Source organism: Notamacropus eugenii, chromosome 1, assembly GCF_028372415.1.
Source record: "Notamacropus eugenii isolate mMacEug1 chromosome 1, mMacEug1.pri_v2, whole genome shotgun sequence".
Taxonomy (NCBI): domain Eukaryota; kingdom Metazoa; phylum Chordata; class Mammalia; order Diprotodontia; family Macropodidae; genus Notamacropus; species Notamacropus eugenii.
The window spans coordinates 649675136-650251851 of NC_092872.1; the positions used below are offsets into that span (position 1 = coordinate 649675136).

Consider the following 576716-nt stretch of genomic DNA (forward strand, 5'->3'; position numbering starts at 1 on the left):
CTCAGAGTATATATACACTTCTCAGAGCCAGAGACATCATAGCCTTAGTGACCCAGTACCTCATTAATTAGCAAAAGGTATGGGCCTGCCTAGAAAACAAGCCTCCTCTAATCAAGCTCACCTTGATGGGCTCCAGGTGAAGTCTACTAATGGGGAGAGGGAAAGAAGATCTTTAACTCTTACCATTACAAATCAGAAGCAGGATGACCACTTACCATGGATGTTATAAATTGTATACTTGCTTAGCTACGTCACTATGTTGGGACTTAGTTATGTCACTGTGTTGAGGTTCCTTCTGATCTTAAAACTCTATATCTATGATCTTATGTTCCTTCAGAACTTAACATGATTCCTCATTCACCACTTCTTCCTCACATGGGCATCAGGTAATTGAGTAAAGTGTGCAACAGTTCAGAGCCTGCCTTATCTGACCAAGTTCTAAGCACTTCACAATACCTGCTTCAGCTGTCTTCATGGCCATTGGAACAAATTATTCTCATCCACCTTTTCCACTGGAGAAAGTCTTCACATGCCTGGTAGAGATATGCCCCTAACTCACCAATGGGTTTGAAACCTGTCAGTTACCTTCAACCTGGTTTAGCCAGTTTGCCTTGCCTGTTTTAGCAGGGTGTGGCTGGTGAATATGTTACAGCTTCTTGGGGCCACAGATGAATTGGATGAGACGTGGATGCCAAAGGAGAATGGGCAGCCCTGAAAAGGGCTTAGCAGTCCATCATACCAGAGGTGCTAGTCCTCCCTGAATGTGCCATATACCCTTCCAATATAACTAAACACTGGAGATACAGTCAAAATAAATAAATAGTCCTTGCTCTCAAGCAATTTATGTTTCAACTGAGGGATATAATGCAATACATAGAAGGAAGTTAGAAAGGAAGGCAGAGGTAGAACTACTGAAGTCCACAAGGTATAGAACTGATGACCAGGAAGATCCTGACTACAAAAGGCAAGAACTCCCTTATCAAAGGTCAAAGGCAAAGTACAAAGGGCAGAGTAAAAGGTTCTCATTGGGAAAAAAAACTGCTAACAATGGTCAGGGTTGAGGTGTGTGTTCGTCCTTCATTGCTGAAGAAGACCATACCATCAGAGAAATGATGACATGACTTGCCCTTGACTGTTTTGAGTGAGGAAGGGCTGTGTAGGTCACCAGCCTCACTTCTCCCCCAGAGTCATCTGAATCCTGTGACCAGATATTCATCAGGATGACTGGAGATGACCCAGAATGAGGCAATTGCGGTTAAGTAACCTGCCCAAGGTCACACAGCTACTGAGTACTAAGTGTCTGAGGTGAGATTTGAACTCAGGTCCTCCTGACTCCTGCTCTATCCACTGCACCACCTAGCTGCCCCAAGGGTGGAGGTTGTAGTTGTAGACAAGTAGGTTATTCTACCTGGAGTAAAGAAGATCTGAGTTCAAATCCAGTCTCAGACATTTATTAGCTGCGTGACAGTAAACAAGTCACTTAACCACTCTCAGACTCAATTTCCTCATCTTTAAAATGTGGATAATAGTACTTATTTCACAGATTTTGGGGGAGGAAAAATAAGATCACATATAGAAAACTCCTTGCAAACCATAAAAAAAAATATGATGTCATCTATGTGTGTATTATCATTTTATGTATCTTTAATTGTTAGAAAGCTTATTTTTAGTTGAAGTCAAAAATCAACCTCTCTTCAACTTCCATACATTGTTCCTAATTCTTCCCAGTGGGGCCAAGTGAAACAAATCTAAACTCACTTCTATGTGATATTTTTCCAAGTATTGGAAGACATTAGTCATGGGCCCCCATCAAGAGTTCTTCTCTCCAGTTTGAAAAGCTCATCTTTCTTCATCTGAATTTCAATGTCCTTCAAGATAGTGGTTTTCCTCCTCTGGATCTTGTCAATACTCTTGCTAAAATTAGGAGCCAGGAACTGAGCACCATATCCCAGATGTGGCTTGACCAGAGCAAGCAAGAAAGCTCTGATCACCTCCCTACACCTGGATGCTGTGCCTCTCAATGATATTCAATGGAACCTAAGACTGCATTAACTCATTACCTGACATATCATATTGACAAGCCAGAGTGAGTTTCTATTTGATTAAAACCCCCAGATCTTTTTTCAAATAAACTTGTCTACCATATTTCCCATCTTGCATTTGTGGTCCTGATTTTTTAGGTTGAATTTAATTCAATTTGAGTTAACATTGGGAATATGAAGACCCTCCCCCCCCCAAAAAAACAAAATTCCAGCTCTCAGAAGGAATTTATATTTTACTGGGGAAAGGGAAGGAGCACAATGTATACAGATACAAAGAGAAAAACTGAGATAGAGATTGTTAAAGATCAGTAGACAGAGAGAGGGAGGAAAAGCGTGGGAAAGAGGAGGGGGGGAGAGAGAAACTACATGCTTTGAAATTAAGAGGCAGAGATGAGGACAGAAGTATGCCTGCTTGGCAACCCTGAAGGAACTTCATCCCTAGAGGTGAAAATCTGCCCTTCCCTTCTCCCTCCTCCTTCCTTACCTCTGGCATATCAGCACCCCACCAGCCACAGAAAAGCTGGCTGGTTTTCTAATCAACAACCCCCTTGCCAGCAGACAACCTGTTTCTGGAGGGGAAAAAATCCACATTACCTTCAACCCAGAAGGAAAAGACTGCACCCCTTCATAATATCCCTCTCTACCTTGCCTCTTTCACCATCTCTTGATCATTCTCCTTCTCCAGGCCCTTAAGTACAGGCAAAATACATGCTGCTTAAACTAATCCATGCTGGGGTCTCCCCCTTCTACCTTCCCTTTTCCCCAATGGCTCCTGGGTATCCAGGAACTGAGGTATCCACTCAGTTGAAATTGGCATAATTCATGCTGAAGATGGGGAAATCATGAGCCACTGGAGGCAGTGGATGACAGAAGTACTTGCTGTGAGCATCAGTTATCATGTTTCTCCTAGTCCCCACCCCTGGATGCTGCTGCTGCTGCCGCTATGCCTGGCTACCTGCCTGCCCTAACTGCTTTTCCCAGGTGTGTATTTAGCTGTGCCTGAGACATAACCCAAAGGGAGTGCACTCTGGGTCTAGGGCAGTGACTGTGCTGGTTCACCTGAGCTGACAGAAGATGTTTCTAAAAGGAGAAGAGGGAAAAGACAGGAGGAGTAAGCTGGATGTCTGGGGCCCAGGGTTGGGCCCTCACTAGACAGTGAACTCCCAAGAGTAGTCTTGGAGACAAAGAGGGAAGGGCTAACCCAAGTAGACCGCTGGTTGAGTGAGACAATACTGCAGCCTCTGCTGTTTCCAGTGGAATCCCAGCCTAGAGGGTGCCACCCCAACCATCCTGGGTATGGGGTTGCTAAGACATTGAGGACTAAGTCTAAACCCTTTCTCCTAAATGTGCATACACTCTCCACCCTAAAAGGGACCAAGCTTAGGCCCAAAAGATTCTTGCTTGAAGATTATTTTCGTTCTTGAGTTTCTCATCTTCTATTACTGGGTGAGTGAAATCAGGTTAAGTGAAGACCCCTCAGGCATGAATTCCCCAAAACCCCCACCCTTCTTGCCAAAGCTAAAATAACTAAGTATCCCCCTTAGGCAAATAAAATGCGGCAAGATGGAGGAGAACCAGCAAAGTTCCAGTCATGTGACCTGGTGTATTCCCCCCTTTCACTTCCTTTTCACCACCACCTTATGCCACATCAACACAACCTTTGTTCCATATTTGCTAACAAAAACCCTCATTGGTGAGCAACGATCCTTTCCATGTTCTTTGTGTTCTTTGTCTGTGGGGTAGATTCCCTCACTTAGACTGGATGCCTGGATTTTCAGCCAATGGGAAGAGAGGCTAGTGGGCTTCCATGTTAGGGACCATATAATGTTGCACTTCGCTCCACTCAGGTGCACTCCCTTGCTGACACCACCCATGGTCTTGGGGGAAGTACCCCTTCTCATGAGATTGTAATAAATTCCTTTTTGCCTTCTACCTTGAGAAGCCTCTGAGTTTAATTTGAGTAAGGGTCGCTGTATCCCACACACTGGGTAAATCCACTATTCCTGAGCAATCAGTAGGCCCTGGATCAATATGCTTCTCGTTGAGACTTAGGCTGGGTAGAATAGGCCAGAAAATCCTGGGTTGAACCAAGCAAAACCTGGGTCCCCTTAAGGCCTTCTAGGGTTAGGATTAAGGAGTGCAGAATGCAAGGAGTTAGTGCGGGGAGGGGTGAACCTGAGGGTATAAGAGGAGGAACAGGAGAACCTGTGCATAACGACAAAAGCACTAGGAATTGGTCTTCTAAAATGAATGACAAACGGGCAAGAGTTCTCTGCTACCTGAGATCAGAAAGGAATAATAAAAGATTGCCAAGGGAGGGACCTGATCAACCTCAACCACACCCCTGAGAAGGAGCCTGAGGGGTGTCAGAACATGCCAGGAAGCATTCAGGAAAGGCTTAGTTACTGCCATCACCCATCCCCTCCTCTACCTCCCTGATGGCAAACAAGATCAAGGCATTACATACATTTAGAATTCTTACCTTAGGAACACAGCAAGCCCAGGGCAAGGGGTGGTCCAATCATTGTCCTTGAGTCAATTTTCAGTCATGTGAAACTCTTCCCATAACTGACTCATTTGGGGTTTTCTTGGCAACAATAACTGGAGTAGTTTGCCATTTCCTTCTCCAGCTTATTTTATAGATGAGAAACTGAGGCAAACAAGGTTAGGTGACTTGCCCAGGTCACACATCTACTGAGTATCTGAGACCAGCTTTGAACTCAGGAAAATGAGTCTTCCTGACACCAGATCCAGCACTCTATCCACTGTGCCACCTAGTTGCCCATGGTCCAATCATTAAACCCCCTAAAAACAGAATTACCCATCACCCAGTACAAGTTCAGATCTTTCCCTCAGCCAATAACTATACCTACTTTGGTGGGTTACAGGGCTAAGCCAAGAACCCTTGGAAGAGAATGAATTCAGATGCTCTGCAGATACAAGAGAGAAGAAAATATTCACAGACTAGTAGCACTCATCACTCTGTCAAGATAATAACATCAACCAACACCTGCTGTTTCTGGAGAAACAAAACTGAACAAGTGAAGGAAGTGGTAGCCAGACTACACAAACTGTTGCAGCAGCTCCAAGATGTGAGCAGCCGCTCGGGTTGGAACCTTTTCTCTTGACTCAGGTTTGAAAACTGAAGAAATGGGCTGACGTTGCCCTCCCTAAGGCTAACAGTCACGTTCATGGGGCTCCTCCTGGCGGTAGGCACCATACAGATCCAGACCTGGGACACCACACAGACCTTCAACCTTACATTACTGAAGTAAGCAGGAAAGGGTGTGCAGGTTAGGGCTCCATTTGGGCACTGAGGGTGGATTTCCTCCCTTGACCCTTGCACACCAGCTTCCCACCCAATAAAATGAGTAGATTTGCACATCAGTAACCCCAACCTCAGCAGACAGCCCATTCTGTTGGGGAAAAGCCCAGAGGAGCCCTGAGAACTGCAATGGATCCTTTGACTTTGTTTTCCAGCAAAAGTGGCAGAAAGCAATCACTTCAGAGTCTCTCTGCAACGCATATCTTTTACTTTCCTTTGCCGATCCTCCTCCTCTGACACACTGTGTGCTAAATAAATGTCGCTCAAATTGACCTACTTCTGATTCTTATCCTTCCACCTTCCCCACTCCCCAAGTGGCTTCCAGGTATCCAAGAACTGAAGCATTGGCTCAGTAGATACTACAACAGAGAACAACCTGCCAGATGGCAGAAGATGGAATATAGTGGAGACTTAACAAGCCAGTTTGAATATAATATAGGAGGAGTGATACAAAATAAAACTTGAAAAGTAGGTAGGTGGGACCCAACTGGTGGAGGACTTTAGAAGTCAGATTGATGACTTTTTATTTTATTCTAAAGGCAAAAGGGATTTTGTAATTGGGGAATTTTCTGTTCTAGGAATATTAGTTTTGCAGCTGTGTGGAACTTGATTTGGATGGGAGAAAAAACAGTGGAATCAAGGAGATCCATTGGGAGGGTCAATAATTCATTTAAGAACAGATGAGATCTTAAACTAGGGAATAGTCAGTGTAAATAAAAAGAAGAGTGATTTGGAAAAAATATAAAAAAGGCAGAAACTGCAAAAAATTGGCAACTGCTAGGATATGTAGGTGAGAGAAGACACTAGAATACCTCAAATGTTAAGAACCTTGGTGATCTGATGGTTGGTAGTGCTTGCAACAGAAATAGTAAATTTTAAAGAAGAATGAGTTTAGGATGGGGAGGGGAATATAAAAGTAGTTTTGTTTTGGACATGTTGAGCTTGAGAAGTCTAAAGGGATATCCTAGCAGTCAGTTTTTGCTAGCAGAATAGAGTTTCAGGAAAAACAAAAGGGCTAATATTTTTTCATATGGGAATTACCATAATGGAGATGATCACTGAATTTATGGGAGCTGATGAGATGTCCAAATGGGAAAGTATATGGAGAGAAGAGAAAAGAAGGCTCAAACTAAAGCCTTGAGTGTCCAAGAGGGAGAAATATTGTGGAAATGAAAAGGGAAGTGGGTGGCCAAGAGCTGTGGAGAAATTGAATAAACTGAGGTCTGAGAAAAGGTCATTGAATCTAGCAGTTAAAGATTGTGAACCTGAAGAGAACAAGTGAAATTGAGTGTGTGGGTCATAAAGCCAAAATACCTGGGGTTGAGAAATAAAGGTGATTTTAAAAAATGGAGACAGGCAGCAAGAATATTCAATGATTTCTTGGACTTTATATGAGGTAGAATGAAAGAATGAACAAATGAATAAATAAATGAAAAACCATTAAATAATCATTATGTGTTTTGTGCTCAGCTATGAAGACACAAACAGAGACATGTGGAAATATAAAAATGAGGTCATGTGCATTTATTTAAATTGAACAGGCAATTGTTGAGCATTTACAATTGTTGAACATCTAAGTAGCTCAATGGATAGAGCACCAGGGCTGCAATCTAAAAGAGTTGAGATCAGATCTGACTTTAGACACTTAGCTATGAAACCTTGGGCAAGTCACTTAACTTCTCTTTGCCTCAATTTCTTAATCTGTAAAAATGGGGGCAAGGAAAACACCTACTTCCTAAGGTTGTTATGAGGATTTAATGAGATAATTATTATGAAGTGCTTAGCACAATGACTGGTACACAGTAGGCACTACATCATTGTTAGCTATTATTACTATTTATTCAAAGGAAAAATAATAAAAGGTAATTTCTTCAAAAAGTACACATTCTACCAGGGAAAACAACATCTATACAAATAAGTAAATACAGTAAATATGCAAAACAAATACTAAGTAGCCCCTGTATGAGGCACTAGTAGTACTTAATAGAGAGAACATTCCAGAAATGAGGATGTTATATGCTTGTAAAAAGACACAGTCAAAACACATTTATTAAATGCTTGTTATGTGCCAGGCATTGTGCTAAGTACTAAGAATGCTACAAGGAGCTTATCATTTTTAGGGATAAGACATAAGAGGAAGCTGAAAAGATGGGGAGGGAGGCCAGTGGAGAAATTAAGAAAATCAAGTTGGGAAGAGGTGTGCTGGTAAATCTCAAGCAGATCTGGAAAAAAAATGCGTGTTAAACATACTTTATCCTTAATTTGCATTATTAGAAATTTTCAAATTACTTTCTTAAATTTAGACAATCACTAAAACAATAAACTAAGCTCTGATTTGTAGAATTGGATAATATCCAAGTTATAAATGTTCCAACTGAAAATTTAACAGCCAGATATTTTGAACGACTCGGCTAGCTGTAGCTCACTCCTGAGGTCAGCAGAATGGTAAAGAAAGTCAAAAGCTCAGCCTGAAGAGGAATAATGATGTGATTGGCCTAAACTCCTCCTTAAAATGGAGGTTCTGGAAGGAATCAGCCAATTAGAGGGAGAGTTCAGTGAGGTAAAGGGTGTATCCAAGGTGAGATGTAATCTAAGACTGGAGTGAGTTTCCAAGCTAAAAATATTTCTATGACATTATAAAAAAGTCCTACAAAAAAGTAGGACTTCAGCTCTTTGAGGTGGAAGATGGAATGTCATATATGAGGAAGGCCAAATATTCCAATTTGGAAACATAGAGGGTGAGCAGTCACCTGTAATCATTCTGGAAAAGTAGGCTGAAATATGATTATAAATATTTTAAATTCCAAACCAGGAAGTTTGTCTTTTATGCTAAAGACATTACAGGACCACTGAAGCTTCATAAGCAGGGGAGTGACATAGATTTGTGCTTCAGGAATATTATTCTGTCAATATATTGAGAATAAATTGAAGAGGGAGAAGCCAGATGCAAGGAGACCATTAGGAGGATACTGTAATAAATCAGGAAAAGAGATAAAAATCCTGAAATATAGTAATAGTCATCAGATTAGAGAAAAGCAGATGGGAATGAGAAATGCTATGAAGGTAGAGTGGAGAAAAAATTTTCAGGGAGTAAGTAAGAGTAAGGAATTGAGGATGGTTCGTATGTTGTAAAGCAAAATGACAGAAAGGATGATGACAATCTTGACCAAAATGATGTGAAATCAGAAGGGTCGTTGTCGGGGAATAAATTCTGTTTTGAATGTGGTAAGTGTTACAATTTCATGGGACATTCAGAATTTGAATTCAGGATCAAAAAATTTGAAATTAGGGTAGAGGTTGAATGTGTACTTTTGCGAGTAATGCACATTTGGATGGAATTAATTCTATGTCTTCTGTATGAGAAGGTTTCAGGAGAAGAAGGGTAGAAAAATATTCATGCTGAATAAGAGGAAAGTCAAAGCAATTGGGAGTGGTTTATAAGGGAATAGACTGGTTAAAGGAGAGGAGAAACGTAGGAGAACTTGAAGATAAACTGATGGAGAACAACTTGAGATAAATAAGGAAGGGCTCAATCGGGCATACTCAATAAACAAGGTTAAAAAATAAAGACTTGAAGAGAAGGAAAAGGAAAAGGTTATTGGCAAAACAAGGTAAGTAAGGAAAGGTAAGTAAAGCAATTTGATAGAATGATAAGAAATTAATAAGGAAAAGAAAAAAGGTAGAATGTAGCTATAATGTTCTTGTTGAGACAAAGGAAAGAAAATGGCGTGTGGTTGTCAAGCCACAGGGAAATGATAAAAGGACAAATAACAGTTGAAACACCCAGAAGCTGATAGGCGATAAAACTTAAGGAGTCAATAATAAATTCATGAACTCAAATTTCTACGCACTAATGCCTGAATTTTTTTTGCACTTAATAGTATTTTATTTTTTTCCAATTACATATATAGTTTTCAACATTCATTTTTGTAAGATTTTGAGTTCCAATTTTTCCCCCTCACTGCCTCTCTCCTTTTCCCCCTCTCCAAGACAGCAAGCAAGCTGATATGGGCTATACATGTACAATCATGTTAAATATATTTCCATATTAGTCATGTTATGAAAGAAGAATCAGAACAAAAAGATAAAAACCACAAGAAAAAAAAAATGAAGAAGTTGAAATAGTATGCTTTGATCTGCATTCAGACTCCATAGTTCTTTCTCTGGATGTGGACAGCATATTCCATCAGAAGTCTTTTGGAATTGTCTTGGATCATTGTATTGCCAAGAAGAGCTAAGTCTATTATGGTAGATAATCACACAATTTTGCTGTTACTAGGTACAATGTTCTCCTGGTTCTGTTCACTTCACATAACATCAGTTCATGTAAGTCTTCCCTTGTTTTGTTTTGTTTTTTCTGAAATCCACCCGGTCATCATTTCTTATAGAACAATATTGTTTCATTACATTCATATACCACAACTTGTTCAGCCATTCTCCAATTGATGGGCATCTCCTCAATTTCCAATTCTTTGCCACCACAAAAAGAGCTGCTATAAATATTTTTGGTACATGTGGGTCCCTTTCCTATTTTTATGATTTCTTTGGGAGCTAATAGTGGCATTAGTGGATCGAAAGGTATGCACAGTTTTATGCCCTTTTGGGCATAGTTCCAAATTGTTCTCCAGAATGGTTAGATTGGTTCATAACTCCACCACAAATGCATTAGTGTTCTAATTTTCCCATATTTTCTTCAACATTTGTCATTTTTTTTCTATCATATTAGCCAACCTAATAGGTGTGATGGGGTATCTCAGAGTTGTTTAATTTTTATTTCTCTAATCATAGTGATTTAGAGCAATAAATGCCTGAAATTTTGTCAACAAGCAAGAGAAACTAGAAGCTGTAACACAAGGGAAATTTTGCCTCCTAGACACCACTGTGATCAGTCCCAGGAACCCTATTATTAGATTATGGTTCTGGATGATACCATAATGAAAAAAACAGAATAGGGAAGAGCAAAGCAGGAAGACACTGTACAACATTTTAAGAAGATGTAATCAGGGAGGTGGGAACCATGGTGAAAAAAATTTAGCTGAAAATTAATCAAAAAAGCAAAAGGTCATTTTTTTTATCATCAGAGAATGTTAAAGACTACCTGGACAGAAATATGAAACAATTGAGTTCAAGAAACAGATCACAAGCCTGGAACAGAATAGTAGTTATAAGAAAACTCAAGGATCCAGATCTCTCTCTCTCTCTCTCTCTCTCTCTCTCTCTCTCTCTCTCTCTCTCTCTCTCTCTCTCTCTCTCTCCCCTCCCTCCCACTAATAACCAACTTAACTCGAATGAGATCATCAAGGGAGAAAGTATGGAGACAGAGGAGAAAACAGGGCCAAGAACAGACTCCATCAATGTAACTTATGTTTTCAGTCTATTACAAACCCAGATCCTCTATTCTGGTTCCCAATGGGAATTTGAGCATAAGAACCCCTTTCAAATGATTCAAGGTACATCTCACCCTTAATTAGTCTAGGATGAGCTAGAGAGAGAGGGAGGCAACCCAGGAAGTCAGTGGCTCATTAGAGTTCCAGTTTCCTTTACCATTTGGTCAATTAAGTTGTAAGAACAAACACACACATACACACACAGACACATACATACATACATATATACACATACATACATATGTACACACACACAAACTTTGACTGGAAAAAAGTAAGAAGACTATTTTCAGCAAAAAGATCAGAACCTCAGAGAAGGGAGCAGAACCTGAAACAAGCAGACATATAAAATTGGGGAGGGGGATGAATTTTTCATCTGAATAGCTTTGTTCTAGTTGTTTCAAACAAAAGACTTGAGGTGAATACACTTTTGACTTTAAAGTGAAAACTATGCAGGGTGGGAAATTTCAGTCAAGGTTAAAAGGCAAACATTTTCTTCTACTATGGTTATAATCTGTTATGTCTCCACTATACTCAACCACACCCAATGAGAAAAGGAAATTCAGAAGCCCAGAAAGTTGTTGGGGAAGAAGGGTGAAGGGTGAGGCAGTGACAGCCAGCTGAGGCTCCTTCAAGCCCTTCCAAGCCAAGCTACAAGGCTTTGAAAAAGTCCAATATATTTATTTTTTTTCTGTAGCGGCAAGGCTGCTGTTGCCTTTAAAAAAATTCTCCTTATTCTATTAAGATGAATAAATTCCATTTCCTTCACTGAGAGAGCAAAGATAGTCTACTGATGGACACACATACACAGATGTGAAAAGAGAAAAGATGTAAAAAAACTAACCTTAACTACAAATGCTGATCTGAGGTGAAGAGACTGGTGCCACTATTTTATGAGGTTTGAATGGACCATTTTTATTATCATCTATGTCATTATTACTGTCTATGTCATATAGGAGCCCTGTGAGAAAAGAAGTGACTGAGCAAAGAAATAAAATCAAGTCAATGACTATTTAATGAACACTGGGAGAACTTGGGGGTCCATTCATCTTTTACTGATGTTATTCCAAATCTATAACAAAGAAACCTACAAGAGTAAATAGGAGAGCACTGCTGGCATTCCAATAGTCCCCATCTTTATCTTGCTACTGGCCCTAGATGACTCTGGAAGAGAAACTGAGGCTGGTAACTTTGCACAGCCCTGTCTGGTTCAATCCAATTCATTTGCAAGTCATGACATTATCTTCCAGATGTCATGGTCCCCTTTGAGAATGAAGGACAAACAAAAACAACAGATATTGTCTAAAAGGAGTTAAAAGATTTGCTCAAAGTCGTACAGCTGCCAGAGCTGGGATTTGAACCCAAGTTCTTTCTAGGACCCAACTATGCATGTCCTTGTTGGTATGGCATCACTGGTGTTTCCTACTTAAAGCATACTGATTACCTTTTAGACATATAAGGTAAGAAAATGTGAGCTTCAGAAAATTGTCAAGACAGGGAAGCAGACAAATAAAGAGAGGGAGCAGGCATTCTCCTCCCAGTGGAAGACTTGTAAGATTAATCCTCACTCCCAAGGAAGTCATAGCATTTCTTGTCACGGGAGGTGTGCATGGGAAAGAGGAGTGGAGACAGAGACAGGGAAGATGTCCTGGACCCTTGGAAGTGTTAAAAAACAGAGAACAGCTTCCCACCTAGCCTTTCCATCACAGGAAACAGCTTCCTATCTAGACTGTGAGGGATACAGATGAGCTTCTCAATGATCCCCATAGCTGGGCTCTACTCATTGGTATCAGAAGCAGAGGAAGGCGCAGGGTCATTGTTATGTCTGGCCAGACAGGAGACATTAAACAGAAACTCCTTGGCCCATCAAAATTCAGTGTCATGAGCTGTTGTGCTGGCTTTCATTTCAGTCACAAACTGCAGTTTCAGAGATTAAAGGAGTGATTTTTATTTTCCACTTAATATTCAGAAACACTGGGGATTCACAGGAAACCAGGAAACCAGAACCTGCAACAGGCTCTTGTGTTTAAGTGCAGTGGAATGGCAGCACTGATTTGTATGATTATTTGAACAAATGTCATTTCAATTTTCTGTCTTTTTTTAAGAGGTGCTACAGACACAATTTAGGGGTTCCTAATTTACTGATTGACATAAATTTTGGCTGATCTTTATTATAACTTGAGTACTAATGGTTACTGGGTACATGGGAAAGACATTTAGATATCTAAGTCACTTAACTCTTTATTTATATATATTATTCAACAAATTCATATTAAGAATCTATTATATGCTAAATATTCAATAACACCAACAGAGAAATAACAACAAAAATAAAATAATACCAAAGATATCAGATTTGAAATCAGAGGTCCTGCATTCAAATCCCAGCTGTATGATTTGCTACTTGTGTGATCTTGGGCAAATCACTTTACTTTGGGACTATATTTTTCTTATCTATAAAATGGGGGAGTTGGAAGAGAATATCTTTAAAAGTTCCCTATAACTCTAAATCTATGCTCCTATGGTGGTAGAATAGTTAAGATTGTAATAGTATTTGTCTTTCATACAACATTTTAATGTTTGCAAAACACTTTACATATATATATGTATATATAATCTCATGTGAGTCTTACAAAAAACCTTTGAGGCTGGTGTTACAGCTAATATTTTCCTTATTTTATACATTAGGAAACTGAGGCTCAGAGAGGTTAAGCAATTCATTCACAGTTGCATAGCTAGTAAGCATGAATGTGATTAATAGAACAATACCCACCCACCAGAAACTTGAACTCTTATATGTAATCTACAATGGAATAAGTATGATAATTCCATTGAAGAGTTAGGTTACTATGAAATAGTTACCATGAAAAACTGTGCAGGGGATATTTACCTCCCCAGATGGTATTTTCAAAACCATCATAAGCATTTTCAGATACTCCCATATCTTTATCAACTGATGAAAATGATCCCCAGATTTTATCTCTAGAGTTCCCTAGTTCCAACAAAGTACTAAATGTCTCAAATTGGTTCTCCAAGTGATACTTTAAACTCAACATATCTAAAACAGAGAAAGATAGTGTGAAATTTCATTTCTAGATAATTGGACTTCTAGTCATGGTGACCTGTATTCAGATCCTTCCTTTGTCACACACTTGTTATTGGAGCACAGGCAAATCTAATCCTTTTCCATGACAGCTCTTCAAATTGTAGAAGATAATTGACATGCAGCACTCTGAAGTCCTGTCCTCTCTAGATTAACCATTCCCTTTTGCTGGTCTGGCATGGTCTTGAGACCACTTACCATTCTGATCACTTTCCTCTGAGAATTTCCCAGCTAGAACTGAGCACAGTATTATACATGTTCTTGATTAAGCAAGTTACATTGGGACCCTCATCATTTCCTGTGTTCTGGACACTATGCCTTTCAACACAGCCCAAACTTGAATTTACATTTTTTTCTTCCATGCTGCTATTCTCTCATGTAGAACTTGAAATCCATTAATCCTGCTAGATTAATTTCATTAGATATGTTATTAGGACATGCCTTCTCCAACTTGTATTTCTGAAGTGCATTTCTGAAATCCAAGCATTGGCATAAATATTTATCCCTATTGTATTTTATTTCAACATTTTCAATCCATCCTTATAGTCTTCTGAGCTCTTTAGGGATATTAATTCTTTCAAAGTGGCAGTTATAACTTCCAGGTGTGTGTCATCTGCAGATTTGACAGTCATGTCAGATCTCTATAGCATTCCACTATAGACCTCCCTCAGAGTCAACATTGACCTATAAATGATGACTCGGGATTCAATCATTCAATCAATTCCTAACCACCAAATTGAACAATCATCTACCACAATAGCATAAGAAATTTGTTAAATACTTTGCTAAAATCTAGGTACAATTTGTCTCCTGCTTTGCCCTGAACTATTAATTATATAACCTTATTAAGATAGGTAATTAGGTTATCAACTCAATCCAGTTTTTAGAACATATTGAAATGTGCGCTACATTCTAGGAACTATGCTAAGTACTGGAAATTTAAAATGCATGCGTGCACACACACACATGCACACGCATCCCCTGCACCTTAGGAAGATTATTTTGACAGCAATATAGAGGATGTGTTGGAAAGTGGAGAGACTGAAAGCACAGAGTCTAATGAGTAGACGATTTCAATAAACCATGTGAAATGGGTCGAGTGATGGAACTGAGGCAGAGACTGTGAGAGCAGTGAAAAGGGAACAGAGAAGAGCTGTATTTGGATATGGGGGGTAATCCCCTTTAGCCTTCACTCTATGTCCTCCTATCTCATATAAAAATTGCCTCATCAAGCATACCTGCTTTCTCTCTCTAATATTCAGTCTTTCACTATCTACTTACTGGTTCTTTCTCTGCATGCCCAATCCTCCCTATCCTAGAAAAACTTGACCTAGATGCTAGTTCCCCTTTCCTCAAATTCCTAGGAAAAACTATTGTATCTACTTCTTCTCCTCTGTCCCCAACTTAAGGGTACTCCCTTTCACTTCAGTTAAATTGAACTGCTTTCTTGTCCTTAGTCTTGTCCTGCCCCTTTTCTACATTTTCATATGTTGTATTCCAGGCTTATAATTCACTTCTTGCCTCCCCAACTAATTAACATCTTCTTTCTTTAAGGTCCATCTCATGTACAACTCCTCCATGATACTGTCTATTATCTCCTAGAAAAAAAAAAAAAAGTAATCCTGCCCTTTTAAAATCCCTAATGCCATTTATATCTAATCTCTCCTATGTACTTAGCATAGTTTAATTTGTATTACATTTATTTGTGTACATATCTCATCTTCACCTGAGTTGTGAGCCCACTTTCCCCATTGACAATTCATGACCTTTATTTGTAGCAGGAGGAATCATATATTATGCAAAATAGCATCATGATTTTTCAATTTCTTTCTTAAAGTTTTAATATATTATATGGGGAAAAACACAATTTTAACAAGTTAAATCTCATCTTTCCTCCAATATTCCTTATCATTTAAGATAATTTGTTCCATCCCACTGTACTAGCTGCCCTCCATGTCTGGAATATATTTCTTTTTCACTACAGACTCTTAGATTCTCTATTTTCACTTCCCTTTGAAATCTCTTCAAAGCTCAATTCAAATATCACCCTTTACGTGAGGCCTTTCCTAATCCCTCCAGCTTCTAGTACCCCAAATAAATTTATATACACACACATGTGTTCATGTGTGCACACACAAACACATACGCATGTGTGTGTGTTTTCATATATGTAGGTGTATGTCTATATGTGTGTCTATATATGAATATGGGAAAACTTTTAGTAGTATGTTCCCAGCTGGACACACTGTACATTGACCCCACTATCATGATGTCATTTTGGTTCTCATTGAACACAAAAGGCAAGCAACAACATGTCTAAATATCTAGGCATATGGCATGTACTTATATGTGCACATATAGTTTCCCTCCAACAGAATCCAAGGTATTTGACAACCTGGATTGTTTAGCTTTTTCTGTTTTTATTTTTGTATCTATCCTTGTCACCTAACACAACACCTGGCAGAAAACACTTAATAAAAACTTAATGATTAATTGAATCATTCATGGGTTTAAATTATACTTTTGTCCAATACACAAAATACATTTAATTTCCAAAAAGAATATTCAAATTCAAATTTAGGGGTTGTAGTTAAAACATTCCAATATTACATTGCTTATACCTACTACATATATTGAACTACCACACATTCACCCCCATTTTTTGTATTTTCCTTATACTTGTGTTTGCATGTATGAATTCATACATCTATATGGTATATATATATGTGTGTATGTGTTTTATATCTGTTATGTTCATACATATTTATATATGCATTCTATGAATTGTATGTATATATGTAAAGTGTATGCATGTGTGTGTGTGTGTGTGTGTTTGTACACTATTACAGATGTGGGACACATCTTGTCTCAGACTATGACTAGCCTCATTTGTATATGCAGGGACCAGAAGTGCTACTTAAACAGGTGACAGAGATAATGGCCTTGCCCTCTTGCTTTGGCTTATTATCTTAGCTTTTCGCTACCTACTTATCTACCTCCAAGAACAAACAAGAGACCTGGGATTTAAAAACTGTGAAACTCCAATTCCCCAGAGCTATTTGGTAATTATTAGGTAAATAGCCATTCTTTTGTTTATGACCTGGCCTAGCTTTCCAGAAGATGAAAAAAATTATGATTTTTTTGAATACTTGCCATAGACTAGCTCTCTGACCTGGATCACCAATGCCCTCTCTAGAAAGAGCAGTCATAACAAATGATAAAGCCTAAGGGCATTAGCTAGCTGGACCGACCCTGCTCTTTGGTCTAAAGAACTTGGCACCAGGGTCTGAAAATGTCCTTCCCAGGAGAGGGAAGATCTCAGATCCTAGGCTCTGAGGGAACAAAACAAAGGACATTTCTGATGATTCTAGAGGAAATATTTTACTACATTTCTATTCTAAAAGCTAGATTAAAAGAGCATGGCAACATTCTAGATAAAGAGTAGGAGACTCATAAAGCAATGCCTGGCATTATCCAAGAAAAAAGCATTCCAAGGAAGCCAGCATTCAGCACCATCCAGCAAAGCAATATCCAAAGAAAACCATGTGATCAATGTCAGCAATTGAAATGCAGTGAAATCAATCAGCCTGGCAACATATGCCCTAGTCACACATTTTCCTGTATGTGTTGCCCACACATGTATCCATCCCACTTATATATTTCTCCACGTGTGATCTTTTTTTGTATGTGTGTCCACTCTGTACCTGAGGCCGTGTGTTTATTTGAGAATTTTCCCCAGGCTTGTGGGGTTTCGTTAATGCTGTTTATGCCATGTCGTTTCACTAAATGCCTTTGTTTTAGACTGTGTCCTCTGGCTAATTATTAAAGGTAAATACACCAATGATAACAACAAAGGTGAATAGTTCAATGGGGGCTAATGAGTGATGGTGAAGGAATATAGATCCATAGAGTACCTTGGGTAGCAGACTCACAATATAACTTTAGCTTGGGTAGCCATTCCTTGAGTGACCTAACCCAAGGTATATCCCCAAGTGCTTTATAGATAGGACATTATAAGCATTTGATAAATGTGCTTAAATTGAATTAAATGCTATGATAAAATGTAGTGAAGATCATAAACTTTAAACTGATCACCATTACAGTCTTTCTTGCTTTGACTTGTCCAAGATTCAGGCAATTTAACTTCCTCAATCCATTTTCCATAAACAAATAGAGATCAACAGATTTTACATGCCCGGTTGTCTCTGTGAAGTCATACACAAACTCAATAGGCTGTCTGCCCCAGAGGCAGCTTAAGAGGCAAAAAATCTTAAGAGCACACTGAATTTACGCAAATGGAAAAGTAGCTCAGGATCATCAGACAACTTCAAGTCAGGGTAAGCTTACAAGTTAAAGGTTTTGTCCTACTAAAACACAAACAAGATGCATTTATTGTAGGCTCACTCAGACCCAGAAGCATGTTGGGGCTGGACTTAGAGATATCAGAAAAAGGGCTTTATCTTCTTTCATTCTTGATTCTCTCTTACTAACTGGTCTATCTTGAAGATGCATAGTAAACTAACTGCCTACACCTATATTATAGAATGGGTAACATACCATGTCTATACATGTTGTCTATTTCTTTTACTCAGCACTTCACACATTGTAGTCAAACTGGTCTGCTATCTGTTCCCTTATATAACATTTCATCTGCTACATCTATATCTTTGCACAAGCCGTTCCCCCTCTTTCTGGAAGGCACACCCTCCTCATTTTCATACTGCATAGGAACCATAAATAGGACATTCACACATGGGAAATACGTGAGCCCAATGAAGCTACATGGAGGGAACACTCACAAAGGATAGTGTACGGCCAAGGCACATGTGAAGGGGCAACTCATGTGTCTGGTAATGTTACTATTCCCTTCTGAACCTGCTCATTGCCAACTATTATAGACCATCATGTTGGTCCTCCCTGGACATCAATGTCTTCTGTTCCCCAACAAGTGTAGTTTCTCAACTACAGCGGGTCTTCATCTCTCCAGCTATCCTCAGGATATCTAGGTGGTACTGTAGATAGAGCTACTGAGATAAAGTTTGGAGTTCAAATTCTGCACCAGACTAGCTGCATTAACCCTGGAAAAGTCATTTAACCTCTCTCAGTCTCATTTTCCTCATCTGGAAAATGGGGATAATAATAGTACTTACCTCCCAGTACTGTTGCGAGGATCAAATGGAACATATGAAAAGAAATTTGCAAAATTTAAAATTCCACATAGTATTATTACATATAGAATATATATATTATTACATATCATCTTTATTATTACTATTACCCTATCCACCATCCACTAGGATTCTATGGTTAGTAAAAAAAAAAAATTTCCTGCAGAAGAGGGCTAAAGTTATTTCATTTTATCTTTTTAATCTTCCACCTAACCATTTCTCACCCAGATGCTTCCCTGGACTTCATAATGTCCACAAATTTGTCATTCGTCAAGATGAAGTTAACTCATTTCTGCCCAGCAGGAGATCCTTGAGGTCTTTCCTCCCCTCTGGTTGGAGAGGGAGCTTAGCTCTGATCCTCCACCATTTAAGGAGAGCACTTAGGAAATCTTCCATATCATTTTTCGCGCAGCTCGTTTCCTGGACTTCATCGTCTCCAGAAACATCATTCTGCAAGATGAAATCAACTCTGAAACTCATTTTTTCAGATCATTCAGTTGCACCCAGGGAACCTCCCCTCCTCTACTGTTTCCTTTTCAACTTAGTTTTTATGTGTTATCTCCATCATTAGACTGAGCTCCTTCAGGGCAGGGAGTGTCTTATCCCTTTCTTGGTATCCCCAGTGCTTTGCCCAGTGCCAGACAGATAGTGGGCACTTAATAAATGCTTATTCACTGTGACACTGACTCTGACATTAATTTTTAGCTGAGGTACTGTCTTCAAAGCCTCCTGATGCTCTCTGTCTTCCTTGGGATGGCGGAGTTGGGGGAGAGGGGTAAGGGATGTTGTAATTAGTAAGCCTTTCTCTCACAGGAAAAGAAAGAGAAAAAGCTACAAAACTCCTCAGTCAGACGTCTTAGTCAATGACCACAAAACTATTTTAGCTAATGGCTATGAAACTATTTTCCCTCATACAGACTTCTCACTAAAGGTAAAAGATACCTAGACTAGGATCATATTTCCTAAACTACTTTTTTCTCTTCCATATATATCCTCTGACGCCTTCAATTCAGCTCTCATCTAACATGGTCCAAAATCCAGTTTAGGCCACAGTTCTGATCACATCTCCTAGCTAGGCAAATATCCCTAGTCATTTCTTTCCTCATACTGAAAAGGACCCAAATGAAATTGCAGTAAGGAAACTGTTTTTAACATGCCCCATCATATTCCTCTGTTCTAGATAAATAATTAGGGCTAGAGTAGTTAGAAAAGGGTATAAAAACATTTGAAAAATGTGGATACCTTTGTCTTATTCTCCCCCATCCTCTTCAAGAAGCAGAGCTCAGCCTAACCTCTCTGCTCTCTTTACAATTTAACAGATATTTTGAGTTATTAACAACTTTAGTAAAAGGGTCAGACTGGTTTGGGGTTTGGGTGGAGAAATATGTGTGAAATACGCAGCAATGTCCAGGGGAGAATGAGGTTAAACACCTGTCAGTTGCTGTTTATTTAAGATATGTGGAAGAAAGGCCAAAGAAATACCACAGATGTGATGCGAAAAATCATCTCAGCACAGTGTAGTTGTGAGTTTCAGATGTAAAGGACAAGGACAGAAAAGGACCTTCTGTCTCATCTCTGTGCTGAAGGACATATTTATGTCAACTGCCCAAGATCAAGTCACAGTTAAAGGAAAGCAAGTGCAGCTGAACTGACTTAAAGGACACAGAGTAAAAGGGGAAATGAAACACAGGAACTTCAATGTCTGCCCCAAAAATTGTGCCTGTAAAGAGAAGGGAAAAGCAGTAAAATGGAGCCTTCAGGAAGAAATGCAAGGAAATAAAGAAGATGGATTTCAGACCGGGGGAAAAACACAAGGCAAATAAAAATGAAAGGAACTATGAGTGAGTAACAGGTTCGGGTAGATTTTTTTCCCCTAAGGAAAAGAGTTAGGATGGTCTTGCTTCAAGGTAAATGGTCTGCTTGGGGTTCACAGAGAATGAGGCAAAAGTGAAAAGAAAAAAACGTTAAAACAAGGAAGAGAAAAGGCAAAGAGGAGGAATATTCTGGTGTTAAAGCTTCCCAAGATGCAAAAGAAATAGCAATATAGGAGACAGGGAGTAGCATAGGGCCCAAGAGAGGGAAAAAGAACACAAAAGAAGCTAAGAAATTCGTAAGTCCATTCAAACTGGTACAAACTATAATTGAAAATTAGCTTGTACGATGTATATAAATAGCATTGGAACATAAGAGAATAAACAGTCAGCTGAATGCTGATGGAAGAACTGGAGAAATAAAATAGAAGACTGAGAAATGCAGTTTATCATGTTTATCAGAGATTGAAATATAATAAAATGTGTAGGGAAGAGTTGTCCATGCATAATAGGTAAATAATCATTTTAATATTCTAAGTATCCATGCATTTAGGCTTTTGTTTCTTCCCCTAGAGCAAATATAATCTAATCAAGGCAGAGGACTGAGGGATTAACATCCCCCCTTATTTTGGTCAATGTGCTTTTATTTTTATTATTTGAGCTAAATATTACATTAGCTTTTCCTTATTGTTGTCATACCCCTGAAATATCAATGTGCAGCTTTGTACATATTCATATTAAATCTCATCTTTTCAGTATTGTCTACTGTTCTAGGCCAGTGAGATACTTTTTGATCTTTTTTCATCTCAGTGAGCTATCTTTCCAATAATCTTGTCATCTGCAAATTTGGGAAATAATAGGGAGATCAGATGACAATTTCCTTCTCAAGGAGAGGAAGAGGAAGGATTTTTAAAAGAGAGGAACATCATTAGTACTCTATTTTAATCAGGGGAGCCACATGGAGCAAATAGACCGTATCATGCCGTCATTCTGGTAATGACATTTACCTGGGCCATTTCAGTGAAGCATGGATGGTTATCACTATTGAGAGTAGTATGACAATCTATAATACTGTTTTCCTGTTGGCAAATGTGAATGGGGAGAGACAGATCAGATCTGAGAGAGCTTTCCAGGACAAGAAAAGGATGTAACTACAGGATGTGAATATCCTGATGATCTCTCACATTAACATTTTTCTGTACTCTGTGCCAGTGTGTCCATCTGCCAAGTGCAAGGAAACGGGTGGAGAATTTTGCTCCCACTGGCATCTTGTGCTTGGTATCCATCCTGTCTTCTCCCAATTCAATCATCCTCCTGAGATGTAGGAAGGATCTATTTAAAAGAAAGACATGTCTATGATATCATTCCATAAATAGTCCTGGCTACTTATCTGAGAAGACAATTTTTCTGAAACTCCATCCCATCACTTCAGGGATGTGCTAGAGAGCTCCAGATACAATAACATCAAAGCCCAGCTGAAATATGAGATGTGAAAACTCTCTGAGAAGTATGAAGTGTTATCCAAATGCATGGTGTTGTTATTCTGTTTTAGATAATTTGAACATCTCTTTAATCCTCCAGCAGTTACTTTGAAAGATACATTTTAACTATAAATAATGTCCTTCCTGTGGAATAAGGGCTATATTTAGCAATGCTAACAAAGAAAAGGGTGGAAATGGTGCTGAAATATGGCAGCCAGTATAGCACTAACCGTCGCTGACATGCACAAAGCAAGAATGGACCAAAGATATTGCTGACTGATGTGTGAATATTTTTCTAACTTGTAACACTGCTACCTAATTATTCCATCCTACTATGTGCCGGGTACTCTGCTAATTACCAGGGATACAAAGAAAGGTAAAAACATACAAACAGTCCCTCATCTCAAGGAACTACCATTAGTTCACAATCTAATGGGAGAGAAAACATACAAGCAACTATGTACTAACAAAATATAGATAACATAAATTAGAGGTAATAATAGCGGGAAGGACCAGCATTAAGGGGGATCAGGAAAGTCATCTCATTAGAGATTATACTTTAATTGAAACTTGGAACAAATCCAGGAGATAGAGAGAAAAAGAGGGACAGCCACTGCACGAGGGTAATAGCCATGTCAAAAGGGAATAGCAGCCATATGTGAGAAAGCTTACAAATGCAATAAATTCTTGTTGGCTTGACTGTCCAAGTATGAGGAAAAATGCTTTTTAAAAATTGTTTATTAAATCAGATTATCATAACTAATGACTTCCCTCATTTAGAGAGAGAAATAATTCTAAAACAGTCTCCTCTACTTGCTCCTCCCACCAGACCACACCCCATCCTAGCTCAAAAAAAAGAAAAAGTGAATAGATTTCTCAGTGTAATGCAGCCATGGAATAGTTTTCAATGATTTTCTGTCTTAAGATAACAAAGGCATATAGGCAGTTTTATTGATTGGACCCAAGGCTAAAAAACAAAGGCAGCAAAAAGTTACCATTTTCCAAATGAACACAAAATTACAATACCTGCTACCTAAGAAAACATGTGAATTATGCACAGGAAACCCAAGGGCTTTCATTTCCCAGAATATCACAGGTTTTGATTCTTTCCTTCTATGTCAACAAGTGCAATTTTTTTTTTTTTTGGAAAATAAAAGAGGAGGTACATCCATCCTCTCCCTTCGGAAGGCAGAAAAGAAAAATGTCAGAATTAGCAAAAAGAAAAATTATTCTCACAGAGTAGCAATAACTCCACCATCAGCCACACACTGTAAAGGCAAACATGCTTTCATTAAGATCATAGATTAATCTGCAAAGGACTTTAGAGGTGATCAAGCCTAACCTCTCATTTTTCAATGACCAACAATTCTAAAAAAGTTAAGTGATTTACTCAAGGTCATACAACTAGTAAGTGACTGAGGCAGGATTTGAGCCCAGGAGAAGCACTCCATTCACCACACCATGAACACCATTATCTGTATATCAGTGGTGTTTCAGTAATATATTCCCCATCTACCAAAATCCCTAGGGAGTTTCTTTCCTGAAGTCAATGTACCTTTAACCCAGTCTCTAAAGTATTAAGGAGTGGAGCTTCTTTTCTGTGACTACTAGCATCCTCATGCCTTACCTTGGGGTTCTCTAGAGACATAGGGCTCAAACTCCTAACAGGACTCTCTGAAGGACAGGTCACTCTCCCTTCCCTGAAATTTCCCCATGTGCTTCTTTCATGCTACCAAACCACCCCTCCCCAACTGACTTGCCCTAGTAGTAGCCACTGCTCTCCTAAAGCGTCAAGGAATTTGGCTTGCCTTGTCAAGTTGGGTTTGACCAGTCTGATGAATGAGTGCCCTTGGCACATTGCAAATATATGTAATCTGTTCACTGATCAGAAGCTTTGAGTCCGTTCTATGGCTGCTTAAGATTCAGCCCAGTCATCTCTTAGGTTGAAGGATACCTTTGCTCAAAATGAGCTCCCTGCTCTGTGATACACACTGAGCTGATAAATCTGTGGTTTCTCTCTGGATAGTCTACTTCTATGGGTAAAAATGTATCTCCACTCACTTGAATTATATTTTCTCAAATGACCACAATGTGATCACATTTTTGTTTCTCAATATTAGTCCCACTCCTCAGACCATTTGTTTCCTTAAAAGAAAGGAGTCTTACTACATAGTGCAGACTCCCATCATCTCAAGAATCAAGTCTAGATTCCGCCCTGGGGCCCCTACTCTCCTAAAGAATGAGCGTTTCACCTGGTCCATTATTTCAGGTGGACCCCTACCATGTTTCACTTTTCTCCCTGGCTTTCTTGCCTGCTATTTTGGCATTGTACCTTCTATATTCTCCAGCCTTCCCCTCTCCATCAAATTAGAATGCCCAGTTAGTCAATAAGCATTTCTTAAAAAACCTATGTGACAGTTATTGCCCTGAATTCTGGAGATACAAAGAAAGGCAAAAGACAGCCCCTGGGCTCAAGAAACTCACAGACTAATGGAAAAGACAATATGCAAACAAGATATATACAAACAAGATATGTACAGGATAAACAGGAGATAATTTCAGAAGGAAGACTTTAACATTCAGTAGCATTGGGAAGCTCCTTGCAGAGGGTAGGACTTGAAGCCAGGGAAGAGAGGAGACAGAGATGAGGTGAGAGAGAGTTACAGGCATTGAGAATAGCTAATGATAAAGCCAGGAGCCTTGGAGACTAACTGTACTGTAAAAGCAATACCAAAGAGGCCAGTGTCACTGGATTGCTGAGTACGTGGTGGGAATAAGGGATAAAAATATTGAAAAGGAAGGAAGGGGGCAGGTTACAAAAGATTCTAAAAATCAAATGCCAGGTTTTATATTATTTATTATATGTTATAATACACATAAGATTTCATCCCATATAAAATATTATATATTAATTTATCATATATAATATAGAATCCTATATATCCACGTGATATATAGGATTCTATGTTACTTAGAGATAAAAGAGAGCCACTGGAATCTATTGAAAGGGAGTAAAGGGAAGGTGACATAGTGAATGGCCTGCTCGTAAAAAAGATAATTTTACAAATGAGTGGAAATTAGAATGGAGTAGGGAGGGACTTGAGACAGGAAGACCAACCAGCAGGGTATTTCAATAGTCTAGGTATGAGGTGATGAGAACCTGCACCAGGGTGATGACAATGTCAGAGGAGAGAAAGGGATATATTTGAAAAATATTATAAAGGGAGAATCAAAAGAACTTGACTACTGATTGGATGTGGGTGGTGAGAGAGAATGAAGAGTTGAGGTGAATACCTAGATTTAGAGCCTGGGAGGATAGTGGTACCTTTGAAAATAAGAGAGGACTTGGGAAAAAGTGTTTGGAAAGAGAATAAGTCCAGTTTTGAATATGTTAAGCTTAAGATTTCTATGGGATTTCCAGTTTCAAAAGTTCAATAGACAGGTGGAGATGCGAGCCTGGAGACCAAGAGAGAGGTTAGAACTGGACAATTAGATGTGAGAATCATTCATGTAGAGATAATTGAGTTCATGGAAACTGATGAGATCACTGAGTGAAATACTATTTAGGCAAAAGAGAAAAAGAATCTGGACAGAGCCCTGGAGGACCCCACTCATGGCTCACTGGACAAAGATCCAGCAAAGGAAACTGAGAAGTGATTAGACTGGATTGGTGATTAGCTGGAGAACTGATCCAAGGTCAGGAAAACCAAGAGAAAAAATAGTATGAGCTTCAGAAGAGAGGATATCTTACTTTCGCATTTGTATTAAGCTTAGCATAATGCCTACCTTAGTCAGGGCTTAATAAATGTCCCTGGTCAGGGCTTAATGAATGTTTTTTTCATCATTCATCAACAGTTAACTTTAGCTACAGAGCCTTAAAAACAGCCTTGTACTTCGCAGTCTAATTTTATACCTCTCACTTTCATAACACTTGTATATTCACTTACTTGTTTAATAATAGATGAATACATCATTATTTGCTGATAATCAATAACGATTTATTGAATTTTACATTATTTATCTACCCTGAGAAAACCTTTGGAGGTTGTCAGTATCTCCTTGGTGTTTTGTCATTTCTGTTGCTTATGTTTTTGCTTGGAAAGCATATGAATTGAGCAGGTGGCTGGTGGCAGAGGAAGAATGAGAGGGAATGATAAAAGAGGGAGAAAGGGAGAGAATGAGGAGGGAGGGAAAGAATGAGAATGAATTCAATTACGGCAAAGCTTAAGCATGTGGCACTTCATCCCATGACCCTTCAGAATCTTTGCTTTGCTTTTGTCCTTCAGAGACCTGGTATGAATGAATGAATGAATGAATGAATGAATGAATGAATGAATGAACAAATGAGTGAGTGAGCATGCGTTCCACAATGGGTGATATGTCCTATACAGGGATAAATAAGATACCAGTTAGCGTGAGATGACAGCAAAGGTGAGATTAAAAGGTCTGAGCATTATTTAATAAGTGAGTGAATCAAAAAGAATTTATAAGCTTATTAGGTGCTTATTATATGCCAGGAACTATGCTAAGTTCTAGAGGTACAAATACAGCCCCTGCCCTAAATGAGTTTACATTATAATGTAATTTAAGTATATAAATATAATAAAATGATCATGTAAAGGAGAGTTCAAAAGTGAGGTGAGGTGGAGAAAAACCTGTGCAGTAGCATGGTTTGGAAATGACCAGGAAGTAGCATGGCAGCCCAGTGCTGGGCAAAATTAAGGCACAAAGCTCAGCTATAAGAGTTCAGACTCTAAGGGGCAGATGTAGGAGAGGGATAAAGAGAATTGACAGAGTCCAAATGGTAGTTTGGTTGCTTTTTCCTTCCACTGAAACTTGGACACTGCCCCTGAGACCCTGGACTCTATTGATTGAGATTTCAACTTACTTGATAAGGGACCAGGACACAACAAAGGATAACCAGTGACTAGCTGTTAAAACTGTGTACTACATTTGAAAAGTAAAGTTCAATATACATTGATTAAATGCCTACAGTATACAGTGTAACAAGTTGGTAAGGATGAGGGAAAAAAATAAAATAATTCCCAATTTCAAGGGGCATGCGTTTCACTAGGGGTGATGTGACCTATACAGGGATAAATATGAAACCAGTTAGGGCGAGATGATGGCAAAGGTGAGATTAAAAGGTCTGAGCATTATTTAATTAGGGAGAGAACACCAAGAGCTCAGAAAATCAGGAAAGTCAACAAGAGGGGTAATAAGGTGCTGCCTAAGCCAGATCTTGAAGGAAACAAAGGATTTTGAAAGAGTAAATGGGAAAGCGAGTGAGAAGGTGAGATGACAAGATGAATATGTTCCAGACATGGTGGAAGGGAGTGACCTGTGCAAATACAAAGAAGCACGAAATCGTACATCAAGTTTGCAGAGCAGTCTTATGGACTTATGTCACTCAGTCAAAGGATCAGTAATATGGAGCAAGAAGGGACCTCAAAGGCTAATGAGTCCAACCCTTTCATTTTTACAGATGAGGAGACTGAGGCCAGTTATACGGGCAATAAGGCCACAAAGGTAAGTAAGTATTCAAGGCATAATTTGAATCTGGGACCTCTGACTCCTGAGTGAATACTTCTTATCCTGTATAACCCATCATGTTCTGGTCACTCATGCCTTGTACACTGGGTCTCCATCAGTTTACACATCCCAGCCTGAACATACAATGAGTTTCTTTGATACAATCTCGACTATTCATAGACTCTTTCCTCTTAGTCCACATGCTACTTTTTTTCCAGGGACCACACATTGGCTCCCTGCACTAAACTCCCCGTACTAATTCACCTATCAACAATACACACACCAATCTGGGGGTTTCAACCTGAGGCTCAGCGTTGTATCAGTAAGCACCCCGACAATTGTCTATGGACAGATTGCAGGGAGTCTATAAACTTGGATGGGAAAATTACATATTTATTTTCACTCAATTGTAGCTAAAATTTAGCATTTCCTTCCATAATGATTTTTAAAATAACATTCTGAGAAAAGATCCATAGATTTCACTAGACTGCAAAAAGTGGTCCATGATACAACAAACATCAAGAACCCCTACACTAAACTTTCTACCACACAGTTAGGCTCTAGTTTTTCCCACAACCTTAATATAAGTGCAAAAACTACATTCCTATGTTTCTTATGTCAACCCAGTGAGTAGCTAACTGGTAATTATAGACAGTTGTGTACCCTCAGACCAAAGTTGTACCTTCTTTGCCAGAATGCTCAATGTCTGATATTATCCCTTTTCTTTAGCCCATCTTCTCTTGCTTCTCCCTGGGAAGAAGAGAGAAAAACCCTTCTCACCAGCCTTGAAAAGGAATGTTGCCTCATTCCATACATACATAGAGTTGTTATTGGATGGGAGTTTTTCATTTTCAGTAAAGGTAAAGATTGTGACTGAAGGTTTTCTTTCATTCACTGCCTTCACTGGGTTTCATTCTTGCGTGAAAGCTAAGATACTGATATTATATGACTGTGATGTTGAAATTAAAGCCTCTTCTCTGGTGTAGTGAGATTCAGGATGCTGCCATCGTGATGGAAGCAAGGGAGGGAGGAAGCATGAGTGTGGGGCACCACCCCCATCTCTTTTTGAGGTGTTGATAATACCATTTGTACAACAAGGCTTAAGAGATAAAGTGTTAAACTTGGATAGTGATTTGAGTGCCATCTCAGCTATTTTCAATTATCTGATCTTGGATAAATATATATATATATACTGATAATCATGTAAGTTAATAAAACTTACATGAAAACAGAAATTATAAAAGATAAAGGTGAAAAAATATTTGATCCTAGAGTCAATAGAAAGTCTATGAAGTTCCTTGAGGAAGGGAATTACATGGTCAGATTTATACTCTGCACAAATCACTTTGGCATCTGTGTGGAGGGTGGGCTGAAGAAAGAAATAACTTGAGAAAGAAAAATCAATAAGGCCGCCATTGCAATAGTCTGAGAGGAGATGATGGCCCAAACTAGGGTGGTTGCATCATGAGTAGAGAGAAGGGGACAGATGGAAGAGATATCATGGAGTTATAAATAACACTTTTGTAACTGTTTGGATATGTGGGATGCAAGAAAGTGAGGAGCAAATTCTAACACTAAGTTTTGTGAGCCTGGGTGACTGTTAAAATGGTAGTGTCCTCCACAGAAACAAGGGGGTTATGAGGAAAGGTGTTTGGGAGAAAGATAAATGATGTGCTTTGGATATGTTGAACTGGAGATGCCCACAAGAAACATCATATTTAAAATGCCCAATGAGAAATCAGCGATATGGGCTAAGACATGCCAGAAAAAATTAGGACTGACTGACACATAGACCTGAGAGTCATCTGTATAGAGATGAAAATTAAACACAGGATCTGATGAAGTCAAAAAGGAAAAAAAAATTACAAAGAGAGCCCAGGACAGAGATTAGGGAAATGCCCACAATGTGGATAACGATCCAATGAAGGAGGCAGAGAAGAGTAATCAAGCATGTAGGAGGAGAACCAAGAGAGAGTAGTGTTGCAATAATCCAGAAACTAAGAGAGAGTAAGTAGCCAAGAGGAAAAGATGATCAGCAGTTTCAATTGCCACGAGGAAGTAAAAATAAGGGAAGCCCATCAGATCTGATAACTAAGAGATGATTGGGGACTTTGAAGAGGTAAGTTTCATTTCAGCTTGGAGGTAAAGATAATTAATATCTTGAGAACCTGAGAAACAGGAAGGATCTTGGCACCTTGAAAGAAACAGGAAAGTTTGGAGGTAAGGAGGTATAAAAGGAGAATATATTCAGAACCCATCCATGCTGGCTCATCCTATGCTACTCACTCTTTTCTATTATAAATTAAATTTTGTGCATGTATACATACACACATGTATGTATATATGTATATATATGTGTGTACATGTATGCACACATGTACACACACATATATGAGAAGGGGAGGGGGGAATTGTCACCAACCACTGCTCCGTGGAGCAGTCACTACTCAAGGCCATCTTAGCAGCCATATAGTAATAAGGATTTTGACAGTGTGGGCACATTGTAGGGAAAGGCAGATAATTTCTCCTACACAGTTTCAGCAAGTGTCTGAGCCTGGTTAGGTTATAAGTCCACTAAAGTAGATGGATTGAGTGTAGCCATGCAAGGCTACATGATAATAAGGATGGGAGTGGAATATTGTTGAAGGAGATGGGATATTGGACACAAGTCCCATTTGTATTACTAAGGGCAAATTGGGATGTGACCTGTATTCTTGTCTGTCAATTGTTTGAACTGACATCTCTCGGAATTAAATAATTGATCATCCCATGGCCCCATCTCCTGATTTTGGTGGCCACTACTCTACCCCAATAAAACTCCAGGTCTGGTTAAAAATAAATAGAGGTAGGAGGAGGAAGCAAAATATACTGAAAAATAATTCTAATCCAACTCGTAGACCCCTTAACACTCCCCTACCCTGACTCCCAAAAGAAACTACAGAGTGTTTGGAGTATTTCATTCAGGTTTTCTAGACCATTGGTGTCAAACTCAAGTAGAAATGAGGCCACTAAACCACACAAGAGAATCCTTGTCAACCACATATTAACTTAGAAAATCATATACTAACGTTATTGGCATTATATTGTATTTTAATTTATTTTGTCAAATATTTCCCAATTATATTTTAATCTGATTCAGGTTATACTTGAAAGTGGTCCATGTTTGATACCTCTGAGCTGGACAATACAGAATCTGACAAGGTTTCTTGTCATAGTTCCCCAATATTATTATTGCATTATGAGAGTGCAAATAGGGGTGAAACACTAGAACCCAGAACTTAGCAAAATACCCCACTATATCCTCACTCCAATTTCCCATATACTGTGGACCCCAAAATTAACCCATATTGATTCACTCATACCTGTAATCTTTCTCTTCTACACAGACTCACTTCTATTTCACATTCTCTCCTTTTTCTCATAAACTTACCGTGGTTCTCTGACTTGAATCCCAAGGTTAACTCCCCTATCAGCAATCCCTGTGCTAAGACTCCTTTCACACACCCAGGAGCTAGTTCCCCTAACTACACCTTTAGGCCAATGCCAAGTGCTATCCAGATGCTGCTTAAAGAGGCCCAGGGAATAGCTGACAGATGCAAGTAACTACATGCTCCTTCAGCATTTGGCACAAGTCTAATTCCCCTCTGCCAGCAACCTCAATATCTGACAAAGAGCTAGATGTCTCTTTTGTCAGGACTGCAGATATGGGAAGGGAGGGAAATAAAATTAGACTGGAAAGATAAGTCAGAACCAGATTCTGGAAGGCCTTAAGTGCCTAGCTAAGGAGTTTGACTTTTACCCTAGAGAAAATATGGAGTCCCTGAAGATTTCTATAACATGCTCATGCCTGTGCCTGAGGAAGATCATTATGACAGCTATGTGAGAATGGATTAGAAAGGTGGATGGAAGCAGGAAGTAAATGAGAGATTGTTACAATAGACCAGTCCAGGGGTAAGGAAGGCTTGAACCAAGGTGATGTCTGTGGCAGTGCAGGAAAAAACACAGATACAAGAGATATTGCCTAGATAGAGCCAGAAAAAATTAGCACATTATTGAAAAAAAAAGGTTAGGGAGAAGAAAAAGTCAAAGATGATTTGGAGATTTTGAAGATGGATGAACAAGAGGATGGAAGATTTAATTTTAGACATGTTTGATGACAACGGGACATCAAATGGAAGAGTCAAGAAGACAACCGGTGACACTCAGCTACTTTATCCTATATCCCAGGAACTCACCAGAAATACTTTTAGTCTTTCATGGATTTCTCTATAGATCAACTTAATTTCCACTATTTTTTTCTTTTAAATTGTTTTAAAAACATACCTTGGTGAATTAAAAACTGATTAGTTTATTTCATCAGCATATTTTCTTTGGACGAAGTTCAATCTTTCTTTTTTGTGCCACATGGATTTGTAATTATGGAGATTTTTTGTCTAGACTGGGCTTTATGGCCAATAAGATCCTTTCCAGAACTCAAATTCTGAAATTCTGTGATAACAGAGGCGATGTATGATGAAACCTGCATTTCAGAAAGTCCTGAATTTAGCAATGTAGTAGAGGTATCTTTTTCTCCCCTTCCCTCTTTTAATCTGAAATTATTCAGTTGTAAAGAACAATTAGACTTATTATACTTCCATCTTAAGAACTATTCTTATTCATAAGCTTGATTCTTTTCTGATATCTGAAAATGTATTCTATCACAGTCAATATAACTATGAGTCAGCCTACATTTTAAATAAGATGCATTCAATATATTTTTCTGTGACCTTTGATATTGATGACGAGTGAACACTTGTAGCTAATTGTGTTGAGTGCTTGAGTCTTACATAATTTATCATAGTGGCAATATGGTTATTTCCAAGGGATTTGTCCTTTGCTGAAAAGATCAAAAAAGTTCTCAAACAAACTAAATTTTTTTCAAACATGAGGTTGAAAAATTAATGAATAGAAACATCATTTAAAGGTCACTCAAAACAAAATTTCTATGAGTTTTAGTAGCCTCTGCTATAGGCTGAAGATCATGGAACATTATAACTGTTGAAGAATCAACGTCATAGGTGACCCAAAGGTAAAGGGTGGGGCATAAATCAACTGCAGAATATAAGCAGCAGGGACTCATGAGTGGTGGTGTAAATATTCTTTATAGGCCGTGTATGGTCAGAAAACGAGGTAAACCAATCACATAGCTAAACAGCTATCAGATCAATAGTCTGAATTGCATTGTTACCTATGAAATATGAAAGACCCATAGTAGATGAAAATGTCTGTTGTATTGGACAGATATATCTGGAAGATTTCTTCATTATTCAGTCATTTCTTTATTGGAGACTGGATTTATCTACCTCGCAAGGTAGTTATAAAGATAAAATGAGCTAATATTTGTACAGAATTTTACAAACCTTAAAACAGTATATGGATGCTGCTGCTACCATCATCATCATCATCATCATCTCACCTAAACTGGACGTACAGCAACCACTCACTGGCCCAATCCCACTAGTGATCAGTACAGAAGTTTGAACTCTTACATTTCTAGATTGGGATAGTTTATTCTGCCCTACTTAGTCTGGTGGGCTCCCCCTCCTGGTGGCTCACCATATTAGTTGTAGACTTAGTATGGACACCTTAATGATGTTAGACTTACTGCAGCTCAGAACTCCTAAATTCAAGTAGTCTACCAGCATCAGCTGCCCCAATAGCAGGGATTATCATCATGAGCCCCCACATCTGGTTCTCTGGAAGGTTACACAAGGTCGTGGTCAAGAATCTCACAGGCTGAAAAAGAATGGATAGGTTGCAATCTGAAGCTATGGAAGTACCCATATGGATGAGATCGTGCTTCCAGTGAACTAACCAAGGATTAAAACAAACACAGAAGATCCTGTTCCGATGCTTTCAACTTAGCACTTATATCATCACATTTGTTTCTTTTTGGTTTTTTATTTCATTTTTTAAATTTTAAAAATATATGTTCTCTCCCAACCCTCCCCCAATGAAAAGGCAAAGAAAAAAATAGAAAAGGAGGGTGTGGCACCAAGAGGGCAGAGTAGAAGGACTGACCTGTAGAAGCTCTCCCCCTACAGCTCATAAAACACCTGTAAAAATGACTTTAAACAGTCATCTAGGTCATCTGACTTCAAGCCTGGTATTCTTCCCCCTAGATCGTTATGGGCTAAGACAGCATTCGATATACACACCAAAGAAACTCTAAAATTCGACCCCAATCACAACTGTGTGCAACAGGGACATTGTGAGGGCAGACAACTCTATGGAAGGATCAGAAATAGTGACTGTAGGAAAGTTCTTTTCAGAGCCTGGTCTCTGAGTTGTATATCAGCATGGGAAATTAGATACCAATCTGATAAACACTGCAAATCAAAGGACAGCTCTGACATTTACATAATAAATGTTGGCTGAATTTAAATGAATTGAATTTGAAGAGTACAAGGGACTGTTCAGGCTTTTCAGCTACATTTATACGTCAAAAAGCATTGTCTTCAAACACAAGGTACAGCGGAAAATAGATCCTCCCAAACTCATCTCCAAGGAGAAATTTATGGAAATAGAATAACAATAATTATGAGCATTCTGTTCACAATAAAGGTATGCTTTATTATATTGTACCTACAGAAAATGCTGTCTCCTTAGGTACTGGGATAGTCCATCAAGTTGCTGTGACATCACAGGGTTTACGTGGAGCAGAAAAGGTCTCATCTCTGGTACCTCTACTTATTAAAGTGTTAGGAATAACTGGCACAAAGAGAAGGACAGTTGATGCCATCACATGAGCCTCTATAATTAAAAAAGAAATCCTACCTATATGGTTTCCAGTTATGTGTTTCAGGTGATCATTCTAAAAGAGGCACAATATTTGGTAGCCAAGGAATATAGATCATAAAAATGGGAGGTATTCTTCTCCTGCTTGCTTGCAAAGGTGGGGAATAGATCATAGGTAGAGAAAATTAAGTATTACATCAGAGGGTTTCAATAGGTTGGTTTGTTTCTCTGATTTTTTTTCTTTCAACTTTATACAAGAAATCACTTGGAGGGGAGGATACATTGGGAAAGTGGATGATATTTTAAAACGCCACAATAAATAAGTGTTTTGTTTTGTCTTTCGAAGTAGGAGATATTTGTGCTAAATGTCAAGTCCTTGCAATGATCCAGGAAACTACATTTTCTCCTGTCACCTTCAACCCCAAAGTCTCCAACATCATGAAAAGGCTCCAAATAGATAAGAGATTAATGGAGAGATAAACTTACAACACATTTACATAACTTTTTAGGGCTTGCAAAATTACTTAATCTCACTTGATCTATATGGCAACCCTATGCAATAAGTGCTATCATTATCTGCATTTTGTGGATGAGCAAACTGAGTCTAAGAGATGCTAAATGATCTGTCCAAGGTCACAAAGCTAGTAAGCATCCGAAGTAGTCTTAAAAATGAACCACCCTAACTCCAAGTCTTACACTGTCCATTGTACTTTCTTTGAAGTCATCATTAGAGATGAGAGATGCAAATGTTATTCTCATTTTCCAGATGAAGAAAGAGAACTTAATAGATGTGCCCATGATTATTCCTCCTACCAAGTGGCAAAACTGAGATCCAAACCCAGGCTTCTGACTCCAAGTCAATGGTTTGATCCACTACCTCGAGCTGCCTTGGTACCCAGCATTCCAGATCAAGAAAAGCAAGGAGAAAATAGTATGGAAGGGCATAAAACTTTGAAAGTTTTACATGAAGGCAGAGTTCAGCTAAATAAATGAAGGTCATCTGCTTGCATGACAACTTTTGCAACAAATTATTTGGGGGAAATTTTCTCTTTTAAAAAAAGTCACAAAATTTGGACTTAGCACAGAGAGACAAAGCCAGGGTTGGCGATTTATGTATTGATTTTATAGGTCATATAATGGGCCTTTGCTTCAGCTGCTCTAAAAGAAGTCACCCAGATAGTTTCAAGCATGAGTTTTAGCAGAGACCTCTCCCTTGGATACAGTTGACCTTGGGCAAATCCACCCCCATCTTCCACCCTCTAAGCATCAGCTCTTCTCTAATAACAATTGTTTGCAGGATCACTGCTTTTTACTTGGAGAGAGCAAGTCTCTTCATTAGTCTTGGTACCCTGAGCATTTGCCTATTTCATTTAATTAGTTTTCTGCCTCTAGTGAGAAGAGGACATGAGAGTGAAGTTCATTTTAATTTTTTTTAATGGACAAGATTCTACTGTTTTTAATACAGTGCTGTAGAGATTGACATACTGTCGTGTCAGCAATTGTACTCTCCTGGAAGATTGAATCAGGGAAAGGGAAAGAGGAAAAGCGAGACTTCATTAGGATGACTTTGGCCCCTACTCACATTGACAGTTCTGAGTATGTGAGAGAAATGGATGGATCTCCTTTCAGAAATGACCACTAAGACCAATTTCCTGCTTCTCCTGGGCTCCAGTCTTTCTTGCTTCCACTGGCACCTTTCCTCCTGTCTTCTTTTCATTCTTGACACTGTACAGGCTCTCCCGTCTCTCCTGTCCTTCATTTCTCATGCACTTAGGTCCCACTAATTGGTTTGTCCCCAGGTCATTTATTGAGCTAATGATGGAGCCTCCAAGGACTTCCCTCTTCCATCTACACTCTGACCATAGAAACTTGGCCAATCAACAGTGAGTTACAATAAAATCCAGCCTGAGCTTTTTTTAAAAGGATACTTTTCATGCTCTCAAATTTCTAATGATTTAACACGATCTCATCAGCATCTCTTAAAATCCTTTTGTTTTGCTGACAGGTTTAAAAGATCATCTTCTTCAGTAGCAAAATTATGGCTGTCATTTTTAATGATCGATGGCATTCGTCACACAGAGTATAAACGCTGGGAAGAATTACAAAGCTGCCTGTAAGAGACAGGAGCCAGGGATGGAAGTAAATCAGCATATAGTTTTACTGCAACTCAAGTGACAAAACTGAAATAATTACATGAAAAGTGACACTAGAAGCTAGCCCCTGGCCTACGTTTCATTTGTCTGGGCTTTCTCTGAAACCATATGTGAGTTGCAGCTCAGAGTGTGGGTGATAATCATAGAAGATCATTTGACAGACACTAGGCTGAGACAGGAGAGACTTATTGTTTTAATCTGAGCTCTTCCTCCAGCTAACTATGCCACATTTGGCTTCTATTTCATCATCTATAAAATGGGAGCATTGAGCAATCAGAGCTTCTCATCATCTATGTGCTTGTTTGGTTTTCTTTTTTTATTTTAATTTTGATAACTGCATTTCATTCAATTGGCTTTCTTTCTAATCCCTGGTATTTCATTTCATTCATTTAAAAATATGATTCTGAGAAGGAGTTCATAGACTTTACCACTAGTCTAGATCCCCAAGTTCTATTCTTATCTAAGTTTTTTGATTCCATGATTCTCTCATTAGTTTGCCTAGAATATAGATCCTATTAAGAGAAGTTGTAGGTAGTGAATGGATATGTAACTGAAGTGTGATTGTGGGGGAACATTTAAAGTTATGAAGGAGCATGCTGGGAGAAATAACAATGATCTTAGATATGCAGATGATTCCATTCTGATAAGAGAAAGGGAAGAAGAAATACAAAACCTCTTGATGAGGAAGAAAGAAGACAGTTAAAAGCAGGCTTGAAGCTTAACATCAAAAAAAAAAACTTAAATCTTGGCAATTGGTCCCATCACTTCTTGGCAAACAGAGGAAGAAGAAATGGAGGCCATGTTAGATTTTATAATCTTGAGTTCAAAGATCACTACAGATGGTGACTGCAGCCATGAAATTAAAAGACACTTGCTCCTTGGAAGGAAAGCTATGGCAAATCTGAAAGCATACTAAAAAGTAGAGACATCACCAGGTTTTTCCACTTCCATGTGGCTGTGAGAGTTGGATTATAAAGAAAGCTGAGCACTGCAGAATTGAGGCTTTCAAATTGTGGTGCTGGAGAAGACTTTTGAGAGTCCCTTGGACAGCAAGGAGATCAAATCAGTCAATATTTAAAGAAATTAATTCAGGCTATTCACTGGAAAATGAAAAACTAAAGCTGAAGCTTAAATATTTGGGCCACATAATGAGAAGATGGGATTGACTGGAAGAGACCCTGATGCTGGAAAAGACTGAAGAGGACAGGAAAAGGGGATAGCAGAGGATGAGATAGAAAGTGTCATGAAAACAATGAATATGAACAATGAATATGTCAATAGACAGTGGAGGATAGAAAGGTCTGGTGTGCCATGGTCCGTGGGGTCAACAAGGAAACAGATACAACTGAATACCTGAATAACAACAAAGAAAAAGTACTTTGTTCCATGGTCAGTTAGTAAAAGTTTCAGGGATTGATGTGGCTTGATATGTTCATGGGAAATAGTTTAACATTTTTATGAAGTTTGGATTTTAAAGAAGAAAACATAAAAGCATGGATATTAGTGCTGTATTACAAATTAAACTGGTTGAGAGGTTTACTGCCCTTTCAGGTTACCTTCTATTTGTTCTCTGTGTATCTTGTAGGTACCTTTTTTCTTGGCATGTTGTCTCTCTCATTATAATGTTAACTCCATGAGGACAGGAATAGTTTTTTTCTTCATGTTCTTTGTATTTCTAGTAATTAGCATAGCATCTGGAGCATAATCAGTAAATAAATAAATTTTTAATAAAAATTTAGAGCCTACTGTGTGCTAGGCACTAGATTAAGGACTGAGCATATAAAGAAATGTAAAAGACAGTCCCTGCTCTCAAAGAGCTCAGAATCTAATGCAAATAATTGTATAAAAACAAGCTATATGCAGGATAAATTGGAAATAATCAACATAGTAAATGCTTAATAAATGATGGTTAGTTGATTGGTTAACTAAGATGATAAGGGCTTAAATCAAGGTGGTAGCAATTGTGAATGAAAAATAGGGAACAGTTCAGCCAATCTAAGTACCTACCACATTCTAGGCATCACACTAGGGTCTGGGAAATAAAAGAAAATGTTTACAAGAGATAGAGCTATAGCAGAATCAATGGAACTTGGCACCTATTTGATTAGAGGGAGAAGACAGAATCTTATAAGACTGAAGTTCAGAGCCTGGGTTAGAAGGAGGATGGTGTTGCTGTCAGAGTTTGAATAAAGGCAGATTGAGTGTCAAATGTGATGAATCCAATTTAAGACATCTTGAGTATGAGACGCCAGCAAGACAATAAGGTAGAGACGTTGAACAGGAAGTTGATGATATAGAGATAAAGTTCATGGGAGACAGTGAGATTAGTTAAATAGATTTGTTACTTGCATACATATGTTCATTGAAGCCATGGAGATAGATATATACACATGTAGGTAGGTATGTGTATGTATACGTGCATGTTTGTTCGTGTGTGTGTGTGTGTGTCTGGTCACCAAAAGAAAGAGTATAGAAAGCTATGAAAAGAGAACCAATGGCAGTATCTTGGCCACTATTAAAAATTGCAGCAATCAAGGAGCAGACACGGTCTTGATTTAGGGAATTTAGGGAAATAGAAAATGAACATAGAAAATAAGAATGCTCAGAACCGGGGGCGGAGCCAAGATGGCGGAGTAGAAAGATGCAAATACACATAGCTCTGAACCCACAACCCATAGAACGTTTGTATAAAGTAACTCACGGCGAATTCTGGAGCAGTGAGGCCACAGAATAGTGGAGCGAAGGAGATTTCTGTTCCAGAGGGACCTGCAAACCTCTTGCAAAAGGTCCGTCGCGCTGCAGATGCAGAGCCCAGCCCAGACCTGCCGCGGCCGCGGCCGCAGCACCTAGAGGAACAGATCCGAGCAGGCTTCAGGGACAGGAACTCCAACAGCCACACAAGTCCCTCCACCCACAGGTGACGGGGGTCGGTGAGAGAGTCTCTTTGGTGGGTCAAGGAGGGAGTGGGGTGCCCCCATGGCTCGGGCCCCCTCAGGAGACAGAAGCTGGGGGGCAGCGGCAGACCGGGGCTCCCCAAGCAGGCAGAAGCCTGGATCCATTGTTGAAGGTCTGTGCATAAACTCCCTTAGGGAACTGAGCCTGAGAGGCGGCCCTGCCCTGACCTGACCACCTGAACTTAATCTCACACTGAATAGCAGCCCTGCCCCCGCCAAAAGCCCTGAGGCTGGAAGCAGCATTTGAATCTCAAACCCCAAACGCTGGCTGGGAAGATCAGGAGGCGAGGTGGGTGTGAGGAGAATATTCAGAGGTGAAGTCACTGGCTGGGAAAATGCCCAGAAAAGGGAAAAGAAATAAGACTATAGAAGGCTACTTTCTTGGAGAACAGGCATTTCCTCCCTTCCTTTCTGATGAGGAAGAACAATGCTTACCATCAGGCAAAGACACAGAAATTAAGACTTCTGTGTCCCAGCCCACCCAATGGGCTCAGGCCATGGAAGAGCTCAAAAAGAATTTTGAAAATCAAGTTAGAGAGGTGGAGGAAAAACTGGGAAGAGAAATGAGAGAGATGAAAGAAAAGCATGAAAAGCAAATCAGCTCCCTGCTAAAGGAGAACCAAAAAAATGTTGAAGAAATTAACACCTTGAAAACTAGCCTAACTCAATTGGCAAAAGAGGTTCAAAAAGCCAATGAGGAGAAGAATGCTTTCAAAAGCAGAATTAGACAAATGGAAAAGGAGATTCAAAAGCTTACTGAAGAAAATAGTTCTTTCAAAATTAGAATGGCACAGATGGAGGATAAGGACTTTATGAGAAAGCAAGAAATCACAGAACAAAGCCAGAAGAATGGAAAAATGGAAGATAATGTGAAATATCTCATTGGAAAAACAACTGACCTGGAAAATAGATCCAGGAGAGACAATTGAAAAATTATGGGACTACCTGAAAGCCATGATCAAAAAAAGAGCTTAGACATCATCTTTCATGAAATTATCAAGGAAAACTGCCCTGAGATTCTAGAACCAGAGGGCAAAATAAATATTCAAGGAATCCACAGAACACCGCCTGAAAGAGATCCAAAAAGAGAAACTCCTAGGAACATTGTGGCCAAATTCCAGAGTTCCCAGGTCAAGGAGAAAATATTGCAAGCAGCTAGAAAGAAACAATTCAAGTATCATGGAAATACAATCAGGATAACACAAGATCTAGCAGCCTCTACATTAAGGGATTGAAGGGCATGGAATAGGATATTCCAGAAGTCAAAGGAACTAGGACTAAAACCAAGAATCACCTACCCAGCAAAACTGAGTATAATACTTCAGGGGAAAAATTGGTCTTTCAATGAAATAGAGGATTTTCAAGCATTCTTGATGAAAAGACCAGAGCTGAAAAGAAAATTTGACTTTCAAACACAAGAATGAAGAGAACCATGAAAAGGTGAACAGCAAAGAGAAGTCATAAGGGACTTACTAAAGTTGAACTGTTTACATTCCTACATGGAAAGACAATATTTGTAACTCTTGAAACTATTCAGTATCTGGGTACTGGGTGGGATTACACACACACACACACGCACACACGCACACACACATAGAGACAGAGTGCACAGAGTGAATTGAAGAGGATGGGATCATATCTTAAAAAAAATGAAATCAAGCAGTGAGAGAGAAATATATTGGGAGGAGAAAGGGAGAAATGGAATGGGGCAAATTATCTCTCATAAAAGAGGCAAGCAAAAGACTCATTAGTGGAGGGATAAAGAGGGGAGGTGAGAGAAAAACATGAAGTCTACTCTCATCACATTCCACTAAAGGAAAGAATAAAATGCACACTCATTTTGGTATGAAAACCTATCTTACAATACAGGAAAGTGGGGGATAAGGGGATAAACAGGGTGGGGGGGATGATAGAAGGGAAGGCATGGGGAGGAGGGTGCAATTTGAGGTCAACACTCGTGGGGAGGGATAGGATCAAAAGAGAACAGAAGTAATGGGGGACAGGATAGGATGGAGGGAAACATAGTTAGTCTTATACAACACAACTATTATGGAAGTCATTTGCAAAACTACACAGATTTGGCCTATATTGAATTGCTTGCCTTCCAAAGGGAAGGGGTGGAGAGGGAGGGAGGTAAAGAAGTTGGAACTCAAAGTATTAGGATCAACTGTCGAGTAATATTCTTGCCACTAGGAAATAAGAAATACAGGTAAAGGGGTCTAGAAAGCTATCTGGCCCTATAGGACAAAAGAGAAGATGGAGACAAGGGCAGAGAGGGATGATAGAAGAGAGAGCAGATTGGTCATAGGGGCAATTAGAATGCTTGGGGTTTGGGGGGGGAGGGGAAAAAAAGGGAGAAAATTTGTAACCCAATATTTTGTGAAAATGAATGTTAAAAGTTAAATAAATAAATTTAATTAAAAAAAAAAAGAATGCTCAGAACCCAGAAGAAGATCATCAGTTTCAAATGCTACAGAATAGTCAAGGAGAATATAAACTTAAAAAAAAAACAATTCAGTTATGCCTTCCACATCACAACTTTTCCCATTGCAGTTCTGATAAATTGTAGGTCAGTATAAGAAATTAAATGGGAACTTGGGGGAAGTGTTGTAGAAGCCATGAACAATACACAAAGGCTGGCAGACAATACAAAAAATGTTAGTGGTGAGCACAGTGGCCAGATTGCATTGATTCAGAGGACATAGTAGAAGAAAAGGAATCAAAGAACTTGAGTAAGTTTAGATATTTTTTCAAGATATATGTATCACAAATACAAATAATTATAATGCATGTATCTGATGGGTTAATTTCAGAGGCAAGTCAAGTGATCAGTCTCTCTCACCCATTTCCTATTATGTAATAGCAAATATTCTGTAAATGAATGGTTCTATGGTCTTAGCATCATGCCACTAAAATTAAAAGCAGAGCCCAACATATAACTTATGCATCTAAGTGGGGTCTACTACAGGACAAAGAACTAAAGAGCAATGTCTCAAGATGTTGGAGAAAGGTGTTAGAAAGTACTACCTACAACGTTCCTCCAGGGTCAATGATAAGCCTTTATATCTCTACTCAAAGGATAAGTTTTTATATTGGTGGAGGACAGGCACTAAAGTTTGAGACTGAGTTATCCTTGCTTACATAAAGAAAAAGTCTCACTTCTAATGTGGTTATCAGCATTTTTTTTTCTAAATCTAAGCCCAAATGTTAGGGAGTCATCGATTGTCTAGTGCACAGATGACTGGGATGATGGAGAGTCTCTTGGACTTTTTAGCTACTCTGTCCTTGGCACACAATTAGCCAACCTGAGTGATAGCTTCCTATCTCAGAGTGGTTGACCTATCTTAGGAAGGAACTTGTATTTGGTGTTATTTTAGAGTGGGAGACTTATATAATATAATTATACTATATAATTCTGTCACAGAATTCAGTAATATCACAGGTAGAAAGAAAAGAACTCTTAAGAAACAAAAAAGACAGAAGTTACAACAGACTTCAAAAAAAACCTAATAAACTGATAAACATTTTAACAACCAGGCAGAGAAGTTAGTGTCTAATAAAAATATACCATCTTTATTTAAAATGTCTTTATAGCGATCTACCCTTTCCCCCATCATAGTGTTAAGGGCTTGATAGTAATACAGAGAAGTCCTTGGGATGGGAAAACTCCCTTTATCATACAAATGTGTGTATAAAAATTTACAACCACATATACATTTGAATGTGTATACATAAGCAAATATATAAATATACATGTACCATATGTATCTAATTTAAACATACCTATATGAGTGATTTGTCATTTCCTTCCCAGCTCATTTTAAAGATGAGGAAACTGAGGCAAACAGGGTTAAGTGACTTGCCCAGGGTCACACAGTTAGAAGTGTGTGAGGCTACATTTGAATTTAGGAAGATGAGGCTTCCTGAATTCAGGCCTCATGCTCTATCTACTACACCACCTAGCTACCCCAGTAAAGACACTAACTCGGAGAGACTTTAGTTTAAAAAGACCAAAGTCTCCCAAGATCTCCCACTGCATCCTGGACCTTCCCCAGTTGTCCTGATCTATATCTGGTCACTGGATCCAAATGACTCTAGAGGAGAAAGTGAAGTCAGTGACTTTATATAGCCCTCCCTCATTTAAATCCAATTCAATTGCTCGTCATGTCATCATCTTCCTGATGTCATGGTCCTCTTGAAGAACAAAGGACAGACCATAATCATACAACACATATGAGGCAGAATGGAATGGCATATAAGGAGGCAAGATGATGTAGGGCCAAGTCCTGCCCTGACCTATAGTGACTATACTATCTTAGGTAATAAGTTGGAGAGATGGTACTGACCTACACTGGTAGAAGGAGTTTCTTCACCCAAATTTACTAGTGAGATCTCAGGTCCAGTTCCTAAGCTATGAATATGTATGTATGTGTATAAATGTACATTTTATGTAATACATTTTATGTATGTATACATCTACACATATGTATATGTGAGTATATACACATGTGTATATCGACACATAACTCAGAATCTCATGGCTGACTTTTTCATTTATTTAAACAGGCTATACCCTCAGTCTCTTTCCCTCCCCTTCTAATGCAACCATCTATAATATGAAGGAGGAATAAGAAAAGTACTATTCACTATTGTTATTCAGAAGAGAGAGTCAGCATAGAGGTGTCATGGTTTAGAGATGTGCTACTTTGGTGGCTGTGTAGAGGATGGATTGGGGTGAGAGGTAACCTGAGATGAGAAGAACAATTAGATGCCTTTTACAGTGTTCCAAGTGAGAGATGATAAGGACCTGAACTAGGTTGGTAACTGTGTGAAAGGAGAGAAGGATACAGATAAACGGTTGTTATGGAGGTGAAAATGGACAAGATTTGGCAACTGACTAGATATATGAAGTGAGTGAGAATGAGGAGATGAGAATGATAATGAAGTTGCAATCCTAGGCAACTAAACGGTCTCTGAATCCTCAACAGAAGGAGGGGGGTGGGTGGAACTTGGGAGAAAATATAATGAGTTTTTGTTTTGAAGGTGATATTGAAATGTTTACTGGACATTCAATTCAAAATGGCTATCAAACAGTTGTATTTGATGATGTGGGACTGAGGTCCATGAGAGAAATGAGATCTAGATATCTAGATCTGGGAGTCATCTGCATAGAGATGCTGAGTGAGCCCATCTGGGCTGATCAGATCATCAAGAGAGGGTATATGTAGAGAGGAAGGCCCCTGCCCTGAGCCTTATTTGTACTTCCAGTTAGGAAGAATGATATTGATGATAATCCACTGAAAAAAGATTGAGAAGGAGGGGACACACAGGTAAAAGGAGAGTCAAGAAAGAGCAAAGTCATGAAAACCCAGTTAAGCAAAGTATGGAGCAGGAGAGGGTGATCAACAATGTAAAATACAGCAGAGATATAAAGAAGGATAAGAACTGTGGGGAAAGTCACTTAATATATTTGACACTTTTATTCAAAGAATGGAAAAATATGGACATCATAGTAATGAGATGGGCTTAATGGAGACAGAGCCAACTAAGAAGCAGGCACTGATATCTCATGTACAGTTTAAGTTCTTAAAGCAAAGCCAGGTATTCACTGCTTGCTTACAATCCAACCATGTAGAGGCTCAATAAGCCTATATAGTTCTTCGGCCATACTATGTGGTTAACAGTCTTCTAGTTGCCTGAGAGGTCAGAATGATTAGTAATACAAGAGTTGCTGAGCTGGAAATGGGTGAGCACACCAAAAGAATTTATTCAACCTTCTTTTGGACTTTTTGTCTCTTCCCTCCTTCTGCCTTCCAAAGAATTTAGGCTTTCCTCTTTAGAGTTAAGCCATCTATATAATTAAATCCCACATACACACTCATTTCTAAAAGAAGTCTTTTGGCAGAAGCTGATTTTTTAAAAGTAAGAGTTTAAAGCTGTCATTGGCAAGAAATGTCTGATTCTCATTATTATCATTAATCACATTGTGTTGATATGCATTCTCATTCTCTCTACTCCCAAGAATATTCAGAGACCACACAGGAGCTGCCTTCAATTATCTCACAATCTAAAGAAACCTTGGAGAGAAAAAAAGACCAAAGAAACACATAATGAATTATGAAAAATAGTCCAAGAGTTGGTAACCAATAGAACTGGAGGGATTGTGTTCTCACCTTTATAAATACCTTTCTTTTCACTCCTTTCTCATTCCCTTGGTTCCACCGTCATTATACTCCTAGCCCTTTCATTTTTTAAAATATTAATGCTTTACATCTGAATAGCACTATTAACTTTTCAAGCATTTTATATCTATTTTCTCATTTGACCTTCATAAATCATGTGAAGCAGATAGCCCAGAAGTCACTATCCACATTTAACAAATAGAGAAACTTGGTTCCGATTTCTTTCACATTCAGCTAAGAAGATTGCTGACACCTGAAAAAGATATGCACGTCAAACTTGTCATAATAAATACCATTGCAAAGGAAAATTCCAAGATAATGCAAACTTTCCCTTGCCCCATATGATGGTCCATTTATTAATCTCAAATTACTTAATGAAATTGAATCTAGTTAAAGAATCTGGAAGGTTATAAGATTGAAGTGCATATTTTTATATAACAGGGATTTATTTTCCCCTTTCTCCAAACATAGTACATTGAAATGTCAAAGAATACTTAGCTCTACTACTACCCCAGGCAGGAAGTAGATCTGGGTAATTTGAATGAAAACACCCAGTTGCTTTCAGAAATTTCTTGAGAGATAAATGGAAAGAAATTATGATATTTTTTTCAAGACTCTGAACCTATAGGAAATGTTAGTATAAGTGGAAATCAAATAGTCCAGGAGCTAGGGACCTTGGGAGAAGGGGAGCTGCTAATAGCATTTGAAAATTAACTCCACCCAGTGTCAATGACAAAAACTAGCTCAGAGATGAGAAGAATGGGGGTATATATTCTTGACTTCGAGATGAACTTTGGTGAGAGGATAGAGGTCAGTGGAAACACAAAGGAACATTTCAAAATGGAAAGACACCCTAGCCTGGCATTATAACTATAATATGGAAAGAACATATCTCTTGTTACTTTTAAAAATACAGATGACAGTGCAAACTCTGAAGTAATCTGTGTTCTCTCCTTCCCCTGCCTCTCACCCAGCCTCATGAATACAGAGCCCAGAGATGGGAACAAAGAGCTTTTCTCTCAAGTCTGCCTATAGGTTGCTGCCAAGAACTGCGGGAGCCATCGACTTTCATGGAGCTGTAATGGTACTTCATAGGTAATGTGGGAGCTGAAGTATGCAATACAATCTAAGTGACTATGACAGCCAGCCAGACCCATAGATTAATAGAAGCCTAGCCTCAAAGTCCCTTAGTATGAGACTCTCCTTGGTGGAGACTAATCAGTGCTCTGTATCTGTGAAGGTGAAGTTGGTTAAGAGCTAAAGAGAAGAGAGATCTTGAAAGATCTTCCAGCTTCCCAGCTTTGAGAGATAGAATTTCCTCAAATGCACCCCTCCCCTGAGAGAGCCTCTGACAGAGGTATTTGCTGAATGAAGGATGAAGCTCTAACTTTGGTGAATTGCCAGCTGGGAATCAAAGACAGGTTATCTCCCAGGTTGCATTAAAAACTCCTTGTTTACTCCAGATCTTGCTTCAAGTCAAGTCAAATCAACAAACATTTTATTCATTTCTGGCTGTATTGTTTTATGCTGGGGATACAAAGAAAGGTAAATAAACAAAAAAGGCCCTGTTTTAAGAATCTCATAGTCTAATGGGGGGGAGGGGGGGACAATATGCAAGTAACTATTTACAAACAAGATATTTCCATGATAAACTAGAAATAATCTCGGAGAGAAAGCACTAAGATTAAGGAAGACTGGGAAATGATTCTTGTATAAGGTAAAATTATAGCTGAGAAGTGAAAAAGCTGGGAAAGCCAAAAGGTGGGGGTGAACATGGAGATCATATCCAAGGGGTGGGGCTAAACAGCAAGAGTGCATTGTGTCAGGAATTGGACTGTGAGGTGTAAGGAACTAGATCATAGAATATGTGGAGGGGAGTAAGTTATAAGAGGCCTTGATAGGTAGGAAGGAAAAAGATTATGAAAGGATTTTTATGAAAGGATCTAGCCTCTGATACTTACTAGCTGTGTGACCTTGGGAAAGTCACTTACCTGGTTTGCCTCAGTTTCCACATCTGCAAAATGAGCTGGAGAAGGAAATGGCGAACCACTCCCAAGCTAGATACACAAAAAGTAGGACGTGAATGAAAATGACTAAACAGCAACAAACTGCACAAAAAACTCTGAGAAGATTTGTAAATTCAGGAAAATTCAAGGCAAATAGAGATTTTGTGTGTGTGTGTGTGTGTGTGTGTGTGTGTGTGTGTGTGTGTGTGTGTGTGTTGGGGGGGAGGTGCAGCTAGATAGCACTGGGCCTAAAGTCAGGAAGGCTAGAGGTCAAATCTGACCTTGGGCACTTACTTAGATGTGTGACCCTGAACAAGTCACTTAACTTCTGTTTTCTTTAATCCACTGGAATAGGAAATGGCAAAGCACTCCAGTATTTTTGCCAAGGAAACCCTGTGGACAATATGGCCAATGAAGTCACAAAGAGTCAGATATGACTGAATAACTGAACAACAACAAAAGATCTGAACTATAGTCATGATAATGATGAGTTCACATGAAGAGAGTGCTGTAAGGTTTAAAAATCACTTTCCCTACTACCACCCTGTGAGTTATCCTAGAATTTCAAAGTTAGAAATTAACTCAGAGGTCAGCTAGTCAGTCAGTCAGTGAAGAGTAGTATATAAAGGACTTGGTTTATGACACGATCTACGCTAAGAAAAGAGGATAGAAAGAAAGGCCAAAACCTGTCTCCTGATTTCAAGAAGCTGACATTTGAATGGTACAACCCATATCTGAGTAAGAATTCCCACTACAAAATCTTTACGTGGTCACCTTCTCCTGAAGACATCTACTAAGTCAATCAACTAGACATTCCCAGGGCATTCCATTCTGCTTTGTAGTAGCTTTAATTATTGGAAAGTTTTTCTTTGAGTCAAGCTGGAATATACTTTTTTGTTATTTTTATCCCTTATTGCTAGTTCTGCCTTTACAGGGGTGGGGAACCTACAGTCTCGAGGTTACATGTGGTCTTCTAGGTCCTTAAGTGAAGCCTTTTGACTGTGTCCAAACTTGATAGAACATATCCTTTAATTAAGGGGATTTATTCTGTGAAGTTAGATTCAGTCAAAGGGCTACACTTGAGGACCTAGAAGGTCACATGTGGCCTTGAGGCCACAGGCTCCCCAAGAATGAGCGCATTTGCTCTTCTAATTGAAATTCTTTCAAATATTTGAAGATAGCTTTTGTGTCTCCCCTACTCCTGTCCCAAGTCCTCTCTTCTCCAAGCTAAACAGATCAAGTTCCTTTAGACAGTGCTCACGTAGCATGACCTTGAGGTCAGTCACCATTTTGGATGCTTATCAATATCCTTTACAAAAAAAAATGTAGTATCTGAAACTGAACACAGTATATTCCAGATATGGTCTAACTAGAGCAGTACCCTAATGCTGTCTGGGCTCTGCTATTTATTGCACCTTGGATAAGTCCTAAGCTCTCTTTGCTATGAAATGACAAGATTGATCTAGATCACCTCTCAGGGACTTTTTACCTCTATGATCCTAAAGAAGAAGGAATGCAGAAGCACTGGTAATTCAACAAAATTCTTATTTTTGCCTCCTGTGGCCAAATCGGTGTTCTTTCTGACCTCAGTATTTTCAATATCTGACATTTACAAGGGTCTGTCGGGAGTACAGGAAATCATTACTGGGTCCCTGTGCCACGTGACAGGGTAAACCATAAAAACTGTCAGGAGGACCTGCTCTCTGACCTTTCAGTGAAAAGAGAGTAACTACTGGGAGATAAGAATAGGTAACACAGCTTACTTCTCCTTTACAAAGGAGATAAAAGAGGGGATGGACTTTGTCAACTTGAGAGTGGTAAACAATGTTGTAATAAGATAAGAAGACAGCTGAACTTGGATGAGGAGTCCACACATGGAGTCAGAAGTGAAGGAATTTTAAGCTTCCTTTGGGAAAAATACATAGTTTTCATTCCTTGTAATAATGAACCATCCTATCTATTAAACCCAATAAATATGTGTGACACAGACAACCCCAAATATCCTGCCAAGACTAAATCCCATAACCACAGACTCCAAGGTTCTGTCATGTCCATTGTACTCAAACTTTGTTGCACTAATTTCGTTTTAAATAAACGGCCAATTATAAGAGGAGAATTCTTAACCAAACAAGGGATAAAAGAGACCATAAAAGACAAAATATTTCATTTGAATTACATAAAATTTAAAAGTACTTAAGTGGGGAAAAAAAGCAATAAAATGGAAAATTAAGAGAAAGTATAAAGTTGGAAAATATTTGCATCAAATTGCTGTTTGTGAATTGCATCAAATATCATCAGTAAAACTTCAATATCATATCATATATGTATATGATAAAATGTTTAATACCAATAGCCATTTACCCCATAGACAAGCAGTCAAAAGATACAATCAACGTTTTTAAAAAGAATTTCAAATATGAATGACCTTTGATAACATGATCTAAATCACTAATAGCTTATATGTTAAATATAAATTAAAAAAAAAAAGAAGACAATTCAACAGTCAGAAATGGAGGAAAAGTCCACTGCAGAAAATCTATTTGGTATTGTGGGCAAGGTGAGCAATATCAGGGAGGAAAGAAGTCAACACAAGACACAAGGGCAGAGGAAAAAGAAATCTAGTTTGATTGTAATATAGAGTACGTGAAAGAGAATCATATGAATTAAGGCTGGACATGGAGGTTAGGATATTACCATGCATACTGGAATGAGCAATTTTTTCTATTATGTTCTGTAGACCATGGGATCTTCCAGTGGTTTTTGAAAAGAGTAATTCCCCAGTTTCTCCACATTGTGATGATTTAGGCCAGTGGTCTCCAGACTTTTTGATAGCACAAGCCAATCAGTAGAAAAAATTTCCCAATAGCCAATCAGAAATTACTGCTATGGATGCCAGGTAGCAGTTAAATTAGCACAGAAACTAGCCATTAAATGCTGTTAGAATCAGGAAGGTTGGGAGTTTGCACAGTGGAGGCAAGAAACAGAGTAGGGAAATATTGTGGCAGAAAGAGTTAAAGTTAGATATCATTGCATCAGGCAAGCCTAAGAATTTACTATCATGGGCAGGGTGGAATTGATATCTCTCTCTCTCTCTCTCTCTCTCTCTCTCTCTCTCTCTCTCTCTCTCTCTCTCTCTCTCTCTCTCCTGTCATACACCATGGTGTCATGGTATTTCCCCCTTGGGAATACATCATCCCTACTGTCACCTCCCTACTGGTACCTACTAGAGAGACAACTACTCTAGGCAAACATCGCCCTGATTTTTGAAATTTCTCATGCCAATTATTATCACTATGTCTGGCCCATAACTGGAGCTTAATAAATGATAGTTACCTAACTGATTGACTTTTCTCTTCTTTACCTATGAACATCTCCACTCAATTTTTTTTTCTGACATCTAAGACTAAACTTATTCCTTCATGTCCTTCCTTTTCTAACCCTTGATTCCCAGCATCCAACCTCAGGAATAAATCTCTTCCTCTTAGCTATTTCCATTCTGACTTCAAACATGGTTTGGAATCCCCTTTCTACCAAAAAAAAACCAAAACAAACCTTTCATTCAAGCCTGCACCGAAATTCTCTCTATATCTAATCTTATATCTCTCCTTCCTTTCACTTCTAAGCTTCTTATACTAGTAGGTTTTTCTCATTACCTTCAATTACCTACTACTTGCTTTCCCCTGAATGTGGATAATGCCCCTTTTGCTCTACAATTACACTAAATCTCTACTCTCACATGTCACCAATAACCTCTTAATCATTACATGAATGACCTCTCTTTCCTCATTCTTCTTAAATCATACAATATTGACATGTCATCTACCCCTTCCTGTTCCATATCTCCTTGGCTACTCTCCTGATGACCTTATTACCAAACTGTTCCTTTTCTGTCTTATCTTTTCTTCCTGCCTTTTAATACAGGTGTTCTTCAAGTTCTTTAAATATAGGTGTTCTTCAAGTTCCCTACTTTTATTGTCAACAGAGCTCATCCATTTCCATGATTTCAGTTGAGTCTTCTATGAGAACCCTCTGCTTCAAACTGGTTTACTCATTATCCCTCTTAAATACTGTGAGCTTTCCTACACCCAAATATTGGCTAATACCATTCTTCTTCATCAAATGCCCTATCTACCCAATTAATTAATGCCCATCCTTTAGAACCCAGTACTTAGAACGATAGCTTACATTTCTTTAATATTTCAATATTTTAGTAATCTGCTGATTTCATCAATGTGGATATTCCACCCAGTGTCATGAATTTCAATCTTTCTATTCCTCCTCATCCTGAGTAGCTCTGGTCCATAACCTTCAGTAACCATTCCATGAGAAGGCCACCCAATATCCTTTGGGACTTTATCTTGATAGTTCGATATTATTTGAATACCAGTGCAGCAAGCACCAAAGCATCCATGTATAAAATTACGACTCATTATCATTATTTGGCTGACCCGCCTCCTTTTCCAGGTCATATATAAATGAATGATGCATTTATTAGTTATTTACTATGTAAAAAAGCATTCTTCTGGGGATACAAATAAAGAAATAATATAGCACCTGCCCTCAAGGAGCTCACATTTTAATAGGAGAGAAAACACACGTGGAAGATTTCAGCTACAAGTCGTTGAGGATATATTTTATCCTATTTTTAGTTCACAACTCATCATGCTGCAGCCTCTTTATGTCCAACACATGTTTCTGTGTGGCCCTTTGGGCAATTCTGATTCCTTAGAGTGTGTGATACCTCATGAGTGACAGCCACAGAGCAGCACCAAAAGACTGTTGTTGATTAAAAATGGGATTTTGTTTTAGGAGGAAGCTTTGTGGTTACATAAAGCACTATGCAATTTGCCCAATGCATCCCAACCAATTATTCTTTTCCTCATTCAATTTTGGGCCCAGTTCCTGATCCATTAGCACTATCTGAACAAGGAATATTTCTAACAATGGTGTGACACTATACGAATGAGTAGGATTGACAGTGACTCTTATTTGCATCCCTACTCTTTTGGAGGGACCACTTGGGTTTGACAATCTTACTAGCCTATATTTCAAATCCTCCTCCCAGAAGGCCATTCCTCTTGAATGAAGCTGGGAAAAAATGGCAAAGTCTCTGTTTCAATGCCAGCCCAGACAGTTATAGTTCCCTAGCCACTGCTCACTCCTTCATTGCCTACCTAGGCAAGAGTTCTTAACCTGGGCCTGTGTACCTTTGAGAGAGAGAAAGAGAAAGAGAGAGAGAGAGAGAGAGAGAGAGAGGAGATAACTTCATTTCAATGTAAGTTGTTTCCTTTCTAATCCTAAATGTTTTATCTTATGCATCTATTTTTTTTCTGAGAAGAGGTCCATAGACTTCTTCTAACGGCCCTATGGGCCATGGCAATAAAAAAGGTTAAGAATCCCTGCCCTAGAAAGATCCCAATAGTCTCTCTCTGCCCCAGTAAATTGTAAAAATGAATCAATAAATCTCTTTTTCAGCACCAGCCCCTGGCCAGCATATTACTTGCAAAAATACCACAGCTTCAAACTTTATATCATTCTCCCCATACTGAGATGTAGCTTCTTAATCTCATCCTCCCAGCAGCATTTCCACTAAATACAGCCAGAATAGTAGATGTATATGATTAGAAGCATTTATCACAATTGCCAATTTAAGAGATAAACAGAGAATTATCAACAAACTTATAAGAAATTCACTCTCCCAGGACTAAAGGGAAAAAGCATTAGGCTCCTAGATTCTGGAGAGGTCAGTAAAAGGACCCCAAGGGGAGAAGGGAAATGACAAAACCCTGCCTCGAAATCTTCAGGAGTCCTGGTGCTGACGACTTTGTGATGCTTTCCCCTCTCCAGATCTTTTGCACTTTGGATCCTGAGTGTTCTTCTGACTTCACATCCTTGTAACCTCTACTTTTTCTCTTCACTTTCCCCACTCTTTTAGGATGGGAAGAGCAACCTTCTCAAAGTCTGTCTCCATCCATGACAGAGTCAGGGCAAATTTCCTGAAAGGTGAGAAGAGAAGTACTGGGGGACTTTCACTCAACCAGTAGACATTCAATAATTGTGTCCCAATAACCTTTGCGATATCAAGGAAGTGCTATCTGCATGGATAGACCAGCTTAATGAGCTCTTTCCAGTTTTGCATTATAAACTGGACTACAAATATTCTTTATGCATTCAGTTTTTCCTGTGTGGATACTGAAGTCAACTTATTTTGAAAGATTAAAAATATCATTTAGAAAGTCTGGCCATTTTATAAGGCTAGTTATAATCAGAATAGTGTATTTTGGGAAAAGTAGTGTCTTGAGGGACTGTTTAAGGGAATTCATCACCAATATGGATCCTGAACTGCACATTCTCCATTGCAGTAGCAAACATCTTGATAAGTATATGTCTCTCTGATTTAGACTTTTTTATATTAATAATCAATGAATTATAAAATATGACTATCTTTTCCATCAAAAATTTTGTGTATTCTTAACAAATGTGGCCTGCTGTAAAATATAGCTTAAGAAAGCTTGTCTGTTCTTTTCTCATATCTTCATCAAAGATGTCCTCAAACATATATAAATTGATTAAATAAAGATTTTATAAACATGAAAAATTAAGCTTGTGTGTGTGATTATTTGCCATCTCTCAATCACTTCCTTTATTTTTACAATAGTAAGTAATGTCAATTAGTCAATAAGTCACCAGGACTTAATTAGCATTTATAATGTTCCAGGCATTGTGCTAAGTGCTAGAGATAGAAAGAAAGGAAAATCATTGTCCGTCCTGTCAAGGAGCTTATGCTTAATAGGGCAGATAAGATAAAGATAATTAAATATATGCCAGATATTTACAAAATCGATAGAAGATAATCTCATAAAGGAAGGCATTAGTAGCTAGTAAGAGTAGGAAGGGGTACTTGACAATGGTATGATTTTAGCTGAGTCTTGAAGGAAGAGGGAGAAGGAAGGGCACTCTAGTTACTAGAGATGGCCAATACAAATTCACAGGAGATGGAGTATTTTGTACAAAGGACAACAAGTTGGCTAGCGTAACTGGATCACAGAGGACATGGAGGGCAATATAGTATAAGACGACTAGAAAAACGAAAAGGGACCAGGATATTAAGAATTTTAAACTAATGAAAGGAAAAGAAAGAAAGGAAGAAGGAAGAAGCAAAAAAGGAAGGAAAGGTGTATTTATTAAATGTTTACTATGTGCACTGGGCCAAATGCTGGTGATACAAATAGAAAAGCAAGATATCCCTCTTTCAAGGATCTCACATATTAATGTAGGAGAAAATATGAATAAGAGGATTTAGCTACAAGTCAAAAGGAAAGTACCAGTGGTCATTAGAGTGCAATAGTGAAGTAGATGGTACTCTTTCATGATTTTCTATGGATAAAAATTATGTCCATTTCTGACGTTAAAGCATTTGACAGTGATTTGGACTTTGCTGGTAAGAACTGTACTGTTTGATTTTTACTAGCTATGGCTGTTAAAAGTATTTTCCAGGTCACATCTCCACAAAGACTGATTTCCAAAATGATCAGGGATCAGTTTGAAGCAGGACCAGTAGTCTAAGTGTTGTTCTTACTTCTGAAGCTCTAAGATTCAGGGTTATCTTCAATAAGGTCTGATGGGAGGTGATAGTTGAAGTCATAAAAGGAATTACTTTTCCTGGTACATGGATCCTCCTGCTTCACCCTAAGGGTACCTTGTTATTTCAGACAGGTTGGTTTGCCTGGCCTGATAACAAATAGTTGACAGTTGATGGAAATGGCTAACATCTTCTCTACATGAGTTTGTCCCCCTGAATGATGTCTGTGGTTAGTAGGCTGGAAATAGAACCAAAATACCAAATATAGGATTTCATTCTTGATTTAGGAGATAACAGAGAACTACTGGAGCTCACTGAGCAATGAGGTAATATGGTCAGATCTATGCTTTAAAAATTGCATTGTGCAGAGCCAAAATAGTGAAGTAAAAGCAGGGACTTGCTAGAGCTCTGCCCCCAAACCCAGATAAATATTTGTAAAAAATTACTGAAAACAAATTCTGGAGCTATAGGACCTACAGAATGATGGAGTGAAGCAAATTGTCAGCCCAAGACATCCTGGAAGGTCAATGGGAAGCATCTATCACACTGCTGTGGGAGGAGAACATTATCTAGCATAGGCTGCATCCACACAAATGGGACCTGAGCAGGCCTCAGGGAGGGGGTGAACGGTAGCAGGTAGGAAATTGAATCACTGGAACCTGTGGCAGTTTCCAGACTTCTCAACCCCAAAACTCTGAGGACAAATTGGAAGGTCATGGAAAAAAACCTGTCTGATCTGTGTGAGAGAATAGAGTGGTTCAGCCCCAGTCCCAGAGCAGCAGAGGGGTTGGAGGAGCCCATGGTAGCCACAGAAGCAGCATGGGCTGCTGCAGCAACTGTTTCTGGCATTCTAGGCCCACAGATTGTAAGGGGATCCAGAGGATGAAAGTACACTGCCCCACTCCCACTGGAAGCAGAGAAGCACCTTAACTAAGAATTCAAAAGTAAGTGACTGAAGAAATGAGCAAAAATAGGGTGAAAAAATCAGACTATAGAATCTTACTTTGGTGACAAGGAAAATCAAAACATACACCCAGAAGGATCCAACAAGGTCAAAGCTCCTATATACAAAGACTCCAAGAAAAATATCAATTGGTTTCAGGTCATGGAAGAGTTCAAAAAGGATTTTGAAAATCAAGTAAGAGAAGAAGAAAAAAAATTGGGAAAAGAAATTAGAGCAATAGAAGAAAATCATGAAAACCAAGTCAACTGCTTGGTAAAGGGGACACCAAAAAGTGCTGAAAAAAATAATACCTTAAAAATAGACTAATCCAAATGGCAAAAGAGATCAAAAAATTCTCCAATGAGGAGAAGAATGCCTTAAAGAGCAGAATTGGCGAAATGGAAAAGGAGGTTCAAAAACTCACTGAAGAAGGTAATTCCTTAAAAATTAGAATGGAACAGATGGAAGCTAATAACTTTATGAAAAATAAGGAAATTATAAAACCAAACCAAAAGAATGAAAAAATAGAAGACAATGTGAAATATCACATGGGAAAAACAACTGACCTGAAAAACAAATACAGGAGAGGCAATTTAAAAATTATTGGACTACCTGAAAGCCATGATCAAAAAGAGAGCCTACACATCATCTTTCAAGAAATTGTCAAGGAAAATTCCCCTGATATTCTAGGATAAAATAGATATTTAAAGAAACCACCAATTGCTTCCTGAAAGAGATTCCAAAAGGAAAACTCCTAGGAATATTGCAGAGAAATTCCAGAGCTCCCAGGTCAAGGAGAAAATATTAGAAGCAGCCAGAAAGAAACAATTCAAGTATTGTGGAAACATAATCATAATAACACAAGATCTAACAGCTTCTACATTAAGGGATAAGAGGGCTTGAAATATGATATTTCAGACGTCAAAGGAGCTAGAATTAAAATGAAGAATCACACACCCTGGGAAACTGAGTATAAAATTTCAGAGGGGAAAATGATCATTCAGTGAAATAGAGGACTTTCCAGCATTCTTGCTGAAAAGACCAGAGCTAAATAGCAAATTTTACTTTCAAATATAAGAATCAAGAGAAGCCTGAAAATATAAACAGGAAAGAGAAATTATAAGAGACTTACTAAATTTGAACTGCTTACATTCCTACATGGAAAGATAATATTTGTACCTCTTGAGAATTTTCTCAATATTAGGGTAGTTGGAGGAATTTTATATATATATATATATATATGTATGTATGTATGTATGTATGTATGTATGTATGTATGTATGTATATGTATATGTACACAGAGGGCACAAGAGCAGTTGAATATAAAGGGATGATATCTAAAAAAAATTAAGGGGTAAGAAAGGAATATATTGGGAGAAGGAGAAAAGGAGAAATAGAATGGGGTAAATGTTCTCTCACATACAAGAGGCAAGAAAAAACATTTTCAAAAGAGGGGAAGAGGGGAGAGGTAAGAGGGAAAGAATGAACATTACTCTCATCGAATTTGGCTTGGGGGAAATAATATGGACACTCAATTTAACATGAAAATCTATCTTACACTATAGGAAAGTAAAGGGGAGGGGATAAGAGGGCGTGTGGGGGAATGATAGAAGGAAGACAAATGAGAGAAAGGGGTAATTAAAAGTAAACACTTCTGAGGAGGGTTAGGGTCAAAAGAGAGAATAGAATAAATAGGGGCAGGATAGGATATAGGGAAATATAGTTAGTCTTTGACAGCATGACCGTTATGGAAGTGTTTTGCATAACTACACATCTATAACCTATGCCAAATTGCTTGCCTTCTCAATGGGGGTGGGTGGGGAAGGAAGAAGGGAAAGAAGTTGGAACTCAAAATTTTAAAAATGAATGTTAAAAATTGTTTTTACATGCAACTGGGAAATAAGACATATAGGCAATGGAGTATAGAAATCTATCTTGCCCTACAAGAAAATAGAGGGTAAGGGGATAAGAGAAGGGAGGGGGTGTGATAGAAGGGAGGGCAGGTTAGGGAAATGGGTATTCAGAATGCACACTGTCTTGAGGTGGGTGGAAGAAGAGAGATAGGAAGAAAGTTTGGAATTCAAAATTTTGTGGAAGTGAATGTTGAAAACTAAAAATTAATTAATAAAAAGACATAAAAATTGCATTGACAAGGACCTAAAACAATTCCAAAGGACTCTTGATGGAAAATGTTATCCACATCCAGAGAAATAACTATGGGATCTGAATGCAAAGCAAAGCAGAGCTTTTGTTTTGTTTTGTTTTTCTTTCTCATGGTTTCTCCCATTCTTTATAATTCCTCTATGCAACATGACTAATGTGAAAATGCATTTAATAGGAAAATATATGCAGAGTCTATATGAGATTGCATGCCATATTGGGCAAAGGGGGGAAGGTAAGGGGGAAAGAGTTAAAACTTATGGAAGTGAATGTTGCAAACTAAAAATAAATTAACTAATAACAAAATAAAAGCATCCTTTAAAAATTGCATTGACAGCTGAGCGGAAGGTGATTTGGAGTGGAGAGATTTGGTTCAGGAAAACTATTTGGGAGGCTATTGCAATAGTCCAACTGAGATTTAATAAGATTCTGAAGTAGACTAGGGGGGAAGAGGAGAAGGCTCCATGAGCAGAGAGAAGGGGACTTAGGTGTAATACATCATAAAACTAGAAATGACAAAATTTGTCAATAGATTGGATATTGGGGTGATTGATAGAAAAAACTCAAATACAGTACAAAAGTTGTGAGCCTGAGTTACTGGGACACTCATACTTGACAGTAATAGGATAAATCAAAAGAAGGAAAGATTTGGGGGGTAGAGAAAAGGTAAGGGGAGAAGAGGAGAGGGCTCCATGAGTAGAGAGAAGGGGACTTAGGTGTAATACATTATAAAACTAGAAATGACAAAATTTGTCAATAGACTGGATATTGGGGTGATTGATAGGAAAAACTCAAATATGATACAAAGGTTATGACCCTGAGTTATTGGGACACTCATACTTGACAGTAATAGGATAAATCAAAAGAAGGACAGATTTGGAGGTTAGAAAAGAGTTCTATTTTGAACATATTGATTTGAGGATGATTTAAGACTTCTAAAAGACAACTGGTAATGTGAGACTATCACTCAGGAAATAGATTGAGATTTGATATAGATATCTGGAAATCATCTGCACGAAGATGATAATTAAACCCATGGGAGATGACAAGATCACCAAGTGAGATAGTATAGAGAGAAAATGCAAGAGATCTCATGACAGAGTTTTCAGGGAAGCTCACAGTTAGAGGATGTGACATAGATAAAGAATCAACAAAAGGAACTTGTTATTAGACAAATAAAAGAATCTGGAGGGAGCAGAGCCATGAAAAACTAGAGAGGAGGAAGAATCTAGTCAATGGTATTAAATGCTGCAGAGAAGTAAGAATGGATTAACATTAATCTTGGTCACTGAGATTTGGCAATTAAAAGATAATTTTTTAACTTTGGGGAGAGTATTTTCTGTTGAATGACAAGGTCAAAAGCCAGATGGCAGAGGGTTTAGAAGAGACTGAAAGGAGGGGAAGTAGAGCCACATTGAATAAATGGCTTCCTCAAGGAGTGTAGCTGAGAAAGAAAGGAGAGAAACAGGATGATACTGGGGTGAATTTGATCAAATTAGAACTCTTTAAGGATGGGGGAGACATGGGAATCATTATAACCAGCAGCACTAGGGAAAGAGCCCGGAGATTGGGAGAGATTGAAGATAAGAGAGGGTGAGGTGACAGTGAAGACAATCTGCTGAAAAAGACAAGAAAGAATTGATCAATAGTGCATGTAGAGGAGTTGGCTTTTGCAAGGAAAGCATCCATCTCTTCATTTGAGAGAGAAGTAAAGGAAGAGATAGTGAGGAAAGACAAATGTAAGATAAAGTAATGTAAAATGAAGACATCAGGAAGAGTTCTATAAGTGGCCTCAATTTTTTCTATCAAGGAAAAGGAAAATGACAAATAATAGAGAGGATATGGGAAAATTGAGATACTAATGAACTATTGGTGGTGTAGTGAACTAGTACAAACATTCTGGAGAACAATTTGGAACTATGCCCAAAGTGCTATAAATCTGTGCATACCTTTTAATTCAGCAATAGCACTACTGGGTCTGTATCCAAGAGAGATCAAAGAAAAGAGAAAAGGATAAATTTGTATAAAAATATTTATAGAAGCTCTTTTTATGGTGGCAAAGAATTGGAAATAGAAGAGATGTCCATCAATTGAGCAAAAGCTGAACAAGTTGTGGTTTATGATTGTGATGAAATACTATTGTATTATTGTTCTAAAAGAAATGAAAAACACGATTTCAGAAAAACCTAGGAAGATTTATACAAACTCGTTCAATGTGCAGTGAGTAGAACCAGTAGAACATCACATACTGTAACAATAATATTGTAAGGATGATCAACTGTGAAAGACTTAGCTACTGTGATCAAATCAATAATCTAAGAAATCCCAAAAGACCCATGATGAAAAATGCTATCCACCTGACTGCAGATTAAAGCATGCTTCTTTATTTTTTTTTTACTATTTTTATTATTTTATTTTGATTTGGGTTTTTTGCAATGTAGCTAATATGGATATATGTTTTGAATGACCTCATATATACAATTAAAATCAAATTTCTTGCTTTTTCAAGGAGGGAGCAGCAGTGGAATGAGGGCAAGGATTTTGAAATCAAAACTTTTTTTATTTTTTTTATTTTCAGTGTTCTACAGTCACTACCATACAACTTAGATTTTTTCCCTCCTTCCTCCTTCTTCCCCCCTTCCTCCCCAAGGGAGGACATACAATTTTATATAGGTTCTACACGTACATTCCTATTAAATACATTTTCACCATAGTCATGTTGCATAGAAGAATTAAAATGAATGGGAGAAAACATAAAACAAACCAAAACATAATACAAAAGAACATGATCTGCTACATTCTGCAATTGAATTCCATAGTTTTTTCTCTGGATGTGGAAGGCATTTTGCCTTAAAAGACATAAGGAATTTTTTAGGTCCTTGTATTGCAATGAAGTTCTAAGTCTAACAGAAAAAATCCTCCCACACTGTGGTTGTTGCTGTGTACAAAGTTCCCCTAGTTCTGCTCCTTTCACTCAGCATCAGTTCATATAAGTCTTTCCATGCCTCTCTGAAGTCTTCCTAGTCATCATTACTTATAGCACAGTAATATTCCATTACATTCGTATACCATAATTTATTCAACCATTCCTCAATTGATGGGCATCCCCTTGATTTCCAGTTTTTGACCACAACAAAGAGGGCTGCTAGAAATATTTTTGTACATGTGGGACCCTTTCCCATTTTTATGATCTCTTGGGGATACAGTCCTAGAAGCGGTATTGCTGGGTCAAAGGGTATGCACATTTTTGTAGCCTTTTGGGCATAGATCCAAATTGCTCTCCAGAATGGTTGGATCAGCTCACAGCTCCACCAGCAATGAATTAGTGTTCCCACTCTCCCACATCTTCTCCAACATTTATCATCTTCCTGTTCTGTCATGTTAGCCAATCTGATAGGTGTGATGTGGTTCCTCAAAGTTGTTTTGGTTTGCATCTCTCTAATCAATAGTGATTTAGAGCATTTTTTCATATGACTATGGATATATTTAATTTCTTCCTCTGAAAACTGCCCGTTCATATCCTTTGACCATTTATCAATTGGGGATTGAACTCAAAATTTAAAAAAAATGACTGTTTAAAAATAATTACATGTGATTAGGAAACATCTCACAAAATAAATAAAATTAATTTTTAAAAACTTCAGTCAAGTATGAGGTGAGGTTCTCATGGAGAAGGTGGGGTGAGAGGGTTGTTCTATGGGAGACTAAAGGACAGAGTTTGAAATAGCCATTGTGGAGAGTAGGATAGCATTTTTATTAGGGACAGGATAGAATTATTACATTAATGTAGTGATGACCCACAGGAGATTAGACAACATAAATTTGTAGTGGATCAAATTGGCACAGTTACATGATTTTCTCAAGCTTTCTTCAATACCACATGCATAGGAGCAAATGAAGCAGACAGTAAAAGTTATCAAGTGATAGTACTTGGCAAGGTTCAATTAGTGTTAAGACAAGAAGGGCAAGGCATGTGAGTAAGGAGGATAGAGAAGAACTGAATTACTTCACCAAGGGTAGAGAGACTGAAGGGAGGAGAGTACAGCCAGTGCATGGATGATGGGTAGTCTGAGAGGTGAATATGAATTGCAGATCAGAGTTGAGATGAAGACCAGTATCAGTAGTCATACAGGACAGTGAAAGATGGAATGAGAAAAGATTATGATCAGATAAAGAAGTTTCTGAATTCATGAACATGCAAGGGAAACATTTGTGGATGATGGCAAGATGATCAATATCTGTATGTAGCTATAGTAGTATGGAAGAAAAAGTAGGTCATGGGAACTAAGTACATTGAGAAATTTGGAATTTATGGTTTTTGATGGAACAGCATTAACTATGTTGGAGTCCCCTGTCATTAGGGCAGGAATTGAGATGGGGAGAAAGATTCTAAGCCAGGCAACGAACTCACTTGGGAGGGGAGAATGTCACAGAAGTCAACAGGAGAAGGGAGTTGGCAAGGCAAAGAAAAGGAAATTAGAAAAAGTAAAGGGACAAGTAAAGGGTTAAATTAATAGAGTAGCTTAAGGGAGCAAATTGCTAAAAAAAAAAAAGACACTTGAAAATTAGCAATTGGCTGTAAACAGTTTTAGTAAGTTTAGGGTGTAAATACAAATAATTTCAAGAAACAAATCTTTAACATTATGGATAGTAGGCGAAACTGTGCAGTGACTTGTATCAAGTAGGAGACATTTATATTTCTACCACAGTCAAATGACTATTTCCTGTGTTCCAATTGTAATTTGAACTTTTTCCTGAAGAAGGTGAGGAGACTGAAAGAATGTCTCTCCACACTATAGGTTGTTGGGGGAAGTGAAGTTACTAAAGGAAACTGAGGTAAGACTTCAACATGAAAAGGAATCTAAGATTGAGGAGTGGGGATAAGCATCATCCAAATGACTGAAAATGGAGGAGAAATTGAGGGACCATAACATCTTACAATTAGAGCTTTAGAAAAATAGATTTGAGATTTTTGCAAGAAAGGAGAGAGGTCAATGCCCTGAGGAAGAAGAAGCATCTTGTACTCCATAGAACAATATAGTGACCTTGGGAAGGACATAGTTTCACTAAGAAGAACTTAACTTTTGGAATCATGAGAAAACAACTGTACTATATTCTGACCTCATCAAACCATGCATACATACACATATGTATATGTACATATATATGTACACATGCTCTTCTAGGTCATATATATGTTTATATGTGTATATATTAATCTATATATGCATGTATATGCATGTATACATACATATACATATATGTGTATATAGGTGTATACGTGTATGTGTACACACATACGTGTGTGTGCATATGTATGTGTATGTGTGTGTGCATTGCGTATATGCACATGTGTGTGTGCAAATATGTGTGTAAAATTTATCTCCAAGAAAGAATCATGTTAGTTTTTATACTGCCATATTACACTAAGGATTAATAGTGAGCTAATTATAGTGCATTAATGACCCTAGTATTTATTTTTCAGAACTGTGATCTTTCCATAACTTCCCTCTTTTATAGTTGTAAGGATTTTTTTACCCAAGGGTGAGACCTTACATTTGTTCTTATTGAAATGTGTCTTATCAGATTTTGATCAACGTTTTAGCTTGTTGTTATCCTTTTAGATCCAGTGTGTTAGCTATCCCTCCAAACTCGGTGTCACCTACAGATATTATGATTGTATCATCCATTGTTTCCTTTCCCTTTATTGGTGACTTCTCACATGTGGTTTCATGTGAATGACTTAGCTATTCTCAGTAATACAATGACCCAAGACAATTCCAAAGGACTAATGATGAAGCACACTATCCTCCTCCGGAGAAACAACCAAGATTGATTGGATACAGACTGAAGCATGCTAGGTTTTACTTCTTTCTCTCATTTTTTTATCCAAGTCTTCTTGTACAAAATGACAATATGGAAATGTTTCACATAACTGCACATGTATCTGATTATCATCTCAGGGAGGGGGAATTGGAGGGAGAGAGGGAGAGAATTTGGAACTCAAAACATTAAATAAAAATATTTTTTAAATTAAAATAATATAGAATAACCAAAGAGAGCACAAAATACCTGACAGCATACCTGTGAAGACAAATGCAGAACTATATGAACATAATCATAAAACATTTTTTTATAAAAAGTCAGATTTAAATAATTGGAGAAATATTCATTGTTCGTAGATGAACAGAGCTAATACAATAACGATTCTACCTAAATGAAATACATATTCAGTGTCATCTCATTTAAATTACCAAAAAATATTTTTATTGGGCTAGAAAAAAATTAACAAAATTCATTTGCAAGAATAAAAGGTCAAGAATAACAAAAATATTAAGGAAAAGTGTAAAGGTTAAAGGTTTAGCAATACCAGAGCTTAACATGTTTTATTAGTCAGTAATTACCAAAACTATCTAGTACTGGCTAAGAAATAAAGAAATAAAAAGATGGATCAGTGGAACAGAATAGGCATACAATATAAAGCAATGTATTATTATAATTTATGTTTAACAAATATAAAGATTTAAGCTTATGGGATAAGAATTCACTATTTGGCAAAAAAAAAAAAAAATTGTTGAGAAAATTAGAAAGCAGCCTGGAAGAAAGTGGGTAGAGAACAATATCTTCTTTACTTATTTATTGTTCTCATTTACCAAGATAAAGTCAAAGAGATACATGACCCAGATATAAAGGGATCTATCTTAAGTAAATTAAAAGATGAATGTGGAAAATATTATTTATCAGCCTTTTGTATTTATGAATAAATTTTGAATTTATGAGTTATAAAAGGATAATTTTGATTACCTTAAATTAAATTTAAAAATTTTGTGCAAATAAAACCAGCGAAGCCAAGATTAGAAGGAAAACAGAAAATTGGGCGGGGGAGTGAAATTTACAGACAATTTCTTAGATAAATGTCTTACCTCAAATATAGAAAGAATTTTGTCAAATTTATGAGAATATTGGTCATCCCACTATCAATGGTCAAAGCATATGAACAGGCAGTTTTTGATGAAGAAACCAAAGCTACATGTAGTCTTATGAAAAAATGATCTAAAATATTATTGATTAGAGAAATGCAAATTAAAACAATTTTGATATATCATCTCCCACATATTGGATTGACCAAATGATAGAAGGGGAAATGACAAAAGTTGGAAAGGATGTGGAAAAAATCAAGACATTAATACACTGCTGGAAGAACTGTGAACTGATTTGCTGATTCTAGAGAGCAAGCTGGGATTATGCCCCAGGAGTCATGAAACTGTGTATACTCTTTGACCCAGCACTACCACTATCAGGTCTGTTTCCCAAGGTGATCAGAGAAAAAGGAAAAGAATCTACATTGTCTAAAACATTATAGCAGCTCTCTTTGTGGTGGCCAAGAATTAGAAAATGAGGGAATGCCCATCAATTGGGAAATGGCTAAACAAGTTGTGGTATATGATTGTGATGGAATATTACTGTGCTCTAAGAAATAGTGTGTGTGTTATATGTGTATGCATATGTGTATAGGTATGTATGTATGAATGTAAAGCTTGCCTTAATGATGGTTTTTATCCTTCAAAAGGAAGAGGTACAAACAAGGGAAATTTTACACTGGATCTGATTATTCTAAACTGGTTGCAGAGGGGGAAATGATAGAAAATTTGAAAGAAAGTGACCACTCTGATTAGAGAGAGGCAAATCAAAACAACTCTGAGATACCACATCACATCTATCAGATTGGCTAACATGACAAAACAGGAAGATGAAAAATGTTGGAGAAGATATAGGAGAGTGGGAACACTAATTCATTGTTGGTGGAGCTGTGAGTTGATCCAACCTTTCTGGAGAGCAATTTGGAACTATGCCCAAAGGGTTACGAAAATGTGCATACCCTTTGGCCCAGCTACATCTCTTCTGAGACTCTATCCCAAAGAGATCATAGAAATGGGAAATGGTCCCACATGTACAAAAATATTTGTAGCAGCACTCTTTGTGGTGGCCAAAAACTGGAAAACAAGGGAATATCCATCAATTGGGGAATGGCTGAATAAATTGTGGTATATGAATGTAGTGGAATACTATTGTGCTATAAGAAATGATGAACAGGAAGACTTCAGAGAGGCCTAGAAGGACCTATATGAACTGATGCTGAGTGAAAGGAGCAGAACCAGAAGAACTTCATACACAGCAACAACCACAGTGTGAGAGGAATTTTTTTCTGGTAGACTTAGTACTTCATAGCAATACAAGGACCTAAAAAATTCCTTATGTCTTTTAAGGCAAAATGCCTTCCACATCCAGAGAAAGAACTATGGAATTGGGTCACAGAATGAAGCAGACCATTTTCTTTTGTGCTATGTTTCTTTTGTTTTGTTTTATGGTTTCTCCCATTCATTTTAGTTCTTCTATGCAATATAACTAAGATGAAAATATAAAAAAAAAAAAAAGTGACCGCTCCTGAGAGTTTGTGTGTTAGAAAAGGAGAAAATTATCTGGCCATAGTTGGATATGCATACAAGATTCTGGGAAAACAAAGTAATAGAAGATGGATATATTAGCATAGCATAGTCCTATACAAACAGTGTCAGGATTCCTAATGGTCAGAAATTAGCTAAGGATAACAAAGGAAACTAAAGACAACCCAAAAAAGGAGTGTTTTTGTCTGCTTCTACATATAGTGGGAGAAAAAGGAAAACAGGAGAAAGGGTATGATTTGCTTGAGATGAATGGGTTGAAATTAATTGAAAAGAGAAAAAGCAATGCTACTCAGTTCTCCTTTTATTTCTATTTTCCCTATAGAGAAAGACCTTTACACTGGAAATGACAGAACAAAAATGGTTAACCAATGGTACTCAAGATAAGTAAGGAAACAGTAAGAGAGCACCTAACTGCCTTAGATGAAATCAAGTAAACTAGACCAGATGAAATCAAGTAAACTAGACCAGATGAACTACATTCCAGGGTCCTAAAAGGACTGGTAGATATATTTTATGAGGCCCTGTCAATGATATTTGAAAGATTATGGAAAGTGGAGTAGGCTTGGTAAGATTGGAAAAGGTAAATGTGCCAAGTTTCCAAAAAAAAATAATATAATAGAGATTACCAGCCATAGGCCAGTGAGTTCAACTCCTGAAAAATCCTAGGAGTGATCCTTAAAGAGACAGTTGGCAGACTGGATCCAAGAAGAAAAGCAATGATTGTAAAGAGCTAGCATGACTTTGTCAAGAACAGATCATGCCAAGTTAATCTCATTTCCTTTTTCAACATGATTACTAAACTAGTAGATGAGGATAATGATTTCCATAGAAATTATGTATATGAAGTATGCATGTATGCATATGTATGTACATGTAAGCATTAGCAAACCTTTTGATAAACTATCTTATACTAATATTGTGTAGAAGATGGTGAGATATGGAGTAGATGAATGGTATGATTAGTTGGATTCAAAACTGCTCAAATAACTGGTCTCAAAGAATCCAGTCTGAATATGGTATGAGATCATAAATAGACTAATTAATTAATAATTAATTCAGCAAATAAAAATGATTAATTAGTGATTGGTTGATTAATGAATTAAAATAATTAGTTCAGGGATCTGCATTTGGCTGAGTGATATTTAATGTTTTTGTCTATGATTTGGATGAATACATAGATGACACACTCATAATATCTGCAGGAGAGATGGCTAACCCACTGGATCTAAAGGGACCTCGACAAGCTAAAACATTGGTCAAAATCTAATAAGACACATTTCAATAAGAATAAATGTAAGGTCTCACACAGGTAAAAAAAAAACTCACAAGTATAAGCTCACAGTTGTTCTGAAAAAAGAATATTAAGGGTCATTAATCCATTATAATTAGCTCACTATTCGTCCTTAGTGTAATATGGCAGTATAAAAAGCTAAGGTGATCTTGGGAAGGACATAGTTTTACTAAGAAGAATGTAACTTCTAGGAATAGGGAGACAACAACTCTACTATATTCTGATCTCTTCCAACCACACCTGGAGTACTGTATTCCATTCTGAGTGTCATGTTTAAATAGGACATTGATTAAACTGGAGAATGCCTAGAACAGGGGTGGGGAACCTGTAGCCTTGAGGCCTCACATAGTTATATACACATATATACATATATATATATATATATATATATATACATATATATGTATGTATGTATATGTATGTGTGTGTATACTTATCTTGGGTATCATCAGATAACCTATATATATGTGTGTGTATACATATATATATGTATATGTATATATGCATGTATGTATGTAAAACTTAGTGAAAGAAGAGGCACAAACAAGGGAAATTTTACAATAAAAAGATTTGTTCTGTGAAGTTTAGATTCAGTCAAACGACTGCACTTGAGGAACTAGAGGGCCATGTGTGACCTCATGGTTCCAAGTTTCCCACCTATGGTGTAAAAGAAAGCAATCAGGGAGATAAACATTCTTGACTCCATGTCACATAAATATTTGTTGAAAAAACTGAGTATATTTAGCCTGAAAAAGAAAAGACTCCTGGGAAATGTCAATGTATATTAAACCACAAAAAGCGGCTACAAATATTTTTGTACACATAGGTTATTTTCTCTTTTCTTTGATCTCTTTAGGGTATAGACCTAGGAGTGGTATTGCTAGATTGAAGGCTATACACAGTTTATTGCCTTTTGAGCATAGTTCCAGATTGTTCTTCAGAATGGTTGGACCAATTTACTACTCTTCCAATAATTCATTAGAGTACCTATTTTCCTTTATCCCCTCTAGCATGTCATTTCTGATCAGTATGAAGTTGTACCACAAAGTTGTTTTAATTTGTCTTTCTCTAATCAATAATGATTTAGAGCATTTTATATGATTTTATATGAAATCATTTTGATTTCTTCTTCTGTAAAGTATATGTTAATATTTTTTGACCATTCATCAACAGGGAATGGCTCTTATTTTTATAATTTTATTCAATTTCCTATGCATTTGAGAAATGAGGACTTTTTTAAAGAATAGGCTGTAATTTTTTTATATTACTCCATAGGCAACAAAGTTATATCAAAAAAATATTTACAGACAGTTTCTTTGAAAACGATCTTTTACCAAAATGTAATTTGCCTGATCATCTTTTACTAAGGTCTATTTTTGCTTTTATTGCGTCTGAGATCATGATTACTACTCCTGCCTCTTTTTTAAACTTCAGTTGAAGCATAATAAATTCTGCTCTACCTCTTTATTTTAACTCTGTGTGTGTCTTTCTGTTTCAAGTGTGTCTCTTGTATACAACATGTTGTTGGATTTTGCTCTCCACATCTGTTTTATCAGTTAGTTCATCCCATTCACATTCACAGCTATGATTACTAATTGTATTTTCTTTTGTTTATCCTCTCTCTTTTTTTATCCTGTCCCTCCTCAAAAATCTATTGTACTTCTGATCACTGCCTTCCTTAATCCAGTCTCCTTTTCATTGTCTTCCACATATCTCTTATCCCCTTTACCTCTATTTTTCTATTGAATAAGATAGATTTCAATACCTAACTGAGTGTGTGTGTGTGTGTGTGTGTGTATTCTTCCTTATTTCAACCAATTCCATTGAGAGTGGGGTTCAAGCACTGCCACCCCCATTTTCTGTTTTACTATAAAAGCTCTTCCCTATACACCTCTTTCATGTTAGAAAATTTTCTCCATTCTACCTGTCCCTCCTTCCTTCAGTGAATCTCTCTTTCTTCACCCTACATATTTTTGAGATCATCCCAATATAATTTACCAACACCTATGCCCTCTTTCTTTGTAGAATTCTTCCAATTGCCCTAATAATGATAAAGTTCTTAGGAGATACATGCATCATTTTTCCATATTGGAATGTAAACAGTTTAACTTTATGGAGTCCCTTATGATTACTTTTTCATGTTTACCTTTTTATGTTTCTCTTGAGTCTTGTGTTTGAATGTCAAATTTCCTTTCTGCTGTGGTCTATTCATCAGGAATGTCTGGAAGTCCTATATTTCATTAAATATCCATTTTCTCCTGAAAGATTATACTCAGTTTTGCTGAGTAGGTTATTCTTGGTTGTAATTCTAGCTTTTTTGCCTTCCAGAATATCATTTTCTAAGCCCGCCATGACGCTTGAATTGTTTCTTTCTGGCTGCTTTCAATATTTTTGCCTTGACCTGAGAGCTTTAGAATTTAGCTATAATACTCCTGGGAGTTTTCATTTTGATACCTCTCTTATTCAGTGGATCCTTTCTATTTTTATTTCACCCTCTTGATCTCAGATATTGGGCCAGTTTTCTTTATAATTTGTGGAAATATTATGTCTAGAATCTTTTTTTGATCCTGATTACCAGATAGTACAATAATTTTAAATTACCTCTCTTCAATCTATTTTCCAAGTTCATTGTGTTTCCAATGGGATATTTCACATTTGCTTTTTTATTTTTTTTACTTTGTTTTATTGTTCTTGAAGTCTCATAGAGTCATTAGCTATCACTTGCACAATTCTAATTTTTGAGGAATTATATTCTTCAGTGAGTTTTTGTAGTTCTGTTCCCATTTGGTCAATTCTGCCTTTTAAGGAGTTCCTTAATTCAGTGAATTTTTGTGCCCTTTTTTTTTTTTTTACCAATAGGCCAATTCTGTTTTTAAGGCATTTTCTTCAGCATTTTTTGTGCCTCTTTTACCATGCTGTTTATTCTCTTTTCCTAATTTTCTTGCATTATTCTCATTTCTTTCCCCAATTTTTTCTCTACCACTCTTACCTCTTTCTTGTACTCTTTCAGGAATTCTTATTTTGCTCAGGTCCAATTATTATTTTTGCCTTTAGGTTTTGCCTGTAGCTGTTTTCACATTGTTCTCTTCTAAGTTTATGTCTTGGCCTTCCTTGCCACTGTAGTAGTTTGTTTTGTTAGGTTTTTTGTTTTTTTTAAATGATGAAATTTTTTTTGTTGTTGCTGTTTGTTCATTTTCCCAACCTATTTCTTGACTTTGAACTTTATATTAAAGTTGGGGTCTGCTCACTTCAGGGTGAGGAGGCACTATGCCAAGTTTCAACTTTTTTTTGTGCTGTTCTATTCAGACCTACTTCTGAGGGTCTAGAAATTTTCAGTGCTTCCAAGGTGGCGTGATCCTGGGTGAGGTATGGTCACTGCTTTCCTAGTCTGTGATCTGATCTTTCCTCAGGAAAAGCTCCTGCTCCCCTTAAGCCACAATTACTAGTGTTCCTCTTGACCCTAGCACTGTGGCATAGAACTGCTTATGGGCAATAGAGTGGCTAATCAATGCCAGCTGCACACATAGCAAAGAGTTTCTTGTAATTTTTCTTTCTGACCAGTTGTCTGACCCCCTTACCATTTCTGGGCTGAGAACTCCCAAAGCTACTGCTGCTATTCACAACTACCTCCAAGCACTGTGTTTTTGCAGCACTCCGGGACTGCACCCACCCCAACCTTACAGACCTCTCCTGTAAACCCCCAAGTTGGCTTATAAATGTCTCCCTCTGACCATTTGTTGTCTTTGCTACACCAAAATTTGATTTGAGGTATCATTTTAAATTGTTTGGAGTGGAATATTGAGAGAATTCAGCTGGGTCCCAGGCTGTACTTCCCTTGCTTTTTGGCTTATTTGTCATTCTGATCCTTTCAAAAATATGACATGTCAGGATTCAGAGCCATGCAGAATCTCTGCTTTATGCTAAGGTAAAGGTTCAAACATTTGGACTGACTTAAAGCTTAAGGATTCCAACACAAATGAAAAGTTAGCTCCCAAAATTCTGAATAAACTTCGACAGTATACCTCAAAGTCCTGTGGGTTCAGTTATCATGCCAAATTATGTCTTGATGAATGCAAGGTGATCTATAGCCCCTTCCCCTTAAAGCATAAAGAATCAACCTACTGACTAGCAATCAGACTTCAATCCCAATCTCAGTCACATGGTAAAACTCTGTGGAATGTAGAAATAGATGCTAAGTAGCATAATCAGAGAAAAAAATGTCCAAGCTGGAATTATTGCCTCTCTCGCTCACACTTTTAAAACAAAAATCTTCTATTTCCTTGCACAAGCTGAGATTTTAATGGCCTATGGCAGTTTGGGGGTGGGGCAGGTAACCAATCTCTTCTCAGTAATATTGCTGGTGGCTGTGAGAAAGACAGCTACCTCAGGACACTGGAAATATTTGAAACATGATGCTTTCCTATCCAATATTTTTCTGCAGTAATTGCTATTGCAAAATACATTGTCATTCCCATCAGTGTCTTCACGTGTTGTTAAATATTTACCCCACAGTAAGTGTTTGCTTATCCCAAAGCTGCTGTATCAGACTATTATATGCTTGGCAACCGCCTCTTACAGAAGGCATGCTCATTCATCTTCTTGCCAGTTAATCCATGCTACTAATAACTGAGAAAAAAGGAAGGAGGAGTTCTTCTAGGGTGTAGAGGTTAGGAACTGAACTTTCTTCTGATGAAATCTTTGATAATTTCCTGAAACAGTCTGTTTACTACTCCTCTCCTGGAGTTATGGCTACCTTCTCTAAGGATTAGCCTCCCAAATTACACTTAGGGAATGGCTGACAAATTTTAGGTCAAAATGACAGACAGTTTGTTTTCCTGGGTTAATCCCCAATAGATATGTAGGAACCATGTAATTAATATTAGCTCTGCCTACAATACATTCACCATCCTCTACCTACCTAAGCTAAAAGAGCCAAAGCATCAACCTATAATCATAAGCTTTAAGAAATAGAAAGGAACTTAGAGTTTTCGTCTTATACATCCTCCAGTCAGCTATCAAAGTGACCTTCCTAAAGTGCAGATCTGAACACATCATCCACTATTCAGTGATCCCCAGTAGCTATCTATTACCTACAACTCCATGTGGATTAAATAGGAAGCCTTCTGTTTAGTTTTTAAAGCATTTCATAACCTGGCTCCCTCCTACCTTTACAATCTTCTTCTACCTTATTCCCTTCCTCATAATCTACTATCCAATAACACCCATTGCCTTGTTGTTGCTCTCACAGGACACTCTTATCTTCTGACTCTGGGCATTTTTACTGCCTGTCCAGCTCTTAGCTCAATGTATAATACATAGCAGGCACTTAATATATGCTTATTGACTTGATATTGTTCCCCTTTTCTGGAATATCTCCCTCCTTGATTTCCTGGCTTCCTTAAAGGCACAGCTGAAATCCCTCCTGCTACAAGATGTCTTTCCCATTTCACACACTCTCCCCTTCTCCTAGTCCTACTGCCTTCCCTTTATGATTATCTTCAGTTTCTCCTGTGTGCATCTTCTATGAACTTAATTATTTGCATATTACTGCCCCTACCTCCTTTAGATTGTGAGCTCTTGGAGAGTAGGGAATATTTGGATTTTTTTTACTTTTCTGTGTATTCCTAGTGTTTAGCATAGTACCTAGCAATTGGTGCTTAATAAATGCTTGTCGAATTGAATAGAAGTTCTCTCGTTGGCCTGTCACTGTGCCTGAAATTCCCTCATCATCATTTCTTTGGTTAATGTATTATGTCCAGAAGGCTCTTGCTAATATAAATAAGATAGGTAATAAATACATAAGTGGATAGATAAGTTTATAAATGGTAGATGGACTAATAGATAAGAGATACAGATGATAGAATAGGATAGATAGATATGGAGATAGAGAGATGGATAGACAGATAGACAGGTAGAGAGATAGATAGATTAGATAGGTAGATAGATAGATAGATAGATAGATAGATAGATAGATAGATAGATAGATAGATAGATAGATGATAGATAGATAGATAGATAGATAGATAGATAGATAGATAGATAGATAGATGATAGATAGATATTTAATTGCTAGGTGAGACTGATAGCCATTTGTTGAAAAGTCCTAATGTTCACTCTGGTCATTCAGTTGACCCAATCCAGGTTTCTATCTGTATTTATCAGATTTAACAAAGTCCACAATTTGGTATTGCCTCAGATGTATTTGTGTTTACAGTGATGGCAGCTCTTTTTCTGTGGCATTATCTTTCTGCCAATTTGAATATGGTTCCCACTCCCCACCCAATGGTAACCCTGCCTGCCTCCCTCCTTTGGAACTAGATGTTTTTCATTGACAAAGCCAAGTCATGAAGTCTTGCCATAATGGAGATGCTTCTTCAAGAAAGCAGACACACTTGCATATAGTATTTCTACTCTTAACATAAAGTAAATTAGTAGACAAGAAAAACAGCAAGAACCAGAACACAAGATAAATTAAAATGCTAAAATCAAAGCATGGAGAGCATACTATTCTCCTACCCTGGATATCCCCCTGGCAAGATTTGATTTGGACCCAAGAGTTCTAAGATATGTGGTTTGTTTTGTTTTTTTTTTCATTTCCCATAACTATGTCTTATGCCTAACCCCAACAAGTAAAGGAGGGTATAACAAGTTTTCTTAGAATGTTCAACTCTGACTTCTAGTATGATCAGTAATTAGGTGCCCATACTAGAATTCTGGAGACACTAGGAGCTCATAGCATAAGAACAGAACTTGATCTTGGACTAAAATTCAGAAGAGTTGATGATTTCCTTACATTACCCTTATCCCTCACCATATCCTGGACCATCTCCAGTTGACCTGATCCATATCTGGCTACAGGACCCAGATGGCTCCAGAGTAGAAAGTGAGGCTTGTGTCTTTGCATAGCCCTCCCTCACTTAAATCCAACTCACTTGCAAGTCACAGCATCACCTCTCTAATGTCATGGTCCTCTTCAACAAAGTAGGACAAACAATAACAACCACTATATTGGCTGCCTGGCCACTGGAGCAGGTCACCTCTGATTGCTTTTCTTCTTCTCCTGTGCCATTAGGCAGTTTGTGTCCCTAGTAATGTTTTTTATTTGAGAGCCCTCCCTACCCTGGGCAGTGGCAGTTCTGCATGAAGCTAATTTTTGCTAATAAGCACCAGGATTAGGGCTTAGAGTGGATGGAGGTCTGAGGTGGTGACTGTCCCATGCCTTCTTTATCCCCTTTACTTTATTCCAGTTGCCATCTTGAAAACCCTCTTTTGCTTGGGGACTATATCAGCCAGAAAGAAGACCACATTAGATTCATTCACTAAATCAATAAAGATGGTTAAGGCCTGTTAGAGTGTTGAAACTTAGTCCAGGCATGGTGGAGTGGAAGGAGTGAGAAGGAGGGAAGGAGGATAGAAGACAGAAGTAGAACCCACAAGACTTATCCTTTAGCTTTAATGTAAGTTAGAACCAATATAAAGGTGATATTAAAATATTCAAGTAGAGCATAGTTACGTGGCAATTTTTCCACTCTTCAGGAAACTATGCTGAAATATTTTTTATGGATTCAAGAAAACAGTAAGGAACAAGTTCCAGTATTGTCATTCTGGGTTTAACCTCTCCATTCTGTGCCTCCAGTGGCCTCATGCTACCCCCTAAACAGCTTTTCACTTTGGGGTGCTAATCAAGCTTACCCTTCAAGACTGTATGTCCCTTGGGCTAGACTTCCTCCTATTGACATGTACCTATCTGTTACAGCATTCTCAACTAACCTAGTGAATTAATCCAGACTAGAGAAGCAGTGTGGTTTAGCAGGGATTTAGCAGTAGTTTGAGTGTTGAATTTGGAGTCAGGAAAATTAATATATGCATCCCGACTTTGACAATTACTAGATGTGTTAGCCTTTCTGAACCTCAGTTTCTTTATCTGTAAAACTGGGATAATAAACATTTTTTTCCTACCTACCTCATAGGATGGCTGTGAGGAAAGCATTTCATAAACTTTCATACCCCATGTGAATTAGTATAATTATGATTCAATTATGGTATATGGTTACTGAATTTGAATTTGTGATTTTATTAGTCTTTATATGAATTATTATAACAATGATTCATTGGTGATAGTTGTTTACTGAATCTAGACCTGTGATTTTATCACTGTAGTGAAATCCCAGAATGGAAACCCTCTACACCAATGAAGAAAGACAACTTATCTATAATTGATAATCTTAAAATTACCTGGAAATACCAAGGGATTAAGTGTTTTGCCCATAATCACACCACTACTATGTGTAAGAAACAAGATTTGAACCCAGTGTCCCTAACTCTAAAGCCAGCTCCCTTCCATTACGCCATGATGACTTAGTATATTGTTGTGCTGATAGATGCAGATGGAACACTGAACTTGGTGTCAGGAAGACCCGAGTTGAAAATCTGTCTTAGACACTTCCAAGATGTGTAGCCCTGGGGAAACTACTTAGCATCTCTCAGCCCCAATTTCCTCATTTGTAAAATAGGGATAATATGACGTATTCACAGAGTTAATATCATAATCAAATTAAATGATATGTTTAGAATGCTTTATAAACCTTAAAGTAATATATAGATTTTACAATTGTTACTTGTGTACTTTGTATATCTGTTCCTTCTTTAATCCTCTCAGCAACATTTGTATTTTAACAGAGGATTTCAATGATATGATGATGATAATAATAATAAATAAAATTTATATTGGGCTTTAAAGTTTGCAATGTGCTTTGCAGATATTATTTCATTCTTACAACCCTGTCACAAAGGTGCTATTGTTATCTCCATTTTGTAAATTAAGGAATTGAGGCAGAAAGATTTGCAGAAGTCATATGACTAAGAAGCAACAGACGGATGCAGGATTTGAACTCAGGTTTCCCGATTTCATGTCCAGAACTTTATCCACAGTGACATGTAATCAAAACTAGATGAGCATCATGGGAGTCTGGGAACAATGGATGAGATATTTGGAGGGTAGAGTTCTTTAAGCATGGTGGAGATGGCTGCCTCCTCTAACTCTGTATCCTAGCCTCTGTGACTTCATGGTGTCTTGAGCATGCCAGCCCCCAGTATATTCTCTGTAATCCGAATACCTGTAATTTCTTCAGTGATTCCCTTAAGATACTGAAGAGCTGAGCTGTTCAGCTCAAAGGTGAATACTTACAAAAAGCTTTCTCAGAAACCCTCTCCACCACTACAAGCTCACGGCTGTGTGCCTTGTTCATTCAGAATAAAGTACCAGCTGGAAAGTTGTTCAGAATTATAACATGCTGAGGCCAACTGCTGGAAACAGAGCTTCCCTCAAGGCTGAGGCTGTGCAAAACCATTCTTCCGCTGTAATTCACAGGGCAAGATCCTTCAGGACCTAATCATGCTACTGCAATTGCTTTTTGCTCTGAGTTGGACTAGGGGACCAAAAACCAATGAACAGTCCTATGGAACCCCCATGGTGTTAGCCTCCCCCACAAAATTCATGACCCTCCCTTGCAGGAAAACATTAGCTTCTCTGCAGACTGCTCATATTCCTCCCCAAATTCAATTCTATTCATGGATTAGGTTGATGGGACATCAGCTGCAGTATCAGCAGAATGAAACTCCAGTTTGTGGAACTTAGCAATTATTAGTGTAGGGCAGACTCTGGCCACCAAAATCCCTTACCGAAGATCCCCCAAGCTGAAGCATTCATAATGCTATCCTGCTGCGATTTGGCCGAAGGGGCCATGTAGAGGCATGAGAAAACCCTGGGGCAAACATTACCACCAGCTCTTCCCCTTCCCCTCAGGGCACCCTGAATATTGAGTTTTTGACTTCCATAGCATTCCTACCTAGAGGAAAAACCAAAGGTCAAAGGAACAGCAAAAAGTAGTGTTGTTGTGACCAGGGCTTCCAGAAACATGTCCAAGACACATGTCGTATTCTATCAGGTTAAGGTAACAGCAGGAGTACAACTTTAAGATCAACAATTTGGAAGGGTTGAGTTTTCTTTCTTTCCTTCTTTCCTTCCTTCCTTCTTTCCTTCATTCTTTCTTTCCTTCCTTCCTTCCTTCCTTCCTTTCTTCCTTCCTTCCTTCATTCTTTCTTTCCTTCCTTCTTTCTTTCCTTCCTTCCTTCCTACCTCTTTCTCTCTCTCATTTTTTGTCCAGACTTGTGATTTTATCAGTATAGGGAACTCCCGGCCTGGAAATTCCCCCCACAAATTGAAATCAGCAATTCCTTGTATATCGATTAGTGTCTTTAACTTACAGTCTTTTATCTTGGGTACTGAGAAGTTAAATGATTGCTCAGTTTCATATAGCTAATATCTGTCTGAATAAGAACTTGAACCCTTGTCTTTCAAACTTAAATTCTCCCCCTATCCGGAAGGAAAAGTTGCCATTCAAGGGTAAAAGATTAGGCCAATGAATTCTAATCAGCAATGTCTAAGTACTGACAATTGGAAAATGGGAGAAAAAAGAAAGGAATCAGATAGGTGAAATTAATTTGCTAACAAAATAAAAATAAGGCTTCTTCTTTATCCACTAATAACTTTCTTCTGGGAGGCCCTCTGTTATCCCTTGTGGTTATTCTTACCAAAGATTACATATTTAGCCCCTCTCCAAAAAATAAAAAAATAAATAAATAAATGTTTGCATATTTAGTGACACTAATGGCGATATGAAGCCAGCAAAAGAGAAATTCTAAAGTCCTTTCTGTTGACTGAGGTGTCATTGTAGCAGTAGCTTAGAGCTTGGAGCCAGACTAGACCTCAACAATTATTTAGTTCCATTTTTCACAAATGATGAAACTGACATCCACAAAAGTGAAGCAATTTGCCACAAGTTAACATTGGGGCAGCGTCATAGCCGGGATTTGAGCCCAGATCTTCTGACTCTCCTCATACAATACTCTTTTCACTTAAACCATGTATTTAAAGCATTTAGAAAAAGGAACTTGAATATATGCTGTAAACACAAAAATACTTCATTGCTCTAATTTTTTTCTAGGACTGGCTATCAATCGCCAGAAACAACTGTCATGGTATTTTCCTCACCTGAAATGCTTTCCTCTCTCTTTTCCATTTAACTCTATCTGATTCACCCTTTCAAGACCCCATTCAAATCTCCCTTCATGAAGCCTTCCCAGACCACCCTCTCTGAACCCACTTTTTATCTGCCCAACCCATAGTCAATTAATTATTCATTTACTGGCAAAGTTGTGACATCTCATGTACCATTGTTTCATATGGTTGTTTTACTCTCAATTTATTTGTCTGGTCTCCCTAATGAGACTCCCTAATGGTCTCCCATAAAGAAAGGAGTTGTGGTATACACATATATACATACATATATATACACATATATATGAATGATTATACATAAGATGTATGTAATATATAACATATATGTGTTTGTTAATCTGCCCTCAGGAACCAACACAATTGCCTTCATAGAACAAGTGCTCAATACATATTTGATTGAATGAGAATTTTTTCTAATAAGCTTCATTACCTTTCAGGCAAAAAAGACTTAGAAGAATTCCTTCAGCAGCCAATACTTTAGAGTTTAGATTAAGTCTTGACCTGGGCTTTTCCGAGATAGTAACAGAGGTTATATTGTTATTCAGAATCTAAAAATGGGTCAAATGATAACCGGTACTTCTTGAGAAGTCACTGAAGTTGCCTAATCTACATTGCCAATGTAAGGAGACACTTTACCAGAGCCCTCCCTAAAATTCTTGAATATGGAGGCATTGATCTAATATTTCCCCTGAGTAATTAGGAAATATTCTCATTGTACTAAATTTTCTGGGTCTAGTTTCTCCAATAAGCCTTAAAAGTTGCTAGTCAACTTCCAGGAGCACCTGAATCAAATAAACAATTGCATTCAGGAAAAAAACAAACAAACAAAAATAAAAAATAAAATCCTGGTCTTTTTCACAAGAACATAGGAAAATTTGTTTGAAGTAACACAGATGGAAGAAAGTGATATCAAAATGACAAAATACACAATATGTAAAACAATACAAATTAAGACTCAATGGTAGCAGAACTCAGATCAAATCCAATGATCAGTCCTGGTTCCAGATGACTAATGTTTGTTATCAGATGTTTTAACCTAACCATTATTCTTGATGTTTTTATAAGCCCAAGTTACTATGGAAGATACGGCTATTTACAAATGATTTATATATGAGCTTTATTAACTTAGTATCACAGAGGTCTATTACCTCTTCCCCTAATTACCTTGGATTTATTTACTAGACATATTTTCATATACTTTATTGTGTGTGTATGTTTTCTTCCTGATAGAATGTAAGCAGCTTGAGGGCAGGAATTTATTTTGTCATTTTTGTCTTAGTAGATCCAATGCTTTGTACCATGTCTAGCAAAGAGCAGTCATTTAGTAAATACTCGTGGATTGACCAAAAAGCCAAAATGCAGACTGTGCATGATGGTGCACATCTATAATCCCTGCTACTGGGGAGGTCAAGGCTAGAATTGCTGGAACTCAAAAGTTTGAAGCTATCATAGGCTAAGTCAATCAGGTGTCCACCCTAAGTTCAGTTCCAAGTGAAGCCCCATGGACCTAGAGCCAAACTACTTAAGGAGGGGTGAGAAATACAGCAAGTTAAAACTCTTATACTGATAAGTAATGGGATTGGGTCCATGAGTATCTACTGTACTTCTAGCCTTGTAGGAATTAGGAAGATATAGTATCCAAAAAAAATAACAAAATAAAAATGATAATATAAATAAAAATGAAAAGAAAAAGAAACCTGGCTATGTCCTTTTGTTTTCTGAGTTTTGACTTTGACTGCATACTTTGGGCTATAGTATTCCATAGAAAAAAAAAAATCACTGTTCCTTATGCAAATCATATGCAAAGAGGTCAGAAGAATTATCCAGGAAGTTGACTCCTCCTGTCTTTTGATATTGAATGCTGGCTCTGTACATAGGAACTTCATTAACTTAGCTTCTCAGTGGCCTCTCACTTCACTGCTTGGTGCCTACAACCCCTGCCAGCAAAAACACATGACAGAGTTTAAAGGACAAATACCAGGGTCCAGTTCCATGCCCACATACTGAGCTTCTTCTCCCTTTTACCTTGCTTTGAGAGTGACATTCTGAAGTCTCCTGCAGCCATTTGCCATGGCTATGTCCTTTATTGCTTCTGGGGGGGATTCAGCCTTTCAGTTCTGGAAACAATGCTAGCTATAGTCAAACTCCAAAGAAAATGAAACCATCTCATCTCTGTTTGCATCACGTAACAGAGGAGAGGACCAGATTCATTAAGAATGGAAGAACTCCTTAGGAAAAGAGGAGCCACCTATGAGAAGACTGCCAAGCCACTTGGCTCCAGGCCATCTTGAGAGGGTAACAGCTCCCAGCCTGAGAAAAGCATGTGCACTCAAACCTCTGTGTAGCTGCACGGCTCAGGTGCAGGCCAGAGAGAAGTGAAGGCTTGACACAGATGCTGCCTTTGGTCAACATTACAGAGACTGCTATTTGTTATACAACTTAGGGATTTCAGCTAAATTGAACAATGAACCAAGAACTGAAGCCAGTTCAAATACTAATAATTTTACTGAACTGTGAACCAGAAGAAAAAAAAAAAACTTTGGGGGAAGAAAAAAATCTTTGTGGACAAGAACAAAAGCTCAAAATTTTGAAACCCACCGAACTAGTACAAAACAGGAGGATTATTATTCTCCAAACTAAAGCACAGATTGACCAATATCTAATTTATTTGGGTCCCTTGTCTCTACTCCTCTGTAATGGTAAATATAAGCAGGGGAAATTGGTCATTAAGTCTGGATTACCTGGGAAATGCAGAACTGCCTGGTGGCAAGCAAACAAAGCAAAATCAAGGAGACCTGGCAGACAGTTGATCAGGGTTGCTTCCACATCCTCCCCAACCACTCACTCTTGTCAGAGGGGAAGAAGGCATGAGGACAGGGGTCTCAGATCTCTAGAGGGAAATGTATAGATTTTTAAAATGTACCAAAAAAAAAAAAAAAAAAGAGTAACGAGAGGCTGCAACTGGGAATATCACACTTGCAGGGTCTCAGAAGTTAAGTTTCCTTGAAAAAAAACTCATTGCTTCCTAATCAAGGCTTCTAAGTGTCCTGTTAAAATTCTATAATTGGACTGAGGGATGTCATCACCAGCAAGGAGGATATTTAATACTTGGAATGGGGAGATGGTAATTGCACAGCTAAAAATGCCTGGTAGTATGACCCTGTACCAGTGCCTCATCACCCTCAAAATTCTTCTTTGTGACGACATTAAGGCACCAAGAAGTACCCACACTTAAAGGTGTCTTATAAAAGTTGACTTTTTTAGCAACCTTATTTATTAAATCATTCATCTCATACTTAAAGAAGCCCTTTGACATATCGTGCAGAGAAAATTGACTTTGAAGGCACGAAGACCTGGGTGCTCTAGGTAACTCTCTAAGACTTTTAAGTTACAGAGATTGTGCTGACCTGAATAGGTAGAGGGCATTTTCTTATTTAGCAGTTCTCTATATCAGTGAAATCATGTGTCCAGGCCTTACCTGGTCTTATCAATTAATATTTATTGAGCATCTACAATGCATAAGTCATTATTTTTAGTGCTGCAAGGGGTAAAAAAAATGAGTAAGAAACAATCCTTGCTCTTAAGAAATTTGCAATCTTACAACTAATAATTTCATCAGCATTTTAAAATTTAGTAATCACTAAGCTTCTGTAGTATTCTGGAGGGAAAAATCTAGAGAAATGCAGAGACCCTTTCCCCTCTCCCTATCAAGAAGAAGGAAACATTTTAGGGGAGACAGGACAACCGCTAAATCAATAACTCTGCCACGATTACCAAAGAAGAATTACCAAGACACTGCGGAACATTTTGTATTTTCCTCTAGTGAAGTCAGCTGTGGAACAAACAAGTGTTCAAGGTAAAGTATTAAATAAACCCCTTTTTAATCAGGACTCTGCCTTCAGGCCAATGGTGTCATTATTTAATTTATTTCTTCTTCTCCAAGGTTTGTATCATGAAGAAAACAAGAATGGAGATTATGAAACATTAAAAGATAAATCAGTTAATCAATCCATTAGTTAATATCACTTAACCCTCATCAATCAGATACTCCAAATTTATTAAGCACTTACAATACTGGGATCACAATGAAAGGCAGAAATAAGATCCCTGCCCTCAAGGAGCTCACTTTCTAACAGGGAAGACAATGGACAAAGAATTAGGTATGTACAACACATATAAATGGGAAATAAACTCGGAGAAAAGGCACTAGTAGTTGAAAGAGAGGAAAAGTCTCTTACAGAAGGTAGAATTTGAACCATCTTAAAAGGAAGCCAGAAAGAGGAAACACATTCCAGGCACAGGGAACAGCCAGTGAAAAGTCATGGAGCTTGAGAGATAGAATGTCACATTCAAGAAACCATAAGAAAGTCAATGTTACTGGATGGTAGAGTAAAGGGAGTTTAGTATAAGAAGCCTGGAAAGGTAGAAAGGGGCCAGGTTGTGAAGGGTTTTAAATGCCAAAGGAATTTATATCTGATCCTTGGGGTAATAAGAAACCACTGGAGTTTATTGAATAGTGGAGTAACTGCCTTGCACTTCAGGAAGACGACTCTGGCAACTCAGCGGGAAATGGCCTGGAGTGGTAAGAGACCTGAGGAAGGATGAGACCAATTAGAAAGCTGGGAGAAGAGGAGTTAAGTTTTATTGTTATGTTTCATTTTTATACTACCAACCTTTACAAAATATTCCCAGTATTGGTCTCACTCTGCACCCTAAATCCATGACTTCTATCTAATGGATAGCATATTTTACCATTCATCCTCTGGATCAGAGATGTCAAACACTGCCCTCAGGCTGAATTCAGCCTACAACCCTCCAGAGTACTTCGTGAACCACATTAGAGTGTAATTGGAAAATATTTTACAAATGAAATAGAAATATAATAAAATTTAGCTATTAGACTTTAAAACTGTCGATATACAATCTGTAAGTTCTTTATGAAAAAATTTAGTGACCTCTATTTCCATTTGAGTTTGATACCACTGCTCTAAATTATTTAAGAATCTAGAATAATGAATGGTTATTGTATTGATCTGGCAGCTAGATGGTACAGTGGATAAAATGCTGGGCCTAGTGTCAGGAAAACTCATCTTCCTGAGTTCAAATCTAGCTTTAGATATGTACTAACTGTGTGACCCTGAGCAAGTCACTTAACCCTGTTTGCCTCAGTTTCCTCATCTGTAAAATGAACTGGAAAAGGAAATCTCTCTCCCCTCAAGGAGCTCACTTTCTAATAGGGAAGGCAATGGACAAAGAATTAGGTATGTACAACACACATACATGGGAAATAAACTCGGAGGAAAGTCACTTGTAGTTGGGAGAGAGGAGAAGTCTCTTGCAGAAGATAGACTTTGAACTGTCTTAAAAGGAAGCCAGAAAGAAGAAGCACATTCCAGGCATGGGGAAGAGCAGGTGAAAAGTCATGGAATTTGAAAGATAGAGTGTCACATTCAAGAAACTATAAGACGGTCAATGTTACTAGATGGTTGAGTAAGGAGAGCTTACTCCAAAGTACTACTCAGAGTAAGATACTCTCTCCAGTGTCTTTGACAAGAAAATCCCAAATGGGGTCACAAAGAGTCAGGCACAACTGAAACAACCAAACAACATTGTATTGATCATTGTTCCTACAGCTTTCAAAGTTTGTTTTTTACAGTTTAATTATTATTATATCAATTGTTCTAGTCTTAATTTAATTCTTCATCAAATTATAACACTCCTTGAAAGTGTCATTTTTGTAATATGGATGTTGTAGTATAAATTGTGCTTCTTCTGCTGCTTACTCACTCTGCAACAGTTCATATAAGTTTTCTGTGTCTCTTTGAAATCATCAGCTTCCTCACTTCTTACACTACAATGGTATTCCATCACATTCATATACACAATTTGTTCCGGTATGCCTCAAATGACATCCCTTTAGATTCCAGTTTTATTTCTACCACAAAAAGAGTTGCTGTAAAAAATTTTTTTGCATATGAAGGACTTTTTCCTCTTTCTCTGATCTCTTTTGGATTTAGACCTAGGAATGATAGAGCTGGACATGTATTTCTTCGTAACTTTTTGTGTATAATACCAAATTGCTTCCCAGAGTGGTTGTACTCACTCACCAGTCCACCAACAGTTCATGAATGTGCCTATTTTCCCACAGTCTCTCAAGTATTTATCACTTTCCTTTTATTTTGTCATCTTTGCCAATCTGATGGGTTTGGGAATCTGTCAGTAGTAGTGATAAGTCACAATCTCTGGGCAAGCCATTTAATTTCTCTCAGCCTCAGTCTTCTCATCTATAAAATAAGGATGATAATAATAGCATGTTCCTCCTAAGATTATCATGAGAATCAAATGAGATAACATGCAATATATTTTGCAAACCTTAAAACACTATAAAATGCTAGCTGTTATTACTCATATTAAATCCATGAAGACTTTGTACATTAAGGTCTGAGGGGACCTAGGGCAAATGAATGATCACTTGGTAAGGGGTAATCAAAGGAACCATTCAGAAAAATGAGTTTTATTGAAGGTAAAGATGAGGGACATGAATAGGTACAGGTCAGAGGGAGTACAGTGTGGGTAGGAGGACTGACATTAGAAAAGATATAGGGTCCTCTCTGATCTACAATTTCTAAGAAATTTTTTTTAAAGTTTCTTAAGAAATATATCTCTCCCATAAATTTCCATTTCCTTTCTTTAAAGAATATACCTTATTTATAATATACTTAAATATATATTTATAATATACCTACTACTGTTCTATGAAATCTACCTCACAAGCCCATTTCACAAAAGGCACTGTGGGGTAGTTGGAAGGCCAACTACTTTGTCTCAAATAACTGCCAGAATAAACTGTTAATTGTTCCTTCAGTCTGAACAGTCCCTTGAGACTCTATAGAGGAGGTAATTAACAAGAATCCCAGCAGATGGTCATTGATCTTTCACTCTGGATTGCAGTCTTTCTGTAAGAAATCGAAGTAGACATGTGTTACCAATTGCATATAAGAAATATGTTTTCAAGCTCTATTTCATTTCCATTGGTGTTTATGGAGGCAAGAGTAGATGACTATATTTCAAGGATATGTGATTTCATCAATGTGGAGCATTCAAATTGATAGGTAGACAAGGGGGATTTGGGAAAACCATTACTGCTGAGGCTTCTGTCTGTACAAATATGTTGGGATACCAGTTCTCCTAAGATCCTCTGGCCTTGATTTTAGCAGGTCTACAAATGAGATATGATTTCACTGGATGAGAAAACTCCCTCTATCCATGCAAGTCGACCAAAATTTAGAGGGTATCCTAAAGCACTAAGAGGTTAAAAGAATTTTTTTGGGACATAGAGCAAAGTGTGACAGAGGCAGGGCTTGAACCTAGGTGCTCCTGACCAGCACTCTATCTACTATGCCATATTGGCTCTCTTTGGAAATTACTGTGGTCAAAACATTCGTGATTCTATGCCAACTTGGTAATAGATCTCTCTCAACTTAGCAAGGCACTTCCTCAGATAAAAGGCATTCATTCGCATCATTTTGGGGGCCGTACTGGAAGGCTTTCAGTATCATTGGGCTTGTACTTTGCCTGTATAGCCTATGGGAAGTCAAGGTCACCTCCATATCACAGTGAGATACTGGAGAAGAACATTAAGGAAGAGCACTATTTTTATTAATTACCTAACTTTTAAAAAGAGGAATATTTATAATTTCATTTTGACTGCTATGAGACAGCTTTATATACTAGAATAATCAAGTGTGGGGAACCTGCAGCCTTGAGGCCTATAAGTAGATAGAAACCTACACAACTTCAAATTAGGAAGACCCAAGTTCAAAATCTACCTTTCCTAGCCCATTTCCTCTTCCATAAATTGGAGAGAGAATAATAGTACCTAGTTTACAGGGTTGTTGTAAGGATCAAATGTGAAAAGCACTATGCAAACCTTAAAGCACCATATTAATGGTAACTATTATTAGCAATTATTATTGAATTCCTTCTTCTCTTTCTTTACATATGTATAATTCTCATGTGGGCTACATTTGAAGGATTTCCTCTCTCTCTCTCTCCCCCTCTCTCTCTTTCTCTCTCCCTCTTCCTCTCCCTGTCCCTCTCCTTCCTGGGTTTATTTCATTAGATAGAAATTAGGAAATGTTACCATGGAAATAGGTTTTTGTTGTTGCTATATAGAATACTTTTTATTCTGGAACTGACAGCTGCTATGATAAATCACCCTGGGCCAACACTGCCAGAGGATTTTGGTTTTTTTTTCATTTAGATATTTTGAAGGACTTTATTTAATTCCATGCCTCTTGAGCTTTTTAACTTCACCTTTCAACTAACACCATAAACACACCAGATGATGTTTGAGCTATTGGAAAAGAAATGTCTTAAAATGCTCCTAGGTATCTGGTATTTAGCAAAATTAACATGGTTAAGATTTTTTTCTGACCTGAAGTTAACAAAATAGTATTTTCATGGGAGAAAGAGAAGATAATAACATATGAGAATATTTCATGTTTTTCTGTCCTTTGACTTCATTTATTTTTAAGAACCAGAGAGGTTGTCACACTCAAAAAAGACTTGGATTTCTAAAACTTCATTTTAAAAAAATCCATATACTAAGAATGCTGTGATATTTAGCACCTTTCTTCCTAGAAGCCCAAAACATTCTTAAGATATGATCTCCTCAAGCCTCACAGGATCTTGGGGAAGCAGGAAGGCAGCAAAACATTAATATCTCCATTCAAGGTCAGAAAAAAAATATCTGAGACAGCTTAAAAGCTTTGTGGCTCTCTTCCATGAGGTGAACAGGCATCTCTGACTAAAGGGTAGGCCCTGGGATCCTCAGGTTAACATTTATCTCATCTTCATCACATTATCTCTAAGTATATAGGGCTAACTTAAAGGACTGAATATGGATAAATGAACGGATTTTTTTTTTCCATCTAATAAAATAAAGCCTCACTAATTAAGATAAACTGGAAAGATCAGTCCAGATTGGCAAAATAAGTAAGAATAGTCAACTGCTTTTAAAGAAAACTATTTTAAATTTTGTAAGTATTCACAATACCTTGACCTGAACTTAAAAAGGAAGGAAGGAAAGAAGGCTGTGAGGCCCCTGTGGCCCTGTAGTTTCTTGTGTGGACCTTTAACTGAATCCAAACTTTTGGTCTGAATCCAAACAATTGTTTCTGTGAAGTTTGGATTTGGTCAAAGGGCTGCACTTGAGGAACTACAGGGCCATATGTGGTCTCAAGGCTTGAGAAGAAGTATATAATTGGCAAAGGGTCAGCCTTAGAGTCAGAAGGTCTGGTTTCATGTTCTGCCTCTGATGTATACTATCTGTGTGACCACGGGCAAGTGACTCGGAGTGCTGTTACCAGGCAACTCTTTAAGACTATAAATTGCAGTCATAGGATCACAAATTTAGAGGTGGAGGAGGCATAAAAGGTCATCCAATCTAATTCCCTCATTTTATAGATGAAAAAAACTGAGCTCCAAAGAAATTAAATGATTTGCCCAAGGTAACAGGTCTTCTGACTGAAAATCCAATGATTTCTCCCAGTATTTGTGAATTTGTCCGTCAGAATTGATGTCCAACAGAATTTTCCATGGAGTTCTTTACTCATGAAATCACAAGTCTAGACCAGGACAAACAAACAAAATCCTTACAAAACTGCACTACACTGAGAACCTGAAAACACCAGTTCTCCTTATATAGTGTTAAGGCAACCCTCAGAAAACTGGACAAAAGAAAGAAATAGTTCCACATTTACTTCACTCTAGTCATGTAGGTCTAAGGGGACTGATTATATGAAGGTATTAACTTTGCACGCCACTGCAGGGGCTAAGAGACTTTTAAGTAGAAAAGTATACACACACATATGTATGTACATACATATACACATGTGTCTGTACATGTACATGCATACACACATGCATTTATGCATGCATGTCCTGAATATATAGAAGATATTGATTAGATATATGTATGTATATATATATATATATATAAATCATATATATGGGACGTGCGTGTGTGTGTGTGTGTGTGTGTGTGTGTGTGTGTGTGTATGTATTGAGATAGGTAGAATAGAAAGAAACAAAAATAGAAATGAGTGCAGGTTAGTTCTCTGTGATTAGCCTGCTTGGAATTTCAAATGCCAAATTTAACCCCTCTTTACTGCATTCTTTTTTTAAAAATCACTTTCATTTCCATCTGTAATCTGAATACATGCTCCTCAATTTATATACCAGTTTGGTGTTGTAGTTTGGAGGGGAAAAACTGTCCATCAGTCATGAGAAACACAAGGTTCTGACTTGCACCATCTTCTCCCTTGGGAGCTAAAAGAATATTGTTTGACATAAAAGAAATTATATATTCTTCTATATATTATTATATAGAATCTATATATTATATATTCTTCTATATATTAAAAAGAAGTACTGTGGGAGTAGAGAAGATGGCAGGCATAAATCTATCAAGCCCACCTCTCACAGTTTCCTCATCTATCTATCATAGTATAGTGCACTCAAGAAAATCTAGGTTCCAACTGTACTCGGACATGTATTGGTTGCGTGACTCTGTCAAGGTCACTTAACCTTTCAGCAGTTCAAAGAGTTAGATGAAACTTTATGTTACAGAACAGTTGCAGATCTGTGTTAGTGGACAATTTCCTGACTGGAAATTTTCTATATTGATGAAATCATAAGTCTTGACTTGGAAAAAGAAAATGGAGGTAATATGGGGAGATAGACCACAAAGGTTTTTATGAGGATGTGAGAACTGGGTTGTACTCATTTTAATACTTTAGAAATGACCTTGACATGAGGGATGTGTGAGAGACATTTGACCAAATACAGTAAGTAACCCTGAAACCAGCGCCAGTACCAAGAATTCCATACATTAACACGTTTCCCATCCATAGGCTCAGTGTAATTCTGAACGTACATGAGCTAAATCCTAATAAATGAATAAACTTTTGTTACATTCACTCCATTTCTTTAAATAGGGCATTTATTCATAAACGTAAATGTGAAAGGTGAGAAAAATCACAACACTTGGACATATGCCATGTTTAATGGTTTGGGTGCTGTGGTCTTCCCCCATCTCACCCCCTCAGTATCTCTGAAATATGGCTTGTACTTAGACAAGGCCAGACACTTTACTGGAAAGGTCAGCTTCTTCATCACCTTCATTCTGCAGCCAGAAAACAATTTTCATGCTTGGGATATGAATTTATTTTCATAGTAATTAATATGATGTCATATTCAGTATTATAAAACTTTAGTACTAGATCAAGGAAGCAAAAAAGAGTGGACTGAGAAAGAAATGGCTGTTTCAAAGTTTAGGTATAAATACAATTGTACCTACGGCTTCAAAATTCTAGGAAATGTGAATAAAAGGGAAATTTATGAATTTCATTAAAAGTGAGTTCATATTATTATTATCATGGGAAATCAGGGCCCTTTCATAAGTGCATGATGAGTAAGGTATAATGAATAGATAAGGGAATGAATCCAGGCAAGGTACTGGCTTCCTCTTAGATACCCCTTCTTTTTTAGGTTCTCTTTAGCTCTTTCAACTGTTTCTCATATGAGCCTAGATTGGGTTCTCTCCTGTTTAGCGCCTTCATAATTTATCTTACATGAAACCTCTTACACCTTTCTTCATCCTCTGAATTTTTTTTATTTTAATTTTATTTTTCAATTAGCAGTTTTCATTTTCTCTCCCTCTAACCTCCCTTTGGAAAACAGAAAAGTCAAACTTTTAATCAATATGAAATCAAGAAAAAAATGAGTCATAGCCTTGACAATGTTTAAAATTTGTTTTGCATGTTGAATCCACCACCTCTTTACCAAGAAGTGGTTAGAATGCTTCTTCATTGGTCCTCTGGGATTATGGATGGATATTCCTTGCATTGATCAGAGTTGTCAGGTTTTTCAAAATTATATTTACAATGTTGTTTATACAAATTTCTCTCGATTCTGCTCACTTCACCCTGAATTGGTTTAAAAAATCTTCCTAGGTTTCTCTGAAACGGTCCCTTTCATCATTTCTTATGGCCCAACCATTCCATCATACTCCTATATCATCTTTCGTTCAACATTCCCCAGCTGTTGAGTGCCCCTTTTCTAGTTCTTTGCTACAACACAAAAAAGTTGGGTAGAGGATTAGTTGAAGAGGCGAGAGAATGAAAACAGGCAGACCAGTAGAATGCTATTTTAATAGTCCAGTTGAGAAGTGAAATGTCCCAAATTAAGATAATGGTTCTGTAAATGGGGGACAAGTACCACAGACATTTTGGCAGCAGAATTGACAAGATTTATCAACTAATTGGATAAGAAAGTGGAAGAGAGAGAAGGTGATGATAACTTTGAGGTTACAAACCAGGGAACCAGGAGGATGGTGTCAAAAATGACCGATATAAAATGTGACATTTTTCATAGAGACAGTTTAAACCCATCATGTTTGGTGTTCTTGTTCATTCAATTTTCAGTCACTTCCAGCTCTCCATGACCCCATTTAGTGGCTTGCCATTTCTTTCTCCAGCTCATTTTTACAGCTGAGGAAACTGAGGGGAACAGGGTTAAGTGATTTGCCTAGGACTTGCTATGGCTATTAAGTTTCTAAGGCCATGTTTGAATTCAGGTGTTCCTAACTCTAGGTCTGGTGCTTTATCCACTGTACTACCTGTCCTCAAATTATCTTGTATCAACTTCTCTGTCCAGGTGTTTTAGCCCATAGTGAGATTGTCAATATTTTCATAGACATGGGTCCTTTTCCTCTTTGATCTTTTGGGAGTATATGCCCAGTAGTGGATTTTTTGTGAGTCAAAAGGAGATACACACTTAAGTGACTTTGGAGGCATAGTTCCAAATTATTTTCCATAATAACTGGAGCAATTCATAGTTCCTTCAAGAGTGCATTAATTTGCCCCTTCTATTGGTAATACTTTTTCTCACCTCTTAAAATGGGCATGAATATAATTATTAGTTTACATGGTGAATTCACCTTACCTCCCAATGGAATGTAAGACCTAATGTAAAAAGAAAGGAAGGGGCTGATTTTCACTTTTTTACTTTATCCCCAGAGTCCAGCAAGATGTTTAACAAATGCTTGTTGGATTGGGTTGGATCAGGAGACCAGTGTGACATTGTGTCAAGATAGGCGCCTCTAGGCCCAGGGAAGGTAATCAACTGCACAATTAAAGGATATTAGATTGGTGACTGGCAAATAGTTCATATGAATAAGGCTTTACCCAGAATTGAATGCAAGGAAAAGGACAGTCTGGATTACATTTTGGAAATCCTTTAGTATTTTCAATGATCCTAAGCTGCTCTTCTCTTAAACTTACATTCCCTTGATGACTTTCTACAGCTGCAAATCATGGAACGCCATCCTTTCTAAATCAATGGAACTTCATACTTCATGAATCAGTGGAACTCCATCTTAATTTACATTCATTAAAAAATTACATATTTCACCGAAGCCCTAATCCAGTGCCTCAGTACGGGGCTGAGGTTCCCTGGGGTCTAAAGGCTATGCACAGCACTTAACACAGTGCAGAGTATATGTGGTTGTTGTTCACTCATGTCTGACTCTTCACGACCCACCCTATGATCTTGTCTATTGCGTTTTCTTGGTGACGATACTAGAGTAGTTTGACATTTCTTTCTCCAGGGCACCCTCATTTTACAAATGATGAACTGAGGCAAATAGGAGTTGAGCAACTAATGCAGATTAAATGACTAATTAGTGTCTGAGGCCAGATTTGAACTCAGATCTTCCTGACTCCAGGCCTGCTGCTCTATCCACTAAACAACCTAGAGTATATAGTAGGCACTTAATGAAACATTTATTGACTGACTCAGCAGTTGAAGTGTAAGTCCCATGATTCCTACAGATTGATAAATATTTTTCAGACATCTTTCCTCAAAGACTAGCCACAGAATCTTAGAATGTTTTCAAGCTGCTTTGATTGAAGATATATTCAGATCCATGAAAAAGTGAGCTATCCAGAAGGAAGGAATTAAGAACATTCCTACATTCTGCCCTGATCAGTGCACATCTGCTTTATCATGTTTAGTACTAGACACTGCTTTGTAGGAAGGACACAAAAATCAGGATGGTGAGAGCACCGGGGATTACCATACAATGGTCTATTGAAATACCTGTGCATTTTAGAGTATGGAAAAGATAAGGTTTACCAGTGGCATGATAGCTATCTTCAAATGCATGAAAGACTGGCATTTGCAGGGGGTATTGGGTAGAAATTATAGGAGTAATTGGTGAAAGTTGCAGAGAAGTTGGCTTCAGTTTGATATAAATTAAAAAAAAAACTTCCTGATAAAAGCTGTGTGAAAATGGAAATTCAGGTAGTGGAGGTCTTTAGTTGGTTGGTTGGTTGTTGTCCTTCATTCTCGAAGAGGACGAAAATAACATCACCATGATAAAGTAAAGTTTCAGTGTGTCCAACTGTGACTGATCAGACCAATATGAGCTCAGAATGCTCTACCACAGGTTAGGTAGATAGTACAGATAGTCCATGTGAATATTTGGGGTAGATTTGCACATCCTATGTTTACTTTGTGCTGTCTCAATTCTGCTTTGCTCATGGAGCACATGGAGGTCTTTACATAGAGATTGAATAACCATTCAATTAATCAACGAGCATTTACTGAGTTTTCTTCTATGTGACAGACACTATGCCAAGAGCATATGAAGACTGGTTATATACTGCCCTTATAAAAATTTCATTTGATCAGGGGAGGCACCCTGTATATACTGTACAAATAAATACAAGATAATTTGGGGGATAAGAAAAGGCACTAACAATTGGAAAGATCTGTAAAGGTTTCATGAAGAAGATAGCCCTTAAATGCAGTACCAGAGGAAATCAGAGGTTCTAAGACACAGACTTCAGGAGAAAGTACATTCCAGGGTTATGAGATAGCCGATGCAGAAGGATGGAAACAGGTACAAAGAGTATTTCATTAGTAACAGCAAAAAGCCCTTGTATTTTCCCCCATCTCAGTTTCTTTTTATGTATTATTTCCCCCCTTTAGAATCTAAGCTCCCTGAAGGCAGGGATTGTCTTATCTTGGGATAAGCAGGGATTCTGCTTATATTGGTCGGGGCAGCTAGGTGGTGCAGTGGATAGAGTACCAGTGCAGGAGTCAGGAGGACCTGAGTTCAAATCTCATCTCAGACACTTGACACTCACTAGCTGTGTGGCCTTGGGCAAGTCACTTAACCCCAATTGCCTCATCCTGGGTCATCTCCAGTCATCCTGATGAATATCTGGTCACTGGATTCAGATGACTCTGGAGGAGAAGTGAGGCTGGTGACCTGCACAGCTCTCCTTCACTCAAAATAAGTCAATTGCAAGTTATGTCATTACTTCTCTGATGGCATGGTCTTCTTCAGCAACGAAGGACAAACACACACATGCTTATATTTGTATTCTCAGCATTTAGCACAGTTCATGGCACATAGTAATTGCTTAATAAATGCTTACTGACTTAATTTGAAGGCCAGATTGACTGTACCAAACTATGTATCAAGGAGAGTAGTATATAATAAGAACGGAAAGGTAAATTGATGCCAGAATGGAAGAAGATTTGCATATCAGTTTGTACTTGATACTAGAAATAACAGGGAGCCATTTATTGAACAGGAAAGTACTGTGCTTAGATCTGTGCTTTAGGACAGGTGGCTGTGTATAGCATAGACTGGAGAAGGGAGTGATTTAAGAAAGGAACATCAAGTAGGAGGTTATTGTGCCAGAGAAGAGATGAAGTTCTTTTAGGGACATGGTGGAGGGGCATCTAGAGGGGCATAATAATCAGGTATGAGATGAGCTAGATGACTTCTGAGGTCTCTTCCAATTCTCAGATTCTATGATTCAAAATATTTTTATAGCAAATGGAAAGGGTCACATAACTATTCAATATTATACAACTGTGTGTTTATGTAAATATTTTCTATTTCTATAGAGCATTTTTCATGGCTCTTTTCTACTTTGTGTATCACAACAGATATTGTCAGGTAAGCCAAAATTATCTTCAATCTTTGTTTGCTTAAGCTGTCAGCACTGAGGGATAAAATGACCAAGTGCCCCATAAAATCATGGTTCAGTTATGTGCCAGAATTAATAAGAAACAAATCTGTCCACTTCTCTACTTGCTTTTCAAAGGAAAGCCTTCAAATTATCCTTTTGGCCATGACTTTTATGAGTTTTCTAGTTTCTCTTATATTAGTCAATATGGTTAGTATTTGTGTGTGTGTGTGTGTTCATCCTTCATTGCCGAAGAAGACCATGCCATCAGAGAAATAATGACATGACTTGCACTTGACTTTGTTTTTGAGTGAGGGAGGGCTGTGCAGGTCACCAGCCTCACTTCTCCTCCAGAGTCATCTGAATCCAGTGACCAGATATTCATCAGGATGACTGGAGATGACCCAGGATGAGGCAATTGGGGTTAAGTGACTTGCCCAAGGTCACACAGCTAGTGAGTGTCAAGTGTCTGAGATGAGATTTGAACTCAGGTCCTCCTGACTCCTGCACTGGTACTCTATCCACTGCACCACCTAACTGCCCCATGGCTAGTATTTATTTCCTCCAGCAATGTACTGATTTATTAGTTACTGGAAAAGATGCTTAGTACAATGATAGTACTGAGTTAAATTAAAATGATAGTCTAAAATTCATGTTGATGCTTTGTCCCCTGTGGTTCCCTTTTCTGACACTACACTACCATTAATGTAGAAATAGAACTTGGCCGTTTGGAACTGGAGAATGTAAGGTAAGCCATCTTTACGGTGAAAATGTGGGCCAAGGAATGGACAACTGAATTGTACCTTGGTGTCTTAAAGGAAAAAATGAAGATCTATAGCAGAGTAGATAAATCTGTGGAGCAAAGCTTGTATAATAGTTACATGGAATATGGCAGTCTAAAATGATACATGTATGTCATTATCTTCATAGTCGGAAGGAATACCCACATTGAGGAAACCATAGATTCTACTCGTTTTTATGATTTGTTGGATCCCTATGTCCTATATTTCCCACTAATTTGTAATCTTGAAGGAGGACCAAGTTTTCCATTTCTTTGATCATTTCTTTATTTAGAAGGGTGTGGATTTACCTATATGTGTAGATATGCTATTAATGTCCACCATGATAGTTTGACCTATAGAGGTTAGATCAAATGAAATAACACATTTTTAAAGAGATTTGCAGAGGATAGCTATATAAATGAGTGCTATCATTATTGTATTTACTATTAGAAGGCTCTAAGGATAAGTGCAAATTCCAAGAAAGAGATTCTTTCAAAAACTGTTTTTGAACATCTAACATGTACTCCTTGAGGGTAGGGACCATTTTGACTTCATTTCTTTATCTCTAGTGCCTAGCACTGAGTCTTGCCCACAGTAGAAAATAAGTGTTTAGTGAAATGAATTGAATATTCAGTATCACAGTGAGTAATTCTTTGAGTTCAGGAACAAACAAATAGTAAACTCCTTAAGGGATTATATAAAAGCAACTACTCTGTAGTATCATAGCTCCCTTCATCATCAAACATTTATGACATGGAAAGATGCATACTTTTAATAGCTTTTAACAGATATGTACAAGTTATGGGAAAATATATTATGAAAAGAAAAAAACACATGAGATTAAATAATTTATTACCATTGCTAAGATGAACACATATACTTGATACTCAATTTTATGCAGAACTTTAAAAAAATAGTTTTAATACAGTATAAAATTTACACAAGTGTTTTGTCAAAAGACAAGTGTCCCTTGAATAGCTACTGCAGGGTCTACTGCAGGCACAAAAACTTGCTTTCAATGTTTTCTCCTGTATAGGAATACAACAATTTAAGTTTATAGATGAAAACTGTGAAAATGTAAATACAGCGAGCAGGGTTTGTTTAAACAGAATAACAATTTTAAAATATAACATCTCAAAAGGAAGATTGGTTTAAAATCTAACTAAATAAAGATAATTAGAGAGAAAAGTCTGTGATAAAGAAATTCACAAAGATTTTCAGACAACAGTAGGCTGGCTCTACATCACAGTACCATATTTTTTTACGTGTACAGCAGTTTCTTACATTCTACTACCAAATGGTCAATTAATACAACATGTAACAAGCCCACGAAAAAGAGAAAATATTTGCTGTGAAGCAAACTCTTAGTAATTGAGAACAGACCTGAAAACTGGCAATTGTTGCATTCCTATGTCTTTTATCCTAAGCTACAGTAAAAACCTAAGCAATAGCATTCTGTCACAGGCCTCTTGCATATTCATACAAGAAACTCATTGCATTTGGATAAACACAAAATACCTATCATAGCATTTCCATTACACACAATCTAATGTTATACGTATTTCCCCCCTCCCCCCCAAATAATAAATGAAATAAACTAAGCATAGCTAGCATGTCTCTTGGTCAACCTTCAAGCAATCTGAACAAGAGTTTTAGCTTCAAAATAATCAGACATGCGTTGAGTATCATCAAACAATTCCTTTAAAGAAAGCTGCAATAGGCAAGAAAAGCTTTTTTTCAAAAATGCAGTGCAATCTTTTGAAGTCTACTTAGAGTTTGTTAAATATAACTGTTTATCTAGAAAGAAAATTGTCAAAATTAATATTTTCTTGCAGCTGGAAACCCTTAAAATAAGTTCATGATTGTTGAAATTGCGAATTATTAGTATTAATGCTGATGGGAGAGTGGGCCAGGAGAATGGCCACCTCCAAGTTGTGTTATCAAAAGGAAGGCCAGTCGGACAGAAACTGTGTTTTCAGACAATTAGCGTCAGGGATTTTGCTATACTACTAGTTGGAAAAGCGAATTTGTGAGATACTTTTAGCACCTCAATACAAATATTGAATGTTTCAGGGGGAAAAAATCCAGCCATTTCTTTCAAACTAAGCACCAGCAACTAGCATTTTATACACTCAAGTACAAGTGACATGGGGCCTAGTTCCCAAACTTTGGAAACTGGAAGGCACCATTTCTTAACTTCTATATAACATGGTAGGAAGTGACTACTATATATCACATCAGTCAAAATCACTAGAGCTCTACCAGAACATCTTCAATTCATGAAAAACTGCAATTGTCCTAAGATCTTGAAGAATGTGTAGGGTGGACAAATTAGTGATGTCATGATTCAGAGACTGCACTTGAATATAGTGAAGCAAGAAACACAAAATTGCCAGTAGCATGGGTGAAATGTACTGAAGTTTTCAAAGAAGACATAGAGGTGGTTCACAACCACCCTATCATGAACCCCCATGAGTCCAGGTGTGTGGAAATCATGCCTTCTTTTCTTTCCCACCACCAGTGCTAATCTTGTATTTAGGGGCAATTCTCACATTGGTCCTTTGTACTGGTTCCCAGACAGATGTTGCCTAATTCCAGGACAAGAACCTGCAGCATCTCCAAGTTTCCGCCACACAACCTAAAAGAAGTAAAAGAATAAAGAGGTCATGAGAGTCACTACCCTGTTTTAATGATTCAAGGTAAATGCTAGACATTCATGTTGAGGGACTGAGAATAAAATGAGCTTTAAAAAATAATGCTTTTGAGTGGATACAAAGTGAAATGTTCTGAGAAGCATTTGAATGACCGAAGCAAGATTCTTTTGCAAATGAGACCATATGCTTTTCAAACAAATGAGTCAAAAATTAAAGGCTGATATGACAAAGTATTTCAAAACAACACTAATATTACTGTATCAATGAAATATGTTATCTTTAACAAAGGAAATCAAAGCAGTCAATTTGTTCAAAAAAAAATAAAAGAATGGATGTTTTGGTTCAAGGCTCAGCTAAATCCTCACTTCACCACATTAGGTTGGCTTGAATATTTTTTTAATAAGGCTTACTTCACTCCCTCCTTCTATCATACTGCCTCTTCCCCACTCCAACCCAGAGTTAATGTCTCCTGGTTTTGTAAATCTTAATAGTTAAACACAAATATCACTGAGATTGCCAAAATCAAAAGAAGCCAAAAGGCAAAGGTAAACTCAGGATAGCCTTAAAAAATAATTACAACGGGAGACAGACAGACAGACAGAGAGACAAACAGAGAGCTTTTAATGAGACAATGAGACAACTGCAAAAGCTGAGATTTTGAAAAGCTGAAATATAGACTGGTACTACTACTAAATTCATCCCTCATTGCTAATAATTTACCGTCACTGAGAGTATATGTGTATATGTATGTATATGTATATATGTATGTATGTATGGTAACATCAAGAACCCTTTTTTCTCCAAGACAGTATGAGGATAATATTCTAATGGTTTAATTCAATTAAAACAAAATCAGTACCTAAAAACAAAGAAAAAAGCTGAAAGAAAAAAAGGAATAAGTGACAAGAGAGGATTAGTGTAGAAAAGAATATATCATAAATAATAAGAAATTGTCACTTTGCATGTGTCTTTCACGTTAGTGTGGAAACTAATAAACTGGGTTTTAAACCATTTAAAAATTATCACAAAGACAACAAACTGTTTGATTTAACCCAGCTCAGAATTTAACTGACTTATCAGTAAATATGGCGAATATCTCAACCCTTACATTTAAGGTAATGAGTTTTTTGTCATGATACCTCTTTCTAGATACAAGTGGTAACAACAGCTATAGTGGAAACTTGCCCTCTGTGAAAGATACTACTTTGCATTCTCTAAGAAGAGAATCCATAATTCCAAGATTTATAGCAATGGGATGATGAAAAGAACACAGCACTAGGAAAGAGCCATGGTCTCAGTCCTGGCTCTGCCATGACCTTAGGCAAGTCACTACACCTCAGTCAGTGTCAAATTCTTCACTTATTAAATGAAAAAACTAGACTGGATTTCTTAAGCCCCTTTCCACTTTAATAGTCTATCATTATTACCAAATTAATCATTACTAATCATTAATTAATCATTAATCCTTGTTAATTTGAAAAAGAGAAGGATCATTTAAAAAGATTTAGAAAAAGCAACAGAAGACTATCTAGGAAAGTATATAAACTATATGGTTAAGATTGGTGGTACACATTGCATCCTGGGCCATCTCTACTCTTCCTGATGACTATGAAGCCAGTGGACCCAGCTGGCTCAAGAGAAGAAAGTGGCGTTGGTGACCTTGCACAGTACTGCCTCACTCAAATCAAACTCAAGTGGAAGTCACGTCATCATCTTGATGTCACGGTCCTCTTCGAGAATGAAGGACAAATACAACAACAATATGTCTGTAATACTGCTACCAAGAGGCTGAAACTAGTGGATTGCTTGAGATCAAGAGTTCTAAGCTACAGTAGGACTAAAGCTGACTAAGTATCCATTTTAAGTTTGGCACCAATATGATGAGCCCCCAAGAGTGAGAAGACATCAGGATACATGAGGAAAGGTAAATCTTCCCAGGTTAGAAATGGAACAACTCAAAGTTTCTGTGTTGATCAATGGTGGGATTGGGGACCAGTGAGTAGCTGCTGTACTTCCAGCCTGGGAGAGATAGGAAGATCTAGTCTCAGGGAAAGGGCAGGGCAGGGCAGGGCAGGGCAGGGCAGGGTAGGGCAGGGCAGGGAAGGGAAGGGCAGGGCAGGGCAGGGCAGGGCAGGGCAGGGCAGGGCAGGGAAGGGAAGGGAAGGGAAGGGAAGGGAAGGGAAGGGAAGGGAAGGGAAGGGAAGGGAAGGGAAGAAAAGGGAAGGGAAGGGAAGGGAAAGGAAGGGAAGGGAAGGAAGATATGACCATATTTCTTTAACACAACAACAAAACAAAGATAGGAAATGCAAGCAAATGGCTTGGAAAGCACTGGAAAAGAAAAAGAGCAAACACAATAGCCAAAGACCACAGATCCCAGGAGAATTAGATAGTAATTTCCTATTCTCTCCCCAGAAAAATATAAAACTCCCATTAAATTCAGTGAAATTGTCACACATTTTTTTTTATTTACTATATACCAAGGACCAAGGACACTTGGATTACATGTGGACTGGCAAAATCTGACCACAACAAATTTAATGTTTGCCTTGTACTTCTAAGCAGTTGTGAAGTCAAATTAAAAGATGTGAAGGGAAAAACACTCTCCAGAAAGTTAAAAACTATCATATTTTCCTCTTTCTGACACAAATAATCTTCTACCAAATTCCCTGTACCACCTTCATAAATTCCCTTATCCCCTTATTCTTGTTTAGAATTATGGTGTGTTTCTCACATAAAATAACTGAGCATTAAGCTGTTGCTTGAGATTTAAAAAAAAAAATCCTACCATAGCAATGACTACATATAAAATTCATCTTGCAAATAACATACAGGTCCTTACTGTGTTTTCCTTTTTTCTTTAATTTACATAATTACTTACATATATTTAATTACCTTTACATCTACATATAGATTCATAGTAGTGCTGAGTTAGTGTGTCAACTCCTGTAGAGTAAATACAAAGACTTTGAAAAGAAGCACAGCAGGTTTTATATGAGGAACTTAGAAAATAATATTTATAAAGATAATGATCATTTTCCTAGTATAATATTAAACAGGAGTGCATCAGAAAAACACAAACTTGAAAAAAATCATGTTTATCACTAAACAAGAACTGCCAAAAATTACAAAAACAAAAACACTATTAAAAATTTTGTTCAAGAGAAATAAAGTGATTATTACCCCGTGGCATATTACCATTTTGGATAATCATTTGAAGAGATACTGAGAAAGTTTCATAGATGGCTATAGCATACAGACCTTGCAAATCATTTCTGACCTAAATGTTTTATGATAGAATTAATATTTTCATAAATGCTCCAGAATCAAACAGCAGATGAAACAGAGGGTAGCTGGTTTTATCTTCATATAAAATTTTAAAAGGCATTCTGTTGGCATTTTTTAAAAAATAGATATTCATGGAGCCATAACTTAGTTATGATGAGGCTTCAATACAGAATACAGAATTAAGCACATAAAACTTACATTGCACATTTCTCTGACTATAGCTTTTCCTGTCTCACTAAGATCATGGTCATACTCTTTACCCTGTTGACGATCTATATTTTCCTGAACATCCAAGACCTGGATTTGTTGAGAAAAATAAATAAATTTCATCTGTAAAAAGAATTAGTTTGTTAGGTATAAGTAAAAACATTAAGGAAATCCACCTTGTAAAATTTCTGATCCTCTATACGTAAGTAGTGTTCATAGTAAAGAAACCTAAATCAAATGTTCTAAAACCCGTACATTCTGAGTATATATCTGTACAATTTTCTGTATCAATTATCCATGAGTTGATCTCCACAATTTTTGGATGACACATAGAGCCTGTGCCATTAATGTTCAAAATAACTAAACCAGATCATTACCTTGATCAAAAAGACAACCTGATGGCATTAACCATTTGCAAGTATCTACTGTTGTATGTCTCACTATCATAATGATCAGCACAACTAATCTTACCCCATGACTGTTTAATTTGTATGTTACATGGACATAGGTAATGTAAGGATTGACTAGGGTAGATGGGTGTTTATTCCTACTAGGGACCAAGTCTGACACAACACAGGAAGATATACTTATAAGCTCTAGTGAGATACATGTTAGTCTCCTCCATTAAGGTGAGTGAGTGTGTCTGTGTGCGTGCGTGTGTGTGTGTGTGTGTGTGTGCTTTTTCTCCTAGAACATCAGCTTATGCCTTATGCAATTTATAAAACAGAGGGAAAAGTATTTTCCTAGTATCCAATGTGATTCCAAAGCTGAACAATGATATTTCCAATGCATTCAGGTATGAATTGAAACTAATTCCCACAGTCAAATCTATACTGACTAATAAGAGAGCTGAAATAAATGAACTAGGCATGAGGTCGTCAATTTGTGCAAAGTCTGACATTACGTTGATATTCATATAACTTTAGCCCATAATGATCAATCTAATTTTAACATTATATCATGGAAATTCAGAAATCTTTCTATATATGTATCTAATTCTTTAATTCAGAAAAAAAAATCAAAAGAAGTAAACGAAAATCTGACATCTGTACTTGTGTCAGGTAAGAGTTGTTCATATTCTTTTTACCTTTAGAGAAAATGATTGTCTTTGCTCAGTGAATATTCATAGACAGCTTGAAGGGCACAGTGTAGGATATTGTCCTACCTATTTGATTTGTAATATACCTCAGAGTAGTATACTTCAAATCAATTAATTTCTACTAAATGAACTGAAGCTCTGATTAATAGCTATCATGCATTTGACAAGCAAGAAATGTCTATAACATTGTTATGAGGGGGTTAATTTCTCCTTCAGCTCCACACCCCCGCCGCCATCTTGCTCACTCAGGCACAGAGATCCCTTTGAGATCAATCAGAAAAAACTCCTTCGGGACATGGAGGCTCTAATTCTAATTATTTTTGTTGAAAAGGAAAAAGAAAAATTCTTGATAGGTCAGCTTTAGTATGATGACTTCTGAAAGCAAAAATTGCCAAATGGCAACATTTTTTCATGTTTATGTATCTATATATAGGTATATTCCTAATTATTGCAATACTTAATCAAAAACATTTTCTTTGGAATGTGCTGACACATTTCTGTTTCCCAACATACTTCTTGCAAAAGAAAAAAATAAACTCCATATTCAGGACCCTTCAGTTATTCAATAAAAACAATTCATCATTCAATATAGATATCAACCAATAACTTAGACATAAGTACTCTAGCTAATTATAACATATAATTATATAATATACTCAAATGTTTCCCTCAATTACTCTCTCGAGGTAAAATTTTATATGATAATTAGTGGACTAATTATAGGGAAAATTAAAGAGACCCTTTCTTTCTTTCCTTACACCCAAATTAGTACGCACTAATAGTTCCCAATCAGAGCAGAATAATTTGGAAACATTAAAAAATTACAATACCAAAAATGCTGCCCTTAAAAAAAAATGTGATCTTGGACATTTGAAAATACAACAGACTCAAATGATTTCAAATACCTTGAAAGGAAGAAGGAAAAACCCATTGCTCTTTTAAGGGCATGTGAACACAGTCTTTCAAAGTTTAAACTCTATGGTATATTTTGTATTTCTAAAATGTATTTCAAACAGCTTTTATTTTATTTAATGAACTATTAGCAAAATACAACCTTCACATTTTCGTACAAATGGTAATGCACTTAGCATGATGTCTGTCAGGCTGTCAGTGAACACGTATATACCAAGCATATAGATGGGTGGGTTTTTAGTGGAGGGTTGGGGGTGAGAGAGGAATGAATCTAGATCTATGATTCCATTAGCATGAGGGAGACATCATGTTGTAGAAACTCCCTCCAATAAGGTTGATCAGCAACCTTCTCTGTAGCCTAGAATCTTACTACATAGGACAGAGCCTTGATGCCAAGGCTCTACTTTCCCACAGTATGTTATAATTCCCTCTCTGCCTTCAGAAAGATTTATTGAGCCATCTCAAAGAAAATCAGAGTCCTCTTAATTACCCATAGGTACTTCGACTCATTTTGGGAATTATCTGTGATATGAAGAACAAACCCTGACTATAACCCAGTATAATTCTGGTATTAGCAGGTATGCACTTCAGGAATTTAGCATTATTTCAAGGAAAACTTAATTAGGAAGGCAAATCTTTGTCAAATATAAATTATACAGTGTAGTCCAAAACCATATATAAATTCCGAGGGAATCCTTCACTGCTCTGCAGTATCCATGCCATGGGTGATGCTTTTCTGTTCCATTATGATAGACTTTCATTCTGACCAGAACAACTGTAATGATGTGGAAGATTTTAGGAAAATCTTGGTCTGTTCAAAAAATAATAAATCTCTTACTCTTTGCAAAACCCTTAAAGCAAATGAAAGACTGATTCTGCCTTTTCCATGTCTCAGGAAAGTAAAACAGAGAGAAAGATTGATTTGCCCTAGGCCACATTGAGTCAATAGAAAAGTCAGAATAAGAAACCATAAAGTAGTTGGAGGATAGAATTTAATCCGATTCAACTGGTACCTGTTAAGGTTGCTAATACTCCAAGCAAAGTATCAAGAAATCTTAAGGGTTTTTGTATAATACCTATCATTAGAAAATAAATTCACTAATTCTGACTAATTATATAATTATGATGTTTTATTACTTTCAAGTGCATATCGCAAATGAATTCCCAATAAAATTCTGCCCTGGTACCTCATCTCAGCAAAAAAGTAATGCTGGCCTTTTAAGAGTAGTGTCAGCAGAGAGTAAGGTCTGCAAAGCCTTATCAAACTTGAAAGCCTTCACATATGGGTCCAGAGAAGAAGTGTGTCTGTATACAAGCAATTTAGCTGAATTCACAGAGGCTCATCACCATCATGCATGCCAGCATCTAAATGTTTGAGCCATTGAAGCTCTCTGTTATAGAAGGCTTCCAATCTATATTACCGGAGAGAGTACTGTACCAAGCGAACCCAAGATTCTTAAAATGTTGAAGTATAATAAAAGAAACAAGAAAAGTGTTGCCAAGTACATGTCTCCTGATTAATAGATAAGAATGATTCTTATATCAGAACATCAGTCATCCTTTAAGGCCCTTTCTAAGTCTGCAATTTCATTGACTGTACCATAAACGGATGGTATTCTATGGTGCACATCATTTTCAGGGGATTTTTGGTCTCTGTATCCCTAGTACCTGGAACAGAGCCTTGCATAAGGCAAGTACTTAGCAAATATTAGCTAAATAGAAATCTACTAGTCTTTTAAAACAGTTGATTTATATAAACATTATATCAACAGTGATAGTTACACTATTAATTTGCTTAGTAGCTACAACATTCCCCTTCCTATCCCAGATAAAACAAAGATTAACACCCAAATTTTCATTAACTACAAATTTATGAAATTTTATTGCATACTGTTATATGCAATTTATTACTTTAAGGATTTCCAAATAAGTGGCACTTCAACTAGCGTTCATGGATTTGGTATCCACTTTGGAGAGGACTTTTGTTTTATTTTCTTTTGTTTGATTATGATTTTTTTATTTTTATATGGGGCAGGATGAGGGAATAAGTGATTAAAGAGCATGAGAGAAGGAAAATATGTCTTGTCACATTTTGATAAACCTTAAAGTCTGATATCTGAAGACATCCATGCTACATACATTGCACATATAAATAACAGTATTTTACACATACATATGTATATGCACATCAGACTGACTTTGATGCATGTAGATATGAATAGCGTTACTTGTAACAGAGATATAACAATGGAGATTCCACATTAACTCTCCAAAGCCAGAATTTCTTATTCAGAAAAACACTCATCTTGGAAAAAATAATTTCAAAAATTAAAATGTTTAAACAGAAAGAAATAAAAAATCAGGGAAAAACATCTATGGATACAGCAAGACTGTGAGAGAAAATCACACTGTGCGGAAGAAGTCAAACACAACTGAAATTCTAGATGCATGGTTGTGTGCTGTTGTTTACCTTAAGAGTATGTACCACTGGTTCAGGTTGCTGAGAAGGTGTGGTATGTCCGCTGAAGCTAGCTGGAGAGGTGGGTGAACTGTTAGTCCCATCAGCCCCTGATGGCAACCTAAAAGGACCCTTAGTAAAAAATCAACAACTTTGTTATTAAACAAAAGTCGTTTATCCTAATTAAGCAGATGTCATTGTCATACTCAGTTTTGCTGTCAAACAGGGATGTTTTTTTTTTCATTTGAGAAAAGTTTAAAAGAAGTCACAGCTCTAGACTGATTCTCAATTATATCAGTTCTTCTCATTAAAATATACATATTTCTTGCATGGCCAATGAGAGTACTAAGCCAACAACTCATCTTTGTACACTTCCAAATGCCATTTCTGATTTACCGAAGAGTGCAGTTGCCCCCCAAGGAATGACCATTAAGAACATTTCAAGGCTTTTTTTTTAAACTGAAGTGACTCTAAAACAGGGAATTCATAAGTTGCTCCACAGCTCAGCTAAAACTGCTAAGTCAGCACGTCAAATGCCATATTATACACATTTCAGAAAAATGCATACGCACCATATTTTTGTATTGAGGGAACTGGGTCTGTTATAAAGCATTACTTAGAGGGAAAAATAACTTCAATGGTACATTTTTCCCCCTTTAATACTTAACTTAGCATCACACTGTTTGGTTTGAGAAAAACCCTCCTTCTTGCCTTAAAAAAGGAAAGAATCAATGACAAAGGAGCTCCTGATCATACGTTTCCGGTTGGTGGCTCTTTATCTTGCAGCTGAATAATTGGAGGTAGGGACTCAGTTTTCCCCAAGATAGTCAGGATCTGGCTCTGCCAGATAGCAAGGAATCATTTTTCTAAAGACGTGCTTTTTTTAGGGGAGGATTGGAAGAAAGGCTCATAGGATTATTGTATTTAGATCTAGCAAAGGGTATGAGACTTTTAGTCCAGCAATGTCAAACTCAAATAGAAAAAGAGCCCTGCCAGTCATGTACTGACTTAGAAAATCCCAAAATAACATTATCTATGGTGTATATTTATTTGTTTTGTTAAAAGATTTCCCAATTATATTTTAATCAGATTCAGGTATGCCTAGGAGTTTTGCCACAGCTAGCAGCCCATCGGCCACGAGTTTGACACCTCTGAATTCCATTCTCCTCATTTTACCGAGAAGTAACTAGGCAAGGAGAGGGATAAGAGAAGCAATATTGCACCACCTCTGGAACTAGTGTCTGGTGGAAATTTTTTCCGTTCTCTTTTATGGAGGCCATCACTCCCCAGGGAAAGACTCAGGCTCATTTTTATTTCAGTCGATCAATGAGTACATGATTCTTCCAAGTCCTAGGATAAGACTAATAAACAACTCTTCCTTTAAAATTGATTCTGTGATACTAGCTCCCTTGTAAGTACCAACTAGAGTCTGGAGTTTGAGCACCCCTTTGGTTTTGTTGTGGTTCAATTGTGATAGCCATATTTCAATATAATTTGTTTCCTTTGTAATCCTCTGCATTTTATTTTGTGCATTTAAAAACATTATTCTGAGGAGTCCATAGGCTCCACCGAACTGACAAAAGGAATCCATCACACACACACACACACACACACACACACACACACACACACACACACACACATACACACACACAGTTTAAGAACCCCTACCTCAAAAGATCATAGATTTAGAAGCAGAAGATATCATAGACATGAGCAGTCCAATACCCTTCCCTTAGTTTCAAGATGAAGAAACTGAGAGACCCAGAAAAATTAAGCAACATGAATACATGTTCTCTGATACTGGATCCAATACTCTTCTCCCCAAACCCACCAGTAGATGGTTGTTTTGTTAAGGGTAATAAAATGCCCATAGCCTCAAGAGATACTAGCACCAGTCTGAATTTTACACACAGATATGTTCTGGGATGAAGGGAGGGAGGATTTATATAAAAGGACAGTTTATGTAAGAGTTTTATATGTGTTCTTGGGATACATAGTGACAATTTCAATTTATTTACATTTGAATTTCTATACTCTATGCCACATTTTATCTATACACTATGTTTTGTCTACATTCTACACCTACATTTCCACTCTTACCCACCCACCCTACTCCCCCATCTCTTCCTATATTCCTGGAAGCTAACTTGGCATCTAACAAATCAATCAAAGGCATTTCCATTTCCTGCTGCTTCTACCTCCAATTTTGGAGCCACATTAATCTTTTTCCCCATGTCCCCCAAAACATGGGTTCTTAAAATCTGAGAGTGTTGTGTGCATGTGTTTCAGTGAGTATATATGCTATAGACCCCTTGCAGTTCAGTAAAACCCATAGATCCTTTCTCAAAATAAAATTTTAAATGCATAAGATAAAACATTTATGAATGAAAAGTAAACCAATTATAATGAAAATTAAAGATGTATTTTTCCCTATTTAAGTTCATCAGACCCAAGTTAAGAACCCTTGCTATAACCCCTCACATTAATATAACAGAGTGTTGTGAAAATGTAGTGTTTTCATTTCTGGTTCCTCTTGTAAGCCCCATTAGCACAGATAATCAGCATCTGAGATATAGGACTGATCATTTTAAAAAGCTACCCTACCAAAGCAACATGGTACTAAATGTTGTCTAGTACCTGTGAAATTCAAGTCAGGGTCATCCCCCCCACACGCACACACACAAAAACTGTAAAAATCTCAAATTACATTTGAGATTTAACCACAAATTTAGTCGTAGTTATAAGTTTTTTAAAAGATTCTAAGATTTTTTCTACCTTTCCTTGTGGATGCCATTGTTTCCTGAAGAGGACAATTGATTCTAAAACGGAAAAGGTATTCTCACAGCAGAATTCCAACCCTGGTTCCATGTTACTTTCCCCCCTCTAAAGCAGAGGATTCTTAATCTGTGATCTATGAATTTGTTTATTTTTTTTTTTTTTACTATTTTTATAACTGTATTTCCATATAATTGATTTCCCTTGTAATCTTATGTATTTCGCCTGGTACATTTTAGATATTATTCCAAGAAGAGGTCCACAGACTTCATCAGATTGCCAAAAACTGTTAAGAACCAATGCTCAAAAGGATGCTCTCCTTCCCCATAAGACCTGTAACTCAACCTTATGGAATGTTAAGGGGATTTGTTAGCAGAGCAAGGAAGGTAGTAGAGCTGAGCAATAGCAATGAATAGGTAGCAGCTATTGCCAATTTCCCTGAAAAATACACTAGCTTCTGCCATTTGGGAGCTAGTTAAGGTCCAAACCTATATTAATTAGATAGGGAGAAATTGAACTTTCACCATTGTCTGAAATCAAACCCCAACTATACTGTGTACAAAACCATGTAGTGCTTGGAGGAAGGAGGGAAGTAATCTGGGCACAGCCCAGCCCAATGGCAGGGCTGTAATGGTCAGCTTACCCTGGGTAATCCAATCATTTAGAATTATGCAGGTGTGTCCCTTTGTTGAATGTTCCCCCAGGGAGTCTGGTCTACTGGGTATGTTGTTGACTGAAGTACCCAAGAACTTAGCCATAGAGGGCACGAAATGAAGTTGACTTTGATCTGTTTTGAAAGGTCAAAAACAAGTTGTGCCCTGGACCTTACCTTCTGTTTCCTTTCTCAAAGTCCAGGACACCTTGAGGGTCCAGCTCACTAGAATTTGACAGACTTCGGATATGATAAAGAATTCATTCCTAACCTCTTTTCCAAGACTGCTACAGTCTGTATATAGTCTTATTATGTAACAACTTCCAAAAATCTTACACCCATGTAGCACTATACTTCTAATACCCACCAATTTTTGCATTACATACCTTCTTTCTTATTCTATGCCATTCCAAATTATAGACCAAAAGGTGCTGGTGCATTCCTATAATTTCTGCTATTGGGAAATGACATCTGGGGATACTGAGCCTCCTGGATCCCTGGAGCTACAGTAGGGTTAAAATTGATGGCATGCTTACACTAAATCTGACATCAATATAGAGAGCTCCTTGGACAGAGGCACCAGGATGCTGAAGGGAGGACAAATCGGCCCATTTCAGAAGTAGAGGAAGTCAAAACTTCAGTGCCAATCATCAGGCCCCTAGGAGGCTACTATTCTTCCTGCTTGAGTGAGATAGGAAGATCTGGTTTCAAATTTTTAAAAATGATAATAATAAACATAGGGTATGCTCTCTAAGGGAGCATGGAAGCTTGGTCTTCTAAAGGAATGCAGATTAGGGAAATTTGAAAATTCAGTAAGGAATTTATAGACTTTAGCCTGGAAGGGAAGGGGAAGAAAAGAAGAATTCATACAGTACCTACTATGTGCCAGGCACTGTGCTAATTTCTTTACAAATATTTCATCTGAAGATACCTTCCAGATATCATCTAGTCCAATCCTCTTACATAACGGAGGCAATGAAAACCAAAGAGAATAAGTGACTTCCTCGATGTTACATGAATTCCAATTTTCTGACTCTAAATTCGGCCCTTTTTCTACTGAACTATGCAGAATACATCCAAAACTCTCTAAAAGCCTGAACATTTTGAAAAAATAAAAGTTCTAGGACTGGTGATATCTGTTTGTCTTGTTTTTTTCTTCTCTTTCTATTTAAAATAAAGGTTAAGTGAGGTGTCATTTTTAAAATTTATTGTACGGAAAAAACAGTTCAGGGGTGACTAGAAATTCCATTTATCCTGAGATGCCTGGCCTCTCTAATCAACAATTACCAAATTCAAGGATCTATTTTCATATTCTATGACTTTCCAGGAGGTATCTAAAATAATTAAATGATTACACAAGTTGTCAACTTATTTGTTGTTGTTTGGTCATGTCTGGACTTTTTGTGACCTCATACAAGGTTTTCTTGGCAGACGCTGGAGTGCTTTGCCATTTTCTTTTCCAGTGGATTAAGGCAAACAGAGGTTAAGTGACTTACTTAGCCAGGGTCACACAGCTAGTAAGTATCTGAGGCCAGATTTGAATTCGAGTCTTCCTGGCTCCAGGTCTGGAGCTCTATCCACTGAAATAGCTAGCTGCCTACTAGAAGAAGTAATTCTCTAGCTATTGTATATGCCAATGGCATTTCATTTTAGCTCCTACTAATATCTATTAAAAGATATAATCTACCTGCCTGATAGATGCAGACTGACATTTGAAGAAATGTCCAAGTCCAATCCTGTTTCAAGAAAATCTTTGTATTATTACATTTCTGAGCCTTGGTCAATGACGTATTTAATATAGTGAAATGTCACTACTAAAAAGAAAGTATTTGAAAGTCCCTTAAAATTTGTTATAATAAGATCTAACATATATGTGTATGTGTGTATACACACATATATGCACATACATATATATGTTAAGTTCCAGTGTGCAAACGAACAGACCCACAAAAAGAAGAAAAGTCAACTCTTCTAGCATCAAACAAAGGTCTCAATCAAAATTGAATAACCTATTCATAACTCTAATTCTGCCTGCCTTCATGATATATGTAACCACTGAGGAATTTATTATCTCTATAGAGCTATTAATACAGAATAGTCTGGGGGAAAAATGGAAATCATGAAGAGCTGTCTGCAAAGCTATGGAATTCCATATTTATGTACATTTAACTACTTTTAGAGTAAATTTCAGAATGGTGATTTTCTTGAGCGACTAACATTATCAACTTTCATTCTCAAACCATAAAAATCAATAAAGGGCAGCATCTAGATGAAATGTCTGTGCCTCCTCTGTCCCCCTCCCCCCCTCCATGAGTCGGATCCAAAACCATCCATTCTGAGAAATTTGCACGGAATTTCTCTCCACTCCCCCCAACATAATTCTGCCTCCAGCGATGGCAGCAGTAGCAATAACAATCTAATTAAGCAAAAGCAACTGCGGCCAACAAACCCTCTTCACTCACCGGGAAAGTGGGCAGGCATCTTCCTATTCCTCGGCACCCCTGCCACCACAGCCAGACCTGCCGGGCTCTGGACCCCCAGCTTTTTTCCATATTTGAGCTGTTTCTAGTTGGAGGTTGCCTTCTATTCTGGGTTTCCTTATATTTGGAACAATATAGTACAATCACTCATAAAAACACTGTGTCCCAGGTTTTAACAGATCATATAGAACAAGTACGTTAATAATGAGCACCACAGTTACCATATAAAGGCAAGCCTATAACACGCACCTTTAGACAGAAAAAAAATAAAAGCACTGAAGTTCAGTATGTTGTATGCTTTTCGTGAAAGGCACTGCTGAATGATTTGAAGATTTTAAAGTATAGGTTAAAAAAACACAAAAAATGTTCAAGGCCAATTTATAAGATTAATATATTATCAGGTGTGCATGTTATAGGTGGTGAATTACCATAGATACTTAAAATAATCAAATCTACTTAATTTCAGAAGTTTTAATAAATTGCTAGGCTTTCAATAGAAGAATGATTTTTGTAATGACCACATAAAATTTTCATTGGTATTTTTAGTGTCCATATCAATGTGATTAAAATTTATACACTTTCTTATTTCCTTTACTTATCTAGTGGCATAATGATGGATGCAGATGCCATTACGCTTTCAAATTTGTTTCATATAGAAGACATACAAAATGTCTATGCATCCGTTAGATTTCCATTTTTCTTGGTGGACTTGGTGCTAGAATGATCATATTTAACTGAAATGCAAAGAAAATCCAAGAATATAACTCTTTGCTTAGAGTTCCATGTTTCTCCTCTATTGTTATCTGGAGCCCAGTATCCATAACAAACAGCCAAATGGACTAATTTATACATGATTTCCTTCATCTTGCTCTCCAGTAGGGGTACTGGGTCCCAAGAAGTAAAGAGCAGGAGACACACAGATACTTAAGCTTGGGAATCATGGAGAGAAAACATACACACAAGTTGTGAATGATGAACACGATCTAGAAGATATGTAAAACCTGGCACTGTTTTTGAGAAGCATTTGAGGGGCAGCTAGGTGGCACAGATGGATAGAGCTGAGGACCTGAATTCAAATTTGACCTCAGAGGCTTGCAAGTTATGTGACCCTGGGCAAGTCATTTAACCCTGATTGCCTCAACTAAAAAAAAAAAAAAAAAAAAGCACTTTGAAAAATTGAGAACATTATTCTGCTTCTCTTTGCTTTCATTTCCTTAACAGTATTTTCTCTTCTTGAATAGTACCTGTCATTCTATAACTTCTGTGGGTAAAATAATAAAGACCAACAATGGAGTATATGGGATGTTGTTAAGTATTCTGAGGTATTCGTACTAAACAATAGTGACGAGTAAGCCCTTTTGTAAAAATATATATGAAATTATCACAAACTACCCATAGAGTAAGAAGGAAGACACATATATTAATTATACTGATACAGGAAGATAGAATTGCATTTTTTTCACTCTAGTTACACTTGCCATGTTACTGTGACAAAGCTGACTTGATCTACGTTCAATTTCCAGTCAATGTTAAGCCATTTCAGTCATTGTAATAAACAGTCATCAAGTTGTCAGATGACACATGGTTATTTACATCATTAAAACATATCATCTTACACCATCATCAGAAGAAGAAAATAAAGCTTAGGGGCACTTCTAAGTCTTTCACATTATCTATGCAAGACTTCCAGCTGTAAAAATCATAACTTGGTAGGTTTTCAGTTTGCATCTCTTATGACTTCTTCTTTAATATTAAAACAAGTAGGCAATTAAGTTTTAAAATAAGAAGGAGTCATTTATTTACCAAGTGAAATGTGTAAATTTGGACCCCAGTTCAAATCCTGACTCTCGCTTGCTACCTCTATGACATTAATCACACCATTTAACTTCTCTGTCTCAGTTTTCATCTGTAATATGAGAAGATTGAACTTGATGAAGGATGCCTGCAGTTCCTTCCAGTTCCAATTGATGATCCTACAAAATTACGGCAATATGATAAGAGTGGGTAGAGGGTAATGGTTTGCGCACAGTAGGCACTTACATACTCATTATAGATGAGGGGCAACATAAATCTTTGAAGATTGTCAGCATTAAGTTATTTTTAGCCTATGTTTTATTCATCACTGTCCCCAGTCATTTTAAGTATTGTAGTTAGTATACTAAACGTTTCAGAATTTGTATCCTAACTGCTAATAAAGGATTTTTTTTGTAGCCCTATAAACTGAAATCATTACAAATTCTTGCCATCATTTTTCTGCAAAGGCAGGTTGGAGATGTGCAGTTTCAAAAAAATTAGATTTTGTTTACCATTAAAAGATTTTTTTAAATGTCAATTTTAAGTGAGGAGGATTTCTAGTACCATTCAAAAAGTCTAGTCTTACTAGCACAAGCTAACTTTGTTTATGGAAGTCAAAAGAAAAGTTTTGCTGCTATTTCAAAGACTACTAAAGCCATGTTACACTGAGAAAAAGAAACTGAATTTTATTCAAAGACCATGAACTTGAATTTTAGTTCCTGCATTTATGTCTATCTCTGTGGTCTTGGATAAAACTCTTTAATCTCTGGGTTTTTTTATCTGAGAGAAAAAGAGAGGGTTAGACTAGAAGGTATAAAGCCCCTTTCATCTCCATATCTATGAGCCAATGATGGGTTTCATATATGCTGTCCTTCATAAAAATTACACTGTCAACTTTGAATGTGTTGTAAGGAATCCTGACAAGGAATACTGATTTTTATAATCTAGTCATCCAATTCCCTTTGTAATTAAGGATGTCATCCTAAGATTTTCAGGACAATATTAATGATAGGATGTATGGCCATAAAGTAACTCTCTCAAGAACAGAGACCTTGATTTCACATAGCTAGTAAATGTCAGAAGGATTTCAACCCACCAATCAACATGTTGCTCCCTCGTTAGTGGCACGGTAGTTGTTGGGCCTGAAGTCATGAAGACCTGAGTTCAAATCTGGCCTTAGACACTTGCTAACTATGTGACCTTGAGCAAGTCACTAACCCTCTGTTGCTTCAACTTCCTCAACGGTAAAATGGGGATAATAATAGCAGCTAACTCACAGGGTTATTGTGAGCAACAGATGAGATATTTGTAAAAGTGCTTAGTGCAGTGCCTGTGGTACACAGAATGTGCTATACAAATGCTTATTCCCTTTTGCCCTCCACTCAGCAGAGGACCTGACCTTTTTTACTGGGAAAACAGAAGCCATCTATATTGATTCTCGCTTATATCTCACAACACACCTACACCATCCCAAGTATCCCTTCCTTTAAGCCAACCTCTGACAAAGGCATCTTTACTTGCCTTTCCATGGAAAACCTGTGAATCATTTTTCGGTTTATTTGCAACTTTTTTCTCTCCTGGTTTCACTTATAAAGACAAATGTCAAAACTGGTATTATCCAGCTCATCTGGCAGCATTCCCACAACAATTTCATAATAATATGGCAACAACAATTCAGTTCTTCTCGTATAGGGATTCTTAAATCCCTTGGCCACATAATGAGGTGGGACTCAATGGAGAAAACTGATGCTGACAAAGATTGAAGTGAAAACAAAAGGGGGATGACAGAGGATGAGATGGAGAGATTATCACCAAAGTAATGAACATGGAGGCAATGAACACAAGCTTGGATAGACTTAGGGAAATAGTAGAGGGCAGAAGAAACTGGCATGCTATGGTCCAGGGGGTCATGAAGAATTGAATATGACTGAACAACTTAGCCACAATTATAGAGAATCTAACCCTTTTTGTATTAGGGATAGGGACTTCTTGGACAGTGTGGTAAAGTCTATGAACCTCTTCTCCAAATAATGTTTTTAAATGCATAAAGTAATTGTATTAAAAGAAAGTTATCAATTTTTAAGACAAGTTCTTGGACCCTATGTTAATGGAATTCCCATTAGTTTGTCAATATACAAGGGCCTCACAAGTACAGTACCAATAGTTCAGTTATTATTTATATACACTCTAAAAATAAAGGAATTCTTTATACTCTCTGTCCCTTTTCTGTTATTCTGCCACCAGTACTGCAAAAGCAAAATTGAACCTCTTAAGACTGTAAACTACTTTATATTTTTCTTCATTCCTCAAATTGTCATGACTGAAGTGTTCATCATTTGTAGCCAGGTTATTTTTTTAATAAAATATTTTCTCAAACTATCCATAAGTTTTCCTAAAAGGAAAACACCACTGTATTAAGCTTCCTAATTGCTATGCAGAAAAGAACATTTTTAATTGGTTAGAATAGAATAAAGGATCTAATAATATACAGATTTACCACTTAGAAACAAGATCAAAACACTAATGCACCTGGAGCAAAAATTCAGAAACCCAAGCCCATCTTCAATTACATGAGGCCAACTTTGGAAACTGGAACATCGATCTACTGAAGTGGTTTCCTGTTACTTAAGGATGCTTAATTTTTTATAAGTCCTGAAACTTGGTCAAAAGTGAGGTGCAGTCTATGCTATTTCATGATACATTATATGCCTAGGATGAGGCAGTACAGGGAATTAGTGATTTTTTTCCTTCACTGAAGCCATGAATAAGTATTATCTTTTAGATTATCAGGAAAAAATATTTCAGTCATTTTCCCTAAAAAAGCATTGTGTTATTTTCATCTCAGTCTTTGTTTTTGTAGGTTACAAAACCCCATTTGCATAAGACTTTGGTCAAAAGATTACTGGGTATGGGTTTAAAGAAATCTGAGATATTCTTGATTTGCAATAAGAAAATCTATGTTTACCAAATTAAAAAAAATCTATTCTGATTCAAGTGGAGAAATTGAAATTTTTCCTGGCTTTACAAATATGTGTTCCAATAAATGTGTGATGAAAAAATAAACTGTTCTACCCATTTAACTGCCATCACAAGACCCAGAATATCCATTGCATTTGTTATGACCTATCAATCTATATTTAACTGTTCATTATTCAGAGAAGAGACATACATGTTTAGAAAACTGAAACATTTGAGTTCAGATCACAATTCAACATGACAAGATTTTCATGTTGTTGAAATTCAGGAGAAGAGGAAGTACAGATAGACTCCTTGCTTCTTATCTTGCTGCTGCTTCAAACATTTTTATTTATAGAGGGATTCAAATAATTATATTTTCCTGAGTAATATCTATGACCTATATAAAGGATTTTTTAATATGAAGTTTAAGTGCTTTACAAGGAAAACTCAGAAACCGTGATCAATTCTCTAAACCATAAGAAAACTGAACAACTAAAATTGAGTCATTTGATGATATACTTTACATATACTAAAACTATGTCTGGAATTGATAAAGCCCTGGGGAATAAATAGAAGAGGAATAACAGCATTTATGTAGCACCTACTATGGGCTAGGGATTTTTCTTTTCTTGTCCATGGTTCTGAATCAGATTCAATCACCCCATCAGTTAACAAACCCAAACACTCCCTCCCACCTCTGTGCTGAAAGTCTTCTTGAAACACTTGGCTTTCCTTGCCATACTGAGACACCACTCCCACACACACATATGGAAATCCAACAGTAAGATACTGTCTTCCAACAAGGAATGCAATACTTGAACAGCAACAGTTTTCCTTACTGGAGATATGTTGATGGGTTATTAACAAGCCAAACCAAGCCAACCAGCATTTATAAAGCACCAACTATACTGAAGGTACTTTGCTAGGCATTGAATATATAAAAATGAAAGAAAATAGCCTCTGCCTTCAAGAAAATTACATTCTACCAAGGAATACAACTTGTAAATAATCATTTAAGAAAAGAGAGCACTCTAACACCTAAAGGGATCAGGAATGGTTTCCAGCAGTAGAGGGATAAAAGATGAGCCTTGAAGGTTACTAGGGAGGTGCTATCAACAAGACTTGGCTTGTACTATAGTCAGCTGAACCTGTTAACTATCAGTTGTATGACACTGCACAAGTCATTTAATATCTGAATCCCTCAGTTTCCTGAACTGCAAAATGGGAACAATAATAGTACCTATTTCCCAGGGTCATTATGAGAATTAAATAAGATCTAATTCAGGAAGCACTTACCACTGTGACTAGTAACTCAATATAAATAGGAATAAATAGTACATTAATAAATTTACTAACTTGTTTCCCTCCTTTCTTTCTTGAAGGAAACTAGGACTTGTAAGAGTCAGAGATGAGAATGGAATGCACTTAAGGGATGGGAGGAAGCCCATGCACAGGAATGGATGCAGAAAAGAGACTGTTACATTTGGGGATTTACAAATCAAGTATTTAATGACTTCTAGTGAATACACTATATTAAAGGTGCCAAGAATAATGAAGTTTTCTAGAGATCATGAGTATACCATTATGAATTGTGACCTTTGGCAGCCATTCTGCAAAATTACCCCAGTATGTGAAATTCAAATGAATAGGAGACTAATATGCTTCATGAGCATTGTGTCTTCACACTAGCAGCTAAGAGATGACCAGGATTTTATAATGCCGAAGTATTTTTTCCTTGACTAACCTTATTAAAATAATCTTCTTTTTGGTGTGCCAGGGAATAAGAGAGTCTATTTGGACTTTTAATGCCCTCGCATTATCTGTAAATATCTTTATTTCCATAATGAAAATATATAATAAAGTGAAATAATTTTCCTCTAATTGCCTAGAAAATAAGATGAGGGTAGAGGGAACTATACAGTATCCATTACATAAGTTGAAACTTGGAAAAGATGAATAAAGCCAATAGAAAAGGACAGAGGAATGCTATCAAGGTAATAATTTTATTTAAAAAAAGAGAATAAGAACCAAATCACAGAAAAGGTCCAATGAGTAAAAATTATGATTTATAAAGGCTAAGATATAAAATATAGTCTGTCCTTTTATAGCAAGAAAAATAATGATGACAATAACAAATACCTTGTGAAATCACATATTGAACAAAGAATGGGGGTAATATGGCTAAGGTGTTTGTGTCTATCCTATTTTAAGGGAAATTGTTATCCAAATGGAAACACTGGAAGCAAAAAAAGATGTCTCATGACACTGACCTCTAGAGAAAAGTAGTATGATACTTCTGAATTATTTCTTCCACATGCCTGACACAAACACCAAATATTTACAAAGTTGTTTACCAAGAGAGAAAGCTAAAAAAAAATCTGGGTGTTAAGTCTATAAAGTGCCTGTGTCAAATGAGACCTAAGAGCAGGGAAATTAAATGCTAGCATAATACAGAAGCAGTAAGAAAAAAAAAAAAGGCTGATGCCAATCTGAGTTTGTTTATTTGGAAACTGAGATAAAACATGGAAGTGATTTTATTTCTCACATAACTCAAATTGCTCCCAAGAATGATAGATGTAGGCAGATCCAAAGTTATGGGAACACAATGGAAACAATTCACTTGTTGAACACATTGTAGTACTGACATTGACATCCTTAGCTCCTAATGGCATTGGGAGACTTGCTTCCTACAGGGATTTAGCTAGCCCTTAAAGCCATCTGAATATCCCATATGCAAAAAACAGAAGAATTACTCTGTGATCTGTCACATACTGTCTTTCATAAGACCTCAGAGCTGGAAGGGACAAGGATCTTTCCCAAACAGGTTGGAAAAAGATCAGGACCCTGGAAATTTTCCATAGATGACAATCCACAACTGCTGTTCTCCCTTCTCATCCCTACCCTCTCCACAAGTGTAAAAACTTCACATCATTTCAGAATCACTTGCCAAATGTTTAGTTTCCATTTCATTTATTCATTCACTTCTCCATTCAACAAATATGTTAGAATTTGCAATGGGTACAGTACTAGGCTCTCAGCAGCTTTCTACATTTGACATCATTTGATCCCTAGATTATCTCAGATGATAACTTCTAGACAAGGTATTTCCACAAACTAAAGTTACAATTGGGAAATATTTGGTGCACCTCATCAAAATACCTCATTAAGCAGTTTAAGTCTTTCCTGTCTAGTTTGATCCTTGATGGGGGTATGAAACAGTTGAGTAACAACTTTTATTGGCTCACGTGATGTGGTGGAAAAAGGTTGATTTGGCATAGGCTCAGCTTCCCCACTAGGTTCTATCTCATACACAAGCACTGCTAAATGAGAAACTGTAAGTCTGTGAAATCAATCTGATAGAAACTTCTCTTTTTCCATTAACATCAACCATACCTATGGAAGATCCTTAATAAAGAAACCAAATAAAGGAAATGATGGATAAATGCAGAACTCATTCTAGGGAGCTTGGATTGTTAACAGTGATAACAATAAAGAATGTAGAAACAATGACCATCTTTATCTAAAGTTAGTCTTCTATACAGAGTCAAGATTTGAAAAGGGAGACCTTATACCATCAGATAAATGTGGCATAGTGGATAGAGCACTAGATTTGAAAAACCTGAGTTTGAATCCTGTCTCAGGAACTTACTGGTTGTATGATCCTAGGTAAGTCACTTGATCTATCCCAGCCTCGATTTCCTCATTTATAAAATGGAAGTAATAATAGTACCCATCCTATAGGATTGTTATAAGGAAAAATAAGATAATATAAGGGAAGTGTGCTGCAAAACATTATAGTATTGTATAAATGCTAGCTACTATTATTGCAAGTAGCTTAGAAGATCAATGAATGAAAAAGAGTTTGACAGAAGACATGTACATGACTTCTACAAGACCTCAAGAGAGCCCTTGAGTTAGAAGACAAGATATTCCATTTGATTTCAAAGTACACAGGTGCACAGCTAAAGTGATTATTCAAAGAGAATTTAATCACTCCTAGAAACTACCAAAGAGGTTTCAAAGGATAATTTGTCTGCAAAGTTCAAAAATCATAGTTATTCCTTTAGAAGTAAAATCACATTTGCCTAAACAAAACCAAACTTGCTAAGGGAAGAGGATAACTTTGCAAGGGTCCAAGGAAATAAATGCAGACCGCCCTCCCCCTCCCCACTTCCTATGGCACAGGATGATTTAGTTCTTCTTGGCCAAGCAGTGAGAGTCACCTGATCATCTACAGATGAGCAAGCTGTCTCCATGCTGCGTGAGTACAAGATTCCATGTCAGGCCTTTTCATCCCAAAGAGAAAGATGAACTTCTGATATTAGATGACAGAATCGTAAAGATGGAAGAGACCCAGAAATCCCTGAAGCATCAGTTGTGGGGGATGAGAGGTAACACTGATAATGACAAAAACCAGTAGTTTCTCCCTATTCTTCCATCAACTTTATACCAAAAGCAATAGCAATGAACTAGTCTGGTTGGGAAATAACTTCTTTTATTTCCCCTGCCAAGTGACTGGTCAAAAAGATCATTTTGAAGATTAAAACGTTCAATCTCTGGAAGCAAGGGGAATACAGTAAAAAGAACTCACATTTATACAGAATTTAAAGTGTTGCAGATCCATTTCTTCACAACTTAGAGGGGTATATAATAAAATATCATTATCTCCATTTTACCTTTGAGGAAACTGAGGTTTCCTCCAGTGCCTTATCCTTTGTCACACAGCTAGGAAACACCTGAAGCAAGATTTAGTTTCAAATTTCCCAACTTCAAGTTCAACATTCTATACTACATTACCTCTCTAAAGTAAAGGGGGCTGGAAAAAAACCCACCTATTTAGCAAGCTTCTCAGCCTTCAATTAACTGGAAATTTGATGGTGATTTAACATTCAACCAAGTATTTATTAAGCATCTACTACATAGTAGGCACTGATGTGATAACATCTGAGCCCTATCAGACACTCCAAATTTAAAAAGTAAAAATTAAAAAGTCTTTTCTCTAAGCTGACAAAGTATGAAACAAATAAACTAACTAAAGGATCCACTGGGACTTGCTAGAGTTATTATCTCTAGTAGATGATAGAGTGGACAGAGCACTAGACCTGGAGTCAGGAGGTCAAGTTTGACCCCAGACAATAATTATGACCCTGAACAAGTCACTTAATCTATCTGCCTCAGTTTCCTCAATTATAAAATAAAGATGATAATAATAGCTTACTTCCCAGGGTTGCTATAAAGATAAAATGAGATAACATTTGAAAAATGTTTTACAAACTTCAAAGTATAATTTTAAATGCTAGCTATTATTATCTTTAAAGAGTATTTTGCTAGTCAAGATAGTGAAAAAAAAATCTGAAATTGACCAGCTGTGTCCAAACTTTGCTATCCAGCCCTCAGAAAATTACTTGTCTTCAGCCAAAACGGTGAGTCTACCAACTTTCTTACACACTGTCAGTGGAGGATGACTAATAGAAAATATAAATAAGCACTCTGGAAGCATTAAGTGCTATATAAAACGTATGATAATGATAAGGTTTCCATCAGTCAACATCCAAAGCATTAAACACAGATTTGGCTCACACTAAACCCTGCTGTTCTCCTCTTCCTACCTTGGCTCCTGTGTTGTTACATAGTCCAAATCACACATTATTTTCAAGCTGGTCCTACACCTCCAGGAAATATACTAGAGGAGTGTAAAAGCACCTCTGTTTTTCTCAAAGCACTCCACAAATAGTGGATGGGACCGAGAAGCAGCCAAAAAAGTGATGTAAGCATTTTCCCTTCTGCAAATACAGCCTCACAAAATTTAGACTTATGGACCTACAGTAACCCATTTGACAAGAGCCAAATGAAAATCAAATATTGTTTGGAAGAATTGACATTTCACATGTAAGTTACTTAATTCCAAACAAGATTCTTATCTTTTTCAGAAAATAGGTGGTCCTACTAAAGAGAAAAAGAGGGGTTTCATTTATTTATTTTTATTTTTGCCAATCTCAGAAATACTTTCATTCTCTATTTCATTCATAAACCTTCCTGGGAAGTATTTCCAGGGTGAAGTGGAGGGGCTAACAGCATTTCAGGAGTTCATGTTCTTTTTAAGGCAGTCACATTGTACCAAAGAGTTTAAAGTAAAGCTTGCTGTTTGCTATCTCCCTGACATTCTCTCCATGACATGCAAGAATGGCCCAAATACAAAAGTTATACAGTCAATCACTCCCCAAGGGAAATGAGCACTCAGCAGAAAGGCATGCTTCGGAGAAAATACAATTTTCCTCCCCACTGGGTAGTCCAGCAATTGTGTGCCCGACAGATGAAGTTCTTACCTTTTCTACAATGCAAGACTTTTGCTCTTGCATAGACCCTGTTCTTAGACTCCTACTGCTTTGATGATCACATCTATGCATGTGACTACTGAATCTGTCTCAGTCGTGATCCCTCTACCAATTTCCAGACCCACATTTCCAAATGTCTGCCTACATGGACCTGCCTATCTGGATGATCCACACAATATCATCTCAAATTTTCAAATTCTTGAAAACAGGTATCATATTCTCCCTTATGATTCTCTTATCAAAGGACATAAAAAGTGTTTAATAAAAGCCTGTTAATGGTCTAAGTTGCCTCAACTTAGCCTCATATTGTATAAATTCTAGGCCCTTCATCATATTGACTGCCCTCATCTGAATACTTTTAGTTTATCAATATCCCTCCTAAAATATGGTGTCCAGTACTGAACAAAATACTCTAGATATGGTCTGACTAGGGTAATGTATGGTAGGGTTTTCATGCCTCCCAGATTCACATCATCTACAAATTTAATATCCTATCTGTGCCTTCACATAATAATTAAAAATACTAAACACCCAAGAGTCATCTCACTCTCCATTTAAGACTAGACTCCAAGCTGACAGTGCTCCTTTAATCAAGCATTCTTTGTATCTGTGTTTGTGTTTGGAAAGTGATAGTTTTGAATCCTGTAATGATACTGTTACCTAGTAAAAAAGTTCTTCATCTTTTCCATAAGCCCATCATGAGAGGCTGTCAAATGCCTCACTAGCATCAGAACAAATCATGTCCATATCATTCCTCTGATCTACTGGTTTATAAACTCTTTCAAAAAAGGAGATGAATTTAACAAATTTAATCTGGCACAACTTGCTCTTAATGTAACTTACTCACTCATACTCATCACCTCTTTTCTTTCTAAGTGTTTACAAGCTAGCTATTTTAAAAATCCATCCTGAAATTTTGTCTGGAATCAACTGAAATCATCTTCTTCACTTTTTAAAGAAAAATCTGGATGTTTTCTTACATCCAGACCCTTGACATCTTTCATCAGGATCCTCTTGACTAGTGATGGTGAATTTTTATGTTAGCCTTTCAAATGTCCTCCCTGCCTCCACTTTTCCCCTCCACCATCCAAACTCCATACTTCCAAATCAAAAACCCTAAAGCCCAGGTCTGACCATGTCATTCCTCTGCTTAAGAAGTTTATGCAGTTCCTCATTGCTTCCAGGATAAAGTACAAACCTGTGTTTGACCATTTTAAGCCCTTAAATCTGGCTTTACCATGTCCTTCCAGACTGATTCCATATTATACTCCCACATGAACTCTTATGCTGCAGTCAAAATGGTCTATGTGTTGGTTCCTATCCACTACATTTCATCTCCTGCCTTTGCTGGGATGCCCTCAATTATCAATTCCACCCCGGCTCCAGCACCACAATTTTCACAAGATCTGCTAGATTTCCTCAGTTGCTAATGTTACTCTCTAAAACACTACTCATTTTGTATATACTTAGTATTTAGTTCTCTGTGACCAGGTTTTATCCCTGGGGTAGAATTAGGCTCCTTAAGCAGAGACATTCTCACTTTTTTATTTGTATGTCAGCCCTCGGCATGATGTCTGGTACATAGCAGATGCTTAATAAATATTTGCTGCTTGATTTATTGCATTAGCTATCACATTTACAAATTTGGGGCTACCTTTGTATGTAGCTCATTTGGGCAAAATGCCTTGACTCCAGTGAATCATTTATGTGCTCTTCCACCATCTACTAAGGAAGCAAGGAAGGAAGGAAGGAAGGATGGGAGTGAAAGAGGGAGGGAGGGAGGGGAGAAGGGAGGGGAAGATGGAAGGAAGGAGGGGAGGAGGGAAGGATTGAAGGACAGAAGGAAGGATATATTTGTTAAGTTATTAATATGTGCCAGGCATTATACTAAGTGCTGAGGTCAAAAATATACAACAAAAATGTCCCTTAAGGAGCATACGTTCTAATAAGGGAGGACATCAGGGAGGGGAGGGAGTTTTGTTTTATGGAGTTAGAGAGATGTTCAATTAACACACCTTTTTCAGAAAAAAATGACACTACTCATTAGACAATTGGACGTTGATTTCCATTTCATGTTATTTTCTGTTTTACTCTTCCTAATCTGAAAGGTATTTCCATTGGTAAGAGAAGGAGAAGCACTAGGAGTTGAGTAGTTCTACCATTTAGCATCAATGATCATTTTCTCCTTTCCCTCAATAGGATTTGTCTTTTCAAACTTGGTCTTCCTCTTGCTCCCAAAATGAGCTTGAAAGACAAGAAGAATAACAATAAAAACCCTTTTGGTCATCTATAACATTTAGTTCCAGTTCAGCTCATGTTAGACTCTCACTTTCCTGATGCTATTTGCCTTTTTCTCCCCACCCTTAGTTCCCTTCTCTGGCTTTCCTCTCTCTCTGTGAATTCTTGGATGTACTTCCTATGCAGTCACAGCTATTTCTGTGCCTCCTCCTCTTTTGTTTACTCATCACATAAAGCTTGCCTGCATCACCAGAATGCCACTGTTCTACTCTTCAGTATCTCCAATCCCTCCTCAATTTGCTTCCCCCACAACAGTGTGTTTCAAGACAAGCTTTTCTTGTCTAATCCATTCTTCCAACGCCTTGTCTGGAGAGAGAGTAAAAAGCCTTTTCTTTGTGCAGTCTCATCACATCTTGGTGATGTTCATAAGAGAGTTCATCTGAAAATAAACAAGAAGTAGCTTTTTTCCCCCCACAACCTTCAATGTCTCTCTTGGGGACTCAAGGACTAATCTACAGTGAAATGAGGCAATGAACAGTGACAGCAAGGAGAGTATCAAACAAGTGTAGGCTAGTTGCTTCTTGACAAAATAAAGAGCATGAACCATGTGTCTTAAATACAAATCAGAGCTGCAGAAGCCAGCAAATAAAAAAATGAAGAAACAATCTGATGTCAGATTTGAGCACACTACATTGCTTTGAAGACCAATGAAAGTGGCAGTGATCCCATAGAATGCCATAGGATTGTGAATAATGGACTTGGAGCTAAAAGGGATGCTAAAGACTGTTTGATCCAACTTCTTAACTTTATAAATGAGGAAATTGAGACCCAGAGAAAGGAAGAGTATTGCCCAAGGTCATAAAAATACTAAGTGGCAGGAGCAGGATTTAAAATCAGGCAGGTCCTCTAAGGGGTAGCTTAGTGGATAGAATAATGAGCTTGCAGTCAGGATGAACTAAGTTCAAATTCTGCCTTAGAAATTCACTAGTGTATAAGCCTTGAAAGGTTATATAACTTTTATGAGCCTCACTTTCTTCTATCTGTAAAATAGGGTTGTTGGACTCAATAGCCTCTAAGATCACTTTGAGCTTTGAATCTATGATCCAGTAAGATATAAATCAGTGCTTTCTCCAGGTTGCCTCTCTTAACTATGAGGAACAATATATGAAAAAAAAATGGCTAAACACTTATAGAGGAAGTGTTTCCAATGCTATTCTCACCTCACTGGAATCTAGTACTAGTTACACTGGCCTTGACTGTACAATTCATATAATTTAAATGAGTTCCCATTTAGAGATTACCCACACTGAGCTACCCTCACTCTAACCTACTTTCTAGGTGTCAGAAGCACAGTAAAATTTCTCTTTTTCTGTAACTGAGAGGAATCAATGACAGCAATTGTTCCATGAGCTACAATCTTTAACCAAAATAAAGTAAGGCAGTGATGTAGATAGATATTGGCAGGATAAAACAATAGTTTCATTAGTGGAGGAAGGGAGGGCAATCTCTCTCAGCACTACAAAACTACGTTCACAAGTGATCTCTCAACTGATAAATCCAATGACCATTTCTCAGTCCTTATCCTCCGTGATATTTCAGTAGCCACCATAGACTATGGCTCACCATTTCCTTCTAGAAATTATTTCCTCAATTTTATTTCTGTGAAGTCACTCTCTCCTGTTTCTCCTTCTACCTGCCATGCTTCTCCTTAAGTCCTTTGTCACCTCTTTTTTCCTTTTCCTAAGTGAAGGTACCCCGTAATATTCTATCTCAACCTGAACCTCATCTTCTCCATTCTCAGTCTGCTTTATCTCAAGCAGAAATCATCATCTTCTCTTTTAAGTCTTTTGAGCTATTCCCTCAGTCATCTATGCTCAAAACATTAATGGTTAATATTTTCTCTGTCCTTCACAACCTTCCATCATCATATCAGACATCAAGTCTTATTTATTCTGCATTCAAAACATCTTCTACCTCTAACTTTTTCTTGACTTGAATAGCTACATCCTAGCATGGATTTTTGTTAGTTTCACCTGGACAATTATGTTAACCTACTTATTAGTCTCCCTGTCACCAGTTTCTTCCTTCTCTAATTCTATCTTTACAACTGCCAAAATAATGCCCTAATACCTATTGGTCTCCTCTAGACATACTACTCCTCTACTCAAGAACTTTCAATGGCTTTCTCTACTACCTATAGGATGAATTGCAAACCCTTAAATGACATTAATCTGTCTTCACAATCTAACTCCATCCTATGTTTCTAGTCTTATCTTTTCACTACTCTCTTTTATGTTTTCTATATTCCAATGAAACTGTCCTACTAGCTATTCTGTGATCTTATCTTCCTCTCTCCCATCTCCATTCATTCACATTGGTGAACATCCCATCAGGATGGGAATACATGCACTCCTCATCTCTACCTTTAAATCTTTCTCTTCCATCAAAACATAGCTCAGCTGCCAGCACATTCATGAGTTCTTCCCTGATTATGCCCCCAAGAAAGTGGCCTTTCTATACAGAACACTTGTCTCTTTTCATTCTACTTTTTGTACCATGCATGCTTGCTTCTATGTATTGTTTGGTGGTTTCAGATCATAGACTCTACAAGTTGGAAAGTGCCTCAAAATCCATGTCATCCAACCTATATGTCAGCAGGAATTCCTGGTACAAAATACAATACAATGTTGATGAATGTATTTGGGTTTTCTAAGAGGGGGAAAATAGGAAACAAAGGTTTTGAAAATTCTTTGATCTAAGGAAAGAAATAACTACTGCTTATCTTTACCTTTGGTATAGCAAATACTTTAATAATCATCTTTCAGTCTGAAAGCCAAAGCCATCAAATTTTCCTTCTCATCTCTGGTAAATATGATAAATTTTATGAAGTTTAGATGACAATGTACAGAATCCAGCTCTTCTCAGGCCACTAACATCCTCTAGATAAGGCTGGATTCCTTCTCAGCGCTAGCTCCATAATAAGCCATTTTAGGGCTGCCTTTTGAAGTGCCTTCATCTTCTTCACATTCCATAAACCTGTCCCTCCTCTTCCTAATGGTGCTATTTCTCTCAGTGCTACCACCATTTTTCTAGTCATTCAGGTTCATAACCTCAGGATCATACTGGAGTCTTTATTCTCCCTCACTTCTCATATCTAATCAATTGATAAATCTAGTAGACTTAACCTCCACATGTCTTATATCTGTCCCAGACTGTCCACTTGTAAGACCATCAGACTACTTAAGCCCTGATCATCTCTTATCCGGACAATTGTCTGAAGCTCCTAATTGGACTTCCTGTTTGCTCTATGTAGTTGTTAAATTAATATGCCTAAAACACAAAACTGACTATGGCATTCTTTTGTTTACAAAGTTTCAGTGGCTCACTATTGCCCCTAAGATAAAGTACAAACTTTTATTTCTGGCATTTAAAGTTGATAACGTTCACACTACTATCTTTATTTCCAAACCAAGATCATATTACTCCCTGTCTCATGCTGTACAATCTAGTCAGACAGATGGCAAAATTGCTATTCCCCATGCATGATATTCAATCTCCCACCTCAGTGCCTTTGCAAAGGCTGCCCTCCCTGCCAGGAATATACTCTTTCCTCAGTTGTGCCTCTTGGAATCTTAGCTCCATTCAAATCTCAGTTCTGGTGCCACCATCTCTTACCTTAGACCTTTCCTGATCCCCAAATTACTAATGCATTCTTCCTTAAATTACTTTGGGTTTTTTTTACATGAACATTTTTATTGACTTATTTGTATGCAGAATGGCAACTATTTGGCTCACTGGGTAAGAATACAGGAATCAGGAAGACCTGAGTTTAAATCCTGTCTCAGACACTTACTAGCTATGGGACCATGGGCAAGTCTCTTAAAAGTCTCTCAGGTTCAATTTCATCGTCTGTAAAATGGAAACAATAATAGCACCAACTTGCACAGATAACAAGAGGATAAAATGAGATAACTTTGTACAGAGCTTTACCAATCTTAAAGTGCTATTTGACTGCTAGCTATGAAGATGATGACGACGATGACGATGATAATGATGACAACATGATATGCTTTCCTTCCTGCAGAATGTCAGCTCCTTAAACACAGGAAAGCTATAATTTTTGTCTCTGTATCTTCATGTTAACAAACTGCTTTGCATATGGTAGTTGAATGAATGAATGATGGATAAATGAATGAATGATGGATGGATGAATGAATGAATATATGAAAACCCAACAAGTGGCCATCTAGCCTCTGCTCAAACACCTCCAATGGCAGGCCATTTGACTTTTGGATAGTCCTGATTCTCACGTAGATATTGTATCTTCCTCCTCAGCTCCAGACCCTCCCACTGAATTGTGAATAGTTTGAGTGCCCTGTCCTCTTTTTATACCTAGAGCCTAAAGAAGGGCCTTAAAAATAGCACTACCACTGTTTACTGCATTGAATTGAAAGGCAGATCATGTGTTAAAATAGGCCAATGATTGCCTTTTAAAAGAAGAGTATCTTACCATGGGCACTTATCTCCAAGTTATTTGTAGCAACTGTGACAAGAAATGTGTCCTTGAAAGAAAAATAATGATGGTTACTATGAAAGCTTATCAAACCTCAACTCAGACCAGGGGCATGAAGAAGAGTAATGAAAAACATGTCCCAAATCAAAGCCAAAAGATTCAATTCAAGGTTTCCACATCATTTTTATCTAAAAAGCCTTTATTCATAAAGACTTTTGCAGTTTCTATTCAGCTTTTGGAACTCAATAAATGTTAACTACCAAAAATTATAAAGACCAATCATCCCTACATGATTTGTGATCAAAATTTATAGCATTTACGGTGTATTTTATATTGTCCTTTTGTCAGAGTTCTACTGTTAGAGACACTGAAATTCCTAGCCTATAAAAATATTTAAATAGAAAAATATATCCTTAAATTCCCTCCCTTAACCTATCAGGGCACACCTGCTTGTATCTTGTGGGTGATATAGATAGATAGATAGGTAGACAGACAGACAGACAGACAGACAGACAGACAGACAGACAGACAGATAGATAGATAGATAGATAGATAGATAGATAGATAGATAGATAGATAGATAGATAGATGATAGATATGGTGATAAAACAACTCCACTTTTCTTTGGCAGCTTTACAGGCTACTAAGATGAGCCTTTATTATTTGTCAGTTTTCAAAAGCTTCAACCCCACAATTACTTGCCATGTTGCAATAGGCATATCTGCTTTCCTTTATTATTTCTTTATTTTTATTTTATTCCTCTTTCCCAATACTGTTACTGTAATTAAATATTAGCCGAAGCAGGAGAATACCACTTCTTTCATATTCAAATGTCTTATTCCTATCATCAAGAGTAAGGTCAAAGGTATTTCTACACTATCAACATATAGCATGCTAGTTATAACAACTTCAATGAGAATATTAGTTTCTATCAATAAATCAACAACATGTATTAAGTGCTTACCATTTGCCATACCCTAGGCTAATTGCTGAGGATACTAGGAAAAGGCAAAACAGTTCTTGCCCTGGAGGTCCTTATAGCCTGACAGAGGTGACAATAAGTACCTCCATAGATACGTACAAAATATATATGCATATATATATATACATACACATACGTACATATATACATATACACACACAGCTCTAGATAGAGATGGTATGTTTAAAGAGGAACTTATTAGCTACTGAGGTAATTGGGAAGGCTTTTCTTCAGAAGGTGGGACTTCTGCTGAATCCTGAAGGAAGCCAGGGATTCTAAGATAGAGAGGTGAGGAGGGAGAACATCCTTGGCATGGGCTTCTATCAGGAAGCTCAGTGAGATAATGGATGTAAAGAACTTTGCAAGCCTTAAAGTGCTGTAAAAATGCCAGTTATTGTTATTAGTGTACAGTCATCAGATCCATGGTCTGGTGATGACTTCATTCCCTGAGTCAAGTAATGTTTATAGAGTAATACAGGAGCATGTTGGTAAATGACTAACAACCTGGCCCTCCTAGAAAATTTAAAATGTATGCACAGACACAATTTTAAGTTTAATTTGCTTCATTAAAACTTTCCTAAGCCTAAACAATCAACAAAAAATTAAATCAAGCCCTATTTTGTGGCAATTGCCAATTTTTGAGGCATAAATGCATAAAAATTTAACAGTCACGTAGCTAGTTAGAACCAACTCTAGCAACCCATTCCTTATGAAGCAAGTGCCTCATGGGTGAGGAACAGAAAGCGGGCCAATCTATATGGAGGAAAATAATGTATTAGGGAAGATAGAAATAAAGCAGGTAGTGGAAAGTTTTAAATGTCCCAAAAGACTCAGAGAATTTGTAAGTTATTAAAAGTTAAAAATTTTGGAGGCAATAATGAGAAATGGTCATGTCCATACTTTCAGAAAATCACTTTGGCTATTATGTAGAAGATGGAATGGAGTAGAGTGGGGGATAGACTTAGAGTAGAAAGGCAAATTAAAAAGCTGTCATAAAATGATAAAATAGATAAACCATTGGTTAATATGAAAGAAGAAAACCAAATTACTAGTATCAAAAATGAAAGGGAAATGTATCACCAATGAAGATGAAATTAAAGCAATTATTAGGAGCTATATGACCCACTTATATGCCAACATAACCAACAAAGTAAAATGGATGAATATTTACAAAAATATAAATTTCCCAGATTAACAGAAGAGGAAATAGAATACTTAAATAACCCATAACACAAATACACAAAAGAAACAACCATTTGTGGTGAATTGACTAAATCAGCTATGTTTTAGAAATGGATTGGTTTTCCATTCTATTCATTGTTTTTGTACCTCACAAATGTCTATACACACACACACACATACATATGTGTCTGTATCTTTTGTTATCCTCCTAATACTTTCTCAAATGAATTATTTCAGATCTGCCTTAAGCCTCTCTTTTTTAATATTACTTTCTCTTTCGGGGAGTGGAGGAGAGGGGAAGGGAGAGTTGTCTAATTCTAAATCTGTGATCCCATGAACCTATGATCTTAGGAATGAAATGTAGAAAAGAGCACATATTTATTGCAAGACAAAATTGTGACCTTTGGATATGTCAGGAGTATTTAAAGGTTAATTAACTAACATTTCCATATCTGTATTTTCTCTACATTGTCTCATTTCACTTCTACTTTACATTTCACAGGGTCTTCAAAAAAGTTCCTTTATGGAAATTCGACATCTTCATTAGGTTTCATTTCTGCCTCACTTGATCACTTGATTATTAATATAGCCTGAATCATTCAAGCCCAAAGGTCACTGTTGGTATTGCTTCAGATTTTTAATCAACTCTATTGTATGATTCAGTTAACAATTTTTGCTCTTTCCTTTTACGTATGAGAAAACTTCAAATCACATAGGCATACATATATTGGCTTAAATTGCCCCTTGTATTTAGCCCATGTTAATTTGCGAGAATAGATGTAGGTTCTAAATGCCCTTGCTACTAGGTAGTGATTTTTTCCCCATTTTTACATTTGGTGGATGAAGCCAATTTTCAATTACTCAGAGGCATGATAGCAATTTAGCATTTTAGCAATTCATTAACATTTCCACCTAGATTGATAAAATCCTAGACTTTGAGTTTTAACAGACCTCAGAAATCTTTTAATGCAACTATCTCACTTGAAAACTAAGGAAATCAAGGCTCCAACAAGTTAAGTGATTGCCCCAGTTTTATACAGGTTACAAAGTAACAGAAGTGGGATTAAAACTCTGCTTATTAAATATATTTATTAATAATAACACGTTTAGATCATTCTACAGTTCTCAAAGTGATTTCTTTGTTAATGTTTATTCTGATATGTAGGTTGAGTGGACCATCTGTGGTCAATTTATGGGAAGCCATAGAAAAGAACTACATGGGATGAGTGGGCATGGATGAACTGTGAGCTTCAAAACTGGAAAAATACTAGTGTCAGCAACATGACAAATCCATTGAAATATTCACAAATTCCAGTACAGGAAAGACTAAACTAGATGGCCTTTTAACCAAAAAAAGCTTTAAGCCTAAAATAAACCAAACACCCCAATTCCAAGAAAAGTCTGAGGCACAAAGATGGTAATCTTGGAAGTAGAGAGAAAGCAAGGTTGTTCATTCTGGTACTTGGCATACATATATCTGGGAGATGAGGAAATCTATTTTTTCATAGCATGATAATCAGGGTGCGATTAAGGAAAGGGAAGCTGGGAAGATTTTCTATGTCCTTCTAAGTCAAATTTTTACAATATGGCTTATTTGTTTGCATGAGAATGAATTCCCAAATTGTACAAACACATATTTAGGATGCAGCCACGAAAACACATTCCAAAGTTAAATACTATATGCTTTTCCACACTATTTTAGATTAACCATGTTCTCATTACCCTGGAAACAAAAGGAAGGATATGTTTTATCAATGTGATTGTTGGTTTTATCTGGAAAGAAAATATATCCCATAAAATTATAATAGTCCTTCTGAGGTTTCTCTCTCTCTCTCTCTCTCTCTCTCTCTCTCTCTCTCTCTCTCTCTCTCTCTCTGTGTATGTGTGTGTCTCCATAACATTTAAAGCAGAAGAGATCATTAAAAATCACTTAAATCAACTCTTTGATTTTATCAATGAGGAAGCCAAGGCTTAGAGAGGTTTACATGACTTCCATAAGATCACACAATAATACATAGCAAAATAATCCAAATCAAATACCTTCATACTCAGTGCTCTTTCAACTGCATCACATTGGACTTGTTATTTCTTGTTTCTAAACACTAATCTCTAACAGTTTGCTTCTACAGAGCTCAGTCTGAGTCTCTAAAAATAGTTGTTACTTTTCTAAAAAAATAACAAAAATCTGTTACATATATATATACACAAAAATGTATAAACATATATATATGTATATATACATATTCAGTTAACAAATATTTTCCTTCCTATCTCCCCAAAAGGAAATATACAGATACGTATATATGTGCAAATATATATGTACATACATGTATGTGTATGCATACACATACATGTATGTACATATATATGCATATATACATACATATATGTGTGTATACACACATACATATATATCTGTATATTTGCTTTGGGGGAAGTAGAAAGGTAGGAAGGAAAATTATATAGATATAGATATGTATTATGCACGTATAATCCTTGCAATAAATAAGCATGATCAAGAAAAACAAAATGTGCTTCTAATGATTAATCTGTTACGTCTTTATCATGAAGTGGATAGCATTCTTCATTAGTCGTCCTTGGGAATCATGGCCGATAATTGTATTGTATTCTTAACTCTTACACAGTTATTACTTTTTAAGACTCAAAATTCAATTCTTCAGATAGTCCCAAGTTTCACTTCAGCCTCTTGATTCTGCCTGGCATTGCTGTCAGTATGAATTTGCTGTTAATAAGCCTCCTAGTTTTCACTGTGCAAATTTTGCTAAAGAAAGGGTCAGAAGTATAATGGAACAGGCAGTTATGTAGGACCAAAACCATTCTACTATTTTTGTGGCCACCTCAAGTCATAAAATGTCCTAATTATGTGATTTAACATTTAATTCAATTATTCATCATATTAATGTAGCAGTGCAGACAAGGACATGTAAGATGAGCAAATTTTAATCAGCAAATAGGCCTAATAATTGAGCCTTTTGGGATTTCCATTATTCCAAAATTTCCTACTCATGTTTCTCTTTTTCTCCCTCATTCTCATAATTTTCTTCTAAAGTCCTACCTCTGCTTCTGTGATAATTCACTATGGAGAAGAGGTTCTCAAAGGTTATTCCAATGGGATGCAAGTTATGGGAGGTTCTGTCAAGCTGGAAAAGCTTTCAATATGATCTTGGTGACAGACTGGGATGTCTGCTGTCTGTGGATCAACCTACCTAAACTTAGAAAAATCAGTCCTCAGATTGGCCACAATGGAATGAATTTTTCCACCCAGACTATTCTTGAAGATCACCTACTATATGAGATGGATTGAGATTTGTGTTGATGGAGATAATAATCAAGTCAACAAAACTACACATCTTTATGACACTGAATTATTCTTAATATTATAAACATTTTTAGCCTCAATCTGCTGCTCAGTTGTTTCAGTCATGCCCAACTCTTCATGACCCCATTTTGGGTTTTCTTGGCAAAGATACTGGAGTGGTTTGCCATTTCCTTTTCCATGTCATTTTACAGATGAGGAAATTGAAGCAAACAGGGTTAAGTGACTTGCCTGGGGTCACATAGCTAGTAGGCATCTAAAAAGAGATTTGAACTCAGAAAGAGGAGTCTTCTTGACTCCAGACATGGCGCTCTATCCTGGTACACTGTGCCACCTAGCTATCCTAGCCACATTCTCAAATGAGTTCAGTCTCAAAGGTATACAAAGAACATTTGCAGGCATTTCTGAAGTCAATTTTTTTTTGGTCGACAAATCATCCTAGATCAATATTTTCTTCTCAAAACGTCTCCTTGGCAGAGCACTTTTTTCTTTCATCATTCCAGGATTCTTATTACATCTCCTTCTTTAATGATTTCTCCCTTTAATTTATGTTTCATTTCTAATCATTACTATGAAAATCTATCATCAACTGCCTCTTCTCCCTATCTCTTTCCCTCAAAGCCCCTTCATCTCATCTTCTACTCGGTTCCTATCCTTCAGTTTCTAACCACTTAAAAATGTTCCTTCTCCTTGCTAAACCAAACTCCTCTTTGATTCCATCCCTTCCCATCAATTTCTACCTCAATTTCCATCTCTCTAAATTTCAATCTCTCCCAATCTACCAGTTTCATCTCTACTGCCTTCAAACACAGCAAGTCTCTTCCTCTTACAGGGAGTTGGGGGAGAGGGGGACTCTATTAGACCCTACCATCTGCTCAAGCTATTGTACTATCTCTTTCATCACTTACTAAACTAGGAAAATGGGCAGTGATGTGGATAGGCTGCTGGTCCAGAAGCTGGGAAAACCTGAATTAAAATGCTGCCTCAGGCATTCACTAGGTGTATAACTCTAGTAAATCATTTGATTCCTGTAGGTCTCAGTTTCTTCATCTTTAAAATGAAGATAATCATAGCAGCTACTTCCAAGGGTTGTTATGAAGATAAAATGAGACAATACTTGTAAAGTGCTTAGAAAACCTTAATGCACTTTATAAGTGCCAGGTAATATTATTACTGTTATTAGTGTGTGTATGTGTATACAGTACTAGGTAGTAGTAGTAGTAGTATATTTCTAGACAGCATTGCATTAATTGTACATGCCCCACCTTCACCGAAATCTATTAAAATGCGAAAGAGATTAACCTAAATACCCACAACACAAAATTCAGGTTCATAAAAAGTATATTGCCCAGAATATGGCATGCCACTAGATGAGTAGCCCCTGAGTTAGTGCAGGCACTGCAGAAGGACAATCAACAAATTAACTAGGAAGAAATGATTGAGATACAAAATATTTGGAAAATTACATAGTAATTCCAATAATCCCAAATTATTCACTCATTACAATCCATTTCAAAAATTCCAATATCATCCAAGTAATGTCTTATGACTATGTATCATGGAATGTGAAACCTCAGAAGAAACGAAATTATAAATAATAAAATTTGCAATGGATATATGATGAGTTATTAAGGTATTTATTGCATTTACTATATGTCAAGTATTATGCTAAGATTGTGGATACAAATGAAAAAGCAAAGACATTCACTTCCCTCAGGGACTTTGCATGCCAATAGGGAGAAGAAACCCACATAGGAAGGTGGACGCCAGGGAGGAGGGACACTTTGATCTGGGAAGTTACAATGAAAAGACACAATGGAAATGAATAGACAATGGAATGTCACCAAGGATGACTTGCATGTAAGAAGGAATGAGATAGGAAATGCACTTATGATTTCATTGGGATGGGAAGAGTTCCTAGTAAGGAATGTCCCCTGTCAGTTCAGGTGAGCACCTTCTTGACAGCTTACACTTTTAGTGAACCATCTAGAGTACCGAGAAGTCAAGTACTTTGGCCTGGGTCTCGTAGCCAGCAGGTTTCAGAGGCAGGACTTAAATCCAGATCTTCCTGTTCCCAAAGCCAACACTCTAACCTCTAACCTATGTTGCATTTAGGAAGTAGTATAAACATCACCCAAAATATGTCTGACTAGCTAAGAAAGTGGATAAACTACATGACAAGAATGAGAAATAAAGGAATGAACAGCCCACAGGTTCTGCTGATATATACAGTATCCCAAAAATCTTAGTGCCGCTGGAAACTTTCAAAGTTTCAAATCATATTAAGACTTTCAGGACATCTTGGATGTATGTTTGTTTTTTTAATCCAGAAGAAATCTCAATAAATTAGCTTGATCCTCCATAAAGTGTCCTTAAGACTAAGATTTTAAGAACTTCCAGCTTCAAAGGAACTTCTAGAGACTACATTTTCCTGCCATAACCAAGAATCCAGGATCACTTAATACCACATGGAAGCACTGCAGTAAACTTTGGTGGAGGATATATCATAGCATTTGATGGAGTTGGGACTCCAATGGTGTGAATTCTCTCTCCATCTCATAAAAGCCATCAAAGCACCAAAGCCAATATACCACATAAGAATATACCACCTCCTCATCACAGTGTTGTATGACCCTGGATTCTTTGTTGGTTCTTCCAGCCAGATAGTCAATTAACAAGTGTCTATTAAGCATCTATTGTGTGCCAGTCACTGTGCTAAACACTGAGCCCTGACAACAGAATTCAAACTCCAAAATTCGTATCAGGCTGGGAAATCTCAAAAGTCTCAACGTAATCATAGATGTGTCAAATAAGGACCAATCTCACCAAGCCCAGAGAAGTCCATTTGCAAAAAATTGTTCACCAGATGATGAATTATTTTTGGCCACATCTCTTGAAATTATCTGCTAAGGCATAGAGGGTTTTCAGTCTTCATTGGTGAAGGAAAATATTCAGATGGATGAAATCATACCTCTACTGAAGTCAAATCATACTTCTATAGGTTATGTTGCTTGTGTAGTTCACACCAGCTCTCATTAAACCACTATTAAGATATGAATTAAAGCAGGGTTCTGTGTGACCTTGGGTAAGACATATCCTCTCTGGCCTTAGCTTCATTACTTATAAAATGAGGATTAGATGAACTCAAAGGTCTCCAGATCTAAATATAGGATCCTGTGTTATCTCAAGCAGATAAATTAAGAGAAAATGGAAGTCAACAAGCAATATTAAACTGGATGAGATCATTACCCCAATACAGCTCCAGCAATAGCTATGGCCTCATAAATTAAGAGTATTTTTTGCCTATTGGAAGCCTCCATATCAAACCCAGTTTCTTAAACATAATTAGGGTTCCTATTCAAGGAAAAATAATTTTGCAAAGTAGTAGATGAAGAGTAATTTCCATGCAAATGGTACCAGAACAACACCATTTTGCTATTAGCTTCCACAAAAGCCATTTTGTGGTTGTTCTCTGGGCTCTAGTTACTAATTTTCTGAGTAACATCTACCTCAAGAAGAAAGTTAAATATATTCCTCTAGGAGATGAAAATATTTTCTAAACAGAAAGGGGGAAAAAAGATTAAAGGCGCAACAGAGCTTATAGAAAAATATGAAAAACCTCAGGCAATTCAAAGGAATGAATTAGAAGGACATGAGTAACATCTAAATGCCAGGTAATACTCTTTCCTGTGCCTCTGAGCAGCACATTAGATAACCTCTGCATAAGTACATTAGGCACGTCAGAGCTGTGATGCTGGACTTCTGCTGCGTTGCCATGGAATTGGAAAGCTCAATTCCCTTAGCTCTTGTGTGCTCTCATCTACACTTCTGGCAACAGTGACAGGTCCTTTTCCTTTGTTTAGAAACTGTTCTGGTAGCAGTTCTCATCACTTTCCCATTGTAATGAAAGGCAGCATTGTAAAGCTCCATTGTAACCAAATTATATGAGAGGGAAACATTTCATTTCCAGTCCTAAAATTAGACTTTTTCATATATGCAAAAACATTATAAAAATAGAGCCACTTTCTGAAAGGGGGTACCCAGTGGTTTTCTGAAGGCTAACCCTTTCATGTGTATAAATTGAACTTACAGCACATGTACGTGTGCATGATGGGGAAAAAATCAGGATACCTTAGGAATCCTGGAAACTGGCTTCACAATATTTGTTCTTGAGAAGGGTCTCTAGAGGTGGACAATTTGTTTGGGGGGAGGGACCCAGAGAGAGAATGACAGCAGATTATTTTACCCACGCAGATGTCAAGGTCACTAGAAAAGCAGAATATTTGATGAAAAAGAACATATTTCCCAATAAAACTTTAACAAGTGTGTTTAACTGACTTTAGAACTGCACATAATTGCATACTTAATGTCTCCAGCCAGAATGCCTTTGGGGTGCTACTAACTTCAATATCCACCAGAAGTGGAAATGAGAAGAGAAAGGAGAATTTTTTTTTAAACATAAAGAGTGAATCTCAATATGCAGGTAAGAGATAACTATTAAAAAAAATTGAATCAAAGTTCCCATTATAATTTCACTGCAAGGATATTAGTTTATTATTTTAAATAATATTGTATGATTACAGATGAAAGTGTTTGATTAAGCCTGGATCCCAATGAAAATTCAAACATTTGTATAGGTTCAAATACTTGTTTATTCACTCATGAACCAAATTAACTTTAAACAGACAACATAATCCTATTTAAAACAAATTTTCAGTATTGGTCATATAAATGCAATTGAGATTAAGGCAAGACATTTGTTAGCATTTGTCAAAGTTTGAAACTGTGCTTTTCAGTGTTTGAAAAGTATGCCCATTGGATCGCATGCAAATTAAGGGTCAAAGGACAATGAAAAGAGGTGTTTGGAGATAAGTGAGTTCAATACTCTCTTTTCACAGATGAAGAAATGGAGACCTAGGTCACATGATCACAGATTTGGAAGAGCCTCCATCTAGCCCACCCCCCTCCCTTTTTATGGAGGAGAAAATTGAAGTGTATAGAGGTTAGAGATTTGCTCAAGGCTGCACTGATAGTAAGCTGCACAATCTGCATTCCAAATCAAGTCTTTTGAACATAAAATCCCAAGCTCTTTTGCACTATCCAATACTGGTTTGATTTACCATAAATAAAAGCCTATGAACCAATCAAAAATGCATATATATGTATGTGTGTGTGTGTATACACACATATAATGTGTATGTATATATGTATATGTGTATGTGTGTATCTATATATACTTATAAAAAGGTTTCTCTTTGTGTAATCTCTTACCCATTGTTTCCCAGACTTTTACCATCCTTACTCCCAGCCCACATACAGTATCCTCATTCAATATTTCTCTTATTATTCTTCAATATTAAGATTAACTGTGAATGTGAATCTGTGCTCACAGAGTAATGGGGTGTGTAAATTAAATCAATAAATTTCCTAACAATTGTAAGTGGGTGCTATCTTATTCTCCTTATATGCATCTCTTTCCCTTAATTAACAGGATATTGTGTTTCAGTGGATTCAAAAATTAATTTCAAAAATATGACTTCTATTTCTGTGTTCTATTTATTTGGAAGGGAAATAGTCTTTCAGGGGGTCCATAAGTCAGGTTGCAATGAGTGCCTATTTTATACAGAGTAATGTGAGAGAATACTGTAAAGAAAATATGGTAGGCTTGATCATTTTCATAACATACATATGCTTTAAGAGTATTCATGTCTTTGGGCTGGTTCTTGGAAAGTATCTTTAACAATGCACTCTTTATAAATAAATGTTCCCCATACTAGTTTGTATATGTACGTACAATTACATTCCTCTAAAATAATAAAACATGCATAATTATAGAAGTTCAAGACTGAAAGGTTCCTTGGTAATAACTTAATCAAATCCTCTTGTGGTATTAGATGAAGATACTGAGGCATAGGGAAACAAGGCACTTTCCCAAGGTCCCATAGCTAATTAGATGTTGAGGTAGGCACAGGACTGAAGCCTCCAGACCCTTAACTAAGTGAATTCTTTGCCACCCCCCCCAAATATTTTTCTTTGCCTAAACCAAAAATATTATAGTATACTTATAATGTTAAATACAATAACCCAGGTTTAAATTGTAGCTGAATGGTCAGTGTAATTATGTTTTAGGGCCAAAGTCTAAATTTTGAAAGTGAGAAACCAAGGGTTAGCCAGTGCTTGACAATCAACCAGACAATATTTACCACTTCACACCTGGACTACTACAATAGCTTGCTGGTTGGAATACCTGCCACAAATCTCTCCCCATGTCAGTCTGTCCCCATTCAGCTGTCAAAGTAATCTTCCCAAAGTGAAGATCTGTCCCTATTCAATAAATTCCAGGGGTTCCCTATCACCTTTGGAATCAAATATAAAATCCTTTGATGGCCAGTTTCAAGGCCCTTCATAAATTGCCCCATTCCCCCGTTACACACACACACACACACACACACACACACACACACACACACACACACACACACACACACACACACTTTTCCCAATCTCACTATCTAGTAAGAAAGTGAGGTTGCTGACCTTGCACAGCCCTCCCTCATTCAAATCAAAGTCAACTGCAAGTCATGTCATCATCTTGATGTCATGGTCCTCTTCAAGAACGGACAAACACAACAACAATCTAGTAACACTGGCCTCCTTGCTCTTCCTCAGACAAGACACTCTCAACTGGGGGCATTTTCAATGGCTGTCCCCTATGCCTGGAATGTTCTCCCTCCTCATCTCTACTTCCTGACTTTCCTACCTTCCTTCAAATTCCAGTCATAATCCCACCTTCTACAGGAAGCCTTTCTTAATCCCTGTTAATTCCAGTTCTTTCACTTTGTTGATAAATTCCAGTTTATCCAGTAAATGCCTGTTTGTACATTGTTATTTGAATGATATTTCCCCCATTTGATTCTGAGTTTCTCAAGAGCAGGGACTGTCCTTTACATTTCTTTGTATCCTCCACAGTTAGCAAAGTGCCTGACACATAGTGGGCACTTCACAAATGTTTATTCACTGACTTTTCTAATTTCCTTTTAGGCCCTTCTCATCACTACCAGGTACAACCAACTCAAAGCTCAAATCCTTTTCCCCAATGTTTTCCTGGAGCTGCTAAGAAAGATTCCCTTCATTCTGGAACATGGAAGAGTTCACAGGAGTATAAAAGATAGGCCTTAATATCATCCGAATATTTAGTTAGTGTAATATATAAATTTATCTACTCTTTCCCTAATACCTATTTAAGGGTGTGGGGCAGCTAGGTGGTGCAGTAGATAGAGCTCCAGTGCAGGAGTCAGGAGGACCTGAGTTCAAATCTCACCTCAGACACTTGACACTCACTACCTGTGTGACTTTGGGCAAGTCACTTAACCCCAGTGGCCTCATCCTGGGTCATCTCCAGTCATCCTGATGAATATCTGGTCACTGGATTCAGATGGCTCTGGAGGAGAAGTGAGGCTGGTGACCTGCACAGCCCTCCCTCACTCAAAACAAAGTCAAGTGCAAGTCATGTCATTATTTCTCTGGTAGCATGGTCTTCTTTGGCAACGAAGGACAAACACACATTTAAGGGTGTAAACTTATTGAAAAAATATCTGCTTTACTATATTATGCATAATCCCTTTTAATCTCAAAGCTATATATCACTGAAAGTAATGAATTATTAATATAAATAATACAAATTTAAATAATAATGTTAATATAAATAATGAACTATTAAAAACTATTAAAAGAAGTGATATTTTTGTTGCTCTAGGAAATTGTCTTCCTTAATTGAGCTGAAAGACTGACAGAATCAGAACACAATCAAGAAAGATGCTCAGGTTCTCAATTCTCAACTATAATCTCATACTTTTTGTTGTAATTTCAAAGATAAATAAAAATTATGAACTTAGAAAAAAGAAGACAGCTTAATCAAGACATTGTAAGATTTATAGTTTAAAAATCAAGTGTTGAGACTGAATTATGCAAAAATGCTAACCTGACCCATGGAATTGTCCTTGCAAATAGGCTAAGGATGCAGGTAAGAAATTCTTCCTTGGGAAAAATACAGGACACTATTGCATTCACTGTTATTCACAAGCATTGATTCACATGCCTGATAATATTTAATGCTTATTTAAAACAAGATTTTTTTTCCTTTTCTCTTGGAAAACAATTAAAAAAATGAAATGGACCTTTGTGTAATCACAATTCAAGTTTTATTTTTCCAGTTACATAAGATTCCCTTTATGTAATATCTACTCTGAGATAATGCATCATGATCTAGGATATTTATCTTTTCATCTTCCTTTTTTCCGACTCCTCTACCCCAAAGGCTAAGTAGACTTAGATTGAAACAACATTACGGCAATATTTATTTGAGAATTTTATGAGATGTATAGAATAAGAGCTTTAGCCTTCTTATATTACCAAATTTAGATGATTCTCACTCAGTCTGATAGAAATAGATTTGTGTTATGAGAAGCATTGGCACTGATTTTACCAAATGTCCTTCAAGTGGCACCCTATCTCCCCACCACTCCCATCTTTTTTTTAGCTCCTTTTTATGTGTGGTCTTTCCCCTAAGAATGTAAGCTCCTCAAGGGAAGCTTTATTTATATTCCCAGAATTTAGCAGAGTTACTAAAACAGAGTAAGAGCTTAATAAATGCTTTATCTAACCTAATTTAATTATAAATAAATATGATATCCTCAATTAAGAATGACCCAACTGAGCTCTACAAATTTTGAATTGTATCAGATCTACAAATTTCCTGGATAGAACATACATCTGTCACTATATGTTCAAACTTTGGGAGTTTCCTTTACAGTGACATCTGTTAAGAGCAGATCCTCTGTCATAATATTTTGACAAAAAAATCAGTCCTTTATACCCTTCTCTCACAAGATGGAAATGCATTTCAAAAGCAAGTGATTGGAGCCATTTATCTATCTGAGGTAATCATGTTATAGTTCATTTCCTAATACAAAAAATACTTTGAAAAGATGAAGGACTGATACACACACACACACACGCACACATACATACATATACACACCCCACACCCTCATGATCACTTTGGGTACAGATGAAATTTAGGACTTTTAGCACATATTTTGCTCACTTTGATTATTTCTTAGAAATAATAATTAGTAATTAAAGCCTACCTCCACTATTCCTGAATGAAGAGAGATATATTTTAAGTGATATATATTTAATGTGAATCTTATTTCACATTATAAAAATTTAGATTTCCCTCCTTTCACTTCTCCATTTTCCTGAGAAAAGGTATGAAAATAGAACCATAGACACATATACCAAATCGTAATTGAGATGCCTTTTACACAAGAGAAAAATGTTTCGGGGAAAAATAAATACTATTGTGTGGATAGCCACAGCGTTGCCACATGGTAAAGTTTGGATGAAAGGAGAAATGTAAGCAGGAAAAGAGCAAAGAAAGAAGTAGTAAAAAGCAAAGGAAAATGAATTTTAAAAAATTTCTTGGTACAAATGAATTTTGACATAAAAGTGGAAAAAAAGTGAAGAATCATTTCATTTTGTTTCATTATCACCAACCAGATGGCTGACCAGCAGAAAAGAAGGGGAAATAATCTTATGCACATGATGATGAGGTGGAAAAAAATAGTTAAAAACTGACTAACATAAAAAGATCTTCAAATGTATTTTTCAAGAGAGCTTTTGCATCAATTGTAAAATTTCTTTTTTATTATAACCAATTATATGCTATAAATAATCTTTATTTGGACTATTATTTATCACTAGAATATGAAGAATAATTATCTACTACTCACATGGGAAAACTTTTTTTAATTGGTATAAATTTTTTTGCTGCAGGAATGTAATGATACTCCCACCTAAAATGAATGATTTTGCCTATTTTTGGTCTTCAACCAAATACCAAGCCAACATTTTCACATACCACCCCCTAACAGAAATCCAAAACATTTCCTTCAAGTTACTGACACTTAAAACATCAAATTGACAGAAATTCAGCACGGACTAAAATAAATTGTGCTTTACTTTCCTTAGGATGAAATTTGAAGTCTCAAAGTTATTATAGCTATTCCTCTGATGCAATAAAGGTTCAATGATACCACTAACACATTTCATTAAATGCTAATATAATTAATCTACTAAACCTCTGAACTACCTGCAGTTTTGCCTAGCTTACAATACAAATCAGCAAATTTTTCATTTGAATAACCTACTTCCCTATATACAGTGAATACTGTTGGTTTATATATGTATATGTGAAATAATATTAAAACTCCCATATTTCCTATTTATTGTCAATTTCTCCTCCTTTCCTTCTTTCATCTTTTCAGATTTTTTTACTCAACTTAAGAAAATTCAATTCTCATATGTCCCATAAGACATATAAGAGGTTAGAAAAATAATGGGATGACCACTATGAATGGTAATATGCATGATCTAATATATTCTGTATTGAGAAACAATTTGCAAAATGACTTCTAGCTTTTAAAAGGGGGAAATGTAATTGAGATTTAAAATGAAATGCTATAACTCAAATGATACTGTCTAACTATGAGCTTCTGTAAGTCACCCACCTGGGGCAGCATGCGATTCTCCTCCTCCAGCTGTCTTACTCTTGCCTCCAGCTGCCTAACATAGGACAAGGTTGATTCTAAAATTAAAAAGAAAGAACTCACATTATACATACAGGTCTTGTTTTGTGCACTGTCAGGGTATTTTTGACTTGATTTATTCAGAAGAGGTAGTGACTTCAGTCTGCCTAAAAACAAATAAACAAATCCCCCAAAGAGTCTGTTTCTCCCTAGGAAAATAACAGAAACTGCTCATAGTACAAATGAATTTAGACGATTGTATGTTTTGAAGAATTAGTCCAATTTGGAGGTGGTTAGATCCCAGATTCCTGGACTCCAGCCAGCCTTTTCACATGTAAACATCTTGTAGACAGACAGTGCTTATTAGCTTCTACTCATCTCCTAACCCTGTGCTTTCTGAGTTTGCAATAAATTGTAGCAGACATATTTTAAAACAGTCTCTGAAAACATAAGTTGCATAACCACTTATGCAAAATGACTAAAGGAAAGAGAAACAGCCTTATAGTGTGATATATTTATGCAGTGATTATGAAAAAAAATTAAAATCTCCCATTCCCATCATCCACCAGCTCTCATGCTTCCCACAGCCCACAGACCAATCAATCAACCAGAACATATCAAGCCCTTACTCAGTGTCAGACACTTGGAGAGGATCTGTAGATAGAAGTATCATGAGTGAAACAATCCTTCCTCACAAAGAACTTATATTCTAATGGGGGAGGCAGGAAAGAGGGAGAGAGAGAAAGAGAAAGACAGACTGACAAAGACACAGACAGAGACAAAGACAAAGAAAGAGAGAGAGACAGATCAAAAGACACACAGAGAGAGAGAGAGAGAAACGGGGAGGGATAGACAGAAAAATAGCAGAAAAATATGTCTATGTAAGTACATAATCTCAGGACTATGAAATCATAAGAGCCAGAATGGTTTGACAGTTTTTTTTTCATTTTTGCAAGGTATCATACAATTTAACTAGTAATTCTGTGAATTAACCACAAAAATGACCCTCATTTTAGTGATACTTGGGTGTCAAGGTGAGTCCAAGGTATGTTGTCAAAGGCCCAGAAGATGGATAAATCTCTCTCACATTCTGGATCATAAAGACATTCACAAATCCAAAAAGAGGGGAATGACTGAATTTCAAAATGATGCAATAAAGGAATGGAATTGCTTTAGAAGCAATTAAGATTGACAGTTTTCAGAGATACAAAGAACTTTTGGAAAGATCTTTATGAAACCAAGCAAAAAAAATGAAACCAAAAATACAGAACAAGGAGATGGGAGTATGTACCATAACCATATAAGAAGAAAAGCAAAATGAGAATGAATGGAATACTGATGGGTACTTAGGGAGAAAACTTTTTAACAAGCACTATAATACTTTATGTGTTGAAACTAATTAAATATAAATTATATTAAGTAAGTATGTTATTTATCAATTTTTTTCCCAATACTTTTTTTAAGAAGTCAAACCCTGTTCTCTTGAAAGGGCATAAATTTAAGAAGAGGGAAGTACCAATAATTTGAAAATATCAATGCTTTCATATCGTTACTGTTTTTCAGTCATGTCTGAGTTTTTTTTAGCAAAGATACTAACATGGTTTGCCGTTTCCTTTGCCATCTCATTTTACAGATGAGGAAACTGAGGCAAACAAGGTTCAGTGACTTGACCAGGGTCACACAACTAGCAAGTGTCTGAGGCTAAATTTGAACTCATGAAAATGAGTTCTCCTGATTTCAAACCCAGTGCTCTACTTACTGTGCCACCTAGCTGACATAACTTCCGTCACAAAAAAGATCAAATTGTCACCATTCTAAATTATGTTGAAATCAACTTCAGGGTCCAGCATAGGAACAATATGACCCATCACTACAGAGAGTGCCATCTATGAACAAATGCACCTAAAACATGGTGAAAGTCAAGGATAACACAATTCCTCATGGACAGATTTCTATATATTTCTCATATGACCATTTTTAGCTAACAGAAAAGCTAAAGAGGCAGATTATTACATTGTTCTTCAACTTAGGAAGAAGAAAAAGAAAAATATATATATTATTGTATGATACGATATTTGGGAGGCATATGCTGGGACCACTTAAGTTACGTAAAGTTGGAACATCAAAATGACTTAATAGCCAGATCCAAAATGTACTATGCAAATAATTACCATTTTTATCTATAAATTATTTGTGTAGGCAGAGGCTCAAACGCCTTTCCATCACAACCACAGCAACAAATAAACAAAGATTTTAATATACCACTATATTCTTTAAAGAAAAAAGCAACTTATTTTCAATTTCATATGATGTCATGTGTGTCCACATCATCGCAGACTGAGGAAGTTTTTTCTCATTAATTAGACCAAGGATAGAGAACCTGTGACCTTGAGGTGGTCTTCTAGGTCTTCAGGTATGGCTCTTTGATTGAGTCCAAACTTCACAGGGATTTGTTCTGTGAATCCATTTAGATTCAGTCAAAAGGCCACACTTGAGGACCTAGAGGATCCATGTGGCCTCAAGACCACAAATTCTCTACCCGTGCCACTTCATTTCCTTACACAGAAAGCTCCAGTGGCTCACTCTTGCCACTACAATAAAGTCTAAATTCCTCAGTTTGTCACTGAACACCCTTTATAACTTGACATCAGCCCACCTTTCTAGGCATTCGTTACTCTTCAGCGTGTATTCCAAACAAACTGGCTTATGTGCCATTTCCTGTGTGTTACTATCCAACTCTGTGTTCTTCCACAACTGTCCCCCCATGTCTAGAATTCACTTTCTCCTTGGCTCTGCCTCTTAGATCCCTATCTTTCTTCAGAACTCTTTTTGAAGTGTTACCTGATCTCTTCAGTCTCTATATCTCTTCCCCCAATGAAAATGATTTGATTTACCCAAACTCACTGCAGTTCACTAGATTCTCTGGTATTGAATCCTTACTAGTCTTCATTTCTAATTCCCTATTATTCTCTCAATATGTTGACCATCTGTAAAATAAGCTTAATAATACTTGTCTACCTAAGTCTTAGGGGAGTCATGAGAAAGGGTTGCATGGATGTGAACTGCTGCCAAATATGGAATGTGGGTATTAGCATCAATGTAATTTTGAGTAGATTTCAATAGTGTTACTCTTCCTTCAAAATGTCAGCAGAAATTCTTGATGGATTTTAAATTGTATCAGAGACTGGCGCCTTCCTAAAAGACCGTCCTTGGTTTGCCTTTATGTCAATTTACCTCTAATTGTTTCTTAGGCCATCAGGTAGACTAATTTCTACTGTCTCCACTACCATTTTGAAAAGCCCAGGCATCACATTACATTTTATCCTGTTTCCTGTGGCTTTCTAAGGCAATGTGTAATTTTTCTGTTGGTTGGCCTTCATCCCTGAAATCATTTATGAATTACTTTGATAACTGTTTCACCATGGACAATTGAAGCTGTCTCATCTCTGTCGAATTTATAAGTGGCCACACTTTGAAAGAATGTAGTCTGATTAGTGAAGAGTTTTGGGAAAAAGTGAAAGCTGCATATAATAAGCTCTCAATACCAGAGCATTCTGGTAAGTGGGGGCTGAGGGGACAAGGAGGGAGGGAAACCATTAGTTACAGACAATAGACAACACATTTGTTCAAACACTTCCTTTTCCAAGGATTTGTAGGAAAGTTTTCACTACAGATACCACAATACCTGCATCTACCAGGAACCATCCCATAGTTGTGGAATTCTCAGTTTCCAGTAATTCTCCCCATAAGCTCAACCTCCAAGGACCTACCTCTGATTGTTTCAAAAATGAGATCCTACCATATACAGGCTTTTATACATTCCAGAGGAAATTACTTCAGAAACGTATTACTAAGATTATTTCTCTTTGGACCAAAATTGTTTTTATTTTCCCTTCCTGAGGCAAGCAGAGGTCAGCTTCCCACTCAGAACACACATTAGCTCTGGACACATTTGCGATTATACCTCTCAATGTAATTTGACATTTTTCTTATGAAAATATCCCTTTGGAATCAGAATTTCCTTATTTGTTTTGGCCCTTAATTATAAACTGCTACATTAGTAGAGACTCAATTTTTAACTGGGCTTTTGGTTTTTTTGTTTGGTTGGAGTTTTTTGGTGTTGTGTGTCTGTGTGTGTGTATGTGTATGTTTGTCTCATGTGTTTTGGAAAAGGAAGAAAGTCCTAGAGCAGTGATCTCATCAGCACAGGGTAATTTTCATGTTTGCCTATTATAACTGGCAAATAACGTGTAACTTATAGTCATTGAATGGCCTAGACTACAGAAGATTAATGACTTATCCTTGGTCACACAAAGGTGCCAGAAACTGGAACCCGAGTTTTCCTAATTATAAGGTCAGCTGTCTGTGTACTATACCATAAGATTCTCTTATCTGGGCCTTAATGACCTAAGAGATAGATATGGCTATGGGCCCTGGACCCCCTCCCTTTGAACTTCTCCTAAGCTATCACACATGGCCCTGGCATTCACCTGAAGTATCAGCTCATCCCAGCCAATAATCATTTTAACTGCCCTTTCGTTGTGACCTTCACACCCTTGGTTACCTTGGGACCTTCCTAAGTTATTACCCCAACCTTCAATTCTCTGTTACCTCAGACCTAGCCCAGCTCTATATCAGTCGAGCTTGGCCCCACCCCAACCTATTCACTTCTTCTAGATCCCATCTCAACCCCTTCTCAGTGACCTCAGGATCACCTCAGCCTATGGGCCATCCCTAGATCCCATTTGGATCTTCCCACAGTCTTTCTGTATAAAAGATCAACCTTACCCCCCTTTAAATTGCTCAGATTCTTAAAATCTGGCCAATAGTGCAGCCTCACTGGGAATCTCGCCCAACCCAACCAGTGTTTGAATAAACCTTGTCTCTGACTGTAAGAAGACTTGAGTCAAAATCTTTCGAGGCAGATCTGCACCCTTTGCCCTGCATTTTGGGGTTCCCAGCACCCCTTAACAGCAAAAGATAGACAGAAAGTTGCTCAGATGTTAAAATTTCTCATTAATCAAATGTTTTCCTCATACCTTTCTGTACCCATCAAAAAAGTGAACTGGTATGCTTATCTTATTGCCCATTAGTTCCCATTATCCATATTATTATTTGTCTAGTCAAAATGTTCTCCCAGTCCCCAAAAATACCTTGCATTTTCCAAACTTCTTGCCTTTGTTAGATCTCACTATTTTCCTCTAGGTTCTCACCATCCTCCAGGACATATTCAAATTTATTCTCCAAGACTTAGGCTTAGTGTTTCCTCCTACACCAAGCCTTCTTGTTCACTCCAAAAGCTTGCATGAGCTACCTAAGGAGCCTGTGGATCCCTTTACATCCAAAACCTTCAAGGCCCACCCACCAGTCATGTATGATTTAGTGAGGATTTCATTCAGGGATGAGTTGATCTAAAATCATTGTCAAGATCCCTTCCAATTGTAAAATTCTGTGATTCTTGTGAATCCAACCCAAAATATCTCTTTTGAAATCATATCATTTGGGCAGCAAGGTGGTGCAGTGGAGAGACCACTGGCCCTGGAGCTAGAAGATCTGAGTTCAGATATGAGTTGAGATCTGAACTCAGATACACTTAGTAGCTGTGTGACCTTAGGCAAGTCACTTAACCCCCCTTTGCCTCCAAAAAAACAAAACCTGAAATCATATCCTTTATTGCCTAGGATATAGCAATTAACCTTATTTCCCAAAAGCTGTTCTATTACTGTTTGTATTGCTGTTTAAAGTTTCATGAGCTCTGGGCTCAGCACTCTAACTGGATTACAAAACCCTGGAAGAGATGGTTTGTCTTGCCTGGTTTTGTATCTCCCTCAGTGCTGAACTAGCTCAGTAGCTAGGGCAAAGTGAGAGCTCAGTAAATATTTGGTAATTTAATTTGATGTTGAAAAGTTCCATTTTTCTTTCTCTTCTCCACTAACTTTAAGTCCTCAGATTTCTAAGATCTCATCTTGGATTTCAACAGTTCTATTCAAAGCACTCCAAGATTAATCAATATCTAAGTAGATACTTAATTGTCTCTTCACTTCTGTTAATCCTTAATTACTTAAGCACTTCTTATATTGACTATAATCACATGATGATGCCACCCATTCAGAAGAAAGCTAAAAAATTCAGACAAAAATTTAGTCATGGGGTTGACATTGCACCAAATATCATTATTGAGAAACAGAGAACCAGCAAAATGTTTTTAGACTTAGACTTTTCCATTTCCGCTATTTTGTGTACTGAAATAAGCCAAATTTCATGCAGGATCATGATGCCCTGTTTCTTTAATTCCAAATCTAATTCATAACAGCTTCACTAGAAAATTCATTTCCCTGGGTTACAGGTACTTTGGAGAGACTCATAAAAAGCTAGTTTTTCTCCTCAAAGTAGAAAAAAACCCAGCTTCACAAGTAAAGCCAGGTAGCCTATAAAATCCAGGAAAACCAACACATGAAGAATGTGATTTTTTGTCAATACCAATTGATTTTGTTGTCAGTATTGTTGATATCTTTCTTTATACTGGTATACGTACATTTTGTTGTCAATATCAATTAAATTCAACACATAAACAACTGTACATTTTGCTTTAGCTATTTAGACTAAGACTTTGATTTAGCGATTACCTACCCCACTCCCAGCCCCCATTGACATTTTTAGCTTTCTGGACTACAGCTATGATTTTATTAATAGAGTTATAGATATACATATATACATATAATGTAGACTTTAAATTGGAAAAAATTATTCTGTAGTACAGTAATGAAATTTAAAGAATGGGACTTCAGAGTAAAAAGCCCTGGATTGCAACTGCAGCTGTATCATCTACTAGGTAAGTAACTTTGGATCAGTTACTTAACAAGTCATGGAATCAAAGACTGGGAGCTAGAAAGGACCTCTTTGTTCAGTCAGATCTGACTCTTCATGACCCCAATGGGAGTTCTCTTGGCAAAGATACTGGAGTGGTTTGCCATTTCCTTCTCCAGCTGATTTTACAGATGAGAAAACTGAGGTAAACAGAGTTCACACAGCCCAGGGTGACAAAGCTAGTAAGTGTCTGAGGCTGGATTTAAACTCATCAAGATGGGTATTCTGGATTCCAAGCCCACTGCTCTATCCACTGCACCACTTACCTTAGGTTATATTTACTGATTAAATGAATAACTAGAGAGAGTCATAAAGCTAGTATGAGTCTCTAAGGTAGGATTTGTATTTAGGGCTTCTTGACTTCAAGTCCAACTATTAAATGAAAATAGCAATCCACATATTAAGGGAAGCTAAGTGGTACAGTGGATAGAGTGCCAGGCCTAGAGTCAAGAAGACCTGAATTCAAATTCAGATTTAGAGATTCACTAGCTGTGTGACCCTGGGCAAGTCACTTAACCCTGTTTGCTTCAGTATCCTCATCTGTAAAATAAACTGGAGAACAAAATGGCAAACCACTCTAGTACCTTCACCAAGAAAACCCCAAATTGAAACACTATGAGTTGGACACTACTGAAACAACTCAAAAACAACACATTACCTACTTCATATGACTGCAATGAAAAAGAGGACTTTGAGTAAGGCCAGACTCTTATTCCAGTGGAGCTCCTAACTGTTCAGGTTACTGCATGTGAAAGTACACATGAAATTTTTGATATTATCAGTTCTTCCATTGTTACTGATTCTCAAATGATTTCAGGGCCAGGACTTTAGAATAATTGCACAAAGGGAAAAAAGCTATAAGAAACATGAAGGGTTGTGTTTATGTGACTTAAGGGCAAAGGGAAAACACCAGATTGCTTTTACCATTAAAACTTGACTATTAAAATAAAAATACTCTTCCATATTCCCTTAGTTCATTGTTATGCACAGTGGGCACTCAATAGTTATTAGCTATAAAATTAATTTCCCAGAACAAGCCTCTCCAAGTTCCTAGAAACTTAACTTTGTGATAATGCACAATGGCTAGAAAATTAACCCTACCTACTTCATAGCAATCCTGGGAGGATTCATTTAAAGTTCTTAAAGTTCCCCATAAGAATAATGATACTTATGAACACAATCATATGAAAACTGATACAGTCACCTTTAGTTCTGACATTTCTAAGAAATGATGTAATTTTAACTCTGGATCCTGTTTATAATCCCAGAACTGTCATTGATTTGCTGGAAGATGTTAAACAACTCATTTATGACTTTTTGTGTTTCCAACACTGAAAAATAAGAATAACCCCTGTCTATTCAATCTCCCAAGATGAGATGAGTCAAATCATTCCTGACCCCTACTTCTTACTCTTAAAAAAAAGTGTCCTCTTCTTTACTGCTTCAAGCTAAGAAAAGAAGGAAAATGATGAAAGATACTGGTGCCTATAAAAGGAAGGACCTGATCATAAGAACTAAGGTCACTGTGAAGGATGGAGCATTTTTGGTGAATCTTGGGGGTGAATTGGGTGCTAGGTTAAGTTTTCTTTCTCTGAATTAATAGGCAAAACTGTAATAGCTATTACGATCTCTCTCCCATCCTATCCCCTTGGTTGAGGAAGGGATAATTTATTCCATGCATGGGCATACTTAATCAATCAATTAACATTTATTAAGTCAGACACTATGCTAAGTGCTGAGGATACAAAAAGAGTCAAATACCAGTTCTTACCTGTAAGGAGCTTACAATCTAATAGGAGAGACAACATGCAAATAAATATATACAAATTAAGCTATATGTGGGATAAATGAAATAATTAACAAAGAAAAGGCATTAGAATTAAGAGGGGTTGGAGAAGGTTTCCTGTAGAAGTTGGGATTTTAGTTCAGACTTAAAGGAAGCCAGGGAGAGCAGCAGGCAGAGTGGAGGAAAAAGAATGTTCTAAGCATGGGCGACAGCAAAGAAAATTCTCAGAGATAAGCAATGGATTATCTCGTTCGTGGAACAGCCAGGAGGTCTGTGTCACTGGATCAAAGAGTATGTGATGGGGTATAAGGTGTAAGGAGAATGGAAAGGTTTATTTGATCCTGGAGGCAAGAGGAAGCCAAGTCAAACTGTGCTTTTGGAAAATCACTTTAGTGACTTGAATGGAGGCTTAGGGAGAGAATTGAGGTAGGCAGATCCACCATCAAGCTACTGCAATAAACTAGGCATGAAGTGATGAGGGCCTAGTATCTGAGGAGAGAATGGGGCATATTCTAGAGATGTTACATAGGTAAAATCAACAGATCTTGGAAACAGATTGGAGGGTATGAGATAGTGAGGAGTCTAGGATGACTCCTCACTGGGAGCTTGAGGTCAGATGGTCAGATGGGAGATGACTTCACAATTCATCATCCCTCCAAAACCTGGAGATTAGACAGGGAAAGGGATCCCATTAGTAATTAAGAGGCTTTCTGATTGGTTAATGTGAATTTGGAATTATAAAATTGACAAAGAGATTCTATTTAAGGCAATGGTCTACTAACTTTTCCAATCTTGAACACCTATCGTTAAAACATTTGTGAGCACATCTCCTTCAGTATGTGAACATTTATTTATTTTCAAATTGTGTGTGTGCTACTGTACTAATAATTACACATATTTCAACGCAAAAACTTTTTAAAATAAAATAATATTTGATTCTAGAATCAATAGGGAATAAAGGGAGGTTTATGAGAGAGAGAATTATATAATCAACCTGGAGCTTGAAGGAAATCATTTCTTAAGAAGGGAGAGACTCAAGGCTGGTCAGAATATCCTGAAACAGGATATTCCAAGAGTCCATGCAAGAGCTGATAAAGCTTTAACTAAATTGGTGACTGATATGCTAAAGATGCTACAAAGATTAAAAACAAGAAAATTTGGCAACTGACTGAATATATGGGGTAAGTGAGTGTTAGGAATCAGGGCTATAAATGAGAGAGTTATATAAACTCCCAGGGTGCAAACATGAGAGACTAGAAGGATGGTGGTATCCTTCACAGAAAAAGAAAAGCTTGGAAGAAGGGTGGGTGAGGGAGGAAAGACAATGAGTTCTGTTTTGGACATGTTGAGTGTGAGATGCTTCTAGGACATGTAGTTTGAAATTTTCCCAATGACACCTATGGTAACCAGGCTATTGGTGATGGGAACAGTCCATTTTGAACAGCCTTGAGGACTGGCACACAAAGGAACAGGATGGGAATTTGTACAAAGAAGAGAGGGAGCTCAGTGGTGGAGTTGGTAGGGTAAGGGTAGGTATGGTTGGGTTGTTTCTCATAAACAGTGTTGGATATAATTCATCTTCCCACCTTCCAACTGGATGATCACAACACCCTTTGGGTATGTCATCTAGTCCCCACTTTAGAGACAGCTGCTCTAGAATATTCAGACAGCCAAATCCCAAATCAATGGAAATTTTCAGAGAACAAGGGCAACAACTTTATTTTGGGGATTCATAAGAATATTTAGGTACTAGACCTAGAGGACCATGCTGGACATAGAAATAGAAAGACAGTCAGAAAATTTAGAAAGCTCAGGATATGTAACAAACTTGATTGCTAGTCAGCCTATATTGGCATCAAGGTGGCAGAGTGGACAGAAGGCTGGGCTTGGAGTCAGGAAGACTTGAATTTAAATCCTGCCTCAGACCCTCGGCAAGTCATTTAACCTTTCTGTGCCTCAGCTTCCTCATCTGTAAAATAATGGAATAATAGTACCAACCTCACAGGATTATTGTGAAGATCAAATGAGGTAACACGCCCTATGGAAATGCTAGCTACCATTATTATTATTGTATTTTTAACATACACTTTTGATTTCTGTATTCTTGTATATTATTTCTTAATTTACATATTCTTTCTCCTTGATGAATAAATCCTAACAAACACAATTTTGAGCTTGGAACTGAAATAAATTGATACTATACTATCATATTAATAACTAATCATTAATTGGTGATCCATCCTTTTCCTCCTATTTCTGTTAAGAGCCAACTCTTGAAAACATCAGACAGTTTTAGAAGGGTATAACAGTAGGTAATCTACTCCTAGCCAACAAACACATTACCCATAACTAGGTTTGGCAGGATGCCACTCACTTTAGGTTTCAATTAGAAAATCTAATTTCTGTTTAGAGCAAGGGTGGGAAATCTGCAACCTCAAGGCCACATGTGGCCCTCTATGTCCTCACGTGCAGCTCTTTGACTGAATCCAAACTTCACGGAACAAATCCTCTTAATAAAAGGGCTTGTTCTATAAAAATTTGTACTCAATCTAAAGGGCTACACCCAGGGACCTAGTGGCCTTCTGAGGGGAGGAACTCCTGTCGCTGATCCCCTCCATTAGAGTTTAGGGTGACCCAGCTCATGAAGGAGAAAACTAGGAAGAGAGGTCCTATCCCTTGAGGCTGATGAGCTTCTGGATCAAGCCAAACTCTCAGCAGGAGGAGCTGAAGACTTATTGAGTTTCACTTGTCAGGAGAATTCCCTGTCAGATGGTACACATCTGATTTAAGGCATTTCAGAGCCTCCCTGCATGTCTTCATCTTTAGTTACCAAGAAAAATCACTGACCATCAATTTATTATTAGCTAGCCTAATTAATAACTTGATTATTAATTACCTGGAAACTCTCTCTCTTGATAGTTTTATTCACAACAGAACATGAATCAGATGGGGAAGAAAGGAAAGCACATTATCAGATGATGGAAGAAAAGATATTCAAAAGCTGTGGATAGCAGATCATTGAACCCAGAGGCACAAGCAAGTTCAAGCACTAAAAAGTTTTGCCTACGCTCAGCAACTCAGATCATGGAGACTAGTGAAGACAAGCTTGGATCAAAAAAGAAAAAATGTCTAGGGACAGGGATAAAGATCAGGAGACTGACTGGATGAATTCAAAGAGGGAAGAAGAAGGAAGGATTCTATGTCCTACAACCCAAGGCAGAATCTTCTACAATCCTTTCTCTTTGTAAATTTCTTTGATGATAATGAAGTGTTTTCAAAAGAAAGGACAGTAGGACAAAATGTGTCATCATCTACTCACCACACTTATTGAAGCAGATTTTCATAAGTGGAATGCAAATTGTTGAAGCCAATTCTAATGTAAATAAAGAAACCAAAAGGTATATATCCCTCAAAATTATTTTCAAATACTCACATTAAACTTGAGACATCAACTTGGGATATCAACTGGCTCCAAAAAAAATACTCCCTAGGATGATTAATTCATTCCATTCATGCTGCAGTGTGAATTAATTTTATGAAATGTAATCTAGAGTTTAAACTGGGAGTATTTACATAAGACTCTCTTCATTGGTGCACTGAATGAGGTATTCCTCTCAGGCGCAGGATTGGCCGGAAAGATTTAAAGAGGAGAGGCATTCTTTTTCATTGTTGCTGCAAGAGAGGACACAGGATCCAGACTTTCCATGAAACTAATTTCTGGAGAGATAAAGCAAAAATTTTGGGAAGTAGCAGACATGTAGGAGACTGCCAATGTCCTCTCGCTACCCTGGAAAGACTTTCTCTGCCTCTGCTCTCCAAAGTTCTCATACCACACTCGACAGTGATTAGTTGAATCATTTTTTCTACTCTCCTGGAGAGTTTTACACAAATACTCCAGGCTGGAACCTAGAGTTACACATATATTTAGATTATTTTGCTGATGAGAATTCTGCACTAAAAATGGTGCTTAATTGAAAGGGGAGGAATAATTTTAAGACTTGAAGTGCTTCTCAGTTGGGCCTAGACCTGAGTACAACAATGGGTAATTTAGAGCAATCGTGGCACTAAGCAGTGAATTATGAGCAAACAAGTATTAATAGCAAAGAAATTGTTTTGTTTTAAAGAATTAAAAATGATTCACCAAAAGTACTGCAATGTGCTAACTTATTTCCTTGTATCAATGAAGGCTGGAATAACTGAATAATTTTCCAACAAATAGTGGTTTGCAAAAATTTATTATCTCACTTTAAGATTTGCTTTAAAAAGTGCCATCCTCTTGGGTGTAATGCAGGCCTGCACAAAATATGACCTATGGTGGGCAGCTTGCAGACCACCAAAGGATTTCCAGCAACCACATTTGTCACATGACCCTGGCAACCAACGATCATCGTTAGTCTGTCTCTAGTCTAACCTATCTCTGGCCCAAAGAAATTTGCAAGTTGTGCAGATTTGGTGTAATGCAGCCTGCTTCTTCATCTTCACCAAGCAGATTTTGAAAACTGAGGTCCATGTTACCTTCTAACACATTTGCCGGGAAATCCCATTGCTTTAAATGAATTACCAAAAGAGCGCATAAGCCCATATGGTCATTATCTGACATGCACAACAAAGGAGATCACTGACAGTCATTTTGTAATAAACTCAAGACTCTAGTCTAGATGTTGCCCAACAGACATCATCAATAAAGAGTCAGGCTGAATAATTCAGACATCCTTTCTTAAAGGATTTTTCAACTTAAGCTTCTCAGCGACTCCATTTTAAAGAGTCACAAGCCTCAAAGACAAGTAACCTATGTTTCCCACTAATGAACTTGCATATATCTGAAACTATGCTATTGTATGCATGTTTGCTTAAATATAACTTTAAAATTATTCTCTGGGTATTGCATGCCTTTTTCAAATTCCTTTAAGGCAAAACCTTTTGTTATTTCTTATACAGAGCTGTTCTCTTGTTTTTTGAATGAATGAATGAATGAATGGATGAATGAATGGATGGATGGATGGATGGATGGATGGATGGATGGATGGATGGATGGATGGATGGATGAATGTTGAGACTCAGAATTCAACTTGTTCTCCAGCTCCTGACCTCCTTACCTCACCACAACAAAAATAAGCATAACAGCCTTGTGCTAAAGTAACACTTTGAAGTAGTGAACAGAAAATGGAGGTAAATCACTGTCTCTGAACCACAGGGCCAAAACAGCTAACATAAATCTCTGGAACATTTTCCCCTGAATATATCTAATCCCCCCCTATTCCCTCTAAATATTTTACCTCAGCCTGTAAGTAACTCTGAGCTGAGAGGAAACAAAATTCAGTGAATACATGAAAACATAAATTAAACTATAAAGAATCATTAAGCATGAGTAGGTGTTTTAAAGTCAATTTCTGGGGTTAAAATTAGTTGTCTTTTCACTGGCTTTGTTGTTGTTATTGTCAAAGAAATAGCCATACTTTTCCAAAGTCAAAGAATAAAATAGATGTCATTTAAATAAATGCAACAATTTCCTTCTTGCAGTTGCACTTGAGAGTATATTTTGTCATATTATCTTTGAATGCACAATGAAGGAAATTGATGATAGATATATTTTTTTTAAAAAAAATGGTAAAAACTACTACAATTTGATTTTTCAGTTTGATGGATGATGTATCTTTTTATGTATTTTGGATGTTCCTGTTTAAATGTTTATTTCTCCTTTTTTGCTACAATCATATTTCAGCAACAAATTATTTTAAAATCACATCAAGCAAATGTTATTAATTTGCCCTCAACAAAAATAAAATTCATGCTACTCTGGGCTAAAATTTCCTTTTGTCACTACTTTAATTGACAAACATTTATTATTAAGAAAACCACAAGGTGCTAAAAGATCCATAAAGATAAATCATACACGGTCTCTGTCCTCAATGAATCTACATAATCTAGTAAGAATGAGTAGATATTTACACAAACAAATATGATGCAAAATAAAATATGATAAATACTTGAGAGTACAAATTAAGTGCTAGATGAGAAAATACCTACAATGTGTATAATACTCAAGCTGACACAAAAATAATGTCATTTAATCCTCTCAATAACCCTTTGAGACAGATAGAGAAGCCTTTACAGCTGAAGAAACTGCGGTTCTATAGGAGTTCATGTGTAGAAAGAGGTTAGTAAGCAAACAGTATAAACAAGTAGGGCATAGTTGGCCTACTTAAGAACAAATTGATCTAGTAGTTTCCATCTCGATATAAACAATGAAAAGTGCCCATTTAAATAGTTCTTAATCTATTAAGTTAAATAGGCTGCATATTAAAAACTATTAATCAAAATCTAGCCATAAGTGCACTGGCTAAAGTGTCAGAGGACTGGGTTCTAGTCCTAATGCTGACACATATTCCCTGTATGACCTTGCATAAGTCATTAAGTCATAAGTCATAAGCCTCCCTGGGAGGCTGGTCTATTGCTATCCTTGGCACTTCCATCCTCCCAGTCATCCAAATTCATAACCAGCGTATCATCCATGACTTCTCACTCAAAGTCATCCCACAAATCCAATTTGCAACCAAATCTCACGATACCTATTGCATATGTCCCCTTCTTTCTACCTCAGGGCTACCATTATCACCTCACACTTAGACAACTACAAAGAGCCTTCTAACAGGTCTCCTTGCCTCATGTCTCTTCCCTAATCCATCCTCTGCTCAGCTGCCAAAATGATTTTCACAAAGCACATGTATGTCTTGTGACTTCCTTATGCAATAAACTCCGATAGTTCCCTATTTTTTCCAGGATCAAATGCACAGTCTTCTATTTGGTATTTAAGCTCTTTACAACCTGGCCCTTTCCTACCCTTCTAAGTTTTTTACCACATGACCCCACTCATCATACTCCAAGACCCAGCCAAACTAGACAACTTGCCATTTGCTCACAGACATTACAACTCCAGTTTTCAATGACCATGATTTTATACTGGCTGCCCTCTTTGTCAGATTCTCTCCCTCCTCACCTCAACCTCTTAGTTTTCCTGGCTTTAAGACTTAGCTCAAATCTTACCCTCTGCAGACCTTTCCAGGTCTCCCCAGCTTCTACTGCACTTTCTCCTCAGATATTACCACCATCAACTCTGCATGTAACTGACCCTGCCTAATATTCAGGCAGAGGTTACTTCTAGCTAACATATGCCCTCTTTATTTAAAAGGTAAAAATAAGGATACAGGGAATGTTTAAATAAAAGAAGCAAACAGATTATACTATAATGCCTGCTGCCTGTCATGTGGGATGGGAGAAGCTGGAGAACAAGCAGATTTTTTTTTTGGAACTTCTCTCAAATATAGTAGGAAGAGGAGAAGGAAAATGGGGAAGGAGGAACAGGTGAAGGAGGATGAGAAGAAAATGAATGGTAGATAGTAGTAGTATCCCACAGATGGCTTGGTATCATATGAGAGGCATAAAATGAATACTTAAAATATTTCAGTTTATAAGTGGTCACTATTACAAAGGAAAGCTAAGGTAATTATATTTCAGAAAATTACAAATTAAAACTGCCCTGATCTATTAGAACCAAAGGACAGAGTTGAAATAGAAACAATAACAATCACTTCCTGGGAAAAACACTGAAAGGGAATCTTAGGAATATCACAGCCAAACTTCAGAGCTTCCACATCAAAGAAAAAGTATCATCAGCAAACAGAAATTTAGATTTCAACCACAAAGAAAGTCAGGTTCATATAAGCCTTGGCAGCTTCTACCTTAAATAAGAGAAGATCTCAGAATATAATATTCCACAAGGCAAAAGATACAGATTTACAAGCAATACTAACACCCTGTAAAGCTGAGCATAATCTTATAGGGGAAAAAAATACTCTGAATGGAATAGCACATTTCCAAGAATTTCTTATGAAAAGCCTAGACTAAATAGGAATTTTGAAATGCAAATTCGAGTCAGAAAATTCCAGAGATAAATTCATTTCAGCAGTTCAAAAGGATGAAGTGCTAACATTCTAACAGGAGGAGTAGAAACAGGTATCCTCTCATAACCATGTTTTCAAAAAGAATTAAGATAATTAAGTAAGAAAAGTAGAGGACCTGTGTGTGGATTAATTCTTATCTGAGGTTTTTAAATGCAGAATGAAAAGAGAAGGTAAAAATACATTAATGTAGAAAGGAGGATGAATGGGGACAAACTTATTTAGCTTAATTAAGGTGGGTGAGAAGAAAAGGTTATGAATCTGGGAAGAGTTGGTGAGAGGATTCTTTCTTGTCTGTAAAGTTAGGTACATCCACACACAAAGTTAGGTATAGGAAAATGCACCAGACTCAGTGGGAAAATAGGCAGGGACAGGGAGAAGGGTAGAACCAGGGTAGTGGATAATACCAAGGAGAGAATTATCAAAAGCAAAGCAAATTTCCTGATCCTAAACAGAAAACAAAGAGGACAAAAAAGTTCAGAATACAATGAAAAGAGTACTCAATGCAATAAACTTAAACATAAGACAGAGATGTAAATGGAGAATAAGACATTCCAAATCATGAAGTGGGAAGGTGGCACAGGGAACTGAAGAAAACCTGATTTCAAATCTGGTCTCTGTTTGCCTTAGTCTCTTCATCTATAAAATAGGGATAATAACAGCACCTACCTCTCAGGATTGTTTTTAGAGTCAGATGAGATTATACTTGTAAAGCGCTTGACAAAACTTAAGGTTCTGTGTAAATGTAAGCTATTATGATCATTATTATTAATGACTACATCAAAGAACAAATCTTAGAAAACTTAAGTAATTATATTCAAGAGTTTGACAACAAAAAGAAAGCTAAAATACATGGGAAACATTCTCTGAAAACACTCATTAACAAAAGAGAAAACGTATTATTTCCAACCTCATAAAACATTACTCTCCATTTTGAATTCTATGGTGCATCCAAATTAGCCCCTTTTTTAATTAATTATACAGGACATTTCCTCTTTTGCTTCAAGATGCAACTTGAGTATCACCTTTAACATGACACCTTTCCCAATACTCCAACTTCTATTCTGAACCCTCCCAAGCTGCCTTCTGTTGAACTTTTTCTCATCTTTCTCCCCCTCTCCTTTTCTCTTTCCATCTTTACCTCTTACTCTCTCCCTACTTCCTCTCTCTTTCTCTTTTTCTCTCTCTCTCCACACACACACACACACACACACACATACACACACACACACACACACACACACACACACACAACATGTGCGTGTGAGCATGTGTAATGCTAATGAGATTAAAGGTCTTCCCCAACCATTAGTGGGCCTGCCTATTAAGGGGAGTTTGGTTAGGAGAGATTTGTAGGAAGGCCCACACTTTCTGTTAATGGGGCACTAGTTCTCAAGGGTTGTGATGCCCCCCGGCTCTGAAAAATTATATATAAATACTCTGAGGTGAGGTTTTACTTTGGGGCTTACTCATTGGAAGTGTTTAGTTGGCCTGAGGAGACTCTGGGCAGCCACTAAGGAGCCTCCCCGGCTTTGAAAACCCAGATGTTGGTGCTTCTCTCTCAGGTAATTATGTATGTATGATCAGACAGTTATCTGTCTGTTGATCTGTGATGTATGTATTGCTTATGTCCAACAGTTGGAAGCCTTGTCTGTTGATTTGGACTTCTCTGTATTTTCTCTGAAGTTCAGGGTGCTGTCTTTTTCCCCTGAACTAAGTGAATGATATATGTGCTTGATTAAAGTGATTGTTAACCTTTCAAGTTGCTTTCCTTTTAGAAAAGTAGATCTAAGAACCTGTGATAGCAGTCCCTCCTGTGTATGTTGGGGTACTTGCTTTTACAGCATGTGTATGTAGTCTTCCCCATTTGAATATAAGATCCTGAGAAAGGAATGTTTCACTCACCAAATTTGTACCCCTAAAGGCTCACAGTGCTTGGCATATAATTGTTCAGTCATTTTTCTGTTGGGTCTGACTCTTCATGACTCCATTTGGGGTTTTCTTGGCAAAGACACTGGAGTGGTTTGCTATTTTCTTCTCCAGCTCATTTTATATATGACAAAACCTGAGGCAAACAAGGTTGAGTGACTTGCCCAGAGATATACATCTAGTAAGTGTCTGAGGCCAGATTTGAACTCAAATTTTCCTGACTCCCCATTTGACATTCTATCTACTGTGCCAATTTGCTGCCCCAAGGTAGCTCTAATAGGTACTTAATACATATCTATTGGTTAACTGATTAAAATAAAGTTTTATTGTTGTTGTTCAGTTGTGTCTCACTCTTTGTGACCTCATGCACCATAGCATAATAGGCCCTTCTGTCCTCCGCTATCTCCTGAAGTCTGTCCAAGTTCATGTTCATTGTTTCCATGACACAATCCATCCATCTCATCTTCTGCCATCTGCTTTTCCTTTTGCCTCCAATCTTTACCAACATCAGAGTCTTTTCCAATGAGTCTGATCTTCTCATTATGTGGCCAAAGTATTTAACCTTCAGCCTTTGTATTTGACTTTCCAGTGAATGACCTGAATTAATTTAAATGTTAACTGATTTGATCTTCTTGCTGTCCAAGGGACTCTCAAAAGTCTTCTCTAGCACCGCAGTCCTAAAGTGTCATGTCTGTGGTGTTCTACTTTCCTTATAGTTCATCTCTCACAGCCATACATTGCTACTGGAAAAAACATATCTTTGACTATATGGACTTTCATTGGAAAGGTGATATCTCTGCTTTTTAGTATGCTGTCCAGATTTTCCATAGCTTTCCTTCCAAGGGGAAAGTGTCTTTAAATTTCATGGTTTTATTCACTGTCTGCAGCAATTTTTGAGCTCAAGAATATAAAATCTGACAGTTTCCATTTCTTCAGACTCTATTTGCCAGGAAGTTATGAACCATTTGCCAAGATCTGCAGATTTTTTTGTTAAGTTTCAAGCTATCGATTACTCAAAAATACTGTACCATATTATAAACCAGCAAAATTGAAAATTTAAAGATAATGGATGAATGTTTGATAAAATACAGAATATTGAAATTAACAAAGAAGGAAATAGAGATCTTAAATAAATAAATCTCAAAAAAAAGAGGAAATGAGGAATGCATACATGACCTCCCAAAGAAGCTCCAATACTAGATAGACTTACAAATGAATTATATTAAACATTTAAAGAGCAATTCAGTGACTTTTATTTACCTCATAAAGGACACCAAAATTTATATAACGTTCAGCACACTATGAAATGAAAATCTATAAGTTGTCATTTGAGTACCTCTTTTCAGGATGTGTTCATTTCCTTATAACTGCTTAGTGAAAAATCTATAACTCCAGAAACAAAAGAAGAAGAAAAATAACTTAAGATACCTTCTAATCCTTTTCAAAATAGAAACATTCTTTTTGATCATTTCCAAGGTACAAAAAAAGAGACACAGAAAAAATAGAAAGTCATTATTACCTTAAGAGATGAAGAAACAAATTGGGAATAAAATAAATGAAATAATAAATAAGGCAACACTCCCCTTTAGGTAACTTTAAAAAGAAAATTAGAGTCTACAAGGTCCCAAATGGCTTAAATATGCCTTACCAATTAAAAAAATGGATTACTTTTTTGGGAAATTCTTGGGAAGATTCCATTTTAAAAAGGCAATCTCAGGATATGCTTACAGACAAGTCAGAAAGTCATTTTTTTAATCCCTTACTCTTTTAATTAATAATTATAATTACTCAGTTTTGGGTACCTGGTAGAGCAATGCCATATGAAATACTGTCAATTTCTAAGGAACAATTAGAACACATTCCCCATAATATAAGCAAACTTCCATAAGTTTTTATAACAAGACACAATAGAAAAGACTCACCTAACAGAATGTCCTATAAGTATTCCACTCTCCCTTTTTGTAGATAGTTCAATTTTATGCCTTTGACCCCAAAGGCTTACCTCAGTCTTTGGCTGAAATTACCAGTTGAGCAGATCCATGAGGATATCACTCATTAAATCATCAAATGTGGCAAGAAGCATTAACTTAATTTTTATATTCAAATCAACAAGCATTTATTAAGGGTCTACTAGGTGCCAATCACATAGTACCAGCATTGGGGATAGAGGTCTTCCCTCAAAGAACTTACATTCTACCAGATTTTATTTCAAACCACAAACATTAGGCTATAATGAAAGGAACAGAGTCTCTGGTCAGAGCAAACCATAGATATTTTTCACATTTGCAAAGTTATATATCTTCCCATATCTGGTTGTATATATTTATAATTTGAAGGGGTCTATTCATAGACTCTTTTGAGTCTAAGAACTCGGAATTTATCTTCCATTTTTCTTCTATGAAGGGATTATCTGGTAAATCAGCTCATTAATAGGAGGTACTGGCTTCTGGGGGCCTATCATTGAGATCAAGCCCAAAAAACTCCTTTCTAATGTTGATATTGTGTGTCCTTTGTTCAAAGAGGATCAATGACATCACAGGGTGATATCATGACTTGCACATGGATTGGATGCAAGTGAGGCAGAGTCCACAAAATCTTCAGCCTCCATCTCTCTTCAGAGACATCAAAATCCAGTGGTAAGACAAAAATCAGGATGACTGGTCATGGCCCAGGATGTAATGAATGATCTTGGCATCTTTGATGTCTGACCAAGCTCTAAGTGCTCCACAACACATACTTCAGCTGCTTTCCTGGCCATTGGAACAAATCGTTTTCATCTATCCCTTCCACTGGGGGAAGTCTTCACACACTTGAGGTAGACATCCCCCTAATTCACTGATGGACTTGAGGCCTGTTGGTAGCTCTCAACCTGGTTTAGCCTTTCTGAGGAGATGGTTTTTATCAGAATGTGACTGCTTCTTGGCGCTCCAGATGAGAGTTGAGTGAAAGGTGAACACCAAATATGCATGAGCAGCCCAGAAAAAGACTCAACATAAATCTAGTCCACTAAACTCAGCCTTTTAAAGAATTTTACTCCTTCCCTTGGTAGACCCTTATATTGATAATTAATTTTTGCTTATTGTTAATGTAATTTTGCTTCTTAATGGGAAGATCTTTCCCATTCATTAATAGGCCCATGTGACCTGCCTGGGTCACATGGAAGTCTGAGTTACATGGAGTCTGTGGTGGGAGGAACTTGCTGAATGGGTGGAACAGGAAGAGGCAGAATTGGAGCAGAGCTGAGAGGAAATTGGTCAGAGCAGTCAGAACTGAGGAAGAGAGAAAGTAGGTAGCTGGATAGCACATGAATGGGATAGCTTGTTTGTGATTTGTTTAAGGGAGCTCTTTTGTGGGAAGCCTAAAAGGGGAAAAGTTTGGGGATAGTATCCTCTGCATTGTTATTATGTATACCATTTTGTTACTTTGATGGATTTGGCTTTCTGATGTCTGAATAAATGTTTTAGTTTTGTCTTCCATGTGGAGAGTCTTGTTGTATTTCATGACACAGAATTGCACTGGCATACTCATGGCTGCTATAGGTGCTGTGAATGTCATATTAGTGCTATATCCCTACTATATTCCTTTTGGATAACAGACTTCAAGAGGAAGTCATCTTTTGAGAGGGACTCAGTCCCTAGTCCAAGTAGACTAGGTTGCTCATTTTATCCATGTGAAAATGGAGAGAAGACAATCCCCATCTGGGGCCTTTAACTGGTTCACCTGACTTTGTAGGAGCAAATACTCTGTAAGTTCTCCAAATCCATGAAACTCTGCAACTGATAAAATGGCTCTAGCCATGGCGACCTTTAAGCCAGGATTCCAGGTTGGATACTGCTGCCACACCAGCAGGCTCAGAAGCCAATATGCTGGGGCACAAGCCCAGGGAGGTTTGGTACTTGGAATTTGATGGAACTAATGCTAAATAGGAACTCAGTTAAGCTGTGTACTGTAACTTATTCCCAGATTGAAGGGGAATAGGAAGGACTATGCCTCCAAGGTTTGGTTTTTTTGGGAGTGGAGAGGGAGGAATGTTTGAATATTTGTTGTTGTTATGCCTTCAAAGCAAATATTACTTTATAAAGTAAGTTGACATATAGTTAAATGAAACTGGAGTGCTGTGGAAGCCCTAAAATTTAGGGAACATAATTGATGGGTGCTTGAGATAATGACAGAGCCTAGATACACTCCAACCCCCTTAAGAGTACTGTAGAACCTTGTGAGAAGGGTGGAATATGGAATATTTGGCCTACAGGCAGTGGGAACCAATTTGTATCCCTAGTGCTCAACATGGTGTCTAGAACATGAGGTACTTAATAAATGTTTGTTGACTGCACAACTGATTAACCAAGTGATGGGATTTTTTGCTATGGTGAGAGCACAGTAGAGATTAACTAGCTTCTATCTGCAATGAACTCAGTCAGCACTGTTTATAGTAGTCAAGAATAGAGAAGACTAAAGCACAGACCAGCAAATAACAACAAAAATAATAGTTAACATTTATATCACACAATATGTCAAGCACTGTGCTATATGTTTTACAATAATTATCTGATTTAATTGCATCTTTGTAAGAATTAAGAAAGTGGAGGAGATATTAGAACATTTATAGTAGAAAATATAATGGGTTCAGATGTTCAAAATTGAAAATGAAGTGGATAAAAATGGTCCTGAAATTTCATGTCTAAATGACAGAAAGATCTGACGATAAGCAAAAATGAAGGAGTCAGAAATTCCAATAGAGGAAAAGAAATTCCATGAAAAATGTATTAAATAGATTGAATAAAAATAATAGCTCTTATTTCTCTACTATTTTAAGCTTTCGTAGGCACTTTTCTCCAAATGATCCTGAGGCAGATGATACAAGCATTATTAATTCCATTCTACAGAAGAGGAAACTGAAACCCAGAGAGGAGAAGTCACAAAGGAAAAGTGGAACCAAGATTCCAACTCATGTGATCTGATTCCAGAGTCAATGGTCAATCCATTGTTCAGTGCTTTTGCCCCTTCTTAGCCTCTTGCTAGTTTCAAGGCAAAGCTTCTGACACAGTCACATAGACCAGGTACCTAGTACCTGACCTACTACTATGTCTATAGACTCAAGTCAATTTTGGTTATGTCCTCAGCTATACTCTCTGCCATCTTCCCTTCTGCATTTATGTCTGAACACTGTCCTGGAAGATAGCTAATGACTCCTTCACCCTTGTAACTGCCCCCAGAACCATATGAGTGAGGAAATTGTGGGAAATGAGTGAACCACACTGACTCTATCTTGTGACAATTCTAAAGCTAGCTTGGTTACCTTTCTATTCAGTTATAGATCTAGTCCAATTTCTGGTCTTGTGAGAAAACAACTTTATTGCACTGTTTAAACCTACCCCTGCATGACTAGGAAGCCAAACCATCTCTACAAGCTCCTTCAAGGCCATTACCTAAGGAACCAGGTTATGCTGACCAGAAATTGAGTCAGATCCAAAAAATTGACAAAGGGAGTTTTCTCACAATTATAAGTTTCAAGCAATCCATATGTTTCATCTGAAAGCAGGCTCTACACCGGTCAATCAGTTACTATTTTGTTGTTCCTTTGATTGAATACAAACATTTTGTGAGAGGATGAGTGAGGGCATCTCTTTTCCTAATTTCAAGGAATTGCACCCATTCACTTTTCTCCTCATAATTCAGAAAGCCCTATTCTTTCCTCTAATTAGAAATCAGATTACCTAGCTTCTTTCCTGATTTATATGCTATTAATTGTTTTCTTTTAGTACATAAAATTTGTCTCCTGCTGATTTCAGGCTCCAATGCCAAGCTGAGAAGGCCTGGTCCAGATTTGTTATGCAATCGGCATGCATTATTTAATAAATTGATATGCTCAGAAACTCTAACCTTTGTTCCCTGAGCTATTTCAGATTTCATCCTCCACATGGGATAAGAAAGGACCAAACGGTTAGCCTGGCAAAGTAGAGGGTGCGAACAAAGCAAACGTGACCTTTAAGTGGTTTACAAAAAAATCATTTACCAATAAAATTACTTATCCCATTACACAGTAGTGAAGGAACAATCCAAAATTTTAATTTAATGTAACAAAGTATCTATAAGTTGCAATTCAGATTAAAATAAACCCTCTTACTAAAAAAACAGAAAGGGCCCTGAGGCCCAAGTAATCTAGATTGGCTCTCCAAGTGCTCAATTTTTCACTTCACCTTCCCTGTGAAAATGGACAGCCTTAGTTTCTGCATTAATATTTATGAAGGAAAAACACAATGTTTCCTTTGGAGAGAATAATATTGGAGCTATGTTAAATCAGCATGCCAGCTCCATAGATGATTCCAGGTGCTCCATACCAGAGGACATGTATTCCTTAATATATAAAGTCCCGATCAATCTGGATTTTATTTTGTAAAAATATCTTTATAGATAAATGTCTGAAATGGATGATGAGGAAACCATGGCAATTCTAAGTTTTGCTTAAAATGTATTGGTTTGAAAGAAAATGATTGAATAATTAGTACCCAAAGGTCTTAACTGACTTGGCTTTGTTCCAAGAAATGGGAATTTTTTTTTTTTAAACAAGAAAAAATTCTTTTGTTGTACAATGTAAATCTATAAGGATAATGTAATCTGAACTACTTGTTCATTACCTGAAAGCTAAATTTTGCTCTCTGAAATAGAAAAATCCATATAAGAATAAGATGAAAATACTAATTCAGAAATTTTTTAAAGATAGATAACATGAATGGGAAAAGGAAAGAAAACAGCACTTATTAAGTGACTACTGTGTGCAAGAACACTGTATTAAATATTTTACAAATAACACTTCATAAAATATTAAGACATGGGGCAAATGTAAATGAAAAAAAATTTCAAGCCTTTCCATTTTATAAATTCTGTTTAGTTAACAAAAAATAATTGACTGGTGAAAAACTACCAGGAAAGCTTTTTTCCTAGTATAAGTTTATCTCCCTATCCAAATAAAAAAAAAATATGAATGTATTTAAATCAGACCCTCATTATATATGAAAAGTTTTCATTCTCAAAAACATCTCTGGAAGGTGTCAGAGAAACCTTCAGAGAAAACATTTGTTTTCCTTCAACAAAGTTAGGTGACTTGCTCTAAATCCACACGCATCTACCTCGTCTTCACTATTCTCTACAGAAAAGACAATGTTTTATTCTGGCTTTTCCCAGTTTTTGGTCACAGAACCCTTTGGATCTTAAAATATATTAGAAAAAAATTCGTAAAGGTTTTGCAGGGAGTTTCAGTTTATGAAATACTCTGAGGTCAAGTCAGGAGTCCAGAAAAATAAAGAACTAAACCGAGGGAAGGAAGCGCAGTTGTGGGGCTCAATAAACAGAGTGCTGGACATGGAGTCATGAAAAAACGTTTAAATCCAGCATTACACAATTGCTAGCTGTATGACCCTGAGGAAGTCACTTAACCACTGCCTGCCTCAGTTTCCACATCAGTGAAATGAAGATACCAATCGCATCTAATTCCTAAGGTTGTTGTGAGGACCAGTGAAATGATGTTTGTAAAAACTTCACAACCTTAAAGCGCTATATAAGCGCTAATTACAGCCGCTATTACTGCCACCACTATTCCATTAAAGATAAACTGGAATCCCTAAGCAACAGTTTTGATAGATATGTAACCTTTTTTTAAGAGGTTTGCTTTAATGCCATGAAGGACCCAAATATATTTCAGAAGGATTTTTTTTCCCTGTCTCTAGAATTATACATGACCTAGGATACTTGGAGAAATCTTCCAGAGGCGGGAAGTCTGCAGCCTCAAGGACGCGTAGCCTTCTAGGTCTTTGGGGGCGGTCTTTTGACTGATTCCAAGTTTTACATAACAAATCCGCTTACTAAGGGTATCTGTTCTATGAAGTTTGATTCAGTCAAAGGGCTGCACTTGAGGACCTAGAGGGCCACGCGTGACCTTGAGGCTACTGGTTCCCCACTCCTGCTTGAATCTAGATAGTGTCTATCCGCCATTATACTGTTCCCTACTCTCTACTTACAAGCACGCCAGTCACAATATTGTGGAGGAATATTTTATTGTATGTCATGGGACAAGAAAAACTCTGAAATGAGGAGCCTTTGGCCTCCAAGATCAATGTGAATACTGTCCCATTTTGAACACCTGAAGACTCTGGTGGCTGTACTGCTTCCCCATACATACACACACACGCCAGTTTTCTTTTGCCTACTTTTTGCTAGCTGGGATTTGCTAGTGAAGTGATAGGGGTAAGGGGGGGGCCATGAAGTGCTTCCTGACTATTTCCCTCTGTTCTTCCATCACATGTGGGTCCCTTTCATTTAGCTTCTCAGCCAAGGTGAGGGAAAGTCTTGACATTTTTCTACATTCTCTGTCTTCCTCAGACATTTCTCGGGACAAGAAGAGAACGGTTACCAGCTTCTCCACCTTCCCCATACCCCTGGTGCCCAGCTTTCCTTTGTCCTGCTTCCACGGCTGTCAGGCTGATACAATTCGACTAGGTAAGATACAGGCAGGAAAAAAGAAAAACCCCATCGTGTACTACACATACATAATTTAGAAGTTTCGAGGAGAAAACATTGGTAGCACTGAAATTTTGTCAGAAATTTCTCCTTTACATATTATATATACCTCCAAGCTTCCTTGCAACACAGTTTGGAAAATGTTGACATACACCTAGCAGGGTCTCAATAAATAGTTGCTGTTTTGTTTTGAAAAGACAGGCTTCTGATAATGCTATGCCCCATGCCCAGAATGTCTCCTCCCTAATTCCTACCCATCCTTCAGTGCTGTATTCAAGTCTCACTTCCTCGATGATCTCTGCTTTCTCTGAATTTCTTTTGTATTTATAGAGAATGCCATATAGTTTAGTGTACAATCATTATAGGATGGAGTGGAAAGATCACTGAAGTGATGATACTCCAGAGCCTAAGATTCTAGCATTACTTAACCCTCTCAGCCTCAGTCTCCTAATACATTACACTTTTGGAAAGGGAAATTGAACCAAAAAATCTCTGTAGTCCCTTCTTATAGCCCTAAACTTCTATGATTCTTTTAGCGTTATTTCTCCAAATAAGGTAGAAACTAAATGCTTGGCAAATAATAAGCATTTAATAAAGGTTTTATTCTATCTATGAATCCATCTAATTGATGGCAATGTCTAAACCATTTTCTTATATAATAGTCTAACACAGGGCTCAGTACATAATAGGAATTCAATATATGCTGTAATGCTAATGAAATTAAAGATCTTCCCTACCCATTAATGGGCCTGCCCATCAAGGGGAGTTTGATTAGGGGAGATTTGTAGGAAGGCCCACACCTTTTGTTAATGAGGCACTGGTTCTCAAGGGTTGTGATGCCCTTTGGCTGTGAAAGGTGTATAAATACTCTGAAGTAAGATTTTACTTTGGGGCTTACTCATTGCAAATGTTTGTTTGGACAAACTAGACTCTGGGCAATCACTAAGGAGCCCCTGTCTTTGAAAACCCAGATATTGCTGCTTCTCTCACTGGTAACTGTGTATGTATGGTCTGACAGTTGCATCTGTCTGTTGAACTGTGATATATGTATTGCTTATAGATAGGCAGCTGGAAGCCATGTCTGTTGATCCTTACTTCTCTGTTTGTATGTTCTCTGAAGTTCAGGATGCTGACTTTTTCCCCTTAACTGAGTGAATGATATATGTACTTGATTAAAGTGATTGTGTTGGCCTCTCAAAAGCTGCTTTCCTTTTAGAAAAGAAGATCTAAGAACTTGTGATAGCAGGCCCTCCTGTGTATATCTGGGTATTTGCTTTTACATATGCCCATTAGTAATAGATGACATTCATAAAGTGCTTTAAGTACAAAGTGCTTCACACATATCACCTCATTTGAACCTTGTAATTACACATTTAGGGATGTGCTATATAGCACATAACATTATATAGATAAGGAAACTGAAGTTTAGAAAGGTTAATTAAGGTTAAGATCTTGGCATAGTTATCTGGCACATAGTGGGTACTTAAAACATGTTTCTTGATTGACTAACCAATCCATTAACAAGAATTTATAAAGCATGGTGCTGGGCATACAAATATAATAAATGAAACAATCCCTACTGACAAGGAGTTTATATTTTATCAGGAGAGAAACTAAGTACATAATTATAAACAAAAAAATCTGAAGAGAGTAAATACAACTGAAAACAAAACAGTTAAAACATTATTTAGGAAAGAGGGCATGAGCAGTGAGAAAATCAGCAGAGATTTCGTGCAGAAGGTGATGCTTAAGTTCCATCTGCAAGGGAAAGAAGGCAGAAGGGAGGTGAAACTTAGGAAGGAAGACATTCCAGGCATGAGGAATGTCCAGGAAAAGGACACAGAGACAAGAGATGGATGGCGTGCCATGTTTGAGAGAAAGAGAGAAGGCCACTTTGGAAGGATCACAGAATACAGGAAAGAGAGTGATGTGGGGATGGGGAACCCATGGCCTTGAGACCACATACGGCCCTCTAGATCCTCAAATGCAGTTCTCTGACTGAATCCAAACTTCACAGAACAAATTCCCTTAATAAAAAGATTTGTTCTGTAAAATCTGGACTCAGTCAAAAGGCCACACCAAAGGCCCTAGAAGGCCACATGTGGCCTTGAGTCCACAGGTTCCCCACCCCTGGAGTAATGTATAATGAAGAAAGATAGATTAGGGTCCACTTGTGAAGGATTTTAAATGCCAAAAGAATAAATTCACATTTTATTCCAGAGATAAAATAGGGAGTCTTTGGAGTTTATTGAGTGGGGGGGGGGGGGGGGGGGGGGAGTTACACAGTCATATGAGTGCTTAAATCACAGCTTAAGATAAATCACTTTGGTATCAATGTGTAGGATTGAGGCCAGAATTAAGAGATCATTCATTGCAATCACCTAAGCAGTAGACAAAGAGGACTTGAACTAAGGTGGCAGCTGGGTGAGCAGAGAGAAAGGTTTGGACGTGAAAGTTGGTGTGGAGATAGAAATGAAATGACGAGATTTGGCAAGTGACTGCGTACATAAGGTGAGAGAGTGTACAGAGGTAAAAAGGAAACTGGGAGATTCAAAGAATTCCTTACAGAAATAGGAGAGTATGGAAGAGGAGAAACTTTAGGGGGAAAGATAATGAATGATTTTAGTTTAGGATATGCTGAGCTTAGCATGTCTCTGGGTAAAATGGGACTGCAGGTCTGATGAGATCCTGGAGGCTCCATTAAGAAATCTGATAGTCATCTGTATTGAGATGATAATTAAACTCATGGAAGTTGATAAGCTTAAGTGACTTACCTACTTAGAGTGACCTAGCTAATAGATCTAACCCCTTATAATCTACAAATCTTTTCATTTATGTCACCCCATTTGATTCTCACAACAACTCTGTGAAATAAGTACCACAGCTATTATCACTCCCACTTTACAGATGGGAAAAGTGAGGCTAAAAAAAGTGACATGACAAAGGTCACATAGTAATCTAGGTGAGATTTGAACACAGGTATCTACTAACAGTCTAAATGTTGTTCCCACAGACTCCCTCCCTTAAAGTCATCAAGTGTGGACATACTTGTAATGCTAATGACATGAAGTTGAGTACTTCTTGTATTATCTCTAAAACATATTTAAAAAATTATGTTTTCTTATCTCCCAAACTGCTGAACAGATAATACAAGAGCAAAAAGCTCATCCTATTTCAAAGATTGAAGATAACAGCTGGGGCAAGTGTTACTTAGGATTGACTCTAATTGTTATTTATTATATACTGTATCCAAAAAAACAACCTCCATTTTGAAAGATTCCCTTCATAATAATAGCTAGCATTTACTTAAAACTTTAAGGTTTGCAAAACACTTTATAAATATTACTTCATTTTATCACCATAACAACCATGGAAGGTAGGTTTATTATTATCCCCATTTTATAGATGAGAAAACTGAGACCAAAAAAGGTTGAATGATTTGCCCAAGGTCACATAGCTGGTTAGTGTCTGATACAGGTTTTGAACTGAGGTCTTCCTGATTCCATATCCTACTTTTCATTCACTGTATCATCTTGTTGCCTCATAACAATAGCTACTAACTGATATACCACTTTTAAGCATTTCAAAGCACTTTATAAATATTACCTCATTTTATCCTCTCAACAACCCTGGAGGGAGATAGGTTAGATTACTGTCCCCATTCTACAGATAAGGAAACTGAGGAATAAGATCCATCACCCCTCTGTATTGGCTAGGATGGTTTATCTTCAATCCTGTGGAATCATAAATGGTCATTCTATCCATCCTAGTTCTTACAATTTTCAATGTTATTTGTTTTATAGTGTTTTTCTTATTGCATAAAATGTTCTCCTCTCTTCTCTCTCAGTTTCTAAAAGTCTTCAACATTTTGTATTTTTATAATACTAATATTTTAGTATAAATTGTTCTGGTTCTACTCACCTAACTAAACTCTGCATGTCTTTCCATGTCTTTTCAAATCATCTGTTTCCTCATTTCTCACAGCACAATAGTATTTCAAAAGAATATAAAGAAAAAGAAAAGGTCTTTTATGTACAAAAATATTTATAGCAGCTCTTTCTCTGACAGAAATAAAAAAATGGAAACGAGGGAAATGTCTATCAATTGAGAAATGACTAAAACAGTTATGAATGTATTCATTTTCTTTTTTAGTGATGTCATCAGGCATTTGCTGCTACATGTTAGGGACTGAACAGGACAGTCTCATGATCTCCAGTCTCAGAAATTATTCCCTCAAACCTAAAACTGAGAGCCAGTAACACAGAGGAAGTATAATTTTTAGACAGTGCCAGGGGTATACAAATGCCTTGTTATTCTTCTGTATACCGCTATATTTTATTCTAAATGACCAGAGAAGATATTCACTATCAGACAAAAGTAATGTCACCAATAAACAAAAAGTGTGTTGTTTGTCATATTTCACTACCACAAGGCCTTTCCTGACACTTTGCTGACAGGCTATCACTGGAATTCACACTTCAATAGAATAGCCATAGAAGCAAATACAGGGTCATTAGAATGGATTTATTTCCAAAGAATATTTCAAAATATTACTCATAGGTTATTAAAGACAGGCATATGGTGGTGTCCTATGGATGGACATTGAAAGAACTCCCAAATGGATGGCATATCATTTGACACATGACAAATGAATACCTACTTGTCATAGAAAGCAGGGAGAGCCAAGGACTTGGGACCAATTGTGGAGCATGGGTGACTAACACAGTGAAATGTGAAAGAGCTAAGATGGGCACTAGCCCTCCTTGACCACTAAGTCAGGGATGCAACCTCTCCAAAAATGATTTTAAATTGTAGCCACCACATAAAGATGATTGTTTTCCCTGTGAGGTAGTGAGACCATGTCAGGATAGGTACCAAAGAGATCCTCCAGTCTGGGTGCCCAAGTTTTTAGATAGGGAGTGACTTATCCAGGAATATCTAACTGGGAAATGAAGAGCTAGAAATCAAACCCAGTCTTGGGTTCTTCCCACTACATTCTGCTGACTCCTCCCTAAGGAACAAAGGGAAGCAAAGGGGGAAAGGAGGAAGGGATTAAGTATATGTATGGTTAGCCAAGCCTATCTGACTCTACACCCCATGAACTTTTGGTCATGATGTATTCTTGGCAAAGATACTGGAATGGTTTGCTATTTTCTTTTCTAGTGCATCCCCATTTTACAGCTGAGGAACTGAGACAATTAAGAGTTAAATGACTTGGCCAGGGTCACACTGCTAATAAGTCTCTAAGGCTAGATTTGGACTCAGATATTTCTGACTCCAGGCCTGCTCTTCTATCCATTGCAACCCCCAATTGTCCCAAAGTATCCATATAGAGAAAAAGAAGACAAAGAAGATGAGGAAAATGACAAAGATGAAGACGATGATGACAATGAAGAAGAAGAAGAAAAAGAAGGAGGAGGAGGAGAAGAAGAAGGAGAAGAAAAAGGAGGAAGAGGAGGAGGGGAAGAAGAAGGACAAAAAGAAGAAGGAGGAGAAGAAGGAGGAGATGAAGATGAAGAGGACAAGAAGGATAAAAAGGAGAAGGAGAAGAAGAAAGAGAAAGAGAAGGAGAAGAAGGAGAAAAAGAAGAAACAACATTTATATAGTGTCTACAATGTGCCAGGCACTATGCTAAGCACTTTTTACAAAAATTATCACATTTTATCCTCACAACTCTGTGAGGTAGGTGCTATTATTGTCCCCATTTTACAGTTGAGGAAACTAAGGCTAAGCAACTTAGGTCAAATGACTTGCTCAGGGTCACAAAGCTGGTAAGTGATACCGGATTTGAACTCAGGTCTCCCTGACTCCAGCTCCAGTACTTGGTGCACTGCCTGCTTCCCAGGTAGGGAACAGTTAATTTCTGAAAGTGGCCCTGTAAAGGCCTACTTCCAGTCTGGTTTTCCTGGGAGCATTCCTGACTCTTTTTTTTTTTCAATCTGGATAGTTTACAAAGACCATAAAAGCTGTTCCTATTGACAAAGCTGAAGATGAATATTCCAGTAAAGGTGCCCAGGATAAGCACAAGCCAGATTCCTCCCAAAGCCTCCTGTAGAGTTTTTCTAACTGTGCTGCACAGAACTGCTTTCAACGGGCACCTTCATGAAAATATATAAACATATATGCATGTGTGTACATATTAATAATCTGATAGTCTTCAGCTACCCAACCTGAGGAAAATGAAACAAAATGAGAGTTTGCTTTAAAAAAGAAAACAAAACTGGAGGAAATAACACATTAAAAATAAAGAAGCTTCATCTCACTAATTGTGGTCGTCTTAGGAGCAGTAGTATTTTACCTACCTTGCTTCCCAAAGAAAGGAATTGTTCATGATTGGTTCCTAGATCCCAGGAATTCATGTATGGGACAATATATAAGCATTTTGTGAAGCACAAAGCGTTACGTAAATGTCAACAATAACAGATTATTGTTATTCTGCCTACTATTCATTGACAAAGCGGCCTTAGTACAGTAGATAGAAAGTTGGCCTCAAGTCAGGAAGATATGAGTTCAAGCCCTACTTCCAGCACATTCTGTGTGATCCTGAGAATCTCACTTAACCTTTTAGACTCCTGAAACCTCCACCCCAAGCAACTCTCCTCAACTCTAAGATACAGAGAAGGATCTGATATGCCCTGGTAGTTTTCTCATGGGGAGTTCCCATCCCAAAGCAGTCACAGGTTCAATTCATAAATAAATCATTTGCTTAAGAAGCATTTATTAAGCATTTACGATGTGCAGGGGCTCTATCCTAGCTGTGGGAGATAGAAAGAAGACCAAAAAAGAAAAGGAAAAAAAGAAACAACCACTACTTAACTGGGCTCTTTCAGAGAGAATTTCAAGGAAATTCACTTTCTCTCTTCTCACTAATTTCACTCCTTATTCCAATCTGGCTTCCAGTCCCAGCATGCAGTCTAAAGTACCTTGATACTTTGAACCAACGTGAAAAATCTTCAGTTTGTGTTAGAGACATGTAATGTTCAAAGTCACTGATGATCCATTAATTGTCAAAACCAGTGACCTTCTCTCAGTCCTCATCCTTCTTGACATCTCTGCTGATGACATTCTCCTCCTGTTTACTACTTACTTCCTTTCAAGATTCTTGGGAAATTTCTCTCTTCTACCTCTGGCAAGCTTTGCTCTTCCCCAAGCTCCATTTACTGAATTAAACCCAAGGTTTAATCCTAGGCCCTCATCTCTTCTCTTTCTATGTTCTCTCTCCCAGCAATCCTACTGCTTCCCTTGGGTCCAATTATCATTCCAATATAGGTAACACCTGGATCTATATATGCAACTCTTGTCTCTCTCCAGAGCTCAAGTCTGATAAAGCTAATTGCCTTTTGATCATCCCCACTGGGATCCTGCCTAGACATATCACAATATCCAACAGGAAAGTCATTAGCTACTCAAAAACTCCCTCCTGGCTTCTTCCTTCCTGACATGGGTAGTACTTGGTGTGATAACTTGGCACTGCCCTCTTCTATGTTCCTCACATCTAGTCATCTTTATTCTACTTCCAAAACATTGTCTCACATCTCTCCCATCCTCTCTACTTCCACAGCCATTATCCTGGATCTGATTCTTAGTACCTTTGACATGAACAATTGCAATGGCCTTCTAATTTGCTTCCCTGTCTCCACATGTGACCTTCTAGGTCCTTTGGTGCAGCCTTTTGACTGAATCCAAATTTGACAGAACAAATTCTTTTATTAAGGGGATTTGTTCTGTGAAGTTTGGATTCACTCAAATGGTTGTACTTGAGGACCTAAAGGTCTCAAGGCTGCAGGTTCCCCACCCTGGGACTACACCAACATAAATGAGGTAAAATTTGAAATTCGTCATAGCCTAGTTTTAAGTATCAAGCTTGGGGCTTTAAAAAAAAGGATGAGAAAATAGATCTCTTTCATTTCATTGGAAAGGTAAAGAACTATGGATGTGGTGCAATATGTACACTGTTAGACTGAATTTATATGCTGTTTAGTTTTATGAAACTTTTTCACTCTTTTTTTTCTTATTCTTTTAAGGGATGACAGTGGATAGTTCTCTGAATAAGGAGGAGGGAAGAATATATTTGGAAATGATGACAATGCAGAAACTAAGATTTTGATAAAGAATAATAAGAAAAAAATGAAAGAAAATGTTCTCCATTTGTTCCATGTTTATGTTCTTTCTCCTTTCATTAGGGTGCTTTAAGATAAGGATAATATCCTCCCTTTTGTATCTCCCCTCAGCATTCAGTGTAGCAGTTTGTGCTCAAAAATCAACAGATATTCAGCCAATGTGATTAACTGACTATAACTGAGAACATGTTGCCAACAGCCTTTTCCAATTCTACTTGTGCCACCAGCTAAAAATGGGTTCTATCATCAACAGACATTGACCAGGAAAAGTAATAGATGTCTTATATCTCTACATCAAGGATTCGTGATTTTTGTTAGTTTGAGTATTCCTTTCACTGATAGACTGTAATCTTACTATAACTTGATAAATTGTATTCAAGATTTGCTGTGACCAAAAAAATCATCTCTCTAAAGTCAGCCTGGTAATCATTCTCTCCAAATGTGTCTAGGCTGATTCTCAGACCAGTCTTTTACCACTATAATACCCAAAGCCGCATCAGGACATAAGGTCATCAAGAGCTAGCATGCCACTGTAGTGGCCTTCAGGGATGCAGGGTCACTTTTACATCATGATAGAGTAGGAAGGAGTTCAGTGGAAGAAACAAAATATCATATACCTATAAATAAAATATGAGGTTATCTGGAGGGATGAAAATATGTGTACAAATTTATATTTTATAATCGTAACATATTGCCCATCCTTATATACAACTTCATATTTTATTCATACCAACATATGAAGAAGCAATGTAATAAAACAGAGAAAGGGCACAGGATCTGGATCAGAAGACCCAGGCTTAAGTCTCCTCTCTGCCACTTACATACATACATCATCCCTAGGTAAATTATTTAGCCTCATTGATCTGTAATCTCTCATCTGTGTTATGGAAAGGATCAAATTAAATGGTGTACATAAAGTTCTTTGTAACTGTTAAAAAGTGCCTATAAGTCAGCAAGCATTTGTTAAGTGGTCAGTGCATAAGCACTAGGAATGCAAAAAAAGGGATATTTATGTATATAACTAAATCTATATCTATACACATGTGTATATACACACATATACATCTATAACATGACAAGTACATGTGATAATAAGAAGTTATATATGTGTGAATACTTATTGTCATTCATAATATGTCTGCAACATAGTATGTTTTATATGTATGAATACTTACTGTCACATAGTATATCTTACTGTCATTCATATTGAACTATGTGAAATGACATATACAGGATGTCTCAAAAGTCTTAGAATCACTTAAAGGTATTCCTTAAAGTCTTAGCTAAAGGCTTCAAGATGCCTCTTTACAAATCCATATATAAAACCATCTCTAGGATTTTATGGATCCAAGATGATTCCCTGATCTTGTTTTGGGGGACCACCTAACAAATGACTAAGTGGGAGTTAGTGGCTAAGGACATAGAATTCAGTGGGTTCTTAAAAGCAATAGTTTCTTCTGCATGACATTTTGAGAGAACTGTTGCTTCTCTCTTCCACTTTCATCTCCACCCTTTTCCCCACTCACTCCCCAGGTGATTTGTTTGGGGCCTTGTTAACAAGTCAATAAGCATTAATAAAGTGCCTACTATGTGTCAAGGAGCAAAAGCCTTGTTTGTGACATAAGCATACTGGTCACTACAATGTAATTTTCACTTTGGTTTCTATATATACACTCCACCTGAGAAGCACACTCAGTAGACATACTGGACTCTACAGAATGAGTGAATAGACTATGAACACTCCTGAAAAACACATGAAAGAATTTCGTTGCCCTAGAAGGCTGATGAATGCTTATGACAAATTTTACAAGGGAAAAGAAGTAAAAAATGCCATTTTACTTAGGGCAAATTATCTTGACTTTATCATTTCTTTTGCTTTACTGAACAAATTTATCTTTATGTTATGACCAATTATGAGCAAACCATACATTCTGGGAACAGAATTGATTATTCCCCAAACAGGCTGTAGAATTTGAAGCATGGGGGCAGTTACTATTAACAGCCCCATGCCATTCTTTGAAGCATCAGGTCCTTCAATTCAATTCAGATCACCAAACACTAATTAAGCATCTTCAATATGCAGAGCCCAGTGCTTGGCACAGAGATCTGGGCCTGAACAACCTGCAAGAGATGCAATTCACTTACACAGTGAAGCCTTGTCCCTTCCTGATTCACTAAAGGTCTTCCAGAAGCTATTTTCCATCTTTTGCTAGAGAGAAAGGATTCTGATGAGGGGAAACAGGACATTTCCCCCAAGGCACACTCAGTCAATCAACAAGCATTAGTTGATCATTTACTGTGAATCAAGCTAAGCTTAGGGATATAAAATAAGACCAATAAGACCAAAAAACTCAAAAACCAAAACTCATTGCCCTCAAGGAGTGTGCATCCTAATGAGGTGACTCAAGTTACTATCCAAATTATTTGTAAGGGCTATTTCTGAGTTAACCACAGAAAAGAAACGGCTTGTCACTTCTCATTAACTACTATACCCTGTTATTCTCCAAGCAATATTTCACCAGTCACATTACAAATGCTGCCATTAGACAATAAAGCATTTTAGCAACTGAGTCAGTAATGCCAACTATGTGCTGGAAAGCTTTTATGATTATTAAGCTGGCAGTGTCACTTAATGGCTCGCAAGCTGAAGTACATAAAACACATTTACCAACTCACTTATGATTGGAGAAGCTGCTCATTAGGTTTAAATGCTATGGTCTGATGTCAATCTAACTATTGCCCAGACTTCGCAGCTTTTAAAAGAGTCCTAGAATTTTTCTCACCTCTGAGAATTCCTGTTACAAGAACATAGTCATTGGGAGATATATCTTAACAGGCAGCCCAGTGTCCAAATTACAAACAGGCTCCAGGTAAGAGAGTTCATGTGTTTGGAAACTGGAGCACATCTCTGCACAGAAACTATGTCATAAGCACTGGACAGATTCCCAGGTCAGTTGGCAGAAGCTTATTTATAGTGCAGCTGAGATACAGGATAAAGAGTCATAAAGTTTTCCATCGTTCCCCGCACTGGGAAATCAGGAAGTTGGAGAATGTACAGGTACTTGGCTTAGCCTTCGAAATTAATTCTCTATCCAGTCCCCTAATTTTTCCTGGGGGGAGAATGCTTCCTCGTTATAGAGGGGCAAAAGCCTTTTTTACTCTAATAGTAATAGTAGCAACTAGTATTTATAGAAAGCTTTAAGGTTTACAAAGAGCTTTACATGTCATATTTTATGGGACCCTCACAACAACTTTGTGAAGTCAGTGCTCTTACTGTCCCCATTTTAAAGTTGAGGAAACTGAGGCTGGAATGGGTTAATTGATTTGCCCAGGGTCACACAGCTAAGTATCTAAGGCAGTATTTGAACACAGGTCTTCCTGACTTCAAGCTCAGCTCTCTATCCACTATACCAGTTAGCTGCTTTTCCCTCCTCTTCCCCTCCTGTTCTCTGGCATGGGCAAAGGAATTTTTCTTTTCCCTACCCTCAATACAGTGGAATTCTGACACAATGGAAGCTGCAGAGGACCTTCCTCCTACACTGTGATATGGGTCATGAAAAGGGATTCCTGCCTTTTTGCTGCCTTTCTCCCACAGCAGCAGCAACCAGAGGTGGACATCATGAAGTAGTTGTCAGTGTAGGAGCAGAGAGGAAGAGGAGAGCATCTGCCCTAATGCTATGAGCATGTGCAGGATGTCATAAGGTGGATAAGTAGACTGAAAACTGTCTCTACAATAGTGATAGCTGACATTTATATAGTACAGTGCATTACTAAGGTTTCTAGAGCAGGTGGCAAACATTCCCTCACTTGATCTCCACAACAGCCTTGTGATGTATTTACTAGAGGTATTATTTTCCCCATTTTACATATCAGGAAACTGAAGCACGTAGAGATGAGTTAAGTGCTTTGTCCACGGTGGCATGGCTAGACCCACGAATGCAGCAGGAATAGCATTCAAAGTCATTGTCTGCCGAAAGCTTGGCCATGCCCCTAGTGCAGACCTGTATAATTTGGTAGGAGGTAGGGGCCAAAATTAAAATAGGCTAAACTTCTTTGGGAAGTAGAAAGGTTAAACTAGAGAAAGACTGATGATGATTGGTTGCCATGGGTCATGTGACAAATAGGAGAATGCCCAGTGGCAACCCTTTCACGAACTGCAAGTGGTCATGGGCCATATGTTGTGCCCTAGTGTAACAATAATAGCAACAAAATTTATATAGTTATCATTTCTTCCTGATTCCAAGTCCAGGGTTCTAAGTTAAGCCTGCTAGTCCTGTGGGGAATCAAGGTACATTTGAATAAGAGAACAGTTTTATGAAGAACATGACCCTTGCCCTTCAACCGCAGAAGAAGGAGCACAGGATTGCTCCACACACACCTGCCTCCTCCCCAAAATCAGTGAAAGCATCTTATAGCAGAGATATTCACCCAAAAGAGAGACAGAGACACAGGTAGGGTGACAATTAGACAGACACACAGAGTTGGAGCCTCCCACTATCTCTAGAACTATCCCCAGAATTCAAGAGGAATAGAGAGCCCAGTTGAGTGAGCTGACCATCAGAAATGATATGGCAGGGGGGATAAGCATGAGGATACTGACCAGAAAAGAAAGAACATTGGGTTCCTGCAGTGTCAGAGGTGGGATTTGCTTTGTCATATGGGGCTTCTCATGTGAGTGCCTCACTACCACGGTGCCCTAAGTTTCTGCCCACTCTTTCCATTAACTCTGTATGTATTTCTGAGGTGTATATGCCTATTTAGGAGGTAAAGAGGGTATGTTTTACAACTGCAATTCTTACAATGTGCTTTCAGGAAGCAACTATATTTTGAGATAATTGTGTCTCCTGGTTCAGTACTTAAGTTTATGGGGGAGGGCTTATGACCTTTAATTTACATGCAGATTCATAGAATACTTTGAATTCAAGGTCGCAGCCACCTTCTGGGGGACTTAACAACAGCAAGTCAAAGTTTGGAGATGCTACGGTAGTTACTTATATACTATATATATATACCTTATCATCCTACTCACCTATGAATTCATTGAGGAAAGGGACAATGTCCTTCATTTGTCTACATGTTTATCTCCCCCAATGTAGAGAACTGTGCTCTATACAAAGTGCTTGATGAATATTGACTTGAATGATATGTGCTTCATTTAAGCAATTAATAAATTAATTTTTGCAGATGAGAATAACAAATTATAATAAGCATTCTTTATACTGCCAGTCTTACTCTTCTCCAGTCAAGTTCTCCATACTGTCATCTACCACTACAGTAATGGAAAAGAGAAGGAAACAAGCATTCATTCAATGCTACTATGTGCCAAGTACTGTGCTAAATACTTTACAAACCCTGTGAGTTAGGTGCTATTATTATTCCCATTTTATGCTTGAGGAAACTGAGGCAGACAGAGGTGAAATGATTTGTCCATGGTCACACAGCTAGTAAGTATTGGAAGCTGGATTTCAACCTAGGACTTCCTGGCTCCAGATCCTATACTCTCTCCCTTCTACACATGTAATTTGTTTATCTTTTAATTAATTTAGCATTCATAATTTAAATGTAATTTTTGTGCATTAAACTTTGTTCCATATGAGGCTGCTTAAATCAGGGTGCACATCTAATTGTATCCTCCCCTGAAAGTATGCTAAGCAATCAGAAAGATGAAGGTTACCAGGGTATGTAAAGAGCATCTTAGATAAACAAGGGAATAAGTTTCGGATGTCTATTGTTTAATCAGCTTGATTTCACTATAACCATTAATGTCTTCTTTCCCTCTTGAGGTGCCCAAGTTGGCTCTGTAAGTATTCCAGTTAAATTTGAAGAGTTCTGTAAGACAACTGTGCTATAAGAAATGAAGATATAGGATGAAGAAAAGCATGGCAAAACTTAACCTGAAATGATGCAAAGTAAAGTAAGCAGAGCCAAGAAAACGATATGCACAATGACCACCACAATATAAAAGGAGAGAACAACCAAAAGCTAAATATGGCCCCAGAGAAGGAGATACAAGAAGGTACCTCCTACCTGGTCTTTTGCAAAGATAGGAGGTCTGCAGGTGTGGAACACTGCATATATTTTTAGATTTTTTTAATATGTACTTGTCAGTTTTGCTGATTTTTTCCTCTTTCTTTTTCTTTTAAAAAATTCTTTGTAATATGGGATGACTTTCTGTGACTGAGAAAGGGAAGAGAAAATGATAGAATCCTCATGCTGTTATCATACTAGACAGGGGAGCCATCCTTATTCCACTGCTCCACTCCAACCACATCCATATTCTGCTTTTCAAATCTTAAAAAAAAAGAAACACATTGTTAAGCTATCTGTCTGTATTACTAGATATACTTAGAAAGAGGGCAGTTCATTCACCAGATAAAACTATATAGCAGATCTGTTTCTGGAAGAGCTAGGAGAAAAATAGGTCAGATTTCATCTTTTCTAGAAATACCATTAAGCTTAATACCTAGAGAAAGAAACACAGAACTTTATAAAAATATAGTCAATAAGCAATAACCATTTATTAGGCACTTTAGTATGTACTAAGCACTAGAGATGGACAAAGAGGCAAAAGATAATCCCTTCTCTCAGGCAGCTCATAATCTAGTAGGGGAGACAACAAGCAAATGAATATATACAAACAAGTTATATACAGGATAGGTAGAAATAATTAAGAGAGGGAAGGCACTAGAATTAAGAGAGGTTAAGAAAGATTTCCTGTAAAAGAAGTTTTAGTTGGGACTCAAAGGAAACCAGGGAAGCAAGAAGGTGGAATGAGAAAGGGGAGAGGTCTAGGCAGAGGGCACAGTTAGAGAAAAGGCTCAGAGTCAAGAGGCCAGTGTCTCTAGATTAGCGATTACCTGGCAAGGAGTAAGATCTAAGAAGACTGGAAAGCTTGGAGGGGGCTAGGTTATGAAGTGCTTCAAAGTGGATGATCACTCAATCAATAAGCATTTATTAGTACTTATGCACCAGGCTCTGTGCTAAGTGTTGGGAATATCAAGAGACAAAAATAGTCCCTGCCCTTAGGAAACCCCTATCCTAAAAAGACAGACAACATTAACATAACCAGATAAATATCAAGATATATATGGAGTAGCTAGAGGGTAAATGATGACATTATTTATAAAACACCTGCAAATCTCAGTCAACAAGCTTCTACTAAGGACCTATCATGTGCCAGGTACTTTGCTAAGTGGTATGCTCAGTGTTTAGGGAGGACTGCACCCTCTGGTGTGAGGGTCTGCCAAGCCCTTTTCAGGACTACTCATCCCTGTCTGATGCCCATCTTTCACCCAACTCTTACCTGTGCTTTCAAAAAACTGTAGCATGCTTAGTAGATGGACTAAACCATGAGAACGTCAACCCCAAGTGTGCAAAAGGTTCTCCCCATGGGCAGATGAGAGCAGTTTGTTCCAACCACCATGAAGGCAGCTAATGAAGGCGCTATGAGGCACTGAGAGCTTAGACATAAAGTCACCAAGGTCATCCACTATATCCTGACCTTTTTGTCTTGCCACTGGACTTTGATATCTCAGGAAGAGAAAGTGAGGCTGATTGACTTTGTGCAACTCTATCTCACTTCAATCCCATTCATTGCAAGTCAAGACCACCCCATGATATCATTGGTCCTCTTTGAAAACAGACAAACAACCACAAATTTGCTAAGCACTAGGGATGCTTAGACAAGCAAAAACCAGTTCCTGCTCTCAAAGAGCTTATAGTCTTAGAAGAAGGACAACTTGTAACAAGTGTGCCCCCAAAAATACAAGATAAATTAAAGATAATCTCATAATGAGGACGCTAACATTAAAGAACATTGAGCTTCTTACAGAAGGTCTGACTCTAGCTGGGACTTGAAGAAAACCAAGAGACAGAGGTGAGGAGGGAGAGAGTTCTAGGTAAAAGGGACAACCAATAAAAATGCCCAGTCAGGAGATGCAGTGTGTGTGACTGGACTGTAAAATATATGCAAGGGATGAAAGTATAGGAATCCAAAAAAAGCAGGGTGCATGGATATGGTAAAACCTCAATAATTTGGTCTCAGAATTTGTCATCTGAATGAGGCTAGGGTTTATTTTGGCATAATCTGCAGGAAAAAAAAGAGATTTGCTGAACAAGTAACCGAGTAAACAAGATTTAAGGGTGGGGACCTGAAATGTTTAATCTATTAAACAGAACACACTCTTTATCCACAAGTCATGCACTCATGTCAATTTGCTCTTCCTTTAATTCATAATAATAACTCACATTTCACCGGCACTAGACCACCCAGCATGGCATTCCTGTATCAAAGAAGGCACTGTGCTCTATGAGCAAAATAGGAGTGCAGAAGTTCAAAAGAAATATGAAATGTGCACATTCAGACACATCTCCACTCCAACTGTTCATGTGCCCGACCTACAGTAGAGCATTCCAAGCTCGTATTGGTCTGGTAAATCACAGTAGGACATGTTATACCTTGACACCAACATAGTGATGTGATTTCAGCCCTCTTCAAGCCTGAAGGACAACAACCCACCAATAATAACTCACATTTATATAGCCTTCTGAAATGTAAAAAAAGAGCTTTACTCAGGACAAGTAGTGAAGAATATGGAGCAATTGTTTTATAGGGAAGGGTACTAGGGGGAAGAGTTTAAAGGATTCACCATTAGCAGGTGAGATAGGATTAGAACCCTGGTATCCTGACCCCAGGTCCATCATGTTTTTCTACCACACTGCAATTCCTTTCAAGTCACTAAATTAGGTCTGGTAGAACTCCATCAGCTGCTCTGGCCTTTTACCTTTGGGGCTACTGATTTTTGTGCCTCAAAAGAGTCAAACTGCATTTCTTTTAGAAAAGTCTTTAATTATTTAATTCAGACTGTTGTCTAATTCTAACCCTCCCCCTCCCACACAATTCAAATCAGTTAACCATGTCCAACTTCATGTTATTTGCCATCACACCATAGTTTTAAAATATATAAGTGAAACATGTTTTTATCTATCTCAAAACAGAGTTGATTGGGAAAATACAATACATTATTTAAGAGACACAATGACAGAGATAGCTCCTCTTGAGAAAGATTATTTCTGCACTGAAGAAAATGTGACAAGTTCCAAATTGTTACTTACAATACCTATTGTCCCCATGAAACCAGGAGTACTCCATTATTAAATCAGCAACTCTGATTACAAAATCCAAGGCTACATACACTGAATTAAATTCTCTGCTAATCAAACCCAATGTGTCTTATTCTAAATATCAATATTGAACTTTAAGCAGCTAAACCACCCAATCAATTAAAACACAGACCATGACTTTAATCAGCTAATACTGAAATACAATTTGTTGAACTACATGGAGCAATGAGACTGCTTTCAGTGCTACTGCAGTCTGATTTTGCTACGTTGGAGGCAGATACAGGAATTGTATAATCCTCTGGAAATATTTTCATCCATGGGTTATACCCTTGTTTCTGGAATCAATCTGGCAACAGAGGTCAAAGTTTTCCAAATAGCTTCCTCTTAGGCCTAAGCCGTGTATACTCACACAGAAGGAAGACATTACCATTTGTAAGAGATTTATCTTCTCTAAAGTCCTCAACACATTCATGATTGAGTACTTGCTACTTCAAGTTTCCCTTTTTATTTTCCTGATAATCTCATATGGATTTTGCTTCATTTTCTTTATCTTAAAGGAAGCTAACTCCAGGAAGATTTCCAGGTAATATTTAGAAAGACAACACTGTATAACAGAAAGAGACCTTCAGGATTAGGAATCAGAATTAAATTATATTTCTCCCACTTATTAGCTTTCATAATAAAAATATCTAACATGGCGCTATGTGCTATGCATCGCATGTTCCACTTACTTTACAATTACTATCTCATTTGAGCCAAACAACAACCCAGGAAGGTAGGTGTTATAATTATCCCTATTTTATTGCTAAGGAAACTGAGATAGACAGAGATTAAGTGATTTGTCCAGGGTTATACAACTAGTAAATATCTGAGGGAGAATTTGGACTCTTCCTGATTCCAAGCCCAAACCTCTATCCATTGTAAACCAGCTGCCCTTAACATCTCATACATGTCAATTTCACTCAGCTTTGCTTTCCTCATCAATATAATGGTAATAATACATTCCCTTCCTACCTCACAAAGTTGTTGTAGAAGTCATACAAGATTATGCAAAGCCCTATCCAAATGTAGAGTATTAATGTTATTATTATCTTCCATATCACACTGAGAAAACACTAGATAACAGTTTCTAGAGAAATCACTAGGTAAGTCTTATTTTTAGTGTGCTTGCTACTTCGACAAGTCCACATTAAAATTTCTTCATACTCTTATCACAGATTGCTTAAAAATTTCATTTGTAGTTGGAATTTGGTATTCGACTACTGAGCTGAATGTAAATAGGATCATGGAGTATTATTTTACCTCCTAATTAAGTCTACTTAACCCTGTGAACCTTCCTAGAAATGTATCAGCCCTAGAAGAAATTACTGTTGCCATCACAAAAAAGTCAAAACTACATGTATATCATATGTTCTGGATTAAAAATTCAAGACTGACTTTACTTTCAGTGCTATAGATCAGTGTGGACATAAGGAGGCTTCCCCAAAAATGATTTTTGTTTGAAATGTCAGTTCTGTGAAATTGTCATCATTTCCAGAAGGCTGAAATAATAGGCGCTGTATTTAATTTAAAATGCGGAATCAAAGAAGAACTTTATCATATAGCAGTATCAGTTTTGAGCCAAAATAAGATTATAAATAATAGTGGGTCATGTTTAGAAACAAGAATCAGTCTTAGTCAAAATAACCTGAATTTTATTAAAGATAGGTCAATTACAAGTCAATCAGTCAATAAGAATATAACAAGCACTTACTATGTGCCAGGAATTGTACTAAGAACTGAGGTATAAATGGGAGCAAAAAGACACTCGCTGTCTTCAAAGAGCTTACATTTTAAAGAGAGAAAACATGTAAAAGGGAAGTGAAAATTGAGGGAGGAGTGGAGGGAGGTACCCTCATGTGTACAACATGGCAAAGTCCAGAGAACGCAGGATGGTTAGTCTGGCTAGTACCTCAAAATGAACCTTCTAGGTAGGATTTACTAATGGGAAAAGGGGGTATATCAGTGACTACCTACTTGAAATTACTTATAATGTAGGATTTTTTTTTTTATAAAAACTATGATGACACACATTCACAACGCTTAAGTTTTCTTTCCCAGCTATTTTTTGTTGTTGTTGTTGTTTTTTTACTTTTTCAGCTAAATCTCTGGTTTTGCCTTGAATATCTCTTGAGCCTTGCCTGTACCATAGCTCTGCTAACTTCTTTTTATGTAATAAATGCTCTCAATCTTTGGCTTCACTTCTTGGAGATGAATGAATGAAATGAACGAAAAAGAATATTTATTAACCTTACTCTCAGATATCAAATAAGTATTCTTTGCATTCCCCAAAGACAGCTTCATTTTGAAATATGGAGGCAGTGTGCTATGTCCTTTCCTTTCTCAGAATCAAAAAAGCTTTTGGATTGGTTTGTTTTTCTGTTTGTTTTGTTTTGGGTTGTGTGGGGTTTTTTTATTAGCACTATGACTCACTTTTTCCTACCTCTATCCATCTTTTGGTGAAAAAAATCGTTCAGCTCTGGCAAAGTCAATCTCCTCACTATACACATATGACACTCATTCCTGGCATTGCGTCTACACTCATATTTACTTTCATCTATAATAGATTCCCCTTTCTCTTCTGCCTATCCAATCCCTACTCATCCTTCAAGTCCTTACTCTGGCTCTACCTACTCAATGAAGCCTTCTCTGCCTGCCAACCTCCACTGATCCTAGTATTCCCTAGATTCTCACAAGACTCAAGAGTCCATACTATTTGAGCATTTCCTACTTAATTGGATCTTACTATAAACTGTTCTGTTTCCCATATGTCATATGTGTGTGTGTGTGTGTGTGTATGCATGTGTGTGTATCTAGAGAGAGAGAGAGAGAGAGAGAGGTGGAAGAAACCTTACCATTCATCTACTTACAGACTCATAGTATTTGAGAGTTGGAAGGAGATTCGGTAGCCACTCTGCCTAATTCATACTCCAAAAGAAAATCTCTCATAGCATACCCAAGATCTGGCCATCTCACTTCCACATGAGAAGCTCCATTGAAAGAAACCCTACTAATTTTCAAGACAGAGCCATTTCATCCCCTTATATTACAATTTTAGAGAGGGAAATGCACTTTCCTCAATTCCCATAGCTTATATGTGGAAAAACTGAACCTTGGAGACAGACTCTCTGCCACCAACTCAAATGAATTCTGGAGACAACTTAACTGAGATTTCACAGCTGTTGGTCACAGGTCAAATCTTACCAATACCACACTTGGTAGAAACCATCACAACTTTTTTTTTTTACTTTTAATTTATGAAATAACAGAAGCATTTCCATTATATAGGAGAATTTTTAAAAGATGATTGCAAGTGTAACTGCAAATCTGTTATGTACACTTTACTATTCCTTTTAAATATATAATAAAATTATCATATAACTTTTTTTTCCTTTTATTCCTTCCCTTTCCCCTACCCCCAGCTTTTAAAGGCAGTTATTTAGGAAGGGTTTTGTCTTTATTTTCTCAAAATACTATCAATTAATCAATCAATAAACATGATTGTTTGATACCTCTGCATAAGAGTTTCAATGAAGGATGATAAAACTGTGTTTTATTACAGTCATTGATACTTCTTAAAATGAGATCATGCAGGTAAAATATTTTGTGAACTTTAAAGCACTAGATGTCACTTAACATTACTGTTGTTGTTTCTCAGTGTTTCAACACCTCAGTGGATGTAAGACATCCCACATCTGGGTATGCCTTTCAGCCATACAAACTATAATACATTCTCTTTCTCATCTTGTGCAACTCTTAACCATGTCCTCTGATCAATTCTCCACAGTGGTCCACCTCTGACGCTGAAGTTCATCTCCTAGAATGTGGCATTCCATTATGTGAACAAGAGATCACCCATAGATTATTATTTTTGCTATTTTACAATTAGTTATTATTATCATCTTAAATCACTTCAAAATTCCAGAGAAAGCACAAGCAGAATCCACATAGTCGCTTTCCCATTTAAATAATTTTCTTATTATATCATTCAACCAGATCAGTAAGGCAAAAAATGATACACTAATTCTTAGCTTTCAGGTTATCTTATAATATACTTATATGTCTTGTACTTCTTTATATAATGCCTAACATGTTGCCAAGGCTGCTAGCTAGCACAGTTGTTAGAGTGATAGACTTGGAACCAGGAAGACCTGAATTAAAATTTAACCTTAGACATTTACTAGTTGTATGACCCTGGGCAAGTCACAACCTTTCTCAGCCTCGTTTCTTCTTTTATAAAATACAGTTAATAATAGTATCTATTTTATAAGGTATTTATAAGGATTATGCAAGATAATACATATAAAGTAAAGCATTTCACAAATATCAGAATGCTATTTAAATGCTAGCTGGTAGTAATAGATATTTAATAAATATCCATTAATTGGCTAACTGGTAGAAAAACATACTCTTGTTGAACCCTTTTGCTTATGCTTTGCCAAGACCAGGACATCAAGGCTGGGCCTGAAGTCAGGAAAACCTGAGTTAGAATCCAACCTCAGATACTAACTATGTGACCCTGGGGCAAATAAGTTAACTTCTGCCTCAGTTTCACCCACAGTAAAATGGGGATAATAATATCACCTAGATTGAGATGAGGATCAAATATTATATTTACAAAAAGTACTCAGCACAGGGCCTAAAACATACCATAAATGTGTATTCCCTTTACTTTCCCATTTGGCACCAAATAAAAACAATGGGAAACAATCCTAAGAATAAAGTTATTAATGATTTCCTGTCATTCAAAATATAATTTGCCCTCAAGCAGTTGTCCTCCACTAATATCCTGCTCTGACGCTTTCCCCTGGCATGGAGGTGATCTAAATTCTGTACCAGTGGAGGATAAGCTCTGGAAAATTCTACCTAGCTAGAAAAGAGCACAGTAAGTGACTATTATCCAAGGATCAGCCTAGAGAGAGATCAAAAAGATTCTTCTCTAGGCTGGCTAGAATATTTTTCAGCCACAGCAGCTTTTGAAATGACTATCAAACCAGAGTGGGGAGAGAACCTAGATCATGAAATGGCAGGCCTATGCTGACAAGAGAATGGATCTCTGAAGTACTGGTAACAGATGGGTAAAACTATACTTTAGGACCAAAGAATTCTTCCAAAGTTTAATTTTGGAGCCATTCTCATCACCACAGTTTCAATGAATAGTGTACTAATATACTAAGCCTCGTGAGGACAGTACACTGTGTTACACTTAGATCTTTATGGTCCCCACAGCAAAATTGACTCTGAATCAGAAATATGAAAAGATATGCTTTCAGCTGAAAATTATAAAATCATTATGACAGATAACTGTGATCATTCTGGAATACTTTTAAAAGTAAAACTGCCCAGATTGACAGACAGAAAGATAAGTGACAGATAGATAATTTATTAAGTACTGATACTGTAGTAAGTGCAAGTGATATAAATATGAGCAAAACAAAGATAGTCCCCAGTCTCAGTTGACTTACATTCTAATTTGGAAAGGTAATCAATGAAGAGGAGCTGGAAAAGTGAAAGGTGGAAGAGAAAGGGTACACATAAGGGTCCCAGACTCATTGTGAAGAGATAGACAACTTCAGAAACTAAAAGTAGAACAGGGAGAGAAATAAGCATGGCCTGAGCACCTCCTAAAATGGTAGTGCAGGCCAGGGGTTCAACAATCAGAAGAGAGGGCCACAGGCCAGAGATACTTCCTGGGTAAGGCTGAAAGGAAATCTGGAGAGTGAAATTGAGAGTGTATTTGAAAGACAGCATCTAGCTAGCTTAGCTGTAGTAAATAAGAACATAAAAAACATTTTGTCCAATATTTTACTTTTATAAAAATAACGTACTTCATTTTCCACACAGGTTTGTCCAGCTCTAATCTCTTTCCTTACCTCCAATCTCATCTTCAAATGACTATTGGTCATCTTGAACTGGATGTCTCACAGACATCTTAAGCTCAATATATCCAGAAGTAAACTCATCATCTTTCCTCAGAACACTTCCTCTCTTCTTAACTTTCCTGTTACTATCAAGGACACTACCATAAAGGATGCTACCATCTTCCCAGTCACTCAAATTCAAAAGCTAGGTATCTTCCTCAACTCCCCTCTCACATACCCCATATCCAATCAGTTGCTAAGTCCTGACATTTCTACCTTTTTAATATCTCTTTTATATTCCAACTCCTCTCTTCTGACACTGCCACCGCCCTGGCAGAGGCCTTTATCATCTTACACCTGGACTCTTGAAATTTTCTACTCACTACTGGTCCATCTTTCAGCATCAAATTTCTCCCAGGCCATTCTCCACTGAGTTGTCAAGTCAATCTTCCTAAAATACACATCTGACCATATCAACCCCAAATTCAATAAACTCCAGAGGCTCCCTATTACCTCCAGAATCAAATATTAAATTTTCCTACTTTTCCAATCTTCCTACATCTCATTCATCTCCACATACTCTTCCCTCAAGTGACACTGGCCTCATTGCCATTTGCTTCATGTGATACTTCATCTCCTGATTCCTACTGGCTGACCCCCATCCCGGGAACTTACCGTCTCTTCAGGTCTACCTAGCCTCTCTAGCTTCTTTTAAGTTTCAGTTAAAGTATCATCTTATTAGAAGAAAAATTTTCAGAATGGCTCCTAAAAATTTCTCAAGCTTTGTTAGAGATGATGATGATGATTTTAGCAAAAATAATAACAGCTTCCATGTAGATAGTGTTTTAAGGTTCACAAAGCACTTTGTAAAGATTTCATTTGATCCTCACAATAATTCTGGAATATATGCATTATTATTGTCACCGTTTTACAGATGAGGAAACTGAGGCTGTGAGAGCCATTTTGGCATAGTGGATATGGGCTGGCCGTAAGGAGTTCAAGTTTCTGATTAAGATTTCAGTATTTCTGACACATAGTAGCTGTGTACCACTGAGTTAGTCATGTAGATTTTCAGTGTCCCATACAACTCTCTAGAAAGCTCCAGATTGTAGAGAACATCCCATTCTACTATTATAGATAGAGGGGGTTTATCAATATGAATTCTTTGCCAATGAAATCACAGGCAGATGTGGTCCATATACATATTTGTGTGTGTATAAAAACATATACATATACATATACATAATACATATATTTATATGATATATAGATGTGTGTGTATTAGACTGTGTGACTCAAAACAAGGTCTACCTTCAGTTCAGCAAAAGGTAATGACTGCACCCATACTTGAGAACGGCAGTCTTCCCAAGTAGGATGTGGAATGAGAAAGAGAAGCTTCCCAGAGACCAGCTCAAAGAGGATGTTACCTAGAGATCACGATCTGAATCCTAGCTGTCAGCCTTGGCCTGCCTCCTAGGCTATTCTGACCTAAGAGCCATACTTCTTAGACCTACAACTTGTACCAAGTCACTCACTACAGGTGTTTGGCAAGAGGTTCCGTGAGAATTCACATTTTTCCAATTTTGGTCTTAAGTGTCAAATTTTTTAATGTAGCTGTAAAAGTTGATAGAGGGTGGAGAAGATCAGCTGATTTTCAGTAGGTCAGTGGCATATGAGTCTGAGCTAATATTATACTGGATCTAATTTATTTAATTTTCTCCTACAATGGCCTCAACTTTGATTTCCTCAGCTTTGTAAATGCATATGGGCATTCATTGAATATAGCCTATCCCAGTTCTTTTATTATCATAGAAATGCTGAAAAATTTTCTCTAGTGATTTAGACCCAGAACATCAGACCAGACTAGCTTTCCAGCATTTAATTTCTAAAGCTCAACAGATGCACATCCCATGAGCAGTAAATGCCAAACTCCACTGGAAAAGTCAAGCCAAAAGGTCTGGATCCAAAACAAAATTCCGCCTCTAACATACAAATCTATAAGTTTCTTCCTGGCACAAACATTAGAAAGGCTAATCAAGGCAGACATCAGCAGGAGGCCCCTTACCAAGGATCATTGATAGCACTCTAAACTTAGAACAGGCATTCCTAATAAGCCAATATTCTCTGCTCTCATTAAAGATGCCCGAAACACAAACTGCCCAAGCTTATTGCTGCAATTATCACAGTCCCCAGATTGGTACACTACATTTTAATAAGTGCAAGAAAGCAAGAATTAAACATTTCCAACACATTCTTTATTTTTCTAAGATCTAAGGGCATTCATAAAAGCACTAGGAGCTGAGGTCCCACAGAGAAATACAGGTGCTCCGAGCTTTCTTCATGCTTACGAATGTTAATATGTGCCCAACGTCTGGCTGGTAGGTTTTTTGGGGGGACTTTTTGTATTCCTGGTCTCACTCTGCATTGGAACAGTAATTACACCAGCAGCATCAGCCGTCTTACCCTTGCTTTCTCTTCACTGCGCTAACTCCATGGGCTTTATCCCCTAAATCACCCACTACCTCTAAAAGGGATGTTACAGGCTAATAAGACTATATGGTGTTTCAAAGGCCAGAGGAGCAAAAAGGACTGAAACATGTCTTCCTCCTACCTCTCCAATGCTCCACTATGTGATTTCATCAATGTGAGTATCCCCTACAACAATGCAGATTGCAACACATGTATGTTTGCCTATCCTTTCAGTTCCTGCCTGTGTGCTCCCATCAGCATGCTGGGGTGGAAGAGGAGAGGAGGCCCACCAGTGTGTTGGGAGCTTTTCTCAGGCTCACTCAACAGGTCAGGTTTACTGGTTGAGAACACAAGCTATCCACCGGTTGTCCAAATTCACAATGTGACCAGTACATCTGCCTTTCTGCATCTACATCTCTTTGGTGACACTCTTCTCATTGCCTTTTCTATGTAATTCCTTTTTTAGACTATGCATGGCCACGTTGCTTCTCTCTACTGTTCTTCCTGTGTTCTACTATGAGCACAGGGAACTAATCTCAAATGATTTCACTCCACCATATTCATCTGATTACTATTCAGATGGCTAGGGCTGCAGACTATGCTAAAAACACATCTCTGTGTAGGATTACTCTCTCCTGGGTATATAAATCAGCCATTGGGACATCATTTTTAGCACAACATCACCCAGACAACATCCACTGAGATAAAGATAGCTTTGAGTGATCTGGAGAGAAGTGGCTTCTAAAGCCTCCTCTGGTGCCTCTGGAACCTTCCAATGACTTTAAGAAAATTACATGAGTGTATTACCCCTGAAACTTACTGAGGCTCTGAATATGCTCTTGAGAATAGGTTACAGTATTCCAACCACGGAGGAGCTGAGATGCAGCTGCCATTTCACAGTCTTTTTCATATCACCTAACGCTGCACTGTGTGGCTTCTTGGGGCCAGCTCCCATCTAAACATCTGCCAGATGCTGCCTGGTATGAACAATAAGCTGGAAGAAGAGAGAGGTCACAGAATCAAGGGAATTCAGAACCGGAAGGGACCTTGGAGAGTGTCTAGTCCAAGCTGTGCCTGAACAAGGGTTCCCTCTACAACACAGGGAGGTAGGTGGTGCAGTTAATAGAGTGCTGGACCTGGAGTCAAGAAGACATGAGTTCCATTCCAGCCTCAGACACCCACTAGCTTGTGTGATACTAGGAGAGTCCTTTTACCTCAGTTTGCCTCAGTTTTTTCATCTCTAAAAGGGTAATAATGATAGTGCCTACTTTCAAGGTTGTTGTGACCATAAAATAAGATAAAAATTGTAGAGTGCTTTGCAAATATTAAAGTTCTACGTAAATGCTAGCTGTTACAGCCATCAAGCCTTTGTTGTAAAACCTCTAGGAAGGGAAAAACCCACTAGCTGCTAAGGCAATCAGTTATACTTTTAGACAATTCTACCAAGCCTCTACACAGGAAAGCTACTACTAATATCAAACTAAGTCTGCCTCTCTGCAACTTCCACCCATTGTTTGTTCTTTGTTTTTATTTCTCCCTACCCATTCTCTGGGACCATAGAGTGAGGAACATAACACAGTGAGAGGCAGCTGCCTCATGAGGTTGCTATAAGAAAAGGACTTTGCAAAAATTAAAGTACTGTATAGTTACATATTGGAGCCCTACAACACTCAGAGGCAGTTCTTACAGATGCATTTGTCTTTTTTTACCAGAACAAAATTCCTATTAGTTAGGGTAATACACATAGTAGGTACCTAATAAATATTTCTTGCTTGATAAATTGGTACAGAAGAAGAGCATGTTAGGTTTAGCATCAGAAGGGCCAAGTCTTCAATTTCAGACTCTTTTGCTTCCTGTGTATATGGAGAATTGACCTTTCTTCATCTATAACATGAGGGGTGACCCAATAACCCCAAGTTTCCTTCCAACTCTAATTTTATCCTATGATCTTCATAAGGCAGGTCTCTTGTTTCTTCACTCACCATTGTGGTCTTAACTCCTCTAAATCTCTATCCACCTCTACCAGGTGGCCAAATCCCCAGAGGCCCCAAACTCTCTTAATTTACTGAGCAAATATCATCCACAAAACCCTGTGCTAAATTTTCTTAAGACAAGAACATACATAACTCCTTCCCCTCCCCATAGACTTCTCACACTCTAGTAAAATGAAATGTCACTGAAAAACTTCACACTTCCCTGGTCTATAACTGCCTTTTAAATAGTCAATAAATCAACTAGCACTTATTTACCATTTATAGACCCTCCATCTCAAAGGCTTTCATTCTTCTTAAATCTTTGATTATAGAGCAATGGTTCTGGAAGAGGGTGGAGTACCCTCAGAGGGTATGGAACTTCTGCTTGCAAACATGGCTATGTGCCAAATCTTCCAATGCTCCCAAATCTGCCACAGCATGCCAAAATTCTTCAAGGCACCATGCTATGAACAGCAGAAACAAATTGAGAGCCACAAGGAGAGATAATATACATAGACATATTTTAGAAATCAGGACAGGTGGTAAGAGGAAAGCAAAGGAAAACATCTGAGATAATTATAAAAAAAACACAAAATATTATGTGCTCTGCTCCTAACAGAACTGACTTACAGAGACCTACATACTTCTCTTTTTAAGTTCTTAGAACCACCCCTCCTCCATTTAACATTCCAACACTAATTCATTTGATTAAAACAGTCTTATATTTACTGCTGCTCATGTCCCCTGATCATTTTAGTGCCGCTATGAGACGTATTCATTACAATTTTACAGCTGTGTTCCCCCACCTCACAACAAATAAGCATTTCCTCAGTAATTCCACTGAGATACCACTCCAGAAAAAGCCAAGCTTGCAAAACATCCCGTGTTCATTTTTCAGAATTCAGACCAAATTGCCTAACCCCTGATACGTGATAAAAATGATTAAATACAAGCACTAGGAAGTTGGTACAATAAATATTTTATATATTAATATGTTTTCAATAGTCTTATTTCATATTTACTGCCTTCCTGTGTGGTGTTATCCTATTTTGGTGCCTGCAATGGAATTATTCTCGATGAAAATGTAGCAGTTCTTGGCCCACTTTAAACCAGCAGATTGCATTATCATTGTGTTACTAATTTTCTTGGGAAATTGTTTAAATTACAAACTCTTTTTGTTATTATTAGTTGCATTTTGCTTTTGCCTGAGGGAGAACAGAATCTTTTCTGCCAAGAAAAATACTTACTGTTTCCTAACATTGGAGGTAATATTCCCAGGTAATCAATTCCAATCATGGTCCACTAACAAAAATGGTCTGGTGCCCTCAATGCAAAAGAGCTTTGTACATGATTTGTATTCTTCTAAATTAACAGCAAAGTGCCCACAAATTTCTTTACACCCCCCCCCCCCCGCTCTCCTCTTACAATAACCCTAAGTCCCATTTTTGAAACAAGAAGGAACTCCAATAACTAGAAAAATTATTGGTTGGTCTTGGCCTGAAACAGTAACCCCCAGTTTAAAGAGTATGATCATGATAGTAAAAGTGTGCTATTACCTCTCTTTTTACAGGTATGAGGATCTTCCTAAAGTCTCTTCTGTCCTACATCACTTTGCTATGTGTGTATAAAATAAATGAGTCCTGAGAACCACACCTTTAACATGGGGAGAAGTCATAGATTCTTCTATATAGAACTGAAAGGAACCTCAGAAATCATCTTACTCAATTCCCTTATTTTACAGATAAGGAAACTTGGACCTAGAGTGGTCACTCACCTAGCTGAGGCCAAGAGGACTTGAACGCACATGTTCTGTCTGCAAAGCCATCACTCAGGTGACTCAGAAAATTCAATGAGATAGGAAACCTGAGGCTGAAACTGAATTCTAGACATGCTCTGTAGTGTAGTTATGCTTTGATTCAACTGGTTCACCAAGAATAGTCACAGGACACAAGTTCAAAAGAATTGAAAACATATAGATGCAGAGGCAAAAAAAAAAAATCCACCTGGGCGGATCAGCAAGAGCATTGGAAGAACATAAAGTGTAAATTGATGGAGGAATGACTAAGGTCAACAAGACAAAGTCACACTCTTCTGTTAGGCTCTAGGCTCTTACCTGGGTATCTGTCTCTCTCTGCCCCTCTTTCTTCCCACAAAAATGCTTCAAAGCAATAGGAATCTATGCCTAAAATCTAATAATACCAGCAAAACTCTTCCCTCCTTAGGTACACTAACTGAATGAAGCTTCCCATTGAGGAGACAAGGAGTAGAGAGGGGTAGCATGTCCCAAGTTGATTCTTTGTATAAAACAAATCATCTTTGTAATAGGGGTTTGAGAACTGACTAGCATCTAGAGATTTGTAGTTCAGAAGGACAAGTATTCCCCTCAGCCTTGACAATAATTTGAACTAGAAATGAGAATTAAGTCTAGCCCCAGAGTTCTTAAAGAAACTCACACAGTCTATAAGAGTGGCTGAGATAAAGGAAAAGGACATTAAGAACTGAACCAGAAAAATGTTGGCGGTCCAAGCAAAAGGAGAGGAAAAAAAGGTACGGCTGAACTGTGATAGAGATGGGAGAAGATGAGAAGGGCCATTGGTTTCTACAGGCATCTCTTAGCACAAGACTGAGGTTCAAACTGGGGCGGATTGTATTCACCTCTTCAAGAAATGTGAGAAATTCCAACAAATGGTCTGCTCTTCTCTCAACTTGACCTCCCAGCACCTATCCATTAAGAGAAACAGTAAGTATATTCTACCCATTTTTTTACATCAGTATTTCTGCTAACTTGAATTTTTGTTTCAATAATTAAGAGGCAAAGAGTTACAAAAGATATATGTTGATAATATTTAATATAAATTTTAGACTTTAATAAGGGCCAAAGTTTGAATTAAGAAGAGCCTAGACCTAATAGTCTCCTTTGTTTTAGAGGATGCTTTTTGATGGGCAAATGGGACTTCCTTATCCGACCCTTCTTCTAGCATCCTAGTGTTAAGAGAAAAACACAAATACCTTGGGGTGTGACTTCAGCTTTGTCAAACTCTGTTAAGATAAACAACTTCAAAGGCCTGTTTAGGACAGGATGTCTGCAATCTGGGTGATGGGGCTTTTCCTTATTTTGAATCACAAAGGCATGCTACGGAAGGAAGGTGCCCGTAGCCTGGGATCATAAAACCCAATTGATGCCACTTTGTTTACAATGTGTTTACAATGTGAGAACTCCTTTCTCATGGCAAAATGTACTTAAGACAGTCAATTTCTGGACAAAGGCAGCCAGTTCTGATCCTGGCTACATAGCGCTATGTAACTGTTATCCTTATGGGAAATTGATTAATTAATTAAATCATAAAATGTATGCATTTAGCCTTTTCTCTAACCAAATTTTCAGGTGAACTATATATATATATACACATACACACACACATACATATACATATATAGTATATATACATACACACACATACACACACACACATACATACATACATATATATTAGCCCTAAACTTAAACAACAGATGAGCTAATTGTCGAAGTAGAGTGTGGCTGATCAAAAGTAAATGGGGTAGGGAGGAAAGGACAATGATGAGAACTGACAAGCCAACTGCATCATACACAATGGCATCCACAACCACCAGCATTACATATATTTCTCTTCTCTCTTATTTTTCTAACCTTCCTCTGTGAGGACATCTCTTTTCCTACTCTTGGATCTATTGCTTTGGAATTCATTGGCCCTTATATTTGGATTCTTGTGAATTTCTAGTTTTTAACTTTTGACTGTGGGATCCTTGTTTGTGCCAGTCCCATACCTGTTCCATGTCCACAAAGCCTCTCTAATCTGCTAATAATCTACTAATCTCTCTCTCTCTCTCTCTCTCTCTCTCTCTCTCTCTCTCTCACACACACACACACACACACACACACACACACACACACACACACTACACACTACACACACTTTCCTGTCCCTGCTCCCTACTCCTGGACACAAAATGCTGGTCCAATCACCCAAATGATCTAGTTAATATACTTAATATTTCAATAGTCATTGTCTAACAAATCCTTTAAGCACATAAAAGCACATATCATAAGAGTCTTCTGTGGGCGGAAAACCATTCAGGAGAAAAGTCAATCACTCTACAGCTATACTGCTGAGCTCCTGCTTACACACAACCTCCTGAAGTTATTTCTATACAAAGAAAGGGAAAACTTATGTCAGTACATTTGTTACTTAAAAAAACAACAACCCTGACCTTAAAATAAAAATCTCAAACTTTTAGTAGAGGTAGAAAGATGACAAATCTTTATAAACAACTAGAAATAGAAAGTAAAAATTTATGGAATAATAAGCTAACATTTATATAGTAGATTCTATGTGGATTCTCACAACAATCCTGGAGGTAAACTGAGTTAAATAGAGGTTAAGTAAATGGGCAACTGTTAGCAGAACAAGAACCCCCAGTTTAACATAACAGTCCTGGAGGCTGAATTAACAAGAGAAAGAAGGGGCTAGAATTGGAGGGCCCTGAGTCAGACCTTGTCCATGAGGCTTATGTATGATCTTGGAAGATCACATTCTCCCTGGACCTTAGTGTTCTCACCTATAAAATGAATGGCCCTAGGTCCTTTCCAGCTATGGTTCAAAACTGATATGCTTTTAATGCATTCTCTCATTTGAGTTTCATGACAACTTTATGAGAGAGGTATTGCACTCCTGTCATCCCTGTATAGATATATGCATAAGGAAGCAGTGGGCCAGAGAGGTGAGATGAGTTGCCCATAGCCAAACAGGTAACAAGTTCTACAGTGGAATTTGAACCTAAAACTCTTCTCACCCATAGCATCCTAAAATGATCAATTTAGAGCTAAAAAGGATCTTAGAAGCCAGCCAGTCCCTCATTTTACTGGAAAAAACTTGAGGTTAAGAGAACCTAAATGGTTTACCCCCAGGTCATCTCCACCTCCTTGAATTCTGTTTCCTTCAAGACTCAGCTCAACCTGTACCTTCAATGTGAAACTTTTTGTGATCCTTTCAATTTCCTCCCCCCAAAATAATTACCTCATATTTATTCTGAATATATTTTACATACTTTCATGCATGCACATGCTTTCTCCCCTAAAACAATCTAAGAAGGGACTATTTTATTTTTATGACCCTATCCCCAGGCCTAGCAAATCATCTGGCACATAGTAGACACTTAATAAATGCTAATTGATTTATTGATCGATCATTTCTATCTCTGCCTTAAGTAGGATACAATTGCATGATTTCTGTGTTGCACTTATCCTGTTGCCTCTCTCAGCTTCTGAATATTCTCAGTTATGGTAAGAAAGCCTTTAAGAAAAGCTACTGCACTCAAACAATCCTATCTGATTTAGGAAAAAAAAAATACTTAGGATTGCTTTGGTGATAGATTCTAAACTCACATTCCTGAAGAGACTGGAACTGAAAATCTCTGCTCTTTAGGGGCCTGTCAATTTTGCTTTTTCTGAATGAAAGATACACTGCTCATGTTTATTACCAGTCACTTAAGTGACCTTTGGGGGTCACAGAAAAAAAAAAACCTTTTAGATAAAAGTGATCATCTGCATTAGTCATATTCAAATGGAGTTTATTTTATGCTAAATTTGGATTTTATGTTTGCACCTAGCAAACAATTCAGATGTTATTTCAATGGGCTATATGTTCCTTATGGCCCTTACATATAAATCAGACTATTTGTAATTTTCCAGATTACATTTGACCAAATGCAGACAAAAAGCTTTTTCAAGTTAAATTTAAACTTACCTTTTTTGGGTTGAGTTTGCAAGCAACGTAATCATTAACAGCTTTGAGTAAAACAATAATCTTTATTGAGTTAGCATTCCCAATATTAAGTAAAACTATTTTTGAATTTTCATTGTTCTAAAAAAAGTGAAATAATTAAACATTATTAACATAATCGGTTTTGAACTCAAATATTTTTGTACCTAATAAAAATGCTTTTAAAATTGGTTTCTTGCTGTTCAAGCCCTAAAATAAGCCTTTACCTGCACAGGCTGGCTGCCAATCTATAGCTGTTTCACTAAATGCTGGTGGTTGAATTCTGCGAAATGCCTCAAATGAGCAGTTATTTCAGTCAAAACAGCCCAAATTGTGCAGAGCTGAGACTGCACACTTCCTCTGCAACTTAAGCATCCCCAGTGACCCCAATTCTGCATCTTGTTACCACTTGAGATAATGCACATAATTTAGTGATTTAAAAGCACCCTACGCAACAAGCTGCTATAATCAATATTATCGTTATTATTACCAGTATTAACAATATAGACAAAAATATTGATAATTCAGGGGCCTAGTAATTAGAGTAACTGGCCATGAGCTAAAACAAAGAATTTAAACTAGATGACATAAAAGTTCCCTGACAAATCTAATGACCTGGGATTTCTAACACTTCTCATTCTCTTGACAGCTAATATCCCCTTTCCCTGTCCTGACTGGTAGCTGACTCACACTGTCAGAATCTGCACCTGGTCTACAAGACTTTATCTCCAGAAATCTAACCCTGAGGCCCTGCTGTCTTGCTTCACATTGTCAGAGATCATATATACGTGGCTGACAAAGCCTCACCTCCAGAACTCCAAACCTGAGGCCCCACAGTCCTGACTGGTGACTTTCTCATTTTGTCCTCTACATCTAAGCTGGTTCTCACCATGTTTCACTTTCCTCCCTTGTTATCGTCCTGACAGTCAGTTTGCCATCCTGGATCTCTCTTGCCTTGTGTGCTTCCCCATTCCATAAACAAACAATACCATGGTTGCTATTAAAAATGATGTTTCATTGAATCTCTTCCCCTATAACTCTACTCATCATTCTTTCCAAACCAAAACATCCAGCCATTTTCTTCTCCCCCATACCACCTCAACCAAATGCACAACTCAACAGCACAGACCATCTTCACTTTTCTAATTGCCCTTCTAGTTCAAATCTCTCATTTTACTGGACAAAAACACTGAGTCTAGGAAACTTGAAATGACTTGCCCAAGAAAGGTCTCATGTAGAAAGTGGTGCTTGAACAGAGCCTTAAAGAAAGTTACAGATTTTAAGAGGTGAAGGTAAGGAGAGAATACATTAAAAGCGCAAAGGTCTGCCAGTGAACATACATGGAATTTCCATAAACATTAGAGTTCCCACTAAAAGGTGAGTAGTAAGCTTGTCAATAAAGGAAATGGCATATGGAACACTATATATGAAAAACAATAAAGAGGCCAGTTTGGTTTGGGTATAGCATGTATGAAAGGCAGTAACATGAAATAAGGCCAGAAAGATAAGATGGAGACAGGTTGTGAAAAGAACAGTTTTTATTTGATCTTAGAACTAATAGGTAGCCATTGGGGTTCAATGAGTGTGGGAATGACAACACCAGGCCTTAAGGAAAATAACTTTGGTTGCCATGTAAAGGATGTTTGTAATGGGCAGAGACATGAGGCAGAGAACTCAAATAGGAGACTTGTAACAGGCAAGGTGACAGCTAGGTAATGCAGTAGATAGAGTGCCAGACCTGAAGTCTGGAAGACTAATTTTTTCTGAGTTCAAATCTGGCCTCAGACACTTACTAGCTGACCCTGGGCAAGTCACTTAATCCTTTCTGCCTCAGTCTCCTCATCTGTAAAATTAAGGAAATGGCAATCATTCCAGTATCTTTGCCAAGAAAACCTCAAATGCAGTCATGAAGAATCAGAAAACATGATTAACAACTAAACAATAAACAAAGCAATAGGCAAGTGTTGGTAAAGGCTTGAATAAAGGTGGTAACTATGAATACCAAGAAGATATCAAATGTGATATACACTAAGAAGGTAGAAGTGACAGTATTCAGCAAATTATTTGGAATGGAGGATGACAGAGAAAGAAGAATTGAGGCTGACTCTATGGTTGAAAGCTTGTATGATGATCTTATCTAGACAGTCATAAGTTGGGAGTAAAGATAAACTGCTGTAGAACTGTTAAGTTCGAGATGCCAAAGATAGTGGTGTTGTGAGGTTCAAATGAGATAATGGATGTAAAATACTTCACACACTTGAAAGAGCTATATAAATGCCAGTTATCATCACCACCACCATCATTATCAACCTAGAGTCTCCAATCTGGTAATGATTTCATTCTCTGACACTTCTACTTCACTCATACTGAGCTCAAGTAACATTTATACAGCAATATAGTTGTGCACTGGTAAATATTTCATAACCAACTAAGGCTATATAAGTAAAATAATTTAAAAGTCTAAGTTCAAGGCAATTTACATTAAATGGTTTATTTCCTACTGGCAAATTAAGTCAAAAAAATACAGAAGATAGACTTTTCAAAAGTATCCAGTTATAGTATTATGATTAGTCATGACTACATTTATACCTTGGAAATATTTAAGCATCTGATTATATCCCTGCTATGAGGATGTAAAGGAAGAAAGAAATGAAGGAAGGATAGGTGGCGGGTGAGGATAAAGATGAGTGAGTCATGAGTTTGCTGCAAATAGAAGTGCTGAGATGGAGACCAGGTATATAAACTACTAATCACAGGTGTGTAAAGACCTTGTCTCCTTCTGTTCATCCCACCTCCCTTGTAATGAATAATTTCCATAACATTAGAGTTCCCACTAAAAGGTGGGTAGTAAGCTTGTCAGTCATTCCTAAAAGCACTGTGTTCAGATGCCTTCAAATTATCATTAGGGCAGGATATTTCTGAAAGAAAGGCATGGGAACCCAAAAATTCCTTTTACTGCTAGCTTCTGCCATGACCCAAAACAACCTTTAGTAGCTCACCAGGTTGGCAGCAAGACTGAAACAGACTAACAAGAAATGAGGAAGTACAGGAAGTTCGGAGGCCTCTGGGCTTGTTTCAAAAGGAGAGAATCCTACATCCAAAAGCATTATGCACTCTCCGCAGATGGAACTGTAAGGTATTCATTGTTAGGCAGGACCAAGCCTTGCCCTTTGGAATTTACTCTAGCCAGACAAAAAATTGGAAGCAGCATAAATCCAACAGGAAGGGACAAGCTTGCAAAGTGCATTCTTGGAATCACCAATGAAACATACTATCAATACTGTAAATGAACTGCCTATTCATCGATATGGCAGACAAAGGAAAGAGGATGAGGAACAGGAAGGGAATAAGAATTCATTCAGCACCTACTGTGTTCCAGATACAGTGCTAAGCACAACACAAATATTATCTCATTTGATCCTTACAACTACTCTAGGGGGTAGGTGCTATTATTATCCCCATTTTATATTACAGGAAACTGAGGCAAACAGAGGTTAAATGATTTGCTAAAGGTCATACAGATAAGTATCCGAGGCCGGATTTGAACTCAGGTCTTCTTGACTACAGATATAGCATTCTAACCTAGCTTCCTCTAAGGATCCTCAGAGAGTAAGTATGAGTCATTAGTTGTAGTGCCATTATGATATAGATAAACAGATATACATATAGAAAGAGAAAATGAGAGAAATGATAGAAAGACATAAAATTGTCATTCTCTAAAGGAATATGAGCCTTGATAATTAACCTTCCAGGACTATCTCTCTAAAATAGAGGTCAGAGGAGTTGAGTATCTGCACCCCAGACACCACCACTCTTGGCAACCTTCATTAATCATGGAGAGGCTTGCTCTCTGTTACTAAAGAGTAACTCATTTAAAGTGACAAGTCCATCAACAATAAAGGTATCTTTTCCCTAAATAGCCTAACATTTCTCCATCCCTTGGTATCAGTCAAGTACAGCAAAAGGCAAGGTTGCCATTTGGAGTGAAAAGGTCTTAAGTAAGAAATGATAATGATGTTCCAGTGTGAGGATAGAAGTGTATATAATATCAATGTACCTTTGAAAGAGAACTAGAAAAGTAATACCCTTTTAATTGATCTTCCTGAATCCAGCCTTTCCCAGCTCAGATCCAACTTCTGCTCAGCTGCCAAATAATTATACTAAAGAACAGGTCTGATCACGCTACTTACGTTCTCAACCATCATCATTGTCTGGTTCCCTATCAACTCTAGGACAAAACACAAAGTCCTTAGTTTGGCATTTAAAAGCCAGCACAAGCTTCACTCCAGTCTACTATTTCAGACTTCTTTTATATTACTCACCTTCACACACAAACTACATTGTAGCCAAGCTGTACTTCCTCTTCCCCATATTTAGCATCCTATGTCCTGCCTCCTTGCCTTTTCCTAGACTATCCCTCACGTCTAGTACACACTCCTTCCTCATCTCTTCCTCTTAAAATCTTTAGCTTCCCTCCTTACCCGTAAGTGTTGTTGCTCTCATACTATGCAATTTATCGGGCATTTATTTATCTGTGGAAATGTCTTATCTCCCTAGGAGAATATAAACTCCTTGAGGGCAGGGTCTGTTTATTTTGTCCAGCACCTAGGAAGTGATTTGCATTTAATAAACACTTAATAAGTGATTTTGGAATTAAAGTGATGAGAGAGAGGGAGATAGAGAGAGACAGACAGACAGACACAGAATGATTAAAGCAAGAAGACTGGATGGATGGTAACAGCTACCACTTATATAATGCTTTAAGGTTTGTTTCCTGAATTATCTCATTTGATGCTCAAAATAATTCCAAAAGATAATGTACTCTTATTATCCCCTTTTACCAATGAGGAAACTGAGATCAAGAAAAGTTAAGCAACTTGTCCAGGATCACAAAGCTAATAAGTGTCTGATGCTAAATTCAAACTCAAGTCTTCCTGATTCTCAATCCAACACTTTGAGTCCACTGCTCCACTGAAGTAGCAGGCAGAGGGATAAACTTTGACAAGAAAAGAATACCATGGTATGGTAGGATAAACTTTGACAAGAAAAGAACACCATGGTATGGTAGGATAAACTTTGACAAGAAAAGAACACCATGGTATGGTAGGATAAACTTTGACAAGAAAAGAATACCATGGTATGGTAGAGGTCACTGCACTGAGAGTCAGAAGGCCTAGAATCTAGGTCTGCCTATGGCAGAAACAAATTGCATGACCTTGGACAAATCACTGAAATCTTTCTAGGTTAAGGGTCGGCTAGATAGAATCTATTAGGTTGTAAAATTCTAGGGTTAGGGTGCAGTGTTCTGAAACAGAGAGAAGGAAATGATATTGAATTAAAGTAGGAGAGAGTTCAGTGGAGGAAGATGGGTAATGTAGGTGGGTCTGGGCAATAGAACGCCATTCCCAGAACCCATTCAGGGTGTGCAGTCTGATGTCCACCTTTGTGGAAGAGGATGAGAGCACCAGAAAGGCAGGATGACAGGTAACTGAAGGACATGAATAGACTTTCTGTAACTGGTTCTGGTAGGTTAACCATGTAGTGAAGAGAGTTACAATTGAGTTTCATTCAAAAGGATTAACCAGACAAAGCAAGACTCTTAGTCTGTTTCTTCTTCCTTCCTGGCTGCTGTTCAGGTGATGCCAACATGCTATAAGTCTTTATATGAGGAAAGGTCATAGGCTCAACATATGACCTATAAATAGGGGGCCCTGTTCTCTGATGCTGTTTCAGGTGAAGGAATAGTGGAGATGGTCCTATGCTCTTATGAATTTCTAAAGGCCAGAACAGTAAACACCAAAAGCTCAGAGGCTGAAATTCATGTTGGGATGTGCAAGAGGCCAGATACAAGTGAGGTTATAGAAGAATGATCAGCTTGACCCAACCCAAAGGTGGCAAAAGTTCAAAACTATCTACTCATTAGTTATGTCACATTTGGATATTAATCTGATGCTATGAATACTTCGTAACAAATGTTTTAAGCGTAAGCATCCTCTTTCTGAAGACTGGGGTCACAGATTTGGAGAGTATGATCTCTTGATTTGGTGTGGGGTGGGGAGAGAATGCTTTGTAATTTTTATTCTTGCTGTATCTTCATAGTGAATTTCCTTTTGTAATGAATTGTTCATTGGTTAACATCAATTGGAGTAATAATCACTGATGGTTCACACTGGGGGAGAGCACACTGGAATGGAGGCTCGAACCAATGACATCCCCAATCTTTCAAGAATACCTCTTGTATCCTAAAGGGAAGGTGTAACCAGGTGTATTTTGGGACAATGAGTCCAGAGTTATACAAATGTGATACACATCTATAGATACGATATTTATATTCCCAGAGGTTTAACCATCTATCCTAATCTAATGAGGAGAGACTTTTTACATCTGCTTTTGTATGCCCAGAATACAGTGCCTTGCACATAGCAGGAATTTATTAATTATTTTTGGGGTTAGATTGGTTTACCTTAGAGCCTTGAAGCTAAAAAAATACCTGGGGGGGGGGGGCAACTGGGTACGTCTACTTCAGACCTCGTTTTGAGCAAATTATATATGAACACAATGCCTCAGGACTCAAACATAATATTTCTACTAATAGAACACAAAGTACCATTTGCTAATCTGTCTCTCAGAATTCAACCTCTTCGTTTAGGACAAAGCTCAGTCTTGGTTTGTAGAAGACAAGGACCCTTACCACATTTGCCTTTGCTTTTCCTATAACTCTTAATAGATTCATAGCACACAAATAAGCACTTAAATTTGAATTTAAATTTTTTAATTTAATTTAATTTTTAATGTTGAATTTTTTAAATTGAATAACTAGAAGCTGAATTTTGAGAAAATAATTTAAATAATCTTTGAAGAGAAAAGTGGTAACCAACTAATACATTTAGAGAATTAGAAGTTACCAATGACACATCAATTACTTCCTTTTATCATTGGACAGTAATATTTCTTGATAAGACCACTGACTCATTTCTAACTGCTTTTGGCAGCTAGTTCCCATGTCCCTTGGCCATCACTTCCTGATGAAAAAAAGTCAAGAATATTTGACATTAAATCAATGTACACATGTGATGAGTTATCAAGGCCAGCCAGTGCTAGCAGCTTCATCTCCATGACCATCTTCTCCCTAACAACCTTGAGGTCACATATGTATCTTCTGCACCAACTTCCCTTCTAGTCCCAGACCCATAATTAAATCAATGCTCTAACTGCTACTGGAAAAGGTATGTCTTTCTATATCTGCTTTAGCAATACTCACCATTCTAGTTCCAAAGCAAAACATCCTTCCCAGATTATCATTCTTCCATACATGCTATCTCCCCTACTAGAATAGAAAGTCCTTGAAGACAAAGAATCTTTGGTTTTGGCTTTTTATCTTCAGTGTTTGGCACAAAATACTTAATAAATGCTTTACTAATTCATTCGTTCATCTTATATATTAATATTTACATTTACAATATACATCTTATATTTATAATATATCTTATATATTTATAATCCAAATATGTTTTGTCTTCTGAATTAAAAAAATATTCACCAGGGTTTAAAACTGTCCCACCCAGTTCCCCATATTCTCTCTTTAATAACTCACTGTGATACATCCTCCTAAAAAGTACCATAATAAGAAGCCATTAAATCATCAGTAAGCAAATTGAAAAGTATTAAAGAAAAATGTTCCCATGTCCATAACCTTGTCAAGAAATTCTGACACATTGTGAAGAAGACCCCAGTTATCTAAGCCACACTGGTTTCAGTAGGAAAAAAAAATAATGAGTTTCTAAATTTACCAAATAGGAGCTTCACAGACGGGAAGGAAGAACTGCCCTAAATTTGTTTCATACATGGTAAATCTCACTCATTACTATCAAATTGATTAAATATCTTAAGTGAATATTTTCACAGTTTAAGGTTTTTATCAGATCCAGCCCAAGGGCCTGATTTAAAGACACACTTGGTAATTTATCACCACTGATGGGCTGAGGAAGGATGGGGCAGATCACAGGCTGGTTCCCAAGCTCCTATGCAGGCAAGGACTCAAGCACTTAGTCTATATGAAAATGAATAAGCAGTTTGAATTATTTCCTTATTCAAATGAATTTCCAGAAGATCCACATGCTCTTTGAATGACTTATTGGCTATTTCCCATTACATTTTCCATAAGGATCATAAACTTAATACTTCTAATATCTAACTATATTTGCTCTCCCACCCTCCACCCCCCAGCCCTCTACAAGACCTTTCTTCTTCCTGACTTCCTTATTTCTGTCAAGGGCACTGCCACCTCTGAATGCAAGGTGTAGAGACAGATAGCTCCTCCCAGAACCTCCATTTAAAAAGAATGAGAGGCAGTGTTCCCATCCAGCTGCACTCCTCTGGATGTCACCATCATGCCCAGGAACGTCACCATCCTGCAAGACCACTTCAAGCCAGGAACTCATCTACTGTAGCCCTTGCTCCTGGAGCCCCTCTCTCTGATTGGGAGGGTGGAGTTGAAGAACTCCTCCCAGAATCTCCATTTAAGAAGGGTACTCAGATCAGCCATTTCTTCATTTCCCACATGGTTGCCTCTTCTAGACTTTGCCATCAATGTTGCCCCTCCCCCCGCCACACACACACACACACACACACACACACACACACACACACACACACACACCAGTTACCCCTCCCCCTTTCAGCTTCCTTTCGTGTGTCTTCCTTCATTAGCTTATAAATTCTTTGAGGGCACAGACATTCTTTTTCAATTCTTTTTCATATTCTCAGCTTTTAGCACAATTCCTGGTACATAATAGGTGTTTAATAAATTTATTGACTAATCACCCAGGTTACCAAATTCAGAGACAACTTCAACTATCTTCTCAGGTGCTCCCCACCCTAGTATCCAATCAGTTGCTGAATCTTATCAATTCAACTTCCCCAACATCTCTCACATTCATTCTCTACTCCTTACTCACACAGCTACCACCTTATTTCAAACAAAATTAATCCTCTCCTGGGATATTGCAATTGCCTTCTAATTGTTCTTCCTACCACAGCTTTCCTTTTTTCAATCCATCATCCACAAGGCTAGGGACAGCTAGGTGGTGCAGTAGATATAGCACCAGTGCAGGAGTCAGGAGGACCTGAGTTCAAATCTCACCTCAGACACTTGACACTCACTAGCTGTGTGACCTTGGGCAAGTCACTTAATCCCAATGGCCTCATCCTGGGTCATCTCCAGTCATCTTCATGAATATCTGATCACTGGATTCAGATGGCTCTGGAGGAGAAGTGAGGCTGGTGATCTGCACAGCCTTCCTCACTCAAAACAAAGCCAAGTGAAAGTCATGTCATTATTTCTTTGATGGCATGGTATTCTTCAGCAATGAAGGATGAACACACACATCCACAAGGCTAGTAAAGTGCTATTATATTCAAGTCCTTGCCTTGCCATTTCCTGAAAACTCCGTTACCTCTAGGATCAAATACAAACTCTTTGACTGAAGACTTTCACAGTATGACTCCATCCTACTTTTACTCTCCTTCATGTGTACTTTCAATTTTAGCTAAACTGTCCTAGTGATGCTGCTCATTTATGGCATTCCATCTCATGTCTCCATGACTTTGTACAGTCTGTTCTCAATACCCCAAATACACTCCTTAACTTCACCTTGTAGACTCCCTAGCTACCTTTAAGGTTCAACTTATGTGACAATTCCTTCATTAAGCCTTTCTTAAAGTGTGTATGTGTGTATGCACATGCACACACTTACATACATATATACATATATGTGTATGTTTTCTGTATGTGTGTATATGTGTGTGTGTGTGCGTGTGTGTGTGTGTGTGTGTGTGTGTGTGTATTATAGGGCAGCTAATAGAGTACTGCTGGGACTGGAGTTGGGAAGACTCATCTTCCTGAGTTGAAATCTGGCCTCAGATACTTAATAGCTGTATGACCCTGGGCAAGTCACTTAACCCTGTTTGCCTCAGTTTTCTCATCTATAAAATAAGCTGGAGAAGGAAAAGGCAAATCATTTCAGTGTCTTTGCCAAGAAAACCCCAAATGGGGTCACAAAGAGTCTGAAATGACTGAATAACAAAAGTAAGACACATACATACACAAATATGTATATATATATATTCATATAAATATAAAATTAATTACATATATAAACATAGACACATTTATTTATAAGTTGGTTTATATGCATGTGTGTTGTTTCCTTGATAGACTAGCTTACTTGGTAGAAGGAACTGTCTAGCTTTATTGCTTTTGTATCCTCATTACCAATAGTGCCTGGCATATTGAATACAGCTGGATAATAAAGGCCTTATTGGTTAATAACTATCAGTCAAATGCATACTTTAGAATCCATGTGGAGTAATCCACAGAGACTCAAATCTGTTGGTTGCTCATATTACACTGCAGTATATATCACATTCAGGGTCATCCCACCTAGCCATAGCGGCAGGTCAATAGTTTGGGTCAGAAGGATGAAATACACTGATTTGAAGTTGGTGTTTGGTCATATGGAATAGCTTGATCACTGAGAAAGCAGTGACAAGAGTAAGGAGAAAATAACTGTAATAATAGTAATGTCTCACATTTATATAGCACTTAAAGATTTGCAAAGATACACACACATACATACATATATATATGTTTATACATATATATGCATGTATTAACTTACCTATGAACTTAAAAGTCAAGAGTAAAGTCTAACATGTCTATAAGGTAGCTACGGTGGCTAAGGTCAAAGAGTTAATACAGCAGAAATACTGTGAAAAAACTCTGAAACCGAAGACTGTAGACATGTAGGTCATGTTTTCATTATAACTGCTGATCAAAGGCAAAAGCTTAAGAGGAGAAAGGCAGACTTGGGAACTGAATAGTTGATCAGAAAGATGTGCCTGAGAGTGGGATTTGAAAATCTGGACCTCAGCTTAAAATAGAGGAATGACAGGCCTTTGCCAAAGATACAGTGCCCCTAACAGACTGGTGAAATGAATTTGCCTCTATTTCCAGAAATTTGATTAAATGAATTTTAAACTAAATAGGAAGGGAAAAGGAGAAAAATATTTGTATATATCTATCAATCCGCATATCATAAAGTATAGCTATAATGTAGGAAGAATAACAGTAACAGAGATTTTAGGAAATTTTTCTCTTGGGTACATACGTACTATCTCTCAGTTAAGATATTATGCTCTCAGTGGGATAGCTCATTCAGTCTGTATATTGCTTAGTACAGTCTAATCTGTGTAAATTTCCTTATTTCTGTGTTTGTAATTTGCTTGGACAAATGGTGCATTCATTATTCACTACCCTGGATGGTCTTTGTGTAAATAGCATTTATGGAAAGGGAGTCAAACCTTCAGATAAAGCTTGGGGCCCTCTTTTCTGATTAAGGGGGAACAATCAGAAAAATCAGCATGAGCCTAAAAACTGTTTCCCCTAGACTACTAATATTTAGGTAGTGAGGTAGAGTAGAATGATATGACTCTGGACTGGTATTCCCTCTCTGTGGAGAACAATGGAGGCCTTAATCTCTTGTTTATCTCCTGGAAAGAATCAAAATCTCCCTTGGACAGAGTTGGGCAAGATTGCATAGATATCTACTCATTCCTCTTTGTGCATACAATTAGACAAATCCACATGGACATACACATAACATACAAAGACAAAACACTCACATATACACACTCTACATCTCTTTGTGACTTTTATCCAGTGTTCCTAATATAGCCCTTTTGGGCTGAGATGAACAAGTCTGATCCTTGTTCTGTCTAACAGCCATTTAAATACTTGAATACAACCATCATATAACTCCAAGCCTTTCCCTTCTCTAAGGTATTCATCTCCTTCTCTTTCAACTGGTTTTCTTGTGGCATGAATTTGACATCTTTCACTACCCCAGTTGCCATTCTCCCAGTTCTATTCACTTAAATCTTCAGCAGGTCATAAAGGACTTCCCAGTTTCTTCCAAAATTGTCCATTTTTTCTTATGGCACTTCAGTATTCCATCACATTCATATATCACGATTCGTTTAGCTATTCTCCAGTAGTAGTACAGTACCTTTTGTTTCCAATTCTTATCTAAAACAAAAAGAACTGCTATCAATATTTTTGCACATGTAGTTCCGTTTCCTCTTTTATTTCTCCAAGGTATAGACTTAACAGTGGTATAGCTTCACTATAGGGTATGTACAATTTGCTAAGTGTCTGGGTATAGATTCAAATTCCTTTCCAGAATGGCTGAACCAATTCACAGCTTCATCAATACTCAATCTGGGCAAGAGTTTTCATTCTCCATTTTTGTCATCCTTGTCAGTCTGATAGGTATAAGATAGAACCTCAGAGTTATGTTAATCTGCATTTCTCTAATTACTAGTGATTTAGAATATTTTTTTTTCCAGTTAGATTGTGGGTAACTATTTTTCAAGAATCCACTGCAACCTCCTTTCCAAGACAACCAGGACTTTGGTGGAGGAAGTATCACAATAATCTAGCACTCACATGATAAAACCACAACTAACTCTTTATGGTCATTACACTTCAATATATAAAATCATAGAAAAGCAAAATTAGGCTATTAAAATCAGTTTACACTTTCATAAGTAGCTATACCTGACGGTCTTTTCTAGTTTAAATCCATTTATACTTTCATAAGTGTATATCAACTGTAATTGATAGTCTTTTCTAGTTTTGATGAATGCTGACTTTAATGGCCAAGCAACTGTCATGCCATAGTGCACAGCAATTAAAGGGTTATCACCAGATTCTAAATTTCACCTCCCATTTCTACCATTTTCCCTTGCTAGTCCTTTAAATGAAAAGCATTAGAACAATAATTCTCTTTGGAACTTCTGTTTGCTTTTCACAAATGTGTAATCTCCTTAACCACGCTCTTCAGAAATGTGAGGTTTTCTTCATTTCCCTCACGGGTTATATTGTGGTAATCATATATCCAGTTACATGAGGCTTTTTTTAATCAACTTTTATAATCATTCATGGGACCCACAGAGAACTATCTAGCTACTTTAATATGCTCTCTTAAGTACTCTATTTTTCTTAAGGCAGTGCAAAATCATATAGATAGTACTTAGAAATTGATATTTCTTTCCGAGTACAAGCCTGTATCTGTCAGAACCCTTGAAGCTTTGTCCTTTCTTCAGTCACCAAAATAAGTCGCTACCAAACAAGAAGGCCACTAATTACTGTAAAAGAAAGGTGGCAATTGTCTATTACATATTGACATAAACATGTGTACGGCCAAAGACATCTTAGCTGAGCCTTCTGTGGAATGAAGACAGGTGGTGGACCTGACAGGATGCCTTTGCACAATATGAATCTAACATTCACTTAGTCTGACAAAGTCACTAATGTGGGAAAGCATTTAGCAGAAATGACTCTTCAAGGCAGCCAGACTGACAAACATTTATGCCCCATGCTGGGTGGGTAAAAAGCACAAACAATGCTAATGTAGGAGGGGAATTTCGCTTGTTCTGCTAATAGACAATCCATGAGAACCTTCAAGGAAAAATGCATGAGTGTTGTCAGCTGGGTGATCCAAGCAAGCTAAATACTCCCACTTCCTTACATGCTTCTTGAAAACTGCTTTCCTTTCACAGTGATCTCCCTCCAGGTTTGTTCTCATCCAATGAACAAGGCCTGGAAGGAATCTGCTTGAATGCAAAGGACTTCACAATTTACTTATACCCAGAGAGAGAAACAATGAATTGGACTCCCCTTCTTAATCAGACCACTTCTTCCTGTAATCCACTATTAAAAAGGTACATGAAAAGTCATCAGTAGTTCAGTTAATTTGTTTCTAGTGCAGCCATGAGCTAGCAGGCAAAGGATTCTGCAAAGGATCATTCTGGGAAAACCATACTGCTAGGAATAAGTATTCAAGACCTGGAGTTCATGTGAATGTAACCAGGTATTTAGGCTGGTTTCTCCTGCAGACAGGGAAAAACACCTAAGATCTACCTGTGAATTCTGGGAATTGTAACCTCAAGACAGATAGTGCTCTCTTCCTGCCCTAGGAAGGACTGAAACCACAGAAGCTCTGAGGAAAGGGGAGATTTCCCAATGGGTTGGGAATTTTTGAATGAGACCAAGGCAGGAGAAGGGAACAGATGGCAGCCAAGGGCAAAGCCATTGGGGGCAGCGGCAGGGAGGCAGAAGGCAATAGCAGCCATGGAAAGAGAGAGAGAAACCCCTGCTGTCTTTGTGATGCATGTTCTAAGACTAGAGAACACTCGTCTGATTGGGACTAAACTCTCAGAATTCATAACTCAGTTTCTGACCTTTTCCCTGCCCTCCCCATCTCTCCTTCCCAAATCAGTCCACATACCTAGTCATGACCATGTAGGGATTCTTTAAAGGCACTAACAAGTGATGGTTAGAGAAAATTTAGGGAAAGCACCACTGTCTTCAACTATATGAGGGGCTGTCATTCAGAAATTGCCTTTGGTTTGACCTCAGAGGACAGAATTAAGAGCAGTGGGTAGGAGATGCAAAGAGCCAAAGTTAGCCTTGATATAAGAAAAAAGTTTCCAACAACTACAATTATCCCAAAGTAGAATGAGCTGATGAGATCAAGTTGGCACACACTCACTGGAGGTCCTCAAGCAAGTATGTTGTAGAGAGAATTCTTTCCAGGTATTAGTTTGACTAGATGACCTCCGAGGGAGGCAATATAGCATTGTTGTGTGACCCTAGACAAGTCACTTAACCCCTCTGTGTTTCTATTTCCTCACCTGTAAATAATAATAGTCTCTACTTCATTGGCTGTTGTGAAGACTAGATGAGATAAAACATGTAAAGAAAGAGCTCTGTAAACTTCAAATTGATAGATAAATATAAACCATCATCATCATCCTCTTCATTCTTGCCAACTCTGAGATGCTGCAAAATGCCTCTTTAAAAGTATGATAGCATTACCAGAACAGAAATCTCACAAAATAAATCCTATAAATAGGATTAAATTAAAATGAGAAAACCTTGGAAAGAAGGTATTTTGTTTAATTTAATTTTCTGTTTAGAATTTGGCCAGAAAAGGCTTTTTTAAAAAAAAAATCAACCTTCTAAATTGAAAATCTTTTTTTGAATAATAGGTATCAGCATGGTTCAGGGAAAAGAATAGTGGATTTGAAATCAAGAGAACCTGGTTCAAATCCTAGCTCTGTCACTCACTAATTATGTGAACTTAGACAAGTCCCTTAACCCTATGAGGTTGCAGTTTCCTCATCTATAAAATGAGGGGGCTGGACTAGATGACTTCTGGGGTCTCTTCCAGGTCTGAATCTGTATCACACTGCATATCTCCACTGGGCTGGAACCACTTACCACATTTTACATAATTATAATTTCAAATAGCACAAATTTGAACACATGCAACCACTTCATAGGATTTATTATTTTCACCAACCAAGACCTAGCTTTATGATGAAAGTTCCCCCTTTTCAGCTCTAGGAAATAGAGCATATAAAACATAACGATACCACACAATTTGCTATCTTGCAATGCCTCAAGGTCATCCTTCGGATCCCTGATTGCTCCTTTCAGAAGAGAGCTTGCCTTCCACAGGCAGCAAACTATTTTTTCTGTGGTTCTAATGCACGTTTCATGCTCTACTTTGTACTGTATATGTGTCATGTGGGGGAAATGAAAAGTCAAACAAAACAGGGGAGCATCAAGAAAGACAATGAATGCAAAGCGCTTGCTTTGCAAACCTTGGAGAGATATATAAATGGGGCAGCTAGGTGACTCCATGGCTAGAGCTCTGGGCCTGGAATCAGGAAGACCTGAGTTTAATTCTGGTCTCAGACATTTACTATCTGAGTGACCTTGGACAAGTCACTTAACCCTTCTTTGCCTCAGTTTCCTTTTCTGTAAAATGGGAATAATAATAGTGGCTACCTCGCAGGGTAGTTGTGAGACTTAAATGAGATAATAATTGCAAAGTGTTTATCACTGTGCCTGGTACATAGTAAGTGCTCTATAAATGTTAGCTACCATTATTCTATGTGAGTTATTATTATATATTCATAGAATACCCTCCTCATAACAACTCCATAGGATAGGCAGTGTATAGATTATTATCTCTATTTTACAGATGACAAAAGTAAAACTTTGAAGGACTAAGTGACTCTCCTGGGCTCTCATAGCAAGTTTGTGTCTGAGGCAAGCCAGCAATCCCAGTTCTCCTGACTCTTACCTTCATCCACTACTACACCAAGCTGAAATGACTCAGATAGCAAGGAGATCTAGTTTTCCATATATTTCTATCTATGCCCAGGATGAACTGACAGGGCATGACCATTTAGTAAAATTTGCAAAAAGGCAAGTCCTTCTTAACCATGAGCCTGAGAGACAAGAAAATAAGCAAATGTTCAAGGGAGAAAAATGTCATCTTCCTTCCATAGAGCTAACTGGGATTAGGGAATATAGAAAATCAAGGAAAGGAATCATCAGCTCTTAAATTAAAGGAAACACCAATGAACAAAAGCCATTCAGCAGGAGGAAGATTAAAGAATGAAGTTAGAATGACTTAACTAAAGAATGACTCCTGTATTACCATATTTATGTATTCCCTTCTACTGAATTGTAAACCTATAGGATACTTCTTGCCTTCCCAGAATGTACATATACGTATGTGTTCATCCGTCATTGCCAAAGAAGACCATGCCATCAGAGAAATAATGACATAACTTGCACTTGACTTTGTTTTGAGTGAGGAAGCGCTGTGCAGGTCACCAGCCTCACTTCTCCTCCAGAGCCATCTGAATCCAGTGACCAGATATTCATCAGAATGACTTGAGATGAGCCAGGATGAGGCAGCTGGGGTTAACTGACTTGCCCAAGGTCACACAGCTAGCAAATATCAAGTGTCTGAGATGAGATTTGAACTCAGGTCCTCCTGACTCCTGCACTGGTGCTCTATTCACTGCACCACCTAGCTGCCCCCCAGAATATGCATAATGTTTGTTTAAATGAATTTCCCATCATTTAATAGGTTTTAATCTTGGATCTAAAATTCAAACTATACATGACCTTGGGAAAGTCACTTTACTTTGAAGAACCTTAATGTCCTCCTCAGCAAAATGAAGGCTGTGTCATAGATGTTCTCTAAGCTCCTTCCAGATCTAGACATTTATGACCATATATGTAGAAGGTATAAGAAACTGGGCAGAAGCAGTACTGCCTGCAGATTTCACTCTTAAAAGTTCTTTTGTAGAATAAAACTTTACTACCAGCTAGGTGTGTGTGTGTGTAAAGTTTGTCATATGTTGACTTATAGTTCACATTAGAATGAATTAAGCAATGGTTTTCAAACTTTTTTTGCTCATGGTATAGTATTCTTTGCCAAAAGGAATCACAGCACACTGAACATTTCATTTGGCAATGCTGTAGGAGAGCTGGAAGATTTGCACATGCACAATATTCTTCCAATAAGAGTAATTGCTTTATTCTTTGCAAGCTGAAGATCTGACATGAATTGAGGTTAGTACAAATATGTAATAGGTAAGTTTTGTTTATGTTGATAATATTATCAAATTAACTATTTATATTTTGTTTACTCCAGCAGAAAGTGAATTCTTTGAGAGCAGGTATATTTTTTGCCTTTTTTTTTAATTCCCAGAGCTTAGCAGAGAGCCTGGCTGATAATAAGCACTTGATAAAAGGTTGTTGACTGACTTCTTTTATATTTATCATCCATAACTCAAATAAGTAAACTTTACATTTAATATTTTGCCTGAAATAACATAATATCTACAAGGGAAAAATCAATAATCAATGCCTTGAATACTTTGCTTTGCTTTACTTTGCTAACCATCTATCAGCTACAAGTATTTCAAAAGGCCAAGAAATGACTGAGTGATCTATAGAAAGAGTATAGCCCAAAGTGAAAACCTGTGTAACCAAAACTGTGCAGTCCCAGGTAAATACCTGGATTAATTAATTTTAGGAGTGTAACTATAATCATCTTTATATTAAAATATACTGGATAAAAGGTGAACCTTACCTATGATGCAAAAGATAGACCTGCAAATGTAAAATCTGAAATTGAGATATCATGACCTACTTGAGACACAGACTTATGAGCCAACCTACTTGAGTGAAAGGACTGATCATTTCCTCCATGGGTTGACCAGCTTGCGTCACACATGAATCAAGAGAACTATAAATAACTGTGAATTCTGTAGCTCAAGGTCTCAGACTATACAGGGTGGACTGCAGATCACCACCTTTGTTTCTTTGTCCACAAAGGTTTCCCAGTTTCTTTCTATACATCCAATAGTTAAGTCAACAAGTATTGTTATGTGCCAAGTACTGGGAAACAAGGAAAGGCAAAAGACCATTCATGCTTTCAAGGGGCTCAGAGTCTAATGGGGGAGAAAACATGTGAACAATTTTGTACAAAGATAAATTACAGATCATCTCAGAGGGAAGACTCTAACATTAAGGTGGGATTGGGAAGGTTTTTTGCAGAAGGAAGGACTTCAGTTGGGAATTGAAGGAAGTCAGGGAAGCCAAAAGATGGAGATGAAGAGGGAGAGAATTCCAGATACGAGGGACAGCCAGAGAAGAGGGCCAGAGTTGGGAGAGGAGTGCAAAGAAAAGCAAAGAGGTCACTGGATCATAGAGTACATGGAAAGGAGTAAAGTATAAGAACAAGGTACAGTACAACATTCAGAGCATCCTTTGAGAATCACTGTTGTCAAACATAGGGTGCTCTAGAATGTGTCTGGCAACTTCATATACTTCCTTGCTATTTGTCCTATGCTGGGGTCTCACTATCATGTTTTCCAGGCCATGCTGTGGGAGCTGCCTCATATGGTATTTTAGCAAATTTCTTGGATAGGGTGCAACTTACTAAATTCCACACTGGAGTGAAGTTATGGCATATTTCGTTCTCCCTCTGAGGTTAAAATGCTAAATCATAGGCAATTTCACAGGGCTATGGAAATCTGAGGGAATCTTCTGCTTTTAAAGCCTTCCTGTGTTCAAACTGGCAACCAGCACGCTTCAGCCACAGTGGAGCCTCAAATTCCTTCCATCTGGTACCAGTCAGGATGCTAGCAGCAGGTATTTGGACCAAGTTTAACAAGTCAATTACTCGTTGAGGAAATGAGACAAAAATACGTACTTGTGTGTGTGTGTGTGTGTGTGTGTGTGTATGTGTGTGTAATATGTGACTTACTACACATATATCAATATAATTAAAGTATGGCTTGGTATGGCAGACTGGGACAGGGCAGGTGCAAAAAGCACCCAGCAAAGGATTAGCTATGATTCTTGACAGGTTTAATCAAAGCACACTCAAATTCAGGTTCTTGTTTTTTAAAGAGTTAGAAATAGCAGAGCAGGTTGTTAAGAGTTCTGCCCAATGAGCTGGCTTGCAACCCATTTCTGGCCTGGGCCAGGAACAGTTAGAATCAGAGAACTGGCAAGTTTTGAGGATTTTGGGTTGCTGCTATTTTTAGCAGAAGAGAAGAAATGCTCAATTTTAAAAGTACGACCTCTGAATACAAATTGGAAAAATCACAAGTCAGGGCAGAAGATACGTCTCAATTCACTCTGTCCATCATTACATTCTCTGCACATTTTCTCACCCTGTGCTTGGAAAAAGGTAGGTACTTAATAAATTCCTGTTGACTGGTCAATCAATTAAGCAAACAGCATAAAGGTCTCTTGTATGAGTATGTGTATACAATTCATATAATGTATAAAATAATTTTATATTATTTATGTATTATTATGTAATATTATGTAATATTAATTGTAATATATTACTATAGATATGGAATATAAAGCATCCTTATATAAATACTCAATAATTTATAGTACAGGATACACAGAGTTCCCTCCACACAGGCATTACATAAAGTCAGAGAGAGAAATATGATCATATCTGTTCCCAAAAGAAAATGTAGGTTATTAACTATTTTCTCCCTTTTTCTTTCTACACTCTCGCCATTCTTTGGATACACCAAGAAAAAAGCTTCAACAAGGAATCTTTGTTAATATTTCTTTTGAGAAAGAGGAACAAATCTCTGATCAATCAATCAAAAAGCATTTATTAAGTGCCTACTATGTGCCAGGCTCTCTGCTGGATGCCTAATGGCAACATTAGATTGGGGGTGAGGGTAAGGGAAAGAAAGGATAAATGGAGATAGAAGAGGATAGTAACAAAAGTTGGAAAGACAGCAGGAAGCTAAATTCATATATCTAAAGAGTGTCCTATACTTATCATAAACCCCTGTTATCTTTAAAAAGACTATTGTAATCCCCATAGAAGACATTACAATAATACCAAGATAAGCAACGTGTAGCACAGATGGCCATAAATGGCACCAGAATTCATCATTGATACACTCTACAATCTCCAATCATCTTTCTGTCCTTTTTTCTTTTCTCCTCTTTCTCATCCCCTTTTCAGTCCCTCTCCTCCTTTTCTACAGCTAATGCCTAATTAAGGTTTTAGACCTGTAGATAGTACTCACTGGCATTCAGGGGCATTGTTTAGTCCCTCTGGGGACATTCAGGTTACTTACTCCAGCTATCTGAATAGGGGTTCCTAACTTGGGATGTATGCATTTTTAAAAATATATTTTAACTTTATTTCAATAAAATTGGTTTCTTTTGTAATCTGAGGTATTAAATTTTAACTATTTAAAAACACTATTGTGAGAAGGGGTTTATATGCTTCAGTAGACAGCCAAAAGGGGTCCATGCTGCCTTCTCTAAAATTGGTAAGAAACATTAATATGAACATAATAATCTTGATTCTCTCTTGGCATAGGAGTATAGAAAGCAAACACACCTCCTTTACTGGGTGTCTGGAATTCTTCCATTCAGCTGGATTCTTGGATCACCACCTGGCTATAAGGACCAGCTATATCAGAAGTTCCCAACAACTGAGCTCCCAGTTCCTTTCTGACTACGCTTCCATACCTATTTATAGTTTCTAGCTTATTCCATCAGCATGGGAGCAGGCATTCAAGGGAAACAGATTCATCTCTGTCTCTAGAGTTTCTGATTATCTCTCTTAGAAGCCATTTGAAATAAAAGCTACAATTCTTTTGACAGGAATCATTTGTTTCCTCTTTTTGCTACCAGCTTTCTGAGTGAATGAAGTTGTTCTCACACTGTGACCTTCTAAACTGAGGAACCACGATTAAGTTGGTTCCAATCAATTGCTAATCATCCAGATGTGGCTTCTGACATTACAGCTGAAAGCCAAATAAAGATGCCACACACATCAACTCCCCCTTACCCACCTTCCAGACATACAACTCCACCCATGTTTTGCAGACACAGGGACTTCCAGATGCACAAGCCATGAGACAACATGATCAAATGGATCCTGGGCAAGGACATTTCCAGTCATGCCCACCTGGGACTAGGAGAGGAAAGTTGCTATGTAACACTAATCTATTTTTTCAACAAAAGTCTATAAGGTGTGTGGCAGAGCAGAGATTCTTGCTGTTTGAATAGAGAGTTGGAATTAGGCTTCAGGATCCTTTTTCTGATTCAAGTAAACAGAAACTTCTCATGGAAGTGATTCTCTAGGCTCCTATCTTTCACATAAGAACTTCTAGAAAATGCAGAAGAAATAATGGAAGTCATAAAAAAAAGTTTTTGAGGATATGGAGGGGTGGTGGAGGAGATTCAATAGATTGTCAAGAGTAGGTTGGCCAAAGAGAATGAGAAAGAGAAGAAATTCTGAAGCATTAAAAGTGTATGTCAGTAATTCAGGGGCTTTTTCTGTAACAGAGGAGCAACCTAGAACTCAAGAACACAGCCCAGACAACAGTAAAACTATGCAATCCCTTTAACTAGAGTCATCCATATCCATTAGCAAACATCAAGATATCTATGTCAATTGCAGCTGAGACTCATCTAAGAAGCAAGGAGACAAGCATCAGGGAGTCAAAAAACATTCCTACACATGGCCCATCTGACCTCATGCTATTAGCCACTAGCCACCATTCCCCTTTGGAAACACTTAGTCTGTTTCCACCAGCAACAAGGATGACTCTGACACTGGTGATCTCACTTCCTTACTGACATTCTTGGTTGCCAGAAAGGTTATTGGAGAAAGGCAGCTGTGGGAAATTCTGCAGCAGGAACACCACTACAGGACCTCATACCTGAGGTATTCTGGTCCCTCAGTAGATGGAACTCCTTCCCAAGCTGAACATTTTTGTAGATGAGTATCTTTCTCAGAGCAAATACCAGGCATTGGAACAAATGAGACATGTTAAGGCCTTATGTACCTGGGAGCAAAGATACTGATGAAGTGAGAAAGAGAGGAAATCACTAATTTATGACTTTTAAGATCTGGAGATAATGAACTGATGTGAGTTGGTCAGGTTGCCAGAGGCTGTGGCATTTGTTGAGAACTGGAAAAAGATGAAGCAAATCTGGCTTCTTGTCTGATATTTTGTGTCTGAGGCTCTCTACTCATCTCTACTGCAAATGTGGAACCCTGAGCAAGAAGAGAGTAGTCTGTCCCTCTAAAAGTATAACCATAATTACCCTGGTCTCTGCTGCCTGGTGGCCAGATATATTACATTTCCAGCCCTTAAAGGTTCTGAAGGGTGTCTAGTTTTTGCCACTGGCTCAAGCCCCCACCAACTGTGTTACCCTAATTTTAGGCAATCAAAGCAACTTAGTTCCATTTAACCACTTATCAATGAAATTAGCTTTACAAAGGAATATCTACTTTAAAAATATTAGCAAGAATAAACAAACAAAATCCCCCTACCAACACCTAACAGCATAATCCCTCTATCCCTTGGGGAAAGGAAGTGGATTAGCTTCACAGTCTAATTCAATTGCTTTATGACTTCTAACCCACCAACTTCCAAGTCCAAAGTCCTCCCCCTAGGCTTGCATCCCAGGACTCTGGTTTCTCAGAGTTTCCTTGCTGGGCTTGTCAGAACATTCATCCTGGAAATCTGGACTTTGATGTCCCCCTGACTTGAGTTCAAATCTCTACTTCCTGAACTTAGAGCTGTTAAGGACAAATTAAATTGACCAAAACCTTGAGCCTTTTTCTCAGGATACAAGGGGAAGGGAAAGTAGTCCTTCTTCCAGTTAGCTTAGTGTTAATGTGTACACTATAGAAGAATGAGACCTTCATTCCTGGATGCCACCAGGAAAAGAGAGGCTGTCTTGGTCTGGTGGTTTTAAATATGCCACCAATTCCAACTATGTAGCCAATGGGAAGAGGCTGTTCTAACCCACACAGTAAGCTGTATTCTCCCAGAAGGTACCTGGTGTCTTCCACATAGGTACTTCCATCTTGCATGATCCAGACATGTGTCAAAACCTCACTTCATAAGAAATACAAAGTTGATTCCATAGAGGAAGGACATGGTCCTTCTAAAGAATTAGAAGTATCTTATACTTCATGGAACAATAAGGAACACCCAGAGGTATCAACAATCAATTATTAAACATTTGTTAAGCTCATATTCTATGCCACACACTCTCCAGAACACTGAGGATTCAAAGAAAAAGCAAAATTTGACCCTTCCTTCAACAAGCTTGCATTCTAAAGAAAGAGATAACATAAATAAATCAGAACATGCAAGATAGATACAGAATAGATGAAAGTAGATGACAATTAACTTTAGAGGGAATGGCAGTAACTTTATAAGGGGGCAGAAGACTCCTGGAGAAAAGGGCATTTGAGCTGAATCATAAATGAAGCAAGGGATTCTAAGAGTCAGAGACTGGGAGGGAGAGTATATTTATCATGGGGGAACGGTTAAAGACAAAGGTATGGAGGTAGGAAATGGAGTGCTTTGTATGGGGGAAAACTAGTATGGTTGGATTGTAGATTATGTGGAAGGGAATAAAATGCATAAAGACTGGGAAACTATCAAGGCACCAGGTCACCAGTTCTTGGTTCTAGCACAAGGTCTACCAGAAGAGCCCCGCACTTAAGTGTTCCCTCCAATGAACAATAGCCACCCTGTCTCACATCTTAGGGCATCCAAAGCCACATTGGAAAGTATCAATCAGTGGCAGCCTCCACCCATTTTATATGCAAAATGACAAATGAAGGAGTTTATATTTGATCCTCAAGTTAATAGAAAAACTCAAATTCTGCCATCTCTCTAGCAAGTATGCCACAACTGCCTCTCTTGTTCTGGCATAAGAAAACTGATTTCAAAAAGCTCCAAGAAAAGATATGAGACCATGGACAGAGACTTCCAGCTTTAGGTCAATGATCCTAAAGATGATTGAGGTGGTGAGCATGGATGATTAAAAGAGCAAGGGGAGCATCAGTAGAAATGGGAAACATAGAGGACAGACACAGTGTGTAGTCAACAAGCACCTACTACATGCCAAATGCTATAGCAAGAGCTTGGAATACAAAGAAAGGAGAAATAAAAAGATAAATTAATGAAAGTCTCAAAAGGAAAGTGCTAAGAGGAAGAACTGGAAAGACTTCTTGCAGAAGTTGGGATTTTATTGAGACATGAAAGAAACCAGCAAAGCCAAAAACCAAAGATGAGGAAGGAAAAAGTTCCTGGCATGGGGGAGAGCAGGTTAAAGTCAAGAGATGGAGTGCTGAGGAACAGCAGAGTTAGCGGAGGGAAGGAAAGTGTAAGGAGACTGGAAAGATAGGAATGGGCCAGATTATGAAGCATTTTAAAAACCAAGCAGAAAACTTCAGATTTGATGCTAGACATACTAGGGAGCTGTTGGAGTCTGTTTATAGGAAAGATGCATGCAATTTGGGCTTTTTTAGTTTGAAGAGCGTAGTGGACTTACCAGGAGAAATTTCCAGATGATGGTTGTCAAGGTCAAGGTTAAAAAAGAAAGATCCATGAGTCATCTGCAGAAAAGGGGTAATCAATATTGAAGTCATGCTTTCTAAGATGACTTTTATCAATAACACCCTACCTGGACCCTGTTTTCAACACAGGTATGAGTTTTTTCACAAGATCTTCCAATAATAATACAAGCAAGAGGCACTGAACATTCATCAGTGCAATCATTATATCTTAACACTGTTGGTATTGAGATTCACTCAGTAAAGTGAGAGAAACTCTCCACTATCTCTAGACAGATCACTAGTACTGCAGTTTGTCTAATTTTCAAGTTTAATGCTGGCAACAAATCGTCTGATTACAGATTTCTTTGTTGCCTGTATTGGCTCTAAATGAAGAGAAGTCCTCCAAAACCCAAACAATTAACCTACAAGAGAGAAATGTGAAAGAAAGGATACCCTGCCTCTAAAAGAAGAATTCTATTTCAAGCATTCAGTGGGTTACAGAGAAGAGCTGAGTAAAGTATAAGATGAGGAAACTGGCTAATTTCCCAGTTCCTGCTAAGCTGAGTCTTTAAAATATGCCTTCATTATTTTGTTTGAAGTGAATTCCTAGATCATTAGACACACCCGTATCCAAAGTCAAACACAAAAACACATTCCAAAGCCAAAAACAAGTTGTTTCTTCAATTATCCATTGCTTGAGGACAACCACAATCCTCTCCCCTCTAGAGATGAAGGTTGGCTGCTATGATGAATAGGAAGAATGAATGGTTGCCACAAAATATGAATTGAGAGGAAACAGGAAGGGTCCTCAGGTCCCCATATTTTTTCTTCCCCTTCTGCTTATCATAGGTGCTTGAAATTCCATTAGTGAGTCATTTCTTTGGAATATGACATTATTTCCACAAGTGCTGCTGGGAAGGATAACCCATTGAGCTATTAATACTGGACCAGCAAAGAAAACTTGGTTGAATTTGTTTATTAGATCTTAGCCAGATGACAACTAGCTAAGAACAAGTTTTCATAAAGGAAGAAAGCAAGGACAAGTCTAGAGCACAGCCAGTGACTGAGTCAAACAATCAATCAAAAAAATGTATATGAAACACACAGTTTGCCAGGTACTATGCTAAATACTAGGGATACAAAGAAAGGCAAAATAGTTCACTTCCCTCAAAGAACTCACATTCTAAATGATTGAGACATTTCTATACACAACATAATGTGTGGGCATGTATATACATATGTATGTATACACATATGAATATATGAATGTATATATATATTCATACAGAGATATATACACCTATATATGTATGTATATACAAATAAAAACATATACCACATCTATATATACAACATAAGCATATATAGTATAATTAAATATATATAAAGTATATTATATGTAGATACATGTGTGCACATGTGTGACAGATGTGTAACCAAATGTAGTATCATACCTACCCACACAAAGAAGATGATGAAAAGATATCTCAGAGAAGATGGAGCTGAGAGAGACCCAAAAATGCCTCCTACAGAAGGTAAAATTTGAACCAGTACCAGAGAAAGCTAGGGAAACTAAGAAGCAGAAATGAAGGAGGGCATTCCAAGTAAGAGGAACAGCCATTGCAAAAGCATGGAGATGGGAGATGGAGCAGTAGGTCAGTGTAACTGAAGAATAGGATGGGGGGACTAGAGGAAGTAAAACGTAAGAAGACTAGAACTCTAATAAGAGACCAGGGTACAAAGTGCTTTAAATGACATTTGATCCTGGAGGTAATAGGGAGCCACTGGAGTTTATGAAGAAGAATCATGATATGAGCAGAATTAAGGAAAATCATCTTGGCAGCTGAAGAAAAAACAGATTGGAAGAAGGGACTTCAGACAGTGAAATCAATCGGAAGAAAACTGCCATAATACGAGGAAGAGATGCTGGTGGTCTAAAGTTGGCTCTGAGAGTAGAGAAGAGGGGATGTGTGAGAGACACTGTAAAGGCAGAAAAGACAAGATTTGCAAGAGGTGGGATATGTAGGGTGAGAGCAAAGAGCTGAGGAGGACAGCAACCCCTGATGGCATGAGGTCACTAGGGAACTGGGCGAATAGGGCACTCATCAAAGGAAGAGAAATACTGAAAGGGAGGAAGAAAAATTCCAAAAACAAACTGCCTCTCAGTTTTGCCTAAGCACGGACCTGGTGACTAGGATTGCTCCCATTTGACAAAAAATAAACCAAAGTAGGATGACAATGGTTAATGCCTGTTTGGTCTTAACTGAAGCAGATTGTCAGGGCTTAATCTGTTTATATAATTGATTTAAAATGCCAACCAGCTCTTGGGCAATAGGTCGGTTTTGTTGTGCTACATCCAGATGGCCAAACAGTTTACTCTTCATAGATGAAAAATCAAATCAGTGAATCAAGTCAACAAGCACTTACAAAGCACCTACTATGTACCGAGCATGGTAATAAGTCTGGGGATACAAAGGAAGGCAAAAGACAGTCCCTGAGCTCAAGGAGCTCATAATCTAATGGGAAAGGTAACATGAAAATACCATGGGCAAAATAAGGTATATGCAAGATAAAGAAGAAACACAGAAGAAATATGCAACAAATATAGGATAAATTGGAACATCCATTTAGAATGAAAACTCTTCAAGGTTGGGAACTGCTTTCATTTTTTCTTTGTACCCCCAGAACTTGGCAGAGCATCTGATACGGTAAGTGCTTCAAAAATATTTGTTGATTTATTGATGTGGACAGCCTAAAACAACCTAGGTACTGATTTATCCGTCTTAAGGCTTAAGGGCTGTAAGCCCTAGAGGCTTCATCTTTCTGTATGGAAACCATACAGAATTTTTTTTAATGACATATTTATGTAGTATTGTTGTTTCTTCAAAGTGCTTTTGAAGCATCCATTATCTAAGAGAAGCCTCAAAAAACCTCACATGGCAGGTATTATCTCAATCTGATAGATTTTTTTTTTTTTTAAAAGAAAGGCCTTAGCCAATATCACAGAGAAAGTAAAGTGGGCCAAGAACTGAGCTTTCTTGACTTCTAGTCTTGGACTCTTTCTATTCCACAGCAAAATCTTCTTTTAAAAAGTATTTTCAAAAGAAGCCCATGTGGGACTTACTAGAGTTAGACTTCCCATGAGCTGATTTTTTTAAGACCAAGAGGAATTTTCAAAAGAACTACAGAAGAACAGTTATTCAAGGGCAAAGACACTGAAAAACAGAAACTTAATGATCAAAGGGCACTTAGCCAAGCACAGTTCATGAGACAAACTAAACACTCACAGATTAAGCATCAAGCTAGTATCTTGACTCAGTGGAAAGAGTTAGAGATCAGCACTCCTTAGCTATTTGTTTCTTTCAGTGCAAGTACTTCTAGGGCAGAGGTCAATCCCTTTGTACCTTCCACAATAAAAATGGTATTGGCCCTAACTAGGCCTGGATGAATAGGTTCTCAAACATATTTGTTGATTGAAAAAATATATCTTTCAACTAGGGAAACACACTAGATCAAGGAGGTGCAGTTATCTCCCCCTCCTTAGTCACAGACTGCAAGTGAATACCATACACCATTACCACTACCCCTCCCCCACAAAGAAGATGCTTATTAGCGTCAGCAACAAATGAACCAGTCGTCCAAATAATGAGATTACTCCAGAGTCCTTGCTCCTGATCATTAGGATGATAGATGAAGCCAAATCAAATCACCATTACTGCTGACAGGTAAGCCACCTTGATGCCGATGAAGTTCAAGTTAATATGGGAAACTTTATCATTTTCAGGGAAGTAGAGTATAAATGAATTTGTTGTCTGAGCCATTTCAAAAAAAGGCCCCTTATGAACCAAAATATTCCTACTAGCATCTTTTGTGATAGCCACATAAAACAAAAAACTAGAAATAAAGTGGGTGCCCATTACTTGGATGGTGGCTGAATAAATTGTAGTTCTTGAAAGGTACTGTGGTTGAGTTATAACACTGGATTTTCAGCAAAACTATCTGGGATCCAATTTCAGAAGTGCTACTCAATAAGTGTGTCAACTCAGGTAGAATATTTATCCATAAAATGGGAATGATAATAATTATACTCTCTGCCTCAGAGAGGTTTTTTCTTTTAAGAAAAACACTAAAATTTGTAAACTATAAAATTAGCAACTATTTCCTTAATGTTCTATATGTCTTCTTTTTCATTCACCTCAGTATCTATTTCCAGTTGCAAACCAGAGACAGACTTGTTTTTAATGTGCCTTCAATTCAATTAAACACTTAGTAAGCACATATGTAAGGGTGTTATTTTATTTTTTGAGGTAATAGAATAAATTCAGATTGAATTGGCTAATTCAATGTATCTCCACCATCTCCCACCCTTCATCCCCATGCCCTCCATATACATGCATGCAAACTTACATACATATATATACATGTTTACCTTTAAAAAATAACGTAAGATGGCTAAATGATTACAAAGTAATGTGAATGGAATATCAAAAGCATGTCAATCATCCAGAGATTTTCAGACAATAAAATGTTCCAATGAGCACATTCCAACGTGTACAAGATTGATGTAGTAACAATTGGAGATAGAAGAAGACATTCTCTTTTGTGACCACCAGGGAGCAGTATGTTCCAACTCTCTAGAATTCCATGGGCCAAGCTAGGCCTCTGGAACAGTAGGAAAACACCTAGTTTGGGAGTTCGGGTCCTATCCACTGGGGTTAGTTTTCCTTTTTTATACTTCTAATTGCCTTACACTGGTTATTATTTTCAAACTCATAAACTTGCTTTCCCTTCTCTCCCCTCCCCATTCCTTTTTTCAGGGGGAAACTCAGTTAAAATTGGATGGCAATAGGGAGTTCTAGTGTAATTCTCCAATTTGGAATCTTAGAGTTACCTAGGAACACTGAGAGGTCCAGTGACTTGCTAAGGGTCATATATGTAGTACAGGCAGAACTCAAATGCACTAAGTCCTATGCTAGTTTTTTAACCACTTTGCAAACACTCTCAATAGTCATTAACCCTAGAAAATGTATTAAAGGTCCAACATTATGATGTCAAACTCAAACATAAACGGAGGGGGACACTAAACTGAATATAAGGATCCTTGTAAGCCACATATTGACTCAGAAAACAACACGTCTACATATTTCTTTTTTATTAATACATCAACATCAGAATCAGATAAGAAATATATTTTAATTTGGTATCTTCCTTAGCCTTAGAGTCCAGGGGAGATTGTTTTCAAAACATGTGAAGGGCTATCATGTGGAAGAGAGATTGGATTTAAATTAATCAGTCCTGTATGAGCAAGCATTTATTAAGCACCAGCTTCCCAGACTCTCATCTGGCACTCAAACCTTCTTCCCAAAACTAAGCCAAAAAGTAAAATCTCAACTCAAGAGTATGTATACCTTTTTAGAGCCAGAGGGCATCACAACCCTTTGACCCAGCGCCTCAATAGAAAAAACAAAAGGTACTTGGGACCCTCCTACAAAACACTCCCCTAATCAAGATTCCCAGGAGCATCAATGGGTGGGAGAGATCTTTAATCACATTAAAATAATTAACAATATAAAGCCATACACTGTTTCTAGTTAAAGAAACTCTTATTTCTGTACTTTACTCCTTGTAAAAACTCTTGATTGATAAAGGCAAGATTCAGAGGCATTTGAACATACTAAAACAAAAACAGCAAAAGAGTCTGTTTTGATTGCCATTACATGGATATGTCTTAGGACTCTTTTTTCAGGGTTGAGCTGCCCATTGAGGTCCCTCTCAATCCTCAAATTCTGTCACTCTGTGTACCTTTTCTTAGGCCTTCACTTCAGAGTCAGTCTCCTGGATTTGCTTTATATCTGTTCTTCTGCACATATTTGTGCTAGTCTCTTCAGATCCTACGAAACTCCAAATCCTAAACTACCCAATCAACCTTTAATCCTTCTACTTCCTACTTGCCTATTTGGTTTCCACTACATGTTCTGACTTTTAATATTTCCATTTAATCTGACATATTCATTTGTGTTATTTCTGCTTTGCTGCCAATCCACAGACTAATCAAAAACTTGGGCAAACTTGGGTGTTTGTTGAGGGAGGAGTGCATTGCTCATTCATCCCCCAAACTGATAGAAGTAGGAGTATAATTATGCTCCCAAAATCCTTTGCAAATTCAGAAAAAGGTGCTCTTCTCAGTCCCAGAATCAGAGATGAGGAGTGTGAAGGGTGCTATGGCCAGAGAAGAGAACACAGTATATTTTCAGAGACTTAGCTTTTTTTTTTCCAGAAAAGTTGAAAGGGAGAAGGAATAATCAATCACACCTTCCACCCATTCCCCATCTCCAGTCTTTCTCTAAGACTAACATCAGGCTTATCTCCCTCACTGGTTCCTTTAAGGCATTTGTATTTTCTTGGCCTTGGGGTATCAAGAGTAAGAGATGGGGTATTCATTGTAAAACAGCCCAGGGTTGGATAGTGTTCCCTTTCTTGTAGGATCAGTTATAACTGATATTGTATTTGGATGTATGTGTCTACTGACTGGTTTCTGATTATGTGCAATATAGTTTGGGCCTCTGAATAGTTTGTATAAAAGTTAGGGATCTACTAATGAAAGCCTGTATTTCTAATAAACAATTTGACTTTTTGGATCTGTATGAGGAAACAGTATCTATGTAAGTTTATTGGGATGTTTTTTCCAATATACTTCCGCCTTCCTTGCTCCTAGCTTCCTGCCTTTTCTCAAGGCTTCCCCATTTCTACTGTGCACAGTTCTGATTCCTGACATTTTTGTCTCAGGAAATATAGGCAGAGACAAAGGTTGGGGAAGAAAAGCAAATAGTTGATGTTTCCTGATGTACCTGATCACATTCCTTGAAAATTAAGTCAGATGACTTACTTTCCAAGTACTTGGGATATGTGTTTCTTATTGAGTCATGGAGAAGAGAAAGCTGAATTAATCTATAATAGGAGTATCTGAAAGATGGTTTTACATGGACTTTATCGAACATGTGCATTCACCCCATATGTCACACTTTTCTGTTCATTTTTGATGAGCTGACTCTTCGTAGATTACTACTAGTAATTTTTATAACTCTCCAGCACATAAATCAAAATAAATGGCATTCAACCAGAAGTACTTGAAAATTGGCTCCTGATATTTCTTTTAATCCTTTTGGATGAAGCTGCAGTACAACTCACTCCTTCACAACTTCCAAAGTCACAAGAAGCTTACCAAATGGAAGTGGCAGTCACTTAGAAAGCCTCAGCATAAGGCTCAGAGCCCTGTATTTATCAAAACTCTCGACAGGCAAGATGCTTAAGTCAAGCTAAAAAAAGAATTAAACATGGTTAACTGGCATCTTTGCGGTCCCTAAAATAAGATATTGAGAGTCTGTCCTATTTTGAATCCTTAAAATGAACACTGACAGAGTTAGTCTGCAAAATGCCCCTAAAACATGGCTTATATTGTCACTGATGGATGCTGAATGAATTCTAATTCATTATTCATCCCCATTGCACATACTAACATTTTCAATCACCTGTTTGATAATCAATTTTCTTCAGACAAATGGCGAAGATATAACTTATACAGATCACCAAGTACATATATACCATAATCACTATTTTGGGGACCAGATCTTTTTATTCCATCTCTATAATGAGCTCCCCATAAGGAAATTCCCTATACTGTTTCAGACTAGGACTGCTCTGCAAATCCCATTCCTAAATAATTTTCTGGGGTACTGAGAAGTTGTTGATCAATTAATCAATCAATATTAATTAAGCATCACTATGTGCCAGGAATTGTGCTAATAAGCTCTAGGGTTACAAAGCAAAGCAAGAGCCCTCAAAGAGCTCACAATCTTGCAGTCTAAGTGACTTTTCCAGTTACTTAACCAATATTTGTCAGAGGTTGGATTGAACATTGTTCTTCCTGAGTCCAAGTCCAGCTCTCTATCAGTTTTCATAGTCATTCTTAAAGCACTTTAAACACAGCAATTTCTTCAACTCTTTGGGATGGTTTGTAGTTAGTTCAGCACAGCAAGTTGTTCTTTTAAAGAAAGATTCCTATGGAGACAGTAAACTAATAAATGCAAAATTTAGTGAGGTTTCTACTCACTCCTTTCTTTAATTTTTCAATAAGAGCCTTTACCTGGGGAATTCTAAGTAATTCAGCACATGATCAAGTTATATTGGAATACTTACCTTCTTGAGTATAGGCGTGTATATGTCCCTTACAGATCTGAAAAAATAAATGAATAATTAACCTTTCCTGAGTCTTAATTTTTATAAAACAGCTTCCTTGTCCCTGCTTCCCAATATCTTTCACTGTACCTTTCACTGTATCTTCACTAATCTTCTAATTCTTTCTTCTTCCCTCAGAGGAAGTGGCTGTCTCCTTTGAAAGGTTATCTCCTCAACCTGTTTTTTTATATCCCTTTCTCTCCCAGTGCCTTAAGGGATTCATTCAATCAATTAACTGTTCTCTGCTATCTTAAAGTCCTCTTTGGCCAGGACTCATTGGCCCTTCTGATTTTCAACATGATTAAGCTCTCCTCTATCCAAAAATTGAAACAAAACAAATACAAATCTTTCATTCTCCTAAATTTTGGGGGCTATCATACCCACTCTCCTTTTATTCTTTGACAAACCACTTTAAAAAGTACTATACTTTTCATTAATTTCATAACAGCTGGCAATAGGGCAGGAGAATCAGACCATTGCTCCATGGAAGGACTGTTAGAGGTTGCCAAAAAGCACTGATCTGAGGGTACTTCCAGTCCAGATGTGCCTCAGGCGTTTAAGCTGGCAGAAAACTCAGGATATCCTATAGCTGAACTTTCTTCTCCTCAGGCTGAACCCTATATATAACATCCCACCTGCTCATGTAAAAATCCTACTAGTTCTAACTCTGCTGTTTAACAAAATAATTCAGAGCTAAATGGGATCTTAATGATCTACTTTAGCTTCTTTGTATATAACATAGGAGTTACATGAAACACAGAGAGTTCATCATTACCAATCATGTGACCTTGGACAAGTCAAGTAATATCTCTGGGCCTCAGTTTCCTCCTCTGTAAAATGAGGTTGGACTACATGGTCTCTGAGGTCCTATCCAGCTCTAGAACCATGATCTTATGACAAATGACTTTCACAAGGTCACAAAGGCAGTTCATAAGCAACAAAGCTAAAATCAATATACCCATGCGCTCTTGACCTATGTTCTTTCCAACATAACTAAAGCTGTCTCCACCCAGTCAACTTCCACTTGACTGAAACTGTGCTCTCAGAGGACCACCAATAAACTCTAAACTGCCAAATATCAAAACTATTTCTTTTCTCTCCCTTCTCATCTTCAACCTCTATAGCATGTGACACCACTGACCTCCTTTTTCTCCTTGAAACACTCTCCTTCTTTGGCACTATGACACTGAATTAATCTGATTTTTATTCTCTTACCATCTACTTCTTTTTCTTTCTGTATTCTTCTAAGGATTTTTCCTCCCCCCTTCCCTTTTCTGTCTATACTGTCTTCCTCATAAATATTATCTATTCCCACAGCTTTGATTGTTGCCTATCAAATCTTTATCTTTCAGTTATGAACTTTCTCGGAAGGTCTAGGGTCCCATGCAAATTATCCAAATGCCTTTAGGTCCTCAAAACATTTAAGTTAAATCTGAATAACTTTTAGCATAGCTCTAAAAAAACCCAGTCATCCCACAGAAGAGAAATTACACTGGGCAGGACAAGGGAAAGAGGAGAAGGATTCCTCTTGAACTTCTTTAAAACTGGGATATTGGAAATGTGTGAGGAACAGAAGTTACCTGTGAATATAGTTTATTCACCTGAAATGTAACTGTGAGCAAAATTAAGACAAAATGATCATCAGCTAACATTTCACAGAATCTCAGGATTAAGAGGGATCACAGGCTATCTAGTTCAATCCATATGTGACCAAGAATCAATCCTGTCCATGGCATAACAAATAAATGGTCATCCCATTTTTGCATGAAGACCTTGAATAGTAGGAGAAACACAATCTATCTGATTCAAATAAGCATATAGCCAATTATTCAAGCCCCTTCTTAAGTCTTTCCTGGACAAAATCCACATTCCACAGATAATTGCTAGTTAATGTGGCAGATCCTTCTATGAAAGTGTCACAGAAGAAAACAGGTTCTTGAGGTGTTACCTCTCATCTTCCACCAACAACTTGCTGCAACTCTACTACTCCTACTGCTTGCAAAAGAGAAAAACCACTCCTTCCTTCCCCATCTCCTGCTTCAGTCTCCTCATAAAGTACTGCTCCTGACCCTAACTCACCAATCAAAGGTAGTAAGATGGAGGTGTTCTAAGAGAAATAAGGACAAAACATTTCTCATGAAGGTGAAAGAAAAATATGATCTTAAGAAAGAAACCCCCAAAGAGAACTGGAAATAGGAAAGAGATGCCACAGAAATGAGTCAGTCACCAAGAGGAGAGGGAAGAAGGCATTGGAATACATGGCCTCTGAGGAAGAAGAAAAAACAGTGAAGACAGTAAAATGAATAAACAAAAGAAATAGAAATGAAGAGTTAATAAAATGAAGGGGAAAGCATTAAATTACACTAACGAAAATAAAAGAAACAAATGGAAATTGAAAAGAGAGAGATAAACAGATAGATCTACCTTTCTTGGTCCCCCTTAAGTCCAGTGCCTTCCCTCTGAGTTTACCTCAACTTATCTTGTTATATACCCTATATGTGCATAATTGTTTTAATGTTGTTATTAAAACAACATTTGACTGTAAGTTCCTTGAGGGCAGAAGCTTCTTTGCCTTTCTTTGAATCCCTAATATTTTACAGTGCCTGACTCATAGCAAGTGCTTAAAAAATGCTTGTTGACTGACAGAAACACAAAATGGAGGGGGAAAAAACAGCAGTTAAAATAGGAAAGACCAACTATGATAAATAAAGTAAAGAAAAGATTCAAATAAAAACAAAATTAGGCAAGGGCAGGCTTCAGGCTGCCCAGAAAAAGGAATAAGGGAGTACCAAAAGCCAAGTGCAAACAGCCATCCACTGAAGGAGAGAAACTGGCCAGGGGTCATACCTGACACCATGGACACCTCTCCATCTCCCCAGCTACCTTCTACCGCACACACCCTCCTATTTGCTTGCACAAGTTTCAAAGAAGTGAGGAGAAGGAAAGCAGAAGAAATCAGAAAGTGGTCTTATAAAAAGCTGGGGAGAAAAGTCCAGTAAGTCTGAAAGGAAACAGAAAACCCTGAACCCAAACAGGGAAAATTAAGGGGCAAAAATATAAGGCAAACAGAAAAGCCTACGAGAGAAGGAAGGGTAGAGGAAGAATTAAGGAGACTAAAAGTAGTAAGTTCAGAATATAACCAAAAAAATGCCACATTTAAATCCAGAGGTCCCTAACATCTGCCACTGCTACCTGGCAGAAAGAAATGGATAGCAATACAAAAACAAATTTAGTATTTATTAAACCACAATAATGGTTTAGCTCCACAATTTCTGTTCCTAGGTTTGTCTGGAGTCTATAGGCCTATTTTTTTCCCAAGCTTCTCCTCTCTCCAGGTGTCCACTTCCTAGGACACATCAAGTCACCAATTTGCCACATCAACCTTCTACCTAACCTATCTGGGTACATGGACAGTCTTTGAGCATGCTTCTAAAGTCCTTGTCATCTTTGATTCAACAGATCATCTCTTTCACTGGCACAAACTGGCTGCCTCAAAGAACATAGTCTTAGTCTACTGGATACCTCAATCCTTCAGAATATCTGCAATTTATTTCTTGCAGGGAGCTAATAATGGTAATACCACCTGAACTATATGGTATGGTGATATATTCCTCTCTTTAGCATCTTCACACTGCACTGTTCAAAGCCAGGAGGAGACACAACTATATGCTTATGCTTAAGAAATGTGGTTGCTGATTTTCTCTCCATTGACAGCTACTTCTGCATATCGATTTCTTCTCCATCCCTATCCAAGCCTCCATTCATTTTCATTTCCCCTTATTTACTTTCAGTACTGTTTCTCCCCTTATGCTAGTAATTGTAGGGTCCCAATCCCTAGGCCTGAATGTTTCCATAGTGCCCTTACTACCTCCTCCAGTTCTGCCTGATGTCATCGCATCTATCAGCTGTGTTTCAGATTTCTTAGCAACATACAAAAAAGCACAACTGTGCATGAAATCCTCTGCTTAGGGGTGGAGAATTTGCAGTCTGTTTGTGAGGGGAACAGGAAGGAGTATCTCACTCCTATGAAAATCATGGATCTCTGAACTACTGAAGCATTTAGAGCACCAGCATCTTTATTGTTACTACTATTTATTTCTGATTTCAAACCTAGGAAGTTTTCAAGAGTGACTGTAAAGGTTATAAATGCAGCATTCTGTACACAGGCAAGCACAGCCCTGATTGTGTAACAATGACTGTTAAACCCTTGGTGGGATTTGTGTAAATTTCAGCCCCATTGGAGGGATAATAGGAAAACCACGGAGAGAAGAGGAAAGTTGGAAACAAATAATTATTGTGACTGACTGAATTTGAATTTGAATGTCAATTTTAAGGTCTAGGCCAGTAATATCTTTTAGGAATTTGTGAAGTTAAATGAATGGCTGTATTATACTCTTAAGGTCAAACAGAGCACTGATTGGTAGAGTGAGAAAAGGACTAAACCTAGAATCAGAGAAAATCAGATCTCTCTAGACACTGATATTGACTAGCTGGGACAAGTCACAACCTTGCTAGGCTTTGATTTAACCATCTTTAAGTTGAAAAGGGAGACCAGATGGCTTCTGAGATCCCTTTCAGCTCTCATAGCTCTGAATGCCATGTGACATTGATGAAAAAAATAAAAAAGGTAACCTGATTTTCAGTGTTCCTTTAAATTCAGCAATGAATGTATGTAAATACATTTTACATAACCAATAATTAATTCTATTGCCCTTGCATTCTTTTTTAAAAGCAGCAAAACCTAGAAAAGCAGCCATCTCAATTTCAAACCCCCTAGCATGCCTGTCATAACTTGGTAAAGGAAGCCTTTTAATGTTTCAGGAGCCTAAAGAACAGGGAAGCTACAAAGGATGAGGCAACTAAACCATAGAAACATAGTTATGCCTGCACCTGACAATACTGCTGTAAATTAAATTATAATGAGGTACACAGAAATGTTCAGCATTGTGAAATGCTGAGCCAGAGCAGAGGCCAATGAGCCAACGCAAACCCAGGTGGGACCCCAAAGGGATAGTGACAGATCAGGCAGGGCTATTACAGTTCAAGAATGTGCAGGGTGCACTGTGCGGCCAGATGTTGGAGAGACAAGCCCTCTGCAAATATACTGGTATTGACTCTGAGGGCTGACTTAGACTCTCCAATGCAGCCTGAAAACAAAAAAATGCTACTTTTAAAGGTCAAGGTCACATGACTCTTGGAATCCCTACTGTCCATCAAGGTTCATCCCAAGTTTCATCTCCTAAAAAGGGTCTTCTTCATTATCTGACTATGAACACCTGGCTGTCAGCATTCTCCCTATCCCCCCATAAATTTACTCTGTGTGTGTGTGTGTGTGTGTGTGTGTGTACACGTGTGTGCATGACGTGTGTGTGTGTGTGTCTTTTGCATTTAGAGAAAGTGTGATATAATGGATAGGAGGTGTTGGATTCAGAAATCCTCAAATCAAATCTATCCTCTGACAAATCCTGGGCAGTGTGACTACAGGCAAGTCCCTCACGTGCTTAGTGTCCCAAGCAGCTCTCTAGACTATAAACTGCAGAACAGCTGCCTCTCTGCTTTAGGATAAGGAGTTTCTTTACCACCTCTTATTCCCTATGCTGAAGAAATAACAGGTCCAGACACCTCAACCCCACATCAAAAAAAAAAAAGAGAAAGAAAAAAGAAAAAAAAGAAAGACTGAACTGGATACAGATTTATACAGATTTTTTTTTTTTTACTTTGTAGCCCTTGGGTCTAGGAAGAGTCAGAGGCAAAACCACATCATCCTGATTCCAAGTTCCACCTTCTATCCACTTCTAAATAGCACAAAGTACTACATTAGGCACTCTCATTTGTTTCTGATCAAATAAAGCATACTCAAATACAATTTTCTTTCCCTCTCCTTCTGTTTTGACAGTGGAAGCAATCAGTCACCAGCGCAATATCTATAGTGGGCTTACCTCTGTCCCTGCAAATGACTAGGAATCTAAAAACAACACATTCAAAATGGATGACTCTCTACTAAAAAAAAATGTAGTGGGAACTGTGACCTTTGACACATAAAAGGCATGTGTATTTTGCTTGAGTAGGAATTGCCATGAGTCAGCATGACACAGTGGATAGATGTCTGAACCTAGAGCTAGGTTAACCCCAAAATCTGGGGCAAAAATCCTACCTCAGAAACTTACTATTCTTACGACTGTGGGCAAGTCATTTAAATTCTCTGTGTCTCAGTTGCTTCATCTGTAATATGAGGGAATTGGATATGATGGTCCGTCAAATCTCTTCAAGCCCTAACTCTATAGTCCTATGACTATGAATCATTGGAAGGACCATAACTGTAGGAAAGTCATTGCTGCCTCATCGATAGCCAGAGGTACTTCTATGAGCAGAAAGGAAAGTGTTTCCATTGTAAGCTTCAAGTCTCTAATAGAACATAGCCACAGAAAGAATTGGAAGTGAAAAGCTAAAAGTGAGCACACTTTCAACAGAATGTTGAGCTGAAATCTGAAGGGACCATAAACTGAAAGGAAACACCCAGCTCAGTAGCAGGAAGGGACAGGCAGACTCTGCAGAACACCAGGGGATGGATACAGCTTCCTCACCAAAGCGCTCACATCTAGAAGCTCTGAGTGTGGACTGTGAGATGGTGATGATGTTGTCTGGATGTCACAGGGTGCACAGAATGTGCAAGGTGCACCATGTAGCCAGATGTTAGAAAGACAAACCCTCTGCAGATATCCTGGCATTCATTATGAGGGCAAGGTAAGTTAACTAGGACTCTCTAATGCAGCCTCAAAATTTTAAAAATATTATTTTTAAAAGTCAAGGTCACATGCCTCTTGGAATCCTTAGTGCCCATCAGAGTTCAACTCATTGAGCAAGGAAGGGGGATAACGTGGAGGTCAGAAGACAATAGCTTAAATGATTGGAGGACAGACTTGAAAGATGCTGTAGACATCTACTTCTCATCTGCGACTCTACCCTGTTTCAGTTCCTAGGAACAAGATGCCTCTCCCAGGATAAGCTCATCTCTGAATTTCATCACTGTGCTTCTGACTGAGCCTGGATGCCACCTGCCTATCTCTTCCTTCTGATTAAAGGGCTAGAGGGGAGAGTACCAAACCCCTCCTAAAGTCTTCTTTTATAGATGGCAGAAATTGGACTTTTAGCTCACTCCACTTTGTATCAACTGTTCTGCCTGGTTTTAATTCCACAGAACAGGATGCCTCAACACTGGGTACCCCTGATTTCCTCCCTTCTTTCCTGCCTCCTTTTGTGTATTATCTTCTTCCACTAGATTGTAAACTTCTTGAGGGCAAGAACTATCTTTCCTTTTTCTTATTTGTATGCCCAGCACTTAAGCACAGTGCCTAGCACATAGTAGATGCTTAATAAATGTTAATTGAATGGAATTGATGAGTTTCCTCATTTGTAAAATGAGGTTAAGAATTATACCCACCTCTCAGGGTTGTTATGAGAATAAAATGAAGAAATATTTGTAAAGGGGTGCACAAATGGTGGTGCACTATAAAAAATACAAGCTGCCATCATCATCATCATTATAATGATTACTTATACTTGATAAGCACTCCTGACTTTGCCACTTAAGAGTCCCTAGTCTCCAATGAGACTCAGTTCTACAGTTTGCATGTAGAATTTGTAGATTTCCACAGCTGCCAGTATCTTCAATCCCTAATCTCCCTCCCAAAAAATAAATATACATATTTATAATGTTTATAAATATGTATATATAATATATATATATTCTTTGCATATACCCATATATGTTCATATTGTTATTCCCAATAGAACAGAAGCTCCTTGAAGGCAAAAGGAGTTTTGCTCTTACTTAGTGTGTCCAACATCTAACATAATGCCTAGAACACTGCAGGTGTTTAATGAATGCTTGTTGATTATGTTATTAGGGACTCCAACAGATGAAGGTAAGGAAGGATTGAATTCCAGGTAAGCCGGGACAGACCATTAATAGGCACAGAGGCAAGAGATAGAATGCTATGTATGGGGAAGAAGTCAGCCAGTTTGATCTGAGAGTTGAGTTGGTGATGGGGAAGTAATAAGTAAGATAACCTGAAGCCAGAGTGTAAAGGGCTTTAAATGCTAAACACAGGAATTGGCATTTTATCCCAGAATCAACAGGGAACCACTGACACTTCTTGAAAAGAAGCTAATGTGGCCAGATTTGCACTTCAGGAATTTCAATGTACATGGTATAAAACAGTAAATATTTCAATTGTATGGTCTAGACTAATGGTGTCAAACTCAGATTAAAAAACAAGGGTCTCTAAATCATATATAAGGATCTCTGCAGGTCACAAACTGACTTAGAAAATCACATATTATTTGTGCTTGATTGTATTTTTATTTACCTTGTTAAATATTCCCTAATCATATTTTAATCTGATTCAGGCCCACTTTGGAGTATTCAAGGCCACATGCTTGATATCTCTGATATAGACTATAAGTACTAGAGAGGAAAGCAAAGTCAGTTTCGACTGAGGTAATCAGGTGAGATTTCATAGAGAATATAGGTGGGGCTGGGGCCAGATCTTAAAAGATCTGTAAGATTTGTAGAATCATTTGTAGAATCATGGAGACTAGTTAACAGAGAGATAAGAATTTTGTTCTTCTGTTAGTGACATATTTGAGAATTTTTTTTAGTAGCTGCTCTCAAAACATGCTGACCTCAAGAGGAAAAGAATCATCAAAAGAAAAAAATATTGCTTAAGGTGACAAGGCAAAAGAGACTCTTTTATTTAATGCCTAGCCTGATTTTGCTATACCTCAGAGTATCTATAATGGAGGGAGGGATGTTGAAAGTGTCAAAATCTCAGATCAAAATTAATCTTAATTCGTGTGAACATCTAAAATGGAAAGTACCATAAAAGAAAGTACCATAAATCAACCAATAAGATATTCCAGTTTCCAAAATATTAATGATCTCTTTTTTATTTTTGTATTCAAAATCAGTGACACATCCCTGCTTGGCACTCCTGGAGTGAAAACTCCTTCCTTAAAAAAGTAGATCAGTACAATGTCTATAATGTTTATTCTTTTAAGTGATGGCAGAGCACTGAGACGTTCGTTCCATAACTTAACCAGGGCATAGAACTTGAGTACTTGACTCTATTATCAGTTCTCTATCATCATTTTGCAGAATACCTTTAACTTTTTAAAAGTATATTCCTTTCTATTATCTCACTTGGTTCTACCCAACATACTAAGTAAACATAACTTGAGTATCTCCTTCTTTATCACTTTCTGTAATTGTGAAGATTTGCTTAAAATGGCTACCTGAGATAGCACCAAAAGCATGGCTGGCATCCCAAGTGAGAAGGGCCCATTTTGGGGCTAGAATACATAGAATCCTAAACCCCAAGCCTAATAATTCTCCTATCACCTGGCATAACTTTCTTTTTTTTTCTTCCAGGGTTTATTGTTTCCATGCTATGTTAGAAAAGAGAAACATTTGTCAAAATGACATATCCTGGCTTCCAGAAACTGAGACATCTAGAAACAGTCATCTGAGTAATATCACTTATATCCCCTGTCACTTTCTGAAATGATCCAGGGAAAGGTAAAGATAAATTTGTCGTAACTTTCTGCATTTCAGGGAAAGTATGACTATTACCAATGATACCTCCTTGCTCCCCAGTGAATAACTTAAATTCTACTGAGCCATTCCATCTTTTCTTCCTAAAAACCCCATCTGAATATATGTGGCTTCCAGAATCAAGAAACAAGCATCCTTTAATACCTGTCCTGTGTGCAATACTTCCTAACCTCCTACTTGTTTATAGTGTATTCCCCTTCTCTCCATCCCAAGGGGTATTTAAAAGGGTCAGTTGAATAGGATAGCTTTTAAGACGGTAGAAAGAGGATGAATACATTTTCTGTCTTTTCTTTCTATTCTATATTTCTCCCCTCTCAAAATTGCTATTATTAAAAAGAAAAGAACCTGCTCTCCCAAAGCCAAATAATAAATGGTTGCTGCAAGAATCCCTTGGTCTAGTGTTGTGCTTGTTCTTATTTTTATCCAAGCACTGAAGAGGCCACTGTTATCATGCAGTAATAAAATACTCAATCACCTCCCTCCTTTGGGGGAATAACCAGACAAAGTGGCTGGCTGGCTTCTAATACCTGTGTCTCATTTTGCTCTGTGGGAAAAGATAATAGGAGAAAACAGGCCAGTGTTCCCCCATTTTAATACATAAAGTAAATTTTGTAAGTTGTAATACTTATTTCCAAGAGAACAGCATCCGCAGGCAAGATTAAGAAGGAGCCATTTATCTTTTTTGTCCCCTATACTGCCGCCCTCCTTAGTATCTCTTGCTTCGTACCACGTTCTGATACCCAAGAGCTTCACCCTGCCCTCTGGTTACTGACAGTCTCCTATATTGCACATGAAATCTGACAAACTAATCCACTTCTAGGTGAGATCATCGCAGCATTAACAAGAGTTCCAAGTAGTGATCACAATGGGAGATATTCCAGTCACTATGGTCAAGATGATGACAAAATATAGACACAAGTGGGCATTTTATAACTCAGGAAAATATATTAAACTAGGAATTATCTCTTCTACTTATATACAAGGTGCTCCCTCCAGGTTGCTGAGCAGGTTCTGGACTCTAAGGCAGTCAAGACATAACTACCATAATAATATGTAGCTCTTATATTTTGTGAGATGTGTGTGTGTGTGTGAGATTTAACCTCTACCATAAAGGAATCTATGTAGTAATGAATAGTGCTGTAATAGAGGCTCTTCTGAATTTACATGATAAAGTGTGACTGAAAATAGGTCTTTACAAATGCCTCTTCTTAATATAGTGTTCTCATAAAATGACTGGGCACTTTTAGACTTTAACAGCCTTGAAAAATGATCTTTAATTACTTATTTTAAAAGTAAATTTATTACACTTTAAGACAACTACATTACATTGTGATTGCTTCTCCTCAAGATCCACATATGGTGAAATTCAATATAGCACAATGCAATGTTTCCTGCATTTGGACCCAGGAAATACGGTTCAAATCCCAGCTTTCACTTTTACTTCATTGCATCACCTTAAGCAGCTCACTCTACCTCTCCTAGCCTCATTTTTCTCCTCTGTAAGTGAGAATGATAATTCTAATACTTATTTATAAATGTTAAAGTACCAAGAAAGTGATATACCATTATTACTACCTACTTCACAGGTCTATTGCGAGGAAAATGGTTTGTAAACCTCAGATATATGTGGTCTACGAATGAGTTATTATTAAACAATAGGAAAGGACCTTATTTCATCAAACCAGCTCCTTTCCCATTTCTGGGGTTGGGGGGAGCTCCAGCCATCTTGAGTAGCAGGATTGCCATCACAGATGTTGGTTGTTTTGAAGGGTTTTGTTTTTAAACCTCTGAGGAAGGTTTCATCAGCTCCCTTCATGGCCTGCTCCAATGACAGCAATATTTTACATGCTACAAAACTGTGTATGTCTCAAACTGGGCTATTTTGTTGAGTTTTTTTTTTTTTAACCTCCTCTAGTTCTTTTCCTTCTATACTTCCTCATTTTCATCCTTCTATATTACTCCCACCAGTTATATCATCTTTTCAGGCTCTCAGGACGTCACTATTAACTTCTTTCTTTTCCAAGCCAAACTAAATGTCACTCTTGGGTTCCTTGACTTATGGGTTGTCTGACTGGGGGCTGGGAAAGGAGAGAGATGGACAGGGAGTAAAAGAAGGAATGAAAACCAGATGGACTTTTAGTCAGTCTTTTGGAAACACAGGAATTATAGCTGTTTCCTTCTAAGAAAGGTCTGGTCTTTATACCAGTGTATCAGAAAAGTCTGGGAGGGAAACAAAATCATGCTGGGTGATAAATTTGATTAACGTTTCTGTCATTGATAGCCTTCATTTGACAAAATCACAAAACTCCATCAACTCCATCCATTGACTAAGTTTCACTAAAATCTGTCCAAAATCTCAAACTGTACCTCCATTTGGAAATTGTTCCTACATGATATTTAGCTTTAAGATGACCCACAGAATGACAAATTGTACTTTCTTAAAGGCTATCTTTCAGTAATGACGTCAACAGTAGGTGTAATTTAATAAAAAAAACCATCACTGTATAAAGAATTATAAAAGAACAAAAGGAGAGAGTCCACTTAAAGCAGAAGGCTTGCTCTATTAGATATTACGTATAAGTATGATCCTACAATCATTCTGATGAGGGTTCTCCTGTTTGTCAGCCCAGAAGATTTCCCACGTTTGCTCACTTAATGATGACTGACCATGCCATCCTAATATCCTGCACACAAATGTGCTCATTATGCCAGTCACAGAAACCAAACTCGAATATCTAATAGATGTGGCCTTCCCTTCCTAATTGAAATTCATCCACAAATAGACCATTCATCTAAGTTTAACATATTTTTCATGAAATTTATTTTATAGAGACCATATATGCTCTGCTTATGGCTATTTTGAGAATATATTATTGACTACCCAACATTAACCCAAAAAGATATTTGAAGATATTACAGTAACTCCATGTCTTCTCACTAGCTTTCCTACGCTACCACATGAAGAAGTATTTATATACTGAATTAAACCAACCAAGATGTAATTTGTTAGAAAATACAAAGTGTTTGTCAAGAAAACTTGGAAAGCATCATATCTTTGTCATATTTCTTTTATACTTCACTATCTTAAATTATTTCCTACTCACTACCTATATCTTTAAACAAATGGCCCAGTAAGATATGTACCTTCACCCCCAGGGGAATATAATTATCTCTTGGCCAAAGGATTCTAGCTGTGTTGAGGTTCTGCAGTCACTCAGCAACCTTGACCTTTAGATCAATAAAATGGATGTAGAAATGTGTCCTAATGGAAGCAAAAGAGTGAGTCTCCTTAACTCAACAATTTCCATTTCCCTGCACTTGTGCCAAGGAAATCTCTTTCTTTTAATGTTTTCCTTGTACTTATTTTCAGCTGCCTAGGAAAGCCTTAATTACAAAGAGTGATTGATGATTTTTTTAAGTACTAGGCAAAACAGCATGTGGTTGCCTTCTATGGAGAAAATGCAAAAAAAGAAAGGAAATTAAGGTGTGTGTTAAAATAAGCTTTAGTAGGCTGCCAATTATAGACCAATGGGACTAAGGTTTGATCTATATATGATGTCTTCTAGTATAACAAATGAGCCAAACTCTTCTGTTTTTGTCGTGTGGACATGGTCCTTATTTTAAAAACAAAATGAAACTGTACATGCTTTCCACAGATTTTTAATGGATACTTACTACAACTTGTAAAATACTGAGGATGATTGATGACTAAAAAGATGTGGGCCCTGACATCAGGGAACTCAAAGGCTATTGGGAACAGGAGATTGAGTTTGGGGAAAGATAAGACAAATACACAAATGATGCTAATTTAGGGCAGAATAGTATGAGTGTTTTGAGAAAGATTTAACAGAATACTATAGGAATTTAAAAGGCAAAACATATCCAGTTGGAGGAATCAGGGAATCTCAGAAGACTTCATGAAGAGGTAGTATTTGAGTTTTACTCTAAATGATGAAACTGGTTTTTATAGGGAGAGATGGGTAGAAAAGGAAATCCAAGTGGAGGACACAGTATGATCAAAGTTGAGGTTTAATGACCTTAACTGTCAGTGATAATTAGGAGAAATGCCTTTTGTTCTACATCAGCTTTTGTTGATATAGAAAATTCCTGATATGGAAAATCCCTCCCTTGATATAGAGTAGCAATTTGCAGCAACCTACAGTCATAGAAAGTTGCCTGGGAGAATGAGACATTTAGGGAATTTGCCCATGAGGCATACAGATAGTACTTGAGGACTTGAACCCTGGTTTTTAAGATGGTAGAAACAACCCTTTATCAATTATGTCACACTGGGAAATGTTATGGGATAATTTATGGGAAAAGTTCTCCCTTAAATACTGCCAAGAGAAACTATCAGTTCAAAACTTTATGTCAGGGGTGGCTAGAGGGAGGAAAGTAGACAGAATGTTAGACATGGATTTAGAAAGACCTGAGTACAAATCTAGCCTCAGATACTTATGGGCGCTGTGACCCTGAACAACTCACTTAACCTGTTTGCCTCAGTTTCTCCAGCTGTAAGAAGGGGATTGTAATAGTACCTACTTCCCAGTGTTCCTGTGAGAATAGATGAAATGCTATCTGCAAAACACTTACCCAACACAAAGTAGATGTTTAGCAAATTCATATTTCCTTCTTTCCACAAACACTGATTAAGCCCCTATGGTATACAAGACACTCTGCTAAAGATTATGACTAAGGAGAACATTGTACATAGTAATAACAATATTGCATGATAACCAACTGTGAATGACTTAGCTATTCTCAGCAGTACAATTATCCAGGACAATTACAAAGGATCCATAATGACAAATCCTTTCTACCTCCAAAGAGAGAACTAATGAAGTCTGAATGCAGATTGAAGCATACTAGTCTTCACTTTATTTTTTTGGTGGGCTTTTTTTGGTCTCTTTTTTCACAACATGACTCATATGGAAATGTTTTGCATGATTGCTTTTGTGTAATCTATATCAAATTGCTTACCATCTCAGGGAGGGGCAACGAGAGGGAGGAAGAGAATTTTGAACTCAAATTTTTAAAAAACAAATGTAAAAATATTTTTAAATGTAATTTGGAAAAAATAAAATATTATTCATTAAAAAAAGAGCTATAGCTACAAAGACAAAAACAAAGAGGTCCTTATGCTCAAGAAGTTTATATTCAGCATTTGACCTTGAGCTGGTCAAGATTTTCCCCTGGAACTCAGTTTCCTAATCTGTAAAATGAAGCGGTTTAAACTAGATGAACTCTTCAGATCCTCTCCAGCTCTAACACTGCATGTCACATTATATCAATCTCAAGTTTGAAATGGTGTTCTGTCAAGGTCAACTTTGTTGTACTTTTTATTCAAGTGGCTGGCTATTTTTTTTTTAATGAATTCTTCCGTCCCAAAATATTTTGTGAGGAAAGTTACTTGACTCTCCCTCAGGTTGATTAAAAAAAACAAAAAACAGTTTCTAAACAGTGCCTAAAACATCTACTATCCCCTTCAGCTGTCAACAGCCTCCTTTGCACCTCATCCAATTGAATTAGTGTTTATCACTTCCCTGGTTTCAACCAAATGAGTTTGACTAACCTTATCAGTTCCTTGGAAAAGAGAGACACAAGGTATATAATTTCTAAACAGTGGCAGGAAATACAAAGAAAATCTTGTTTTCTCTGGGTCTAGATAGAGGTTAGGTATTGAGTTTTTCCATCTTGGTTGATCTGCTTGGCAGAGTTACTGGATTCAACCTGTTTCTACCCCTGTCCCTGGTGATGATGTAAGCATACTACAAATGCTTGTATCAGCATAATATGGAAATGCCTCATTGCCTCAAATCAGCATTTTGAACAGCTGAGGAGCAAATTAAAATACATTTTGATGAGACATGTAAGTAAGAATTGTAAAAGAGCACATAAATGCACAGAACTGAGCTCCTGGAGAGTTGGGATCATCCGTTCTCTAGAGCCACATCCCTAATTCAAGATGCACACTTGGATAGGATGATGATAGGAAAAGAATATGTACTATGGTAAGGAAAAGGGGGAGGACACCGATGGTACTTATTAGTACATTTACAACCATTATGAAGCTGAAATTCTAGGGTGAGCACCTTGCCATTGTAAAAAGCCCTAGTCCCTCAGGAATAGGTTTGAATTATTTTTTCTTAGCCTTTCATTATAAAAAATGGATAAAAGAGGTATAGACTATCTTTTCTCTAGTAAATCAGTAATCATCATACCTGTTCCTATGCCCTGCACATATATTAAAAATCTGAATTGGAAATTTTAAAACAATTCTATTAACATTACAAAAAATGTGAATGTTTCTCACAAAAAGTGTCAATACTATCAAAGTTAGAAATGAACAATATCTCAATATTTCAATATCTTCTTTTCTTTTGGGGGAGCCCCTAAATAGAGACTATGGTACCCCTAAAACCCAGTATGCCTTTGCCACTCTTTTCTTCTTCCCATATAGATTTCTTATTCCCACAGTTCTAAATGAATACTGTCATGTGTCCTTCCTTTTCAAAGAGAATTAATGACACCATAACTTGAGGAGTGATGCCTTGACTTGCTAGTGAACAGGATGTAAGTGGGGCAGAGCTGGACAAAATCATCAGCTCCACTCTCTTCCAAAGTCATTAAGGGTAGATCATTCTTGATAATAAGTATATTGCTCTTTCTCACCTCCCACATCGACCATGACCTCTCTCCCAAGTTCTAGTCCCATGTTTCCAAATTTCCACTGAAAATCTCCAGGTGGAAACCAATATCTCAAACTCACCATTTCTAAACCAAACTCATCTTCTCTAACCCAAAATCAGCTCTTCACTATGACTTCCTTATTTTTCCCAACATCAAAATATAATACTGTTCTGTCAGTCACACAAGATCAAAATGTCAATCATATTGAACTCCTTCTTTACCTTCGTTTGCTACATTCACTTAGTTTCCAAGTCATGTGTAGTCTTCCTTAGAAATATTTCCACAATCTATTTCTTCATGTCTTCTATTGTTTCCATATCCCTACTGACCCCACCCTAATTCAGCCCCTTATTACAGTAATTCTAGACTCTATCAGTAGCCTTCAGATGAGATTGCTGACTCTAGTTTATTCTCCTTCCAAAGTATCACTCAGTCCACCCCAAAATATTATGTCTGACCACTGGGCCTATTGTTATAAAGAGGACATATTCAGTAATTTAGGTATTAGAAAGGTTAGGTTATATCTGGCTGTCCTCAGGAAAAGTACAGGTAGAGTTCTGGGAAATAAGACAATATTTCAAAGGAAAATCTAAAGAAGGGCAAAAGAGAGCATTCATGGAATATAAGAATCAAGGTGGGGACAGGAAAGTGAAAATAGAAGGCAACGTGTAGGACCAAAAATGAAGATGAATTTTGGGGGCAATAACAGTGAGGAGAGGATAACTGAGGATAAGAACAACTTTAGATTTAATGATATGAAATGAGGAGCCAGTGGGAAACTGACAGAAGGAGTAAAAAGCTAGGACAATTATTCTAGCGGTGCCATTTTGAAATGATTACAGAAGTTGAAAGTGGAGGGCCAGTGAGAGGCTTGGTGGGAGGCCTTGGACAGATGGCAACATCAAAATAGGAGATAAGCAAACCAGGAACAATTCTCATGAGTGAAAATAATGTATGTGTTGTTTAGAACATTTTGGAATAAAGTATAGAATTTAAGAAATATTATTCCTCTGATGGATAGGGAAAGAATGAGTGAATAAATGAATTCAAAATAAGACACCACACTTGATCTTCACCATATAGCTCACAGTATCAATGTAGAGAGGCTATTCATACCTGAACAGGAATCCCCTCTGCAACATACTCAAGAAATCAATATCCAGTCTTGTCTTGAAGTCCGCTAGTAAAAGGGAACCCACTACCCTTTGAATTAATAGAAAAATCTTCCTTCAATTAAGACTAAATTATCCTCTCCACATTCTCCTCTCATTGATCCAAGGTCTGTTCTTTGATGCCAGACAGAACAAATACCTTGTTCACGTGACAATCCTTAAAAATACTTGAAGAAAGTTGTCTGCGCTCTAAGTATTCTGTTCTCCAAGCTAAACACCCTCAGTTCCATCATCAAGTCCTCTGTGGCATGAGCTCAAGGCTCTTCAACACCTGGTATCCTACACTGGGTCTCTCCAGTCTAGCATCGTCCTTCCTAAAATTTGGCACCCATAATTAAATATGAGACAGCTAGGTGGTGCAGTGAATAGAGAACCCAACCTGGAGTCAAGAAGGCTCCTCTTCCTGAGTTCAAATCTGGCCTCAGACATTCACTAGCTATGTGACCCTGAGCAAGTCACTTAGCCCTGTTTGCTTTGGCTTCTTCATCTGTAAAATGAGCTGGAGAAGGAAATGGCCAACCACTCCAGTGTCTTTGCCCAGAAAACTCCAAATGGGGTCAGGAAGTGTTGGGAATGATTGAAATAACTGGTAAACAGCAACAACAGTAACCAATAAGAAACTCAACATAAAGCTCTGGAGAGTAGCTGGGCAGGACAGAATACAAATGGAATATCTTAAACCTAGATGAGCTATCTCTCAGTACAACTAAAATTGAATTAGCTTTCCTGGCTGGCTGCCATATCAGAATGTTGACTCATGTTGAACTTACAATCCACTAAAACACTCAGATCAATTTCAGATAAAGGGATAAGTCATGACCACACACACACACACACACACACACACACACACACACACACACACACACACCTATACTTTTTAAAATTTTCAGTCATCTAAGATATAATTCATTTCAACCAGAAAGCTGTCCTTCATTAAGGACTACTAAATACTCTCTTCCTATCTTTTGTCTTAGGGATCCCTTCCCTATTCACTATTTTTGCTCCCTCCTTTGCTGTTCAAAGATCATTCTGCCTGGCAGAGAAATCAGAGGCAAAAAATAGAACTGAGCATCTCTACCTTCTCTCGGTCATCTCTTAACACTGTTTCATCTGCTCACAGTAGTTCTATATCTTCTTTGTCTTTTTTCCCATCTGACTCAAATTCGGTTTAATTTTTTTATTTTTGTTTTTCCTCACTTTTCCTGCCAGCCTCAGCTCTTTCTGAGTCTTAGGACTCCTGATAGTTTTTATAGAATTGTGCTATATTTTTGTTTTTAGAACAGGAAACTGGAGCTGGCTACTGTAAGCCCAATCCTTATGACACAGTGCCTAAGGGACTTAAGAGCATAACCAGGTATTGCTTAGTACATAAAAACAGGGAGTCTTTTCTATTGGATGCTGAGCCAGGATGTAGGATACAAAAGGCACTAATCAGGCAATGTGGCCTCTCTGTTCCTTTTCTGCAGTCAAGTGTGGAGGCCAGAAATACTCTGAGCCTCCAGATGAGGAGAGAGGTCTCTGGCCTTTATCTTCCCACCAGGGATTCTGCCACTTCACCTGCCTGTCCCTGCTGTGGCTCCGCTCTACCTTGTGTCTCTTCTTAGTAGGCCACCATCTTGCTCTCTTCGAAAGGTAGACAGCTGACTGCTAGAGGTCTGGGCACTGGTATCAATGCCAGGTTTTGTGGACAGTTGAGCCTAGGGGAGTTTTGGAAAGACCTTTTCGACTCTTCATAGCAACAGACCCAAAGCAACCAAAGAGGAACAAAAGGGGCAACCCCCATGCCTGGAATGCTCTCCCATTTACTCCTTCCCCATAGAGTCCCTCTGTTCCTTCTGGAGGGCAACTTGAGGGACCTCCTTCCCTAACTGCCTTGTATTTAAGACTTCTATATGCACAAGGTTGTCTCCCATCACAAGTGGGGATTGTTTTATTTTTAATATATGTATCCTCAGTACCTAATGCAGTTCATGGCACATCACAGGTGCTTAATAAATGCTCATTACTTGATATCAGATTATAGTGAGGATTAAATAAAACTAATATATGTGAAATATATTTTAACCGTAAAGTACTAATATAAATGTAACCTATAAATAAAAAATCTGGCTAAAACTTCCATATATGCTAATTTCTCTAGTTTTCAAGAGACAAAACAAAGAAGCTATGTTTGAACAAAGAAGTGGATATACTACAGAAGTATACACAAACACTACTGCCCAGAGATAGATGGACTGTGAAAATGGAGAAGACTTTTTAACTTATCACAAACGTTTTCTGAAACACATTTCTAAGACTGTAAAGGAATTTTTTTTCTTCACATGGCTAACTTTTGGCTAACATTTTTTCATCTAACTGGCTTATTTTTCCTTTGATGTTGAAGGGAAACAGGCAAATCCTTGCAAGTGAAAAGCTTTCCATCATGTGACTGTTCCCCATAGAGTAAAGCCAACTGATGTCACTGTCAAAGTGTGGAAATTTATTGTGGCAAGTAAGGGCAGATAAAGTTCAAATGTCATGATGATTTCTGTAAAGAAGATGTATTAGAGTCTATGTAGGATAACCAAAAGCTGTTTGAAATATATATATACATATATATATATATACACACACATATATATGCATACATATATATATATACATACAAACACACACACACACACACACATATATATATATGTTCAAAGGTCTCAAACAACTTCCTGTGTTATCAGCACCATCATATCTCCATTTAATTATGTTGAGATTATGATTACTTAAGGTATTTCACAAAAACACAGTTAAGATAGGGGTAGCTACTTGGTGCAGGGGATAGAGTGTCACCAGGCCTGGAATCAGGTAGACTCATCTTCTTGATTTCAAATCCAATCTCAGATACTAGGATACTAGCTATGTAACCCTGGGTAACTCACTTAACCCTGTTTGCCTCAGTTCATCTATGAAATGAACAGGAGAAGGAAATGGCAAATCTCCCCAGTATCTTTGCCAAGAAAATCCCAAACAGAATCACAAAAAGTCAGACATGACTGAAAAATGGTTGAACAACACAGTTAAGATGGACTTCACAGAACCATAATCACACAATTGCGAAGTGAAAGGAATCACAGCAGCCATCTAGTTCAACCCATAATTGTAAAACAATCCCATCTACAATATACCCTTGAATATTTGTCAAGTAAAAGAAGCCACTACTTCCCAAGGCAACCCATACCACATTGCAACAGCTCTGATTGTTAGGAAGTATTTGTTTTCATATATCAAACCAAAATTTGCTTTTTTGCAACCTCTATCCATTGCTCCTAGTTCTGCCCTACAGAGCCAAAAAAAACCAAATTCAATCTTTCATCCACAATCTGGTACTTCAAATACTTGAATACAGTTATCACGCCCATTCTAAGACTTTTCTGCTCCAGGCCAACCATACCTGCTGCTTTAACATACCTCTACACTGCCAAATTTTAGGCAAGAATTCTAGTTCCCTCCCCCTCAAAAATAACTAATTTAACTTCCTATTGGAAATCTCAAAATGCTCATAGGCATCTTGCATTCAACACGTACAAAACTAATTATCCCCATACCACCTCCTCTATTCCTCCCCTCTTCCTATCTCCCTCATTCCTGTCCAGGATACCACCACCCTCCCAGTCACCCAAACTCTGGGTTCTATCCTCAACTGCTCATTGTCTCTCACAGCCCATCTCCAATCACTTATCATGTTGTATTGTTCCTCTCTTTGTAACATCTCTCACACATGTCCCATCTGTCTTGTGATCCTGACACTACCTTGGTCCAGGCCCTCATCACCTGGTGCTTGGACCATTGCAATAGTCTGCTGGTTGGTCTCCCTCCCTGAACTCTCTCCCCTCTCTAGCTGATCCTCCATTTAGCTGTCAAAGCAACTTTCCTAAACTGTAGGTTGGATCATGTCACCCTCTATTCAATAAACTCCATTGGCACCCTTCACATACAGGACCAAATACAAAACCTTCTTTTTGGCTTTTAAGATCCTTTACAACTGGGCCTCTTCCTCCTTTTTGAGTCTTCTTATACCTTACACACAAACTGTGTGATCCAAACTTCCAATTGATTGAATCAGCAAACAAAGCTGTTATTGTGTTATTAAAAGTTAAAAGAGCCAGAACTGAACAAGAACTCCACAAGTGTCCAAAGAAAGAGAAAAAGCAAGGAGGCATCATGGAAAGAGTGGCGAGTCATAGGAGAGCTGGATTTACATCTCAGCTCTGATGCTTCCTCTCTGGATGACCTTTGACAAGTCACTTTGTCACTCCGGGTCTCAGTTTCTTCAACCTTGAAATGGGGTCAGTAACACTTGAACTACCTAATTTGCAGGGCTGTTATAAGAAGAGCATTTTGCAAACCTTAAAGAACTATGTAAATGTGAGATATAATTATATTTTCAACTTGCTATTAAATCCAATATTCAGTTGGCATTTACCCTTCAGTGCAAGGCAAAGATAGCAGACATTGTGCATGGTAGGCTTAATGCATTTTTTAAGTGATTGTAATATATTAAAAATGAGAATAATGGATCTTATGAGTTATTTTTGACTTGAAAGATGCACACTGTCACTAGCTTGATGTATCACTTGGATGTTTCAAGTAACACAAGGGTCCCATTAGTAAGAAGGAAAAAAAAAGGTAGGCATCATATGACCTCACCAAATCTTCATTATTTTCTCCATCCTTATTCAATCTATAATGTTACAAAGTCATTTCCCATATTGAATTCTCATTTCACATAAATCCACTGGAAAATCACTACACGCTCTAGGGTCCAACAGGGTTATTTCTTATGGCACAAATGCAGGAAAATGAATATGAACTTCTGAGATCATCAATAAAAAGGAATGAGTCATTTACTATTTTTATACTGTTTCCAAGATCTAATTATTAGAGGAGTAAGACCATAAAAATATAACTCGTTCCCTTTCTTCCAGAGTCTAATAAATATATCATAAATTGATTACTGGACTAGGACAATGCATTTCAGGTTTGGGATCAGTTTCCTAATTATGAATCATTGTTTACAAGTGTTTTCACACAGGAAAGGATCAATTCCATCAATTTCATTAGGAAAATATCATCCATCCAACTGAAAGTATTCAACTAGTAGTAAAGACATGAAACAAAGTCAAATATTGAGAAAAGAGAAGGAAGATAATATTTGAATGACTAGAAGACTAATACTGCCAAAAGTCACTCAATTCCATTTGCTGATTCTTATGACTAGGCCATCTACTATGAAAAGAATTTGCTGCACTATTATCCACTCCAGCACTTTTTCACTATCAGTCAAGTATTTATTTAGCGGCTCCTGTGTACCACTGTGTAGATACTGTGTACACTCCTGTGTAGACACTGCAAATATAAGGACAAAGAACTAAACAAATACCTATTCATAAGGAACATACATTCTAAGAATCACTAGAATCACCTAGCAGTTGTAAAGATAAAATATGATAAAGTATGAGTAATGCTTTACGAGCTTTAAAGGGCTATGTAAATATCCGTACTGTTCTCAACAGGCAAGGATCAAGGATGATGAATTCCCATAGTGAAAATTCATGAGAAAAATGTAGATCTACCACTACACACACACATGCACACTCACATACACACACACATGCACACATACCCTCCCCCATTAATAAAATTTCAAGGTGATGGTCAGATTGATTCTCTGGTAAAAGTCAAGCTTACTAAGACTGATTCATCTTTTCTTCAAAAAGAAAATGATGGTAAGTTCTTAGACTTTCTACCATATATATTCAGTTGGTGGGAATGAATGTTTCATATCCAGACTTCCTGTGGATGTTTCACTTTGTCACCTATTTAAGGGGAAAAGACATATAGCAACCACCAGAGCAGACACAAAAAATGCAGGAGGTGCACCTGAAATACAGTCAGATAGGCAGCCCAATGAGTTATATGGTAGTCAGGCAAAAATCCTTTATATGTCTTGATCTGCAGATGATCTCATCTTCCTTCAGAGAGAAAGCTTTTTCCAAAGGGCTTTCAATGATAGAACGAGATGATCAGACTAAGGAAGTTATATTTTATCCTAATTCTAATAGCAATTTACTACAATTTATTGATTGTTGATATAACCAGACACATGCTTTAGGAAATCCCTTTGACAGCTATGGGAATGGATTGGAGTAGGCAGAGACTTGAGACAGGGAGTTGTATTAGGACGCTACTGCAATAGACATGGTGAGAAATGATGAGGTCTGAGCAAATGTAGTGGGTGTGTGAATGAAAGGGATGTTGTGCTAAATATGTAAGATTTGGCATATGATGTCTAAGCTTGGTGAGGGTGAGGAAATGAGAACAAAAACAAACATTGAGAACCTGAATAACTATAATGATGGTAGTACACTTGATAGAAATAAAAATGTTTAAAAGAAGGGTGAGTCTGGGTGAAAGACATGGGTTCTATTTTAGGCATTTTGAGTTTGAAGTATTTTTAGGGCACTCATTTTGAAATGTCAGGTAGACAATGATACAGGATTAGAGTTCAGGAAAGAGACTACAGGTGGATATATAAATCTGGGAGTTAGCATCATAAAGATGATAATTAAATCCATGCAAGCTGATGACATCAATAGAACATAAAATCTGGTAGGCCACCAAAAAAGTGTGCAAAGGATTTAACTTCCCAAAGGAGTGATGGATATTCCTAGACCACATGATATCAGATGGATTTTTTAATTAATTTCTTTGTTTTCATTTTTCAACAATCACCTCCATATGTTTTAAATTTCTCCCTCTCCTCAAGACAGAATGCAGTCTTATATGAGTTTTACACATACATTTTTATTAAACACATGTTCACATTAGTTATGTTGTACAGAATAATTAAAACAAATGAGAGAAACCATGAGAAAAACCAAAACACAACAAAGCATAACAAAATAGAAAATAGTCTGCGTCATTCTGCATTCTGATTCTACAGTTCTTTCTCTGGATGTGGATGGCATTTTGCATCGAGTCCTTTGGAAATGTTTTAGGTCCTTGCATTGCTGTGAAGGGCTAAATCTATCAGAAACAGTCCTTGTACACTGTGGCTGTTACTGTGTATATAATGTTCTCCTGGTTCTGAACATTTCATACAGCATCAGTTCATATAAGTCTTTCTAGGTTTTTCTGATGTCTGACTGTTCATCATTTCTTACAGCACAATAGTATTCCATTACATTCATATACCACAACTTGTTTAGCCATTGTCCAATTGATGTGCATTCCCCTGATTTCCAGTTCTTGGCCGTCACAAAAAGAGCTGCTATAAATATTTTTGTACATGTAGGACCTTTATTTTTATGATGTCTTTAGAATATAATGCTAGAAGCAATATTACTGGGGAAAAGGGTATGCACATTTTATAGCCCTTTAGGCATAGTTCCAAATTGCTCTCCAGAAAGGTTGGATTGACTTGCTGCTCCATCAGCAGTGAATTAGTATTCCAGATCTCCCACATCTTCTTGAGCGTTTATCATCTTCCTGTTTTGTCATGTTAGCCAATCTGATAGGTGTCATGTGGTACCTCAGAGTAGTTTTGATTTGCATCTCTCTAATCAATAGTGACTTAGAGCAATTTTTCAGAAGACTATAGATAGCTTTAATTTCTTCCTCTGAAAACTGCTTGTTCATATCCTTTGACCATTTATCAATTGAGGAATGACTTCTATTCTTGTAAATTTGACTCAGTTCTCTACATTTTAGAAATGAAGCCTTTATCCCACTTTCCTGCTTCCTTCCTGATCTTGTTTCCATTAGGTTCCTTTATGCAAAAACTTTTCAATTTAATGTAATCAAAATTATCCATTCTGCTTTTCATAATATTCTCTATCTCTTGTTGGTTGATAAATTTTTTCATTCTCCATAAATCTGACAAATAAATTATTCCTTGCTCCACTAATTTACTTTTAGCATCAGCCTTTATACCTAGATTGTATACCCATTTGGACTTTATCCTGGTGTACAGTGTCAGGCATTGGTCTATGCCCAGTTTCTGCCACACAATTACTGTTTTCCCAGCAGTTTTTGTCAAACAGTGAGTTCTTATCCCAGAAGCTGGTGTCCTTGGGATCATCAAACAGTAGACTCCTATAATCATTGACTACTGTGTCTTATGTACCTAAGCTATTCCACTGATTTACCCTTCTATTTCTTAGCCAGTACCAAGTAGTTTTGATGATCACTGCTGTATATTATAATTTGAGATCTAGTATAATTTGAGATCTGACCTTCCCTAGCATTTCTTTTCATTAATTCCCTTGATATTCTGGACCTTTTGTTCTTCCAGATGAATTCTGATATTTTTTTTCTAGCTCTAGAAAATAATTTTCTGGTAGTCTGTTTGGTACGGCAATGAATAAGTAAATTAATGTAGGCAGAATTGTTATTTTTATTACATTAGCTCAGCCTACCCACGAGCAACTGATGTTTTTCCAGTTCCTTAGATCTGATTTTATTAGTTCAGAAAGAGCTGTGTAATTGTGTACATATAGTTCCTGGGTTTGTTTTGGCAGGTAGACTCCAAAATATTTTATATTGTCTATCATAACTTTAAATGCAACTTCTCTTTCTATCTCTTGCTGTTGGGCATTGTTAGTAAGATAGAAATGCAGATGACTCATGTGGGTTTATCTTGTATCCTGCAACTTTGTCAAAATTGTTTATTATTGAAAGTAGTTTTTTACTTGATTCTCTAGAATTCTCTAAGCATATCATCATACTACCTGCAAAGAGTGATAGCATAGTTTCTTCTTTGCCTATTCTAATTCCTTCAATTTCTTTTTCTTCTCTTATTGCTAAAGCTAACATTTTTAGTACCATATTGAATAGCAGTGGTGATCATGAACATCCTTATTTCTCCCCTGATCTTACCAGAAATGCATTTAGCTTATCCCCATTACATATAATGCTTGCTGATGGTTTTAGGTAGACAATACTTATTATTTTAAGGAAGGCTCCCTTTATTCCTATGCTCTTCAGTGTTTTCAATAGGAGTGGATGTTGTATTTTGTCAAAAAGTTTTTTCTGCGTCTATTGAGATAATCGTATGGTTGCTGTTAGTTTTGTTGTTGATATGATCAATAATGCTGATAGTTTTCCTAATATTGAACTAGCCTTGCATTCCCAGTATAAATCCTACCTCATCATTGTGTATTATTTTTGTGATAAGTTGCTATAATGTTTTTGCTAATATCTTATTTAAAATTTTGGCATCAATATTCATTGGGGAAAATGGTCTATAATTTTCTTTCTCTGTTTTGGTTCTTCCTGGTTTAGGTAGCAGAACCATATTTGTATCATAAAAAGTATTTGGGAGAACTCTCTCTTTGCCAATTTTCCCAAATAGTATATATAGTACTGGAATTAACTGTTCTTTACATGTTTGATAGAATTTACTTGTAAATCCATCTGGCCCTGGAGATTTTTTTCCTAGGAAGTTCATTTATGGTTTATTCAATTTCTTTTTCTGAGATGCGATTATTTAAATATTTTGCTTCCTCTTCTGTTACTCTGGACAATTTATATTTTTTAAAATATTCATCCATTTCCCTTAGGTTGTTAAACTTATGGGCACACAGTTGGGCAAAGAAATTTCTAATTATTGTTTTAATTTCTTCTTCATTGGAGGTGAATTCATTTTTTTTTTCACTTTTGATATTAGTAATTTTGTGTTTTTTCTTTTTTTTTAATCTAATTGACCAAAGGTTTATATTTTTATTGTTTTTTTCATAAAACTTGCTCTTAGTTTTATTTATTAGTTCGACAGTTTTCCTAATCTGAATTTTATTAATCTCTCCTTTGGTTTTCAGTATTTCTAATTTGGTATTTAACTGAGGTTTTTCAAATCCTCAATTAAATTTGTTGTTAAATTTGTTCTTTTTCTAGTTTTTTTTTTTGTGTTGCATGCCCAATTCATTGATCTCCTCTTTCTCTATTTTATTCATGTAAGTATTAATGACCTAAAACTTCCCCTAAAAATTGCTTTTGCTGCGTCCCATAAGTTTTGGTAGGTTGTCTCATTATTGTCATTTTCTTGAATGAAATTATTGATTGTTTCTATGATTTGTTGTTTGACTCGCTCATTCTTTAGGATTAGACTATTTGGTTTCCAATTAATTTTTGGTCTATCTTTTCACAGCCCTTTATTACATATAATTTTTATTATAGCATGATCTAAAAAAGATGCATTGACTATCTCTGCCTTTTTGCACTCAATTGTGAGGCTTTTATGCCCTAGTATATGGTCCATTTTGTGAATGTTCCATGTACCACTGAGAAAAAGGTATATTCCTTTCTATCCCCATTCAATTTTCTCCAGAGGTCTATCATATCTACCTCATCCAGAATTCTATTCACTTCCTTAACTTCTTTCTTGTTTATTTTGAGGTTAGATTTATCAAGTTCAGAGAGGGGGAGGTTGAGTTTCCCCACAGTATAGTTTTGCTGTCTATTTCTTCCTGTAACTCCCTTAACTTCTCCTGTAAGAATTTGGATGCTATACCACTCGGTGCATATGTATTTAATAATGATATTATTTCATTGTCTATGGTGCTTTTAGCAGGATATAGTTTCCTTCCTTATCTCTTTGATTAGATGTATTTTTGCTTTTGCTTTGTCTGAGATTAGGGTTGCTATCCCTACTTTTTTATTACATCAGCTGAAGAATAATATATTCTGCCCCAACCTTTTACCTTTTTCCTGTGTGTATCACCCTGCTTCAAATGTGTTTCTTCTAAACAACATATTGTAGGATTATGGTTTTTAATCCATTCTGCTATCTGCCTCTGTTTTATGGGAGAGTTCATTCCATTCACATTCACAGTTATGATTACTCTCTGTGTCTTTCTCTTCATCCTATTCCCACCCCTGTTTATGCTTTTATTTCTCCCTTCCCCTTCTCAAAAGTCTTACTTTTGACCACTGCCTCCTTCAATCTTCCCTCCACTCTATCAGCCCAACTACCTTTTATTGCCCTTTTCCCTTACTACTTCTTCCCTCTTTTTTAGCCCTCCCCTCCCTTTTCCTTCCCCTTTCCCCTCCTACTGCCTGTTGGGCAAGTTAGATTTCTATACTTAACTGAATATGTTGTTCCCTCCTTGAACCAAATCTGATGAGAGTAAAGCTCAAACAATGCTCATCTCCCTCCCCCCTTTCCCTTTATTACAATATGTTTTTGTACCTCTTCCTGTGATGTAATTTACCTTTCTCTGACTCCTCTTTTCTTTTCTCCCTTTCAACCCATTCACACCCTTTACTTATGCTTTTTTATCATCACATCAGTTGACTTATACCTACACCCTCTATCTATGTATATCCTTTTAAATGTTATAATAAATATGGGGTTCTCAAGATTAACAAGTATCATCCTCCCATATAGGGATGTAAACAGTTTGCCCATATTGAATGACAAGTTTTTTTTTCTTTTTTTTCATTTACCTTTTTATACCTCTCATGAGTCTTGTATTTGAAGATCAAATTTTCTGCTGAGCTCTGACCTTTTCATCAGGAAGGTCTGGAAATCCCTTATTTCATTGAATGCTCCTCTCTTCAACTGAAAGGTCATGCTCAGTTGTGCCTTGGCTGTAGTCCAAGCTCCTTTGCCTTATGGAATATCACATTCCAATCCCTCTGAACTTTTAATGTAGAAGCTGCAAGGTCCTTGTGATCCCGACTGTAGTTCCTCAATATTTGATTGTTTCTTTCTGGCTGCTTGCAGTATTTTCTCCTTGACATGAGAATTCTGGAATTTGGCAACAATATTCCTTGGCCTTTTCAATTTGGGATCTTGTTCAGGAAGTGATCAGTGGATTCTTTTGGTGACTTTTGTCTTCTGGATCTCGGACCTCAGACCAGTTTTCCTTGATGATTTCTTGGAAGATGTTGTCCAGGCTCCTCTTTTCATCATGGCTTCCTGGTAGACCAATAATTCTTAGATTTTCTCTCCTGGATCTATCTTCTAGGTCAGTTGTTTTTCCAATGAGATATTTTATATTTTCTTCTATTTTTCATTCTTTAGATTTTGTTTGACTGATTCTTGATGTCTCATAGAGTCATTAGCTTCTAATTGCCCAATTCTAATTGTTAATAAATTGTTTTCTTCAGTTAGTTTTTGTACTTCCTTTTCCACTTGTCTAATTTTTCAAGTTAGGTTCTGTGCTTCCTTATCCATTTGGACAATTTTACTTTTAAAGAAGCTGTTCTCTTCAGTGACTTATTTTTTTTTTCATTTTGTCAATTGCATTTTTAAAATCATTGGCCAATTTTTCTTCCACATCTCTAATTTGGCTTTTAAAATTCTTCTTGAGCTCTTCCAAGAATGCTTTTTGGGTTTGAGACCAATTCATATTCCCTTTTGAGGTTTCAGATGTGGGTATATTGTCAGTGCTGTCCTCTTCTGAATTTGTATTTTGATCTTCTCTGTCCCCATGGTATGATTCTATGGTCTTTGCTTTTCTGATTTGCTTCTTGCTCATGGTGATTGCCTTTCTCCTGGCTTTTAAAGTGCATATCTGCTTCTGGAGCACAGGGGACTCTGTTCCACATTTCTTATGCTGAGAACTTGAGGCCTGGTTACTGACTCTGTGTGTTGTAGCCTCTGGTTCTTTCAATTAGAAGCTGTATAATGCTGTAGCTTACCTGTCGCTGAGCTGACCAAGACCAGGTGAAATCTTTCCGAGTTTCCGCAGAGTTACAATGAAGCTCACTATGTGAGGTATGGGGGAGGGGTGGTCTATCCTCAGGAGTTCTCCTCCTACCCTAGAGCTGAGCTAGAGCACAGGCAGGCTCAGCAGATGGTGAACCCCTTCTGTGCTAGTGTTTACCCAATCCCCCAGGCTGTGCCTCAGCACACCTGGGGTCCTGGCATTGGCGCTTAAGGACTCCCCCCCGTGGATTCAGGATTTCCTCCTGGTCTGCTGAGGTGAGGCTTGCTGGATGCCTCTGGTCTTGCACCGGTCCCCTTCATCCACAACAAGAGATACTTTTCTCATCAATCTCCCTAGCCTCCAAGCTGAGAGACTACTGTGCCCCTCTGCTGATACCACTATTCCAGGATTTTTCAAGGTCAATAAGGGGAGAGTGAGAGTACTTACAGTTTATTCCACCATCTTGGTTCCCAGAAGTTCAAGTAGGTGACCTTCAAACATTTAGTCTGTGGGCTGATAGTCTCAGGAGTGACTGCTGCTGTTCCCATGGGCACTGTGTTTTTCACTCAGTTCCATTGGACTCTTGTCCTTTGTTGATATGTTTGAGAATTCACACTGCTGCTGCTGATTCAATCCACCCAGGGCCATTCTGACTCTGCTCCACTATGGTGGAGTCTGTGCTGGTGCAGCCTCAACTTCAGATGTTTTGTTGGTCCCACTGAATTAGGTTCCCCGCTACTTTTGTTGTAATTAACATAGCTGAATTCTGTTAAACATTTAAATTAATACCTGTTATTCATATTCTCAATAACTGAGAATGAACGCACTTCCAGATTCCTTTTAAATGTCATTATGATACCATCAGGGAAGGTATAGATAAATATTACTAACAAAGATTACTAATGAAGATGGAATTTTAAATAAAATTCTTACAAAGAGACCATAGAAAGATGTGACAAAAATTCATCAATATGAAAAAGTTGAATTTGATCCAGAATGGCTCAGTTACAAAAACATCATAATTCATCATGTTCAAAAAATGAACAATCAATGCCATATGATTATATTAATAGACACAGAAAAGGCCTTTTGAAAAATGCAATACACATTTATACTTAATTGTTTTTAAAGTAAGCACTGATTAAAGTTTTCCCTTTAATTTTTTTTTACTCTTACTTTCAACCTCAAAAAAGGGAAATACTTCCATATAAAAAGTAAAACAGAACAAGATTCTATTTAAAACTACAAATCCCTTATCACATACAACTTGCTTTTAAAATATAGTCTATAGTAATTTCAACATGTTGCTTTCAAAGTTATCCTGCTTGTCTTATTTCCTTCGGAGATTCATTCTCTTCTCTGCATTTTAAAATCCTTCAACAACCCTTTTTTCTTTCTTTTCTTCTTTTTGTTTTGTTGGCAAAACTATTCCTGGCTCCTAGTTCCTCCTAATACTCGTCTCTCAGCACAAAAGACCAAAAAATAAAAAAAGCATAATTCTCATAACACAGAAGTATAGTCATACCAAATAGATCCATAGATTTCCACTTTCAAAACTGCATGATCCATTCTGTAACTTGCCTATCACACTTTTCTCAGGAGGTGGCTAACATTTCTCATCATTAAGCCTTTAGAGTCATGATTGGTGGGTCATTGCATTGATCTGAGTTCTGAAATCTTCCAAACTTGTCTTTCTTTACAATGCTGTTCCTATTGTAGAAATTTATTGTATCAATTCTTCTCCTGGTTCTCTCTTCATTCTGTATTGGTTCATACAAATCTTACCAATTTTCTCTGAAATCACCTCTCTTATCTTTCCTTATGGTACAATAATATTCTGTTACATTCATATACCACAATTTGTTCAGCCATTGTTCAATTCACTGAGATTTTGTTTCCAGTTATTTGCTTCAATTGAAAGAGTATTAGTATTTTTTGGACATATGGGATCTCTTTTCTCCTCCTTTGATCTCTTTAGGGTATAGGCCTAGTACTGGTATTGCTGGGTAAACGGGCATTTTTAAAGCAATAACATGTTTAAAAAATCAGTATTATTTATAATGGTGAAACGCCAGAAAATTTCCTAATAAGCACAGGGGAGAAACTAAAGATGCTCTTTTCTCCTGCTATTATTTCTTTATGACCTGTTACTGACTGATGATTAAATCAGCCTCCTAATTGGACTCTAGCTATTCTGTATTTTCCCTCTCTAATCCATCCTGGATTACTGACAGAGACATTCCTAAAGTATAGGTTTGACCTTGTCACTATTCTGCTCCATAAATTCCAATGGCTCCTTATCTTCTCCAGAATCAAATACAAACTTTTATTGACATTTAATGTCATTAACCACCTGGCTTCAATCTAGATTGCCAGCTCTATGTTTAACATTATTCCTCTTCATGTATTTTTTGGTCTGGCTAAAATGGTCTATTTGTTTAGAATCCTCTTACCTCTTGGAATCCCACATCTTCTTCAAAACCCAACTCAAATACCAGCTACAGGAAGCCTTCCCTACTCCCACAGTGCACCATCTGCACCCACTGCTTTATATTTATTTTATGTGACATCTTTTTTTATTTTATTTTATTATGAACTTAAGAAATAGAACAAACATTTCCATAATATAGTAGAATAGGAAAAAAATGATTATACACGAAATTACCAATCTATTATGATAACTTGGTATTCCTAATAAACATATAATAAAGTTATCGTAATTTTTTTCTTCTCTTGCACAAATGTCTGTATATATGTATGTATGTATGTATGTGTGTATATATGTATATTTGTACACATATGTGTATATATATGTATGTGTGTATGCACATGTATGCATATATGCGCACATGTATGCATATAAACATATATGTAAAACCATTATAGACATACTTCTTCTATTTATCAGTTCATGCTGTCTCTCTCAAAAAAAAAAAAAACAAACTCCTTGGGGACTGGGACTCTTTATCTTTTCCTTCCTTCCTTCCTTCTTTTCTTCCTTCCTTTCTTTCTTTGTATTCCCAGCATCAAACTCAGTGCCTGACACATGTTGGTGCTTAATAAATGCTTCTTAAATAGTTCCACAAATGCTAACAATTGCAATCAGATCCCAAAAAAAAGCAATTAACAGCATGAATATCCTCAGTTAGGGTTCTAATCGTCCCTATTTATAGATGACTTGATCATTTACAAAGCCCCAGAGCATTAGCCAAAGAACTAATCAAAATAATTAATAGCTTCAGTAAAAAAACCATATATCAAAAAAATGACAAAAATCATCAATATTTATAAATGCATGTATATGTAAATGTTGATTTTATGAATACTATATATAAAGATATTTACACTTGTAAGTTTATGTGTATATATGTATATTTACAAACATATGAGACAGAATATATATATATGAGAGAGAAGATTCCTTCTAAGAGAAAATAATAAAGTCTATTCAAAATGACTAAAGAATGCATAAAATATGCGAGCCAGCATATCACTATATACTCAAGAAAATACAATTATGAAATATTATTTACATAAATAAAGGAAGACAAATAATTGGAGGAATATTCATTACTCATCACTGAATTGTAACAAGCTATTAAAAATGAAGGAGTCAAAGGTCTAGAATCTCAAAAGAAATAATGAAAAGAAATAGTCATGAAGCGAGTGAGGGAGAAGAAAGTCAGTGGTCATAATGATTATTTTACAGATTCAATTTCCCTTTTCTTCATAGTGAGTATTGACCATATGCTCTCTTAAGTCTTGGAGAGGGAAATGTCCCATTGGACTTCTTCATCTGTTTCGTAGGGAACAAGTAGACCAACCTAAAAGGGAAACTTCCTGTTGGTATAATAGTTCATTTGTTACCACTATCTCTGACTCAGTATGTGGCCAACATGAACTTCTTGATATATGTTCATGTGGTAGCCATACATTCACTTCAATACCCTCATTTGACAAATATTACTCCTGTCCTCCCAACACTTCCTCCTAAGTCTCCTCCCCCATACAACCCTCTTCCATATATCCACTCGCATTTGGTAAATTTATCCTATTCTCTTTTCTCTCTAGGGTGGTATACTGGGAAAAGTTCTGATTTTGGAATAAGGAAAGATTTGATCCAAGGGCAGAAGTTTGATAAATGGGTGGAAGACACAAACTTAGTCTTAATGTGAAGAAAATAGTCCAAAGAAACAAAACTATCCCAAGGTGGAAGAGAATGCCTCTGGAGGTGAAGCTTATGGCCAAGTCAACAAGCATTTATTAATCACCTACTGTATGCCAGGAACTAAGCTAAGTGCTGGGGATACAAAGAATGGCAGAAGATAGCCCTAATCTCAAGGAGGTCCTAGAGGTCTTCAAGTCAGAGCTGAGTAGCCACTTGTCAGGGATATTGTAGAAAGGATTCTTGTTCAGGAATGGGTTAGACTAGCTCAGGAGGCCCCTTCTAATTCTACAATCCCAAGTCTTGCATCTGACATTTGTTCTGCTTACAATTATTGGCGAGTCACTTAACCTGTGACTCTTTCCTCATCTAAAAAATGGGGGGGGGGGGGGGGGGGCCGAGCCAAGATGGCGTAGTAGAAAGACGCACATACACATAGCTCCGAACCCACAACCCACAGAATGGCTAGAGGGGACCAACCCACGGTGAATTCTGCACCCAGATGCCACGGAATATTGGAGCGAGGGAGATTTCTGTTCCGGAGAGACCTGCAAACTTCTCACAGGGGGTCCTTAGCGCTGTGGACTGGGCGCTGGCACTGGGAGCTGAGTGCAGCCCTGCAGCGGCCACGACACCATGAGGAAAAGATCTGAACGGGCTACGGGGACGAGATATCCTGCGGCCACGAGGGTCCCTCCACCCACAGAGGGACCTGCAAACCTCTCGCAAAAGGTCCTTCGCGCTTCAGACGCGGAGCCCAGCCCGGACCTGTGGCGGCCACGGCTCCGAGAGGTACAGGTCCGAGCAGGCTTCAGAGATGGGATCTCCAGCGGCGGCACAAGCCCGCCCACCCACAGGTGACGAGGGTCCGTGAGAGAGTCTCTTTGGCGGGTCGAGAGGGGAGTGAGATGCCCCCATGGCTCGGGCCCCCCCCAGGAGATAGAAGCTGAGAGGCGGCTGCAGACAGGGGCTCCCCAAGCGGGCGGGAGCCTGGATCCATTGTGGAAGGTCTGTGCATAAACCCCCTGAGGGAACTGGGCCTGAGAGGAGGCCCTGCCCCAACCTGACCATCTGAACTTAATTCTCACACTGAATAGCAGCCCTGCCCCCACCAAAAGCCCTAAGGCGGGAAGCAGCATTTGAATCTCAGTCCCCAAACGCTGGCTGGGAGGACCAGGAGGCGAGGTGGGTGTGAGGAGAATATTCAGAGGTCAAGTCACTGGCTGGGGAGAATGCCCAGAAAAGGGAAAAGAAATAAAACTATTGAAGGGTACTTTCTCAGAGAAAAGACACCTCCTCCCTTCCTTTCTGACGAGGAAGAACAATGCTTACCATCAGGCAAAGACACAGAAATCAAGGATTCTGTGTCCCAGCCCACCCAATGGGCTCAGGCCATGGAAGAACTCAAAAAGAATTTTGAAAGTCAAGTTGGAGAGGTGGAGGAAAAACTGGGAAGAGAAATGAGAGGGATGAAAGAGAAGCATGAAAGGCAGATCAGCTCCCTGCTAAAGGAGAACCAAAAAAATGTTGAAGAAATTAACACCTTGAAAACTAGCCTAACTCAATTGGCAAAAGAGGTTCAAAAGGCCAATGAGGAGAAGAATGCTTTCAAAAGCAGAATTAGCCAAATGGAAAAGGAGATTCAAAAGCTCACTGAAGAAAATAGATCTTTCAAAACTGGAATGGTACAGATGGATGCTAAGGACTTTATGAGAAAGACAGATATCACAGAACATAGCGTGAAGATTCGAAAAATGGAAGATAATGTGAAATATTTTATTGGAAAAGCAACTGACCTGGAAAATAGAATCAGGAGAGACAGTGTAAAAATTCTGGGACTACCTGAAAACCATGATCAAGAGAAGAGCCTAGACATCATCTTCCATGAAATTATCAAGGAAAACTGCCCTGAGATTCTAGAACCAGAGGGCAAAATAAATATTCAAGGAATCCACAGAACACCGCATGAAAGAGATCCAAAAAGAGAAACTCCTAGGAACATTGTGGCCAAATTCCAGAACTCCCAGGTGAAAGAGAAAATATTGCAAGCAGCTAGAAAGAAACAATTCAAGTATTGTGGAAATGAAATCAGGATAACACAAGATCTAGCAGCCTCTACATTAAGGGATCGAAGGGCATGGAATAGGATATTCCAGAAGTCAAAGGAACTAGGACTAAAACCAAGAATCACCTACCCAGCAAAACTGAGTATAATACTTCAGGGGAAAAATTGGTCTTTCAATGAAATAGAGGATTTTAAAATTTTCTTGATGAAAAGACCAGAGCTGAAAAGAAAATTTGACTTTCAAACACAAGAATGAAGAGAACCATGAAAAGGTGAACAGCAAAGGGAAGTCATAAGGGACTTACTAAAGTTGAACTGTTTACATTCCTACATGGAAAGACAATATTTGTAACTCTTGAAACATTTCAGTATCTGGGTACTGGGTGGGAGTACACACACACACATGCACACACGCACACATACATAGAGACAGAGTGCACAGAGTGAATTGAAGAGGATGGGATCATATCTTAGAAAAAAAAATGAAATCAAGCAGTGAGAGAGAAATAATGGGAGGAGAAAGGGAGAAGTTGAATGGGGCAAATTATCTCTCATAAAAGAGGCAAGCAAAAGACTTATTAGTGGAGGGATAAAGAGGGGAGGCGAGAGAAAAACATGAGGTCTACTCTCATCACATTCCACTAAAGGAAAGAATAAAATGCACACTCATTTGGGTAGGAAAACCTATCTCATAATACAGGAGAGTGGGGGACAGGGGCACAAGCAGGGTGGGGGGGAGGATGGAAGGGAGGGTATGGGGAGGAGAATGCAATCCGAGGTCGACACTCATGGGGAGGGAAAAGACCATAAGAGAACAGAAGTAATGGGGGTCAGGATAGGATGGAGGGAAATATAATTAGTCCTATACAATACAACTAGTATGGAAATCATTTGCAAAACTACACAGATTTGGCCTATATTGAATTGCTTGCCTTCCAAAGGGAAGGGGTGGAGAGGGAGGGAGCTAAAGAAGTTGGAACTCAAAGTGTTAGGATCAAATGTAATGTTCTTACCACTGGAAATAAGAAATACAGGTTAAGGGGTCAAGAAAGCTATTTGGCCCTACAGGACAAAAGAGAAGACGAAGACAAGGGCAGAGAGGGAGGATAGAAGAGAGAGCAGATTGGTCACAGGGGCAATTAGAATGCTTGGGTTTGGGGGGGGAGGGGATAAAAGGGGAGAAAATTTGTAACCCAAAATGTTGTGAAAATAAATGTTAAAAGTTAAATTAAAAAAAAAATACTTAAAAAAAAAAACAAAAAATAAATAAAAAATAAATTTAAAAAAATGGGGGGGAGGGAATAAGTAATTACCATAATACTGACCTTGAACAGTTATTGTAAGGATGAAATAAGATAAAATGAGGACGATGCTTGCAAGCTTTAAAGCGTGATATAAATTTTAGCTATAATTATTATTATTGTTATTCATATTGTTATCATGACATAATCTTTCCTGTGGCATTCAGAACATTCTGGAAATGATGGGGTCCAGACTCTGGGAACTTCCTTGAATTCTATTTGATTCTCCCCACTTAACCTGGCTTTTCATACTCAAATCTATGGCCGCTGTCTGTTATCTCTTGATTGCCCCACCAGCTTCCCACCTAGGTGCTCCCTAGTCTGATGTCTCTTGATTGCCTCCAGCTGTTTCCAGCCTTTGATCCTCCTGGGATTCCCTTTTCGAGCTTCTTCTCAGGACCCTCCTTAGACCCCTTCACCCATCACTCTAGACTACCAGACACCCCCCCCCCCCATCCCTCCTATATTCTTTTCTGTATTTAAGTCCCACCTTGCCTCCACGAAGGCACTCAGATTCAATCCAACTCAGATGTCTAGCTGAGATTCTATCTGATCCACTTGTGAATACAAGCGTCACAAATGCTTAGGCTCCTTTAGAGTCAACCCAATTTGGCGAATCTTTGATAAACTTTGTTTTCTTTGACTTTAAGAAGGCTTGAGTCTAATTCATTTGAGCACGACCTGGACTGAGGGTATTTTGGGGTCCCCAATCACTTCTAAACCTCGTCAGAAATACTTTGCACAAAATGATTGCTGAGCCTGACCTGTAGCTTTTTTCAGTGAATCTTATTGGGATTCTTTCTTCTTTAAAGTCCTCTAACACTTAAGAGCATTAACACAATGGACAACAATGATTCCAAAGAATCCATGATGAAAAGTACTACCCATCTCCTAACAAGACAGACAGCAATCTCAGGATACAGGTTGAGATATAGATTTTTTTTTGGATATGGCCACTGAAGGAATTAGTTTTACTTGACTATGCATACTTTGTTTTGTTTTGTTTTTCTAATAAGAATAGAGTTGGAGGAAGAGAACATGGAATGGTTTTTTTGCTCATTGAAAAATACATTTTTAATTTGAGTTTTTTAAGTTCCCTAGAGCAATTTGTAGAAAATATTTCACAAGTCCAGTGAATTAAGCCAACCAGGAAAAGGAAATAAAGTGGGAGGAAATGGCATACACATACAATTTAATCTGTTGTATGCACAGAATACTTACTTTTCACATACTACTTAATGAACCTTTATTCCAAGGATGATGGTCAGAAACAGAAAAAGGAAAGAGTGAGACAGTTCGTAGGGAAGACATAGTCACGAAATGTCTGAAGCTGTAGAAGACTTGGAGGACAAAAATTCTGGAATCCAGACGTTAAGTCCTATAGTAATTGTGGGCAATAGTCTAAAAATTGTTAGAATGATTTCCCATGGAGTAACATGAGTATCTGGAGGGCTCTCGTGACAAAATCTTGGCAGATGTGAGATTTCTGACTGGCTCAGTTCTGAGTTCCTAATATTTTCTGCACAGGAAAAGAGAGTACTTAGGAGAAGCCAATGGAGCAGAGCTCAGGTGTGAACGTAATTAATGGCAAGTGGAGAAGTGTGGGTATGGATGAGTGGGTCCACTTCAAGGAAAGACCCTGATGAAGTGCTTTAAGAAAATTGGAAGATAGAAAAAGCACTTTCAGGTCATCACTTCAATATTGTGAAGAGGGTAGCACAAAGAGAATTTAACAAATCTATTAAGCACCTACTCAAAGACTAAATTGCAGAATAGTTGCCAATCTGTTAACAGGGAGAGGATTTTTCTTAGGAGAAACTCCTTTATACCAATCACTGATTGGTATAAGTACAATGCACTTTTAGATTGAAAATTCTCTGGCACAAACATTTTTATAGAGGTAGGGGAAAATGTTTCACCTGAGCTAAATTCTTGAGATTCAGTGTGGTCTAATGGAGACTTAAACATCAGACCTGCTGCAGAGGTTTACTGCAAAGAATACCAGAGGCAACTTTTTGCCTTTTCTTCAGTCTTATTGGCAGGTAGGATGAGGAAGGGGAAGGAAGGGAAAGGGAGGGAGGGAGGGAAGGAAGGGAAAGGGAGGGAGGGAGGGAAGGAAGGGAAAGGGAGGGAGGGAGGAAGGAAGGGAGGAAGGAAGGGAGGACGGAAGGAAGGAAATGCAGACCTCTTAAATTCTTATATAATTTGGCAGGTTTAACAATTTATTCCATGATGCTCTCTGGAGATTCTAAATGCCCAGCCTGACTCTTCCTTAGTCTTTAAGGAAAAACAGTACCTACTTTGCTTTGTAATTCAGTCTCTCTCTCCTTATTTTTAAAATGCTTTTTAAAATTAAATATGGTTGTCAGCTTATACTGGTATTGTGAAGGACCACCGTGGAGGAATCAGAGAAATAACACATTTTGCATGATTTCTGATGAGGACAGATCAGACAATTGAGTACAAACCACTGTGGCTGTCCATATTCTGGAACTCCTTGTAATTACTGACACGTAAGAAGCCACGTGATAGATCAAGAAGTTTCCAAAGAGTACTAAATAGGCACTTGAAGGCCTGCACTGAACCAGGCACTTGAGAAGACACCACAAAACCAACATGGTCCCAACCTCAAGAATCTAACTCTCCAACATGAAAGCCAATGCAGAAACATCCTTCAATACTTTCCATGGGTATGTGATCTCATCAATGTGGGCATTACTTCCAGTTTACTTAACACCTCTCAGCCTCAGTGAAATGGAGATAAGAATCAATGTGGTGTGCTTCATATGAGGGAGACCATTGGGTCAAGAAAAGCTCTTTAAAGTTTACAAATCACTTAGCATACATGATCTCATTTCTTCCTCACAGTATACCTGCTTGGTAGGTACTTGTTACTATGTCCATTTTACAAAGGAGGAGAGTAAGGCTGAGAGAATTTAAGTGATTTACATAGCTAATAAGCACCTGAGGCAAGATTCAAACATTTTGGATTCACTGACATTCTCCCACCATCCACTCCCCAGGCAATTCTTTGAGACTATAAATTACAGTAATTGCTGATCTGCGTCAGGGAGAATACCCATACTAGGAGTAGCCCTCATCAGTGACATCATATGTCCTGACCAGAAAAAGGAGGCTCGAAACCATTGTGAGCATCAAATGAATTGTCCTTGTAAAGTACTGTAAACCTTCAAATGTCATGTGGATGTTCATAATACCTCTTTAAAGAGATGAGGAATTCAGAATAAGAGAAAGATTTCTTCTCCCCCCAACCCACCCATGAATACCATACTAGATGGTTAGAGCGAAGCCTGAAGGTCATCAGAGTGAGGCACAGGTACAGGGTGACAAGTGTCTATCTATATAATTCAAATGCAATCGATCTAGCTATTTGTGTCAATAACAAATTCCCCAAAGTAATAGTGTTATTTGAATTCACACTGCATATTTCCATTGAGCTAGAACCAATACCATGTTTTACATAATTATAACTTCAAATGGTGCTAATTCAAACATATGCAACCACATCAGGGGATTCATCATTGGCACTAATCAAAATTTACCTAAAAACAAAGATCTCTTCACTTTTTCTCTCACATACCTTAAGTGATAAATATGGAATGGACTATAATTCCACTGCCCAGTTTTTTCTCCCTCCAGGGCTGTTCTTTCACAAATACCAAATTCACTTTAATAAAGCAAATGAATAGTAAAACCCTGAATTATTAAAAATCTAAAAACCTTAAAGCTTTTCCTTGGGTTGCCAGGCAACACACACTCAGCTTATGCTACAGTCTTAGGGTGGGCTTACCAGTCCTGAATAGCCTGGAGAAAATATAGAGACAAGGTATCCTGATTGTGGAGGTGGGGGAGGGGAGAGGAAGGAGGGAAAGGGAAAGAATTAGAAATAGAGCTTAAAACCAATCATTTGAGATTCCCATAACGAAAACGGCAAGCCACGCTTGCAGAATTTCTCAGAACTCACTGTACATGGTGGGGAGCAAGGGGAAGGGAGGAGTTATAATTCCATGGAATTGCTAAAATGCCTGTGGATGTTTATATTATGGTATGTGCATTCTTATGGTATCCAGTCCACATAACATTTTAAATAACTACACTGTCTTCTTTAGCCTATATCTCCTTTAGACTACACAGATTATAGGATCTGAGCTTGAATAGACCTTAGAAATCATCTGGTTCAATATCCGTGTTTTACTAAGGAGGAAATTAAGACCCCAGTATTTCAAACCTGAGTCTTACGTCTTTTTAGTAATCTGCACTAACCCTCGCTACCAAAGATTTTCCTACTGAAGTTGACCAGAAGTTATCCAAGTATTTCCAAATTCAAGAAAAAGCTAAAACAAAGTAGTGTGGAGCATTTAGTCTGAATTAAAGGACTCAGGTTCCTATCTCACCTGGGATGCTTGACATCTGTGTGACCTTACACAAATCACTTCACCTCCATGAGCCTCAATTTACTTATCTGTAGAATGAGGGAAATAGACCAGATGACCTCTCAAGTCCCCTCCAGCTCTACATCTCTGATCCTCTGTGATCTCTTAGCAAAAGTATCAGAATAAATGTGTCATATGTCACTATATAGCACTTAAAAGGTGCCAGAGTACATAGTCCTTCCATCAAAGCCTAGGTAAGAAAATTGGATACAGGATACCATCTCACTCCTGAGCCATGGATTCTAGAAATTTTTCCATATCCCCCAAAGAATTGGCAAATAGAGAAAGTATGCTTCTCAAGTCTACACATGATACAAAGATGACAAGGATAGCTAACAGATAGAGTGACAAAATTAAGATCTTAAAATATCTAGACAGATTGGAACAATGTGCTAAAAATCATCCTGACCCCACTGCCAGGACAGGAGTCCCAGCGTTGGGAAGAGGCACCATAATGGAAGAACCAAGCTTACAGACCACAGGTTACAGCAAAAAGAGTGAGCAAATTGAGCTGCTGGCAGGATTGAGTCCAACATCCTAATGCTGCAGTGACTGGCTCTTCAATGGGAGTTCCCTAGCTTCCTGGATTTCACCATCTACTCTCTGTCCCCCCGTACCCCAACCCTGTACAAATGAATTTGAGATTGGTTTTCATGATGTTCATCCTGGGCATTTCATGGGACTCAGCCCAGGTGCCAGAATGATTCTTTATAGCCCTGCTTCAATCTGAGGCTAATCTGTTTTTAAGAGCTCTCTAACCCTGGCTAATCTTCTATTTAACAAGGATGTCAGGTGGCAACAGCCATAGCAACCATCAGAGGCAGACTGAATGGAAGTTGAAACAAATTCATACAAAGTTTTTAAATATTTATGTCCAAGGAAATAACATTATCTAATTAATCCTACATACATCACTCCACTATTATAAAAACATTTTGTCCCTTTAAACGGATAGCAAGTTATGTCCTCTTTCCCCACACCCATCAAAATGTTCTCTATATTTGTTTGTTGATGTTTTAGCTATTCTGAAGGCCAAAAGAAATAGCATGTCTCCCTGAAGGACTTTCAAATAGTCAAATGGATTTGTGATACCAATTTGCACATTCCTTTTGATGATATAAATCATTATCCATCCCCGCCTACCCATCTTGTACAACTCTTGACCAAGTCCTGTTTACATGGGATTCCCTCCACCCAGACCTTCTTTGATCTCTTAATTTCCTGCAGTCTTCTCATCAAGGCCTCATTCTCTACTGTTTTCACCTCAGTTGGAAACTAGGTCTCCTCTCCCTGATATCCCCAACCCTAAGACTTTCTGCCACTTCTGTAATCTTCTCACAATTCCCCTGGGTGGGTACCCTTCCCACTTTCTAGAACTTCTTTTTTTATTATTTATTACAGTACCTGGCATATAGTAAGCACTTGATAGATACTTCTTTTCTTTCTTCCTTTATTAGAACACAAGCTCCTTGGGGTTGGCACTATCTTGTTTGCTTCTATGTGTTTCCCCAGAACATAACATGGTGCCCAGGCATTTCCTCAAATGGAGAAAGAATCTATCAATCTGAGGAAGAGGCTACAGTAGGGATGGAGAGAGAACTGCCTGCTCATGCTCACTTCTAACTTGGTTCAGCTCCTAACTCTCCAGATTTTTCTCTGTCTTCTACTACCTTCTTTCTTTATTACCTTCTGCTCTCCTCCCCCTTCGAATATAAGCAAGGACTTTTTTTCTGGTATTCACAGTGTGTGGCACATTATTGTTGTTCAGTCGTGTCCAACTCTCCATGACCCTGTGGACCATACCATGCCAATACTGCCCATGGGGTTTTCTTGGCAAACCATTTCCTTTGCCAGTGGATTAAAGCAAAGGGAGATTAAGCAATTTGCCCAGTCACACAGCTAGAAAAGGGTCTGAGGACAAATTTGCATTCAGGTCTTCCTGATTCCAGTCCCAGCACTCTATCCACGAAGCTACCTATCTGCCTCCATGTGGCATATAGCAAGAGCTTAACAAATGTGTTCTCGGATATCAATCTCTATCTAATCATCTAGCTATCTCATGACATTGTGAGGTTAGAAGTGAAACACTCAGGCCATCCTCTTTTTATACCTTGACTATACAACATGACCATCCCATTTCTTTGTATCAGAAATTTCCCTGATGAGACTGTTTACTCCTGTTTTTCTTAAGTCACTCTTTGGTCACCAACAAAAAGATTTTTTTCAAAAGTAAATTGGGTGAAATATCAAAGAACATTTAGATGAGTGGAAAATACTGATAACAAATCAACATTTTTGGTGCATAAAGAGACCAGATGCAATGTGTGCGGCTCAACCCACACAAAGAGAACAATAGCCAACTGGAGCCTTCTTCAGAGAAAGGTTGGCTGTCAATTATTTACAGGAACTCAATAAGCCATCAACAAATGTTTGAAATTACAGTCTACTCTTGTGGGGTTGAATATGAAAGAAGGCGATTCTCTCTCTCTCTCTTCTCTCAAAGAATAGCCCAGAGCAGCATAGAGAGTATGCAGCTCACCATTTTCAAGAAACTTCGCCTCTTAATATTCCTTCCAGTGCAGGCAGTTTCACAGGTCAGGCAGTTCAAAGAAGGCAGGTAGTACTCCATCATGTCATAGTAGCTAAGCATCATTCCAGAAGACAAGGCTGCAGAAGTGTCAGTGTGTCTAATGCTGCTACTGAGCCACAAATGGATTGTGCTAAAAGCCAAGGAAGGCCAAACTCACTAAGCAAAATAGCAACAGAGGTTAATCCCTTCTTCAGAAGCAGGGCTGTTCAATGCTGATATTAACCTCTTCTTCACTGTCTCCTGGATACTGAGAACAGCAGAGCGTGCTATGCATCTATATTTGGAGGAAGAAGGTAGGGGATTGACCCCTAGCCTTGCTACCTGTGATTTGAATGATCATGTTTTCTTGTTTCTATTTTCTCATCTGTAAAATGAAGCAGTCAGACTAGTTTAGGTATTCTTCATCTGGGGTCCATTAACTTTTTTTTAATAGTTCTATTTCAATATAATTAGTTTCCTTTGTAATCCTATGCATCTTATTTAATCAATTTTAAAGCATCATTTTGAGGAGGGGTCCCTAGACTTTACCAGTCTACCAAGACACAAAAACAGTTAAGAATCCCTGGACTAGATAATCTCCAGGGTCTCTTCCAGCTCTAAATCTTATTAGCCTATAACTGAGAGAAAGAAATCCTCTAACTTTGCTTTTATGTCCCTTCTCCTCTCTACTTTGTAAGGCCCAGTGTGCTGGGACCTGTTCTTTGCACCAGTCCTCAACTAATGAACTTCTATTTGTAGCCTTGATTCTCCTCCAGTAAACATCAATAAAATTGGCACTGTATGTGGTTCTTTGCTTAGCAATAATAGATAATGGTTTATGAAAAGAAAGTAAGGCCTAGATCACTTTAGAGCAGTATCTTAAATGAGATAATCCTCATGGCTGGCCACTAAAAACACAGAATTCATCTATTAAGAAGGACTCTCCCAGCAAGGCAACAGCTTTTAGCTAAGTTATAGCTGCAAACTGGAATGCTTACATCATGGGCCAAGTAGAAAGAACATTGGATTTCAAATTGGAAGGTCTGGCTTATCATCCTGGCTCTACCACTTATACTATTTGTGTGCCCTTGGGGAAGTCATTCCAGATTTAGATCTGGGAAGACCTATGTGGACATCTAATGCAAACCTTTTGGAAGATAAGTGATAGGAAGTGATATTAGAGGGAGGATATTGGATATAGGATAGCGATATTGGAGAAAGCTAAGGCCTTGAAGGTTAAGTGAATCAAGGTCACACCAGTTTTAAGTAACAGTCAATACCTGAACACGGGTCCACAAACTCCAAGATCAGCATCCTTTCCATTATCATGCTGTCTGTCATGTCTTTGTTCTTCCACTTTTTCACATGTAAAATGAGATGACTGAATTAAATAACCAGTCCCTTCTACATTAAGATTTACAGATCCTATAACCTTAAGAGGCAATAGTTCTTAGAGGACTTGTCTCTGTATCTTGAAATTTTAAAATCAAGGCTTTGTGATGCAGTGGGAAAATGTGCTGTATTGGTAGTGAGTAGACAAGCACAAATCTTGGCATTTCCTATGTGACCTCAGGCAAGTCACTCCATCTCTTTGGGACTCACATTTCCTCTTCTATAAAATGAGAGGGCTGGACCAGATAACTTCTAAATCTGATTCAATGAGATTATGATTCTAAATACCATGGTCTTGAGTCTAAACACCTTGGTTGGTCATGAAACTGATATGTACACACACATCCATGCACAAAAACATTCTCATTAGACAGTGTTTTTGTCAACCCAACCTACATAAAAAGACTTTTCTCACAATTGGTCATTCAAGGAGTAAGCATCTCTAAGGCTAGGATACATCTCTAATAGAAAAGATGGTTCCAGATATACTGAAATGAGGAAATAGACAGTTTGGCTATTAAGACCACATGACTGATAACTGAACAATTCAGCATTAACTATGTTTTCAGGTCTCATTTCTGGAAATATAATCTTCAATGGTTCTATATGAGAACGTTTGCCTATTTGCAATATATATTCAACATGATCAGTGCCCTGATGAGATATAAAGTCACAGGTTAAGAGGACAAATTTAACAAACATAACAAACATCACTTGTCTACCAAATAAGTGCTGTCCTTCAAAATGTTCACTGTGGAAATCTGGGAATTGCTATATGTTACTGCAATAGTTAAAAAAAATTTTTTTTCAACTCCTCTTTTGCAAATGGCCTCAAAGCTGATGAATGAGCCACAGAAATAAACTCATAATTTTGTAGTCATATTTTTTTCATTTTAAATTTTTTTAAAAAAAATTTTCACCAAATTTCCCAACTTGATCACTTACCTTATTTATTCAATAAAAGGGGAAGCAGGGAATGACATCATCACATAGGCATTAAATTTCATAGCCTCCCTCAACATTAGCATTTTAAATAAATAAGTAGATTCTATCACAGTTTGCATTTATACACATTTATTTAGAAAAAGAGATATGATTTGGAAGGTATAACCCCAAGATTGAATCCAGTGTGTGTAAGTGCAGAATGCTAGGTCATAGGATACAACAGGTTCACAAATTCTGAACTGGGTAGGACTTCAAATGTCAAAGTCAAGCCTTCTCATTTCGCAGATAAAATAAAATTCCTATAAAGTTTAAGTGACTTGCCCAAGTCACAAAGGTGGACACTATCAAATCAGGAAGTCTGACTCTGTCAGAGAAGATTCTCTGACTCCAGAGTCCAGTGCTCTTTTCAGGAAACTATGCCGATTTAAATAAAACAAAACAAAGAAACAAACAAAAAATATTTTTTCTGGGAAAGAAATTTTGATTACTACCCACCAAATCACTTGAACATATCCCTCTACAGCCATTTATTTTTCCCCCATATATCAAGGTGAACTCCAGTCCTTTGAGGTTTCCCCCTGGAAACTGACAGGGAAACACTTGTTTCTGTTTTTCCTTTTTAAATGATTTGCTCATGTTCATCTGTCTACTAAGGATTGGGAACAGGTTTCAAATCCAGATCTCCAGTAACTCCAAGTCCAAAGTTCATTTCACTACCCAACAGCAGCCTGTCTCACCCAACACCCCAACTTTACATTTCTTCACACTCCTCAACTCTAATTACCTCCAGCTCTGCTCCACCTCTGCCATTTGCTTCTGAGATGTGGGGTAGACATGGCTATATCTTAAAGTTCATTATCACCTGGAATTGGGCCATCTCCAGTGGAATTAATATTACAGGAGAATAAATGGAGAGGGGCCAAGAAAAGAAAAAGAAATCACAGGTTGGGAAGAGGTTTTAACACAGATAAAGCACTGAGAGGGGGAGAAGAATAAGGCAGTTAGATGGCACAGTGGAGAGAGCGCCCAGCTTGGGGTCAGGAAGACCTGAGTTCAAATCTGGCATCAGATACTTACTAGCTGTGTGGCCCACTTAACATTTTTTCTCTTGGTTTCCTCATTTGTAAAATGAGATGGAGAAGGAAATGGCAAACCACTCTAGTATATCTGCCAAGAAAGTCCCACATGGGATCATGAAGAGTCAGACACAACTGAAAAACAACTCAACAAGTCATCAAAGTGGATCTTTAAAGAAACTTCATACTTTTCCTCTGTCTTTTAGAAGCCTTTCACAATCCCTCTTCATTCTGATTCCTTTTCTCTATTGATTATTTCCAATTTATCCTGCATACACCCTGTTCTTAAATAGTTATTTGCATGCTGTCTCCTCTATTAGATCATGACCTTCTCAAGAGCAAGGGCTTTTACTTTGTATCGCCAATGCTTAGCATAGTGCTAAGTAAGTAAACATACTACCTGACATAGAAAAAGTTGCATAGTTAGTAGTCCTTTCCTGTTCATACCAGTATTTCCAATTCAATTGTACATTCCATCACAGTGACATTAACATTCACATATTCAGGCTTGTCTTTTATCTATCTGCTCTATTTTTAAGAAATCAATGTGTGCAAGCAAAAATACTTCAAACAAAATTAATATAATCTCCATTTCCCCCAAATTCCCAACTAACACCATGTTCCTGGGCCCTTCAAGGTCAATGACGGGTGTCAGAATCACCATTATTTTAAGTGAGCTGGTGGTCTCCGTAACTGAATGTTGATACTGACAATAAACCTGGGCCGTTAGAAAAGCCTAGTGCTTGAGAGCCCTGAGTCTGGACTGTATCCTATGGTGCCAACAAGGAATCCAGTGATGACAGCAAGCTTTGACTTACCTGAGGTGAGTTAGAACAATTTTGAATTCTCAATAAAGGCAAACGAGAAAAAAAAACAAAAACAAAGGATAGACCAATGTCTACAGGATCTGGACAAGAGAGAAGGAGCCTGTAGACAGTCCTAACAATGGAGCATTCCTCTAGAATAAAATAAAGACTCTTTTGTTTGGCATTTAAAGTTCTTCAGAACCTGCCTCTCACTCACACTTCTAGGCTGATTATTCGTGACTCCACTTCATGCACTACATTCCAGTCAAAGTGGCTTACTTGGGGCTCCCCATGTCTGCTGGCCTTATTCCTATGCACAAAGTGCACACCGTAACCGGAATGCTTTCCCTCCTCATCGCCTCTTCTCAGAACTTCTAGCTCACCTCAAATGAAACCAAATGAGATAACATCTATAAAGCCCTTTGCAAATTGTAAAGCGGTACATAAATCAATTCCATTATTTTTGTTAAGATTCTTATTGTTATTCAAGGTTCAAGTCAAGTGTCTCCTTCTCCAGGAGGCCTTTCCTGAGTCACCAGGTTTTTATTTTTTTGTTGTTTTATTTTTACTGCTTCTCAACCTCAAAGAGACATGGCATCATTTTGTAACTTCTGTGTTTACTTATCTATGCACCCCTTGTTTCGTCCCAGTAGAATAGAAGCTTCTTGTGGATAAGAGCTGTTTCATTTTTCTCAGCTTTTAGCAGTACCTGGCACACAATACACTTAATACACTTAATAAATGTGTTGAATTCAATTAAATTCAATTTCTCAGCTTCTGGCTTCTCTAGAAGGTCTTTCTGAGCTCTCTGGAATGTCCATCAGCAGCCAGGCTCCCCTAATCTCCACACTTAGCTTGGGGTCTACCAGCCACAGTTACTTCCTTTTTGTCAGCCTCTGTTCTTACCAGACCCAAATACATGGAAAGGCAATTTCAAATTATGCAGGAATGCACATGCTGCCCTAGAAAAAAAAATTAATTCAAAAAATCCATGAGGAATCACTAATCAAAACTATTTTAAGTTACTTCTTTTACAAGTATGTTTATGCTCAAAAATAATGCTAATTTTACTGGGTTGTCTGTCATTCTCATTTGCAAGCTATTATTTTTAAACTCTCCTTTTTCATAGTGAAAGAAGCAAAAATTTGGCAGTTGATCTTCAATCACATTCTTAAAATTTAAAAACTAATTTTTACCCAGGGATATTTCATATTATTGCTGGGTTGTTTTTTTTTTTTACACAAGATGTTATATCAGAAGTGATACCATATGTCCCCACACTTCAGCATGCACAACATAGGGCCTGTAAAAGCAAATTTAATGAAGCTTTTCCAAAAATTGACTTCTCTGTGATCCTTAAAATATGCACATATTTTAAGAAACCAATAATCAGACAAAACTAATTAAGAAAAAGATAATTATGACTAACAAAAGGGTTGGCAAACCACTCTAAGAGGCATAATCTGATGCTTTCTGTAATTTTCACATATGATTAATATAACAGCACCACATCTGCTTTAATCCTCAGATTATTTTGACATACAATATTAAACTGAATTTGAGTACATTTTTACTTTAAATGAGACATGTCCATTTTGAGCACTATTAAAACATTTGTTTTGACCAGTTTTTTTCCCTCATAGCCTAGATTTTGTGATACTAGAAATAATTCCCCTCTTTCAAAGATTGTGTCTACCTGATGTAAAAGACGTACATTCTATTTTCATCCCTGATACTACCTATGAGCCTGCTTGGTCAAATAACTTAACCGTCATAGGCCTAAGACTCATCATGACTAAAAATGAGGGGAGTTGGACTATATGGCCTCTATGGTTCCCATCGGCTCTAAATCTAAACACTATCATCATACAAATGAGAATCATAGAATTTCAAAGTTGGAGGCCACTCCAGAAACCATCTAGTCCAATTCATAACTGAAAAAGCTCTCCCTCTACACACATGCCCCAAGGGCGTATTCAGCCATAGCTTAAGATAACACAGAGAAGGAGAACCCATTACATCCTGAGATGACCCAGTGCATCTTGGAAGAGCTCTAGTTGTTGGGAAATTGTCCCAGGCATCAACCTCGTATTTATCTTTTTATAAGTTCCACTCACTGCTCCCAGTTTCATCCTCTTGAGAGCAAGTCACATTCTTCTTGTATTTGGGTTGTCCTTCAAATACTTTAAAGATGGCTACACTATTCCTTTTAAGCAATCTCATTTCCAGCAAATCGTCTTCATGTAGTGTACATTCTGGGCCCTTCACCACACTGGCTACCCCTTCCTCTGTAGTCTCTCCAGCGTGTCAAAGTCCTTCCCACAACGTGTCATCAAGAGTAGAATGTGGTCTTACTGTAACTGAGAACAGCAGTAATAGCAGGCATTTACATAATGTTTTAAAATTTATATAAAATGATTTACCACAATCCTATGAGGAAAAAATACCAATATTTAGATATATATTTATGTGAATATTTCCAAAGTGCTTTAAAAATATTATCTCATTTGATCATCATAACAACCCTGGGAGGTAGCTGCAGATGAGGAAACTGAGACAATCAGAGACTAAGTGACCTGCCCAGGGTCACATAATTAGTGAGTATAAGGCCAAATTTGAACTCAGGCCTTCCTGTCCAGAACTTTATCCACTTTGCCACTTAGCAAACTGCCTATTATCCCCATTTTACAGATGAGAAAACAAATCCAACCAAGGTTTCTACAGGTTTTCTCTCTGATTGGCAGGGCTCCATTTTCATTTTGGACTTCAGTGTAAGACTAGGAAGAGGAGGTATTTGTATGAATTAAACTGAAGTTTTACTTATAATAGAAATCTAGATCTTAATTTTTTCTTAGAGAATGTCCAATCATAACCATGGTGACATTCTTTCTATATAGCACTAGTACAGGAACAGATGGGGTGTTCAGGAAGTAGACTAGCATCTCTGGTGTGACAGCTTGCCTAGCACGCACAGTGACCACACCCCAGTAAACCATTTTGGCAGATGGTCCAAACCAGCTTGAGAGTAACTGACAGGTCTCAAACCCACAGATGGGTTACAGGGATATCTACCCCGAAAAGGTAAAGACTTCCCTCAGCAGAATAGGCAGATGAGAACACTTTGTTCCAGTGTCCATGAAGGCTACTGAAGCAGGTGCTATGGAACATTTAGAGCTTGGTCAAACATCAAAGACACCAAGGTCATCCACTGCATCCTGGGCCATCACCAGTCATCTTAACTTTTGTCCTATCACTGGACTTAGAAGACTCTGGAAAAGAATCAGGCTGACAACTTTGCACAATGCTGCCTTGCTTACTTCCAATTCACACAAAACATCACTCTGCAATGTCCCTGGTCCTCTTGGAAAGTGAAGGGCAGGCAATAACAATCCTAATGCAGACATGACAGAGGTCAAGAACCAAGGCGAATCACAAAACCAACACGAGCCACAAAGTGAACTGGATCTTTCTGCTTGCTTTTAGAGGTACTGAATTAAGAAACCAGGAGGAAGGAAGAAGCAAATGAAGGAGGGAGAGCCTGGACAATGAGTCCTTGAGTAATTGCTGAGTGAACTACAGTTTGCTTGACCACTAATTCCTACCCAAAGGCTTTCTCATCTAGAATACCATTTCAACTGAACTGCTAAAGCTATCTTTTAGTCCTTGTGCTATAGTGATCAGCTATTGGACCGTAAGATTTCAATCATGACAACTGGCCTTTTTGCCGTTGCTGCTATTTTTTTCCTTCTCAGTTATTCAAAAAACTCCTTTTAGAACTGGTTTGAAAAAAGGGAGGGGGAGAGGAATAACTTCAAGGCACATCTTGCTCTTTGAAATAACTGTTCTTTAATATTACTTCATTAAAAGTATATTGGTCTCTCTTAAGAGAGTTCCACAAGTATGTTAAATTATAAATCTTTTAAAAGATAGCACCATCCCTCTTTGGCCTGGATCCTGCAGCCCAGTCTTCAAGCAACAATCACCTACCCTCTCTTCTTCCCACAATCTAGTGACAAGCCTAATAATAAACAACAGCTAACACTTACATCGTGCTTACTATGTGTCAGGCATTGTGCTAAGTACTTTACAACTATGATCTCATCTGATCCCCACAACAACCCCAGGATCTAGGTACCATTATTATCATCTACTTTTTACAAATGAGGAAACTGAGGCAAACAAAAGTTAAGTGACTTGCCCAGGGTCAACTCTTAACCTAGAGTGTGTAGATAGATTTCAGAGAGTGCATGAACTTGAATGGAGAAACAAATTGCCTCTTTAGTTCAATATAATTATTCCCTTTTTAATAATCTGTATTTTATTTTATTTATTTATCCACTGTGCTAGGTGGCACAGTGGATAGAGCGCTGGACCTGGAGTCAAGAAGATTCGTCTTTCTGAGTCCAAATCTATCCTCAGATACTTACTAGCTGTGTGACCTTGGGCAAGCCACTTAACCATGTTTACCTCAGTTTTCTCATCTGTAAAATGAGCTGAAGAAGGAAATGGCAAGCCATTTCAGTATCTTTGCTAAGAAAATCTCAGATGGGGTCACAAAGAGTTGTATGCTACTGAAACAACTGAACAACTAAGAGACCTAAACAGAAGCAATATTCTAAGGTTCTCAGAAAAAAAGCTTTTGAAATTTTTACTCACCCCTGGAGATCAAGGTAAAACATATTTGGAGATTCTTAGGAAAAAGAAGTGGAGAAGGTGGGATAGCCAAAGAAATAGATTTTAAGAAGCCATCCCAACATTGTCATTCTAGTCCATAAAACCCAGATTTGATGACATGTATGTTCCAGATTCCTGATTCCCCCAGGCATCAGTGATTCCCCCCACCATTTACTTTGTATTTATTTGACAGTAATCAGGTACAAGTTATTTCCATCATAAATTTCTTGAGGGCAAGGAATATCTATTTTTTTATCTCTATCTCTGGTAGCTAGCACAGCATCAGAGACATCAGAGGGACTCAATAAACTCTTTATAAAGGGAATATGTAGTTTAATGCCAATTAAAGAATAGATAAGCGATCCCTCTGTTATTCAACTGGCAAATTCTGAAATGAAATTTACCAAACTCTAAATCCTGTAATATTACTGACTAATCCTTGTGCAACAGATTCTCATGACACAATGAATGGCCAGAGTACACTTTAAGGAATTTTTTCCTGGCTCATCACAGCCAACCAAGAAACCTGGGGAAATGCCTGCCTGATTCTCCCAGTATACTGAGACTAATCCCTTACTTGCCCATAGTTAGCTCATACTATTACAGAAGAAAGTTTTATTAAAAGGAGGAAAACAAATCAGAAATCCTCAAACCATTACTCCTAAAGGCATATGTAAATTCCTCAAGTCATAGTGTAGAGTCTGATAGCTTCTCTGGCAAAGACTCCCTCCCCAACAAATCCTATCTTGGCCAGGCTGCTTCCTGCCCCTTTCCATTCCCAGTGGAGTTGCAGCTTCAAAGCCTTGCCAACCAGTTCATCAATTTCTGACTATAAGGCAAATTTCATCTTTCTGTCTCATCTCTACCATACAAGAGAAAACAAAGCCCTCCAGAGTTCTCTTAAACCAGCTTGCTGCTCCCTACCTTCCTTCCTCTTTCCTATATTCTGCAGTGTTTTCCAGTTACTAACCCCATCTATCAACAATATCTTTGGGTAAACACTTTTCATTTCCCCTTTGCTACACAAGCAGGAGAGGGAAATTCACATTGCCTACAAATGCTTTCCTAGGTATTGAGATGAGATGAACAAAGGAGAAGATTCAAGCATCAGTTTCAAGCATGAAAACAATACAAAGAAGTGAATACTTTTTCCTACTTTACTCCTAGAGCTCTCTCTCTGGGCTGCTAGTGCTCCCCACTAGCTGCCTGGCCTCCTTCACCCCTTCATAACAAAACTCCTTTATGTTTTATCTGCCCCTATCTGAATGTAAACTCCTTGAGAGTAAGGACCATCTTGTTTTCTTGTTTCTGTATCCCTGGCACTTAGCAGAGTACCTCCTACGTGATAATTGCTTAATAAATGCCTTATCTATCTCTGCATGCGTATAACTATCTTCTCTTTTCTCCACTACTAATGCAGTTTGCAGCAAACAAGCCATAAATGATCCTATATAGTAGGTACTCTCCCATGGATCTAAAAAGTAATCCATGAATAAAAGGGAAACTGATGTGACAACTGACATGGAATATGAGAATTTGGTCATTTTCTCTTCCACCTGTTCCGTCCGTGTATACTCTCTGTTGTTGTCATCCACTTCTCATCAGTTCTACAGCTGGAATGAGATGATCTACCCCATCATGTGCACATTGAACATTAGAATCTAGAATAACAAAGAGTCAGGGAGAGTATGTTTGTGAAAAGCACAATAGATCACCCACAAGAGAATGGGGGACAAATTTTCCTACAAAATGTCCAGTGCTGAGTTTCTTTCAATTCCTGGTCTTTAGTCACCACTAAAGGGGCCATATCACATGAAAGTAAGTTGAAGGAATTGGGGATTTTAGCTTAGAGAAGACTTGAAGGGAATATAAAGACTCTCTTCAAGTGTTTGAAGGACTGTCACCTGGAAGAAAGATTACACTTGTTCTGTTTAGCCTTGGGGAGGCCAATTGGGAACAACAGGTTAATGTCAAAGAGTATAAGATTCTAACTTGATGGTATATGAAAAGATTTCCCAATGATTAGCTTTCCATAGATGGTTTGCTTCAGGACGTAGATGTGGGAAAGAGAGTCCTTCATGTGCATTCCAGCCCTCACCAAGTTGTGCTCATAACCGGACTAATTTCTCTACCATGTCCAAGTACCTTCCCCTGCCACATACACCTCTTCAGCTTCATTTTATTTGGTATCTTTCCACATTCTATTACATACAACCTCCTTAAGATCTGAGGTACTCTCTATCCATAGTCCTAAAATTATATGAGCCTCCACTAATGGGTTTATTTTTCAATATCCAGAGAACACAGTTAGCTTAGAACAAAGGCATTTACTGGCAATGCATAAAAGCATTGGTATTAAAGCACTCCCCTCCACAACCTAGAGTACATTCTCCAGCAAGTTTAAATCATCAATGGAGAGAGTGAGCAAATACAGAGAGATTTCATGAGAACTCTCCCTCCCAGATATGCATGGAAATACATGTAGAGCAACAGCTTAGATCTACATCAAGGTAGGGTCTCTTATGTCTTCTGATGTCTGATATTCTCCCACATACATGTGTGTATACATATATGCATATCCCAAGGAACCCTGTGGATATGTGTGTGTATATATAGATATATCATATATACACATGTATTCAGTTCAGTTGTTTCTCAGTCATGTCCAACTCTTTGTGACCCCATTTGGGGTTTTCTTGGCAAAGATACTAGAGTGTGCTATTTCCTTCTCCAGCTCATTTTATAGATGAGGAAACCAAGGCAAAACAGGTTAAATGAGTTGCCCAAGGTCATAGAGATATTAAGTGTCTGAGGCCAGATTTGAACTCAGAAAGATGAATCTTCCTGCTCTAAGCTAGGTGCTCTATTCACTGTAGCATCTAGCTGCTGTAATACACACACACACACACACACACACATGCGCACACGCGCGCACACACATGCACATGCACACGGCTCCCTGAGATTACTCTGCTGAGCTGGGTTTGTGACTACAATGCTTGACTACAGTCCCCAATGCCTCCATCTTGGCTCTGATGCTTGGTCTTAGTTCCCCTTGACTCCAATATCTGACTCAGCTGAAGCCTTTGGCTACAGACAATGCCAGATTCTTCATAGGAAAATCAGAACCTTAGCCTACAATCAATGGGAAACTTCCCCATTTCAAGTCCCTTAGAACAAAGGTCCCAAGCACCAAGCAGCCACAAGGCCCTAAACACTCCAATCTGGCCTAAGCTATTAGAAATACTTGATAAAATAAATTCAAATACAATAAAATATACATAATATTACATTTTAAAACTAAGCCAATATACAGCCTATAGTGATCCTTATGTATGGATTAGTGTTCCCTCTGTCTTTTATATTTTCATTTGATACCACTGCCTTTGAGACTCAGCAGTGTTCCTATTTCAGCTCTCTCTTTCCCAGAAATAAATACAACAAACAAACAAAACCTCTTCAGGGTTCTTTATCCCTCTGGACTATCTACACCCAGGACCAAGTCCACTGTAGAAACAATCCTCAATTGTTTCTCAACTTTTCCACACGCAAAAGGAACAAAATCTAAAAATCCTACAAATGGTAAATACGCTGCCCAACATCTCTGCTCTTAATCCATATGCCCTTATAGATGGTTGGAACCATATTCCAGCCAAAACATTTCAACAAATCACTGACTTGGACTTGTGACAAACCAGACTCCATTGTAGTATACACTTTTCCTGATAAGAATCTTTGCCCCTCCACAAATCGAAAGTGTATGAACTAATTCCCTTTGGATTGAATATTCTTCTAAAAGTTCTAACCCCAAAATAACAAATAAACCCCAAATCTCACCTTCAAATGAAGCCTGGAGTAATACTTCCATTTCCCTATGATTTAATACTTCCATTTCCCTGTGATTCACCCAAACTGAACTTTCTTTTCCCCCAAACCTAATAATAGCAAACAAGAAACCAGTGAGGCAAAGGTTTCCCTCCTATGAATTGCTCAGCAGGGAACACCCTGTACAACCGAACATTTAGGTCTGGAGGGGAAAAATAGACTTCCTATACGTATCCCTGTGGATTTTTCCAAACACCACTCAGTTCTAAATCAATACCCTCACAAACAACTGATTTTTTTCCAGTTTCTTTTTGGGAGGAAGGGAATGTAAGTCACTTGAGACTCAGGCAATGCAGTCATAGGATAAATAGTTTATAGCCAGTAAATTATATCCAGTAAATTAACTTTCTGCTTCCAAGAGGAGAGTCAGTAAACTTCCAACTTGGAGTGTATCTGTACCCTCTCTTCCTGAACTATTCCAGGCACAACTTCCAGTGGGACCAATCAGCCACACTTCATTCACTATTCCCTAAGCAGTGCACTGGAGAACTTTTGTTGCCCTGAAAAGTGATAATTTTAATAATAGCACTTTAGAATTTATAATGTGCTTCCCTCATAGCAACTCTGTGAGATAGGGAGTATATCTTTGTATAGTTATTTTTAATGAGTTCTTATGTTCTGGATTTTATTACTTAACTCTCTTTGCAGAAAGAGCACTGGACTGGGAAACAGGAGAAACTTAGTGTGAACCACTTTGCGTCCCCCAAGACCTGAGAAAGGCCTAAAACCTGGATTGGCCAATCAAGAGAAAGATATTTCGGCCGCACTCTGAGCTTAACCTACCATAATGCCTTGCATACTCTGGCATAACAACATGATTTGCTTTGCTCTCTGAGTGAATCCAAAATGCCCCTTCCTACGTCAGCAACTACAAGGCCACAGGAAGCTGATCAAGAGAACTCTTCTGTTTGTGACTGTCAAGGGTAAGAAGCCTTGAACCGGACACTTTCTTAAACAATAGGACTATTTCTTATCTTGGTATTTTATGGACATGTGATAGATATAGATAGATATACAGATAGACAGAAAGATGATAGACAGACAGACAGACAGACAGATAGATAGATAGATAGATAGATAGATAGATAGATAGATAGATAGATAGATAAATTTCACATCATTTAAACCTCAATTAGGGCCAGAGCCTGAACTAATCAACCAGAAGAAGCACTTCAACCTTAACAGCTTCTTTGTTCTCTGAGTAAAAGCAGAGAATACCTCTTCCTATGTCAACAAGGCCAGATAGGACTAACTTAAGTACATCTTTTCCTCTCTTTATAGCCATTAAAGATGAGACTCATAACCCAAGTCACTATCTTAAATAATATGACTTTTTCTTATCTTAATATTTTACGGATATATACTATGTTATTGGGATGTTAATGGTAAAGAAAACACAGATATCCTGGGTTGTAATTTCAATTGACACTTTGTCCACTCTCTAATTGTATTTACCACCTATTCAATTAAGAAAATTCCTTTCTTATAATATGGTTAAACATATATGGAGATCATAAATTTGAGTGACTGAGCTGAGATTTAATTACAAATGTAAATTTGACTGATGCTGAGTTGGGATTGTTCTAAAACATATTTAAGCCTGGTCATTCTTTTATTAGGCAGTCAGAATTCACATCCTGACTCCTTATACATACAAGTTCACTAGCTTCCACTACGTTTAAGAAAATAAACAATACGAATTTACATTTTGTCTAGCCTATTTGCTTCCTTTAACCAAACTTTCAGGTCAACAATATATATGTATGTATACATACATATGTGAGTGTATATGTTAATGATAAAAGAAACACAGACATCATGGATACATAATTTCAATTGTCACCTTGTCATTTTCTTATCTCACTGTATTTACAATCTATCCAATTAATAAACTCTTTTATTATATTATGGTTAACACATATGGAGGTTTTAATTTTGGTTGACACAGGCATCCTGAGCAAGGAGGGAAGGAGGGAATTACTCAGAAGATAAAAGGTCCCCTTTGTCTATCCATCCTTGGGCTCATTTTTCACAATGAACTCCCATGCATATCTCTATATGTATGTTCTACCAGCTTTGAGAGAAATATACAAGCACACAAAGGCTAATCTTGTTTGTCTTTTTTTTTTTTAATTAAATTTATTTATTTAACTTTTAACATTCATTTTCACAAAATTTTGGGTTACAAATTTTCTCCCCTTTTATCCCCTCCCCCCCCAAACACCAAGCACTCTAATTGCCCCTATGACCAATCTGCTCTCTCTTCTATCATCCCTCTCTGCCCTTGTCTCCATCTTCTCTTTTGTCCTGTAGGGCCAGATAGCTTTCTATACTCCTTTACCTGTATTTCTTATTTCCTAGTGGCAAGAACATTACTCGACAGTTGATCCTAACACTTTGAGTTCCAACTTCTTTACCTCCTTCCCTCTCCACCCCTTCCCTTTGGAAGGCAAGCAATTCAATATAGGCCAAATCTGTGTAGTTTTGCAAATGACTTCCATAATAGTTGTGTTGTATAGGACTAACTATATTTCCCTCCATCCTATCTTGTCCCCCATTACTTCTATTCTCTTTTGATCCTATCCTTCCCCATGAGTGTCGACCTCGAATTGCACCCTCCTCCCCATGCCCTCCCTTCTATCATCCCCCCCACCCTGCTTGTCCCCTTATCCCCCACTTTCCTGTATTGTGAGATAGGTTTTCCTACCCAAATGAGTGTGCATTTTATTCTTTCCTTTAGTGGAATGTGATGAGAGTAGACTTCATGTTTTTCTCTCACCTCCCCTCATTATCCCTCCACTAATGAGTCTTTTGCTTGCCTCTTTTATGAGAGATAATTTGCTCCATTCAATTTCTCCCTTTCTCCTACCAATATATTTCTCTCTCACTGCTTGATTTCATTTTTTTTTTTAAGATATGATCCCATCCTCTTCAATTCACTGTGCACTCTGTCTCTATGTATGTGTGCGTGTGTGCATGTGTGTGTGTGTGTGTACTCCCACCCAGTACCCAGATACTGAAATGTTTCAAGAGTTACAAATATTGTCTTTCCATGTAGGAATGTAAACAGTTCAGCTTTAGTAAGTCCCTTATGACTTCCCTTTGCTGTTCACCTTTTCATGGTTCTCTTCATTCTTGTGTTAGAAAGTCAAATTTTCTTTTCAGCTCTGGTCTTTTCATCAAGAAAATTTTAAAATCCTCTATTTCATTGAAAGACCAATTTTTCCCCTGAAGTATTATACTCAGTTTTGTTGGGTAGGTGATTCTTGGTTTTAGTCCTAGTTCCTTTGACTTCTGGAATATCCTATTCCATGCTCTTCGATCCCTTAATGTAGAGGCTGCTAGATCTTGTGTTATCCTGATTGTATTTCCACAATACTTGAATTGTTTCTTTCTAGCTGCTTGCAATATTTTCTCCTTGACCTGGGAACTCTGGAATTTGGCCACAATGTTCCTAGGAGTTTCTCTTTTTGGATCTCTTTCATGCGGTGTTCTGTGGATTCCTTGAATATTTATTTTGCCCTCTGGTTCTAGAATCTCAGGGCAGATTTCCTTGATAATTTCATGAAAGATGATGTCTAGGCTCTTTTTTTGATCATGGCTTTCAGGTAGTCCCATAATTTTTAAATTGTCTCTCCTGGATCTATTTTCCAGGTCTGTTGTTTTTCCAATGAGATATTTCACATTATCTTCCATTTTTCCATTCTTCTCTCTTTGGTCTGTGATTTCTTGGTTTTGAAAAAAGTCATTAGCCTCCATCTGTGCCATTTTAATTTTGAAAGAACTATTTTCTTCAGTGAGCTTTTGAATCTCCTTTTCCATTTGTCTAATTCTGCTTTTGAAAGCATTCTTCTCCTCATTGGCTTTTTGAACCTCTTTTGCCAATTGAGTTAGGCTAGTTTTCAAGGTGTTAATTTCTTCAACATTTTTTTGGGTCTCCTTTAGCAGGGAGCTGATCTGCTTTTCATGCTTTTCTTTCATCTCTCTTATTTCTCTTCCCAGTTTTTCCTCCACCTCTCTAACTTGATTTTCAAAATTCTTTTTGAGCTCTTCCATGGCCTGAGCCCATTGGGTGGGCTGGGACACAGAATCCTTGATTTCTGTGTCTTTGCCTGATGGTAAGCATTGTTCTTCCTCATCAGAAAGGAAGGGAGGAAATGTCTGTTCTCCAAGAAAGTAGCCTTCTATAGTCTTATTTCTTTTCCCTTTTCTGGGCATTTTCCCAGCCAGTGACTTGACCTCTGAATATTCTCCTCACACCCACCTTGCCTCCTGATCCTCCCAGCCAAAGTTTGGGGTCTGAGATTCAAATGCTGCTTCCAGCCTTAGGGCTTTTGGCAGGGGTAGGGCTGCTATTCAGTGTGAGATTAAGATCAGGTGGTCAGGTTGGGGCAGGGCCACCTCTCAGGCTCAGTTCCCTCAGGGGGTTTATGCACAGACCTTCCACAATGGATCCAGGCTTCGGCCCGCTTGGGGAGCCCTGGTCTGCAGCCACCTCTCAGCTTCTACCTCCCGGGGGGGCCTGAATTATGGGGGCACCCCACTTGCCTCTCGACTCGCCAAAGAGACTCTCTCACCAACCCCCGTCACCTGTGGGTGGAGGGACTTGTGCGGCCGCTGGAGATCCCATCCCTGAAGCCTGCTCGGATCTGTATCTCTCGGTGCCGCGGCCGTGGCTGCAGCAGGTCTGGGCTGGGCTCCGCATCTGCAGCGCGACGGACCTTTTGCGAGAGGTTTGCAGGTCCCTCTGTGGGTGGAGGAACCCGTGTGGCCGCTGGAGATCCCGTCCCTGAAGCCCGCTCGGATCTTTTCCTCTCGGTGCCGCGGCCGCGGCAGGGCTGCCCTCAGCTTCCAGTGCTGGCGCCCAGTCCACAGCGTGAAGGACCCTCGCCGAGAGGTTTGCAGGTCTCTCCAGAACAGAAATCTCCCTCGCTCCAATATTCCGTGGCCTCTGGGTGCACAATTCGCCTTGAGTTATTTCCCTGTAGCCGTTCTATGGGTTGTGGGTTCAGAGCTATGTGTATGTGCATCTTTCTACTCCGCCATCTTGGCTCTGCCCCTTGTTTGTCTTTCTTAAAATGAACTCAGTAATGGTTGACACTAGTCACACTTATTGTGTGACAATGGGCAGGTCACTTAACCTCTCTGAAACTCAGTTTCCCTATCCATAAAATGGGAATAATAATACTGGTAGTCCCTCAGATAGGGTTGTAGTATGGAATACATGAGATAATGCATGTAAAGTGCTTTGCAAATCTTAAAATACTATATGCATGTCAGTTATTATAATTGGACCAATTTTGATGGCGTAAAGGGTCATGAGAATGGTTACTATTTTTGTATATGATTATCTTTTCTCATGCTATTTTACAGATAAAAGAAAACTGAGGCCTAGAAAGGTTCAGTAACTTGCCCAGCTATTTAACTGCAACCAGGAAGATAACTCAGGTTTCTTGATTCCCAATCAAATGCTTTTCCTACTATACCACATTCATCTCCCGTGATGAAAAGGATATAAGAACTTGGTACTGAAGGTGTGGATAAAAAGATGGATCATCCAATAGATGTCTAATTAAGGAAAAAGTAATTTTGAAGGACTGGCTCTCTACTCGCATCCTTGCAAGTTCTTAGAAATGTCACCAGCTAAAAAGAAATTAATCTGTAGAGACCCAAAGGGTCATTAGTTCAAATTAAAACATCTTCTAGATGAATCAGAGCTAGTGGACCCAAACAAAAAATAATAAGGATGAGGGCTTAGGAATCTTTTGCTACCAAATCCCCAGTGTCTTACCCTGAATAAGCATAATGAAAACTCTCCCAACTGCTGTCTACATTTGGCAATGGAGTTGTTTAGTCTTATGGAATCTATTGTGCTCACTTAAGGACCGAATTTCTCTATATAAGCTGCCTTATCTAGAAATGCAAACATAATCTTCATCCTGGGCTGGCTTCATCAGATACACTGTGTCAGCCACTTTGCCAATGAGCACAAATCCCTCATTGTATTAAAATTCTGAATCTTTTATGAATAGGCAATTTAGCTCATTGTCTGTATTGCTCCTAACAAATCCACTGTCCTCATAACACCACCTGCCCATCCCAAGAATTCACAGCAAGATCTAAAGAGAGGAAATGATCTTAATTACTGACAGTAATTCAGTAGAGAAGATATCCAGGAAAGAAAAGAGACCTGAGACATTCAAATCAACTTCTTTGGTGATTCACCTAGCTCTACAAACATTTCTATTATGTTTAAAAACTGATCAAAGAATGTCATAGAATGAAAGTAGAGACAAGCCAGTTAAGGAAGGGAAAAAAGCAGTAAAGGTTCTGTCATAAAAAGCCCAAATGAGGCAAACTACATAGGTTAATGGGAATACACTCCGAGTCATTTTAAGTCAGTCCTTTTTCAAGTCATGTCATCCCCTCTTCATGACCCCATTTGGGGTTGTTTTTTTTTTGAAAAGATACTGGGGTAGTTTGTTATTTCCTTTGCCAGCTCATTTTGCAAATGAGTAACTGAGGCAAACAGGGTTAAGTGACTAGACCAGGATCACACACCTAGTAAGTGTCTGGCTAGATTTGAACTCATGAAGATGAGTCTTTCTGATTCCAAACTCAGAGCTCTATCCACTGTGTCACCCAAGTCACTTAACTTAGTTGTGAATTTTTACAAAACATCAGACATCATCAGTCCCTTGGTACCACAACAAGCATAGTATCACAGATTTAGAATTTAAACAATACTTCAGATGTTATCTAGTCCAACTTTTCCATTTGAAGATGAGGAAACTGAAGCCCAGAATCATTAAGCAATTTCCCCAAGAATGCAAAGGTGGCAAGTAAGAGGTGGAATTCAAAGCCAGGTGCCCAGACTCCGATCCAGCATCCTTCCTATATACCACAATGCAAAGCAGAGCTGTTTTCTTTAAACCATTAATCTTCTGGATCCTTGTCATCCCCAAATACAAACATGAAATGAGGGATCAAAATATGAGTATAGAAGAGAATAAACTTCAGAGGAAGATTTCCAAACTCTTGCTTAGGGTATGGTACTGAAAATATCCTTCACAGAAGAATGAACTAGATTCCAGTGATCCTTGGATTCGAATTTTTTCCTTGATACCTCTAAAGTTACAAATAATAAGTACAATGGAATGGTAGGAGCATAACCTAAACCTTTTCTTCATGTAAGCTGAGCTAGTTTTTGCTTAAAAGGTAATGAGACATTCCTTGAGAATTGGTTGTCTCACGGGACTAAGGGCTTAGACTGTTGATGTCAATTTCTCACTACCTGAATTCAAAGTAATCCAGCTTTGATGAAGGATTCTCAGATGCTTGACTGGTCAATCACAAAGGAAGCTTTGCTCAGCTGAGTCATCTTAAGGAGTTCTCAATGACTATGTTTATTTAACAACTTTCTCCTGATACAGCTAAGTAAATTTCCTTTTCTTAACTGTTGAATAACCTATAAATGTCTCATTTTGCTCCAATATTGGACCTAAATTGTAAAGGAATTGACCCAAATCATGACCAGGCCAGAACAACTGAGAAGTATAATTCAAAGATCTTCTAGGGTTTATCTGAGTCAACAGATAATGGATTTGGTGAAAAGGGACTGGGTCAGGCTCTCTGAAACACAGCTAAACATTTCTGTTTGCTTCAACTGACACTGAATAGTAAAATCTCTTCTAATGTTTCATTTAATTGATCACATCATTAATATCAAAGGTGCTGATCTTGGGCTATTTACACTTTCTCATCGAATGAAGGCTTACCTAAACATTTAAAGTGTTTTGCAAATCTTAAAGTGACACAAAATGTTATTTGTTGTTGTTATCAATGCCCTTCCCCAAAACACATGGAAGATCTATGAAACATGCTGAAGGTCTTCCCCTGGGTCTCTTAAAAGGTAACAGTGTACTACTTTGATTGCTTATTTTTACTACATGACCAGCGCACCTCCTTTTTTAAATCTTAAATCTTCCACATATGTTTAATACCACTTGTTGCACCCAAGTCATTTTTGATCATGCTAAAGCCTTCTTATGACTCTCATGACTGTATCCATTTCATTTCAGGACACCTATAATTGTGACTCCACACCAATCATGGTATCCTATGATTTGTGGCCATACAGCATTCCCAAAATACAGGGAACAGCTTAAGACGGTTGAAAGCACTATTCAATGTCCCTAAAGTTACCAATCCTTCTCCTTTCCTCTAATTCAATTCTGGACCTATTCATTATCCATCTGCTGTGCCTGCCCATTCAAATACAAATAGAAAATCCCAATGGACTATTCTTCTAATTGCATTTCATAGTTTGGACTTAGTTTGGACAGTTTGCAAGATTCTTTTGCACATTTGGTTCTTCTTTTATAGATCATTAGGTCTTCTCTTTTCAGTGGTACTAGATTTCACGGAAAGGAATCTATAGCTTGATACAATCAACATCACCTATGACCAGTATCTGAAGAACCTCACCAACTTAAGAAAATTCCTCTTCCATTTGGTCTGGGTGGGGGATCCTCTAAGTCAGTGGTAAATACCTTTGTTAAGTATCAACCTCCTGTTTTACACCTCAATTGACAATGAAAATCAAAATGTCATTGAACAAATCTATTTCTGTGGTCACATCTATGAAGTAATCTTTGTATAATTCTAATATACATAGAAGAAAAACTCTTAAGGATGAATTTTGTTCTAAGTCAAACACTTTAAAAAAAATCAACAAACCATAAAAACTATGGGATGTATTTTCTATATCTTCAGTGCAGTTAAACAAAAACTGAAGTTAAAAAACTGCTAAGAGAAAAACACTTCAGTGAATCAAACTAATAGCTAAATTAGGTTAACTTGACTACACTGGGCCAACAGAAGGGTCAGCCTGTTCCAAGGCTATTTTTTTTTTTTTTGCCTTTATTGTTTGAACAGAATTAGTTTTATTGATTTCCACTTAGTGATATTTTTCTGCCTCACGGGCAATAAATGGTCCTGCCCTGAAAACCTCATTACTGATAAAGAAGCACACTTGTCAGAAGATGAATTCTTCCAAATGATGATTCCTTCACTGTAAAACTTCCCACTAAAGGAAACCATTAAATCAGCATAACCTTTGCTTTAAAAAAAAAAAAAAAACTAAGAAAGAGGATTAAATGAGATGTAAGTCTATATTCATAAAAATTGAACACACTGATCACAGAAAACCCTCTCATTCCAGGGACCCATGAGCGGGAAGATTAGAAGATGTCCAATAAAAATCAGAAGACTGAGAAGTTGAAATTGCAACAAGGGGGGAAGGAGAACCATGAAGTAGGTCATTCTAAGCAAAAGCGGGACAAATGCAACGTATGACAGGCAGATGTCCAAGAAGCAACACATATAAGGAAACAACATTGGGCATGTTTTGATATTGCTATTCTATTTTTTTTATTCCCAGAACTTAGCACAATGCCTGGCACATAGAAGGTGTTTAATAAATGCCAGATGACTGACTGATTAATAACTGCAAAGCAAATCCAACAAACAACACTCTCTGTCTCCCAAGATCACCAACTCACTGAAAGTATCTCATCAGATCCTGTTTCCTTGTTATCCTCATTTGTATTTGTTTTGCTGTGCTCTTTATTTCAGGTTTTACTCTGATTAGCCTTTAATTTGTTATAATAAATCTCTATTATCCCTGACATTACTTTGAGAGTGCGTCTGTTTGATTAGCCCAAACAATGATGCCCAATGAAACTGCTTTGATATAGTAAATGCTCCTTTATCACTTTCATTCATGACCCTCAATCAAGGATTCTGTAGGTTCTACCTGTACAACTACCAGTCTGAAATAGCAGAGCATCAAGAAAAAGAGAGGATGCACATGTGTATACATACACACATACATGTGTATATATATATATGTGTTTATACATATACATACAAGTATATGTATGTATATATGTGTATGTTTGTATACCCCATTTTAAGAAAGATCACACAATATGCTTTTCCACAGGGGTAGGGAACCTGTGACCTCAAGGCCACATGTGACCCTCTAGGTCCTCAAGTACAGCCCTTTGAATCTAAACTTCACAGAACAAATTTTGTAACTGTTCTTCAACTTCTCCAAAATTTTGCATTTTGGGTGGGGGAAGGAGCACCCAACATGTTTTTCCACACAGGAAAGATCAAGAGGCTATCTTCTGACAAGTGTGCTTCCTTATCAGTAATGAAGATGTTACAAGGTTTTCAGGACAGGACTGTTTATTGCCCGTGAGGCAGATTGAGGCTTATAAATTTGGATGAACTCCTGAGAGAATTTGTCCAACAGTGTGCTTATCTGGAACAAACAATGCAGTTCATCTCTTTCTACCTACACACACACACACACACACACACACACATACTTTCTTCTCCCTTTTATGTATTATCTTCCCCAATTAGAAGATGTTTCTCAAGGGAAGGATATGTCTTTCTGTATGTATTTGTATTTTCAGCACTTTGGACAGTGCTGGGCACAAAGTAAGTACCTAAGAAATGCTTGTTGGCTTGACTTGACTTGGCCTATGAGCTAAACCCAGGGCTGAGAAAAAAGAGGAGAGCTGAATTGCTTTTGGGAAACTGAAAAGCTCTTTTACTGACCTCATTTCCATGAAAGCAAAGATCTATCTTTTCAATACTAACATTTTCCCAGTGTTGCTATGTGGCAGTGAGCCATGCAATACTACTGTCTTCAAAGAACCAAAGATGAGTGTCACATAGAAGACATTGTAAAAGTACATGGAGGGTATGAGCAACATGCAACACATAACCAATGAAGAATTCTGAAGAATACAAGTAAAGGGCATAATCAAGCAAGTGTATGATAGGAGAAAGGTTCAGATGCTCATAGAGCAAGAGAAAGGAATCAGAGATAGACAATTAAAATTTTCTGCTACCACCCTGACAATATTTGGAGTAAACAAACCAATAAATACATTCAGAAAACCAGAGGAGTGAAATGCAAATGATTAACACAGTTATTTCCCCAAAATACTACTTTACTATATGGAAGATGTGCTAAGAAAATAGGAATATACTCTATTAATTCAAATATAGGCAATATTAAAATGTTGGCTATATCCCCGAAATGAGATTATTTTTTCATTAGAAAAAAGTTGGGCATACACCAAAAACTAACAAAAAATTGTATGTTAAAATGTTTTAATGTAAAATCTTTTTATATTCATTTCTATTTAGATAAAGGTACTTTATTCATTTTTATCAAAGCCACTTTCTTTCATCTTTCCAATTTCATTTTTGTTCAGTAATTTGTTTCAGTTTTGTTCAAAAATATATATATTCAGAGAACATTTATGAGAAACATTAACATATTATACAAATCAGATTTAAGATGAAAAATGAAGCCTATGTTCTAATCAACACAGTTATGTTAAAGTCCATATGTAGAAGCAAATAGGCCATCCCATCTTGCAAATAGCATTTAAGACTGGCCAACATGCACAGAAAACAGATTCATAGACTTTTGAAGATGAAAATAACTTTTGAAACCATCTTAACCAACCCTTTCATTTTACAAGTAATCTTGCCTAATTCCCTTCATTTAGTAAGGAAATTGAAACCCAGGAAGGTGAAATGACTTACTCAAAGTCATGCAGCTAGTTAATAACAGATCTAGGACTAGATACCATGTGCTATTTTCAAGACACTATTTTAAGGGAAAATTTTTATGATGAATTTGATAGGGCAATCTCATTAATTTTAACTCCACACAATGGTAAGAAGTTAATTATTTTAAATAACAACATAACACATTTCTGAATTGTTGGGGTTTTATTAAATTGATAAAATTTTAGTTGAAAGGATAGTTAAGTTTTTTTTTAAGTTCATTGTTTTTAAACTATAATGAAAATTTCCCTTTGGATTTTTCCAGATCCCAAAAGGCAAATCAATAGGGATTCACTCACTAGCAAAAAAAGATCAAGAAGTGCATGTGGACTTATAGGAATATCTTGTCAGTCAGCCTCCATAGACTCAAAATTTTAAGGTATGCCTTTCCACACAATCATAAATTACTGAGTACATTTTTGAGAGAGAAAAAAACAGATAAAGAAAAAGACAGAGAAACACAGAGAAAAGGAAAGAGACATAACTAGTAACAAGTGAAAGAGACATTATGGCACACGTGACTGTGTAGACACTGTGAACACTGGTTAATTAGAACACTTCAGATGTCAATCAAGCAACAAGCATTGAATTAAGTACTAGGAACACAAAGAAAAAGTAAAATCAGTTCCTGCCTTCAAAAATCTTATTTTCAATGAGGAAGACAGAATAAAATAATCAGAATATACAAGATAAATACAAATCAGATGAAAGATCATGTGATGTCAGTGGGGAGAAGGAGTAGGGTGAATAGTTCCACTATCTAGTAGACATATAACTCAAAATTTTGAAAAAATCTCAGATTCCTGCAACAGGACAAAGCCAAGAAAATTAAAGGCAAAAAGAAATTGTCCACACTAAAGTTTTAGTCAATAGTCAATAGCCAAAAAAAATTTATAAACACCTACCGTGTGCCAGACATTGTGCTAAACATTCAAGTTTTCCATTTGAGTAAATTTAAAGTCATAGAGATTGAAAAAAAATCTACACATAATGTGTTGTGAAATAGAGATTATGAAAATATACTCTTTCCAAAATGTCTGCTATTCCAAAGCAAATCAAGCTGCAAACTTCAGCTATTAGAAAGCTTAATTCTGAGGGGTTTCTCATGATTGTCATCATGCTGCAATGCTATTCATAAGGCACCACCTGGATAATGTTTATTCCTAGCTCACTAATTGATCATAATAGCAAATGTTGTATCTTCCAAAGTGTCTTCCCCTGGAAAATAAGGAACTCAGTTCATCCAAGCTCCCCACTGGCTCTGTAACATTGGCTCTTGAAACAATGGACAATCTCATCCTACCAATCAAAAGCACGCAGGTATACAACACACCCCTACCACATGTATCGTCCTTTGGAATTCTCCAGACCACTATACCACAGAAATAGGTACCTGAATATTGCCTTTGTTTGAAAAGACTCAACATTCCACTTTTATCATTCTTTAGCAAGGTGATTCTCTTTTTTTGGGCCCAAATATTTCAGCACCTGCAGATATGATTAATGACATATGGCCATTCTTTTTTTGCTTTATAAGATGTATACATCAGCAAGTGCTACTTAAGGAAACCAAAGAGACCCTGAAGAAATGAGCCCTGGAAATCCTAATAGCCCAGAATGTTTGCACAAAACAAAGCAAAACAAAATGCTTGTGGGAAAGTCTTTATAAACAAATAGTAGTTAATGCTGAGAAACTCTTAAATCAGACATTCCAACCTTTTAAACACCATCATGATTGTAATGAAGGCACTCTCTACTTCTGCCTATAGTAGCATAAATCACTGTAACAGGCTTAATTAGTAAAGCTTCCAGTAAGCTGAGTTATTAAAAAATACAACTCCATGGTAGCAGTTGGTAGAGCCATCTGCCTGGTCCCCTGGTTACTAGTCTCTACCCCTTCTGCTTCTTGGAGCACACAGACTGCTCAAACTCCATTTCAGTTTAGAGGATTATATGGGTGGATGGAGTATGAAGATTGGACATATTGTGATCAACCTTGTCATAAGAACACCTAAATGGAATACTGGGGGCTGTGGTGCAGGAAATGTTCCTCCTACTTCAATATTCTGGAGTCAAACAGAACAAGGTTCCCAAATGGCAGCCCTTCAAATCTGGAAGATGGTTATCTTGCCCTTCCTTTATCTTATCTTCTAACTATACAGCTCCTATTCCTTCAACCAATGACAACATGGCATTATTTCCAGACCTTTAGTCATCCTGACTTAATCCTGACTCTATCCATTGTGCTATCTAGCTGCCCACTGTATCTTACCTATCCTTTTCCTGAAGCTTTTGACATTTGATTTCCCTGATTCTAAACTGAAAGTCAGATTACATATAGTTTACCTCTCCTTTTACTACCATGAATTCCTTGACGGAGTGGCCACTTGCCACCAAAGCATTGGCCATTTCTACTTTCACCAACTAGTTCTTCCATGTTGGACAGAATCAAGTTCACTTCGTTGCCTTCTTCACATTTTGAAGGATGAAATTATCATTAAGGCAAGTCATAAATTAATCAGCTGGTTTTTTTGCAGAGAACATGTACTAGCAGATACCCAGAGAGTTGAAATCCCCCATTGCCACAATGACACTCTTCCATGATAGGCTTGTGAAAGAACTTTTGATGGAGTTCAGACTCTGGGAACTTGCTTGAGCTCCCCTGGAATTTCCTCACTGAACCTGGCTTTTCATACTCAAATTGAGCTCTCTTTGCTTCTCCTCACAGAATCTGACTTTTCATACTCAAATTGAGCTCTCTGTTTCTCCTCACAGAATCTGACCTTTCATACTCAAATTGATCTGTTCCTATATCTCCTCACAGAATCTGGCCTTTCATACACAAATCTGTGATCATTGTCTGTTATCCCTTGATTGCCCTACCTGCTTCCCACCCAAACCCTCCATTGTCTATCTCCTGATAGCCTCCAGGTGTTTCCAGTCTTTGACCCTCCTTGGGCTTCTCCTCAGGACCCTTCCTAAACCCCTCCTCCCATCACCCTGGACTACCAGACCACCCCCCCCCCCCCCCCCCCCCCCGCCCAGATCCCTCCTATACTCTTTTCTGTATTTAAGTTCCATCTTGCCTCCATGAAGGGGCTCAGATGCAATCCAGCTCAGACTCTGTCTAGCTGGGATTGTGTCTGGCCTGCTTGTGAATACAGGCGTTACAAATGCTTAGGCTCCTTAAGAGGCAACCCAATTAGGCGAATCCTTAATAAACTTTGTTTTCTTTGGCTTTAAGAAGGCTTGAGTCGAATTCATTCTAGCACGACCTGGACCGTGGGTATTTTGGGGTCCCCATCACCCCTCAAACTCATCACTTTCATCTGATATCTCTCCAAATTGGTTGCTATGCTCCTGTCTACTGAAAAGATCAAAATTAACATTACCTCGAGTTTCTACTGTATTAAGTTATACTGTATTGATTCTATAATGTAACTGATTTTATGTTTTCTAATTTTTTAATTGAGTCTGCATCTGCCTAAAGCCACCTAAGTCCTTGGGTTGATCTCAAGAATTTAGCTTTCCCTCTGAATTAAAATTATAATTAAAAGTAACTTGTTATCTCTCATATAGGTAGTTCCCTGGTATACTTATAGGACATGTTTGTTCCTTTAAGTCCCACAAGCTAACTTGGTACCATCCCCAAAAGATATATTGTTTATTCTTGCCTGTCCTTGTGTAATTAGGTGAGTTTTGGTCTTGTCCAAGGAGATAGCAAGTCTGGTAGTTTCGATCCCCTAGCAAAGATTACAAGAGGAAGACGGTTCCTATGAAACAATTAACATTCTTTAATTGTCTGAAGAGGCGGTTACTAGCCCAATGTGGGTTCTAGCCCTCTTTCCTTGATGTAACCAAACCTATTATCCTCACCCCACCTTTGTGATGCTGTCTATCCTGTAATCAATCACATTATCTACCCCCACACACTCAACTCTGTACTTCCTAAAACTATATGAAAGTTGGTGAGCCCTACCTCAGGGTCTTTAGTTATTGAGAAGCTACAGACCCAATTTCTTGGTTGCCTCTAGTCTAATAAACTGATCATGTTCAGTCTATTATCTCTCATTTTACCTTAACTTTCAAATGCACCACCATATTCCCTTCTCTGTAGTTTACCTTAGGTAATTAACAGGGAGAAGAGAACACATCTTTCAATATCTTTAGTGTCAACACCTCCTGATTTCCTCCTAATTTCATGAAAAAGAAAACTGGCTGCTCCTTACAAAGAGGTTGGAGACTACCAAGAACCAGGAGTCCTGGATTCTTGTCCTGATTGCTTCTAACTAGATACGACTTTGGGCAGTTCATGAAAGCTATATATGTCTCTGTAATTGTAATTTGGACTTGATAATCTCCAAAGTTCCCTCCATCTCTACAAAATTCAGCTATTTTATCATCTCCAGGCTGTTTATGGTATCTCATTTTTTTTCTGATTTTTATTGAAAGACAGAAAATATTTTCAATTAACTTCACCATAACCAAAACAAAATCTTCTATATGCATTTAGTGCTGCTTTATACCTCTTTAGAAGGTACTTATCGTTCATTGTCCTGTATTGAAATAGCCAGGGATATGACAAATTCCCTACCAGACTTAACGTTCCATGACTTTCTTTAACCTGCAAAATGAGAGGATTGAGCCCAGAAATCTTTAAGGCCACATTTACTTTGAAATCCTATCATCTATATTTTGTAGCTCTCTCAGCATCTAGCACAATGTTCTAAAAATAATAAGCCTTTGATAAATGCAAGCTAAACTGTTGAGTATAGAGGCAAACTTTGGAGATATTGTAAGTTGGGTTCCAGACCACAGCAATAAAACTAACATCCCAATAAAGCAAGCCACACAAATTTTTTGGTTTCCTGGTGCATATAAAAGTTATGTTTACACTATACTTTAGTCTATTAAGTATAAAATAGCATTATGTCTAAAAATAAAAAGATGTGCATACCTTAATTTAAAAGTACTTTATTGCTAATAAATGTTAAACATCATCTGAGCCTTTAGTGATTCAATCTTTTCGCTGGTGGTGGGTGTTGCCTCAGAGTTAATGGCTGCTCGCTGATCAGGGTGGTGGTTAATGAAGTTTGGGGTAGCTGGGACAATCTCTTAAAATAACAACACAGTTTCTCACATCGATTGACTCTTTCACTAGAACATTTAGCAGCTATTGTAGGGTTATTAATAGGCCTGTTTTCAATTGTCTTGTTTCTCAGGGAAAAGGGAGGCCCAAGAAGAGAGAGGGAGATGGGAAACTGACCAATCAGTGGAGAAGTCAGAACACACACATTTATCGATTAAGTTCACCGTCTTATATGGACTTGGTTCGGGATACTCTAAAACAATTGCAAAAGTATCAAAGACCACTGGTTACAGATCACCAAACAGATATTATGATAATAATAAGCTTTGAAATATTGAATTACCAAAATGTGACACAGAGACATAAGATGAGCCACACACTTTCAATTTGTAAAAAATGCAGTATTTGCAAAGCACAATAAAATGAGGCATGCCTGTAGGGGACCTATATTACACCCCCAAAACATGGTATTACTAAAATAGTGGTCTGAGCATGTGATGGCCCTGCCAAATAAACTCTACAAATTCCTGTGGCAGTGAATGGGATGGAGCCCTGGGCCAAAGGTCAGTAAGATCTAAGGTCAAACAGCCTCAGACATTCACTGACTGGTGTAGTTCTTCACCTAAATCTTCTTCAGTTTCCTCAACTGTAATCTAGGGATAATAATAGTCCATATCTCCCAGAGTTGTTGTGAAGATAAATGAATATTTTAAAAGCACTTTGTAATCCTTAAGGCACTATGTGAATGCTGCCTTAAGAGCAGTAACAATGACATGATTCCAATTTAGAACCTTCAGAACCAGGTTCCAAGAGACCTTTCTGGTCTTCTACCATCCTCTGCTGTCCTCCATGTTCTCTGCCTTGCTGCAACTCCTCACATGTGACAGTGCCATCTCTCATGTCTGTGCTCTCTCTCCCAAGCTTAGCGTTCTCCTTCCATTCTGTTGTCTCTGAGACTCCCTCCCTTCCTTCAAAGGTCAGCTCACCTACCACCTCCTGCATGAGGTCTTTTATGCTAATGTCTCACACACATGTATAGAATGTCTCACTCATGAAATTACCTTGCACTTACTTCTTATATAATTTGTAGATACTTATATGTGGGTGTGCTGTTTCTCCTAATTAAATATAAATTCCTTGAGGACAGGGACAGCTTTGCTTTTTGCTTTTGCATCCCCAGAGTGTATCACAAGCTCAGTACACAGAAGGTGCTTAATAAATTCTCATTATTTGAACCAGAGGTGGGGATCCTGTGACCTCAAGGCCACCTGAGGCTCCCTAGGTCCTCAGGTGTGGCCCTTTGACGGAATCTAGACTTCACAGAACAAATCCCCTTAATAAAAGGATTTGTTCTGTAAAACTTGGATTCTGTCAAAAGGCTACACCCAAGGACCTAGAAGGCCACATGTGGCCTCAAGGTCACAGGTTTCCCACCCCTGATTTGAACTGACTGATCAAGAAATACACATCTTATAAATTCAAAATCCACCTACAATTCATGTAGAATATTTTGAACCATCCCCTAATCCTAACTTCAGACACACACATGGTATTAATATCAGGAAGGATTTGTTCACTTTAAGCAACATTTACCAATTGTACCCTCCCTGCTTCTGAAACCTGTTTCCTCTGGGTCTTTACTTTCTGTTAGAGGCTTTTTATCATAAGAAACTTAACTTATCACAAAAAAAAATTATACTTGCCATGAGAGCAGGATTTTTCTGGTGTTAAAAATATGTAAACTTATAGAAAGTCAAGTAGAAAATGTCCTTACACTTTGAGCAATTGTCATTTTGACTATTATAAAAATACCCAAATTAACTACAAAGGACCTATGAAGGAAAACGCTATCTGTATCCAGAGAAAGAATTGATAAATAGAAGTCTATATAGAATGATTTTACCTGTATATACACATATGTATATATACACACATACATACACATATATGCACAAATATATATATACACACATATTTGTGTTAAATGGTAGCTTTCTTTAGGGAGTGGATAAAGTGGGGAAAAGAAAGTTACATAACAACTTTATTATATATTTAAGAGGAATAGTAAGTTGTACATAATAGATTTGCAGTTTCATGTGCAATCATCTTTTTTGTCTATTCTACTATATTATAGAAATGGATCTTTTATTTAAGTTCATAATAAAATAAATAACTTTTTAAATGCCTTTATACTCCTTCTTCCTTTGTTTATTATAACCTAGGTAGAGTCACAGTGCCTTGTAAGCAGGGGATCTTTGATAAATGGGAAGGAAGGAAGGAAGGAAGGAAGGAAGGAAGGAAGGAAGGAAGGAAGGAAGGAAGGAAGGAAGGAAGGAAGGAAGGAAGGAAGGAAGGAAGGAAGGAAGGAAGGCCTACCACTACTTTTGGCTCTATGCAACGACAGGAGAAACATTTTCTGTTATAAAACTAGAAGGAACACCAAAATGCAGAGAAGTAACTCATCCATCTGGACTTCTTTCAGTTAGTTATTCTGGTAAAATTCCAGAAGATAAATAAGTGTTTAAGCCAAAGATGAGAATTCATGACTAGTGAAGTCTAATGAGGACACACGCCCCTAAAGTGACCTTATAGGCCAGACCACATCAGAATAACTGGAAAATCTTATCCATTGACCACACAGGATCAAAAGGAAATTTACTATAACTGTTCTTCATGTAGAATTTTAAAATATAGGAATTTTACTTTCTCTATACTGTTAAAAGGAAAGATTAAATTTGCTGAGACCAAAAATCATTTTGGGTCTTTAAATTCATTTTATCTGATATATTTATAAAAATGCATAGAAACTCCTCCCATTCACAAGCCTTGCATTACCTTTGGGAATGAAAGCAAATCATGGTATCAGCCCTGGGGGAGATTCAGCAAGAACTAGAAAAGTTGCTGGAAAGACCACTAGGAAAAAAGGTCATAACACCAGACGGCAGAAAAGCACAAGTTAGAGATAGAAACCAAGCGCAAGATCCAGCAGAAGGGTCAGGAAAAGGGAGAAACCGTGGACAATGAGCAGCCAGCTGCTCAGGACAACTGGCCATTTCAGTTGGGCTCTTGGTACCAATCAACAATTACTGAGGGGACCAGTCAGCTAGATTGGTGAAGATCTATTTCACCTTCACTGGGGCTCACCAATCTCCCATGGAGAAAGTGCAGGTAAAGTCATGTGAGTTTCTCATAAAGCCTCTAAATGGGCAGAACTACTCCATGACCATCAATAACTCCTTGAAGCTCATCTCCTTGGAAGGTGGTTTGAGAAAGACAAAGATGGATGCAGTTAATGTATTATGCAAAAAAAGAAGCTGCAACAGAAGTAGGAGCTTGTCTGATTCAGGTATAAAAAGAATGCTAAGAAAAGGGAAACCCTCCTTTGACAATGACACAAGTAATCAAGCAATCAAGGGGTATTTATTAAGTTCCTACTATGTGCCAGGCATTATACTAGGGTAGGAGATACAAAGAAAGGTTTAAAAAAAGTCCCTGCTTTCAAAGAGCTTGCAGTGAGATGGGGAGACAGCAAGTCAACAACTATATGTAAACACACGGTCAACATGACAAACTGAAGGTATTCGAAGAGGGCAGGCAGCAAGGATGTGAAGGGAAGGAAGAGAAGCAAGAATTTATTGAGCACCAGACACCGCGCTACGCACTATACTAATATCTCATCTGGTCCTCAGAATAACCCCGGGGAACAGAAGCTATTATGATCCCCATTTTACAGCTGAAGAAATTGAGGTAGACAGAGGCTACCTCACTTGCTGAGGATCACATAGTGAGTGTCTGAGGCTAAATTTAAGCTAGATGTTCCCGTCTCCAAGCCTCTGCCACCTAGCTGCCTCCTCCTAAGAAAGGCTTCTCAAAGCCAGAAGCTGGTAAGTGTTCCGATGAGAAAAGAAAGATAATCATTAATAAACTTGGATGGAGTCAAAGGAGGAACAACCCTAGGGAGAGACTGAAATTAGAGACGAAAGGTCCTTTCAGGCATCAAAGTGGAAATGTTGCTTCCAGTAAGAGGCTGGACTGCGCAGATGCATCTGACGAGAATGTTTACACTACCTTCTCTTCCAAGCAAAGACCCTGAATTTTTTTTTCTATGTCACGCTGGAAGAGTTATTTAAAATTAAAAACAAAAACAAAAAATACATGCAGATTCAACAAATGGAAAAAAGAGCTTCGATGAAAAACTGGACTTAATTTTGTTCTTGGGTTCCTTAGCTACCCTCATCAACCTCCCATCCCCCACATCACCCCAAAAAAACTAGAGAAGGCTAAAAAGCACTAGTTTTAAGAGAAAACACAATGCCCAGAGTGTATATTTTATTTTGAAATGTTTCATTTAAGAGGTAAAGAGTTGTCATGTAAAAGCAAGTGCTGGATTTGAAGTCAGAGACCCAGGGTTCAAATCTTGACTCTTTTTTATTTGCTATGTGACCTCGGGCAAGACACTTTCCTCCTCTGTGCCTCAGTTTCCAAAGCTATAAAATGAGAGGTTTTGACTAGACATTCCCTAAGATTTTTTCCAGATTTATACCTTATGATCCTATAATCTAGACTTTGTTTCAACCAATGACAGAACTTAATAGAATTATATTTAAGTATGTATTCATTTATAATATATTTATTATATCATACTATATTATGGTTATATCAAACATATGTATTTGTAATATTATATATAAATATATAGATAAATATTTATTATATCTCCCCCACAGTATCAAGCAGCCTCAATAAATATTTGTTGCCTTCTGATTAAAAATGATCATTTTCTTGTGTGTCTATATTCAGTCTCTCCTAGTAAGGACAAACTATTGCCTCTGCAAATACTGTATTATAAACTGTACATTCTTTCTCTGCTATTATCTCTTCTCTACCTCTTCCATTATTCTTTGCTGGGTAAGTATTAAATGTACCGGAAAGAGCAGGCTGTTATTTCTGCCAGAAGCACTTGAATGGCACTCTAAAGAGAAGACGATTTATGTCTTTTTTTTTTTAAAGTAGTAATTTGACCAAAGTCCTTTTTAAAATTATATTAGAGTTTCCATGTCCTCTCCTCATCTTCAAGTGTCATAGGGTCTGTTTGTAACAATGAAAATCAGATCTATAAAATGCTTAAAATCAGCCTATTTTAAAATATACAAATATGAGAGTGAAGGTTCACCCATTCCAATACAGAAGGCCAAGACTTCTCAATGGAATCATTCACCCCCATCCTCAATTAACATGATTAATAATATTCTCTATTTCTTAATATTTTTATCAGATGAAATTACCTCTTTGATTGAGTTACAGAATCAATCAATAGAAGGTATAAAATAGGTGTGAATTCCTAGATACCTCTATTGACTCAGTTGAATCAATCAATCAAAGGTACAAAATAAGTAAGGAAAATGTATTAATCAGTTTGGATGGAGTTAAATACTTACAGCCATTGGAGGGAATAAAATTGCATTATATAGGAAATTCCTTGAGAGCAGGGAATGCATTTTTTTTCTTTCTCTGTCTATTCAGTGGCACTCAGTAGGCATTTAATAAATGTTTATTGACTGAGGTTGAAGAGAATCAGTCATGCCTTGCAGGATTTAGATAAAATAGCAAAGCAGTGTAGAATCTAGAATTCCAATATCAGGCCAAGTCTAGAGACTTCACCCAAGCCCCTTGAGAGGATATTACTTGAGCAGGGAGAGAAAGGGGGGAAGTCTTGCCCCTTCGCCACATGTGCACATTAAGCTTGAGTTCACTCAGATTTACTTATTAGTGTGACCATGACTTATGGAGGAATGTTGTTGTATATCAATCCTTGTTATACCTTCTCAGTAAATATCCCTTTGTAAAAGCTAATTGCTATTCATTAGGCAATTGATATTGGGTAGATATTAATTGGCTACATGATATTAGGAAACACACTGTATTGATGCTTATGATAATCTTAGCCACCTCCAGCTTGTCACTGTTACTCCCTAGAAGCTTGAGAAAAGAGAAAGTAGCCACCATGTAGGGATCTAGCCAGTGTAAAGTTGGGATAGTGAGTACAGAACCTGAGCTACACAAGGACATCCGAAATGAAGTTAGAAACAATACATCTGGAAATGTTAGCTCAACATCTAATACCAACTGTAACATTGAAAGCAATTCAACACGTCAATTTCATCATTGTCTTTATACACTCAGTGCCTAGCACAACGTCTGACACATTAAAAAGTACTTGTTGACCAACTGGGTGACAGAAAAAAATGAGATAATATGAGTGAAGCACTTTGCAAACCTTAAAGCAATATACAAATCCTAGCTATCATCAACATTATCTACTATGTCGAGAGCACTAAGCTAAGCAGAATCATAATTTTTTAAAATGTCTTGGGCCCTTAGAATATTACTTATGAAAAAATACCAAAATCAATCTGTCTATAAAGAACTAAGTATAGTAAAAGTTAATGTTTTCATGTCTTGTCATGTTTCCTGGAAGTTCTTAAACCCAGCTTTGTCCTAGCCTTTGGGGAAGCCAGTACCTACCTACCTGAATGCTTTGTGACTCAGTCTCTTTTTCTCTGTAATATGCTGGGGGGAGGGGGGTGTTAATTAAATATGGGTGCCCAGATTTACATGATACTATGAAGGACTATTCTAGAGACAATCAAGGAAATGACACATGTTGCATGGTTTCTGAATAGGAAAAGAGCAGGCAGTTGAGTAGTGTATGCACAAACCATTGGGGCTGTTCACATTCTGGAATTACTGACTTTTAAGAGGACAGACCTATAAATTCCAACTGGCAGATCAAGAAGTTTGTACAGAATATTAAAAGGATACATTGCATTAGACAAGAGTGCTTGAGAGTATACAACGAAATGGAAGAAGGGAGGAAAACAAAGAGAAAGGAAGGAAGAAAGGAAGGAAGGAAGGAAGGAAGGAAGGAAGGAAGGAAGGAAGGAAGGAAGGAAGGAAGGAAGGAAGGAAGGAAGGAAGGAAGGAAGGAAGGAGGGAGGAAAGAGCATTTATTATGTGTTCACCAGGTACTTTAAAATACTATGCTCAGGATACAGATACAAAAGCAAGAATGTATGTAATCTCAAGGAGATTATATTCTAATAGGTAGAAACACTACCAAAAAAAAGAGTAGTGGCCAAGAAAGGAGATTTTGGTTTGAAACCTCACAAAGATATTGAGTAGGTGCAAAGAAGGAGACTGACATGCTTAGATCTCTCAATAAAGAAGGTAAATCTAATAACACAAAGAAAACAGACTGGAGGGAGGAAAGATTAGAGAAAGATCAGTTAGGAGGCAACTGAAGAAATACAGACATTGTAATGATAACTTGTATTTGTATGATGACAATGGACAGAAGACTATAGGATGTAGAGCTGAAGGGATCTGTAGGGATTATCTGGTCTGAATTCTCCATTTTACAGATGGAGAAACTGAGGCTCAGGGAGAGTGAGTGAACTCTCCTGGACTAATATTGATAGTAAATAGCAGAGCTATTCAAAATTCAAACCCAGAGTCTCTGAGTATAAAATGAATGCAATTCTACTTTTGTTATCACAGTGGCTCCTAAAAACACAGGAGTGCATATGAAAGATATTTCAAGGTCGACTTTCCAGAATTTGTCAACTGATGAGATTTGTACAGGATGAGGAAGAGAAAAGGATCAAAACTAACACGATGTTCTTGAGCATGGGTGAATGACAATGCCATGGAAAGATAATATTTGGTTTTGAAAACCTAGCAAAAGGTGTACCAAGACAGGCAGGTAGAAACATCTAGCAGACACTTGGAAACACAGGTCTGAACTAAATTAAATTCAACAAATGTCTATTAAATGCCTATGTGCAAGCTCTGGTGCTAAGCAGTGGGAACTTAAAGACAAAAACAAGATGTCTGTGTAAATGCACAAGAGGTGACAGCTGAGAGTTCAGGGAGTAACTGATAAGCCAGTTTGGAAGAAACATAAAGTATATAAAATGAAATAAAGCTGAAAAAGTAGCTAGGCTGATGATCTACAGACAATAGAGATCCACCGAAGATTGTTGAACAGGACAGTGAGATGATAAGGCCTGGGCTTTAGAAATATTATTTTGAGCAACACATGGGAAGAGATGCTTGAAATAAAGAGATGAATTATAAGGCTACTGCAATAGTCTAGGTGACAAGGCCTGAACCAGGATGGTGTTTGTGAAGGGAAAAGGAATACAGATGTGAATAATGTTGATACAGAATCATGGAATGCTACAACTAATCGGATTTGGGGGGAAAGAATTGATGGAGAAATCCCACTTTTGATGATTATTACCTCTGGGTCTTTCATCAAGCCACTTAAATTCCCTGGGCTATATTTTCCTCATTTATAAATGAGAGGATTTGGATTTTATGACACCTCAAATTTCTTGCGGCTCTAACTCTATGATTCTGTGTTGCCATCATAGGGAATGCCGTATGCAGAAAGTCCTTCCACCAAGACAATATGCAAATCTTCAGTGATTTTTATGTAAATCTTAGGGCAATGCATAGGGCACATGAAGGTTATATGGCTTGCCCAGAGTCAGACAAAATCTTAGTTTACACACAGGGATGTGGAAAAAGATGGTGATCCATCAAGGCAGATTGTAAAGGAACAGTTGGGCAAGTAGGAGAAGAATCAGGAGACAGTTATGTTATAAAAACAAGACGTGAGAAGGTTTGCATGAGGAAAGGGCAGTCAACAGTGATAAATGCTGCAGAAGGGCCAAGATGGCTGAAAACTAAGAAAGAGCTATGGGAGTTGTTGATTAAGAGATCATTGGTAACTTTGGAGAAAGGAATTTCAAACTGAGTAAAGAAGTCAGAGCAGCTAGGTGGTGCAGTGGATAGAGAGCTGAGCCTGGAGACAAGAAGACATCTTCCTGAATTCAAACCTGACCACTGACACTTAATAGCTATGTAACCCTGGGCAAGTCACTTAACCCTGTCTGCCTCAGTTTCCTCATCTGTAAAATGAGTTGGAAAAGGAAATGGCAAACCACTCCAGTATCTTTACCAAGAAAACCCCAAATGGGATCAAGAAGAGTTGAACACAACTGAAAAATGAATGAACTACAATAAAAAAAAGTCAGAAATGAAACATTAAGGTACAATGAAGTCTAAAAGAAGAAATTAGATGGTCAGATACAGGAAAACTAGGATGGTTTAGACATATGAGCCATAGGAGGAAAAGTAGTCAATAGTTTCAAATGCTGAAGAGATGAGGCCAAGGAAAATGGGGGCATTGGATATAACTTATAGTCATTGTGTCTTAATAGTGCTGGGATTGAATGTCAGATTGCGAAAGCTGCAGTAGGAGAAGGAAGGGAAGATAGTCTTGCTCTTATTCACATGAGACACCCTATTTCCCAAATCTGGCCTTTTTCACTGGCTGTCCTGAATGCTAGGAATTCCCTCCCTCCTCATCTCAGCCTATTGGCTTCCCTCGTTCCTTAGCTCACCTACTGCAAGATGCCTTTCCTATGTTCCTTAATCTCAGTGCCTTCTCTGTAGGATTTCCTCCAATTTATCCTGTACGTATTTTCTTTGTTCATAGTTTCTTTATATTATTTCCCCTATTAGACCATGAGCTTCTTTACAGCAGGAACTATTTTTTGCCTTTCTTTGTATCTTCAGTGCTTAGCACAGTGGGTGCTTGCTTAATAAATGCTTATTGGCTTAATTTAAAAAGTATCAGGAATATATTTACTCATATGAAAGTCACTAATGTACTCAGCTCAATGCCTGTTCACTCTTAAGATACATTCCTAACAAACAGGCTTATTTGGCTTTCCTTCCCACAACACAATAGAATCAGCAAATTTCAAGTGTAATAGAGAGTACTTCTGGACTTAGACACATTGATGGCTGAAACTTGAGAGTGAAAGAAGATGAGGAAAAAACTATTAAAAAAGCATACACAAGAACACAAAAAGGAGAACAGGAAATTTTTAAGCAAGAAAAAAAATTGTCCTACACACATCAATAGTTCCTGTAAACATTTTGTTATATAAAATAGTAGATTTTCATAATGATAAGCCTGTCATCAAGAAAAGGTTAAATTGCCTTCCTCACTGAAAACCAACATAGGAGTCCAAAGCACCTAAGTTCCCCTTTTTCTGTTGCTGAGTCCTTTCACTAGCATCCAACTCTGAGTGAGTCCATTTAGGGTTTTCTTGGAGAAGGTACTGGGGTAGTTTGCCATTTCCTTCTCCAGCTCATTTTACAGGTAAGAAACAGACAGGATCAAGTGGCTTTCCTAGGGTCACATAACCAGTAAGTGTCTGAGGCCTGATTTGAACTCAGATCATCCTGACTCTAAAGCCTACATGCTATCCACTGCACCACCCAGGAAACTCTCTATAAACTATAAACTGCCAAATGATTGCAGCCCTACCTTGATAGAGGGTGACTCCTTACAAGTAGTTCCCTGAACCAGTAAAATTATAGGTCTCCCTCTTTTGTTTAAGAACACACAGAAGGGCCCAGTACAGTTTAGAAAGAAAATAATCCAAGTAAGACTTAATCAAAATTGCTTTTTAAAAAATTTTTAAGTTTTGCTCTAGGAAATTTACTAACATGAAAATCTTATCACCTAAAGATTCCAGACAAATGAAGACCTGATATCACTGTTTTTATAATAACTGGACAAAACTGTGTTCACACACCTATCTGTTTGGGTGCTACCTTATTTTAGAAGAAAACGCCGTTGCCATGTGAAAATGTGCAATATAAAATTAATTATCATATTGCTGGATGTAAGTACCACACCTGTATGCATATTTAGTATGCAGTGGATAGAGCACCGGACCCATATTCCAGAGGCTCAAAGTTCAGATCTTGTATTAAGACATTTAGTTCTATGGCCCTGTGTTAAGTCACTTAACCTGTTTTGGCCTCAGTTACCTCATCTGTAATAATAGCACCTACCTGAAAGGATTGTTATAAAGTACTTAGATAACATATGTAATGATGGTGATGGTTTTAACAACAGTTAACATTAACAGTGCCCTTATTATATGCCAGGCACTGGGCTAAGCACTTCACAATTATCTCCTTTGGCGCTCACAACAACCCTGGAAGCCAAGTGCTATTATTATCCCAATTTTACAGATGAGGAAACAGATAAAAAATGGAGGGTTAGTGACTTGTCCAGAGTCACACAACTACTAAGCATCTGAGGAACTCACATCTTCCTGAATCCAAGACTAGTGCTCTATCCACTGCACCAACTACCTGTAAAATGCTTTGTAAAGCTTAAAGTGCTAGCCAAATGCCAACTATTACTATTATTATAACTAACACTGATAAAAGGATATTATTTGATTATTTTGATTAAATGACAATTTGATTAAATAACAAATGTTTATTTGATTAAATGGCATTTCTATATGCTCTGTTCTAAATTACTTCTCTTTGAAAGATCAAGGCATTTCTAATTCAATTATCTTATTTTATCTTATGAAAATGCATAATAATTAGATATGAGTCAAAAAATAGAACCATGTAACCTGATTTAAATTGGGTTAATATGGCAACAACACAATCCATTGAGGAAAGAAAAGATCATCAAATAGGTGAGTTTATAGTCTACAAAATGCTTTTTTTTTTTTAAATGTAAAGCATTTTTCCTGATTAACTGAACTAAGCAGCTGTTTGATTCTACTGAACTAATCAACTTTTTTTTTTAGCTTTGTAGATACAACCACTTTTAAATAAACATGAAAATTTTTCCATTAAATAAAAAGGCTTTTATGGAAAGAAGTGGCCCTCCAGATACAAAAATGCTTAAAGCCAGTAGCATTTTTTTGTTAATGCTGTTAATAACCCTTCTGATTTCACTAGAATTTTTCTTCCCAGAAGCAACATCTCAGATACCACGCAATGTTCTCACAATGAACTCTACTCCCATCATTTATCTAATCATCATTATCTTTTTGTGATCTATTTATCACAGACTACATAAACAACAGAAATCAACAATTGATTTCATTTTTCCAAATGTCTTAAACTGAGGTTATATAAAACTGAACAAGCTACTTGTAAATGTACTTCAGCTAAGCTTGGAAAACAAACCATTACCTACTTTCTCAACCATCAAATAAACCAGTGCACCAAACCAAAAACATGCTCGGGAGACCTCACTTAAAATCAGCTACGGCATTCTAGAATTGTCACTGTTGGCATATTTCCCCAAGAGAAAAGTGATTTCTACTGTTCATATTCACACACCAGTAAGAAAATGACACCACATTTTTCTAGAGAAGTGACAGATGTGTAAAAGTAATTGTTCATTAAGCACCCCGTCTTTGTTGATTTCCCAGGCACCTTTGCAGCAGAAAACTGTCACTGAGCATTTTTCTCCCTATGGGTTGTCAAACCTCCAGTCCACTGGGCCTTTCCATTTTAGTCAGAAATTTTGCTTTTTGTTCATTAATAACTCAAACATAAACAGCAAACAGAAGACCAGATAGCTCAGGGTAATCCAAAAAAAGACCTATAAAATGGGGAATTTACCATACAGAACACTTCAATATACAATGGATCTGCAGTCTCATCAATATGCACCCTTCCCTCCAGTGGTACAGAATGTAATTCAACCCTTTCTTATCTTCTATAGCTCTCCTCCATATCCTCCCATGAATGTTCCATAAGAGATCTACCCTCATATGATGCAGGCATTCCTCTAGGTCTCCTAACACTACTTGGGTACTAATGCAATGTATAATATAGCACAGCACTTAGGAAAACATAACTTGAGGGAAGAAATCAGAAAGCATTCATCTTCACAGGAAAATTTGCACATTCTGCTTTCATCTACATAACATCTATGATGTCATTTCCAATGCAAAACTTACAAATGTACATTAATTATTTTATGGGAGTTAGAGCTGAAAGGGAACTTAGTTAGATACCAAACTTGGAATGCAACATGGTGCATTAGAAAGAGGCCTAAATTTGAAGTTAGAAAAACTACGTTCAAAATCTTTGTGATTTGTTGCCTGTGGGACATGGGACAAGTCCTTTAGTTTCTCTGGGATTTGGTTTTTTTCATGATAAAATAAGGAGGTTAGACTAGAAGACCACACATTATCCTATGACCTAGTTGAACTCTCAGTTTTCAGGTGAGGAAAATGAAGCCCCCAAGAGGCAAGGTGATTAGCCCCAGGTAGTCAGTCACACAGGTGGGTGAGAGCTGAGAGTCAGATTCAGTCCTTCCACTCCAAGGCTTTCTCCACCACAACAAGTTCCTCACACCCAGGCCTGTGCTGGGAAATCTTTAACAACCAGCTCTTGGAGGAAAACATTTAACATTTTCTCCATCACTTTTCTAAGTCTAAACAAAGAAAGAACAATAAACCAAGCTCCAAACAGTAGTATTTGCTGATTTCCAAGGTGTAAATGCTCATGCTGAAAATTAAAAACTGGTTAAGGTTCCCAAACTTATTTGGCCTACAGCCTCCCTTAAAAAAAATTATTCAGCACTGCCCTGGAAATATACTTTCTTTAACTCTTGTTGTTATTTTTTTTTTAATTTGTATTATTTTAAACTACTACCACCCCCCTGGATCGTTCTGGGGGTTGGGGGGGTAGAATGACCCACTTTGGGAACCTATGGTAGCCACTAGGAGCTGGCCCCAACACACCCCTGCCACACCTTTGTAGATGGCTCCGAAATAGAAGCACACAGTTTTCCTTCCACAGAGTAAAGTCTTAACTCTGCATGAAGGTTTTCTGGATATAATTTAAAACAACTTCAACAATCTATATCCTTAACCAGATCTCTAATAGTGTCTTATCAGGCAGACATCTCAGAAGCTATCGTCCTAACTAAAGGTCATTCCCCCCTGAAAGATGAATTGGGGAGGTGGGGAAGTTCATCCTAAACTTACCTTCCCGGAAGGAAAACTGATTGTTGTTCATTAAAACATTCAACAAACATTTGCTGAACACCTACTGCATGCAGAGGATTATGCTAGGCACTGGGGGAAGAGAGGAATATAAAGCTTAAATGAGATAGGGTTGCTATCCCTATGGAGCTGTCTAAGAGAGAATGAAAGCAGGCATATAGCCAAGTAAAAATAAAACATAACAGCTGAGCACATTAGAAAGGTGTAAAACAAACTACCATGTGAGGTTAGAGGTGAAAGGTCATTGTCAACCAAAAGTGATTAGGGAAGGCTTCATTAAAGAGTTGGCATTTTAATTGGGCTCTAAAGGATGAGCAGAATGTTAAACAGGTTGAATATTACAAGTACAAGGAGCAGTGTAGGTAGGCAAAGGTATGGAAGCAGAAAAGTACACTCAAGCAGGGGGAATTCTGATTTAATGGGGGAGTAGCATGCAAGAATAATATACAGTAAGTCTTGAGCAACAAAATGAGATCTTGACTGCCTGGAAAAAGAATATGAAATTGACTTGGTATGCAATAGTGAGCCACTGGAGATTTGTAAACAGGGGCATGACAAATGATCCCATGATGCCAGCACCTGTTCACCCACACTTTCTCTTTCTTGGAATGGCTCACTCAGGAATGGGAAGGACAGAAGGATAGACACAGAGACTTGTGCCTTCCCATCTCTTTTCTCAAACAGTTCTTGCTCCCCCTTAATTAGTGCCACTAGCTTAGCAAACCAAACTGAATGTAGTAAGAGGCAGCCCTGAGCCATTAAGGAACCCTGACAGCGCATTTGCTAGAAGGCAAAATCTTTGATGGATTCTAAATTCAACAGGAAAGGCTCTAGCAAATGAAATCAAAATGAAAGCAACTTTTCATCATACACGTTGTAAGAAAGTGAATTAAAACGAAGAGAATTCGATTCAATAAACGTTTATTAAGCACTTGCTATGTGCAAGGTGATGTGTCAGGTGCTGGTGATACACAAGTGGTAAAAAAAAAAAAAAAAACTCCATAGTCCCTGCCCTCAAAGAGCTTACAATCTACTACAGGGAATATGACATGTACACAGGTAAGCATAATACAAGTTAAGGAGTGATAGGGGCAAAGGAGAGATCCAGAGTATTCTGAGAAACTTCGAGGGAGGTAAAGAACACTTTCAGCTATGGTGGGGATTAGGGAAGGCTTAAAAAGCTAAGCCTTGGTGGGGGAAAGAGGAATTTTAACAGGAAGAGCTAAGAAGGGAATATGTTCCAGGCATGGGAGACAGCCTACCTGAATGCAGGGTGGCAGAGGATGGCAGACTGAATTTAGGCAATAGCTAGCAATTCAATTTGGCTAGAACATAGAGGATGTGAAGGAGAGTAATAAAAAAATTAGAGAGGAAAGTGAGGTTAGGGGCAGACAGTGGAAAGCTTTAAATCAAAGCCTAAGGAGTTTGTACTATATTTAATTCTATTGGCTAAGTGGATTCAAATAATCACTATCAGAAGATGAAAGAGAAAAATGAAGACAAGTCCTGGGCTTCTGCATTCATTCCAATTTATTTGCCTAAAATCAGTTAATTTGCCATCTTTTGCACCTAGCAAATATAAACTGGGTATTCAAAATCTCCCAGTGAAAAACTCCTTTTTGAGACAGTCTGATCAGCAAAATGATCCCTACCTGGAAGACTGGTACCTCCCAGACCAAGCAGCTGCTAGAAAAGCTGAGTCACCTGCACTGTAAGCATGATGACCAGTCTCTAACAAAGAGAACTACAGAGCTTCCCCCTGCTGAGGAAAGTTCCTGGTTAAAGGAGCTTGGGTCTACCAGCTGGCCTCCTGAGTTCACTGGCTTTAGGAGGATGAGCACTTAAACCTTAAGAGGCCTAAACCTAATCCCCAGCTCCCCAAGAAGACAGGTGAGTGAAAATTCTACTATGAGGGACTAAGTCTGCCTAGCTCATGCTAACAATACACAGCCCATGTGGGGATAATAGCTTTGTTTTCAAATGTAAAATGCAGTAAACCACAGCCAAAATGCTTTCATGTACAAACACCAAAAGTAGATGCATCAACTTCCTATTTGCAAAATGGCCCTTTCCCAAATTGCAGTTTTGCCTAAAGATAGCAGAGTAAAATATCTAAAAAATAAAATGCTTTCATGGTGTGTTTTGAATGTTTGTTTTTCACAAGGCCCATGAGCCAGATAGACTTGGATAGGGAGGAAAGAGAAGAACCCTAGCATGCACTTTGCATTTCACTTGGAGTCTAGACCTGATGCTTTAACAAAAGGGAAGTCTTAAAGGGCACATTTATAAGCTGCTTTGCCCCCTTATTTTCCAACTGAAAGCTCAATGTGGTTTGAAGATGTTCAAACTTAATTGTGTAAAATACCAACATAACCTTCCCACCAATGTTCACTTATTTCTTATATAAGATTCCAGAAAGAATGACATCTTGTTCATTCCCCACCTGATGAATTGTCTCGAACAAGTGTCTCATCTTAGTTTCCTTTCTCCCTGCCTACCATGAAACAAGGCCACTTCTCCTGAGTTATCAGTTAATCATCATAAAAAAGATATATCTGTCCACAATTACATGTTTTGAATAACCATGTTTGGTATTCCAGAGGATACTCTGGAATACCATAATACTCCTGAGTGCTGACTGAAACAGATTAAACTGTAATAGGGAAACAGTTAACAAAACAAACAAAAACACAGTAGAACACAGATAATGTTAATGTGGTTTTCTAAGTCAATATGTGGCCCCGAGGGATCATTATGTATGATTTAGTGGCCCTGTTTCTATTTGAATTGGATGTCACTTTTCTAGAGCCAACCTCTGAACACAGCATTCTCTTCCATTCTCCAGAGTGTAGTTAGGGCAATCAACACACTGTGGAATTGCAACAAAAAGTATAGAATGCCAAGTTAAACATGGTCCATGGTCCGCCTCTCCCTAACACTTACATGTTAAATATAATGAGAGCCCAGAAACTAAATTCTGAATATTCTCTGAGTAGGGCAACTCGATGATGAGCAAAAGCTGAATTACAAACATGAAATAGACCTGTAATATCTGCAAACAGGGAAAGATATGGGATACTGTGTTACAGATCACAACTCATATGCATTACCCGCTAATTATGTTGTATCAGATTTTTGCTGTATAGAATGTGATATTTCGAAGAATTATGTTGTGAAATGAACCAGTGGTTCTAGGGGAGAGGGTGGGCACATGATCCGAACTGCCAAATAAATGTGAATCCACATAATCACGAGTCCTGAGTCTTTTTCTAACGGTTCTCTCCTAAACAAATGTACCTCACTTTATGTGCTAGATTTGTTCTTGAAGGAATGGCCATAAAATAGTTTTTTATGGCTGTCATAAAAACATCATTTAATTGGAATAAGGGAGCTTGGTGTTTATTAGAACATTGTTGTGAAATGAACCAACACCTCTAAATGTATCCATTTTAACATGTCTTTTTTGGACGCTACTGTTGTTCAAGCAAAGCTCACTCATTTAAATTTCACACTAAGTAGGGCAAGACAAGGAAAATATAGTACTATTAATTTTTCATCCAGTTCATTCATTCCTTAAAGCCAAACTTCCTAGTCAACTTTTCCCGTCAAAATAACATTAAAATTAAAATTATTTGACCTGTTGTGGGAAAAAAAAAGGAACTCAAAGTTCCCCCACAAAAACCAGGAGAAACAAGGAGTAACTGAAATTTCAATCAATCTGCTGTCGGGACAGGCTTGAAGGCACAGGCTGACAAATGACTTGGCCTCAACCTTAGCCTCCATCTCCAAACATAAACTGCCCAATGAATGTCTTCCTGTGACTCTGCTACTCTATCTCCTTCCATTTATTTATGCTTTTAAAAGAACACTGGATGCATTAGAAGCTACCAGCTTTAGAAGTCAATTTTCAGCACCACGAGCAGAGGATTAAGATGAAATGGAATCCAATGGATAAATACTCAAGTATAATATTGAAAATTCACCCCTTCGTGTCACCACTAAAATTGACAGTCTCTTTCCACATTGATCAGAGCCTCTGTCATGCAGTCTCTGAAGCAGCATTTAAATGAAGTGAATAAGGACTAATATTTTGGAGGGAGATTGGGAGTAGAGGGGTTGAATCTCCCACTTGTAGCCTCCTTACTGATCATTTTCATTCTAACTTGACCATAGGTAGCATAAAAGGATATATATATATATATATATATATATATATATATATATATATATACACATATATAGTACATAAATATATGCATATATGTGTGCATATATGTGTGTATATTGACATATATATATATATACACACATATACACACACAACTACTTTCTCTCTCAAATTCAAAGTAGTTCCAAAACCAAGGTGCAGAAAATGAAGTTCCTTTATTGAGGGAAATAGTAGTGAGCTCTAGTTTGTTGCTTCTGAAAACCAAGGTGTAGCATGGCCTAGAAACCAGAGTTTGTACCTGTTCACTGTAAAGGATCATGGATCATAGATACAGAACCTGAAGGATAGCCTAAAGGGTATCTAGTCCAATCTCCTAATTTTAAAGATGAGAATTGAGGTTCAGGCAGGTACAGTGATTTTCCCAAGGTTACACAGGTGGTAAGCAGCACAGATAGGATCTGAACCCAGGTCCTATAACTCCAGATCAATTGATTTTCCACTGCATCATGCTACATTTCAAGGGATAAAGTCAAACCCCTCCCCTTTGGGGGAAAGAAAAGTCTTTTTGCATCTAATAATTAAATGAGATTACGCTCCCTTAAAACCTTCTGAAAACCTTTAAATAGAAAAAGATTTATTGATTGAATGTGGTGGGGGTGGGGAAGATTTAAAATGTATTCTAGAAGCAACTTAATCCATTGAAAAGCCCAGATTTATGCTGTAACCTCCAGTGTAATGGGAACACACTGGTTTTTCAGGCAAATAGACTAGCTGTTAGTAAAATTATCCCTTTTTTTCATTCTTTTTTCATGTTCACGCTTAATAGTAGTATTAAAATAATAAGCTTCAGCAACCATTCAGCAACAAGAGAAAACAGGTAAACAAGAACATGGTGAGGTTAGACAGATTTCTTAGGCTTTTCAGCTTTTACCTGAAATTTCCAGACTACCTCATACTCACACAGTCCATGCTGGACACCCCAAGCTACAGTGAGATTTCTCATCTCCCTTCTCTGGCCCTAATTAACTACTCAGAGCTGTATGCAATGAAAAAGAAATAACCTCAATAGGGTCACAACTCGATAAATCCTTCATCCTTCCCCCCTCCCAGAATGATTACTCATTTCAAAAGTGTAGCTGGCATGCTATTTATTGGTCCTAATTTGTAGTTCCAGCAAAAGAGGTGCCCATAGCGCGTACTGACCCACCATTCATTCCACTGTATACACTCCTGTGATGAGGTGACATGTCGTCGGGAGTCTGCCTCCGAAGTGTGCCTTCCCTGCTGCCTCCTCCACCCATGTGCTTGTGATGATCTGGACTTCCCCCATAATGCTGTTTGAGATGCTCAGGACTGGTCCCCCTCACCCTCGGAAGGTGTTCCATGCTCCCACTCAAGATGTGCTTCTGCAGGTGCTCAGGGCTACCGCTGCTGTGCTTTTGGTGTTCCGGGCTCCCACCAGGCCTGTGCTTCTGAAAATGTTCAGGGCTACTGCTGATCACATGCTTTGGCAGGGTCTCCGGGCTACCACCTGTGTGCTTCTGCTGTTCAGGGCTGCCCTTGACTATGGTTTTGTGATGCTCAGGACTGGGTCCTTTGAGCTGTTTCTGATGATCTGGGCTCCCAGAAACCCTCGGTTTGGGGAGGTGTTCTGGACTCCCACTCCTGTGCTTGGAGTGTTCTGGACTCCCCTCAGCCCTGGGTTTCTGGAGATGTTCAGGGCTGCCACTTGCGTGATGTTTGTGGTGGTCAGGGCTGTCAGTGCTCCCTGTGCTTGAGGTGCTGCTGCCATCCCCCACATCCCTCACATAGGGGGCGTTTGAGGCAGTGAGCTGGCACAGGCTGATCTGGCTGTCGATGGAGCTCCGGCTGCCAGCGCAGCCGCCCTTCTCTTCATCCAGCATCACGCAGAGCTCTTTGAGCTCGATGTTCTCCTTGACAACCTCGTCCTGCTTTGCTTCGAGTTCCTTCAGCTTCTGCAGATATAAGGCCACTTCCTTGTGCATCACCCCTGCTGTATATCTGCCCAGTCTCTGCCACTCGCGGGACACCTTTTTTCCCTTCTGCCTGTCATCGTCCAGGAAACAACAAAGATCTCTCAACTCTTGGTTGTCTTCTTGAAGCTTCTGGTTAATGTCCTGCAAAGAGACAGGGAGAGCCATTCATGAAATCAGGTTTTCAGAGGTTTTCTTATTCTCACATTCATGGGGTCAGGCTATTCCCATCCTGGCATGCCTGGCAAATCTCTTGGGACCAATACAGTGGGAGTAGCCTTCAATGACAAGAGACTCAGGATTGGGAGTGGAGTAGGTATTCCTGGGATAAGCAGGATGATTGTGATGACTAGATAGCAATTAGGGGTAAGAGAAAGGGAAACTTGATAAATATCAAGAATAGGTCAGTCAGTTTTGAACACACACACACACACACACACACACACACACACACCAAGCCAAGGGGTATTACTAATAAGTAAGTGATGCAATATGCACATGCCCAAAGACAGGTTAACAGGGATGATGGGTCCAACAATGGCTGTTTCTAGGTGAATTCACCACAGAACAGTTGATCAGAGGTAGTACCTTGGGAGCACGGACTACTTCACTTTTGTCTGTCTTTCTCCTGCACCAACACAGTCCCTGGTATATAGTAGGCTATTGATAAATGGTTGTTGCTTGACTAACTGAGTGATCAGAGGATTTCATATGCAACTCACTCATTTTTCAGAAGAGAAGACACAGGAATGGTAAATGAAGTCATGGAGCTAATGATTGACACATCCTTTCCTGGAATAAAATTGTTGATTTGATTATTGTTCCCAAAGGAGAGACGGAAAGGGAAAAAATGAGTTGTGAAGATGATCATCAGACAGCAGGCAGGTCAGTCTGGGTGAGACTGAGAGACCTACAGAAATTACTTGCCTACCATCCCATCCCTTTATTCCTTTCATACATATAAAATAAGAGTTGCCAGCAGATCCAACTCATCACACATGCCACATCCACTACAGAAAAAGCCAAATACCCTCCTGAAGAGGTTCGATTCTTTACATAATCCCTCTGAGCACTCCTTGCCCTTCAATAGCATCTCCTTCCTAAACAGGAGGTAAGTGGGTCAAGAACAAAGCAGATAAAATGTATGGTATAGCACCATCCAATAATTCAACTGAGGACCCAAAGGAAGTAACCTTTCATTCATGTAAACCCAAGAAGATTTAGTTATGGACCCTCACACAACCTGGAAAGTTAGTTCAAAACCATTCATCAAACTACAGCCTTTATTTCACAATGGGATGAATAGTAGTAGTGTATTTTCAAGGCCTAAAGAATAAGACATAACATGGTACAGTGAATAAAAGGTCTTAGAATCAGAAAGACTTGAGATCAGGTCCTGCCTTTCACCAGGCAGCTAGGTGACACAATGGATAAAGCACTGGGTACTGGAATCTGGAAGATCTGAGTTCATATCTAGCCTCAGACACTTATTAGCTGTATGACACTGGGAAAGTCACTTAATCCTGTTTGCCTCAGTTTCCTCATCTATAAAATGAACTGGAGAAAGAGATGGAGAACCAAGTCACTTTATCTCTTAGTGACCATGCAACTCTCTAAAATTGTAAGTTATAGATGGTATAGAAAGTTTCTGTCCTAAGAGTGTCCTATTCTGAGGAAATCATGGGTTCAGACCAAAGTCATCAGGCTTAATTTTCCAAAAATAACGGGAACATGGTTTGGTAGAAAGAATGTCAAGTTTGGAAGCAGTTACAGCATGAGTTTAAATACTGGTTCCAATACTTCCTAAGTACATAATCTTAGACAAACTGTTTAACTCTGAGTTCAATTTTCTTATTGGTAAAATGGTGATTATAATACTTATACTACCTGTTTTGAAGCGTTTTTGGAAGGAAAGTACTTAGTAAACCTTAGAGCTCTACAGAAATATTGATGGGCTTCTGATCAGCTGGTTTCTGGTCTCATTCAGACTGACCATGCTACTGTCCTCTGACCATCTTCACAGCTGATGCTCTCCCTCTTCATGACACTTTTCATTTACTTACTTAAATTCTTAGTTATCTTTTCATCCCAACATGGGTCATTTCTTCGAGTAGACTGTAAACTCCACATTCCCCACCTCCAAGAATTCTTTATATTCCCTGGAAGGTTCTTCATGCACATCAGGTATTCCTTAAATACTTAACTAATATGGGGACTGCTCTAATATTTTCAAGACTGTAGATTGAGGCAAAATCTAGCCACTGATAGGTGGTTCAAACACTGAAATGGTCCAGCTAAAAAATAGCTCATCAGAGCATTTTCAAAGTCATTTTTAAAATTTCTCTTCTATATCAGTCATCAATACATAGAGAATAGAATATCTAATGTTATGGATAATTTGTGGAAAAGCAGCAATTGTAGATATTGTGAAAAAATTATTTGGAACAAAATTAAGCATTTTTAATGAGAAAAACTCTCAAGATTGTCTTCAACTCCAGGATTTTAGTATAAATTCCAATCATATTCTCATCCAAATCAATCAATTTGAAAACCATACCATTTGTGGTAGGAGGAATATCTTAACCTACCCCACTCCAATTCCCCTCTGTAACTTAAGCTGATTTTTCCTTGAAAATTATTAAGACCATACTCAAGACTTGGTTGGCTCTGGGGACTAAAGGGCTTGGCTGCTGGCATCATTTCCGCATGGCCTGGGTACAAAATAGCTCAATATCCCAATGAGTAACTCAGGCAAGAGAATTTTGATCTGTTGAATCAACCCAAGGGATCCTTGATGCCTTTCCTTCTCAATTATTCTTTTCCTTGTGATAACTTAAGTAAATCTCCTCTTTTTGAATCTAGAATGATCATTTTTGTTCCAGTATCGAACCTAAACTACCAGTGAACAGTCCTGAGTCAGGCTCTGCACTTAACAGGGTTGGTACTGTGTAATTACCATGTAGCCTCCAGGATTAAATAGTTAATGCAATTAACACTATGGTTGAGGAAAAAAAAAACATCAGTCACTTTTTTGGAAGGTGAGGTATACTTGAGAACATATAACACTAAGATTATCTGAGAAGCCGCAGTGCCTAGAACAGAACAGGAACTTAATAAGTGCTCACTGATTGATTTATTGATCCAGCATCTAAGCAAGCTTCTTTATGCCCTACTTTAATGGCTTCATTTTCTTTTTAAAAGGCTCTAGTTGCCTCTTCAGTATTGCTACCAGACAATAGATGCTATCCAAATGTCTAAGCAGACAGAAAAAGTTTAACCTCTACCTCCTATGATAATTGGCATTTAAGATTCACAAAGAGATTAAGATTCACATTATGTCTTTTCAGTCTCATCAAAACCCTCTGCAATAATTATAATACCATTATTATCCCCATTTTACAGATGAAGAAACTGAGAGGATGAGTGACTGACTCAGCATGACACTGATAATGTGTCCAAGGTAGGATCCAGACCCAGCTCCTCCTGATACCAGATTCACTTCTCTTTTCACTAACTGCCTTTCCTATCATCTAACACCAAAAAACCCTTACTTATTTCAGCAGAAGTCCATGTAGCATATTTATATTTTTAAAGATCAATTTTAATTCCCAAGTCATTTGGTTCCTTTTCTGAAATATTTTTGGCTATTTTACAGCAACAGAAGATACAGACTTCATTCACAATAATGGACATTGAGGCTCCACTTGAGGCAAGTCTAAACAAGAAGGGAAGATTTGGGCAGTTTCCCAAAGGAAGGAAGTGAAGAAGAGGAAGAGCTTTCCTAGGAGCTGGGACTAGAATCATCAAAGCAGCAGATATGGGGGAAAAGAAACTGACGTGTTCCAAGAAAAATAAATAGGGACTAAGAACTGAAGGGGGATGATTGCAGAGAAACCTGGGAAAACTTTTATGAATGGATGCAAAGAGAAGTGAGCAGAACCAGGAGAACAGTGTATACAATAATAATTTTGGAAAGTAAACTATGTTAATGCCAGTAGTGGGAGAAGAAGACAGAAAGGGGATCTTAAACTGTGTTTTGCATAGCTTTGAATCCCAGACTGAGGAGTCTGAACTTTAATTAGCTTACAAAGATTCTTAAATGGGAGAATACTTGATTTAGGAAGATTAATCTGGCAGTAGCATGTAGGAAAGGTCAAAAGTGTGACGGGGAAACAAAGAAAGGAGATGGAGAAGCCAATTTGAGAAGATAATGAGACCCTTAATTAATTTCAGTGATGAGAATAGAAATGAAAAGAAACAGATTTGGGAGAATGTACTGTTTCTGTTCCCTTTCCCCTCATATTGAGATTATTAGCGATTATAGCCTCAGAATTAGACAAGAACAATCATCATCTTAGCAGCAAAAGACATTATTCTCAGATTATTCAGTTTCCTACAGCATTAGTGAGTACTTTAGTCATAATGATGCTATACTACCTCATTTTTAAGATGCACATAATAAACTGAGACCATTTCCCAGGAGTCATTGTCCACTCTGGATTTGGTTTAAATTAGAGATTTCTAACAAAAAAGTACATGTACCTATCAATAACAGAAGGGATCAAATTCAGGAGAAAAATCTTTGATCCTCACCCTAGATTACTGAGAAACAAGGACATGGAGCCAAGTCCCATCTAGCTATAGACCTCTTCTATCTGTATAGCTATGCCCCACTAGATGCTACCTTAGGAAAAGGTGGGAATAGTGTAAATCTGTCCCCAATGTGTAACTACCTATTACAATGATAGGTTCATAGATTCAGAGATAGAAGAAACCTCAGAAGCCATCTAGCTCAGTTCCCTTATTTAAAGATGAGAATCAAAAATAAAGAGAAGTTTAATGATTTGCCCACAGTCACAAAGGTAGGTAGTAAGTAGTAGAACTGGGATTAGAACCAAAGTCCTCCAACTCCACAGCACACTTTCCACCGTACCATTCTGTCTCTACTTATCTGAACTGTGATCTATGAAGGCACAGCATTGAGAGGCAGCATTTCTATTCTAGTGAGATTTCATAGGCTATGAACTTGGGCTTCACTGGGCTAATCTTACCTTGCTTCCAGCAAAACTGTCTATCTTTAACCACTGCTTCCCTAAGTAAGTATATTAGAAATAATTCTGACTTTAATCATTGTTTCCCTAAGGAAGAATGCTGGAAATTATTCAGGATCACTGTAGGTCTAACAATGTATACTGATATTTCAAAACTAGTCTGAAAACATGCTTTGAAAGTTATTCAACTTCAATGTCAATGCTTAAAGGAAAGGAGGGCATGCATCATTAAAAGGACAAATTCTCAGTTACAATATGGTTAAAGTATAAAAGATAATTAAATGAAGGAAGATGGTCATTAACCAGTTTCTCCCTTGGCTAGGTCTCCCTAACAAATCAGACTTCTTTGATTGTCTTGTGTCTTTTTGTATCCCAAACAGTTACATACAGCAGGTACTCAATAAATACATGTCTATTTGAATGAATAATGGAAGGACACACTCCAGAATTTTCTCAGAATACCTCCTTTTGAGATCACACGACAACACTGACATACCTCAAGTCTCCCTCCCCATTAGGACTACCACATCACTGCAGTATTCTAACATGACACACCATTCATGTCAAGAGAATGTCTGATGTGCCTTCTCTGTCCTGCCTACTCTTTTTCACCTAGAATTTTTTCTTCAACTGAGCAACTATAAGTCAGAAGGTTTAATAAGGGAAAGGAGAAGAAAACAATATCTGTGGCCATGATTTTACTCCAAATTACTCCTGAAATCATTTCATCTGTTATTTGGCTTCCTATAAACAAAGCCAGAACAATTAGAGGAAGGAATAAATGGAGGCACCCTTCACAAACTGATGCAGAAAGGAAGTTTGTTAGCTAAATCAGGAGCCTTCCTAGCAGTCAGTATTCAGTTAGACATGTACAGAGGTTTTTATATTCACTTGGCACTTTTTATTTAAAAGGGGGAGAAAACATTCCTCCCTCATGTCACTCCCCTCCCAAGTCAAAAAGCCCAAAATGGAAGCATCAGAATTTGATGCTTGGGCAAGCAGTCATAACCTTGTGCACCTGGGGACTGGATTAAACTACAGATAGATTAGGGAAATGAACACCAGTTTGATCCTGAAAGTATTTACTTTCCACACTCTGCAAGAAACAAAACATTTGAGTAGAAAGGGAAGGTGGTGATAACTGCTAAAATCCATTTGTAATCTGATCAAGTATCTCAGGAGGAAGAGATAGACAAGTAGCAGGAGGTGGTTGGGAAACTGTTCTATTAATGGGGCATTCAGATGAGCGGATTAACTCCTTGCCAGTCTCATCCTACAATCTAAGGCTATTTTTGCAAGTTATCTGCTGTTAAGTCTGGTTCCCTGAGTTTTCCAATCTTGCCCTCTTTTCTCATGAAGTTCAGCTTCACTGTCCAACCAAGTACATACAACGTCCTTGCTGCCAGTTTACTTTCTCAAGTGCAAATATTATCCTGCAGGAACACACCCTTATTACTCCAAGAGAGAGACCCGAGATCTCCTTTCAGCCCAAGCAAAAATTTAGGGAGAGGGAGAGCTTCGACACAGCTTCAGGCTCAGTCACCCATACCATCTTCTCACTACCCCTGTCGTGATAGGAAAGCTAGACTGGGCCAAGGCTCCAAAGGCCTGCTAGTTTAGAAGTTGATAGAAAACCAAATGCCACCAAAGTTTGGAAAAGTTACCAAAAGAAAGTGGTCAGAGGTGAGGGGAAAGGTCACTTGTTTTAACCACTTTCAAACTTTCGCTAGTACCTTTCTCATCATCTCATCTAAGGGAACAAAGTTAGAGAGACTGAGAAGGAGCAGAACAGAGAAAGGGGGGAGGGGAACGGAGAGACAGAGAGAAAAGAGGGAGATAGAGAAGAGAAATTGAGAAAGAGTAGTGGTAGAGAAGGAGGGGGAAGAGAAGGGTTTCTTCTCAAAGAAAGGTGTTGGGGAAAGGGCGGAGAAAGGAAGATGGAGACGAGAACAGAAAGAGCAAAGGTGTAGTGTCTCAGTGCCCTCCCCGGAGCGGACCCTCCCCGGAGCGGACCCTCCCCGGAGCGGACCCTCTGGGCGCGCTCCAGGCAGTTACCTTGAGGCCGCGTATCTCGCCGAGGTGCAGTTGGAGGCGGCGGTTCACCTCCCGGATGAGATTGCTGTGGTCCAGCATCGCGCTCACCTTCTCCGCCTCGGCGCGGCGGAGGCTGCGGATCAGCTCTTCCTTGCTCCATTGTAACAGCTCCTCGTCTGACACTTTGGACAGGTCCTCGACCGCGGCAGAGGCGGCCGGACTGGAGCAACTTTCCGCCCCTGCTCCTGCTGCTGCTGCTGCCGCCGCCGCCGCCGCCGCGCCCCCAGTAGCCTTGGACATGACGTTCCCCTTGTGAGAAGTGGGGACGGATGGAAAGTGGAGAAGGTGCGACCCAAGAAGGTGCAGAAAAGCAGGAAGGCCGCTGGGCAACGTACACCCAGCACCCCCACCAGCCCACCCCACTCCGCGGCTTCAGCAAGTCACCGGGGCCGCATGGGCGTCGCTGGGCTTGGGCTGCGGGGGTCGAGCTGTGCGCCCATCCTATCTCTCCATCTCCATGGCTGGACACGCGCTTTCGCACACCCCAGCCGGGGCAACAGCCCGCGTGCTCCCGCAGGGACCAGTCCCAACTCTGCGCAAGTACATGTTTGGAGGAGTCCGGGAGTGCGCCCAGGGAGGTTCAAAGGCAATGGCCTTTCCCTTCCCCTCTCCCACGCCCTAGTCCAAGTATGCCCCTCAGTCTCCTGCAGACAACACGCCACGCACTTTCCTTCGCGCCCCCCTCCTTTTTTACGGATTGCTCCCGCGCCCCTGCCCCCTTTTTTCTCTCTGCTCTTAGGCGTGCAAAGGGCCGAGAGAGCCCAGCTGGGGCTGGAGGCGGCGGCAGCTCCCGAAGACGCTGCTGGCGCTGCTGGTGTCCCTCCCCGCTGCCGCCGCCGGCGCGCTCTGCATCCAGCCGCCCCGGCGCTGCTGCTCAACTCCGCTGCTGCAATGGGGATGGATGCATTAGGCTTGGAGCGTGGAGGAGGGGGGGTGGAGGGGGAGGGGGAAGGAGGAGGAGGAGGAGGTGGAGTCGAATTTAGGGAACCGCCCGCGGCAAGCAGCAACCCTCTGACACAGGGACCAGGCGTGGTTGCTGTCCGGGGCAGCCTCTGGAGTGACAGAGCTGTTCAGTTCTCCGTCCCTCCTGGGCTGGATTGGGAAGGGCGATGGGGACTTCTCTGCGGGGGGTCGCGAGGAGGGAGAGAAGAGGAGCAAAGGAGATCAGAAGCAGCTGTGGCCAGTCTGGACCTAGGAAATTCTCGCGCGCCACCCTGTGGCTAAAGTGCCCGCTCCACGCCCTGGTTCATCCAGCCCTCTTTCAAGGAATCCAAGTCAAGGGTAGAAAATCAGGGGACACTTTTATATCGGGGGTGCAGTAGCTGAGAGGTAGCTGCTCCTTGTATTTGAGGGACAAAGGGAGGAGGGGGGAAAGGAAGAGTTTTCAGATAAAACTTAAAACTGAGAAAAGAGGGAAAAGCCTTAAAGCATAACCCTCTGGGGGAGACCCTTAAGCCTTTGTCTTTAAAAAGAAATTTGCTACCTTTGTGAGGTTGATGCAGGGGAAGGGAATAACCCGAGAAAGGAGCTTCACCTCTTTTAAAATTTTATTCTTGAAACATCATGGCCTAAGTAAGGCGGGGGAAGATATTCATTCCTTACTTCCCAATACCTAGCTCTTTAATTAAGGTCAACACATCCTCTCCAGAAAAGTAGACCTTCTTGCCAGAGCATCCTTAGACACAGGAATGATGTTTTCTCTTTTACTATGTGCTCAAGGTAGCCCAAAATTAATGTTTTTTTCCTAATGTTAATTTTCTCCTAGTGAAGACTAAGCCCTTGGATTTTGCCCTGGGATCTGTTACCCTAGAGTCAACTTGATCTCTCTGTAAAGTCATGAAAATAAATCAGTTTCTGATCCCAAGTAGGTCTCCTCTAGTTTGAGATAAGATTGTCTAGATCTGAAAAATTATTCTTTCCCCTGCCAAAAATAAATAAATAAATAAATTTTCCCCTGGTAGGCCATTTGGTTGAATGTCTTATCCAGCTGGGAGAGCAGCATCTTCTACTGCCTAGAAAGTTGGAGTTGATCTTCTGGTAGAACTTGAATAAAAATTGCAAAGCACCCCCTTTCCTTAAAATTTCAGTGTTCAGTTTAATTATTCAACAAACATTTATTAAGCACCTGCTATGTGGAAGGCATTGTTCCAAACTTCAAGTACACAAAGACAAAAAAAATTTTTAATTGTCTTTAACCTCAAGAATTTTACATTTCAGCAAGTAAACAGAAAAGGGGAAAACACATCGAATTTGAGGAAAGAAAGAGTACTGCCAGCTATGGAGATCAAGAAAGGTTACAAGTTACAGGGCACCTGAGCTGAACTGAAATATTCTGTGAGGTGGGGTGAGGGAGGGAAGCATTCCAGGCATAGAGCAGAGACCAGGAGAGGACATGGAGACAGGAAATGGAAAGTGAATCTGGGGAGCAGCAAGTTGACCAATTTTTCCGTGAAAATAGGTGATGGGAAGGAAATACCTGAAAAGTTAGACTGAAGCTAGATTGCTACAGACTTTTTTAAAAAAAACTTAGAATTTTTTCTAAATCCTAGAGTCGATCAGGAAATCAAAGATTATTGAAGATTATGGGGACATTAATCAGACCTTTGCTTTAGGAAAATTATTTTAGCAGGTATGTGAAAAATAGGAGAGTAAGAAATCAGGAGATCAGTTAAGAGACTACTTCAGTAATATGGGGAAGTGAGTAAGTAAGGTTGTAGCTCTGACTGGAGAGCTGGGGGGAAATGTCAAAACTGTTGTAGAGGCAGAATCCACAAGATTTGACAACTGGTTAGATATAGAAAGTGAGAGAGATGGAAGAAACAAAGATAAACCAATCTGGGTGACTTAAAGGAAGATGGTACCACCCCCCTCAAGAGGAGGGCAGTTTGAAGGAAGTAAATTTAAGGGAGGCAATGATGAGTTCTGTCATAGACTTAAGTTTGGAATGTATATGGCACAACCAGTTAAAATTGTATATCAGGCATGGTTGCATATACTCCATGACTCTTGGGTCATTTGTTTTCAGGTTTTGACAGAAGCTAAGAGAAAGGCTAGGGCTGGATACATATACGTGTGTGTGTGTGTGTGTGTGTGTGTGTAATGGAATTTATATATATGTATATTTCCTTCCTTAGTCTTATTCTGTTACCATTTCTTTATTTTTTCAGAACTTAAACATCAATTACAATTACTTTTCTATATACATGATAGAACAAAAGAGGATTATACATGAAACTGCAAATCTCTATTATGTAAAGCTTGCTTTTCAAGTATATAATAAATTCAACACATAGCTTTCAAAGTTGTCCTGCTTGTCTTCACCTTTTTCTTATTTTCCCATATATTCTTGGATGAGTTGCTTAACTATGTTTCCCTATCTGTAAAATGAGAGTGTTAGACAAGCTGGCCTCTGAGGTCCCTTCCAGTTCTGGATGCCATATATCATGGTAGTATCACAATATAACATAGAATTGTATTTATAGTGATGATAATGAGTCATCAAGAAAAGATTCAATTATGATCAGTATGCTGTATTTAAAGAGGCACATACATCAATCAGTATCCAAAGAAACATTTACCTACTGTACATACCTACTGTACAATAGGCACAGTGGTAGGCACCTGGAATACAAAGACAAAATGAAACAGTCCCTGATCAATAGGAGCTTATTATCCGGACAAATGTTAAAGATCTTCCCCATTAATAGGCCTCAGGTGAAGTCCATTAAGGGAAGCTTGATTAAGGGAGGCTTGTGGGAAGGCCCACATGTTTTGTTAATTAATGAGACGCTGGGTCATGACAGTCACAATGCTCTCCAGCTCTGAAGTGTGTATGTATGTATGTGTGTGTATATATATATATATATATATCTGTATGTATGCATATATATATATACATGTGTGTGTATATATATATACACACACACACACTCTGAGGTGAGGTTTTACTTTGGAGGCTTACTCTTAGGAAGAAGGTTTGTGTGCCAGATGAGACTCTGGGTAGCTGTTAAGGACTTCTCCCCCACCCACTTTGAAAACCCAGATATAGGTGCTTCTCTCTCTGGTAACTATGTATGTATGTAAAGGTCAGACAATTAGATCTGTTTGTTGATCTATGATGTATGTATTGCTTATGGTCAGACAGTTGGAAGCCCTCTGTGGTCTTTATTTCTCTGCTTGTATTTTCTCTGTTGGTACATGTGATTATAGAACATGGCTGACCCCTCAAAAGTTGCTTTCCTTTTAGAAAAGCAGATCTAAGAACCTGTGCTAGCAGGCCATCCTAGATGTGTCAGGGTGCTTGCTGCTACAAGTGACATATACAAATGTAGCAAGCTCCCTGCCTCAACTGTATCTCTTCCCAACTCATCACTAACAGTTTTTCAGGTGTCCCCAGAGGAGGGATCTACAGGTTTAAAGGATATTTTCTGGCATGTACCCTGTGGCACAGCCCTCCTAAATGAACTGACAATAGTAAACTAACTTTTAATAGTCCAGAAGATGCCATTAGCTCAAAGCAAAGGCATCTGCCAAGATAATAGTAAAAATAGTAGTTTTACAACATTCCCCCCATTAACCTTAGTCATCTTCTCCCACAATTACACACATCATCAAGAGTGAGCAAGAGTGAGCCCAAATTTAGTATACTCAGATAGTGAGGCACACATGTAGGAAGTACATATGACCAAGGCAAGTACTGCAAGGCTCCAATGTGCTTTTTCTTTTCTATGTATCCTTCCCCTATGTAGTATCTCCTTTGGAAAGGTAGCTCAACTGATCTCCTTGCATCTAAGACTCTGCTGGACAGTTCCCAAAGACTAAAGCTAGTTTTTCCTTTCACCTATGGTTAGTTCTTTCTTTTTTTTCCTGGGATTATGTTCCCTGAAGCTAGTCACTGCCTTGAAAATATTAACTCTCAGTATCTGTGTCTCCCTAAGGAAGATGTACCTCTGTTTTCTGGTGGATGCCTTTCTCCTACTAGACAAACAGTAAGACCAGTGGGAAGTGGTAGTGGGGGAAAAATGAATATTTTCCTGTTAGCCCCCTGTAAGAAGCATACATGACACTCCACAAAGCTGTTTCATGCCTTAAAAATGCTCTTTTGTGTCCAGGGTTTTGTAAACTTAGCAGAGATTTGGCCAATCTTCAGTTAACCAATGCCATGCTTCCTTTCCAATTCAAGGAAATTTTTTCTTTCTTTATAAGGTAATAAGGTAGATACTTCATTAACACATTTATACTTCATTACCTCTGTTCTGCTTCTTGTTTTCTGGGATTACATCAGCGGAGTTGGGGGCTGAAGATTGGGACCAAATCCCACCATTGCATAAATGAATACAAAATCTATTCAAAGTAAACATAATGTACTTCTGAAGGATGCAGCACCAGCATCTGGGATTGAAGAGGGGAAATAATAATTATAGTTAATATTTATATAGCTCTTTCCATGTCAGGCACTGTGCTAAGCCTTTTACAAATATTATTTGATCCTTACAACAACCCTGGCAGGTAGGTGCTGGTATTATCCGCATTTTACAATTCAAGAAACTTAGACAAAGTGACTTGCCTGAGGTCACAGAGCTACCATGCTTCTGAAATCAGATTTGAATTCAGATCCAGTGCTCCATCTTCTTTGCCACCTAGCGGCTTAGCATAAAAGGCTTCATTTAGAAGGTGGTGCTTGAGCCAAGCTTTGAAGGAAGGCAGAGATTCTGCCATGGAAAGATGAAAAGAGAGTGCATTCCAGCCACAGGGACCAATGAGCCTGCCAAAGGCACAGAGTGGGAAATTCCTTATACAAAAATGACAAACAAGTCCAGTCTGTCTGGAATGTAGATTGTGTAAAGAAATGTAATGTGTAATAAGTCTGGAAAAGTAGAATGTAGCCAGGACTTTATATGGCAAAGAAATGAATATGTTTTTCTCCGAGAAGAAATGGAGAGAAATTAGAGCTTTTTTGAGTAGGAAAGTCATGTGGTCAGGCAGTTGTGGGGAATAGCAGGATTTCCATTAAAAACGGTTTAAAAATTTATAAGTTTTGGTGTTTGAAGTGGTAAGCTTTGGTTATCAGGAAAATTAGCTAATGGGAAACATCTCATTTTTTTAAGCAAAAATACATTGTTATGCCAGTAAGTAAAATAGATGCCATATACCTATGACCATTTCATTTTGGCTGCACCATTCTGCCTCCATTCAATTCAATAACAAATATTGTATCATCATCATCATAACCAATATTGGTATAGTATTTACTATGTGCCAGGCATTGTGCTAAGCATTTTACATGTATCATCTCATTTTATCCTCACATCAATCCTGGGAGGTAAATGCTATTCTCATCCCCATTTTGCAAATGAGGAAACTAAGGTAAACAGATTAAGTAACTCACCCAAGTTCACATAGCTATTCAGTGTCTGAGGTTGGATTTGAGCTCAGATCTCCCTGACTCTAGGCACAGAGCCACCTAGCCATCCCTACCACATGACAGACATAGAGAAAAAAATGAAAGCCCTTGCCCTGGAGAATCATGTCATGTATATGCAGATGAAGACATACAGCGCATAGTAAATACGAAGAAACAGAATGCACTCTTGCCTGGGGAGTCAGAGATCACGAAAGTCCTCATGGTGGAGAAGGCTCCTGAGCTGATCTTTGAAGAAAGTTAAGAATTCTACAAGGTGTCAGTAAGGAAAGGGGGAATCCCATAGATGAGGCTCTTATGTAAAGACTATAGATAGAATGTAATATGTAGGGACCCTGCAGCAGGCCAGTTTAACTGGGACAAAGAGTATGCATGAAAGAGAATAATGTGAAATGTGACTGTAAAGGGAGCCATGTTGCCAAAGGCTTTAAACGTCAGGTTCAAAATTTGGGATTCTAACCTAGAGGCAATGGGAAACAAGTAAATGATCAGGCTTGATCTGTGCTTTAGGAATATCAGTTTAGCAGCTGTGTTTCTCCACTTTCACACCCAGTTCTCAACTTCCAACTTCCAACCATTATTGCTGAAGGGAAGCCTACTGTTGCAAAGCAACTATATTTTACCATCATCTCACCTAACAGTGATAAAAAAAAATACATTCCATTTGAAGGAGAGGGCCCCGGGGAAACAGACTCTTAAAAACCATGTACATCTGCCACAGATTTAAAAATTGGCATCTGGTAAGGTTTCTTAATTGGCAGGTCATTCAAATAATTTGTTGTTTCAGAGTTCAGAAACATAGCAGTTCAGATTCAAATGGAAAGTTTCCTGGTAAAGCACAGAATATACTTGCTGAAGCTTTCCCTGTCAGCTTGTCAAGATGCTGATTTCAGATCCTTAAACTAATCTTGAGCTCCCCTTCCAGATGTATAATAACTTTATTGAACCAGTTTATCAAATGATAATTCTTGTAAACTTGATCATTACTTGTGTCTAGTTTCTGCCTATTACCACAATTTAAACAATTATGTCTCTATACCCCATGAGACTTGTGCCACTAAAGTCAGGGCATTTTGTTTGACCTACAAGATAAGATGGAGAGACCCAACATGGATATAAAGATTCTACAGGCTCAGGATCTCCCTTTGGCATAGGCCAGAGTCATCCTGTCTTTAGATACTATCTGTCTTCAGAAAATGCCAACCCATTAGTATAGCTACAGGAATGACAAGTAACCCCTTGAGACTTACATCCTGCCTCACTAAGAACCAAGCATCCAGTCAGTGCTAACAAGAAAATTAATGGAATCTCTGTATGGGTATCTAATTTCTTTGGCCAAACTCAGCCACACATGGATCTGTGTTCAATGAACTTCCTAAAATACCATGCCCAGGTATGCTTTGTCATAAGCCTAATGAAGGATCTAGCTGCCAGTAAGTTATTCCTTACTTAACTGACCATGATTCCGTAGTAGATTCCCATGCAGACTGTCTGGAGGAAATCAAAGAAGCTTTCAGAGCCCTCAACATAAAAAGGATACCAACCACCAGATTCAGTACTTAAAACAAGGCTTCAGGTTCATGATTGGCTACACTAATGCCTTTTGGCTATATACCTAACACCTAGGCTGGAATGAACTGGTGCTAAGCAATCAGTTTAAGAAGGGGCTCTTCAATCCAATCTGGAGGGCTCTTCAACACAATCTAAAGAGGCCCTTTAGACCCTGATCAACTAATACAGTCAAAACATAATTGAACTATGAAAAATTAGTCCTTGGCATGAAACCCCCTCTCTCAGTCTGTATCACTGGCCCTGCATTCCAAGGTTTCCGGTGCCCTCCTGAATAGATCAAAAACAATAGCTAAGATTAATCCACCCTCACCTTCCCTAGATGGAAAAGAAGTAGTCATGGTAGCTCATGCTATACTTTCAACTCAATTTCATGAATATTTATTGAGCAGTTGCTAAATAAATGGATACTCTGTCAGCCATTGTGCTCACTGAGGAAAAGATCAAGCTCTCAGAAGTCATGAGAAACTTGGTAATTGTTTAAGAGACTTATCAGGCCAGGCTAGACTATGCACCATATATATAGATATATATATCTATATAGATATATATAGATATATATCCTAGTAATAAAGAGAATGCTGCATTTAGAGTTAGAATGAAAACTTTATGAAAGCAGAAACTGCTTCATGTTTATCTTTCCATCCCCAGTGACTAGCACAATGCTTTAAGCATTAGTAGATAATTAATGGATGCTTGTGGATTAATTGATTGATTAACTTAAAGCCAGTCACTTAAACTATTTGGTCCTTAGTTTTCTCAAAACTAAGATTAGGGGGGCTGGACTAAATTACTTCTAAAGTCCCTTCCACTTCTGGACCCCATGAGTTTGATGGTCTATGAACTTCAAGGCCTAAAGTCCGGAAGAGCCAAATAGTAGCGGACTTGGTGACATCTGGGAACTTTCAGATAGCTTAAAAGTCAATCTCAATCATTTCAAAATTGAGATCATGCCATATAAGGAGTTGGTAGTGAAGGTGAAGATACCAGTAAAAACAAGATCCCACTAAAAGAATTAATCATATCGCAGATAACAGTATTTTTGAACAAGAAGAGATTGCATCTAGTGGTAGAGGAGGCTATTAATTGTTACCTATCAATTTCAGAGTTCATTCTTGAAGACTCCTTAGATGTAGCCCTGTCTCTTTCTTTTCCAGGTGGTCTATGGCATTTATAGAGGCTGAACTATTCAATCATATATCAACAACTATTTATTAATCACATACTGTGCTCAAAGCACTATTGTAGGGACAGGGGAAGATACAAAAGTAATCAAGTCATAGTCCTTCTTAAGAAACAAAAATACACAAATATGAAATGCTACGCGTTAAATATTTATTCATTCAATATAGCAAAATAGACTATAATAAGAACATAAGAAAGGCATAAAGTTGTATTTGAGGTCAGAGCATGTAAGGTAATTTATGACTGGCTTCCTGAGGAAGGTGAAAGTTATATGGCCATAAGATTTAAAGCTAGCATGGACCATAAAGAGCATTTCATTCAAACTCTTCATTTTACCAATAAGGAAATAGAAGCTCAGAGATAGGTGACTTTCCAAGGTTCCACAGAAGCTAAGTTGCTGAATCAAGATTCAAACCTAGGACCTTTGACTCCAACCCCAGTGATTTCTTATGCCTGTACCACAACACATTGACCTTAGCCTCAAAGAATGCATATAGATTGATGTAGTAACCAAAAGAGCCAGCACAACTTTAGGCTTTACTATTTAAGACTTCCTGTTGTTGTTCAGTTATTTCAATCATGTCCAACCCTTTTTGACCTCATTTGGGGTTTTCCTGGCAAAGATACTAGAGTGGTTTGTCATTTCCTCTTCCAGCTCATTTTACAAATGAGAAAACTGAGACAAACAGGTTAAGTGACTTGCCCAGGATCACACAGCTAGTGAGTGTCTGAGGCTGGATTTGAATTCAGGTCTTCCTGACTCCAGGTCTGACACTCCAATGCAATGGACCATGTAGCTGCCCTCACTATCCAAGAGTAGAGAAGTCATAATTCCATTATATTTTGCCCTAGTTAAATACATGAGAAATATTGTATTAAGTTCTGGACATCACATTTTAGGAAAGACATTAATAAACTGTACAATGTACAGAGGACAAGTGACTAGAAAGGTAAAAGACACTGAAAATATGCCATATGAGCAGCAGTTGAAGAAATTGGACACATTTAGCTAAAAGAGGAGACAATTCAGGGGAGATATGGTGGAAGGACTGTGATACATAAAAGGAAGTGGATTTTTTTTCTGCTTGGCCTTAGAAGACAAAACTAAGGGCAGTGGATGGAAGTTACAAAGAAGCAGATGTAGGTTAGATATAAGAAAAACTCCCTATCTAGAGAGTGACCTCAAAATGGAAATGAACTGCCTTGGAAAGGAGTAGTTAGCCACTCTCCACAGGTCATCAATAAAGGCCAGATGACCACTTTGCTAGAACACTATGGAGAGAATTCTCCATGTGGGTTATACTTGCTGGCCTCTCAGGTCCCTTCCAATTTAGCTTCTGTGATCCCTTGGAAGGCTGGTTCAAGAGCTAAGTAGGCCAAGAGCATTGAAAGATGAAACTGGAAGGACACCAAAGAGACAAAAGCAGAATGTCATCCACTTGTTGTATCGTGATTGATTTTCCTTAGCCTACTAGTCAAAGCACCACATTTTAACTCTAACACTTCAGTCTCCAATGTGCTATAGGAGAAGCACATTGTTCCAGTTCCATTGTTCCAGTTGGAACAATTGAAAGCCTTACAGTGGACATAAACAGACTGCAGCATTTCACTAGGGGTAACTTGTGTGTAAGAAATAGCATAGATGACAGTCAGGAAATATAAGATTGGAAAATTGAGTGGACTCGTCAAGTAAACAGAACAAGGGACGAAAACTGAACAGTGGAGACTGCTCTGAGAACCATAAAATATAACAAGACCTGTAAGAAGGCTTCCATTACTTTGAGTAAATCATCTTTGAAAGGATTCGTGGAGAGATATGGACAAGAATTACACAGGAGGAGACGGCTACAGTCTGAGTGGTTAAAAAGTACCTCTGTGGCTGAGATCACAGACCCACTGATGTATTAAGTTATAGGGTTGGCCCATCATTCTAAGTCACTGAAACCATTTTCGGATCCTGATCCTCTCATCCAAAGTGTTTGCAGTCTCTACCAGCTTGGAGTCATCTAGAAGAGGCAGCATGATGAGCTTGTGGCAAGTGCTAGAGCTGGAAACAGGAGACACCTGGGCTTAAACCCAGTCTCAGGTGTTAACTAATCTTGTAACCATAGATAAGTCACTTCTCTGAACTTGTTTCTTCATCTGTATAAATTGGGATAACAATTGGTAGGACCTATCTCACAGAGTTGTTGTAGGGATTTGAATAAGATAATATATGCAAACCAACACAAAGATACCTAGGTGGCACAGTAGACAGAGCACTGGCCTCAACTCAAGATCTGAGTTCAAATTTGCCCTCAGATACAAATGTGACCTTGGGCAAGTCACTTAACTGCAGTTTACCTCAGTTTCCTCCACTATAACATGTTCATAACAACAGCACCTCTCTCCAAGACTGTTGCAAGGATCAAATGAGGTTACATTTGTAAAGCACTTAACACAGTCCCTGACATACAGTCAGTGTTATATAAATCTTAGCTCTATAAAACCATTTTGAAAACCTCAAAGCATTATATAAGCAAGAAGTATTGTTCTTAAACTAGATAATCATGCCATGTGTACGTACCTTATTCTGTGAGGTTGCTGTCCATGCTTTTCCATAAACCTTCTATAGGAAATCTACCCCAAATTATGAAAACTCTTCTCTTGTTCTCTTAGTACTTCAGGTGCACTAGTGTGCCACTTGGGATGCGCATTGATGTGACATGTATCTCATCCTCAATCATGTGAGTGGTCCAGCTCACTTTCTAACATCATACATAAAGTTTTTTCTGCCATTTTTCATGTTGAATCATCATTAGTAGTAAGTAGCCTTCTTATATACAGCATGCATCTTTTCATTGCCCTTTGAGTGATTTTCCATATATTTCTTTTAAGATAAATGTGTGTTCTATAATTCACAACCATATAGCCATACAAGGGAAAATATTAGTATCAAACCAATAAGTTTTTGAGACAGTAGGCAGCTTGGGATCATTGAAAACTCTGGGCAGTTTCCCAAATTCTATCTAGCCCAATTTTCTTCTAATAATAGCTGACACACATCACATGTTAAGGCAGAGGTTCTTAAACCTGAATTCCACACACTAGAACCATAGATAAATTTCAGTGGGTCCATGAACTTGGATAGGAAAAAAAATCTTTATTTTCACTAACTTCTAATTAAACAATAGATTTTCATTCAATGATGAATTTTTTAAAAATGTATGTCAAGAATGGATTTATTGGCTTCCCTGTACTGCCAAATGAGTTTCTGATATAAAAAGGTTAAGAATCCCTGTTCTGAGGTTCAGAAAACACTTTATGAACATTTCATATGAGCTTCCCAATGATCTCTGAGATAGATACTGTAGGTATTATCTCTCTATTATAGATGAGGAAAGCGAGAGTCAGAGAAGCTAAACATGGCATATAGTTTATATGTGAAGCATGATTCCTAACTCAGGTCTCTCTTGATCCAAGGACTTGGATTTACTCCACTGGGCCATGTGTTATCCCTCACTTTCTAATTCTGGATACAAGACATTATGCACCTACAAAGCTACAAAATATCACTCAGAATATTTGTAATTTTAACACACTCTAGCTAGGAACAAATTTTAAGAGGAGTTAGCCCAAAGTAATGAATTTCTGATGTAGGACTTTAATTATCAGTAAGTAACTGATGCAAGAAATAATTGGGTTAAAGAAAACTTTCTGGAATTCCTCAAATCACAGAGCAACAACATGATTTGGTTGTTGTTGTTCACTTGTTTCTGTCACGTCCAACTCTTCATGACCCCATTTGGGGTTTTCTTGGCAAAGATACTGGAATGGTTTGCCATTTCCTTCTCCACTTTATTTTACATAGGAAGAAACTGAGGAAAACGGAATTTAGTGATTTGCCCAGGGTCACACAGCTAGTCTGAAGCCAGATTTGAACTCAGGAAGATGAGTCTTCCTGACTCCAGCCCCAGCACTCTATCCGTTGCATGACCTGGGTGCCCTGAAGTATATCATAATGATTATTATCTGCCCTGTATGATCCAGACCCATGGACCTTACCATCTACCTTTCAAATATGCCATAGCATCATATATAGTTTGTTTCTTGCTATTAGAAAGAGATCTCCATGAGGGCAAAGACTGTATAAATTTTAAATTTCTCTCCCCAGTGTTTATCAATAAGCACATAAAATAACTTTTCATTCATTTTTTCATACTATTACTTATATATGATACTTTGATATTTACAAAGCACTTTATATGCATTATCTCATTTGATCATCCAACAACCTCATGAGCTACTTCCCTTTATGCCCATTTTATAGATGAGGCTTAAAAGGTTAAGGGATAGACACGGGTTCATGTAGCTGGTTGGTGAGATAAGACTCAAACTCAGGTCTTTCTGACTGCAAATCCCACATGCTATCCACTACATTATGCTCTCTCTCCACATCTTGATGCAGACTGGCCACAACACTAACCAAATGAATGTCACGCACGATCGCTCTGACCCCATAAATATAACCAGCAACTACAAAAACTCAGAGAAAGGAAAGCTATTGGTGTCAGTGATGGAATGGGGTGACAAGGAAAAAGAAAAATGTTCCTAGGCAACATCAGAAACCATCCAGCATGGTAAAAAAAAAAAATCTAACTATGGTGATAAATGCCAGTTATCTAAACAGCCTTGGTTTAGGATGACAAGAATTAGAGGGCTCATGATGGGTTCTCCACACAAAACAGAGAAAACAAGGATGAGGGACATTCTTTAACATGAGCTGGAGGACATTCCATAGAACAGTAACACAGCTCCTTATGAAGCTAGAACAAAGTTAACCAAACTCAGAGAGAGCAAAAGCCCAGGTGGCCCTGAGACAGAAGTCAGGGTAACCACTGGGGTTGAATTGAATACTCTGTGACTTTGAAGGATGATAATTGAGCAAAGGACAAAAAAAAAAACAACATCTAGGACTTCATCAGATCTAAATAAGTGTGTTCCTGGACAAAGAAACTCATCATATATACAGGGGGTGATTTGCCAATTCTGAATGTTTGAAAGAAGCACTCAAGGCTGGTTGACATGGCAAAATTAGCACAGAAGAAAATGGAAGTAAAGAGTGAACAAGTATTATGAAATAAAAGAAATTCTAGCTGCCAAGAAAAAAAAAGTACAAGCTTAAGGTTCTAGTAAATGGTACTTTCTGCTCTTTGAAGTTACTTAAAGCCTCCAATGGGGGGGCAGCTAGGTGCCTCAGTGAATAGAGGGCAGAGCTGACATCAGAAACATTCATCTTCCTGAATTCAAATCTGGCATCAGATACTTATTAGCTGGGCAACTCATTCAACCCTGTTTGCTTCAGTTTCCCCATCTGTAAAATGAGCTGGTGAAGAAAATGGCAAACCATCCCAGTATCTTTGCCAAGAAAACCCATAAAGGGATCATGAAGAATTGGACACAACTAAACAACAACAAAAACCTTCAAGGCTCATGATGCACTAGCTCTCATCCCCTGTTTTATCCCAGCAAGAGGCTTTGTTCTCATGGTTTATTAGTAGCCACATGACAACATCCAGCCTCTTACTCCCATGTAAGGACCTAAACTGGTATCTACAATGGCCTCTCCTCCTGTTCTCTCTCTTACACTCTTCCTGTGCCCTTTCCTCTTCTTTAAGTTGTAATTCAAGACATGTCTTTGGCTAGAATCTTACCCTTTCTGACTACTACTTCTCAAACTTACAAGGTTAACTTTTCTTAAAGATATCTTTGTAACTCTTGTATATCTATAGAGCCATCTATAGAGACCTTTAAGGTTTTTAAAATGTCCTAGGTACATTATCTTTCAATTTTTTGTTGTTGTTCAGTCTTTTCAGTCATATCCAACTCTTTATCAGCCTACCTGGGGTTTTCTTGGCAATGACACTAGAATGGTTTGCCATTTCCTTCTCCAGTTCATTTTGCAAATGGGGAAACTGAGGCAAACAGGGTTAAGCTACTTGCTCAGGGTCACAGAACCAGTAAGTGTCTGAGGCCAGATTTGAACTCAGGAAGATGAATTTTCCTGACCTCAGAACTAGCACTCTGTCCACTGAACCATCTAGCTGCCCCAGTAAAATAGATATCACTGGTATTTTCTCCCCCATTACAATAAAATTCATTGAGAGCAGGGACTGTTTCATTCTTTATATGTATATCTTCAACACCTAAACACAGTTACTGGAATATAACAGATACTTAATAAATGCCTGTAGATTGTCAACCCAAATCGTGGAGCAGAATTTGAACCTAGACCTTCCTGACTCCAGGTTTGGCACTCAGTTCCACTTAGATATGCTTCCTCATTTATCTGTGTGCATTCCTGTGATTATTATAGCACAGATTAGTTATGCAGCATGACTGATGTGAAAATATGTTTAATAGGAATGTATGTGTAGAGCCTGTATCAGATTGCATACTGTTTTGGGGAAGGAGAGGGAAGAGAAGGGGAGAAAATTTTAAATCTATGGAAGTGAATGTGGAAAACTAAAACTAAATAAATAAACAAACGAGTGAATGAATAGATAAATATATAATATACATATATATATAAATATAAATTAAAAAACCCTAGCTTATGCAGTTTGTTAGTAGGAAACTGAAAAGTAGTTATAGAGCAAGGCCTCTGGCAAAGTGTATATACGTGTGTGTGTGTGTGTATCCTTGTACTTACCTCCTTGCAGATTGTTGGGGTATATGGATGTTCAAGGACTAGTACCTCTCATGTGAGGGCTTGCCGGGCCCTTTTCAGGGCTGCTCATCCATCTTCAGTGGCCACCTTTCACCTGTGGCTCCAAGAAGTTATAGCATGTACAGCAGTCATACTCTAGTAAACCTTCTCATCAGATGGCTAACCCAGGATGAGGGTAACCAATAGACCTCAACCCCGTAAGTGAGTTAGGAGGCTGTCTTCCCCAAACATGTGAAGATTTCCCCCAGCAGAATAGGAGATGAGGACAATTTGTTTCAACAGCCATGAAAACAACTGAAACAGGTGCTATGGAGCACTTAGAGCTTGGTCAGATAGTAAAGATGCCAAGGCCATCCACCGCATTCTAGGCCATTATCAGTTGTCCTGACTTCAGTCTTGCTGCTGAATTTTGATGATACTGGAAGAGAGAATGAGGCTTATGACTTTGTGCCACTCTGCCTCACTTAAATCTAGTCCACACATGAGTCAAGATATCACCCCATGGTGTCACTGGCCCTCTTTGAAAACAGAGACAGCAGCAATAGATCCTTATTTTAACCCAGGTAAGTAAGAATCTCACTATCCCTTTAACAGAGGAGACAAGTGAGGCTCAGAGAAATTAAATGACTTGCTCACTGGCCCAAAACTAGCAAAATTTGTGTCACTTTCAGAAAGTTATTAAAATTTTCTAGACCTCAGTTTCCATAACTATGAAATGAGAGAGTTGGACTAGATGATTCCTAAGGTTTTTGTAGCTCCAAGTCTTATTAAATGGCTTGTCTTTCCAATAAGACAATAGACTCTTATAAGAAAAAGACAGCATATTTTCCCTGTTCCTAACCCAGGCCTGGGCACATAAAATGGAATTGAATTTTTGATGAATAAGAAAAAAGAAAGTTAGAGAAAAGTCTAAAACAAAATCTGTGTGTGACCTATTTTAGGTCATTGCTTTCTTCAATTAAATATAATTTTTCGACTCCTTTATAGTTTGTATTCTTGACATCATTATATTGCTGGTGACATATCACCACCATGGTGGTAGTGGATAAAGGGATAGATTTGCTGTCAAGAACAGCTAAATCTCAATCCTACCTCAGATACTTATTAGCTGAATGACCCTGGGCAAGTCATTTCACATCTGAGCCACTTTCTTGTCTAAGATGTAAGAATTGAACTCAGTGAGCTTTCTACTCTAAATCTATGATCGTAGGATCTGTCACTACCAGTCACCACTGCTCTTCTATTATTATTTCTGATTTTTGAGGGCAGTATATCTGGTAACTCTAATAGGAGATTCTAGACTCTGTTGAACTCCTATTTCCTAGTCTTTATGTACTCTGCTCATGTGGATATCCATTTGCCTCTATTTACCAAGATATGTATTACCAAATATTGGAAACCAATTGTAAAAATCTGTTATTATTTAACATTCAGTCCACAGAAATGATGTTTCTCAAGTTGGAAATGTGATGAACAGATTGTATGTGGGATGCTTGCCTGGGAAGCCAGTGACACATGCACCATGCAAAACAACCATATAAAATAGGTTTAATAACGCTGTCCTAATCTAGTGGCCCAGATGAGGATCTGTTTATATAAACTGCTTTAAATACCTCTGAGGAAGGGGCATAGATTTGTGTGGCATGCCATTAAACCCTTCTGAGGGGCACATCCTGACTGACCACAAGTTATAGCACTGATTTTCAGTTTCCTTCAAGACCAACAAAACTCTTAAAGGCATGACTATATTGCTGCTATCTTATTGTATCATTTATCCCCCCTACCAATAATTTCTGACATTGAAATCAGTAGGTAACAACTGTGATCAGCCTCAAGTGATCTTGCCCAAGTCACAACCCCTCAAGACTTCAATATTCTTTTCTATAAAATGGACATAGTAGTGCCTGTCCTACCTACCTACCCCACTCAAGGGATGTTGAGAGGATGGCATGAGATAATGAATGTGAAAGGGGAGAAGTCAAGATAGCACAGTGAGAGGAAGCTTTAAAGTCTAGCTTATCCACTTTGCTTCCTTGACAAAGATGTAGAAAATACACTAGACAGAATCCTAAACAGGAAAGTCAAGAAAAAGTCACAGTGAGGCATTTTTCCAGCCCAGGGTAACTTAGAGAGACAGAGAGGTTGCAGACACAGGAAGCACCAGGACAGAAGGAGACCACAGGGGATCCTTTAACAAGTACTGGGTACAGGAATAGGTACTATCTGAAAGTCTGTCAGCTGCTTCCCAGTGCCAGGTCACAGATCCAGGAAAGAGAGGAGTGGTTATGAACATTGGCCTTAGCTGTGTACTAAGCAGGGGATACTTTCTGGAAGCAGATGCTAGCTTTGTGGTTCTCTCCCAAGCTGAGCACAGTATCCCAGGGCAACGAGGAGCTGGTAGTCCAGTTTCTCTGAAGCCAACAAAGCCTCCAGCAGGCTCTTCAGTGGCGGAGACCAACATTAGTCTACTGAAATTCTCAACCAGGATCAAACTGACAGACTCAGGTATGTCAGGAACTTGCAAAGTACAGCCCAGGAAGGCAGTGAACAGACCTCACCTGGGATCACACCTCTTTGGAAGCACTGAAAGCTCCCAGTCTGATCTGTGAGAGCAGCAAAGGTTGTACAGAGACAGAGGCTCTAGCGCAACATGGAGTACACAAGGAGCAGAGCCGAGCACTAACATAAAATCCAAAGTCAAGGAGGCCTGGAAGAATGAGCAAGCAGAAAGAAAAGGAATCCCCCAAAAGACTTATCATAGTCACAGAAAAGCTCAAAATGTAAACATAAAGATAATGACTTGAAAACATCTCCAAGCAAAGCCTCAGAGAAAAATGTAGATAATGAATATAAAAGTGTCTTGAAAACTATGAAGGCATATATCAATGCAAATTCTTATTATCTTAAAGAGATTCTCCACTCTTCCCTCAGGATTTTACTACCACCACCCTCCACCTCACCCCTACCCCCCACATATCTGCTGGCACAGGGGCAAAGGTATTCCAAAAATCTTTCCTCAATTTAGCAGAGGAACTAGAGTGAGAGGAGTTATAGCCTCCCACTTGGAGCCCTAAGGTCTCACCACTGCCTGTATCAGGTCAAACCCATAGACCTTATTTGTAGTTGGTCAGTCATTTTAGTTGTGTTGGACTCTTCTTGACCCCATTTGGGTTTTCTTAGCAGAGATCCTGGAGTGGTTTGCCATTTCCTTTTCCAGCTCATTGTACAGATGAGGAAACTGAAGTAAACAGGGTTAAGTGACTTGCCTAAGGTCACACAGCTAGTTAGTGTCTAAGGCCAGATTTGAACTAGGGAAGATGTCTTCCTGACTCCAGGTCCTGCACTCTATCCACTGTACCATCTAGCTGCCCCAATAATCATTTTTGTCCCTATTAAATATTGACTATTTCAATGGTTTTCTTTGCCTGTGTCCATCACAATGAATGAGATAATCTTCTTGGAAAATGTAGGTGTGAGTAAATTTCAAAAGTTCCCAGGAAAAGGATTGATTGAGTTATGTGATACAAGATGGTGTAAGGTAATCCTTACAGTTCATCCTGAGTCCAACCTGATGCAAGGTTGGAAGGGAAAGAAGGACTGATGAACAATTGTTGAATCCTTTACTTCAACAAGCAGAGCAGCTCTGTCCTGGTCTGGCAGGTCTGTGGCAATTAATTGAATTTGTCATCACTGTGGGACAAAGAAGGAAAAGGGCAGGACAGAAATCAAATAGCAACACAATAGCAGAAAACAAACAAGCCGTACTCAGAGTGAGGGGGCAGGTAAACAGATGGGGAGAACAACACAGTGATAACAACAGACAAAATATCGAATGAGCACCAAGTCTTAGAAATGACATTTCATGAAAAAGTACAGCACAAGAAATAGATCACTGCTCAGTAACAGCCAACAGAACGCTGTCAAAATCAGCAGATTTGTAACAATTAGGAATGGGAGATATGTCACCTGGAGAGTATTGATATGGGGGTGGTATCAGAGGAAGAAAGAGGCAGTGTGCCTTTGTCCTCCTACTGAAAAGCAGCCACAACTCCCACATTTCAGACGAAATGTTCACAGAATGCTCACAATGTAGAATGGTTTTCTAGAAGAAAGGATGGTAATAAGAAGTGCCTACTAGCATAAAAAAGATCACTTTCATTGGGTGGACAATGAATGAAACCTAAAAAGGAAAGGGAATTGAGCCTTTGTCATAGTAATAAGTATTCCCTCTACTAGATCTGAATGCCATCCCTCCAGTCCTCATCCTCTGGGATTTTTTTCCCATATTTTTTTCCCTGTACAGCTTCAGGGTAATAGAAAGTAAACACATAATCATTTGGGGGTTGTGAAGGAAACAAGCCCTTATTAAATACCTACTATGTGCCAGGCACTTTGCTAATTGTGTTACAAATATTATCCCATTTGATGCTCACAATCCTGGGAGGTAAAAGGATTATGATCCTCATTTTAGAGTTGAGGAAACCAAGGCAAACAGAAGTGGTCACTTGGTCAAGGTCATGCAGCTAGTGAATGTCTGAACTCAAGTCTTTCTGTCTCTAGGCCCAGCTCTGTCTTCACCATGCCACTGAGAATACCATCAACTGTGGGGATTGGTGCCCCTGTAAAGGAGCTAGAGATCTAGTTTATATCAACTTTGTTGTTCAGTTGTTTTTAGTTGCATCTGATTCTGTGACCCCATTTGGGGTTTTCTTGGCAAAGATTCTAGATGAAGAAACTGAGACCAACAGGGTTAAGTGACTTGCCCAGGGTCACACAACTAGTGTCTAAAGCCAGATTTGAACTCCGGAAGATGAGTCTTCCTGACTCCAGGCCATGCACTCTCTCCACTGTGCCATCTAGCTGCCCAGTTTATTTGCATATCAATGATAATTACGTTTAGAATAAAAAGAAAAAAATTAAGTGATGCATATTGGCAACTCAACTTGCAACTTACAGTGTTGACTGAGGCACTGAGACGCTAAATGGCTTTCCTACAGTAACAGAGCCACTGCCTATTGGAGGCAGAACTTGAACCTATATTTTCATAATTAATTAATATTGATATTTGAAATTAAAAGTTTTGTGGAGACATATTTTGAGTTATAAGTTGGGCTTACAACATTTAAACAAATAAGACTATCTTATCTATTTAACTGTAATGAATCTCATGGAGAGGGAAAGAGTATTGACTACTTAGGAGATCAAGAAACACTGGCACTTGAATCTTGAGAAAACCTATGGATGCAATTATTGAAGGAGAAATAAATATTGGGTATAAAGTAATGCCTCACCCTATGAAGACTTGTATGCCCTGATACAGGGAGGTGAGAAGAACCAGGAGAATAATTTATAGCATTACAACAATATTGTAAAGCCATTCGATTCTGAATCAGCCCAATGACCAGCTGGAGTCCAGAGGATTCTTAATTAAACATACTACCCAGAATTCGGATTGAAACTTTTTTTTGACATGGTCAATGCAGGAATTTATTTCACTTGACTACACGTTTGTAAAGGAGTTTGTTTTTCTTTTCATTAGGAGAGGGGAGAGAAAGCAGGACAGAAAGATGGCAGATTTGTTTTTTGCTTGAAAAAAATTTAACTTAAAGAAAATAATGCCTCTAGTTGTACTTAGCCACAAGACACAGCTTTACATGATGTGATCTGAGAGAGTAACAAGTAGGGTCCAGGAGCAACAGTTCCACAACCTGTCATTCTTTGCTATACAATCATTCTTTGTTTCTTAGCCTTATTTAAATATATATGCCCCTCTGAGAGGGTCACAATTTAGTCTAGCATTTCAGTTTTCATTTAATAATAATAATTATTATTATTATATAATAAATCATTCATTTAATAATAGTAATAAATATAGCATGTAGTAGGGGATAGAGTTCTGAATTTTGAATCAAAATGAATGGTGTCCAAATCCCACCACTTCTGACACCATTAGATTCCTGTCCATGGGCAAGTCACTAAATCACTCTGAACCTCAGTTTTCTCACTTGTAAAGTGGAGCTAATAATACCTATAATACTTTCTTGGATTGTTCTGAGGCTTCAATGACATAACGCATCATTACAAATTCACTTTGAAGTTAATTTTAAGATGTTAGTTATTATTAATATTTTAGTACAGATTAGTATCTATCCCGTCTGTGTGGCCTTAGGCAAGTCACTTCTCCCCTCTCCTTATTTCCCTGCTTTGTGAAATGAATGGAGTTAAATTAGATTAGGAGCTGTTGCCGTAAGGCCTGTTTTTCTATATAGCCTTCAAGCTAAGAATGTTTTACACATTTTTAAACAGTTGAAAAAAATCAAAAGAAGATTAATAATCCATGATGTATGAAAATTATATGAATTTCAAATATGTGTCCACAAAATAAAATTTAATCAAAACACAGCCATGCTCCTTTTTTTACATATTGTCCCTGACAGCTTTCCCTCTACAAAGACTGAGCTGAGTAGTTGCTACAGAGACCACAGGGGGCCCTCTCTCATCACTTCGTTGCTGCTAAGTGTATTATAAGTAGTCAAGATATAGTTATAACTTGACAGTGTCTTGAGTGCCATGGGCATTGCTGTACTGCAATATCCTATTTAATTTTTATTAATAGTGTATATCCACTATATCAAAACAAGAAAAGAAGAAGAAATGCTATTATAATCTTTTTAGCTCAAGATCAAAACTGAAATTTTTTTGAATGAGAACTACTATTAACCACTATAACAGAGCACTGAATGGCTTTGGAAATTAGCTTTTCATACTATTTTTTACTTGTTTGTGTTTTTTTGTCTATGTTTTCTTTTAATATGGAAATATGCTTTGTGTGACTGCAAATGCATTAGCCTATATAAAAGTGTTTGCTTTCTCAATGGGGGAAGGGAAGTGAGAGAATTTGGCACTCAAAATTTTAAAAAACAAATGTTAAAAATGGTTTTTTACACGTAATTGGAAAAAATATTGAATTTTTTTTAAAAAAGGAAAACTGTTTTTGCTCCAGTTTTGATATTTCTTAATGAATCCAACCTAAATTGCAAGGCAAAAACAGTGCTTACCTGTGGAACTTTTACTGCAGTAAAATTAATTCAATTATGACAACTCACATTGTTTTAATAAGTAGCAATGTCAAGATGCTTCATATACTTTCCATGCTGTCAAAAGTTAAAAGAACCAAGATCTCCATTCCCACACAAATTTGGAGCTCAAACTACAATTCCAGAATCCCTTTTTTTGGATCTTGAGACAAGTGCAAAAGAAATGTCCATATTTCAAAATCCATTTAACCATGTAATTGAGGAGTTTCCCCATAACTTTCAATTGGAAATAATAAATCTACTACGTAATGGCATACTAAAAGGCATAAGAACATGTTAAAAAAAAACATCAAGAGTATCTAATAGATTTTTATAAATATTTTCCAAATGATGAATATGCTCAATTAAAATCATATGCTTGTGGATTGATATCAGTATTTAGTAGTACTTATCTCTGTGAAAAGATATTTTCAAAGCTGAAACTCATAATATCTCATTACAGATAAACATTAACAGATGAACAATTGTGATCAATTTTAGAGATAGGGAACACTGACTTGGAGCCCCAAGTAAGCAAACTGTTATTCTCCCCCACCAAAAAAATAAATAATAATCCCACAGTAGGCCTATACAACAAAACATTGTATTCAATCATTATTGATTGTGGTTGCTATATTCTGAATTGCACAAAGAGAAATCTGTGGAAATTTGTTTACTCTTTCTATAAAAGTATCTACACAAAATCTTCCCTTTTGCCTCTTGGCTCGCAAAACCAAAAATATTTACTATCTGGTGCTTTATAGAAGAAGTTTGGCACCTCCTAAACTAGATAATCCTTAAAGTTTCTTTCCACTGCAAATACCTGGAAGGATGTAGGTAATACTCAGAGGAGAGAAGGAAAATAAGAGTAAAAGAAGGAGACACTGCAGCTGAGGAAGTAGGAAAACATTGCAAGTTTTTCCTGGAGGCAACCTTGCCGTAGGCAAGACTATAGTTTCAAAGAATCAGTTAAAAAGTGAAACATTCAATTGAGCAATAAGCTGTTCTTTCTACCCAATATCAAAAATAAACTGTTTTCTTCCTCCACTGAATTTACTAAATGGACCACTTTGGAGAGCAATATGGCCACAGCATTTGGCAGCCTAAAATGGTCCCAGATCTCATTCGTTACGTATGCCAGCAGTGAAAGTCCCTCTGAGCATCATTTCCATGTACCTCCTACATAGCTATTATATCTAAAAACCCTAGAAGTTCTAGATATGAGGCCCTGAGGTCCATCTGACTGAAAGTTTAACTATCAGCATATAAGACTTACAAGCCCAGATATTGCCCTAAACCTTGGGCCAGGGATCTAGGAAGGGTGGCCTTCATGATGACCCATAAAATCATATCCTCTCTTACAAAGGTCTTAAATTTATAAAATTCCCATAATATGATCATTTCTCCATGCTTCTTTCCTGTATCCCCTTAAACCACTGTGCCATTCCCAAGTTAATTATTAAAAGTAAAGTCACTTAGGGGTGGAAACATGGATAAGCAAATAAATTCTTTATAATTACCAGAGATGGGTGGGCCTTAATTAAGGGGTTTATTCAATTTTCTAAGAAGATCTAGTTCCTGATGAAAAAGCAAGCAAGCTATTTCATCGTTAACTGGGGACCACTGAAGTTCAGCGGAGTCAGAGAAAAGGAAAAAAGGAGGCGTTATGATCCAGCAGTGGCTAACAAAAAAATTACATTAAATCAAGACCCTTGCCAAATTTAAACTTCCTTAGATCCAGAAAACTTGGCCTCTGTGCCAAGTGATTTCAATAAGCAGTTACTGAACTGCAGGCCTTCTTGACCTGTCAAGTTAAACAAGTCGCACTATATAGAACACTTGTCTGAATCCATGAGAAACCTGCAATCCCACCACAGGGAGAAAGTCAAAGCTGTATTACAAAGTTGTTTTGGGTGACTTAAAAAAAAATCATAACCCCTTCTAAATCTACAGCCCAGGCAACTAATGTGTCCCTTTTCTCATATACTAATGCTTTAATTTCGCATATTTCAATGCGTCCCTTCTGTACATCTTGTGTCCTTTGTCACTACTCTTGTCTGCTTTATGCAGTACGTTTCTCAAAAAGCAGAAACCATATCTCTTTTAAATTTGGTCAGGGCAATGCTTAACAGAAAGCTAAGTAAATGCTTTTTTTTTCACTTGACTGGTTGGTTGGTTGATTGAGTAATTAATTGAACTGCATTTTGAGTGTAATTCCTCCCTAGGAATTTCTCCAGAGGAAAAATCATTTTGTAGTTGCAGTAAAACATTTTACTTGTCTCATTTTTGGTTATCTGCAAAGCAAACATTTACTCCCTTCTCATTTTGACTGTGAAATTTTGCCAAGCATGACTATAAATCCACAAGTATTTGATAATAATAGCTGACATTTATATGGTGCTTTGTAGAGGGAATTTTCTCATTAGGCGTTCCCTATACTAGTGAAATCACAGGTCCTGGCCCCCACTCCCCACCCAAAGCATTTTACATATATTATCTCATTTCAGCCTCATAACAATCCTGTGAGGTATCTCCAACACTTGTCCAAAAAAGAACTTATCTTTCCCCTAAAACACACCCCACTTTCAAACTTCCATATTTTTATCAAGAGCACCACCAGCCTTCCAGGCAGGCCCCCAGGTTCACAATCTCAGCTGCTTATGTTCCCTCACCTCACATATCTGACAAATTTTATATCTGTCTTATAGCACCTCTGCCCTATGACCCCTTCACTCACATTGCCTCTACCTTACTTAGTTCAGGCCCTCATCACTTACTTACCTTATCACACTACTTATTCCTTGGTAACTACTAAGAGGTACCTACATGCAACAGAGAATATGGACTTGGACTTGTTGGACTTGGACTCGAAAAGACCAGCGTTCAATTCCTGCCTTGACTATCTGTTCCTGGGCAAATCACTTATCCTCTCTGAGCCTTGGTTTCCTCTTCTATAAAATGGGGATAATAAAAGCACCTACCTAACAGGAAGACTCAAAGGAGATAGTATCTGTAACAAACCTGAAAGTTCTGCATAAAAACTGGTTATTCTTGTTACCTGAGCTATCTCATTAGCCTCCTAAAATGGTCTCCGTCTCTATTTTCTCTTTATGCCAAGTCAAGCCATCATCTGCATAGCTTAAAAGTGAATTACCTAAAGACCACCTTTCTCCCCCAGCTCTGTAAACTCCAGTGGCTTCCCATTAGCTACAGGACCAAATATAAATTCCGTTTGTCATTTATAAAGCTCTCCATAACTTGGTCCCATCCCACCTTTCCAGACCTGATGCATATCACTCCCCTCTATGAACTCTACCTTCCAGCCATACGGACCTATTTGCATTTTCTCTCACATAACACTCCAGAACAAAGAGTTAGACCTGGAATCCATAAGACCTGATTTCAAATCCTGCCTTAGTCCCTTACTAGTTGGGTAATCTTTAGTTTCCTTATCTGTAAGATGAGAACAATAACAGCAGCCACCTCAAAGGTTATTGTGAGAAGAAAACATATATAGAGCACTTTGCACACCTTAAAGTGCTATATGAACCCTAGCTATTGTTATTATTAGCTCTGATTTCTGTGTCTTTATACCTTCATCTGCTGAAATTCCTGGTCTCCTTCAAGATTCACTTTAAATTGGGGGGGGGGTGGTGGTGGCACAGGCCAGTAACCCCTGCTTCCAGGGAGGCTGAGGCTGGTGGATCATGGCAGTTCTGAGTTGCAGGATTTAAACTGATCATATCCACTAAGCACAGCACAGACGCAGGGAGCCACAGATGAGGGAGGCACCAGGTTATCCAAGGAGGGACAAACTGCCCCAGGTCAGAAAGGGACCAGGTCTAAGCTTCTGTGCTGATCAGCAAAGGAGTCAAGTCCAAGAGTGGCCCCTGCCCTTCCAGCCTGGGCAAGATGGGGAAACCCAAGCTCAGAACTTAAAGGGGGAAAGGATTCAGCTGAATCACCTCTCTCTACATGAGGCTATTCTCAGTTATTGTAAGAGCTAAAGCCTATATATTCAAGGCTAGGTTGTATCTGCTTTATATGTTTTCTAAGTGTTTTATCTTTCAGTTTTGTCTTCCTATCCTCAGCATCTCACCTGCTACACATAAATGCTTGCTTGATTAATTAAGACAGTTGCTAAAGGCATTATTATCCTCCTTTTATAGTTGAAGAAAATAAATATCATAGATGTTAGGTGACTTGACCATGGTCACAAAGCTATTAAGTGTTAGAGACAGGATTTGAACCCAAGACCTCCTCACTCCAAGTCTAGCCTGCTTTTCACTACAACAAATGGTGCCTCTCACTTTAATGAAGATCTTCTCTATGCAAGGCAGTGTTCAATGCTGATTTGGAGAGGGAGATAAAGATGGATGACATAAGGCTAATTTTCCAGTATCACATGAAAAGATAACACATAATATAAGGGCCTAATGAACAATATCTACAGTAAGTGCTTGTAAGAATTCAGTGGAGGGAAAGATTATCTCCAATAGCTAAAAGGAAAATTTAACATATGCTCCAGAAATCTTCTCTGCCAATTCTTTCAGTTTCTCCTGGGTTTTTATTTAACAGCTTTCCTGGGAGTCCTTTGCCTTAATTATCCATATTGGCCAAAAGGGTAGGCCAGTCTCCTTGAGTAAGCTACACACCCTCCCTACGCATGGTCAATAAATCTGGTTTAGTAGAGAGAGATCCCCTGGGTCTGCAAGAAGCATGGAAAGATTTAATACCACAACTTCCATTCAGATCATTCAGAGTGGAGGATTAAAGACCTTGGTGTTGCTTTAGAAAGTTCCCTTTGGTGTGTCATATTCTAGCACCAGCCCACAGAATCAGAAAGAATTTACAGCTCCAGGGCTACCATTCTACCCAAAGTCCAAAACTAGAATTGCGTCCTAAGCAAGTAGTATCAGACAGTGAATAAAGTACTGTATTTGCAGTTGGAAAAACTAGATTTAAGCCCCATTCTGTTACTCATTATCTGTGGGACCATGCACAAATCACTCACAGCCTGTTTTCTAATCTGCAAAATGAGGGAGTTGGACAGTATGATTGCTAAGGTCTCTTCAGGCTCTAAATCTGTTCTTCTAATGGAGGGTTCTATGTACTAACTATATGACTTGGGGGAAGTCATTTATCTCTGACCCTGCAGAGGTCAGAGGTTTCCTCATTTGTAAACCTGATACTATACTATTTGGATGAGAGATACGTCCATGTTAGCTTGTCATAAAAAAAAAGAGCTTTGTAAACTTCAAAGCATATTCATACAGAGCTGGCACAGTTCAGAGTGTTGGACTTGGAATGGGGGAGATCTGGGTTGTTACGTAGCCTCAGATATTTTACTAGTAGTGAACATTAATATTGTAATGATTATTGTTACTGTTCTAGGGTCCCCTGTGAGAAGAACTAGGAACAGTATATGGAAATTGCAAAGGGAACAGCTTTAGTTTTGATTTAAGGGAAAACTGTCTGACAGTTAAAGTTAATAAAAAGTTATCGGATGGCACTCAATAACTGTGACTCTAGGAGAGTCACTTAACATCTCTCTGCCTCAGTTTCATCCTCTGCAAAATGGGATTAGCAATATCACCCAGCTCCCAGAGTTGTGAGAATTAAAGGAGATCACCTAGGTAAAGAATTTTGTAAACTTTTAAGCACAGCATAAATGCTAGATATGTAAATGTGAGTTAGCGTTGAGTTCAACTGGCATGAATTGATCATTTCTTCTCTTTCCACTCACAGCTATTGGAGCTCTTCGGTCTCTGTTTCCCTCATTAACTTAAACCAAGATGTCACGTTTAATGTTACTATTTCTAAAATATCTGGAGCCTACACTAAAATGAATGCACCACTGTCATCATCACCACCATTTACAGAAGGATTGAGAAATAATGATTCATCTTTTGGGATATATAGGATATTTTCAAGGTACTTGAAGAAACTTTTCCTCTTTAAAAGCCTTTAGCCACAGACCTAATTGTCCTGATGAGTGAATAGTCAATTACCTGAAACAGTTAACTTCAGTTTAAAAGTACCTTTCAGATCACATTTCTCACCTTCAAATATCTGTTTGCTTGGACTAGAGACTTCAGGGAAAAAGAAGGGTGAGGCTCTCTGTTGAGACATAAGCTAAATCTTAGATGATTCCATCTTTCTCAGTGAATCAGGGGAAGTCATTTATTTCTTGACTCTTTCTTCAAAGTGTTCTTTCATTTCCAGAAAGTAAACAGTTATGATAACCCTTATTCATATTGTGCTTACCATTCCAAGCCTCTCTATATACATTATATGGTTTATAATTATAATAAGACTATACAGTAGAAAAGGCTGTTATCTCCATTTTACAGATAGGAAAATGAGTCTCAGAGAGGCTAAGTGATTTCTCCAAAGTCACACAGCAGGAAAGCAAGGACTCAAGCCTAGACCTACGAAGTCTACCAACTATTCTTAGGATAATGTTGCTTATGCTGGTATTTAGTTATTTCAGTAGTGTCTGACTCTTCATGACCTCATTTGAAAGATATTGGATTAATTTGCCATTTCCTTTTCCATTTCATTTTATAGATGAGGAAACTGAGGCAAATAGGGTTCCCATGGTCACACAGCTAATGAGTATCTGAGGCCAGACTTGAACTTGAGAAGATGAGTCTTCCTTACTCTAGACCCAGTAGCCTATCCACTGTACCACCTAACTGCCCCAATTCTTCGGATACACCACATTGCTATTCATAGCTCTTTCATAACTCAGTAACTTTATTATTATTACTTAAAAATTCAAATTCTTATTTTTATAGAATAAATTTTTTCCTAGAATAAGCATAGGAATAATAATAGCCTAAGTTAATGGCTAACTTCTTGGGCCAAAAGAGATAACTATACTGCCATTAACATTCAAATTTCAACCAGATTATCCAGTTTTGCTATGGAAGCAATAATCACACTTTGTGCTCCAAATAGCATTAAAAATCTATGCCCAAAGACAATCTTAATAAAGATTATCAAATATTAGCTACTTTTTTTGATCTTTTCATTTAAGAAATAATCCATTCTTCCCCTATTTGCTCTGTATTTGAAGATGAACTGCAGATGATGCATCCCTGAATTTACAAGGTTAAAACCAGTGATATTTAAAAGATAAATTTTTATATTGCACATTGAATATTCAGTGAGAAGTACAGTGCCCTGCAGCTCATATATTATTAATATAATGCATAACCAAACAGACCATAAATATTTTGCATCCAGTTCAAATTAGGTTTGGGGTTAAATCTAAAACCAAAAAAGCATTCTACTTCAGGTCTCAAGAAACAGTAAGAGGCAAACTTGCCACAAATGAAACTAAGGAACCAAATCATTTTACTGAAGCAGCCATAATTAAGGCCACTTTCAGGAAGAGATCTAGTCACCACAGTCTTCCCCAGGGGTTAGTAAGATCTAGAGCAAGGAGAGACCCTGGGAATTACAAGATGGGAATGAGGCCCAGAGAAAGGTTAAGTGATTTGGCCAGCTTCATACAAGAGGTAAGAAGCTAAGCCATGGACTCAGATCTACATCTTCAAATCCCCTACTTTTTCAGCTGCACCATCCGGTCTGTCCTCATTTTAAAAAGATTCACAATCTGTTGAAAGCAGTTTCATATTGTCTGATCTATTCACTGACCATTTAAAAATATTCTTTACCATTGAGGTTGAGGAGAGGAGAATTTTTAAAATTTTGTGCGGTAAATTTCTGCATTTTAAAAGAACTTCTCTAACTTATAATTCCCATTCCTTTAGAAATCCCTCAAAATGACCATTTGCTTCACTTGTAGAACAAGCTATTTCTAAGAATTTAGGGGGCTTAGTAGAATTCCCTCTGTGCTTGTCAGATGGAAGAATTTTTTTGAAATGTGTTTAATAGCTAGGTGAGCAGACTTCCATGATATAACAGCCAAGTAAAATCTTCAAGTACAAATAATATCACAGAACTGCAAGGCTTAAAGAGACTTGGAGGTTATCCCTGTTAACGCCTTCCTTTAACAAATGAAGCAATTAGGCCCAGAGCCTTTAAATGATTTGCCCTCGATAATAAAGCTAGTTAGTGGCAAAGTCAAGACCAAAACTGAGGGTCCTGATTCTAGGCCCTGTCCTCATCAAGTCTCTTCTATGTTTAATTTCTTGATCCAAACCTATTTCAAGATTTATAGTACCCACAGGGTGCGCCTATACTCAACAATCAAACTGGACCGAACTTAATGCCGCTCATCTGATCTTTGCAGTCAACTTGATTAATAATGGCATTAATTAAATTCACGGAATCATGGTATCTCAGAAATAGAAAAGACCTCATAAATCACCTCATTTAACCCATACCTAATCATGATATCTACAACATCCCCCTAAATTGATCATTTAAGATACTATTGAGAGGTAGGTGGAATGATAGGTAGAATACCAGGTGTGGAGTCAGAAAGATCTGAGTTCAAATCTAGCCTCAGATACTTACTGACTAGCTATATAACCCTGAGTAAGTCACTTCCCCTCTTCTGACTTAGTTTCCTCAATTATAAAATAAGGATAAATACTGGCACCCACCTAACATGTTCTTACAAGAATCCAATGAGATGATATTTGTAAAGCACTTAGCATAGTGTCCAGCATATAGTAGGTGCTTAATAAAAACTTGTTCTCCTGTTAAAAACCTCTAGTGTGGAAGACCTCATTACTTTCTGGAGCAGCCCATCCATTTTCAAGTAGCTCTAAATGTTACAAACACCTTTGGTGAACATACATCTAACATTAACAATCAGAAGGTGATTGAATAAAGTTATCCTTATTGCATCTATTAAGGAATCTTTTATGAACCCCTTGAAATAGCAAAAATTGTGGAAGCAAAACCAATCAATGTAATGCTTGGTGGAAGACTGAATGAACTGCATGATCCTGAGAACACTCACAACTGAAACTAGCATGAGGACAACAAATAGATATAAAATGAACTTAATGTATCAATAATTTGATAATTATCTATTTTATTATCAGCAGTAGAGAAACCCCTATCTTTGGATCCTAACACTTTAGTTCCCCACATACCACTTGATGAAGGAGAAAGGGGGCTTAGGAAAATGAAACTAAACAAAATGGCCACACTAGACCAAGTACACATTGAGGAGATCCATGAACAAGTCAACATGATCTTGGAATCCAGGAGGGGTCACTTGACAAGACATCTCAGGGTAGGGAGGATGAATGGGGAAAATATTACTATTTCTAAAATACAACTGAGAGAATATTTATAACTACTAACCTATGTGATTACCTCATCTTTATTAAGTTTTTATGAGAACAATCCCAATGTGTATTAAAGGTGTCCTCAGAATAAAAAGGAAACAAGTAGGTAGCCTTTTAGAGAAGATTTTCTATAGCAGGGTACATCTTTAGAGTTAATATGATTAATTGAAAGGTGCAGAAGATATAAGAATTGTTTTTATTGTTTGTCAACTTTTAAAAAGCAGTAGACTAGACAAAATATGACCATGCATATGTTAAGATCATTTAAATGAAGCTTAACCATTTTTGCTCTATCCTTCCCAGTCTAAAGATATTTCTCCTTGGCAGAGAAAACAGAACCAAAATAGAGGATTAGAAGTCCTGGTTTCTTTATTTTGTGTTGTCATCCAAGTCAAGCATTAACCATATCCTTTCTTTGATTTTCATCTTGCTTCCAAAATAGCTAAAAAAATTCTCCCTTTGCCCAATGATGATGTATCAATCACTACCTTCTATGGGCAAAGTATCATGCAGCAATCTTCATCAAGCACTATTATAGGCAAAAAATATATAGGATTTTAGTCATTTGTCCTTTGGATCATTTTGCATTAGACAAATTAGGATGTGACTTAGGAAAAGAACTTCCAGCGAATGCCTTATAGTCAGATCTCATTTAGTCTTTTATATAAGCATAAAAGAGTTTCTGATTTCCTCACTATCATTACAGTATTTCATTCTCACCGAATCTAATTGATCATAGCCTTCATTTTCCTAGAGTGCCAATAGCCTTAGAATGTTGTGCAGATATGGGTCATGATCAATATCATTTAGCAACCTACTTGGTTAAATGGGCCACAAAACCCAGACCTCCCTATGGGATAGCATGACAGTGATAGACAAAGTCTATTTTGGAGATGGTCATTTCCTTTACTTTTGTCCTCATCCTAGTTCATTTATTAATTCAACAAATGTTTATTGAATACCAACAATGTTCATGCAATTATGATAGGCATTATAGGAGATACAAAATGAGTACGATATTATCCCTGCTTTGATGGAGTTTGTAATTTTGGGAGATAAAGGAGTTGAATATACCAATAATCAAAACAGAAGGCAGCAAGTGCCTAAAGATGAACAGTTAGAATTTAACACTCAAGATGCAGGAAGCAATATCCGTGACAATGGGGAAAAATATAAGCAAAGACATGGACAAAGGAAAGTCAAGATTATTTTGGAGAATGGCCTGATTCAGTTTGCCTGGCTCATGGAGTATACAGCCTCTGCTCACTCAGTGATGAGAAACTCACTTCTTTACTGAGAAAATCAATTCTACTTTGGGATTTCTCTATTTGTTAGGAAGTTGTTTTTCCCCTTACCTAAAACCTAAATTTTTCCCCTCTGAAACTTCCACTATTTCTAGTTCTGTTGTAGTATTTCAACAAGAATGAGCCTATTTCTTCCTTCTTGTTGTTCAACTGTTCAGTTGGATCCAACTCTTTGTGACTCCATATGGGGTATGGTTGGCTCTTTCCTTCTCCAGCGAACTATGTCAACAGAGGTTGAGTGACTCACTCAGGATTACACAGAGAGTAAGTGTCTGAGGCCAGGTCTTCCTAACTCCAGGCCCAGAAGTCTCTGACAAATCTTCAAGTAATGGATGACAGCCTTCATGCCCTACCTAAGTCTTATGTTCTTTGGGCTAAACATCCTCACCTCCTTCAGGTGATATGGTCTTTAATTAGCTCACCATCCTAGACATCTTTCTCTGGACTTATTCCAGTTTGTTAATGTAGTTCCTGAAATGTGACTCCCAGAATTGAACATAATAGCCTAGCTATGATGGGACCAACTCAAGTGTGGTGAGACTATCACCTATCTCATTCCAAACATTATGCTCTATTGATGTATAGCTGAAGATCATACTGTTTGTGAGGGTTAGGCTGTCATAACACTCTGTTTATTTATATAGAGGTCCACTAAAGTCCCAGTTTTATCATAAAAGCTGTTAACTATTTATATTTGATATTTTTAATCCAAGTGTAGGGCTTTAACCTATCTCTATTAAATGGCATTATGAAAGGCCTCCAAATATGCCCATTTCCCTACCGCTGATGCATAGCTGGATTGAAAATGAGCTACTCCATTAGCTACACCTTGAATAGACATAGCAGATGGGTCCTAGGAAAAAGAAAATAGGCTAGATTTCATTTGTGAAACTGTACAGTGCTTTCAATAATTTCAAACTGCTCCTTGATAAAAAAAAAAATCCTAATCTTCTAATTCTCCCTGGGATGCTATGTGACCACAAATAGTGGAATATCATCTCTAAAGAATCAAAATTATGTGTGACCTAAGAGGCAATGGAAAAAATCAATCTGTAACCCATTAGCAAAGATGACTTACATACAAGGACATTTGAAGGGATGAAAAAGCAAGAGTTAATGAAACCAACATAGGTTCATAGACATGGAGCTAGAAGGGACATTGAGGTCATCTTTTCCAATTCCTTCATTTTGTAGATGAAGAAAGTGAAACCTAAAAGAGCTAAGTGGATTCTCCAAAGTAAGAGAGGTAGATAGGAAGTAGCTGATGCAGGATATATGCTCAGGAATCTTCAGAAGCCAAAGCTAACAGGGAAAGGAAGGGGGATGGAGGAATGAGCATTTATGAAGCCCCTACTAAAGAAAGAGGCACTTTACAAGTCTTATCTCATTTGATCCTTACAATTTTGCTATGAGGTAGGGCTATTACTATCCCCATTTTAGCATTAAAGAAACTGAGATAGATATTAAGTGTCTTGCCTGTATGCCATCTACCTTGCAACATTCAGTTACATCATATTGTCAAGTAAATACATTGAAGGGTGACAGAGGGGGATTGGGGAGAGACAGAGAGAGAGAGAGAGAGAGAGAGAGAGAGAGAGAGAGAGAGAGAGAGAGAGAGAGAGAGAGAGAGAGAGAGAGAGAGAGAGAGAGAGAACTATAAGTCTAGAGTAAGGGAAAAAGAGCAGGACTGATCAAAGATCAAGTCCAGTAATCTTTGGCATAGTCAACCAATATAACACTAAAGACAATTTTTGTTACAAAGGAAACAACCCAGGGTTCAAATTACAAATATTTACTAATTATCTCTTCATCTGAAATAGGTGATATTCCCTTCACTTTTTATTCACAAAATTCCCCTTTCCCCATTTTTTTTTATTTCCAGGGTGCTCTAAGACATTCAAGTGCCAGAAAGTCAGCTTCTAAAATTTATTACTTTATTATGCCAGTAGGTGGCAATGTAGCACAACTTTAGGATGCAATATCACGTAATTGACTCAAGGACAGAGACACAATAAATTGATAATATTGTACATGCTAAGAGTGAAAGGTTTGGAAAGGATATTTGCTTCCATGTAACTTCCTATGGAACTATGTAACTTAGGCATCCACCTAAAACATTCACTTTTTTGTTTGAAGAACGGGCTTATCCCTGGTATACAGCACATCAGTGTTTATGGTGAGAGGTTCCTACGTGAGCAAGGGAGGCTACCCCGGGCTGGAGCTGGAACTTGGATCTAGTCCTCTAGTTACAAAACTACCTCTTTTCCCCAGCATACCTTACTGCCTTATGAGTATAAGACTTAGACAACCAAACGAATATTGTGCTTTAAAACACTTGCCTTATGTAGGTTCTTACACTGATTGCAAGGATCTGTCAATGCTTAAAGTATTTCAGAATTCCTCTTTTGAAACTGGCATCAAGGTCAGTTTCTGAGCCACTGAAGAAAATCAGTCTCCTTACCTTATAGAACACCGTGGTTTTGACCCAATGGGGAACACTAGCTTGATCATTCACATTTTTCACCATATTTGCCTCTGAATGACTTTTTTGTTTGCAAAATTTTATCTGTCCTTATAATACAAAAACTTGACAACATCGAGACATATGTTTTAAAATGTGATGCAGGCTACTGACACTTACCATATGTTTTTTCTACACATACTGTCTGTGTTAGCTGCTTTTGCCAAAGCATATGTGTGTAGAACTCACTAAACAAACATGTGTGGTTTATCTTTTCATTCCATTCTATTCAATTTAATTAAACATGAATTGTTCTTGTTCAGTCATGTCTAATTCTTCATGACTCCATTTGGCTTTTCTTGGCAAAGACACTGGAGTGGTTTGCCATTTCCTTCTCCAGCTCATTTTACAGATGAGAAAACTGAGGCAAACAGGGTTAGGTAACTCACCCAGGGTCACACGTTTAGTAAGTGTCTTGAGGCCAGACTTAAATTGAGTTCTACTTGACTTCAGGCAGGGTGCTCTATCCACTGTACCTATATAAGGAAGGCACTATGATAAATACAGAAGATAGAAACAGAAAAATAATCTCTACCATCAAAGAACTTACAGTTATTATAGTAGACAGAATGTTTTAACAGACAGATAAATAAAATAAAATTCAAGGAAGGAGATAACATAAAACCAGAGTAGGATTCTTAATGTTTTTATGTGTCCTGGACCCTTTGGCAGTCAAGTGAAGTCTATGGGTCTCTTCTCAGAATAATATTTTTAAAAATTTATTTGTTTGTTTTTAATTTTCAGCATTCACTTCTATAAGATTTTAAGTTCTAAATTTTCTCCCCCTCCTTCTGCTCCCCCCTCTCTAAGACAGTGTACAATCTGATACAGGTTATCCATGTACAATCATAAGATATTATTTTTAAACACAAAAAAATTAAAACATAGAATTCCAAAGGAAACCAGTTATATTGAAATACAATTATCAAAATATTAAAATGAGTTAATGAATTCCAGCTCAAGAGACCCTGAACTAGAGAAGTCAAGAAAGATTTCCCCTATGAGGTCACACCTGAATTGAGACTTACAGATCAATTTAAGGATTATAAGAGGTGAAGCTGCAGAAAGAGTGCAGCAGGAAGGGTGCACAGGCAGAGAGGGGAAACAGGATGCTAAGTTTAGAGAATAATAAACAGGCCAGTTTGGAAGATAGAAGCTTAAAAAGAAATAGTGTGAAAGTAATCTGGAGCAGGAGGCTGGAGGCAGTCTGTGAAATGTCAATCTGAAGAGTCTGTATTAATCTGAGAGGCAACAGGGGGCTATTGAATATTTTTGAGTAGGGTGGTAACATAGTTAGATCTCTGCTTCAGGAAGATAATTTTATCAACCATTTAGCCCACGCCATCAATGAAATTAAATAATGATTAAAAGGGAATAAGCAGTAATAAATGCAACCTCATCCTTAGAGGAAGGGAACAGTCAATCAATTAACATCTATTAAGAGACTATTATCTGCCAGGGACTAAGCACTAGAGATACAAAAAGAGGCAAGTTGGGAGAAACAACCAAAAAAAAATGTGCAAAAATGCTATATACAAGGTATATAGGAAATAATTAATAGAGGGAGGGCACTCGAATTGAGGGATTGGGAAAGACTTCCTGTAAAAGAAAGGATTTTAGTCAGAATTTTAAGGAAGCCAGCAGGGATGAGAAAGGAGAACACTGGAGGCATGGGAGACAGCCAGAAGAAATGTTCCCAGCTGAGAAATGGAGTATGGAGTTCATGGAACAGTGAGAAGTCCAACGTCATTGGATCGAAGAGTACCTGTTGGAGAGGAAGGTGTTAAAACACCAGAAAGGTAGGAGGAGGCTGACTATAAAGAGTGCTGAATGCTAAGCAGAGGATTTTGTATTTGATCCTGGAGGCAATAGGGAGTCACTGGAATTTAGTGATATAGTTATACTTGAGCTTTACGAAAATCACTTTTGTGGCTTAAGGATAGAGGAAATGGAGGAGAAACTACACAAGTATCACAAGCTGTCTTCAAACAGGCAATCAGTGTTCTCCAAATGCCAAGAAAACATTAAGGGCCATTCAAAACTCACTAAAATGTCAGCACACTTTGAAAGAGGTGCTTAAATGATTAAAAAAAAAAGGGAAGTTATGTACATGTGCAATCAGCAAAGTACTAACAGGAGGTAGTGACAAAATACTTCCGCCTGTCCTCTCCTGGAGTAGAGTGCTATGGAAGCTCCAGGAAAAAGGGGCTGGGGGGATGAACCTGTGATTGTGTCACTACATGAAATTTACAACGGGGAAGCTCCTTCCACCGAGACAGATGGACAATTCTTTACACATTTGCAAAAGCTCAAGAATAAACGTTGCCACAATTTGGGGAGTTCTGCATACATATTCTATAGGAAAAGCAATCAACATAGAGACAGCATGTCTAAGAAAACATATTGTAAGTGTCAGGAGTCTGCATCACATTTTAAAATGTATGCTTTAGGCCTGCCAAATCCTTGTACTTGGAGAGAGAGACAGGCAGGGAGAAGCCAAGTGACTTTCTCAGGATGACATAGCTAATATACATCACAGTCAGGACTCAAACTCAACTCTTCTCAGTACAAAGAGTTACTCTCAATCTACTACAACATGCTGCTTCTTTAAGATTTGAAATAAGTACTTAAAAATCTGAGTGCAAATGGGTATGATCAAAGTAGGAGGAAATGAGTCGAGGGATAGCAATTCTAAAGTAGCAAGGGGGTCTAGAGATGCCAGAGGAAGGTTGAGTTCAGAGATCTAAGGAAATTCATTGGATTGAGGACCAGGAACAGGACAGGGGATCGATGGAGTCAAAGTCACAAGAGCCACTGATTTGATGGAGGCCTGTAAAACTCTTCTCCCTATCTTTTCAAACAGGCTTCATCTTTTTCTTTTCCTGCTGATTCTGAAAATGTATTCATAAGATCAAGAGCAAAAAGGGACCTTATAAATCATGTAGTCCAACGTCTTCATTTCACACGGAAGGGGTGTAGTGCATGGTGTTTTCACTGTTTTGCTTACGTAGATTATGTGTGACTCACATAGATCTCTCCAGATGTGTTTCACAGGGAGGAAATAAAAAGACATCGCTAACACCTTCTTTTCCTACCCTTCTCCAAGGGGGACTTCGATGCCCTGCAAAGAGGGAAACAGGAGGATGGGGTCAAAGGCTGATCACTCTGCTCTCCCCAGAAAGAGGGGATACTGGATTATAATTATAGCTATCTGTTCCATTAAATAGTATTAGTCTAGGCACCTCAGGAGTAGGGAACCTGTGGCCTTGAGGCCACATGTGGCCCTCTAGGCCTTCACCTGTGACCCTTTGACTCAATCAAACTTCATAGAATAAATCCCCTTAATAAAAAGATTTGTTCTGTAAGAACTCAGTCAAAAGACCACACTGAGGACCTAGAAGGCCACGTTGTGGTCTTGGGGCCGCAGATTCCCTACCCTTGGGGGAAGTAATATTTAGGTTCAAGCTAAATTCCTAGTTGCACTTCTTTAGTGGGGAAGGAATGTTCCAAGCTTTAGACACAGGGCTTAATGCTCTGCCCTACCAGATGCCAGTTCTATAATGAACACACATTCACACACACACACACACACACACACATCCCTAAAAATAGCAAAGAAACTCATTTAGCCAAGTCAAATAGCAAAACAGAAGTCAGAGAAAATATGCACAGAATCTATTCCAGACAATACAGAATGAAGGAGCTCTCCTATTGGGAATGAGATAACATAACTCAATCAAAAAAAAAAAAGGGTCTTCAGATCTCACCTAAGAAGAAGTTCTATCAAAGTCTGCAGTGTAGCAAGCTGGGTTAATATTAAGGGAGGACTTGACAGAGACTGACAGTTCCTCTCATTCTGGCTTCTTTCCAGAGTCCTTCTCTCCCTTCAGCGATCTGAAAAGATGCTAGAAGTTCTCAACTTCTCTTTCAAAGCTGGAATCTAAAAGAATCTAGAAAGTCTCTTGTCTCCCACTCTTACCAACTCCTCCTGCCCTCATATACGCATTGGCATTGAGTAATCGATCTCCATCAGTGGAAGAGAGTCCTATACAAATGGCCCTTTGAGCTAAGGGTTACAAGGGTTACCAATGAAGAAAGAGAGAGAAAATGACTTACCCAAGATCTCCACAATGGCAAGTAGCTAAACTTGAGGGTAAGGGTAGAGATTTTGCCTTTCTTTGTATCCATAGCACTTAACCCAACGCCTGGCATAGAAGAGGCATTTAATAAATAGTTGTTGAATGGCTGATTGCTGTTTGGATTTTCATCAATGCAACAATGACAAGGTACTTCTACTTTGTGATAGACACTATGGCATGCTGGGCCTCTATACCAATCTGATTCTTGAAACCAGAAAATGTCCTTTAGGAAGACAAGGTTTTAACCAGTGTTTTGGGAATAAAAACAAAAATAGAAACAAGGAAGTTATGAAGATATAACCATAATATTAAATAACTCTCATTAGCACTGTACACCTGCACTTATCTTCTTATATCTTCCTTAGGTCATTTTCTTCTTAGGTTTCAATGGCAAGCCTCACTAACACACTCAGCTACATAATGGTTGGTAGCAGAAGCTATGAGAGGTTGTGCCCCTTAGACAGTTCTAAAACACAGTGAGATGGAAAATATCCCCACAATATTCTACCACCTGGATTTATTTGAGTATTGAACTTTTAAAAGCCTGTTTCCCAGAATATTGCCAGTAAGAACACTGACCTGAATTGAAAGCTACCTGGATTCTAACCTTGACTTCACCCCAGGTTCATTGAATGATTCTGGTTCACTTCTCTGAGATTCAACTGCTCCAGCAACAAAATGATAAATACCTTCTCCTCTTTTGAGTTGTTTCAGTCTGACTATTTGTAACTCCATTTGGGATTTTCTTGGCAAAAATATTTAACTAGTTTGCCATTTCCTTCTTCAGCTCATTTTACAGATGAAAAAACTGAGGCATACAAGGTTCAGTGACTTGCCCAGGGTCACACAGATAGTGTGTGTGTAAGGTTGGATTTGCACTCAGGTCTTCCTGACTCCAGACTGTATACCCTCTCCACTGCACCACCTAGCTGCCCTCACATACATCCAGCACTAGCCTAATCGATGTTTGGACTTAACCAAGCAGATAATGTCTCCGATTTTACCCACTTCGACTCTTAAAACAGATAACAACAAACAGGAAGAATACTTACTTTTGGTTTCTCAAAAGACAGGTTTTAAGAAAAACGTGTGATTATTCAAATAAACAGAGGGTGGAATGCTAGCCTTCAGGGCAGGAGCTGTTCCCTTTTTGTCTTTGCAGACTTGGTGCCTCACAATCAATCATGAAACATGCTTTGAGCATACACTATGTTCCAGACAATCTACAGGAGAAACCAAAGACAAAAAAATGAAATAGGCCCTGACCTCATGGTACTTATATTCTATCAGAGGCGATAATATTTACACACATAATAATAAACAAAATAGACACAGAATAAATAAAAGGTAATTTTGTTAATGTGCACGAATGTCTGGGGAGTAGGGAAGCTAGGGCATCAGGAAAGACTTCACAGAGGAACAAGTTGAGCTTTGAAGGAGACCAAGGACTCTAAGAGGACACATTCTAGGTATGGTGGCAGGCTGGGCAGAAGCCACGGAAGGTTCTGAGTTATGTGAGAGGTGCAGCTAGGTCAGTTCATATACAGTGCATGAAAAGTAAGATTGTTATGATGGAAACAATATCCTAACCCTCCATCCTGTCTAAATTAGGCTAGTTTTTTTCTTAAATAGTATTAAAATCATTTTGGAGACTGATTGGCCAGGTGACTATATTTCCTGGTCACCAAAGTTCAACCAGGAGGAGCTCCAGTCATTACCTGATGCTTGACTGCCAGACCACAGTGGATCTATATTCTTTGCCAGCTATGGCTAAGTAAATTTCCTTTTATTAATTATTGGATTCCCTATAAAGGTCTCATTTATTCCAATATTAAACATAACATGAGTCAGGTGCAGCTTAGAACAGCTGGAAAAGTAGATTGGAGGCAGATTGTGAAATGGGAGAGTTTGCATTTGATCTTAGAGAAAATAGGGAGCCACAAAATAGGCACTTAAGCAGTGCCTGTACTTTTGGTATACCACTTTGTCAGCCACATGGGAGATGGATAGGAGAGGGGAAATTCTTGAGATAGGGAGACCAATTAGAAAGCTATTGAACTATTCTGGTGAGCGTGTGAACAAAGGTAGTGACTGTGTAAACAGATTAAAAGAGAGGAAGAGAGACCTGTCGTTAAAGTGAAAGAAGTAAAATAAAGAATACAGAGAGGGTTCATAGTGGTAGCTTAAAAAATGTCTATTTCTTTAGAATGCTATGGTAACTTCCGTGGAATTTTTACCAATTCAGGGTGGAACCTGTGTTATAATTTATGACCTTGGAGAGACATTGTATTATTAATATAATAATTATAATTTCAAGATAGGAAAAGTAGGAAGGGGAGGTTTCACTACCTTAAAAACTGCCCTGATAGGTTAGTAGAAATAACCCAGACAGCTCCAACCTCCCAGGGGTGGGGAATCTGTGGCCTGGAGGTCACATGTGGTCCTCTAGGTCCTCAAGTGCAGCCCTTCAACTGAATCCAAGCTTCCCAGAACAAATCCCCTTAATAAAAAAGATTTGTTCTGTAAAACTTGGATTCAGTCAAAAGGCTGCACCTAAGAACCTAGAAGGTCACATGTAACCTCAAAGTCTGCAGGTTTCCTACCCCTGTATCACTGAATGTTTGTATCTGTTGTTCAATAATTTAGCCTGAAAACATCTGACCAAGCCTTTTGGTACCTTGTAGCCTGCAGCACAATATGGCGGATGCAGAGGCTGAGGGTCCTCCCAGCAGGAACTGACCCATCCCCTAAGACACACCAAGTAGGTACTCAGGGGATTATTGCCTTAGAAATATTTCTCAAGCTTTCTTTACATCATTCCAGGATATAATTCATTCAGCTTCTTAAAATAAAACACACACACACACACACACACACACACACACACACACAAGCACACATGCACCTGCTTAACCTTGCAAGGAAAAAAAATTTCTGATGCACTATTTATTTTAATAACCCCTGTCATCTACTAATGAACATTGAACAGCAGAAATTAAGCAGAGGAAATCACTCCCCAGTCCTGCTTTATCCATTAAGCACTTGTGAATTTGTGATGATCTCTGCTTTCCTTGTGCCAGATGACTAATTGAGTTTGAGACAAGAGCTGTCAAAGGCTGGGAAAGAAATGATTTATGCTAAGATTTTTTTGTGTGGTGCCTCACATCCCCAGCTTCAGGGAAAGCAAATGAAAGTTACTGTACAGGGCCTATGATAATAGTTTCCAATCCCAGTATTACCCTTCAGTGACTAAATAGCCTGGTGACATACAAAGCAATGAGTGACCATGTTTGCATTTACCCTGTGTTCATCTGCAAGTGACGCCAAACATTTACATTCGTATTTATTACTTTTCTAGATGCATTTATCAGCCAGCTATCCTTCCTGAAATCTTATTAAGGCTGCCACTGAGAGCCGGGCGCATAACAGATAGCTGTGGTCTGCAGCCGGCTGCCAGCCCAAATGTTCATGGCCCATTGTTCAGATGATCTATGCCCCAGCGCACCCCACCATTCCTGCAGGAGCATAGATTCAGGAGCATCTGGGGTGATCATGCACAGGAAATGCAGTTTTTAGCTTGCAGCCAGGACACTATCACTCTCACTCAGAACTTCTAAACAGCAATCCTTTGTACTCTATCCTCAGCTTGTTATTACCTGGACTGGTTTTCCATTGGTTAGATGTTATGTGTAGGAGCCCTGTCCTAATGTTATATTTATTTTGCCGTAACAGAGACTCTAAAAGCTGCTTGCAATTTCAAGATGTCTAGAGCAGGGGAACGTTTTAGCTCTAGCATTAGCAACCCTGGGGAGATGCTGGGATTAATCACCACCCCTTTTGCACTTTGTTTCCCTACTCTGGTCCCTGGGAATTCTGAGGCTGCGTGTGAGAAAAGCCCTGTGACCACTCTATCCTCTCAGCCAAAGTGGTAAACCCTATCTGGAGAATGAGGCATATTACATCTTCCTTCACGTTGATTTGTTTTCCTTAACTATGTTCTTTGGTTGCTTTTATTTTGTTTTGCTTGAAAATGTTATTTTCAAAATTGCATCCAAAGCTACAGGAAGCACCTCATTAAAATGTCCAGAAAATTTGTAGTCAGAATAGTTGGGAAGCATTGTGGGATAATATAAACAACAACAAAAAGTTGGCTATGAAGGCAGAGAACCTGGGTTCAGATACCACCTCTGCTGCATAACATCTTCATGATCTAGAATAAATTACTTAGTCTCCCTGTATCTCAGTTTAGTCATCTATAAAATGAGAGAGTTGGGCTAGGTGGCCTCTGAGGTCTCTTCCAGCTCTAAATCTGTAATCTTCTTACACGGGTAAGTTCTAAAGGGAGGGTCATTGGAAAATGTCAGCAATGTAAAAAAATCAATAAAACTTTTTTCTTTAAAAAAAATCCCTCTGAAACCTTGTGAAGAAACATAGCAGATAAATGAAATGCCCTGCTAGCTATCTCTAAACCCATCCAGAGTCAGTTTGGCTGAATCCTCCAACAGGGAAGGAGGGGATTGGGAAAGTCTAATAAATGAGGACATCAGATCATTAAGAATACACTGTAGCCTGAAATGGATCTGCCCCTGGACAGCCTGACAGATTTTCCAGCCAGACACTTAGCAGAGACACCAACAACAGTCCCAGTGCAAGCTCTGCTAGCTGTACACATTTCCACTCTAAGGGCAAAGATAGAGAGCAAAGATGCTTACTGCAGTGCTCATGCTCTGCCCCTAGGATTGACCTCCATGGAGTGATTTATCAAAACCTCAGAGTACCAGAGACATTGTGTAGAGGAAGAGACTGAGGCATGGAGAAGTGATTGCCTCGCCTAAGGTCATACAGGTAGTAAGTGGTCAAGGGAGGATTTAAACCCAAGTGTATTGACTCCAAATCTTTCCAGTCTATCAGGATGCCTCCTTTCTATTTGGAGCTATCACTTTGGCGATAGCAATAAACTAAAGCCCGCTGGTGTCCCTGCTGTCTCACACAAATGCCATTTGGCCATGCGGTGCTGCGGACAATGATAATAATTTACGCTTATGTAGTAATATTATGACAATTTCTATACTATAGTTTATATATATTTGCATAGCACCTACTACGTGCACTTTACAATCGTCATCTCATTTGATCCTCACAAAAATCCTAGGACGTATTTAACATTTATCATATCCCCATTTAACAATTGAGGAAACTGAGGCAAACAAAAATCAAGTGGTTTGCCTTAGATCACACATGCAAGTTAGTATCTGAGGCCAGAACTGAATTTAGGTTAGGTCTTCCTGACTCCAAGCCTGGTACTCTATCCACTGGACCATCTAGCTGCCCCAGACCTCCCTAATTTTTATCCTTAGCTCCAAAGGAAATATGGAACCTCTGAACTTCTTGAATGGGCCTGTTAAAAGATAGAACTCTTTCTCTGTGCCCTTCACAGATAAAAACAGGCATTTCCTTACATGAACCAGAATTCGCAAGCCTGTCACACTTTAGAAATAAGTGCTTGATCTAACGGGAAGCACAAAAGCATAATAGTAGTCTGATTGCTGTTACCTTGATCGGATTCATCTCTTGTCTTGGACAGATATTTTTGTATGCCTGACCTTTTATGTCTTCTACCTTCTTAGCTTTGGGATTTCATTTTTCCTTTGGAAAGGGTCCTGGGGAATGGGAGATAGTCTGGTCTTGTGATTTAATCAGCATGGGGAACTTGCAGTATACAAACTTCTCCCATTAATGCAGATTGACAATTAGCTATAATTTGTTATTTTAGAAAGCAGCTTGGTACCCCTGAGAAGGTATGTGACTTGTCCATGGTCCTAGAACTAGTAAGTATCAGAGGCATGACTTGACTACAAATTTTCTTGACTCTAAGGCCATCTCTCTGCCTAATTTCTGACTTAAGTCACTTCCTGTTGCTAGAATTATGGAGAAGCTGAAGGGTCCACAGATAGATCTGGTAGCAACGAATGCAAAGTATCTTCTGTAACATTATGGTCCCCTGCAATCATCCCTTGGATTATCCTGAACACTACTGATTTTGTATGTCAATCCAGGTTATTAAATCATAGGATCATAAATTTAAAACTAGAAGAGACTTGAGCAGTCCTTTATTCCAACCCTCACCTTGCAGACAAGGAAACAGGTTAAAGATTAAGTGATTTGCTCAGAGATATTTAGTGTCAGACAGAATCTGAACCCAACTCTTCTTAGTTCTTAACCCAGCACCATAGTCACCACATCACTTTGTCTTTACAAATCAGCTTTTGATCTCATTAACTTAAGGAATTTTCTCCACCCAACACACTGAATAATGTAAGTTTTCCTGAGAGAAACCTCCTCAATTCCCTTTCCTGACAGCTAGATGGAACCAGCTCCACAAACAACAGTTTCTCTGGAGAATTTCTTACAAGCAATTAAACACTGCTGACTCACCTGAGGAAAAAAAGCACTTTAAAAAAGAAAAAGGTAAAAAAGAAATCACTTTAGGGAGATTCTTCAACTCTCAGATTTCCATTCTTTCCAAAAGCACTTTTTTAAAATCATCTCTTACCCTTGGGGGTGTGCTAGGAAGCCCCTGAACAACTAAGAACCACCCCCACCCCCCCAGTCTTCTTGATAAAATTACATGATATAGGGGCAGATACCAGAGTTGGTAAAATACAAGCATGGTTCCCCTTTCAAACTCTGGGTGTAAGAATTTGTAGGCTGTAAAGACTCCATCCTTTTTAGACAGTGGCCTTTTCACAGATTGTAAAGAACATGTATGTGAAAGAGCCAGGAAACTCCCACTGAGGATTACCAATGAGGTTACCAATGATATTCATCCATCCCCTTGCCCTTTTCTTCTCTCACTTATAGATTTCTATCTCTCTGTGTTCTCCTTACATGAGTAAAGATTTCTTAAAGTAGAAGCACATAGCAGTGTCAACAGAGAAAAGTTGCTGTAGAACTGAGTCAGGTCATCAAGGGACATTGAAAGCACAAAATCTTGACCTGGAATCATGCTTGGGAGATGGCAACCCCTTGAGCTGGGATCCTTGCTGAATCTAGTGTGAGAGTTCCAACAGAGCATAGCTGTATTCTAGACTGAGATGTCAGTTGAACCCAAAGCTTGGGGAAGTGACTAGAGCCAAGCAGTAAAGCAGCATGTATCAGAGCAACATTCTCAGCAGAGTCCAGATGGGGCAGCAGTCAGCAGCAGCCAATGGAGATATCCAGATTAGGGTTAACGGGAACCAGGCAAGGACATCAGCAGATCCCTAAGCCCTTGAGCATTTCCCTTCTTCACATATACATTGACCACATGGTATTGGCCACGTGGATTCCCTATGTGTAGTTCTAAACTTGTGAACTCTGTGTGTCTGCTCTCACAGATGTATATTTTTTATGTGTGTAAAGAAAGAGTGCATCCCAAGTTCATGAGTGAGACAGTTTTTGCTATTATTCTGACTGCTGTTTCAGCAAATGCCTTTACTTTCAGTTAAATGTGTCCCCTGGCTGACTAGAGTGGAGGTAACCACACTCTTAGGGGCTCATGTACTATGTAATTTTGGGAGCATAGACCTGGAGAGTATCTTGAATACCTAAGGTAGTTATCTCATGGGGGATCCAAGCTATCGGATCTAAGTTAGGAGGTAGCTCAGAGGAGAGCTATAACCTCAAGTAGCCATGCTCCTGTTCACTGTCACAGTATTGTATATTTTTCACACAATTTTTTGTTTCAAACTAGGATATCAGGTAAAACTATTCTTAAAAATTCTTAAAAGCATATGCAATTCTATGCACTAGAATAACAATGGATTTGGAGTCAGAAAATCTGAATTCAAATTGCACCTTTGCCATTTACCACCTGTGTGAACTTGGGCAAGTCAGCCCCTCTGGACTAGATGGCCTCTAAGATTGTTTCAAGCTTAAAATATGTGATGTATAAAAGCCAGTTATGTGTATGAAAACCCAAACCAGTAGGTTTCTTATAATTTTATATATATGCAGAGAGAGAGATACAGATCAATATCTCTCTCTCTCTCTTTCCACATATATATATACACACACATACAAATATATATATATATATGTCAGATCTTCTTTCACCTTAGACAAAGGTGAAAATAAGAACAAATAATAAGAAATTAAGAACAAAGCCATCACTTCCTTCCCTAGTGTGGCCACATCGTTTTTCTAGATCGATAGCTCTATTCTCTCCTTGGCAAGTATTATGCTCTCCCAGATGTGCCTTCGACACAGATCCTCTCTCCCCCTTCCTTTCTAGTGTGCTGATGTTATAGCTGAAAACCAGCAGAACTGTTGCCTCACACCCCACTATTACTCTATTGTTAAATCACTTCTTTAACAAAATTACTCTTCGCAGTGTTTGTTCATCTTGAAGCTACTTAGACAGGAAAGTCCATTTTTTTTCTTCCTCTCTGGTCAGTAGAGGAATAGGCAAACTATCAACCACAACTACAAATGAAACTAGCCACCTACCACTCCCTATCGTATGTGTTTGCATCCCTTTGTCTCTCTCATAGTCTCTCGGGCTGGATAGATCATGAGGCTGACACAGAATGGCAACTGTATAAGTCACTGTCAAGAGCACACTAGGCATAGGGATCGTCCCAATTCAATCATTTTCTTGAAGAGGGCATATGCACAAATTCACAGCCTTGCAGGCATCAGATTAAAGGGAGACAATGGTATTTTCCCTATTCTTTTGGAGATTATGTTTAAGGGAAGGTTCAAGTTTCTTTTTTTCCAATATCAAATCCTTTTCCACAGTTAATCATATGACATCTACATGATGGAAAAATTCAAATTCAAGCAACCTTGTGTTATCTGCACTGATATAGGCAAACAGTTATGTAGAACCCAACTGTGGGCAATGAATAAAAATCCTTTCTCTTTGCTGTTGAATTCAGCAGAAGCTGCAATAATTGAAAAATACTACTGGAGTATCAGGGATTTTAAATAGAAAGTATAGAAAGCCTGACATCTTTGGGGTAGCCTATGAATCAAAGGAGAAATAGACTATCTTAGGAAATAAAAATGATAACTCACATTTATATGACACCTTGAGGTTTACAAAGCACTTCACATTTGTAACCACCATTGTTTTGGGTCCTCTTCTCCTAGACAGTTTTTCTTGTAATTACATCAGCTCCCATGGATTCAGTGCTCATCTCTATACTGATGATTCTCAGACCTACTTATCCAGCTCTAATCTCTTTCCTAACCTCCAGGCTTGAATTTCCAACTGTCTATTGAACGTGTCCAAAGCTGAACTCATTATCTTTCCCCCTGATCCCTTCTCTCTTCCTACATTTCCAATTACTATCCTCCTAGTCACCCAAGGTCACAATGTAGATAGCATTCTTGACTCCTCATTCTTTCTCGTTTCCTATAACCAATCTGTTGCCAGGGCTGTCAGTTCTACTTTTATAGCATTTCTACAATACACTTCTTTCTCTCTCCTCTGGCACTGTAACCACTCTTGTACAGACTTTCATCACCTCACACCTAAAGTATTGCAATGGCCTTCTGGTTGACCTCCTTGACTCAAGTCTCTTTTATTCCAGTCCATTCTCCTTTAAGCTACCAAAGCAGTCTTTTTAAAATACAGATCTGACCATGTCACCCTCCTACTCAATAAATTCCACTGGCTCCCTGCTATCTCCAGGACCAACTAAAAAATCCTCTCACATATGCAGAATTACACACCCATAATTCTACAAAAAAATGGTGAGGCGGTGCCTTTTTCTATCTCTTCTTTGGGGCCTCCATGAATGTTGTCAACCCTTACACCCAAATTCCTATCAATATACTTGTAACTGAAGACAAGCCTCTAGTTTCTATGGGTCAAGGATGGCCCTAACAGTTATTCTTCTTGATTTCTCCCCAATTAGTGGTGGTAAACAAGAAGATGTAGTTTGATACATACATAACTCTTCCTAGATCAAAAGCAGTTAAGAAGATTTGGTAAGGTGGCACAATAAGTAGGCACCCAAGAAGTCTCATAGTGACAATTGTACTATAAGAATCTAGAGGACCACCAGATGAGGTGCCAAGGAGTGACATCTAGGGGCAGTATATGTAGAAGCACTCCCTGTGGAGAGGAAGCTCACTCTTCCATAGCCCTACACTGATGTCCTGGAGCAACATTCCATTGGCGTCATTCTATTGATGACTTTATAGATAAAAGTAGAGTTGAGTCTAGCTTAGCAAAGACAAGAGTAAAAATGGAGTTGATATGGAGTTAGGGAAGTAACTCCACTTAATAGACCATAGAACTATCTGAGTGGGGGGGGGGAAAAATCTACCACCCTTTCTACCAACATCTACTCAGTTTGCAGGAACATAGGTAGGCCAGGACTGCTGTCTCTAGTAGGATAATGTTCTTTCCCTAAGATCATGCAACTTTGTTTTATCTCAACTCTTGTTTCATGTAGCTTGTGCTTTTTATTGCTACAATCTTCAGTTGCCTTGGATTTGGGCTGCACTGTATTCTCAGTCATTAAGATAAATAATTTTATTACTTGGAGATGGATTCTCCAAATTTATTACAGCTTTCAGCTTAATCTAGAAACTGGAAGGCTGGGTAGCACTTGCTGATCTGTAAAGAGCTATTCATTTCATCGGTTTTGACTTGGGTATATTTTAGGAAATGGAACAAAGTGATCTTGACTCGTAACAACAAACCACGCACTATATTTTAACAGACTGCTTTATGTGAGATTGTTGTTGTTGTGTTTTCTTTTATTGGTAGCAAATACACTATCCCATTTGTGTTTTCCTTAGATTAATGTTAAATTCAGCTTGCATTCACTGAAAGCAATATCTTCAAGGAGAGATGTAAAATTCACTGAGGAAAATCAACAGACAGTATGTGAATAATCATGAATGTAATCCCTGTGCGGAAAAAAAAGACACTAGGATACTGATAAAGTTGAGAAATATTCATGTATATTAGCTGTGGTTTTTGAGGTAGAATGTCAACCACTTAAGTCTTGGCTAGAAATGAAGGTTTGGGTCCAAAGATTCTATGGCATTCTTTTTCTTTAGGTACAGAAAAAGCAATGTGTATTTGGTTACAGCCAAAGACTTTGTAATAAATGAACAATTTCCTTCGGGAGGTTGACTTAATCCCCTAAATTTCAATCTCTTCTCATTGGGATAAGTACAGGTTTAAAGTCATTAGGTTTATACATGATGGAGCTGTAGTTCATTATGAAACGCTTGGAGGATGATGAGAAAGGAGAAAATGAGCCCTGCCTCATTGGGAGAATTTTTTTTAATGCCATTTGTCTTCATGACACCAAGGAGAAGCACAAGGACATTCAGCAGCTGCATTTAGTTCACAACGACCTTTCCCCTCTGCTGGCCTCTGACCTGACTGCTTCAATCATGAGGATACCAATGTTGGACAAGAGCATAAGTCTTTGGGACGTGGTTGTTCCTTTGTGATGGGACAGGAGAGCGAGGGAGCCTGAAGGAAGCCTCCTCCAACAAGAGAAATGCCCCTGAGCCCTTGGGCTTGGAGAGGTTTACAGAACTTCTCATCTCCTTTCTTACCCATCTGTTCAATTGCTGCAGGCCAGAAAAAAAAATTAGGAAGAGAGAGAACTGTTCAGAGGAGCTCATTTTTCACAGAATTGTCAGAAAAGTGAGACCAGTGAAGGAGGTTTGAAGCTAAGATCTGTTGGGTTTATTTCTTGAATTTCACTCACTCAGACCCAAAGATCAGTTTTTTCACATCGTGGCTTACCACCCTGACTCAGTCCACATTCTCATCCAAAACAGAAGTCATACCAAGTGTTTATGAAGGGTGTTTTAAAATTTATTTGCCATTACCAAGATATCATGAGACCAAGCAACATGTTGTAGTGGGTCTCAAAATCAGAAAAACCTGAATTAGAGTTCTGCCTCTGACACTAGCTGTGTCATACTGAGCAAAGCATGGAAACCTTCAGGGACCCAAGCACTTCTTAAAAGGATAAACTGAACATAATTTGTATCCATAAGAAATAACTCCTCATCTGGTTCCCTGCAGTAAATGAATCACAGGTCAAGTAAAAAAAAATACTGAGACTAAAAACCAGTCACCAAGTATTCTCTTTCCTGAAAGGAGATAATAGCTCACAATTATGTAGTGCTTTTGCGAAGGCCTTCACTGGGGCAGCTAGTGGGCACAGCAGATAGAACCCAGGCCTAGGATCAGGAAGACCCTGTGTTAATATTGAACTTCAGACACTTACTAACTTTGTGACCTTGGGCAAGTCAGCTAAACTCTGTTTGCCTCAGTTTCCTCATCTGTAAAAAAATTTATATTTTTAATTTTAAATTGCATTTTACTTTTACAATGGGATATTTACTTTGAAGATACAGCAAAAGGTACAAAAATTTCTCCCCAGAACCTGGAACCACACTTTTTCCTATACCACCTCCATCTCTGGGCAAGGTAGGCTTATTCTTAATTCATTTTCTACACAGCATTGATCCCACCAAATTCCTATCCAAATGCAGCATTATTTCTGAATGAGCCTTCATCTCAACTATCTCTGGGCTACCAGCATTCCTGGACCTTGGATGACTTGCTTACTTGACTTTTGAAATTCATTAGGACACAATATACAAATTAATCTTTTTTACCTAAAGTAAAAGAATTAAGAGCCAAGGTAAAGAACCAGAGTCTACAAATATCATCTTTAGAGAGGGAGGACCCTAACTGGGCCCAGAATTAGCATATTATCAGCCAGGAAAAAATGATCACAAGAGAGGTACCTAAGTTAAATAGTGACAATAGAATATAGAAATTCCTCTTCATCATGTGGCAAGCATACCAGAACCAGTTACGGAATGTCTATCCATTTATATATGCTCCAAAACTTCTCCAATGCATTTCCATTGCATGCCATGATTCTCCTGAAAACAGGCTCTCTAGCCACTTCTACATGAGAAATTACATGTCTTTCAAAAATTTTTAGGAAACCTACTAAGTAGTCTGGCAAAACCTAAGTAGGGGGAGGGGGATGGAAGAAAATTTGGAGCTAAAAATAGAATAAAATTGAATTTTAAAAAAGAAATGCAATATATTTTTTAAAAAATCTAAGTCAGTGAGTTCCCTATGCATCCACGTCTCTTTCTTTAGACAACTCCAAATCTAGTATCTTATGTCAACTGTTATAAAGACAGTTATAGATGGTACAGAAGCAGTTATACAATAGAGTAAAAGCTAACAAATTTAGAAAATATATTTTAGTAGGAATTCTATGTGCATATATGAGTCATGATCTTTGAAAAAATATTTAACATGCAAATTGTATCTATATAGTTCTATATAGAGATATCTATACATATGGCAGTATCTATAGATATAGATCTTATAGCTCTTTGGAGGTAACTTTCTTCCAGGCTAAAGCCTTGAGTTTTCTCTAATACTACTGACTGGAGAAATATCTTTAAAGCTTTAGTCTGGTTGTAATACAATAAAAGAAAAAAAATATTTTTATCAAATCCTGGGTAGAATTACCAGTATGGTTTGACATGGTATAAAAATAAGTGTGATAAGCACCAATTATAAGTCAAGAGATTGTGTTCTAGTCCTGATTCTTCTGTTAAAGAGCATATCATATTGGGGAATTTGTAGTACTTAACCTTTCTTGGTTTCAGTTTCCTCATAGCTAAAAAATGAAGAGGCTGAACTAGAATCAAGGGTAGGGAACCTGTGACCTCAAGGCCACATGTAGCCCTCTAGCTCCTCAAGTGTGGCCCTTTGACTTTCAAGTTTTGATTCGGTCAAAGGGTCCCACTGGAGGACCTTGAGGCATGTGACCTCAAGACTGCAGGTTCCCCATTCCAGCTCACTAGATGAATTCAAAGATCTCTTTCAGGTCTAAAATTTCATCTGTAAAATGGCATGGTTTGGCTCAAAGACTTCTAAGGTCTCTTCCTGCTCTAAATCTATGATCCTATGGTCCCATGGAGAACCATGCATTTCCCAGAGATCATGAAGGTATCTTTTTATGCATCTGTTTTTACCCCCAAATAAATCTAGAAGGGTGATATAGTCAAATCTCGTCTTGGGTGCTATTTGACCTTGGGCAAGTCACGTTTAACTTCTCTGCATCTCAGTTTCCTCATCTGTAAAAGAAGGGATCTAGACTAAATGGTCTCTGTTACCCCCAAGCTCTAAATCCATGATACACTGATCATAAGGACCTAATCTGGCCCTTGTCATCCTCCCTGCTGCTGGAGCCTTCAGATGCCCAGGCCTTTGGATCTATGCATGACTTTCCTTTACCTGCTATCTCCTCCCAATCAAAATGTGAGATTCTTGAGAACAGGGATGGTCTTGCTTTTTTTCTATTCATATCCCCTGTGCGTGGCATAGTACTTCTTCTTCTTGTCATTCAGTCATGTCTGACTCTTCATGACCCCATTTCTTGGCTAAGACATTGGAGTGGTTTGCCATTTCCTTCTCCAGCTCATTTTACAGATGAGGAAATAGAGGTAAACAGAGTTAAGTGACTTGCCCAGGGTCACACAGCTAGCAAGTATCTGAGGCCAGATTTGAACTCAGGTCTTCCTGACCCCAGGCTTTCTGCACCACCTGGCTGCCTTAGTGCTTGGCACATAGTAAATGCTTAATAAATATTTTTTTCATCGTTTCCTTCATTCATCCTTTGAAATGAAAAAAGCACAATTATTTATGATATCTAAAACAATCTAGGGGACATGTCATGTCCTAAGAACAAGTTGAATTTGGCTTTTGCAGGTGAACCAGATCAATCAATGATTCTTGAAGGAATCCTCCTGAAAAAAGAATTTATGTCCTAAAGTTTTCTCTGGGAGAGTAAACAGGAATCCATGCTAAGTCAAAGAGGAATCTCAGGGTACTCTTTGTCCTAGAGCTAGACAAGGAATGGGAAAAGATGTTCATGTACAAGGTCTCAAGACAAAGAAATCAGAACAGTCAGGGTAAAGAGGATCAAGAGATTTCAAATAGGCTTCCTCTCTAGGCTGTTCCTGGGACTTCCTCTGGCCATGCCCTAATCTCACTCTAGCCCTGAACTTCACAAACTAGAAGCACCCTCCATTCCATAGCAACCTCTCTCCCTCTTATTGATTGCTCCACTCAGAACTTTAATTTAAGCAGGACTCTCAATCCAGTCATATCTTATTTCTCTCCAGATTGTACTCCACGCTTCCTCTGGGTCAGATACTTCCCCTCCTCCCCTTTTCAGCTTCCTTTTTTGTATTATCTCCCTCAATTAGAATGTTGTTGTATTTTGTTCTTCATTCTCCAAGACAGTCAAGATAATCAAGATAATGACATGATTTACTCTTGACTTTGAGTGAGGGAGGGCTGTGCAAGGGCATCAACCTCACCTTCTCCTCCTGAGCCATCTGGGTCCAGCGGCCAGATATTCATCAGGATGACTGGAGATGGCCCAGGATGCAATGCAGGACCTTGTCATTTTAGGCTAAGGTCTTATCACATTCTCACTTTGGGTGAGATACACCCCATTCAATGAATAGGCTTCTGTCAGTAGTTAGTCAAGGGATGGCCCCTTCTACTAAAAGAAAAAAAATGATCAGAAACTCAAACTAGGAGAGAAAGAAAGTTCCTTGAGGACAGAAACAATCTTTCTTCCTGTTCATATTAGTCTTCTTGGTGCTTAGCACAGTGGTGGCACATAGTAACCACTTAATAAATTCTAGTTAACTGACTGACTAATGGACCTGTCTCAAGAAACCTCTTCAGTGAGAAAGTATGTGTGCTATAATGAATGGAGTACTGGTCTTGGGGTTAGGAAGACCTAAGTTCAAATCTGGCATCAGACACTAGCTGTGAGGTCCTGGACAAGTCTCTTAACTTTTCTAGACCTTATTTTCCTCATATGCAAAATGAGAGGGTTGAATTCAATGACCTCTTAGGTCCCATCCTGGTCTAATTCCCTAATCCCATGATCCTATGTTGGGTTTTTGTTGTTGCTGCTGCTGCTATTTTATGGCAGCAGCCCCTTCATATGCTGCTATGTTAATATGTCCATAGTTGTGAACTAAGAGGTTGGTATATGAAAACAGACTCAAAGATCAGGTCTCTACAATTTGGAAGAGAAGAGAATGAATATTGTAGACACAGACTTGTTCAATGAATCTTGGACTAGAACTAGAAAGCATTTTATTTTTTAAAAGATAGTTTCAGAATTATTAAAATAAGGGTTGGTTTTTTTTTTTTTAACACAGTACATGATAAATTTATGCAACTCACTATTTCAGAGCTGCATAGGGATCAGAAGGGATCCTAATATCATCAATCTAGAACTTCAAAGAAACTCAAAAGCCATCTAGTTCAACCACTTTACTAATTTTACTAATGAGGAAATTGAAGGCCAGAGAGGTTAGATGACTTATCCAAGAGTTTCAATAAATTCATGGATGATGATCTTCAGAACAGGAGATGTGGGATAGACATTCCTTTTTCTCTCTGATAGAGTATGAGCTAAGCTATATTTAGAGACTTAGCTTAGACTTTCTTATAGAGACAAAGAAATAAGAAAGATACTGACTTTTAGTGTATAAAGGCCTTTTCAAATGTATATACCTTTTTTCAATACACACGTCTGAAGCAAATTAGTGGCAATAAAAATACAGATGAAAGGATCCAATTGAGAAATATTATTGAGGAAAACAGATGGCATTTAGTAGCCAAATTGGATATAGAAGTAGCGGTGGGGAATCTGATAATCATGGTACCTTGGAAACAAGTGGGGATGCTGAAAAGAGGATGTAGTTTGAAAAGTGAGGGTAGTATGATGAAAAGCATTTGGCTTTTCCCATATTAATTCCATGCCAAGGCAAAGATTCTCTGTGAGCATCAGGATATGGGATGTGTGAAAGGTCAGGGCCAAAGGTCTCAACTGAGGAGTCATTAGCATAGAGGTAATAGTTTAAGCCTAAGAGGAAATTATTTCCCCTAAGGCTTCCAACTGGACCAAAGAGTAAACCTCAGTGAAGCAGGGAATAAAAAAGTCTGTGAAGGAGACCAAAAAAGAGCAGCCAGTAAGGAACCATGAAAATATAATGTCTCTAAAACCATTTTGTTTGGATTGTTCTTTTGTGATATAGTCATGGTCCATAGCATGAACAAGGGTAGATTTTCTTTTTGTTCCAGGCATCTGGAGGCATAAGCATCTGGTTGTTAAGGGATCACCTTCTATAGAAAATACTTCATCCCATAAATAAGTCAGACTCAATTATTTTATATCAAAACAATATCTTAGCTTTTAACGAGCTCAACTGCCAATACTCAGAGTCACCCATTATGAATCACTATTTTCTCCTTCCTAGCACTTTCTAATTTCCTGCTAAGAAGACAGAGCTGAATGGGGTCATTAATCTGAATTAGAAATACTGTGACCTGCTCTGCACTTTACTTGCTAACACACTGTGGCCGAGCTGCATCTGTGGGGGTTAGTCTTGAAGAGGGCTCTGGAGAGAGGTGGGAGAGCTAGCGAGGAGAGAGGATTGCTGAGCTCTCTTTATTTCTTCACTCCTTTTTTGAATATCTGGGCATCTCCCTTTGAGCTGCTGAAATGACACCATCAGGAAGCACTACCCCTGTCCTCTGTAGAACAGCTGGCTCTAAACATTTTAAAAAATGATTCTCTTCCATTTTTTATTTATTGTTCTGGCTCAGTTGCATACACTTCACTGGGTGAGTGTCTCATTGTCATTCCTAGGAACAATAACTGAGGACTCCGTGGGAGAAGAGAAAATGATAGATTGGGAACTAGGATAATTCTGAAGGAAAGCTTTCCTAATAGCTAGTTCTGCCCAGTTCTTTCACTTTAGAGGAAGCACCATTGTTCTTACAAAAACAATGATCATAAACCCAGCATTTTCCTGGTCCTTTGCTGCTTGGTTCTCTCTCTGTCTTTTGGACCTTTCTCTTAATGCTAGCCACTTATTGGATGAGCAAAAAGTAAATTAAAGGGGATAAAACTTTAATTAGTCCAATTTAGCTTCTTATTAGTATCTCTGGCAGAAAAATTTAATGGGGGAAATGGCTTACATCATTGGTGCTAATAAGGTTTTGCATCATGTGTTCACTGAGACTATGAAGAAATAAAATGAGCTCAGCAATCCTCTCTCATCCCTAACTCTCATACTTTCTAGCTGTGTGACCCTGAGCAAATCATTTAACCCTGTTTGCTTCAGTTTCCTCATCTGTAAAATGAGTTAGAGGAGGAAATGACAAACCTTACCCTTGTCTTTGCTAAGAAAAAGTCAGATAGGGTCACAAAGAGCAGGAAAAGACTAAAAACAACAAAATTACAATAAGAAAAATGTTCTTGCTCTGGTGTAACATGTATTCAAGTTATACCTGGGCCACCTAAAAAGGCTTCATGATATCATAGTATCTCAAAGTAAATATGGTGCTTTTCTCACAACCACCCAGGGAGACAGGTAGTTGAAGTATTATCATCGCCTTTTTTATGTTGCATCATGGTTAAGCCACAGAGATAACAAGTGTCAAAACTGGGCTTTGAACACAGACCCCCAGTCTCTGATCCCAGTGTGCTTTCCAGTAGATTTTACCCTTATACAAATACCTACGTGTTAAAGGCCTAATCTAGGCAATAGGGTGTGGATTGGAATGCTCGATTTTATTTCCACCTCGTCAATTAAACAGTCAATCAATCAATCAATACTCATTGAGTTCCTATAGGCAGCCAGTGCCCGTTATCTAGACTAGATATAGAAAGTAGTAGGATTAGATTTAAGGGGGAAACAAAATTATCCTAGTCTAAAAACATTTCAAACTACCCCAGTGGCACAGTGCTTGATTCCACCATTAGAGATTTATTCACAGAATCATAGAATTCCAGGGTTGGAAGAGACCTCTGTGTACGTATGGTCCAATCCATATCTGAATAGGAATCTCCTTTATCCCCCAGCCCCTGCTTGAGGGCCTCCAATGAGGGGGATTTCACTGTTCTCTGATGTGCCGCCCTTTTCAGTCTTTCTAACTGCTCATCATTCAACATGCATTTATTATTAGGATGTTTTTCCTCGTATCCTATAACCTCTTTGCAATTTCTAGTTGTGTCCTTCAGGCCAAAAAGAATAAAAGGAATCCCTTTTTTCAAAGGACATCCCTTCAAATATATAAATGTAATACCTGCTCAAAGTCCATTGTTCTGGGACTTTCTCCTTATTGGTGAAGATGAAGGTCCTGCCCTGTATGAGGGGCTAGGTAGAGGTGGTAGAGATGAGAGGTTCAGTCAGTACCTCTTGGGGGACTCTTCAATTGAGAGTCTTCTTCCAGTGAGCATGCAGTTGGCCTCCAGCTTCAAGCGAGATGGAAGAGACCAACTCCACTTCAGGCTGAGGAAGGAAAAGACTCTGGGAAGAAGTGAGAGAAGCAGGCAGGCTCCATCTTGTCCCTATTCCCAGCTTACTACTACAGAGAATTCAGACAGAACCCTTTTGGGTCAGATCTGGGACACTATATTTTGGTTGAGCTGTTATCTTGCTCTCAAAGAGAGTTTCTCTCTGGACTATCTAGCATACAATCTTCTATTATACCTTCTCTGATTTCTGTGATATGGATAGATGACTTCTTTGCTATTCTCTATAGGTGTTCATTGTGGAACTGGTATTATGTAGGAAAGGAGTCAAGCCTTGGGAGTAGTACTTGGGATCTCTATCAAAAGTTAGATGGAGCCTGATCATATCCCCTAGAAAAATAATACTTAAATGAGCATATAGATATATTTCTATCCTGGTACTCCCTTTCTCAGAGAAAAGCAGAGTGGTCTCTCACTCTAATCAGATGTTTCTTCCCCTGGACGGAATTAAAGTCTCCCTTGGAGAAATGTGCAAGCAAAAGAGAATAGGGATGTCTATTCTGCATTACTTCAAGCCACATAAGGGCAGCCCCTAACCACAGAAAGGTTCCTCTCTCTTGCTACAGAAAAAACAACTATCATGTTCCCCCCACATACCTCACTCTACACTCTGACTTTTATTCTGTTAGCTAAATGTCCCCAGCTCCTTCAACCAATCCTAAAATGGCACAAACCAAGGCTTTTCACCATTCTGATTGCCTTCCTTTGGTTACATTTCACCTTATCAATGAGTTCCTTCCCAAAACGTGTCTCAGAGAATTATATGTAGTACTCCACAGGAGACCTAACCAGAGTAAGAGGGGAGGTACTTGTTGTTGAGTCTGAAATGAAAAGTTGTGTCTAACTCTTCATGACCCAATTTGTGGTTTTCTTGGCTAAGACACTGGAGTGATTTGCCATTTCCTCCTCCAGCTCATTTTACAGATGAGGAAACTGAGGCAAATAGGGTTAAGTAACTTGCCCAGTGTCACACAGCTAGTAAGTATCTGAGGTCAGATTTGAACTCATGAAGATGAATCTTCATGATTCCAAACCCAGTGGGGAGGTAAGCATCTCTCTAAAAGGAAAAAGTTTACATTAGGTTTCCATGTCATACTATATAATCATATGGAAAGCAGAGAAGGAGAGAAGAGAGAAAGGGAGGGAGGAAGGAAGGAAGGAAGGAAGGAAGGAAGGAAGGAAGGAAGGAAGGAAGGAAGGAAGGAAGGAAGGAAGGAAAGAAGGAAGGAAGGAAGGAAGGAAGGAAGGAAGGAAGGAAGGAAGGAAGGAAAGTAGAAAGAAGGAAGGGAAGGAGGGAGAGAAGAAAGGAAAGAAGGATGGAGGAAAGAAAAGAAAGAGAGATGGAGGAAAGAAAGAAAGGAAAGAAAGAGGGAAGGCAGAAAAAAAGGAAGGAGGGAGAGGAAAAGGAAAGGAGAGAAAGCAGGAAAGAGGAGGGAGAAAGAGGAAAGGAAGATAAGAAGGAAGGAAAAAAGCAAGGAAGGAGGGAGATAAGGTAGGAAGAAAGGAATGAAGAAAGGAAGGAGGGAGGGAGGAAGGACATTTACTATATGTTAGACAACGTGCTAAGTGCTGTGGATACAAATATAAAAATTATTTCCCTACATTCTAATGGGAAATATGACCTGCACAGTCTTTCTTCACTCAAAACAAAGTCAAGTGCAAGTCATGTCATCATTTCTCTGATGGCATGGTCTTCTTTGGCAATGAGGGACAAACACGACGATGATGACATCTAGAGAGCAAGTGGAATTGTTGGGCAATTGAGCTAAAATTCAGTTCTTTTTTAGATGAGGTGCTTTTCTCTGCCTTATACTTATAAAGTTGATTTTTTTTTAAACCTGGGTTTAATATTTTACATTTCATTCCTGTCCAGTTTCATCTTCTTACATTTGACCCAATGTTGTCCCCCATGCCTCTCCACAGCTCTTCAACCTAGAAGATTACCTCAGTCCAAGAATTCAAATCTTGGAGCTCCCTCCCTCTTTTAGTTCCCATCTTCTGATTGTTTGGTTTCTCTTAGAATCTCCATTTATGGAGATAAGGTAAGTCTTCTCATTTCTCAACTGGTTGCATTCCTGTGGTCTTCTCCATCATGCACACTAGCACCTTCTTCCTCCTCACCCTCCTCTTTCAGCATTTTTTTTAACATATTTTTCTTCTCCATTTGAGTGCAAGCTACTTGAAGACAAGGATTGTCTTTCTTTTTGCTTGTAGTTGTACACCCAGAAATTAGCACATTGTCTGTTCATATTAAATGCTTAATAAATGTTCTATCATCTATCTACCTATCTATCTACCTTTCTGTAATCTTTATCTATCCCTACCATTTATTATCTCTGTTTTATCTATCTATCTGTTCCTTGCATGACAGAGTCTCAAGTGCTGTCCCCTTTCTGGCTTCCCTCCCCTAGGATCAAAAAGCTTCTTAAGTCACTTTGAACTTGTGATTCAATAAACATTTAGTAAGTGCTTACTATGTGAAAAGACCTTTTTGGAGCTGAGAATATAGGATGCAAAACAACATGGTCTCTACCCTCAGGGAGCTTATCTTAAAATGTAGTACCTAGAAATGAACACAAAACTCCCTCTATGATCTCACCAAGGCAAAGTGCAGTAAGACATCAGCTCTTATGGACTGGATACTATACTTAAAAAACAAACAAAAAACTTCAGCCTAAAGTAACGCTAACCACCAATTTTAGTCCACTAAAAGACCCAGATACTTTTTACATGAGATGTTTGTCATCAAGCCATTCTTTCCTGATCTCATACTTGAAAAGTTGATTAAAAAAGTAAAACCTCAATGTAGGATCTTCCATTAGATTTCATCGTACTAGATTCAGTTTATTATTCTGTCCTCTGAAGACATTTCAGATGTGGATTCTGTCAACCTACATATTAACTATGCTTTTGGTTACCTGCAAATTTGGAAGCCATCTTTGTCTTCATCCAAGTCACTGACCAAAGTGCACTGGACCAAGGACCAATTCCTGAGACACTCCACAAGAGATCCTCCTCCATGTTGACATTAAGCCATTAATAAGCTCGCTTTGGATTGGTTATTTAACCATCAATCCATTTAAACATCCAGTTCACATCTTTCCTTATTTTCCACAAGAATAACATGAGAGTTTTTGTTGAATCTTGCTGAAATCTAGATGAACTAAAACTATAGCATTCTCTAGATTCATTCATTTGTGAAGTCCTTGAGGCAGAGGTTGTTTTTTGCCTTTCTTTGTATCCCCAGCACTTAACATAGCTGCTGACATACAATACACATTTAGTGTTACTGACTAATTGACTGACATCTACCAGTCAAGTGTAGTGTATTTTAAAAAAGAGTGTGAGGGGAGGGGGAAACAAAGTTAGTCTGCTATGATCTATGAGTCTTTTTCTTAATTAAGGCTCTTTATGATCATAACTTCCAAGTCTCTACGTTCATAAATCATCCTTTTAGTGTATAATATAATGGAAAATTTTGTCAATAATCAAAGGCAAGTTCAGCAGCCCTTTTATAGAATTTACTCTCTTCTCTTTTTGGAAAATCAGAACATCTGATGTTCTCCAGCCCTGCAGCACCACTCCTGTTATCCACCGTATTTCAAAGATCAGTGACATTGATTCAGAAATCAGTTCTTTAAGAACTCTATCGTGCAGTTTCTCTTGACTATTTGAACTAAATGTGTGACTATGGGCAAATTGGTTCATCTCTGTGAACCTCAGTTTCCTAATTTGCAAATGGAGAGAATACCTGTGGCACCTACAACACCTAGTTTTTGTGAATATCTGGTAAATGAAGTAATATATACATCAATTAAATTACAAACCTCAAAATGAGCCACAGACTTATCGGTTATTATTATTGCTATATCCTTATTTATCTTTTTCATTCTAACCTTTCTAGTTCAAAGATCATTCTCTTTTAGCAGAAAAACAAGGAGAAGCAAAATCTATCATTAGCAACTCTGCTCTATATCTCTCCATGCAATACCATCTTCTCTTTCATCAAGAATTGCTAATGGATTGTATATAGCAGCCTTGAAATAAAAATATTGTTGTTTGTTGTGGATAAGGAGTGAGAGCCATGGTCTTTCACCTGTGATTGTTTCATATGGTTATCCATTCTCAGTGATGTCAGTTTTGCAAGTCAGGTACATTCCAGTCTCTTGTAGTGGCCATTTATAGCTCCATCAGTCTTAAATTTGTCTGAATCTTTTTTCAATCTATTTATATACTCTTTTTTGACGTGATCTATTTCATCAGTTGATGAACCACTATGGAAAGCAGTGCTAATAATTTCTTTTTGTTATCCTTCTTCACTCAAACTACACTCACCCTATTGTCCTGGTATTTGGAAAATAAATCTGTGCTCACCTTATCTATGCCTTTCACAAGGTTTTTAGACTTTTATCCTCTCTCTTTTTTACTTTCATCTTTCTGGATAGGTCCCAAGTTTTATCAGTTTTTTTCTCAAATGGTAGGCCCCCCCCCTACAATTAATCTCATTCCCATTTGACATTAGGGTTCTCTTGGCTTATGAGATGACTTGACTTGATGGTTAAGTCAAATTCAAGGGGCTCAAAAAAGGACCATGTTAAGAAGCCTTAATTTCCTCATCTGTGAAAAGCAGTGGTTGAACTAGGTGATTTCTAACACCCCTTCCAACTCTAAATCTTGTTACCTATTCAGTGAAACCTTATGATGTTTTGGAATTTAAAGATAAAAATGATTCTTCCCCTCATGTAGCCCCTCTGACCTGGGACCTCTATATTTCTGGGTTGATAAATTCATTTACCATTATTGTTTTGTTTTAAGACAAATAGGTATTTAGATAATTGAGAATAAGAAAGTCAATGAAAGAACTCTTGATAAATGCCAGAAAGGACAACCAGAGAGGTCTTGGAATCTTTTTCTTGACTAATGAAAGAGAAGTTATTCTCTCAGCTATGCTTCTGGTGAGCTCCTGAGTTCCCTGGTTTCAAAGATATGAATTTAACAGAGGACATTTCTCAGCATCTTAGTTCTATAGGTTTTATGTCTCCACATTTTAAGAGATGATGAATTTTCTCCTTCATATACAGTCAATAGTCGATAAGCATTTTTTGAGCACTTACTATGGTCTAAGTACTTCACTAAGTGCTGCGGATACAAATACAAAAAAAAAAAAAAAAACAGTCCCTGCCCTTAGGGAGCTTACAATCTAAAAAAACTGAAAGGGATGGTGAAGAGTCAGAAGGTAGCAGATTCAGGGAACATGGTGAAGTCAGAGACTTCCCTAAGGAGTGTAGCCTGAGAAATGAAAATAGAATGTGCTGAGCTCCCTCCTTAAATGGAGGTTTTAGAGTTCATGGCTCTATTTTTCTGATCAGAGGGACAGAGGATGATGAAGAAAAGGAGAACCAAAGCTGATAGGATCTTGTAGGATGATGAGTTTATCCCAATAATGATCTTCCTGGGATTTGATGGAAAAGTCAGTGAAGTCCCAGAGTAGGGAAGCCAGGTGTGATATACTGTTCTGTTCAAGGAACGGTGGATTCCAGGATACATAGGGGATAAAGTTGGGATGCTAGAGTTGGTTTCCTGCCTCTGCCATTTACCTTATCTGAGCTTCAGACAGCTGTGTAAGAAACAAATTTGTAGATAGTACATGGGACCATAATGTCAGAGCTGAAAGGGACCTAGAGGCCAAGTCCAACTCCCTCCCTTTACAGATGAGGAAACTGAGGCATGGAGAGGTTAAGTGACTCTCCAAAGGTCACATAGCTAGAAAGTTTCTGAGGCAGTTTTTAAAGCAGGACTGATATGAAACAAAGTATAGGGTAACATACAGATTAAGAAAGCTTAATTTAGCCACAATCACTTTCTTTTCCTATTAAGAAGTTCCAAATTGCTGATTTAATTTAAAGCTGATCTTCCTGACTTCATGTCCAGTGTTCCCACACTTACCAAATCACAAGTCTCTGAACATGTGATGGTGATACTACCTATAGAGTACTGTGATTTTATTACTAATTAGCCTGTTATTGGTCTGCATTGATACATTAAAAAGTGTAGAAAATGGAGTCTGGTAACCTTTCCTAAATGTGTTATGTTCTTCTAAAGAAGATTTAACACTGAATTTATTTTTTAGCACATTTTTTCCCAACCTTTCAACATGTTTGGTACTTATCACTTGCTAAAGCGAGAGAGCCATTGATAGAAGTGATGTTATTTCAAATATGGAAAAGATTCACAGAATCTGACAATTGGATCTTTAAATTAAGTCAGCAATTTCTAGCTTCTTTTCTTAATGAGGAAAAAAAAGTGATCCTAGCTAAATCAAGCATTTTTAGTCTAGGTATGACCATCAGTTTTCTCTCATTCACTGCTTAGACATTTGCAATCAGATTTCTAACCTCATCACTCTACTGAAACTGCTCTCTTAATAGGCAAATCCAATGGTCTTTTTTCCAATACTCATCCTTCAGCTGTGTTCTGCATTTATTTTTCCAGACCACCCTCCCCTCCTGAATACTCTTTTCTCTGAGTTTTCATGACAATACTTTATCCTGGTTTGACTTCTCCCTGTCTAACTGTACTTTCTCAGTCATCTTTGATGTTTCATCATCCAGATTATCCCCTCTAACTTGAAACTTTCTTGTACATTGCCGGGCTTCCCCTCAAAAAACAACAACAACAACAACAAATTTCATTACCTCCATACTGGCTTTCACTCTGTTTCTCATCTCTGATCTCTGTTTTTTCTTTAACCTGCCCTCCTTTCTTTTGATATGAAGCTTTTTCTCATCCCTTCAACTGCTAATGCTTTCCCTGAAAAAGTACCTTGTATTTAAATATTTTGTATATATTCTCTTCATTTTCTTACGCCCTTGTCTCCAGTTGAAAGTCCAGTCATCCTGAGTTTATATATATATATATATATATATATATATATATATATATATATATATATATATATATATATATATATATATATATATATATATATATACACATATGTATATATCCTGAGTTATATTCATTATATTCGTAACACCAACATTTAACACAGTGCCTGACACACAGTTGGTTCTTAACATGTACCTTTTTGATTGATCAACTGACATGAAATTCTGAGCCCATGCATGCAGGTGAAGCTATATATTTACATATATTTAAATGAAGTTGGAGAACAGAAAGCACCTAGAGAATAAGCCACAAGATGCTCTGCCAGTCTCCAAATGCGCGATGGGGGAAGGGGTGGGAAAAAGAATCAAATATAGCAAATGATGCTTTGGTCTATAGCCAGTTCTATCTTACAGTGGGCAGTTTTCCAAGGAAAATTTCCTTTTGGTAATAAGAAAATATTTCTATTTCTATCAGTTTTTTTGTTATATTAATCTATTTCTTATGACTATCCATAGATTCTCCCCTCTCTATTGAACTATACCTGGACCCTTTGTTAGAGTCAGAACCAAGCTGTTAGGCCTTCTTGACTTTAAAGCAGGGTCACCATCCACTATGCCATTCCGCCTATTATATGTACCCTAGATGACATATATAACAAAAAATTCTGAATGCTAGCTATAATTAAAATATATAGTATATAGGGAAAAAAATTTCTACCATTGGGAAAACAAGTTATTTTTGCTTCCCCCTCTTCTCCATTTTAAACAAGTTATAGCTACACATAGTCCTTTTCCTTAAAGCCATGGAATCATAGATTTAGAGATGGAAGGAACCATAAAGATTACCTAGTCCAATCCCTTGGGATACCAACCCAAAGAGGTTTAATGATTTGCCTCATTTCACACAGAGAGCAAATGGTGAAACGATCCAGAAAAAAAAAAAAGATCACTCCATTAGGGTAACCCAACAAAACCTAGTTGTAGTTGGTTGCTTTTTTTTAAATGCCCAAATAATCCATTTTCCAATGAACATGAAACAGGAACAAGAGACTAAAATTCATGACCTTATCAGGATACAGGAAAAAAGACCATCAGAGGACTTGATTTGTTAGTCATTGTCCTTTGCTCTTGAAGAGGACCACAAAGACATCATTATGTCAGAGTCATGTTACAGTATTTCTGACTTTGACTGATCAGGCTGAAATGGGCTCAGAATGCTCTACTGGAAGTCAAGCACAAAGCGTTGTGAATATTTGGAGTGGATTCTCTAAATTTGCACATCTCTCATTTCTTTTGAGCTCCTTCAATTCTGCTTATTCACAGAGCATAGCACCTTACTATAAAAAGAAAAAAAATCTCATTTTCCTCCAGATATAGAGAAAAAATCTTATTCTTAATAAATGCTGGTATCTTCTATTTGGTCTTTTCTAAGTGTTTCACCTGAATGGTTTTTTGGCTTAACTCCATCTGGCCCATAAGGCATGAACTTGGGCAAGTTTTACTGAGTTTATATTTCCTTACCTTAAACAATGAAAAAGTTTTTGGCTGAGATGATTCTAGCTCCCAAACTCTATGACCTGACTCTAGAGCATCCTGCAAAGTTGAGGTGAATCAACATACACCATTTTCAGATGCTACTGAGTCAGTCAGAGTGTAGTGTGACTAGATAGCTGGTTGATGTTGCTGGGGTCACCCTCATGCCCAAAAGTGAAATCAAAATGTATAGTCTACTGAAATTTTCCAAATCTGAGGAAAAATTCTGATTCTCTCTTTTTGTCCAATCACCCCATTCTATTTTCTAATCTTCTATTACTTATTTACCTATTTGCCATTAATGTGGTATCTATGCCCAACCTGTGGTAGAGCATTCCAAGCTCATAACGTCTGATCAGCCACAGTCGAACACACTGAAACTTCACTTTATCATGGTGATGACATTTTAGTCCTCTTCAAAAATGAAGGACAACAACAAAAAAAACCAAGGATTTTTCTATAGTCATCTTGGTTTGTTATTGCACTGAAAAACAGATATTTGTAATATTCATTCCAGTTAACATCTATAGATACAACTGAATGTCATCCAAAACTCTTCAACACTATAATCATTACTTGAGATTGGACTATCAAAGTCCAAATGCCTTGATGCCCAAGCTGGAAAGACTACTCATTTTGACCATTATACTAAAATATCAGTTGAATTAGGACAAGTTCAAAGGACTAAGAAAATATACAAGCATTAATAGCTTCTCAGAGGTACTGGCATACGATCTGATGCATTTTTAAAGCAATTGACTGATATTATTTAATGAGACTACCTCTGACACACAAAGTCTGTGTGACTTGAGCAAGTCACAACCTCTTAAGAATGTAACTTTCTAAGACTTCAAATCCCATCATAGTTGTTAATCTTCATTGGTAGAGGGCATTTTGTCAATGGGAGCTCCCTAAACTCATAAAACTCCAGGTTTAGTCTAGATGAATATATACATACATATATTAAAAAATTAGATCCCAGGAGTTTATATTGTCAAGAGGAATGCATTTGAACTTGTCCTCCAAAATTAAGACTGTCCACCAAATCAGTTAATAAATTTTTATCAGGTGTCTAGCATATGCAAGAGACTATCCTTTGGTATCACATTTTTTATTTTAAAGTAAAATATCAGTGCTTCCATACCTTAGTGAATCTGTGATCTCATGAAAGTGAAGTCATCATTGTTGCAGCTCACAACAGATCCATGCCACTTCTTCCAGTGTTATTCTATTTTCTATCCTTCAATAAATCTGAGAGGACAGACTCAAAGTCCTAGCAGCCTTCATCTGAGATTTTGAATATTTGGTGGATATTAGTGTAACTCTTGGGCTACCCACGCTATCCTTCTTCCAATCCACTTCCTTTTGGAGGCATCCATTTCTGTGGTGATGTTTCTTATATGATTTCTTATATAAAAGTCATTATTTGTAATATGTTACTGCCTGCTTATACCCAAAATGTCTTTCCATTGTCTTCTGAGTAATCTAAATTTTTTATTCTTCTGAGATTGTGATGGGCTATGATATGTAATCATTTAGCTTTTCACCAAGAGCATGTTGGTATTTTGAAAAAGAAGTGATTTGGCAGCAATGAGCAATTGGGAACCATTAAATGAAACTTCCCAGATGTGATCCAGTCCCTTCTCTTCCTCTTATTTAATTCTAAAATCAAATTATTACCTCTATCTAGTACCTGTCCAGCACATATGTACTGATAGATTAATTCAGTATACTGCCCATCTACTTGCATATCTTCTCCATTCTATTTGTAGATTACGTAGACTGCTAAGCCAATGACAACATCCTATGGTATTCTGAGGCTCATTGCAACCAAACCAATAGTATCCACAAACAGAAACACTAACTACAGGGAAATAATCAATTGGAACTTTGATCAGGACATCCTCCACATGCTTGGCAAATATCTGTCTCCGTTGTATTTCCTTTGACATAGTCAAAGGATCATTGGACAAAGTGATCGCTATGGTCCCATCAATCAAGGGATCTTTTGTTATCTTACATGATATGCATAAAAAAACAGCTTTTGAAGAGGAAGTCTTTATAGTCACTTTTCTGTGTGAGTGAAATGCTTTTTTGTAGGCAGCAAAGAATATAGAGGGATCTTGTGTTCTCTGTTTCTCAGTCAATTATGCCACTACAAAGGTGTAAACTGCCATTGAGAACTGTCTATAAAAGCCTACATGTTCCCTTTAACATTTTCTCAAGGATACCTTCTAATCCCACATAGACCATTATTGTAAAGATTTTGCAGAAATTATAAAGTAGTCATACGAGTGAATAACTATTGATGTTGTCTTGGTCAATAATGAAGGGACAGAGGATGGTAGTAAAACTGTGTCCATCTGTTCTTTTGAAACTTTTCCCTCTGAAATAACTTAAAAACCAAATCTTGATTGACTTTACAAAAAAGTTTTCACTCACAGCACATGTTTTCTTTGTATTTGGCTTGAGTTGGAAGAGACAAGTATTTGGAGGAAAGAGCCACAATTAATCCACAAATAAAGGAAAATCTATAGTAGGTTTCACAAACTCTTTTGACATTTAATTTGTTATAGGTCCCACTGAAAGCTAGAAAACCCAAGTTAATACAGTAGAAATAACTTCTCAAGAGAAGTCTTTTGTGTCATTCTTGCATTTCTATCAATATAATTTCCTCATGAAGGGCTAATAATTGAAACAAGCATATCTGAGGGCCTTTATCTTCCATACATTTCCTAAGACATTAATTTGGGATTTGATTTCTCTCTCTAGTAATCGTTGTTTTAAACATGTTTTTAAACGTTTCTTTCAATTGTCTGCAGTTTGAAGTGAAACTCACAACAATACTCTATGGAAGAAGAAAAATAAAGGAAATGGAACTTTAAGCAAAGATGTTATAAATTGTTATAGGATCATCCTATAAGGCTAAAAGAGAATGTACGTATTAAAGTCATTTTGAGAATAAATCAGGAACTGTTGTTGTTGATACCTTGTTCTCAAAGAGAACCCATGACATCTCAAAGGTAATGTCTTGACTTATGCATGAATTAGATCTAAGTGAGGCAGAGCTGGGCAAATTCATCAGTCTCACTCCTCCAGAGTCACTGAAGTCAGAGACAACTGGCTAAATCCCCAAAGTAGGGGGCGACCTTGGCCTTTCTAAAGTAAGATCTTAATTAGGCATCTATTATCTTAATTTTTCTCTAGCCCTTAGTTACTCAAAAGCCTTAGTCAAATCAGGAGTTATTTGAACATTGAAAGTATTTGGGAAAAATAGTATCTAAGCTCGAATTAAAATAAAATATTTCTCTTAAACAACTAAAGAAAATTATGTTTATCAGTGGGAATAAGCATATGCAATGTAAGAATTTAAAATGTAATTAACACTGAAATTCTATTTAAAGTGTTTTATTGAAAGAAAAATAAAGAATATCCTCCCAAATTCTTGGGGCATCTGATTCTAGGCATTCCTAGGAATGGAGGAAAGGGGAAGAAGGGTTGACAGTCATAATAAAGATGAAAAACTAGGGGATTTGGAGCTGAGCAGTTAGCAGTGTCTAGTATAGTGTTGCACAAACTTATTTGGCCATGAAATACTTTTAAGTTTGAGATATATGTAACGCTAAACATAGGCTTGGAGAGCCTGGGGGCATGGAATAAATACTCTTAGGATAAAAGAGAGAAATTTTTTGACTAAAATAGAAAAAAAAATTAAGGCTGTTTTCATGCCACCAAATTGTTACAGATAAGTGTTTTTAATGCATATATAACCGTTATGTCAGAGGATCTCACATGATTCGAAAAAGGCAGGTATACTGTGTTCGATTTCTCACATTTCTGATTTGTTGTTCTCTCCCAGAAAATCTAGGACGTTGAATGTTATATGACACCCTTTGGCACACTGCCATCAACTTCCCTTCAAAGCATATGGCTCATAAAACTGAAAGAGAAAACAGCTATTTAAAATTAAAGAAAACAAATAGAACCCTTATAAGAGCCTGTGGAAAACATCAGTATCTGCCCATTAGCAATAATTCCAAGAAAACCATACAGCCCCAGTTGATTGTAGTCAGGCACTAGATAAGACTCCCAATTAGCCTTGCCTGCCTCTTCTATTTCCCTAGACCAGAGCACACTGCCAATCCTCACAACTTCCAGCAGGTAGCCTGTTAGCATTATTTCTCTGCAGCTCCCCTCTGGCACTGTCGGTCACAGACCTCCCAGAAACCCTCCATCCCTCTCAACAAGTGGCACGTGTTATTCTCTTCCTTGGCTGCTCCCTGTAGCCCCCAGCCATGGCCAATGATAGGCAATCCTCCTGTGATTCTCTACATTTCCCAGCAGTGGGCATTGTTAGTTCCTTTTGCAGAAGAAAAATCTTTCTTTTGTCACAGACTGCAGGTGATGGGGACGGATTGGGGGGAGAGATGGATTTTCCTTTTTGTGTCAGTATCACAACTCAAATGCAGGGACAGGCTAGACTATCTTCATTTGACAACCACTGTGGTTCCCGCACATCTCTGACGTTACACAACACTTTGTCCAGCAGTAGGAATCAGACTGCATCCCCAACACCTTCAACCAGGTCTCCATAATGGTCCCTGAACTGGATCTGTGTTAAATTACTGGCATAATGTTTTCTTTCCCCTAGCTCTTAGGTGGTGTTTTGAACCTATTTTGTACTTCCCACAGACTAGAAGCTTGATAAACCATCCTGGTTCCCCTCTAGATGTCCTTTTGGGCTCCACATATATCTTTTAGACCACCTGCAAAGAGTTATTAAAATTACCCAGGACTGCTTCCTGCAATACCCAGGGCAAGGGAATTAACTAGAAAGGTGGAAGTAAACAACTTCTACAATATTGTCAAACACTGGGGAGAGAAAAATTTGCAATCCTAGCTATATATACACATGCATAATCAAATATTTATTTATTTTAGAAGAAAAATATAATTATTATGAAAACTTTCTCATAGAATCTCATGGCCATAAAACTATTGCAAGTCACTATTGTCAATGCATCTACTAAAGCAAACTTAGGTCGTTATTTATAGTAATAGCCACAAAAATTTCAAGACAGTTCCAATCCTACCTTCTGCAGGAGGCCTTTCCCAGTTCCTTTTATCTGCTTAGTTCTTTCCCTTCCTACCTTCCATTTAAACTATAAATATCATATAAACGCATACTTATTTGCATATTGTTTTCCACTTTAGAATGCTCCTTGAGAACAAGGACTATGTTTTCACCTTCCTTTGTATCTCCAGCACTTACCATATTCCCTGAGATCCAATAAAAGCTTAATAGATATTGGTTGATGAACTACTGTTTCATTTGTTATGGAGGTGTCTAACCCAATACAACAACAATAATACTGTTCTGCAGAACAGAACTTTGGACAGTTCCTACCAATCTAGAAACACATATATTATGGATCCAGTGTATTTGTTGTCCAAAGAAAATCCTGACTCCATTTGTAGAGCCTTATCCCTACGGTGTCTATGCTATGATGAATTTTTTCCCCAAATACATGTAAACATAATTTTTAACATTTGGGGTTTTTTTTAAGTTTTGCGTTCCAAATGCTCTCTCTCCCTTTCCTCCCCCCTCCCTTAAATGGTAAGCAATGGGATATAGGTTATACATGTGCAATCGTGTAAAACATTTGCATATTAGTCATCTTGTGTATGAAAACTTGAACCAAAAGAAGAAAGTGAAAAATAGTATGTTTTGGTCTGTATTCAGAGGATGTCAGTTCTTTCTTTGGAGGTAGATAACATTTTTCATTATGAGTCCTTTGGGACTGTCTTAGATTATTGTATTGCTGAGAAGAGCTAAGTCATTCAGAGTCATTCATCATATGATATTACTATTGCTGTGTACAATGTTCCCCTGGTTCTGCTCACTTCACTCTGTACCAGTTCAGGTTTTTTCTTTCCAGGTTTTTTTCTGAAATTATCCTACACATCATTTCTTACAGCATAGTAATATTCCATTACAATCATATACCACAACTTGTTCAGCCATTCCCCAATTGATGGGTATCTTCTTAATTTCTAATTCTTAGCCACCACAAAAAGAGCTGCTATAAATTTTTTTGTACAAATAGATTCTTTGCTCCCTTTTCAAAAAACTCTTCTAGCCTATAGACCTAGTAGAGGCATTGTTGGATCACAGTTTGATAGCCTTTTGGGTAGAGTTCCAAATTGCTCTCCTGAATGTTTGGATCAGTTTACAATTCCACCAACACTGCATTAGTGTCCTGGTTTTCCCACATCCCCGCCAACATTTATCGTTTTCCTTTTTTTGTCATATTAGCCAACCTGATAGGTGTGAGAGCTATAATAAATCTTTCAGCCATAACTCACGAAGTCTGTTTACCAAGGTGTAGAATTAGAATCTTCCTATGTAGGAGAAGTTCCAAGGCCAACAAAATCAATGAGCTTTAACATTTTAAGTTAGTGTCCACATCACAGAGAGCAATGGAACCAAGAATTCTCAGGTGTTCAGTCATGTGGAATGTTATATTGAATTCCAGGTTCTACATTTTAAGTGGAATATTAAAAAACTAGATAAAATTAAGGATAGTGATGGGTCTAGAAACCATGACATGTGTGAATTGATTGAAAAAATAAGGGCTATTTCAGCTTGAAGAAGACAATGAAGATGTGATAGCTATCTCCAAATATTTGAAAAGCAGTCATGGAGAAGGATCATATTTTTATATATAACTCCCTGTGTTTGAACTAGTAGCAATGGATAGAAGGCAAATATCAAAGCCAAAATTAAAAAAAAAAGAAGTCACTTCTTTTCAACTAGTGCTACCCAGCAATGAAATACACTGTCTTGTAAGGCAATGAGTTCTATGTCATTGGAAGTATCTCAACAGAGTTTGCATAATAATCTTTCTACTAACAAGAAATATGAAGAGATGAATGAGAGAGAATTTACTAAATTTTTAGTTCTTTCTATGTGCCGGGCCATACTCAAGTGTTGTGGATGTGGGAGGAAAAGGAATCAAGGAAGATGGGAAACACGAATCAGGTGGATAGACTGGGGTCAGATAGGCAAATGGCAAGAGCAAAAACAGGTCAGGAACATGAACCAAAATGTCTTAACAATAATAGATGAGATTCTTGGCAAGAGGTCACGACAAACCACAAGCATTAACCCCCAAAATGAAGCTTAATAAAGAGCCAAATGCTTTGTAAGACAAAGACTCTCTTTGTCAAGGCTTCTTAACTTAAGGTCCACAGATCTCAGATTAATTAAGAGGGAACCATGAACTTGGAAGGGAAAAAATACATCTTTTCTTCAATAAATTCATTTTCTTCATAATTTTATGTATTTTACTTTGTGTTCTTAAAAACATTGCTCCAAGGAGTCCATACACTTCACCAAACTGCCAAAGGACTCCATCACAAACACACACACACACACACACACACACACACACACTCTCTCTCTCTCTATATATATATATATATATGTACATATGTATGTACATATACATGTAAGTGTATATACATACATATATATCTTGTGTGTGTACATATACATATAACTGATATTAGACCATGGATGGTTCTAAGAAGAGAGTGAATTTTTTTATCCCACTTTTTATGTACCCTCTATCATTGGTGAAATGTTGCAGCCTATCTAAAGATAATGCATCTTTTCTTTGCACTATGAATTACTTATAATCTTTCTGAGACTGTGGCATTCCATGATTCAGAAATGTATAGCATCAGTAGGAAGATACTAGTTTTAAACAAAAAAATTTTTATGCACTTAACGGGTACCATACAAACAACCAATTATCAATCAACAAATCTATGTTAGACACTTAATACATGTCAGGCACTATGCAATGTGCTGGTAATTGGGGGGGAAATGAAATAGTCCCTGCCCTCAAGGAACTTGCATTCAATGGAGAAGACAATATAAATATATATAATCACATAATATATTACAAAATAGATAAAACATAGTTTTGAGAGGAAGAGCTCTAGTAGCTGGGACAATCCAGAAAGGCTTCATGCACATGATGGAATACAAGCTGAGTATGATAATGAGAGATTCCAAGAAGAGGGAATACATTCAAAAAATGGGAGGCAGGCAGGACAAAGGCACAGAGACAGGAATTAGAGTGCTGTGTATGCAAAACTATGCAGTTTCCCAAATGCGATCCAACATGATCTTTTCTTGTTCAATTTCTGGCAAAGCTCATTATCCCTCTGCTGCATCTGTCCAATATAATGCAATGACCTTCCTATCCAGTTATGTATTATAGTCTAGGCAACATAAATTTCTCATTTTTATCATGTTTCCATTGTAGATAGTTAAACCAATCTCTTTTTACAAAATTGTAGATTTCACAGAAGAAGCTTTATAGTATTCTAAGACTCAACGTAATTAATTAGCAATGTCGTCTTCAAATAGCTGGAACTATTGGTATACAAATATCTTGCTAGTAATCAAGGTTCTTAGAGTAAAAAATTTCCATCACTATAATGTATTTCATTAAAGTTACAGAACACTAAAGAACCACCATAGAACTCTTGCAATCATTCAGTACCTATAAAATAAAAATGAAATATTGATTAACTTCTCGCCATGCATTATAGAAATATAGCCCTTTGTGAATATGTAGCTTTCTCATTTGTCATCCAACAGGACAATAAATCATGACTTGGTAAAAAATGTTTCCTTCTTAAATTAGAAAGGAAATCAAGAGATTCATTAAGCTTCCTATCTGTCTTTGTTGGATATTCTCACAAGTATTCTTTTACCGTATTCTCATCTTATTCCAACAGCCCACATTGAAGATGTGCTTTACAATACTCCAGGTCAGAAAGCAACATTTTCAATAGGTGTAAGAGTGACTATGAAGTCAACACAAATAAAACAAAGAAAAAACTTTTCATTATTCTTTGAAGACCCACAAAGAAAAGAGATAAAAAGGGCCACTGTGATTAATTGTTGTCTACTTTGTAACAACAAAAACAGCAGCAGCATCAACGGTTAGCATTCATATAGCACTTGGAGGCTAGGAAACATTATCATTGTATCTTCACCACCCTGTGAAGTATTATTACTATCCCCCGATTATTACTACAAATTAAGAAACTGAGGCAGAGTGGTTAAGGAATTTGTCAACAAGTGTCCAGAGTTGGATTTGATCTCAGGTCTTCCTGACTTCAGGTCCAGCTCTCTGTGACCCTGGAACCGAAGGCACCACCCTTGTTGGTCTGATTGGTGAATGTTCTTTCCCCTTACCTATCTCATCACTTCCCAATAATATCCATGCCATCTTCTACATGCTAATGGCATGGCGATTATTGGGAAGTGATGAGATAGGTAAGGGGAAAGAACACTGTGATGGCAAGCAAAATGGGATCTTTTGCTGTTTATGTTTTAGTGTAATCAAATGTCTCTGATTGAATCTTGCCTTTATCGTCCAAGAGTCTTTACTAGGAGTAAAGTACAGAATCAAGAGTTTCTTTAACTGGAAAGAGTGTATGTATTTGTATTGTTAATGTGGTTAAAGGGAAGATTTGTAGGAAGGTCCATAATTTTTGTTAATGAGGCACTAGTTCTCAATGGCTGGGATGCCCTCTGGCTCTAAAAAAGGCATAAATACTCTGAGGGTGAGGTTTTACTTTGGGGCTTACTGAATGGAATTGTTTGTTTGGCCAGAAGAAGACTCTGAGAAGCTGCTAAGGAGCCCCCCAGTTTTGAAAACCCGGATGTTGGTGCTTCCCTCTCTGGTAACTATGGTCAGACAGTTGGACCTGTCTGTTGAATTGTGATATATGTATTGATTATGGTTAGGCAGAGGAAGCCATGTCTGTTGATCTTTGATTTCTCTGTATTTTCTCTGAAGTTCTCTGAAGTTCCCCTGAACTAACTGAATAATATCTGTGCTTAATTAAAGGAGATTGTTAACCCCTCGAAAACTGCCTTTCTTTTTATGAATGCAGATCTAAGAACCTGTGATAGCAGCCCCACTGTGTATGTCAGGGTGCTTACTGTTACAGTCACACAGCCACTAAGTGTCTGAGGCCAGATCTGAATTCAGGAAGACAATTCTTTCTGACTCCAGGACCAATCCTCCATTCACTGCTCCACCTAGCTGCTTCCCCAGGTATGTATGAATGCACACACAGGTGGTTATGGGTATGTACACACACACACACACACACACACACACGCACACACACACACATGCATGCACACACACACACACACACACACACACACTTTCAGCTCCTTTCAACTCTAGCTCTTATAATAATCATCAAAACAATACTACCATTCCTGATAAGGCTATTTCAATAAATTACTCTATCATTCCAATCACTCAACACTTCTCTGTCTGAAGCCTTCCTTGTTATGAAGCCCACCACCACCCTCTTTGTGTTATTTGTATCCCCAGGACTTAACAGGGTGTCTAGCACGTAATAGGTGCTTAATAAATGCATTTCATTCATTTTTTCATTCATTCATGTAGTAACATAAGAGTGCCACCTATGGAAAGGTATCCAGATTAAGCCAAATCATCCTAGAGAATTGCACCATTTCTTTCAAATCACCCATACCAAATGTAGATGAGAATCAGTGGAGCTTTCTTCAAATCTTAAAAAAGTCAAATTCAGGAGCAGCTAATTGGAGCAGTGAGCCCTGGAGTCAGGAGGACCTGAGTTCAAATCTAATCTCAGACACTTGACACTTTCTAGCTATATGACCTTGGGCAAGTCATTTAACCCCAAATTCCTTGCCTTCCCACCTTCAAAAAAAAAAAAAAAGTCAAATTCATTCATACAAAAAGTATGGGAAAAATCTGCTTAGAAAATTGTGTAGGAAGGAAAAGACAACCACACATTTCTGACATAAAAGGTCTCACTGTACCTGAGCTCAGATAAGAATTTCATTCAACTCTACAAACAATTATGAAGCATTTACAATATGCAAACCATTGAGTAAGGTTATGAGCACACAAAGATTAAAAACATACATTACCTGCCCTCAGTGAGCATAAGATATTTACTAATTATGTTACCGCAGGGAAATCAGTCTCACCTACACTCAGTTTTCTCTCCTATAAAATAAGGATAAAATAACTATAGTGCTTATTTGACTGTGCTGGGAAGGATTAAATGAGATAATGGGTGAAAAGTGATTTGCTAACTTTAAATCACTATATGCATCTTCTTTTGTGTTATTATTATTATTAATTCAATGCAATGGAGGGATGACTCCCAAGTCCTCCTTGGAAGGGCAACAATGAAGAATGGTAAAATTAGTTTTATTGTGCACACAGAAGTCACAAGAAATTTCCTTTTATGTGACACTTTGTCATCTTGCTTTGCAGTGAATATCCAAATGGAAAAGCAGTACCTGGAAGATGATTGCATCTATTATTGAGGATGAAGAGGTATGGAAACATTAAGAATTTTCAAAGATCCTCCAAACTAAGTCCACACATACTTTGACTCTCAGTGATTCTAATAGAAAAGTATGGACAAGAATGAATGGATAAAAAAATGGAAAATGCAGTTCAAGTTTGAGAAAAGAAGCAGAGACTTATAGTGTACTCAAAAACTTCATGCCTATAGATGTCTGAATGTATAGATGTATACAGGGATGAATTTGTTGTTGTTCAGTCATATCTGACTCTGTGACTCTATTTGGCATTATCTTGGGAAAAATACTGGAGTGATTTGTCATTTCCTTCTCCAGCTCATTTTATAGATGAGGAAACTGACTTACTCAGGGTCATATAGCTACTAAGTGTCTGAGGCCAGATCTGAACTCAGGAAGATGATTCTTTCTGACTCTAGCTGCTTCCACAGGTATGTATGATTACGTGCATATATGGGTATAGTTGTGTACATGCATACACACATACGCATACACACATACGCACACACACATCATAATTACTTTCCTCAAGAAGAAGTGGAGAAGGCACTGGATATGATGAGCACCAAACAACATCCTCCAAATGGAAATTGGCTATATCTTATCAAATAGGAAAAATGCATTACTTGGTGTGGGAGTCACATCAAAATCAGCTAATGATTAATTAACACAAAGATCAAAATCAACATGAAATCAGAAAAAAAAATTTAGCTAACAATGAGAAAATACTATCTATAATTGTTACTTTTTCAATCTGATCTATTCAAATGAATCATTGATTATGAAAACTGTAAAACAGAAAAAGGCAAAGATATTGATCTGAAATATCATAATTTCATGCAAAAATATTACTGATGTAAAATGTTTGCTAGAAAGAGGAGGTTAAAAGAGCCCAGAAAGCACAGACAACAGCAAATAATTGATTTCCATACTAGGAAGAAAGTTGGCAGCTAGGGATAAGGATGATAGGAAATACAAACTCACTTGTAAAAACACTATAGAAGAGGATGTTGTAAGATTATGAACAATATTACCTTTTTTGAAACGAAATAAATGGGAGTAAAACCAAGTCTACAAAAAGCTGAGTATAAGATGCAAATGAATTACATCATCCTGAAGACACTCATGGAAGAAACTGGCAAGAGAACAAGGAATAAAAAATGGAATGAATCTGTCAACATTTCTATAATTATCTGTTTTTATCAGTGGTAATAGTTAAGATCCATACTTGAGGCCTAAGACTTCATTTCCTTATGTAATGAAGAATGGGGAACAGCTCTTAGGAAGACAAAATTGGGAAGACTTTCCAGGTCAGACCAATTACACACTGAGGAAATCATGCTTGAAACAATATAATCTTCAAAGAATTTAGGGATCGTATTATGAGATATAATTACCTCAGAAAATATCCCCAAAAGTGGCCTAAGAGAATATGGATACCTACTAACCCAGATGAACTAACATATGCAAAACATTTTGCAAACTTTAAAGTACTAAACAAATGCTAGCTATTATTATTAATTACTCTCATCATTATCCAGATTTATATAGATTTATCCATATATATATTTAGGATATTCTCAGCATGAGAAAAAAGACAATTTTTTGCAAAACATTCTCAACATTACAGAGCCTCTTTAGAATAAGACAGGTGATTGAAAGGTACTGAAAACATAAGAACTCTATTGTTTCTTTCTTTTTCTTTTTGAGGGGTCAACAATCACTTCAACCAAGCACATGTATCATTCACTTAATTCAGGGGAAAAAGTCAGCACCTTGAACCTCAGAGAAAATACAGAGAAATCAAAATCAACAGACAGGCTTCCAAATGTCTCATATAAGCAATACATACCTCATAGATCAACAGACAGATAAAACTGTCTGACCATTACATCCATACACAGTTACCAGAGAGAGAAACACCAACATCTGGGTTTTCAAAGCCAGAAGGCTCCTTAGCTGCTGCCCAGAGTTTCGTCTGGCCAAACAAACACTTCCAATCGGTAAGCCACCTATTGTTTCTTTCTTATTTAAAAAAAATAAGCATTATACTAGCTAAAGAAAAAAGTTACAGCTTATTAAAATCTTTAAAATCTTAAAAGATTCCTTGATAAATGCAGCCCCAGAGATAGTTTTGATCAAATGCCTTCTAATTATTTATATGAAAATTTTAAAACTAGAACTAAGAGTTCTCAATCAGGAATCTTTGAACTTGGTTTTTTAAAAAAATATGATAACCATTTCAATATTATCAGTTTCCTTTGTAATCGTATATTTTTTGTTTTATGCATTTAAAAACTAATCTGAGAAGGAAGCCATGAGCTGCACCAGATCAACACAAAAAAATTAAGAACCTCTGCCCCAAATGTATGCTCAACAAAGGTGTTCCCCAATGATGTAGGAGGGGTATACTGCAGAACAAATGAAAGGATTCCCCTCCAGATTATGAGGACTTCCAGATGCTCATTTTGAGAATTATCATGTAAAAATCGCATTCATCCTCAGAACATTACCAGATTTCCTCAATAAAATACATGATTATTCAAGAGACATCAACCTAATAATCCATACTTGAAAAGCTAAACTGGTGAAAATGCCTATTATGTCAAGTTCATAATAAGAAAAAAAAAGAAACATTTTAATTACAGAAAGAAAAAATGTCTATAATCCAAATTATGACATTCCAACTTGCTGATAGTGAGTCAATCCACTGAACTGGTATACACATACTGATATCTGGTTCAAGCACTGCAGTTGGACATTGAGTTGAGCCAAGAATTAAGTGGAAATAAGAGAATAAGTTGGGTGACATTTTTAAAAGTATAGAGCTCTCAGAAATCCCCAAGATACTTCCTGTACCAGAGCCCATCTCTTTTACATGAATTTTCTGCTAAATATACTTTGTGGAAATCAAATTGACCCACAGGACAATGAAGAGATGAACAATGGATATAAACAGACTGCAGCAAATGTCCACTGATGATATGCTCAATAAGAGGCAAAAAGGAGATCACTAAGGTAACAGGTATATTTAAAAAAAAAAACTGACATTCATCTAGTGCTTTTATGATTAAAAGTAATTTGAATATTATTTTAACTTGGACTTTCAACACACTCTCTCTCTCTCTTTCTCACACACACACACGTGCATGCGCTTTTTTTTTTGTCTAGACAAGTTATTTCATTCATGTGGAGAGTTTTTGGTGTGGAAACTTCTTCTATCAATAAACATCACAGCTCTCCTATAATGCATACTCTTTTCTAGAGTTAGAACTGGAAGCAACCCAAGAGACTGTCTAGTCCAACAGATAGGAAACTAGAGACCAAAAAGGTTAAGTGATTTACCCAAGGTCATACAGTGACCTCTGTAATAAGTGCTAAGATTTGAACACGTCTCCAAATCCAGTGCGCTTTTCACTATGCCACACTTAAACAGTTGCCTGGGCTATTCAGAGGTTGAATGACTTGCCCCTTCTGGGTCATATAGCCAGTATATGTGAGTAGCAAAACTTGAACCCAAATCTCCAAAGCTGGTCTTCTATCCACTACTACCCCTCAAGATAAATACTGTATTATTTCCCCCATTTTTTGTTTGAGGAAACAAGCTCAAAAAAAAGTGAGTTGCCCATTTTCATCAATCATCATTCATTTAGAAGAAAAGTATCCCTAAACCCAACCTCCTTTTATTTTAGTTCTGTCTTCTTTAACCCTAGTCCATTCATGTTCCACTCCAACCCTTTTTACCCCTTCTATTATATCCTCTAGAATTCCCATTCCATATAAATAAACTTCCCTCCATCCTGGACCTCATTCTCTCACACACTTTGCATTTACTAGTCCCTACTACTGGTTTCCTACGACATTCCCCAACAATAATGTATCTCCAGCTATCTTCTCTAGCCCAGACTCAAACTCAGATCCTCTGACTCCAAATCTACTGTTTTTTACCAAGGTATGATACTAGAGGAAATCAAAGCATTCAAAACAATGTAAGGCACATACAGAACACATTTTAATAATGTAAATGAGTCACTTCAATGAGAGAAATTATTTCTCTCAAACTTATAGCCATTTACTATTGGGGAAATCCAGGATTTTTTCCCTTTTTATTTCCTTATTCTCTACTAAATCAAACCAGCTCCTGAAGAATAGGGCTGATAATGAGATTGGATTTAACATTCTCTTCAATCTTGTTCTGATGCCACGAAACTGGGAAAGTTCAGATATGATCGAAAGGTAAAGATATTGTCATCTATTTGAATTCCATCTCATTGTGTTCTATTCAGGCTTGGGTGGGGAATGAGTGGGGGCAGATCCTTTATCTAGATTACCAGGAGCTGAAGGTGATCTGGAAGTAAAAGTGACATAATAAAAGTCAGTCTCCCAACCGCTCATTAGAATAGGTCCACCTCTCATTATAATATTCATTCTTCTCATTAATTGTTAACCAATCAGAGGTGATTGCCAGCTGTTGGGAATACCCTCTCTTCCAAGAGTATATAAAAGTCAAGAAGTCTCCATGATCCATCTTAGGTTCACAGAGATGGCCAAATGACCAATCCTTTTATTAATTATTTGCTAGTCATAATTAATAAAAATGATTAACTACCCAGAAATTATGTCTCTTGAACTTTTTTATATGTCACAAAATGAAACTATTATAAAGAAAGCACAAAAACACTTCCTAATGGAGACTGAACTTTCCTAGGATATTGTCCTTATATAAGCTGCTGAGGAAAGTAGGAGGCAAGAAAGAGGATGTGAAGAGGGAAGGTAAAGGCTGTGAGATGCCGAATTCCAACAGAGAAATATTGAAGTCCAATAGTGAAACTCCCAAGTTTCTCTCTTTTGATTTAGTGTTCCTGGAGTTCAGCACTCTGTTTCTTCTATACAGTCTAAGTCTCAGATGGTCTAATTCATACATATGCAGTAGATATTCAAGAAATATTTGTTGGTACACATAAGGACTGTTTTGGGGAAAGGCTAAATCTGCTTTGCCAAATGTTTCTAGGTTGGCTAATCTGTTCGTAGTGATATGGTATATGGCTTTGAATGTAAGGACTCTGGAAGGCACATACAATCAAAAGAAAATAACTAGGAGATTTTTTTTTTCAGGTTAAAATACCTCCTTCGGGGAGGTAGGGTGTCATATCTCAATTGTGATAAGAAAATGTGCTTGAATTCAATCCGAGCAGCAAATAGAAATTCCCTGTCCTGGCTCTGAATGGTCTTTAACAGTTCTGGTAATTGTGAGTATCCTCCACACAGCTGCCAAATTGATATTCCTAAAGCAAAAGTTGGATCCATATTGGTCCCCTACTGAAAAAGCCTATTACCTTTAGGATAATAATAATAATTAATAGCAATAACTGGCACTGGATAATAATTATAGGGACTAGCATGATCCTTACCTAACAGCTAGTTCTAATGTCTTCCTTATTTGAGGTTGAACACTCTGTCTTCTGTACTCCCTAACTGCTTCTGTTGTTTATGATACATAACAAAAAGTACTGCTGCAAATATTTTTGTATATATGAGGCCTTTTTTCTGTCTTTAACTTCCTTGGGTTATCTGCCTAGCAACGGGACCTTTGGATTCTGTACCAAATACCCCCACAAATTATTTTGAATTCATATATATATATATATATATATATATATATATATATATATATATATATATATATATATATACACACACACACACACCTATATATACCTATATATACATATCTATATACACATATACATATACACATGTGCATAGAGACACAAATACATATATACACATATATGTGTGTATATATATGAATATATATATTTACTTTGCTTAAATGTGTTTATGATGTTTTCCTTAATAGAATGCAAACTTCCAGTTTTGTCTTTTTATCTCCAGCACCTTGCCTAACACTTGGTACATAGAAGGTGTTTAAAGAATTCTTATTGTTTGAAAAAGGGAAATAGTGATGTATCATTCTGCTCCCTTTACTTGATTAATATTTTGCAGAGTTTATGGGGCATTGTTCTAATCTTGCCTTTATATATTTGCCTTATTTTACTTTTAAATGATGTCTTTTTCAGAGCATTTTTTTTCCTTTTCCATCTATTTCTTGTGACTTGGATGCTTGGGTTTTCCTTTTTTTCTCAGTAGGTTAACAACTCTGTGGATAACATCTGAGAGGTTCTATCTCTGGGAGGTTGCTTCTGATGACTTCTTAACTTAATTCAATGTTCAATGTCTCACAGTGTTCATGGCTTTGCTTTATATCCATTGCAGTACCTCCTCTTTGTCTAAGACCTGAAGTATATGAGTTCTTATAAGGAAAAGATGCAAAAACAACAAAACAAAAAACTTAAAAACACAGCCCTTACTTTCATAGTCTTTATCTGTATAACTCCAATAAAGTAGGTCTCCACACAAGTGCTACCATGTTGGTGCTGGATGCTTTTGTAGGTCTAGGAGACTAAAGGTCAAGTCAGACACAATCTGAATATACCCCTATATATGCATGTGCACACACACCACTTAAAAGCTGCAATATCCTTCTTCACTCAAGTAAATAGGTGACACAAGGGGAAAACGTGGGAGGATCAAGGAAAACACAACATCACACAAATGGCAGGGTCTGTGGGAAAGCTAAACTCTGAGAGAACAGCCCCACAGCATGGGCTTTCCAAAGTAGCCAGCATCAAAAAACAAAATAACTGACTCTCCACAGGCATGGTAAGGTGGTGACATTTCATGAAGGGAACAGAAAGAGCCCCTTTTCTGCACTATGTCCTTGTGCCTATGTAGGTTTCTTGTCATGCAGTGAGTCCCAGGACAAGCCCCTGGTAATTTACTTTGTTGGATCTCTAAGAGGATGAATTTAACTTGCGCTAGAGAAAGCAAAAGTGATCACTTGTTCATTGAAAGGAAGAGAATAAGAAAGTAGCTTTAGAATATTAATAAAGTTAACATTTATATACCACTTTCATGTTTTCAAAGTACTTTAAAATGTTATCCCATTTTATTGATAATTATTGCTTATGATTATTAATATTATTTATAATATTTACAATATTATTTCATTTTTTCACAATAACCCAGGGAAGGAGGTGCTGTTATTATCCCCATTTTACATATTAGAAAACTGAGGCAGAATTTAAATTACTTGTTAACAGTCACACATCTAATCAGTATTTGAGGTAGGATTTGAACTGATAGCTTCCTGATTCTAGGTCCAGAGTTCTATGCACTACAGCACCTAGTCTCTTTTACATGTTCCATAGATTATGGTGTCAAGGTGAATGGATAAAGGTGTCATATAGAAAACTAAGAAATATTGTATCATTAATTTGTCTGATTTCTGTGCATATGCACATTTATACATGTGCATGCAGGAATAACATGTACAGTAGGAAAATTTCAGTCTATAGACAGTGTAACCTCTGGAAGGCATAGTAACCAGAGTTCTGGACTTAGAGTCAGTTCTAATTCCACAATTCCAATGCTGCTTCAGACACTTACTAACTGTATGGCCCTGGACAAATCACTTCACATCTCTCAGTCTCAATTTCCTCATCTGTAAAATGGGATAATAATAACACTCACTTCTTAAGGTGCTGGTATCAAATAAGATCATAGTTGTCGAGAACTTTGTAACCCTTAAAGCACTATACAAATGCTAGTTATTATCATCTGAGACCATCTCTTTCCCAAGGGACAGTCAAAAGTTTTATCTGTATTCCTTTGGTGAATATCATCATTACCTGTATCCATCTTTGGTGAATATCACAATTATCGCCACAATCTAACTTTATTGTCACCTAAATTTGGAATGGAGATGAGAATGAGAGGATATGACTCAATGATGTTTTAAGAATGGATGGGCTCATTTCTAGGTCAGAATATCTTTATGGGTCAAAGAGATAAGGAGAGATAGATACAGCATCCTTTACAGGACAGTCTTCAATAGTTTCAGCAGCTTTTGCAATGTTCTGATTTTACAAAAAGAAAACTCCTCGACACCATACCATTATACACTTCAGAAAACCAAATAAGCTTTGTTTTACTTAGCTCCTGTTATGAAGAACCATGCTCTAGATGAAAGGGAATCTCCTCCAAACTCCTAGTGGTTTTTCACAATAGTCACTCACCTTGTCGCAGCCAGTTATAACTGGGTGCTGACTCTTGGGTCTACCATCTGTGTCTACACTCTTCACAAATCCTTCAGAAGTTCAAGTCTTTTTAATAACTAATACCATGCCATGTTAAGATCAAGGATCACTCACTGGCCTCTAGATTCACCAAAAAAAAAAGGTATCAATCCAAAAATATATTCTGCTAATTCAAAAACATCGATTAAACATTTATGGACAAGGCCCTGTGCTAATTATTAAGGAAGCTGATGTGTGTGTTCATCCTTTGTTGCTGAAGAAGACCATGCCATCAGAGAAATGATGACATGACTTGTACTTGACTTTGTTTTTGAGTGAAGGAGGGCTGTGCAGATTACCAGCCTCATTTCTCCTCCAAAGCCACCTGAATTCAGTGACCAGATATTCATCAGGATGACTGGAGATGACCCGGGATGATGCAATTGGGGTTAAGTGACTTGCCCAAGGTCACACAGCTAGTGAGTGTCAAGTGTCTGAGGTGAAATTTGAACTCAGTTTCCTCTGACTCCTGCACTGATGCTCTATCCACTAAACCACCTAGCTGCCCCTAATTATTAAGGACACAAAGATTAGAGACAACATAGGATAGTAGACAGAGAGAGCTGTCCTGGTACTTAGGGAAGACCTGAGTTCAGGTCTAGCCTCTGAAGCAAACTAGCCCTATGACCCTGGGTAAGTCATTCAACCTCTTGCGCCCAAGGCAACTCTCAAAAATTATAGGTTACATTCAAGCTGGTGCTTTGCATCGGTGAAGGGAGTTTCAACTCTGGTAGTTTCTTTGTAGGAAATGAGGTGGAAAAATGCAAAGAGCATTGAACTTGAAGTCAGAAAGATCTAAGTGCAAATCCTGCCTCAGATACTAACTAGATCCATGACCCAAAATGAGTCATTTATCCTCTCTCAGGCTCAGTTTTCTCATCTACAAAACAGGTATAATAATATTACCTACCTTGGAATATGACTGGGAGGACCAAAGAAGATAACATGTCAGCCTCTAAACATTCTGTAAATACCAGTTATTGTTATTACTGCATTGATAAAATCGAAGATTTAGAACCAGAAAATGTTCGAGACCCTTTGCTAAGCACTGAGGATTTATACAAACACATACACATATATGCACATATGTATATATAAACATATATATGTGTGTGTATTTATATATGTAAAATAATACTGAAAGTAAATTCTATAAGGAATTTTAATCCTCCTGACAACTGGTTTAACAGAAAAACCAATAATAAGCAGATAAAGGGTTATTTTTGTCTAGCGATCCAATTGTGATAGGCACAAAGGAAAGATTCAGACAAAGCACTTTAAAAATTTGAGATGAGATTTTCAGCTGGAGATGGGAGTTATAGTTTTAGGAAAGGCTTCATGTGGGAGGTGACCTCTGAGCTTAGTTTTGAAAGAAAAGCAGGATTTCAAAAGGGGGAAATGGAGAGAGAGACATTCCAGAACTAGAGGATGTCTTGAGGAAACGCATTAAGACATGAGAATTTAGAATGAATTCAAAGCACAAAAGTAGCTCATAATTTCTGTCCTTGTCTTAAGGATATTTTTATCTTTCAAAAGGCAGAGGAATGAACAAGAGGAAATTCAATTCTGATTATGATTCTTACCAATAATAACTGTTAGGGTGGAAAAATAAAACCTTGCAGGGAAGTAACTACTCCATCATAGAGCCTGTGCTAGAGAACACGATGAAAACTGTCAATATGCAGCATGGATTTTAAGAGATCAGATTTCAAATAATTCATAAGGAGGATAGTTACAATCTCATGGACTATTCTATAAAGGAATTCAGCCGCAAAGGAAGAGGCCATATCATGGATTAAAAGCTCTTAGTAACATCAGAAGGTCATGTCTTCCAACATCTTCATTTTCCAGAGGAGCAAACCAAAGCCCAGAGAGGAGAGGTGACTTACCCAAGATCACACATATAATGACTATCAGAGCTGATATTTGAACCCAGGATCTTTGATTCCAAATCCAATTCTCTTTTCAAAGCACCAGGAAGCTCTCAAGAACAAAATTCTGAAGATGACAAAAAAAGAGAAACAGCTCCAAGGAGAAGGGGGAATGTTGCTGTGCTTCTTCCAATACAAAAGCAAATTTTACTGGGAGATGCAATCCAGCAGATTGGGATCATACTACCAAAAACTTAGTGTTGGAAGGAACCTTAGACATCATCTCATCTAACCCTCTTATTGATTGTGAGAGAACTAAGGCCCAGAGAAGTTAAAGAGACATGCTCAAAGTCACTCAAGTAACAAAGTCAGGAATTTTGTACTCAGGCCTCCCTGATGCCAGACCCAGAACTCTTTCCACAATATCATGTAGCTGTTCTGAAGTAGACACAAGGAGAAATAATTCTAATAAAGAAGAAATTTTAGAGTAAAAGAGTCGTCTGAAGAGACTTGTATGGATGGCCAGGTATATAACCCACAGGTCTAACCTTGTCAATTTTGGTTAAAAAAAAATGTTATATAGCATTTTAGATAGTGGAAAAAGGTTGGGAAATATTCCTCTGGTGAAAGACAGTGGTAGCATATAAATTTTTTTAAAAGGCATAATTAATATCTAACCCAATTCCATTTAAACAGTATGAAAGCCTGGTTTTAGTCCAACGACAGCTTTCCTCCAGTAGCTCATAGTGATGAGAAAGGATGCCTAGATTCTCAGAGTCCAAGGTCAGATTTGTCAAATGAGTTTAGTGAAGGACTGTCTGTCTGTTGAATGAAAAGTAGCCTTGTTAATTTTGGAGAAGATTTCAATCAGGTTGGCTGCTAGATAATGAGCCTCTTTAGTCACAAAAACTCCTGAGTGCTATTTACTCAGCTATAGATGAGTGGAGAACTACATTGCAAGACTAGAGATCCTTGAAATACTGTTTGAGTACCTATAATGCGTGAAGGGTTCCACATGACTGAAAGCTCCATCAGCACTAAGGGTCAAGGAATAGATGGTCTGAAGGGACCAAAATCCCTTGGCTAGACAGTCAGTGTGCTAGCTGAATAAACTGATCGCTAAAGAAAGTGAACAAGGGATTTTTTTATGATCCCACCTCCTTTCTCAGGTAATTAGACAGACAACATTCAATGGCTGTTTACCTTTTACTACAAAATGTGTCTATTTTAGTAGCATAAAATACTTTCCTTCTGAAACACACTAATCTTTTGGACTCAGTCCTTCAGAATACATTTCTGTCTTGCCAAGCATCCCCCACTTTATAAGACTAGATATGTTCTAGCAGATTTACCTATAAAACATTCTTTTTTCTTAGTGACTTCTATTTTTTTAAATTAGAAATATAACCCCATGGGAAAAAACTTTTAATAAGAAAATGTTTTAAATGCTAGATATTGCTGTAAAATATTGAAGATTGTACCAGAATGATAGGATCTGGAAGCTGAAAGAGACCTTAGACATCACTTAATCCAAAGCTATCACTTTGTAAATGAGGAAATTGAGATCAAAGTGGTAAATGGCATGCACAGAGTACCAGAGTTATCTAGTGAGTGACCCAGGATTAGATCCCAGGTCCAATATAGACCTGCAAAGCAACATGTCTCAGATTCTAGGATCTCTGCTTCTCTGTCCTTCTACAATTCATAGGAATTTCTTTCATATCTAATAATTCTGGGACTCTAAAGTAACAGGTGCCAAAATTTAGCTACACTATTTATGCTTCTCTGCAATGCCACATGGCACCAGTTGGTGCAGCCATCTAACAACACTACAATTTAATCTTTAGCTTCAGGTTCTGTAAAATGGGCTGTGTTCTACTTTATCAATCTTGTAAATTAAAATTTCTTAGGTTTATATTACATAATAACTGCCTTCAAAAGATCATTAAATTTTAAGAGTTATTCATTCTTCACTAAGCACAAAGGAATTCCATTTCAAATATCATTTTTCCAATAAAAGCCTTGGAAATAAAAGTCATAGGAATCGAAAATATCAATAATAAAGGGCCAAGAATAAAGAAACTTTGAATCCTCTAATTTACCAATATTAATTACTTCAGTAGATTTCACTCAGGATAGATACTATCCACATGCTAGTTCTTTTAAAAAGTTGTTTTTGTAAAAATTCTGCATGCAAACAGCCCAGTAATTTGGTGGAAAATGAGTTTGTTTGGAAATATTTTATGACTCTACTTTAAAAATGCAATCATGCTGCAAAGAAAAATTGTCCAGCTTCAATGTGAAATGGGATTGCAGTGAATCTTTTACTCAGTAATTAGGGTACAAATTGTTGAGAGCTTCTGTTCAGTAAGTACAACCCAGTGATGCAAATAGCAGTTCTTTGTGCATTTGCTTGAGACTTAACAAAGCTGATCTCTAAATGCAAGCAGCTGATATTAATGGGGAGGGACCAGTGCAAATGATGCCAGGGGTCCAAACAAATATGTTTTATTTAGGAGAAAATACTTCAATACATTCTTTTTTCAAGTTTTTTTTTACTCTTGTGGGGGAAAAATCCATTGATTGGTCAATTTACTTAATAAATATTTATGTGTTTACTATAAAACAAACTCATTCAGTGGAAAGAGCACTGGACCCATAGTCGGAAAGCCTGGATTGAAATCATGGTCATGTAATTACTGGAGAAAGTAAATTCATATTTTAGGGATTCCATCTTTTTACCTATCCAATGAGAATGATAATACTCATATCACCTACTTCTTTGTTAGGAGAAAAGGCTTCCTATACTATAAAGGGCTACGTGACTAAGAGGCATTTTATTTACGAAGTACTGTGCTAGGTACCAGAGGACAAGTGAAGATAAAATAACATCTTTTAGAATAATTTTTATTTATTTAATTAAATATTTCCCAATTACATGGAAAAAAAATTATCATTTCTTTTATTTGGAGTTCCAAATTCTTTCCTTCCTTCCTTGAGAAGGCAAGCACTTTGATATTGATTATATATGTGAAGTCATGCAAAATATATTGCCATATTAGCCATGTTGCAAAAAGAAAAACAAACAACACAGAATGATAAAAATAAAGTATTTCAGAGTTCATTGGTTTTCTCTCTTTCTAGATGTGGATAGCATTTTTCATTATGGATTCTTTGGATCATTGTCTTGATCATGGTAGTTAAGTCTTTCAAAGTTGATCATCCTTACAATATTGTTGTTACTGTATACAATGATCACCTGTTCTGCTCACTTCACTTTGCATGTGTTCATATAAGTCTTGCCAGGTTTTTCTGAAACCATCCCAGTCATCTTTTCTCATAGTACAACAATATTCCATAACATATAATATCACTTGTCCAGCCATTCCTCAATTGTTGCACATCCTCTCAATTTCCAATTCTTTACAGCATAAAAAGAGCTGCTATAAATATTTTTGTACAAATAAATCCTTTTCCCTTTTATCTGATATCGTTAGGCTACAGACCTAGTAGTGGTATTACTGGAACAAAGGGTATGTGTAGCTTTATACCGCTTTGGGTATAGTTCCAAATTGTGTTTCAGAATGGTTGGTTACAAGGCATAGGTGAGGGATAATAAGTGGATATCCTCTGTATTCCACTGGCATCCTCACCACACCAAGAGAAAGCAATAAAAGCCCCCAAGACAGTTGGGTGAACTGTGTGTGTGTGTGTGTGTGTGTGTGTGTGTGTGTCTGTTCCACTTTGTGTGTGTGTGTCTGTGAAACTTATGGAAGGATGTGAAAAAGTTATCCAAGATGAACCTTCATTGATGGGATGCAATCTGCATTATCAAAAGAAAAATACCAATCAGGAAGATCACAGATCCATTTAGCATACATGTGAAAAATATGTCATTTGAATTATTGCTTAAATATTAAAACTATTTCTACAATGAAACATAACTAAGATCTTTAAAAATGTATATAGTAAAAAAGAATAATATGGCTTGTGCTGAGTTAAGATGAACTGGAATCCTCAACCAACCATCTTCCTCTTAATGAATGGTTCCCAAGAGCTTCTATTTTGAGGAAGAACGTGGGCCAGCCATCTTTTATTCTCTCAACTTTACCAACATTCTTCCAGCAGGTACATTCTCTTCTCCCTATCTCTATCATTTTCATCTCCATCTTATCTTTTGTCTTTCCTCGTTAGAATACAAGCTCCTTGAAGGTGAGTTCTGGCTTTCTTTTTTATCCTCAGTGCTTTGCTCAATATGTGACAATAGTAAATGCTTAATAAATTGACTTGACTTGACTTGAGTTTTCCTGTATGGGCTGGTAAAAACTTTTACAATTCAAAACACACCATTCCAGAAACCCTCCTATAGTTTCACCCAAAAGGTCTCACCCATATATCTTACAGACAAGGGGAATTTGTCCCAAAATACATCCATATATTCATATGAACTAAATGATTGCATATAGGTTTTACCCACATACAACCTTGTGGATAAAGAAAGAAAATGATCATTATTTCATTAATAGAGATTACTGGTTTCTCTGCAATTGAGTCTTAGAAACCTAGCTGAAGAGGTGAGGGATTAAGTGACTTTCCCGTGGTCACAGAGCCACCCCACAAGATCATACTGGACATGTAGTATGCTGTTCCATTAAAAGTGGATGTGGCATTAAACCAGGATTCAAGATCCAGGTTCCAGTTCTTTCTCAAATTCTTACTATGTGACCTTGAGCAAGTTGCTTCATCTTTATCTGCCTCAATTTTCTCATCTGGAAAAGGAGGATAAAAATAGTACCTAGTTACCAAGGTTTGGGGGAAGATAAAAATGAAATTATATATGTGGAGCACCTTGAAAACTTTTAAGTGCTACATAAATTCTTGCTGCTATTTTTATCATTATTATTATATTAACTAAAATCCTGAAAGTATGCCATGAAGTGTGCTAGAACTAAAAGAATACTAGATTTGTAGCCCAGTGGGTCAGCTCTGAATCCCTCCTCCCCTTCTTAGCTACCATGTAAACAAAGGCAGGTCATTTAATCACTGAGCCTCAGTTTCCCCTCCTGTGAAATAATAATAATATCTTCATCATCTATCATATAATATCACTGTGAGGAAATTACTTTGTATTCTATAAATATGAACAATCACTATTAAACAATTTTTCTATTATGAATCATCCACAAAGAGCACCCTAACATAGTATCATACACTATCATATACAGAACAGTTCAGAGAATCCTTGCCACCTAGAATGTATAATCTAATAGCAAAATTTGTAATGAATATTAATAATTACTGTCACCAGAAATATGTAATTCAATTCACCAAACATTTATTAAGCACTTTCTATATATAAATAAAATTAAAATTTTTTATAATAAATAAAATAAAAATTTCTGATCTCATGTAGATCCCACTGTGGGTTTAAAATGTATATAACTGGTGGATATAAAATGTACACGTAACCAAATAAAAGGTAATTTGAAAAGGGAGAGTACACTAACTATTGAGGGGGAGAGGAGAATTGTGGAATAAGAATCAGGAAAGACCAATATTGCATATGACTAAAAGATAATATGACTAATTTTTAAGTAAATGTTTGTGGTTGCTCAGTCATTTGAGTTGTATCTGACTTTTGTGACCCTATTTGAGGCAAAGATACTGCCACGTCATTCTCCAGTGTATTTTACAGATGAGGAAAGTAGGGTAAACATGGTTAAGTGGCTTGCCAAGTGTTATGAGGCTGTGTCTGAGGCCAGATTTGAACTCGGGAAGATGAGTCTTCCTGACTTCAGGCTTTGTACTTTATCCACTGTGCTACCTAGCAGCTATTAAGTAAACATACCAAAACTTTTCCTCTAAATGAATGTTATCCCACTTCAAATTAGTCATCTTGGAAGGAAATCTATTTATTGCAGTAAAAGTTCCATGGCTCTTTAAAAGTGAGCTTTTTTAATTGTCTGCCAAACCCCATCATATGATTTTGAATATCCTCCATGGTGGCAAATCTTCAAATGATTAGAATATTAGAACTGGAACTTGAGAGATAACAATGAACACCATTATTTACATGTAAGGACCCTGGGCCAAAACAAAGGAGGAAGAGATTTTTGAAGACTAGTGATTCAGAGAAAAGACAAATCTTGTGAGTGAGAATGGGAAGGGATCAAAGTAACATACCATGTCATCAAACACAAGGTATGACTATAAAATAAGGAAATTCATTTTCATGTGTGACTCAGAAACTTACTCTAAGCAATTACAAAACAATGGTTCTAAAAAGCTTCATCTGAAACACCAATGGAATTTCCTCTCACCTTGACCACCTGGAATGACAACAGCTATTTGGATGTAATACGGAATCCAAAGATTCCATATTACTAGATTCAACTAGGTTCAAGTCCTAGTTCCACTTTTTAATAGCTATGTTACCTGCAGGCACTTAGTTTTTTTAAGCATTAGTTTCCACATCTGTAAAATAGGATTAAAAGTACTTGCACTATTTTTCTCACAAAGTTGTGAGGAGAGCTTTTTACATCATGAAACAGTTTATAAATGCAAGTTATTATTATTTGCTAAAAGTCAACTTTATTGTTTAAAAGCTAATCCTTTGTAGATATATGCCTGGTATGTAAGTAGGTACCTAAAACTGTAACCAGTATATTAAAAGACAAGTGTATCATCCTTCCACCTGAGCCTACTTCTGACTTTCCAATTCCATTAATGTCGTTGCCATTTTTTTTCAGTTAACTATATTCAAAACCTTTAAATCATCTTTGAAGACAGGGCAAATTGTCTTTTTTCATCTTCTTCCTCATGTCTAGTTGCCAAGTACAGCTGATTTTTTCTACCTCGATATTTCCTGAATCTGTCTTCTCTGATTCCCACTACTACCATCTTTAAGTTCCGGATCTCATTATCTCTTACCTGTACTGTTATAGTAAATCAACCATTCTCTCTGATTTGATTCTCTCTTTATTGTAACCCATCCTACATCCCTCTGCCAGATCAATTAACTACAGTCCGATAATGATCATGCCACTCCTTTGTTTAAAAAAACCCTCCAATAACTTATTCATTATCTATCAAGTAAAATCCAGATTCCTTCTACTGTCATTCAGAGCACTCCAAAATCTAGTTTCAACCTATCTCTTTGTACCCATTTCATCCTATTCTCTTTCATAATCCAGTCAAATTGGACTACTATTTCCTCTGCACAGTCTGGGTCTTTTCTTAAATTTTTCTCTTTATCTGGAAGGTTCTCCATTTCATCTTCACCTATTGAAGAAAGGTTCCTTTCTATTCTACTCATTCATTAACATTTGATTCTTATATCATTTCCTTTATGCAGCATTATTTTACAATGGCCAAAACAGTGATCTGGGAGTCATAAAGCCTGAGTTTGCATCCTGGTTATAGGAGACCTTGGGGAAGTCATTTCCCTTCTCTGGGTTTCTTTTTGTAAAGTGAAGCATTGCAGGAAATGATTTCTCAGGATTGGCTTGGGGTAGAGAGGGATCTTTGTTTTCTCTAACATTCCGTGATTCTCTAAGCCTTTCCTGATTCCCTATAGTCAGAATTGAACTATCTTTCCACCAAACTCTTGTAACCTTTTGTTTGTGACTCTCTTGTGTCAATCAGAGGCATTTACTGAGCACCCACTGTGGCCAGACACTAAGGCAGGAGCTAGACACACAAAAATGAAAAAGAAAACAGTGCCTTTCCTCAAGGCAAAAGTAAAAATAGTCCTTTCCCTCAAGGAGAAGCTTATCTTCTCCTATCTGGAAAAAAAAACATGTGCACATATGTATAAGCAAGACAGATTAAAAAATAAATTCAAGAAGATTTTGAAGGAGAGATCCTAGCAGATCTGGGTATAAGGATCAGAAAAGACCTCATGTAGAAAGTAGTGAAGGAGCTCAATCTCTGAGGAAACTCGAGGTTTTAAGAAATTGAAATGGGGTGAGAGAGGGCATTCCAGGATTGGTGAGGAGTCAGTACAAAGGCACAAAGATGGGAGAATGACATTCCAAGTATGAAGAACAGGAGGGCCAGGTCAGTATGGAGTACTGTTCAATAAGGCTGGTAAGGTAAGTGGATGCCAGATTGTGAAGGATTTTAAATGTTACCACATTATACTTCATATTATAGTCTTTTATCTGCATACCTCCCACAAATAGATTTTTAAGTTCATTGATGGCAGGGTCCATGTCTCATTCAAATTTGAATCTTCTACATAATATCCAACAGAGTCTTATATTAAGCAAATACTCTCATGTTTGATGGCTGAATGAATTAATAAATAATAAAAACATTTGGGTGAGTTTTAGAGGAACTCCTTCTTATGGGAGTTTCTAATATTATGTGCTGCTATTCACATTAAAACTCATAATATTTAATGCAACATATATTCACTTTGATTTAAAGTTTGTGAGGTGATAACTGGATAGCATTTTGAGAGAAAACAGTTGAGTCTTGAAGTTGTACAGATAGGAATGATATTGATACTGACAGGAAATTTTAACAGCTCTATAAATTTAGGGGGAACTTCATAAAACTTTCTGCCACATTCACATTTGAAGGATCTTAAGCTGGGATTTTGTAAATGTGCGAGAATGTCCAGTCTGGAAATTTCCTCTGCCACTGCACATCAAATACTTTTCTGTAACTTATAACCTTGGAGAGGTACCTGGTACTCTGACATTTATTACATAATTGTGAGCTTCCACTATATTACATGCTATACAGATAAGGACAGAGTGGATCTGTGATTTGTTTCATCTAAGGAACCACTGACTGAGGACACTCTCTGCACTAATGTAGATAAGCACATTTGATACAACTTCTTAGTTTTAGAGAGTTGTCTAGAGCAATTTACCATGGGTCACAAGGCCAGTATGTGTCAGAAATGGGGCTCAAACCAGGTCTTCCTGGCTCTGAAGCTCATTTTCTATCCATTACATCATGATGCTTCTCATGATTCATATCAGGCTCAAATAAACATGTATCTCATTTAAGAAAGAACATGAAATTTACCTGGAAAGGACATGTCAAACTACCACAGTATCTTCACCAAGAAAATCCCATATAGGATGACAGAGTCAGATATAACTAATCAACTAAACAATGAAATTTACCAAAATGTGCTATTTGCTGGAGGACCATATGAGAACTAAGGGATGGCACCCTCTTCTCTGGGTTCAGTGACAGAGAAAATGCACCCTAAAACTTTGTGGGCTAGGCTTCCAATAGCAAGAGGTGTGATTTGGCATCCATTCAGGTGGCTGTTCTAAAGAACAGTTTCTTGAGAGCAAAGCATTCAAGTTGAAACAGTTAAATCCAACTGGCTGTAGGATCATACAGCTGTGGCTTCCCTCAGCTCTTAAATAAAATATTAGGTTGTGTTTCTATTGCTTGTTAGCTGCCAGCAGCCCATCTTTCAGCTGACTAAGGTTAAAGGGTATGTAGATTAGTAGGCCAGCTGTTTGGTAATTGTCACACTCAGTTACTTGGTAATCCATGGTATAGCATTCTCTGGAGGTAGGGTCTTGGTTGCTAAGCAATAAATTCAGGTAAATAATCTTTCCCTGGGTCTCATTGCAAGGATAGGAGCTGATTGCGCATACAGTAAAACATGGTAGGATGGTAAGTAGAGACTCCTTCCCCTTCTCTCCAGTTTTCTGAACAGGTCATGCTGATGACTTTAAAGACCTTTCTGTCCATTGGCACCCCTATTGTAGTTACAGCTTGGACAGCTAGCTGCCTTCTAATATAACAAGCAGCAATAACGCTGAATATTTCTTTTCAGATTACACAAAGTCTGTCATGTCCCTGAAGGAACTGAGTGCAAGGTCTAGCAAACTTGCTCCTGCAGGAACTCAGAAATAGTGTAAAGAAGTTAATGGAATGCAACGGACCAGAGGAGCTAAGGGAATCTGTCCCAGATAATGCTCTGCATACCTTTTCCTTCTTTATGCTATTGCCAGGATTATGGTTATTATTGTTATCGTTGGATTCTAAACACCTGGCAGCCTTTACATGTTGATAAGATAGTATAGTGGGGAAAGCACCAGGTTGGGAATCAGAGACTCTCAGTTTAAATTCTGGCTCTGATACTCATTTATGATATTGTCACTTCATTTGTCTGGGCCTCAGTTTGCTCATCTATAAAATGAGAGTGTTCAGCTAGAAGACCTCTAAGGTCCCTTCTAGCCTTCCAGTCTTATAGCTCCAAGTCTATGATCCTAAATAAATCATTCTGGGTGTTAACAGTATGGAGAGATAGAGAGAGAGGGAGACAGAGAAAGATAAAGAGAGAGATAGAAGCAAAGAGGGAGGGAGAAAGACAAAGAGAAAAGGAGAAAGACAGAGTTAGAGAGATGGAAACAGAGAAGGAGGGAGAAAGAAAGAAAGAAAGAAAGAAAGAAAGAAAGAAAGAAAGAAAGAAAGAAAGAAAGAAAGAAAGAAAGAAAGAAAGAAAGAAAGAAAGAAAGAAAGAAAGAAAGAGATGGAGACAAAGATAGAAAGATGAAGTAACAGAGACAGAGAAGGAGGGAGAAAGACAGAGATACAGAGACAAGAAAGAAAGGAGGAGAGTCAGAGGTCAAGAATCTATTTTCTCTCCATTCTGGATTGCTTCATGCAATCTTTCTTATCTACAATATGGGTCATAGATGGACTTGTAGACTAGCTCCAAATCAGATTTCTCTCCTTTTCTCCTATTTTTTTTGTCAAGAATTATTTTTTTACAAGGGATTATCTAAGTAAAATCCTCCTCACCACTATCACTAGTAGACAACCATTTTCACCAAGTATTATTTCAGAAAAAGTTCAAAAGCAAGAATCATGTCTGAAATAGCTATTTCTGAAACTTCAGTTTTATAAATTCTGTCCATCAAGCTTTCTGCTATGCTCTCCACTAGGAAAGGCAGGTATCAGAGCCAGACATTTGAGTCATTAGAGAAGTCCCATTTACCAGGCTACTAGACTATCACTTATTTGAGTATATCTCACTTGAATGAATGAATTAAAGTGACACTGTCCCCCACATGTAGTATGAGGGGGTGTCATTGTGTGGTTTGAAGGAAGGCAGAATAGACCTCTCTAGACTCTTCTCCCCCAACTCTTCTCCAAGGAAGACTTTAGATCCTGCCAGCAGGGAAGCAAGAGTTTGGGAACAGAAGCTTGGCCACTCTGTTCTCCTCAGAGAGAAAGGGGCTACTGGGCTAGAATTATATCTATCTGTTCCCTTGATTATTGTTAAGCTAGGACATCTGGTTTTCAGGTTCAATTAAACTTCTGATCATCATTTATTAATTTGGAAGAGAGGATCAAGCTTTATATTTAAGGGTTGACCCGTTCCCATCAAATATAAGTTCCATAATGACCACACATGCTAAGTATCCATGAAACCCATTTATCCATGTCAATAATGAAACAAATCAGAAAAAGTATACATAGGAGAATCTATGCCACACAATACAGAGTGAAAGAGCTCTCCCATTGGGAGAGAAGTAACTCAGCTCAACCAAGAGAAAGAGTACCAGATCTCACCAAAGGGGAAATTCCTCAGAGTCTGTAGTGTAATAATGATGGAGGCTACTAGTTCCCTTTGGGTACCAGAAACTTATTCTCTCTTCAGCAAATTAAAATGGGGCTGTCATCATCTATTTTCTCTCTCAAAGCTGGAAGCCAGAAGCTTTGGAAGGAACTGCAGAGCCCAAATAGACTCAAGAGACTTGAAGAGAGTGAAGAGACCTGAAGAGACTAGGACTCCCCTCTGTTGTGCTGTCATCAGCTCTGCCTCACCCCTCACTGATCTCCACCAGTGAGTACAGAATCCATACCAGTGGACTTTGGCACTCAGGTTATAGAATTTTTAAAAAAATTTACAGACCAAGCACAGTGCTAAGCATTGGCTGTAGAGATATAAAAGTAAGGTAATCTCTGCTCTCAAGAAACTTACACTCTAACAGGGAAAAACAGCACATATAGAGAAGTGATGACCAAGAAAGGAAATTTAGTCTGGAAACCATAAGAATGGTAAGGGGAGCCATATGGCAGTTGATTTTTACATTCTTTCCAAAAACAATGGTAATATTGACATGGTTACTTTTTCCCAGAGCAGGGGAGGCAGTATGTGCAAAACTGCAGAGGCAATGAGAAGATATCCAGAATGAATGGGCATTAAATATGATTTGGAGTTAGCAAGTTTGCACTCATATACTAATAATCAGTATAGCTCAGCCTCAGAGCGGATTTCCAAAGCTTAGTAGATTAACTCCCCCAGAAAGAAGGTTATGGTCTGGTCCACGTGGGAGAGTAGTAGCACACCACTGAGATAGATGGCAAATATCCAGGATGGATGAATGTGAAGCTGGATTAGGGCCGCTTGTAATCACGTGTCAGGTACTGGGGGTGGGAAGGAGAACAACATTTATTAATTATATCATGACTTTCCCAGGGTCATGCCACAAAAGTGTCTGAGGCTGAATTTGAACTCTGGTTTTCCTGATTCCAGGCCCAGCGCTCTATCCAACGTACCACCTAGCTGCCTCTTAGCTTCAGTGAGCTTGCCCTAACTCACCAATCAAGACAACTCAGCTCATATATGTTAACTCAGTATATTAAAAATAGACTTACGGAAAAATAAATGGTGGAGATGGGGAGAAGGAAAGCTATAGCTGTTTTTTGTTTTATTTTGTTTTGTTTTTAAAATATCCCACATCATAATACCTTGGAAAGAGCACTGGATTTAGGAGTTTGTGTATCTCTGTTCAGATCTCAACTATGGCGTTTACTGTCTGCTTGACGCTAGACCTCAGTTCTCTCAGGTTGAGATAGGGAAGTTGAATTAGGCAGTTTGCAAGATCCCTTCCCTATGAATCTATGACTTCTCCACCCGTCACATCAGCACTAAATAAGTGTCAAGGGCAGAATTCAAATACAGCTCTCTCCTGACTCCAAATCCAGCATTCTTTGCCCTCCCCAGCTGTAGCTCTGAAATATTCATGCTCTCCCATAGCACCACATTGACCCTCAGCTTTCTCAACTGGAGGTCATAATGCCTGTAATATTCAGGGCATAGGATCAGGAGGACTTGAATTTAAATCCTACCTCAGATATTTCCTGTCTGTGTGACCCTGAGCCACTCATTTAATATCTATAAACTTCAGTTTTCTCATCTGTAAAATGGGATTAATAAATAGTACCACCCTCCTAGGATACTTGTGTAGCTCCAACAGGTAATATATGTAAAGTGCTTTAAAGTACAATACAATTTTGAGTCATTATTGCATACCTCACAGGATTGTTTGCATCAGATAAAATAGTGTATGGAAAGCACTTTCTGAACTCTAAAGTACTACTTGAATGGTAACTACAATTATTTCCTAAGGGTGTCTCCTAGTAGATGCTTGTGAGCAGGACAGTGGACTGACTAAGGGAGACAAGGGAGACCTACAAGAAGCAAATGCATTTGGAAGAAGAAAGGAAGGGAAAACTTGGCTTCCTGAGCAAGTGACTAGCTTCACAGCACAGACTTTGATGGTCATGTAAAATTCCCTTTACGTATGTACATAGTAAAATGCTCTAATTTAGGGGAGGCCGGGAAAGCCAGGAAGTTTCCCTATCTCAGTCTTCTAACTAGAAATAGTCTGTTTATTGAAAGAGAAGAGAATAAGTATCCCACCCCATCCCTAAAGATTCTTATCATCTGGGTAATCTGGTAGCACTGTCTTTTGTTTCTAAACTTTACCTTTTGCTTAACCAATAATCAACTCTACTGAAAACATGGATCTATGAAACCTTATCGAGATTTGCTCATATTTATGCTGAAGCCTCCTATATTTTGGTCTTCAGGATCCATTCTGAGGGTCCATCCTATAGACAGAACCCTCTTGTGATAAGTTACTTTGGTACTTAAGTAAATTCTCTTGGATGGAGTCTAAGACGAATGTCCTTTCATGTCTACCACCTTGCTCCAAATTTCCCTCCGCAGCAAAGAGGACTATAGCAGGATTCTAATAGCTAAAAGTATCTAATGAAAATTGTACCCCTTCATACTTGGAATATTGGAAGTTGTTCTAAAATATGTTTATGGATTTGATATTTCTTCTCTTTACATGTTACAAGATGTATTTGGATGAATGGTGGACCATTTCTTATATAGTGAAGGAACTTGATAAATGTTCAGTTGAATTGAATAGAAACCATACACATATGTTCATTTTGTCAACATGTATTATTGGCCATTAATAAGAGTACCTTTTTCCTTGTCTTTAACATATGATTTAGATATGGTGTCTTATCATTACTATATTTTGCCTCCATGACATTGGGCTGTGGTTTGTTTAAGGGCTTTTTGACAATCATGTTTTAATTAAACTTTTTCATCCCTGGAATTAGCAGTAATTAGTCAAACCCCACTCCTATTAGGCCTGGTCTGTCTCTGTCTCTTTGTCTCTCTTTGTATCTCTATTTTTCTCTTTTTTTTCTCTTTGTCTCTTTCTTTCTTTCTTTCTTTCTGTTTCTCTCTCTCTCCTCTTCTTTCTCTTTTCTCTCTCTCCCTTTCTTTTCTTCCCCTTTCTTACTCTCATCACTTTCCCTCTCTGATTTCTCCCTCTCTCATACACACACACACACACACACACACACACACACACACACACACACACTTATAAATGCAGAGCCCACCTAGGCTGGTAATGTTGTTGTTTTTTTAAGGACCTATTTGGAGGCACATGCAAATGGAAAAGTAATAGCCCCAACCACTGAACTGTTTTTAGAACAAGATTAGCATCACTGTGGTACAAACCTGTCTTGATTCTTTTTCTATCCAGACAAAACTCCAGCAATTTTTTTTTTTTTTGCTTTTTCAGTCTCACAAAAACCAAGTGTTCTCTAGCAATGAGGCAACGGAAAAAATCAATACTTGCCATGTACCATGTAACCAATAGAATAAGGGGAATGATTTATGTATGGATGGATGCAGCCTGAATCAGCTGGGGCCTGAGAGAGAGAGAGGGAGAGGAGAGAGAGAGAGAGAGAGAGAGAGAGAGAGAGAGAGAGAGAGAGAGAGAGAGAGAGAGAGGTAGGGGTGAGCTGAACTGCAGTGATTATTTCTACAATATGGTCAGATTTTTTTTCTGCAGCAATAATCCCCTCTCCAGCACTGCGGGGGATAGGGGAAAACCTAGCAATTTGTGGAATATAGGATGGAGCAGCTTTTCTCTTTTCTCAGAATAATGATGCTATGATAATATTAAGGTACAGTTAGCTACTTAAAAGGGAAGATTGATCTGTGATGATCTGCAGTCCTCTAACCTTCCAGTTATCTCCATTCTAAAAGAGACAAGTCCCTGGGTCAACGAGAAATAGTTTCAAGAAAGTCAAATTATTCAGCAGGATTAAAAATGAACCAGCTCTGCCTCATGACAAGACCAGCGGAAAGGGCTTCCTGAAGAAAACTACTGTACACCTCAGGAGTTTCTGCTGAGGATGTAGTTTGGTTAACTGGATGACCAGGGAGATACTACACATTAAAGGTATTTGATGGTTAAGTTAACCTTTAGGCTTTCCAATTGCTTTACAGTGTCAAATCTCAGCATCCGGATATTAATTGTTGTTATGTTCTCCTGGTGTTAGGTTGCAAATAGGAAGCATTTAGCCCAGCTACAATCCGTGTTAAATGTTGTAAACAGTGGAGGTTTGTAAAATGAATTTTGATTGTGACTTTAAACTGTACTGATCACTTGCCTGAGACTGTCAAAGCCTCTTGGAGAAGCCTGCCCCATGGCCAGACCTTAGCCTGGACTTGGGGAGACTCCGTAAGAGGAAATCTTAAATGTTTCTTTACAGTGCCTTTGGCTTTGGGATTTTATTTTAATATATTTCAATTTGATTGTGTGTTGCCTGCGATGTATTTGATCATAAAGTAATCCTGACCGCCAATATTTCATTCTATCTACTGAAAATTACTTTTATGCCTTTTGTAAGAAATGCTTAATTCTTAGCATTCTTTAATACAAATATGTTCTTAATATTAGAGTTGAGTATGCCACTGTGTGATAATAGGAAAGCAACCCCATAAGCACCATGATACTTTTATAATATGTTACAGTTAGAAAGGTATTTTTAAGTAGTATACACCTTATATAATATGGTTTAGTTAGAAAGGTATTTTAAGTAGTATGCAAAACTCCAATAATGCAACACTATTAGTCATCTCATAATTCATGTTCATTTAATTCAGAGCAAGTCAGGTTGACATCTGAAAGCTATTAAAATATCCCTCTCCCTTAAGTTGAAAATACTAGTTAGTTCCTTTATAGGTATATTTAAACAGTTGTTACCAGGCATTTAAAGGATTCCTGTAGATTCTTTTAAAAGAAATTCCATGTTGGTTTTTAAAACTCAAATTGACACTGTGCTCCACATGAGATTTAATACCACCTAATTTTTCATCTTCCAGTTATCACAGACTTAGCTAGTTAGGTACGCCAACAGTGTTCTCTCTGTGCTCATAACCTGGATGGTACTTCCACTTTTCTCTTGTCTAGTTAGCGTATCTATTTAGTGGTTAGGCTTATTACAGTACTTCAGGGTCATGATGAAAAAATCAAAACCTAGACTAGCTCATGTGATGAAAAACTATTAGTTTATTAAATAGTACTATTTCTTGCTTTTTAAATATCTCTTTCCATATATACCCTAGAAAGCATTCCAAAAAAAAAATGGGACTGGTTAGCAGGAAAATTGGCTATAAATCAGTGAAAACTCTCAAACTCTTTTTCAAGTCATTCAAATATCTGGTCATTTTAGCCTGCACTGTTCTTCCTAAAATGATCTACAAGAGATCTAAAATTAAGGGGAAGAATAAATTTTTATTGCTCTTGTGAATAGAAGAATGCTAAAAATTAACTTCACGAAGCAAACTGACAGGCAATTAAAAAAACAATAATACAGTAGTAAATAGCCAAACCAAATGTCATTCAAAATAGTTTGAATAAGTGAAATAGATTAGTTATCTGCTTACCTCTAAGTAAAGGTTGACATTTTTTCTTTATTAGGGTCTCAATCTCCTTGCTCCTTCTGTAGTATTCAGTCAGATTGGTTAAAAAAAAAAAAAAACCACCAGAAAACACCAGTAAAGGTTGTTACAATTTTCACCATTTTTTTTTTGTGCCTCAACCAGACTGCCTAGGACGTAAACCGTCTGAAAATGGAGGGAGATGAACACAATGAAACCTGGAGATGGCCCAAAGACAGTGAGGACAGGGCTGAACTCTGCACATCCAGCAGATCCAGAGCCATGTTACCAGAGGCCCTGAGAGCAGGTAGGTCTTTACCGGAAAACTGTGACTAGAAGTCAAAAGCACATGGAAATTGAGAAACATGACTGAGAACAAGCGTGCTGCTGGAATTTAATGTAAGCACAACACCTAGGACCTTGTTGCAGATTTATTCTTAGGGACGCGCTACCCTATGGAAAACACTGTTACCTGTGGCAGAGAGAAATAGATTATCGTGCAAAATCTTGCAAAAAAGGCCCCACAGATAATTTCATGAGTTTAGTAAATCCTATTATTTTATCTGAGCCAGGCCTTCTACCAACTCATGAGGTGTTCCGCAGGCTTCCACCCCCAAACAATGGGAGTGACACAAAAAGAATTTATAATAAAGCCACTGTGGTCAGCGTATGAACACAAGGGCAGCAGCTGAGGAGCTACCCTCTATTACAAGTTCAGGGCCTGGTGCTTCATGAAATGGGCAGTATTAGAAACTTGACTGTTCACAAAGTTCATTTCCCATATAGCCCAACTTGTCGGTTCCGGATAAAAGCCTGAGATTTAACCTAATATGCCTCCACTATTGTGCCTCAGATTAATTTTCTATAAACGTCTGGAGTCAAAATGTGCAGGATAAACACGTGCTGGCAAATGATATTATTAAAGAAAAGCAAATCACGTCATTGGTGAGCAAACGCCTTCAGTGACCGCCTCCTGAAGATCCTTTCCCTCACAGGTTGTTAAAATTTCACTAAAGAAATATGTGTTCAGGAGCAAATCGATAGCAAAGCTGAACTGCCTTCTCGGTTTTAGGGCCTTGAGTTCTTTGATAAACTGATTATGAATAGCTAGTGGTTTAAAAAACCTAACAAAGGGAATGTTTCGAGTTCAAATTCTATCGTTCTATTTTGTCAGGAATGATAAACACTTAGATCCAGTTTCTATATGTTGTCCAGTTAACCATGCCTCTTAATGAAACTGGGAAAGGGGCAAAAAAATTCTCACTGCTAGTCATATTTTATTTCATTTTCACTCACTAAGAAGATAAAGTCAAATATTTTGTAGTATTACAAATCAAAGAATACTAGAAGAAACCTTGTGGGATGAAATGGAGGGGAGGGGAAGGTAGGGAGAACTGACTTTCTTTTTACTTCTTCAATTCCATAGTACAGTATCTCAACCCACACCAACTTTAATCCAAATTTAATAGTAAGTCTCTATGTTCAAACCTAAATAAGCTTACCCTACATAATATATTTAACTTGAATTTTAAAAAAGAGAAGCAAAGCCAAATAAATGCCAGGTGCACCTTTGTTCATGCTTATGTTCTTAAAATGTGATCGATTACCTATACTCCCCAAATAAAACTCATTTGCTTCAAGCAAAAACAACCATCCCCTGAAAATATTAACAAGACAAAAGACACTTCCACATACAAGCCCAACCTACCACAAATGCAAAATATTTTTAAAACCCACATTTCAGCCAATTTGCCTAGCAGGTTGCCCTCCCTCACAATACACCATGTGGCTGCTGCCATTTGCATCTTTATAGAATATGAGGAGATATAGATTCTTTTATCTAGTGGAAAGCTTTTCAGTCCATCTACAATTCAGGATGATTTTAAGGAGGCCATCTCCTTTATTCAAAGCAGAATTTTTCTCTCATCATTTCTAAGGAAGGGACAGTCTTTTTTTTTTTTTTTTTTTTTTTTTTAGAGATTAACCTCCCATAGGATGTTCCTAATAAAACTATTAATTGTGATAAATTTCCGATTTTTGCTCCTTCTTCCAGTGCTATTTCCATGGCAACGTTCTCACATCCTATTGTTGGGTGGCTCTTCATTCACACAGCAGGTTAAGCCTAGGGCAGCTAGGGCAGGCGGATGGTCAGCCTTTATTTTCTCTGGTCCTTCAACAAAGGTTAGTTGAGGTCACCAGAAGCCAAAGGGTAATTACTTTTCCTCAACAGGGTTAAAGGTACACAGATTGCAATTGGGACAACTGTATGGATGACCTTCAGCTTTTTATGTCCAATCTCGATTCGTTCATCAGAGCAAATAGCAAGAAGTAAAACGTAACACACATGATGCAAACTTCAAGCCTGGAATTCAGTGTGGGAAGTCAAAATGTCTCTTATTTTGTAATTCCACCATCTATTAACTTAATCTACCTCCCAAGAATCAATTGAATGAACCCAATTCACAAAAGATTGTATATCCCTTAAATAGAAAGGACATTAATTGTAGAAAATTGCAGCTGTTCACTGGCATTTATCTTCAATTAATCTAGTATTCATAATTTCCCAGGTTTCAATCACTTTCCTGAGGGTGTATTCATCAAGGTTTGAAAGAAAATGGAGATGTTCTTGGTCTCACTAAACATCTGGGGCTCATTTTCTTACTTCCCCTCCCCCAGATACCAAGTGTGGTCAATCCTTCCTTCTAAATTGGCTGGGTATGATGGTTTTCAGTTCCTTACCTCTACGTTCAGAACAGAAAGATACTCCTAATTAATGTAAGCAGACCATATTTTTGAAATTCAATTGTCAATCCTCATTAAACACCTACTCTGTGCAAGAAATATACTGGAAATATAAACGTAAAAATGCAATAGTCACTGCTCTCTAGGAGCTTACATACTACTGGAAGAAAAATGATATCTAAAGACAAATAAATACAAAATATAGGCAGCTAGGAGACACATTGACCTTGGAATCAAGAAGACTCATTTTCATGAATTCAAATCTTCCCTCACTAGCTATGTGACCCTGAGTAAATCATTTTGCACTGTTTGCCTCAGTTTCCTCATCTGTAAAAATGAACTGGAGAAGGAAATGGCAAACCACTCTAGTATCTTTGCCAAGCAAACCCCAAATGGGGTCACACAGAGTTGGACATGACTGAAATGACTAAACAACAAATATGAAAGATATGCAGTTCGTTACACAGGTACATAGAATAAGTGGTTAAATATTTAAAGCTTTTCCATGTCTATTTCATGTACTGGAAATTCCTAAAATGTACTAGAGATAACAACTCTACTTCTCACTGTAGGAAATAGCATAACTAGACATGGAAACTTCAAAACTAGAATCCCTGGTCAGATGTATAAGTGTTATAAATTCTGCTTTCAAAACATAGACATCACCTATGATCTGTGCGTGTTAGTCTCCATGATGTCTAATCTCTGAAAAGATGTCACCTTTACAGGATATATAGTCCTGTCCTACAGAGGGTCAGGTTCTATTTCAATGAATTCTACTTCTGGACCTCTTCAACCACATCCATGTTGTTACCTAGCTGGGCTAGCATCCTTGGAAATGAGAGGACAAATTCCCACTGAGACAGGTACAAGCATTTTTTTCCTGTCCTAGTTGCCAATATTCACCTGTGTATGAGCTGACAGAAATATAGTCAGTTCATTTCCCTCCCATCCTCCATTCAGAGGCAACTGGTCTTCTATTATTAGAAGTGTCCCCACTTTGCTCTCACCTATGCACAGAAGCTGGAATTACCTTCCTCAGAGACTAATGAGGCAAGCCATTTTCCTATGCAAGAACTTCATTTTATATAAAATGCAAAATGCTTCATCTAGTATTCAAATTCTTCCATCTTAAATATCACTTCTGAAATACCCCTCATCTTGTCAACTCTGTTCAAGGAAAACTATGTACAGCTCCCAACATGTCACTTATTAACATTTGTCTCATACCATTATCCCCATATGGGATATGTTCCTCATTCTTCTCTAGGTCAAACCTTACCTTATTTAGAATTTGGCTTGAAATTCCTCTCCTCCAGGAAGCCCAACTTGATAAGCCACGTCCCACTTGTAATACTCCTTTACCACATAATACACAGTTCTCTAGTACTGTACTCTCTGGGACACTGGTTTATGATTTTCTTCTGTAGCTTCCTAAATCTGCCATGGTGTGCAAATTAAGTGAGACAAAGAAGAAGAAAATTACATGTCTGAACATATAATAAGCTTTTTCAGATTTTTAAATTTATAAAAAGTATCAACATAACTTGTATTAAGTAATTCATACACTAAGGTGTTATGACTAGAGCTTTTACCCAGGAAAAAATGACTTGAGGGTACTGAAACTACTAATAGTCCTTTTATAGAAGGCTCACAGACTAATTGCAACCTGTATTAAGCATATACTAAAGATATCAGTCAGATTATCAATTTATAACTATAGGGCATATGTAAGTATTCACTCAGCACTTGCTCTAGTTCAGGCTGCAGAAGCAGCTTTTTCTGAATGTCAGTGCTGTCCACCAGAGGTCAGTATCCCATGTCACAAATGCTTAAGGGAATACACTGACGATTTCCAATAAGATGGCCTTACACCCATGAGTATATAGCTGATACAAATCAGAGAAAAATCAGATCACAGACCTTGAGCTTCAAAAGGCTATCTAGTCCAATTCCCTCATTTTATAGATAAGAAAACTAAGGATCCAAGAGATTGTGACTTACCCAAGGTCATACAGGAAGATGTGAACCTCCCTTTGACTCCAGAATTGGAGCTCTTTCCATTGTACCAGGTTGCTGCCTTCAATTCAACAAATATTCATAAAGAGATTACCAGCATACCTCATAACTGAACCTTGTGGGTTCAGTTCCAGATGATCTCAGTAAAACAAATCTCCCAATAAAGTCACAATTTTTTTGGTTTCCTAGTGCATATAAGTTGACTATACTATAGTCTATTAAGTGTGCAATAGTATTATGTCTAAAAAAATTCACATACTTTTACTGTAAAATACCTTATTTCTAAAAAAAAATGCTAACCATCATCAGCTAGTCAGAATTTTGCCTTAATGGGGATGGCTGCTGACTCATCAAGGTGATGATTGCTGAAGGTTGGGGTGGGTCTGACAATTTCTTAAAATAAGACAACAATGAAGTTTGCCACATCAATGAACGCTTCCTTTCACATGAATACTTGGAGGCCATTGTGGGGTTATTATTTGACCTAATTTCAATATTGTTGTGTCTCAGGCAACAGGGAGGCCCGAGGGGAGGGAGAGAGACAGGGGAATGGTCTATTAGAGGAGCAGTTGGAACATTTATAACATTTATCAATTACTTTTGCCATCTTATATGGACAAAGTTTGTGGCACCCCGATAGGATGGCAACAGTAACATCAAAGATCAACCATCACAGATCACCAGAGCAGACGTAAAAAGATGAAAAATTGTGAGAATTACCCAAACGTGACACAGAAACATGATACAAGCACATGTCGCTGGAAAAATGGCGCCAAAAGGCTTGCTCAACACTGGGTTGTCACAATTTGTAAAAACTGTTTGTAAAAAAACACACTATCTCAATAAAGTGAAACACAACAGCATGAGGTTTGACTATACTAGGTACTATTTGTGTTGAGGAAGATATAAAAACAAAACAGCCCCATCTTTATACAAATGAAGTACCGGTGCAACACAAAGTGTTGAATTAGGAAAGTTTGTATTTGATCTCTACTTTCTCCCTTCCCATACCCTCCCCCCTGCTTTCAGAGACCCTCTCTTACCTTCCAGTGCTCAGGACCCTCCTGATACCCTCAAGGACATTTCAATTCTGGTGATCTGAAATGCCACCTTAGAAGAGGTTTTAGCGACTTCTGGTTACTTACCCAGGTGTATTTTAAACAAAGATCCTGAGTGAGGGTAATGCTTAGCCCTAAAGAATAGCTGTAATAGAGGAGTTTCAGGGACTCTGACACCTGGATGCAGGAAGGAGAAGTATCTTTGAATGAGTGGAGAGGAAGGAACCTTCATGACTACCCTTAAATCAGACCTTAATTCTACCTTCATACTTAATTCTTACTTATATTCTACTTAATTCTTAATTCTACCTTCATATGCAGCAATTTTTTCTTCATGGATACTCCAGGATATGTAAAGGTTAAAAACACCAGTCCTAAGATGTATTGGGGACAGAGATTCCAACAACATCACAGACCATAGAACTACACTCACTTTAAAGTGGACACCATTTATCTCCTATTCCCAGAATGATATGTAGTCAGACCGACCAGCACTCCACTCTACAAACTTACATAGGGAATGGGGAAGGATTAACTATGTTTTCTGAGCATCTAGGGCTGATCTAGGTAATACATAGCTCTAATAACTCCAAAAGATTTCCTCATATGAGATTCTAGCACTTCTCTTCCCCATCCCTCACCTTCACCACACCTTACTTATACATGTTTTACTAGCTCCTTGAAAATCTTACATTATCTCTCTCAGAAGCCCATATCATATTTATGGCCCATACCATATGGCCATTCTTTTTCATTACATAGAATCCAGATAACTGATGCTTTTGGTTAAAAAAAGATCACCTGTCATGGAATTTTCACCACTGCAATCAATCCTTTCTTTTCTGCAAGGTGTAGGGAGGAGTTGATCTCTACAATTGGTGCCCTCATTTTTTGGAGCATAAACCTGCGCCCTTTGTATCCTGCAGTCTAAACCTCTCTGATAGTTCCTGAATAGTTTTATAAGTTATCCAGGAGAATGTTCCAGCAAATGATATTGCCCACAACACAGTGCACAATATATAGCACCACAATAGCTGGTGCTCAGTATACTTGTTTGCTGATTATTGATTGCTAGAAATGAAACATGCTGTGGTTTGGAGAGGCTCAAGAATAAAAATTATAGGAAACATCCATTATTTAGGTTTCATTCATTACAAATCAAAGTATGTCATGGCACTTTTGTTCTAAAGTATAAGCTACTTGAGAGCAGGAATTGCCTCATTTTGCTAATACAGCGTCCTGCTCTTGGAAAGTGCTTAATAAATATTGAATTGAATTGGCACTGTCTCTTATGAATTGAGCAATAATATTTACCTTTATGTTAACTTTCTTTTTTACTGCCTTTTATCTCTAATGATAAATTCCAAGATCGCTAGCAAGGCAGGAAAGCTCTATGCTTAAGACCAAATTCGACATTCTGATCCAATAAAGTGCTTACCATGTTCAAGGCACTATGTCAGTGCCAAAAACAAAATGAAAAATTGTCCCTGCCTCCAAGCAGCTTATATTCTACCAGAAGTGGTGGAGGGGATAGAGCTGCCAACAAAAAAGGCCACTTCTTCACCACACAGTAAATGGACAGGAAATAATTGGAGAATATCTGTGCATGCTCTGAAATAGTGAGCCAAGATTCCCAACTCCACACCTCGCTTAGTTCCAGAAGCAGACTCACCAAACATCTATATGAGGAGCTGTATCAAGCACTGCTAGGGACTGGGCTTTCATTGGCCAGTTCCTCATTATGCTTACATAAAGGGAACTTCCCATCAGCAAAATGAACATTATCTACTATCATCATACATAAGTCACCATTTCTGAAGGAGCACAAACCAAGTTTTGACCTATAATTATGATGTAAGTTGATCATTATCCTGCTTTAATCTGGGACTTGCTATACCAGGCTCTGATTCTGTAAAGTATATGTAATATAGTAGGCAAACAGAACAGAGCTTGGCCTTGTGGAGCCAGGTCTGCAGAGGTGGACACATAACCCTCAAACAGCATCAACTTGACAAGTGTCATTTCTGAGCCTTCTTCTAAGCAAGCAATGAACATGGGCTATGAAAAATGACCAGCATCTATTGCTCCCCTAGACTATCAATCTAGATGTTCAATGCCGGACTTTCAAAAACTCCTCCATGAAAAAAATGGATTTTTTGAAATAGATTCAAGTGCACACTGGGGAAAAACAGGTGCGTACATTCCAGCAGCCACTGCTATGCCTGGAAAGCACTTAAAGCTAAAAAATGGTCCATCTGTCATGTGAACAGCAGGAACATTTCCTATCCAGATTAAAATGAGCTATTTGTAGATATTTAGAAGAACATTATGGAATATTCAAGGGGGTTTCTGTTACTTGCACAGGTATACCCCTGCAGAAAGATTCGATATTGCTCCTAAAAAGTTTGCATATTAATCATCCCTTAAATTAAACTCACTTGCCCACTCAGAGTTCCTTCTTCTTCCTCATGTTCCCCAAATTACTTAGAATCTAGATCTCATCTTTATTTCTACCCTCTGTCCTCCATTTTCTCCCCTGAGTGCCATTCATAGCTTGACCTTAATGAAAATAACCACCTCTGATTAATCTGTTTAAGACAGATGATTCATCACTAATTTCATTTCAGTACCAACAGAACCAGACTTCTTGTCCCCCCCATACAGCAGTGGGAAAAATGTATTTGTTGCCAGAAAACTTGGGATCAAGTTCCAACTCTGCTGCTTACTACCTGTGTGACCAAAGAAAGACAAATCCCTTCACTTTTCTGAATCTCAGTTTCCCCATCTTTAAAATTAAGGGTGAGGCAAACCTCTAAGGTCATAGATCATAGACTTACAGCTGAGAGGGACTTGAGAGGTCATCTAGAACAACAGTTCATTTTACAGATGAAGAAGCAGAGGCCCAGAGAAGTTAAGGTACTCACCCAAGTTTACTTTGGTAGAAATACCTTCCAGGTTCAAACCTAATATCCTAAGTATTCTGATAGTCTCATTCTTTTAAATAAATGGGTATGTCAAGGATATTGTCTTGTCAGTATCTTGCATTTCCTAGCCCCTTGTTCTTAAGGTCCTTTCCAAATTCAGATGAACCTAAGATTCCTGGAGTATTTCGGTACCAAACAAATTAAAGCCACTTATTTCCTCTGGAGTCTCTCCCCTCTGCTTTCCTGCCTTCTTTTGTGTGTTGTGTCTCCTTTTAGACTATAATTTCATTGAGGGCAGGGGCTGTCTTTTTCACATCTTGTAAATTCAGTGTTGATCACAGCACCTGGCATATGGTAGGTGCTCAATAAATGTTTATGGATTGAATTCTTCACACCAGATATTCCCCATCTCTGCTATGAGTCTCACCTCTGTCTACTGTGCAGAGCTAGAAATCTTGGCAAGATAATCAAATAAACTAAGTTATTCCCAGGGAATTTAAGAATAATGATGGAAATAAGACAACAGATTAAAAAATATCAAATGTCTGTGAAGACTTTTACAATAAATTCTTTTCATCTCCAGAGCAGTGGAGCCAACAGATTTCTACATATATAGGCAACCCTCAATGTGATACCTGAGGAAGGAGAAATGACACTAAAAGAAAAAAAGAAGGGAAAGAAGCTGGGCTTTTCTAAAGTCCAAACATGCCAAGATCTGAACTCATTATTATCCCCCTTCCCCATTCACTGACTTCCCTAAGTATGTCAAAGGTAAAGGCATCCTTCCAGTCTCATAGTCTCCTAGGTTCACAAACCCAGAATTATCCTTGACTCCTCACATTCTCACCCCACATAGTCATTCAGTTATCAAATCTTGCCCACAACAACTTCCATAACATCTTTCACATCCATCCCATTTTTTCCACTCATGGGTACCAGCCTAATTTAGACCCTTATCATTCCTTGTTTGGATTACTATAATAGCCTCCTAATTGGTCTCCCTGTCTCCAGTCTCTTCTCTTTCTAAACTATTCTCCAAATACCTGCCAAAGTGATTTTCCCAAAGTTTAAGTCTGACCATGTCATTCCCCTGCTCAAAAAATTCCAGTGGCTCCCTATTGGCCAATAGGAAAAAAAAGTTTTCTGACATTTAAAGCAATTCACAACCTATGTTCAACCTACCTTTCCAGTCTTATACATTCCCTACCCATCCGCCCACCTTCCCACACTCTTATGGTCCAGCCAAAATGTCCGTCTTACTGTTCCTCACACGTAATACACCATCATTTATCTGTGTCTTTGCACTGGCTCCCTCCACATATTAATCAATCAATCACCAAGCATTTATTAGACACTTACTTTGTTCACTGTGCTAAACACTAGAATGACCTGCTTCCTGATCTTCACCTCTTAGAATCCCTAATTCCCTTTAAGAAGGCTCAAGTGCCATCTTCTACAAGAAACTTTTCTGAACCCCCTGCCCCCAGATCCTAGTGGCTGCCCTCCCAAAATTGCTTTGTATATACTTTTTATACATTTTGTATCTTCTTACTTATGTACATGCTGCCCCTCCTGAGAGACATTAAGTTACTTGGGGAGAGGGACGGTTTTGGTTTTGTGTCCCTAATATGAGTTCAGGAAGACTTAAAATTAATGCTTATTAATTAATTGATTAGCAGGGTTGGGGAGCCCTGCGACTTTGAAGCCACATGTAGCCCTCTAGGTCCTCAAGTGTGGCCCTTTCACTGAATATGAACTTCACAGAGCAAATCCCCTTAATAAAAGAAAATAGAAGGTTGCACCCAAGGACCTAGAAGGGCACATGTGGATTCCCCACCTCAGACTAGATCAAGCATATACAGAAAGATATTTTCTCAAAGTATCTGAAAGAAAAGGAAAAAATCAAACATTAGAAAAAAAATCACAGATCTAATTACACCAAAAAAGAGTGACCAGAATACTAACAATTAATAAATAAAACAATAGATAGAATACTAAACTTGGAATCAAGAAGATGAGCTCAAATCCTGCCTCAGAATCCGCCTATTGTCCAGACTATGAAATATAGTTGGATGGAGAGCTCATAGAGTTGATTTCATCTGAAGAAACAGACAGAGACAGAGAGAAAGAGAACAATAATAGGAGCCAAGAGTTACATAGGAAGACAAGAGCATGATGGATTATTTTGGAGAACTGCAGGGGCAGCTAGGTGGTGCAGTGGATAGAGCACCAGCCCTGGATTCAGGAGGATCTGAGTTCAAATTTGGCCTCAGACACTTACTAACTATATGACCTTGAGCAAATCACTTAATCTCAATTGCCTCCAAAAAGAGAAGAAAAGAAATTGCAAAGTTCCTTTAATTAGTCCAAGCTTCTACCTGAAAAGAGGGTCTATCTCTAGCACCAATATTCTTTCATTGATATCTCTGAAGAATTGAAATCAAGAGGCACCCAAAAGGTGGGGGGAGAACAAGGGATTATCTGTACATAGCCCATGTACTCCCCAGGCATCCTCACAATGTCAAGAGAAAAAGAAAAAAGGTCCCACCATAACCCATGAACCCCTTGGGCAGATTTATAGGAAACAAGTGTCGTAAGAGATAAGTAGGCATGGATGTGCCATGATCTGCACTGCAAGAGGGAGTACTCACATGGATAAGAGCCCACATCCCTTTGAGTACTGCAAATGCCATTTTGTTGGTTGAAATATTGGGACCTATCAGCAGTGGGTGTGGTACCAATAACGAGCACAACTTTCTGCAATCAGCTTGTCAGTTCTATTTCCAAAGCCTCCACATCTGTCCCCCTCCTTTCATATAGCAACCACCCTGGTTTAAACTCTCATCATCCCTCATCTAGATTACTATCATAGCCTCCTAGCTGGTCTCCCTGCTTCCAGTCTCTCTTTTTTTCTAATTCATCCTGCACAAAACTAGCAAAATATTCTTTCTAACAAACAGGTTGGACCATGTCACTCCCCTCAATGACTCCCCGCTGCCTGTGGAATTTAAAAAATCCTTAATGTTATTTCATTCTACTTCCCTTCATGAATTCATATTCAGTGTAAGCTCCCTATAAGAATGCCTAAACTCTTAATTTTGTCTCTGTCCTCAGGACCTCGTACGGTGCCTTACACATTGCTTAATAAAAGTTCACTGTATCTAATTTAATCATCCAACAATGAGTACTATAGGATTTAGTAATCTATTATTCAGTTATACCTTTCATCAGAGAAAAATATACATTTAAATATATATTATGTGCATATATTTTATATATAAATATGTGTGCATAAATATATGTACATATGTATATTATGTGTATGTAAATGTATATGCACATAATAAATGTATGTACATATATTTATATATAATATGTTCTATACACATATATGGGTGTGTGTGTGTGTGTGTGTGTGTGCATAGGTATGAAATTGAGTTTCTCTATCCAGTAATTCATTTTTTCCAATAGTATAATTAACATGAAAAATAGACCTCATCTCCCCGCACCTTACTTTTTGCCTGCATATATTATATAATGAACATAATGATTCTAGTTATTAGCTCACTTTAGGCCAAAAATAACAGTCTAACAATACATTAAAATTTCCATTATCAATCAGGAAATTGCAGGTCAGCTCCTTGAATGATATGGTGCTCAGCACATTAAATCCTTGAACTCAGCAAAAAGTATAAATAATTTTACTTAAATTCATGGTTCAAGAGAGACCCACACAGTGAGTGGGAGATGAGTAAGGCAATCAATTTAGACAGAACTAAATGGAAGAATAATGACTTTCTAATATTTTCATATGTACCATGAAAATTATTGAGTGCTTGCCATATCATTTTCCTATCAAAGAAGTGGCAATAAGTAGCCAATCACAAGACAAAGTGACTCAGCCTCTGGCCTTGCAGGTCTGTTTAACCATCTGTTATTCACACATCATCTTGGGAGTCTGCCAACGGGTACTTACCAACTGCTATCTCAAAAGTTATATTAAGAACCAATTATACTCTCTTTATCTGGGCACTGTGGACCCAGTTTCCAAGTTAAAACCTAGTGCTGATACTATGTGCCAAAAGTTCTTTCATCAATATCTTTCTAAGCATTTGTAATTGCCAATATTTTGAGGTCTTAATAATGATTTTGAGTGAAATTCTTCTACCATATTCATTTTCTCCTGGCAACAAAGAAACCACATCCTCTGACCCTGTCTCAGGGGTATCCATGATGTCTTGCAAAGCTTTTTTTTCCCCAAAGATATAAGTTCCAATATGTTCAATTTTACTAGTTTCTTTTTTTATACTTATAGATCTTAAAACTTTGATTCTTCACCCCATCTGTACCTCTTTCTGTCACTCTATCAATGGCTCAGCAGAAGTAAAGTTAGAGGTCATTTTGCATTTGTCTTTGTTACATGGGTTGCCATGGGCCAACAAATTCATCACTAAATGCTTAGTCCATTAGTGATAAGAATATGGATAAGAAGTAGAGAGGATGGCCAACCATGGATGGATTATGATCTGCATCTTTGTTGGGAGGGCCCACATTAGAGAGATCACAGGATGTGTGATGCTAGGAGAGTCACATTATATCACCATTTTCCTCATCTATAAAAGGAGGGATACAATGCTTACATTACTCTCATCATAGGGCAATAAAATGATTTGCAAACCTTAAAGTTCTAAATTAAGGTGAATTCTCTTTTTTTTTTAGAGTTGCTGTGAATGCAACTCTGAAACATAGTCACTAAAATAATTTTTTGCCATCAAAGGATATTGGACCTCAGTTTCCTGACCCTGTTTCCAGGGGGCCCAGATATGATAGTGTGTTACAAGGGATAGAGTTTTGCATTAGGGGCCAGAGTATTTGGGTTCTAATAGTGATTCTGTAACTTACTACCAAAATGACCCTGGACAAGACAATTGACTTCTTTGGACCTCAGTTTCTTCATCTGTAAAACAAATAAATGGGATGAGATAACTTATAAGATCTCTTCTATTTCTAAATCTTTGAGCCTATGGAATAGATTCAGTCACATGCTTACTCCAGTGGACCATCATTTCATTGAAAACAAGAGGACAACTACGCGAAACCCCAAGCTCGTTATGGTTGTCAGAGAATTAGTTATCTCTGTCCCCCTACCTACACCTTCCTGTGGATGGCACGGCTCAAATGAAATTTTAAAATGCAAGCATGTTTTGACAGTATGCAACTTTTTACTCATGGTCAGTGAATTAAAAGAAATAATCAAATGTCCTAACATAGCTACCATGCAGTCTGGACACCCTTAGTTCTTCTCAAATACAGACAGCCCTCAACCAATCCATACACACACCTCAAACCTGGGACTTCTAGGACAGAGTTCAGATGCTTAGACTCATATTTCCTATTAGCAGTTCTTACCAGGAACTGACATTCATTCTCCTCTTCCCCCATCCATTATTCTACTCATGGTCTTTTGAAGAATTAATATCCAATCATTGGAGAAAACTCAGGATTAGAGGCCAGTTCTTAATGCTATTGCTTTTGTCTGCTGTTCTGTGTTTGGTAGGAACCTAAACCCATCCTCTAATGGTTCCTTGGCACAGCCAATTCATAGAGCTGGAATGAATGGGACCAAGATCTTTCTTCCTGGCATGTTCATTGGAACACAGATATAAAGCTGGCAAAGACCTCAGAGGTCATTAAGTCCAACACCTTATTTTACAGATGAGGAAGCTAAGGACCAGACAGGTAAAGTAAGTTAAGAGATTATAGCAATAATGACCTATGACATTTGAACTCAAGTCCTCAGGTCCATGGGATTCTGCCTTCATTTGCTGAATGGAGTCAAGAACAAGCTCAGATATATAGAGACTCTGCCAGCTATCATTCCTCCTTCTATTTTGTAATATCACTCTTAAAATATCCAATTCACAGCAATCTTAGCTATTTCTTCCCTGTTTGGCATACTCACTCGGGAGTGTGTTTGGTATGGTCCAAGCTTTATGGGTAGAACCTACTTGAGACGCAGGGCTCATGGCTTGCTAGCTGAGACATAGATTTAACCTCTGGTAAAAATAACATTTTGGTTGCTAATAATGAAATTTTATGCAAAAACACCTCTATTATCTTTTTTTGCTTGAAATCTATGTTATTTTTTCCTTTTAAAAAATAATTTCTGAGGGTGATTTTTGTGCTTGGAAAAATTCTATAATGTATCATTTAAAAGATAGTTAGCAATCATCCAAAAAGCAATATGATGATTATAAAGAACTAGCATGACTGCACAAATAGCAAGTAATGCCAGGCTAACTTCTTTTCCCTTTTGCTAAACTATTAGATGAGGTACACTTTGTGGATGTAGTTTACTTACATTTTAGCAAAGCTTCCTTGTTATTCTTGTGGAGAACATGAGAGATGTAGAGTAGATGATAATGTTATTATATGGAGTCAGAACCAATTAGGCAGTCAGATTCAGATTGTAGTTGTTAATATCTCTAGGGCAGGAGGTCTTCAGTGGAATATGTCAGGTATTTATGTGTAGTCCTATGCATTTTTATCAACTACTTGAATAAAGAGATAAGCGACATACTCATTAAATTTGAAAAACAAACAAACAAACAAAGATGTGAGGGATAGTCAGCAGCCAAGAACAGGGCTTCCTAAATTTTTTCCACTCATGACACCTTTTCAAGTTTCAGTAGCATTTGTTGGCATTGCATGGCTTGAATGTAAGCACAGTGCAAAGTGCACATGCTTTGTGTGCAGAACTAAGGCTGCAGTGAAACTGCATGATGCAACATGGGTAAGTGCTGCCAGAAACACCTTGGATTCATTATGCATTTGATTTTGAATTAATTTTTAGTTGTTGTGGGTTCAAAAAATTTTCATTGTTGCCAAATTTTTCATGACCACATATAGGGTCACAACTTACAGCTTAAGAAGTGCTAGAGTTTGTATTCAAAAAGATCCTCCTGGAAATACAGGTTGAATCCACTTAGATGAAATTCAGGAGGAATAAATATAAAGTCATTGATTTGGGGATAAGAAATTTTCTGATTGTTGAGTAGACTGATGTTGTTGTGTTTGTCCTTCATTCTCAAAGAGGACCATGACATCAGGATGATGACATGACTTGCAGTTGACATTGATTTAAGTGAGGGAGGGCTGTGCAAGGTCACCAACCTCACTTTCTTCTCCTGAGCTATCTGGGTCCAGTGACCTGATGTTCATCAGAAAGACTGGAGATGGTCCAGGATGCAAAGGGAGACCTTTCAGGCTAAGGTCTTATCACATTCTCACTTTGAGTGAGATACACCCATTCAATGAACAAGCTTCTTTAAGTAGTTACTCAAAGGATGGCCCAGGTTGTGTTTGTCCTTCGTTCTTGAAGAGGACCATGACATCAAGTAGATAATGTACTAGAGTAAACAGAGACTCATGGCAGGGAGACCAATCAGCAGACTATTGCTAGTGATAGAAGTCTTCATAACGGTGGTAGCAATGTCAGAGGAGAAAATGAGGCATATACAAGAGATGTTATATAGGTAAAATCAACAGGGCTTGGCTACTGATTGCATATGGAGGCTAAGAGAGAGTGAAAAGTTGAGCATGACACCTAGGTTGTGAGCTTAGGTCACTTGAAGGATAGTAGTACCCTTGACTGTTAGGAGGAAAGGAGGATTTGGGGGGGGAAATAATGAGCAGTTTTGGACAAGTTGTATTTAACATGTCTGAGAGACACGTAGTTTGAGGTGTCCAGCAGATAGTTGCAGACTGTTAAGAATGGAGATCAAAGATAGGGCTAGATAAGTAGATTTAAGAGTCATCAGCATAGAAATAACTGAATCCATGGAAGAGGATGAGATCACAATATAGTGAAATAAGTGAAACAATGTAGAAAGAGAAGAGACCCCAGGACAAAGCTTTGGGAAACACCTACAGCTTGCAGGCATTACCTGAATGAAGACTGAGCAAAGGAAACTGAGAAAGAATAGATAGGGAGGAGGAGAACCTGGAGAAAATAGAATCATGAAAACCTTGAGGAAAAAAAAGAATATCAAGGAAAAGAGACACTGTAGTTCATTCTAATTAGCATGGTTTCTTCCTTTGATTTGCAAATACCCCCTAAAGAAAGAGCTGGGTAGCACAGTAAAAAGTGCCTGAACCTGGATGCAGGTTTGTTTTTGTATGTGTTTAGATATATATTTGGAAGTCATAGACCCAAGAGTGGCAACTGAAGCCATGAGAGTACATGAGATCACCAAGGGAAAGAAATATGTCATAATTCTACAGGCTTTTATCTGTAAGTACAGTAGAAAACCTGAGTTCAAATCAGGCTTCATATACTTCCTAGCTGTGCGACCCCGGGCAAGCCATTTAACCTCTACCTGCCTTAGTTTCCTCAACTATAAAATAGAGATAGCAACAGTATCTGCTTCTCAAGGTTGTTGTGAGAATTGTAAAATGTTTGTAAATGTTTGTAAAATGCTTTGCCAACCTTACAGCACTATAGAAACGCTAAAGTGGTGGTGATAGTGCTGATGAGGATGATGAGGATGAAGATATAATGAACACATAAGTTCTTAACTTCCCAGTGTGACTTAGTTTATGGCAACACTTTCCACTTTTGACCAAAACCCTAATAGCCCTAGGGTGATTGGCACCCAAAGGGAAAGATGAAAGACTGAAAGGTAGGAAAGTATGCTGAAAGAGATAGTAGACTAGAATAATAATAAACTTCAATTACTTGCCATGCGCTGGACCAATGTTTGAGATTTAATATTCCAAAAGAATCATAGAAGCAGAAATATACAAGAAGGTAAATAATTTTTTTTAACTTGTGCAACACTCAGAAGTAGGAATCATAGCCAATAGTCTTCTGTGAATTAGAGAATGATCATAAAGGGAGAGGAATATAGATTTCCCATAAACATTATGTTACTGACTAAAGCCCAAGCACAGGCTACTATCCATGACAGAGAATAACCTTTTTTGAATTCATGAATCAGAGCTCTGTTTATAGTTCAGTTGTGGTGGATTATCCTTTAATAGTTTCTGCCTCAATTAAAGGTATAGGTATGTACAGATATTGGCTGAGTTTACTACAAAATATAAACCTGTAAAATTATGACATACTTCTTTCCCCTGGTGATCTCATGTACTCTCATAGCTTCAATTACCACTCTTGTGTCTATGACTTCCAAATCTATATCTACACACATACAAAAAGAAAACTTCTCTCATAAATCAAATCTTATATTTCCAACTGCCTCCACCTGGACATCCTACGTCTACAGACACCTCAAAACCAATATCAAAAGCAGATTCCATGATCTTCCGTCTCCCTCATAAGCCTTCCTCTTTTCCTAAAAGCTAAATTAATGGCACCACCATCCTCCCAGTTAACTGACATGAAAACCTTGAAGTCTTCTTTGACTCTTAACTCTCTTTTCATCCTACACATCCAATTAGTTACCAAAATCTGTTTTTTCTACCTCCATAATATCTCCACAATATTGACTTTTCTTTGTTCCTACTGCAGCCCTTAAATGAGTTCAGCAACTCCTCTGTTCTCAGGTTCCTACTTATTTTTCTTGTCTCCTCTATTCCCTCTCCATTTTGCCTTCCACAAGACTACCTCCTACTGTACTACCATAACCATGTCACTTCTCAGTTGAAGAGTTTTTAGTGGCTCTCTATTGCCCACCAAATAAAGAATGAATCCATGACTCTAGTGTTCAAGACCCTAAAGTCTTGTTCGCACATCCCTGTCCCTCCTTACCTTGTATAAGATGTACATATATTTTACTTTCCAATCAAAATGGACCACTCCCTATGCCTAATTTTTGTAATGCTCTCTGCTATCTGTGCTTCAGCTGGCAACATACACCGTGTTCTCCTTCTCATCTCCCTTTTTAAAATCCCTCCTTCCTTTCCTTCAAAGCTGAACTTAGATGCCATCTCAACTCTAAAGACTTTCTTAACTTTACTCCATGAAAGTGAGTTTTTCCTTCTCAAATTCTGCATACTACTTGGCCCTTTTCACATTCTACACTGTATTATATTTACCTGTGTACCTGTAATATTCCCACCCCATTAGACAGCAAACTCCTTGACTTGGCCTACCTAGTACCTGCACAAATCCTTTCTAAAACATACTGGATAAGTAATCATCTGGCCTGTTGGAAGATGTCCACTGTATGGGAATCCATCATCTCAGGAGACAATCCTTTCCGCTTTGGGCAAGCTTTAAATGTAAGAAATAAAAACAAAAAACTTTTCTTTACATCAAGCCCAAATTTTCATCTTTGCTACTTTAATTCAGTTTAGTAATCATTTATTGTCTATACATAGAACTATGCAAAGTGCTGGAGAAGCAAAAACAAAAAACAGGTTGTCAGGTGACACAGTGGATAGAGTGATGAACTTTGAGACAGAAAGACCAGAGTTCAAATCCATACTCAAGCACATTCCAGGTTTGTAACATTGGGTAAGTCACTTAACCTCTAGAGATCTACCTCAGTTTCTTCATCTGTAAAGTAGAGATAAAAATAGCACTTACTTCTCAGGGTTGTTTTGATAATAAAATATTTGTAAACTGTTTTGTAATCATTAATGAACTTTAAAATGATTAAACTGTGCTTCAAGTATGGAATGGGATATTCTCTTGCAACTGGAAAGATATGGAGAAACATGGAAAGATTTATATGATCTAAGCAAAGTAAGCAGAATCAGATAATAATGACTACAATACTAAAAAATGAGGGGTGAAATAGCAAAAAAAAATTAAATTTAATGCTCTAAAATTATAATATGAAAAGTTTTCCCCTAAAAAAAGCTATAACATTTCACTTTCCTCCATTCTTTGTAAAGGGACAGAAATATGGGTATGGAATACTAAATATGCAATTGAATTTGATTAATGTGCTGGTCAGTTTTGCTGAATTAGGGATTTCACTCTGTTTATTCTTCATTAAAAGGGATGGTTCTCTGAGTAAAATATAGAGAGAAAGATATTGGAAAATAAAGACAGACTGGGAGAATGTTGTGAAAACAAAAAAGAACATTAAATGATTTTTTAAAGGAGTATCAGCTTGGCAACTATGTGGCACAAAGGGTAAGAGAATGGAGACAGGGAGACCAAAAAAGAGGCTGCAACAAGGTCCCAATTAGTGTAAATAACAAATCTCATGAATGATTGCCTGCATTCAAATTCGCACTATTTGAAGTTATTGGGGCAGCTAGGTGGTGCAGTGGATAGAGCACCAGTGCAGGAGTTAGGAGGACCTGAGTTCAAATCTCACCTCAGATATTTGACACTCACTAGCTGTGTGACCTTGGGCAAGTCACGTAATCCCACTTGTTTCATCCTGGGTCATCTCCAGTCATCCTGATGAATATCTGGTCACTGGATTCAGATGACTCTGGAAGAAAAGTGAGGCTGATGACCTGCACAACCCTCCCTCACTCAAAACAAAGTCAAGTGCAAGTCATGTCATTATTTCTCTGATGGCATGGTCTTTGGCAACGAAGGACAAACACACACACACATTTGAAGTTATTATTATATAAAATATGACATTGGTTCCAGTTCAATAGAAATATGCAATGTGAATTTGAATAATGTGACCACTTCATGGGATACATTATTCACATTAATTTCAATAATCCAGGTGAGAGGTGATAAGACCCTGAGTTAGGGTGGCATCTGTGTGAAAGTAAAGATGAGGACAGAATTGAAAGATTCTGTGAGTGAAGAACTTATACAAATTAGAAACAGAATGCATATGGTGGCTTAGCTAGAAGAAGTGAAGATAACTGGGGTTGTAAACAGGGATGACTGGAAGGATGTTAGTACTCTCAACAGAATTAGTGAAATTCAATAGAAGGATGAGTTTAGGGGGGAAAGATGTGTTGTTTTGGACATATTCATTTTGGGATGTCTATATTACATCCAGGAGGAAATATCCTATAGGAAATAGGAAATGTGTATCTAGAGTTTAGTTGAGAGTTCAACTACATAAAGGTGATATTTGAAACAATGGAGCTGATGAAATCACCAAGAGAGAATACAATGAGAGGAGCATCCAGTACCAAACCCAGAGGTACATGCTTGCTTAGAAGGTAGGACACCAATAAAAATCCAGCAAAGGAGATTAAAGGCTATTCAGACAGGCAGAAAAAAGAGAAGATTGTCATGAATATCCAGGGAGAAAAGCATATCCAAGAAAAATAATAAGGCCATAAAGAATGAAAACTGAGAAAAGATCATTGAATTTAGCAATCATGAGATTGTTTTAATTTTATTAGAAGAATTTCAGTGGAATGTTAGATTTCACAGGGTTGAGAAATGGATAGGATATGAGAAATTGTAGGCAGTGACTACAGATGATTTTGTCTAAGAGTCTGGTTATGAAAGAGTGGAAATGTACAGGACAATAGCTTAGAGGGATGTCAAAGTCAACTGAAGATTTTTTAAGGATGGAAGAAATGGGGGCATGTTTGTAGGCAGCAGGGAAGGAGACAAAGGGCAAAGAGGGGTTAAAAATATAAATATATAGAAGGGATAATCAAAGAAGCAAGCTCCTGAAGGGAAAGGAAAGGTATGGAATTGAGAGAACAAGTTAATCTGTTAAGTTAATCTCTTTGACATGAGAAAGGGCCACCACTTTCTTTGAGGCTGGAGTAAAGGAGGAGAAAATGATGAATGATGTTGAAGATATTTGTAGCAGCCTCTATTTTTGTTCCAATAAAATATAAAACAAGAATCTCTGCTGAAAGGGTGGCAAAAGAGTGATATAAGTGCCGTGAGGAGAAGAGGTTTGGGATTTCGATTTACAGCTCTTAGTTCTGTACTCTGGGGCCAAGAAAAATAGAATCATAGTCTGGGATCTAAAAGGGACTTTAGCAGTCATTGAGTCCAACCCTGTCATTTTACAAATAAAGAAACTAAGGCACAGAGCGATTAACTGATTTATCCACAGTCATTTTACCCTGAGATATTCTCTTTTTTAGATCCACCTTTTCATTTCAGAATGTATAGAAGTTGGTGTGGAAACCTACAGAGGTGTATACACACAAACACACAGTACCAAGAATGTAGAAGATATTTAATAAGTATTTATTTATTTACACATTTTCACCATTTTTTGTATAATTTAAAATCTATCCAATCTTTGAACAGGCTCTACAGACAACACAGGGATAAATTTGCCACCGTCAGAACTGGAAAGTCAATTATTCCCCTGAGCATGGCTTAGGGAGCTTAAAATGTTTCAACAGAGTTCTATATCCTAAGTCTATAATGAGTCTCAGAAGTAACCAATGCTACTTGTATGTTGAACCAATCTTTGCCATCCAGACTCTGGTTCTCAGATAGATATATTTTTGGAGAGAATTGACTGTAGAAAGAAAGGCCACTTGGAAGGAGATAAGTTTTTTACCCTTGCCTTCCTTGTGGCTACTCTAGCAATAGAGAAAAGTCCAATCAAAGTTCCTTAACGATTCTGCTGAACAAGGTGAAGACAAACAGTTAATGAATTTTACCCAAGATGTAAATTAATGTGGTTTGAAAAAAAATCCTTTAGGAAAAGGGGCTCAGAAGAACTAATGAACACACAAGTCTAAAAATAGCACAACATTTAATTAACAGAATGCTATACAGTGGTTCTAATTAAAGTCACTGCCAGCACAGATCGAGGACTTGGCTCTTCAGAGTTATCAGTTTCCCATCTTTCCCAAGCCTTAAAAAGTTCACTGAAATAATTTTTATTTTATAGGAAAGGAAGGGCCAGGATATTATGGAGAATCCAGAATTGAGGGAAGAAATAAAGTTCACTGGGGCAAGGATAAAAAAGAAGACCAAAACTTAAGATGCCAAAGGTCATAATGAGAGCATGTAGGAGAGAGGACTGCACTTAAAAAAAAATAAATCCATCATATAGCACTTTACAATTTTTTTAAATTTTATTTTATTCTTATTGTTCTATAATTACTACCATAAAACCTGTATTTTTCCCCCTATCTACTGCCCCCCCCCCCCGGGGATAGCATGCAATTCTATATAGGATCTACACATACATTCCTATTAAATACATTTTCACTATATTCATGCTGTGTAGAAGAACTAAAATGAATGGGAGAAATCGCATAACACACCAAAACATAATACACACACAAAAAAATGATCTGCTACATTCTGTGATTGACTCCCATAGTTCTTTCTCTGGATGTGGAGGGCATTTTGCCTTAAAAGACTATTGGGAATTTTTTTTTAAGTCCTTGTATTGCTATGAAGTTCCAAGTCTAGCAGAAAAAACTCTCACATACTGTGGTCATTGCTGTGCACAAAGTTCTCCTGGTTCTGCTCCTTTTGCTCAGCATCAGATGGTATGTCTTTCCAGACCCCTCTGAAGTCTTCCTGTTCATCATTTCTTATAGCACAATAGTATTCCATTACATTCATATACCATAATTTATTCAGCCATTCCCCAACTGATGGACATCCCCTTGATTTCCAATTTTTAGCCACTACAAAGTGTGCTGCTATAAATATTTTTGTATATGTGGGACCCTTTCCCATTTTTATGATCTCTTGGGGATACAGTCCTAGAAGCAATACTGCTGGGTCAAAGGGTATACACATTTTTGTAGTCCTTTGGGCATAGTTCCAAACCGCTCTCCAGAATGGCAGGATGAGTTCACAGCTCCATCAACAGTGAATTCCAACTCTCCCACATCCTCTCTAACACTTATCATCTTCTTGTTATGTCATGTTTGCCAATCTGATAGATGTGATGTGGTACCCCAGAGTTGATTTGATTCGCATCTCTCTAGTCAAAAAGTGATTTAGAGCATTTTTTCATATGATTATAGATATCTTTAATTTCTTCCTCTGAAAATTGCCTATTCATATCCTTTGACCATTTATCAATTGGGGAATGACTTGTATTGTTGTACATTTGACTCAGTTCTGTATATATTCTAGAAATGAGGCCTTTATCCCCAAGATAAGCTGTAAAAATTCTTTCCCAATATACTATATCCCTCTGAATTTTGCTTTCATTGGGTTTGGCTGTGCAAAAACTTTTCAGTTTAATGTAATCAAAATTATCCATCTTGCACTTCATAATGCTTTCTATCTCTTCTTTAGTCAAAAATTCTTCCCTTCTCCATAAATCTGATACACTATTCCTTTCTCCTCCAATTTGTCCACAGTATCAGTCTTTATACCTAGATCATGTACCTATTTGGGCTTTGTTCATGTGTATGGTGTCAGGCATTGGTCTATGCCTAGTTTCTGTCACACTGTTTTCCAGTTTTCCCAGAAATTTTTGTTGAACAGTGAGTTCTTATCCCAGAAGCTGGGGTCTTTGGGTTTATCAAACAGTAGATTGCTATATTCATTGCCTACTGTGTTTTGAATATCTAGTCTATTCCACTTTTCTACCCTTCTGTTTCTTAGTCAGTACCAAGTGGTTTTGATAATTGCTGCTTTATAATAGAATTTGAGGTCTGGTAGCACTAGGCCACCTTCCCTAGCATTTCTTTTCATTAGTCCCTTTAATATTCTGGACCTTTTGTTCTTCCGGATGAATTTTGATGCTGTTTTATCTAGCTCTAGAAAATAATTATCTGATAGTAGTATGGCACTAAATAAGTCACTTTGCACAATTTGCAAAGAGGCCTGGTAAAGCCAAGAGATAGACCAGTTATTATTCCCTGAATATTCAATTCAATGCTTACAGTCCTTTACTTTGGGGAAGAAGCAGAGAAGACAGCTGATCTTTCTTGTTGGCAGAGCACATGGTTATCAATAGTGATAATAATAAAATGGGCAATATTTATGTAGTGCTTTGAAGTTTGCAAAATACTTTCCATATATTATCTTAATTGATCCTCATAATAACTTTGTGTTGTAGGTCCTATTATTATCTCTATTTTACAAATAAGGAAACTGAGAAACAGAAATGTTAAGTGACTTATGCTGTATCATCCAGAAAATAAGTGTCTCAGGTGAGATTTAAACAAAATTCTTACTGACTCTAAGTCCAGCATTCTCTTTACCTCATTATTCTTTCCATCAAATAAGATCATATTTGGGGAAACAAACTTGATCAGCTTTAATCATGCGAAGTAATCATGAGTTAATATCATTACCTATATAGAATGATTGGCAAGATACAACAGAAATCCTTCCCCCAAATATCTTCCCATCAATGGTCTACTGCAGTGTGGGAAAAATCCATTGTTGCTGAGTCTGATTTCAAGCATTGTATTTCTAGGAATCCCCTACTAGATACACACACACACACAAACACTCACACAGCCACTATTAGTCAAAAACTCCTTTGTAGCAATCATAGATTTAGATGTAGAAAAGACTGTGTAGGGTATCTAGTTCAATCCCTTCATTTTGCAGGTGAGAAAATTGAGTCCTAGAGAGACTTATTTGCCAAAAGTCATACAAAGAGCGAGACAGAGAGATACAGAGAAAGAAGACTTGAATGTTTCCTTTGATATGCAGCCCATCACTCTTTACACTGAACCATGCATGCTCAATGGTTCCACTTAAACTAATAGAGCCCTTCCTGAAAGACATTTAGTTTACTAGTTAGGGACAGACACAGAGTGGAGGTAAGGATCCCAAGCATAAAGAGTAGACTTGGATGGGAAACCAAAGTTGTGGACTCTGAATAACAAAGGGGCAACAAGAGATTATCTCAGTCAAGTTTATTTCTAAAAAGTGGCAATATTAATAGGAATATATAAATTGATGGACAGTGAAAGATATACTAGAAAGGGTACTATACTCAAAACCAGAAAACCCCTTCCACTTACAGCCCTTGTGACTAGACAAGTTTGAGCTTTGGTTTCCTCAATAGCAAAAGAACAGTAGCTGCCATCACCTACCTCATAGGTTTGCTGACAGGATCAAATGAGTTAATGAATTTAGAGCACTTTGTCAACTGTATACACAAGTAAATGATTATCAGAAGCCACCCCAAGACAGAGCATAAAAAAATAAAACAAAAAACCCCAGTCATGCAAGTCACTATTTATTAGAGAAAAGTCATTATATCAGGCTTATTAGACAGCTACCATTATTTATGAAATAAGTTTGAAATAAGAAATTGGAGGAAAGGAATCATAGATGAAAACTATGAAATATTGGAATCAAGGTGGTCATTTAAAAAGCTCCAACTGACGATAGAACTTAATTCAATTTGAATCCATAAGCATGTATTAAGTATCTACAATGTACAATGTAAAAATGTATGATGTATGTTGGGGTAAAAAAAAATTTAGTCATTACCTTCAAAGTGCTTATATTCTAGGGCCTGCAGATGGCACGTTCACAAATAAATATTACAGGACTAAAGATAAGATGAGATGAAGTATTCTGGCAAAATCTAAAGAAGGAAAAAAACATTGTCAGCTATAGAGGAAGGTTTTCATCTTTTTTAGTTCACCCAAGCCAACAATTCAACTCTTAAGTTACTTTAACAGTGCCAAAGGGAAAGGAAGGAAATGAGAAAAGTTGCACTGAATAAAAATCTTCTGCTAAGAGTACCTTAACTAGCCATAAATGGCCAGTGGAACTTTTAACACTTTTGATTCTGCTCTGTTCCTAATTAGTCCTACTTCCTAGTTAGATGAACTCAAGGCCTAGCTTCCCTCCTCATTCATGAGCAAGCACCTTGCCTAAGGAGAGAGTCTTCCCTTCTAGAGTTGAAAACCAGTTCAGTTCCTTTCTTTTCTTCTTCATAGTTAACACCCTTTTGACCAAATTCTGTCATCATGGTAATCTGGTATTCTAAGCCTTTGAAATTTTTTTAAAATGCTAAATGAATGTTATATCCAGTAACAAAAAAAATAATGGTATGGTATTTCAATACAGAAATACATAGACATTTTCCATTTTAAAATAAAATGAGCTCAGTCAGCTAGATGGTATAGCAGATAGAGCATTAGCTCTGAAGTCAGAAGGACCTGAGTTTAAATCCAGCCTCACACACTTACTATGTAACCCTGGGCAAGTCACTTCACAAAAAAAAAAAAATAGTCTTAGGCTATTACGAGCTTTTTTAAAATCCGTAGGTATCAATACCAACACAGGTTTTGTAAGTTTAGTTTTTACCATGAGCCAGTCAGTTTCTCACTTATTACAAGGAAGTTTATTTGTTATTCTTCAGTTCTTTCAATCACATTCAACTCTCTATTTAGGGTTTCTTGGCAAAGACACTAGATTGGTTTGCTATTTCCTTTTCCAGCTCATTTTACACATGAGGAAACAGAGGCAAACAGGATTGACTGACTTGCCCAGGGTCACACAGCTAATAAATGTCAGAGGTCACATTTGAACTCAGGTTTTTCTGACTCCAGGCCTAGTGCTTTATCTACCATGCCATCTAGCTTTCCTAAGAAAGTTTAGGGGAGACATTAAGGAATGTAGAGCTGTGAAGGAAATAGCTCTAATTTCTGTTGTATGGAATAACAGGCAAATATATAATTGTATGAAAAACAGGATTTTTGGTCCTAGTAAAATTTGGACACCTATTGATATGCTTTTGTACATACATAATTTAGATACCAGTGGTTAATGGGGATTCCATAGCACAGTTACAAAGTTCTTTATATACATTATCTCCTTGAATCTGCCCAATGATCTTATAATATAGGAATTAGGATTATAGATTTAGAGGTAAAATGGACCTCTAAACTTCCAACTTGTCCATTTTACCAATAAGGAAAGTGAGGTCTAGAGAGGTGAAATAATTTATTAGCTCATGACCATATAGGCAGTGGTGCTAATATGGGCATCCTCACTTTACAAATGAGTAATCTGAAGCTCAAAGAGATTGAATCATTTGCCTCAGATCACAAAGGTGGTGAATGATAATTTCAAATCTTTTGATTTCAATTCCACAACTGTTACTGCTCTACCAAGTGGTGTACCCAAATGAACCATCCACATAGATGATAAAGTGGTAGCCTGGTTCCTTTTGTCTGTGAAAACATAAGCTGAAGTCAAAATGGAAGAGAGGAGAAAGGGAAAGCTAGCAGTGGTTTTGTTGATAGTGACACTCAAATTAAGGCCCCCAAATTCCTTAGTAGTTAGCAAATTCCCAATCATGGAGGGTCTTCAAATAAAGGCAAGGCAATGGCTAACCTGATGGTTGCTAGGGTTCTTTGTGGTTCCTTCTGAGATTTCATAATTATACAAGCTTCGTTTTTTTTTTACTAAGGACTATGACCTAGTAGAGTATTGACATGTAAAGAACAAATACATTATTTCTTTTTAGTGATCATACTAAATAATAATAAATTCAAAACAACTGTCTAGCTACTCTTTATGAAAAGAAAGACTAGTTCAGATGTAGCCCTGAGGATCCTTAGCCCAACTCTTATCCTTACAGATGGTCAAATCCCCAGACCTTGGCTACATCTCTCCTTCAGTATTCTAGGGGTATCCCTGAGGCATCATAAACAATGCTTAATAAAGAATAGGAGAAAAAAACTCTAGATCTAAAGGCATGGAACAGTGGTCTCGGATCATAGTACAATATTCAGGACACCATAGCAATTCAACAAATATTTGGGATGCTCCTCAGAATAAGTCATTGGCTTAATCCCACACTGGCATGCTTTTCCCCAAGATCATCAGCTAAGGACAATTGTCAGCTAGCTTTAGTTTTTTATTTGTTTGTTTGTTTGATTTAGAAAGTGGTATTTACATTAGGAAAAGATGGTACAAAATATTCCTTCTCCAAAAACAGTCTGTAACACACTGTCCCCAAAATATATTTCTAACGGAAAGTGGACTCAAGCTTGGGGAGCACATATGGCAAAGGAATAACAGATCCTAGTTTCTGTAATTTCTTTTATCCCATGAGTAGGGTACTCGAGAAATCCCCCTTAAACATGATGGATCTTATCCTTCTGATATTGACTCTTTTTTAAGATTTAAATGTATTTATTTACTTTTAGTTTTCAACATTCATTTTCACAAGATTTTGAGTTCCAAATCCTCTCCCTATCTTTCCCCTCCCCCCATCCCGAGATGGCATGCATTCTGATTACCCTGTCCCCCAGTCTGCCCTCCATTTTATCATCTCTGCTTTTTATCTCCTTATCCTTTACTTTCTTGAAGGGCAAAATAGATTTCTATACCCCATTATTTCCCAGTTGCAAGTAAAAACAATTTTTTGATATTTGTTTTCAAAACTTTTAAGTTCCAAATTCTCTCCTTTCATCCCTCTCCACCCAATCCAATTGAGAAGGTAAACAATTCAATATAGGTTATATATATGTATATATGCAAAATACCTCCATAGTAGTCATGTTGTGAAAGACTAAGTATATTTACCTTCATCCTATCCTGCCCCCTAATTATTCTATTTTCTCCTTTGACCTTGTTCCTTTTCTAAGTGTTTGCATCTGATTACCCCCTCCCCCAATCTACCCTCCCTTCTATCATTCCCCCTCTTATCTCCTTCCCCCCCACTTTCCTGTAGGATAAGATACTCAACTGAGTGTGTATAATATTATCCTTAAGCCAAATCTGATGACTGCGGTTCACTTACTTCACTCCTTCTCACTTCCCCCCTCTTCCCCTCCATTGTAAAACCTTTTTCTTGTCTCTTTTATGTAAGATAATTTACCCCATTCTATCTCTCCCTCTCTCAGTATATTCCTCTTTCACCCATTAATTTTATTTTTTAGGTATCATCCTTTCATATTCAACTCACCCTGTGCTGTCTTTCTATCTATCTATCTATCTATCTATCTATCTATCTATCTATCTATCTATCTATCTATCTGTCTGTCTGTCTGTCTGTGTCTGTCTGTCTGTCTATCTATCTATCTATCTATCTATCTATCTATCTATCTATCTATATACATATATATATATATATATAATTTCCTCCAACTACCCTAATATTATGAAAGATCTCATGAGTTACAAATATCATCTTTCCATGTAGGAATGTAAAAAGTTCAACTTTAATAAGTCTTTTTTGATTTCTCTTTCCTGGTTACTTTTTCATGCTTCTCTTGATTCTTGTACTTGAAAGTCAAATTTTCTATTCAGCTCTGATCTTTTCAGCAAGAATGCTTGAAAGTCCTCTATTTAATTGAATTTCCATTTTTTCCCCTGAAGGATTATACTCTGTTTTGGTTGGTACATGATTCTTGATTTTAATCCTAGCTCCTCTGACCTCCAGAATATCATATTCTATGCCCTTCAATCCTTTAATGCAGAAGCTGCTAGATTTCATGTTGTCCTAATTGCATTTCCACAGTACTTGAATTGTTTCTTTCTGGCTGCTTGCAATATTTTCTCCTTAACCTGGAAACTCTAGAATTTGGCTACAATATTCCTAGGAATTTTCCCTTTAGTATCTCTTTCCAGAGGTGACCAATGCATTATTTCTATTTCTATTTTACCCTCTAGTTCTAGAATATCAGGGCTGCTTTCCTTGATAATTTCTTGAAAGATGATGTCTAGGCTCTTTTTATTTCATGACTTTCAGGTAGTCCAATAAGTTTTAAATTACCTCTCTTGGATCTATTTTCCAGATCAGTGGTGTATTCAATGAGATAGTTCTATTTTATAATTTCTTGATTTCTCATAAAGTCATTAGTTTTCATTTGTTTCATTCTAATTTTGAAGGAATTATTTTCTTCAGTGAACTTTTGGACCTCCTTTTCCCTTTGGCCAATTCTGCTTTTTAAGGCATTCTTCTCCTCATTAGCTTTTTTGGACCTCCTTTACTATTTTGGGTTAGTCTATTTTTAAAGATGTTATTTTCTTCAGTATTTTATTGGGTCTCCTTTAACAAACTATTGACTCAATTTTCATGATTTTCTTCCATCACTCTCATTTCTCTTCCCAGTTTTTCCTCTACTTTTCTTATTTGATTTTCAAAATCCTTTTTGAGCTCCTCCGTGGGCTATTTGACTTTTTAATTCTTTGTCAGGGTAGAACTCTGCTTCCAGTGGGGGTGGGGGTGGGGGTGGATATGTTGTCTCAGGCTTCAGGGATTTTGTGTTAGCTGCTAGATCCCCCATTATCTGTGGGCCCAGAGCTCTGTAAGCAGCCTCTGCTGCTATTGCTGCTACTGCTGCTGCCACTGCCACTGCCACCACCAGCCACCACCACCACCCCCACTGACCTGGGGTTAGGTCCATACCTGGCTGGGTCACATGGTCCTCTTTCACCCAGGTCCCACAGAATTTTCCCACTGACCTTTTTGGCATTTGTGGGTTGAGAAGTCTGGAAACTGCCACAGCTGCCAATGCTGTTCCAGCCCATGTGTGCTGAACTGTTCTCTGCTCCTTGTTCAGTACAAAACACCCTTCCTGTCAACTTCCCAGGTTGTCTTGGGCTGGAGATTTTTTTTACTCTGTCATTTTGTGATTTCTGTAGCTCTAAAATTTGTTTAGAGTAATTTTTACAGGTATTTGGAGGGGTTTGGGGGAGATCTCAGGGAAGTCTCTGCTTTTACTCCATCATCTTGGCTATGTTCCCCCCCCTCATATTGACTTTTGATGCAGACTTCCATCAGCTGATCTGGGTATGCCAGTAGGACCCTGATGGGAAGATGGGAAGTCCAAAATCTTTAAGACCATTTGAACCTTACAAAGTCCTACTCAGGCCAAAAGTGGGAGTAAGGGGAGTAGGCCTAGCCAAAGGTAAAGCTATCTTCCCTCCGCGTACCTCCAAAGAGATTCCTTTACAGCGATTTCACTTAAAACTCCAGCCTCACTTCACTTTCTGTAAATCCTCCCATTTCAGCTAATATGATGCTTTTATACAGTACCCAGAAAATGTAACCAAGACCCAAAGCCCACTAAAACAGACTTTTGACCTGGCATCATTTCTCTTCACCCAATAGCTTTCACAGACTTTTCATATTTATTGTGTTAGGAAAGACTTCCTGTAAAAGATGGAATTTTAGTTGAGACTTAAAGGAAATCATGGAAATCACCAACAGTTTGCTCTTTGAAAATACGCAACCTGATTGTCCATTTCTTCTCTAAAGAGATTGACCTGTAAATATGGACTTCTTAGCATTGAAAGGAATTTTTCTGACACTTCAACTCTCAATTTAGGCCTAGACAGCATTGTTAAATGGGATACCATGCTATAACATTACATCTATATGCTTCATTTGAAGCTGTCTTGATGGATAAGCAACAGGACTAGAATTTCCAGGTCACTACCATGTGCCACAGCTGTGTAGATGAGCCACAGGAAAGCAGACAGGCCAGCTGTTACACTCTCATCCAAAGCAATCAAACTGTAGTGCCAGCATCCTATAGATTATCCCCCTCAGCCTTCTATAGGATTCCTAAAATCACAAGCCTCATTAAGATGCTCATTAGTCGTTATTTTCCTACTGAGTCCCCCGAAGGTTGGATCTTTAACTTCTGACTCAACCAGGCTTGCTGTCATCTCTGATAGTCCTATACCACATGGAGGAAAGTATGAGTCCCTAATCTTAAGTATAATATCATTTAAACCAAAGTTTGCAGGAAATAATAATAGAACAGGAAAAATGCTGACCTTGCCAAAACTCCTGATAGTCCAGTGGTAAAACTGCTCATGAGAAAGCATAGCCATGTCAATTAAAAAAGAGGAGCCTTGAAGTCTTACCTTGGAAAAGGCAATGGCATTGGAACTGAGAAGAGAGAAGACTTCCCTTGGAGTCAGAAGACCCCGGGTTTAACTCTGATACATGCTAGCTATCTGAGCATGGAAAAGTCATCTCAACTCTCAGCATGTCTCTATGAGCTGCTATATGCACTGGTGAAGGTAATTTCCACATCAAACTCCCTACACTGAAAAAATCACAACTCTGACAAATGACAAACAAACAAAAGTGACTGTAATAAATTGATACCCAAATAGAATAGGCTCCAGTCCTAGAAACCAAATGGTCGAAAAGGTAAAATGTCATATATATATATCTATATATATATCTATATCTATATCTATATCTATATAGATATAGATATAGATATAGATATAGATATAGATATAGATATAGATATAGATATGGATATATATCTATATATATGCCAGCAAAAATGCTTGCAATATATTCTATTTTTGTAGATAATGGATAATGCAACTTGAATTTGACCCAGAGCATTTGAGCCAGTACATGCATTGTTTCAAACAATTAGCCTAGTCTTCACCAGCATTTTTTCCCCGGCAAATAATTCAAACTATCAAATTTCCTAAACAACAGAAAAAGTTAGCTTGTATTTTTTTTGAAATCTCATATTTCTGGCCAGGTAAAATGGAAGAAACATCTATTAAAGCACATTTCTGTAGAGATCAGCTATTATTATAGAATTAAAATAATTAGGGAAAAAATAAATCATTTGGGCTATTCAGTTGCTTACTTTGGGGTGTGTACATCAGCAAACAAGGGGTTGCAGTCTTCAATTTCCAAAGTTTAAAAATGAGGTCTAGTGCAGACACATTTGGAGTCTTTCCCATTCACAAATATGTGTAATAGAACATAATATTTAGAAAGAATATGCTCAGAAAAATATCCTCTTGAAAAAGTGAAGGGAACATGAAGAAATGCATTAAATCAACTAAATACAACTTGTCAAAAGGCTCTTATTTTTAAAAGGAATCATAAGAATCTTTAAGGGCAATGTTCGTCATTCTGTAAAATCAATATTTAAATTGCTCTGGTATTTGATGTAAAACTGACACCTGAAATTCACTGGTATTAAGAAACAATATCTAATTCTGAAATCAAATTCTTTACTGGTATCTTAACCAAATATGAAAATTGAGAGAAAAAACTCACAGAATCACAAAACTGGGAAGAATCCCATTGGTCATTTGGAATAACTCATATTGGACAAGATTCCCCCCTGTAACATGCCAACAAATCTTCCAACCTTTGTTTGAAGACTTCTACTGAGTAGAAAGCTTCACTTAAAATTTGACAAAGTTAATGCAAAAACCCTCCACATATCTAGTAGCGTTAGGATTAAAAATGCAAACCAAGAAATAAAATGCTATTATCCAAAGAATAAAATCTTTAGACACTCTAATTATTATCATTTTCCTATGGATAGAAGGGTTCACTTTGAGAAGACTTTGACACTGCCTTTTCCACATTACTACAACCTCCCAATTGAAACACCGTAAACCTCTGCCCCTAGTCAGCATGCAATCACTGTACATCAAAACAAACCCTTTGAAAAATTTTCTTAATGATAAAACACCACAGAACACCTGTTCTGAAGATTTGATCCTCTAGTCTAGATCCCTAAATGATAATTCCACAGAAATAAAAGGATCATTTTTCCCTGAGGGAATTGAAATTGCCCAGGAGAATAATTGTCTAAAATAGATTTCATTAACCTTTTTGTGTGTCATGGACTCCTTTGGTCGTCTGGGGAAGGCTTCGGATCTCTATCTCAGAATGCTTTCAAATAACTGAAGAAAATGCTAATTTTAGTTAAAAGTTAATGAAAATAACAATGTAACATCTTTTCCCAGCCAAATTCATGGACCCCCTGAAATCTAACCATAGATAGACCTCTTATAATTTAGGTTAAAATTCTCTACTCTAAAACATAACCCCAAATGAAAATGCTCTTCATTGGCCTTTATCCTGCTTTCTTCTTCTGTTTCCCACATATATCAGTATATTAGGAGCATATAGGGAAAAGAGATAGGGAAAGAACTAAGGATTTATTAAGTACCTACTATATGCTAGGCTCTGCCCCAAGGACTCTTACAAATATCATCTCATTTGTTACTCGCAACAACACTGGGAAATAGGTGCTATTATTATTCCCATTTTATAGTTGAGAAAAATGACTTGCCCAGGGTCGTACAACTAGTAAGTAACTGAGCCTGGATCTGAACTCAGGTCTTCCTGACTCCAGGCCCAGTGCTCAATCCACTGCACCTAGCTGTCTGTAAGCAGAAAAAATGGCAGTATATGGCAACCCCAGTGGATCATCATAGTATCCTAGTGGGAAGGTACCTCAATAGTCAGCTAGTACAACACATACTAGAAAATCAAATGAGTTGATGATACATGTAAAATGCTTTGTAAACCTTAAAGCACAATATAATTGCTAGCTAAAGTGGGGGGGTTACAGAACACTCCCTGATATGCTTGATAATTAGTCATTTAACTTTCCCAGAAGACTCCCAGGGAGAAAAAGAGGAATTCTCTTACTCTATCTCTGGGCAGGCCTTTCCTCTAGGCACCTTTCCTAGTGCCCCTAATTGCTCTAATGGTTAAGAACTTTTGCCTTTCATCCAGTCTACATTTGCTTCCTTGTGACTTCCACCTACTCCCGGCTCCTAGATCTCCCCTCGGGATCCAGCAGACCAAGCTTTCATCCTCTTCAGCATTACAACTTTTCACATACTTCAAGACTGCTACCATGTCCCCACTGAGCTGTCTCTTTTCTAGGTTAAACAGCCCTATTTCTTTTAACCAATTATGACATAGCATGGGCTCAGGGACCTTCCTTTATATTTTTGGTTTGCCTTCCTCTTGGAGTTCTGAAGCTTATCAAGGTCTTTCCTAAATTGTGGTGCCCAGAACTGAACACAGAAATTCAGCTGAGGTTTGACCACAATACAGTACAGAGGGATTATCACTTCCTCAGTCCTGAAAGGTCCCCTCCTAATTCAGGCTGAGTTGGCCTCAAGTTTTGTTTTTGTTTTTTTTTTTTACTGTCATATCATACATTTGACTCCTATGGAGCTTACAATTCACCAAAATTCTTACATCTTTTTCAGACAAAATACCATCTAAGCCTCGTTCCTCTCCCTGTCTTCTACTTTGGAAGTTGATATTTTGAACCTGGCATTTATTACTATTAAAATTCATTTTATTGGATTAGTTCTAGTGTTCTAGTTCATCAAGAACATTTTGCAATTCTTACTCTTTCATACCATACATTCACTGTCCCTCCCCTCGTCCCTTTCATGTTGGATAAGAATGCCCTCTATGCCTCATCATTACACTAAATTTCTTTGAAGAACTCAGTATACTAGAGCTATATGAGAAATGATGTAAGGATTTTGATTCTGGGTTAATTAAAGTAGGCAGCACAGTTTCCACACCCTTTACAAAGTGATGTCATCTCATGAGATGACTTTCCGATCAACAGTAAGGCAAAGTACATAAATGGCACAATCCAGAATGCTCCAACCCTTTAAATTTTTTAAGTCCCAATTCTGATGTTCCATAGCACTACCACAAGCTCACAATTCAGTCAATGAAGTCAATAATGTTAAGAGGCCTGCACTGTTGATATTTCATAGCAATTTAATTCAGCATAATTCTTTCTAATAGCAAAAAGAAAGAGTAGATAATCATACATAAAGTTGCTGCCTTGGTTGGTGCCTCCCGATTCTGAACTGCTTAAATTGATCTTGCCTCGTTTCAAAAAGCTTTCTGGTACCCCAAATACCAGATGAACCATACAATGTGGATCAATAGGTTTCTCTAGTGAAATAATTGTCCACCGTCTGAGATTTCCATTACTCCTATGACAAAAGAACTATTTGATTGACCTCTAGGAAAATAGCAGATGTGGCTAAGCTTCATGCCCCTGGCCTTATCATGGGAAGCAAGGCCTTGAAAGTAATAGGAGCATGCAGTGAGTCTGTGCTGGTTCGTTGTGAGAAGTCAAACACCTGGGGAAGTTTAATCTCTCTCTCTCTTCTCTTTGTCCCTCTCCCACCTTTTCCCTCCCTTCCTCCTCCCTTTCTCATTCTGTCTTTCTTTCACCATCCTACTCTTTCCCTCCCTATAGTCTCTCTCATACTCTTTGTGCACGTGTCTCTGTCTGTGTCTCTGTCTTTTTATCTCTCTATCTCTCTGTTTCTCTTTCTGCCTCTCTCTCTATGTCTGTCAGTCTTGGAAAACTAAAACATGTTTCTGGAGTGAAGAAAATTACCACTGCTGATGGTCAGTCATACATTTCCTTCCCACTTTTCATTCATACAGCCAAGTGAACACCTAAGTAAAAGCAATTCTTCTCAGATAATATTGGTGTTTTACAAAATTTTTAAGGTCTTAAGGCAAAGCATTGAGTAATATGGGAATTTGTGTCTATATAGGAAGGCCAGTGAAAGTACTATTTGTGGGTTGGAGGGTATCTGTGTTTTGACAACGTGTAAGTCAAACTGTATAATAGACTGCCATCTATTTTGCCTATGCCTAAGGGCAGCTCTAGTTGTGTTAGAACCAATCTGTTTTTACCCTGTCAAGCCCTGGAAGTAAGCAATGACATTTGAGCACTTATCTGCCAAAGGGACATTATTTCTTTTTAATTTTATTATGAACTTGATAATTATCGACAAACAAACGCTGCAATATACAACAACAAAAAAACCGAAAAGGTGGGGAAGCTTCCCACAGGGACGTTTAAGGCCATTATCTGACAACCACAGGATAAAATTCATTGGAGTCCTGCTAACCTCTGCAGTATTTCTATAATATTTGCATATGCTTTCTTAAAGCCACCTATATATGGGCTGACATCAGATTGTCAGATCTCCCCCAGCACTGTAGCATGGTTCATACTCCCATCCTAAGATTCACCACCTAGTGATATGTTTGACCTCATTTCTATAATTCAATGAGAAGTGATACACTATAGAAAAATGAGAGCAGGCCAATGCAGCTATGAAAATAAGCCCTGATCTGTGTGCCAAGAACTTGAAAGAAATCAGAAAGTGCCTCATGAGAATCAAGCAATAGGCCAGGACGAATATAAAAGGTAATATACTGTACCTCCTATTTTATATTTCATGGAAATATATGATTTATAAAGTCATTTTTTAAAGACTAGACATTGTCCTTTGGTAGCTTACTATTTACTGTGAGAATGATTCACAACACAATGAAAATCGTCTTTTAGTGATTTAGTTTTGTCAGTTATAAACCATAACAATGGAAAAATTGAGCAAAAAAGCACATAGAAAGAAAAGAAAGATAATTTGTTTTTCTTAATTGGTGATGCTGTTAACCACAATATTTCATTACATTTGATGGAAAGAGTTTAATATTTTCTTTCACGAAATGATGATATCTTACCAATAGTTTCAGAATCTATAAAAATATGGCATTTTTTCAAATGCCCCAATGAACTTTATTTTCATACCAGTTCCTGATAAGAGAAATTAAAGAGAGTGCTAAATAAAATCAGCTCTAAAGGCTTTAGCTTTAACTGCGAAATTTCTTATATCTGGCTCATTTTCGTAATAGTGAAAAGTTATAAAGAGAGTATAGAACTACCTATCATATTATTATTATTATTATTATTATTATCTGGTGAAAATATCTGACTTCTGTTGGTCTATTAATAAAGACAAGAGACAATGGTGATAATACAAAATCTAACCTGATTTTCATCACTTCCTACAGCCCATAAAAGAATTGTGCAAGTATAGAGTACTAAAAAAGATCTACTTGTCCATTGCCAAGTGAGTGGTTAGTGTAAAACTCATATATCCCAAGACCTAAGGTCAAATTTCTTGCATTTTTGTTTGTTTTTTTGGTATCCCTTTGGCTCCCCAGAAAGTCAAAGCAAAATCTTTCCCTCTCCTCCTTATCTTTCTCTCTTTCTCCCCCAAATTAACTAAACAACAGTTGTCCAAGAATATCCAACACTGCTGAGTGCATACTTAATGACCTTCTCCTCCTTCTTCTCCTTCTTCCTCTTCTTCTCCTCCTCCTTCTCCTCCTCCTTCTCCTTCTTCTTCTTTCAAAAGTTGGAACAATTTACTTTTTGTCCTGCACATTTTTCATTTTTGATTTCTTGAATAAACAGGCTTTTAAAAAAACCCTGCATTTTAAATGGAGCTGCTTGACTAGACCCAAATCACTCTGGCTTCAACAATACTGTTCTGACCCAAGTCTCTGTGACTCATTGTTTAGGTTCTGATGGCTTAGAATGAGTATACAGGCCAAGGTCACCTACTGTATCCTGGACCATTGCCAGTTGTCTTGATCTTAGTCTTGTCTCTGGACTTTGATGACTCTGGAAGAAAAGGTGAGGTTGACAGTTTTGCAGCTCTGTCTCAGTTAAATCCAATCCACGTACAAGTCATCACCCTCATCATGTCATTGGTCTCTTTGAGAATGAAGGATGAATAATAGTGAGATTTACAAAACCTTTCACAGTTATGCCATTACCCCAGGTATTAGCACAGAGAAGTAATGGAGGGAACAGGTTTGATATGTTTCTGGAACATATATGAGGTTATTAAAGAGTCGTCAGTCATTTTTTTCAGTCACCTCCAATTCTTCATGACCCCATTTGGGGTTTTCTTGGCAAAGATATTGGAGTGTTTTGCCATTTCCTCCTCCAATTCATTTTACAGCTGAGGAAACTGAGGCAAACAGGGTTAAGTGACTTGCCCAGGGTCACACAATTAGGAAATGACTGAGGCCAGATTTGAACTCAAGATGATGAGTCTTCCTGACTCCAGGCCCTGCGCTCTATCCATTGTGCCATTCACTAGATGCCCTAAAGTGCTGTAGGGAGGCCTGTTTTTATCTACCAGAAATGTTGGTGGTTCTTTTCTGATGACAGCACTAAGTTCTGAATTATAGAACCTAAAACTTGAAAGGACTTTAAAGACCATCAAGGACCAGAGAAGGTAAGTGACTTGCCCAAGGTCATTGAGGTAGAAAAAAGCAGAGCCTGAATTGATAGATAGTTCCTCTGACAGAAAAACAAGTGCTCTCTCCACTCTCCCATAATGCTTCCTCTGGCACTGTTCTTTCTAAAAGACTAACAAAAGGATGAATGACTATAACATTCACCCTGATTTAAACACTTTTGTTTACATGTATAGACAAATTACAGATTGCACAGCAGGAAAATGGGATATGAACTCAGGTCTCCTGACCCCCAGACACCGTGCTTTCTATTTGCCCATGCTGCCTCATAAATGAGCTGCACAACCTTAGACAAATCATTTCAGCTCCATAGCCTTAGTTTCCTCATCTGTCAGAGAAAGGGCTTGGATTCACTGATCTCTTAAGGTTCTTTTTAGCCCAGTGACTATTAATATTCTTTCTTTTTGGTTAAGCATAAATTATCTTAAAAGAAGAGGGAGTCAAGTCAAGTCAAAAAGCATTTATTAAGTACTGACTATATGTGAGGCATTGTGCTAAAAGCTAGGGCTGGCCATCATAGAGGGGGTTCCAAAAGTCCTAGCATTGTTTGTTGCTGTCCAGTCATTTTACTCATGTCCAACTCTTTGTGATCCATTTGGGGTTTTCTTGGAAAAGATATTGGAGTGGTTTGCCATTTCCTTCTCCAGCTCACTTTACAGAGGAAACTGAGGCAAACAGGGTGAAGTGACTCGCCCAGGATCACACAGCCATTAAGTGTCTGAGGCTAGATTTGAATTCAGGTCTTCCTGACTCCAGGCCTAGTAATCTATCCATTGCATCACCTAGCTGCTTAAAACTGTACAAAGTTTTTTGGGACATCATATATTTCTGTGTGTTTTGTATTATATGTGTTTTGTATGTATATTTGAATATGTGTGCAGTATGTTGAACATGGGTATAAGTGTATGTATTTACATATATGTACACACATACACACACATATGTATACGTGTGTGTGTGTATATAAATGTTTTGTTCTTTCTCATGTCTTTCCTTTTCCCTACCAGAGATGGAGAACCTATGACCTCAAGGCCACCATTTCTTCTGTGAAATTTGGATTCAGTCAAAGGACTGCACTTGAGGACCTAGAGGGCAACATGTGGCCTCAAGGCTGCAGGTTACCTCACCCCAGTGATCTGTTGATAGTTTTGCTTATTTGAAAAGTAACAGTATCTTCTACCTACATTTTAATTATCATTGTTACTGGTATTAAAGCAAAAGGTAATGACAATTGCCATTTGTTATTAATATTCATACTAGTAAGAATATTAATTATTATATTCAAGGTCCTATTATTTCATAACTATAAACTCCCAGTGTGGGAGTTCCCTCCCCCAATGAGAATCACAATCCACATCTGTCTTAGAGAGTTGTCTGAGGCTGAGGTTAATTGAGTCACATATCCATAGTCATGCAGCCATAAGTGTCCCAAGTAGGGTTTAAATCCAGGGCTTCCGGACTCTTCTCAACCACTAAACTAAGCTGCTTCTCAGTTTATTAATTATCACCATGCTCCTCAATTATCTCAACCTGGGCAGTTGGATTTTCAGTTCAAATTGTACAGAACAATCGATACATTTATACTTTGTTACATGTCAACAGCAACCAAAATGCTAGCAAATGCAAATTAAAATTTGTATTCTGCTGGGTTTTGTTTATACAAGACATTCTTGCTTACCTTTCGGTGACTAGGAGAGCCAACCCCAAGGTTTTTAATTCTTCCTGTGGGCAATTAACTGAAAATACCTTGTCATAAACATTTTTAAAAGGTCAAAGAGATGGCAACAATTTTGCTAAAGAGATAAATGGTCAAACAAAACACTGAATTGGTAATTCCCAAGCGACAAAAGCTGCATGCTCTGATCAATAAGGAGACATGCAAAAGGAATTGTGGGATGAAGGGCGGGCCAACCTTGAAGTGTTAATAACTGGTTTCTTTATTCTGCTCAGCACATCATGTCTTGCAGCAGGTGCTGAAGCCCTAAGCAGCAAGTGAATAATTACAATCTGAGAGAATTAAGATTTTGACACCTGAAATAAAATATTTTAAAAGACTGGAGAAATTAATAAGACGTAGAAGGAGAAGCTTTGTAAAGACCAAGGTAAGAATATTAAAGCATTTCTTCTATAAAATATATCGATTTGGTGATTGGTTCACATCTTGATTTTCCTATTTTCCCTAACTTTTACATTATCTCTAATGTACTCCAGAAACTCTTAGCATTGCAGGAATGTTAATTAATTTCCAAATGCTCTTCATATTATTTCTCCCTTTCATATCACCCCCAAACTTAGGTTCATATTTGAAAAGTGACTTCAAATTAGCTCATGTTGAATTAACATGATATTTTGGTATCAGAAAATAATTTTAAATACACATTATAAGCAAGCTTTTTTCATTATGGTTTTGAATTATTTTTTAAAGAGGAAGACGTCTCCTGTCCTTATTGTAGATTTTTGATTGCTGTAAAGAGTACTTTCTCACTTAACATGTATTATAAATTGTTTATCTGTTTTTCTTAAGAATACTATCTTGAGTTCACATCCACTTAAACACTCAATAAAATTTAAGTGAGCACAGTCCAGAATGGCAACACAAATAAGTGAGGCATGTGAAATTTAAAGAAAAGTGACACTGTCTGACCAAGAGTGCCAGAGTTAGAACTTATGTCTGCTCTGTTGATCTATTCTTTTTCTCTCATGATGTCAAAAATAATAACAGTGACATAGATTATAGCTCCGATGATGCAGAAATCAGCTAAGAGTTGTGTGTGTATATGTGTGTGTGTGTGTGTGTGTATTTGTACTTAAAAACCAACTCATCCAACTCATGCTTTTTTTAATTGGACAGTTGGTAGTTAATCTTAAGTGGTTAGGGACTCCAGTACGTAACATACCACAAAGCACTGAAGAGTTAATAAATATTGAAGTAGATTGTTTGCCTCCCTCTAGTCAATGACCAACTCCAACTTACTGTTTGGGCCCAGGAACAGGTGGTACTTTTCCTTCTGAATAGGTTTCATGTGGGGGAAGAGATTGGGAGATAAAAGAAAAAATCTCTCTCTCTCTCTCTCTCTCTCTCTCTCTCTCTCTCTCTCTCTCTCTCTCTCTCTCTCCATATATATATTATATATACAGTTGCATACAGCAGCTTTGAAAGTAACTCATTCACCCAATGTGATTTTAGGAAACAGAACAGAATGCTATTTTCATTTTTTTTCTTTTATATAAACTGTGTGTGAGTGAATTAAGGTAGTTACAAAATTCATATTCTATTTTCTCCACATACAGAAAAGTTGTGGTATCTGAGAGGGCAGCTAAGTGGTGCAGTGGATAGAGCACCAGTGCAGAAGTCAGGAGGACCTGAGTTCAAATCTCACCTCAGACACTTGACACTCACTAGCTGTGTGACCTTAGGCAAGTCACTTTAACCCCAATTGCCTCATCCTGGGTCATCTCCAGTCATTCTGATGAATATCTGGTCACTGGATTCATATGGCTCTGGAGGAGAAGGGAGGTTGGTGACCTGCACAGCCCTCCCTCCCTCAAAGCAAAGTCAAGTGCAAGTCATGTCATCATTTCTCTGATGGCATGGTCTTCTTTGGCAATGGACAAACACATACGTATCTAAAAACATAGGCTATGTCTGATGTATCTTGTTTCTCCTCCCCAGGGTCTAGCACAATGTAATACACAGACTAGGTACTTATTTTTTTTTTTGAACGGAACTGAGTTCCTTGAAGGGCTAGTGTTTCTACATGAACACACATCGATACATGAAGGATCTATGATTTTGTCCATGTGGTAACTACTTCCACTGTTGCAGATAGCAACCTGTCTGTAACTTAGACTAAGAGCCTCAAAAGCTAAATAAATAACCTATAATCACTCAGTAAGATTGAACCATCAGGCCTCTGGACTCCACAGGTCTTTTAGTCTTCAAATCTAACAGTCTATCTGTTAGAATATGAGGATTCTTAGCCTGGGGTGCAGGAACTTGGCAAATAACTTGGGAGATAGTGTAGGTATATAAATGTGTGTATTTATATGTGTGTATATATACATATACATATATTTATTATACATACATATATACATATAATTATTTCAATATATTTGGTTTCCTTTGTATTACTATGTATTTTATTTTATGCATTTTAAAACATTGTTCTGAGCAGGGATCCATAGGCTTTATCAAGTCACTAAAGGGGGTTCATGACATAAAAAAGGTCAAGAACCCCAGAATAGAACATTCTGTTTTTCTCTAAGCATATTTACTGACACACATGTTGTCAGTGATCTATGGAATGACAGAACAATAAGGTTGAAAGAGACCTTAGAAGTTCTCTAGTCCAATCCCCTCATTCAAAACTGAGGAAAGTGAGGCACAAAGATACTAAGGGATTGGCATAATTGGTTTGGGCTGTGGCAGAAACAGAAACTATGTCCTCTGACTACCAAGTCAATACTTTCCATATTACCTTACAGAACATCATCTTCTGAGCTCAATTTTCCCTAGATCTCTTGTTCAGATCCCATATATGGAAAAGTTCATGAGTCTGCAGTTTAGAGAGTCCATTTTTAACAAACTGGTTCATTAATAATTTAATTGAGGAAGCTTCTGAGTAATAAAAGGCTCGCTTACCAAAACTGGATAATCAGCTCATGAAACATTGAGCTCAAGAAATTCAAAACTATCAGAAGTCAATACACACTACCTTTCCATTTGATAAATGCCACCCACTAGCTGCCATCGTCCTGGGAACTAATGCTTTGCCCCAGCACTCCACGGCATACATTAATGGAACCAGTAGCATAAAATATAAACAATGATGTACATATTGATCGCTTGGGACACTTAGAACCAAACAAACATTTGAAAGGTCAGTCATTTTACTCCCATCAAATTGCAGATTAGTCATTTGCATGATGGTATAAGTTGGATCACAATGTCCATTACTGCAGTGATATATAAACTTCATCCTACCAGACCTCCAGAAGCATCTTTATGTCATCTGGCATTAAAAATGCCCAGAAAGTGCTTAATCCTATAAAACACATGGAAATAAATGGTGCTGTATAAATGACTCAAATACTCAATAAAGAAAGGTATTGTCTGGCAGAAATCTATTAAGCAGACTACATAAATGTCAGGAAACAGCATTTTACTGACAGCACATTTTTAAAGGTTTCTATAAGTCAATTACTAAATGAGTTTACAAATGAATGTGTGGTCTTTGTTTCTATAATAATAGTTTCCAAACATTCAGCTGTATCTAGTATATGAACAAAATTATTGGAAAACTGCTTCTAAAAAAAAGATCTGATTTGATCAACTCAGTTTCACAAATGGAGTTTTCCCCAGACTTTTCCCGTAGAGAAGAGAATGTTTCTTTAAAAACAGTCTTAGCAATAATAGTTTCTATGTAGAGCAGAGCCTCATTAACAATGGTGTGAAGCAGATCATACGAGTGTTATTATACCCATTTTACAGATGAGGAAACAGAGGCTTATAGGGACTAAATGACTTACCTATGGTTAAACAGCTAGAAAGTGTCAGTTGTAGTTGTTATTCAGTCATGTTAGACTCTTCGTGACCCTATTTGGGGTTTTCTTGGCAAAGATACTAGAATGGTTTGCCATATCCTTCTCTAGCTCATTTTAGAGATGAGGAAACTGAGGCAAACAGGGTTAAATGCCTTGCCCAGCATCATACAGCTAGTGTGTGAGGCCAGATTTGAACTTAAGAAGATGAGTCTTCCTGACTTCAGACCCAGCCCTCTATCCACTGTGCCACCTAGCTTCCCTAGGAAGTGCCAGAACAGGGAACTAAAATTTAGGTCCTCAGACTCCAAGTCTAGCAGTTCTTCTGTTCCAGCACAATGCATCTCAAATAACAAATTTAACAATCTAACGTAGGGTATTCCAATGTCATTTTTAAAGCAATATTTTGGTGTACTTCAGCACACAAATACAACTTTCATCGAGGGTTAAATATTCATTTTTTGTGGCTATCCTTTGTTCCTAGACCTAGAAAAAAAGAGCATATGGGCCACAAAACTCTAAGGCATCATGTCCCTCCCTTCAATGAAGTATCATTATTGAAATCAGTGTTCTTTTCACCTTTTCATTTTTTAAAATTTCTATCTATTTTTTTCTGGTTAACTTGTATTTATTTTCTTTCCTTCCCACTCCTCCACCAAACTAAATAATAATAAAATCCCCCATAACAGATATTCATAGTCAAATGAAATAAATTCCCAAATTGGTCGTGTCTAAAACATATGTCTCTTTCTGCATTTTAAGTCTGTCACCACTCAGTCCTCTGGCATCATAAGTCATTGCACTGAGCAGAGTTCTAAAGTCTTTCAAAGTTCTTTTTCTTTAGAATGTTGTTTTCATACAAATTATTGCCCCAGTTCTATTTATTTTATTCTACATCAGATCATATGGATCTTCCCATTTTCCTCTGAAAGTCTCTATTTCATCATTTCTTATGGTGTAATAATATTCCATTAAATTCATACACCATAATTTGTTTAGCCATTCCTCAGTAGATAAGCAGATCCTTTGTGTCTGGGTTTTGTGCTACTATGAGAAGAGGTACTGTAAATATTTTTGTGCAGATGAGTCTTTTTCCTCTTTCTTGGATCTCTTGGGGTTATATGCCTAGTAATGGTATCTGTGGGTCAGCGTATATGCACAGTTTAGTAACTTTAGAGTCTTATCTTACAGATTTTTAAAATCCTATTCCATTGTCCTGTGAAGTATTTTAGAATGGGGAAGAGGAATCAGCTATCAAGAATATAAAATACTAAACTTTTCCTTTGACTTGGTCCCAGTAAAACCAAAGCTGAAAAAATTCTTCCCATCCACTAGTTAATGGGACTGTCAAAGTGAGCAGAAGGCTTCCTAAGAAATGTCCTACTGAATCAGGGAGAGTGTCAAATTAAGAGGGAATCCTGCAAAAATTGCTTACGTGGATTTTCTTTGGTGGATTCTTTCCTTAGATATAAAAAAAAAAATTTACCTGGTTTCATATTTCCGGTTTTAATCTAGTACTTTTTTTCAATTACACTTTTTGAGTCATCTAAGCAGACAAGATAACCTACCATTTTGAAATCCATTGTATGGGATTTTCTGTCTATCTTAAAAATATCTTACTGAAATAGAAGCTTATCCACTGTTTTTCCATTTTACATAACTGGTCATCTAGCTCAAACAGGACATATTTCAGCACTGAGAAGTGTTAGATGAACTGCTGGACTTGATGTTAGAAATCTTGCTTATGGGTTCAAATCTAGCTTATGGCACTGAACAGACTGTAACTAAGCAAGACTCATCCTTTTTCAACCTTCATTTCCTCATCCTACCTCATAGATTTGTTTTGAAGCTGAAATGAAATCCTATTTGTAAGCACTTTGCAAACTTAACATATATAAATATAAGCTATTCTCCTATTCTTAAAATCCTGTTCAATTAATAGCAATTCATAAATTCATGTGAAATTTCAATTTCAGACCATATCTATAACTAAGAAACCAGGCTATTGGTAATTGACAAGGAAAATTGTTTAACTCGAATAAAGAAAAAATAAATATAAAAAATCTAAAGGAGGAAAATTCCCATCTTCATCTTAAAAGACATCATTTGTCATTTATTAATAACATAATTGCTTCTAGACTAGATTAAGAAATTATTTTAAAGGACATATAGAATTTAATCAATTCAAATAACTGGACCAAAGAAAGCAATAAAATCAGTTTAGCCCAACTCAAATAATTATTTCTAGGTCAAAAGGGCAAAGAAAATTGAAAGACAGACCAATACTAATTACTGGAGGTAGATCCACTTTGTATGTATTTTCCACTGTAAGTTATCTTTTGAATGATAGCTTGTTTTCCACTAAATGAAATAAACAAGCTTTCATTACCAGTTTCCTGCTATTTACATTTAAATAGGCTCACAAACCCTGAGCAACTTGAACCCCTATTATCACATCCAAAATCAATCAAGTCTATAACATTCATAATCCAGGCAATGGAAAAAAGTAAAGCAGAAAAATCACTGAAATGTGTTCTGTTAAGAAGTTCAGGCTTTAATTTCATTTTGTACAGAAACCATTAGTGTGAGGATAAGTTTTTACTAAAATATAACAATGACTTTTAATTACAGACACCATCTTTTAACAGAGGCAGAAGGAAATGCATATTCTCTGAGATATTAGCTTCTAAGTAGACCAAAAATGGTTATTTAAATCAAATCTAGTAGTTAAACAATATTTGGGGGAAATAATCTGGGTTTCAGAAAAGATTTTCAGGAGACTGTGTTTGGCATTTGTTTTCAACTATGAATTTTTTTAAAGGTAGCATAAGGAAGAACTAACTAATCCTCACACTCAATATGCCTTCTTCCATTTTCATTCCTTTGCACTGGTGATCTCCTCACGCCTAGAATGCATTCCACTTCACTTTACCTCTTACAATCCCTCTCAGCAAAATTACTACACAAAGGTTTTGCTAATCTCCCAACCTGCTAGCATCCTCCTTTCCTCCTTTGTCAAAAAAGACCTTGTATTTCGTGTATATTTTGTATACGTTTATCTGTGTACATGTAGTTCCCTTGTAGACTGTAAGCTCCTTGAGGTTATGAATATTTTCATTTTTTTTTATTTGTATCCCCAGAGCCCAGCATAGGATTGAGCACATAGTAAGTGCTTCATAAATTGACTGAGTATTAGACTTGGAGCCAGGAAAACCTAGGTTTTAATCCATCACTCAACCATCACCACCTTGGTTTAGGTAGGTCCTTACTGCCTCTCCCCTGAGCTATTGCTTCTAATATATTGCCAATGCGATACCCACAACAGCTGCTATATAGACATGTTTCTGGGGTTGAATCGCAAAGTATAACAAGCTCTCTTCCTCAAAGACAAAACCAAGATATTTATTCAGATACCAGAAAGTCATTTCCACCATGGTAACAAAGAAGTTCATACACATCATGAGTCCAGTGAGTACCAACATCCTCAAATCTTCTCTCCATGAAGTCACCCCACAAAGAAGCTCCCCTAGGCAAAATGCCTCCCTCTCTCACTCACACAAGCTGCTCTGCTTCGGTTCTGCCTTGCTCTCTCCCAGCTCTGCCTCACTCTCACTTCCTGCTCCACCAGTTTGGCCCCTCAGGCTCCATCACAGCAGTCAGCTGGATCTGAGATCAAAGCAGGTCACATAGGCCTATTAATGGACAGGAAAGGTCTTCCCATTTCATTAACATTACACTCCTGCCTCAAGTCTCTTCACCCTCTAAGCCATCTTCCACACATCTGCCAATGCAACTGTCCTAAAGTAGGGATCTGGCCATGCCACTCCCCTACTTAATAAACTCTCTATTATTAAATGTAAACTCCTCTCTCAATCATTTAAGGCTCTTCACATCTTGATCTCTTCCTTATCCATTTATTTTACATGTTAATTTTTTTGGGGTACTCAACAATCCAGCTATACTGGCCTATTTATCTCTCTTCACACACAATACTCCATCTCCCATCTTCATGTCTTTGCACAAGGTAACCCTCGTGCCCAGAACCCACACCTTCTCTACAACTATGTCTTGGAATCCCTGATTTCCTAAAGGCTCAGCTCAAATGTCATGTTCTGTGTGAGGTATTTCCCATCCCACCCTGTCTTTCAACTGCTGATGTCTTCCTCCTCAAAGTCACCTTTGTATACTATGATTATATGTATGCATTATATCCCCTCAAGGGAAAGGAGTATTTCACTTTGTTTTTGTATCTCTTAAAATTCTTGGCTTATAAAGGGACCTTTAGTAAATTCTTATTGATTAATTGGCTTCTATTAGCGTGGGCCAAGGCCCTTTGCTTCTCTGTACCTCATTTTTTCATCTGTACATTGGGAATTGTGTCACCTACTGGATCTACAACTGAGATGAACTACAGAAAACATTTGACAAGCTAACTTGGTACTTAGATGTTAGTTGTTATAGTAGATGAACAGAAAATAAGGTTTCAAATTTAGAAGAAAAAGATAATTTTTCCTTACCATTCATGAGATAAATAAGAAAAACATTTGTCAAAAATTTCACTGAATTAGAATTTCTTTAAATATATTAAAACACATATTTATTATCTACCATATAATTCTAATTACTTGAAGTTAAAAAAAATCTCTGATAATACCTTCAGGGAAACTGACAAAACACAAAGTGTGTGTTCACTACTTTCTCAATTGAGTATTTTATTCTACCCAAGCACTCTGTTCTAGACAAACAAATGTTCCCATTCACTATGCATAACATTCCATTTCTCATTTGTGTGCCTTTGTGTAGACTCAAGGATTCCCCACATCTGGAATATTCTCCCTCCTCATTTTCTACTCTTACAACATATATGCTTATATATATTGCTCACCCTACCCCAGTTAGAACATGATTCCTTACAAGTAGACACTATATCTGATTGTGTCTCCAGGGTTAAGCATAGTGGCCAGAACAAAGTAAGCATTTCATTAGTGCTTATTCAATTGATTTGAATTAAATTTGAGAAACTGCATCATGCTTTTGATGATCCCCAGCTGCTCCCTGACACAAAAGACCAACTTTTCAGCACCAGTATTCTCCCAGTGATACTTCCATATCTACAAATCATGATATGCCATGATCAGAATCTTTAAAAATCAAAAGAATCAAAATTGTTGTTGATCCAAAAATCAAAGAAGTCCATATTACAACATATTACATGTGATAATTTATACAAGATACAGCATATAAACCATGATTACAAGAATGCATAGACAGAAAAGGTGAACTGTTCATGTATCAAAAGTAAGGGACAAAATGCGGTCAGGCTGTGTTGCACTGGTAACTACAATATACTAAAACAATTAGAGGACAATCACCATCATATTTGTAAAAATTACTTTAGAGGCTTCATGTAAAGTTATGGATAAGAAGTATATATAATACAATATATGAATATATACATATGAATAATACATGTATATGAATGGCTTCAATCTATGTTGTTGCAATCTACTCGATTGTACCTACATCAGTGAGATCATAGATCCATCAAAGCATAAAAAGGAAGATGAGTTGGGACTCATCTTCAGTTATTAAAGCTTAAATGATATCACTATGTATAACTGCTACTCACTATGGCTCAAGAAGTATGATTTTGACCACTTTGACTTCTATAAGGGTACATGGTTTTCTTATGGGCAGAGGATGGATGGAAGGACCCTTTGAGACTTAGTTTGGAAATTTCAAGAATTAATGTCTGTTAGGTTGAGCAGCAAACCTGTGATCCTCCAGGATAGGATTGAGTTTTGAATCTTTTTAATCAGTGTATCATGGGAGAAGACCAAGATAACTATGCATAAGAGTTAATTAAAGATCCACATTCACCTTTTCTGGGGATGAACTTTTACTAGAGGCACCCAGGAAGGCCCCAAACACTTTATGTGCTAGAGGGAAGAAAGTGTTTATTGAGGAAGGTACTATCAGCACCATGACTGGGGATAGCAGCAGAGTCAGGAAGTCTGTCAGTACAGTGTCTAAGGAATGCAGACACCATTATGTTGCTCTCCCTCACAATTAACATGTAATTAAGAAATTTAAGAAGGAGGAAGAATGGTGTCTGGTGCTAGCAGTGAATTTTCCTGGTCACAGTTAAGGAACTTTTGGTAGATTTGATGGCTTGTAGAAAGAAAATCAGATCCATTTAAGCCTCCAAGAGTTGGAAAGGATACAGTTCCAGTGTTTGGGATCCTGGGATCTCCCTGACAAGTCTGTGTTCCTATGTCTTCCCTATTGCTTTGTTTCATGGAAAAGCAACCAGGGCACAAATGCTTTGGGTCTACCTTTTGTAATCTCTGTTTATTATCCCTCCAATAGCCATAAAGATGAGGTATTTTGGAGTCTACATAGGTTATATCTCTTATATTTTAATTTTCTGAGACTATTAACCTTGGAGTATGTGTGTGAGAGTTCCAGATACAATGGAAACAATGACTTCTTACGCATTCACAATCAGATAGCCCTAATAATGTGACACCTAATCAACAGAATGAACATGAAATAACCAGTGTCCATTTATATTATTGACTTTCTAGGATATTTTTGTATTATACTTCACACCATTCAAGAATGGTGATTTCTTTAATGTGGATACTCCTTTCACCAACACAGATTGTGACATCTCTACAGTATAGGCTATAAGAGCTGCACTAGTCAAAATATTCATTAGCTAACCTGGGAATGAGTATCTCTAAATTTTAAGTAGGCTAGTCCATAGGCAAGAGGTGTATAGTCTGTCTCCCGGTCTGCACTCAAAGATTTTCCAGTTTGGTAGAATATCCCAGAGCTTGCTCTCAGTCTTCAAGAACTCAGGGTGACCTTTATATACTACAATGAGGCATCAGAGGACTCGTGTAGATTTTTTACTAAAAAAATTTTCATGTATTCACTATGGATAACAGTAATGGTGGGAAGTTGGGAACGATGAGAAGTCCAAAGTATTCATAATTAAGACTCAGTTATTTTTAAAAATCTACAAAGTTCAAACAGCAAACCCTCAGTATGAAAAGAACGCAAATGTGATAACAGTTATCTTCAATTGTACTTTATTTTACATAATCCTGATGTGTAAAGTTAAATGTTACTAAATTTTAGAAAAACTTCCAAGCTTCTATCAATATTACAAAGGCATCTATAAATAAGACACAATGAAAGAAAAGCAAAAAAAGTCTCCAATTTTTTTCAAGTTGAAAACGAGTTGAAATAAACCCCCAAATTTTTTCCTCCAAAAGTGAAAAACAATAATTGTTGTCAAACATTTTAAAAGATAAGCTTATATTATTATATGGAATCATAACAGCATAAATTAAGATCTGGACAGAACCCTAGAAATCATCTAGGTCAGTGGTGTCAAACAGCCAGTGGGAGCTGCACCCTGCAAAACTCCCCAGTGTGACTGGAAACAGATTGAAATATAATTAGGGAATGTTTCACAATAGAAATAGAAACACAATACAACATGGATAATGTTAACTTGTGGTTTTCTAAGTCAGTATAAGGCCCATTAGAGATCCATTTCTACTTGAGTTTGACACCTCCAATTAGGTTATTCCTCTCATTTCATAGGTGAAGAAACAGGCATAGAGAGATGATATGACTTATATATCATATAGTCATGATATATAGGTCATATAGTTAGTACATCATATAGGTCATATAGTTAGTACATAGCAAAGCCAAGATTCAGTTCTAGGTACAATACTATTTTACTTTTATCTTAATTATAAAATATGCACTGATAGGAATTAATCATATATTGGCACTAGCAAATATTAATAATAATAGCTAGCATTTATGTAGCACTTCAAGGTTTGCAAAGATCTTTACAATTATTGTCTCATTTTATCCTCATAATATTATTCTCTCATTTATCCTCACAACAACCCTAGAAGATAGGTGCTATTATTATTACCATTCTACAGATGAGGAAACTGAGGCAGATACAGATTAAGTGTTTGGCCCAGAGCGTCTGAAGCTGTATTGATTATCAGGTCTTTAGGTCTAACACTTTATCTGTTATTTCACCTAACTGATATGAAATAGAAGATTTTTTAAATCCATCTTATGATTTTTTATATCATTAATAATAAAGATCTAAATTATTTATAATATTTTATTTTAAATGTTCCACCAAAAGTTCTTTTCAAATGAAAGGATGATAGAATTTAGAACTAGAAGTGATTTTTGAGGCAGCCAAGTACAACCACACCATTTTACAGATAAGAAAACTGAGCCTTAGGTAGGAATCAAGTGACTTGCTCAGGTCACACAGCTTACACGCATCAGGCAGTTCTAGAACTTAGGTCTTCCTGACTCCAAGTGGAGCATTCCATCCACTATAACACTTACCTATAAAAAGCTTGAGAATCACCATGTAAGGGTCTTTGAAGGTTAGGCACTACTGAGTTCTCTGCAACAAGTGGTCTGCTGTTTGGAAGATATGGAAATAACCTGTTGGTGCCATCTGGGCTTTAAAAACAGCTTTCCCAAACTTAATACTGCAGCATCGAGTCTTGCATTGAGGTCAGTCGTGAGCACATTAAAAGGCAAATGGGACTCCCTGCGGTGAACAGCCACCTCCTCCCATTTGTGAAACAACTGCCATACTGCCAGCTTTCCTTGTTCCGTGACAAGGCTCCAGCGCCTCTCCTGGGAGCCTTCTGGCAGCAGTGGCAAACAACAGAGGCCAGCAGGAATGTAGGAGAACAGGTGTTCAGCCTTCCCTGGGCCGTCTGCATGCAGAGAGAGACTAGGCCAAGCACCACCAGGGCTTCCCATTTCTTCAATGCCCTCTTGCCCTCACCCATTTCCGTGTCTTGCTTCTTTTCATGCAGCAGATGTTTTAAAGATTTGTCTGCTGGGCCGTGGAGCTTAGAACTTGCTGCTGGCTGGTTTTCTTTGTCACCTTTCCAGAAGCCCTTTATGGGAAGTTACCCCAGGACTATAGGTCCTCATAATGCAATTTTGAGGATGAAAAGCCAGGTCAAACATAAAGTGCTTTTGATCAAAAATGAGGGAAATGATCAATCAAAGCCTGAGGACGCTCCAGGCTACTCGGTTACTCCAGGCTTTTGGCTTCTACTTCCATTCTAATAATTTATGGAATGGAAAATCCAGGGGGCGGGTTGGGGAGAAAGAAACAGTCAAGATAAAATCAAGTCCACAGAGAAAGTCATGAAAATCCCCAGGCTGCAAGGCTTTTCCTAGACTATCAAGTTACCTTCCTACAATCTCCATCTTTACAAATGCAAGAATTATCATTACTTCCACAGGTCATGGGGAAATGCTGAACTAATCCTTAGGACAGTAGGATCCAGATCACATATAATAATTAAGAATACTAGCAATGTTCAGTCATTTCAGTTGTGTCTGACTATGATCCCATTTGGAGTGGTTTGCCCTTTCCTTCTCCAACTCATTTTACAGAGGAGGAAATTGAGGCAAACAGGATTTAGTGACTTGCCCAGGGTCACACAACCAGTAAGTGTCTGAGGTCAGATTCAAACTCAGGTCTTCCAGACTCCTGACGCAGCACTTAATTCACTATTTCACCTAGCTGCCCCAATAATAACAATAGATAGCATTAATATAGCACTTTAAGGTTTACAAGTGAAGGTTTTGTGTGATGTGTGATGTTGAGGGGGCAGTTGTGTGCCCCTCAACTAAGCAACTTAGTTCTTCAAACTCAGAGGAGGAGGAAATTAAGCACCTACTATGTTCCCAACTGTACAAAGTGCTTTACACACATTATCGTACAACAACCTGATGAAACAGATCCCATTATTATCCTCCTTTTACAGGTGAGGAAATGAGGACAGACAGACGTTAACTCAATTCAACTCAACTCCAGCATTTATTAAGTAACTAGTACACGTAAGACAATGGAGATATAAACTCAAAATTAATTACAGTGACCGGCCTCCGCAAACTTACATTGACTGGGAAGATGTAAACATGTCAAAAGAAAAATTAGGTAAAACTTGAGAGAGAGAACGCTAAAAACACGAGATACCCAGACAAGTTTCCCATATGGGTAGGACCTGAGCTGAGCCTTGAAGGAAGCTATAGATCCTACAAAGTGGAGATGAGGAGGGAGTATTTACTCTGAGGGCAGGTAGAGGGTGCAATGGGTAGAGTACTGAGCCTGGAATCAGGAAGATCTGAGCTTAAATCCAACATCAGACGCTTACTGGATGTGTGACCCTTAACTGTGTTTGCTCAGTTTCCTCATCTGTAAAATTAGCTAAAGAAGGAAATGGCAAACCACTCCAGTATCTTTGCCAAGAAAACCCCAAAAGGGATCACAAAGAGTCAGGCATGACTGAAAACAACTAAAACATGCTACTGGTAGAGGGAAAAGCTGTGCTAAGGTATGGAGGTAAAAGATGAGATAACAAGTTTGGGGAACAGTAAGCAAGCCAATTTGACTGGTGCACAGAGTGTCTGAAAAGGAGGAACGTGCAGTAAGCCTGAGAAGGGAGGCAAGAGTCAGATGGTGAAGGGCTTTAAATACTAAAATGAACAAGGTGTATTTTATCCAGACGAAATAGAGAGCCCCTGAATACTTCTTGAGCAGTGAGTGACATAGATCTCTGCTTTAAGGAAGATTATTTTGGTAGCTATGTGAAAAATGTCTCAATTTCCTCCTCTCTGCAGTGAAGTTAATAATCAGAGAATCAGAAGGGCCATTACAGTGTCATCTAATTCAGCCCCTTTCGTGAAATCCCTCTACAAAATCCCAGACAACTGACTATCCAGCTTTGGTTTGAGATCCTCTAGACTAGTCTAGAAACAGAGAAATCACCACCTCATGAGATAACTCATTCTGGACATCTCTAAATGCTCAGAAGTACTTCCTAATTTTGAGTCAAAATCTGCCTCCCTATAATTTTCACCCATTGGTATCAGCTCTGACTTACATTACATTCAGTTCAATGAACATTTATCAAGTTCCTTTCACTGCTGTGCAAGGCAGAATGATGCAGTGGGTAAGGATTCTAGACAAAGAATCAGGACAGCCAGCTCCATGGTAAGTGACCTCTGGCCAAGCCACAGAGCCTTTCTAAGCCTCAGTTTCTTTACCTGTAAAATAGATAAAATAATCACATACACCTCAAAAGGCTATTGTAAAGATTAAATGAGGCTGTATATAAAGTGCTTCACATACTTTTAAAGCATTATTCACAGTGCTTTGCAAATAAATGTGAGCCGTTATTACTATTCTAAGGACAATTTTACCAGCAAGAGACAGTGAAATGGACAGTCTGCTGCCTCTGCTGCTTCTTTCTGCCCCTTTCTACCTTTCTATGGGACTCCCTCCACTCTCCTCCCAGCCCCATTGGATTCCCAGATCCTCCTGTTTTCTTCCACTTTCCTCTGCTCTCAGAAAAGGCTCTGGTAAACTATTTACATTTATCACTATGAATTCATTTAATTCAATGTGTTACCTCTCCTAGGGATATCCAGCACTTTAAGTGTTATCTCTAATTGTGGAATAGAAGGTTTTGCCTCTCTTAAAAGAATTAGGGATAGCCAGCATAGAGTTAGGGGCATACTTGGGCTTGAAAGGGGGCTTTTGCAGCCGTGGAGGCATCCCCTCACTCAATTTGTATTAGGTCAGCCTGACTACCTCTACACAGAGCAAAAGCAGGAAATCTCAGAGAAGGGGTGAGGCAATGTGATTACATTACACTAAAACATTGTTCACGAAAATGCTTGGAGGAAAAAGGAGATGGGCTTCACTTCACACCAAATTGATTTCTAAAACTCTACATTTGTTAAAAGATAAATTCTAAAATGATTATTTAAATTGCAAAATGATTTAACCTCTAGGGTCATTTAAACTTTGTGCTCCCTCTTGCTTATGAAATATAATTCAATTGGTCCCCCAAATTTACATCAAATTTCTCTTGAATGAAGGAAGGGATACAGATATGTGAAAAGATAATATTAACCCTTGCCTATCTTTTTATCATATATGTAGTATTCAGTTAAATATTTAAATAGTGGTTTCAAGAGACTGATGATCAAATATACCTCCTACCTCTTGATAGAAAGAATGGGCTAGAGTCACAATGAGATACGCTTTCCCACGCCTGGCCAGTGTTTGAATTTGTTTAGCTGAACTATACATATTTATTATGAGAAAGCTTGTGGTGGGTGTGGGTTAGTGGTGTGTATATGTGTGTGTATATATATATATATATATATATATATGTATGTATATATATACATACACATATATATGTATATGTATAATGTGTGTATGTATATGTGTGTATATATGTGTGTGTATGTTTATATGTGTATATACGTGTGTATATGTATATATGTGTATATATATTAATATATAACTGTATATAACTGAAGTTCATAGTTTCTCATGCAAGCCTTTTTATTGAGCACTGCATATTATATTGTGCTTAGGATGGTTAAGTTCACAATAAAAGGTAATATTTAATCTAAATCTTTTCTGAAAAAAATGAAATTACAAATAACCAAGTGATTCAGAATTGTTCTTCTTCCTAATATAGGAATGATTGAAATGTTTTCTCTTAAACATTGATAGTCATTAGCTGCTATTTCCCTGTTTCATTTTAGTATAAACGTAGTATAGCTGTATTACATCATCACTTTACTTAGACACTCCACGCTCATTTTTTTTAGGCTAGACTTAAAAGAAAATATATCAGAACAAAGGACAGCACTATTCAAGGAAGAACAATTTTGAAAATGAATCCTAGAATTTCAGTGTTAGAAGAGACCTCAGAGGTCAACTAGTACAACCAATATCTAATTTACATATTTATGTACTTTTAAACTTAGAGGGAGTCTGATGAAAGACCTCGGTTTCATTTGTAAATCAGGGGGTTAGGCTAGATAATCTAAAATTTTATGTTTGTGTGAGCCTAAACGTTAAACCCCTTTTTCCTAAATTTCAGGATATAATAAAATCTATTTTAGAACTAATTAATATTATTAAACTAAATACTTACAATGATTAATTAATGATGCAAAACAATTAATTCTATACAAGAACAGACCAGTTGTTTCCGTTTCACAAAATGTTCATGCTTAGAGAAAGTATTTGCCACATTTCCTTACAGCGATGCCTCATTTAATGTACATATTGCATTCTATCCAAGTTTTCTAATTAGTAACTAATCATTACCACACTTTAAATTAATTTTTACTATGAGAGATTAAAACTGCTACTTTTGGTAACTGAATATGACAGAATAAGTTCTGATTTTTTTTTCTTTTGAGTGGCTAAGACTTTTTAAACTCATTAGAATCTTCAGTTGACCATGTCTTGGGAAATCCTAAGAAGACTAGTCATTTATTTGCCTTCAGTAAATGTTGAAGTAAAACAAATTTAGGAATATAGTCTGAAAAAGTGAAATGCCTAAGTCACTTATTATTTCTAAGTGAAGTTAGTGAACTTCCATTATAATGATGTGTAACTTCCTTCTTATTTTTAAGCATTAATGGTTTCTGGTTAGTAACCATTAGGAAAGAGAATCCCATACTTAATTAATTTCACACATCTGAGAAAGCATTGTGAGAGAACTGTTCAGTCATTTCTTAGCTGCTATAGTGAAATTCTAAGCCCTGAGATAGATATGTTGTGATGTACTTAGGTTTAAACATAGTTAGAGACTTCCATGCAACGGTCCGTTTAGCATCTTGCTTTATAGAGAGGCCTGGATAAGAATGGGGAGGAGGGGGGGTTTAACATAAAGCTTTGACAGATGGTACTCAGCCTTTGACTCCTGCTGAGCTCAGCAGGACCTATGGTTTAGAAGGTTAGGGCTGTCAAAATGACTCTGCCTATCAAGTGAATAACAAAGTGTAGACTGCCAGTCTATTTCCTCTACAAAACTTAGATTTTACGTGTCATTCTTAACAGTCTTTCTGGTGATTTCATAACTTCTAAGGAGAAGAACTGGAGCTTCCCATGCGTGCCTCACTATTTAAGAAACTACTTGAAAAAGGAATTCTCAGGAACTGAAGGAGGAGGTAAGCCACAAATCTATTGTCTTCCCGTTAGTATCCCTTGTGAGGTTTCTTGACTTCAAAAGGATTCAAAGTCTAGAGGACTGGATGCTAAGTATGAATCTTAAAAAGCTAACTTTAAAAAACACTGTCACCAAACAGGATAATTTTTTTATGAAGAACTCTAGATTTAAAGGAAGTTATTCCCAGTTCCTACAAAATATTTGAACTAGAGAAGAAAATTACTTCAGCCAACAATGTATCCAGGGCATTGATAATATGCAGATATATTTACCAAATATCTTTCAACTTTCCTAATTGATATTCCCCTTTCCTCTCATCTGTTGAGTGACAGCACTCACCTGGTGTTGATCAAGACAGAAATTCTAATAGAATTTGCTTTTTTGTATGCACTTTCCACCTACTTTGCCTGGTAAGTCTGATGTTTTGCTTTCTGTTTATTCAGTGATGTGTTTCCAGACTGTAGGTGCTCTCCTGATATTTTGCTAAAGTATACATGCATAGATTAGTAAGCATAGGCTTTTTAAAAAATATAATAATGTTGATGTAGAGAATATTTTGTGATATTTTTGAATTGTTCATTTCATATGAATAGTTGGTGATCTTCTGGCATACTTTCTTAATTCTATTGAAAAAAGACTTACCACTCAGTGCCTTTTATTTCTTCTGTATTATTTCTTCAAAACCAATTTAAAGTCATAGCAAGGCATTCTGAAAATGTAAGTGTTGACTAATTCAATCCTATCATGATCCCTGGGCCTTTCGACTGTCATTGTGGGAATAGATTGAAAGAGTTAGAACCAACTTTACTATTTGACACTTGGCTTATGCAGACACAGACTTTCTCACCACTTATGAAAAAGAGATCTCACACACACGCACACTCACAAACACAAACACCATAATTTTATAAAATATTTGTCTCGGGTTTTTTTGTTGTTTCCTAATAGTCTCAGCAACTTAAAGGAAACATTATCCTTAGCAATCTACTTAATCAATACTAAATTGCTTTCAATATTTAAAGAAAAAATAGATTTAAAGGACTTTCCCCTCTTGAACACCTGCTTTTGAATCTCTGCCCAGAATTCCACTTACTAAGATCCTAAAGAAGAGCCAGTTTCCATGTGATAAATGTCAAGTGATGGTTTTTTTCCAAAACAAAATTCATGTCATGTTAAACCAGTCACTGTAACTACTTAGAATCATCAGGCTGAAATGCAAACAGCCCCAACCTAAGATGCCTCTCTCTCTTTCCTGACCCCATCTCCCGTCATTTTTTTTGATGAGCCTATTGCTTTCTCTCAAAGTTTGTCAGAATAAGGGCAACCTTAAGCAAATGAATTTTTATTTTCTTTGCATTTCTGAAGAGACTCTATGTGATTTTTTTGATTTCTATGAGAAAGAAAAACTTCTGGAATTTTGTCTGAGAAGTCTATAAAATAGAATGTCCCAGAAATCAAGGTCAACCTTAACAATAAACCTGAAATAAAGCTGAGCACATGCCTGTAATCCCTGCTGCTGGGGAAGCTGAGGCTGATAGATTGCTTGGGCTCCAGAGTTCTCAGGCTAAAGCTGATGGAGTGTCTGCATTAAGTCCAGTATGAGTGCAGAGAGCCCACCAGACTGCCTAAAGAGAAGTGAACCAGCCCAGCACAGAAGCAAAGCAGATCAAAGCTTCCATGCAGATTGGCAATGGGATTGGGCTGAGTGGCCACTGCCCTTCCAGCCTGGGCAAGATAGTAAGACCTAGTCTCAAAGAGGGGAGTAAAGGCTTTAATAAGAAAGAGACTAAAATGGATAAGCTTTTTGAGAAGCGGGAACAGAGACTTAGAAATCCCTCTTGACGTGCCCTACAGTACTAACCTCTAAGTTCGAGGCTTAGCCCCGAAGGATCTTAGTAAGCAGCTCATGAAAGTTCTCTTCAAGTGGTTTTAGGACTGTAGTATTACTCGTTAGAGTCTAAAGGAAAGCCAGGATTGCACTTTATTCCTTAAGGAGTCAAATAACCAAGCACAAAGGTGGGATAGAAGAACGGGATAGTATTTCAAGGGCTTTCCTGGGTTCCCCTACTCCTGGCACACTATCATAGGGATTTCACCCACCTCTAGGGTGGTATGAAAAATTTGACATTCCATGTACACAGTGCAAGTGGTTTTGTGATCTGAGCATCGTTCAACAGAGATGAGGTGAAAGCCAATACACAACTTCCATTTCGTACTTGCCTGAATGGAAAGGAAGAAATGAGGTTGGAAAGAAGGAAGAAAAAGAAAAGGGAGGTGGGGTTTCTTACTGAAATATGCTCTAAATGAAAAGACCACTATGTAAAGCAATTTCTGCTTAATACAAATTTGCCTGAGGACATGGGGAAGGGAGAGAGGGAGAGAGTCAGGAAGAGGGCTGCCTGCCAGTGGAGGAAAGAAGCTGGCACAGGTTTCAAAGATAAGTAGGGACTCAGAGAAGCAAGGACAAGAGGAGGGAGGACCCATGAGGGAAGGGGGCAAAGTGGCACAAAGTTCTCCCATTGGGTTGAAGGTATCAAGCCAAGCCAAGCCCCTGATCTGGTAACAACAGCAGGGATAGTTGCAGCCTCTCTGGTCTTCCCCTCTTCTGCTTTTTCTTGAAGAATTCTTTAAAGGATTTTTATGGGGGTAACGGGAGTGTTAAAAGGAGAGCGAGTGATCAAGCACAGTAATATTCAGAAAGCTAACTTCTGTGGTTTTTGTTGTTGTTATTGTCTTGGAATGTGAATTTCTTTCAGAACTCTTTATATAAAGTCAAATTTGCCTAATGAGAATTTATGTAGAGAACTCTCTGTATTCATTTTCATTAGTAATGTCTAAAGGCAGCTGAGAGCACAAGACGGCACAGTGGGTAGAATGCCAAACCTGGAGTCAGAAAGACCTGAGTTCAAATGTGACTTCAGGCACTCACTAGCTATGTGACCCTGGGGAAGTCACTTAACCTGTTTGCCTCAGTTTCCTCATCTGTAAAAACAGGGATTATAATAGTACCTACCTCCCAGGGTTGCTGTGAGGATCAAATGAGACAATCATTATAAAATGCTTAGCGTAGTGCCTGGCACATAGTAAGTGCTATATAAATGTTAGCTATTATTATGGCTTTCTTAATCCTATCTTGGTTTTTGTCTTTAAATGAACTGAAAGTGAAGGAAAGAATGAGTTATTTCTTTAAGAAGATGAATCAATTATTTATTATGTTTGCTCATTTCAGTTTCTCCTTCAAATATTCACCCACGTTGCCTTTTCTGGTGTCTACCTCAAGTGAAATGGAAATTTGATATATCATTTTCACAAAAAAAGGAGCGTTATAGTAGATGAACAGCTGATCTCAAAATCAGAAATTAGGGTTTAAATCCTATCCCTGATACATCTGGGCTGTGTGACCCTAGACAAGTCACAGTCTCTCAGTGTGAGAAGCAGCTCTCTAAAACTAGAATACAATCTGGATCCAGGAAAGAATTTCATATGTGAGCTCTCTACACCTATGAAACCACATACCCCCCACACAAAGAAAATAAATAAGGAGAAAAGCCACCTAGCAATCAAAGCAATGGAAGGGCTTGTTTGTCTCAAAATAAGCCCAGATTTTTATCCATATTGTCCAAGTATTATCAATTGCTTTAATTAATTGTGCCTACATAGACCCAGTTATTATATTCAAGCCCCTGTGAATAAAAAATAACTTTATTCAGTAGTTTTGTACAAAAATCAAAATTTGTCATGGTACTACAACAATAAAATTCAGTAGGTTTGTACCTTTCACATTCTATGAAATCTTCCATATGACACAGTGTAAATGGCTCTGGACCTGGAGTCAGGAAGATCTGTGATCAGTTCAATCTCAGATACTGACTAGCTGTGTGACCCTGGGCAAGTCACTTCACCTCTGCCTCAGCATTCTCACCTGTAAAATGGGGTTATAACAGCACCAACCTCATAGGACTATCATGAGGGTCAAATGAGATAAATAATTGTAAAAGTGCTTAGCACATAGCAGGTGCTTAATAAATTCTTGGTTTCCTCTTCCCCTTTCTGCATTAATGTTTATAAGACCATCCAAGAACTTGTTGTAACCCAGGCAGGAACCCTAAGAGACCTATCAATTGTATCTACCACAACCACGGAGTAGTTTGATTTTTTTCCAAAGAATCCCTGAGGGGAATAGGTTCCTAGATTTAGAACCAAAAGGGAACTCAAAGGTCATGTCATCCAAAGAATTTTACAGATGAGGAAATTGAGGCAAGAAAGATTAAACGAGTTGTCAGGGTCACAGAGCTAGTAAAGGACAAAGTCAGGATTTGAAGCCAACCGCCCTGACTTCATATCCAGCACTCTTCACATCGTGCCACAGTCCTCCAGGAAATTTAGGCTCTAAAAACTCAGACAACCACCCATCTAACTTATGAGCAGAAGTCTTCTTTGCAAACTTAGACAATATATTAATAATGAATACATATTCAAATAATTCTCAAAGCAACCCAATTACGGCATTGCCTGGAGACTATTAAACTAAATGACTAATGTTTGTTTGATTTATCTGGCATACAAGTGCCTTCCTCATTGGAGAGATCAGTACTTTATTTTCAGTGGTATCAACTAATATATATTAGTTCTACTGTTATATATGTAAACCGATCTACTAAAGCTCAATATCATCTTCCAAATGTCTTTGAATGATTCATTCATCTGTTCAATAACCATTTATTAAGAGATTACTCTGTGAAAAATATTGTGTTAGGTGATGAAAGAAATAAAAAGCTTAACTAAGACAAAAACGAACAAACATTGGGTCATACCCAATGAGGGAGACAATAGCAAAATTCATAAACATTGGTTTTATTGTCAAAACTAACCATGGTTTTTTTTCATCCAAATTTAATAAAGTATAACTCTATAGGAGACCAAAGAGATTGTCCAGACCAGAAATTCTTGAACTTTTTAGTGTCATGGACCCCTTTGGTCCAACGAAATATATTCACAGAATAAATGTTTTTAAGTATATAAGGTAAGCTCCTTAGAATTACAAAGGAAACCAATCACATTGAAATAGTCATCAAACTATTTTTTTAAAAATATTTAACAGATCTCTTTTTAAGAATCCATGATTCTAGTCCAACTTCTCTCATTTTATGGATGAGAAAACTAAGGGCCAAAGAAATGAAATGATTTGCCAAGGATCACAGAGGTTGAGTCAGATTTGGAACCCAGAAACTCTAAATCAAGCAATCTTTCCACATAAACCACCTTGCATTTACTAATGTGATTAGAGTTCCTTCTCACATGACAGCTGAAATCAGCCAAGCAAAAAGGTGATCAATGAAAATTAATCACTAACCTGGGAATTATAACATGTTGTGAAAGTGTGTTGAAATAGAGAGAAGGGGCGTTATAAGAAAAAGCACAAACAGACCACTGTTTGCATTCATGGAGTCTTGTCCTTGACTATGAATGTCCAGATATGAAAATGAGCGTTAAGGAAGTCTGAGTACCCACCTTGAAAGAGAGAAGTTTTAAAAATAATTATCTTTATTAATCTAATGGTAATTAGATCATTACTAATGCTTTACATTAACATAGAGCTTCATGCTTTTTTTAATTCTTTCACACGATTATTTCATTTGATTCTCACACAACACTGTGAGGTTGGTCACAATACCCTTTAGTTTCCTCATTTGTGACATGAAGAGACCAGTCTAGATGACCCCCCAAGGTTCCCTCCAATTCTAAATCTATGATCACATGATCATTAAATTATAAGGTCTCTAAGTCCAAAGTCTATGAAAACACCTATTTTATGGCTAGGGACACTGAGGCATGCAGAGTGTAAGGGATTTGTCCATGGTCACTTAATTAGAGCTAATCAGTGCCAGAGTCAATATCTCTTCAAGCAGTTCAATATTCTGTCTACTATATAATATCTTTCACATGTTCTTGATCAAGAATAGCCTTAATCAGAAAAAAATAAATTACTTAAAACTAATAAATGTTTCACCTTGACAATAAAAAACATAGCAACTCACTTAGATGCCACGCTAGACAGTTTGCAAAGTTCTTCTGTCACAAGAACCCTATGTTAAATAGTGCAACTATTTTATCTACATACTATAGAGGAGAAGTTTCGAGTATAGGAGAGGTGAAATGACTGCCTTGCCAAGGATCACACAACTAATGAATGGGAAAATCAGAATTTGAACTCAGGGCTAATGAGTACTACTCCGACACTCCTTCCACTATTTTACCATGTTGCCTCCAGCTCTGTGGCTTTGTTGATTACTCTGTCTGTGGACATCATCAGCATATAGCCTTCAGCTACTGCCTCTGCTGCTATGATAAACAGTTTATCCTTCCAGTAAGCTTTCTAAATAACATGTGAATTCTGCAAACCAGACAGAAGAGGGAGCTGTCTGTTTGGACAACTGCTAACAAAAAAATTTTTTTTTGAATAAATTTAGAAGCAGTGAAGTTCTAATTTAAATTCGAAAGTCTTAGCGTATTGACTTGGTTGTTTTATAGCAACATTAATGTTTTCTTGTGCATAAAAAGGAACTAGAAAACTGCCTACAAAGCCATAGGCTTCACACTAAAACAATGAATGGAGAGGCAAAAGGTTATAAACCATTTTAAGATGACAGACTATAAGAATGCCCAATTTCATTCAGCAGGCATAGATTATAAACTGTGGGCACAGTACACGTTTGCCAAAAAGAATTGGGGTTAGGGAAGGGGGTACATGGAGCTGCTGAAATTGGACCCTAATGCCATAAACAAACCACCTTGTTTCTCATGTTACAATCCTTTGGAGCACAGGGTCCTAATCATAAAAGCAAACTCTAACTTCAAAAATGATGCTATAAATATCTGGAAATAATGTAAAGCTGTTGGACTGCATCTTTCTGGTAAGCAGCACCAAATAAGACTTACTTAATCTATATGAGAGAAAAAGAAATATTCTGTCCCCCAATTTGTTGTGACATCTGAAAGTTCATGAGGTTATGACCCCCTATTTGAGAAAGCATCTCCCACCACCTGCAAATACCCCAGGAAAAGCAGTTGGAAACAATAAAACACGTGCTAGTTAACTGTTGCCAGGGGAACAGTTAGGGTTCACCAATAAGAGCTCTCCAGCTTCACAGTGGCTTTGTCTGAGGGAGACATGGGCCAGCTGTTAGTGAATGACCATTGTTACAGAGCATCAGAAAATAAAGAATGAGCAGACAAGCTAGCTCCAGAAAAAGTTGATTTCTTATGAATTTCTGCACTAAATCTCTATTTTTACCTTACAAATTATTTCTTAGCTCCCATAGATTAAAATACATTATATAAAAGATGAAAAAAAGGGAATATTCCAAAACTTCTGTTCTTCAAAGAAACTCAAATTTCAACCATTCTTACTATTTTTTCATTGATTCACAACCACCACAAAGGATCGGCCTTAGGCAAAAGTGTAAGGTAGGGAGTTTGTGGTCATTACCCTCACCCTACTCCCTTTGATGCATCCTTTCTTCTCTTCTAGTGATCACACCTCCAAAACTCCAGTCATCCACACCCCCTTGGTGCTAAACATCCTGCCCCACCCCGGCCTGCTGTAACTGCTCCAGACTTCTGCCTTCATCTGTCAAAACTTACCTGGGCGGTGTCCTATTCCCTCCACCCTTTAATCTCTGCTAAGGGGAAATCTTATCAAATGATTTGTGGTAAAAAGTTAACAGATAATACCATGGCATATTACCCCTTCCACATTACCATTACAATTTAAACTAGGTTTTTCAATGCCTTGAGTCAAGTAAAAAGGAAGAAAAAATTGAGCTAGACATTAAGAGATCTGGGTTCTGTTATGAGTTGTATGACATTGGGCAAGTCATTACACTCTACAGGCCTCAGTTTCCTCATATATGTAAAGATCCAATTCAATAAACCTTTTTTAAGCATCAAATATGTGAAAGGTATTAGGCTAAACTAGGAGGTGGGGATATAAAGGCAATACCAGAACAGCCCCCATCCCCCATCCCCTTCATGGCAAGTAAATTCTATCAGATCTATTCTAAAGTCCTTCCAAGCTCTAAAACTCTGTCTCAAGTGCCACTGCCTACATGAGGTCTTTTAGTGTCCCCCAGGTTACTAGTGCCCTCTCCCCACCAAATAACAGACATTTATTTTGTGTATATACATATATTTGTAGTATATATATATATATATATATACATTTACTATTTGTTCCTGTTCTTTCTCCATAAATATATATATGGAGACAGGGAGGGAGGGAGAGAGAGAATCTTCTAGTCGAACATAAATTCCTTGAGGGCAAGAATTTGTTTCATTTTTGTCTCTATATCGCTACTACCTGGAAGACATCTGGCACATAGTAGGCCAATGCATAAAAAACTCTATTTGTTGAATAAATTGATGGATAGATGGATGGATGGATGGATGGATGAATGGATGGATGGATGGATGGATGGATGGATGGATGATAAATAGTAGTTGGACAATGGAAGAGGCCTTTTTGGCCAGAATAATGCCTTTCAAATGACTCCAATCTGGTCTATATTCACAGAAGAATGGCCTTGCTTTCAAGTCTTTGATCTCTTCTACATGTCATATTTGTTCACCAATATCTAATCTCTCTAAACCATTCAATCTCAAATAAACCAGATAGGGCTATGATGAGAAACAATGGATAACGATCAATGTAATAAGGAGATAATATATGTTCTGCTATAAACAGAGTTAAATTGCCATTATCCCTTTTACTTTTTACAGAATACTACATTCAAGTCATAAACAAGCATCCTTAATTTCTAAATAATAACAATAAGTACTTTGGATCTTAAAACACAGAGTGGTGTAGACTAAGGTACACTGAGCCTCTAATCTAAAGAACTGGACCCTAGTCTGGCTCTTCAATTAAGAGACTGACTGACCATGGGCAAATAAATGGTCTTCTAAGCATCTCAGTTTCTTCATCTGTCAAATGTTTTTGAACTAGATGATCTGTAAAGTCTCCTTCCAACTAAAAAAAAAAAACATGCTTTTATTCTGTGGTTCAAATGTTTCTGATCGACTTGTTATTTCATACTAAACTCAAGTTCCATGACATCACTAGGTCCCTGCAGACAGGGAACAAAGAGGAAAGTAAGCCAAAGGATATAAAAGAATGGTAGCACATGCCCTTCAGTACACCATTACATAGCAGGGAGGAAAGAGGAATGATATCCTTCCCTCAGAGGCAGGTAAAATGATGATGATTGTCCATAACTATTACAATCTATGTCACAAAAGCTGAGGAGGGAGAAAGAGAGGCATGGGATGGAAAAAAGGAAAAAAGGTATTTCCTAGCAGGAACATTAAAAATATCCATTTTACCATCCACACAGCCAATACTCCTCTCAAGAGACCTAGTTACAACACCTATGAAATGAGCCTCATTAGACCCTCTCTCATCAAGAATGCAGATTGCTTGGACATGGGCTCCCCTTCATTTAAAAAAAAAGTGTCTTCACTTTTTCTATATGACAATATATCAAGGAATAGAAGAAACTTCTCATTTCATGTGTAGGAAGCTTTACTAATCTTTGAGACACTGGATGGGAAAGAATGTAGTGCATGATGTTTTTTGAAAACATTCATTTCTTTCTAGATAATTTGTTATAATATAGCTCCCTATTAAGAAAATAGTCAAAATGATGGAACATTTTTTTCTTTGTACCCAGATGTTTCCTATCTTCTTAGGCTGCAGCTATTTCAACACATTCTTTCAGCTCAACTGATATCAAGTCAGGTCCAGCTGTTATATCTTCTACATTCATATGAAGGGTTTAATGTTACAGAGGATATTATGGTTCGTATAAGAGGATCCCAAATTTTCTTGTCAGGGTTCTCAATTATCTTGGGACTGAAAATTGTGTGAGGTAGATAAATATGCAGCAGGAACAGCATTGACTAGGGTCATAAATACAGTCAAGCTTTGTTATAACAGATTTTTATATGCATTCAGATATAACATAGGTCAAATTTAATCCCAGAAACCTAAGAAGACTGATATGACATAGCATATGAAGTAGGGGGTAGTACTACCGCAAAATGAATATCCTAAGAGTCATGGTCAATTATTTTTCCTGAACTTCTTATCAACAGGATGAATGATATTGGTTTTTCAATCATTTCAGTCATGTCTGACTCTTTGTGATCCCATTTGGGATTTTCTCTACAAAGATACTAGAGTAGTTTGCCATTTACTTCTTCAGCTCATTTACAGATGTGGAAACTAAGGCAAAAAGGATTAAGTAACTTGCCCAAGCTCATATAGCTAGTGTCCCAAGGCCAGATTTGAACTCAAGATGAGTCTTCCTGACCACAAACCCAAAATTTTTTCTGCTATGCCACCTAGCTACCCCAATGGGGTAATATAACTTTATATTTTTCTTCTGATTTCATATTGAGGTGTCTGAAACTGAACATGCCCACTAATAGGAATTAATATGGCTTCAAGTTCACTAGTTTTTCTTAGAATGGAAAACATACATTGGTTCAAACCCTCATGCAATGTCTGGTCAAGTCAACATTGTCATATATGCTGAGGAACCCATGTAGGATTTTTCTAGAAATGGAAAGCAAGCAGTAAGTTCAGCAGGTAGAATTCAGATGGTCGGCTTGGCTCTAAACTGGATCTGACCACAGTATTCGTCGGTGCTTACCCCTTCAGCATGGTGTGGTGGAATGAACTTATGATACTACATGATCTCATTTGATCCTCACAATAGCCCTAAGACATAAATAGGTATATGAGCATACTGAAACTGAGAGGTTAAGGGGCACACAGCCCAAGAACACAATTGACAGCTGAAATACAGTTTTCTGTATCAAAGTTCAGCACTCTTTCTACAATACCATGGGCATGGGATTGATTGGTATGTTCTATAGAACAAGTATCAAGAAAAACAGTAAAAAAACCAAACCTCCTCTTCCACCTATTCCTTCTATGTTTTGTTTTGTTTTGTTTCGTCTGTATTACAGTGGAAAAGATTCCAGTTCCCCAACTGCAAATGTCTAACCTCTTGAATATATTTCTCCAAACCATGGGAATCAGAACTTTGGAATATTTCATCTGGCTTTCTGGTCCTAAGAAGGGCCCTAACATACTGTTCTAAGTAAAATCATTGTGTTTTCTGGAAGATAGCTTTCCCCACCAATATTTTCATTGAAAATATGACACAGAAGCAGAGATATTCTATTCTCATTTGCTCTCCTGTCTGCATACAGGCTAAAGTGATGGCAAACCCTACCCACAGCCTTGGCTATTCAAGTTCTTCTAAATGGGCAGCAGAATAGGAAAAGCACTATAGAATTAGGTGCTTCCTCCCATCTAATTCCCAACCTGAACGTGAGTTACAGACTGGGAAATCTCTGCAGGCATATGTGGTGTTGCTACAGTTATCACACAATTACCTGTAGAGATTCTGCAATCTGACATCATACATCAGATCTGTGCTTCTTCAACTGTTTCTAAGAGTTATTTCCCCTTTGCTTAGATAAAATAAGATTGACGACGTTACCAAATCTTAGCTAACTCCGGTAGACTTTGGTGTCATCTAAACCAAGGATATCCCAATCATACCAACGTATCATGCCCCTTAGCTTGTGCAATAAGAAGGGTCTGTAATAGTTAGTCCTTGTTAAGCATGACACAGAAAGAGATTTAGTACTACATTTAGAGAACTTCTGGTGATCATAGGATCACAGAACTAGAAGGGAACTTAGAGACCATCTAATCTAAACCTTCTGGGTAAACAGAGGACAAGGGAAGTTGAGCAACTTGCTCAAGGTCACAGTTGTAGTAAGCACCCTAAGAGATAGGATACAAATCCAATTCCTCTGCCTCTACAGGCAACGTTCTTTCCAGTATATCACATAGTAACAAGCATATGAACAATGAAGAATAAGAATGCCTTTGGAAAGGATCCTGTCCTCCTGGATAGAGTTCTTTAATAAGGGAGTGAGTGACCTCATGAAGCATTGCTAAATGGAAATAAACGTCTCTTTAAACTTTACAGTACCAATGGACTTTGGATCTCAGAGCTGAGAGGAACCTCCAAAGTTATCCAGTCCAGTTCTTTTTGCCCCCCAATTCCATTGTTAAGTGGTCATCTAGATCAGAAGGGTCAAACCCTGAAGTCTATAACCCTTCCCAAGCATGCAGGAGCCAGTTTAAAATGTAATTGGGAAATATTTAATAAAAATACCATAAAAATAGATGACATAACATTTTAAATAAGTCAGTATGTGACTCCCAGGGATTCTTATGAATGGACCAGTGGTTCCTGTTCCTATTTGAGTTCGGCACTACAGATCCAGATTACCCTTTAAGGCATTCAGTGATGAAGCTGGACTGCTATCCCTCTCCACCCTGAGACAGCATCAATTTTTCAGAACTTTTTTCTCCCAGGAACTCTCCCTGTAATTTGTACTCATTTCCTTTTATTCTGTCCTCTAAGCCCAAACAGGGGAGTCTCATCTTACTTTCCCCTAACAATCTTTCAAAGGCTTAGAGATCACATCATGTTCTTCATTGGCCCCGCCATTTGCTTCTCTAGCCTAACTTTACTAGAATTGAACATAATACTCCAGGTGTGACCTGATCAGGGCAGAGTACCAGAAATTTCCATCTTTCCCTCTTCTGGACACTTGTTCTACAATTTGAATGTATTCTAAAATCAAATGAGCTTTTTGGACTCTTCTGTTACATGGTTGACTCTTATTGAACTTGTAGCTCACTAAAATTCTCAGCTGTTTTTTTTTCAAATATCTGGAAATGATTGTGATGTAGAAACAAAAGTCATCCATAAAAAAAATTAAAGCCTAGGGTGGGAGTGGGGGTGGAGGAGGGTGTGGTGAGAGGAAAACCAGTTAAGGTATTTGTAACACAGGAGAAAGGTAAAGAGTACCTGAACCAAGGTGATGACAGTGGGGATGTTAAGTAAGGAACAGATGTAATAGACATTTCAGAGGTAAAAAGTTTGGGAGGATTAAAGGAACACTGACATCATGTATGTAATGAGCAATAATTCTGGTTGGAATTTATTGCTACATTCTCCACACAGCTTTATGAAGTTGTTCCTAAGGGCATAAAACATGCATCTAAACTGTAAGCAAATGTCTTTTAGCTAAGGATATCATTTTTATATGACTTAACTTGGGGAGATTAATATGGAATATTTCTATAGATTTTCTTTTCAAAATAAAATAGATTACTTCACATAATTTGCCCTTTTGGGTACTTCAAAAGGTTGGCCATTTCATTGGTGTGGATTGTCCTTTAAACCAAAACTAAAGACAGGCTTTTATACAGTGCTTTAAGGTTTACAAAGCACTCTACACACATTATCTCATTTGATCCTGAAAACCCTGTAGGGTGAACACTATGGGTACCAATAGTTCTCATTTTACAGAAGATTAAGCTGAAGTTTAGAGAAAGGATTAGTAATTTGCCCTTGGTCACATGTCTAGTAAGTGTCAGAGGTGGAACTTAAACCCAGATCTCTCCTGATTTTAAGTTTACCACTCTTACCATGATGCTACATCATCTCAATCCCTATACATCTTAACATACGTATATACATATATATATATCTATACTCACATATATGTGTGTGTATGTGTGTGTGTAGATATATATATATATATATATATACACACAGCGAGAGAGTCTTTGTTGGATATATGTTTATATGTAAGCACATACACAATGCAAAAGACAAAATGAAACCTAAAAATTTCATTCAATCTAATTCAACAAATTTAATTCAATAAGCATTTACTAAGTTCCTTCTATTACCTAGTACTATGTTAGATGCTAGGGAGACAAAAATAAAAATGAACAGTCCTACCTCGGAGAGGTTTACATTTTGGGGGGGTGGAAGAGAAATATTATACGTACATAAGTAAATATTATATATGTAGGTATGTATATTTGAATATACATATAGAAAGTAAACACAAAGTAATTTTATATAAAGATATCTTTTTTTCAGGTGACTTTTCCAACAGTTTGTCAGTAAATGGAAGAAAAAGAGCTAAAACGGCCTACCAGGCTCAAGTATAAAAGTTCTTATGCTAGTTAGAACATATTTATAGGCAGAGGGGAAATTGCCAGGTAGAAACAGAAAGTTTGAAGATATGTGAAGGTTGCACATGGAAGGAAAGCCAAAAAGGAGACAAGAGGTGAGGATTCAAGAAAAAGAATAGAGAGTTTCACCTTGGAATAAGGAAGGGGAATCCAGACCCCTGAGACTGGAAGGAAAGGAGAGGCTATGTGAGAGTCTAGAGGAATGTAGAAAGGAGTTGCCAAATCTTCTGACTTCTACTTTGCACAGCTCTCTGATCCTTCCCCTTCCCTCCTCCACTCCCATGGCTACCACCAGACCCCCATCACCTCTCTCCTGGACTGTTATTGCTTTAGCCTGCTATTGATCCCTCTGTCTCAAGTCTTTCCCTCCTTCTAGTCTGTTCTCCCCACACAGATGCCAAAATAGTTTCCCTAAAAACCAGGTCTATGTCACTCCCCTACTCAATAAATTCTAGTGGTTCCATGATTACCAGCATAATTAAAATTCCTGTTTCACTTTAAAAGCCCTTTACCACTTGGCCACAACCCATCTTTCAGGACTCCCCTTCATGCATTCTACAATCCTGCCAAATTGGCTTTCTCTTTGCTCCTCACCCATTGCATTCCATCTTCTGTCTCCCCTCTTTTGCACAGGCTGTCCCCCATGCCAAGAATGTTTTCTCTCTTCTCCTCTGCCTCTTAGAACCTCTAGCTTCCTCCAAGACCTACTTTAAGCACTATCTCTTACATGAAGCCTTTCCTAATTCCTCCGATGCTACTGCACTCTCTCCCAAATTCTGATATCTGTTTTTTACATACTTGCATATATATATTGCCCTCCTCCCCCACTGGACATTAAACTCCCTAAAGAAAGAGACTGTTTTACTTTCATTTTTCCATCCCCAGCACCTAGGACAGTGACTAGAACACAGTCTGTGTTTAATAAATATTTACTGCTCAATTGTAATGTTAGTAAAGTACAAGGCAAAACCAGAAGCTGACCGTTAAGCTGTACTTGGGGACTTGAGGAGAAAGGAAAAGGTTTGGAATATACACTGTGGGAAATGTGATAGAAAATCAATAAGAGATGAACAAAAGCGTCGCCATGAAGCAATGGGGGTCCAATTGAGCTTACGTAGCATCAATCTGTAGTGGAGTCCAAGCAAAGCATTTTTGTAATTTCTCCCAGGAACCTTTTACAATTTGGTAGTAAAATGTAAGAAAAGGGATTTATCAGAGTTACCCAGAGCTAGGGGTTAACAGGGCAAGAGCAGAAGAAAATCAAGGAGTCAAAAGTTCCAAGTGGAAATTGCAAGGATGCTTATCAATTGAGGAATGACTGAACAAGTTATGGTACATGATCATGATATGCTACTACTTATAGCTCTACTGTGCTACAAGTAACAGCAATATTGTTTTTAAGAACTTTGAGGGACTAAGTCATTTGTCTATTATAAATACCCAAATTAATTACAAAGGACCCATGAAGGAAGATGCTATCTGTATCTAGAGAAAAACTAATAAATATTAGATACTGATAATATATCTATTTCTAATAGTTGCTAACTCAGGGAGGGAGAGAGGGGGAAGGAAAAAAAGGAAGTTACAAGATAATTTTACTATATATTTAAAAGGAATATCAAGTTGTATATAGAGTTGCAGTTTTTTATGTAATCATCCTTTTTTCTCTTTTACTGTGCTATGGAAATGCTTGTTTTATTCCTTAAGTTCAGAATAAAATAAATGAAAAGACAGAGGGGAAACAGAGGCAATACTGAAATAGTTAACAATATGCCCAAACTGTATAGGAAGGGAACAGCAGTGATACCATATGAAAATATGGAGAGGTTATCATACCTAAACTTAGCTGTATTTCCTTCCCAATAAATAGGCTGAATACCAGATTTAGCCATAATGTAAGAGATGGGGGAAAATCATAGATAGATGGGCTGCCCACAGTGGAAAGATCTGTCCCAAAATGTAGTGAGTTTCCTCTCATTGGAGATCTGGGTGACCACTTATCAGGTATGCTCTAGTAGGAATTTTTGTTTAAGTACTGGTTGAACTAGATCACTCCTGAAGTTCCTTACAATATAAATTCTGCAATTTTGTGTGTATACTGTAGTCCTTCCACATCAAAATTTGCCATTTGTCGCATCTGTTTATCCACAACTTTTAGTAGGACATTCTTAGACTATCTTTGAGTTCAGTCTGGATAAACTCACTCTAATTGTTTCTGACCTATATAAGTTTCTCATGATGTAAGGAAATTAATTCAACTGGAAAAAATGCAGTCTCATTCAAAAAATTAAATTAAAAACACAAAAAGACAACTCCTTCTGATTACTTAAGATGGATCTGGATTATGCGAAATAAAAATAAATTTGATGATACAGTTACATGCATAATCTTAGGGAAATAATAACTTCCCTCGGCCTGAGGGTATAAGATGAGATGACCTCTTAGGTCCCTTTCAACTCTAGCTATAAAATCATAGGATCCAACAGTCATCTTCCTACCAATTCATACTCCATTTTGTAGTAACAGCGTTCATGACCATTATTCCCTTTTACATACTAATCCTTTCTCATCAATATCATTTATCCAAGAAATGTTTTGTTGTTCAGTCATTTCAGTCATGTGCAACTCTCCATGACCTCATCTGAAGATTTTTTGGCAAGATAATGAAGTGGTTTGCCATTCCTTCTCCAGCTCATTTTAAGGAAAAGGAAACTGAGGGAACCAGGGTTAAGTGACTTGCCCGGGGTCACACAGCTAGTAAGTATCTCAGATTGCATTTAAATTCAGGAAGATGAGTGTTCCTCACTCCAGGCCCAGCACCTCTATCTTCTGTGCCACCTAGTCCCTCATTAGTATATTATTAATATAATTAGTATATTAATAATATAATTAATATATTCTTAAACATCTTGAGGGATGAGATGTAACAAAAGGGGCTCTTCTTCATTTGACTTTAATTCTGCTTTTCAGTTTCTGAGCAAATACAAGCACCATTAGATTGTCTGCCCCTCATACCCAAACACATACCCTGTCTACTCTTATTATTTGTCCTCACACTACTCCAAAGCCCAAAGCAGTTAAGAGTTAGGGAACGGGGGTGGGGGGAGGGGGTTGTGGGGTTGGGAACCATTCCAAGTCAATTTTCCTCAATTTAAGGCCTGGCTGTCATGTGTGGATATGTAGGGGTGGGGGGAGGAATCAGAGGGAGTGTTTGTCACACAAAAATATTTTCCCCCTCAGTACATACAGCTTTAAAGGGAATAAAAGCCATACATCTTTGCACAAGTTATTGCTTCAGAAGAACCAGGATCAACTTTTATTTAACTTTAATCATGTGAAAAAGGGTAAGTCATCACCATGACCATCACCTACAAATATTTGCTAAGCACACCGATCCTGGCACCACACTAGGTGCTACATATATCCTTTAAAAATCTGGGTCGAAGCTGACCATATATACATTTTTTTTGAGAACTTATCTCTTTTTCTCCTCCAGTTGTAATATCCTGAGGAGATTCTTGGGGTGAGAGCAGGTGGCAGAATATTGTCTCTTTTCTGCAGTGACTTCCTTCGATGTATTCAAGATTGAGGAGCCTATTTTGGGGAAATTACTAGAATTTTTTAGTATTTTCTCCCATTTTCCCCCTAAAATTTCTCCTGTAATAAGACATTTGTTTTTCTCATTTTACTATCATCTCATCTGACTACATCTGTCCCTTAGGGCACAAAATATAGATTAGACTGATTGAATACCATAATTCCTTAATAAACATCAATTTTATACAGAATCATAGGTGTCCAAGCTATTAGTGACAGTAGATTAGGAAAGACTTAATAGTCTTCCCTCCAACTTCCAGGCTCCCTGGCTTCTTCTGAACTTGGGAACAAATTATCCCAAAAAATTAATTTTCAATTTACATTCCATTAGACTCAACCCTCTTTTTCCTTAGTGTTCTTCCATCAGCTCTACCCACAATAAGTAGAGGAGTTCCTCTATCTCTTTTTTATTATATGCAGAAAAATTATCACTGATTTCTTCTAACCCCAGTGAAGCTTTGGCTTGTAAATGGTTAGCAGTTAATTCTTTCTTTTAAATTCTCTTCAGCCACACCATAACAGAAATGATTATGAATCTACCAAATGGACACTTCCTCTTTGTTATTAGCTTATACACTGGTCCACCCCGCCAGCCATATTTCTCTGTCCCGCTGCCCTCAAGAGCTAACCATTGTTGCCTTTAGTAGCAGCACTTCTAGAAAGCCAATGAAGTGTTGGTCCTGAGCTTTTTTCCTTAGTCTAGGTAGTCATAAGGAGCATTCCCTTTTGGTGTCTCTAAATGCTAAAATATTTATATGTTCTTTATGATGGTATCTAACATCCACTGAAGCCCTGTTCTCCTGTCTCAAACCCATGAAACTCTGGGGTTTGTTGTAATTTTTTTTAAGTCTGTACCAGTAAAAGACAACGTCTGGTAGAAATCAGAGAAAGCTTCAAACACTGATCCCCCAATGGATTCAATGCCTATTGTATAAGCAACAACCTATGGGTGATTCATCATAGGAACATTGGCTGAGGGATGCTGAATTATTTTGACTAGAGCAGTTCATGAACACCATCTACCAGGATGTCAAGGAGTTACAGTCTGTATCTGGGGAAGAGCATAGCCACACTGATGAAATTATCTATCTTTGAAGTATTGAAGTACGATGGAATTTGTATATATGTTATTCATGGGACATTTTTGTCCTATAGTAGAAGCTATAGCCAGTGGAAACAAGGCTGCATTAGCAGTTGTTAGGGCTGGTGGGGGGAAGGGGAGAAGATTTCAAGTCCTACATAAAGGGAAGTATCAGTCAATCAATCAATTAGTATTTATTGAATGCCTACCACTTACCTCACACTGTATTAGGTACTGAGTGAAATAGAGAAGTAAGAAATATGGTCCTTGCCTTTAAGAAAATTAAAATCCTGTATGTCAAGCTGCACAAAACTTTGATTTCCAGATAATTCACACTTCAATTACATTTTCCTTTCTCAGTCTTTTCTTATTTAATATTTTGTTAGTAAAGGCTCAGTGCCTGGCACATTATTTTTATCTGACTAATGACTTGAACTTTCATTTCATCTTTTTAAACTCCACACGTCATTTCACAGCACTCCAATGAGCAATTAGAGGTTACCATGTACTCTATGCTGTAACCTCTAGAGATCGGCTTGACTTTTTTGCCATCGAGTCCTCAGAACTCACTTAAAGATGTTCACTCACTCTTTTCAGCAGGTGTATCCTAACCAGAATGGTTTGCCTAGGTGGATTGTTCACAGAGGAGTAACCTTCATGGGCCAAAACACCAAGCCATAGTGCTAAAGTTAGTTATCCAAAATGAAATATCCCAATATTTTCTCCTCATTATTTGAAAGTGAAACTTAGAAGTGCAAGTACTTAACATTTACATATTTTCTAAATAATAATGGCTGCAACCAACCAAGAAAGAGAGCCTTCTAATTTTCAATTTGTTCCTTCTTTAAAAATTTCATCCCATGGACATTTTCTATATGTTTTCATACTTTCTACTCAGACTATTTAATTATCCTTAAAGAAGTCATTCATCTGCCCAGTTCCAGATGTGAAGAATGCATTTCCCCCCTCTTGTTGGCTTACAGGTTAGGAATAACTCCTTTTAGAGGTTTTGTAGCTCGTCTCTTAAAATGGAGTAACATTCTTCAAATTAGCAATGGTTCTGCTCTTCTATCTATATTGGCTACTTGTTCGGGTCCTACTATGTCTCAAACCACTTAGAAATATGAAAACATGTATAGACTAGATACCAGTCAACAGAAGTTCCTGTTTTGGCCTTATATGGCATCCACTTTTATTTACAGTGTAACTCAACACCCTTCTCAGGAGACCTTATCTCCTGAAACCATTCGCTCTGAATCCATCTCTCTATTAGTAATCATTTCTAATCCTTTGGCTCCTCTGTCTGACCTCTCCTTCCCACAAAAATCCAGAAAGTATGTACTTCATAAACAAACAGATCCATTGACAAAGATAGATGCTTTGGGGGCAGCTTTACCAAAATTCTCGTTCAAACTGGTATTTAACAAAATTCCAGCCAAATTTCTCATTTGTAGCTTCAGCCAAAAATTTTCTTGAAACCAATTTGAGGCCAAATATTTCCCAAATGCCTGCAAGACTCCAAAAATACATACTAAATAATGCCTTGCTCTGTTATCTTTCAAACCCTTCAAAAATGGAGACAGTTTCATAAGATACATGAAGAAGGCCTATAAGGAAAGTAACATTGGGAAAGGTATTTATAGGAGGAAAGAACTAGTATCAGCAGGGAGTAGAGGAGCTAAATTCCTCCTCGGGGACTCTGTTTCCCATATGCACCTTGCAAAGAATTTTGGATCCATCTAAAAGAATCTTATAAAATAGAATTTTCAGTTACTGGATCAGTTTTCATAGAGTTGGTATATAGATGCTGGATAGGTAAGGGACAAAAAGAACTGGGATCAGGGGGAGGGGACAAAGTCCATACAATTCTCAAGGGTTTTATAAATCAGAAAGTTAGGTCAAATTCTTAATTCCAAATCAAGAAGGACTCATATTCACTAAGAATAACAAAATTACAGAAATATTATGTATTAGTGCTGGACAACGTCAGACTATGAGTTTCACATTGATGTGGAGATGACATGTCATAAGTCTATGATCATATTTAATACCCACTAATTCTAAGGATGAATGATTCTTTATACCTTATGGTATAATTTGGAAATCTTCTTATATGAGACACTCCCATTCCTATAGCCATAAATAGGGCCTAAGAAAAGCACAAGGAGAGGTACAGGGCAGGGAAAATTGACAGGAAGGAAAGAAAAGAAGAGAAAACAAAAGAAGAAAATGAGACTGGAATTTGGAAGAAAAACATCAAAGATCCAACTGGAAAGAGAATCTGGAGATATACAAATGCTCAAATCAATGAGATCATCAATTTTTAAATTTCCTTCCACAATGCATGTAAAAAAAACATCTAAACCTGCTTAATTTATGTTACTTCTGCTGTCCACATCTTCCAACAATTTCAACGCACAGAGACCACTTATCCTAGAAGTCTTCCTCTCTTTTTCTTGATGTTGAGAAGGTACCACTACAGCACTCTGGTCGTCCAACAGCAATGCCTCTCCCACTCCACTGAACAGTACATCTTGTCTTCCTCTCATGTAAGTCCTTAATGATACCTTATATGTCTGTTCTTGATTAGCATTCTTCATTGGTCATGTGTGGCAGCTAACACACATCTACATGCACCTTTTCATGCTCTATGCATAATTTCTTTTATTTCTCCAAGGGCTTTTATATTCCCTCTTTCACTGTCATACAACAACACCAATAGCATATTGTAGTTTTTTAAAGGATCTTTTCTTTTCAGGAAACTTGGGATTAATAAAGGGGTTTTACATTCCTGAAACAATCTAGCTCATCCTGTTCCTATCATTCAACATTGGGCCCAACTTATTGCCCATCTATACTGACTAACCCAGATATACATACTTATGGACAAACTAAATCTCAGTAGTAATCTGGTCAATGTATATTCTTCATCCATTTGGTCCTTCCTGTGTGAAAAGTCAGGGATATTCCTTAAAATAATTATGGATCTCTGAGGAGATTACAACATTCCAAGGCTTGATGCAAAGAGCACAATATTATCTTCACATAGAGTATATGGAAGGTCTCCACATCAATAAGGAACCCCTCTTCAACTTGAGTTGTGCTACATCTCCTCCATTGTAGTGATGAGTTCTTGGCTCCCTATTTTAGGGTTTCCCTTATATTTTTAATAAGTGTCATTGAATAAGGATACTACTGTTTTTGTACCTTTTCTTTTTCATAAAGATTTGGTACAGACAGTAGAATACACATATAGGTTGGTAGCAACTGATGTTTACTGCTGCCTTTTTTACATTATTAATTAGACCCAAGTTTTTTTTCAATCCTTTGTAATATTTCCTTCCTTCAAATACTTTATATATGAGACTTCTGCCTTGCCTTCGCAACTGTTGCCTCTAGCACAGTTCTCTATGCATCTGATCTAACCAGCTGCTTTCCCCATACTTATTCTATCATAGTGTGCTATTATAGTTCTAGTATAGTATTATAGTTCTGTTACATTCTCCATATTAACATCATTTATGTCTCCCTAATTCAGCATATCTGGGACTATGAGGTTCTTAAGAATCTGAAGATACAGCTTAGAAAAAAGGAATAAAGAAATGGTAAAATAGGGAATATAAAATATATAATCATAAAACTAATTCAAATCTATCTTTAAATTATAAATAGGCATAAAATAAATATCTTTTCCCGGATATTAATCATCCAAACACCGAGTTAGACAGTCCTCAGAGTTCTACCTTTAAATAAACTATCACAAGTATCTGAAAATGTTCACATTACCATCATTTGTGTTGACCTATTTAACCGTACATGTATTTCCATGCTACACCAAATTAAAAAGCTATAAGGAGCTTATCCTAAAAATACTGGAACCATTAAAACTAAGGTCACAGTAATATATACTTACCTTTTAGACCCCTAAGGAAACACTAATAATGAAGCTGTACTCTAGCCTAGTGCTCCTAGAAGCATCACAGCTAAAAGAAAATCTGCCCTCCTTTAGTCTCTCCTAACACAAGTGGAGTGGAAGCCATGGTCGTACCTAGTCTCACAAATATTTTTACACATCATTCCTTCATTTTTTGGCCCATCTATCAGTGTATCTGCCTTACATTGCTCATCATTATTATTACTCTGTTTTGTGTTTATGAAGATGGTTGCTAATCATGTCACCAAATATTCATGCAACAATTTTTAGTTCTTCAAAGCCCTCTCTCCTAGATAATCTCCTTGGATTCTCACAACAGCCCTACGAGGTAGGTAGACAGGCAGGTTTTAGAGTCTAGAATCTAAATCTAATGTCTCTGTTTCCACTGCAAGTGTTGACTTAATTACAGTCCTGTGTCCTGGGAAACATGGCCCACCTACATCTTAGGTATGGCAGGATCTTTGGAGTCACAGTCTTTCCAAATGCAGTTATATTATGTCATTGGTGTATTTCAATTTATGTTCTGCTTTTACTGGCATGGTTTTCTAGGCATGAGTGGGAAGAAAAACTATGTCTTTTTCCACCACTTTCTTATATTTACTTTTCACTGTTCAATCCCATAGAAGAGAAAAAGGCAACTAAAATCAAGGATAGAAAAAACATGACCATACACTTGAAAATTCCCTATTGTCCCAGTCCCCAAGTAGAGAAAAGACAAGGTACAGCTTTGGGGTAGAGACTCTTCTAGCCTTAAACATAGTAAAATAGCTGTGTTTTCTTTTTGAGTCTAAACATTTACTCCCCCAAAAAAACATTCAGACATTTTGATGGTAATCTACAATGATGAAAATTCTAAACTTTATAATACTTATCTCAGATGTGATCCTTGTAAAGAGTGTCTTTTCCTTGGCAGATAATGTACTGATATTTGCTTATGTCAAACCATGTCTGTAGTATCATGTTAAATTCTGGAGACCTCATTTTAGAGAGGCCATTGGATAAATTAGACAGCATCCAGAGGGGGGGCATCTAGAATGGTAAAAGAACAAGGATGGATAAAAAGAAGTGGAAATGCTTAGCCTGGAATACAGAAGATTTGTGAGGCATGTGATAGCTTTCTTCAAGTTTCTGATAGCATGCTGTATCAGAGAGACATTCAATTTTTTTCTGCTTGGTCTCAGAAGACCAAGGTAGGAACCGTGGGTTAAGGGGCAAAGAGACAAATTTAGACTTGATCTAAGAAAAATTTCCTAACAACTAGAGCTATCTGAGACCAATATGAATTATCTCTGGAAGTTGAAAGTTTACCCACACTGGAAGTCTTCAAGTAAAGGCTAGATAATCAGTACATAGTAGTGAGGAAACTTTTTCCAGTATAAATTGAACTATACTGACATTCATAACTTTTCCAACATGTGATTCTGTCATCATACAATTAAATTCCCCAACACCTATTTACTTTGTGTGTGTATGTGTATATATATATGAATGTATGTATGAAAAATATATATGTGAAAATTCTCTCCTCTGAAAAAAGTGTATGTATACATATATATGAGATACATATGTATGTGTACCATTTTTTCAGTGGAGAGAATTTTCATATATATATATATATATATATATATATATATACATACACACACACCATGTTTTTAAAGTGAAGGACAGCGTTTTCATGAATCTACAACCTAATCCTCAAAATAGCCAACACTGATTATTCAGAGGCCAAGAGTCTACTGTGTGAGTTATTCAAGCACTTCGTAACTCTTTTACCCCACCCCCTACAAACCTTTTAGAATAAATAAATGAAAAGGCATTTATTAAGTGACCACCATGTAGCAGATGCTACGCTAAGCCCCGGAGACATGCATAGAAAAAGCAAGATAGTCCCTGCTCACAAGGAGTTCACATTCTACTTATGATAGACAAAATAGAAAAAAAGTTCAGCTTCAGAGTGGATGGAAATGCCTATAAGTGCCAAAGGTACAATGCAGGAGCAGGGGCAAGACCTGAGAACCCTCAGAAAGTCAAATACCTATCCCAGGGCTCTGTAGGCTGGGGAGGCAAGGCAGACCGTAAGGGCTATAGAATCTTGGGAAGCAGTAGAACAGCAAGTGGTTAAGCCTGAGGCTCTTCCGTGTCATCAGAAGGTAGGAACTCCCATTTTATCTAAGCCATGTGAGCAGTCAAATAGCTTGGATGTGTTCTGGATGGCTCTGGCCCAGGGAAAAGTTGAAGAGGAAGGCAAGGAGTCAGGTGGTGGTAGTGAGTGCTTTGGGGCCGCTATGCTGTTCTGTAGTGCTTCCACTTTTTGGTGAGTGCAGTAATTACTGTCATTAATAATCGGATCAGTCATTACCAGTTGGCTGCTTATTTAAAACCTTGGAGGAGGGGAAAGAGGCTGAAACTCATTCCACTGAAGTTTGGTTTGGTTTTGTTTTTAATTATGCTTGGATTTTAATTACTTCTATTAGCAAAGAATATCTAAAACTACGGGATTATACGTTCATTCCCTGGGTGGTTTTTGTTTGTTTACTTTCATCTTCTTTGCTTAATTATTTCCAGAGTATTTTTTTGACTTTGTTTTCTTTTGTTTTTAACATATCCAAATTCTTTTCCAGGCTAACACCCCCTTTTCACATAATTTAGACTACCTTAAAGACTGTTGCTGAGTCCTCAACTTCATACTTAACTTGAACTCAAACTTAACTGGGTTCCTTCTTATGTAAGAACTAAATCCAACAAAGCCATTCCTAAGCTAGAGGGAACTTGCAAAGATTCTATTTCACCCACTGTACATACAACCTGGCATTAGCCAGATTACTCTGAACAAGCTTTCAATTCAGGATGGGGAGTAGCTTGATGATGTTTTACCAAGAAAAGGCAATGAGACACAAAATACCTTAATGACAGATCTCCACAGTACCAGGTGTTGTTTATGGCCTGGTGCCATGTTTGCTATCTAAGGCATCTGGAGAGGGAACTAGCTGACAGGATTCCGCTTGCAGGGCTAACCTGGATGGCTGTGAATTGGCTTAATCTCAGCTGGCAACTGTGAGATATTAATAAATTCCCTCACAGTGGTCTCTGGGATTATGCTAAACAGAGCAATTTCCTTGCCTTCATGGATCAATAGACTTGCTCAGCAACCTAAATTAGAGTACCATGCACAAGCAAACCCTCTTCCAGCTGCACTAAGAGATTTTTGAGCACTTTTGATCTCTCCCAATATTCCTGAATTCCATCTGCATACTCCCCTTATAATCACTGGCTCCAGAGAAGACTGTGGAAATTGGATTGCCTTTATTAGATTCATTTTTTTCCTGTGGTGCCAGAGAGAGGCAATATGGCACCAGATATGGTTCTAAAAGCAATCTTGCACTCAGAGTTCAGCTCTCCTTATTTTACAGGAAACTGAGACCCAGAGATATAAAATGACTTTCCCAAGGTAACACAAATAATATCAGGGCTGAAATTCGAATATGGATCCTCTGTCTCCAAAAACCCGGAGTTCGTTCTATTGCATCAACTACTGCTTCAGAAAACTTGGGTTCAATTCTCAACTGCTCCCCCTTAATCACCCTGTGACCATGGACAACTCACTTACCCTGTCTGAGCCAAAGTCACAAGGTTGTCATGAGAAGAGAATTTTGTAAACTATAAAAAAGGATAACTCATTCAACCTTTCTAAACCTTAGTCATGAGGTTACGGTGGGAAATACACTTAGTAAAAGCATTCCATAAATATTAGCTATTATTATAACATTATGCCACTTGCCCATAAAAATAACAAAACCAACAACCTAGAGATTTCTGTTACTACTGGCTGACCCTAAAGTATTCTCCATGGGAATGTTGCTAACACTTTCCTTGGGTGCTATCCTGTCAAATTCCAGGCTAGCCAAACAGGCTCTCCAGCCCAGCCCTCCAATTTCAACTCCCTGAGCAGTGCTCTTCATCACCTTACATTTCTCCCTTCTCTCCTCATACTGAGTATTTCAAGTTCTCACCTCAGAATTTGCCAAGGCAATTGGCATCATCCATCACTCAGTCTAGGGATTCAATGAGGTCCCTGGAATTTAACCAATTCCAATTTTTGATGACCCTTAAGAGCAGGGGAATAAAATCTTTTTGATGATAGAAAAAAATAAAGATCATTTACTGTGACAAGAAGCAGGGTCAATTTTCTCCCTATTTCTCATATGACTCTGAAATGGATCAGAGACAATGTCCAGAATGTTGTTGGCATTCAATAAGCATGAAATAACAATGATAATTATGATAATCATTGCTAATATTTCACCAAGATTGTTCCAAAGACAAAGAAGGATATTGCACTATCATCCCAAAAAACAGAATCAAAGTTGAAGGTCCTAAAAGTCATGAAGGTTGCTTGGAAGAATATCTACATCCATAAAAAGAAGAAAATCTGGATATATCCCACTTTTTCCTGACCCAAGACACTTTGACTTTGAAGGCAACCCAAGCAAATTTAGAAAAGTGTCCCTAGGAAAAGCGAACTTGATCAATCTGCCAGCATCAATGTCCTCCTAATCACTGAGTCAACTAAGAAGAATATTGGGGAAAACTATACTCTGGGTTCATGTGGCTATTAAGAGTCGACAATAATATTGTCAAGCTCAACGCTCTGAAATAGCTTGGTCTGCTAAGCAACCTCCATCTACTCTTTTCCACAGGCAAAAAGTACTTTCCTATTAAATAAAATTCATTGAAAAATCTTTGCCTGTAATACAAGACTTCCTGAATATCTTTAAGAAGATGGACATACTTCTCAGGTAGGCTGTATGTGGTCCCTCTGCTGAGTTCTACTGGTATAGCTGACCTCTCAAAAATTGGTCTCAAAATTATTGGATTCATATTTGCAAATAGAATGCTTCATTTATCCAGAATCCTCTGAAAGGTAGGGGTTCCATATGTGTGGGTTTTGTCTCAAGTAACCAAAGCTGCTCTGAATGCCACAACTTTAAAAATATATATAGTTAGCTATTTTGAATGTAGGTCTTTCTGAAATGATTTAGGTAATTATTTTCCTTTTTAAGTGGGATATACTGAAAACCATTTGACTATTTCCTGCTGACTCAAGCTCATTATTACAAATATAAATCATTTTACTATGCTGTGATACAGTGATATATCAAAGGTTACTGAGATATAGATAATCCAATACTAAATGACTCTCATTTCTTGCTACTGACGACCAGTCCCTCCTGCCAATAATGCATGTACACACACAAACACTTAATTTGCTTCTTCTAACCTGCTACTGGCTACAAGAATAGATAATCAAGTTTGTTAAAATTGTGCGTAAGAGTAAAGAAGTTTCAAGTGAAAGCCCAAAGGACTTTCCTATGAATAAAGTACTTGAGTTTTCGTATACAGATTTTGTTATGTCTTTTGGGGTTACTCAGTTCATCTTATGATCATCATTTTCTGATTCTCTGACGTATTCTGGATCATTGAAGTTGTTAAATGAGTGATCTCTAGGTAAGGGAAGCATTACTGATATGTGTCCTAAGCATAGGGGGCCTCTTTGATATGTGGAAGTATTCTGCACCGATTTATAAAGGTAGAGATGCCCAGATAAGAACTCACATTTGCAAAATACTTCGTATGCATTATTTCATTTAATCCTCACAACAATACTATGAGGCAGATACTACCATTATTTCTATTTTACAGATGAGAAAATTGAGTCCCAGAGAAATTAAGTGGCTTCCCCTGGGTTACACAGCTAATAGCTACCTGAGGTGAGATTTGAACCCAGGTTTTCAGTCTTCTACCTACAACATACATAATCCCATAGATTCAAACTATTACTTCATCCTTTAATGTGGTGTTATCAATAAATTTCACCCCTTTAGTCATAATTACACTGTCCTCTTTTAAAATGTACAGTCTGCTACCCAATCCAAGTCAAGGAATTGTCATTAAATGTTAGATTTGGTATCGAGGCTTGACATGCAGAATGAGAGACCCCTTACCTCTAAAATGCTGACATTCTTGGTCAATCTTCAGTCATGGCTGGCTTACTACCATTCTCCCAGTAAGATCAAGAGCACCAAGACAAACAAAAGATTTTTGGTTTTAGTTCTTTACCTTAAAATCTCAAAGAATTTTTCCGTAGTAGAATAATATTTTAGTTGATATAGTTAAAGAAGGACTGAGAGATTTCCTTTGAAGATATTTATCCCCACCAAAATATAATTTGTGGGAGCTCCCAAGGAATAACATTCTACCTTGAGAAAAGAAGGATTCTATGTTAGTTCTTAAGGGATCTTTCAAAATGCTTCTGTCAGCTCTGCTGACTCAGTTGACAGGGAAAGAAGAAACTGAAACATCTACTGCAATTACACACTAGATCAACTGATAAGCCTTTAGAAATCTATGGAATTTAATAGATAACATCTATATAAGAAGTGGAGTTATAAATCTTGAAATCATTTTTAAAACACATAGGACCATATTGCTCAACTAAACCACCTGAAATCTATGCCATAAGTAATGGCATAAGTAAAGTAAAGTTTACTAAGTAAAGTGTACAATATGATTTCATGTACATTTTGGTTACAGTTGTAACCTATCCATAGACACAGTTCATAGAACTGAAAGAAAGCATCTCATTCAATCCTCTCATTTTCTAGATGAGGGAATTTGAAGAAGCAGAATTGTCAAGGGTGAAGGCTGGGGAAGACAAATCTCTACACACAAAAAGAAAGAATTGTTGTGATTACATACAATGACTTTTAAATTATTTCCTTTATTTTAAAAAAGCTCAATTTGGAAAATTTTTCATCATATTTTTAATTATAATTTTTACATTAATACTTTTTTCTGTAAGGCATATATGCTCATCATCATCAACAACCCAAGCATTTCAACATAAAAGGAATGAGACATTATATAAAAAACTGAAAACCAGTTTCTTAAATTTCTTAAATTCTAAAATTTGTTTTTTAAGAAATATATAACTATATTGATACCTACTTTGGATAGACAGGTAGTATATTAAACAAAGTAAGAACAAAATTGTTTTGTGTTCCTTTCTGCATTTTTTGTCTTTGGTATATTAAAAATATTTTATTGATACTATTTTATGTATGTCTATTACCATTTACTATCTAATCCCCCTCCACAGTAGGAGCCTTGTCTTATAACAAATCCACATACTGGCCTTACCTAAGAATAATTGGTCAGACCTAAGAAAACATTTCTCATTTTCTACCTCTAGTCCATTACTTCTCTGTCAAGAGGTAGGAGGTATATTTCACATTCAATCTCTCAGGTCACTATTTTTCATTCTTTCTTCAACAACTGTCAAGGGTTTCCTCCCTTACTTGATGATACTTTCACATAAAGAGAGGGAGAGCACTACTCAGGTATGTAATCAAGAAATAGGGGCCAGACTGACTTCCGCTGTGAAGGAGGAAAGCTTGGTTATACCCCAGTTTGCTCCTCCTGCCCACAGACAAATTAGACAAGCATATCCCTGACCAGAGATCTTGATCAAAGACGAAGATCAAAGACAGATAGGGCCAACCCACTCAGCTCTAAATGTCAAGGAAGGAAACCCCAAGGAGTTACACTGATTCACACATAAAGATATGCAGAAATAGAAACCCAAAGACATCTGATGAGGATAAAATCTTCCTAGATTCTGTGTCCTAATCTCTTTTGGATATTATTCACCTCAATCATGCTGTATGCTTTCTTTGGGGGCTTCAGAGCTAACATGGCTTGTCTCAGGTTCATTAGCAACAGAACACATATTGCTTTATACAGATCTGCTTGCTATCTCTATCTCCCAAAAGTATTGGAAGTTACTGAGCACACTCAGCTGATCAAGCTGTGGCCACACCTGCACACTGCTTCCTGGTTCAGCTTTGCCCCCAGCTTTTTGTTTCAAGATGACAATTTGGTCCCCCAGGCTGCCTCAAACTGAATTTAGTGTATTGCTGCCACATACTCATCACTATTGTAACTGCCTCTTCGAAGATGGAGGGCAGGAACACCCTCCCACCACCATCTGTACCATCAGTAAGTCCAGGATAGAACAGGTAGGGTCCCAAGCAACAAACTCTTAAGAGAAGGAAAGGAAAGATAGTTGTTTCTCATCAGTTCCTCACAAAGTTTATTGAGTAGGTGGTACATCCTACTCAATAAGTTCAATAACCAATTATCTTTGACACACAGAACCACTACCCATTAAAGGGATCAAGACACTAACCCAGAGCTTCTGATTTGGCATGTCCTTTACCAACAAACTAGAGCATAGGCCTATCCTGATGCATGATCCCTAGAATGGTCCCAGCTACACTAATAAGTTCAAGGCCTTTGAGATAAGGGAATAAGGGAAAGAGCCTACAGAACATCCCAGAGTCAAATGAGTGTAAACAAAATTAATTTCAGGGAAAAGTATTATTAAAAGGACAATGGGAGTAAAAATTAATATAAAATAGAGGAAGGAAAATGCAAACCTAAAAATCATAACCATACATGTGAATGAATTAATCCAAAATGGTGAAAGAGAATGGCAGAATGAATAAGAAGCAAAATCCAACATTTTCTGTCTATAAAAGCTAATCCATAAATGAAGACATATATACAGATTAAAAACAAGAGGCCAGGGAAAAAATGCTATATATCACATAATTCACAAAAGTAGGAGTTTAATCATGTTATCAGGTGGGGCAAAAATAAAATTCATGACTCCTGAAGAATTAAACAGGGAAACTAAATTATACTTTAAAGCATAAAAATGAAATAATACCATTTTTAAAAAATATTTGCATTAGATAGAATAAGATCTAAATTCATAAAGGAAATTAACAAATTTTCAGAAAGAAATAGATAATAGCACAATAATTACAGAAGATTTTAATGTTCTACTCTCAGAATTGGATAAATCTAACCAAAAGATAAAAATGAAAATACAGAACTGAACAGACTTTTGAAGAAGTAAAATTTAAAATATTTATACCATCTTCCAAATAAGAACAATAAATAATATACATTTTTTTTGCATCTCATGTTATATTTACACAAATAAGCCTGATTCCAAGGCCAGAGAAATCGTAAACAAATGGGAAAAGATAAAAGTATTTAATGAATCTATTATAGACCAAAATACAGCAAAATTTTAATTAATATAGGAAATACAAGTAAAGATACTTTACTCCGTTTAGGTCAGAGTAAAGAGACAGAGTAAAGAGGCCTAAAAAAGACTTAATAGTGACATCCTAGCTTTGTTTTTTGTGTTTGTCCTTTGTTCTTGAAGAAGACCATGACATCAGAGAAATGATGACATGACTTGCACTTGACTTTTCAGGTACTCACTCAGAGTGAGGTGACACCCATTCAGTGAATAGGCCTCTTTAAGAAGTAATCAGGAAATGGCCCTTTTAAAGAACAAAATATATATATATATAAAGTAAATCAATCTGAGATGGAAAGAGCAACTCTTAAGCCAGGAGGATAGAGAAAAGAGCCATTAAATGGAGTTTGGGCAGGGATCTGTTGTTGTGCAATCTATGGGCTTCAGAATGCCCTGGGTTTAAGGTTTTGGGAAGGATAACAAAGAAAGAAAGGAAGGAAAGAAGGAAGGAAGGAAGGAAGGAAGGAAGGAAGGAAGGAAGGAAGGAAGGAAGGAAGGAAGGAAGGAATCCAGCCAGTAAACCCAAGTTAACCCCTTTGGCATCCTCTGGCCATCCAAATTTACCTTTCTTTGGAGAGGAGAAGGGGGGGAGGGGGGGGCGGTGTAGATCAAAAAGCAAGTACATCATAAAAACAATCAACTACTATTTCAAAGAAAATGTTAATAGTGAAACATTTCAATATTTGAAGAATGCAGCTAAGGCAGTTTTCAGAGGAAAATCATATCTGTGAAGGAATATAAAACAAAATAGAAAATGACAGAATTAAAAAACTTGCCATTTCAAAAACTGATAAATTTAGTTTAAATTCTCAAGTGCAAAATAAGCAAAAAACATCTTGAAAGTTATAGAAGAAATAGATAAAATGGAAAACAAAAAGACTATTAAAATGCCAAACATAATTAAAAGCAACTTTTAATAGACAAAATTGACAAAATCTTCAGCTAATTTGATAAAAAGGAGAAAAAATAGTTTCTATTTTTTTTAAATAAGCAAAGTGAATTTGGAGAAAAATGAGTAGAGAGAAAATGAAAATAATCATCTGAGCATTCTGGATATAATAATATGCTTGCAAACCAAACAATTCAGAGATATCAAAGATCAAAGCAAAGATATAGAACTGGAAGAAAAAAACATTAGAGGCCCTCTAGTTCAACCTCTTCATTTTTCAGGTCGGGGAAACTGAGATTCAGAGAGTCAAAGTGATTTGCTCAATGTCATTCAGGCAGCTAAGTGGCAGAATTTCAAGGTAGGTCTTCTAACTCTGGTGCCTTTTACACAACGCTTCCCATAGAAATGTTTCCCTTAGAAATGAACAAACCTCTAGAACATAAAATAAGCAAATTAACTAAAATAAAAAGTATTAATCTTAAGCAACCAAGTCTTAGAAAGTAAAATTGAACCAACTATAATGGAACTTCCAGATTGGAGGCAGGGGGCACTTGACCCAGATGGATTTACAAATCAATTTTGTCATTTACAGAGCTATCTCCGCAAAATATTATCAGTAAGAGAAAACAAAGGCATTTGGTACTATTTTGGTAGGGTTGGATTTCTCAATAGGGCCTGCAGCCACGAGCGACAACAGAAGAGAGAAATCCAAAGCAGCTCTCAGGGGGAAGGGAAAGTAATATCATTCACTATTCAGTAAACATTGATTAAGTACCTCTTACTTGCAAACTACTGAGCAAAGTTTAGAGAAGAAACAGTCTCCACTTTCTTGGAGGATACAAGCAAGTTAGACAATAAGACACAAGAACAGATAGATTTGCTGTAAAATAATACATGATAAATGCCTTTAAAAAGAACAAAACAAAGTGACATGTAAAATGTGTTATGTACAGGGAAAGATCAAGTACATTTTACTGGAACAACTGGGATGTCATTTAAAGAAGGTACAGGAATTCAGAAAGCAAAGAGGTGGAAGAAGGGAATTCCAATGATATGAAATAGTACAGACAAAGACACTTACTAGGCAAAGACACATAAAATGAGATATAAAGTGGCATTCAACTGTGTAGGACCTTGAGTGCCAGGCAAAGGGGTTTGAATTTGTTCAGTGATAAATGGAAAGCCAACTAAGACTGGTGAGTAGATGAGTGACACAATTGGACTGATATAAAAAGAAATCTTTATTCTGGCCATGGTTTGAAGGATGGATTTTAAAGGTGAATAAGTGGAGGAATAACACTTTGTAGGAGATTGTCATGACCACCCAGTAGAGGTAACATATACCTCTGTCCCTCCAATATTTCAGAGAAGTACATAAGAAGGGGGCTAACTATAGGACAGATACATGATAGACTTGGGTGCAGTGAGAATGACAATTCTGATCAATATCTAAAATAAAGTTATTTTATCCAAACTTTTCTGCTACAATCTTGATTAAGGTTTAATTTCTTTTTAGATTTTGCCATGAAGAACAGGATTTTCTTTATATGACATTAAACACTTACAATCCCTAATTGAAAAAAAAAGATGTACCCACATTATTTTGCAATGAAGCAAATGATTCTGCTAAGTAAGTTTTGTTTGTGAAGCAATGGTGTCTGGTGATATTTTGTGAAAATCCTTCATCTACTATAATCACAATACACAAAAAAGTAATTGATTTAAAAATTAGACAAGTTTTTTCTTCCAGAACTTATGGACATATTCTTAAGAAGCCTGATTATGTAGAAAGAAAAATAAATAGATGACTGAATTTGGAAATCCAGGGATGCTTACCATAGTCATTCCAGAGTTTTTGATGTCGTAGATACTGCATCAGGAACTGATTGGATAATATTCAGGCACCATCAGTTCCTAATGCATTGCCTTCAGCATCTAAACAAGCATCAAAGCTAAAGTTAGAACAAGGATCTATGAGATTATAGCAAATATGATCACCTCTCCACCAATAAAACTAGCACAGTTAACCTTTAAGAGAAAATCGCTCTTCAAGAAAGTCCCAAGAGGAAAAGACACCAATCACCTAACCTGCACTAGAGTGGATTTATACTTTTCACATAAGGACTGAATTAAAATGTTCTGTTTATGAACTATTGATTTCAGCAGCAGAGTACCTAAAAATGTGTCTACTTCGTCAAACTCACACATCCCAAACTAACCAAAGAATCTAGAAGTTGGTGAGTTTTTAAGCCTTGGGAAAGAACAAGTCTTATTTTTTTTTTAACTGGTTAGGTTAAATGAATATAATCAAATAGCATTATTTGGTTTTTTCCTTTATGTATTTAGGAGATGTTAACAAGTACTGCCCTTTACAAACCCAAAGAAAATTTCAAAATTCTATTTTCCACCATTGCCACATGGAATGAAAGAATTATAATGATTACTAATAAAATATACACTTAGATTTGTAAGAAAACTTATTTGGGATGATTTTTTTTACTTCATATATCCTGCATCTTTATACTCCAGGAAAATAGTTTCAGAAAAGGAATGGACTTGAAACTGACATTATTTCACATTATTCCTAATGTGCAATAATTTCAAATCCAAGGCCTAATTTTCCAGAACACCTGCCCAATAAACCTAACAAATTATTGACCACATATCTCTGAGTAGTTTTCATTGACTCAGCAAAAAATATTCCCTGAGAATAAAACATCATCTAATGGAAGCCTCGTTGCCAGGAAATGTCTCCAAATAGTTTTCCCTTAGGTAGTATGAGAGTCTTAAGCATGAAATCTGTGCAATTTAAAATTCAACATTTATAAGTGATGTAGCCTGAATTTAGAGAAGAATATTACAAAATAATGATATCTTGAAAAATAATAACTGATGTTTATAAAATATCTTAAGGGTTACAAAATACTTTGCATAACCTCATAATAACTCTGTGCAGGAGAGAAAATGAAGGCTCAGAGATGTTAAGGGAGTTGGTCAATTGTTGCATAATTAGAAAATATTAGAGAAGGAATCAAAACCCACATCTTTCTGAACTCCAAGTAATAGCACCCAATCTATTATGCCAGGGTGGGGGACCCTGCAGCTTTGCGGTGCATGTGTCCCTCTAGGTCGTCAAGTGCAGCCCTTTGAATGAATCCAAGCTTCATAGAACAAATCCCCTTAACAGAAAGATTTGTTCTGTAAAACTTATACAGTCAAAAGGTGACACCCAAAGACCTAGAAGGCCACAAGTGACCTCAAGACTGCAGATTTCCCACCCTTGACCTATACTTTCTCCAACTGTTTTTTCTTAGGAGTGTAATGGAATGTCTAGGCTTGAACTCAGAAGACCTGGATTCGAGTCACAACTCTGTCATTCACCAACTGTGCATTTTTGATTCAATTTAAGTGTCAACAATATCCTATTTGTTAGGGATTAAAAGATAAGAATGAAACAGTCTTCATCATTCTCAATGAAAGAATGAAAGCTTCTCACCCTCAAGAAACTTTCTACTAGAGAGATTAAAGATATATGCAGATAGGTAAACCCAAAGTGTAGACAAAATTATAAATAGTCATTTCAAGAAAGAGAGCCTGTTAATACTTATAGGGATATCAGACAGGGCCTCACTAAGAGGTGATATCTCACCTATGGCATAAAAAAAAAGCTAGAAAATCTAAGACAAAAACAAAACAGAATCTGCTCTCAAAGAGGACAATATGGGAGTGACTTGAACATGGCAAGTCAGAAAGTTTGCCCAAATAGGACACTGACTGTCAGGAAGGAGTGGAATCAAAAAGAGACTATTTCTTGCCATTTGAAAACCAATCAGGAGCCAAAAGACATGCAGAGAGGAAGGCTCTCTCTTTGCTAAAAAACCAAAAGAGTTCTTTTGCTATAAGTGAACGTTTAGGACACTGAGGTAGAACTCTAAAACTGAGAAGATTTAAACAATGATATTTCATGATGAGAACCAAGAGGAGTTACTTGGATACTAGGATAGCTCACGGTGACTCAAAAGAATTCAACCTGACAATGTGCACAAGGGGGAAAAAACCAGGCAAATGAAAACTGCATGTTGTCCCGAGTAGGACATACAGTTGGCTAAGCAATGCACTGAGTTGGTCTATCAGTAAATTTAATTTGAATAGACATTAAGGACAAAGAGTTGAACCTAGATTTGAGAAGGCAATTTGAATTGTCTTTCAAAATTACACATTTTATGTATATATATATATGTATGTATACACACACACACACACACACACACACATATATATATATATATATATATTCTATTTGTGCAATAATTTCAAATCCAAGGCCTAATTTTCCAGAATACCTGCCCAATAAACCTAACAAATTACTGACCACAAATCTCTGAGTAGTTTTCATTGACTCAGCAAAAAATATTCCCTGAGAATAAAACATATTATGTATATATACATATATATATGTATATATATATATATATATATTTCTTCCCATGACTCCAAACCTCTTTCATAAAATAATAACTATCAAAAAATACTTTTAACATCAATATTTTTTCAGTCATGTTCTCTGGATAAGAATCATGGGATTCATGGGACATCAGAATCTCTAAAGCATCAAAATGGTAAGTCACCCAAAGAGTATGGGAGAAACACATAACAGATATAAACAGGCTAAAGCATATTAGCAATAATTTTGCATAGGAAATGATGCAACTGAAAACATCAGCCAGAAAAGGAGATGAACCACATGCATAGCAATGTACCTGTGAGCTGCCACTGGTGCCCATGGAATGTCCACAGCATGGTGAGTAGACCCCTCCCCAAAGGATGATCTTTGGGAGGCTGTGGATAAGAATCCTAGAGGATGAAGTAGGCATAGGTTGTGATCCACCATGTTTCGGACAAGACTCATGAATGACATCACAAATGTGCTGAAGCACTGATGAACTGAGATTGACCAATTCTGAACTAAAGCAATGGGGACTTAAGGTTTGCTTTCACTATAAACATCAATCCCATAGATTTTGAAGAGAAATAACCTAGATATGCTTAAATGTGAGAGAAAATATGTCAGACTCAGCTGAAGTATTTGTCAGCTTTGCTGAACCACCTGTTCTCCTCTTATTGTTTTTAAATTCTCATTCAGTAAACGCTTATTAAATGTCTACTACATGCCACACACTGTGAAAAGCGCTAGGGATTCAAAAAGAGACAAAAAACAGTCCTTGCTCTCAATGAGCTTACAATCCAATTGGAGAGATACAAAGAAATATTCACAAAATAAGCCATATATGGGATAAAAGAAGGAGAGCCCTGGAACTAAGAGGAGTTAAGGAAAGAGTCCCACCTTCTGAGGTAAGATTTTAGTTGAGACTTAAAGGAAGCAGGAAAAGTCAGTAGTTGGAGAAGAGGAGGAATAGTGTTCCAGGTATAGAGGACAGCCACAGAAAATGCCTGGTGCTAAGGTATGGAATGCCTTGTTCAGCGAACAGCCAGGAGACCAGTGTCAGTGGATCAAAGGACATGTAAGGGAGTGAGATGTAAGAAAACTGGAAAGATAGGAGGAATCTAGGTTATAAAGTGCTTTGAATACCCAGCAGATCAGTTTGCACTTGCTCCTGGAAACAAAAGGAAGCAATTGTTATTTATTGATTAGGGAAGTGACATGATCAGTCCTGAATTTTAGGAAAATCACTTTAGGAAGAAGAATTAGAGTGGAAAGAGACTTGAGGCAGGCAGACCCATCAGCAGGCTAATTCAATAATCAAAGTATGAGGTTACACAGGCCTGTATTAGAGTAGTAGCAGGGTCAGGAAGAAGTGGGGCATATTTGAAAGATGTTGTAAAGGCGGAATCAACAGGCTTTGGTAAAAGCCTGGTTATTGAAGGGAGGAAACAATGAAGAATCCAGGATGACTTCTAGGTTGTGAGCTTAAGGGACTGGGAGGGTGTTATTGTACTCTACAGTAAGAGGGAAGGTTAGAGGGGGGAAAGGTTTAAGGAGAAAAATAATGAGTTCCATCTGGGACATATTAAGTTTAGGATGTCTACTGGACATCCAGTTCAACATGTCTAAAAGGCAACTGGAAAGATTTAAGAACCAATGCACAAAAATGGTAACTAAAACCATGGGACTTAAAATGATATAAGTAGTGTCTTTCTATCAGTAAGCATTATCTGTAATGGGAATAAGCTAGAAGTCTTCCCAATAAGATTAGGGGTAAACCAAGGGTGTCCATTATCACCACTATTACTCAATATTAAACTGGAAATGTTAGATATAACAAGAAGAAGAAGAAAAAATTAAAGAAGTTAGAATAGACAACAGGGAAACTAAACTATCTCATTCATTGCAGATGATATGATGGTATACTTAAAGAATTCTAGAGAATCAACCAAAAAACTACTTGAAATAATTAACAATTTTAGCAAAGTTGCAGGATGTAAAAATAAACCCATACATCATGAACATTCCTATATATTACCAACAAAGTCCAGCAGAAAGAGATAGAGAAATTCTGTTTAAGCAATACCATTGCTAGATTTGCATTCCAAAGAGATTTTTTTAAAAGAGGGAGAGGGGACCTCTTTATACAAAAATATTTATAGCAGCTCTTTTTGTAGTGACTAAGAATTGGAAATTGAGGGAATGTCCATCAACTGGGAAATGGCTGAACAAGTTGTAGTATATGATTTCAATGGAATATTATTGTGCTATAAGAATTGACAAGTGGGATGATTTCAGAAAAAAACTGAAAAGACTTAAATGAACTGATACAAAATGAAGTGAGCAGAACCAGGAAAACATTGTACATAGTAATAGGAACGTTGGGTGATGAAGGCTATGAATGACTTAGCTGATCTCAGCAATGACACAAGACAATTCCAAAGGACTTGTCAAAAAATGCTATCTGACATCTGACAGCCTGAAGCATACTATTTTTCACTTTCTTTCTTTTTTGTTTAAATTGGTTTTGTACAAAATGACTAATATGGAAATGTTTTACATGATTACTCCTGTATAACCTATATCAAACTGTTTACTGTCTCAGGGGAGGGGAGAGAGGGAAAGGGGAGTAGAATTTGGAACTCAAAATTAGGGGGAAAAGCGTTTTAACAAATGTAAAAAAATTGTTCTTACATGTAATTGGGAGAAAATAAAATACTACTTTTAAATATTCCATTTAAAATAACTATAGATAATATGAAATACTTAGGAGTCTACCTGACAAAAACAAAATCAGGAACTATAATGAATGTAATTACAAAATACTTTTGAGAAAAATAAAATCATATCTAAACAACTGCAAAAATATCAATTGCTCATGGGTAAGCCAAGCCATTATAATAAAAATGACAATTCTACCTAAATTAATTTACTTATTCAGTACCATACCAATCAAACCACCAAAAAAAATCTTTTATAGAACTAGGAAAAGTAATAACACAATTCAACTGGATAAATAAAAGTCAAGAATATCAGGGGGATTAATGAAAAAATTGTGAAGGAAGGTGGTTTAGCCATACTAGTTCTCAAACTGTATTATAAATCAGTAATCATCAAAACATCTGGCACTGGTTAAGATACAGAGTTGTGGATCAGTAAAATAGGTTAGGTACACAGTACACAGTGGTAAATTACCATAGTAGTCCAGTGTTTAGTAAACCCAAAGACCTTAGTTATGGGGATAAAAACTCACTATTTAACAAAATTGCTGGGAAAACTGGAAAACAGTATAGCAGAAATTAGGTATAGGCCAACATCTTGCACCACATTCCAAGATAAGATCAAAATGAGTACATGACTTACACATAAAGAATGATACTACAAACAAATTAGGAAATCAAGAAATAGTCTACCTGTCAGATTCATGGAGAAGGGAAGAATTTATGATGAAACAAGAGACAGAGAGCATTACTAGATGTAAAATGAATAATTTTTATTATATTAAATTAAAAATCTTTTGCACCAACAAACCCAATGCAAAACCAAACAAAATCAACATTACAAAGAAAGCAGAAACCTGGGAAATAATTTTTACAGCAAAGGTCTCTGATAACGGCTTCATCTGTCACATATATAGAGAACTGAGTCAAATTTGTAAGAATACAAGTCATTCCCCAATTGATAAATGGTCAAAAGCTATAAACAGGTAGTTTTCAATTGAAGAAACATAGTTTTCAACTGAAGAAATCAAAGCTATCTATAGCCATATAAAAATGTTCTACATTACAATTTATTAGAGAAGTGCAAATTAAAAACAACTCTGAGGTACTACTTCACACTTATTAGATAGACTAATATGACAAGAAAAGGAAAATGATAAATGATGGAGGGGATATGGTAAAGTTGGGCACTATTGGTACAAGTGTGAACTAATCAACTATTCTGGAGAACAATTTGGAACACTACCCAACTGGCTATAAAATTGGGAATACCATTTGATCCAGCAATACCACTACTAAGTCTATATACCAAAGAGATTTTTAAAAGGGGGGAGGGAAGGACTTAAGGACTTATTTGTACAAGCTCTTTTTGTTTTGGCAAAAAACTGGAAATTTAGGGGATGCCCATCAATTGGGGAATGGTTAAACAAATTTGGTACATGATTGCAATAGAATACTATTGTGCTATAAGAAATGTTGAGCACAACTACTTCAGAAAAACCTGGAAAGACTTACACGAACTGATGGAAAGTGAATTGAGCAGAATCAGAACACTGCACATAGTAACAGCAACACTATACAACTATCAACTGTGAATGACAGATATTCTCAGCAATACAATGATCTAAGGCAATTCCAAAGGATTTATTATGACAAATGCTATCCACATCTAGAAAAGGAAATGATGGACACTGAATGCAGATCAAAATGTTTTTCACCTTTATTTTTCCTCTATGTCTTCATTCACAACATGACTAATATGAAAATATATTTTGCATGATGGCATATGTACAACCTATATCAAATTGCTTGCTGTCTCAGGAATATGAGAGGGGAGGGACAAAGGTAAAGAATTTGAGACTCAAAATTTTTGAAAGTAAATATTAAAAATTGTTTTTACATGTAATTGGGAAAAATAAAATATTTTTTTAAAAAATGGAAGCTGCTGCGATCACCAGGTGAATTAATACAGAAGAAGAAAAGAAGGTGATCCAGGATAGAACCCTGAGGGACATCTCAGTTAGAGTGCATGATCAAGAGGAGGAGCCAACAATGGAGATCAGGAAGAGGTGGTCAGATAGAAGGAAAACCAGGACAGAGTAGTGTCCCAATAACCTAGGGAAAAGAGAGTATCAAGGGAGAGTGATCCACAGCATCAATAAGGTATCATTCTCTGATTAGAAAAGGAAGAGATGTATTAGGAAGTAAAGGTGATATCAAAAGGAAAAATATGAATAATTTTTTTATTTTCAAATGTCAGGCAGAACACAATTTGTGGTTTAAGGTCTGTTGTGGGCTTTTATATATAAAGAAGAAAGCAGTTTGGAATGTTTACAATATTAATATCACCAACGCTGAGTTCAAACCTAATTCTGAATCCCCATTCTTTTGAAAAGGCAGTTGTTAATATAATTCAAGGTACCTTCATGCTGTAGGGAGGTGAGTAACAAACCACAAAGCTCCAAGTAGCTTGTACATTTGACCAAACCATTTCTCTCTGGTTGGACTTGTATAAAATGTCTGTTGCATGTTATTAGTGTTCTAAATTATACTTCTGAACAAATTGGGAATGGGCAATAAAATCCATTCTGTGTTGGTCACAGATGACAAAATGCACCCTTGAACACTCCACTTTCTGAAAAATCCGAGGTTCTCCAGAGAATGTCACGAATCCATATGACATTCATGAGTGCTGGATTGTGTATCTGAGGGCTCTGAATTAGCTGAAAAATACAGACAGCCAAGCAGTTCCCTACTGAATACACATCTAAAGAGTTCTGCAGGCTTTGTTTATCCCAGCAACTTTATGGAATGAATCACACATGACAAATTAGTTTCAGATGGTAGGCTATGAATAGTTGGTGCATAATGTGAAGGGAGATGAGCTCCCACTTTTGATCTAATCACTTTCTTTTTAGAGCACCTCAAATTCTGAATATAGTTTGTTTCTTGGAGATGAATAGGGTAGTTGTAGGGATTGGAGGTTTAAATGGAAGAGAGGGAAAAGAATTTGAGAGAAGCCACTCAAGTATTGCTTACTCTGCCAGATTATTTCTAACTACGAGTGCTGATTATTCTCTAACTTTGAGCAGCATTAATGCATTCCTTCTTCCACTATACACTCTAGCCAATGGTAAATCCTTTTCAATTTTCCTACCTGTACAGAAATTTCATTGTGAATGACTTTGTAATCCTAAAGGAGATTTACAGGGTCTCTTTGATTGAGTCCAGTGAACATTTATTGCCTATTATGTGGAAGCCAATGTGCCAGATGCTGAAAATACAAAAAGGGGGGGAGCCTTTCCCTCAAGGAACTTGCATTCTAATAGGAGTGGGGAAAGGAAGTAACACATACATGAATAAGCAAAAGTACCTACAAAGTGAAAAAAAAAGAAAGAGGAAAGGATGAAGGAGAGAAGAAGAAGAAGAGTTTATGCTAAGACCACAAAGTTAGGGTAATTCACTACTAGTTTATGCATTTATCCTTAGGTAGATTAAACAAAATATTAATTTATTCAATATGATAGATAATAATGAACCTCTAAGGTAAGGTAAATTACTTAATTTTGACTTCAAGAGTTTTACTTTTGGAAGTTCCTCTAAGCCTTTAATAGAATTTAAATGTGATTTTTTTTTTTTTGAGAATGAGGCTATACTCTAGAGAGTTGTAGCCTTATAGCTAAGAAATATAAAACATGAATAATCAGTTTAGAAAAATGAGGACATTTTCATTACAGTGTGAAGAACTAGGAGTAGTTTTAATCATAGATCGCTTTGACTAAATTAACTTAGGGTCATACATATCAAGGCCAATTTTCAATTCATACGAGGTTTCCTTCTCACTTCTTCCAAGAGCTTACACCCAGTCACTAATTACAGAAGAGACAAAAAAGAATGGACCAGAGAAGATTCTTAACTGCTGCTCTTGCTACTACTGTAATGAGAAAAACATGTTCCAGATACCACCCAGGAGGTGGCTGCCTATTGAATTGTAAAAAGACTTACCTCAGAGGAAAATCAAATCATAGGAGAATTTAATCAGTGATTCACACACAACTGAATAAATTGAACCCAGAAAGATCACTGTAATAATTCCTATTCTGATGCAAAGCTCTATTGGTTAGTTTTCCATGAGTAATTTTTAAAAAGAAATAATCTTTGGGGTTGATAAAGAATCAAAATTTGTATGCAAAGAATTGGAGCAGAGATTCTCAAATAACCATCTGATGATGATCTTTCTTCAATTTTTCTTTCAACGCATCCGTATGCCCCACAGGAAGCTTCCTTTCAGATGTAGAGAGTCCTCAGAAGAATGTTGGGGAGGTAAGAATACTGTAAAACTAAGAGTGGTAAAAAGATGACGATGATGGTACTTAACAGCACTTACTCTCCAACTGGTGTGCACCATTGTGCAAAAGTTGCACAAAGTACAAAAGAGTTGCAGATACAGAACTGATTCACTGATTAATCATCTTTCCAATAAATTTGGCCCCAGGAGTGGCACAAGAAAATGTCTAGAGTTTAGTAAGTGATAGGTTTCTATGAGGTTTTTCTGGTGTACAGTCAAGAAATACAGAGCTAGGTCATCACGCCTGAGCATTTTCTTTGCCTGTGAATATCACATTTAATGAATAAGAACTACTTTACTCAATGAGATTATTATCCTAGTGGCCCCAAAGAGTTAATATTAGCAAAACGATAACAACAAAAGAGTAGTTAAATATCTTTTCACCAATAAAAAACCATTATTATTTATGAGTAATCCTTATAACATGCATGTATTATTGTATGGACTATGACATTTTCTCCGCTCTCCCAGGATTATGTAACAAGCCCACAACTATAATTGGAAATTGTCTAGTTTAAAGAACATGAAACTGGTCTTTTTTGTGACAGGTCCTTATTTCCTATGGAATAGAGCATGGGAGTGGGAGGGTGGTTATAGGCATGGAAAATCGGTTTTGCCTAAATGCAAATAACACTAAGGTACAGTATCTGGAACATAGTAAGTACTCAATAAATAATTATTGGCTAAGGCCACTGAAATGCCCACAAACTTTGAAAGAGATTAATTCCCCAAGTGTGAGGAGCACAGTGGCCAAATTAATTAAACTCAAAAGACTGTGAGCTTTGAGAAGTTGTCTCCAACAACTCATAAAATCTTAGCCTTGGAAGGCACCTGAGAGGTCACTGGGTAAAATCTCTTATCCTATACATTTCTGGTTGATTGGTTGGTTATTGTCCTTCGTTCTCGAAGAGGACCAAAATGACATCATCATGATAAACTCAAGTTTCAGTGTGTCTGATCAGACTTGCTCTACCACAGGTTGGACACAGATAGTCCATGTGAACATTTGGGGCGGATATTTCAAATTTGCATATCCTATGTTTACTTTGTGCTGTCTCAACTTTGCTTTGCTCATAGAACACACCACCCTTTCTGATGCAAGCATGCCATGCTGAGCAGTCCTGTGCCAGTGTCTCCCATGTCCCACAATCAACAGTTAGGTGGTTAGCTTGCCTTTACTATGAGACTTCCAAAAATAGAGATCTACCTACCTGTTCAATTTCTAGAGAGCTCTAATAATAGAAAGTTCTCCCTTTCTTTCAATGTCTTCTTTGTCATTATATTGACTCAAATATGTCATTTTCTACCAATTTGTCTTCACTTTGCCTAATGAAGTTGCAGAGAAAAAAAATTAAGTTTCTCTTCCATATCACAACTTATAAAATATTTGATGGTCCTTATTATGGCTTTTCTCAACAACTGTTTCCTTCAGTCCACTCTTCATCTTCTGCTCTGCCTTGTTTCAACTCCACAGAACAAGATGCCTCCAAACCAGATGCCTCTGCTCCCCAAATGCCCCAACCCCACTTTCTAGCCTCCTTTTGTGTGTAGTCTCCCCTCCTCCAACACCTATCAGATTGGTTAACATGACAAAACAGAAAAATGATAAATGCTGGAGATGTGGGAAAATTGGAGCAGTAATGCATTGTTGGTGGAGTTATGAATGGATCCAACCATTCTGGAAAGCAATTTGGAACTATACCCAAAGGGCTGTAAAATTGTACATATTCTTTGACACAGAAATATCACTTCTAGGTCTGTATCCCAAACAGATCATAAAAATTGGAAAATGACCCACATGTACAAAAAATATTTATAGTAGCTCTTTTTGTGGTGTCAAAGAATTGGAAATAGAATCCATCAATTAGAGAATAGCTGAATAAGTTGTAGTATATGAATGTAATGAGTGTATAACAAATGGTGAGCAGGCGGACTTCAAAAAAGCATGGAAAGACATATCAACTGATGCTGAGTGAAATGAGCAGAACCAGGAGAACATTGTACACAGTAACAGCCACATTGTTCGATGACTAATTTTGATAGATTTAGCTCTTCTCAACAATGTAAGGATATAACACAACTCCAAAAAACCCATGATGGAAAATGCTATCCACATCCAGAGAAAGAACTTTGGAGTCTGAATGCAGATGGGAGCTCTCCTTTTCTTTTCTTTTTTTTTTTTTTGTTTTTTTCTTTCTCTTGCTTTCTCCTCCTAATTCTAATTCTTCTTTACAAAATGACTAATGTGAAAATATGTTTAATATGACTGTTTAAGTAGAGCCTATATCATATGGTGTGTTCATCCTTCGTTGCCAAAGAACACCATGTCATCAGAGAAATAATGACATGACTTGCACTTGACTTTGTTTTGAGTGAGGGAGGGCTGATATCATACGGCACACCTTTGGGAGAGGGGAAAAGAAGGAGGGGGAGAAAATTTAAAACTCAAAATCTTATGGAAGTGAATGTTGAAAACTAAAAATAGATTAATGGATTACTTTTTTAAAAATTGTAAGCTCCTTGAGGGCAGAGATTTTCTTTTTTTTATTGTGTTCCTGAAACTTATTTAGCATAGTGCATAGCACATAACAGGTGCTTAATAAATGTTTATTGGATTGGATTGATTCCTCATATGACATCATTTCAAGTCATTTCCTTATCCTGGTCAAAATTGTCTGAACAATCACAATAAAAATAACGATAACACATGGAAATTTTTTACAATAACAATATTTTTTTAAAAACTCGAAAGAGTTAAGAACTCTGATCAGTACAATGAACCAATCACTATTCTAAAGGACTGATGATGAAAAATACTATCCACCACCTTGTAGATAGGTAATAGACTTAATATGAAGAAGGAGACATGTTTTTAGACATGACCAAGGAGGGAATTTGTTTTGCTTGACTATGCATAGTTTTCACAAAGATTTCGCTTTTCTCTCTTTCTTCCTTAATAATTGGGGCAAGAGGGGTAGGAAGAAGAGAAAACAAATGCTTTCTAATTGAAAAAATAAATTTACAAACCCCAAAAATTCACAAAACACTTTCCTTGCAAAAACAACAGTGGATATCAAATTCCATCCTAAAAAGTGGTATCTAACACTAGATATAATTCTCCAAATATAGTACAAACAGGATTAGTCCAGGACTATTTATCGCCTCATGTTCTGGACACTAAATATACATTGATAAAAACTAAAATCGCATGATATTTTGGGAAACCGCAACACATTGCTAAGTCACACTATATTTGTGGTCAATTAAAATCTTGGAGTTTTTTTCAAAGAAATTGTTAAATGAAGTTTTCCCCCTTCTCTACTGTACTACAGTTGATTTTCTCAACCAAAGTGCAGGACTGTACATTTATCTTTGAAAAATCAAAATGGTATAGCTAGCCTGGGAGTCAAGAAGACCTTGTTTAGAATCCAGTCTCAGTCACTGTGTGACTCCAGGCAAATCTCTTAACCTCTCTCAGGCTCAGTTTCCTCACTATAAAATTGGGATTATAATAGAACCTATTTCACAGTGTTGTTGTGAGATAACATTATCATAGCACTAATGTGTTAATTTCTCTCCTTTCATATAGATTAAGCTATTGAGGTATTGAGGCATTCAGACTTGGTTGTCTCACAGGATTAAGGGCTCCAACTGTTGATATAATTTCCCCCTGACCTCAGTATGAAAGAAGCTAAAAAGACTCAAAGAGAAGGGAATCTATAATGTTTGCCTGGTGGATCATGATGGATAACACTGGCAAGAGAACTTTGCTTGATTCATTTAAATCAAGGTGTTCTCAGTGATAATGTCTCGTTGAATATTCCCCTTCTATAGCTGTTAAATTTTTTGTTAACTGTTGAGTGACTTACAAATGCCTCCTTTTGTTCCAGTATTAAACCAAACTACTGGGGCACCAGCCTGAGTCAGGCCTGCCCCAGAATATATGTGTAGATAGATAGATAGATAGATAGATAGATAGATAGATAGATAGATAGATAGATAGATAGGTAGGTAGATAGGTAGATAGATATAGATATGTATATCTACATATATGTATGTATGTATGTATACATATATACACACATGTATGTATGTATGTAAAAAGCTTTGCAAATCTTAAAGAGCTATAGAATTACTGGGAAATTATTCTTATTGTAATTTCTATTAATGTTACTCTTGTTTGATGCAGCCCATCATTCCAGTCTGTTGAGGTTTTTTTTTTTTATCCTGATTCTGTCATCCAGTATATTAGCTATCCCTCCCAACTTTACATCATTCACACATTTGATAAGCATGTTTTCTATGTCCTCATCCATGCCGTTGCCAAAAAATGTCTATTAGGACAAGGCCAAATCCAGAATCTTGTGGCATAGCACTAGAGATCTCCCTTCTGGTAAACATCAGTCTATTAATCAGCACTTTTGCATCATCATTAATCTAGTTGCAAATTTATCAAACTGCTGTCATTTGGTCCACATTTTCCCATTTTTCCATGAGGATATGATAAGAGTTCCTCAAATGCCTTCCTGAAAACCAGAAAATAAAGTTCCAAGCTTTATATGTATATGTGTATATATATATATATAAATTTATTTATTCATTCATCAAACATTTACTTATTAGCACTATTGTGCAAAGCCTGATGGAAAATATACAGATGGATATATATATGGTATATCCATGCTTTCATGAAACTTAGATACTGTAGAAGGGAGGGAAATAGCACACAACTACAGATAACCCAAACATATATTCTCTTTCAAACCCATAAGAACTGAAAAGCAATGGGCTACATGAGACTGAGGGGAAAGTCATTACCAAAAAGGGGGAGGGGGAAAGTATGAGGAAAGTATTTTTGGAGGAGAGCTTTAACATCTGAGATGGACTTTAAAAGCTACATAGAAATTCAACAGTGGAAAAGTGGGAAGGAGAGCATTCCAGATATGGTAACAGAGTACACAGAGGCATTGAAGCAAGAGGATATATAGTGTGTTTGAAGGATCAGCTTGGCTGAAGTGAAAGGTGAGTGGAGGGTAGCAATATGAAATAAGGCTGAAATATGGAGGCTCTGGAGAGTCTTGAATTCCTAGAAAAAAAAAGTTTAAACTTTACAAAGAAGGAAATGAGGAAGACGTTTGAGTAGAGGAAGCCTATGTCCAAATCTATTCAGATAAAAGATTATTCTGGCAACAGTAAAAAAGATGGATTAGAGCAGAGAGAGGGTGCACGTGCAAGAGGTGCAATGAATCTATGTTAATAGTTTGGATGAATGGTACTATCTGGTGCTGACAATGAGAAAAAGCAAAGAGAAGATAGACCTGAGAAATGAGAGGCATCATCTATAGGACTTGGTAACTGATTAGATGGAGATGACCTGAAGCTCTCTAGAGATGTGATGATGACCTTCAGAAGGGAGAGCATAATATCATATTAGAATTTGAGGGGATTTAGAGGTCATTCAGCTTAACAAAAGAGGAACTGAGGTTCAGAGAAATTAAGTGACTTCCCCAATGTCCCATAGGTAAGATGAGAGCTTAAAGCCAATTTCTCTAATTCCAAATTCAGGGATCTTTCCACAGTACTAAAGATGAAGACACACATTGCAATTGTGCGTATTGTACATTCTCACAGCTTTACATGCTGCCTTCCTCAGATGATCCCCAAAGCTAGGAGAATGACAGAGATAACCAAGAAATAAAAGATAATAAAAGTTCAAGGACAATCTCTTAAGGAACACCCACATTTATAAGTTAGAAGGAGAAAAACCCAGCAAAGGAGAAGATAGTGAGAAGAAAGAAAGTGTGCTGTGTCAAGCAAGGTGTTCAACTCTACCAAAAGCAGAAAAGAAGTCACGTGTACTGAGTCCTGAAAAGGGGCATTTTTCTTAGACATCTTAAACTGGATGCCCTGGAGGTATCCCAAATTTAATATGCCCAATATAGAACTCACTATCTTTCAAAACAAGACAAAACCCTTTCCCCTCTGAAAGGGTGACACTCTTCTCCCAATCACCTGGGCTCAAACTTCAGAGTCTTCCTTGACTCCTCATTCTCAGTGTCATTCTCAATCACCTCATGTTAGTCAAGTCTATTCATCCCCTTCTTTATATTTGCACAAACACAACCTAGTTCAGCCCCTCTTGTGTCTCTTTTACCCAGGAAACCTGAGGGTCTCCTCCTCCCAGTTTGATTTTTTTTTTATATTAAAGGAGCTATCCCTTGAGCAACTACTTAAAGAAGCCTATTCATTGAATGGGTGTATCTCACTCAAAGTAAGAATGCTATTTTCCTCAATATATCTTTAAAGAAAAGACTTTTTCTTTTTTTTTTAGGATTTCTTGCTAGCCTTAGCTCATTTTGAACTTAAGCTTTGAAGATCCTCCAAAAGTCTTCTGCATTTGTGGCCATCTTCAGAGAACTGTGACTACCTCTGAATGGCATAGCTTCTTCATGGAGACAGAATTCTATTTGGCCTTAGCACCCTATGCTGGAGAGGCAATTTCGTGTAATGGAAAAAATCAGAAGTCTTGAGTTTGTATTCCATCTCTTCTCCTTATTATCTATAGGATCCAGGGACTGATATTTACCTTCTCTGAGCCTGTTTACTCATCTAGGAAATAATAATCATCATACCACTAATCTCATGGGAAAGATGCTTCATAAACCTCAAAGTACCATATGAGATGTTATCTTAATTGACAATAATAAAAATTTATTCTGTGCATAGACAGGACTGAGATGGGGGACGAGTCCTGTATCCAATTGTTTTCAGAGAAAAAAGGAGTTTGCTCAACGATCTTCTAAGTATCTATCACCAGCCACAGGAAAAGACTCAAATATTTCTCAGTCTCAAAGGTTAACATAGATATGCCTTGAGAAACTCTGAGACAAAATCTTATCTGATTCCCAACAATATCATTTTATTATTTCAGTAACCTCTCTTGTACCTGTCATTCCTATTCCTTTTCTCCTTTCCCCTTTTTTAAAGAAACCAGGAGCAAAAGCTGTTTTCAGCAAATAAAAATTTGGGGATGGGAAGACCAACCCTACAGAACACCTTTCACTTGTTACCACAAAGCTTAGGAACAGTACTTGGCAAACATTACCATAATGGACAACTAAAAGAAAGTCTACAGGAACTTTTCTTTGTGGCTTTCTTGCTTCCTTACTTTTGCTTTCTCTTTATCTTCCTCTATCATTCTCCATCTCTCTTCAGATAGATAGATGATAGATTGGATAGATAGATAGATAGATAGATAGATAGATAGATAGATAGATAGAGAGATAGAGAGATAGATGATAGATAGATAGATAGATAGATAGATAGATAGATAGATAGATAGATAGATATGCACACACATCAAATAGTTGATAATCTACTGTGGGAAATTATATATATGCACAAATAAGTAAATATAAAATGTGCATAAAATAAATACAAATTATTTTCCCAAAGTGGAGTAGGCACCACTAACTAGGGAAATCAATGAAGACTGCCTTGAGAGGATATCCTTTGACCTAAAAAAGAATTCTCTGTAAAATATACATTCAGCCTTTGCTTAAAGATCTGCAAAGAGGGGAAACCCAATACCTACTTAATTTTTGGTTAGTTTTAGTTATTACAAAAATTATCCTGTTCTAAGCCCAAACATCACCTATTGCTCCTAGTTCTATCCTCTGGGGCCAAGCAGAACATAGTTAATCCCTCTTCCATTCTTCAAATACTTGAAGACTGTTATCATGTTGGCCCCTAAATTTTATCTTCTCCAGACAAAACATTTAATCTATAGAATGTACTTTTTTAATTTCATGGGCTATAAAAATGTAAAGTACATTTTGTGCTTAAGAGCACTCTGATTCCCCCCTCACCCAGCCCACTGATGGATTCCCAAAGAATGCTATCCCAGGTTCAAAATATTCTGGATTTAAATTCACTCTCATGGATCACCCATGATCCTCCACTAAGGTTTTTATTTTTCATAACCAGCCAGAGGAGCACAATTACTTCAAGGATAAAATAGTAAAATAAGAAAATAGCAATAAAATATAGACCCCATAAACCTGGGGCAAACTTATCTGTAAATACGCACACACACACACACACACACACACACACACACACACACACACACACACACACATACACATCCATCAGTAAGAAGAGTTGATACACATAGGAAACATACCTTACCTAGCCTTAGATTACCTTGGTTTCTGTAGGTAGTAGACCTTTGATTGTTCCTCATATGTTCCTTTTATAGGAACAGAAAATGTCTCTCCCTCCTTTTTTAGTCAAAAGGTAAAATAGAATAAGAAGTTAATAAGCACCTTGAAGGCAGAGAATACGCCCGTTAAGCAGATGTAATAATAAATGGTATTTATATAGTATTTTGATATGGCCCTAGAAGAGAGTTTACCAGAATTTGAGAAAAATGAGCTTTAATATCACTGAAAAAAAATCAAGAAAATCAATAATCACTGCTTTCTCATCTCTGCAATATTTTTATGAGAAAAATCTATGTCCATGGGTATGGCAGATGTGCTTGAAGAAGATATAAGAAGAGAGCAGGCATATTCACTCAGGTCCTATCTCCTTATTAACATTGGTCAAGAAATGAGATATTGCCTGCCTCTCACAGAATATCATTTCCCTAAAGTCCCAGGTAAGCCTCGATTCATTCCTTCCTCTCCTCCACAGCCTCCTCAACACCAGACAGGTACCATTTCCTTCAAATTTTTCCTCTAGTCCTGGAACCAGGAACCATGTTCACATTAACTCTTGGCATTTTTCCTGGATGGAATGTATTGTTCTATTTGCCTTTAGTACAACCCACTACCCCAGTACTTTTCCAGACCAAAATTTATCTCCCTGGTCACCCTTCCCCAATTCTATTTTTCCCCCATTAGAATGGTAAGCTCTTTTAGAAGAATGACCGTCTTTGCTTTTGTTATTTTTATACCTAGTGCCCTCATTGCTTAGCCCAATGCATGGCATACAGCATGCACTTAATAATGCTTTTTTCATTTTTTTATGTATTTTTACCAAGCATTGTTGTTCAGGCATTCAGTTGTATCTGACTCTTTGTGACTCCTTGAACCATACTATCCATGCGGTTTTCTTGGCAAAGAATTTTTCTTTTCCATTTCCATCTCCAGGGGATTAAAGCAGACAGAAGTTAAGTGACTTGCCTAGGATCACACAGCTAGTAAGTATCTGAAGATGCATTTGAACTCAGGTCTTCCTGACTCCAGGCCCAGCACTCTATTCATAGAGCCCTTTAGTTGCTTCTTTCACCAATCACAACATGGCTTACCATATATACATATTTATATATGTGTATCATTTAAATTAGTGTTAAATATTATTAAAAACCATACTTCTAACACAGCTCCTTTGTTTGCCCAGAGAAAATCCTAATTTATGACTCCTCTTATCCATATACATTAGTAAATATGAAAACACATATATGTGCATAAAAAGAGATAGCATATATATGTAGAAATAGTCAATATTCTAAATAATCTTTCCACATATATTGAAACTCTGAGGGGAAAGAAGGTGAGTTCTGCTAATCTTTTCATTTGCTATTTTATAATTATTCCATAGTTAAGTCATGTTAGCATCGTTTTATTATCTATCCTGAGTGATGCTTGCTTATTTTTACCAATCTCCAAGTGAAATTTTAAAACTCAAATTGTTCTTCCTCTGATTTCTCCCTCCTGCCTTCTAAGAAGTACACAAAGCTTTTCAGCCACTCCCAAGTTCCCTTTTGGAATACCCTTAATGATTCTGAAATATTTGGTTATTCCCTAAACACCGCCCTAAAGATGAACCTTTGGACTCTGTGCTTTTCACTCTGCCAAGCTGAAAACTGCTCATATATTCTATTTAACCAAACTCAATGACAAACTCACATATAGCAAATAATGTGCTAAATCTGTAAGCTTGTCAGAAAACATCAAGGCATAAGAGCAAATCTCAACATCATCAAACAGTCTTCCCAGTACTTCCTATAACATTTCTAGAAAAAATTAATTTTTGAGGTCATATAATCAGATCACACATACATGTGTTTGCATAAACATGCATATGCATGGATAGAAACATTATAAGACACTGCTCATTTTCAATAATGTCAATCATAAAATTTTCAAAAATAAATATAGCCAATAGTATATTCCTTATTACTCTACCTCTTTAAAATATTGGACACATTCTGATTTGTCTGTAGAGGAGAGGAGGGAAGAGTATAGGATTAAACTGACATATCACATTCTTAATAAATTGCAAATGATCTAATATTCTTTCATAAATAAATTATCCAACATATATCCCAAATATCAGCTTCCAAATAAAGAGAAAAAGTATTGTCCATGAAGATCTTAGGTCTCCTTACTAAGTTGGAAATTTCCTTTCTCTTTGGCAAATAATCCACTGAAGGACTTTCCCAGGAACTGGGTTGTGTTGTTGTGGTTGCTTGTTTTTTGCCTAAGTGACAGAAGCAACAACTTCTGACAGCTGCTCCTGTTCCCTTCACAGAATTAAGGAAGGCCTTGGGAATAAACTCTAAAATGAAGATCTGCATTTCTAGCCCCAGCCCCTTATACTAGCTTATTCAGAGTCTGACAGAGCTTTTAGCTAACCCACCCTGTCAGCTTTTATAATCTTAAATGTTTATGCTGAGTTACTTTTTCAGAGTTATCTATATATCAAACTTGAATGAAGCCAAATGGAAATTGTCACAGACACAAAAACAACCTCAAGTGTTCAACATAACTTGTAAGGTCAGGATAGTGTAGTGGAAAGAGAATTGAATTGCAAACCAGAAGAACTGAGCTTAGATGGGTTTCTGTTCCTTACTGCCTTGTATGACTTTGTATAAATCATATGACCTCTCTGGGATTGCCTCAGTTTCCACATCTGTAAAATGAAAAAACTTATATGACATTCTCTAAAGTTCCTTACAAGTGTAATATGTTTCAGTATTTCTACACTAATAAGGTCATTTCTAAATATTTCAGTGTTCCCCCAACTGAAATCACTGAGCATCCCCTGAAAAAAAAAGACAAAAACCACAATAATCACCTCCCTCCCAGCATAGACATGGATCATAAAGGTTGAGGAAAAAATAGAGAGTATAAAAGAAAAGATCACAGCCCAAATAAGGGGCAAATCTGCCTAGGCCCTACATGTCTGTCTCTGTAGGTCCCCCTTACCCCAAAGAGTCCTGCCCGCTATTCTCATCTCCACAAACCGCTCAGAGATCTGACAGCTCTCTCCAAAAGCCTGTGTCCAGTCTGAGAAACACAACTAGTGTGATATATCAATATTCTGGGAACTGCTTCTCCATTTGGATATGCTAGGAAAGGTTAATTAGCTTGTCTAAGACACAGTCTTGTTTTAGAAAGAGTCCTTTCACATGAACATGTTGAATTTAAATATTCTAGTTTTCTGACAGTATTTTCCTGTATGTTCAGAGGTGTGTGTGTGTGTGTGTGTGTGTGTGTGTGTGTGTGTGTGTGTGTGTGTGTGTGTGTGTGTGTGTGTGTGTGTGTGTGTGTGTGTGGTGTGTGTGGTGTGTTAATTCTATTAAGGAAACAAAAAGGCAAAATGTCCAAATTGGCCACAAGAGGGCAGCTACAACATGGATTTGGGAATACCTGGGTAAATGTAGTCCTTCCAAAAAGGTATTCACCATATGTCTTTCATTCCAATTTCAACCCACTACCAACATTTATTTCAGAGTTGTTCTAGTAACATTTTTAAAATTTCTGTTTTTCAACAAATTCTTTTCAGTCTTCTTTTTTTGGAACAAGTGTGTCCCTTTTTGGACTTCATAAAAAAGATTTCTATCTTTGGAGACCAATAAATTACTTGACAAATTTGGGAAAAAAACCAGAAAATGTTTTTATTTTAACGATGTTTGACCCTGGATAAAAATAAAATGGTAATAGTTACTTTAATTCCTTGCATTCAATAGAGAATTTTCTCCTAAGAGTTTGGGGGCTTTTGCCAAATATTTTCATCAGTGCTTAGTCATTTTTTATCCTCATCTTAATTTCCTAAAAGCATCCAACATCAAATTTATTAGGAAATTTTATCACTGAACTAAAGAGTGGGAGGTCTGTGAGCAGGAAAGCAGAGATTATTAATGATACCTAAATATAGTATCCTTTTCGTTTATCTTGATGCATAAGTGAATTTAGTATTTTACTCTCTTAAAAGGTATAGCTATAAATAAAAAGACTAATTTTAAATATACACATTAAATTTTTATGTCCACAGTTCTATTCACAAAAATTAATGTTCGCTTCTTCCAGCATTAGTCTATTGTTTTTGTGTTTTCCATATACTTACAAATTTAAAGGAATTCTCATGGAACACAGATGTCATATAATATCATAGGATTTAGAGCTGAAAGAAACTTTAGAAATGCTCGGTTCTGCAAATGAGAGAAAATGGGGACCCTAAAGAGGAAAACTGACTTTTTCAAGGCCACAAAAATAATAAATAGAAGAGACCATAGTCAATCTGAGATCTGATTCCAATCCCATGCTCCTGACACTAGGCTGTACCATGTAGTATTTTGGATACTTGGAGGAAGGGAAGGGTCCTTGAAAGTAACTACCATGTCAAAATCACTGCTATTTTCTTTTTTTTACTGAAGGACATTTAAAGAATTCTTACTCTAAACACTTTAACCCCCAAACTCCTGGTTCTTTATTTATTTCTCTTTTGTCCTTTTGGAGTTCTTTCTCCATCAATAGCACCTGGGATGACTTTTCCCACTGAGTGAGTGTATTGGATTCTTGGAGCCCTCTAGGACCTACTCTAATTGATAACAGGTGAATCCAACCAACCTTCAAATGCTCCCTGAATCTAGCTCACTGACAGTCACCATGATACGATATAAGCCCAGCAAGAGCACCCATTTCGACCTGCTGAGAGTTGTGTCTTCAAGCAGATAACACTGGCAGACCAAGCTCACCTCTGCACACTGAAATTCCTATAATAATACCTGCATCACAGGAAGAATTAAGTGACATTATTTATGAAAGCATAAAATGTTCTTCAAATGTGAGAAGCTATTTTTGATATCAATGTTTATAACTTTCTTTCTTGTTCCAACAAACCGACTGGATACAGTCAAATGAGGTAGCCCTATTGCCTGGACTCTGTACAGATCAGGAACATGCCTGGATGCAGACAGCTGTTATTGTGTATTTCGGTCCAACTCTTCATTACCCCTGTGAGTTTTTCTTGGCAAAGTTATTGGAGTAGTTTGCCATTTCCTTCTCCAGCTCATTTTACAGGTGAGGAAACTGAGACAAGCAGGGTTAAGTGACTTGTCCAGGGTCTCATAGCTAGTGTCTGAGGTCAAATTTAAACTCAGGTCCTCCTGACTCCAGGGCCAGTACTGTATCCACTGCACCATGTAGCTGCCCAATCCAGGTAGAAAATAATCTTAATAATTATATGACCAACAGATATTTGTCAAGCAGAAGCAGAGTAGAACAATGGAAAGAAGGCTAGAACTGGATTCAGGTAACCTAGGTTCAAATTCTGTGTGACCTGTAAGACACACCACTTAATGAAATCACTTAATCACTCAGCTTCAGGGTCTTCATTTGTAAAATGAGACATATGGGCTAGATGGCCTCTAAGATCAGTTAGTCAATCAATAAGCCTACTATGTGCTGGTCACTGCTAATACAAATAATGAAGCATTTCCTTTTAAGGAATGTACATCCATGGAAAGGTAACAAGTACAAACACAAATGTAAACAGAATCGATACAAATAAATGTACAGTATTTAAGAGGAGGGCTGGCAGTTCTAGGGATCAGAAATGGCTTCATGTAGAAGGATGTGCTAGAGTTTCATTTGGAGGGAAGAGATAGAGCCTGGAAGAGGGAGGTGAGCAGACAGTCATTCAGGAAGATAGGGTTACACACCATGCATGAGGACAAAGAGAAAGTCAGCTGGGTCAGATTGTAGAGGACAGAAAAGGAAGTAACGTATAATGAGTCTGGGAAAAGGTGGTGGCTAGATTCTGAAGGGTTTTAAAAGCTATACTGAAGAGTTTCTATTTATCCGAGGGCTGTAGAGCAACTGAAGTTTATTGAAAAAAGGTTGTGATGTGGTCAAAGCAATTCTTTACAGAAATCACTTTGGCAGCTGATTAGAAGATGGATTAGAGTTGGGGGGAGTCTTGAGTCAGGGAGACCAATTAAGAGACAGCTGCAAAATTCTGGGAGGCAGGGGATGAGGGCCTGAATGAGAGGGAGGGTGTTTGTGTGAGTAAGCAAGGGTCAGAGGCAAGAGATTGCATGGAGATAAAAATGGCAAGATTTGGTAACTGGATAAGTAAGGTGAGAGAACATGAGGAGTCAAGCATAATCCTAAAGTCATGAACCTAGAAGACTAGAGGAATAGAGATTCCTCCAACAAAAAAAAAGGGTAGGAAAGGGGATTATGGGGGAAATATAATGAAAGGGAATTTTGGTTCGGTTTGGGCTGCTAAGTGGTACAGTAAATAGAATGCTAGACCTGAGTTCAAATCTTGCCTCATACTCTTACAATCTATGTGTCCTTTAATATTCAGTCATTTCAGCCATGTCCAACTCTTTGTGACCTTATTTGGGGTTTTCTTGGCAAAGATATTGGAGAGGTTTGCCATTTCTTTCTCCGGTTCATTTTACAGATGAGAAAACTGAGGCAAACAGGATCACATGACTTGTTCAGTGTCACACAGCTAGTAAGGATTTAAGGTCAAATTTGAACTCAGGACTTCCTGACTCCAGGCCCAGCGCTCTATCCACCATCCCACCTATTAGCTATGTGACCCTTGGCAAGTCACTTAGCCACTGTCTGCCTCAGTTTCTTCTGTCTAATTTGAATAATAATAACACTACTTCATCCTATGAGAATTAAATGAAATGTTTATAAAGCACTTTGTAAATCTTAGACTATTATATGAACGTTAGCTGTTATTATTGTTTTTTTAAAACTACTCCGTTCCAATTAAAACCGATGATCCTAAGATCTAATTGGTAAGGCTCTGTTCAAGTAGCTAAAAGACTGCTTTCACAAGCAAGTTGGATTTCAAAAAGTTTCTTTGTAACCTGGCTGTTAGGAATTTAAAATGTATTTTACTATTAAAAACAATGTTAGAAATAATTACTAGCTTCCCCAGCTGGGCCACAAAAGCCCGTTTAACCTACCACGTAGCTAAAACAATACTATAGTTTAGCTATGTTGTAAGCTATTCATTCTTAATGAATCTGTGCTTTTGTCAATATAGTTATTCACCTTTCGTGTCTCTTCAGCTTGTGTAATTTTCACCCATGTTTTCTATAATCTCCACCAAAGATCTAACCAATATTCCTGAGATTTTCTTGTTAGGTATCTTTTAAATTGAAGTTAAGTAGACTTTTCAGTTGCTCTTTCAAAATATATTAGAACTGTGGAGATAAAGGAATCTTTCAATCTTTTTGTCATATTACAATTTTTTTGTTAATTTTTTACATATGCTAGCAATTTAATTTAAATGTTAATTTATAAAACTGCTTTGATGGGAAAGTGAACACTGCAGTATAATCCACAGAGCACAGTGTTAGTCAATTCATATATGCTAAGTAATGTGATGAATTAGATGTATATTTCTCAATGTATGCAATCATATTTTAGTCATCAAAACATGCAAATATCAGCCTCCTCCAAGAACAAAACACCAACTGACTCCTAAGAAGTTCCTATAAGCATCTTTGTTGTCAGTGCTTAAAACAAAATCCCCTCTCTGTCCAGCTGGAAGCTATATTTCTCCCTCCAAGGTGGTTGTCTACAAGTCTCCATCAATCAACACTACCCTCAAGCAAACAGAGGGATGCTCAAGTCTGAAGAGTAAGGAATTTAGGACCCAGTCCCAGTCTCAGCCTGGAGTGTCTTGAAGGCTAGGGCCTCCAGGGAGTTACTTACAGTTTTAGTGTTCCTAATTCATTTTCCATTTAATTTGATTCGTAGTTTATTACATAAACTACTGATAAAAATGTTTATAATACTTTCCCATTGCTAGCCCATCCTCTCAGAAGGTTCATGTGTGTTTATCAGTTCTTTAAGAACACCCACATGCTGTTTACTACATCATGTCACACAACTGCTTTTCCTAGTATTGAAAAACAACCTATTCAAAACAACTCAGTCATAAAATGGAGGCTGAAAAGAAAATGGAATTAGTTATACTAAGTTGACAAACATTCCTACTGTCTTATTAAGGTGATAAAACTCATTATTACTACATGTAACAAGAAAGGAGAGCAGGGACTGCATGAAAACTTCTATTCCTTCTTAGCCAAGTTGCAGTAGCTACCAGCACAAAGCTCACAGGGCTTTGCCACAGTGCCCTGACAAATGTGTGTGTGCGTACGTGTGTGTGAATGTGTGTGTGTGGTAACATACTTCCTTCCTGTTGTGACTGCCATCTTGCCTCTTGCTTCCCAATCAAGATACAGAGCAGGCACAATCACTCCATTCCCCTAACCCCATGATCCTATCACCATGGTACCTTGTTTCCAAGGCCCAACCTCTCTGCCAACCACCAAAGAGCTGAGGGTTGTACTCTGAATAACTGCTTCTGCCAATAGACTGTCTGTTATACTACTTCCATCCACTCCATCCTCAAATTGTCTCTGGTTCAAGTTAAGAAATTCTGAATTATACTTCTTCCTCCAGGTCACCTGGTACATAGCAAAATAGGAACATTTCTCAATCTTATTGACCAACCATGGGAGAGCCAACCTCTCAGTCAAGAAGACCAGACATCCAGTGATCAGTTTATGTCATAACAAAAACTCTAAACTTATAGGTGGAAGAAAAATTGCCAATTCACATTAGTAGAAGTATCCTCTGTAGGAATTTCTTACAGCAACAAATCAGAGAATCATAGGTCCAGACAGAAACAAATCAAGTATGTATGTACAGCAACATAGACATATTCATACCCAAACACACAGAGAGAGAGGGAGAGACACAGAGAGAGACAGAGAGAAAGAAAGAGAAAGAGAAGGGGAGAGAGAGAGAAAGAGTAAAAGACAAAGAGAGTAAATAACGGAAAGAGTTCTCCTTGATCCATTCTCCACAGCTCAGTGGCTCAGTCATTTTTTCAGTTCTGTCTGATTCTTCATGACCCCACGTGGAGTATTCTGGGCAAACATACTGGAATGGTTTGCCATTTCCTTCTCCAGCTCATTTTACAAAGGAGGAAACCCTATGGCAAATAGGGTTAAGTGACTTGTCCAGGGTCACACAGCTATTAAGTGTCTGAAGCCAGATTTGAACTCAGGAAAATGACTCTTCTTGGTTTCAGGCTTAACACTCTATCCACTGCACCACCTACTTGCCCTCGTTCTCCACATACTTACCAAAATAATCTTCCTAAAGCGTATTTTGACTATGCCACTCCTCTGCTCAAAAATTGACCATGGCTCCACACTGCCTCTGAAATAAAGTATATTCTCCTCAGCCTGGAATTTAAGGCTTCACAATCACTTCAGCCTATCTTTCCAGTTTTATTCAATATGGCTGCCCCTTCACTGACTTATTCCTGCCAAACCAATTATTATTTTTAATGCAAATTTAGATTTGACCTCCTGTGTTCACCAAAGCAAACAAACAAAAGGCTATTCTTTAAAACTTCATCCCCATCTTTCAAAAACTTTATCTTCCATCAAGACTCAGTTCAGGCACTAGCTGTATCATGAAGCCTTCCCTGATTCTTCCCCCCACCCAATTACTGGTATAATCTCCCTCCTCAAATCACTTTATACTTCTATACCTGTGTACACCCTGCATCCTGCATGCCCCTTGTAGAAAGTAAGATCCTTGAAAAGAGAGAATATGTTGTTTTTATGTTTTTGTCACATCTTATTAAACTGAGTGAAGGTTGCTATGGGTCAAATTTTGGTTCAACATAAGGTAAAACTTTCTAATAATTGAAGTTTTTCAGTAATGGAACAGACTGCCTTGGGTTTCTTTTCATTGAAGTCCCTCAAGCAAAGGTTGAATAAACACTTGTTAGGTATGTTATAGAATCTTATTCAGGTATGGATTAAATTAGGCAGATCTAACTGAGAACTTATGATTCTGTGATTTTAAGTGGAACACATTACAGTCAGGAATCACTTACATAAGATACCACTTCCCTGACCTTGAGGAGTTTATATTCAATCTGAGTATATAAAACATGTACAAATAAAAAAGATAGCTAATAATGCCAGTAGAAGGGAAGTTGCAAATAATTGATACAGTGCTATAATAGTACAATAGTGCTGATACTATCTGCAGTCCTTAAAGTATAATAAGTAATGGTGCTGATACTACATAAGAATAAACGAACTCTGAATACTATGAGTAATATCCACCCTGCCTTGTGGATCTGAGTCAGAATTATTCTCCAAAAGAAGTCAAGTTACATCAACCCTGCAAAAGTTTTGGACTTTGGGGACAGGGGATAAGCATTCAATCAAAAGGAATTCTTGTACAAGTCATGACCCAGGACCACCCAAGCTCTGGACTCATACAAACTTGGTTCTGAGTTTAAGTAATGACCAAAAAGGGAAGTTTCTCTTTGACTTATTACATCTTTACTCAGAGTTTTCTTTGGGAAATCTCCAAATGTAATCATATCTAGATTTTAATAAATATAACAGGGTCCCCAGCTTCTATACAAGCACTCAAGGTAACAAATTCATATCAGGTAGAGGACAGTTCTTAACATCACTCAAGAGAAAATGAAGAAAACACACTCGACTGATACGAGCCCAAAAGTAGATTAAGAAAGCATATAATGCACTCATAGTGGTCTATAAGCTACCCTTAGAAAGGAAACTGAACTTGGGCTTGCCAGTGGGGCAATATTCCAACATTCCAATGAATCTCTGGCTCTCCCATAGGGACCTACCAATAAAGTTGCTCCCAGACAAATAGTTCTACCCTGTAGTTTGAACTCCCTGTGGATAGGAATCACACAATAGAGCTGCAGGACAGGTCACTTCTTTCCCATTAGACCTACACTGTCCAAATAGCTTAATGTACTAGGAGGATACAATATATATTCTCCCCCATGACATGACACTAGCCCTTACTCTTCTCTGGCTATAGGAGTCATGTGAGCAATCTTCTTCTTTCTACAAAAGGCACATAATTCAGGAATTCCTATTCTCTTTCTAACAGGTCCAATATCAAACTCTTAAACTAGATGTTACTCTAGAAGCAACCCCCAAGAAATTTTCCTTTTTTGCTGGAAAGTTAGATTCCAGATTCACGCTACCTAGGAAATGTCCTTTTTTTCTAACAGCTAGGTAATGATTAAGGAAGATTGTTCATAAACTCTTCTTTTGTGGCACATGGGTGAAAAAGTTGTGAGTGTACACATATAATTTCTATGCATTTCTGCCCCATGTCAGCTAATAACAGCTCCAGGTGAAAAGAAACATAGAAACACACACACACACACACACACACACACACACACACACCCATGCATATCTACTTCTTCACAAAGGAAAAATAAAAAATATCAAGCAGATATGTTATTTTTATGGCAGCAGTTCTCAAAGTGTGGACCACCCTGAGGCAGGGAGGGGGTTGAAGTCAAAACAATTTTCATAATAATACTAAAATGTCATTTAGCTATTAAAATACCCTTCCCTTTTCCAAATATTTATCTGTGTGAGGCTAGATTTTCTTCATATACTTCAATCATAATAACATATGGTCTTTGGCACTTGATTCACCTGGCTGTAAAGTCACCATAAGGAATCCGGACCATGTGTCAACTGTCACATGTATGCACTGGCCCTTAAGATGGGTGACATCCATTTGCCAAATTTCATTGGGTGCCAAGCCACGGGGATTGACACCCTGGTCTAGAGATGGGTGGAATGGGATACATTGGAGACAGCTCTTAACAATTTTTCTGGCCTGTTCCTGAGTTATCCCATATAATTTGCAGAGGGCTTCTGTGGCTAGGTGGAACCTATCATGAGCCTTTTGGGCCCTTTCTTGTGGTTCCACAGTGTGCCCTACCAGGTATAGTGAATTGTCTGCTATTTGATTTCCTTCAAAAATGATTCGGGACTCGCTTCTTTCACAGCCCCTTCCGGGTGTACCCCAAAAGCACCCAGGATTATCTACACTCCCAATCCCTGTTGGGGCGCCAACTGCCAAGCCTAGAGGCCTGTATTGGGCGACCCGAGTCTTTCCTACCTCACCTCCGAGGTCTTCGGCTGGCCACGCCGGATGCACATATGAGAGAAAGGACGTTCCAGAGTCGAACAGGGGTTGAGCTTTATTTCAGGGTCTGGGTTACAAGTGCAGGGGGGTCTTCCTTAGGAGGAAGAGGGGGAGATTTTCTAAGGAGGCTAAGCTTAAGGGATTGGAAGTAGAAGTACAAGCGGGGAGAGAGGGGGAGGGGAGAGAGGAAAGAAAAGAAGCGGAGCCCTACTGTCCTCTTTGGCTCCACACGTGCTAAGAGAGCTTTTAGGCTTCCTCAATCCTACTTAACTCTCCAGCAGCATAGTTTGCATCTAAATACCGTGCTGTTAGATAACAATAGTGTGCCCAGATCCGGGACGACCTCGAGGGCAGGGAGACTCCACCCATCACGTATCTCCCGGGGAGAGGAGGAAATACCCGAGCTAGCTGAGCTAGCTCAGTCTAACCTTCTCGAATCCCCGCTGTTCATGGAGGGCCTCGTAAGACTCTAAGATTTAGAAGTCCCACTTTTACCCGCCCGAGACCGTCCACACGGAATTGAGCTTCCAATCCCAACAATATGGCAATCAATCAAATTCAGAAGCAATCATCCTATTAAGCCAGACTTTAAAGAGATTTGTAAGCATATACAAAACAAAGCCACTCTACTCACTAATTTTTTTTTGGTTCTGGAAAATATATTTTCATAAGAAATATGTTATTTATGCTAACATGTAATAGGTTTATTATTTTAAGTAATTTTAATTTTAAGTAAATTAATAAATACTTTAACATTTCAGTTTCTAATGGAACAAATATTAATAAATATAGTCCACATGAATGAAAGCTCTTTGGGGCCTCTAATACTTTTTAAGAGTATAAAGGAGAGTAGAATTTCTAGGAGCCAAGATAGTGGAATAAGCAGTAAATGGCTGTAGCTCTCCCATATGCACCTCCAAATAACCATAAAATAGCACTCCAAAACAAATCCTAGAACAGCAAAGCCAGCGGAAAGATGAGATGGAGCAGTCTTTTAGCCTGGGAGACTTGGATGATCAGTAAGAAACGTCCATCTCACTAAGATAAAAGGGAAGCGCATTCCAGGACAGGAAGTGTCCCAGCAAGCCCCACCTCAACAAATCAACAGGAGATCCTAAGCCCCAGTGTGGTAGAGCCAGCAAACACCAACACCAGGAACACACACACACACACACACACGCACACACACACACACACACACACACACACACACAAGCCTTAACATAGCCTAGATAACCAGAAGACTCCAGCTCAGAGAACAATCACTTGTGCTGGAGAAGCTCCAGGCAAGCAGGTGTCCTCCAGAGCCCAGACCTCCGTGTGCTTCAGTGGAGCCCCAGGGAAATGAAGAAAAATCCCACCTGGACTCAACACACACCACACACCACCATGAGGATTCCAGCTCAGCACCAGGTAAGCTGCCAGACCCTTACTGAGTACAGCAGCAACAGCACCATCTCAATACAGCACCAAACACAAGGGTCCCCATGGGCCTCAGGACAACATCAGCCCAGAACCAGGTGGACAGGGAGGACATGTAGTCATAGGCATAAGAAGCCTGAGACACCACCCCTTCCACTCTAAGAGCAGAGATCAAATTTAAAAGAAAGAAAAAAGCCTCCAAAAACAAGATGAGCAAAAAACAACAAAAAATAATAATTTGGCCATAGAAAATTATTATGGTAACAGGAACGATCAAGAAATAAACTCAGAAGAGGACAATAATGTCAAAACACCCATGGACAAAAGCCTCAAACAAAAACAGGAAGTGGTCTTAAAGCCAGAAGGAACTCATGAAAGATCTCGTTTTAACATCACATACAAGAAGTAGAAGAAAAATTGGGAAAAGAAATGAGACTAAAGTAAAAGAATTATGAAAAAAGAGTCAATGAATTGGGAAACTGCTTAAAAAGTAGAATTGGCCACAGGGAAAAGGAGATACAAAAAGCCACTGAAGAGTACAACTCTTTAAAGAGTACAATTGGCCAAAAGAAAAAGAACGTACAAAAGCTAATTGAAGAAAACAACACCTTGAAAATTAGAATTCGTCAAGTGGAAGCTAATGACTCTATGAGACATCATGAATCAATCAAAGAAATTCAAAAGAATGAAAAAATGGAAGTATAAAATATTTCATGGGAAAAACAACTGACCTGGAGAGAGAAAATATCAGAAACACTGAACTACCTGAAAGTCATTATAAAAAGGAGAACCTGAACAGTATCTTTCAAGAAATTATCAAAGAGGGGCGGAGCCAAGATGGCGGAGTAGAAAGACACAGATATGGCAGGCTCTCCACACGTAGTCCATAAAACACCTGTAGAGAGAGACTCTCAACAAATTCTGGAGCATCAGAAGTGAAGAACAACAGAGTGGAAGAGATTTCCAGCCCAGGGTGACCTGAAAGGCCCATGGTAAATGTCTGTTGTACGTGGAGCAGAGCCCAAACCAGCCTTGGCTGCAGCACTTGGCTCACGAAGAGCCCTCAGGGGTAGAATCTCCAGTCGCAGCAGCAGCAGGGGTTCGCAGATCCCTCAACCCACAGGTGCCAAAGGTAAGAGACGGAGTTTTTCCAGTGGTCCAGGAAGAGAGAAGGGCCTTCCCGTAGCTCCAGCCTTAGGCAGCCACCACAGAGACCACATCAGCAGGCACAGCAGCTGCAACCATTGTTGGAACATAAAAACCCTGAGGGCACTGAGGAGCTGATTCTTACCTCAGCCCTGTGTAGAGGCCCTGGGGGAGCTGGTCTTTGTCTCACACTGAATGGTGGCCCTGCCCATCCAGCTTATCTCAAAATCAGCCCCCAGTGCTGACTTGGAAGAACTGGAGGCCAAGTGGCTGTGGTGAGGTAACTGCCAAGATTCTGGACACAAAAATCCCTCTCTGTGCCCAGACCAGTACACACTTGATTGTGCCACCTTGGAGGAACTCAGACCTTACAGATTCCCAGAGTATACATTACTCTTCACAAAGGATCCAAAAGTCAAGTATCTGGTTGGGAAAATGCCCAAAAAGGGGGAAAAAAATAAGACTATAGAAGGTTACTTTCTTGATGAACAGATATCTACTCAGGGAAAGATATAAAAGTCAAGGCTTCTGTATCCCAAACATCCAAAATAAATATTCAATGGGCTCAGGACATGGAAGAGCTCAAAAAGGATTTTGAAAATCAAGTAAGAGAGGTGGAGGAAAAACTGGGAAGAGAAATGAGAGAGATGCAAGAAAAGCATGAAGAGCAGGTCAATACCTTGCTAAAGGAGACCCAAAAAAAATGCTGAAGAAAATAACACCTTGAAAAATAGGCTAACTCAATTGGCAAAAGAACTCCAAAAAGCCAATGAGGAGAAGAATGCTTTAAAAAGCAGAATTAGCCAAATGGAAAAGGAGGTCCAAAAGCTCACTGAAGAAAATAATTCTTTAAAAATTAGAATGGAACAGATGGAGGCTAGTGACTTTATGAGAAACCAAGAAATTACAAAACAAAGCCAAAAGAATGAAAACATGGAAGATAATGTGAAATATCTCATTGGAAAAACAAATGACCTGGAAAATAGATCCAGGAGAGACAATTTAAAAATTATGGGACTCCCTGAAAGCCATGATCAAAAAAAGAGCCTAGACATCATCTTTCATGAAATTATCAAGGAAAACTGCCCTGATATTCTAGAACCAGGGGGCAAAATAAATATTGAAAGAATCCACCAATCACCTCTTGAAAGAGATCCAAAAAGAGAAACTCCTAGGAACATTGTGGCCAAATTCCAGAGTTCCCTGGTCAAGGAGAAAATATTGCAAGCAGCTAGAAAGAAACAATTCAAGTATTGTGGAAATACAATCAGGATAACACAAGATCTAGCAGCTTCTACATTAAGGGACCGAAGGGTGTGGAATATGATATTCCAGGAGTCAAAGGAACTAGGACTAAAACCAAGAATCACCTACCTAGCAAAACTGAGTATAATACTTCAGGGGAAAAATTGGTCTTTCAATGAAATAGAGGACTTTCAAGCATTCTTGATGAAAAGACCAGATCTGAAGAGAAAATTTGACTTTCAAACACAAGAATCAAGAGAAGCGTGAAAAGGTAAACAGCAAAGAGAAGTCATAAGAGACTTACTAAAGTTGAACCATTTACATTCCTACAGGGAAAGACAATATTTGTAACTCTTGAAACTTTTTTCAGAATCTGGGTAGTTGGTTGGATTACACACACACATACACAGAGAGAGAGAGAGAGAGAGACAGAGACAGAGACAGAGACAGAGAGCACAGGGTGAATTGAATAGGGTGGGATCATATCTTTAAAAAATGAAACTAAAGGGTGAGAGAAATATATTGGGAGGAGAAAGGGAGAAATGGAATGGGGCAAATTATTTCTCATAAAAAAGACAAGTAAAAGACTTTTCAGTGGAGGAAAAAAGAGGGGAGGTGAGAGAAAAACATGAAGCTTACTCTCATCACATTTGGCTAAAGGAAGGAATAAAATGTACACTCATTTTGGTATGAAAACCTATCTTACAATACAGGAAAGTGGGGGAAAAGGGGATAAGCAGGGTGGGGATGGATAATGGAAGAGAAGGCAGTGGGAGGAGGGAGCAATTTGAAGTCAACACTCTTAGGTAGGGACAGAATCCAAAGAGAGAACAGAAGTAATGGGGGGCAGGATAGGATGGAGGGAAATATAGTCAGTCTTATACAACATGACTATTATGGAAATCATTTGCAAAACTGCACAGATATGGACTATATTGAATTGCTTGCCTTCCCAAAGGGAATGGGTGGGGAGGGAGGGATGAAGAGAAGTTGGAACTCAAAGTTTTAGGAACAACT

The 576716-nt window shown here is 37.7% G+C and overlaps 1 protein-coding gene across 6 annotated transcripts; it reads right to left on the reverse strand.

Annotated features, from left to right (window-relative positions):
- Positions 1-97109: 97109 nt before the first annotated feature.
- On the reverse strand, positions 97110-341908 carry CCDC85A (coiled-coil domain containing 85A). 6 transcript variants are annotated; one of them, XM_072635510.1, is made up of 7 exons: positions 341630-341908; positions 333737-334667; positions 146710-146786; positions 112782-112916; positions 106902-107021; positions 102412-102510; positions 97110-98912 (listed from the first exon to the last, which is right to left on the reverse strand). In XM_072635510.1, exons 1-7 carry the CDS (start codon positions 341906-341908, stop codon positions 98823-98825), a joined length of 1731 nt encoding a protein of 576 aa, XP_072491611.1. In that variant the 3' UTR covers positions 97110-98822. The 6 variants fall into 6 exon arrangements, with proteins under 6 accessions (XP_072491611.1, XP_072491614.1, XP_072491612.1 ...); XM_072635513.1 differs by lacking the exon at positions 112782-112916; XM_072635511.1 differs by lacking the exon at positions 102412-102510.
- Between the last annotated feature and the right edge of the window lie 234808 nt (positions 341909-576716).

Bases quoted from the DNA above. Each gene is read 5' to 3' on its own strand.
- CCDC85A (XM_072635510.1), bottom strand. From the start codon at position 341,908: ATGTCCAAGGCTACTGGGGGCGCGGCGGCGGCGGCGGCGGCAGCAGCA. The intron at 107,022-112,781 runs GTGAGTGAAGAG...TTTTTTACTAAG, and splicing joins GATGCCTGCCCACTTTCCCG to GGTCCTTTTAGGTTGCCATC. The intron at 98,913-102,411 runs GTAAGTTTTATG...TACTTCTTTTAG, and splicing joins TAGTCAGAGAAATGTGCAAT to GTTGTGTGGCGGAAACTTGG.